The following is a 508,646-nucleotide window of genomic DNA, read 5'->3' on the forward strand; positions in this document are numbered from 1 at the left end:
CATGCTTTCAACAGTGTAATTATATCCAACAGAAACAAAAGAAGACTATATCACAAAGGCAAAATAGCAAGACCGATGTTAGTGCCCAGGAGAGCCAGCCTGCTGGGTCTGGCCCCCAACTCCCCAGTTCCACCACTTGTTAGCGGTGTGAACCTGTGCGTCAGTTTTCTCATCTATAAAATGTGGATCGTGATATGAACAACTTCATATGCAGGTGTGAGGAACATGCGAGCACAAACGTGTGACGAGCACGTAGTGAGGACCACAGAAGGGGTGAGCTACCATTGTTATTGTAGGAGAGCCAGCTGGCCATTGAGGGAAAGACTCCATGGGCCACCCTGCCCACCTGAGGGATGCGGCAGAGGGATAAATACCACAGCGCAGAAGGACCTGCGCCTCCTGGGATGGGCAGATCTGGTTGTCAGCCTGGCACTCGGTTTCTCTTCTCTGGTACAGCAACCTGCTCTTGCTCTTTCTTAGGGCAACAGGCATTCCCAATTCTCAGTGTGGGTGAGGCTGACCCCATTCTTGGCCATGTGACTCAGGCCTGGCCAATGTGCATGTCTCATCCCTGGATTTGCATTAATTGGTCCAGGGATGTACACTTGATCTGAATCAGAATAATAATAGTCCTTTATGAGATTTCTGCTAGTGCTATTGAAAAGAGTAACTCCCTTTCTCTGTCAGAGTTGGTAAAGTGATAAGACATCATAATGGTGCTGCTGGGAGTCATTTGCCACTCCCTGGGGAGCCTGCTTGAGACTGAATCCCACAGAAAGAAATGCAGAACTAAAGACTGAGAGGGAGAGGGAGAGGGAGAGTGAGGGGTTGGGGGGGAGAGAGAGGAGGGATAAGGAGAACTGGAGGGGGTGAGCAAGAAGGGGAGCGAAGTAGGGAGGGAGGCAGGGAGGAGGGAAAGAGGGAGAGAGAGAGAGATTATTGACATCATTAGAGCAATTGGCTCCAGCTGTATTGATCTGACCTTCCAAGCTCTCAGCAGTGAGGGGATGATCTGAAAGGAGCTATGGGATAGCAACCACGCAGGGAGATTTCCTCTGTTCACTAATGAGGAAGCAAGTAGCAGGTTCCAACTGGTTCAACGGGGCTTCCAAGAACACCACCTGGACAGAAAACAAGGATTCTGAAGTGAATTTACAAATTTTTGTGAATCAGGTCTATTCACAGGGCATGACTAATTGCGTTCCTGGGACAAAAGTAATTAGTATTATCCGTTTTCTATAATTTAAAAATTGTAGAGTAGCTCAAAGACAATAATAGGCAGAGAGAGCCTGGTCAGGTGAGCTGGGCAGGACAGCCACTAACCTTTTTTTTTCTTTTTTTCCCATTTAAAACCTTTCACAACCGTTCCCGACAAGCTGAACAGCCCAGTAGTTGAAGGGACATCAACAGTTCACAGAAAGAGAAATACAAATGGCTTTCTAAAATATGGTTAAAATACCCGATACAACTTATCCTATATAATAAAAGCATAGTATGCAAATTGTCCCCTCGACCGGGAGTTGTCTGGGAGTCCGACCAGGGCGGGGGTGGGGGTGGGTGGGGAGGAAGGGAGGCTCCAGCCAGCAGGAGGCTGAGGGAAGGGAGGGAGTACCCAGACCGCAGCTGGCAGCTGCTAGGGACCCTACCAGTGCACAAATTTCATGCACTGGGTCTCTAGTAATAACAGAAATGCAAATTAAAGCCAAAACTTTCTGTTGGTGAGGTGTTGCTGTTGAAAGTGAAAAGTGGCAGTGAAACCCCCCTGGAGCATCTGTCCAAGTCACAGCAGTCACCCCGACCACCAGAAACCCACTCACTCCATCACCCCCGCCCCCCCCCCCCCGCCAGAAATCCACTCACTCCATCATCCCCGCCCTCCCCGCTAGAAACCCACTCACTCCATCACCCCCGCCCTCCCCGCCAGGAACCCACTCACTCCATCACCCCCGCCCCCCCCCCACCAGAAACCCACTCACTCCATCACCCCCGCCCCTCCCCCCCGCCAGGAACCCACTCACTCCATCACCCCCGCCCCCCCCACCAGAAACCCACTCACTCCATCACTCCCGCCCCCCCCCGCCAAAATCCCACTCACTCCATCACCCCCTCCCCCCCCGCCAGAAACCCACTCACTCCATCACCCCCACCCCCCCACCAGAATCCCACTCACTCCATCACCCCCGCCCCCCCCACCAGAAACCCACTCACTCCATCACCCCCGCCCCTCCCCCCCGCCAGGAACCCACTCACTCCATCACCCCCGCCCCCCCCACCAGAAACCCACTCACTCCATCACTCCCGCCCCCCCCCTGCCAGGAACCCACTCACTCCATCACCCCCACCCCCCCCACCAGAAACCCACTCACTCCATCACTCCCGCCCCTCCCCCCGCCAGGAACCCACTCACTCCATCACCCCCGCCCCCCCCCCCCCCCCGCCAGGAATCCACTCACTCCATCACCCCCGCCCTCCCCGCCAGAAACCCACTCACTCCATCACTCCCGCCCCTCCCCCCGCCAGGAACCCACTCACTCCATCACCCCCGCCCCCCCCCCCCCCCGCCAGGAATCCACTCACTCCATCACCCCCGCCCTCCCCCGCCAGAAACCCACTCACTCCCTGACTGGTCACCCTCCAGCCAGAAACCCACCCATGAGAAACACTTGCCCACGATGACATGACCGACTTTTGTCAGGACAGAAGCTGGTTGCTGACAATAGTGAGACTCTGGGAAGGCTGTGTCCAGGATGGGAGTGGACAGGTGCACCTGGAGGCGGGAGGCCGCGCTGCTATGAAAGCACAGAGAACCGCAGTGATGGCAAACCTTTTGAGCTCGGCGTGTCAGCATTTTGAAAAACCCTAACTTAACTCTGGTGCCGTGTCACATCTAGAACCTTTTTGATCTTTGCAACCATAGTAAAACAAAGACTTATATTTTTGATATTTATTTTATATATTTAAATGCCATTTAACAAAGAAAAATCAACCAAAACAATGAGTTCGCGTGTCACCTCTGACACGTGTCACCTCTGACACGTGTCATAGGTTCGCCATCACTGCCCTAAGGGGAACCTGCCTGTGGGGGAGAATGGAGGCAGCAGCAGGGGCTCAGCGCTGGCCGGCATTCCCGCGAAGAACCCAGCAGGACCGGCGGGAGGTGCTGTGGGTGGTTACCTGCCGTGGGCGCTGGGGAACCGGACGGGCCAAGATTGGAACAGGACTTCACAGTGGACACGCCTTTATACAGCTTCCGCATTTGGACCATGCGATTGGATTACCTACTCAAAACCTCCCTTTTTTAAAAAAAAAAAAAATGGTGATTTGGGTTTTCCCAGTAGGGCAGGCGGCTAACGGGGATGCTCCTTCCCCCCTGACTGAATCCGCTCTGACCCAGAGGTCCCGCTGCCTCCCCACCCCACGTGCCTGCTCACCTCCTGCTTCCAGCTTCCCCTCCTTAACCAAGAGGTTGTCCCCCACAACCTTGCACCCCTGGCACTTGCCTGTTCCCAGCTCAGTGCTGTAGACACAGAAGTCCTTAAGCTCCCTGAGACCCCTCCTTCCCTGAGCATGGAGCTGCCAGGCCCTGGGTCGGTTGGAGGCGCATTTACACAACGGGGACGGGAGGAGCCGGCTGCAGGAAATTAGCCCCACGGGTCACCCTTGTACGTGATCAAACAAAGTATTTAACTCGGTAATACCTGAGTAGCGACTTGATATTTAAACAGACCACACGCGAGGTTTGATTACTCAGGTCACAAAGGGTCACGGCGGCGTCTCTTTAAGCAGCTTTTCCTCCAGGCTTCTCCACCCGCTCCTCCAGGGCCCAGCGCGCACTTGCTCCTGCTCCGTCTGTGACCCGCAAGCCATGGCCTGGGTAGGGCTGACCTCATGTCGCCCCCCATACACCCTCAGCAGCTGGGAGCTGCTCTGGACGACGACGACATTTGTCCTCAAGAATTCATGTTTGCTTTACACTCGTTCGAATCCCCCCTCTCCCTACTCCACCCCCATGGCTGGTACTTCAGGTTCTGGCTCAGAACCCGTCTGAGGCTACCTACCCGCACAGGGGGCCCGAGTTCTCAGCAGGAAAGCTGGTCTGATAGCGGTCAGGGGCTAGGGCGGGTTCACCGGCCCCTGCACTGGGGTCTGAGGAAAAGCAGCCCAGACACGGGTCAGGGACTCACCGGTGATCGCTCAGCAAGGTGACCGGGTGCATCGCCCCTTTGTCTCGGCATCACAGGCTCCTTCTGTCCCCAGCTGCACAGCTGCCTGGGCAGCCCGGGAGGCCCAGGGCGGTCACCGGACCCGCCGCAGTGCTGTCCCCAGGGCGTCCTCCCGAGGATGAGCTGGGGCAGAGGTGCGGGGTCCACCAGCCTGGGTGGCCGTCTACCCTGCGGCTCTTCACATTCCTCCACCGTGTCCTGTCCGGGCACGTGACGGGCACGCATGGAGGCTACAAACTGTTCACTAGCCACATCAGTCACTTCCAGTTCCTCCCCGTCTCTCCTTGTCAGCCCTGACCCTCTTGCTGGCATTTCCACTTATTTGTCAAATGGCAGGGATAGCCGGGCCCCAGCATGAGTTACTAGAATCAGTGCCTCTGGCAACAGGCCTGCGTGACTACTGGATGCACTGGCACCTTCTGGATTATGAAGAACAGCATGCTCATCCCATTCCCAGAAATTCCTATCATCTCTCCGTTCTCTCCTCCTTCTCGCAGGGGGGCTGCGAGCCCCTGGTGCCACTTACCCGTGAGGAGGTCCTCCATCCAGCAGGTGCTACTGAAGGCCCGCCCCGTGCCAGGTGCCCCGTAGGCGTGCTCGCAGAAAGCAGCCAGGTGCCCCGTAGGCGTGCTCGCAGAAAGCACACCCTGTCCTCCTGCAGGAAGGCTAACGGGTGAAGAGATAGTTAATACACTAGTACAAGGCGAGGAGATGAAGCAAAATGAGGAGACGCTGGGAGGATGACTAAGACACTGAATGATAACCGACCAGCCAACCAAACTACTGCTGGCTGTGTCCCAAGAACTCGGCACTGAGCTGGGGGTGCAGAGCATGCCATCACCAAAGAGCACTCTCACTCACACCCACCCTGGCGCGCGCGTGCACACACACACACACACATGCGCGCACGCACACACACACACACACGTGCACGCGGGAAGGTCTGTGCAGGCCGCTCTTGGTCATCTTGTCTGTATTTGATTCATCACTGTTTGGCCACCATCTGAGACACTGGGACCTTCCTGGCAATAGTCTGTGTAATTCAATGCAGCCGGCTGGTTGGCCAGCCCTCCCACTTCCATACACCCAAGGCATCACCCCAACTAGTACAGGATTCCCTGGAACAAAAGCTGTGGGTTGGGGGGCCAAGTGGATTTCTAATATGAGGGGTTAAGCCTGGTGATCTGTGTGCAGATCTGAGTTCTACTGATTTGTCTGTGTATAAACTTATCTTTTATAACTGTGAGACAGAAAGTCGGTTAACTGGCTACTGCTTTCCAAAAGACAAAGCCATAAGAATTCTCAGGTCTTGGGCAAAAGATAGGGCTTTTGCTTGTCAAATGAACAAAGATAATTTGGGTTGAACTAGCCAGCTAGACCTTCCTACTGACATGCAAAGGGTCCCTGCAGTACAGCTGACGGAAGTGTTTGCACACAGGACTCATGCTTGCTCTTTATCCCAGAAGTTAACCAATAATCTTACACTTGCAGCAAAATGTGAACAAATATATTTAGATATATTTAAAAGAATTTAAAAAAACATTTCACAAAACATTTGTTGCCATAGGAATTCTTTTTAGCAATAAATGCCCACATCAAAATTTAAACATTGTTCAAAGTATGATTCTCTGTACTAAGTAATGCAACACATTATGTAAACAGAGTCAGATACAGTTCCCATGTCCCGTAGGAGTCACTTCCTTCCTGGACGGAAGCTGTCCCGGGCAGTTTCCCAGGGGACCAATTAAGAAACTGCTATTTTCAGAGCAACAAAAATAAAAGCTTTTATTTGTTCATTTGAATATAAAACAGGCGTTATCACAGATGTACAAAGCTTACTGGTGGTTTAACATACGAGAAGGTTGCCGTCCTTTGCACATAAAAATTTTGTTTGAAACCGTGATTGGCTGAGTACATGAACTTCTCTAACCAGTCATCACACTCTATGAAATAACGCTGCTAACATTCAACTGATAAAAGGGACGGTTTCCCGGGGCAAAGTGTCAAGCAGGGTTAGATATATATAATACACAAGCACCATGAGGAAGCCGCCCTGGTGGGTTAGGTCTGTGTTTCAATGTTCACTGTGCACCCTCCTCCTTTGTGCAAGTTGATCACGCGGTTTTGTCTGACTTCGAAAGCACAAGGTCACAAGACAAACACCTGTCACATTCCCATGAGAGGTTTATCTACAGTGAATTGCTAATGCAGAACGACCCTTCGTTATTGCTGAAACGGTGGTGCCGAGTGTCTCCTTTCCTTTTCCCTGCACAACAGAGCTGCCACCCAAGCCCCCCGCCCTCTGGACCTCAACTCCGACATGGGGGGGGGGGGGGACGGGTGACAGGATGTCGCTGACGCTTTCACATCCTCCCTCACCGCCGGGCCTGGAAGCTGATGTGGGCGGGCGAGGGTCGTGTTTGGAGTGACACCTGCCCTGCCCCTTCCGACCCCAGCTGGACCTCATGAGTTACCCTGCAGCTGTGTGTCCTGCTCAGTGTCTTTCCCGAAACCTTAACCCCCCTTCCTAACCAGGTGGGTGAGTGTAGGACATGTCTTGTTTCTGTGTGTGGTGAGTTCTCCCCGTAGGAAGCGGAGACCATAGGAATGTGTATCTGAAGCATGTGGAGAAATATTCACACGCAGCAATGAAGTCAAACAATATCGTAGAAGCCAAATGATTTGTGGTGATGGAAGGATGCATCCCACATGCAGACAAATTTAAAAAAATACGCCACTTAAATTTTAAAAAACAAAAACAATTAGCCTTGGATCTCAGAAGTCAAACAAAACTGTCTTTTAGCAAAGGGCTGACTGCTGGCGCGTACAGCAAGGGCAGATAAAGACATCGCCTACGAGAAAATGAAAAGAGAATCTAAATTTTGCCCAGCAACAATCTTAGTCATGCACATCTAGCAACGAGAGCCACTGCAGGGCCATCCGGGGCCAGCGATCCAGTCAATCCCGCTAGGGGAGCTGACGCCTCCTCCTGGCTGGACAGATGGGCCGACTCAATGAGGAGTGTACAGATGAGCCTGGGAATGAGAAGACCTGGGAGGCAGCAGCGAGACGGGAACCAGAAACGTGGGATCCACAGGTGGCAGCATGAAGGCAGCTGTGCGGCTTTTGCTCCAGCCAGGGGCGCTGGGGGAGTCCGGGCAGCTTGGGCGGGGTCCCTGTGGGTTCTGCTCCCGCGGGCTGGGGAGCCCCGGAGAGCCGGCTGAAGTGACGCTCTGTGTGAATCGTCCCCCGAATGCCGTTCTGAACACCCTGTCCACTCCCCACAGTGGCCATCTGAGGGGAATCAATGCAGCCGGGTGCCAATGACCGCAGAGGATCATTCCTGTTCATACCAAGGACCAAAAAAGGGTGACACTAACAAAAATTATGAGAAACATTGTGCAACGAATTCCTGCAGCTCAGAGAACAAGTGCTGTCGGCCGCCTGCCTCCCCGTGCGCGCCGGGCCGTGAGCGCACGCCGACCACACTGTCCGGTGCGGCTCTCGCAGCAGCAGAGGAAAGCAGGCGTGGCTCGCCTCACAGCCCCTCGCCGTCTTTGAGATAGTTTCCAATCATGTCACTTGCTGGTCTCTGGTTCTAGAAGAAATGCTTGGCCGGGGCTGCTGGCAACTGGGCCGCTCCCATCAGCAGAGCGGAAGTGAGAGCAGCTCTCCTATCTACACACCGTGGAGGGGACACCATGCAAGTGGCAGGTTCTGCGTTTTAAACTTTAAAATCTCCTCTGCTCATTAGTGAATTTATATCTCATATATATATATTTTTGTTGTGATACTATCCACGCAAGATAATACAACACTTTTTTATATTAGCAAACATTACAAGACTTTAATATTCTTGAATGTTTTTTTCTCTTTTATACTTCTAAAGAGATCAAAATAAATTAAACGTTTTGTACATAATTACATCTGAAGAAGTTAACTTATTTTATCTTTTTAGTTTAGTACAAAGATATCTGCAAGATAATTGCTGAAATACACCTTATTTATAATTTCCTCTCATTCTATGCTAATGCCAAAGGCCGTGTGTTAGCCTCTGTGTCTTCAGCACATTTCTGACAAAGAAAGCTGCTAAAATTTAATCGGAAGGTGCTATTTGGAAGGTTTCCTCGTACCTCAACAGACTGTCCTAAAAGGATGAGAGCTAGCAATGGCTTAAGTTAGTAACAGGTCCATGTCATTAAGATCTCAGGACACAGTAAAACAGAGAAAACAATGCTCTGTCACACTACATAGATTGTTTAGAAGAACCCATCTGGAGGGCAGAATATTTTTTTAATTGCTATTTTGGCTTAACGAAATACCACATTTACGAAAAAAGCACTTATTATCCAATAACAAAAGAAAAAGAAGAAAAATGTTTCGAAATGGGCTTTTCCAACGAACTGAAGGCAAAATGCGAGGTCCTTCTGAGCAAACCTCGGTGATAACTCACGTGTCCGTTCCACCCACGCCAACGGGCCGCCGCGGGCAGCCTCCTCCAAGCACCGCGAGACGGCTCCCTCCCGCGACGCCGCCCTGCTGCCGCGCGCGCGGCGACACTGAGGACGGTGCGACCACCTCCAGAAACGCCTGCGGAGCCGCGGCCGGGCTACATGTTGTAGGCCACGTAGATGGGGTCCAGCTGGTCGGCCAGAAACCCGTCGCGCAGGTGCATGCGCTGCTTCTCTCCCCGCGAGTTGATGGGGATGACGCCGATGTCCACCACGACCACCACGCCCACCACCAGGTAGTGCTCCTCCAGCACCACGTTGGTCACCAAGGGGACCAGGTCCAGGGCTTCTTGCTCTGAGCCGTCAAGCTCAACCACCACCACCAGCAGGTTTGTCCAGGTGAACACAGCGCTGGAAGAGAGAGAGAGCCATCACTGCGCCGGGGGTTTCATTCAACCTTCTCTTCTCAGGAAGTGCCGCTTGGTTCTCCGTGAACCTGCTTGAGCCCTTCCAGCCCGCGTGCGGCCTCTCTGAGCTCACGGACTGTCTCATGCTCCTGTCATTAGCCTCTCCTGCCGGCCCATCCCCGTCATCTCTGTGCCTGGCAGCTCCTTCTCCCCCCAGCCCCCCGCCCCCCACTGTGCTGAGGGGGAGGGTGCCGCGGCGGCTCCTCCCTCCATCGGCACACGGTGGCCCTCAGGGCAGGGTCTGTGTCCTGCCCTTGGCCTCGGGCCGCATTAACCTGGACAGTGAGATGTGGCCAAGGCTGGACAGCCCTGGGTGTTTGGGCTGGTGCTGACCTGCCTCTGCCTGGCAGAGAGGAACATCTGGGGCCCTGAGCCAGCTGCCCCCGGCCGACCCGCAGGCCCCCGGCTCAGGTCGAATACTTCAGGGGTCAACTGCCGATGTGGGGGCACAAGCACTGATCCGCGTTCACGTGACTGCACGCAGCAAGAGCCGACCCGTTTGGGGGTAATTCCTCTACAGTGTCAAAGACTGACTCAGAGTGCTTCCTCTGGGATCTTGCAGAGGGACGTCACCCGGAGCAGTCAGTCTCCCGATCTGTGGGAGCCAAGCCTACGATTGGCACCTTAAGGCACATTAACCTCATACGGTTGGGCTTTTACAAAGTGGTTACGAACCTTAAAAGTCACTGCCCTGCGCCCATGGTCTGCTAGGCTATAGAGGCCAGGAGGGTCCCAGGGTGGGGGTGGGTGGGGGACAGCACCAGGCCCAGGAGGGTCCCAGGGTGGGGGTGCACGGGGACAGCACCAGGTTCCAGAGCCCTGCAGTGGGCAGCTGGTAACTGCTTTTTCATGCCGGACACACTGAAGGTGCTATCTCAGCTGTGAGGCAGGACGTATCTGGGAAAACTTATTGTTTCATTAACTGTGAAAGTATGTCTATTAGGAAAAAATGCGCGTTTTGTTTAGAATACCAACGTACATGTGAAAATGAAAGGGAAACAGCACCACGACCTCCCGGTTTGCACAAACAGTGCTAACCTGGAAGGTGTGCTGGAGCCGGTGCCCATCTGATCTCCGTGACAAAACCCTGCTCTCCCGGCCGAGGGAGCCCGCCGGTGCGGTGCTGATGCCACAGTGGCACCGTGACGTGGCACTTGGTGCCGTGTCATTATGGCACTGGGAACTGGTGACACGGCATCAGAATCGGCCGATGTCCATACTGAATGGAGGCGGGGGTCTGCCAGGAGGCTGGGGCTGGGCTGTCACTGTCCTGTCAGGGGTTCCTCGGGGCCCAGCGAGGAAGGGAGAGACTTGGTCGCCGGACACATAATGTGACGTGGGTGTCACGTCCTCCTCCTCAGGCCAGGGGTGAACTGCAGAAGCAGCAGGAGAGGGAGGCTGGGGGACAGGACACGACGGGCGGCTGCCGGGTGATCCCCGGGTCCCAGGGCCCGCCAGCACGGAGTCACATGTGAACCCGGCCGTCGCAGGTCATTCCCAGGGAACGTGCGAGACACCAGCTTGACCTGCCATGGTCTTAGCCCTGAACGGTAAAGGGTTACGACCCAAAGCTCAGACAGGACCCGTCGTCACCAACGCCGCACATCCCACCCGCTGTGGCGCGCGGACGCCCGGGGGCACTCACCACTCCGTGACGCTCTTGTGGGCCCGGATGACAGAGGTCTCGATGTCGATGGGGTGGTACCTCATGCCGCGCAGCTCCATGGCCTCATCCAGGGCTCCCACCACGTACAGGGCGTCGTGGCGCTCTGTGCAGGGAACCAAGCATGTGTGAGAGTCACCGAAACGCCGCTCAAGCCACTTACAAGGGAAGATTAAAACGACTCCAAAATGAGCCAGAGCTGCAAGGGAAGGAGTGGCTGAGCTGGGGACGGCTGCCCTCTGCGGGGAGCGCTCTCAGCCCGTGGCCCTCAGGGGAGCACGGGGGCAGGCGCGCTGCTTCTGCCTGGCCCTCGGGAGGGCGTTTCCCAGGCCGCTTCCACCCCGGGAGCCACACTTGGGCTGGTGGCTTCCTCGCGGCACCTGGTCCGGGGGTGGCACTGCGCCTCCCTCCTCACGGTGCTGTTCCCGGGGACCGGCCGAGGACCCGGCACACACCCGGTTCCCTCTGATGCCGTCTCAGGATGTCTCAGTGCGATTACCCGGCACCTGGGTTTCTGACCATGTTCAGAACAGAGTTCCTCAGCCCTGTGACGGCACATGTGTTCTCATGCGCCCTGCAGACCCGGGGTAAGGGCTGATGTGATGCAGGCGGCCCCCCCTTGCTTCACAAATGAGAGACGCATCCTTCCCCTTCCGGGCAGGAAGGACGTCAGGGCGAATCTGAAGAAGTGATCCAGGTAGAAAACACCAGGGCAGAAGTCTTTGCCGACGTAGGTCCGATGCAATGGAGACACTGACTTGTGGCTGTGACCGTGACTGTGGGGGCGGGACCGGGCCTGCGCGCCTCCAGCGAGGTCGGGGTCACCACCCACGTCAAAGCTCTGAGCTGCGCTCTTCCCAGCCAGTGCCCTCACGTAAAACCGTCTCTGGGCTTTTAACTTCAAACGTGATGCCAACATGTTTTTGTACTTTCCCCCGAAACGTGTGCCAGTTTGGCCGGGTGAACCCAGCTCCCGGCTGTGTGAGGCAGGGGTGTCAGGCAGCCCCAGGGACCCCTAGAAACTCATGTTCCGGGTTTGGGAATTCCAAAACCCTGACAGGTCCTCCGTGTTTGGGGGGCCTGGCCCTTCACCCGCCCGCCTGGACGCTCACCTCCGTTGGCGTCTGTGAGCTCAGTTCTCCGCAGGAACCCCAAGTAGCCTGTTCGTGCCCAGATGGTCTGGGTGTCTCCAAAACTTAATCTTGAGCTGAAGTGGTCTGACTGGAGGGACTCGTCTCCATAAATGGTGAAGTAGCCGCTGGCGTTGTGGGCACTGTGGACCCAGATCTGTGAGGGGAGAACAGGCCTGGGTAAGTCAACCTGGGGACGTGTCCTTGGACGGCACAGGCAAGGCGACGTTGACCTCACTCCGGTTTCTGGGGAGACACAGAAGCTAGGCGGTTACTGACACAGAGGCCCTGCGGCAAGCTTGCAGCTCTGCGAGCCTCACCATCCGCCCATCCGGACTCCCATCAAAGCAGGTTGATGGAGGGTTTTTAAATAAATACAACCAGCGAGCAGAGTTGTACCAGTTTCCTCATGCATATTCAAATATAATGACTGTTTCCGAAAGCAACCTGGAGAAATATTAAAAGGCTTTATGATTTATCTCCCCCTGCATCCGTTTTGCATACTGTTGGAAATATACTGCAGGAAACAACACAGAACAAAACAAACTCTAAGAGGGGAAAACTCTGACTTCGGAAACCAGGAAACAAAAACACCCGAGTGTGTGCCATTCGGGAAAACGGGAAAGGATGTGCTGGCTCACAGTGAAGACCAGGCAGGTTGCGTGGAGCTATGGGACCACTGGGGGAAACCCTTACGTCACTGACGTTCCTAAGACGCTCACACACTGTGTGCTACGAGGTCCGTACAATGTCCCGAATCGGAGCAGTCAGGGGTGCTCTGGCCTAGCTGCTCTGTTATCTTATTTACAATGAAAACCAGTCAAGTTCCCGGGAGTCAGAAGCTCCGCCCTGTGCACATGGTACCCCAGCTCCCGGACACAGCAAGCCTGTGAGCGACTGTTGTCTGCCCAACAGAGAAGGAAAGTAGCCGTCTAATGCGGGGAATGGAAACTGTGCTCCGCTTCTAACAAGGTTTCCTCCCTAGACACATGGCACTAGGACAGTCGGACTGCCGTCCGTGGGTTCTCCCTGGCACGGGAGCGCAGTGCCTGGGGGTCCTCTCCAGGTGCCCAGACAACAGCCTCTACAACCCAATCTTATTTCCATGAACGGAGTAAAAGGTGTAGAACTGTCATCTCAGTTCTAATCTTTGCATGACTCTGGGGTTCGAGTGAGGCCTGCAAAGCAGCCCAGGAAGAGGAGCTGGGGGAGGGAGCCGTGGCTGGGACCCGCCCATGATCATTTGTTTGCTCATCTGCATCGTGTAAATGTCGCTGTGTCCTCCAGGCACAGCGCTGACCATGGAGTTTCTAATAAGGCATCGGCTACAGCACAGGCTAGGGCGCGCCGGGGACACACAGGTGGCACTGCAGCGGGGACATCTGCTGGGCAGGAGGGAGCTGACCCAGTGGGGAGCAGGCTCGCCTCGCAGCGGGAACCCCGGAAGGGAGTGCGTCTGTGTGACCAGGAGGCCCTTTCCTGACGCCCCATTGTCCTCCCTGGAGGAAGCTGGCTATGCAGTCGAAGAAGCAGAGTGTCACGCCGACACCCAGGTGGGAAGAACCGCTGTCCTCCTCCTGCTTGCAGGCACCTGCGGATGCTGCTACGCCCCGAGGCTGTAGAGGATGCCCGCTGCATGCCTCCCTATCGACTCCCTGGCGAAGGGCGGCCGTGGACAACAAGCGCAAGAGCTGAGAAATGAGGAAACACAGCCCACACAGTTTTCTCTTCTAAATTCTTTGAGGAGAAACGAGCCCACTTCCTTAGGGAAGTCCCACTTTGTAGTCCTGAACCGCCATGGACTCCTTTTAGCAATAAAGCTCATCTCACGCTATTTCCCAGCCGGTCAGTGGTGACGTCCCCAGTGCGACCAGATGGACACTGTGGTCAGGGGCGTGGGAGCGCTGTGTCCTGGGGGACAGCCCGCAGGTAGCAGAAGGATAAATCTGGTCTGCGAGCCTCTGTCTCCCAGAGGAAGCCAGTACTCACCTCACCCAGGTGTGAGTCTCCCAGAGGTCCTTTTGTTTCTGGGTTGGCGATGATGATCCGAACGCCCGGAAGTATCTATGTGGGAAGAAGAACAGCCCTGTCAGTAAACAGGCAGGTCCTACACTGCAACCAACCCTGATCTTGCCTTCATTCCATATGCCTGCTTTCCTTTCTAAAATAATCTGGAAAGTGGTATGGCTTTCAATAAAAACTATGTGCCACGGCATTAGGTAATTACAGCATAATAGTTGCATTTCATTGTAATTGTTACTGCAACGTGAGAGCCTGTGTCAAAGTGATCTTAAGATCTTAAAAACAGAAACATGATAATGAACATAATTTAACACAGCCCGATGCTTGCAAACGTGGAGGATGAAAACGTGCTTCTACGGATGGAACCCCACAGGGTGATCTGATCACAAACTCCTAACGGGGCAGGTCTTGATGGGTCGTTACTATATGTTCTTTGGTAAAAGGTCTGCCTTTGCCTTGAGCAAGCCCTGTCCACTGTTCTTGTGCATCGAGGTTAACACACCTTTGAAATAAGTGTAACCACCCTCATGAAAGCATATCATCTTAAGAGTCACCCTGCAATCCAATCCCCACCTTGCTGTCTCTCACTCCTCAGTTCTCTCCTGAGTTCCAAATGGTTACAGGAAGCTGCAAGCTGCCATTCTCTGGAGCATGAGATTTGGCTCTCCAGAAACTGTCATCAGTTTTGGCTCAAATAATCTCTTACAGAAATTCTCTACAAGTTTGGATGCTTCTTACGTGGCCACCAAATAGGAAGTTTTCAATTATTTTTTTCAAATATATTTAGTATTACACTTCACGTCATGGCACGTGAGCATGAAGGGCCGCGCTTGCAGCAGACACTGAAATAAGGAAGCCAGGGATAAGGTTGTCGGGAATGCGGCAGGCACCGCCGAGGGCTTAGGGAAAGCCACGCCGTGGCGGCCAGACGTGAGGGAGGGCGTGGCACCGCCTGTGCAGGCGGGGGCAGCGTGACGAGAACACCTGTAGGGCTCCCCATCTCTGCTCCACATGCCTCCGGTTTCTCCTGCAGGCAAACACCTTGTTCCAAAACATGGATATTGAGCATTTCCTTCTTCAGAGAAGTTTAGCTTCGAAATGTTTTGAATTCCACCGAAACCACAAAAGTGAGGAAGCAAAGGCTGATTCTGCAAATTTAGAACGCAGCTCGCCTTGGTTCAGCTACCTAACATCATGTGACTGAGAGTAGGCAGATCTGTGGTAAAAGCTCTCGGAACAGCTGTCCTGCACCTGAAGTCGCTACTGTGACATGCGGCTCTGTCTAATGGTCCACCAGGCTGCGTGGGTGGTGTGAGGGCGGGGAGGGGAGAACTGCTTCCTGTGGTTAGAAACGACTTACAAAAAGTGCAGAAGCAAAATAAGCCACTTTTAGAATTAGGTGGAGGAGAGATCTGACAATTGCAGCCAAAAAGAGAAAAAGGTCTCCATTTAGGTTTAAGTATGTTTCTTGTTCTTTATTTCTCTAAGAAACATAACCACGGTGGCAGGAACTACTAGATGTCTCCTGATGACTATCCTTTTGTCTACGTCCATAGTAACCAGTACCCCTATTGTTAGCCAGGCTCAGAGACATGCTGAACCAGGGCAGTGCTGCCAGCCTTCCTTTCGGCTGGGTGTGCCTGTGTGAGCCCGTGCCGGCCACTGGCCTCTGAGAGTGAGGCGGCTCAGGGAGCTTCCCGCAGGCCTGCACCATTGGTCTCCTCCTTGTCCTGTGTCTCCTTCTCAGGAAACGTGGAACCCGTACCTGGAGTTGCAGCAGCCTCTGAAGGCCCGAGGTGCCCCTGGGCAGGTGGCCCATGCAGAGCAGAACAAGACAAAAGTGCCGGGGCCCCTGGTGGCCTCAGGGTTTTTTTTATGTGAGAGGAAAAAACTCTAGCTCCTTGAAAACACTGTTAGAGTTTCTGTACTCATGGCCAAACCGAGCCCTGATAAACCACATTCAAAAAAACACTGTGGAAACAATATTCTATAAAATAACACTAAAATTTCAAAACCCTTCCACAGAGGCTCATACGTACACAGAAACGCATACTTCTCCTTGAATACTTACTTTCCCTGACTCCATAAGCGGCAAGCTGTGCGGGGATCCTCGTTCCACCAAGCGGACTCTGCAATGACAAACGGAGGGATTGCTGAGTCTTTCCTGGACCCCGGCTCCCTTTGTCCTCATGCAGCCAGTGTCCGGCGGCAGCGGGGAACACTGTGTGTGCGCGCTGTCCGGTGCGAAGGGAGGTCAGAAGGCAAAGAGAAAGGGGCCCGATGGCAGAGCCCCACTGTGCGCCGTGGAAGTGGCACGAGCCACCCATCCAGGCCACAGAGAAGGCAGGTGCAGCCCCATTTCCCAAACCTGTGAAACGACTGGGAAAACGCTTCTGCATGAAACCAGGCGTCAGCTCAGCACTTGCAGAAAACGGAAAGAACGAGGACCCACTGCCTCGCCGAGAGCTGCTCTGCCCACGCCCGGCCCCGCAGGCCCCGGCGCAGCCGCACAGAGCCGCGGCGCACACAGGCGCACCTGAGCCAGGAGGGGACTGGCCAGGCCAGGCAGCCAAACCTCCCTTCAGGGAAGAAACTCTTTTCAGCGTAAAGGCGATTCGATGGTAGTTTACTGTGAGCCCTGCGGAGGACACAGGTGCTGTCACCACCAGAGCTGGCGGAGTCCTTCTCAGCGGCACTTTTAATGTTTTGTGGCCTCTGTGACCGGCTTCACATTCCTACCACAGGACCAGACTGAGATGCCGCTCACTCACCTAGAAGACATTTCCTAAAGAAGACGCAGTGAAGGAGAAGGTGCTCGAGTTCTTGGAAACTACAGAGAAAATGCTGTCAGCAGGAGGGTGGGGCACAGGGATATGTGACATTCAGCAGCATAACCTGTTCTTTGCATGAGCATAGCTATAGCTCCTCCTGCTGCGTGGTAACTGTTGAAACAGGGAAGTGTGAGGGGGTTAGGGGGCAGGGGCGAGGGGTGACCACCACTGAGGACCATGGAAGGTTAGCCGGCAGCAGACACACAGAGCAGCACTTTCAGCTGCACGTGAGGCCTGCGGGAAACAGCACCGCTGTCGATGACACTGAAGCCTGCAGCCCAGGAGGCCGTTCAGGTTCTGCGAAGGGGCCTGTGTCTGGTGGCTGGCCGGCCGGCCGGCTGTGGGTTCTGGGTGTTGGCGATTTGCTGCAGATGGAGAAAGCGACGGGGACGTGAGGCCTGTCCTGGCTGGGAGAACTATGAGTGGGTGGGGGCAGGGTGAGGAAAGCGGGACAGAAGGAAGGGGAAAGGGCCTGAGAGAGAGGCCTGGCCGCTGTGTGGGCTGCCGCCATGGGCGGGGGGCAGCCGGCCAGCGGCTGGGCTGGATGTCCTACAAAGTCCAGGTCATCAGGCCGGGGAGCAAACTCTTAGCTCGAAATGAGGGCCGTTCTGGACAAGCTTCTCCTCTACCACTGTCCACCCGTGGCCACCAGTACTGAAGGGTGTCGGAAACCCTGCCAGGTGGTGGGACATGCCAAGCAGCTCCGGCAGCGGCCCTGTGACTGGGATGCCTTCAGAGAGGGCACCTGATGCAACGAGGCTGCTCGTGACCAACGTCCATGGACCCCGGGACTCGTGTCCTGGACGCCCACGGCTGTCCCTTCTCTCCCTCCCGCAGGCTCTGCCTGGCTGGGCCGGCCCGGCCAAGGCTGGGGAACAGGACAAAGGCCCGGTTCTCCTTCCGCGAGGGGGCTCCTGGCCATGCCCCACTGCACATCTCTGGCCAGCAGGCCTCCTCTGCCTTCTTCCTGCCTTCGGAGTTTATCTCGGCTCCTGTCCTTCCCTGTGTGGCCTTCGGCCTCCAAGAAAGGAAGAGAGGTGGGGTCTGAGCTGAAACGTGGGCAAGAGGAGGACCACGTTAGGAACTTCCCTGGTCGGTGAAAAAGCGGTGCCAGGCCCTGGCCGGTTTGGCTCAGTGGATAGAGCGTCGGCCTGCGGACTGAAGGGTCCCAGGTTCGATTCTGATCAAGGGCATGTACCTCGGTTGCGGGCACATACCTACCTAGTAGTGGGTGTGCAGGAGGCAGCTGATCGATGTTTCTCTCTCATCGATGTTTCTAACTATCTCTCTCCCTTCCTCCTATTTTGAAGGAAAGGAAGGAAGGAAGGAAGGAAGGAAGGAAGAGAGAGGTGTCGGGACGGGTGCTGGACTCACTCAGGGCGGGTCCTGAATGGAAGAGCTACAGGCCCTGGCAGCACATGCCACGTGGCCTGCCCTTCACCCACCGGAAAAGAAACAGCCCAAAAGCAGCACCTCTTCCAGAAAAAGGCCAAGATGTGCCTCCTGCAAGGGCTGGGGGTACACCCGCCACCCACACGGGGAAGGGCAGGGAGCGGGAAGGGCGGCAGGCGGTGACGGGCGGCCGAGCGAAGCCCTGCTTGTCCACTGACCTCCTCGGGCCGGGACAGCGCTGCTCACAGGCTGGGCCGCTGCCAGTTCCAAGCAGCTCCGAGCAGAGACCCACACGTGCCTCGGCCGGTGAGCTGTGAGGGGTGTGCGCTGTCACTAGACGCTCAGTCCCAGTAGTTTGGGGGATTAGAGACAAGCGGCCTGCACAAGATGGGAGGCTGCAGAGGCAGGCGGCCCGCAGCCCGGCCAGAGTGTGGGGGCGAGTTGCTCCACGGGGGAGGGAGAAGAACAGAGAAAGGACGGTGTCAGTGAGGGGCTTGGCTCCGTCCTGCAGGGAAGGCGATCTGAACTACCCAGTGGGCTTGAACAAAGCACGAAAAGAAACTGTTCTGAGCAGTTACGGCCACGACTGAGCCGGGAGCAGAGCCCTGCTCTTGAGACTCAGGCTAACGGGGCAGAGTCTGCTTCTGACAGTTCAGTCCTGGGGCTGGGCTCCGGCAGCCCCACGCCCCGGGCTGGCCCAGCGGGCCCCAGGGCGGCCCTCCCCAGGCTGAAGTCGGGTCACCCAGGACACCGCTTCTCCCAGCAGCCTCCTGCTGGCTGTGCCGGCGTCTGAATGAAGCCTCAGGCCTGGCCCTGTCTGTCCCACATCCCTGCCATTTTCAACTCAAGTACAAACCCTGGATATCGCACGCGTTTTCCACGTGGGCTGTTACACGGACTCGACGTGCAGGCTTTCACCAGACTGGGCAGTGAGATGGGAAGCTGGCTGTGGGGGAGATCCGCCGCCCGCTATACAGTCCCTCACTGCGCTGGCCCTGAAAGGCTGCGGCTGCCATAGCAACACCGAGGGGCGTGCGGACGGGTCATCACAGTAAGAGTCTTTCTGCAAGGTGTCCTTCGTCACCAGGGCTTCTCAGGCCTCGCAGGTGGGGGTGCCACCAGAATCTCCTCTCCAACACCCAGCGCCCATCTGCCCTCCAGGGCTTTCGCCTTCCCGGGACAGGCCTGCTTTCTGACGCTGCCCATGTGGCCCGGGGGCACCCACTGGCTCTGGAGACACTTAGCATTGGGAATCACTCTATCTGTCCCAACAGGCATGAGGGGGTCCCACAGCAGCTGCCGGAGCCGGTCACTTCAGAATCCGGGACAACAAACCGTGTGTGACATGTCCCGGTGGCCACGGTCAGGAGGGCGAGGAGGGCGCCGGTCCCTGCTGGCCATGCTGCTGCCCAGGCACAGGTGCCCCCTGGTCTCTCCCACCCTGAGGACCAGCACCGTCTGTGCCTTTAATCACCACAACCCACATGGCCACCCAGACGCACACTTGGCTTCGCACTCGGGACAGGGCCCAGGGCAACCCGCTTGTGCAGAATCTAAGCTTCTGTGTGGCCCAGCATGCCACGGACATGCTGCTGGAAAGCCAGCCAGGCTTTTAATTAAACATTAAAGTGCATCTTCCTCCAAAAACAATCGGAGGCATTTAACAGGCCCAATATAATATAATGAGACCATCTGAACAAGTTTTTCAGAATCCCCAAAGATGGGAAGCAGTTGAATATTCAAAAAGCTTAGGTTTGTTCATGTAGGTTCTGTGATGGGATTTAGTGACTGCTCAGCTTCCTGGCTGCGAGGGCAATGAGACGGAGGTTTTACTGTCAGAGTTTGAATGTTAACATCTTGCTATTTCCTTTGCTGCTAGCGAAGCATATGAGAGAGGGTCATTAGAAGCCACACACAAAAACATTAGTGCTTACGTGTAACAGACTCACATTCGCACACCCACCACAGTAGCATGACAACAAAACACTAAAAACGAACCACTGTTTTGGCCACAAGACCACTGGGGACAAGACAGTTGCCGAAGTTGAACAAGCTGATGGATAGCCTCCAGTCCAAGAGTGTGCTTAAAATTCATACACTTAATGGTGTCCAATAAAACATTTTAGTTATGATTAAACACACACACACACACACTCTCACACACACTCATACACACACACTCACACACACACACACTCTCACACTCTCACACACATACACACACACACACTCACACACTTACACACACACACACACACTCACACACACACACTCACACTCTCACACACATACACACACTCACACACACACAATCAGGACCATTGCTGCTGAAGGAGGGTCTCCCCTGAACCAGCACTGAGTGAAGGCTGCAGGGTGCCTGGGGGCCAGCCCAGGGCACTGCCACAAAGCTGCCAGTGGCGGGGTGCGTCATGAAAGCCCCAAGCCAGGTAAAATCGCCTTAGAACGAGTGATGACAGAAAAGCCTATCTAACACATCAGCATTGTCCAAACAAAATACCTAAGCATGTCGGGTGACTCTTCTCTTATAAGATCACAACTCTAATATATATGCCCTGCCTTCCACCTGCCCTCCCTCCCCAAATCCAGACTTTGGTAAGCCTTCCTTGTCCTTCCCTCAGGACGGATGGAGTTCTGCATCTTTTTCTTGCTGCTGAGGTCTGTTTGTGGACCCCTTGACTGGGGGTGTGGGCTGAGTGCTGTGACGGGCGGGTTTCTGTCTAATACGTGCACCCACAGGGCCCCACTCCGCAGCCAGCTGCCCAGCGGGTTTCAGATTCCACCAGCGCTCAGACTCCTGAGAGCTAGTCCTGTGCAAAGGGACCATGTCACCTGAGGTCCTCATCAAGCTCACTAGTACTTCCACAGCAACAGCCAGATAAATTGGTTAAGCTTCACGTCCATTCATAAGGTTTTTTAAACATATTTTTATTGACTTCAGAGAGGAAGGGAGAGAGAGAGAAAGAAACATCAGTGATGAGAGAAATCATTGATTGGCTGCCTCCTGCACGCCAGACATTGGGAATTGAGCTGGCAACCTGGGCATGTGCCCTGACCGGGAATCTAACCGTGACCTCCTGGCTCATCGGTCGATGTTCAACCACTGAGCCACGCTGGCCGGGCGCATTCATTAGTTTTTTTTAATGGAAAATTCATTTGTATTACATTTAGAAATAGCCTTTTTCAGGCCTCCTTGGCTTTTTTCTTAATGAACCTTATCTTTAGAGACGTTTTAAACTCATAAAAACCTGGATGGACAAACTTCCCATGTCCCCAGTAGTAGCCACTAACTCATGACACACAAACGCCTTACATTAGGACAATGTGCTTGTCGCAGTCAGTGAGTCAAAACTCATACTACATTGCTAACTCAAGCCCACACTTTAGTCGCACTTCCTCAGCTCTGGCCGGAAGACCTTCTTCTGGGTCACTCATGACATTTGGTCATCGTGTCTCCTTAGCTCCTCTGGGCTGTGCCAGTTTCTGACTTTCCCTGCTTTTCACGACCTGTCAGTTTGGGATCTGGTGAGTTGTTTTGGGGGATGTCCCTCAGGTGAGATTATGTGACGCTTTTCCTGTGGTTCGATTTGCATTTTGGGTTTTGGAAGGTAGACCACATCTTAACCAGGATACGTACTCAATGCAACTCAGCACTGCCCATGCTGACCTTGCTGTGCCTGGAGGCCATCGGTTTGCCCGGTGTCTCACCCGGTGTCACGCCCCACCTCCCGCCTACACTGTCTTCTTGGGAAGGAGGTTGCTGTGCACACCCGTGAGGGCCTCACGGAGGGTCAAGTCTCCTGCTGGGCGGTCAAGCGCACGTCCCAGCAACGTGGACCTGCCACAAGGAGACACTCGTCCTGTGTGGGCTGCCCTTCTCACAGAGGTGGAAGAGTGGCAGGGCTGTGGCCTGAATTCCTCTGTGGAGAAGCCTGGGCAGAGAGAGTGCGCAGAGGGCAGGGGTGACATGGAGAGTTCCTAAACCTCTGGATTTTGCTTCTAGTCCCTTCCTGACACCATGCTATTTTCTACCCTTAGGCTCCACCAGACACAGCCCTTCTGTCTACATCCACCCGTGTCTGCCACAGTAGTCCTAACTCGTCCCTGTTACTCCCCGCTAAGGTCTTACTGCCTTGCCCTTTCTGAGTGATAATAGAAGCCTTGAAAATAATTTCTAGATTTTATATGTTTATGTGCATTGTTTTTAAAAGAAATTTTCTACTTTAAAATGATTTTAAAATTATGGAATACTTACAAAAATGAAAACAATCCAAAGAACACCTGTAATATTCCTTACCCACATTCACCGATGGTTTATATTTTACTCCATTTGCCTTATCGTTGGCTCTCGCTCTCTTAAACACACACACACACACACACACACATTGGGGAAGCATTGAAGGTAAGCAGAATACATGGTGGCTCTTTACTCCTAGGTACTTCTTTCTTTTTGAAGTTTTATTTGGAGAGCACATTTATTAAAGCTGGGGACAGGGAAACAGGAAGGGCTTAGGACAGAAGCAGCACCAGGAGAGCTCAGGTGGGGCTGCTTTGGCTCTAGAAACGTCACAGGAAAGAAGTGAGCCGCGCAGGGCTGCTGTCAGCTCACTGAAACGTCAGAGAAAAGGGGGCCTTAGAGACAGGATCAGGGGCTTGGTTGCTGCCCCTTGCTCCCCTGATTCTAAGTCTCATGGGGACCCTTAGAGTTTAGGAGATGCAGGCCTCTGGGGGAGGGGAAAGGGGTGGGTGTACTAGGGGTGGGGGGCGTGCTACTCCTAAGTACTTCAGTGTTTGTTTCCTAAGAGGAGGGACATTTTCTTACATAAGCACAGAAGTTATCAACTTCAGTGCCTTAGCATTGATCCAAAGCTTTAATCTTCAGACTACATTCCAAATGTGTCCATCAGTCCAACAGTAGCCTTCACAGCACTCCCCACTCGAGTACAGGACCCTGCTGAGCATCAGGTTTTGCATTTGGTTGTCATGTCTACTTATCTTCTGTTAAAGAGGAACATTCCCAAAGCCTCTGGCCTTTATGATATTGACAGTTTTGAGGAATGCATTCCCTGCCTTATAAAGATATATTTTAAAATCAAAATCGGCCGGCTGGTGTGGCTCAGTGGTTGAGCATCGACCCATGAACCAAGAGGTCACTGGTTCAATTCCTGGTCAGGGCACATGCCCAGGTTGCAGGCTCGATCCCCAGTAGGGGTTGTGCAGGAGGCAGCCAATCAATGATTCTCTCTTATCACTGCTGTTTCTACCTCTCTCTCCCCATCCCTTCCTCTCTGAAATCAATAAAAATATATTTTAAAAAGAGAATACTTTAAAAACGAAGTCACCTCCAAATAGTCTCAAAACAGTTTCATCGTTTCCCCCCGGTGCCCATAGGAACTAAATTTAGTCCAGAAGCAGAACAAGTGTCCTCATATGTGAGGCAGGAATGTCCTTCGTGGCAACCTGCAGACAACTGGGGAAAAACAAACGCCACTGATTCCAAGAAACAAAAAAGGGGGGTATTAAAAACAAAGGCAGAAAATCAGGTAGAAATCAAACCAATTTGACACAGGCATTGACAAGAGTGGTCCTCCTGCCCGCTCCTACTGTCTGTCTCTCACACATGCTCACACACAACCTTTTCCTCTCAGGGAAACAGCACACACGTACTGGCAAGCCTACCTTGTCTACATTAAGTGGTAATTGGGCAGGTGCCCTGGGCTCCCAGGTGAATGTACTAGAGCAGGGGTCCTCACACTTTTTAAACAGGGGGCCAGTTCACTGTCCCTCAGACCGTTGGAGGGCCGGACTATAGTTTAAAAAAAAAACTATGAACAAATTCCTATGCACACTGCACATATCTTATTTTGAAGTAAAAAACCAAAACGGGAACAAATACAATATTTGTATTTGCATGTGGCCCGCGGGCCGTAGTTTGAGGACCCCTGTACTAAAGCAACGGGAAAAGTAACGTACCCTGTGCCTGAATATTAGCACCAGCAGCCACTGGAGACATGGAGGTCCAGGTCCAAACCCCACCACAATAAAGTGTCGCAGTAAAGAGAAGCCCAATGTTTTCGTTGGTGGAGGGTCTTGCCTTCAATGTGTAAAAAACACACAACATCTGCCCTAACTGGTTTGGCTCAGTGGATAGAGCGCCGGCCTGTGGACTGAAGGGTCCCAGGTTCGATTCCGGCCAAGGGCAATGTACCTTGGTTGTGGGCACATCCCCAGTGGGAGATGTGCAGGAAGCAGCTGATCCATGTTTCTCTCTCATCGATGTTTCTAACTCTCTATCCCTCTACCTTCCTCTCTGTAAAAAATCAATAAAATATATTTTTAAAGAAGAATTAATTCAATAAACTCTAAGATTTAAAAAACAAAACAAAACACAACATCTGTGAAGTGCAATAAAATGAGGCATGCCTGTACAGCTCAACTTTCGAAGACAAAAGCCCCATTTTAAAAATGAGAATAGTGACGAGAGAGTTAGGGTTTCTATCTTAAAAGGCTCTCCTGTTTCACCTCCTCCCCGCTGGGGCCTGAGAGAGGGCGGCTCCCTTTTGTCCCCCTGGAAACCTGGTTTGGATAGAGAGGCAAGTTCTCCATGGGGAAGACACCCCCCATATCATGGGGAGCACAGCCCCCCTGCCTACTGGGCTCCCGGGACAGCGCCTATCCCTGCTGGCACTCCCGGGCCCCCGGTTTTACAGGGCCACTCTGAGCACGAGGACGCGGAGGCCACAGAGCTGTCCAAGGGCCGCAGGAGAGGGGAGAGCTGCGCTCTGACTGATCAGACCCCAGAGCCTCAGCATGAGGCGCACCTGATGCGTGTCATTAGGTCAGAAGTGATGCCGGAGATGTGACGCTCGATGACACTTTCAGGGGGATATCAGAGGAGTCGGTATTTGAGCTGTGCTTGAAAGAACGAGGAAAATTTCAACAGAGTGGGGGGAGGTGCAGAAACAGGAGGCGCAGGCAAGGCTCCCGCCATGGGAGGCCTGGGCTGTGGTGTCCAACAGGAGAGGGAAAGAGCCATTCTGAGGTTCCTGCCGCCTTCAGGAGAAGGGGCCCAGCAGGACGGGGCAGGACGCGGAGCCCAGCCCTGCTGCCCAGAGCCACACCAGGGCCGGTGCCTGAGACAGAAATACCTGGTCAGTAGGTTCAGGTCCGAACCTCCCATCGCAGGCTGTGGGGGAAAAGAGTGAAAGGAAGAGGGCCAGCGAGAGGCAGCACGGAGCGGGCGGCGCTGGGCCCTGTGCCGGCACCGGGAAGAAGGCAGTGGAGGAGCCCCGCCTCTGAGAGCCCTGGGGAATGTGCTCTGGGACGGGAAGCACGGAAGCTGTTGTCACGTCTGACCCAGGGACTGGGGTGCTTTGGCGTCTCTGAGTCAAGCACTGAGGAAGACGAAGACGAGAAGCAAACATTTCTGGGGTCTGACAGCGCCCCTCAGCTCCCAGCCGGCCGTCCTCCGCTATGCGCCAGAAGGCTGGGGGAGGGGTGCTGGAGGAAGTGCCTGAGCCTCTGAGAACACGGGGAGCAGGGGGTTCTGAAGGCTGCCTGGGCGAGGCCTGGACGGCGGAGGGGCTGTGTGACCGGCGGGAGCTGGGCTGCCTGCTCAATCAGCGCCACCACTGACCGCAGTGATCGCTGCTGCTCCTAACGGTTATCTTTTAGAACACACGGCCGCACAGCAACCCCGTGCACAAAGCACTGCCCCTCCTACTGGGGGACCTCGTTAGGGAGAAGCATGCATTGGAGATTACTTACAGATTAGGGAGAACACTGTCCCTTAAGAGGGTTATGGACTCGCCAGGCTCAGAGAATTAGTGAGTCACCAAGACGCTTTCCCGAGAACTCATGTCCCCCGGCTCTTTCTAGAGCAGATATTGGTCTGATATTGACATTTTATTACCTCACTGTCATATACTGTGCTGGTTCCAATTTTATTTCACTTTTCTCAACAGGGAGACGTGCCACACTGAACACGGCTAAAAGGCTGGGTCCAAACGTCATTAGAAAGGAGTCTTTTGCATCTTTGTCCTTTTCCAGGAAAGAGAAATCCCCTAAGTCCCTGCTCTCAACCATCCTGACATTCCAGGGCAGTCATAATTCAGAACTGGACACCTGCCCTTTATGACAACCATTCTTGTAGATAAATGGATTTGACCCTGTAGTCCGCTCTCCAAGTCCTGAAGGTGAGGAGTTCTCATCTCCATGGCCTTACCGTGTTTGCGCCTGTGCACTGGGGGCCAGGCCAGACACAACTACCTGAATGTCACCCACACAGGGTCTTTCAGGAGCTACTGCTCACCTTGTGAAGTTATAAAGTTATTTTCAAATGATTTTTATAAGGAGTAAAGTAGGTTTGTTTTAAAGCCTAGATGTTCCATTTGGAAATTTATATGCATTAGATACCTGATCTGTTCCAAGCTAAGTTTCTGAATTTTGGAAATGTCCCAGATGGGATTCTGCTGCAGTGCAGCTCGTGCCCTCTGTGTGGGCCCTCAGCCCCCGAGGGGCTCCCACAGATGGCCTCCAACCTCTTCAATTCCCTTCACACAGTAGGACCTAAAACAAGGGCTACAGGCCCAGGCAGGCAAGTAGTATTTCCCTGGGCACTACCAAGTTCCTTGAGGGCTTACATCACCCACCAGCCTTCATTCTTGCTCAAGGCCGCTCAGGAAGCTGCACAGAATGGTAACTTGACTTGTGTTATTTTTAAAGTATATATACACTAGTGACCCATCGCGCGAAATCGCGCGAGACTTGGGACCTCCCCACCCCCCGCACCATGTGACTGCCCAGAGTCCCGCCCCACGTGGCCAGCGCACTGCGGCACGCCCGCCCCCCCCCCCCCCCGAGTCCTGGAGTGCCTCCCTGATGCCCTGCCTCTGGGCTGCACAGAGCGGCCACCAGCCCCGCCCCCGCTGTGCGAGATGCCATCTTGTGACGGCATAACGGTGTGAGGGTCAATTTGCATATTACCTCTTTATTATATAGGATTTTTTAAAAATTGATTTCAGAGAGGAAGGGGGAGACAGAATCATCAATCTACTGCCTCCTGCACACCCCCTACTGGGGACTGGGTCCACAACGCAGGCATGTGCCCTGACTGGGAATTTAACCATGACCTCCTGGTTCATAGATAGACAACCCTCAACCACTGAGATACACCGGTGGGTTTGACTTGTATTTTTGTTTTTCATGGATACTCGGTTACAAAAAAATTCAATTCATGTAAAGAAATGTTATTTTATGAAGTGCAAAATGGTGCCTGACTGAAATGGTCGAAGAAAAGAATCAAGTGCTCTGGTTAAACTTAGAAAAAACAACTCTGATCACACCTGGCTATGGTGCAGCAAATCTATATATATAAATTTTAAATTTTAATCCTCACGCATGGATATTTTTTTCCAATCATTTTCAGAGAGAGTGGAAGGGAGGGAGAAAAGCGGGGGGGGAGAGAGAGAGAGAGAGAGAGAGAGAGAGAGAGAGAGAGAGAGAGAGAGAAACATCTATGTGAGAGACAAACATTGATTGGTTGCCTTCTGCATGTGCCCCAGTAGGGGTCGGGGTTTGAAGCTGCAACCCAGGTACATGTCCTTGATTGGGAATCAAACCCGTGACCCTTGGTCCTTGGGCCAACACTCTAACCATTGAGCAACACGGCCAGGACTCCATGTGCATTTTAAGACAAAAAGTCAATTGGCCTATTGGGCATGTTAACAAAACACAATGTGGAGAGAGTTTGAGTTCAAGCCGACTTGCCCACTCCACTGCTTTATTCATAAGGCGTTTCTGGTTGGGGCAGGTAAACATTGCTGCCCCTCCTTTTCTAGACGGGGATTCGCACACCTGGAAACATCACAAGTGCATCGTACCTGTCGTGCCTCAGCGCTCTCATGTCAACGTAGACGGTGGTTGGATCAGGTCCTGAGGTCCCCTGCAAGCAAGGACACAGTGCGGTTAACACGTGTATGTGAGGGAGGAATCTGGGTCTGTTTCCTACAAGCTAGTAAGCACATTTTCGGTGACATCTGAAATGGAATAAAATCTAAAAGCACTGAAACCACCACTCTCTACGATACCTGTTAACTTTCAGTTTGGTAACCTCAATTCCGACAGGAACTTAATAGAGTAACACTGGGCTTTCATGCAGCTTGACTGCCAGTCACACTTATCAAGGTAAGAAAAGAGGCACGCCACACATCTTCCCGAAGAAAAGACGTCTGAAACTGCTGAGACGTCTGCCTGCCAAAGCAGGCCGTCAGGATATGAAGCTTCATTTGCTGAGATACTTGACCAGGTGCGTCCAAAAGTATCTAGAGCTCAAGATACTGAAGGAGAACATGTACAGAAACGGACAGATTAAGGAAGAAGAGACAAGAGCTATCTTGTTCCTTTTAGTTCTACTTCTGTCTCGGTTTCCCTCCAGCTGCAGGGGGTTACTTTCCCGTGATGTAGGCCCAGGAGGTGGTGCGTTTACCGCTAGTCAGCTGGGCAGCCCTCGGTGGTCTGTGGCCTGAGCTATCTGGCTGCTTATTTAACGCAGGGGTCCAGAAATCTTACTTGTACCATAAATCCCTTCAAAACATGTGCTGAGTTGACCTCTAACCAGTGAGCTCTGTCCATGTGAGAGCAATGTCACTAAAGCTACATGACAAGCCAAACATCTACGTACATTTCTCGGGAAGGAAATGCAATGCCCTGCGTAGAAAAAGATGGAACCTAAAACAAGTTGGCCAAGGAATGAGGGCACCCTCAGAATTTGTTTGAAGAACTAAAATTCCTCGGGAGAGAATTTAAATCTTGTACCAAAAGCATATTTATGTATTTTTTAAAAGAGAAATAAAGACACCCTCATAAAGACACACTGTCCCACTGAACAGTCCTGGTCATTGGGATCTCACCAGGGACAGAGCACACGCAGCCAGCTCTAGCGGGAAGCTTACTGCAGTGCAAGCCAAGAGCATTCTTTCTAACCTGGGACCACTGAGTGGAGCTGTGTCACAGGCCAGCGCTGAGTGGAGAAGTGGTTTGATGCTCTCAGTAATGCAAAACACGTAACCATAGAGGGCCAACGAATACGTGAACAATCAGAAGACGGGTCACCAAAAGTAGAAAGTGAAGTAAAACGGAGATGCCTCCGAATGGCAAAGAGGTCACTAATGTTGTGCAATGAATGCAAGCACAGCAGTTGTCACACAACGCGTGGACAGATCTGAGGAATGACGTCACCCTGGGCATCCGTCTTCCTCCCTACCAGGTCTGTAAACCCCAGTCAGACTGTGCACTCAACGCCTAGTCCGTCCCACTGCAGGAAGCTGACAGGTCGGTCTGGGTGGGAGGCACTGGCGTGGATGAAGAGGAAATGCCTACCTGCTGGGCCAGCTTCCACAGCCTGTGGGGCTACAGCAGCAGGAGGTGGGGAACAAGAGAAAGGAGAGAACACCAGGCCAACAGAAACCAAAAACAAATGACACACAACAGACACAGAAACAAAACAACCCAATAATAAAAAACGGGATGAAGAAGAGGAAGGGGGAGGGAGGAGAATGCAACAAGCGGGGAACAAAGTAAAAAGAAGATCAAAATCAATGTCAAATATGGAAATTGTCAAAATCAATCACTATACCATTAAAGGCTAAAAAAAAAAAATCTTAAAAAGATGCCAACATACCCACAAAGCAACAGAATAAAGTAATAGGTGACTGCCATGGACACACAGATATAAGTACTTCTTTCTTTCTTTCTTTCTTTCTTTCTTTCTTTCTTTCTTTCTTTCTTTCTTTCTTTTTTAATCACATAAGGTTCAGTGGTAGTACTGGGTAGTAAAGTTTCATGGTACCTTTTTAAAGTTACCTTTCTTTTCAGAGAGAAGTAAGGAGTATGAATTATAAAGCTGAGTGTTCCTCATTGAAACAGTTCCAAGTTTCCTATCACAGTAATGAAGGGAACCTGGAAGCTTTTACATCTAAACTTCTCACCTACAAGATTAGGTACAAGAAAGAGGCCAAAGGACTTCTGCAGCATGAAAGGACCAAACACCAGGACACCAGGCTCACAGGTGATCTACTCAGCATCCTGTGCCAGTTCCTCATGCCTGCTGACCCCGAAGACACCTCCTGCCATTTTCTTTTCACCTTCCGTGATTTTGGTACCCATCTCTACCCCTATTAAATTACCCATACTGGCATGGTGGTAAAACTCCAGAAAGCAGCAATCCAGGCCAAGTCCTTTGATACAATCTGTTTTTCCCAGAAATGCAGGAGGGGTGGAAGTCATCCCGTGGCCCCTGGACTGATGCCGCTGCTGTGCCTGTATGGCCCCACGGAGCCCTCTCCCTACAGTCACAGCACCAGGCGGATTCCAGCGCTGACAAGGGCAGCAATACAGCAGTTGTCTTAACTTGGTGATAAACAAAGCCAGATGAAGAAACTACCACTACTCAACTAGGAAGTGAGTCTATAAAAAAACCAATGGTTCCAGAGGTAAAATGATGATCTGACCTCCTCTCTGTTCCTCCCTTCGTGATGGTAACCATGGCTACTGCTTTCTCTCAGCACCTTTATGTTTAGGAAACAGGCAGGACTCGAAGATGGCGAAGAACAGGGCCAGTGAAGGTGCATGCACTTGGAAGGCAAGGAGGACTTTTACTGGATCTCTTCACGATAAATGCAGTGGTTTAAAATAGTGTCCTTTGTCATTCCTTGAACTTTAAATATTAATTGGAACAAAAGTCAGTATTCTCTCTATATTATCTAATTCATAACTTTTGTTATAATGGCTCAAGGTTATATCTTGAAAAAATACAGATGTTTAGGAACTAATTTCCTAACTTACAGATGTGTGGAAGAAACATACACAGCCACTGGAACAAGACCATCTGCTCCACTGTCAAGGGTACTTGGAGATGGAGACAGGGAGTTAACATGTAGGTGTTCCCAAATTTCAAAAATCCTAAGGTATAACAATCTGAGATCGCAAGATACATATTAGGAGTGCTTATTTAGCAAAATCTTTGCTAAGGAATGCAAGCCAGGTTTTCTTCTTTTTTTAAAATATATATATTTTATTGATTTTTTTACAGAGAGGAAGGGAGATAGAGAGTTAGAAACTTCGATGAGAGAGAAACATCCATCAGCTGCCTCCTGCACATCTCCCACTGGGGATGTGCCCGCAACCCAGGTACATGCCCTTGACCGGAATCAAACCCAAGACCTTTCAGTCCGCACGCCGACGCTCTATCCACTGAGCCAAACCGGTTTCAGCAAGCCAGGTTTTCTTTAAATGAGGAGATCCCTAATGCATAGAACTGTTCCCAAGTACTTAAAGATCATCAAATACTTAAAGAAAGGACCGGAAGGAAAGTAAAGGAAAGACAAAGAAAATGAGTAACAGCCCGTGGAAGAAAAACAAATGGTCAATAAATACAATGATTTGTGTTTTTTTTTAGAGAGAGAATGGAAGGGAGGGAGAAGGAAGGGAGAGAGAGAAGGAGGGAAAGAGGGAGGGAGAGAGACATCAATGAGAGAGAGAGAAACATTGATTGGATGCCTCCTGAACATATCCCCACCTGGGATTGAACCCACAACCCAGGTATGTGCCCTGACAGGGAATCAAACCCATAACCTTCTTGGTATATAGGTTGATACTCCAATCAACTGAGTCAGAGCTGTGTCTTTATTTTTAAATGCAGTTTGTTGAGAAAAAAAAAAAAAGGTAAACTCAGTTTGTTGTAGGCTATGTATATATGGATATTGCTTTTTAAGAATCCAACCTCATGGAGTGGATTACTGATGTTAAGATGTTTAAATCTATCTTATGCATTTCTAAAAAAATTCATTCCATCTATTTTTCCTCCTTTAAGTCTTCTTGTATATTGAATATATTTTAATAGATCCATTTTATGTCCTCTGTAGGTGTGTTAGCTTTAACTTTTAAAAAGTTTGAATTTAGTGGTTATTAAGGCATATATCTTCAATATATCACAGTCTATATGGTATAAGAACCTTACAATAGTAGAGACAGTATACTTCTACTTCTCCCCTCTCAACCTCTGGGAAGTTTTCATACAGTAAGGCTTTTTCATATGTTATAAATCGCACAATATATTACGGGTTTTATGAAAGTAGTCAACTACCTTCTAAAGAGATTTAAATAACAAGAAAAAAATATTGCAAGTTGACCTATGCAGTTGCCATTTCCAGCATTACTTGTGCAGACCTAGATTTCAATCTAGTATCATTTCTCTTTTGCCTAAAGGATTTCTGTTCATATTTCTCATTGTGTGGGTCTGCTGGCGGTAAATTCACAGCATTTGTGAGGCTAAAAAGTTTTTATTTAGCCTTTGCTCTTCAAAAATATTTCCACTGAATATAAAATTCTAGGTTGCCAATATTTTTCTCTCAGTATTTATAGAAAGTTCTCTGCTTTCTTCTTTCTTACATCATTTCTGATAAAGAATTTTAAGTCATCCTCATCTTTGTTCCTGTGTAACTTGATTTTTTTCTTGGCTGTTTTTAAGACTTTCCTTGTATCATTGGTTTTGAGCAACTTAATTGATCACTGTCCTTCATGTTATGTTAGAGGTAGCTGAGCGCTGGGATTTGTAGGTTTATAGTTTGATCAAATTTGAATATTTCTTCATGTACTTTTCCTGAAATCCCCTTGTTCCTCTTTTTTTTTTGGGGGGGGGGGGACTCCAATTATATGTATATTAAATCCCTTGTAGTTTTCCATTTCTTAAAATTATTTTTTCTATGTTTTATTTTGGAAAGTTTCTACTGCTATGTGTTCAAGTTCACTAATCTTCTCTTCTGTTGTTGATTTCATCCAGTATATTTTTCATCTCACATATTAGAGTTTTCACTTCTATAAGTTCAATTTCAGCTTTTTTCCTTTTCAACATTCTGTTTCTTCTTAACTTTTGAATATCTGAAATATGGTTAAAATAACTCTTTTATTGTCCTTGGACCCAAAATCTGTATCTGTGTCAGTTTTGTTCAGTTTTGATTGGTATTTACTGCTTCCTGGTATGCCTGGTAATTTTTTTTTAATATATTTTATTGATTTTTTACAGAGAGGAAGGGAGAGAGATAGAGAGTCAGAAACATCGATGAGAGAGAAACATCGATCAGCCGCCTCCTGCACATCCCCCACCGGGGATGTGCCCGCAACCCAGGTACATGCCCTTGACCAGAATCGAACCTGGGACCTTTCAGTCCGCAGGCCGACGCTCTATCCACTGAGCCAAACCGGTTTCGGCTATGCCTGGTAATTTTTGATAGGATGTCAGACATTGTAATTTGACTTTGTTGGGTGCTGGATATATTTGTATTCCTACAAATTCTTTAAAAAATTCTTACTTATTTATTGGTTTGAGAGAGAGAGCGGAAAGGAAGGATGGAGGGAGGGAGGGAGGAAGGGAAAAGGAGGGAAGGAGGGGGGAAAGGAGGGAGGATAAAAGGGAGGGAGAGATTTGTTATTTCATTTATTTATGCATTCACTGGTTGATTCTTGTATGTGCCCTGACTGGGGATAGAACCTGCAACTGTGGTGAATCAGGGTGATGCGCTAACCAACTGAGCTACCAAGTCAGGGCATTCCTGTAAATTCTTGAGCTTTGTTCCACATCAAATTACTTGGAAAGAGCTTGATCCTCAAGGTTCTTCTTTTTCTTTTTTTAATTCTTTATTGTTGAAAGTATTACACATGTTTCCTTTCCCTCCCATTGACCTCTCCCAGCCCACTCCCACTGCCCATGTAGTTCTTCCTTTTAAGGTTGGTTAGGTGGGCCCAGAGCGGTGCTCTCGTGGCTGATGAGATTTTCAGTCTGACTGGGAGGAAGAAGCACTACTCCCTTGAAGCCTTTGGCTGGTTCTGTTCCGGCTTTGGTTAGTTCCTTATATAAAATGATGCTTTAATCGGGGTATGCTGACTGGTGTTCACCTGGATACGTGGGGAGGTCCTCTGTGGACACTTGGGGAGGGTCTCTCCGGCACCCTGTTCTGTGGGCGGTAGCAGCCCTCAGCTCCATCTCCTCCGCTCAAGGAGCACCCGGGGCTCTGCCTCAGTTCCACTCCCTGCACCGCAGTTCACACACTCTCTCAAGGCAGCAATCTGAGGAAGTCACAGGGGAAGCTTGTCTCTCAGGGATCTGTTTCGTGCTGCCAGGGGTCCAGTGTCTTCTTTATATACCTGCCTACTCTTTGCTTCAGAAGAGAGAGCAAATCTGGTCCCTGCTGCTTCATCTTGGCTAATCAGGAACCCGATTTCTAAGACTTGAACTTGTTCCCTCCCTCCTTATCTGTCAGATGTCTCTAGGTATAATTTGCATGCAATAAAATTTACCCTTAGGTGTACAAGTTGATTTTGTCAAGTGTATACAGTCATATAACCAGTTTCACAGTCAAGACAGAAAGTTTTCGTCACTTCAAACGTCCTGTACTGCCGTTTTGCAGCAATCTGACTCTTGTGCCTCCAGCTTTGCCTCAGGAACCTTGCATGGTATGCAGACTTCTGTGTCTGGCTTCCTTCACTCAGCAAACTGGTCCTGAGAGACTTCCATGCTGCTCCACGTAGGAGCCGTCTACTCCTTGCCATGACCAAATAGCATTCCATTGCCCGGGCAGACGACTCCTGCCCTTCAGCCTCAGTTAGTGGACTCCAAGCTGTTCCTAACTCTTGACGATTATGAACAGGCTGCTATAAACCTGTGTAGGCCCCTGAGAGAACACACCTTTTCATCTCTTGGTAAACACCCAGGAATGGAATTGCTAGGTCACAGGGTAAGTCCATGTTCAACTGCACAAGAAACGGACACACTGCTCTCCAAAGCAACTGTGCCAGCCCAACAGCCAAGTCCAAGGCTCCAAAACTGCCCCCATCCTCGCCAGCACTTGACACCATTAGTCTGTCTCTTTTTTGTCTAACAGTCAGTATTGCTAGAAGTTTATCAGACTTATTAAATTTGATGAAGACTCAACTTTTGCCTTCTTGATTTCCCCCATTCATCTAATTTCTATTTCATTCATTCATACATTTATTTTTATTTTTTCTTCAGAGGGAGTGAAAACTTGGCTTGTTTGCTAGGCTGGACTGTGGTGGTCCATGCCATGAATTGGCAAACTGACTAAAGAAACCCCTGAGCCAAAAAAAGAAAAAAAAAAGAAGGCCTCCCTGTTGCTGCAATCTTCCAGGAACACAGCCACGCCCACTCATTCACATTTCCTGTTTCTGCTTCCAGCTCGGACACCAGAGCTGGGCCTGTGTAATGAGACCCTGGGGTCGCAGACCAAGCTCTTTCCTCTCTGGTCCACAGAACGACATGAAATCACGGCTGTTTCTGTGGATGCTGCTGAGGTTAAAGGACAAAGGAGAAGCTCGGACACTTCTATTCTTGATTCAAGGCTGAAAACGTTCTATGACTGGTAAGGAATCACTTGGTCATGTGCCAAGAGATTACCCAAACCGAAGTGAACATGTGGTGTAAAGCTTGTGAGTCCAACAAGTGCTGGGCACCTGAGCATAGTCCACTAGGCCCCTACACTCTCCCGGGGCTATTTCCAAAGTTCCTGAAGGTTCAGATGGAAAGGCATACTTAGCACCTGGCCGCACCAACCAAGTGCTTGCAAGTGGTAATGGCCAGTGCCCAGCACACATCAGACATGCAAACGTACAGAGGAATGAGTGAGTACGCCCCTCCTTTCCTCTCCCTTCCGTCCATGGTGGTGAACGTTCAATCTGGTCTACAGCTTGCAGAATATCCATGGTAAAATGGTCGTTACCCGGAAACCCTGGACCTGGAAACTGGTCTCAGTAACTGCTGAGGCTTCAGTTCTCTTTGAACAGAGGGTGGATGTATTATTGGTTAGTAAACGTTACATTATCATGTTTGTTTGTGTGTGTTTTTTTTTTTTTGGGGGGGGGGAGTGGTAATGATGTTTAAGAATGGGATGAAGAGCCCAGCCAGTGTGGCTTAGTGGTTGAGTATCAACCTATGAACCTGGAGGTCATGGTTTGATTCTCAGTCAGGGCATATGCCTGGGTTGCAGGCTCAATCCCCAGTAGGGGGCGTGCAGGAGGCAGCCAATCAATGATTCTCTCTCATCATTGACGTTTCTCTCTCCCTCTCTCCCTTTCTCTCTGAAATCAATCAAAACGTATTTAAAAAAAAAGAATGGCATGAAGAGTATGTGTTAATGTTGGGCAGCCAACAGGATGAGCTGAAGTAACCACTGGTCATTCACTTCTGGTCACCAAGCATCTGAACCCTCTTTCTGTATTTGGGGGAACTCCTCCACTTTAGGAACCTGGCTGCATAGGAGAGCCTCTGTCCCTCTATAGTAACTAAAAATATCCAGTGCTCTCCTTCCCGGCTTTCCTGGAAGCCAGCCTGTGGGTAGGTAACCAAGCCTGCTGATTAGTTGCATCCACGCAGAGCACAAGGGAGCACGCTCTTGTCCTTGGCAGTGGGGTGTCCGTGACGGGGGCCAGGCTGCAGATGTGCTCATGGTGGTGCCTGGCCAGATGGTTGGTGGTACAGATCCCCAGCTGCACAGTCCTAAACCTGGCCCTAAGCGCCTCCGTGCTTCTGAGGGCACACCAATGACAGCGTGACAGATTCCTGCTCATTTCAGTTGCCAGGAGGTTCCTGCTGCCTACCAGGTGGAATGACTGACACTCTGGGTAATTAAGAATAGGGGGCCCTTGGTCTCCAGTGTCAATTATTATGATCTGGGACAACATACACCAGTGGGAGAAGCTGTGACAGTTTCAGCTGAATGTGACCAATCCCCTGGAGCATAAACACCCAGCAGCACCTGGTTTACTTTCACTTCCCCCTTCTAAAAGCAGTGGAGGGGGAAATGAATTGAGAGCTCAAATTAATGGAAGTCTTATTACTAAGACTATTCATTTTATTTTGAGAATTACTAAAGATTTACATCGCCCTCTGAGCCTCCGATTTTTTCAACAATCAATGAGTCTACCTCTCCTCATCAGAATGGCTGTATTTCTCTTTCATTGTATGAATTTCAAGATTTAAGGTTTACTGTTACTTTTGATTTACAGCGGGGCCTTGACTTACGAGTGTCCCGACTAACGAGTTTTTTGAGATACCAGCTGTCTCTCCGCTGATTTTTTGCATTGAGTTGCTAGAGTAATTTGAGTTAACGAGCTCCTTAATGAGCTTGGTCTCGGAACGAATTAAACTCGTAAGTCAAGGCCCCACTGTATTTCTACACAGCTATTCACAATAAAACTTTCCTTTCAGATAAACGAATCGTTATTTTTCTACAAAATAACAAAGTTTCTGTGTCGGGTGGCTTAAAGGTTTTCCCTAATAGAGCAAAAAATGAAATCTGTTTTGGAAAATAGAAGACCCCATTTTCCCCTCCCTTCCGCGGGTGAGCAGGATGCTAATTTTTCTGTTACAATGAAGCAAATTTCTAAATCTAATAGAACCAAAGACCTTTCAGCTTATACTCTGAGAAGAGTAATTGTGGCTACAGGCAGAGGTTAATAAACAAGTGACACTTCTTAAGAGGACTAAGGGAAATTTATGTTAAAGCCAATTAAACTCAGAAGTTATTAATGTGGTCTTTCTAATGTACACTTTTGTCATAAATCCAACCAACTGAACTCGTTTTAAATTAAAGTCATTTTTTAACAGCTAAAGATGCTGGGAAATGCCATTCCTCCGTTTAACAAATGGCTCGTACTTCTACATTTTTCTTCTGCAGAGTCTACAGCATACCAATAGTTCAGGAAAAGTCAAAGTCATCCACACGGCGTTAGGAGTCCATTCCTAAAGCCCTGACATGGAATTCCATGTCTAATAATTGATGTGGCCATTCCTGTCTCAAAATGATACCTGGGCAAACAAGTCACTCAGTTTCCAAGATTCAAGAGCTTCACAGACATTGCCACCATTTTCTACTTTTCTACCTTTAAGAGTGTCTCATTTAGATTTTTATATTTGCCCATTTGTGTACCTGGCAATATTTGTCATTTTTCATAAATTTTGCTTATTTGAAACACACACCAGGGTTTCACATAACAGCACGAGAGCAGGTGCCATGAAGTCATGGCAGCACTGCTCTGGGCTTGGGCACAAAGCCGCTCCTGGTAGGTGTCCCCTGCACCCCCACACCCCGCTCCGCGCCAACAGTGCCAGCAGAGGGAAGCCCGCCTGTCACAGCACATTCCGCACAGAGATGTGTGTCTTTCGAACTACTCCATTAGCTCACACGGAAACAGGAATTTTGATTTAAAATGTTAGAGGAAAGGAAACAGTTGAAAACAGAAGACAGGCCCTAACCAATTTGGCTCAGTGGATAGAGCGTCAGCCTGCGGGCTGAAGGGTCCCAGGTTCGATTCGGGTCAAGGGCATGTACCTTCGTTGCGGGCACATCACCAGTGGGGGGTGTGCAAGAGGCAGCTGATCGATGTTTCTCTCTCATCAATGTTCCTAACTCTCTATCCCTCTCTCTTCCTCTCTGTAAAAAATTAATAAAATATATTTAAATAAACAAACAAACAAAAAACCCAGAAGACAGGCTGCTCTGCCTGCACACAGTTCAATTTTGCAAAAACGGAAGTTTACAGAGCTGTTATTTCATTGGATACTCACAAGTAGAATTGACACCTAACAAAGCTGCAAAATGCTGCATTTGTTGAAAGCACTGGCTGCCTGGATTCTATAGTCTGCGAGCAGGGAGACTGTGTTCTGTGGCTGCTTAGCTCCCTGCTTTGTCCATCAGGAAAGCTTCACTTCGCTTCTCTGAGCCTGTTTCTCTCACTGTACAATGAAATGACTGAACTCCCCCTCCAAGAGCTGTGGGGATAGATACTAGATGCTGCCTAGAACTGAAGGGTCCAATACACTTGTTAAAGAACAGTGTTGCTTTTTTTTTTTTTTTTTTTTTTTGGCTGAGCGTGCATGCCTTTTTTTTTTTTTTCTTCAATAGTGCAGCCTGGACCTGCTGTCTGAGATGCCAATGCTGCGGGAAGCCTGAAGAGCGCTACACCCTGCTTTCCGCTCACAAGGACGTGTGACAGGTGGCACGGTGGACGTCCGCCTGCTGAGCTTCACCCTGTGCTCCATTCCCGAGAACATTCAGTGCTGCCATGAACCCCCTTCACACAGGAGGCCTGTCTGAAGGGTTATTCTCTCATGTGAGTCGGGTGTGCAGGAGCAGGGACTGCACTCAGGACTTCCAAGAAATGGATTCACTTCAAGAAGTGACTGACTTTGGGAGACACTGAGTTCTCCAACAGCTTTTCACAGAGCACAGGGCCGGAAGTGGGGTAGATAAGTCTGTATAAAACGTGCTAGAAAGTATAAAGTGGGAGAGACAATGGGCCACCGGAGGTCGACAGAAGAAGATATATCCAGCTGCAGGGATGGGAAAGGAGACCTGGAAAAGAAGCGGTGTCCGACACATGACGATGGCGGCAGCCCATTTCAGGGCCAGAACAGCGGGTCGGGGTGTCAGGAAGTGAAAACATGAATGACTCTACGGCAGACACTGTCGTTTCATATCAGATTGTTAAGAGGGGAAGAGAAGCTTGAGGTTGGATCGTGAAAGGTTCAGGTGCCATCAATGAAAACTATTCTTCAAAGCAAAATGAAAACACACACCCTAATTTATCTCTGTATAGCTTTACATTCTCATGTGTCAGATACGCTTCATTCTCAGTCATGGAAACATGTCAGTTGTTTCACTCTGCCTTTCCCCGACCAGGGAACCCCCTGGAAGGTGGCACCCACGGACCTCACACAACACTGCCAGAGACCACAGCCTGTGAACTCACTCCGCATCCCCTGGATGTGGCTCTGTTCCTCGTTGGACAGAGGTCGAGACGCCTCCCTTCCAACAGGCTGCCTCTGCTAAAACTCCTGGAGCCGAACTGCAGCCCAGTGAGTAAGGATGACAGACAACCCGACTGAGAAAACAATACTGTCAAAAACAGCAAATCGACTGGAAACAAATACATCCATTCACCGATTTCACATCTATTAGCAGCTGCTGCTCCAAAGGGAAAACCATGTATATTTTTCTTTTTTCTTTTTTTTTCCCGTCTGTAAGAACTTGCAGCTTATCAGCTGACAAGGCCAACTTTATTTTCCTTTATTTTTTTTTATTGTTTAAAGTATTACAAATAGTAGTACATATGTCTCCTTTTTGTTTTCCAATTGATCTCCCCCCAGCCTCCCCTCGCCCCCCCCCATACATGCCCTAAACCCCCTGCCCCCAGTGTCTTGCGTCCATAGTTTATGCTTATATGCATGCATACAAGTCCTTCGGTTGATCTCTTACCCGCCCCCCAACCCTCCCCACTGTAGTTTGACAATCTGTTTAATTCGGCTCTGCCTCTGTATCTATTCTTTCTCATCAGTTTATAATGTTCTTTATTATCCATAAATGAGTGAGCTCATGTGGTATTTTTCTTTCACTGACTGACTTATTTCACTTAGCATAATGCTCTCCAGGTTCATCCATGCTGTTGCAAATGGTAAGAATTCCTTCCTTTTTATAGCAGCATAGTATTCCATTGTGTAGATGTACCACAGTTTTCTAGTTCACTCATCTGCTGATGGGCATTTAGGCTGTTTCCAAATCTTAGCTATTATAAATTGTGCTGCTATGAACATAGGGGTGCATATATCCTTTCTTATTGGTGTTTCTGTTTTCTTAGGATATATTCCTAGAAGTGGGATTACTGGGTCAAATGGCAGTTCCATTTTTAATTTTTTGAGGAAATGCCATACTGTTTTCCACAGTGGCTGCAGCAGTCTGCATTCCCACCAGCAGTGAAGTGTATATTTTTCAATGGCTTTAAATATTCAGGTACAGAGTTTGGAATATTTTAGCCTTTTGTGTTTATTATTATTATTATTTACATTAAGGGATTAATGATCTCTGGGTAGATGAAATTATGGGTATTATTTGCTGATTGGCTAACCTGTATTTTGGTTATTACTTTCAAAAACATTTATTATGCACCAGGCCCCTTAGAAGTACACGGGGAGCAAGAGACATGGGATTTCTGCCCTCAGACCTGGGCTCTGCCTGAGATTGTTCTTTTAATAGCCAATCAGCAGAGGTAATTTTTCCATTATTTTTGTTTCTTCCTGCTTCATGCTTCCTTGAGGCTTCTGATTGGAGTTGACACAGCAGCTACTAAGAACGGCTCTAATTCGGTCACACCAGCTGTAGTGTGCTGGCTGATTCTGAGTGACAGAGTAGGACTGAATGACGGTGCCCACCCACAGGGGCAAAACAAAATAACAGCTGGCTCTGTGTGTGTGGTGCCATCATCACACATTTCTAACGTCTGAAAGATCGGAACAGAAAGTGGACGTTTCGCTGACCAGCCTCAAGGCTTTGCACTCCCTGCCCCCTGTGCCTGAATTCTGCACTTGGTTCATGTCACAGAGCACTCGGCTGCCACTTCACCTCCTAGAGAAGCCTCCCTGGCCACCCTCCCTAAAACTGCCTCCTGTGTGTCCAAGCCATTCTTCACCCTCTCACTCCGTTTATTTTGACTAAAAATATTTTCTTCACTTACTCAAAAAAATTATCTGTGTTTTTACTGCCCTTCTCACTGATTACAAGGAAATGTTCAATGAGGACAAGAAGTTGGTTGTGAGCAGCCACTTTAGAGAGACTTAGAGGGGACTTAGAGAGAGTGGGTGGGCAGGGAGTAGAGGCCAGGGTGACTTGTGTCAACTGGTCTTCGTTCCAGCACCTGCTGTGAGTCAAGCCTTTATTGTTTTAAGATGTTTGACGAACAAACTCTGCAACTGAGCTTGTCCTGGGTGAAGCTGTGGGCAGGGCCCAGGGGAGAACATTCCTACACCACTTTCCCTTCCTTTCTCTCAGGCCTCCGACCTGGCACAGTGATCGCCATGGACTGGACCTCACGTTAGTTCAGAAAGAGAAAGGAGTAGTGGAGATACTCGGCAGCAGACTAATAAAGAAAGAAAATAAGTATGTATGTTTTTTAGCGGTGGTTAATGCAAGGCTACCTTAGGAGGGCGGCCTCACGCCTATGCCACAGAAGTGCAGCTGTAATTGTAATTTCTAAATTGCCACCATAGCAGCAAACTGCCAAACCTGCTTCATGTTTGGAATTCTTCCTGCAGAAATCACTGTCTACATACACAAAACTAAGTACTTCAAAAGACAAGATTTCTTGCCACAATGAAACATTTGTCTAGTGCAGGGGTCCTCAAACTTTTTAAACAGGGGGCCAGTTCACTGTCCCTCAGACCGTTGGAGGGCCAGACTATAGTTAAAAAAAAACAAAAAACTATGAACAAATTCCTATGCACACTGCACATATCTTATTTTGAAGTAAAAAAAAAAAACAAAAAAAAAACCACAAAAAAACAAAAAAACAAAACAAAACAAAAAAACAACAACCGGGAACAAATACAATATTTGTATTTGCATGTGGCCCGCGGGCCGTAGTTTGAGGACCCCTGGTCTAGTGCCTGGCCTTTAGAAAGCCCAACTGCAGACAAACATTGCTCCTGTTACAAAAGTTAAAAGGTCCCAGGAATGTTAATTATGAACAACTAGAGGCCTGTTGCACGAAGAGATTCGCGCAGTAGGCCTTCCCTTCCCCTGGCTGCCGGCACCAGTTTTCCTCTGGCACCCGGGACCCAGGCCTTCGCTGCTCCAGCCGGAGCCTTCAGTCTTCGCTCCGCCACTTCGCGCATACCTATGCAAATTAACCGCCATCTTTGTTGGGTCAATTTGCATACTCTCCTGATTGGCTGGTGAGCATAGTGGAGGGACGGTCAATTTACATGTTTGTCTATTACTAGGTAAGATGGTTACTGACAAATACAGAATAAAAACAATAAGAAGGAAGAAACACTGTGCACCAATCACATCTTCTAAACGTAGCTAAGCATCAGTCAAGGGAAGTAGGGTGAGCCTGAGCACGTGTTGCACACCTGTCATTAACAGCGACTCTGTCACCCCAGTACGGATGGCATAAAAAAAACTCACCTGCAAGCAAATGGCCAGGTTCACTCTACAGCCAAACGAGGTGCTAACTGCCCGCGGATGGAGGCCCAGGTCTTTGAACAGTTTTGAGAAGGACTGGGTGAGTGCTATTCGAGGCCGTTCTTCTGCCACCACCACACACGTCCGCACGCGGGACAAGTCCAGTCCTCGTGCCTAGAAACAACAGCAGCGGTAAGAGATCAGCCTTCCAAGTGCGTAGGGGTGTGACCTCCGGAACCAGGCCCATCCACACAGCAGGTGTCCATTTCCAGGGTCGAAAGGTTCCACGCTATTAATTGAAACAGTCTAGGCCAGGGGTGGGCAAACTTTTTGACTCGAGGGCCACAATGGGTTCTTAAACTGGACTCAGAAGAAGGAGCTGTGGCCGTGTTTCCCGATGTTGCCATGTTAACACTGCTGCTGGTGAAGGAGTGGAGGGGAGAGCAAGAGAACCCTCCGCTCTTTTGGCTCCGCGGGCCGGATAGAACAGCCAAACGGGCCGGATCCGGCCCGCGGGCCATAGTTCGCCCACGGCTGGTCTAGGATGTGTAAAAAAAAATCAATCACATAGATAACAGATTACCAAGGATGTCGTTACAAACATGCTTTAAATAACAGCAAGAAGCAACAGCAAGAGTGAGGAGGAGAAAGGTTGAGGAGAAGCAAGGTCCTGGACAAAATAATGGACAGGGTTTGGGGAAGAAAGGGAGCATTTGTAAAGATTCCTACAGGTACGGATGCACAGGAACTGGAGAGAAATGAGTAAACTTTTTTAAAAATTGGCTTTAGAGAGAGAGGAAGGGAAGAGAGGGAGGGAGGGAGGGAGAGAGGGAGGAGAGAGAGAGAGAGAGAAACATGGATGTGAGAAACATGAATGTGAGAGAGAAACATCAACTGGCTGCCTCCTGTACACTCCCTGATTGGGGATCGAACCCAAAACCTGGGTATGTGCCCTGACGGAGAATTGAACCCTTGACCCTTAGGTGCACAGGTCAATGCTCCAACGAACTGAGCCACACTGGCCAGGGTGAGAAAACCTATTCTAACACAGGAATGGAAAACGGAATGTTAGGGCAAAAGACATTTTATGTCCCATGAGACTTCAAAGGTCACAGATAAAATCTCCTATCAAGGGCATCTCTGTTTCTAAGGTCCGCACACCTCTGCTCTGCACCAAATCAGTCAGCTGAGCAAAACAGCGAAGCTCAGAGGAGGAGGAATCTAGTGAGTCAGCACACACTGGGGCCTCGTGAGAGCGAGGGGCTGCGCTTGCCATGAGGTGACTGGTGTGTCTGAGAACAATCGCCACAAGCAGACCCATCGTCCTTGAAGCACCTGCAAGGATGTAGTTACAGGTAGAGAGAGAGAGAGAAAGGGAGAGAGAGGGAGGGAGAGAGAGAGAGAGAGAGAGAGAGAGAGAGAGAGAGAGAGAGAGCACGAGAGAGCGAAAGAGTGAGAGAGCGAGAGAGAGCGCGTGCAAGTTGGGTACAGGGAGCGTTCACAGGGCTCCGGAACCGAAGAGGGAAACACACAAGATAGCGCTGACACTGACAGTATACAGCAGTGATGGCGAACCTTTTGAGCTCAGCGTGTGAGCATTTTGAAAAACCCTAACTTAGCTCTGGTGCTGTGTCACATATAGAAATTTTTTGATATTTGCAACCATAGTAAAACAAAGATTTGTATTTTTGATATTTATTTTATATATTTAAATGCCATTTAACAAAGAAAATCAACCGAAAAAATGAGTTCACGTGTCGACTCTGACACGTGTGTCATAGGTTCGCCATCATTGGTATACAGACATGATTTTATAAACATACAGGTACACAGGAAACAGTAAAATCTCAGTAATACGAATGATTTACACGTGTATGGATTGGGAGACAATGCAGCCTGGGGTTTGAAATGTGGACCTGGAGTCACAGAGTCGAAATTTAGCTCCAAATTTTATTAAATGCAAGAACTTGGAAAGGGTGCTTAATTTCTCTGTCACTTAAGTTTCCTCATTTTTAAAATGAAGTCAAGGATGGGTTTTATTCAGAGAGCTGTTGTAAAGGTTAAATAAATCAATATGTAAAGTGCTTAGAAATCATTCAATTATGATATTATTTCTCTTTGGTTATTTATGCAGCTACAGAGAAATTTTGATGAAGTGCACTCATTCATTTCATAATGTAATACAGGTGGACATGAGTAATAATTATGTTTTATAAATTTGTTTTCCTGCATAAATATATAACTTCAAGTAATTACACATTTATTTATGTAACTTATTATCAAAATTATCTTGCATTTTATTTTCCTGTTCAATTCTAATACATTAAGTCTAAAAAAGAAAACAAAACTCAGGAAAAGCAATTGTATTGCTTTACTAATTTGTATGTGCACACATGCACAAAGGATACTCTGGATTTATACATAGCAACCCACACATCTGAGCATGGAAGCAGTACATAGTAGTTGGAAGGAATATAAATTAAAACTAGTTACTTGGATAAAGGCTACTTAATTTACTATGACAATATGTTTGTTGAAATGTCCTTGGTTTAAATAGAGGGAAATGCTATTATTGTGTCACACACACACACACACACACACACACACACACACACACACACACCACTGTTCACTTAATTGTGAAAATGGATTTTGGTTAGGATCGATTGAGACCTATAAATCAGGGTCTTCAAGGGAAATAAAACTAGCAGCACAATTCAAACTGATGACTTGAATACCAGGGTCAGAATAAAATGAACCGGACTGAAGAACTGAATTTACCAACAAAGGAGAAAGCAATTCAGGACCTTCAAGAAGACCTAACGGAATTAGTGACATCAGTGACACACACTCGCACTCTTTGTGGCAGTGCCGAAATAGTCACGTCATAAGACGAGGTTTGCACGTGAAAACAAATTTGTGAGCCTCGACTTCTGTGAAGGGTTATTTTAACTTCCCCAAACCCTGCCCACGCCCTTGGACGCTGCTTTCCTAGGACCCGGGAAATGCCCTCCAGGCCCTGAGGGGTCGGTGAGGGCTGCTTACCTTGAGGGATTCTGTCTGTGAGCCCAGCCCCTTGGTACAGAGTTCCATCACCGAATAGGAGCAAAAGGTATCTCGGACTTTGTACTGACTGACGGCAAGAAGCCACAAGGCGGGGTTGGTTTCCAGCTCTGAAGGCGGGATGAGGATGGACTGGTGCCCAGAGTACACGCTGCAGAGAGAAACGGAGAGGTCAGCGGGGACGCGAAAGAGGGGCCAACCTGTGCCTGAGAAATGCCCGAAGTCCACGTGCCAGAGAGGGACGGTCACAGCCACTCTACTCCTAGGCACTTGGAAGCATAAAATGAAAGCCTGCTCATGAACACACTCTGAAAGCACAAAAGAACCCGAGAGTTATGATCCAGCGTTCCTGCCCTCGTGAGCACGCACTGGGAACACCTAAGCCGTGACGCTGCGGAGTTTCTCAAAGCCGGTACAAAGGCAAGCGGGGTCTCCTTCCCGGCAGGAAGCATAGAATTGGATTTTGGTAGAAGGCCTGGAAGTTTAGAACAGGAGTTAGCAAACCACAGTGCTGCCCGTTTTTGTAAATGAAGTCGTCCTGGGACTCGGCCACCCGGGGGTATAACATGGCCCACACCGGCGTTGCACCAACCCGCCCAGATACTTACTAAAGGGCCGTTGAGAAAAAGCACGCCTACGGCTGGTGTAGGAAACTGACACCCAGAGTCAACGAAAGGAAATCAGCACAATTAGACAAAGCTTGTCACTCAATTTTTAAGGTCTGAAATTTTGCTTCAGAATAAACCAAACAGAACAAAGGAAAAACGTGTCTTCTTTCATTTTACCTTTAGATTAGAGAATGTATTTAGGGAAATGCTAGACTAAATATTTTGGTCTGTCATCAATTGGTGGGGCAAGTGAGGCTTTAAAATACTGAAGTATTTGTCTAATCTACATTTTTAATGGTTTTACTTTTTTAGTTTATGACTGTAAATCAATGTGAATAGATGTCATGCACTATAATAAAATACCCTAGATAAATCCCCATCTAAGATTTAAGTAAAAGGGATTTTCTAGGTACAAAATTCTGATAGATAAAAGAGCACGTTAAGCCTCAACTGCTATGTCATGATCTAAAGCCAATTATTCTTGAATGAAGTCAATCTGATATTAAAATTTTCAAATTGTTTACAATAGAATCAAAGTAGTTAAAAAAGAAAAGTAAGGAAATTAGGTTGGCTTGCAAAATCTACTTTAAATAGGGCCCTTAGAAGAAAAACTATTCTTCAGGGCATTTGGGGGCAAGTTTCTTTTCTTTCTTCGTTCCTCTATTCCAAAGTTTCATTTACTTTTGTCAAAAGGAAAGACAGCAAATGACCTTTCCTGTGATCTTTTCAAAGGATTGAACCATCTGAGAATTGTCCTCGGGAAATTAATTTAGGTCATTCAAGATCACTTTAGATTAAGGGTATTTATGCGATCAAATAACATGCCAACAAATACATCGACATCACAAAATACTGATACGGGCCGGCAAGTCTTGTTTCTTACTTCTGGGGCATACCGTATTATTCTTAAAATAACCTTCCAAGGATTTTATACTTGGGTCTGAAGACGAACATTTCCTTATCTCCAGGGGCCAAGAGATGCTGCCCCGCCCCGGCCTCCTGACCCCCCCTCCCCCCCATACTCACAGAGGTCTTAGGGCTATCTTTGAAGACTTAGAGTCTTTTTCCCCAGGGGCGGTGAGAGCTAAGAGACACAGCAACACTCTCCTCTCTCCCACTAAGACCCTGTTCCCAGAGGTGGGGCGCCTCTGAGAACACCGACAATAAGCAGAAGGGAATTCCCACCACTGACTGTTGGAAGCTGTTATTTTGTTTTGCTCCTGTGGGTGGGCACCGTCATTCAGTCCTACTCTGTCAGCTGCCACACAGGGTGGCAGAATCAGCCAGCACACTACAGCTGGTGTGACTGAATTAGAGCCGTTCTTAGTAGCTACTGTGTCAACTCCAATCAGAAGCCTCAAGGAAGCATGAAGCAGGAAGAAATAAAAATAACGGAAAAATTACCTCTGCTGAATGGATATTAAAAGAACAATCTCAGGGCCCAAAGTGGGATCAGGTACCAGGTCAAAGATCTAAAGTGTAATATCTAATGTGCAGGCCTAAATCTAACAAGCCCGCACATCATGCCTCTCCTAAATCATTAATTATCCAACAGGAAGCACGCATCCTACCTCTTTGAGAGATGATGCGGCAAATTTCTGTTAACACCAAATGTTGTTCAACCCACCACACCTTAGGTTACCCTGCGTGCTTTTATCGCAGCTGCTCCTTCACACCTAGGCCTATTTCATCTTCAGTGCTAGCACCAAACATGTTTGATGGCTCTTGAGCCTCATGTCTTAGGGAAGTAAGATGAAGGGGAAATCTTAGGATGATATTCCTATTATAACAATCTATCATTTCCATATTGTTCCCAGCATCTCATTTCGTAAATGCTAGAGCATAAGGAGATCCAAAACGAAGAAAATTAAATACAAATCACCTACTATCTTCCTCAAGAATTTCAGGAGAAATGATTGGCTTGATCAGAAGCATTAGCATATGAAAGGGTGATAGTGTGGTGTGTGATATTATGCTTGGCTAGAGAATGTCATGTATACTTGTGAAAATGAATAGGACAGAAGTCAACATAAATAGGACCGAAGTCAACATTAAGAAGAAAACATAGGACAAGCAGAAAACTTGATTCATAAATATCCTACTTGCCCTTTCCTTGCCCAGTCCAAAAAATGATGATTGTTTCATTTATTAACCAATGTTGATTACTTGGCACTGGCTATCAATACCTCTGTGGGAAAAAACAAACCTACTTAACACCAGATTGCTTATAATGAATATTTTCTGAGAACTTCTGGAATGAAAACTATTTTAGTTTCAGTGGTTCTCAACCTTCTGGCCCTTTAAATACAGTTCCTCATGTTGTGACCCAACCATAAAATTATTTTCGTTGCTACTTCATAACTGTAATGTTGCTACTGTTATGAATCATAATGTAAATATCTGATATGCAGGACGGTCTTAGGCGACCCCTGTGAAAGGGTCATTCGACCGCCAAAGGGGTCGCGAGCCACAGGTTGAGAACCACTGGTTTAGATCTTAACTTCAAAAAGAACAAAATGATTAAAAAGACAGTTTGGGGATATTTCTCCCTGCCTGTGGCCCATCTTTTCATTCTCCTGTTTTTTGCAGAGCAGATACTATTAATTTTAATGGATCCCAGCCTATCAATTCTTTCTTTCATGCTTTGTATTTTTGGTGTCATATCTAAAAAGTCATCACCAAACCCCATCATCTAGGTTTTCTCCAGGAGTTTTATAATTTTATCTTTCACAATTAGGTCTCTGATCCACTTGAGCTAATTTTTGTGAAGGCTGTGAGTTCTGAGTCTAGGTTCATCTTTTTAGATGTGGATCTCCAGTTGTTCCTGCACTGTTTAGGGAAAAGACTATGTTTGCTCCACTGTGTTGCCTTGCTCCTGTGTTAAAGATTGGGTAATGATATTTATGTGGGTCTGCTTCTGGGTTCTCTACACCAAGAGTGAACCCTAAGGTCAATGTTGGGCTCTGGGTGATGATGATGTGTCAACATAGGTTCCTAGGTTACAAAAAAATGTACCACCTGGTGGGAGGCAGTGCACATGTGGGCCAGGGAATGAAGGGACTCACTCTGTTCCTTACACTCAATTTTGCTGTGAACCTACCTAATAAAGTCTATTTGGGAAAATATAAATAAAAACATGGCTGACCAGGAGAGAAAAAAAGGACATTTTGTTAACTAATATAAATTTGTAATTAAATGATTTCAGATTATGAACCTGAAGAGACATACAAACAATTGAAAACTATCATGACTTGGGCACTATGAGCAAGGCAGCCACTCAGCTCACTGGGACCCACATCACTTGTGTGTCACATGGGCGAGCCTCCCCCCTGACAGGCTGGTGTCTGTACTATGCATGCCAGTCAATCCAATGGTAGGCTGTTTTCTGTTTGCTTGTTTGTTTTTTAAAGACAGCTTTGTGCAAGGCCAGTGTGGCTCAGTGGTTGAGCATCGACCTATGAAACAGGAGATCATGATTTGATTCCTGGTTAGGGCACATGCCTGGGCTCGATCCCCACTAGAGGGCATGCAGGAGGCAGCTGATCAATGATTCTCTCTCATCACTGATGTTTCTATCTCTCTCCCTCTCTGAAATACATAAAAAATATTTAAAATAAAAATAAGACGCTTTTGTTTAGCTATAATTCGCATACCATGAAATCCACCCATTTTAAGCATCGCCTTAAATGAAGTGTAGTAAATTGCAGAGTTGCATAATTATCACTACGATGCAGTTCTAGGACATTCCATCACCCTGCAGGTAGGCTTGTGTCCATTTGTAGTCAATCCTGTTTCAAACCCTCGCCACAATCATCATTCTCCTTTCTGTCTCTATAGATTTGCCTTTTCTGAACACTTCATGTAAATGGAATCATGACACAATCATATCATGTGTGGCCGTTGGGTCTGGCTGTTTTCACTCGGCACAGTGTGGGTGAAGTTTATCCGTGTGGCAGCTGTACTCCATTGTGTGAATGTGACGAACACTGCTTATTATACACTCACCAGTCCGTGGGCATTTGGATTGTTGGCCTCTTTTACTTTAAACAAAGCCTGCTGTGAACGCTTCAAGTGTCGAGTCTGTGTGTGGACATGGTTTCCTCTCTCTCCCATAAATGCCGAGCAGTGGAACTGCTGGGTCATATGGTACACTTATGTTTAACTTTTAAGACTATGCAAACTGTGGTTTCATCATTTTACATTCTCATCAATGATGCAGGAGATTCCCATTTCTGTACATCCTTGGTTACCTTTGCTTTACAGTATAGTTTTGAAATCAGGAAATATAAGTCTCCCACTTTATTTTCTGTCTTTGAGGTTATAGCTCTTCTAATGGGTATGAAGTGATATCTCAAAGGTTTTCATTTGCATTTCCCTAATATATGTGAAGCATATTTTCATGTGCTTATTCGTCATTTGTGTATTTTGGTGAAATGTCTGTTCAAATCTGCTGCCTATTTTTAAATCATGTTGCATATTAATGAGTTTTAGGAATCTGTATATATCTGGTTAGAAGGACTTTATCAGATAGATGATTTGCAAATATTTTTCCCCAGTCTGTAGCTTGTCTTTTCACTTTCCTTCTCTCTCTTTTTTTAGAGGTTTTTAAATTTTTTTAATTACTGATTTTAGAGAGAGGAAGATGGGAGGAAGGAGAGAGAGAGAGAGAGAGAGAGAGAGAGAGAGAGAGAGAGAGAGAGAGACTGATGAGAGAGAGAGACACTGACCGGCTCCGGGGAGAACTCCACAGCCTGGGTACGTGTCCTGTGGTGGACAGGACGATGCTCCAGCCAACTGAGCCTCAACAGCCAGGGCTTTTTCATTTTTCCAATGGTGTCTTTTCATGTGCAAAAGTTTTAAATTTTGTTGGAGTCTAATTTATCAATATTTTTAAATGTACCTTTGATATCATACCTAAGAACCCTTTGCCTAACCTAGTATTAGAAATATTTACTTATATGCTTTTTTCTTAGTTTTATAGTTTTGCTCTAAACTATAAGGTCTATGATCCACTTGGAGCTGATTTACGTGCATGATGTTAGGTATAAGTGTAACCTTTCTGCACGTGGATGTCCACTTTTCCCAGCATCATTTGTGGAAAAGACAATCCTTTCCCCGTTGAGTTGCCTTGGCTCCTTTGTTGGAAAATCAAAAGACCACACTTATTTTCTGGGATCTCAATTCTATTTCGTAGATTATTTTATATATCTACATCTATATTTTTATGCCAGTACCACACTGTCATGGTTACAACAGTAAGTGTTGAAATTGGGAAGTCTGAGTTTTCCAACTTTGTTTTTCTATTCCAAAATTGTTTTGGGTCCTTTATTTATATTTTATGATCATGTCATTTTTGGCACACACTCCATCCCCCCACCCCCACCCCCACCCCCCCAAAAAAACCAACAAAAACCTGCTAAGGTGTTACACTGGACAGGTGTTACACTGAATCTTTTGACCAATTTGGGGCTTCTAATTAGTGAATATAAAATCTCTGACATGTTTTTTAAAACATACGTGATCTTATAAAAATATTTTCAAACAAGTCTATTATGTCAGTGATTTTCAGATAAACAACCTTCTAGCTGAAGGAAACTTTTGGGTGAAGATATACAGAAAGCTATTTGTATCAAATTAAAAACAATGCTGAAACAATCACAACATTTAAGTTCCAAGTAAAGTAAAAATAACTTTTTCTCCCTTGAATCATTGGAGAGTGAGCCACTGACCTGATGCCCCCCAGCCCCAAATACTTTAGGGGGTATTTCCAACAAACATGTATATTTTCCTCCACAAGCCAATCAAGGCATCAAAATCTAACTGATACATTTCTTCCCTCTAAGCCTCAGACCCTACTCCCGGTCTGCCTGTTGTCTCACTGATATCTGATGACGAAGGGGGCAGTGAGGCTGTCAGCCCTGTCCAGACGGGCCCTTCGGTGCTTCCCCCACCCTGTGACGGTGGCATTCATGAAGATGACAGGCCGCTGTGCTGGCGTGTGTCCCTCAGTTTGAGCGCCTGATGTCCCCAGGATTAGCTTCAGGTGAAGCACCTTCGATGCAGTTTTCCTCACTGCAAGGCTCCCAGTGCACACAGGTGCTGGTCCCAGTGCGGGCGAGGTTCACCTTCATCTCTTGGTTCAGGCTTCTCCACTGTGAAGTTCTCTCCTCTCCTTATAATTGGCAGCTGCCTGGTGGACAGCTCCCATGTAGATCCTTGTTCCTCACTGAGCTTTCAATCTGTTCACCTATTTATACCTGAATGGTCAGATAATTTCCCATTGTATTCGAAGTGTTATAATCTATTACAGTCTTTACTTGGATGCTCAGATTGCCCCCGTTTGGCCAGCGGGCACCGCTTTAAGCTGGCTCCTTGGTCCTTTTGGCATTTCCCCCTTGTTCTGTGAGCACTTCCTTCCTGTCCCAGTCTTGAAATCAGCCATTTCTCAAAGGAGCCCTACTTCTTTCAGAGGAAAATGGAACATACAACGTTTATGGATGCTGTGCATTCTCACTGCTGTTCAGTGGCTGCTCCCAGGCCCAGTTTTTAAAGCAAGTCCACTGGGATCTGTTTCTATAGAGCAGTGGTCGGCAAACTCATTAGTCAACAGAGCCAAAATATCAACAGTACAACGACTGAAATTTCTTTTGAGAGCCAAATTTTTTAAACTTAAACTATATAGGTAAGTACACTGTTATTAACTTAATTAGGGTACTCCTAAGGCTTAGGAAGAGCCACACTCAAGGGGCCAAAGAGCCACATGTGGCTCGCGAGCCGCAGTTTGCCAACCACCGCTATGGAGGATTTCAGAATGAAGAGGTTCACAGCAGTTTCGCATTGATTTTTCATGTTGCAGGGGCAATCAACAGAACACTGATTTCGTGACTTCTGAGTGAATTTGCAGGGAGGACGTTCATTAAGGAAAGGGTTGTTGCGACCCTGTTTGCACAATTCCTTTAAAGACACTCCCACCCTGCTATTTGCGATGCCCATCAGGGACGTCCCCTTCAAAAGCATCTTCTCTGTTGCTTGGATGGGATTGTCTTGGTGACCCTATAAGCCCAGGAGGCACTCCACTCACGGGCTTCAGCTTAACCTTTGCCAAGTGGCATACGGACAGTTGTCCTAAAAGGTCAGTAGGACAAGCTTCCTGCTCAGTTGGCCTAACATGTCTAAGGTCACCCTGGCCCTCCTGTTGGGATGGTATATTCTGAACTATTTCCCAAGAAAAAGTTACCCACAATGCTACTGCATTCAAGATGGCGGCAAAAATCATTAACATTTTTTATTGTTTAATTCTATATGCTTCATCAAAAAAGTTTAATTGTCCTAATTAGAATGCCAGTGTTTTTAAAAAACATAGGATTGGGCTTTAATCCAACCTATTACTATGAAATATTATGAAGGCACTAAGATCATTGTTTTAGAAGAGTGTTTAAAAACATGAAAAAAAATGTCTACTATAGACTATTAAGAAAACCCCCCCGGAAATTATGACTGATTTCATACAGTAGCATCTCCGTTTCATAAATATGTTGATGCACATTTACAAAACTGTATACGTCACTTGAAGGGTTATGGGTGAAATCACGTGGTGTTTGGTGTTTGCTTTAAAATATCCCATGTGAAAAAGGGACGGCAGAAAGGGAAGATGGATGGAGCAACATGGATGACAAGCTGGTCCGTGGCAGCTGGATGGTGGGCACTGGCGTTTACTGCAGCACTCTTTATATACTCACGGACGTTAATGATAAAAGGTGCTATGCTGCGTTAGAAAATAAGCTCTCAAAGGCTACATGCCAAGTGCTAATTGTGACTATTTCTTGGTATCACTAGGTGGTATGATTATCGAAGCTTTATTTTCTTCTTTATAGTATTTTGTATTTTTTAAAGTTTCTACAAGGAACATATATGTATAATCTGTAAATACCTGGCAGGAGCTTGGGCTCGGGCTGTCCCTCAGTGGCAGCTCCCCTCCCCGCCGCCCCCCAACATCACCTGCATCAGCGGGGAGCCTGAAGGAGGAGAGCAGCTGCCACACCAGCTGATTTAATCCAAATCCCAGGCCAGGGATTTTGCTAGGATTTAAGAGCGAAAGAAGCAAGCCTGAGGCCTGGGAGTGCTCTGCTTGGGAAACCATGGGCCCCTGACAAACAGCTCTCAGAATGTCCCCAGAGGCCACCGTCTCTGTTTCAGCAAACTTCACGGAGACCGACTGGTTCAGACACCTCAGGATGACACCATGACAGCCTGGCTGAGCAGGGGCAGAACAGGGACCGAGTGCAAGAGAAGGTATGGGATTTACTTATTCTTTTAAAGATATTAAAGGGACACTCACCTGCAGAGGCACCACAGGACAAACCCAAGTCCACAGTAAGGGTCCAAGCAGATGGCCACTTCTCTAGAGGGGTAGAGCTCACACTGCAGCTTAATGGATCGGCAGAAGGCACTGGTGGCTGCGTGACACATCTGCAAGACAGCAGGGCCCACTGAGTGCACAGAGCCCGACACCAGTGCCCAGAGTATTCAGGGCAGGGGACAATGGTGCCCAAGCTTCGGCTTTGTGAGGAGGGCGTGGGCTGCTATCTTCTCATTAGTCTTCCCGTTTTTCATGAGAAAATCACACACACATGATTTTCATGTCCCCAGGATCTAATAACTCTAGTAATTGAAGTCCCCATGTCTTACATTTGCATAGCAGGTTAGTCCACAGGTTCCTCTGCCACCCCATGTGGGCTGTGAACTAGGCAGGGAGATGTCACCACTCACTCCCTTCTCTGGGCAGGGACTACACCTTATTCACATCCATCTCAGGCCCAGCAGAGCACCGCTAGGGGACATGGGCCAGCAGAGCATGTGGGGTGAACCAGCCCCAACTCAGGGAGGCTCAGAGATGGTGCATTTGCTGAAGGGCACACACCTGAGCTGGAATCAGAGCCCTGTGCAGTGAGACGCGGCTGCTGTACCATGTGACAGCTGCCAACATTCACTCTCAGCCCACTGGCAAGGGACAGGCACGGGCCTCTCCAATCCTGGGAGCAGTTCCACTGCGGTCAGTATAGAATGTGAATTATTGTAAAATATATCTAATAAATCAACTGTCTCACAGAAACTTTCTAGTGAACCTGAGGCCTCAAGCTAACGGGAAGTGCTGTGTTCCCCAGAGTGGGACTGTGAGAGCATCGCAATAAGGCAGGAAACCCAGGGAAATGCTGTGACAGAAGCCAGGCCTGGGGGCTCCTTCCACTGTGACCTTATGGAGAGTAGCCCTGCCCAGAAGGTTTCACTGCGGGTATTTGATTGAATCATCCGAGGTAACACAGATTACTCTAGAATGTAAGTAGTTCTTTTTAGCATGCTTTTAAAGCCACAATGTTTGTTTAAGAAAAGAAAAAAAAGGTTGAATTTATGAAACATTCCTCAACCTCCTGCCTCCTGGATCAGGAGCGAGTAAAATCCTAACTAGCAAGCTTCCTCCCATTCTCAGATTGCCAACTGAAACAAACCTTTGTGGAACCCCTGCTGTGCAACACCTGTAACCGGAGAGCCGAGTCCTTCAGCTCAGCGTGGCAAATACAAACATGTTAACTGAGCACTTGCTATGTATCAGGCATTGTATTAGGTTCTTGAGATATAAAAAAAGAATACACCCTGGCTCAGGAACTTGCAGTCTAGTGGAAATTTAAAGATGAAACCTGAGAGCACGATCTGTGAGTACACAGATGCACAGAGCAGAGAAAGGGTCCTCCATCAGCTGGGGGCTTGCAGAGGGCTCTGTGATATTAAGGATCAGCGAGCATTGACAGATTTCAGCAGGATGACAGAAACACACACAGATTAAGAAAATGCAGTTAGAAAAGTTGAATGTTCAATCTCTAAACTCATCCCAATCTTGGACCTGCCAACATCACAAACCAAGAGCCCAAGGTGAAATGTTTCTTTAGAACCTCGTCTTAAGAAAAACTCCTGGAGATGAGAACCAAGATGGCGGCATAGGTAAACACCTATACTTGCTGTCCCTTACAACTACATCAAAATTACAAGTTAAAGGCAGAACAACTATTATCCACAACTGCAGGAAAGCTGGCTGAGTGGAAGTTCCACAGCTAGAGAGGTGAAGAAAGTGCATTGAAACTGATAGGAGGTGCAGAGCCGTGGAACGGGCTGGCACTGGGTGTGCTGCTCTTTTAATTGGGAGGGAGATACAAGCTCCTGCTTGCTCTGAACTCCAGTTCCGGGTGAGACTCAGGGAGACCCAGACACATACAAGGTGAAACTGGACTGTCTGGCATCGGGGCAGGAACGCAAGGGTGGCTTTCTTTCAGAGGTGCTTGCAGTGATCATTGTTCCTGTGTGGGGATGCACAGACCTCTTCAGTGCAGGGCTGACTGGAAGCCATTGCTGTTTGCTCTGCCCTGGTAATTCCCCGAGACTCCGTCCCACCCAATTTAAAACCTCATCCAAGCTGTGTGCAGTGGCTTTTGTATATGAATGGCCTGTCCTTTCTCAGCCTAAAACCTGTCAGGCAACAGCAGCAGCAGCAGCAGCCTCCTTTGCTACACAGCTGGGCCTCAGTCTGGGCACTTCCAAGCCCAATACAAAGAGGAGGAATCTGCAGATCTCTCTGTAGCTCCTGCTGGGTGGCCCCAGGCAGTGGATGACTTTGCACCTCCTTGGAGATCCAAGAGCCAGTGTACCCAGTGGTCAGTGTGAGGCCATACTGGATTACAACTCTTCACATCCATAAGAGACATACTCAAGGGGCAGACTCAGTGAGCACCAAAGCCCCACTGAAGCAAGTCCTGCCCCATAAGGGTGTCTCCTGCACAACAGCTCTTCCATTGTAGACACAGTTGGTCCTCACAGCCAATTAGCCTGGAGGTCAATTCCTCCCATTGATACCAACAGCAATCAAAGTTTAACTACAACAAGACTGTGCACACAGTACACCAAGGGGTGCACCAAGAGTGTCCACCTCAGGTGACTGGGGAGGCTGAGCCACTGGGCCCTATAGGACACCTACCACACAAGGTCACTATATCAACTCAAGGAGACTTAAAAGCTACCAAATACATAGAAACAAACACAGGGAAGCAGCCAAAATGCAGAGACAAAGAAACATGTCACAAATAAAGGAAATGGATGAAAGCAAAATACTGGATACAGAGTGCAAAACCACGGTTATAAGGTTACTCAAGAATCTTCTAGAAACCTCCGAGGAACTTAGTGAGACCTTCAAGGATCTTAGTGAGAATGCCAAAAATATGAAAAAGGACCAGTCAGAAATTAAGCATACAGTGACTGAAATAAAGAATAATATACAGAAGTTCAACAGCAGACTAGAGGATCCCAAGAATCAAGTCAAAGATTTGAAATATGAGGAAGCAAAAAACACCCAACTGGAAAAGCAAAACGAAAAAAGAATCCAAAAATATTAAGATAGTGTAAGGAGCCTCTGGGACAGCTTCAAGCATACCAACATCTGAATTATGGGGGTGCCAGAAGAAGAGAGAGAGCAAGATATTGAAAACCAATTTGAAGAAATAATGACAGAAAACTTCTCCCACCTGGTGAAAGAAATAGACTTACAAGTCCAGGAAGCACAGAGAACCCCAAACAAAAGGAATCCAAAGAGGACCACACCAAGACACATCATAATTAAAATGCCAAGGGCAAAAGACAAAGAGAGAATCCTAAAAGCAGCAAGAGAAAAACAGTTAGTTACCTAGAGGGGAGTACCCATATGACTGTCAGCTGATTTCTCAACAGAAACCATGCAGGCCAGAAGGGAATGACAAGAAATATTCAAAGTGATGAATAGCAAGAACCTACAACCAAGATTACTTTATCCAGCAAAGCTATCATTTAGAATTGAAGGTCAGATAAAGAGCTTCACAGACAAGAAAAAGCTAAAGGAGTTCATCACCACCAAACCAGTATTATATGAAATGCTGAAAGGTATTCTTTAAGAAGAGGAGGAAGAAGAAAAAGGTAAAGATAAAAAATTATGAACAACAAAGTGACAACAAATGCACATCTATCAACAAGTGAAGCTAAAAATCAAGTGAATAAAAAATCTGATAACAGAACAAACTGGTGAATATAATAGAATCAGGGGCATGGAAAGGGAGTGGACTGACAATTCTTGGGGGGAAGGGGATCTGGGGGTGGGGGGATGCGGGGAGAGATTGGACAAAGAGCTTACGCCTACGGATGAGGACAGTGGGGGAGGGGGAGGGGGACGCGAAGGCCTGGGCAGGGGTGGGAACCGGGTGGAGGGGAGCTATGGAGGGAAAAAAGAGGAACATCTGTAATAATCTGAACAATAAAGATTAAAAAAAAAAGAAGAAGAAAAACTCCCAATTCTTATGAAGGTGTACTTGTACTTGTACTTGGATAAAGAATTAGCCTTCCCAATGCCAAGGACAACAAATTTTAATGCTCTCCTCTCAAAGACACATTGAGAGTGGATAAATGAACATGGAGGGACCGGGGATGAGGTCACCTGTGCTTACGTCAGGATGTATCTGTGACTGATCTCAGGCAGGACTGACTGAAGTTACAGGAAGTGCCCATGCCCTGGGCACACACCAACTGAAAGTGATCAGGAAAGTGGGAGAGCACACTCCATGGAAGGAAGAGCACCATGAGTGCTAAACTATCCTGTGCAGAGGCCACGAGTGATTCATCTAAAGGAAACTGTAGGTGCTCTATGGGAGTTCTCCATCTGACTGCCTTGATGACACTGAGCAAGTGTGTACCTAAGATCTATAGGACCCTTCAGAGTTTAAAGTACACTTTTAAGCAGGCAGTATTAAAAACTTAAGTTGAACATATAAACAAATACTCATGGGTGTTACACTAAGTCAGGCATTCCATAGTGCCATTATGGGGAAAACAGTTTACTGGATAAGCTTGCCTCTCTTAACTTTTGGTATCTAATTGAATACTCAAAGACATTCTTGTACAAAACCTGAAATTGAGTCAAAATTTCTTCCTGAAAAAAATGGTGACCTGTGCAATCAGAGGTAGAAGGGCTTTCTCTCTGGAGGAGATAATAAGCCAGATAATTTCAACTCTCTTTAAGCCCGTCAGTATTTAAAGCATATGGGTTTTTCATTAAATGATATCACAAATATATTTCAGTTCAAGTACTCATCTAACACATTTAGTAGTCCAAAGTTAAAAAAATCTTCTATAAATTTAAGAAAAAGTTTAGTTATTCATCTCTCTCTGAGATTTCTAGGATCTATACTTACATGAAGTGGAATCACCATGAAGTAATAATGTAGATTCTTTTATCTGTTTCAAGCAGAAACAGCTTCATTGAACAAAGATTTAATATTATAGCTTCCATTTCTGTAGATCATGAAAATGTATGATCAAAAGTGTGTTTTCTTTTGGCTATGACAGTAGAAGGCTAATTTCAGTACTACCATAACTACTTTAAATGGTCTGAAAACTAATCTTTACTTTTAAAAGTTTCTGAGTAATTGTTTCATTTTATATTGCAAATCACCTCAAATTCTACTGAAAAAACAGAGGAAAGGATTCTGGGAAGATGAAGCATGAAGCAGCAGGAACTTATATTCCCACCTGGATAACAACTGCAGAGAAGAATATCATATAACTAGTTTGGAATTCTGGGATTTATTAAAGGCTTACAACTTCTAGGGGAGTCTTGGATGGTAACTGCAATTAATTTTGGAGAATTAAGATACTCCTAGGTTCATGAATGTGAGTGGGGTGGGGGGGCCATGAGGGGATAAAGACACATATGTAATACCTTAATAAAGAAAGGAAAAAAGAGATACTCCTAGGTTAAAAAAAATTGAAGGAGTTTATTACTTTTAAATCTGAGTAATCTGAGTAAAGGAAATTCTCAAGAGATCTCTACAGGTTGAAATAGGACACTAAACATAACTCAAAATCATTTGAACAAGTAAAGATCTTAGTAAATGTATCTAAAGGGCAATTATAAAAGCTAGTATAATTTCAACAAGTTTTTTAACTTCAGGTTTAAGTTCCACATTTTGTTCCTACATAATTTAAGAGACCAATGCATTTAAAATATTATAACCATATGTTTGGGGCCACACGATGTATAAAGATATAAGTTTGTGACACTGACAACTGAAGAAGGTGGGGGCAAAGCTGTACAGGAACAGTTTCGTATGTTACTGAAGTTAAGCTGCTATAAACTCAAAATGGGATGCTATAACTTTACGATGTTAAATGGAAGTCCCATGGTAACCTCAAAAAAATAGCTATAGAATATACACAAAGGGAAATGAGAAAGGAACTCATATGTTTCACTAGAAAAAAATCAACTAAGCACAAAACAAGGAAGTAATATGGGGAATGAAGAACAGAAAAGCTATTAAGACATATGGAAAACTGCAAGATGAAAGAAGTCTCTTCTTATCAGTAATTACTTTAAATATAAGTGGATTAACTCTCTATCTAGATAGAAATTGGCAGAATGGATAAAAACTATGATCCAACCATATGCTGCCTACAAGAGATTCATTTTAGAGTAAAAGACACAGTTAGAAAGTAAAAGGATGGATAAAGATATTTCATGCAAATAGTAACCAGAGGTAGTTATATCAGAAAAATAGGCTTTAAATAAAAAAAGGTTTCAAGAGATAAAAAAGGGCAAAAGGGCATTATATATTAATAAGAGATTTAATACAGCAAGAAGATATAACAATTATAAACATCTATATACCTGGTAAGAAACCATCAAAGTATATAAAACAAAAATGGACAGAACTGAAGGGAGAAATAGGTAACTTTACAATAATAAGAGACTTCAATACACCACTATCAATAATGGACAGACCAACTAGACATAAGGTAAGTAAAGAAATAGAGGACTTAACACAGTACCACAGTACAACACCAAAACATAAAGACATGGAGGGTAAATAAGATGTTACTAAACAATAAATGGGTCAACAATGAGATCAAGGAAGAAATCAAAAGATAACTTAAAACTAATGAAAATGAGAACACAACAACTCAAAATCTATGGGTCACAGCAAAAGCAGTGTTGAGAGGGAAATTCATAAACAAATTGGACAACCTGGGCAAAATGGACAAATTCCTAGAAACTTACAATCTTCCAAAACTGAATCAGGAAGAATCAGAGATTCTGAATAAACTAATTACAGCTAGTGAAATTTAAGCAGTAATTCAAAAACCTCACAACAAACAAAAGTTATGAACTGGATGGCTTCATAGGTGAATTTTACCAAATATTCAAAGAAGAACTAACACCTATCCTTCTCAAAGAATTCCAAAAAAAAATCAAGAGGCCAGCATTATCTCAATTCCATGTTCAGGTTGCAGGCTCGACCCCCAATAGGGGACGTGCAGGAGGTAGCCAATCAATGTTTCTATCTCTCTCTCTCCTTACCTCTCTCTGAAACAACAAAAATTTTTTTTTTTTTAAAAAAAGGAACACAAAACTTACCAAGACTAAATCACAAGTAATGTGAAATCTGAATGAACCTCTAACTTGTAAAAAGATCAAATCAGAAAAAAAAAAAAATTCCAACAAAGAAAAGCCCTGTACCTGATGGCTTCACTGGTGATCCTACCAAACATTAAAGAAAAACTAATACAAATCCTTTCCAAACTTTTCCAAAAACACTGAAGAGAAGGGAACATTTCCTAACTCATTCTATGAGGTTAGCATTACTCTGGTACCAAAACCAGACAAAGAGACTAAAAGAAAACTATAGATCAATATGCCTTATGAACACTGGAATATAAACCTCAACGTATAATTGAGCATAGTAGAAAATGGAATTCAGCAGCACAATAAAATGCTTATACATTATAACCAGGTGGGCTTATTCCTAGAATGCAAGGATGGCTCAACATATGACAGTCAATGAATGTAATACTTCATATTAAGAGTATGAAGGGGAAAAAATACGTGATCATCTCATTTGATGCAGAAAAGTATCTGAAAAAATTTAACATCCTTTCATGATAAAAACACTCAATAGACTAGGAATAGAAGGAAAGTACCTCACTACAATAAACACAATATATGAAAACCCACAGCAAATATCATACTCAACTGTGAAAGACTGAACTTTTCCTCTAAGATGAGAAACAAGACAAGGATGCCTGCCTTTACCCTTTCCATTTAACATAGTACTGGAAATTTCAGCCAGAGCAATTAGGTAAGAAAAAATAAATAAAAGGCATCCAAATTGGAAAGGAAGAAATAAAAATATCTCTGTCCACAGATGATATGATCTTATATGTAAAAAGTCCTAAAGGCGTCACAAAATAATTGCTACAAATAATAAATGAATTCAGCAAATTACCAGGAAAAAAGTCAACATGCAAAAGTCAGTTGCATTTCTATACACTAAATGAAAAATCTGAAAAGTTAATTAAAACAGTTCTCATTACAATAGCATAAAGAATAAAATACTTAGGAATTAACTTAATCAATGAGGTGAAAGATTTATACAATGCACACTATAGACCATTCCTGAAATAAATTAAAGAAGACATAAATAAATGGAAACATATCCTATAGTCACAGATACTACCCAGTAGTTCCTCAAAACAATACCGATTCAGTGCAATTTCTATAAAAAATTTCAATGATTTTTTTGCAGAAATAAAAAAAAAGCTCATTGTAAAATTCATATAGAATCTCAGTAAAACCTGAATAGCCAAAACATTCTGGAAAAACAACAAAGCTGGAGGGTCCATACTTCCTGATTTCAAAACTTACTACAAAGCTACAATAATCAAAACAGTGCGGTACTGGCATAAAGACAGACACTTAAAACAATGGAATAAAATAGCCCCCAAACAGACACTTTTATATATGGTCAAACAATTTCCACAAGTGTGCCAAGACCACACTCATTGGATAAAGGACAGTTTCTTTAACAAATGGTTCTGGGACAACTGGATATCCACATGTAAAAGAATAAAGCTGGATTCTTACCTATCACTGGATACAAAATTAACACAAAATGGATCAAAGACGTAAATGTAAAACAATAAAATTCCTAGACAAAAGAATGGGATAAAATCTTTCTGACATTGGATTTGGCAATGTTTTCTTTGATATGACAGGAAAGACACAAACACCACCAACAACAAAAAAATAGACAACGTTGAACTCAACAAAAATTTAAAATTTTGTGCATCAAAAGACACTGTCCGTCTACAGAGTAAAAAAAAAAGTCAACCCAAAGAACAGGAGAAAAAATTTTTAAATCTCATATAGGATTAATATCCAAAACATATAGAGAAAATAAAACTCAACAAAAAAAAACTTGTTTAAATGGGCAAAGGACTTGAATAGACATCTCTGCAAAGAAGATACACACATGGCCAATAATTGCATGAAAAGATGCTCACTGTCACTAATCATTAGGAAAATACAAATCAAAAATATAATGAGATATAACCTCACCTATTAAGATGCCCACTTTTAAATTATGCAAACTTAGCAGTCAGACCCCAGAGGGAGGTTAGAGGGGAAGGGCTTCCTGAGGCTACAGGGAAGTTAACAGCTCCTCACTAAGGGCGTTCCTGAGCCTGGAGGGCCCTACATCAGAGGGCACCACACAGGCAAAGGGGTCCCTGCAGCTGCACGGAGCAGTCCTCTAGCGAGTGATAAGGGATGCCTGAAAGAGCAAGAAGCTCTCATGCAGTTTTACAACAGAAAGAATGTTTGGATTTGAGAAGCAGGAGGGAAGAAAAACCCATACAGTTTTTCAGTAGGGATGAGTCAGGCTGTTTACATTTTTTTTAAAAAGTTGGAACATTTGGAAAGAAGCAGTCAGCTTAGGTTACTACTGAAGTGTCCACACATTTTATAGCTTGAATGAAACACGTGTCTACACCTCATTCCACGATTCACGCGGAACACAGATGGCCATCACTGCGGGGGCTCACTGCACACTGGGCAGACCAACCCTCACCTTCACTCCAGCTAGCATTCCGGTCGTGGACACACTGAAATCCAGGTAAGCCAGCGTGTCCGGGTTGGAGGGTTTGTAGATCTGGGCCGGCCGCTTCTTTGGCAAATCATCTGGAGAGCAAAGCGAAGCTATTAGCACAGCTGACCTAATGGGAGAGCAGAGAAGGAACTGTGCTAGCGCGCTCGAGGACTGACCTGTGTCCAGTATGGGGGGCCACGCCCTGACATCCACGGCCGCAGCTGCCTCCCTGGACCGTAACAATTTACAGATCAGTTGTGTTGTCATTAAACAGGCCGAGCGACTCACCTGAGAGTCAGAGAACAGAATGGATGAAGGAAGGTAAACCGCAGGGGAACCCGCACTGCACACGTGTGTGCGCTGTGTGTGGAGGCTGTGTGGCTTTCAGAGCAGGCTGCACTACCAGGGACACGGCTCCTTGTGAGGAGCTAGCGTTGGCCAGCAGAGGCACAAGGGAGCCAGGAGTCGGACCACAAAGCGCCACGCAGAGCGCGCAGGCACTGAGGTCCCTGAAAATGTCCACAGCTGAGTGGGATCCAGTGTTAAGATTGGACTCAGAAAGGAGCTTCTAACCTCACTACTGACACCATTAGCCCTTCTACTGGAAATGCCACCTATGTCCACAAAAACCCCGTATTTTCTAACAGGAATAATGACCATGAAAATACTCCAACATGATGACAAAAAAGTATTTGTGGGGCCCCCAAACTAACGTCCCCTGTGTGGGTCCTCCTCCAAAGGGAAAAAGCTTTCCTGGTCCTCTTAAACTCCCCCCGACACAAAAAAATTAAAATAAATCTAGGCTTTCAAATAGGACATTTATAAACTACGACAAAAGAACTATAAAAAATGGGTGAGATTTTCACTGGATCTGGTTTGCTGGGGCAGTGCCTGTAGGGACGCCCTCTCTGGGGGGCTGCTTTCTCTAGGTATCGAGGCAGGGCCGTCCTCTAGCCCCTAATTCCGTGCAAAGTTGGGCTCTTGCTTCCAGCACTCGATGGTAGCTCCCTGAGGGCAGAAGCCCCACGCTGCCCCAGCACTTGGGTCGAAGACTCCCACGTAATCCCACAGCCAGCCCCTCCCCCGAAGGCCGAGCTCTGGTGCCGAGCTGACACTCAGGGCCAGGGCAGGAGGAAGCGCCCAGACACGCCAGGCGGTGTTACCTCCACAATCATCTTCACGGTAGGCAGCGTCGTTGCTATGTTCTGTGGGTGTGGGGGGCGGACGGTAATTGGCACACAGCCTGCATACAGGCAACCGTAAAAAGCTGCGATAAGGTCTATTCCTACACAAGAAGAAAATGAGAAGTTTTTGCTTGAAACAAATCAGACCATTTAATGGCTGCCATCCCTATCAGCAGAAATACTAGCCTGGAAAAGTCGGAAGGTTAAGTGGACAACGAACACCTTAAACACATTATTTTCTCTTCCCAGTGGTTATGTTACGTGTCAGCACTAACTTCCACTTGGCCTGTTCCTTTAGGCACGGGATGCTTAGGCAGCCCATAAATTTAATTCCTGTAATTTCTGTCTAAGGAATTTCTCAACTTAACTACTAGTGATTAAAGAAATGCCTCAGAACTCTAATAAACAAGTTTAAATATGAGAGTCTTTGTGAAATACCGCTTCATTCATGGCCCTAAAAGGCCTACAGCAGGCAGCGTAGCCCCCGGCCAGTGGCAGGGACTAGACGAGTAAGCAATTCTCGGTGACAATACAGCAACTCCAGCCATCAGGTGCCACAAGCTGTCTCCTGCAGCTGCTGGTCCTGCCTTTTTACCTGGTGGGTAGACGAGAGCCACGTGGTCCCCATCTTGCAGGCGCCCTCTCTCCATCAGCATCACCGCTATCTTCTCCGCTCGCTTGTGCAGCTGGACACACGTCAGCGAGTTTGCTATCGTACCCTGCGTGTGGAAGCTTTAGTGAGATACAGCGTATATACTGTACAATGCACTTATTTAAATTGAACAATTAGGTATCTGTTAGCACATTCACCGTTGTGCCACCACCACAGTCAGTTTTAGAATGTGTTCATCACCCCCTCCAGCCCCGGAACCAGCAGCAATCACTCTCCTCCCGTCCTGCTAGCCAGGACGTACAGCCCCTAAGCAGCATCTGGATATACTTGTGTTCACGAGAAATATTTTAAAAAATAATTTCTTGACCTGACATAGGAAAACCTTTAACAAATATCAACCTAGTGGTTCTGGGTCTTAAGTGTAACTGCCATGGGCAGTAAGATTAGTATCAAACCTGCAGGACTTGTGCTATGGAAAATAAGACTAATTGAAAATGTTTATTGAGAAAAACCACATCAAGCCCTGGCCAGTGTGGCTCAGTTGGTTGGAGTGTTGTCCATGCTCTGAAAGGTCATTCAATTCCCAGTCAGGGCACATACCCCGGGTTTGGGTTTGGACCCATTTGAGGCAACCTACTGATGTTTCTCTCTCTCTCTCACCCTTTCCCTACCTCTTGCTCTTAAAAAAAAAATCAATAAAAATATTTTTTTTAAAGGAAAGAAAAACCATATCAAAGTCAAGGAGGTCAGCCCTAGCCGGTCGATCAGTGGTTAGAGCATCAGACAGAAAGGTCGAGGGTTTGATTCCAGTTAAGGGCATGTACCTCAGTTGCAGGCTCAATTCTCAGCCTCAGTAGGGGTGCATGCAGGAAGCAACCAGTTGATGTGTGTCTCTCACATCCATGTTTCTGTCTCTTTCCCAAACTGGAGGCAAAGGACCATCCCTGCCCCTGGATGCTCCCACATCTGCTGTCCTGGAAAAAAGCTGGCCCTGCACTCCAGACCTGAACGGGGACCAGCGGTGGCGCTGGTGGGGGGCAGGCGGGCTCATCGTTCTGTGCCTGCCTCGCTAGGCCTTCCTGTCACTGGGACCCCAGTGCTATGGCTTCTGATCTCTAGCAGCAGGCGTCCTTAGTCTGTGCCGTTCGACTTCTGGAGCTGATCTTCTCCCCACTTTCCGGAGGGCAATGCTGACCCCTGTGAATAACCCCCTTTGTTGTCACGGCGGAAGCATAACGATTTGAGGGGCACAGGTGACTCCATCCAGCAGTCAAGAGTTTCTGAAATGCATTTGACTCTGGTTCATGAAAACTCCCTTGATCGGTACCTACAAAAGGTTAACTTAATTGGCATTCAGTCCCTCATCTTGAGGAACCTGTTTTCACACATGGCCTGCCATGTCACAGGGTTTGTAAGGATGGACAGGTGAGCCTGGTCACATGTGGAGTCAGCACGTGGGGTGACTGGGGACCAACCAAAATTATTCTCAAAAATCCCCCTAGGAGGCGCCCCGCTGGAAAGAGGCTACTTCACGGTAAGTCCAGCATGGTGTTCTCCCCTTGCTTCCCCGGTTTGCAAGGTTGGACATGGCGTGACTCCACCGCCCGTGAGCCCACCTGGGACACAGGTCACATCTGGTCCCAGAATGTCCATCACCACTTGTTCCGAGGGGTCTCAACCTAACCTTTTACCCCTGGAGAAACAGCACTGGCTCGCAGTTACACATTTCATTCCCCCCAGTGTCCATCGTGAAGGAAAACATGACATGTTATGGGTGAGGGGTCCATGAAAGTAGTAGCTGTTTACCCGCAGGTCAGTGGTCATCTCCATCGAAGGGAAAAGCCAGGGCTTCCACATGGAAACCTACTTCTAAAGAAGACGGTTCTAGTACAAGTTCTTCCCAGAGAACGCAGGCTGACTTCCCTAAAAGTGGTCTTGGGTACTGTCCTGACAGAATGGGAACGCAGAACCACCCACTGCCTGGTCCCTGACCTGCAGACCACACATCTCAGTGTCAATGTCTGCCTATCTGCCACTATTTTAACGTTTTACATTAAATTAAATAACACCTAAAAAATTGAAGAAAAAAGAAAAAGCCAAATAGGAATTATAGTTTAAAATTTTAAAGAAGCTGCTACAAGTAAAAAGAAAAGCTAAAAGTTGGTTTATGTTTCCATTAAAAAAATAAAATAACAGCATCGGCCTGCAGACCAAGGAGTTGTGGGTTAGATTTTGGTGAAGGCACATGCCTTGGTTGGTAGCAGGTTCAATCCCTGGTTCTGGTTGGGGCAGTGTGGGAGGCAACCAATCAATGTCTCTCTTTCACATGGATGTTTCGCTCTCTCCCTACTCCCTTCTACTCTCTTTGAAGATCAATGGAAAAAATCTCCTCCTCCTCCAGTGAAGATTTAAAAAAAAAAAGAATAAATTAAAAAAAATAACAGGTGGTCTTTTGCATGTAAACAAGGTCCAAGAATGTGAATGTAAGTTTTCCGTGATTTGCAATGAACTGCGTCCTCACTTCCTATAAATCTTGTAAACAACTCTTATCCTGTCCAGGGCACTGCCATGTAGGACAGAGATGCAGCTGGCAGGAAGCCTCACTCAGGCAGGAACCAATGTTTCCCCATCTTAAATGAGCTGTGATCAAGGAGCAGAGTTCTCAGTTAACAAACTACGACGCCATGGGGGGTGTGGGGGATGGGGTGGGGTGGGGGAGGCAAGCGCCGGTGATATGGTGGCCAAGTGTTGGAATGACAATGTTTTGGATATATTAAGCAAAATTCTTAAATTCCATCAGTTTCTTTTATCCTTTTTAAGTATTACCTTTAGAAAATATAAAATTACGTGTGAGGCTTGCGTTATATTTCTATTGGACAGTGTTGAACTGGCAGCTTGATGTAAGTGGAAATTACGCTGATAACAATGACAGCAATGATGCTCCTGACCTTTGGGCAGGGTGAGTGACATGGTAAGGGTGCCTCCGTGCTGGGAGGGTGGGATGGACGCAGATGCTTGAGCCGATGCCACCCTGTGAATGGTCAGGATGTAGCTGCGTCCACATCAGAGGCCCAGGAAACAGTGGGCTGCGTCTCAAGGAGCTCTGCCCGGGGCCCACCCTTTCTCCACGCTCATGGCTTTGACCTCCAGCTCGCCCCACCTGACTTTCTGTTATTTCTAATAAAGCTCCTTTCAGGGTCCGAGGCATTCCCAGTAAACACGTTTTCCCAAAAGACCCAGTGTCTTGCTTCAGCAAGTGATTAAACATGGGGTCAGGGGATGGGAACACACGTCGCAAAATAAAGGTCAACTTTAATTTTACTTTAAAAGTTAAAGTAAAATTAAAACTTTAATTAAAGTATGTTCATTATAAAATAGAAATGGTTTTCATTCCTAAGAATGAAAGTCTGTAATTAAAACATAACTTCTTACTTACAAAAAGTAGTTCAGTAATAAAATAAGGATGTAAATATCCCATAGATCTGTAATTGTTCTTGGTTGCAGAAATTATTCATTACTCATTTTGGGGAGAAATATTGCAAAAAATTGCTAGAATATATATATATATTGAGAGAGAGAGATGCATAAACCCTTATATTTAAAAGCAATCCTTCTCCCCCCCCCAAATAAAAATAAATCAGAAAAACAAAGAAATAAAAAGAGAAAAAAGAAATCCTTCTTAATTGAAAAAGTCTCAGTAAAAATTGCAACAAATAACTAAAAGGAATTCACATAAGCCTGAAGGGACAGGATGGGTCAGCAAGATGACGAAGAGCAGAGGCGCGGCCCCGGGAGCAGCTCACCCTGCAGTTGAGCAGCGTGTACAGGACGTGGTCGGGCGTGGTCTGGGCCCTCCACTGCAGGACCTCTGACAGGAACAGGAACTGGAACAAAGCACAGAGGTTAGGGCTGGGCCCTGGGCTGGGGGTTCATCTCAACATTTCCATGGGTCTAGGCCACTGATGGCGAACCCTTTGAGCTCGGCGTGTCAGCATTTTGAAAAACCCTAACTTAACTCTGGTGCCGTGTCACATACAGAAATGTTTTGATATTTGCAACCATAGTAAAACAAGGACTTATATTTTTGATATTTATTTTATATATTTAAATGCCATTTTAACAAAGAAAAATCAACCAAAAAACGAGTTCACGTGTCACCTCTGACACGCGTGTCGTAGGTTTGCCATCATTGGTCTAGTCTGTCTGAGTGCTTTTGGGGTGTGTCTCCACAGAGGAATGAGGACGCCCTGACAGATATGGTCGACAGAACACGCAGGTGCTCAGTGCTCTGCCGTGACTGGGTTCAGGCGTGGAGAAGTTCTCTGACACCTGCCCAAGGTGGGAGCACTGCACCCTCGTCCCCACAGATGGAGCAGCTGACACAGACTCCTCTCCAGGGCGTCCTGAAGATGCCATCTGATTTCTGGGTGGCAGGGCGGTCAGCTCTGTCCTGATGTAATAGGGGCTCTCTCAGGTACTTGTTTAGAATGGCCACGCCTATGTCATCCAAGAGCACCACAAATCCAAGAGCCCAAGCGCATCCTGCTGACAGCCCTCCCGTCAGGATCCAGGAAGCACCAGGTCTGGACGGTCCTCGTTACTAACAGAGGTGCCGGGAGGAGAAACATCACGGCTGCTGCTTTCAACCTCACTACGTATGTTGCCAAATTCCCAGTATTTCAAATGGTTGATTTTGTCAGATTTCCTGGTAGCCATACAAGTGGGACCACCGTTTGGTGACGCTTAAGAGTTGTCAAGGCTGCCCCGGCCAGGTGGCTCGGTTGGTTGGAGTGTCGTCCTGTACACCAAAAAGGTTGCTGTTGCGCACGGGAAGGCAACCAATGGCTGTTCCTCTCTCTCTCTCACCAATTAACACATTCTTGGGTGAGGATTAAAAAAGCAAGCTCTCCAGGCTGAACAGTCCATAAAGAGACTCGAAGCCACATCGGAAGGTGTCTGTGGTGGAGTGGGCAGAAGGCTCCTGCTCCGTTCCTAAGGCTGCTCTAAGGAGGTCTAGCTCCCAAATCTGGGTTTGAAAGAATGTTTTCTTGCATTTGTACAATCAAAGGACTAAAGCAGCGGTTCTCAACCAGTGGGTCGCGACCCCTTTGGGGATAGAACGACCCTTTCACGGGGGTCGCCTAAGACCATCGGAAAACACATATATAATTACATATTGTTTTTGTGATTAATTACTATGCTTTAATTATGTTCAATTTGTAACAGTGAAATTGGGGGTCACCACAACATGAGGAGCTGTATTAAAGGGTCGCGGCATTAGGAAGGTTGAGAACCACTGGACTTAAGCTTTGCTATAAGGTCACTGTGAGGCAGTTTAGTGCCCAGTCAGGGCTGGTGGGAAACTAGGAACAAGTGCTCAGGGCTGTAGGACCAAACAGGGCTACCCAGACCCTGGCCCCAGGGCGAGGGATCGAACCTGCAACCCTGGTATGTGCCCTTAACGGGGAATGGAACCCGCGACCTTTTGGTGCTTGGACCGACACTCTAACTACTGAGTCACACCGGCCAGGGCATAAGCACATTTTCTTATAAAATTATATGGGCGTTTCTTGCAGAATCGAGGCGGGTAGGAAGCGGAGCCAGTGCTGCTGTAATTCAGCATCAGGGTGACGGGCGGGGACCCAGCGAAGGCAGCCCCTCTGCTCTCACCTTCCGGGCCTGGTCGTTGTCCTCTATCTGACCCAGGTCTCTGCCGCTGGCCTGCGCAATCCTCTTCCCAGAGACCAGGTTCCCCACCATCACGGAGGCAGGGCCGATTTCTGGAAAGGAACAGTGGCACATGTGTGAGGGAAACACACGTGAAATTCCCCAAAACGTGACTGCCCACCTTGGTAAAGAGCTCACTCTGGGGAACTCCTCTCAGAGATGTGGCTTTGACAAGCAATTTTACTACAGTCAGGCCTCAGAGAGTCATGACGATGATGATGATGACGGCAAATCTAACCTCGATGAAGGGTAGAGAGAAATACCGTATCACAAATCCCCCGGAGCCGTGCAGCTCACTGCCTTTACTTTCCAGTTAGGGGGAAGCTTCTGTGTGAAGTGTCCTCACATTAGTGATTATAAAAAACAGTGCACAAGACAAATATGGAATCTGAAGCATGCGTATTCCACTGCTGAACAGTGAGACTCCTGGCTTGTGAGTCTGGCTCCAGGTGCGATTACACACCCCTGAGAGCTGATTGAACAAACCTGGTTTTTAATAAATGCCTCTTGGGACAGACTTAGGGAGTAACACTGTTGAAGGATGTGACACAGTCACTTGTCCACGTATGTCTTCAACAGAAAGGGTTAAGTTCTGTCAGGCCCACAGACACGTGGAATAACCCAAAAGGCTGCCGTACGGTCCAAGTTCCCTTCACGCCCCTGTTAACAACTCCATCACCAGGCTCTTTTCATGGTTTATGACACATTTCAGAAGAGAAATGCAGAAACAATCTATTCTGACAGCTTTCCTTTTATTTTCTAATGAAAAAAAAAGGTTTCCTAAAGAGCTGGAGTACCGCTTTCAAATTTTCTGACTTCAAGAAACCCTCAATTACCTCCGTTTTCTGAAAATACTACTGTTCACGGTTTCTTTTCATTAAACACACGCATATAAATCAAGACACACACACTTACTAGGAAAAGGTTAGGAGTTCCAGGAGAACGTGCCAGTGTGACTGAGAGTGCATGTGTGTGTGTGTAAGCACATGTGACAGAGCATGAGTGTGAGCATGCAGGTGTGTGAGAGAGCGTGAGGAAGGAGGAAGAAGGAGAGGGAAGTGAGAAAGAAAAGGGGGGAGAGATATACCAAAAGGAGTTTGGTAAAGGAGTTTAAAGTAACAAAGATGGCATCAGCGTTTCATCCTCGGTTTGATAAAATTCAGGCTGAAGGCCACTCTGAGTCCTAATCTTGTTAAACTTTTGCTGAAGGCCAAGCTACAGGCTTAGAAATCTGGGTATATGTTGCATCATTTATTGCGCATGAACGGCTGTTAGTCTGAAGCTAAGACACAAGTCTTAAGATTTAGGCTGAGGGGTGTGACGATACTGCACATAGTCTAGAACACGCACTGTTTCCATGGCAACCACCCCAGCAGTCATCCTGGCGTTCACTGGAGTGATGAGGAATGCAGGGGGTGAGTACCTACTATCCTTTAGATCAACGGTTGCCAACCGGTGGTCCGTGAGGTCCGAAAGGTTGGCGACCGCTGCTTTAGATGACTGCCCAAGTAGGAACACTCTAACCACTGAACAACACTCTGCAGATGCGTGGCTGTCCAGAATTTGGTTTGTCATGAAACAGTCACCTTTCCACAGCTGTGGGGGAGATGACAGAATGCTACAGGCAGGACTGAACTGTGGAGAACACCATGACGCAGATTTCTGCAATTTGTAAGAGCCTTGGTGCTGGTTCCCATGTAATCATAGAGCATGACTTACATACTCAAGCTAAATCATGTTTGAATTTTTATGTGTGGTAGTTTGGGACCAACTAAATTTCTTTTCTTAGCTCTTAATGAAATACTTCTTGGCTGTAAAAAAAGGAAAGAAATCTTACCCTTTGCGACAGCATGGATGGACCTGGAGAGTATTTTGCTAAGTGAAATAAGCCAGTCAGAGGAAGACAAGTACCAATGATTTTACTTATAGGTGGAATCTAACAAACAAAATAAACTAACAAACAAAATAGGAAGAGATGCACAGATACAGAGAACAGACAACTGTAAGAAGGGGAGGGGGTTGGGAGTCTGGGTGAAGGGATTAAGCAAAACAAAACACACACAAAACACAAACACCTATAGACACAGACAACAGTATGACGATTCCAGAGGGAAAGGAGGGTGGGGGGTGGTGGCAGCAAAGGGGGGATACATGGTGATGGGAGGAGACCTGACGCTGGGTGCTGAGCACACAATACAGTACAAAGATGATGCAATATAGAACTGTACCCCAATAAGTTCAATTAAAAAAAACACTGAAGAAGAAAGCCAGGCAGTGTGGTGCGTGTTGAAAGGAAGGGCACTGCTGTGCGGCTGGAGTGAGGGAGCTGCTGCCCAGAGACAGCGCCCTCGTCTGCAGCCTTGCTGAGCGTGCTTCGCTGGTTTCCCAGCTTCAGGACCTGCGGCAAAAGCACCAGCGTTCTTCCTGGCTGTGGAGACTGGGCAGGACAGTTCTCCGAAGAAGCCAACTTGGAAACAGGCCTAAACCGAAGGCTTCGCCATAATTTTTAAAGGATTCAAACTATGGTCGGAAAAGCACTGTTCTGAGGGGATAGCACAATTCCAAGGTGCCTATTTAGGGCTTCTCTCCCTGAGTCCAGTCTCGCCTCGCTGAGAATTTATTTCTCTGGCTGCAAAGCTTGGGCCTTACGTGTCTCTGTCCCCACACAGACTTTGAGTTGATATGTTCCTAAGGTTGCTGGGAGACAGGTGCTGCTGCTTTTATTTACAAAATTCATCCTTTGCGGAGAACGGAGGCTCTCTCCCTTGTTGACTGAAGGGGGCGTGTGCAAAACACTCCTACATCCTTACCTCACCCCTCAGGATGGGAAAATATAAGATTGAGATGAACCACGCTCCCACTTACAGATTTACAAATCCACAAGCCAGCAACTCCTTCTCCGTGCTGTTGAATGCCTGCCCTCCAATACCTGACCGACCGGTTTGTGCGGGGGACAGGGCAGGTGTATGTGAGGGCAGCGTTTCTCCCCCTGGCCATTCCTCAGGCCTCCTCCAGCCGTTCTGATAAAATACATCCAGGGGACGTTAGAACTGGAAGCTGCTTCTATCATTTTGTTGCTCGCCTAACTCATGGGTTCAAGGTCTTCTAACAGTTTTGTACTCAAGGTACTGGTGCAGCAATAGCGCCGTTAGCTGAGTAAGTACAAATTCATCCAGTTAAAAGGCAATTAGGTTGTCTACAAAGATCTATATCTTAGGGGCTCTGTTTCAAGCATCCAGCAAAAACCTCACCCATAAAGGGCCTCACCAAATGTGCACTCTGGCAGCTGAGTACTCATTTGGAGTCATAAATGTTTATTCCAAGGGCGCCATGGAAATCATCTAGTCCGTTTCCCTCCCTGAATTCATGGAAATGGAGGCATCAGGGAAACGTCACCTGTCAAAGGGACATCACAGATCACCAACTGAGCTGGGAACAGCGACGGGCCCCTCACAGCTGCCTTTAGTGTTTGCTAAAAAACTGCTTTTTTCGAAGAGACAGACTTACCTAACCTCTCAATATTTAACAAGAACAGATGGGACACCAAATATCAATACAAAATTCTTTCCCTACATTTATCAGTGCCCATAAGCTCTATTTACCATGCTGTGTTAGAGCGCACCCAGATCTCCCCGGTCACCTTTACTGTGCCCCTCCCCCCTCCCTCCTTCCCCTGAGGAAAGAAGGCCTTCCCCATAGCACTCAGCACAGAACACCCTGGCCTTTCCCCTTGGTCACGGTTCTCATTTCGGGATTCCTGACATCTGGCAGGTGAGCTGCACCCTGTACTTCCGGAATCATGTGCACTTGCAAGTGACCCCCGTCCACAGACATCTGTCCTGAACTCTCCCGTCACACGGCTGACCTGGGGGCTCCACCACCTCCTCCACTCCTGCGTGCCTGGGGACACTAGGTCGAGGTGTCTGATGATGAGAACAGGTGAGCAGGACAGAGACGTGCCCGTCACCTTGGAGTGCGCAAGGACCCTGGAGAGCCCAACACCCTCAACACCAGAACCACTGCGCCCAGACAGAGCGTCCCCAGTGCAGGCCATGCCTGAGACAACAGGAGACAAAGAGGAGCTGTGCTCACCCCACGTGAAGCCAGAGCACCCACAGAATTTAAAGCACGAAGACCTCAGTCAGTGCCACTCTACGCTTGGTTGCAGCAATCACATACACCAGGGATTGAGAGGAGAAATGAGGTGAGGGGGGAAATGGGGAGGAGTATCAGTTAAGGAAATCTAGAATATGAGAAAATAATTAACAGGACAGAAGTGGGACAAAAACAAAGGAGCAGGGATGCCTGCAAACTGACTTTCTAGGCTGTGAAGGGAATCCCTTCCCTTACCCTAGGAGAGAGCTGAATCCCGCGGGGGGAGCTGCATTCTGACCGCTTCACAGACGTCTGCTGGAGGGACCCCGGGGCAGTCACAGACCCGGACTCAAGTCCTGACCCCGCTCCTCGTGGGAAGACCCCTCTCCTCACATTAACCAAGGGACCACCTGCCCCACCAAACTCATCCAATCTCACTCTTGGGGTGTGAGCCTTGAGTCCAGATGGTCCCTGCGGCTAACTTGGGCATGCGCCCTGTGATGACCCAACGGGCCTGTAGCTGCCTCGCCATAAAGTCGCCCCGATGGCCACTCTATAATTGGGCAAACTGCCATCGGGTTGAGGTCTGTCTCCCCCGCACTGCGGTCCCACGGCTGTGGGGGAGGAGATGAGATCTCATTTGTGAAAGGAGATGAGAGCGCCCCCTCTAGGGCTCCCTGAGATGAAGAAGCTGGTATGTGAAACAGGCTACAGGCTCCATCACCCTACACCCTCTGACATCTGTCTGCACGTCCCAGCCCGGAGGCCAGGGCCTTCTGGCTACACTGGTGGGTTTGCTTCCTCACAATGCGCCATCTTGAGATAAATTCCCCTTCCCTGGTAACTGCGCAACCCTGAAGAGCATGACCAACTCCACTGCCAGGAGGAGCAAGTCAGGCAACAAATAATTAGGTGTCCCCTACACCGCGAAGCACTGGGCAAATGCTCACTCTCATGACGTCACAGTTTGCAGAGTTCTTCACGGAATTCAAAATGCTCTCCCACGTGTTAGCAGCTCTGACCCCTAAATGAACCCGTGAAATGCAAGGAAGCACTATTCTCATTTGTGTGCGAGGAAACCGTGACTAAAAATTCTGTGCGTCCCCGAGGTCACAGCAGATGGAGGTCTGATGCCCCACAAAGGAGGCCCAGGACACAGGCACCCCCTTCACTCCAGCTGTCCTGCAACCCTGCCCCGCCCCGAGTGGACCTGCAGCCCAGCAGAGCCCTGCACCCCACCACCCGCCTGCAGAAAACACTGCTGGTGGAGAACAAGCCCACGCCTCCAGGGGTTGTGACCAGGAGGGGAGGACGGCTGAGAATCGCCTCCGTTCACGAGGCCCAGTGGGCGTGGCACCCCCACCACGGGCTGCAGAGGCCCCCCTGAGACTCCACACGAGCCCTCCCAGCCCCTGGGCATACCTGGCTGCTTCTGTCGAGGTTTAGGCAGGTTTGTGACACAGGTGTGGGGGCACATCAGGACATTGCAGGGGTGAAGCGAGCCCTCCAGGAAAAGCTGCTTTGTTTCTGACAAGTGGATCCCACCGAGCGGGGTTTTGGGGAGGGTGTTTGCAGGAACCAAGGCCAAGCAATAAACCCCGACTTGATGGATGCTGTCGATTGCCTGGAAGTCACAAGAGGAGACCGTGTTCGAACAGGTACTGTGCAGAGACATCAGACTGTGCAAAACACTGTCCGCAGTCCAGGAAGCGCGTGCAGCGCCGTGGTGCAGCCCATGGAGGCGCCGTGGTCAGAGGGGGGCTGCCCAGCCGATCCTCACCGAGCTGGATCATTGCGGAGGGATGGGGGAATACCACGCACACTGAGAAAGGAGGTCTGGAGAAAAAATAATATACTCCCAAGATATACACTCTCGACCTCCCCACATGAACAGCAGGAGCCAGTTTTGCAAACCCCGATGACTGATCTTGGCCTAACAGCCACTCTCCCACAAACGTAAGTGCCAGGGTTGATGCAGTTTCTGATCAAATGGAGTGACCGTCAGGGGCAGAAGCACAGTCGATGAGGGTTGGCCACATCCTAACCAACGCTCCAAAGCTGCCCTGAGCCTGGGAGAGGGCGGGAGGGGCTACCTGGAGCACGCGGCTCATCCACTGGAAGCTGTCCTCCTCCGTGGAGTCGGGCCGCTGCTCGGCCACGATCACTATCCTCTCGTCATGCAGCACGGTCACTGAGAACACAGCTATTCTGCAGGGACAGAGGGAGGCACAGTGAGCACAGGCCGGCGATGCTTGCAGGAGGACCAGTCTGCAGTCAGGAGCTTGGTAGCCACTGACTATAGGCTGAGGGGGTTCTAGCACCGAGGGGCTGCTTCGGAAAAGTCATCGCAACAGCAGAACCTTATTACCGACAGTGCAGCTCTGGGAGGAGGAGCCTGACCAAGCTCGGATAGCAGTGCCTGCATTCCCCAAGGCCATGCCTCAGGTTTGTCGCCAAACCTTTCAGCACGGGCAGAGGGAGTTCCGTGCGTTTATCAGAACTGCTGAAGTTTAGAAACCCATCCAATTTGCAGCTTGCATTTGCACCTGTGAAGCAAGTGTCTCCAAATGAGTAGAAATTTTGCGTTTGTGAAGTTTTCTACTAGGTATGCAGTCTCCCACATAAGCATGGGATAGTGGCAACTCGAACACCGGCACCACTTTTCACAGAGGTTTAAGAATAATCCAAGCCAAGACTGGCTTGGCTCAGTGGATAAAGTGTCAGCCTGCGGACTGAAGGGTCCCAGGTTCAATTCCGGTCAAGGGCATGTATGTACCTGGGTTGCGGGCACATCCCCAGTGGGAAGTGTGCAGGAGGCAGCTGGTCGATGTTTCTCTCTCATCGATGTTTCTGACTCTCTATCTCTCTCCCTTCCTCTCTGTAAAAAATCATTAAAATATATTAAAAAAAAAAAAGAATAATCCAAGCCCTAACCGGTTTGGCTCAATGGATAGAGTGTTGGCCTACGGACTCAAGGGTCCCAGGTTCAATTCCGGTCAAGGGCATGTATGTACCTGGGTTGCGGGCACATACCCAGTAGGGAGTGTGCAGGAGGCGACTGATGGATGTTTCTCTCCCATCGATGTTTTTAACTCTCTTTCCCTCCCCCTTCCTCTCTGTAAAAAATCAATAAAATATATATATTTTTAAAAAGAATAATCCAAAAGTGGTGATGCCTCACCCAGCATCTATTTCTCCTATTCCCTTAGCTTGCTGCACTGAAAGTTCTAACGCAGTTTATGACCTTCTTCAAACTAGCAAACACACACAGGGCTGGAATCGCCAATACCGACCCTGCGCCCAGCAAGGCAGGGGCACAGTCGGGGGGGGGGGGAGTCACGGGAGCCAGTGTTCCGTGTAAAATGGTCACTCACCTATCATCACTGGGCCTTTTGGAAGGACCTGCACCAAGATGAATTTTGACTCTCTGAATTATTTTTTTACTAAAAATAACATTTCTCAAATCGATATTTTTATTTAACGTAGAGGTGAAGTTAATGAAAATATATTTATGGGGCTCAGAAAATTCCTATAAAGCTGGACATTTCAGAACTCGATGGCATCTCAAAGGTCACTGAGTCCAGTTGCTTCATTTTACATAAGAGTGAACTGAGTCCCATCAGTTGAAGGAATTTGTGCGATTTTACATAAAAAGTGTAGCCTACGGCAAACTGTGCCCTCTGCACAGAAGGTGACTCACCTTCCCCTGTAGACAAACTTCATGGGCTCGACGGCCAGCGCTGTGGCCACGATGTCATCGGCGTTGTGTCTGCGCCCACTGACCACCATGAGCCCATCCATCTTGCCCACCACAAAGACGAGTCCCCCGGGACCGACGAATCCCAGCAGGCCTGTCCGCACGAAGGGATACTCGCTGACCGGGGCCCCCGAGCTCGTCACGGGGAATACCTGGGGAAGCACGCGCTGTGAGTGCCCAGCCAGGCCTGCTTCCCCCTCCTCCTCGGAGCCCATGGGTCTGCTTCTCTTCAGCCGTGTCTCCTACCCTGAGCCCTGGCCGGGAAAGCCAGGCCTGGCAGCTGCTGCCAGCAGACACCACAAACCTGGAAGGCACCTCCCCTGCCCACCCAGCACCCTACAATTTGGTCCAGCTGGCCCACCTGCAGGGCCCTGGGCACGTTTCTTATCCCGGCTTCTGAGCCTCTTAAGAGGTGAGATGCAGAGGTCAGGACAACAGTCTAATAAACACTAACTAATTCTGCTTATAAAGTCACAGCATAAAAGTGATAAACGGAGCCCGCTGGTGTGGCTCAGTGGTTGAGTGTAGACCCATGAACCAGGAGGTCACGGTTTGATTTCCAGTCAGGGAACATACCCGGTTGTGGGCTCAATCCCCAGTGTGGGGCGTGCAGGAGGCAGCCTATCAATGAGTCTCTCTCATCATTGATGTTTCTATCTCTCTCTCTCTCTTCTTTCCTCTCTGAAATCAATAAAAACATATATTTTTAAAAAGTGATAAATGAAGACTCAAGGGGCATTTTAAATAACATCTTTTAGTTGTGAAACGTGCTCTATTCATTAAAACAGTTTTCCTTATTGGAACTACACTTAAAAAATATAAAGGAAGTAAATCGCATGTTCAGATTCTACACCTGTCTACAAACCTGGCAGGTGAATTGCACAGAAAAGAAGATGGGGACTTTATTTAGATGTGTCTTGAAAATGTGACTCTGCATTCATTCGACAACCACGGTGCTAAACATTAAGAAACGTATCCCCAAACAGCTCAGGCTGTCCTCTGCACAACGTCATCAGAAGTGTTCTCCTCCTGGGCCGGCATCACTGGGCGATGGTAGAAGCTCTGAGGACGTGGAGGTGCAGCTGAGCTCCCGGACTGCTGAGTGCACCCACCCTCTCACTCACAGGGCCAACGTGTGTGTGTGCCGGTGCTAACGCTACACATGTGTGTGCATACAACACACACGTCACCTGTGTGCACACACCACCCATGCATACACTGCACAGCCCACATACACATGCACACACAGCAAAATACACTCACCACACACCACCCCCCACATGTGCCTGCCTGCTCATGCTGTGGAGATAGTTATTTAGCGTGCACATCTGTTCACGCCTGGACAAGTGCGTCCTGGGCTGACAGGCCATGAAGGGGGGACCTCGGCTCCCCCACCAGCGAGGCTGTGCCCGTATGCTCTTGTCCCTTCACCCACCCACTGTCCCTGGTGCTCTTACTAAACAGGCAAAGGTGAGAACAGTAATATATTAAAAAGTCCCATTTTTAAGAAACTGTATTTGCCCTTTTTTGACACTGGCAGGAGAACGTGCAACCGTTTTAATGACTATAAAACTGTTTGTTTTTTTAAAATTACCATTTTATCTTTCACATCTGTGCACCTGGCAATGGCGCTCCCAGACCTACCTCGAAGGTGTTCTTGGTCATGCCCGAGAGGCCATAGTAGGATGTGCCCGTAGCAATTGCGCACACACAGAGCTCCCCGATCTCGTCTGTCCTGCACAGCTGCGGGATCCCGTCTGGCTTCACGGAGCACATGATGGCTAAACGCGGGAGGGAGGGGCAGTGAGAGAGTTAGAGAGAGAGAAACATGGAGACAGAGAGATGAATACGCATGGGAACACAAATAAATAGGAATAAAACTGCAAGTTTGACATGACAGGGAGATGATAAGCCAGCTGGTCATTTTCCCTAAAGTGAGTCATGACTTTTCATGTTGCAGCAAAACGTAAAGTTTCACAATTGTGGCGTCAGTAGATCATTCCAATCGCTTTAATTTTAACGTGTAAATTGTATGAAAGGGGAGTAGCCCTTTCTGCATAGACATGAGGATGACACTCAGATAAGCCACAGCCACACCGGCAGCAGAACGCACGCAGCCTCCAGGACGCAACCTGCACTGCACCAACTGAGGAGCACACAACACTTGCCCAGAGTCCTTCGAGCTCTCTGGGTGGAGGCTGCATGCTTCCTGTGGAAACTGTAATCTTTGATCTCAGATTCCCTGTCAAGCCGGGGCCCGTCACAGAATATTGGGTGAGAATTTCCAAACCGACCATTTCAGCACGAAATCCAGTGATGCTAGTTTTCTCGGCTGTGGCATGCATGCCCGGTGCTGCCATGACCCACGCACCATGATTGGCCACCACAGACCGTGGGTCTGATTAGGGAGCTGGCAGCTCAGCGAGGTGGGTATGTCAGGATGGCTGGGCTGACCCCACCACCCTGTACTGGAGTTAAGGTGACAGGAAGTGCCACGTCTAAGAAACGGAGTCAAGAACGCGCAGGAACATTCAGCTCACGCATGGGGAGAAAATTTCAGAATAAAATTATACCAAAAATCCTTCACCCGTCAGATAAAAACAAGTGTGATAACTTAATAGGGAGGAGGGAGTGGAAAGAGAGAGGAACATCCCCCTTCAACCACCCTCTCCCCTCGAGTGGTAGGATGCTAATCTTCACGGATTTCCCAAAGGACCCAATGTTATCAGTTATGTGGGCATCTGCCCCGGGAACAAATCCAGTTTCTAGAACTTTCCCATTTGACCATCCTCACATCTGCGCAGATGAAGCACCGACGAGTCATCCACGGCACACAGTTCAGCAGCACAAGAGAGACCATCACCGGGGGTGGGGGATGACTGAATAAATTACATGCATTCCAACACCGTACCCTACACGCCTGGGGAGGAGGGACCGCTCCTCACGCACTGACAAACGAGCTCTAAGATACAAGACGGAGTGCCGTAAACCAAGTGACACTGAACAGAGGAAAAGCCCACAGTGCCCTCTCTTTATGTGAAATAGAAAAAAACAGAAAAAGCAAATATGTGTGCCCATCAGAGTGTGAGTGTGTGTGTGTGTGTGTGTGTGTGTGTGTGTCCCCACAGCCCCAGGGTATTTCTGTAAGGAAGTGTTATTGCTGGAAAGGACGTTTTATCATTGTACAACCTGAATCTTTTGAAGCTAAAACCACAGGGATCTATTATTTATTTCAAAAATAATTTTTTTAAAGGAAAGAGGAAAAGGAGCCAGGAGGCCTGGCTGAGGCTGGAGTGTCCAGCGGCCTGAGACATACAGCATGTGGAGGGTTGGAGGGTACAAGCGAGGTTTCTGTGACACCAGGGCCCCAGGAGAAGGAGACTTTATGTGCAGACATGGACTCCAGGAAGCCCGCCCGGCTCAGAGCCCGTGCAGAGGGGCCCTGGGGGTGCTCCCGCGAGGGTCCACACGGGCCTCACACCTGCAGTGCAGGGGTGCGTGCACCTCTGGCTTGTGGCGCGTGCTGGTTGTGAGGAAGCTACGTCCGCGTTTCCGGTGCTGTGCACGCATGTGTCCGAGGGGCCGTGTTGTACCTGGATGTGACTGTCCCCCTATGAGGTGAGACTGCACTCCCACGTGTGGAGGGCTCATCAGGAGAAGGTCTAAACTCAAGTGGGACCTGCACCCAAAAAAGGAGCCCCCTCAATTGAGAGGGTCCCGAGTGGGGGACACATGTGAGAAGCAGGACCAGGTGAGGGTATTCTGCAATCAGAGGGTGGGCTCCCCTCTCCTGCCAGCAGCCAGTCTCCCTGTGCTTCCTGGGGTCCCACGAGGTCACAGGAGCAGCCCAAGTGCAGGGCAGGGGGTGGAGGACAGGGATGCCTGCCGGTGGGCCCTTCCACCCAGTGCCTCTCTGCTCATTTGTGGAAATGATTTCCGTGACTTTTCAAAGGGGCTCTACCACTAAAACAAGTTTCACTAAATACCCAGACCCCCATCCCTCAGTCTTCACGCGGCTGCGACAAGCCTAGCTAGCACCCAGCTCTGCACAGAGCATCCGACGGGGTGACCCGCAAGAGCCTGACCGTCAGAGAAGCCACCAGGGCCGTGGGGGTACAGAGCAGCTCACCACCCCCACCCCAAGGGGACAGGAACCCCGGTTCCAGTGCCCAAGGCGGCATAGAAGCCTTTGTCAGCTTCTTGAACATTTTGGGTTTCCAGGAGGAGCAGCATTACCACCAACCGTGAAGCTTAACAAACATGTGAGGAGACTGGAATTAAGCATCGTCCCGGGCACTCCTGCCAGTGGGGCCAGGGATGCCGACTGATCCCTCCCCCGCCCACGGCTGGGGTCCTGAATGGCCTCCCGCAGTGTCTGTGGCCCGGGGCCCCTCTCACCTCCGGGCATCACGAGGCCGACGTCCTGCACGGTGAGTACAGACAGCTTTTCTTCCGAGTCCACCCGGATGACCCCGTAAGTCAGCCCGTGCATGGAGAGGACGCCCCGGCCGGGGGGCTGGTTGCTGTCGTCCGTGGGCCTGTAAGAGCAGTTTTGTCTGAGTACACAGAGGCAATGGCGTCACCATAAGCACGTGAGGATCCAGGCACACCACAGGCAGCCACTCTGGGTCCCGCAGGACTCCTGAACGCAGGCCTGGCTGCCACATTCCCAGGGTTCGTAGTTTGTAAGGGCCCTGTGATTGACATGTTAGTGTCCGTTAATGCTACTTCTGGGTTTCCGGAATATTTCAAAAGGACCTCGGAAGCGTGAAGGCACCACAGCATTCGCATCTGCCCCTCCCATACACACCCACCGTAGACTGACTAGTTCAGTTCTCTCTCTCCAACCCTGTCTCTGCGGGATTACATGTTCCAGTTTTGGACACGGTTAAATGGGAGAGCAATGATTCTAAGAGCAGGATGACAGCATGGGATATAAATGAGAGGGATTCTGCGTATCCAGCCCCACGCTCAGCGTGCCCGGTGTAGGCTCAAATGCAACTCGACGGGTGAGAATCTGAAATGAGGCAGATGCCATGCCATTCTGGACAGCGGGTACCTAGGCACACTCTTTGGATGAGAGTCATGCTGACATGCTTTATGGTCAGAGGATATGGGGTTTTGGAAAAAGTATGGTTTCTCTGCATCCACGGTCCGCCCATGCCCCTGGGCTCCATGGTCGCCCCCACCCTCCTGGCCTCATCTCCACTCGCACTCTCCTCCAGTGCCCAGCCCGCTCCACCTGGGGGCTTCTGCACCCGTCCTGGCCTCTACCTGGAAGTTCCCGCAGATGTCTCCACGACTTTCCCCCTCCCTGTCTTCTGTGGTGGCTTAAATGTTCACCTGCTCCCCAGCTCGCAGCTCCAGCCCCGCAGAGGGTGCCCTCTGACCCTCTGTGCTGCCTCCTCCATCAGTCTGCACCTCCTGGTCGCTGCTGCTCCCCGCCCCCGCAGGAGTGTCTAGCAGTCAGTGTCTGACTGAACTAGCAAACAAATGAAATCTTTCCAAGATCATGGGCTTTATCCCTGCAAATTAAAGGTTCTTCCATGGGAGCTAAGTGAGAGCACAATCTAGGTAAACACCACCTTATTTTTGTAATTTTCCATCTATAAATGTTTAATGTGGTTTTAGGATCTAAAGACTGGACTATAAAAATAGAGTTTGCTATTTGGCTTCCAAATATCATGAACCTAAAATTATGAGTGAGGAAACATGAGTTAAAATTTGCAAAAAGGAGATCTTACTTGAATCAAGTAACTAGTATATTTTTAAAAGGAGTATATGTTATATGTCAATTATGGCTCAATAAAAAGAGAAGCATAAAAGACCCTGGAAATAGAATTAGTCTGTGGCAATCAAAAAGGGCAGAGCCGCCCTGGCCAAGTGGCTCGGTTGGTTGGACCACCATCCTGTACACCAAAAGGTGTGGCTCGATTCCTGGTCAGGGCACACACCTAGGTTGTGGGTTCAATCCAGGATTGAGGCACATGTGGGAGGCAACCAACAGATCGATGTTTCTCTCTCACATCAATGTTTCTCTCTTTCTCCAAAAATCAATAAAATGAAAAAAAATATCCTTGCGTGAGGATAAAAAAAAAAAAAAAAGCCTGCCCAAATAATAAACTGCACAGGATCGATATTGTTTCCTTGGCTTTTCCTTTTCCAAAGACACGGACACATCAGAAATTTGAAATACCAGAGAGGAACCCGCCTGCAGCCAGGACTTCCTCACCTGCAACTGCCCTTGGCAAAGGTCCAGGTGAGAGTCAGAAATCATGAGCCCGAGCACCTGTTGTGGGTTGAACTGTGTCCCCAAAGAGACAGGCCCAAGTTCTAAGGCCCAGAACTTCAGATGTGACTTTAGTGGGAAATGGGAACCTGGCCGATACAATCAGCTAAGACGAGGCCTTCCTGGAGTAGGGTGATGGGCCTTAATCCAACAGCCTGTGTCCTTATAAGAAGAGAAAAAAGAAACACAGGCATGGGGGGAGGCCCTGTGGCGACAGAGGCCAGGATTGGGGTGACACGCCGACAAGCCAGGAAACACCAAGGTGGTGCCAGCAGGTTTCTGCAAGACCTGCCGGCACCACCACAGGCTGGAGAGAGGCCTGGGACCCATTATCCCTCTGAGCCCCCCGGAAAAAACCCACCTGCAGACACCCTGAGCCCAGCCTTCTGCACCCCAGAACTGTGAGAGAACCGACTGCTGTGTTCAAAGGCACCCAGCGGGAGGTACTTTGTTGAGACAGCCCCGGGAAACTCATATGCTGTATTAAAAAGCCACATGAAAGTAAAGTGCAGGCTGTATGTGCCATGGCACAGCCCAAGTTCAAAAGGTTTGAGAACACTGATGTTTAGTAATCAAGAAGCCAGGAGGGAAAGGTTTCCGTAAGATCCAACAGCATGCAGTCTGTTGTCTTAATTACCAGACCCACTTTCCTATGTTTAATAGTGAGTGAGAAGCAACATTCTAAAATGTACTAAAAACCTTAGAGCTGCTTTTGTTAAAGGAAATTTTCAATTACGTCTATAAAATAATTACAAAAGATTGAGAATCCTCACTTAAAATGTCAACCGATGACACTAATCTTACAGTACTTCAACCCCTATCACCATCCTACATAATAAAAGGCTAATATGCAAATTGTCCCCTCGACCAGGAGTTCGGCCAGGGGATGCGGCCGGCCAACCACCCACAGCCCCTCCCCAAAGCGATCCTGCTTCTCCCCCTTTCCCCTCCCCCCACATCAAGGGCATGGTTGGCCCGACAACTGCCTGTGGCCCCTCCCCCCGACTGGCCGGCTGGCCCGATTGGCTAATCCAGGCAGGCTGGACCCCACCTGTACACGAATTCATGCACCGGGCCTCTAGTGAATTCATATTTAACAGAGCCCCTGCAAGTCAGAGACAACTAGACCCTGGCTCATTTCTTGGCAGATTTGCAAAAAGGCAGAACAGAAGCACGTGAATTCCTACACTCAGTGCTCGGCCTCATCACTTCGCCTTGCCACAGACGACAGAGTACCACCCTGGTACCACCCTCCAGGTGTTTCTGCAAGACCTGGAGGCCACAGCACCTCCTGCCTGATGACAGGGTCTTGCTCAGTTGATTCTTGTGTTTCTGAATTGTCCTGAGCCCTCACACACGGTGACTCCCTTAATTCACAAACCTACGGGGCACCACTCTTCTCCTGCGTCACAGGTCAGAAACGGTGACCTAGTTCCTGAGTGAGTGGTGGGCTTGGTGAGATCCAGACCTGGGCCCAGACCTGGGCTCTATCCTGTGTCCTTTCCTGGCACTTTCCCGACCTCTGGCCTAGAAGACTGAGCACCTCTTTGTTCACAGTGAAGTTTTCTTTTCATGAAATTTTAAAACAAATAACACGAGCACACCCGTGTATGAGCAGGTCCAACATGGCACAAGAACACACGGCAAAAGGCGCAAGTTCCTGCTGACCCTCCCCTGCCTGCAGGCAGCCACCACCAACACCTCACCGTGAAGTTCCAGCCTCAGTAATGTGCATTTACATATAAAGTATGTGGACACACAAGACATTTACATTCAGAGAAAAGCAGGGCCACAGTATGTAAATTCTTCTGCAACTAAATGCACCACCTTGCAGATCTTTCCATGAAAGTATGCATATGTGCACAGATGATCATGTGTAATATGTGAGCTGCATACACAATAAACTGACCTCTCTTACTTGTTAGATGGTATTCAGTAATGTAAATATATGATCAGTCACTTTATTCCACTTAATTTTTATATGGCTGCAAATAGATCTGTAAGATATGTCATTAAGATGGGAATGGAATAATAAAAAAAGAAGTGCATTTAAAATTTTAATAAAGCCTAAATACCTTCCAAAAAAGCCTGTATCACTTTGCATCCACACTAACTGTGTGTATTATTTTTTCATCCACTGGACATGTACGCTGTGCTGGTTGCCTGCAGTATGCTATTCTCAGCACTTTAGGTATGCTAACTAGTCTATTCTGTGGCGACTCTGTGAGACCAGCACGGCTGTCCCCCAGTTACAGGCAGGAGGCAGAGTGAGGAGAGGTGTGTACGGCAACAGGTGAGGGGCAGACCTGGGCAGCAAGCTCGGGTGGGTCTCACATCTGTGCTTTTGCCCCCAGTGCTCAGCTGCCTGTCAGCAGCATCTATTTCTGCATCCCTGTGACAACACTGCTCTTCAACCTTAGAACTGTCCCCAGTTTGAGGCGTCAAGTACCATTCCTCATTGTTGTTTCAATTAACCAAGTAAACTTTTTATTTTCATTAACACCCTCCTAGGAAATAGAACATCCAAGCAGATAAACTGGGTGAGAAAGTGAAAAAATAATCCCAATAAGCAGAATTCCTTGGGATTTCAGTTACTTTCATAATCAAAACCAACAAATTAAAGCATGGCTACAAGAGCTACAGTCCCATCTGTCACCTTCCGGGTTCGGCCCCAGGATGAAACTGTGAGTCACGACTGCACAGCTGCGTCCACAGGGGTGTGACTTAGGGGGCGATCCCAGGGATTTTCAGAACCGCATGGAGGTAACCCTCACACGCAGAGAAGGAAGAGGGTGTGGAGCTATGTGTGGCCAACGCTGCAGTGACAGCAAGGGGACAAAGAGCAGAATTAAAGACGCTGGAAGAGGAAGGCGCACGTCAGCCTTAGCATGTGCCTCAGAAGCAACGTGCTCGGGGGCAAATGACTTCAATCAGACAGTTTGCATCCCTGCTTACCTGTCACGTCACTTCCAGCCTCTAAAATATTAGATGTGCCTCTGCTACTTGCGGCTGTGGAACACCTGAAAAATAGCTGCTCTCCATCTCCATGAACACATGTCCCGTGTGCTGCTACTGACAGCACACACCTGGCCGGGCTCAAACATGCATTAAGGGCACATAAACAGTCAAGGGAATAACGGGCAGTTGTCAAGATTTCCATCCCAGGACTAATCCAGTAACTGCAGCCACATCTGCAAAAGCCAATGACACCGCCATTCACCGAGCCCTCTGCCAGCAGGAAAACAAAAATCCTCCTCCTCCTCTCACCGTACATGGGCAACCTCTGATTTAGGAGCCCCCATCTGAGGAACATGTGGAGAGCAAAGGAGCTAAGTCTCGGGTAACTGCACCTTCCTTCCCTCCAACAACAGTACTTATCTATTAGAGCATCGCTGTATCACAGAGCATCATAGAACAATACACACACCTGGGCGTATCCACGTGTACATACATACATATGTCATATACATAATATTCCCGCAGAAATACTACTAGCATCGATAACACGGTTAATGCCTGCTGAATTCTCACTGTGCGCCAGGCATACCTCAGGGCTCTGTGTATTCCGACACCTTTGATGCTCACGTGACCCTGTGGTGCAGGCAGGCACTGCTATTCCCCTCCTGTTATGGATGAAACTCTGAGGCCTGAAGGTTAAGGCTATGGCTAAGCCAGCAAGTGGCAAAGCAAAGCAAGTGGAGGGCCAGACACAGCCAGGCCACCGGACCCATGACTTGCTGGGCCAGGCTCCCGGACACGGAGGACAGGAGGGGGACATGCGTCTGGAGTCCAGGATTCTTCCCATGGCACCTAAGTGCCTGCTTCCCTGGGAAATACATCCGAGCTCCAAATAAGCCACGGAAAAGCGGCAGGACCATCCATCTACTTGAGGGGAGGGCTCTCCTTTCTGCCTTGAGCAGCCTGCTCTTCCCTTCTGAACTCAGGGCGCATCTTACAGGAGCTGCCCCGCTGCTCCTGTCTGGAGCCCTTCTTATGAACAAATGTCAACTCGCCCCAGGAAGGAGCCTGGGTGGCCAGACGCACAAACATGGGCTGGAGCCTATCTCCGCTTGTTTCCTTCCCCAGGCTAGCCTTTCCCACTGTGGCAGGACAGCCGCTAATTCCCAGTGCTGATAAAAGTGCCCTTTAGCCCTGGCTGGTGTGGCTCAGCTGGTTGAGCATCGTCCCATGCACCCAAAGGTTGTGGGTTGGATCCCCTGTCAGGGTGCATGCAGGAGGCAACTGGTCTATGTTTTGCTCTCACATCAATGTTTCTCTCTTTATCCCTCTCCCTTCCTCTCTAAAAAAAAAATCAATGAAAATATAAAAGTAGTGCCCTTTAAAAGATGGGGAGCAGCTGAGGCTGTGTCTTTGTTTTAACAGGAAATGTATTTCAGTGGACACTCCTACAACACAAATTTCAAGAGAAAGCCAGTCAAATCCATGGATATGCCCCTATTCAATGTTCAGTGTGACAGAGACTTTCAAAATACAACCGAGAGCTAAGGCCAGGGAAAGGCACAAGTCAAAAACAGCATGTCCCCAACTTATCAGCTAATTTAATGTAATTTCCTCCATTTTCTCTGATGAGAGCAGTTCATGCCTTTTAAGAAAAGAGAACTGAATAAAACAGAAAAAGAATATTAGCCCTGCATCCTGTTCTCACCTGTCCAATTTAGTATGTAGGTTTTAGATTTTTTTCTTCTAAATATACCATTTAGAAATACTTTTTTTTTTTCCAGCCAGAAAAGGGATCATACCATACAAGTTGTTTGCAATTGTGCTTCCATTTGCCCTGGCTGCTCGTCCATGTCCAAAAACAAGCTCTGGGTGGAACTGGCTGGGCACGGCCAGCCCACAGTCAGGGACCAGCCGGCCTGCAGTCAGGGACCGGCCAGCCCACAGTCAGGGACCAGCCGGCCTGCAGTCAGTCAGGGAACGGCCAGCCCACAGTCAGGGAACAGCCGGCCTGCAGTCAGGGACCGGCCAGCCCTCAGTCAGGGACCAGCCGGCCTGCAGTCAGGGAATGGCTGACCTGCAGTCAGGGAACGGCCGGCCTGCAGTCAGGGACCGGACAGCCCTCAGTCAGGGAACAGCCAGTCTGCAGTCAGGGAATGGCCAGCCCTCAGTCAGGGACCAGCCGGCCTGCAGTCAGGGACCGGCCAGCCCGCAGTCAGTCAGGGATGGGGCTACTTCCCCAGCTGTCTGGTCTTGGTGCAGCTTCTGTCTCCACCAACAAGTACTTCCGTGCACAATTCAATCAAACACAAAACAAAGCAGAACTCACTCTTAAATGCAAGCAGACAGGAGAACTTCATTTAAACATGCTAACACAGTTACTTTGCTCATCAATGCTCCTTAATTGAGTCCTATTTTCATTTATAGGATTATCATCTCCAAACCGTGTTGAGGTTAGAGAAGTTTTCAACTTTTATCAAATTTTTTAGATAAAAATTGCAAACAATGTATTTTCTTTTCTTGTGTTTTAAAAAAGATTACAAGTCTCCAAGTCTGATTTTTTGACAGATCAAAAACATTCTTGAAAATTCCACTTCAAGTCTGTGGCTTGTGTTAACTTTTTCCTATTCTGGACACTGGTTGCTGTGCCCCTGGCAGGAACTGCCAAGTTCCGTGGGATTACAGGGCACAGAATCGCCCTTGGGGGTCCTTTCTCGGGGTTGTCTCCCAGCTTTCTAAATACTAGGTTAGACATTTCAAAATGGAAAATGGTGAGAAGGGGTACATCTTTATTATTCTTTGGAATTATTGTTTTAATTACATATTAAAATGTACATGTTTTATATCATGATTATCTATTCATTGCTAAAGCATGAAGGTATTGAAATAGTATCTTGTAGGTAGGCCACAAAAAAGTCTTTTTTAGTTCAATCAACTTTACCACAATGCAGCCTTAAAAACTGACTCTCTCATCCCTATCTACAGACTGAAACAGAACCAGACAGCCATCTAGGGGATACTTGGAGCCAAAAAAAAAAATACAAAAAAAAAAAATACTTTGCTGGTGTTCATTTTGAAATGTGCCTCCCCCCGCTTTTTTGGGGGGGGGGTGTTCTACTGAAGAGGTTAGGCATCATGGACCCATATTTCTCCAATGTCTTTTGTTCTACAACCATTCTTCAGAGGAAAAAGGAAGTACAAAACATTGACTTGGCTGAGAACAGGTTAGAAAGCAGATTAAACACCTGGGTAACAACATGGACTACACCGGGAGCCGGGGCAGACTTCCCTAGGGAACAATGTGGTTTCTGGCCACCGCCTGGCTGACACTCATGTAGACACCCATGAAGAGGACAGGTATGAAGACAGGCATGTCTCCGCCCTTCAAGTTCTCCACCTCACATTCTGAAAATTCCTCAACCATCCTACAATGAACAGCACTTATTCTCCGGCCTGACCTCACCTCCCCCTGGAAGGCAGCCTTCCCCTGAGGGGGATGTTGACAGGGGCCAGGCCTGGCAGTCAGATGCAGCCCGGGCAGCACATCTGAGGGGCACACTGTCCTGGAAGCCTGGGTGCCAGCTGCCGACTCTCCGGCGCACCTGTGCATCCTGCCCGCTTTCAAGGGGGACACCTGAAGTGCCCATTGACTCTGTGTACCCCACAACCTCCCAATATGCTCCCTGCTGTGTAAGCGAGAGGCATTCTTATAAGAGGAGTGGCATCGAGTGGCTGTAACCATGGGCACCAACCCGTCAGGCCTGGCCATCTGCGCTGGAAGGAACCCCAGCACCCCGAGAAGCTAGACGGGTGCACAGGGCCGTCTCCACACAGCCGCCTGCTGCCTGAGCAGCTTTCCCGAAACCAATCAACTTATTGATTTACATCATTTTTTTTTTTTTACAAAAAGAATCATCGAGTAATACATATTCCAGAAAAGGCCCAAAGTCCTACAAGTCATGAGCAATGGAAATGCATTAGCAGTTTTATCTTCACCGATGACCACAGACATTAACTGAGTATAATTTTCTAATTAAGCATAAAAAGCAAAGCCATCACGGCTCCTGGCTCTTTACGGGAAGTTCACCATCAGGGTAGAAGAGGGTAGAAGAGGCCATCCCGGGCAGACAGGCGAGCCCGGGCCACAAGGACATAAACGCTCACACAGCTGCGTGGAGGAAAATGTCCCCCTGCAGACTCGTTTAACGAGGGGTAATTATTCCCGGACAGGCCTTTCCTTGCAACAAAATAAGACAATGTAGCAGCCAAATAGTGGTTTTTTTTTCTTTAAAAATTATCCTGTGGGCAGTAAACAAAATGTGAGATTGCAGTGCTTCCAATTGCAGGAGACTTTATGGTGATAGTTAAGAAAGTGCCAATTTAGTCCTCACATCAAAATCCTTGAGCAGCAACGAATGACGAGGCTTCCTGGTCGCCACTCAAAACAGTATGAAAGCAATGAATCAAAACTATTTTTCCCTAACGACCTGGCGTCTGCCCTCTTTATGTGGAACATTCCCTTCAGTTCTTCTATGTGTTTCAGGGAAGAAAGTAATAAGCACAAAGTACCGGGTCAGTTTAAATGCTTGATTCCTAAGACGAGAATCTGCCCAAACCTTTCAGTGGACAATATGTGAAACACCGGGAATGGGGGACTTGAACATAAATTCACATTCCGGAAAGCAGCCTGGAGAGGAGCATGTCGATAAAAATCAATTGTGAATGCTGTTTTCATCAAATGCGCTTGGAAATAGCTTAAATATAAACATGTAAGAAACAAGGACAATGAAAGATTCTAAATGAGCTTAGCATTCATTTCGCTCCTAAAGGTGTTTGTCACTGAAATTCAGCCCCTGTCACCTAAATGAACCTCCACCCAGCGTCTAAGAGCAGCAGCTGATTACAAAGGTGACTCTCTCACAGCATCGCCAGCATTCAGTGGCTCCCACACGCATCCCCCGCACAATAATAAGACGGCGACTGTCTTGGGAAGGCTGAGGCACATGAGCAAGGCGAGGGAACAAACGTACAGTAAGGTGTGACCGGGGCCTGTGTTTAGCTTGACTGTGATCATCCTAAGTCTCCTTAGCCGACTAAAACGGTGCCTTTTCCTCCTGCACATTTTATGGCCCCGGCTTGTGTTACGCGGGAGCAGCAGGAAAGGGGTCACACTTCACCAACTCTCCCCAGGGGGCCGTCCGGAGCGTCCTCAGCCAGTGAACCGAGTTACTGGAAAGATCTTGGTGATGGACATTACTTTGAATAAAGCACTTTTGATGTTTCTCTTGAAATTATTGTATTTCCTTTGGATTACAAAATATGTTTTATTAACCGGTTAATAGTTAATCTGCATTATTAACCAGTTAATAGTTAATCTGTATTATTAACCGGTTAATAGCTGATCCGCACTATTAACCGGTTGATAATTAATCTGCATTAACCAGTTAATAGTTAATCCATACTATTAACCAGTTAGAAGCTGATCTGCATTATTAACCGGTTAACAGTTAATCTGCACTACTAACCGGTTAATTAATCTGCAATATTAACTGGTTAATAACTAATCCATATTATTATTATTTTTTAAATATATTTTATTGAGTTTTCACAGAGAGGAAAGGAGAGAGATAGAGAGTTAGAAACATCGATGAGAGAGGAACATCGACCAGCTGCCTCCTGCACACTCCCCACTGGGGATGTGCCCGCAACCCAGGTACATGCCCCTGACTGGAATCGAACCTGGGACCTTTCAGTCCGCAGGCCGACGCTCTATCCACTGAGCCAAACCGGTTTCGGCAACTAATCCATATTATTAACCAGTTAATAGCTGATCTGCATTATTAACCGGTTAACAGTTAATCTGCACTATTAACCAGTTGATAATTAATCTGCATTTTTAATCAGTTAGTAGTTAATCCGCACTATTTACCGGTTAGTAATTAATCCACATTTTTTTGGTTAAGGAAACTGAGGCCCCGGATCACATGTCCGGGCTGGGCCTCTGCAGGGACTCATGCCCCAAAGTCTCCCTGGAACCCATCTCGGGTTCAAATGAGACACACATTCTAATATGTGGACAACATGTGAAGAACATTGTGGAGGTAAATCTGCTACGACAGCCCTGAAGTGTTCTGTACTCCAAGGTCAGACAGAAATGTCGGAATTGTTTGTGGGGGTACTCCTGTGATTAGGGCGACAGAAACATCCTTTAAGAAGGAATATCGGAGTCTGCTCATGGTGCCATGTTTCCTCATTGATTTAAATAATGTTAGAGACTTAATTTTTGGCTCAGTCAAAATTAAAAGTTGCTTCTGATACTTTAAAGATTTTAGATTTCTTAACCCATTAGTCAGGTGGTCTGGATAATTTTACATTCCAAACACCTAAAAGCACCTGGTTTCTCATTTAAGGACACTCTCCCAGTAGTATTTTTGGGAAGTCAGCCTTTCAGTAATCCAGGGCAGACGCATGTGTTTCATGCCCCAAGAGCTCTGTCATCCCTTCTTACAAGGGAGCACACCTGTATGACAGGAAATGAAACCTAACTTGAGACGGAACCCAAAGACACGGAGAAGTCAGTCATGGTACAAGCTGCCAATACCTAGATCAGGGGTCCTCAAACTTTTTAAACAGGGGGCCAGTTCACTGTCCCTCAGGCCGTTGGAGGGCCGGACTATAGTTTAAAAAAAAAACTATGAACAAATTCCTATGCACACTGCACATATCTTATTTTGAAGTAAAAAAACAAAACGGGAACAAATACAATATTTGTATTTGCATGTGGCTCGCGGGCCGTAGTTTGAGGACCCCTGACCTAGATGATGCTCTCCCTGCCCTTTCTCATGTGCCTTCCTGGTAGCACTCATCGTGGGTAGGACAAGCTTTTACCGCCCTCCCACCCCCACCCCCCAGCACTGCTCAAGGCAGGGGTGCTGCTGCAGTGACCTACACCCACGACCCAGGGCACCGAGCAATGAGGCTCGGCAAAAGCACCCACCACCCACACCCACCACAGACTCAAGAGCTCAGATGTACCTCCAAGTGGCTCCAAACTTCAGAAAACCAGTGTTTAAAAGTGCAGTATGTGTAATATTGCAGCGAGAAGAAAATGAAAATGACATAGAAACTGCACGTCAGCCCTAGCCGGTTTGGCTCAGTGGATAGAGCGTCGGCCTGCAAACTGCAAGGTCCCAGGTCGATGCTGGTCAAGGGCACAGGCCCGGGTTGTGGGCTCGATCCCCAGTGGGGGGCTTGCAGGAGGCAGCCGATCAACGATTCTCTCTCAGCATTGATGTTTCTATCTCTCTCTCCCTATTCCTTCCTCTCTGAAATCAATAAAAATATATTAAAAAAAAAAAAAAGAAACTGCACAGGCGACAAAAATTCCACTTCACCCAACACTGACTCTATTCCACCCCAATTTAAACCTGGGTCTGTGAGCAAGTGAAAAAGTGAGCAACCTGCAAGGACAAGAGGTCATGTCGGCCCAGTGGGTTTCCACTCAATGGGAATGACAGTGACTGGCCAGAGGGAGGGCTGTTTCCCTGGCTACAGAACCTGCACGTTTTAAAGAATCCATTCCAGCGTCCTCACTAAGCTTAACTGCTATGATCCCAGGTCTCCCTCTGGTGGCGTGGTCCGACCTTCCCCAGGCTGTCCGCGGGAAGTGTGTGCAGTACCTCCGGATGGCCACGGTGAGCGCCTCTGGCGAGCTGGCGCAGGGACAGATGACCTCCTGGCGCAGGCCTTTACTTTGGAAGACATTGAGAAATGCGTCGCAGGAAGAAATAGACCCTGGAGCGGAAGAGGGAATGGCGATCAGGCAGCGGCAGCTATGCCGTTGATTGAAAATATCCCATCACAGAGAGTGCTTTTGAAGTTAGGGTTTAGGCACACATGGCATTAGGCAGCATGGCAAAGACACCTAATACAATTTGTCACTTATGTTATAAGGAAAGATGATTTTCTCACACTTACAGAACTCAAGAACTTACACAACTTCTGTGCCCTATCAAAACATTTGCTGACTGATGGATGAACTTGAGATTTCTACCATTTTCAATATGCATGTTCTAAAGGGCGGGTAAATCTAACCTTAACTCAGCAATTTTCAACCTTTTTCATCTCATGGTACATATGAACTAATTACTAAAATTCTGTGGCACACCAAAAAATATATTTTTTTGCCCATCTGACAAAAAAACAGACACCAAAAAAAAACACGGTATAATTTTGGTTCATTTACACCAGACGGATATTGTTGTGTTGGCTGTTGTCATTTTTAAATTTACAATCTAAGGGAAAAGAGGTCAGTGCCCATGACTAAATAGTCAGGTTAACATATTTTTTAAAATTCCTGTGGCACACCAGTTGAAAATCTCTGCCTTAACTAACAGAAGAAAACTTTAAATTAACTTGAATGACGAGACCTGAGTATAATTACTAGGGACCTATCAGCTAAATAACTTCCTAAAACAAGTTTACCTTGCTCTATATAAGACATGCTACTCTTTAGAGTAACGGGTAAAATCAACTGTGTGTTAAAATAGCTCAGAGGGAAGGTAGAGGTGAGTGGGTGGGAGGGGAGAGATAAACCAAATAACTTATATGCATATATGCATAATCTATAGGCACAGACAATAGCGTGGTGAACACCTGGGGTGGGGGGGAATTGGAAATGGATGCAGGGTAGAGAGGGTCAATGGTGAAAAAGAGGGGATATCTATAATACTTTCAACAATAAAGATGAATTTTAAAAAAAGAAAAAATAGCTCACAATTTATGGAGTTATTTTGTAAATGGAAGAATCATTTATAAAATTAGTACTAAAAACTGTATGTCAGTTCACTTTTGCATATCAGATATTCATTAAGAAAGTATATGCTGCTTTAATTTACAGATATATACACTGCATGGTTTACAAATATAGTCAGAACAAACTTTCTTACATTCAATTCACTTTCATTGACTTTGCTTCTGGCTTACATATTCCTCTCACAAAAAAACAAGCTAGCTGGGGTTTATGTCTCGGACTGAAATATTTCTCAAGTTATATTAACAGTATCCTGTGAAACTGCTAATTAACTTTACCTAGATAATTTTTGCTATAGGATTTGATAATGAAATTTCATTAAAAATGACAAATTAATTTCCTGATCAATAAAACTACTATGGACCATAGAACAATAGTAGTTAACATTTGACAATTTATTACATCCAGAGGTATAAACCAGGGGTCCTCAAACTTTTTAAACAGGGGGCCAGTTCACTGTCCCTCAGACCGTTGGAGGACCGGACTATAGTTTAAAAAAAAAACCTATGAACAAATTCCTATGCATACTGCACATATTTTGAAGTAAAAAAACAAAACGGGAACAAATACAATATTTGTATTTGCATGTGGCCCGCAGGCCGTAGTTTGAGGACCCCTGGTATAGAGGGATTATTTCACTTAGTCCTGAGAAAATCGTATGACTTTTGTAACATTTTCAAAAGAAAGAGAAGGATTTTTAGGTAAAAAGCGACGTTCTCTACAGAAGTGAGAAGTGGAGGCCGCAGGGCTGCGTCTGAAAGTGCCATGCTCTCCGTGGCACAACCATGTGCCTGGAGTCAGTGCTTAGTTCTGTTGGTTATTATTTTGAGACAACTTCTTAACTAAGGTAGAGACTAGGAAAAGAAATCAAAGTGCAAAGAATGAACCCAGGCGGTGAGGACCCTGCTGCCTGCCTTTCCTCGGCTGAGCAGCAGCCGGTGCTTACAGGGGTTGGCGCCATCGGCCACGATCAGCATCCGCAGAGAGGAGAGGTTGATGTCTCTTTGATCCCTGTGTGCTACCAGTGCCCAGTGCATGTCCCTGGACTTAACACAGGCCACTTTTGCTGAAGTAGAAGCAGAAGAAAAGGGAGTTACTATGTGGACCCAGACCGTGAGATGTTAAAAAAAGAACTCATGATAATGGGGCGGGGGGGGGGGCAGGGGAGGGCCACGGGGCCACCCTGGGATGTACCTTTGTACTGGCAGACCTTCTGAATCCAGGAGAGCGGGTTCACCTTCATCAATGAGTATGGGATGCTGATCACGTGCATCATGTTCATGACGCTCTGAAGGCAAGGACACACACAGGTGAGACAGAGGGGCCCACCCACGGACACCAGGCTCCAGATGGGGGCACGACAGGACAGGCGTGGGGCTCATCGCAACGCCAGGGCTGCTGAGTGCGAGCAGGTGGCTGACCCCAGTGCATCTCAGAATAACCCGAGAAGCGACTATCTCAAAGGCCATCTAGTCCTCTTGGCTCCTGCTTTTCCTGATACAGTTAAAGAATCTAAGTCCAAATACTTTTCTTAGGAAACCTTTAGTTGGATGATTATCATTTTTTAAGGTCCATTCACAGTCTAGAACAGGGGTGGGCAAACTTTTTGACTTGAGGGCCACAATGGGTTCTTAAACTGGACTCAGAAGAAGGAGCTGCGGCCGTGTTTCCCGACGTTGCCATGTTAACACTGCTGCTGGTGAAGGAGCGGAGGGGAGAGCAAGAGAACCCTCCGCTCTTTCGGCTCCGCGGACCGGACAGAACAGCCGAACGGGCCGGATCCGGCCCGCGGGCCGTAGTTTGCCCACGGCTGGTCTAGAAGCTTAATTTGTTCTAGTGAATTATACTAACTTTTCTTTCAAAAAATGTATTAAATGTTACCCTGAAATGTCAAGGAGCACTGGAACATGTCTGCATCATCCTCAGTCTGCCATGTAGCCTTGCTAATGTAATCAGGAGCCCTAAAGGATTCATTTCTTTAAAACAAGTAATCAAAACTAACTTTTAAAATACTAAACTTGCCGAAACCGGTTTGGCTCAGTGGACAGAGCGTTGGCCTGCAGACTGAAAGGTCCCAGGTTCGATTCGGGTCAAGGGCATGTACCTGGGTTGCGGGCACATCCCCAGTAGGAGGTGTGCAGGAGGCAGCTGATCGATGTTTCTCTCTCATCGATGTTTCTGACTCTCTATCCCTCTCCCTTCCTCTCTGTAAAAAATCAATAAAATATATTTAAAAAAAAATAAATAAAATACTAAACTTATTGGAGGGGGGATCACTTTGTATAATATATAAACGTCTAACCATTATACTGTATACTTGAAACTAACCCAAAATAATATTAAATGTCAACTGTATCTGAAAAAAAAAAAAGCAAAACCTAATTAAAAAAATAAAAGTTAGTCCCTGCACGCTTTACACCTGTAGGCCTCACACCCTGCTGGACATCATTCAGTCCACTGCACTCAGAAGCTGGAAGCTAAGGGGCTGCCAAGGGGAACACCAGCCAGAGCCCGCTGCAGGCCCGGCCCGATCAGGGTTCTCTCTGCCCCTGCAGGTGGAAGTGGAGGGAGAGGGCGTGGATGCTCTGGAGAGTGCCGGCCTAATTCTGGAAGCTCTGACGGAAAATGGCCACCTACACCTTCCCCGGGAGAAGTCCGTCGGCTGGCCCTTCTCGCTGCAGTTGCTCCCCACTCCATGCTGGGGGTGAGAGCTCTTCCACACATAGAAGGTGCCACAGAACAGTGTGTGTGGCTATCCAGCCAGACTTGCCTTGCTCTAAAAGGTGGCAGCCATAGATGGAGAAACCACTGGTTCCTGGGCAGTAATCCAGAGCAACAGTAAGCAGGTGGAAGACAATATCTATAAGACCCACTCCAGACCTATCGCAGGGCTCTCGAAACCGAGATTGTTAGGAGAAACTCTGATGGCACAATAACAGCAGCTCCGTCACATTATCAAACCACTGTATGGACTAGGTCAGCCGTGGGCAAACTACGGCCCGTTTGAAATGAATAAAACTAAAAAAAAGACCGTACCCTTTTATGTAATGATGTTTACTTTGAATTTATATTAGTTCACACAAACACTCCATCCATGCTTTTGTTCTGGCCCTCCGGTCCAGTTTAAGAACCCACTGTGGCCCTGAGTCAAAAAGTTTGCCCACCCCTGGACTAGGTGCTCACTCAACATCAGGTGCTCACTATTCTCACACAGCATCCTCATTCCCATTGGACAAACAGGAACACTGAGGTTCCAAGTGACTCGGGCAACAAAAGATTCGTTGGCTCAGGTGACTGTCCTGGAGTCACAAAGTTATAGAAGGAAGGGCAGCAGGGCAGTGAGACACATGGGGAGTCACGCAATGAACTGTCTCGATCGCAGAAAGACACTGCTGACCTGGAGCTGTAAACTTTGTCCTATGTGATACTTAAATGCTTTTGTTCTAATAAATTCTGATTTATGAAGAAACAACAAATTCTCCTTTCTGTACTGATGTTTCTACCAATCGTGCAAAAAGAACTAGATTTTACTACCTAAGAAAATATATAAAATTTCAGCATAAGAAACTTAAGAAGAAAAATGGGTGATTAAAAATTCCACTTATAAAACAGACACGGTGAGGGTCTAAGCAGTTATGCTGCACACTTTAAGTGCCAAACATATATCTCTCTATATAAAAGCCTAAGCAAGCAACCGAACAACTGGTCGACAGGTTGATATGATGCACCCTGAACACCAGATGCTCAATGCAGGAGCTGCCCCCTGGTGGTCAGTGCGCTCCCACAGCCAACCTCCTGCAGCCACCAGCCAACCTCCCGGGGCCCCTCCCCCTGGGCCAGCCCACCAACCTCCCTCGACCTCTCCCCCTCCACACCAGTCGCCCAAATTGGCCCTGGGCCCTGATCGGGGCAGGAGACAGCCCCGATCAGCCCTGATCAACAGCCAGGACGAGGGACCCCATCCATGCACGAATTTGTGCGCCGGGCCTCTAGTTAAATAATAAGCTATTATGTCTCTATAAATGTGCCTACAACTTTGAACTGTCATCACTATCAAGAAGCAGCAACAACAAAGAGACGCGTTCTCTATGATGTGTGCTGAATTTTCCTCAAGGGGAGGTCTGTAAAGGAGTTTCCCCATAGCATACTGACACAGGAGATCTCCTCAAGAGTTAAAAACACTGACTCATAGAAAGAAAAATAACTAGAATGCCGTAGCCAAATCAGATGTACGGGCAAGTGGCCCAAACAAAAGACACCGATAGCATTGCTGTGTCATCGTAAGTGCTGACCGTGGGGCGGGGGATCCGGAGAAAGACGGGAGCCTCGGTGTGTGGTTCAGTGACTCGAGCGAGTGGCTGCAGAGACCCAGTGGGTTTGCCAGGCTTCTGGAAGTTACTTTACCTGACAACTCAAGACACCTAACAATGACAACTTGTCCTTATAATGGGAAGAACATTTCCTTGTAGCGGATAAGTATAAAGATCCCAACTCTAATTCTGACATGAGGACAGGCAAATGTCACCAGGACACAGCAGGGCCCAGCTTCACACTTACTGTTAGGATTCCGTGCCAGAGCCCAACGTCCTTCTTGAAATCCAACACGTTCACAATTGTTTCAGCTGTGCAAATAAAAGGGTAGAAAGATTCTTACTTATGAAAAACAGGTACAGAACAAAGGGCAAAGAAAACCCGGCGTCCCACAGAGGTAGCAACAGATGTTGGAAAACGATCATTTCACGGTATCTTTGCAGAAAGTCCGCAGCTTGCAGACCCATTTAAAAAGGCTAGCCTGCCAGGAACTGTTTCTAGACAGTGGATTCTAACATGCACGTTGACAGCAATAGCTCCTCACACCATCGCTTAAAGCGCCTTACTCCTTCCCTTTTTATATACAGATTTCCCCCTTCCCTGCTTTTTCCCCTTTTTTAAAAAGATTCTGTTCATTTCCGTCATGTGTTTTCCCAGGAAACCTGGAGGACCAAGCAGTTTCCAGCAAACACCATACGCTGCACCAAAGAATCTCAGGGGTAGGGCCGGATGATAAAGGAGGCGGGGGCTTTGGAAGGATAGGATGGGGGAGCAGTCAAGAGTTATGGGGGGCTTTTCAAAGGTGGGGTAAGAAAAAGGAGCTAAAAAGATATGGTTGGAACAACTACTACTTGGAACATGGAAGCCACGCTGGAGAGCCAGCTGCCAGCAACACCATGACCGTTCCTCTTGAAGTCACATCCGTCTACTGGCCAGGGCAGGGGGCCCAGCTCCTACACCTCTGCCCAAGGCCGCCCAGTGCTGAGCCCCAGGCACTGACTGATGCCCCGTCTTCCATTTCTACTTGTTTGCTCTGGAGATGCTTGCCAAAGGTTCCTCACTCTGTACCTGACCCTCTATCAGAAAGGATGGGCCGAGAGGCTTTCCAAATAAACATGCTCAAAGGTAACAGTCTCTATTCCATGTTATACTAATATTTTTTAAATCGAGAAATAAGGAGCAAATATATTTACTTTTCCTCTCTCCGACCTCACAAGAGTGACAACCTTGGACCTCTGATTAGGGCAAGGAAACGGGTCAGGAGGTTGTAAGGAATGTTGAAATTAAAATGGAAAACACTGGCGAGTAGGGTGGTAATAATTAGAGACAATGTGTGAAAAAGTCCTGGAAACTAGTTCAGGAACAAAAATCAGCAGAACATCTCACGAGCTAAGTGAAATTTTTTTTTTAAAGGGAGACTACCAGAAGGAAGGGGGAGAGAGAGAAACAGAACAACAACAACAACAAAACACCAGAAAAAGTAAAGCATTTCAGGTTGGAGTGGAGCAACGTGGCCACCAGCTTCCTCAGGCACATCCCCATCACAGGGCCCCTGGCACAGAGGCTCCGGCCAGAGGGTTAACTGGTATCTGGTCTGACCTTCTAGGATCCCAGGTCAGTACTGACACCAGTTCCCTCTGGTCACCCTACCTCTTGCCTCCATGACTATCCTGTCTGGCACATCATAAACACAACTGGTCTCAACTGCGTAGCCCACCCCTGGAGCTCATCGAACCCACGCCCAGAAACTCGATTCAGTTGGTAGGGGTGAGCCGAACATGGGACGTTTTTAATGCTTTCAGAGAGATTCTGAAGTGCTGCCCGGGATGAATACACATGGTATTAATGATCTGTTACGGCCTTAGTAGGGTCCCCTCAAGTTCACAGGTGGAAGCCCTAACCCCAGAGTGACTGAATTTGGAGATGGGACCGCTAAGGGTCAAAGGGTAGGACCTGATCCAGTAGGGCCGGTGTCCTTGTGAGAAGAGGAAGAGACACCACATCTCTCGCTCTCTCCACGTGCACAGGAAAGGCCACGTGAGGACAGAGAGATGGTGCTGCCTGCAAGCCAGGAGGAGGTACTCACCATCAGGAACCAACCTTGATGGCGCCCTCATCTCAGACTTCCAGCCAGCACCGTGGCAAACAGACGTCTGCTGTTCAAGCCCCAGGGCGTGGGGTTTGTTAGGGCAGCCAGAGCTGAGACACTGCCTAACCACGTTAACCTGCACTTGAGTTGGCGCAAACTTATCACGCCTCTTACGGTTACTAGTGGGAACAACACAGTCCCTTGACTGGCCAACACGCATCTCACAGGCCAAGGTCAGGAGTCAGGGTCCTGCAGGGAGGGTCCCAGAGGCTCCCCCCCGCCCCCAACACACCCCACCATACCTTCTGTGTAGCCACACGCCTGTGTCAGAGCCTGGCAATGGGTCAGCAGTGCAATCCTTGTCACGGTCACCCCGAGCACGCTTCCATCCTTGCACGTCTTATACTGAAACAAAATGACAACGTGGGGATGAGTGGGACCAAAGAACAAAGCGGGGCCACCTCCATCAGCTCTTCTGGGTAAGTAAGAGGCGGCAGGTCCTGATCCTGGAGCTGTGTAACCATGGGAACCGCGGGGACTCGGTCCCGCAACCCACACCCAGTGACTTACCTCGATATACGCGGTGTCATTATTTGCATCTTTGATGTGTGGGAACCAGTCTCGAGGAGGTTTAGAGAGATGCTTTGACTCCGTGACAAACCATAATAGCTTTGGCCAACCTTGGAAATAAAGGACAAATTCTTTGTAGGTGAGCGTTTCCCAGAAAAGAGTGGGGAATCGCCTCCCCATTCACGGCTATGCTTCACACCACCACGTGCTAGGGGGAGCCCTGGTGTTTCTGTCAAGTCAAGGACAACATCTTTCACAGTGCAAAAGCCACTGCCGGTGAAATCACGCCGCGGGGGAGGCGGAGAACATGTAGTGTGTTGCCTGGGACATGTGCGTGTGGAAATCGTAGACTCTGGAACTGATTCCATGCAGTTCCATCTTTCCCAGGGAACAGCCCGCCCCCAGAACGGCACTCAGCACTGTCGTACCTTTGAACTGCGGTATCTCCCCCGTCGGGCTCTTCGGTAGTCCTTTGTGGCAGGCGTCGCTGGTCAAGGCAACAGTAACCCCACAGCTGCCAAGCAGGAAGCCGATCTGCTGGCTTCCCGCGTCCTGGGAGAGGGCGACAGAAGAGGCACGGAGACGAGATGACAGTGGCACTCCTGGCAAAACAAGGCCTCACCCTGGGTTCCGGGATGGAACGAACCTCCCTGGACCACCCACGGTTCCGGCACAGACTGAGCTCTGCAGAACTGGGGTTGGAGCCCAGGCTGCTGCTTGCTAGCTGCGTGGGTTTGAATGGGGTGGCGAGCCTGCACGGCCTCACTTTCCTCATCTGCACCGTGGGGCGAAAGGCAGAGCCATCCCACAGGACTGCTGCCAGCGATCAACCAGGAGAGCACAAGTAAGTACTCAACGCGGGGCTGGCACCAAGTGGGTTTCATAAAGACCCTCAGTTCTGTGGACTACGACTGTAGGCCATAAGTATTGGGGGGAACAGAAAGAATCCAAGAAAATGTCTTCATACTGAATAAGTACCACTGCCTGATTTTAAACACTCAGAGCAAAGGGCTCTGCCATATTTGATCACATCTACCAAAGAAATGGAGACCTGGTCACCCTTCCCCGCCATGAGCACCACTGTCTCGGGAAATAAGAACATGCATTACTCATGTCTGACATTGACTCTGGTCACACAGCACTGGGAGCCTCCGAATGACCAGCCCCGACTTGGGAACACGGCGTCTGACAGCTGCTGGCGGTGGTGCCGCCGCGGGAACCGCCAGCCCCGGGGGTTTTGCTGCTGTTGTGTCAGCTTCCCTGTGAGAAGTCAGGTCACTCGGAGTTCTTCCCTCCCACCTGCCACACCAGCTGTGACTCGCACTGTGCGGGAGCTGCATGGCTAGAGCCCAGACTGCACGTCTTATACTGAAACAAGATGGCAACGTGGGGATGAGTGGGACCAAAGAACAAAGCAGGGGCCGCAGCCATCAGCTCTTCCGGGTAAGTAAGAGGCGGCAGGTCCTGATCCTGGAGCTGTGTTCATTCCCACTGGACGCTGCCTGAACCCCGGACAACCAGCAAGCCTGTCAGTGGGCCAGGCACCTGGCTACCTGTCACTGTCTGTCTGTGCCTCGCTAAGAAAAATGTGAGACCATGTGGTGTTTTCCCCTGAGTAAAATCAACAGAGTTGACATCTTAAAACTGTAGTCTTTCAAGTGAACAGTGGCCGCTTTTCGTACTGTAGATGTAAACCCCCAGGGAAAAGCACATCTCTCTCCATGGGACTGTGCGCAGACAACCCCCGACACCTGTGCAGCCCTGAGAGGGGACCGGTTTGGCACCCGGCGACAGTGACGGTCCCTTTCGGGGCTGCTCACAGGACGTTTCCTTCAAGCAATGCTATTTCAAGCACAATTATAACCAGTCACTTCAATGTGAATTTGGATATCCCATCGCCAAACACCATGATCATGCAGCAGGGAGGGGAGATTCCAAGAACAGGATCAGCAGCAGGAAGGTGTTCCTTTGTGAGTGTAAGTTTGGTAGGTTGCAAGAGGGACTGGGAGCGAGCGTGCCAGCGGCTACCTGCCCTGACCTGCCAAGGGCTGGTGCCCATGCCGAGGGCACACATGCTGATCCTGGCACTCCCAGCGAAGGCATGATGTCCCCTGAACCCTGTCTTTCCAACATCTGCTCATGATTTGATTTCTAAAATAATGGAATCACAAACATGAAAAGACACCTAAAATACAGAAGAAGTGACGAGAGACCACGTGGGAAGGAGTAACTGGGATGAGGATGCTACAGTTCAGCACAAAATTCAGACTTCACGTCTGCTCTCTCTTTGTCCGGAAGGACCTTCTTGTCCTCATCATCTGGACAATTCCTACTGAGAGCTCCGATCAAATGTCAACTTCACAGAACAGCTCTGCCAGCCGCACCCCAGTATGCTGAGATGAGACCCCATCACCGGCTCTCAGGGCAGCCTGGGCATCTCTTTCATGCACCAAGACCCCTGAGCAAACACTCGCTTGAACTCAGAGCCTAGAGCAGAGCCTCGCATGTAGAGACACTCAACACACAATGTCAAAGCTGTGTCTCCACCTGGACTCTCAGGACAAGGACAGGAAGGTTGGACGTGCCCTGTGCAACTGCCACATGGTGCTCTCAGACCAGGCTTCGTAAACCTGCCTCCTGGCCTGCGGGGCCATCAGCAGACTCAGGAAGAATGTGACGCTACCCCTCCCAGTGTGCTCTCCTGCCGTGACATGTTCTCTGCGCCTTTCCCCTGCGAGTGAAGGTACTCTGGTCTGCGGGGGGCCACGTGGCTAGGGCCCTTCCTCTCGAGAGCTCTGCTGTCACGGATGGTCAGCTCTCCCATCACAAAACCTCAGTAATGATTCTTTAGCTGCCAAGGGAAAAAATGGACCGCACCTGAATTCAAACCTTCCTCTTGCTTTCAATTTTTCTCCAATATGTAGAGAGTTGACTAATTATGTCACTTCCTAGAAGTCTCGCCTCACCACTGCCTCTCTGACAAGTAACTCCTCAAGCGTCAGACAGGCCACGTGGACACGTCACTTGACCATCATCAACCCCAGTCCCATGTCAGTCTCTTCACCAGCAACCATCAATCACACCCATAAAAAGGATTCTCTCTCTAATAAAGAAGAGGTAAGTTCACGGTAAGCCTCTCTCTTGAACTCATTTTTACTTGTGGCCCCACAACAACTAGTTACAGTTAGTTTATCCAATTCCATTCTTGCCCAGCCAAATCACCAACTAACGGCTGGTTAGCTCTCAGGAGGTGAAAAAACAATAATGAACGGCATGATGGAGAGAGGGATGCAGAGGCTGAGTCAACACAAAATGCTCAGACCCACGTGCTTAAAGATGACCCACGGCCATGGAACCAGGTGGAGCAAAGACATTGGACACAAGACATTTTACTTATCAAAACTAAGATGAACTTGTCATTAATATATATATGTATATTTTGCCAATTAGCTTCTAACTTTTTATTTATAATGGAAACTTCCAAGCACACATACAAATATAGAGAAAAGGAAAAAGAAATCCCATGAACCTATTCATCCAGCTCCAATAACTATCAATGTTTGGCAAATCCGGTCTCACCCCAAACACACACACACACACACACACACACACACACACACACACGCAGACTCCCACGTGGGTGACATCAGTTCATGCACTTATACTTTGGCTGGCTGATGGTCACCCAGGGCAGCCCATGTCCCTCCTGACAAGGCCTGGTTCTCATGGTCTCCTTATCACTTCTGATTTCCTGAGGAAGAGATTCTGAGACTGATCATAGGGAGGTTGTAAAAATGTGATGGTCATTGATGTTACCCCTTTCAGAGATATTTCATTTTAATGGGGTATTTGAAAATCTTTACTATGGCAAACAAATGGCTGGTGAGTTAGAATTCCAAGGGGAGGAAGTGAATGCTGAGGGGCTGGCCCTGGTTGGCTGACTCCTGCAGTCCACAGAGCCCATCCTGTCCCTGGTTCTATCCTACTTAGAATATTCACCTTTGACCCCCATCCTGAAGGCCTTGCTATTTTCCTGTCAGACTCACATGCCCGTGGCAGAGCCTGTGTCCACGAAGGAGAAATTCTGGCTCAGCCTAAATCACCGGCTGACAGATTTGTGCTGATGGCTGGCCTTACCAGACCAGCTCAGCCACCTCGAGAAGGTACTGGTGGCAGGCTTTTCCAGGTCTGCTGTGACCACTCGACCTGTCCTGGCACAGATATGTGGACACTCCTCTCCATGCCATACATCGCATGAACTCTGACCCCAAGATTTAGAACAGAGAATAAATAAAGGTACATGGGACTAGACTCTTCAGTCAGGTTCAATAAGCAACATTCAGGATTCAGAAAAATTGGTTCACTTTAGGCCCATTATTTTAAAACGAGTCCACTGGGAGCAGAACATGTCATCACCTATGCGCATGTGTACATCCTACCCTCTTCTCAATTGTACCTGAGCCAATGGTTCTTTTATTTAAAATGAAGAGAAGTTCTCTAAGACAACAAATGTCATGTTCTGAAGTCAAGGAGCCTGCGTGTCAGAGGGGACCACGCCGTGGCTTCCAGATGTGACTCTTTGGACAACATCAGACCATCTGTCTTAGGTGGCCACCAGTGTCAACCCTGTAGGGTTTCCTTCCTTTATCTTTCTCCCTCCAGTTACCATAGCTCTGGAGTATGGAGAGCAAGTCATTGACCTGGACGAAAAAACATACACCGACGTGCAGGAAGGCACAACGTTCCTTCTTATACTGGACCACGCTATCATTGTAAGAATGAGATTAGCTACTTATTCTAATCATGGAATAGGATCTCATAAACTGTAGCTGCACCTGGGACTTGATAATGTCCAAACATCTGAATGAAAGCTACAACTGCCCCCCCTCGAAATAAAAAAAATGTCATTTACCCAATTTCCAGTGTCATGAAGCTGAGGAACAAGACACTCAGACACTTGCTTTACTGACAGATTACTCGGCTCAATGGAGTTACAATGCACAGAAGCTCTGCCTCTGAGACATTGTTCCTGCTAACCCGGCAGCTAGGCCGAGCGTGAGGTTTCTGTCCCCGTCACTGAGCTAACTGCTGAAAGCCTGGCAGCCTCAGAAACAAGGAAAACCTCTTGATCCACACCCTGCTGAGACGAAAAGCCATTTAAATGAGCTGTCTGCACATTCTGACCTCATGAGAGGACGTTCCAGTGTAGCTGAGCCTGCCGTCCCCATTAGCAGGCTTTAAGGAAACAGCGCGTGCCTTACCTTTCTCGTGAGTGGGACTTCTATGGGCACAGGAACGACCTCAGCCAGCAGGCAGCCGTAGAAGGCCACCATGGATGCAGCAGGGTCGTTATTGGGGAACACCAGCGCCACCTGGACAGACGGGGGGGGGGGGGGGAAGGGAGGGGAAGGAAGGACTTCCTGTTAACATGGCTTTGAAAATATCATGAAAGATGTAAGCCGCCACAGATATTGGGGTTCACGTTCCCAGTAAGAACAAATGCTGGAACAAAAATTAGGTGCCCTACTTAAAAATGCATTTTAGGCAGACACATTTTACTAAGTATTATATACTTTTCCTTTAATTCATATGAAACACAAACATATTACCAAGTCATCTATAATACTGTACCAGAATACAACTATCATTTTTAAATCTTATCTTCCGCGTTGACATATTTTTATGTAGAAGAAACTATGGTGCACACACTGTTCTGTTTTCCACTCCGAGGCTTTATAAAAAATCCTCGGAGTCTTCACAATCACGGCTGAACGCGGGCACTTCCTCACCAGCGTGCTGGGCTGGCAGCTGGACCCTCAAGGGACTCTATTCAGACCGGGATCAGGTTTAGCTCTGGGATCTCAGGCACAATTTTAGCTCCTCTAAGCCTTAGTTGTCTCATCTGAAAAACGAGAACACTAGAACCTACATCTTAGCTTGTGGTAAATGTTCTAAAAGCCAGGTTAATTTAAATTACCATCCAAATAACCAAATAATGGATAGTATGACTGCAATACGTTTTCTTATAGTCCTTAGAGCAGTGATGGCGAACCTATGACACACGTGTCAGAGGTGACACGTGAACTCATTTTTTTGGTTGATTTTTCTTTGTTAAATGGCATTTAAATATATAAAATAAATATCAAAAATATAAGTCTTTGTTTTACTATGGTTGTAAATATCAAAAAATTTCTATATGTGACACGGCACCAGAGTTAAGCTAGGGTTTTTCAAAATGCTGGCACGTCGGGCTCAAAAGGTTCGCCATCACTGCCTTAGAGTATCTGAGTGATGCGCAGTTTTCCATGTGATAGCTTGTAAGTCTCTGTCCTCAGACGAACTGCTTTTCATTTCCCTTGCCTACTTATCTGTTTGTGTTTTGACAATGCGCCTAAAATTTGGATGAATTTTAAACATATCGGATAGTATTAACTCTTATATTTGGTACAAAGACTTCTTGAGATAATTGTTTTATTTTTTATTGAGGCATTTAATGTTTTATGTAAATCTGTCAAATTTTTCCTTTACCACCTCTCATTTTAAAAATCTTTCATCTGATTTAAATTCACCTGGAGCTCATCCTAGGACCTAGTGTCTGCAGGGTAGCTATTGAACGTAGCCTTAACTTGCCCTCCAGCCACCCCAATGCTCCTTCTGGAGTAGCCCATCCTAGGCTCTTGCATTGAAAGCCTGCTTTAGGGTCCCAAGTGGTAACAGCCCAAGTCCCGTTTTGGGACCCTCCACTATGCTCTCCAGGGCTTGGCTTTGTTCTAACACGAGTCCCTCTCACATGCTGCCGCGGCCTCGGCGATATTCCTTACGAGCTCAGTGTTTTCAAAGCACACACATCCCATGACTTAGCACGTGCGTATCATTTTTGCACTAGCATACTCCAAAACTTACACAATTTTTTCTTCAAAAAATGTCCTAACTAGAAGTTAGTAGTTTTAGTAACACAGGATGGCTGGTGGGAACAAAATTAAGTTTGGGAACATTTTCTTTCTCTATGAAATTCCTGAAGTTTACTAAAATCATCTAAATGAGAGACAAAAAACTGAAAGGCCAATAAAAGCCTTCTGCACTACTAATGAATTTTTGCGAAGTCCTGTGAAATAATTAATAAAATCGTAATCTTTGTGTCGCAGCCGGCTACCAGCCATAGGACTTTCAAGGAGGAATGTATGTCTATGCACACGAAGCACAACCAATTATTTTTGAAATCTATCTGAGGTGCGCATTAGCTTCCGGTGTTCTGCCCTCGGCTGGTAGGCTGAGAGTTGCTCTGTCTTCAGATCTGGATCTGGCGAAGCAAGAATATTCTATTAAATGTCTGTGACTCTTCCAGGCTACCACTGCCGCATGACTTCTTTCCCTGATGCAGACCAAAATGTTTAAGGGAGCTGATCAAACACAAAAGCAGAACACGCTGAAGCTCCATCTGAAACGGATGGTCTCACCCATTCATAAGGGACCCGTTACACACTGACCTGTTCTCCCTAAAATCTACCTGTTCTGCAGGTGCAAGTCATCATCACGGGCAGAGAACACAGAGAAAGAAAGTGTCATCCTTCTGAGCTGGACTGTGCAGCAATTATGTTTCTGAGGTTTGAGCTTAGCTGCCATCCAAGCTCTGCTCAAAGGAAGGTCAACTTGATCTAGGATTTAAAATCCCCTGCTCTATCACTAAAACTTACGCTGATAATGCCATTTATATAGCCTTGCACAGTTGTGTTAAGATAGGATGAAATATTGTATTAATGTAAAGTGAATAAAAGCAGAATATAAAACTGCACATTATAAGCTTTCAATCATATTAAAATAATGAATAGATAAGGGTCAAATACCCAAAGGCTCTTTTAGAATAAAAAATGATATAATTTTTTTCAAAAAATTTTTTTAAGGAAGGGAAGTTTATACTTTTATCATTCTCATTAAGTTTTCCTTTAATATCTGATCAGTCACAAGTCCTGTTTTGTGGACTCTTCACAGTGATTCCAAAGATGATATAAACCCACACCGTTTCCATTCATTTGATTCTCTATGTATTCCTTTGAGATTTCATTGCACCTAATTATCCACAGACTCAGAATAGATATCAATAAAGCAAGAGGCAGAAGCCCATCCTAGTGTTTGCTAAGGTTTAAATTTTGTTAAGCCGATTCCATCTTGTTCCCACTCAACCCTACTGTGTACATGCCTGGCTTGTCTTTTTCAGCACAACACATTCTGTTCCCCCACCCCCAGTTCTTCCACATGCTCTCCTTTGGAGCTACAAAACTCCTCAGATCCCAAATGAAAGAGATCTCTCTCTCCTTCCCAAACAGTTCACAGGTGTATCAATCACAATCTCTTTTGGGGACCTGTATCCCTTTCCAATTTATAGCAAAGCTAATGAACAATATGTCTGTTTGTTTTTTTTTAAGACTGCAAGCTCCCTGAAGGCAGGCTTCTCATGTGATAAGTCTTGTATCTCCCACAGCTCCTCCTACAACATCCTGAAACCTAGGCAGCTTAGGTACTTCAATGCCTTCTCAAAGCCCAAGAAGGTACCCCCCAAACTGCATTAACAGGATTACCCACATGAAAAGTATCTACAATTTTTATGCTAAGGACTGAATGTTCATCCAAAGATGATTTCTCAAGAATCCTATTTATTGCAACAGAAGGTAATTACTGAATACTTTACTCCTGTATGCTTACTTAATAAATATTTATACACACATGCCAGATACTAGCCACATAAATACAATATGAAATCCAAGTAGGCTTTTACTTTTTAATAACGAAATGTTTATTTAATAAGGAATATTTAACAGAAAAATTGTTCAAGCTAGAAGTTAAAGGCACATTGAGGTAGAGTCCTTTTTGTAATGCAATTTAAAGGAATTCATTTTACACATAAATAAAATAAAGTTCAATAAAGTTATTTTGAAGTTTTTCATTACTGACAATTTCCAGAAAACATACAGTTGATTGTATTTCCCCATAGAAAAGCAATGTTGACATATAGGATTATATTTCTGTACTAGAACTCAGCATTCAAATAAACCACTGGTCTAACCATCAATATGTCATAAATGTAAAAAAAATTACCCTAAAGTCTATACTAATTTAAATTACTGTTCCCAGTTCTATTAAATAGCATAAATATATGGCACATGTTAATTACAAAAAGTATTTCATGCACTATTAAGTGCATACAGTATGAAAATGTAATAGGGGACCTGAAGTAAAGTACTTACTATAGTTAACATTAAGTAATGTTGTCATCTTAGAATTTAGGGTGTTGCTACAGAAAGAGATAGCACAAGACTCTAAAAAGTCATCCAAATATTTAAATTTTTTCTTTTGATACTTTAAAACCGAACAGACAAAACAAGCAGAGACATTTAGCCACCTTATTAATTGTAAAGGTATTTCTTCATAAATACCTTTTCTTCAAAAGAGTTGAGGTAATATACGTCCCCTCTATCTTCCCTTTTCAATTTACTGAAAGTTAAAATGGTAAGGGCTGCCTCAGATAAAAGGTTGTTCTGCCTAGCATTTATTGATCTTGATGTTATAAGAATACCTTCTCACTCATGAGCAAACTATAGGAGGGGCTACCTGGTCATTTGTGCCTACTTGGCACAAATTTCTTTTAAAAAAATTTAAAAACATTTTGCCTTTGTGTTGAATTGGCCAAAAGGAATGAGGGTACAGCGATGTTGGCTGGTTAAAGAGCAGAAAGCACTATACAAAGTCAATCTGAGATGCTATCCTTAAACGTGCTTTATACAGAAATCTGCTTCAGCTAGATGACATAAATCACACAACTGTTTTCCTCTCACGTCCTCAAGGTGGTTTCCTCAACTTCGTTTCATGTAGGAGCGTTTGGCAAATGGTGTTAGGTTATCTGAAGACTTGGGGAACACCCTGCTTACTACCAGGAGCTAATGAAAGAAAATCCGAATGAAGGGAGGCTGGTAGCACAAATATCTAGCAGTTCCGCTGTAACAAAGCACCTAATCCTTCACACTAACACATCACGATGGGCATTTTACAGTGGCAATGAGGTCTAAAAACCTTCTTCACCAGGTGTAGGCAGCACCTAGGAATCCTTGCCCCAGTCCTTACTGAATCTGTGACAATTTAGAAAGTAATGTGGACTGATTCGAATCGATGGCTAGGGAACTTCTTCTTCTGCTCCTTGGAGCAACATGTGGTGGTCCTGGGGCAGCCTGCGGTGGTCCTGGGGCAGCCTCTGGCGGTCCTGGAGCAGCCTGGGGTGGTCCTGGGGCAACGGGCTGCAGCCCTGGCCTCTCGGGTAGGCGCTTTACAGACCTACCCGATGTTTCTGCAGATGCCGCTTCTGGAGCTTTAACCAGCTCTGGGGGGTCTTGTCCACCGGGGGCTGCTGGGGCTGCTGTTCTACCTCCTGGTGTGATTCCTCCTCCTCTGCTCGGAGGCGTTGCAACTCAGAAGCACGCTTCTCTGCTGCCACTTCTAAGGCCCGGACCTTCCTTTTTAGTTCCGTTTCTTCCCTCTTGCCCAACATGCCCATGGCTGGTTCATTCAGTTGCTTCTCCAGTGATGCTTTTTCCTGGAGGTACCGGGCCTGGGCCTTTGCAGCTGTCTTAGCTCGCGCCTTCTTTAGCTTCTTCTGTAATGCCTGCAGTTCTTTCTGCTGTTTCTCCCTTACCTGGGACATGTCCCTCACTGCCTCCAACTGCTGCTTCAAACTGTACTCCAGGATTTCCTTCCCCAAGAGCGGTGTTGTTTTAAACTCTGAAGTTTGTTTTGCATATTTGGAGGCTAATTCTTGTTTCGTTGGTAAGGTCTCGCCACTTACTTGTGCATAGGTGTGCCACTGATTTTCAATTTCTCTTCTGTACTCCTTAGCTTTGTTGGTCAGGTTTGCTAGCATGACTGTCGTGCCAGCCTGGACAGGTAACTTTTCATTGAGTAGGAACGCAGCCTCCTCCGTTACCATTTTTTGCTGGATTTTAGTTTCTCTTATTTGGTGGTCTAACTTCATCACTTCTACTGTCTTTTTTATAAGCCCCATTGCTGTCTTGGTTGGTTTCTCTGGCTTCAAAAAATCACTTATTAAACGAAAATATGATGGAGGGGGACTACTGGAGTCCTCCCTTGTGGGAAGTATTCCTGGTTCCTGGGGTCTGAGCTTAGTACTAGTGTCCATTGCCCAGAACCCCCGTGGGTCCCAGCTCACCTGGATACTGACTGGGTCGGGCTTGGCCGGCGCCGGCACCGCGGCCCCGGTGGACGTGGCTGACCTCAGCAGCGCGATCCTGGTGGCCTCTTTGGGCCTCGGCGTCACGGAGTTCCTGCTTGGCGCCTTGACCCTCAGCAGCAGTGAGGTCCTGGAGCTGGCAGCGCTGCTATCCTGGCTCCTGGGGGCTCTGGTTTCCTCTTCATTGGAGTCCAGGGAAAACTGAATGGTTTTTCTCTGGCCATTGGAGCCCGACTTCAGCCTCCGGGATCTCAGCACTTCAGGCAGTTTCAGGATTTGTGTCCCCTGGTTCAGTTCCACTACATTGAGGTTGTCCTGTTCTCTAGGATGCCAGATCTTCATCACCTTCTCGGTTAGTCTCCCATGCCAGTTCGGCACCGGCTGCTGCTTCCTCATCCCTTCACCCTTTCCTCTCCAGCGGGTTAGAGCTGGAACCCATCTTACTCTCCCACAGCTGCCATGTGGAATGTGGAGTGTGGAAGGCAGGCATCTATCTCCCTAGCCACGTTTCCATGGTGACCCTGTGGAGGGGGCGGGGGCAGCCAAGCTCCTAAGCGGGGTTTTGACCCCAGTGTGTCCTTGGTGTTGGGAACGATTTTTTGAAACAAAAAAAAGTCTGAAGTTCCTATGGTGGGCTTAGAGCAGGTAGCATTTCACCCCAGGTAGCATTTCGAGTATCCCACCGCCCTCAGCCTCGCTGGGTGTGGTGGAGAGGAGGCTGTTGTTTCTGGGGTTAGTGGTACACCTCGCCCTCCAGGGACCCACACCTTTGCCACACTTGACCGCACTCCTGCCCCCCACAGGGTCACGCAGTCCTGGCCCTTGCAGCACTGGGCAGAGGCTGGCGCGAGCCCAACGCAGCCCCTCGGGGGCCCTCATCAGGGCTCCTGTGCTCAGTGGTTGGGTACATGTCACCTGTCTGCTCTGCCTCCCTCTTTCACAGGCTTGTGAACATGGGGTCCATTCTGTCATCACCCCTCGAGTTTGGCACGGCTGCTCATTGCACTTGCAAATCTGTGGATCTGCTTGGTCAAGTATTTGTATTTTTACTGCCCACCACGCTGATATTGTTGTTCATGGCTTTTGTGCAAGGCACTGCTGTCTTCCTTTCTTCTGCGCGGCTGCTGTGGTCCTGCGTGCCAGGGTCAGGATGGGCGCCCACCAGTCCTCCCTGGCCAACGGCCCCCGCCCCAGCCTCCCCACACTGCAGGACCTCCAGCCCGCAGGCTCGGGTCCAAGATCTCAAACTCTTCTCTGGTCTCCCCCCTCCCTCCCCCCTAACCTGACGGGGCAGCTATCTCCCCATCCAACATCCTGGCCACGTCACCGTCACATAAATAATTTTCAAGGAATAACTTAGAAAAGTAGTCCCCCTCATACTACACAAACCAGCCACTAACAAAACAAATTCCTATAGCTCTAACCGGTTTGGCTCAGTGGATAGAGTGCCGGCCTGCGGACTCAAGGATCCTGGGTTTGATTCCAGTCAAGGGCATGTACCTTGGCTGCGGGCACATCCCCAGTAGGGGGTGTGCAGGAGGCAGCTGATCGATGTTTCTCGCTCATCAATGTTTCTAACTCTCTATCCCTCTCCCTTCCTCTCTGTAAAAAAAAATCAATAAAATATATTTTAAAAATTCCTTTACATATTTTATTCTATCAAACTGTACTCTCCTCCCATCATATTCCCATAAACATTTTAGCTGAACAGATGTGGTTTATTTTGTAATTATAAGGGAACTTTAAGAATCTGTAGGCAATACTATAAAAAAAATTTTTTTAAAAATACTAAGGGTATTAGTATAACCAATAGTATAGATAGGGAGACTAAAATATACACACTGTAACAGCTGATAGCTCAATTTTGAAAATTAAATGTATTTTAATAAACACTGCCTTTATAATTATTCAAAGCGTGTGTATGGTTTTTTGGGACACCCTATATATAACATAGTTCATCTCTACTACTTTCAAATGTACAATTCTGCAGATTTAAATACATTCACATTGTTGTGTAACCATCACCATCATCCCTCTCCCGAGCTTTTTGCTCTTCTCTATCCCCATCTACACTAATAAAGGAGAAAAATGGTAATTGGCGTACGACGATACCCTTTTCATTGGCTAATCAGGGCTATATGCAAATTAACTGCCAACTATGATTGGACTATGATTGCCAACAAGATGGCAGTTAATTTGCATATGTAGGCACAATGCAGGGAGGCAAAAGGGAAAGCAGGAAAAAGCCCCCTGCCACTGACAGTGATCGGAAACCCAGGGGGGACCTAAGAGCTGGGGGGCAGGGCAAAGGCGGCCCTGGGGCCGCCTTTGCCCTGCCCCCCAGCCATGATCGGAGAATCAGGCGCCTTTGCCGCCCTGGCCAGTGATAGCAGGAAGTAGGGGTGGAGCCAGCGATGGGAGCTGAGCACGGTCGAAGCTGGCAGTCCCGGGAGCTAGGGGTCCCTTGCCTGGGCCTAAAGCGGAGCCCACGATCGTGGGGCCGCTGCAGCTGCGGGTCCCCGCTGCCCGGGCTGGACGCCTAGGCCAGAGGTATTAGGCCTGGGCAGGGGCGGAGCCCGCAACCGCGGGGAGCTGGGGGTCCCCTGCCCAGGCCTGACACCTCTGCCGGAGGCCTCAGGCCTGGTCAAGGGGCCGATCCGGTGATTGGTGATCGGAGGGTGATGAGGGTCAACTCCTCTGGCCGAGGCATCAGGCCTGGGCGGGGGGGTGGAGCCGGGGATTGGGGGGATATGATGGTCCCCTTGCCCAGGCCTGAAGCCTGGGTCAGAGGCGTCAGGCTTGGGTGGGGGGTGGAGCAAGCGATCAGAGGGAGATGGGGGTCCCCTGCCCAGGCATGATTCCTGGGCCAGATCCTGCGATTGGAGGGTAATGGGGGTCAACGCCTGAGGGCTCCCAGTATGTGAGAGGGGGCAGGCTGGGCTGAGGGACACTCCCCCCCCCCCCCCACACACACACCCAGTGCACGAATTTCGTGCACCGGGCCCCTAGTTAAATAATAATTCCCCATGCTCCTCTCCCAGCTCCTGGTAACCATCATTCTTCTGTCTCTATAAATTTAACTACTCTAAGTACTTCATATATGTGGAATCATATGATATCGACCCTTTTACGACCAGTTTATTCCACTTAACAGAATGTCCTCAGGGTTCATCCATGTTGTAGCACTGCCCAAATTTCCTTCCTTTTTAAGGCTGAATAATATTCCATTGTACATATATTCCACATTTTGTTACTCATTCATGTATCTATGGACACTTCAGTTACATTCACCTTTTGGATTTTATCAATAATGCTGCTATGAACATTGGTGTAAAAATATCTATTCAAGTTCCTGCTTCCAATTCTTTTGAAAATGAAGAATTATTGGATGATATGGCAATTCTATGTTTAATTTTTTAAGAAACCACTATACTGTTTTCCACAGCAGCTACACAACTGTATAATCCTACTGCAATGCACAAGGTTTCCAATTTCTTCACATTCTTGCCAACACTTATTTTCTATTTTTGATAGTAGCCATTCAAGTGGGTATAGGTGGTACTTCGCTGTGGTTTTAATGTACATTTCCCTGACGACTGGTGACGCTGAACATCTTTTAATGTGCTTATTGGCCATTTGTAAATCTTCTCTAGAGAAATGTCTATTCAAGTCCTTTGCCCATTTATTAAAAAATGTATCTGTTTTGTTGCAAGTATTACAGATGTTCCCTTTCCCCCCTACTGACCCTTTCCTCCCCACTCCTGTCCCTTCCCCAGGCCTTCACCACACTATTGTCTGTGTCCATGAGTTATGCACCTATGCATGTAAGGTCTTTGGTTACTCTCTCCTCTCCCCTCCCCCCACCTCTGATGCATCAGTCTGATGCATGCTTCCATTTCTCTAGATCTATTTTGTTTGTTTGTTTGTTTTGTTCATTAGGTTCCACATGTAAGTGAGATCATGGGATATTTGCTTTTCTCTGACTGGTGTATTTCACTTAGCATAATACTTCCCAGGTCCCTCCATACTATCTCACCGTGTAAGAGATCCTTCTTTTTTACAGCTGCATAGTATTCCATTGTGTAAATGTACCACAGCTTTTTAATCTACTCATCTACTGAAGGGCACTTGGGCTGTTTCCAGATCTTAGCTATTGTAAATAATGCTACTATGAACACAGCGGTGCATATATTCTTTCTGATTTTTTTTTTTTAGTTGCTATTATTGCTGAACTGTAGGAGTTCTTTATACTGTCTATTCTGGGTACTAATCACTTATGAAACATATAATTTGCAAACATTTTCTCTCATTTTTTATGTTGCCTTTTTAATAGTGCCCTTTGGTGCACAAAAGTTTTTTTATTATTTTGATGAAGACCAATTTATCTTGTTTTTTTTTAATCTGGCCTTTTGATGTCACATCCAATAAATCACTGCCAAATTCAATGTCATGATGATTTCCCCCTATGTTTTATTCTAAAAGTTCTGGCTCTTATGTTTACATCTTCAATATATTTTGAATTAATTTTTTATATGTATTATAATGATTAAATAACTTTTTTTGCTTGTAGATATCCAGGTTCCCCTGCACCACTTATTGAATAAACTATCCTTTCCCCATTTAATGTCTAGCATCCTTCTTGAAAATCATTTGACCATATGTGTGAGGATTTATTTCTGGGCTCTCTATTTCATTGTTCTATGTCTGTCTTTATGTCAGTACCACACTATTTTGATTACTGCACCTTTGTAATAAGTTTTATAATCAGTAAGTATGAGGCCTCCAAGTGACAAGCTAAAGGCCAAACCTGTTCAATAAAAATCTGGAAAGAATCTCCATAGTCTACCCCAAAGAATCATGGTGCAGGTGGCAGCACTCTTGTAAAAAATTCCCTATAATGGGCTATCTACCTATAAAAAGCCTAAGTGATCATTATGACTGCTCCACTGAACAACCAGTCAACCGGTCACTATCACACTCACTGACCACCAGAGGGCAGATGCTCAATGTAGGAGCTGCCCCTTGGTGGTCAGTGCACTCCCACAGCCAACCTCCCATGGCCCGCCAACCTCTCCCCCCCACCGGCCGGCCCCGATCGGGACTGGGCGAGATGACCCCAAGTGGTCCCGATCACTGGCCAGGCCAAGGAACCCCACCAGTGCACGAATTCGTGCACTGGGCCTTTAGTGTCTTTATAATATCTCTGAAGTAAATCATAGCTTATTTTTTGTTGGGTTATGGTAATTTAGAATGACATTTTTATAAAATTTATTTGGAGTCCTTTGGGTGCAGGTAAGATAATCCAATCTGGCCGAAACCGGTTTGGCTCGGTGGATAGAGCGTCAGCTTGCGGACTGAAAAGTCCCAGGTTCGATTCCGGGCAAGGGCATGTACCTGGGTTGCAGGCACATCCCCAGTAGGAGATGTGCAGGAGGCAGCTGATCGATGTTCCTCTCTCATCAATGTTTCTAACTCTCTATCTCTCTCCCTTCCTCTCTGTAAAAAATCAATAAAATATATTAAAAAAAAAAGATAATCCAATCTTATGGCATCTAAAGTACATAGCAGCATATGAAAAAAAAGCAAGAAAGCTGGGTTCTATATCCAGCCTCACATCTAAATCACGGTGTAAAGCTTGGACAAGATTATTACCTACTGTGAGTGTAACACTGAAATGGAAATACCAATATCTGTCCTCTGTAACTTATCAGATTGCTCAGTAAGAATAAAAATTTGCTTTTCAGTGAAAGGCAGCCAATATCAATACATTTAACAATGGGGAAGGAAAGGTACTAGCGGTTTGCTGCCAAGATTGTCGATCTCACTGACTTATATAAAAAAAAGTTTTAAATATAACTGTCCTGCATGCTCAAGTAGATGGTACAGTGTTTTTCAAAATAGGAGATAATATATGACACAAGCTTTGGGATCAGACGGAAATGGATATGAGTGCTGACTATGCCACTTACTAGTTCTGTACCTGCATCTGATTTTGAGACTTAACTTCTCAAGTCCATCTGAACTCATGGATAGAACGTGAGAAGTACTCTAGGTAAGCCCATTGAGTTGCTCAAGAATAAATTATTTGTCAAATAATTGATCCTTGTTCAGAGTAAATGTTAAGAAAGTCTTATTGTCCAGCCAGCATGGCTCAGTGGTTGAGCGTTGACCTATGATCTGGGAGGTCACGGTTCAATGCCCAGTCAGGGAACATGCATGGTTTGTGGGCTCCATCCCCAGTGTGGGGCATGCAGGCGGCAGTCAATCAGTGATTCTCTCTCATTACTGATGTTTCTATCTCTCTTTCCCCATCCTTTCCTCTCTGAAATCATTAAAATATGTTGTTTTTTTAAAGAAAGTCTTAGTTAGTAGTGTCAGTTTTAGGTGACACTGGACTCTCCAACTTTACAACAGCGGGCATCTTTTCCACATAAGACAATGTGTTTTGGAGAGGTAATAAATTAAATTGCACTTACCCTATCTCCAGGTCGCACCATCGGTTCTTGCTTTGTACCTAATTTATGCAGAATGTTGTAAGCAACCTTCATACTTCTTGTCCAGAGTTTGCCTATCAACACAAATTATAAAGCCACAAATAATTGGACAAATGACTTTTCAGCTGTGTATAATGTGCACATTAAATTATATAGAAAATATTACTTTTTCATGTTAAGTCTTCCAGTAAGTTATATAGAGTCCCTGGAATCAAAATGGGAAATAAAAGCTAGTAACTCTGACCCAGCAAAGCTGAGAAGCCTGAACACTGGGATACGCGCAAATACAAATACTCTTAGAGTGCAAAGTGCCAACAGCAAAGCCATTGAGAATTTTAATTATCACAGAAGTTGTGGTGAAAATTTCTGGGGAGCAAAGCAGGGCAAAGACCACAGCAATCGTGTGTTACTGCTAATTTACATTGTGCAAAATTGTAGGAAAATAGTAACACCCACATATTCTTGATGTTACTGTCAAAATTTTTTAGAAGACATTTTGATACACCTATCAAGTATCATAAACCTGCTTTGACTCAGTAAACCCATATTCTGAATTTATGTTATAGAATTGTTACATTTCTCTAATTCTAATACAGTATGAATTTTAAGATGTAACATCAGTTTACTAATAACTGTTTAAAGGGAAAAAACAAATACTGTCCTCCATCTGGATACTGAAGAAAGAATGAAGATAGGTTACACAGAACCTCTATTTTATTCATGTCATCCTCAGCAGCCTTCTAAGGTGTGTTTGACAACCCAGATTGTACAGATGAGGAAACTAAGTCTCAGGGAAGTTAAAAGACTTAGTACAAGTCACTCAGCTAGAAAATATCAATACTACTCTAATCCAGAAAGAAAGGAGTAAAGATAGGGAATACATACAATGGAGTCACTTTTAAACAAGCTGCTAAAATTACTGACATTATGAAGGTTGAGGCAGGAGGAAAGTATGCATTCTTGTTCTAACTCGCCTGGAGCAGTGGTTCTCAACCTTCTGGCCCTTTAAATACAGTTCCTCATGTTGTGACCCAACCATAAAATTATTTTCGTTGCTACTTCATAACTGTAATGTTGCTACTGTTATGAATCGTAATGTAAATATCTGATATGAAGGATGGTCATAGGCGACCCCTGTGAAAGGGTCGTTCAACCGCCAAAGGGGTCGCGACCCACAGGTGGAGAACCGCTGGCCTGGAGACTTAAACTTTGAACTCTCGGTCCTGCGTCAATGCCTGGCACTCATCTTCTGGACCACCTGGCATCCATCATCCTGATTGCCTGACATCTAGCTGATAACCATCCAGGGGCTAAGAATACAGGACTGATAATTCAAAAAAATGTGCTTTTTAATAAAAGAACTTTTAACTTTCTTCTTTGGAACATTTTTGTTTTTTTCTAGCTGTGTTTCCTATTTGCAATCTCTAAGACCCTTGAACAAATCTCTATTGTTTATTAAAAATTTTTTTGTCTAATAAACAACCTACCTTTTATACCTCAAGGAACAAGAAAAAGATCAAATGAAGTCCAAAGTTAGTAGAAGGGAGGAAATGACAAAGATTAGAGTAGAAATAAATGAAACACAGACTAAAAAGACAATTGAATATATCAACAAAACCAAATTTGGTTTATCAAAAATATAAACACCATCAAGAAAAAAAGGGATGATTCAAATAAATAAAATCAGAAATGAAAGAGGAGACATTAAAATTGATCCCACAGAAACACAAAAGATTATAAGAGACTACTATGAACAACTGTGAGCCAACTAATTATAAAACCTTTAAGAAATGGAAAAATTCCTAGATACATACAACCTTCCAAGACTAAATCATGAAGAAATACAAAATCTAAACATACCAATTACTAGTAAGGAGAATGAATCAGTAATCAAAAATCTCCAAAATAACAAAGTCCAGGACAAGGCAGTGTCACTGGTGAATTCTATCAAATATTCTAAGACAAATAGTCACAATCCTTCTCACACTCTTCCAAAAAATAGAAGAAGAGGAAACACTTTCAAACTTATTTTATGAGGCTAGCATTACCCTGAACCAAAACCAGACAAGGATGCCACAAGGAAAGAAAATTTTAAGGTAATGTCCCTGGTGAACATAGCTGTAAAAATCCTTTACAAAATATTAACAAACCAAATTCAACAATACATTAAAAAGATCATACACCATAACAAATGCATTTATTCCAAGGACAGTGCAACACTCATAAATTAATCAATGTGATTCACCATATTAACAAAATAAATTATAAAAAAATATGATCATCCCGATGCATGCAGAAAAAAACATTTGACAAAATCCAATGTCCATTTATGATGAAAACTCTCAACAAAGTGGATTTAAGAGAATGTAACTCAATATAATAAAGGACATATATGACAACCTAACATCATGCTCAATGGTGAAAAGTTAGAAGCTTTTCCTCTAAAATTAAGAACAAGACAATGCCCACTACAACCAGTATTAGAAGACCTAGCCAGAATCATTTAGGCAAAAGATAAATAAATAAATAAATAAATAAATAAAAAGAAAGAAAGAAATAAAAGGCATCCAAATTGGAAAGGAAGAAGTAAAATTGTCACTAATTGCAGATGACATGATACTATATGTAGAAAACTCTAAAGATTCCACCAAAAACCCTGTTAGAATAAATGAATTCAGTAAATTTGCAGGATACAAAGTCAATATACAAAAATCTGTTGTTTCTATACATTAATAATGAACTATCAAAAAGAGAAATTTAAAAAAAATCCCACTTAGAATAGCATCAAAAAGAATAAAATACCAGGAAATAAATTTAACCAAAGAGGTGAAAGACCTATACACTGAAAACTACAAGACACTGATGAAAAATATTGAAGATACAAATAAGTTAAAAGGTATTCTGTGCTCATGGATTGTAAGAATGCAGGCCCTTCTCAGATACTGTGTTTTCATCAGCATTGACCCTCTACCAGCAAAAAGACTCTGACTTGCTGATGGTTCAGGTGATGGTTAGCACTTTTTACAAATAAAGTATGTATATTTAAGGTATGCACATTTTTAAAAAACAATATTATTTCACAATTAGACTACAGTACAGTGTAAACATAACTTACATTGGAAATATAAAAAAGTCATGTGACTCACTTTATTTCAATGGTCACTCTATTGCAGTGGTTTGGGATTAAACCTGAGATATCTCCAAGGGTTGTTTGTATTGTTAAAATGTCCATGCTATCCAAATCAATCTACATTGATTTGGATTCAGTGTACTCCCTATCAAAATCCAATAGCATTTTTTCATAGAAATAGAACAACTCTCCTGGTCCAGACGGCTTCACAGGGGAGTTTTATCAAACATTCAAAGAAGAACTAAAAGCTATCCTCCTCAGACTATTCTAAAAAATTCAAGAGGAAGGCATACTTCTAAGCTTTTTCTATAAAGCCAGCATTATCCTAATCCCAAAACCAGAAAAAGACACTACAAAGAAAGAGAATTACAAGCCAATATCCCTGATCAACTTAGATGCTAAAATCCTCAACAAAATTCTAGCAAATCATATCCAGCATTACATTAGAAAAACATACACCATAACAATGTGGGATTTATTCCAGGAATGCAAGACTGGTATAATATCTGCAAATCACATAAACAAACTGAGAGACAAACATCACATAATCATATCAATTGATGCAGAAAAGGCATTTGACAAAATCCAAATCCCTTTCTTGATAAAAACTCGCAGCAAATTGGGAATAGAGGGATCATACCTCAACATAATAAAAGCCTTATATGACAAACCAACAGCCAACATCATACTCAATGGGCAAAAACTAAAACCATTTCCCCTAAGAACAGGAACAAGAAAGGGATGCCCACTCTCACGACTCCTGTTTGACATAGTACTGGAAGTGCTAGCCATAGCAATCAGACAAGAAGAAGAAATGAAAGGCATCCAAATTGGAAAAGAAGAAGTAAAATAGTCATTATTTGTCGATGACATGATATTGTACATAGAAAATCCCTAAAGACTCCATCAAAAACAATCCAATCAAAAAATGGGCAAAGGATCTGTATGTCCTCTTTTGAAATAGACACTTTTCAAAAGAGGACATACAGAAGGCCAAGAGACATATGAAAACATGCTCGAAGTCACTAATCATTTGAGAGATGCAAAACAACAATGAGGTACCATCTCACACCTGTCAGAATGGCTATCATCAACAAATCAACAAATGACAAGTGCTGGAGAGGATGTGGAGAAAAAGGAACCCTCATGCACTGTTGGTGGGAATGCAGACTGGTGCAGCCACTGTGGAAAACAGTATGGAGTTTCCTCAAAAAAATTAAAAATGGAACTCCCATTTGTCCCAGTAATCCCACTTCTAGGAATATATCCCAAGAAATCAAAAACACCAATCAGAAAGGATATGTGCACCCCTATGTTCATAGCAGCACAATTTACAACAGCTAAGATTTGGAAAAGCTTAAGTGCCCGTCAGCAGATCAGTGGATTAAAAAGCAGTGGTACATCTACACAATGGAATACTATGCTGCTGTAAAAAAGAAGGCACTCTTACCATTAGCAATAGCATGGATGAACCTGGAGAGCATTAAGCTAAGCAAAATAAGCCAGTTGGAGAAAGATAAATATCACATGATCTCACTCATTTGTGGAACATAATGAACAACATAAACTGATGAACAAAAATAAATCTAGAGACAGAGAATCATCAAATAGGCTGTCCAATCTCAGGAGGGGGTGAAAGAACAACCAAAGGACTTGTATGCATGCATATAAGCATAACCCATGGACACAGATAGTAGGGGGTGAGGGCATGTGCTGGGGGGTGAGAGGACGGCTGGGGATAGGTCAATGGGGGGGGGAGACATATGTAATACTTTAAATAATAACGAATTGAAAGAAGAAATAGAACAACTCACTATCACTAATCATCAGGGTAATGCAAATCAAAACCACAATAAGCTATCACCTCACACCTGTTAGAATGGCTGTTATAAGAAAGACAAGAGATAACAAATGATGGCAAGGATGTGGATACCAGAGAACCATTGTGCACTGTTGGTAGGGATGTATTTGGTGCAGCCACATTGGGAAACAGAAGGGAAGTTTCTAAAAAAGTTAAAAATAGAACTACTACATGATCTAGCAATTCCACTCTGGGTATTTATCCAAAGAAAAAAAAAAACACTAACTCAAAGAGACATATGCCCCCCCCCCCCCCGGCCATGTTCACTGCAGCATTATTTACAATAGCCAAGATATGGAAACAATCTAAATATCCATTGACAAATGAATGGATAAAGAACATGTGGTACATACAAACAATGGAACATTACCCAGCCATGAAAAAGAATGGAATCTTGCCATTTGCAACAACATGGATGGACCTAGAGAGTATTATGCTAGGTGAAATAAGTCAAAGAGGGATATACAAATAGCATATGTTTTTACTTATTTGTGGAATCTAAAAGCAAACAAACCCTAAGCTTATCAATTCAGAAAACAGATTGGTGGTTGCCAGAGATGGGGGTGGGAGGTAGGCGAAACGAGTGGAGGCAGACAAAAGGCACAAACTTCCAGTTGTAAGATGAATAAGTCACAGGGATGTAATGGACAGAATGTCAATACAGTTAATAATACTTTGCTGCATATTTAAAAATTGGGAGTTAATACATGAAATTCCCCCCGATTTAAGGCAAGTTAAATAGATATTTTAACTGGGGAAACAGATATTGAGGCTCTGAGACAGCCATGTGCATGTTTTGGGGGAAAAGAGATGTTGAAATGATGTCAAACGCTCTTATTACATATAAATTTTAACTGTACTTTGATTTGAGGGAGGACTAAGCTCTGTGCGGGAAGTGTAACCCTGATGGGGAGGCAGGTAAGTGAGAAAGGACGATCAAAGGTCACGCAGACCACAGTGACTATTTAACATGGAAACGGAGGTGGGAGCTTGGGAAGCACATCACCAGCAACGCAAAACATCAAAAACATACAGAGAGGCTGCCCACTAATTTTATAACTCAAGCATCTAAATCCCTTGAAATATTTGGGACAAAGGTCAAGCCATAACTGAGAGAGAGAGACAGAGAGAGAGAGAGAGGAGGCGGGCTGCAGCAAAGCAAAATGAATGAACAGAGCTCACACTAAGACTACAGAGAAGGTAGAGAAGAAGACTGAGAAGTTTTCAAAGTGAGGCATGATAGAAGGAAGGTAGTTTGAACTTAGCATGATTTACTTTTATTAATCAGCATGACAGAATGCCATGTGCTCTCTTCATATGCTCTTTTATTTATATTGGTAAATGGAAAGCATAAGACTTTTAAAAGTTTGCTTACAACCTTCACCCACCATCTGTATTTTCTATTGACGATCCTGTTTCTCAGCTGGGAATTCTGCTGCCCGAGGGCTTTGAGGAAGCTACATTTTAGAGCTGAACGTAAACTACATACAGTAAACGACCTAGCCCTTCGATTAAGCCAAGTTACTTGGTATTAGAACAATTCTACTCAATAAACTTTTCTCAGCATCTTTTCAGCAACATCGATCATTAATGTTAATCTATTTAGTGTTTCTACCTGTTTTCCAGTTTTCATCGTAGTAATTAACATTTTCTTTCTTTTTAATTTTTTTGTAATACCTTCAACAATAAGGATTTAAAAGAAAAAAATATTTTTGTTTATAAACAAATGAAAAACAAGTTTGGGAAAATACATTACTTCTGTTGAATGAGTGTTTAAATGTCAGCATCTTGTAGTCTCAAAATAAATAAATTATTTTAAATAAAGCCTTTCTTTTCCAAAAGAAAACACTTTCATTTTACATCCTGATAAATTACAATCTTACATTTGGAAATGAATTGCTTTTTTATATGTTTTTTGTTTTTGTTTTTTGTTTTTTTACCGAAGTAAAAACAAAGATTGACTCCTAACATACGTTTCATGTAGATGATTAAAATACAACAAAGTGCAGGTGATTGGAAAGCAGGTGTTGAGATGCTTGGTGTTGACATATGCACTCCACATTTTCACAGGTAACATCGGTCTGTATCTGACACCTCAAATCCAACTGAGGAGAGTCGGCCCTACTCTGCTCTCCCTATCCTCCAGAAGGGCACCCTGCTTCCAAGGCTGATCACCGCCCCAGAACCGATTCTCACTCATCCACGACCCCCAAGCCCCAGGGCTGTGCCAGTGCAGTCAGTGCTTCAGACACCATGGGCAGTGCCCGTGGCTGACGGGTGAGCGCTGTGCTCATGCATGCATGCGGTGGGCCAATAAGCCCCGAAGAGCCAGCTAAGGAGCAGTGTCCAAGGACACAGTCGGCTCCACAGCTGGAGCTGGCCAGAGGCGAGGCTCACACAGGAGGGTATTCTATCTTTTCGACTGGATGAAACCAACAGCATCATTTAAAAAAAAAAAATCATGGGTGAAATGCTCTTTTTCCACTTAGAATTACCCAACCAAGTCATAAAAAGGAGGCTTTGAGACATCTGTCCTAAATTGCCCACCTCATATCTGGCCACGAGATGCACAGGAGAGCAGTGACTGTCAGGCAAATAAAACTCAAAGTTAAAAAAAAAAAAAGATACTCTAACCTCATGCATGCAGATATCGTAAGAGCCATTTTGGTCTTTTAGTTATGAAGCTGGTTTCTTTGCAAGGCTGCAGCAGACAGTGTGCAAATAACGTGACAGCCTGCTTTGTCACCGCCCATTGTCTACGGGACACAGAGAGGGAAGTCCCTCTAGTACACTTATTTCCAAAAATTTATAGACTGCGTTAATTGCACTGAATGAAGAATTAAGGAATAGCTTGTTTCTCTTGTATTCTGCAAAAGCACTTTGCAAACAGATTTTGTTTCTTCTGAATTATATATGTCAAAGAGCTTAGATACACATTCTTTAACTACCAATCCCCTCTAAAACCATGAATATCAAGAATTTCACACACATTCCAACATCTTATTAGAGTGATGAACACTAAGTTTTTGGGTCCATTTCTGGATTTTACTAAAAAAAAACATTTAATAAATAATTTTCATATTCAAACCAAATCATTTTCCTAAAATAGCTCCTTTCAGATTCCATTTATTTCGGGACCAGAAACATAAAAGCAGCACAAATATAAAGTAGCCACTCTGACAGTGGCAGGTGTGTGCGCAGGCAAACAGAAGGAAGACAAGCCTTATGGGATTACCGTAAGTGAGGATGTACAAGGGTTTCCCATTTGTGTCCATCGTGGTCAAGCACGGGGCCTTTGGTGAGATGGTTCCCCATCGCTGTAATGCAGCTTCTAACGACGGGGGCCAATTCGTAACCACACCCAGCTGCTCCCCTCGCATGGCTAACATCTGTGCTCCCTCTGGCTTTGGCTGGTTCGGATCTGGTTGTTGAACTAAACACATGTGGACACAAAAGGCTTTTTTTAAAAAAAAAAATACACTCATATTGGCACAATCACGATTTTATTCATTTTAAAGGAGCTCGGAGACTTATACTTAAGGTATAAACTGATTAACACACAGAAAACATGTTTTCCTAGAACCAGGGCTATGACCTATATATTAGCCTCATGAATGTAATGGAGATACTTAAGTCTTACAATTTCCTAGGCCAGTGGTCAGCAAACTCATTAGTCAACAGAGCCAAATATCAACAGTACAACGATTGAAATTTTTTTTGAGAGTCAAATTTTTTAAACTTAAACTATACAGGTAGGTACATTGTTATTAACTTAATTAGGGTACTCCTAAGGCTTAGGAAGAGCCACACTCAAGGGGCCAAAGAGCCGCATGTGGCTCGCGAGCCTCAGTTTGCCGACCACTGCCCTAGGCAATTTGGGTGAGGTGCCTTCGGAGACCCAAGTGCATTTACAAACTGACAGCAAGGAAAGCTGTGTTTCTGAACATGCCTAGAGTCTAGGACTGCAACAACAACTGTGTTAAGAATATCAATTACTGCCCGGCTGGTGTGGCTCAGTGACTGAGCGTCAACCTGTGGTCCAGGAGGTCATAGTTCCTTCCGTTCCCGGTCAGGGCTCATGCCCGGATTACAGGCTTGATCCCCTGTGGGGGGCATGTGGGAGGCAGCCAATCAATGATTTACTCTCATCACTGATATTTCTCTCTCTCTCTCTCTCTCTCTCTCTCTCTCTCTCTCTCTCTCTCTCTCCCTTCTTCTCTGAAGTCAATAAAAAATATTTTAAAAAATCAATTATTAACAGAGACTACTAATTTTGGACTCAAAGGAAAAAAAACCTCAAATCTTTTGAGCTGAATTATATTTCACCCTTAAATACTGAGGTATAAACTTAAATTTGCTACATCTACAACAAACAATGAGCACAGGCCATATTTTCTTGAGTAAAACAAAAATAAATGCTTCACCATAAAATACAACTTGCCAAACTGTCTAGAAAGGTGAGAAGTTGCGCTTTTTCTCACTTCTGGAAGAGGTTTCTCTCTCCCAGCGTATGATTGACAGTTTCCACCTGCTGGGCAGAAAATCAGCTATATCTTACTTGTGATGTAAAGAATAAGAACACACAGAGTTTGCATTTGATATAAGTATTTTGCTTTGACTTTAAGTGGTTGGTGTTAAAAGGCTTATGAGCACTTGGGGGTTAAGATACTCACTCCCGGGTTGCACGCTCATTGCACTCCTCTTAAACTTATTCAGAGGGAACTGTGTCACTGTGGCAAGGTTTTCCATGATTTACTTGCATTTCTGGAAGCCAACAGAGTCCTTATAAAGAAGCTGGCATGTGGGATGTACCTGAGTACCTTACAGGACCCACATGAACAGTACCTACGGTTTCTAGACAAGAGTCCCCTCTTGTTCTTAAAAAGGAAAATAGCCTTGGTAGAAAAAATATCATTACAGTTTATGGGATCACAGGGACATTGGAATAAACGGGGGTAGGAAAGGGTTCTTTTACCTTCTAACAATTCTTCAAAGTCGTCAACAAAGAATTCTCGTAATGGTGGTCGTTTTGGTCGTTTGAGGGTATTGACAAGCTGTTGAATTTTTGCTGATACCCGGCTACTTACCGGCACTCCTGAAAAACAGAACCACAGGCAGACGGACTTTAGTCCAAGCACCACAGTGAAATGGCCAAGACACCCACCCCACTGCCCCATCTCAGGGCTGAGAGGAGCAGGGATGGGCTTGAGACTCAGCGTCCCCCGAAGTGTCACCTCGTGATGTGCAGAGTGAAGACATTCTACTGGGTGGACAGTCACAGCACACTGACCCTGCTGGGAACCGGCAAGAGGGTAGAGACTCAGCAGAAACAATTCTCGTTTACAACTCCGTGAGCCATCCTGATCTGGTGATGTCAGGAAGAGCTCCAACCACAGGCTGGGCTCGGTCCCACCACTAATTCCGAAAACAGGGCTTGTCACCTTCTCACGAGCACTGTCTCTGGCCCCCTCTTTCTTAGGGGATGAGAGAGCTGAGGCAGCAGAGAGACCCTCCCTGAGTCCCCGACTCTCCTGAGATCCCTGGTGCTGGGCCTCACTGGGCGAAGAGAACATTTTGCCGGAGACAGTGAATTTGAGTGCCCTGCAGCATCTGCACGGCCAGCCCCCGCACCCAGACCTCCTAACCAAAGCAAGGGGACTGCTTCCTACAAGCACCTTGGCAGGCCCTGTCCACGCAGGTGACCACCAAGTCCCTCCCAAGTGTTCCAGTTACTCTCTCCTGAGTAAACATTCAGGCAGTACATTCTAGAAGCACAGCAATTAGTCTCTAAATTCAATTTCTGTGAAACGCAGAACACTAGCATACATTTATCCATGTGTACTGAGAAACATTTACCCCGTGTTACAATAATAGATTTCTTACAACAATGAATGACATTTTGAAAACTGAGTAAGTGAAATGATCCATGAAAAAGACAAGAAGTTTTAAAATTTAAAATAAATAACCCAAATTATGAATAAAAGGAGTGACGAGATGTTGGCCTTCCTAACTGCTCAAATGCACTCCCTGCAGGCAAATCTCATTATCGCTTACGGGTGCGTGGAAACGCGCACCTGGTAACCAGGGGTGTGGAAACCTCACTGCTCTCATGTTCGAAGAGCCACAACTGAAGGGGGTCTCCCCACAGTGACTGCAGCGGAGCCCTCCTCCTCCACTGCAGGTATCACGAAAACAGACCTCAGCTTTTGACATGAATATGATAGAATTCAAGGAAATTTTTCTATCAAATCCGAAACAGTTTCATAGGTAATCTCAAACTACTCTATGGGCACCTTCAGAATTGAGACATTAAATGTTTTATAGTTTTGAAAAAATATAAAAATACACCACCCAGATTTCTCAGTCTCTAAACAGAGTATTTCTCATTAAACAGCTCCTCTTAATTTGGTTCAGAAAATCTGAGATCATTTCACAAGGCCACTGGTTCCCCAGCTCAGTTTAGAATGCATAAGAATCATCCTAGGACTTGTCTAGCCCAGAGTTTCCGATGTCACAGGTTTTGGGGGTGGCCCAGAGCCTGCTTTTTAACAAGTGACACACGTGATTCTGAGAGGAGAGGTCATCACACGCTGAAAAGCTCTGGGCTGGTCAACAGGGGACTCAAATGGACAACATATGAACTCACCTGGGAAAGCAGGTGAGGATGATGGACTTCAAAGACAACAGTTATTAAAATGATAATGGCTAGAACAACGGCAATGACCCATTCAATATACAGTGACTTTAGCAGAGAACTAAGGCAAACACTGAGACTGAAAGTGTTCCAGGGAAGCGAAGCGCATGGGAACTGGAGTGACCCCCAAGGCACTACCGGGAGCTCCTGAACCACACTGGCACCGGGCTCAGGCCATGCTGAGAGGCGTGCTGCCCATCAGGGACTGGGTCCAGGCCTTCCTCATCACCTCTGCATCACACCTCGGCACAGGACATGAGCACAGCTGGAGGGACGGCGCACTGACACTACTTTGGCCACTGTCCACAGAAACACCATTTCATGTCCCCACTGGGTTCCTGCTAACCTTTGTGAGCCTGGGAAGGACGGAGGCTGCAGGAAAGCAGAATCACGCATGCAGTTCATGTTTGAGTGTGCTGCTTCAGATGGGGTCATAGAAACGGCCGCCTGTATACCCAGATCCGTGATATGAGGAATAAAGATGAACCCCCACTGCTGTAGTTTACCAAATCACTAATATTTTTTCCCAATACAGAGAAAAAAAGCCCCTCTTTCTTCCAAATTCTGAAGCATTCCATTGGCCCCTAGCTGTCAATTAATTTGTTTACATGTAACTTCATCCTGCCCTTCTAAGTAACCATTCATAGTCTTAACATTTGCACACTAAATTTGTTAATTGCTGAGCCAACTTTAGTTATTCGTTAACAAAAACACTAAAATCTTATAAAATTTCCTTTTCTCCTCATGACTAAATTCTTACAACATTATCATCATTTCTTTTCCTACAAGGAGTAACTCTCAGCCAAGTTGGAGACAGTTTGCATTTTCTGTGACTATGCCACCATCTATGGGTGGTGTGTAAAGAACTTCATAAATTAGATTCAGTGAGTGGACCTTATGGTTTAAAAGGTAAGTTAGTAAAAACAGAGTTTACAAAGGAGGGAAGAAGATGCCGGGGGACCTACCGTCGCCAGTCTCCATGAGCTCAGCGTTGCCATACTTTGGTGCAGTCCGGGATGTCGTTGAGCCCTGTGGCCTTTCTATTTGTATTGAGTGCTCTGAGGTGTACGTGGTTACATCAGGAGGTGCAGAGTGATTTTCTGTAAAGAAGCAAATGATAAATTCTCTGATAGAGTTATTCTGAAGGCTAAGTAAGCAAAAAAGGTTTCAAAACAGGTCACATCCTGAGAAGAGACCATAATTCTGAATCAGTCTACTACAAAAATCTAGGCATAAAGATGCTTTTTAAAATAATTTGTATTGCTCAAAATGAAACAAAGTTAGGTAGAACTTCAGACATGTCGTAGCAGGAGCCACGTCAATGAATCACGATAGCATTTTAACACATTGTGGACCAGTAGTTTAATTGCTAGCTTTACCCAGTGGCCAGATAAGTTTCTATTGAACGAGTACAAAAAACGTTTTACATAAGTATTAAAGGCACACTTTAAAATTAAATACCCATTGCATCTTGAAGTTATTTATTACATGTTCTTAGAAGCTCATGTCTTTTTAAAGAGTTCTCGAGATTGGCCACCAGCCTTAGAACAGAAAACACAAGAATCCTCGTGATCCGTCACAATGTGTTAAGAATAACGTGAAGCAGCAGGTAGAAAAAGAGTTATTGAAAGTTACACGTCTGTTCACAAAAGAGCAATTTTCTTGTCTGCCATGGAAGGGGCAGTTAAGAGCTCGAGCTTTGGAGGCAGAGAGCCTGGGGTTTGAATCCCAGCTCTGCCAATTCCTCCAGATCTTGGGAAGTGTCTTAACCTCTCTGTGCCTCAGCCTCCTCACCTATCAAACAGGAATAATAATGCTGACTTCCACCCTAGCTGGTTTGGCTCAGTGGATAGAGCGTCGGCCTGCAGACCGAAGGGTTCCGGGTTCAATTCCAGTCAAGGGCACATGCCTCGATTGCAGGCTCCTTCCTGGCCTGGGTCCTGATTGGGGCTCGTGCAGGAGGCAACCAATCAATGGGTTTCTCTCACATTGATAGTTCTGTCTTTTCCTCTCTCTTCCACTCTCTCTAAAAAAAAATTTAAAAAAGAGGAAAGATAATAATAATAATTCTGACTTCCTTGTAGGGGAGATTAGACGAGTTAACATATGTAAAGTTCTTAGGACATTTCTTGATAGAGGCTGAGCACTCAAGAAATATTAGCTATTTTGTTTGTTTCAGCATGAGTAACAATCATTCAAAAAGCCCTGGCTGGGTGGCTCAGTTGGCTGGAGCGTCATCCGGGACACCAAAAGGTTGCACGGGCAATTCCCAGTCAGGGCACATACCTAGGTTGTAGGATTGATCCCTGATGGAGCGGAATACAGGAGGCAACAGATTGATGTTTCTCTCTCCCATTGATATTTCTCTCTCTCTCTCTCTCTCTCTCTCTCTCTCTCTCTCTCTCTCTCTCTCTCAAAATCAATTAAAACATATCCTAGGTGAGGATTTTTTTTTTTTTCAAATCAGGTGTTTAGAATCTCACGTGCATTGGTGATGGTTACGCAGTGAGCTGTGCAGCAGGCCTTCCCCACGGCATTCATCGATGGTGTCATCAAGCGCTTAAATGGTTCAGCGGGGAAAGCACAGTTCTTGTATTTATTTATTTTATTTTATTTCTTAATTGTGCTTTACATTCAATATTGTTTTGTATTAGTTTCTGGTGCACAGCATTGTGCTTAGACCATCATATACTTTACAAAGTGATCCCCCAGTATTTATTATATAAGGCATTCAGGAGAACACGTCAAATGAGACCAGCAATGACATTTTCTATATCCTGAGTCCTAATAACGGGTATTATGCTATTAACTTTGAGTCGTTAATCCTTTTTAGGGTCCATGCGATGGAAGCCATTTCCTCGTGTTGTATGTAAACAGGGGAGCCAGCACTGGGAAGCCTCAGAGACTCCCTCCTCAGCACCACGAGTGGGGGTGAGGGCTGCATAAACAGTGAAATCACCCACAAAAAGCAAAAGAGGAAACACGGGCACCAAACCGCCCCTGCAAAGAGAACTGCTCACAGTCTGAGGCTGGAGCAGAAGGCAGAACGTCGCCCTCTGCTGGGAACATGCGTGTCAGGGACTCAAAGTTTTGCTGCTCTGCTACCTTTTGTACATGACCTCGAATAGGCTGAGTGTACTGATTTGGGATTACAAGTAATTTTAACAAGTAGGTGGATCCCTGAGGGGAGGTAGGAGAGGGAGAAGAGAGGATCATTCAAATTGCCTCTTCAATGATTCAGAGACTGTTCATCCGCTCACCACCCCTACCCGAGCTTTTGCCAAATAGGCCTTATTTTGTGTTGCAAAATGCTCTAACTCTCCACAGCCAAGTCGTACACTCACTGGGCCCTCATATGTCAGATGAAAATACAATAGATGCTGATGTATGCTGAACAGACTTTCAAATTAGCACCTAAGACGAAAGTAGCTATAATACGCATTCACTGCATTGCGATTTTATCCAGATTCACTGGTGCTTAAGTGACACTGTAGCCTCATCGCTGATGATGGACGGCCAATCCTTTGTGCTGGGCGGCAGGAATACTGTCGTGTTCCACTTTGAAGTTGGGGAAAATAATTATTCCAATACATCTGGCGATTATAAAGCCGGAACAGTGACAGCCGGGTGACTTCAAAGTGCTTTCCAAACTCATTTAGTTGTCACCTCCCCTCCTGCCCCCTTCCCCATTCCTAGGGGTGCTGTCACACTGGGATCACCAGCCAGCAGCTGCTCGTTAGGAGCCAGAGGACGTGCTGATGTTGCAGTGACGCACTGTACCCTGCTTTATTTTGATAAAGATCAGGACTGCAAGTTTTTAACGAGGTTACCGATCTTTGGGGGAGTATCAGAAAAACCCTGCACATAACAGATGCTCGGGAAACACTTGTCGGTGGGCAAGCAAAAGTGGAGCTGAGTGGATGGTGCAGGTTCCAAGGTGGAAGAGGCTCGCCAGCTCCAGGCACGAGGCCAGTGGAGTCCGCGTGTCAGCAGCGTTGTGTAGATTAAGAGCCCTCAGTAGAGCGCGGCTGTAACTTTTGAGAGCTTGTTTGGAGGTTCTAGCAGGGGAGCGCAGCTACTCGTATACCCTTGACCGAAGACCGGTCCTCTCCTCGGGGGGGAAGGTCGTCCTCTTCGACCGAGCGCGCAGCTTCGGGAGGGACGCACATGGATCGGTGAGGGAGGAGGGGGATACCCGCCTAGCCAGCCAGATCAGCCGAATCAACCCTGGCGATCAATGGGGTGACAGATGTCGCAGCCAGATCGCCCTCACATCCGCGGGGCTGTAACTTTTGAGCAAGAGGGCCCACTGTTCCTGTGATCGGTTTCGCAGCCCTTTAAATCAAGAGAATGGCTGCCATCCTTCCGGCCACCTGTCAAGTGTCACCTCCACTGTGAGCGCCCCGAGAGCTATCCGTGACACCTTCTCATCTGCCCGCCACCGGGTGGGTTCGGCTTCATCTGCCCCTGCGTGGTGTTTGCTGTCAGCAGCGGACATGGGTTCCCCATGAATCAGGAGTTTGGGCTGGGCACACGAGGAGGCAGGAGGGAAGTGCAATTCCACCATCTTTCATGGCAGGATCTGCACGCTGCTCTGGCGCATCTGTACCAGGGGTCCCACCTCGGTCTTTGACACCCACCCCCACCCCACACAGGGTTTTAGTCTGTTACTCTTGCCAGCAACCCACCCAAGTTGCACAGCTGTTTTGGGCCATGACCATTTCAGGGTCCTGGCTGGCCTCCCTGCTGAGCCCGACCTTGGAAATCGCTGCTTCCTCCACTTTTCCTAATGATTCCGGCTCAGTCGGGCTCCCTGTGTCCTACTCAGGGGCTGATGTTACCTAACCCAGTCCACGGTGTCGGCTCAGCAAATGCTGCAGGAATAGTTCAAAGAATGAATTAAAGAGCACTTGACAACTTGATAAAATGCCCCCAGTTCCAACACCCGCTGGAAAGAATTGTTCTTCAACTGTACGAACTGGAATCTGCAGGGCCATGGTGATAAACCCCTTTTAAGGCATGTTAATTATTTTTATGTCCCCAAATAACTTCAGCCCCCAAATAAGGAGAAGAAAAGTGGAAAATCTGGTTTTCATATGTAAAAAGCAACATGCTGCGGGCTCACTCATTGGTGAGTAACATGTTCAAAGGAACCCGTTCCTGCACACTAAGAGTGCTCTATCCCGGGTTTCCTCACTCGGCCACTGCTGTCACTGAGAAGGTGCCTGTGACCCAGGCCCTCAGACCACCTGGCCTGCCCAGCGGCCTCAGCTTCCTAAGATAACGTGACCATGCCCTCCACATGGTGGTGGAAAACCAGCTCCCGGATGAAAATGTGAAGGTGAACCAAGTTTAACCACCAGCCATGATCTGACAATATACGGGTACGACACGTATCAAAGGAACACGCAGAGAGGCTGAGGGGAAGAGCCAGCCCTTGTGGGAGTTGCGTATCAGCCCTGCTGCTAGGGACGCGGCTGGACCGCTCGCTGCTCCAACCTGCAACCCATCTCCTGTCTGCAACCCATCGGAAGAGAGGCCCTTCCTCCTCCGTTTCATCAGTAAAGTCCACTTTCACTGGGTTTCGTGGAAGGCACCTCACAGGGAAGCTCTAACTAGTGTCATGACCAAAAGTGGCACATGGCATTATAGCATGTGAGGATTTATCTTATTCCTTTAATAACCACTCAGGAACAGAACAATGTACTGTTTACCTTGATTCACTTGCCCTACATGTATGAGCATATGTGTGAATGTGTGCGTGATGTTTGTGAGTGTGAACTCATGAGGATGTGTGTGAGCGTGTGATTGTGTGTGTGCATGGGTGTGATGTATGTAAGCTTATGAGCATGTGTGTGTGTGTGTGTATGTGAATGAGCATGTGACTGTGTATGAGTTTGAGGGTATGTGTGAGCATGTGAGTGTGATACTGATAATGGAAATTCATAGCTGCTTCTCAAATGTTCAGGCAAATGACCCACAGACTAAATCTAAAGATGGTTAGGAAAGGATCCAGAGGCCTTGGGCCCGCAGCTCAGGTGGTTAGAGGCTCGCCTGATATACCAAGGTTGCGGGTTCCATCCCTGGTCAGGGGACATACAAGAATCAACCAATGGATGCATAAATAAGTGGAACAACAAATCAATCTCTCTCTCTCTCTCTCTCTCTCTCTCTCTCTCTCTCTCTCTCTCTCATCAATAAATGAGAAGGACTTAAGATGTTCTGTGTTGAAACTTCCCTTTCGGCAGTGTTCTGAGTAGAGTTGAACTCAGGATTACAGAGGTTCTCACACCTGGAACTGCCTGCCTCCCACATTTATGCCACGAAAATCCCATAGAGATGTGAATGCAACTGAGAGACACATTTTAGAATTGTAGGATGTATGTTCTAATGTCAGAATAGAAATTTTCAACTTCAGACAACAGCTTCCTGACTTTTGTCCAAAAACTCAAATTCATGACAAAAGGCTCCAACTGTCACAAAACCCACAGCGGGATTGTGACGGGGACACCGAAATCTTTATTGTTTATGCAACGTTTCATGGCATTTTATCTGAGAAGAACCCCGCTTCCATTTGTAACAAGCAATGGAACAAGAAGCTGAGGAGAGAGTGAGCCTGCAGAGCGTCGCCCTGTCTCTGCCACCCGGCAGATGAGCGTCTGACTCCTCAGCTGGCTGCTGGGCATCCCGTCAACTGTCCAAGCCTCAGTCTTCCAACCAGTGAATCAACCGGTGAATCAACCAATGGATGCAAAACGAGAACGCTACTCCTCACTGTGGCCTAGGGAGCTACGTAACAAACAAGGCACCTGACATCCTGCGTGACGGGTCAGGCCCTGGTCCCAGACCCGAAGGCTTCCTCTCTGTGGTTTCTCCCCTTGTCGGGGGACCCTATCCTCTCAAGAAAGAATCTTTGAAACCCACATGCAGAAAAGTGTAAATGGCTGTTACCACTTTCTGAGTTAAATGCATTTACACAGTGGAAGAGCAGAGCTAACCAGATGGGTCTTCTTCCCATGTATACCAAGGTGAGAGCAGGTCAGTGAGACATTCCTGCAAAATGGGGCACACAGTGGGTGAAGGGTTAGGATACTTGTGGGTCCAAAAGTCATTACTTTTATTTTTAAGGATAAAATCCATATAAACAAAATCAATTTTGAGAGATGAAAATCCCTAAAGCAACTTTTTGGAAAAAGAGACAGGATCAGAACTGTGGTCTAACACCATCAACAGGGCTGCGAGACACAGGACAGTGCGAAAGGAGGGACATGGGGCGGAAGGGGCTGCAGTGGTCCCGACGGGAGGGCAGGCACCTGGCCTAGGGGCCTGGGAACAGGGGGGTGGGGGAGGGGGAGAAATAAGGCTTGCAAGGCCATGAGCAGCCAAGCGCCCAAGATGTGGACAGAGACGGTATGGGGGAGAGAGGAGCCAAGCACAGCTGAGATCCTGAGCCCGCTCCTGGGTACAGGGTGGGGCCGATGGGCAGTGTTTGGAGGCACTTTGGGATGTGGACTGGTGAAGGACTTCACAGTGGAAAATGCAGGTGTGTGAGTTAGGTGAGCGAAGATGCAGAAGAGCATAGCACTGAGCTAGCAGGTTTGGGAGGAGCTGGAATCCAGAATGAAGGTGAAAGGGTAAACTTCGGAAAGAGGGAGCCTTCTTCCTCAGAAAAAAAAAATAAAAAAGGAGAAAGATATGGAGACAGATGCTTCCTAGCTCCTTGTTTTCCTCCTACTGGGGGCAAAAAGGTGTCTGCAGACATTGTCCCAGCCCCACACCATATGGGGTTAGAAGTACAAGGTGGTGGTTTATTTTACCTTAACTTCCTTAAAACACACACTTACCCACAATATTTTCTTATTTGTATGTAGGCTTTTGATGCTGCCAATTCTCTGACTATTACCTTCTTTTGTTTTGCCACAGGAATAAAGGATTTTCATTTTCATTTTATTATTTTGCTACTGCTTTCTTTCTAAAATGTTTTTCATATTTACAGAAAAGTCCCAGATACCCTAGGAACCTATCTTTGTGCCAATATAGAAATTACTTAAATGTCATACACTCAAAAGCTATATTTAGGTTACATTGAACTTATGTACACGAATCACGCAGCCTTTTATAACCTGAGTAAATTTAATTCTCCACACTATCATTTCCTCCAGCACTTCATACGCAGGTTCACAAAGGGAAACCAAGTACAGTGAGTAATTCGTTCAAAAGTATGTGTTTCTCTTGGTAAGATTCTGACACCTCCTTGGAGAGGAGCCGGGTCAGAGCGCACACATCTGCAGGGTTGCAGTGAGGGGCAGAGGGGCGGGAATTCCATGTCTGACCCGTGCAGGTGCCGATAAAGCTCTAAGGCAGGACCTCGGCCACCTCTCAGGTTCCAAAACACACAGGAAGCCATTTTATTATCTGAAAATATTTAATGGTCACACATTTCCATTTAATTTTTAAGTTACTATGATTTCAAATAGAGATTCATAGTGCACATTAACCAGTGACCATGTTACTGCAAATATCCCACACTGAAATTGAATAACTTTGAATTTGAGTGTTACTTTAAAATATTTGGAAGAACTTTTCTATTTTCTCCTTTTTCATTCACAACAATTCTGAGAGGTACAAAAGAAAGAAATGATTACTCTTCCCTCCTTCCCCCCACTACAAAACTAAGCCAGGGAGAAGTGACTTCTGAAGATGCCAGCAGCCGTTCACCTGAGAGGCCAGGCCAGACCCGCTCTCCTGGCGGCTGCCTGTGTCCTGCCTGTAGACACATGGTCTCATTTCTGATACCACCGGAATGTTTAAAAATGGTAATCCACAGCTGAAAACGGTTCAGAACAGATCTGGACATCATGCTTGTCCCTCCTACATTAGACAAGGACTCATTTCCCTGGCAAATGAGTGACATGCACATGTGGGGGGGTGGGGAGGAGGGAGGAGGTGCAAGAAAAAGTGTACATCACTTACCCACAATTGAAAGCCACATTGCTCAGACAATCCCTCTCTTTTCCTCTAATAATTCTTATTTAATCTTATTTAATCTCCTTTTCCACACTATTTCTAAACATCTCAGGCAATGCTTCCTAACTCTGTGCTTTTTCCAATACAGAGGATCTTACTAGCCATAGAACCTACATGCAAAATGACATGGCCCTAGCTGGTGTGGTTCAGTGGATAGAGTGTCGGCCACACACTGAAGGGTCGCAGGTTTGATTCCCAATCAGGGGCACATACCTGGGTTTTGGGTTTGTCCCTGGCCTCTGTAGGGGCACATGTGGGAGGCAACTGATCATTGTGTCTCTCTCACATCGATGTTTCTCTCTCTCTCTCCTCCTCCTCCTCCTCCCCCCTTCCCTTCCACTTTCTCTAAAAATCAATGGAAAAGTATCCTTGAGTGATGATTAACAACAACAAAAAAAGTGACATGAACCACCAGAGAAATCTAAATACATACAGCAGAAAGCCATAGTGATTAAAGCCCTAGGATTCCTTAAATGCTTTCCAAAGTCATGACAAACACACTTTAGAATTCCCTGCCTGTTTATTAGCACTATTAAAAATTTCATTTAGAAGCATATTTTAGCATAAATGAGAAGAAAACATGTAAACAGATATGGCTGCAAGTTTTCCCTAATGAATGAGTGCATTCCTTTATGAGCAGCATGCTCTTTAATTCTAGCTGTAGGAGACATCTGAGATGGTGAGAAATACCGTATTTTTCTGTGTATAAGACGCCTCCCCCCACCCCCCACTTTTCCAACCCAAAATTAAGAAATCAATATTTTAAACATTTTTCTGGTTTCTTTCTTAAGGCCTTCTTCTTTTTTGGCATCTTAAGGAGTTGTTCTTCCTGTTTTCTCCACTGATCATACACTCAGTGGGAGGAGGTCCAAATTGTCTCTCTGCAGCTCTATTTCCATGCTCTTTTGCATAGCTGATTACATTCAGTTTGAATTCTGCAGAGTAAGACAATCGCTTACTGGTATTTATCTTTTTTATTTTTTGACATCTTCATGGACTCAGGTCCCTGTTGCACCTGCACACTCTCCACCTCCACCTCCAATTATGGCATCAGTTGATATCAGTAACAATAAGGCTTGTGATTGGAGGAAGCCTGTTTGACAAGGTATGGGCAGCGACACACCTGCACAGCTCCCTCCTCGGCTGACTTCGTGTATAAGATGCCCCTCGATTTTCAGTCTAACTATTTTAGATAAAAATAGCGTCTTATACATGGAAAGATACGGTAGTAAAACCAATGGTTTCACAAAACAGTAAAACCAAAGCACAAAGCAGGCCAGGAGCCGGAGTGAGACTCTGTGGAATCTCAGGGCGGGGATTCCAATGTCGTGATGCCCAGACAGACAAACTTCTACTCTGGGCCACTTACACACAACAACGAGGATCACACAGTGACAGGCACTCACCTATGTGCGTCTGGGCCATGACATCGGCTAGCCTGTGGGCGGCACCGCTGCCCCCACTCTGGGTGGATGAGGAAGAGGTTGTGGAGGTGGTGGAGCCATGGATGGCCTGGCTGATCCAGTGCTCCATGTTGATGCTGCCCTGGCTGGAGGTGGGCGTCCCCTGGGAGTCACCCTGCACGGAGCCTTCATCTTCCGAACCAGAGGAGGTATCTGTGTGACAGGCGAGTTAATATGCAGAGAATTAAAGAAGCACATCCCAGTCAAACACCACTAACACAGGCCTACCTCACACAAGGACAGTTTAAGGACCTTTGCTTTGAACACTCATGAACTTATACCACTTCTTAGATCAGTTATTTTTTTAGTACAATGTCTTTTTCCTCCAAAACATCTTAAAATAAATTGCTACAAAAGTTTTCTTTTGGCCTTAGAATCTTGGAGATTTCCTCCAATTTCCTCCACTCACCAATTTCCTCCACTCAAGTTTGGGAAGAAGCCAAATGTGTTTGCATACACACATCAAGTGAGGTGGCTGAGGGCAGCATTTTCTCCGAGATGTTGAACCTTCATGGATTCAAAGTGAGATGTATGTAGCCCTCTAGTCCCGAGGCAGTTCTCTGAGCTATAATTTACTTTTAAGTTCAGTTTGAGTGCAAGACAACCATGCACCTCCCCAAAGAGTGAGATATCAGTGAAGAAAATGGTGGAGAAGGAAGAACACACCTCACAAAGTATGTGCCCCCTACCTTCTCCAACAACCTACATGCTCAAAACCTTGCCCCCTTTGGTGAGAACAATAAATCATCACATTACACTTTATGATCAAACTAAACATATTTATTTTTACATTCATTTTTAAAATAATTTTTTAATTTTTCAATTACAGTTGACATATTAACTTAGTTCCAGGTGTACACCCCACTGACTGGACATTACATAACTTACTAAGTGATCATCCCGATGAATCTCGTACCCATCTGACCCCATACATAGTTATTAGAATAAAATCGACTATATTCCCTATGCTGAACTTTATATCCTCATGACAATCCTGTAACAACCAATCTGTCTTTCTTAGCCCTTTCACTTTTTCACCCATCCCCCAACCTCCCTCCCACCTGGTCAAAATGTTCTCTTTATGAGTCTCTTTCAGCTCTGCTTGTCCATTTATTTTGTTGTTTAGATTCGGCTGTTGATAGATATGTATTAACTGCCATTTTAATGTTCATATTCTTATCTTTTTTCCTTCTTCTTCTTCTTAGAGAATACCCTTTAGCATTTCATGTAATACTAGTTTGATGGTGATGAACTCCTTTAGCTTGTTCTTGTCTGGAAATCTCTTTACCTGTTCTTCAATTCCAAATAACACTTTTGCTGGGTAATCTTGGTTGTAGGTCCTTGCTTTTCATCACTTTGAATATTTCATGCCACTCCCTCTGGCCTGCAAAGTTTCTGTTGAGAAATCAGGTGAAATCTTATGGGAGCTCCCTTCTGGATAACTAATGGCTTTTCTCTTGCTGCTTTTAAGATTCTCTCTTTGTTTTTAACTTTTTGCATTTTAATCATAATGTGTCTTGGTGTGGGCCTCTTTGGGTTCATCTTGTTTGGTACTCTCTGAACTTCCTAGACTTCTATGTCCATTTCCTTCACCAAGTTAGGGAAGTTTTCTTTTCTTTTTCTTTTCAAATAGATTTTCAATTTCTTGCTCTTTCTCTTCTTCTTACAGCCCCAAATGTTGGTATGCATGAAGTTGTCCCAGAGGCTCTTTATATTATCCTCATTTCTGGGATTCTTTTTTTTTTTTTTTTTTTTTTGCTATTCTAATGGGGTGTTTTTTGCTTCCTTATATTCCAACTCACTAATTTGATTCTGACTTCATTTACTCTGTTGATTCCCTGTAAATTATTCTTTATTTCTGTTAGAGTATCCTTCATTTCTGACTAGTCCTTTTCTATGCTATTGAAAGTCTCATTAAGTTCACCGAGTAACCTTCTAACCCAGCCGTGGGCAAACTACGGCCCGCGGGCCGGATCCGGCCCGTTTGAAATGAATAAAACTAAAAAAAAAAAAAGACCGTACCCTTTTATGTAATGATGTTTACTTTGAATTTATATTAGTTCACACAAACACTCCATCCATGCTTTTGTTCTGGCCCTCCGGTCCAGTTTAAGAACCCATTGTGGCCCTCGAGTCAAAAAGTTTGCCCACCCCTGTTCTAACCAGTATTTTGAAATCTGCATCTAGTAGATTACTTGTCTCCATTTTGTTTAGTTCTTTTTCTGGAGGTTTGTTCTGTCCTTTCATTTGGGACATGTTCTTTGCTCCTCATTTTGGCAGCCTCCTTGTGTTTGTTTCTATGTATTAGATAGAGCTACATCTCCCAGTCTTAGTAGAGTGGCCTTACATAGGTGTTCTGTAGGGCCCAGTGGGGCAGCCTCTCTGATCATCGGAGCTGGGCCTTCCTGTGGGCTGTGTGCACCTTCCTGCTGTCGTTTAGCCTTGATTGCTGTTAGCACATGAATGGAAGGGATTCACCCCCAGTTTGATCAGCTGAAAGGACTGACTGAGATCACTGACCTGTAACAAATGTGGAAGATCATCTGTGCAGGGGCCCACCCCACAGAGCAGGACTTACTTCAGTGGGGCTCTGGTGCCCACTGAGTCCACCCTTTGAGTGTGTTGCCTATGAAGGTGGTTGGATGGTGATGCTTTGATATAGTTTTTAGCTGTTCACTGGGTGTATTGGTCCTAAGGCCTCCTAGGAGTTACAGGCAAGGTCAGCCGCTGACTGTGTTCTGCTGGGGGCCATCCAGCATGCTTTGTAAAGTAACCTGCAGGTGGCTGCTATTTGTGCTGAGCTTTGAGGTGCCCAGGAGCGGCCAAGCTGTGAATCAAGGGAGGCCACAGCTAATGTCGGGCCTGGGGTCACTTAGTGAGAGGTAGGGGAGATGCTGAGGCCAGATGCTGCTTGTTTGAGAGTTTTTAGGAAAATATGAAGCATGAGCCAAGACAGGCCATTCCTAAGGAAAAGCCACTGGAAACTACTTGGGTGGCCCTAAAAGTTGGATGAAATGTGGTCTCAGAGAATCACCAGACGGCAAACAGTATGAGCCAGGTTGATGGAGTCTCAGATATGGTGCCTGCCTGCCAGCTCTATGGGTGGAGGGCTCATCAAAAGACAATGGCCTCTGCCAACACTTTTGTCTGGCAGAAAACTGCCTCCACTACCTCTCACCCTGATGCCAGGCAATTCAGTTCGTCCCTGTATGTCTCTGGTGCCTTTTAAGCTACTGCCCCAGTGGTAGAACTCAGAGGGAGTGATTCTGAGTAAGTCCGTGCACAGGCCCTTTAAGAGGACCTGCCTGGGACTTCAGCAGCCCTCTGTCTTCCTCAGCCTCAATCCTCACTGGTTTTTATAGCCAGAAGTTATGGAGAATTCTCTTCCTGGAACTAGAATCCTGGGCTGGGAGATCTGGTGTGGGGCTGGGAACCCTCGCTCCCAATGGGGAACCTCTGCAGCCGAGATATCCTTCCCAATTTTTATCCACCATACACAGGGGTGGGACCAGCTTTCCATGTCTCTGCCCCTCCTACCAGTCTTGATGTAGCTTCTTCTTTATTTCCCTAGTTGTAGGACTTCCTTTCAGCCAGATTTCAGGTGGTTCTGAATGATGGTTGTTATGTAGCTTAGTCATAATTTTGATGTGGTTGTGGGTGGAGGCAAGCACCACATTTCCCTACACCACCATCTTGACCAGAAGTCTACATTTATTTCTTACAATATTTTTTAATCATTTATTTTACTATCTGTGAAAATTGTATATATTAGATATAAAAATCACTTTTTCATTAAAATTATTAAAAACATTTTTTTATTTAATAACTTTCACTTAGTAGCAAGATTTTCAAGAATGAATTGCTGGTGAGTTTATTACACTTCCATGTAATCATGACATCTGGAATCCTAACTATAGGTGAGTAATGTGAGATGCCAGGAGGGAAAAATGGGCTATGAGTTGATCTAGAATATTTAATGAGAATAAGAGAAGTGAGAGTTTATCTTAAATCAAGACATAAGACTTTTTTTTAACACAACAATATTTGTAAAGGAATGTACACTAATATTTTATTATCATCGTAACAGAACCTCAGAACCTTTTTTAAGACTTTTGAGAAATGTATCCATACCAGACATTACCATCTCCCCAGAGAGATTTTTATGCCCTTTTACAGCCAGTTTTTCATTTCACATCCTACTTTTTTACACACAGACCTACTGAATATTCCTCAGGATATAGACACAAAAATCCTCAAAAAATGTTAGCAAACAGAAACAAGCAATATATAAAATGGATAGTACATTATGACCAAGTGGTGACCAGGATTATACATATAAATGTAAATTAAAGTTGATTTGACATTCCAAAGTGAAGCATTGTTATATACCATATTAGTTTAATAAAGGGAGAAAAATCCCAAGTTAACCTTAAACATCACAGAAAAAGTACTTCACAAAAGCTAACACCCACTCATGAGAAAACCTCTCAGCAAAGCAAAAAAATGCAAGGCATTTTCCTCAACCTGATATAGAGCATCCATGAAAACCAACAGCTAGCACTGTATTTAATGGTAAAAGACTAACTACATTCCCCTAAGTTCAAGAATCAGGCAAAGACGTCCCTCCTTGCCACTTCTATTCAATGTTCTCTGGAAGGTTCTAGACCAGTGATGGCGAACCTTTTGAGCTCTGCATGTCAGCATTTTGAAAAACCCTAACTTAACTCTGGTGGCATGTCACATATAGAAATTTTTTGATATTTGCAACCATAGTAAAACAAAGATTTATATTTTTGATATTTTATATATTTAAATGCCATTTAACAAAGAAAAATCAACCAAAAAAATGAGTTCACGTGTCACCTCTGACACGCGTGTCATAGGTTCGCCATCACTGTTCTAGACAGTGAAATTAAGCAAAAGGAATAAATTAAAGGCATCCAGATTGGAAAGCTAGCAGTAAAACTATCTTTATTCACAGATCATATGATCTTTATATGTAGAAAATCCCAAGGAACATACCAAAAAATTCTTGCATTAAGAAATGATTTTAGGAGGGTCACAGGATACAAGATAAAGACACAAAATATCTTTATATATACATATACTAGCACTGAACAATATAGGTATTAGATTTTAAAAATTCCATTCACAAAAGCATCAAAAAAGATAAAACTTTTAGCAATACATCTAACAAAAATTCAAGGTAATATCTAATAAAATCCTAGAGGCTTCTTTTTTTTTTTTTTTTTTGAGAACTGACAGCTTATTCTAAAATTCATTTGAAAACACAAAAGATCTAGAATGGCCAAAATAATTTGAGAATGAAGGAGGACTTCACTATCTAATATCAAAACTTACTATGAAGTTACAGTTATCAAGACAGTGATATTAGCACGAGAATAGAAATATATATGAACAAAACAGAACTAAATCCAGAAATAAACTCTTCCATTTGTAGTCAATTTATTTTTGACAAAGTTCTCAAGGTAATTTAAAGAGAAAAAGATAATCTTTTCAACAAATGTTGCTGGGCAACTGGGTATTCTCATATCAAAACAAACAAACAGAAAACAATACCTCATAGATCTTGCCTCACACCATAAACAAAAATGAATTCAAAATGAACCAGAGAACCAGAAAGAACTAAAACTATGAAATTTCTAAAACTTCCAAAAGCACAATTCATAAAACAATAATCAGTAAACTGAACTTTGTCCAAATAAAAACTCTTAAGCTTAAAAGGGCACTACTGTTTTCCTGCGAGTAATGTAACAAATCACCACAATGTCAGTGGCGTACAACAACACACATTCATTACCTTACAGCTCTGGAAGTCAGAACTCTACATCCCCTGGAGGCCTTGGGGGAGACTCTCTAGTCCTTGGCCTTTGCTAGAGGCACCTGCATCACCTGCACCCTTGGCTCTTGGCCCCTTCCTTTATCTGTAAAGTGTATCCCTCCAACCTCTGGTCCTACTGTTTGTTTGTTCTTCCTGACTTTGACACTCTTCCCTCTCTTACAAGGTCCTCCTCTGCCCAGTTATATTGATATATAATTGATATAAGTTTAAAGTATGGCATAACTGTTCAACTTATATTGTGAAGTGGTTACTATAATTAACTTTAGTTGGCATCCATCATTTTACAGATACAAAAAAAGAAAATGCCAAAAAATATTTCTTCTTATGATGAGAACTCTTAGAGCTTACTCTCTTAATTTTCATATTATTTCCTATAACAGTCTTAATTATAGTCATTACATTGTACATTACATGCCTAATGATCTATCTTATAACTGGAAGTTGGTACCTTTTGGCCACCTTTCTCCAATTCCCTGTCCTCCTACACCTGGCCTCTGCAAACCACAAACTATTTTTCTATGAGGTTTATGCTTTTGTTTTTCAGATACCACATATAAGTGAGATCAAATAGTATTTGTCTTTCTCTGTCTGAATAAGGACCTATTTGATTACAGTTGGTGCACCCCATTAATCCAGGACAACTGCCCATCTCAGGACCTTAATCATATCTGCGAAGTCCCCTTTGCGATGTAAGGTAATATACACATTGAGCAATTAGAACATGGATATCTCGGGGGGGGGGGGGCATAAATCTGTTTACCACAGGCACCATTAAGAAAAAGAAAGACAAATTATAGTTTGCAAATTGTATATCTGATAGAGGACTTGTATTCAGGTTATATAAAGAATTCTTAACCAGTAAGAAGACAAAAAAAATTTTTTTAAATGGGCAAAAATTTGAAGAGACATTTCAACAATAAATATACTAATAAAAGGGTAATATGCTAATTAGACTGGACTTCTGGACAAAGCCATGGTGGCAGGGGCCGAGGCAGAGGCGTTTAGGGGCGATCAGGCCGTCAGAGGAGCAGTTAGGGGGCGGCCAGGCCGGCAGGGGCAGTTAGGGGGCAGCCAAGCCAGCAGAGGGGTAGTTAGAGGGCAATCAGGCCAAAAGGGGAGTAGTTAGGGGGCGATCAGGCTAGCAGGGGACCAGTTAGGGGACAATTAGGCCAGCAAGCAGAGGCAGTTAGGGGTGATGAGGCAGGCAAGCAGGCGAGCGGCTAGGAGCCAGAGGTCCTGGATTGTGAGAGGGATGTCCAACTGCTGGTTTAGACCCGATTAGTCGGACACCCCCCGAGGGGGTCCCAGATTGGAGAGGGTGCAGGCTGGGCTGAGGAACCCCCCCATGCATGAATTTTGTGCATTGGGCCTCTAGTCCTATATAATAAAAGCCTAATATGCAAATCGACCAAACGGTGGAACGACCGGTGGAAAGACCGTTCGCTATGATGTGCACTGACCACCAGGAGGCAAACGCTCAACACAGGAGCTGCCCCCAGCCCGCAGGACCCAGGTCAGCCACAGTGGGTGCCAGTGGGGGCCCTCTGATCACCCTGCTGGTCACCCCACAGATTAGCCTGATCGCTGGCCAGGCCTAGGGACCCTACTGTGCACGAATTTCATGCACTTGGCCTCTAGTATACAAATAAACACATAAAAAGATGCTTAGCTTTATTTAGGAAATGAAAATTAAATCACAATGAGATACCATTTCACACCCACTAGAATGACTATAATTAAAAAAAATACAGATAATATTGAGTTGGTGAGAAACTAAAATCTTCATACATTTCTGTTGGGAATGTAAAATGGTGTAGCAATTATGGAAATAATTTTGCAGCTCTTAAAAGTTAAAGTTACCATAAGTCGTTAATTTTACTCCCAGGAATCTACCCAAGATAAATGAAATTGTAAGTATACACAAAGATATGTACATAAATGTTGATAGCATTATTCATAATAGCCAAAAACTGGAAACAAGCTAAATATCCATCAACAAGGAATGAATTAACAAAATGTGGCATATCTAAAGGGAAACAGTTCAGCAATGAGAAGGAATGCATCCTACAACTCAAGAATGCTACAACATGGAAGATGCTCAAAAACATTATGCTGAAGAAGCAAAATGCAAAAGAATCTATTTCATGATTTCATTGTGAAATGTTTAGACCATTTATAGAGGCATATAAATCAGATCAATGGGCTGGAGAATGGGAATTAACTGAAAATGGGTATAATGAAACTTTTTTGGGTGATGGAAATGTTCTAAAACTGGATTATGGCAATTATTGAACCATCTGGCTATTTTTTAAACACTTACAATGGGTTAATATTATGGGATCTAAAGTATACATCAAAAAAGGTATTAAAAATAATACCTTTCCTGAGGAATTATCATGTCCTGCAAGAGCTGGGCATAATATTCTGCAAATAATAACTGTATCAAATTGGTTGATAGTGTTTGACAACTTTCTAATGATTATTTAAAAAGTATATTTTTTAAAATCTCCAATAATTACTCTTTTTTAAAAATATATATTTTATTGATTTTTTACAAAGAGGAAGGGAGAGGGATAGAGAGTTAGAAACATCAACAAGAGAGAAATATTGATCAGCTGCCCACTGGGGATGTGCCCACAACCAAGGTACATGCCCTTGACTGGAATCGAACCCAGGACCCTTCAGTCCGCAGGCTGACGCTCCACCCACTAAGCCAAACCGGCCAGGGCCAATAATTATTCTTAATTTTTCTACTTTCCCCTTCCTTACGTGTTTCTGCTTTATAAGTTAAAATGCTCTATATTTAGGTATTATGTATGAATCTTCATTCTTATGTCTTCCTGGTGAATTGCTCATTTCTCTTTATATCTTATACTACTTGGTCTTGTTGTCTATCTTGTCAGATATTAATATAGACTTGTTTACCTTCTCATGCTTAAAATTGCATTTATATTTTTCATTATTTTATTTCTAACTATCCTTATTTTTATAGTTAAATGTGTCTCTTATAAACAACATATAGATGTAGTTATTTTTCCTTTATACCTAGTCTGATGATCTCTATCTTTTAATTGGGTGTTTGGTTCATTTACATCCTATCAAATAAAAGAGAAACATGGTAATTAGCGTACGTCCGCTACCCTTCCCATTGGCTAATCAGGGCGATATGCAAATTAACTGCCAGCCAAGATGGCGGCCAGCAGCCAGGCAGCTTGAAACTAACATGAGGCTTGCTTGCTTCAGTGATGGAGGAAACCAACGTTCCCCGCCTGCCTTGCCAGCTTCTGAGCTTGCAGTTTGAAAAATAGTTACAAATATAGAAGCTAAACAAAACCCCAGAAACCTGCTTTCAGCGAGCCGGGATCCCAGAGCTGGAGTTGCTACAGAGTTTCGATTATAGAACCCAAACAAACAAGATACCTGCTTTCAACAGCAGAGGCCTCAGAGCTGGAGCCAGAGCTAAAGCTGGCCCAGAATAAAAAGAAAAAAAAAGAAAAAAAGGAGCAGTTGGGAGCTTCAGTCACCCGCCTGCCTGAAAACAGCCCTCAGCCCCTCACCCAGACTGGCCAGGCACCCCAGTGGGGATGCCCACCCTGAAGAGTGTGTGACCAGCTGCAAACAGCCATCATCCCCTCACCCAGGCTGGCCAGGCACCCCAGTGGCGACCCCCACCCTGATCCAGGACACCCTTCAGGGCAAGCCAGCTGGCACCCACCCATAGACCAGGCCTCTATCCTATATAGTAAAAGGGTAATATGCCTCCCAGCACTGGGATCAGTGTGATGGGGGCAGCGCCCAAACCCCCTGATCGCCCTGCGGCTCTGTGTGTGACAGGGGGCAGGGCCACAATCTCCCTATCCGCCCTGCTCTGTTCGTGACAGGGGAAGGCGCCCCAACCCCCTGATCAGCCCTGCTCTGTGCCTGATAGGGGGGAGCTCCCCAACCCCCTGATCGCCCTGTGGCTCTGTGTGTGACAGGGTGCGGCGCCCCAACCCCCTGATTGGCCCTGCTCTGTGTGTGACAGGGTGCAGCGCCCCAACCCCCACCTCCCCACATGGGCCCTGCTCTGTGTATGACGGGGTAGAGCCATAACCTCCCCATCGGCCCTGCTGAGTGTGAGAGTGGCTGCGCCCCAACTCCCCCCCCCCGCCCCCCCACCACGGGCCCTGCTCTGTGTGTGATGGGGTAGAGCCATAACCTCCCCATCGGCCCTGCCCTGAGTGTGACAATGGCGGTGCCCCAACCCCCTGATTGGCCCTGCTCTGTGGGTGATAGAGGGCGGTGCCCCAAACCCCTGATCCGCCCTGCTCTGTGTGTGACGGGGGCGGTGCCCCAACTCCCCTATCGGCCCTGCTCTGTGCGTGACAGGGTATGGAGCCCCAACACCCCTGATGGGCCCTGCTCTGTGCGTGACAGGGGGCAGCGCCCCAACCCCCTGATCCGCCCTGCTCTGTGCGTGACAGGGGGCAGCGCCCCAACCCCCCTGATGGGCCCTGCTCTGTGCATGACAGGGGGTGGCGCCCCAATCCCCCTGATGGGCCCTGCTCTGTGCGTGACAGGGGACAGCTCCCCAACCCCCCTGATGGGCCCTGTTCTGTGCGTGACAGAGGGTGGTGCCGCAACCTCCCCATCGACCCTGCCTTGAGTGTGACAGGGGGCGGTGCCCCAACCCCCCAATCGGCCCTACCCTGAGCGTGACTGAGGGTGGCATCACAACCTCCCAATCCGCCCTGCTCTGTGCATGACAGGCGGCGGTGCCCCAACTCCCCAATCGGCCCTGCTCTGAGCCCAACCAGGGGTTGCACCTAGGGATTGGGCCTGCCCTCTGCCACCCGGGAGCAGGCCTAAGCCAGCAGGTCGTTATCTCCCGAGGGGTCCCAGACTGCAAGAGGGCACAGGCCGGGCTGAGGGACGTCCCCCCCCTGAGTGCACAAATTTTTGTGCACTGGGCCTCTAGTCTATAATAATAAAAGCATAATATGCAAATCAACCGAACGACTGAACAGCAGAACGACCTCCCGGATGACCTGGACGACCATGCTATGACACCCACTAGCACCAGGCCAGCCAAGGAGAGTGTAATGCGATTGGTCGGGGGCCCGGCCATCGCCCCATGATTTTTCTGCAGAGGGAGGCCCAGGCCACCAGCCAGCGGGATCAATCAATGGGGGGGCTCCACGATTGCTCCAAAGAGGTAGACCCAGGCCACTGACTGGCGGGCTGTGGCGGGTGGGCGGGGCCTCTGTGGGGGTGATCCATCGCGGGGCTCACGGACTGTGAGAGGGAATAGGCCGGGCTAAGGGACCCTCTGCCCCGAGTTCGCAAATTTTGTGCACTGAGCCTCTAGTCTATTATAATCATTGGTATAAGTGTGTTTAAAGTTAAAATTTTACTACTTGTTTTCCTATTTATTCCTCTTATTTCTTATCTCTGTTGATTTTCCCTGACGTCTTTTGACAACTTTTTAAGAGTTTCATTTTATGCCCCATATTCTCACATGTATCTCTTCCCATGCTTTCCTGGTTGCTCTAGGGCTAAAAATATGCATCCTTAATGGCTCTACATTGGGTCGATATTGTAACTGCTCTTCAAAACTGACACTACAAACTTCTTCCTACTTCAGAAATGTAATAACCATACAATAGCATAATTAGATTTACCTGTCCTTGTCTTTTGTGTAACTATTGTTTTAAAGCAAATTATAAGGGGGCCAGATAGTATTTTATGTTTTTTCAGCTATTCATTGTTTCCGGTGTTCTTTCTGTTTTGCAGATGTAAGTTTTCATCTCATATCCTTCCCCATCAGCTCATATGCCATTGCTGGCATGTTTGCAGAGCAGTTCTGCTGGCACCATGTTCTCTCAGTTTTCAAGGTCTCATTATTGCTTTATTTCCTTTAACATCCTTGCTTACAAAGGATATTTCACTGGATATGAGTTGACAGTTTTTCCCCTTCCTTTTATGACATTAAAGGTATCTTTCCATTGTTTTCTGGCTTCTATTATATCTTCATAATCTTATATTATCTCATACTAGAGACCTGGTGCACGAATTCGTGCACGGGTGGGGTCCCTTGGTGTGGTCTGCAGGGATTGGGCCGAAACTGGCAGCCCAACACCACCTGCCTCTCCTGCCTGCCACTCCCGTTCATCCTGGCCCCACTGCACCAGCCGAGGGCTCACGCCCAGTCAGTCCTGATCGGGAGAAGCTCGTGCCTCCATAGTGGCACTCACCAGCCATGAACACTGCATCTGACACCCATCCCGAGGGGGGAGGGGGGGGCGAGATGCAATCAGCCCTCTGGGCGGGCAGTGGGACATGCTTGCTGACCTGGGATCTGGATCAGTTCAGCTGACATTCAGGCCAGTTGTCAGGAGTCACCTGGTGGCCACTTTTATATCGTTTCTTCCTTGCAGAGTGTCTAGGGAGGGGAAGCAGCTGCAGTGCCCGAGGCCAACTTCCAGGAGGCCAGTGGCGCTGTCAGGAATGGTGCCAGTGGTGCTGGTCCGTCAGTGCCTGGCCTGTTCTCTGGAGATTGGACCTGCAGGACTACTGAGGGAGTGAGTAGCTGCCGCCGGGGTGGGTCACCAGGAAGGGTCAGTCAGCTGAGCAGCACTCCCATTGTGGGAGTGCCCCCTGGTGGTCGGCAAGCATGTCCCACTGCCCGCCCAGAGGGCTGATTGCATCTCGGCCCCCCTTCCCCCCTCAGGATGGGTGTCAGACGCAGTGTTCATGGCTGGTGAGCGCCACTATGGAGGCACGAGCTTCTCCTGATCAGGACTGACTGGGTGTGAGCTCTCGGCTGGCGCAGTGGGGCCGGGATGAACGGGAGTGGCAGGCAGGGGAGGCAGGTGGTGTTGGGCTCCTGCGTTGAGTGCCCCCTGGTGGTCAGTGCACATCATAGCAACCGGTCAACCGGTCAACCAGTCATTCATTTGCTTAGGCTTTTATATATATAGGGTGTCCCAAAATTCACACAAGATTTGAATTTTGCGTGAGCATTAACAACAACAACCACAAAAAATAAAAGCCTAATTTTACTTGGTTTATTGAATCAGATTCTGATATCTGTTGCCCTTTGATTTCAATTCCTTCAATTTGATAAGCATTACCAAGTACCAATTATGGCCCAGGAGCAGAGACAATGAAGACCAATGAAGAGCACGGATTTGCGTATGTGCCAGCAAAGCCATGGAGGCCATTTACCCGATGTGCTATTCCATATATAACCCTATACTGTATACTTTATGAATCAATAAAAAATTTACAATTTTTAATTATAAACCTGTGTTTTCTATCAAAATTACTTCTTGCGTGAATTTTGGGACACCCTATATAAGCTACCTCATAATCATATATCTCATATGAAGATATGGGCAATTATTCATAATTGTTCTCCAGTCTATAATGTATCTGTTTTCCTCTGGTGACTTTTAAGATTTTCTCTTAATCTTTGGATTTCACAGCACACTGACTTTTATGAGTTTTAGGTTTGATTCTTTTTAGACTTATCTTGCTTGGGGTTCATTGAATTTCTGAATCTGTATGTGGTAATTATATCAATCAAAAAAGTTTTTGACCCTCATTTCTTCAAATAGTTTTCCTGCCCTTTTCTCACACTCTCTTCCTTCTTGGATTCCAATTACAAGTATGTTAACACCGTTCCACAGATGCTTGAGGTTCTGTTAACTTTACTTTAATCTTCTGTTTTTCTGTTCTTAAGTTTGGTTCACTTCTCTTGATCTCTCTTAAAGTTCAAAGACTATCTTTTTATCCATCCGATGTTAAACTGATCCAGTGAAATTCCATTTCAGTATTATACTTTTCAGTTTTAGAGTTTCCTTTAATTTTAAAAATATTTCCCTTTCTCTGCTCAAGTACTAAGACAATAGTGTTTTTTTTTTTTTTTTTTTTACTTCTTTGACATATTTTCACTTGATTCCCTGGATAAATCTTTTACAATCAGATCTGAAAACCCCATCTTCCTTTATATCAGTGGTTCTCCCTTCCTAATGCAGTGACCCTTTAATACAATTCCTCATGTTGTGGTGACCCCCAACCATAAAATTATTTTCGTTGCTACTTCATAACTGTAATGTTGCTACTGTTATGAATCGTAATGTAAATATCTGATATGCAGGATGTATTTTCACTGTTACAAATTAGACATAATTAAAGCACAGTGATTAATCACAAAAACAATATGTAATTACTAGAGGCCCACTGCACGGGCCTTCCCTTCCCCTGGCTGCTGGCACTGGTTTTCCTCCGGCGCCGGGGACCCAGGCCTTCAGTCTTCGCGGCTCCGGACGGAGCCTTCAGTCTTCGCTCTGCCGCTTCGCCCCTAAATATGCAAATTAACTGCCATGTTTGTTGGGTTAATTTGCATACTCTCCTGATTGGCTGGTGGGCGTGGTGGAGGGACGGTTAATTTACATGTTTGTCTAAGAATATGTGTTTTCCAATGGTCTTAGGCGACCCCTGTGAAAGGGTTGTTTGACCCCCAAAGGGGTCGTGACCCACAGGTTGAGAACCGCTGCTCTATATCAAACACATACCCAAGTGCTTTCCAACAGAAATGTAATGGGAGCCTCAGATATAATTTTAAACCTTCTAGCAGCCACATTGTAAAAAACATGAATAGGAACAACTAACTTAAATAATATATTTAACATAAAATATCCAAAATATTGTTTCAACATGTAATAAATATAAAAGTTAATGAAATATATTACAGTCATATTTTCAATATAAACTCTTCAAAATCTGTATTTCATGCTTATAGCAAACACAATTGAGACAAGCAATACTCTGTGTTCTTGACAGCGGATCAGTGGCTAGCTACAGAGAGCAAACTGGAGCCATCTCGTGTTGGTTTTCTACTGATTCCTTTTTCCATGGCCACAGCTTACACCTCCTGTTTCTCTGTATACCTAGTGATTATTTATTGAATATTAGATGGTGAATTCTATCTTACTCTGAAGCCTTGACTTCTACTTTAGCATTTACTTCAATTACTGGTTGATTCTCTTGACCGAGAGCAGACATGGAACTATTTTTGGCTAGCATGGATCTGTGGAAAGCTTCAGCCTTTTTATATCCCATAAACTTGGATCTCAGCCCTCCTCAACTTAGCAGGGTGGCCATGCTTGCTCAGACTCCCATCTCTGTGCCACAGTCTAAAGATTTCCCCAGGCAGAAAACTGGGTATCATGGGGCTCACCTCATGGGCTTTTCTGCTCTCAGTTCAGTCCTGTGCTGCTTGAGATCCACAGAGTGTAATGATCCTAATAAGATCTTTTTCAGACACTATGACATTCATCAGCAACCACTCATTTCATGCAGAGAATATAAACTTCAGGAATATTCCTTGCAGACCAGTTGTCATGAAATGAGTTCTAACAAGTTACCAGCAACCAGAAAGAGAGAAAATGAGCCAAGATTCTGCTCAAGCAAGTACAGTTATAAAGAGGCACTTATGACTGTGCACAATTATTTCATGTGACATTATCACTAGAACTCCTGAATGACAGTTTACAAAATGTATTATATGGTGTACATGAAACTCCTAGTCAAATAATTAAATGCAAATGTTATACCCAAAACAATGTGACTGATAATATTCTTTATATTTTGCAAAGACATTTCTACAAGATTTGTTTTCTGAAAGTTCTGGCTTTCATCATGTATGACACTAACATTTCTGAAGGTGGATTTAACACGGAGAAAAGCATATACATGAATAATAGCTTAACTTCTTGCATTTCAAACTCAACATTTCTCAAAAAAAGTAGTTCAGAAATATGTCCATTTTCCTGAATACTGCCCAGTTCCGAACATTTGGTCAAAAATATTTTAAGCTGGAAAAAATATATTTTAAGTTGGTTTGTTGGTAAGCCCATTCTGTTTGTTGCACAAATAACATATAAAACTAAAAATTTCCACTCCATTATAAAATTTTAGCTAATTATAATGAACTAAATAAACAGAATTGAACATGTTAATTATGCTGATTTTTAAATAGTCCCAAATTACATTGAGGCTCAGCATAAAGAAACAAAGGAAAGTAAGTAAATTGGCCAAAATTTTTTTGCCAAGGATACTGTATTGTTGAGATGAATAACGCTTGTTGGACTATTTTTAAAACAATGACTAAGGAATACATTATTTATATGCTTTGTCTTATAAAGCTCAAGACTTTTACCTTTAACTGCATGCAAAGTTGAATACTTAAGAGCTGTTTGGAGAATTACTAAAGATACTTTATCACATCTCTGAGTTGAAGTGGGAGCTTCGTTACCCTCACTGCTTGCAAACACTCAGGGTTAATCCTCAAAGACCTCCAAAAGTGTTGTATATGTTCAGCTATTCTTATTGCACCTTAAGTTTCTCTTGTGAACAAAGATAGTGGCATTCAAAACTGCACAAAGTAGTGTAAGGTAACTTAGGTGTGTAGAAAAGAAACTTAGATTTGGCAACAATGACATGAATAATGCTAGAACCAAACTCAGAGAAAAACAAACATCAAGTAGATGGGGCTTAATTCTTCATGTTTGTAATAGATAACCTGGATGATTTAGCTGTGTGCCTCACTTTGGTTTTGTAGCTCATGAGCTATACAGTATAATTATTTGAGTAGAGTGAAACAGAGAACTTAAGTAGTTATATAAAATTCATGACTAGAAAAACCCCCACAGTATTAAAATCAGAAATGTAAATAGGATATAATCTTCAACCATTTCGATTAGGGATCAGCACACTATGGACCAAACCAGCCCTCTGCCCATTTTTTATAAATAAAGTTTTATTGGCACACAGCCATACCCATTCACTAGGGCCCACAAAGACCAAAATACTGTCTGCAGTTTAAGGAAAAGTTTGATGACCCCCAAGAAAAATTTAAGAGCCTAAATTTTTCAATTCATTTGGTTTCTTAATACAAAATTACAACATACTTATAAAGACTTGAGAATATGTACATACCTGTCTAAACAAGAAAAGTGCATGTTCAGTTAGAACTACGGACACTTTTGCTATATCAAGTAGTAAATGAAATTTTATAAGACTAAGTTTTTCATGCTTATAAGTCTTGATGAAAAGTTTAAAATACATATTTATATAGATACATACAAAATGATGGTAACTTTCCCTCCAAATTTAATTGAGAACATATATGCTGTTTCTGACCTGTGGGTCACAAAATCTGAGTTAGAGCACCATTATTCTGAAAGCTAGAAAGACTGTGACTGCAGGGCCGGCAGTGAATTAACGCTAAGGCATGCCCGCCTCGTGCTAAGCTGACGGTGGGCCGGCCGCTCACCTGGAGGTGTGTAGGCATCCATCGAGGTCTGCACAACCAAGGACCTGCGTTTGGAAGGCATAGGCACTGCCATCTTCCTTTCTTTGTGTTTCGCAAGCGCTGCCTGAACAGCTTCTGTGTGGACATCTAAAACAAAAAGAGAGCTCAATGACTCCATTGTTCGGGGACGTCCTGAAAGTGCAGGCTTTTTCTCCTCTCTCTCTGGTCCTGTGGAGTAGTTTATGAATGGGTGGGGAAGAAAGGGAAGATGTGAACCTACCAGCTTAAGAGCTCCAGTAAGAAGACATGCACATTCATTTGTAGACTTTTAATTATTCATTTTATTACCCTAGATTCTGTCTAAATAACAAGTGCTGGCTGCAAATTTATGTGTGATTTTTCTTTTCCTAGTGTGAGTGCACATGACCTTCAGATATTTCTTCTCATGTTCAAGCCTCGTAATTCATTTCACTGTTAAGGGAGGTATGTACACCCTACTGGCAGTCAGTAATGATTTAGCTAACACGTTCCAAGAACTCAGAACTGTGTCAGGTGTTTTGTGTATGTTAACGCATTATATTAACTCCACAAATATTTACTGGCTGCCTGCTTTATAAGGTCATGTCCTCAGGGCAGGAGAGGTGGAGAATCAGGTAGATGAGGTGCTATGAATCATGCAGCTTATGTTCTTTTCTTTTCTTTTCTTTTCTTTTCTTTTTTTAAATTCTTACCCGGGATATGTTTTTTATTGATTTGAGAGAGAGAGAAAGGGGGAGAGACAGAGACAGAGGCAGACTCAGAGAAACACCAATGAGAGAGAGAAACACCGATCGGTTGCCTTCCGTACGTGTCCTGACCAGGGTCGAACCCACAACCATTTGTTGTAGGGGACAACACTCCAACCAACTGAGCCACCTGCCAGGGCCATGCAGCTTACTTTCCATCGGGTGAAACAGACCATTGACAAGTGGTTAGAGAATTAAAACAAGGAAAACAAACTGACTGAGTGGCTACTTCACTGTGAGGCCAGGGACGAACGCTCTCACTGTGAAATCTGAACGGTAAGAACGAACCAGCCACTGTCAGGACGAGAAGGTCCAGGGAGAAGGGAAACCCACTCAAAGGCCCTAAACTGAGATTGAGGGTGGTGCTGGCAGGACAAACAGGACCCTGGGAGAGGGGTGCACAGGGTCAGGGCTCCTATCCTAAATCTGAACGGGAGCACCAAGGGGTCCTGGGGGATGACATGACCTGGTTCCGTTTTGATGGGATCATTCTGGCTGCTGTGAAGAAGGCTGCAGGAGAGTGACAGGAAGGCAGCAGTCAGGTGAGACACAACCACAGCCACAACATACACGATCATACAGAGGAGGGGCTCTCAGTACTTCCATGTCACAGAGGAGCAAGTGGAGGTAAGCCGCTCTCCCAGATTATCAAACTGGTGAGTGGCATGGCCAGGGTTTGAACCCAGGTGTGAGTACCCCCCGGGCCCAGGCCCTTCACCACGGACCACACTGTATTCCTGCAGTTCCTGTGAAACTCCACCCTGTAAACAGGCTAGATAGAGTAGGGGTCAGCCAACCACTACCTGTGGGACACGCAGCCTGCCTCCCCTTTGTGTAAATAATGTTTTATTGGAATAAAGCACACCTTTACTGTACATACACACACTGTTTGCTTCCACACTGTATGTGACAGAGACATAAGGGCCCAGAAAGCTGAAAATAGCCGTTATCTGGCCCTTTACCGAACCATTCGCCAGCCCCGTCTTGGAGCACATCAGGTACCAAACGCAATGAGCGTGTTCTGCGACACTGTGTTCAGCTTGTGTGTGCAACTCTCTTTCCTCCTCAACCAGACTCCAAGTACTTGGAGGCAAAAAACGAGCTTCTGGTCACTCTTTCTTAAACTCTCAGATTAAAAACTGATGAATGAAGGACTCGGATTCATGAGCTAAAACTAAAGAGCTCATCTAGGAGGAGGAGAGAGTACGAATCCTGCACCCATCAAAAACTTTCAGTTTCATATGACCCCACTTTTAAACTTTTTGAATATAACTACAAATTTACAAAACATGCAAGAACAGTACAGAGAACTCCCGTAAAGTTTTAGCCACATTCACAATTGTTTACATCTACCTCATCGCTTTCTCTCTCTGTATGTGTTGTTTTTGCTAATCATTTGAAGATACATTACAGATACCATTCCCCCCTATACCTAAATATTTTAATGTACTTCCTAAGGACAAAGACATTCTCTTATAAATTCTCAAAATCAAGAAACTGAACAAATATAATACTACATATAGTACTATTATCCAATCCAAGGCCCGTGTTCAAATGGTGCCAATGGAACTGCCTCCATGGTTGTTATGTCTGTTGGTCTCCTGTAGGTACACACAGTTCCAGGGTTCCCCAATAATCTGAATGGAATTTATACACAGACACGGGGGCTCCCTGCGTTGTGGCTCACTCTTACCCAGATCCCCCTTTTAATGCCCAGCTGTTCTGACAGGCCCAAAGTCTTTCCTCTGACACAGTAAGCCAGCAGCACCATGGCTTTCAGCTTGGGTTTGAAAAGTTCCACACGAAGGCATTTGGAGAGTACCTTCACGGCAAAAAGCCAAATAAATGTGAACCTCATTCTGCTCTGCCCTTCCTTCACACGGTCCTTCCACTTCTGCCTACGTTCAGGAGTTGCTCTCCAGTGCACTCAACTCATTATTGTTAACACTGTGTCTTGGGGTTATTGTTGTACTACGTGGGAGGGTAGTCTGATACCAACTTCAGAACCAGGTCCTACAACCCTACATCAGTTTTTTTTAAATTACAGAATTTAGTAAGATTATTCAAGTCAAGCAAAATATAACTTCAAAACCCACTTTAAAGTGACTTATAACCATCTTAATGGAAGAGTCTCACCTAAATTAAATTCATAAAATGAATTTTCAAATTTGTGACATTAGTAAAAAACATAATAGGGTCAACTGAGAATATCTAAAGCTAAGAGGGAAGAACAGCTCATACCATCACTTGACCATTCCCCCAAAAGAAAATTTTTTTAAAAGAACTCACTTCCAAAATTTGGAGTAAATTTCACAATTTTCATGATTATGTTGCCTTTATTACAACTGTTTTAAGTTAAACTGTTTAAGAAGTTGTTAAAACTGAAGTTTCCCTCCAGACATTCACTATGACTCCAAGTCTCAGCTCAGTTGCTTTAAGAAAATAATTAGGTATTCTAATTACAAGTTACACTTAAGGGAAAAAATTAATATAAGAATATATTTGATTGATCCAATTTTACACAAAAATTCTTCCTCTGGTTAGTTAATAGCCAATGAGATGCAAATCAGCCAACAACTACTCAGCTGATCTCCCATGGATCGGTGATGAGTTCACCTGAGCTACAAATAAAACGAAGAATCAGTGATGACAAGAGAGAGGTAAGATGCAGCCTCATTATTTTACTTTTAGACAGCTTCTGGCACTACCAGCAATTTCTGTTTGGAAAAAAAGAGTCAGCATACACACTAACCTTAGGCAAATCATTAAACTTCTGGAGAAACATCCACAAAATAAAAGAGTTATATTTAATGATCAAACAAATTCTTTTCAAAAAGGCAACTCTCTCTTCTATTTTAATTACAGCAGGGGTTCCGTAAAAATTCTACAGGGTTCTAAAAATTCCAGGGAAATGCAATTAGATTTCTACAGCAGAAATAAAGGGCAACTACTAAACAGAGCCAGCGACCTGCTCAGACCCTGGGAGGAGTCTTGTTCCCCAGTCTCTGCAGCCCTCAGAGGCATCAGCGCCCGCCCCCTCCCCGACGGCGGCCAATGAAAGCCACTCACTGCCCCTCTCCTTGTCCTCCAATCATGTTAGGAGCAGGGACACACCCAGAAGAGAGAAGTTCCCTTCCAGGCCAAACTCATCATTCCAATCACTGCAGATTTTCCCTTTAGCCTTTTCCTCCAAAACACCAGTTTTTAGGAAAGTAACCAAAACAGCAGCAACAACCCTGAAACCCATGCTTCTACTGAGAGGGAGGATGTGCACCTGGGGTTTATGTGGCACCGAAACACCACTGCACACACATTCACCTTTGTCCTCAGTGCCCAGAAGAGTAATTTGATCTCTCCTGCTTAAGACAAAATAAACACGACCACTGCAACTGATAACCCGCTCTTTCTTTTTTTAAAAAAATATATTTTTTATTGATATTTTACAGAGAGGAAGGGAGAGGGATAGAGAGCCAGAAACATCGATGAGAGAGAAACATCGATCAGCTGCCTCCTGCACACTCTCTACTGGGGATGTGCCCGCAACCAAGGTACATGCCCTTGACCGGAATCAAACCTGAGACCCTTGAGTCCACAGGCTGACGCTCTATCCGCTGAGCCAAACCGGTTAGGGCCCCGCTCTTTCTTAAATAAAATTTTAAGAAGTTTTGCATCCTCTTAACATATGGTTTTTCTTCTTTTCCTCAAACTTAGTATTCTCTTTTCCTCCTTCTTTCTTTTTTTTTTTTAATATATTTTATTGATTTTTTACAGCGAGGAAGGGAGAGAGATAGAGAGCTAGAAACATCGATGAGAGAGAAACATCGACCAGCTGCCTCCGGCACATCTCCCACTGGGGATGTGCCCGCAACCCAGGTACATGCCCTTGACCGGAATCGAACCTGGGACCTCTCAGTCCGCAGGCCGACGCTCTATCCACTGAGCCAAACCGGTTTTGGCTCCTCCTTATTTCTTAACCAGTCATGATTTGGTCCTTATAATTAAAATGCTTGTGTTAATTTTATTTTTAAAAACTAAATGAATAATGCTGAAAATGTACTGAAAGGTGAATGTGTCCCTACTCTTTGACTTCTGAAAATTTCTCCACCTACTGTTCCCTCAAAGAAACTTGCAGTTTTTCTACCCATTTAGTTCTGCGAGCAGAGATTGTCTTTCTGTCAGGAAGCTACAAGGGACACAGAAACATAAGATGTTCCCGTAGTTCTGGGGTGACTGCAGATTACTGAAGAGTCGAGGCTTAGAATCAGATTCCTGGCTCTGCCATTTATTAACTGTAAGACACGGGAGAAATACTTTAATCCATTTAAGTCTCACTTTGATCACCTGTAAAATGGGAACAGAATCAGTCACTATGGGAATGATATAAAATATACAAGCAAAGCTCTGGCTTCCTGCCCCAGTAGGCACTCATTAATGACAGCGGCTTCGGGCTATTCTGAAACAGTGGGTTTGGTGCTGAAGGAATCAGATTGCTGGTGGTTTCCACCTTGTCCTCACGCACCATAGCCTGAGTTCTGGGAGCGACACTTCCTACAAGACACAGCACAGTTTAACCTGTGAATGGGCCCTGTACGTGGAAGACAGATGCTCACGCTGAGGACCCTGAGCATGGACCAGGCCACCCACGCGCAGCCTCTGGTCTGCACCTTGAATATAAATCCCAAAGGACAGTCCCTGGGCCATCGGTCCTTCTCTTCCCAAGACCCTCGTTTTGGGCTCCTGTGCCAAAAGTCTCCGTAAGCTCCTTGCACAGGTATAAGTTCTTAAATACGGAACAGAAAACTCCACTTTCCTTTTGGCTTCTTTAAATATGTGGCTCTTTCATTCATGTTGTATGGCAGGATGCTGAAAGAAACCAGTATCCTGCAATACAACAAGCAATGGGATATGTGGGAAATAGAAGTAAAAATTATCAGAACACCTTTAGCTCCTCAGGGAAAGTGTGTATCTTTGTAGAACTACATGCTTAAATTTAAGAGAAATTGATGCCTGCCCCTTCGCTTTTCCCTTCTGATGTCCAAAGCCACAATCCATTTCCTAGAGCTCACAACATCATACATTAATAACATGTATGCTGACAGTCGTCCAACTTCAAAAACAACAGCGGATCAATCAAAGAGGCTTTTTCCTGAGGAAGCTTACCTGTGTCATCACAGCAGAGCAGTGAAGGCCACGGTTCTAGAGCCAGGCTGCCCGGGCTCAAGCCCCAGTTCTTCCAGGTGCCCTTACACACAGCACTTAACCTATATGCGCCTGTTTCCTTGTGTGCACCAAAAGGAACACTGAAACTGCCCCCTGGGGTGGCTGAGAAGGTTGAATGCGTCCATGTGCTACGGGGCTCTGGGCAGAGCTGGAATGTGGCAGCCTGAACACCAGGTACTGTGCCGTGGGACCCTACCACGATGCTGCTCATCATCAGTGTCGCCACAAGCCTGACAGAGAAGACGAAGAGAAGAAAGCCAGGTGTGGGAGGAACCAAAACTGCAAAGAGCGAGGTGGGGACCCGCTTCCTGCGTCCTGACGGTTGCACTGTGCCCTCTCCCCACCCAGGCTCCCTTCCACCAGGGCCTCTCCCGTGGTTGCTCCGTTTTTCCTTCTTTGGGTAGAATATGCACACGGAAGCGGAGGTGTGGGGAGCCGTGTAAAACAGTGAGGACAGAGAAAAGGAAGGGAAGGCAGGTGCGTTTCCCAGGAGCGCTGTCTCTTATCAGCAGTGGGGCATCAGGAGCCATGCCAGTCGCTTATTTTTCACCTTCTGCTGCTTTAGTTCAATGCCCTCCACCTCTCAATCTCCAGGAAAAGTGTAGTGACATGAGTGCGCAGGGTGTGGGAGGGGCAGTGCATGGAAAGGGGCTCTGGTCACAACTGCACTCGGTCACTGAGCACCTACTGCTTACCCAGTCCCCCCTGTGCACAGACCTCTGTTTGGGATATAGACCAGAAAACCAACAAGATAATAGGATGTGATGAGAATTACACATGAGGAGTTTGTGACCTGTGAGGACACTGAGGGGCAAGTCTGGGGCAGGGCCATCAGGAGAGGCCTCAACAAGAAGTGACATGTAGCTGACATCTGACACCAAGGATGAACTTCTAGACACACATACACATTTTCCACTTTCTAATAACTTCTCCTATTTCCCCTCCTCCTCACTCCCTCCTCCTCCTCTCTCCTTTCTCTCCCCCTCCTCCTCCTCCTCCTCCTCCTCCTCTTCCTCCTCTCTCTCTCTCTCTCTCTCTCTCTCTCTCTCTCTCTCTCTCTCTCTCTCTCTCTCTCTCTCTCTCTCATCACTGGTAGCTGCACAGACACGCCACCTCTCTCAGGGTCACTGCTTGGTCTCTGGCCTTTAGAGCTGTTGCCATGAAGGAAGAATAATGTCACTATTCAACCAGTAAATGAATATGTACCCAATGTCCTCTGTGCCAGGCTCTGCTCTAGGCATAAATTATCTCTACTTTCTTTTTCACCATAAACTCATCCCATGTTTAACGAACACTTTTAACTCATAACTTTGTCCTTAATGAACTATACGAGGGATAAAATTTTATAACAGCTATAAATTAAGTACACAGAAAAGACACCAGAAGCTGATTACAAAACAAAGGCCAATGTTTTTGTTCACCTATGAAATGAAGTAGTGGGACAGTCTTAAATACTGGGACAGAGAGACTCCATACATTAGATCAAAAGCATTTAGAACATGCCTGTGCAAAGTAAATGCTCAATAAACATTGGCTTACGTTATGGCAATATAATGGTGACACGAATAATGGCTTGTAGATGTTAGGATTATGACTACTTAGAACAAACATCAGGTTTTGCTGAGTGTTTGGAGGTCATATTAAGTACCAGTGTGTTACCTGTTGCTACTGCTCCACATTTTCTAGAATTTCACACAAATGAAAGATTCATCTGCCAGTCTGCTTCTTTCTAATGCTTTCCATTTCACCTGCGGTACATCTGACGTCGGCACTTTCTCTTTAATGCATCTTGCCCATCCTCAGCCCTCTGTTTTTTCACATCAGTTCTACGATCTGTTTCAGTTTCCCAGAGAACCAGATCGGGGGTTTTTATTATAACTGAACGTACCTTAGGAGAGCTGACACCTCTATAGCATTATTCCCAGTCCATTACCACAACGAATCCATTTTTTGTGTGAACTTCTTTGATGTAAAATTTTATAATTTTCATTTGTTGCTCGTGTACAGAAATATTATTAATTTTGTTCGGATTACATCAAGCCATTATACTAAAACCTCATTTCTCATAAATCTGTAGGTTGTTTGGGGGTTCCTATGCAGATAATGTCTGTGTCTTTTCCTTTCTCTATATTTCCTATCTTTTACTGACACAGGCCTCTGTCCTAGAATGAATTGGAAAGATTACCTTTTTTCTTTCCATTCTCTGAAATTGTTCATATAGAATCAGACTGGTTAATTTCTTGAAAGTTTGGCATAACTTAAATATAAAACCTTCTGAGTCTGGTATATTCTTTATGAGACAGTTTGTTTCAACTATTGTTTCCATCTATTTATTTTTAAATATGTTTTTATTGATTTCAGAGAGGAAGGGAGAGGAAGAGAGAGGTAGAAACATCGATGATGAGAGGGAATCATTGATTGGCTGCCTCCTGCATGCCCTCTAGTGGGGACCGAGCCTGCAACCCAGGTATGTGTCCTTGACAGGAATCAAACCCGGAACCCTTCAGTCCACAGGCCAACGCTCTATCCACTAAGCCAAACCAGCTAGGGCTATTGTTTCCATTTATTTAATGGCCATAGGATTACTCAAATTTTCCATTTCTTAAGTTTGTAAATAAGAAATGTCTTCATATACTTAAGTTTTCAAATTACTGTCATATGGTTATTCATAGGATTCTGATAATCTTCCTTCCCCTCTGCTGTATCTGTGGCCAGGTCCCATTCCCTTAGATCATTTATTTCTGTCTTCTTGCTTCAGTATTCTCAGTGGAGGCTTTTCAATATTATTACTATTTCCCAAGAATCACTTTTATCTTTGTTGACACTCTACATTTGATCATTGTCCTTTATTCCATTTTTATAGTAATAGACTTTACTTTTTAGGGCAATTTTAGGTTTACAGAAAAATTGAGTGGAAACTACAGCGTGTTTCCATATACCCCATCCCACCCTTCACACATACAGTTTCATCCATTATTAACATCTTATACTAGTGTGGGACATCTGTTACGATTAATTGGGGTAATATGAATACATTCTTAAATAAAGCCTGTAGTTTACATTAGGGGTCAGTCTTGGTGTTGTACATTCTATGGTTTTGACAAATATATAATGACCTATATCCATGATTATAGGATCATATAAAACCTTCTGAGTCTGGTATATTCTTTATGAGAAAATCTGTTTTAACTATTGTTTTCATTTATTATTTATTTATTTACTAGAGGCCCGATGCACAAAATTCGTGCAAGAGTAGGCCTTCCTCCTCCCCCCGTCTCGCCCCCGCAGCCGACACTGGCTTCCCTCTGGCACCCAGGACCTGGGCTTCCCTCACTACCCTAAAAATCTTCTGGGCTCCACCTTTCCTCTGAGCACTTGGCAACCACCAATCTTCTCACTGTCTCCCCAGTTTTACCTTTTCCAGAATATTATAGAATTGAAATGATACAATATGTAGCCTTTTCAGACTGGCTGCTTTCATTGAGTAATATGTATTTTAGGATCTTCTATGTGTTTTCATTTCTTTTTATAACTGAACAATATTCCATTGTCTAAATGAACCACAGTTTATTTATCCATCCACCTTGAAGGATATCTTAGTTGCTTCAAAATTCTAGCAATTATGGGCAAAGCTGCTATAAACATTTGAGTGAACATTTTTAGATATAAGTATATATTTCCAACCCCTTACCAAGGAGTGCAGCTGCTGGATCCTTCCATAAGAGTATGTCTAGTTTTGGGTTTTGTTTTGTTTGCCATTCATACATTGTATGTTTATTGAACATACAATATGTTTTAAACAATGCTGCTGAATACACAAGAAGAAACTTTAAGAGAAAATATTGCTTTCTAAGAAACTAGCTCCCTCTATCGAAGAAATGGGATTTTACACCAAAATCAGCAGTGCAAACAGTAAATGCCCTTGAAGGTAAACAGTGAGTCCTAAATGCCTGCTCTTATTATTATCTTATACTGCTTTCCACATTTAGTGTAAAATTTTTTTAATTGATTTAAGAGAGAGGAAGGGAGAGAGAGTCATTGAGTGGTTGCCTCCTGTATGCCCCATAGTGGGGATGGAGCTCCCAACCCAGGCATGTGCCCTAATTGGGAATCGGACCGTGACCTTCTGGTTCATGTGTTGACAACCACTGAGCAACACCAACCAGACTTTAATTTTTCAATTATAGTTTACATTAAAATTATTCTGTACTAGTTTCAGGCATATAGCATAGAGGCCAGACAATCATATACTCCACAGAGTGGGCCCTCAAGTACTTTAGAGTATGTTTAATTTTATAAGAAACCACTAAACTGCCTCCCTACGTTGCTGTCCCTGCAAACACGTGGTATTCGTGTTCTGGATCTCCGCCATTCTGACAGCGGTATCTCACTGTAGTTCTAATCTGCAGCTCCCTATGACATATGATGTGGAGCATCTCTCCTGTGCTTACTTGCCACTTGTGGTCTTTTCTGGGGAGTTATCTGTTCAGGCCTTCTGCTCACTTCTTAATGGATTGCTTGTTTCCTCACTCTGAAGTTTGAGAGTTCTTGGTATATCTTGGATACCAGTCCTTAATAAAAAAAGAGTTTTGCAGATTGTTCTCCCAACCTATGGTTTGTCTTTCCATTCTCTTTACTGTGTCTTTTATAGAACAGAAGTTTCTAATTTTAATGAAGTCCAACTTGCCAATTTTTTCTTTAATGGATGGTGCTTTTGGTGTTGTATTATCAAGTCATCACCAAACCCAAGTTCACCTAGATATTCTCCTATATTATCTTCTAAAATGCTTACAAAACAATACATTTGTTTTACATTTAGGTCTACAATCCACTATGAGTTCACTTCCATGAAAGCTGTAAGATCTGCTCTAGATTTGTTGTTTGTTTTTTGTTAATCCTCACTCCGGGATATTTTTCCATGGATTTTTTAGAGAGAGTAGAAGGGAGGGTGGGAGAGAGAGAGAGAGAGAGAGAGAGAGAGAGAGAGAGAGAGAGAGAGAGAAACATCGATGTAAGTAAGGCACATCTATTGGTTGCCTCTCGCCTGCAACTGAGGTACATGCCCTTGACTGGAATCAAACTTGGGACCTGTCAGTCTGCAGGCCAATACTCTATCCACTGAGCCAAACCGGCTAGGGCCAGAATCATTGTTTAACACGTGGATATCCAGTTGTTCCAGTGCTATGTATTGAAAAGATTATCATTTCTCCATTGAATTGCTTTGTTTCTTTGTCAAGTATCAGTTGACTATATTTGTGTGGGTCCATTTCTGGGCTAATATGATCCAATGATCCATTAATCTATTATTTCCCCAATACCTCACTGTCCTGTCTACTTCTAGTTTTTAGTAAGTCTTCAAGTTGAGTAGTGTCAGTCTTCCAATTTTGTTGTTCTATACTGTGTTGCCTATTTTGGGCCTTTTACCTTTCCATATGAACTTTGGAATTAGTTTGTTGATATTTACAAAATAACTTGCTGGGATTTTGGTTGAGATTGCATTGAATCTATAGATCACATTGGGAAGAACTGACATCTTGACAATATTGAGTCTTCCTATCCACGCATACGGAATTTTTCTCCATTTATTTATAACTATAATTTCTTTCATTATTTTTATAGTTTTCTCATATAGGCCTTGCATATTTTTAAGAGCTCTACTTTAGTATTTCATTCTTTGATATGAGTGAAATGAAATGACATCGTGTTTTTAATTTCAAGTTCCAATTGTTTTTAATTTCAAGTTCCAATTGTTTGTTACTGGTACGTAAGAAAGTAAATGGTTTTCATATATTAACTTTATATCTTGCAATCTTGCCATAACTGCTTATTAGTTTCAGATTTTTTTCTTAATTCTTTGGGATTTTCTACAAAGACAATCATGTTATCTGTGAATAAAGACTATTTTATTTCTTCCTTCCCAATCTATATACCTTTTTTCCTTTTCTCTTTTTGTCCTAATGCATTAGCTAGGACTTCCAGTATAATGCTGAATAGTAGTAACATTCTTGCCATGTTCCTGATCTTAGTGGGAAATAATTTAGTTTCTTACTAGTAACTATAATGTTAACAGTAGGTTTTTTGTAGATACTCTTTATCAAATTGAGAAATTTCCCTTTTATTCCTAATTTTCTGAGAGATTTTTACCACAATGGATGTTAGATTTTGTCAAATGTTTTTGGGGTTTTTGTTCTGTTTTGTTTTTGTTGTTGTTTTTTGCTTTATATTGATAGGGGTCACTTGGTTTTTCTTTTTAGTTTGTTGATGTCATAGATTATATTAATATTTAAATGTGAAACCAGCCTTGCATACTTAGAATAAATCCCACTTGGTAGTAATATATAATTATTTCTATACAGTATTGGATGTGATTTACTAATATTTTGTTGAGGAATTTTATATCTACGTTCATGAGAGATACTAGTCTGTAGTTTTCCCTTATTGTAATGTCTTTGTCTAGTTTTGGTTTTAGATTATCTATAGGAAAAATACATAAAGAATGGGTATAATGTCTTACTTAGCTTTTTGATAGAATTTGCAAGTGAACCCATCTGGGCCTGGTATGTTGTTCTGGAAACTTATTATTTATTGATTTTGTGTATGTGTTTAAATAGACATAGGCCTATTTAGATTGTCTATTTCTTCTTGTGTGTTTTGGTCGATCGTGTCTTTCAAGGAATGAGGTCCAGTTCATCTAGGTTATCAAATTTGTGGGCATACAGTTATTTGCAATATTCCTTTATTATCCTGTTATGGTCTAAGAAACCAGTAGTAATTGTTGCTTTTAGTTTCTGATATTAGTAGTTTGTGTCATCTCTACTGTTTTCTTACTTAACCTGGTTAGAAGTTTATCAATTATACTGACCTTTTCAAAGAACTAGCTTTTGGTTTCTTCCACATTTTTTCTATTGATTTCACATTTTCAATTTCTTTCGTTCTCCTCCAACTTCTACTTCTTCTTTGGATTCAATTTCTTCTTATTTTCCTAGTTTTGTAAGGTTTAAGCTTTGATTATAAATTTTTAGATCTTTCTTTTTTTCCAATATATGCATTTGATGCTATACATTTGCCTCTAAGCATTGCTTTTGCTGCATCTCACAAATTTTGATAACTTGTATTTTTTCCTTTTTAAGATATTTTAAATTTTTCTCTTTGACTTTTTAATTCATATGTTCTTTAAAGTATATTGTTTAATCTCCAAGTATTCTTTATGTAGATCTGAGTATCTGACCTATCCACCTTCTGTCTATTGATGAGCCATTCTTCATTTCTGTCATGATGTTTTTGATTTCTAGCACTGCCTTTAGATTTTTTTCTTAGAGATTCTACCTCTGCTTACATTACCTATCCCCAATTTTGGGGTGGTAGTTTGCCCAATGACCTCAGTTCTTTGATACATCTAAGAAAGGTTGTTGATTTCCCATTTGTTAAGAGTTTCTCTTGTGATGAGGATGGGTGTGATGACTTCTATGCTTCCACTACATGCTGGAATAGAAAACAAGTCTGTATCCTCTACTCCATTTTTATTCTATTAATTTTTTTCTTCTTTCTATGGATTTATTGATTTTCCTTTTCCACCTTTCTAAGTTAAATCCTTATTTTTTCAATGTCCAGGATCTCTGCTTACTTAATATAAACATTTTAACCTATCAACTTCTTTCTAAGTACCATTTTAGTGCATCACACAAATTTTGATAAATTTTTTCACCTAAAATACAACAGGCTCACCCTGGCCAGTGTGTCTCAGTTGGTTGGGCTTCGTCCTGTGCACTGAAATATTGCTGGTTCAATTCCCAGTCAGGGCACATGCCCGGGTTGTGGGCACAATCCCTTGTGGGGAGGGGGACAGAGCATGCAGGAAGCAGCTGATCAACGCTTCTCTCTCACATTGATGTTTCTCTCCCTCTCCCTTCCTCTCTAAAAATCAATAAAAATAAAAATAAAATACAACAGCCTCTTTAACATGTCCCTGATTTCAGCCAGGAATGCATCCCAGCCCAACCAATCTATCCTATATATTCCTGCTACACTGACATTTCTAAAACGCAAATCTGACTGTGCCGTTTCTGTTTAAATGACTAGATGCAGATATCAAGATTTAGTTTGTTTTACTAGTTCTGAACAAACAGGTCTTTTGATTTTAAGTGCATCCCCTGCCATCACCCCTACCTACTCTTACACAACCCTGGCCCTCGAACAGCACTGTGAAGGAGAGCTTTCTGTTTTGCTGGTGATTTCCATATCTGCACTGCCCAGACTAGTAGCCACTTGCCAAAAGAGAAAAAAAAAGTGGTTAGTGAAGCAAAAGAAACAAACCTTAAATTTTATCTAACTTTAATTAGTTTAAATTTTGAAAAGTTCCATGTGGATTTGGCCATCATGTTAAACAGTGTAGCTCTAGTTAGGAGTCTATCCTTCACAGTGAATCTTTAGTTGAGTGTGTGGTCTGATTTAGTGCATCCTTCTCTCTTATTCTAATGTAAGAAAGTGTTATTTCCTAATTTACACTAGAATAAATAAATTTATGAAAACTGAGTTGGTCAGAGAGAACACAGGTTACAGAGTTAGGAGCTACATTAAAATCAGTAAGTTCAAGTTGACTGGAGAAAGAAAAACTTCAATCTAGAAAATGAAACTATAGCATTAAGGAAGAAATTACTATAGGATAAATAAGCTCTTTAAAAGCAAACACAATGTTTTTTTATATCACACTCTTACCCATAGTGCATAGCGGAGGACTCAGTACACAAAGTTATTTGCACATTTGTTCAATGAGTGAATATGAGGACACAGAAACTGAGCATTGTCATGAATCAGACTTTAAACTGATGGCAGCATAAAACCAGTCTTGGGGTGGATTCAGATGTAGAAGTTTCTAGTTCGTATTATCTCTCAATTTTTAAAGAATAAATTACATTTTTATAAGCCTCACGGCAATGGTTCTCAAACTCTTTGACTCAAAGAACACTTTAAACTTTTAATGCCAAAAGCCCTTAAAAGCATTTGCTTGTGGGATTTCTATTTGCATATTTACTGTATTAGAAAGTAAACTTTAAAACTTTTAAAACACAGGACTTCACAATCACAGATTCCACTATCTGTTAGAATCATAACATCACCATATGTTATGCAGCCTCTGGAAAAATCCAGTGTGCATTCATGAAAAAAATGAGAGTAAAAAAGGCAAACAGTGTGTTCGTGTTATTCTGAATAGTTTGACCTCACAGACATTCTTAACGGGTAGTGGATCCTTGGAACCACTCAGTTTGCTGTCTTAGCCTAAGACAGGGCTCCATGAAATTCTCCCAGGAATGAGTGTGAGGATGGGTCAGGGTGGCTGACCACTGAGAGGCAGCTGCCTTGACCTTGTGCGCACATAAAATATGAGGTGCGGTTCATTTCTTAGTTCATAAAAGGACAAAAGAATCACTTTTATTCTTGCTATATTTTAGTTTTCATTTTCTTCCTTATCATAGTTGGTCTTGGTTGGAATAGAGACACAACACAAACCTCAAGGTTTTCTTTTCTAGGGTGTTTGGTGGGGGAGAAAAGGGATGTTTAAAAATACCTCGAATTTTTAAAGCTTTAATTTAGACTTTATCAAGTAAAAGTAAGAAAGTGCCTAATATATAGATACCTGTCCATCATTCATTCACTTTCTAAATCAAATTTAAGTTTCTAAAGGAAGTTATTTATCAAGAATTCCAGTAGGAGTTCATCATGATTTAAGTCCATGGGTTTAGAAGTGAAATGGAAAAATGTTGCCAGGAGAGATTAAATTGAAGGCTATACGGTTGACTAGACTGACTGTTAATTAAGTCAATTACCTAAGAGATAATAGAATCACTTCTTGGCTGATACAACTTGGTCATTGAAGCAACCAAAGGAACGCTACTGCAAGTTAAGTAGTCAAAGAAATTCAAAGAGCAAAATCTCCTGAGGGCCACAAAACTCTTCCTTTTGAATGTCTTAAATCTTCCATGCTGGCTCAGGCGGAAATAAACTGGAAAGTCCTGAAACATGTACACTGGCAATAGACTCAACTCAGCCAAGATTTCATACTGCAATTTTTAAAATGATGTAAGAGCACATACTGTAAGAGAAAGTAATTTGTCAGTGAAATGTCTAAAATAAGAACACTCATGACTAGATTATTTTAACAACAGGAGATAGAAGAGAATAAAATGGAAAGTGAGACTATCAAGTGAGCCCGCATAATGTTCCATGGGTCCTCCTTAGCTTTTCTTTAGGGTGGTTGCCATGATACATAGTGGAGGGGGGAGCTTGGTGTTGATTACAGAAAATGAGATCCCCAGCTGAGATTTCACAAGCACTAAGCAGTTAACATTCAAAATTTTTTAAATTAAAATAAAATATATATAATAACATTTTCCATGCCTTACATGACACTTTAAGAAATGTCTACACAATTTTTTAAGGTATTCTCTACAACTGCATTGTAAGTAAATAGCTGTGGCAAATTCCACTATCTCTGATCTATGAATGAAAGGTTTAATTCTCTACAGGCAGACCCAGAGGCCATCATCTATGCAGGTGTATCACCTGGATACCTAGAGGCACCCCTAGTTCCCTCTCTCACACGCTCTTACATTAACTCAGCCTTAGGGCCCTATTGCTATTATCTTCTAAACATATCTCAAATCTTACCGGCACTGACTCATCTCCTAGACATGCATTAACATCAGGCTTTCAGGGTCTTTGCCATTCCTCCACTTCTAATCCATATTCCACAGTGCTACCCAAGCCATGTTCAAACGCTGAGACTGCTCCTGTCATGTCTTTGCCCAAAATCTTCAAGTGGCACCCCACCATCTTCAGGATCAAGTTCAAATTCCCAAGCATGGTACACAAGATACCTTAAAATCTGGAATCTCTGTATGTAATTTCTTACTTTCCCCCCAAATGTGCTATGGTCCCTCATCTCCCTTCCTTCGGAAACTATTACTGAGGCAACATTTTGTGTGACTGGCATACATGAATTAACAAAACAAAATTTTTGTCTTTGTAGATCTTACATTCTTATGATAGGCAGGTAGATGGTTGATAGATCAGAGAAATAAAATTAATTGATAGACAAGTAGGTAGATGATGAATACAAGTATACAAATGACTGGTATAGGTAAGTAGGTAGATGATAGATGGATGACAGATTATTAACAGAGATGTTTGATAGACAGGGAGGCGGACCGATAGGTGGTTGACCAATAGAGTGTTCGGGTGATGGCAGCAATGGATACAGATGAACCAGAATGGGGAAGCACAGGGATCGTGTGTGGGGTGCTATGCTGTTTTACCATTTTATTTGGGTGGTCAGAGAATGCCTCAAAAAAGCAGTAGCACCTGAGCAGAGACCTAATGAAGGAAGGAAACCAACAGTGCGTATATATGAGGGAAGAACATTCGGGGCAGGAGAACAGACGGTGTAGTAGCCCTACAGCAGTCAGGCGTCCGTGTGCTCAAAACCACCCAGGACGCCAGTGAGGCTGCAGAGCAGGGGTAACGTGAAAGACAAGATCATGGAGAAATGGGAGGGAAGCCACGCACATGGTGGGTCATTGTGGGGACACGGTTCCAACTCTGAGAGCAATGGGAGCTGCTGGGGTGCTGAGCAGGCGTGCCACCAGCTGATGTGCATTTAGGAGCTACCCGTGAGGGGAACAGCCCCCGCAGAGACCACACTGCACAGGAACGTTCACCCTTTACACATTATAACCTTCCGTCACTGGCCTGGTTCCCCCTTAGGCGGTGAACTCCTAGGGAGGGGGGGCTGTGTCTTTTTCTCTGTTGCTCTCTAGCACCAAGCAGAGCAGGAAGGACCCTTCCTCACACTCCTCGCGTGCTGGGCGCTGAGATGGAGCCCCTGGACCGCACCGGCCACTGGAGGGGTTAAGCTAGTCTTTGCCCTTAGGCCTGGAGCCCCAAATTCCCAATGACTGGGCAGAAAGAGCAACCAAGGGAGAGAAAATCAGAACTATCTAGAGCAGTGGTTCTCAACCTTCTGGCCCTTTAAATACAGTTCCTCATGTTGTGACCCAAAAATAGAATTATTTTCGATGCTACTTCATAACTGTAATGTTGCTATTGTTATGAATCGTAATGTAAATATCTGATATGCAGGATGGTCTTAGGCGACCCCTGTGAAAGGGTCGTTCGGCCGCCAAAGGGGTCGCGACCCACAGGTGGAGAACCGCTGATATAGAGGCTATGGGAAAAGATGCCTTGAGAGATGCCTACAGGAAACAAGGCTGCAAGGTCAGGAGCCTGTCAGAATCTGTGGGCCAGAGGATAGGGGGGGTAGTACCAAATGCTCACATCCCAGTCTGGAGCTCTAACTGGAAAGGACTAATGCTGGCTAAAGCTGCAGCTTTCGTTCACAGCTCCTCCCACTCACAGTGATGTGGGCGAGGAGTTAACAGTAATTTAAAGTAAGGCTTGAGGTGGGCCGAACCCAGATGGGTCTATTTCCTTTGCAGAGGACTATGCTGGCCATGTTTCTACCGATGAGTAAAAATAACTCCTGAAGTTGCCCTCAATTCTCCTCAGTAGCCTCCATCCTCCCCCAGTGCGCTGCTCTCCCACAACCCCTCTCCCATCCTCAAAGATGGAAGGTAACATGCACAGGTGAGTTAACAGGTACCTGAGGCTAAGGAATCACCATCCCTGCTGTGCTAACCTCTCTCAGACTTTTACTATCTGACCACCTATCCTATCTACCCTCTAAGTAACTAGGAGGATCTGCCAAACGCATTGGGGTCTATCAGCCCCACCCCCTCCCACCCCCCACCATCAGGAAAGACAGATAACAGACTTGGGAAATAGATTTGTTGGGATTTAATTTCCATGTAAATTATAAAAATGAACACAGAGTTAAAGGTTAGAAATGGACACGAGATAAAATCTTTGTGGCAAGAATCATCTGACAGGGAAGGCAAAGCTAGATTTGTGTCCTCTTTTGATGAGCTACTCACTGCAGTAGTATTAATAATCACATTCCTGCCTAAACTTCCACTTTCTCATCTATAGAATGGAAATAAGAGCACGGGACTAGTTTCTGTGAGAACTAAAGATACTTAGGATTGTAAACACGTCATCATATGTGGTCTACAGGTGTGGCTACTGTATGCAGGACTATGTGTATATCTACATGTGTGTCTACTGTATGCAGGACTATGTGTCTACATATGTGTCTATGTGTGTATGTGCATGTATAAAATACTAGCAGCAGTATCAAGAAAAAGGAGGTAATGGAAACATTTCACAGTGAGCTGACGGCATACGAGTGCATGCCGCTACTCTCCTAATTATCTGAAAGGGGCCTCTGAGGTCCTGAATGGCTAAGATGGGTTCTTGATGTGTGCTGGGTGTTAAACACCTCTGAAAAACAGAGGGTGGATTTGGGAACAAACTCCTGCCTTCATTCCATCCCCAGGTATTGACCAGGCATCAAGGTCTCCCAAAAGGGGCTGAGAAGGCAGGGGGAGCAGCAGCAAGGCTGCGCTTGGCATTTCCGCGTTTCTCAGTCCATTCTTCGTTTGTGCAGATGACTACTCCTGACGCCATGAAATCTGTCTTACCCCTTCATCCAGGAAGTCACTCGGACAGCTCCTTAGAGGAAACGGTGGTGGTTTATCTTACAAGCCCCCATTAACAGAAAGATTCAAGAAACATGGACCCACCCAACCCTGGTATGAACTGGTGGAGCCACCACATCTGCCATAGCCTCGGCTTCCCCTTCTGTAACATGGAACAGTAATCAGCACTGCACCTGTTTGTTATAAAAACTAAGCAAGATGATGTTTGTGAAGCTGCCTTGCCAAATAGAAAGCGACAGACACATGTTATCATTCGGACCAGTATCTTCAGCAGCGCACAGGTGCCCTGAACTGGTGGTGTCCAGCAACAACACTTACCAGGAATTTCCTTTTAAAAATTATAGTTAGGGAAGAGGGTAAAAGCAACTTTAATCTAGATGTTGGGGGGGGGGGGGATGTTTCAAAAGTAATTAAAATATTAATCGTAAATTTTCTGATGCTAAATGAATGAAATCAATTCAAGCCAGCGAAGCTCAGGTGATGATTACAATGAAATGGAATTACCAAGACAGCACTCTTGTAGACAGCACCACAAAACACAAAGGCAGCAATAGAGGACATACAAAAATTTAAGGATTTGTTTCTTTTTTGAAAATTGCACTTGAAAAATTGAGGTTAAAAGAGAAAAAAAACTAGCAACCAACATTATAAAAATTAAAACTGCCCTGACCGGTTTGGCTCAGTGGACAGAGCATCGGCCTGCAGACTGAAGGGTCCCAGGTTCGATACCGGTCAATGGCATGTACCTGGGTTGCAGGCTCATCCCTAATAGGGGGCGTGCAGGAGGCAGCTGATCGATGTTTCTCTCTCATCGATGTTTCTAACTCTCTGTCCCTCTCCCTTCCTCTCTGTAAAAAATCAATAAAATATATTAAAACACACACACACAAATTAAAACCAAATTGAACTGTGCAACCTAAAAAAATAAACTTTGGTTCATGAGAAGTTACTATTTTTATCAAATTCTATCAAACACTACCTTTTAAAATGCGAAAATCATTACCGTTTACTGGATGTTAACTTGTCCCCTGGAGAGAATATCTGTGTATGAGGAAGGATGCAGTCACCTGTGGGCCACCACCAATCACAAGAACATGCAAAGACACATACTTCTGCCTCATCTCCACACGGCTGCTGCCGACCTCACGCCGCACTGGTGCCTTACCTGACCGATAGCGCTCATCTCTTGACCCTGAGGACCTTCGGCGGTGATAGCGAGAGGAGGAGGAAGGAGTAACGGGAGCCCGGCGCTCTGGCGGCAAAGCTTGATCCACCCCTGGGTGAAGGAAATAGCAGAGTGAGGTGAGGCTTTCCTTGGCAGCTGGAGCTAGTTTGGTAGAGTACAGCCCTGACTCACTGCATCCCCACAGCCGACCTAGAGCTCACATGGGAGTGGGCATGGGAGTGGGCATGGGGGCCGGGATGTCACGGACGATGACCAGGAAAGGGAGAAGCATCCAGGGCAGGGCAAGACGCACGCCCAACACGACGGCCTTTAGAAACAGCGCAGGCTCCCGCACATCACTGACGTCTAATATGTCACGGGGGGGGAAATGCAAACTAAGCCACAAGCAACATCTGCAATCTTTAGGGTTTGTATTAAAAAAAAAAAAAAGGAATGGAGTCCAAAGCACAGACTCAAGTAATGATCTTCTTTTTATAATAAACATATAGAAAGTGGTAAGAAAATATTTGAGAAAATTAAAAATTACATTTATCATTAAAGATAACTTTAACACTAGAAAGACTGAAACTTAGTATATACCTATATTGCCCAAAAGCAGTCAAAATGACTGCATTGTGAAAGAATAATATCGGAGCACTCTTCACTTATGTTCCTTAGCTTTTCCAATAACTCACTTCTATTCGACATTTCTTTCATGAATTTAGGGCGCAAAAGAAATAAAATAAACAACTTATTAGAACAAGTATCACTGCATAAAGATTTGAATAACAAGTACTAGTTTAGCTTATTGAGCAACTGCAACTTATCAAGTATCGACAATTTATCATGTACTTGTATGTTATCATGTGACGGTAATCGAAAAAAAATGAAAACTGTTATTTCAATACAGAGCCGAACTGGTCATATAAGAAATTTACTCAATTCAATAATAAGAGTCATTTGATTATTTAAAATTTCCCCAAGCAGTCAAAATGACTGCTTTTGGGCAATATAGGTATAATATATATATATATATATATATATATATATATATATATATATATATACCGGAAATGAAGGAGGGGGGAGGTAACTACAATTATTAATAAACGCATTTATATGTTGTACAAAAAGTCACAAAATTCTAAGACATTGTGTCCTTATATACATAATTGTTTTTCTAATTGAAATTAAAAAGCAGTCAAAATGACTTCCTTGGGCAATCTAGTGTTAAAATAAATCTTATAGGATACTTTAACAATATAATTCAGATAACTACAATTGAGAATAAGCTTTCATCTTTGTTCATTCCAAATTTCTAACTCTCTGGAATCTTGCCCCATCTGAAGCTAAACGATTGAACAAATTATATTTCACTATGGCTTTGATGAATTAGCAAAAATGTTAGCATGGTCAGATAAAAATGATTCAATGGGTATTGGTCCAATGCTGACCTAAATCTGGCAATCATCATACCTATTACATTTCAGAACTAGAGTGGTAAAGGCACAATCTAGATAAACGTTAAGTACGGGAAAGATGAATCATTACAGTTCAGAAATGAAGAAATTCCGAGCACTGACCATTAAACGTTAATTACCACTTCTTCAGAAAAGGACCGTAATACTTGATAGAAAGTAAACGAGAAACAGTAATTTAACGAAACAGAGTTTAGTCCCTGGTTTTCTGTAATGGCTCCAGGGGCGCTATCTGTTCCTGGGATTTAATATTTCTCTTAGGGTGATTTCTGCACCTCAGTTTTTTTATGCTCACCTGAGACATTTTTTATTGATTTTACAGAGAAAGAAAGGGAAGAAGGGAGGGCTGGAAGGAGGAAAAGAGGGGGAGGGAGAGAGAGAGAGAGAGGGAGAGAGAGAGAGAGAGAGAGAGAGAGAGAGAGAGAGAGAGAGAAGGAGAGAGAGAGGAAGAGAGAGAGAGAGAGAGAGAGAGAGAGAGAGAGAGAGAGAGAAACATGTCAATGTGAGAGAGAAACATCAATCAGTTGCCTCCAATACACACCCCAATGAGGGTGACCGCAACCTATGTGCCTGATCAGGAATCAAACCCACGACCAACTGGGCCATCTGGCCAGAGCTGCACCTCAACTTTTATGGCATGTTTATGGGTCCCACATAAACAGGTTACTAGATTAGAATTGTGAAAAAGATACCTACGCTGTAAACTTTTCATCTAGCAAGCACATTAATGAACAGTTCTTAATGACTGCATTTACAGCCACCAAAACTCTTCCAGTTATTATCTACAAAGGGTCTTTTAAAATTCGCCTTTTAAAAAATTACTTTGTATTTTTATCAAGTAGATGCACAGAAATCAAAGAGTGCTATTAAGTCTTATGATGAAAAATAATTACTTGCATTTACATTCACACTTATAAATATGGATTTATAATCTTACTCAATTGTCCATTTTAAACAATGTGGCACACCACCGTGGCCATCATTATACCATATTCTCTCTTCTCCTGCCAACTTTTGCAATGTCTTCTTTATTCCCATTACAGGAGCTGCGAGCAGTGCTTACTTCCTTTTGTCGCAGCATCACCAAATCTGTTCCCAGTAGATTCTTTTATCTGGTCTGTTCCATTTGCCCGAAGATGAGACTTCTGGTCTCCCGTCTTGTGACCAAACACGGGAGCACACGTCATCCACGGCTGGAGCCCTTCTCTCCCTCCAGCATGCGCACTCTCATTTAGCGCCTCTGGGGTCAGTATCGCTTGGTGTCCCTGAATCTAGAGGTCTTAGTCCATTTCTCCAGAGGACGAACCTCTCTGGAAAGTGGGGAGGGCCTGGATCACCTGCTTCCGGGATGCCATGCCTCCCCCCAACCTGAGGTTTCATCACCTCGGTCTTCTGCCTCAGCCCCACCCCCCAGCTTAGGGAGGCACCTTACAAATCACAGAAACGTGTCACTGTTTTTTCCCTTCCCCTGTCCGGTGGCTTTACACTTTACCAGTTTACTGACATCTTAGTAGAGTTCTGGAAAGAACAGCTAAATGGGCAGTTTGAAGTGGTCCAGGTTACACAGTGGATTCATAGATACACTTAATTTTTCGCTTTCATTCTCAGAACTGTTACCTGCCTAGTTCATTCAAACATGCTTCCTAGAACTACTTTCAACCTTGACCCCTTCTGGGTCCCCACGTGGTCGTGAACTTCCTCTGAGATGTGTATAGTCCTAACACTCACACACTCGTCCCAGCTGTGCAAACTGGTAGGTTAGTGCTCACCTGCACATGGACCCTACACGTCTGTCCTCAGGAAGCTAATACTCAACAAACACTGTCAACATTTATTTTCATGGGCTGAAATACAGGGCTTAAAAACACAAGTTTTAATAGCAAATAAATTTGACAAAACAAAAATAGCTTTAACAGGTCACTAGCAATAAGACATTAAAAGAAACTAATTAGTTTCTTTTATTATTAGTGTGGATATTTTAGTATTAGTGTGGATATTTCAATCATTAATTTTTATCTGACTTCATTGTGAATGAAATCTGAGGTGGCTGAAGATACGTTCTAACAAGACAAAGTCAACAGTCAAATATGCAACTCCAGCCCAGCCAGCGTGGCTCAGTAGTTGAGCGTTGACCTATGCACCAGAAGGCCACGGCTCGACTCCCCATCAGGGCACATGCCCGGGTTGTGGGCTTGGTCCCCAGGGTGGAGCATGCAGGAGGCAGCCAATCAATGATTCTCATCATTGATATTCCCCTCTCTCTCCCTCTCCCTTCCTCTCTGAAATCAATAAAAATATATTTTTAAAAAAATACAACTCCAAAGCAGAATTCAACCTGTCACCACAGGACCCAGGGGCAGTAATGGAGGGTCCCTTTCGTTACCTATCATAGGATCTCACATTCATACCACATTTGAGAACCACCTCTCAGGAAAGCTGCAGGCTGCCCAGTGTCTACAACAGAGACAGGCCAAGAGAGGTCCCTGGGAAGGGGAGGTGTCCCACAGGAGATTGGGTAACTGTCCAAAATCATGGGAAGCCACGGAGACAAAAATTAGTTCCCCTCAGACGGCAACGTGATAAAAATCCCCTGAGCGCTAAGTGCCAGGCACTGACTAGCTTCAGATCCCACGTGAACTGAGGGGAAAGGCACTGGCGACATCATGCTCTAGAGATGGGTGTCCCAGCTGGCTCAGGTCACCATCTGTGTCCCTGGGCCTCCCTCGGTTTACCATCTTTACACAGAACCGAGAAGAACTGCTAACATGTTATTGCACTGGCCTCAGTACTATACATTTATGAAACCCTGAACCATGCCCAGTGGGAATGGGATGGGCACGAGGTCCACAGAGCAGCGTCCCCACGCAGGCTCTCTCTTCCTCACACTTCAATCCGGTGCGTGAGACTCCCGTCACTGCGAGAAGGACCTCACAGCTAACGCCGACCCACCAACCACACACCAAAGCCTCCATTCCTCCTGCAAGGACACTCATCCTATCTGTCAGCAAGCAGCTCAGAGGCGACCAACAGAAGCCGCAGTGGGGTGACCACGCCGTGGGGCCAACTGTAATATTAAGTTTTCTCTCTTTGTTATGTGTGCATGATTTTCAAACAATGCCTTTTATATTCAGAGGCAAAACCCCGAAGACAAGCCTAAAACTTGCAAATGCTTATTTTCTTATTCTACTATAAGTCGCACTGAACTCACCTTTTGGGGCTTCTTGTATTCAAAATATCAACCACTAACACAATGTTGACCTCTGAGGATCGTTACCTCGAAGAACACATTCTATCAGTAATCGGTTTCGTTTGCCTGTCAAACCCCGTACACTGCCCTTCGGGCATAGGAGTGTGAAGGCCTGTAGCTCTCACTCCCCTCCGCAGGTCTCAGGGGCCAGGACCACGAGGTGCTGAGGTGTTTGGCTAGGACAGTGGTCGGCAAACTCATTAGTCAACAGAGCCAAATATCAACAGTACAACAATTGAAATTTCTTTTGAGAGCCAAATTTTTTAAACTTAAACTATATAGGTAGGTACATTGTTATTAACTTAATTAGGGTACTCCTAAAGCTTAGGAAGAGCCACACTCAAGGGGCCAAAGAGCCGCATGTGGCTCGAGAGCCGCAGTTTGCCGACCACTGGGCTAGGAGACGAAGGTCAACAGCAAACCAATAATTTTAAGACTTTCAGAATTTGTCATACAGTCTTCTTTCTCAAGTATTCTGTAAGCAGTGTCCCAACTGTAAAAATAGGGTGGTTAAAACAGCATATTCTATTCTAATTGGCCCTGGGTAGGTGGAACAGTCGTGGCTCCAGGTTCTGTAACAACTTTACAACCAGGGAGTACTGTTCCCCCCTCCCGCTCCCCGAAAACTTGTGTAACCTCATCTGGAGCATGAGGGCTCACACACAGGACTCCCAACGCTAGGGTGCCCCAACACTAAACCTTGCACTTGTTGTTGAGAATGGTGCTGAGTGACAGTCCCTTTCAAACATGGGGTCTCTCTCTCTCTCAGAAAAGTGCGCTCACCGAAACGAAAGTAAAACAGAGGCCGGTTTCCCGCGGTGCTGGCCACCCGCTCCCTGCCAGCGGCTTCTCTGATGTCACACACCCCGATGTGGCCGGAGTGTGGCGTTCTCCTCGGGGCGCCTTCACTGTGCTGCAGTCTACACCGGGCCACCGCAGCTCCGTTCGCTGCTGTAACAAGTTGAAAAAAAACTAATTAATTCAAACTTTAGTTTTTTTTAAATTTGTTACAGCGCTGAGCAGAGCTGCCGACCCCATGCAGAAGAGCACAAAGAACACCAAAGGGACCACGCAACACGGGTGCCACCCTGCGTGCCCAGCCCACGCAGCCAGCCATGCTCCCGGCACGGGGGCTGGAGAACCATCTTCTGGGAACTGCTTCTGTTTCACTCTTGTTTGGTAAGGCACAGAAATGAGAACCCGGCAATGTCCAGAGCCTAGAGCAGTGGTTCTCAACCTTCTGGCCCTTTAAATACAGTTCCTCATGTTGTGACCCAACCATAACATTATTTTCGTGGCTACTTCATAACTGTAACATTGCTACTGCTATGAATCGTAATGTAAATATCTGATATGCAGGATGGTCTTAGGCGACCCCTGTGAAAGGGTCGTTCGACTGCCAAAGGGGTCGCGACCCACAGGTTGAGAACCGCTGGCCTAGAGTCAGCCAACCAGCCTTCCTCCAAGATGTGGAGGGGCCGCTTGCTGAAAGGGACTCACCATCACGGCCACGAAGATGGCCATCGCCACGCAATACTGCTAGAGGAGGAGGGAAGGGGGAAGGGGGAGACCTCTGCCCACACCTACTCCTAAAGCCTTTCACATATGGGCACCAGCCAACCAAAGACCTGTTTATTTTTCATTTACTCAACCCACCAGCTAAATCAGGCTCTACAACAGGTCCATCTTTATATTAACTCTCTTAAGAATCAAGGAAAGAAAGCAAGCACACAAAATCAAAACAAAGCTACAAACACAGCAGAAGCTCAACACACAAATTAAGCTTCCTGGAATGAAACGCTGTCAACCATGCTAGCAGGCCACGGCTGGGTGTGTCACAGCCTGGAGATCAGGAGGGGCAGAGCGGGGGACCTGTGAGCTATGTGCCCCCACAGACTTCGTCCTTCTCTAGCAGAATCATCGGAGCAGCTTTAAAAATTGTTTTAACCGTGAAAACTGTAGAGTTCAGGCACCACCTTCAAAATTTATATTGCTATCATTTCTCCTTGAGTGCAGCATTAACTGCATCAGCTTTAAGCCATTCCCAAAGCCTGGCCACCCTCAAACCAAACTGAGCTTCACTGGAACTGAGTTGTGGGAACTCCCGCCTGGCATCATTTTCCATTTCTTGAAATGGACAGAACCTGGCTCAAGTGCAAAGAGATTCTATAAACCTGGACATGGAGTGAAACAGACTTTGTGCTTTGGGGAAGAATCCATAATGTTTTACAATCCCATTTCTAAGCAAAACAAACCTTCATGATTTCATAATCCCAGGCAGGATATTATATCATTTACTAGGTTTCTAGATTTGGCCTGACCCCCAACTACTCCAACAAAACCTTGGATTAATTAAACTATGAACAATAGCCATAATTTTTAACTTCCCAAACTAAAAATCATGTTTAAATCATAACTTCTTTCATCTTTTTATCATTTTAGCATTTTGAAGTAACCAACCATGTAACTGCCCTCTATAGATGAAATACTTACTAAACATATTAGGCCCACTTATAGAACATCATGTGCGTATTCTACATTCACAAAATACACATGCAATAGTCACACAAAGGACTTAGATGTGACTAGTGCCATGTCAGGAGCGCAGTCTTTATGCAAATCAGGGACTAAGGAAGGATTTGCGCTATTCTCTCTTGCATGTTGCAGTTAACTCTCTAAACTAGATGACATATCATCAAAGTGTACGTACTCGGAGGCTGGGGCAGGTAGGCGCCAATTAATTTCGACCTCTTCTTTTCATATCCTTTTTGTGTGATGTCACCTACAAGAGAAGGAAAGAAAGATTCAGAATGGTCCCCACGGGTAGGGCTGGTCACTCAGAAGAGTCTAAGAGACAGTCACAACTGCGTTTTCTGTTTGCCTTATAATTGTAACTTAGAAAGAAAGCACGTTAGTCATTCTCCTTGCCCTCAAACAAACAAAAATGCTTGCCCAGGCCCTGCTCTCAAGGTTTCAGCTTTTGACGGGGCCCAGAAGTAGATTCTCCACACCGTGTTCACATAAGCCAGCGCAGGAACCGCCCCATCCCACGGCTCTCATTAACCTAGTCAACCATGGCTTGTGCAGGCCCGTGCCGGTGGCAGCTGCCCCAAACCATTACTGATTAGCACCTGCCTCCATTAGTGAGGTTTTGTCCTAATCAGACATGGCAGTTCCAAGGACTTGAAACTGCTAGGGTATTTTTGAAAATAAGTGACTTCGATCAAATGGAACATTAAGTTAAAAAAAAAAAAAAGTGAACACAGAACCTATAGAAATCCAAATATGTGAGAAAGGTGCTTCTTGGCTTATCGGTAAAATAAGAATTAAAATGTAAAAGCCGGAGTTTCCCATGCAGAAGAGCAGGAGGCATCATCACCACGCTGGCATTCCTCCTCAGTGCTGAGCACAGGGGACAAATAACTTTTAGCAGAAACCTTTCCAAAGGTATGCACACAAAATACTGATGTTCCCCTTGAATTTTTGAGAATCTGCTAATTTTTCCCTAATATTCTGATCAAACCATCATTCCCAAGAGAGCCAAAAACTTACGTTTGAATAAAAATAGAGCAAGCAAATAAAAAGTTATTATGGGTCATCCACAAATCGGTAAATTTGCTTTTTCTAGTGAGGTACGCTCACTAAACTTGATCAGACCATAAAGCGCCCTCAGTGCTTAATGTCTGACAAGTAACTCACAGTCCAGTGTAGTCTTGTCCACTCCACAAAACACGTGACTCATTTTTAAACACGGAGCCATAAACAACAAAGCTACAGGAAACACATCCTGCTCTCGGATGACGAGCACGCCAGCCGCTGTCAGCGGGCTGACCGGACTAAAGTGAAACATGGCCCCCATCACGGGTCTACCATGCTCTGCACCTGCACCCCTTTGCCAACCGGCGCTGGGACTGTTCAGTTCTTGTGGAAAGACCCCGGCAAACCTACGTGTTTAAAATGTCCAAAATATCAACACCCAAACACCCACATGAATGTGCACACTGTACTAGCTTTGCGATTGATCAGGACAAGGCAGTCAGTGAGCACAGGAGACGCTGGCTGAGGAGTGGCTCTCACACCTCGCTCCCCACCCCACCACAGGCTTCTCGCTAGCCCAGTGACTTTCAGCCGGCATGCCACACGAATTTTTAAAACACGCCAGTCCCTGACTGGTTGGTCAGGGACACTGACCTCTTTTCTCTTAGATTTGTCAAATAATAAATAAATAAATAAATAAATAAATAAATAAATAAATAAATAAATAAAAGGACAACATCCAACACAATAGCCGACCAGTGTGAATGAATCAAAATTATACCTTTGTGTCAGAGAAAGAAAAAATGTATTTTCAGTGCGCCGCAGAATTGCAGTAATTAGTTTAATGTGGGCCATGAGATGAGAAAGGTGGAAAATCGCTGCTTTAGCTGACTGCTCGTGGTGTAACATCGCCAAGAAAGAGGCAAACGCCTGGCTTTGGGAAAACCCGATAAAGTAACCTGCAGAAGGAGGAACTGTCTGCTCGGGAACAACCTCCCAAGTCCGCGTCTGTCCTCCCAGCCCGCGGGGGCTGCTGGGAAGGCAGCTGCCCCATCTCCCCAGGAGATTTGCTGTCCTTCCCCACGTGTTCTTCCCTGACCAGTCTTCGGAAATAATAAAACTACAGGAAGCTGGTTTCCATGCCAATTGTACTCCTGATTAACTCACTTTGGCTCACGCGCAGCATTTTACAAATTCAAAACCGGTCTGCTACCTGCATCCAAGGGACACCTGGACAAAACCAAGCAGGGACCAGGTAAAGGGGCATGTGAGTGCGAGTATGTCAGCGGGACATCAACTAGTACATACGGGCCTCCCAAGAGGCTCCCTGCACACTAGGTAGACACCTACTATTTGCCAGGGTGCCCATTCCCAGCCAACCCCACTGGCCATTCAGGATTTGTCATCAGACAGCATCTGTGCACAATTCTACCAGCAAATCCGAGCCTGGTAAACCAGCCCCATTTCAGTTCATTCTACACCCAAAACTCGGCTCAAATTTTAAAATCTCTCAGATGAAAATTTACGCATGAGGGGGTTCCCCCCTTAATTTCCAGGGTATGCCAACTTCACAGGAAACTCACTTTGAACTCTTCCTTTGGCAAACTCCAGTTGTTAAAACCTTAGGCGTATAGAAAAATGAGTGCTTTCCCCAAGAAACCATGACCCCTTTCAGTGTGGCCCTGTCCTACATGTCCCATTCCTAAATAATCTCTTTTCATCCTTACAACAACTGACTTAACAGGTGAGAAACTGAGGCACAGATAGCACTTACGTTTCTCACTCAGAGCCCGAGATCTAGAAAGATGAAGCCACACTTAGAATCTGCCACCCCAGACAGCACGATGTGGTCAGCCTTCTCTGGATGTCCTGCCCAGCTCCAGCCGCCCTGGACAGCCTGCCCTCAGGGACAACCTTGCACCCACTGCCTGCTGTCACCCTCTCGCGTCTGGCTCGGCCCAGCGACACCCCAGCGTCTAGGCTCCCGCGGCACAGAATTTTGCACAAGACCTGGTGCTGCTCTCCTGGGGAGGCTGCGATGGCTGCCGATGGCTTATTTTTGCAACATGCGCATAGTTTATCCTCAAAACCACGTTGTGCCACCGTCCTGGGTCAGTGTCCTCCAGACCAAACCCTGCTGTCTCACTAGGACCGCGTGATGACGGTGCAGTCACACAGTGAGCCGCAGATGCAAGCGTCACAGGGTGACTTCAAGTAAATAACTGGACAGAAGCTGCATTCGTAATCACGGCAAACACAGAGTGGCTGTCTCACGGCTTAATGAACACCTGTGAAAGGACAGAGGGGAAAACGGGTAACAATTATATTATATATATAAAAGCCTAAGCGACCGTCCGACCAGTAGCTATGACATTCAATGGCCACCAGGGGGCAGACACTCAATGCAGGAGCTGCCGAGCTGTGGTGACTTGGCAGCTGCGGTTCTCGGGTGACGCACCCGGAACCAGAGAGAAGGGAGTCCAATTCCGGGGTGCGTCACCCGAGAACCACCCTCTCGCAATCCAGGACCCCTCGGGGATGTCAGAGAGCCAGTTTTGGCCCGATCCCCATAGGCCAAGCTGAGGGACCTCACCAGTGCATGAACTTGGCCTTTAGTTAAAGGATAAATTACAACAGCTTGGTGTGTATTATCCAAAAGGATCCAGCCCCTGCGACAAGGGGCCAGGTTCACTCAGGTGCCCTGAGCATCAGGGCTAAACATGCTTTTGCTACACATTGTCTTTTTCAAGGAAAAAGTCCAGGTATTGTTTAACTCTGGAACCACATTTGCATCTGGTAGCCAGAGAGCCAACAGATTCTCTGACAAACTCACTACAAATTCTAGAAGCAAACTTTCTACTGGGGGCGCTTATGCTCTGCTCATTGTTCTGAGGCAACCGATAAGGTTTTCGTGCTAAAACAATAAAGATAGATAAGAAATAGATGACAGCTCTAGTCAGATGATAGGTAAATAATAGATGACTGGCTGATGCAAAGAGTAGATGATTGATAAATGAATATAGATGGGTGATAGGTAAACAACAGATAGATATAGATAGGTAAATAAGATAGATATGATAGGAACAGATACACAGACAGGCTGGCTTCACACACAATCCGTCCACCCAGAATGCATCCCTGGTTTCTGTCTGAGGATGACCTACAACCAATGTCATGGCGTCACCATGGTTCCCCTTCACTTTGAATCAGTTCAGGCAGAAAAATCCATTAGCTACATCTTTTCTCTCCTCCTCGCCGTGGATCTGTAGCAAGCCCCGCCTTCAGAGTAAACCTCTGGAAAACAGAGGCAGCAAGGCTACGAAAGAGGACCAAGCATTTGACATCTATCAACCTACAAGGAAAAGTCCAGTATTTACAGCAGGTTAATTAGTGTTCTCTCAACCTGGAGCTAAAAGATCACCATCAACGAGAGGTAGGGCCCACCACCCCCCAAGCCACAGCTACAGAATTTTGCTCCTTGAAAAGTAGCTGCTAATGTTTGAAGGCACGAACCATAGGATCCACACTCGATTATTTTCCATATAAAATTCCAAAGAGCATATTCTCCATGCTTGAATACTCAAGACACCCATTTATTTAACTCCCTTTTCATTTCAGAAATAAGAATGCATAACAGAAAACTAAATTTAAAAATTGTTGGTAAGCTCAGTGAGGAGAAAATAAAAGTGATCTTTTGAAGCACTTTCTTTCCACTGTATGAAAAGTGTAACTTATGTTATCCTCAAAGAAGTTCCATAAGACTTTACATTCCAGCAGTAGAAATAGAATTGCCATGTGTTCTGTTACAAAGAAAAGACAGAGTTACAGACAAGTCATAAATTTGAAATGAAAATGCAGTGCTAGCCAGTTTGGCTCAGTAGATAGAGCATCAGCCAGTGGATCAAAGGGCCCTGGGTTTGATTCCGGTCAAGGGCACGTACCTTGGTTACAGGCCCCTCCCTGGCCTGGGCCCTGGTTGAGACTCTTGTAGGAGGCAACCAATCGATGTGTCTCTCTCACATCGATATTTCTGTCTGTCTTTCCCTCTCCCTTCCACTCTCTCTAAAAATCAACGGGAAAATATCCTTGGGTGAGGATTAAAAATAATAAAATAAAATAAAATAAAATAAAATAAAATAAAATAAAATAAAATAAAATAAAATAAAATAAATAAAATAAAATAGAAAATGCAATAAAGGGAAACCACCAGTAGATAGATGGTTAAATCATACTCTGAGGCAGAAAAGATCATTCTTGTTTCCCTCCCCAAATAGAATTATTTTTCTTACTTATATTGTAGTCCAGAGTTTCAGAGTAAAGCCTGAGTCAGAGAAAAGTGAAGGGAAAGCCAGCCAAACGAATACAAGAGTGAAGGTGACACCACGCTCCCCATTTTTCCACCTTAGCCGCCTTCTGGCAACTCAGCTCCATGGGGCTTGTGCAGAGCCACCAGGCGCACATCTCTGGCCAGGACAGGAGTACCTGTGTCTCCAGGCAGTGAAGAGCTCCCCCCCAATAACGTGTGAGCCCCAGCCATGTCAGGATCAGTTCAGAGTAAACAGACCAGCTTAACGGTGATGGTTTCCATTCCGGTGTCAGGAGTTTATTTTATGATTATTTAATGCTGGCTGGAACAAATGTTTCATATAACAAAGCAATCATTTCCATGTTTGGAATTTCATGGCCGTCAGGAACCTTCATGGCATTTCTTTCCTACGCCGATGGCTTTATAAGGTGTAGGGACACCCTTGGAGGCGTGGTCCCTCGCCCCCTGCTGGCGGCATGATCGTCAGTTCTACAGGAGCTTCTCTTCCGTGCAGAAAGGAGGCTGTGCTATCCGGGCAGTCTGCCAGGGGCATCGGAGCAGGCAGACCAGGGACCTTTCTCCCCGAGCACATGCTGGGCAACCCCACAAGGGCGGCTGGCTTCTCAGGGTCTCACATTTCTCATTAATAAGATCTTAATAACATACCTATAACCTTCTGCTGTAATTTAAAAAAATCACACACAGGAAGTGAAGTCTCAGGAAGCATTGAACAGGTATAACAACCCAAGTACCTGCCAGCATTGACTATTCATTCAAGCGTGTGGCGGACACTACGGGGCACTCAGGCGTGGCTCGGGCCCGAGCTGGGTGGGAAGACACGAAAGCAGCCTTGCCTGTGTGCAGCTAGAAGCCAGAAGGGACCACAGCGAAGCCCCTGAGGGAGGAGAGGCCAGAGGCAGGTTACAGATGTGTCACTAATCCTGAGAGGTCCTCCATCTGCCTCTCTTTCATCCTGTCACTGATGCCAGAGGCCAACGGCTCTCCCTGCGCGATCCAAACAGCCACTCCAGCCGAGCGCCCCCGTCCCAACCACTGGCCTCTCCCACGCGCAGCCCTCCGAGCTCTCACCGAGGACCGCTGGCCTCCTGCCGGAAGCCTGTCAGAGGCTGCTCAGTGCTTCGAGGACTGAGCACAAACTCACCCGCAGGGCCACGAGTCCCTCCGGGGCCTGGCCTCGGGTGCCAGGGCTCACATCACTTCACAGGGACCACACTTCCCTTTGCTGCTCTCTGTGCTGCTGTGCTCGTTGCACATGCGTTTATGTCCTATTTCTAATGTAAAATTTAGAAATTTATGTTCCATAAGAGCATTTTAAGTAAGGTGACCGGGATAAACATACAACCTTGGATTATAAAATCACCGAGGCTTATTCCAACACTTGGTATGAAGGGGGAAAATTCTTAAGAACTGCATATTCACATGACTGGGATTTTCATGTTTCTGTGAGTGACCAAAAAGTTCCTTAAAACGTTTAGTTAATGGCATCACCAGAAGGAAAAAAATAATATTTTAAATGCGCCATCAGGTTAAAATTGTAATTCTAGCCAGTAAATTCCTGTATACTATCACGTAAGGCTTTATCTTTACATAAATTTTTTTAAATGTCCCCTGTAGCTTTTCACTTTGGTGTATCAAGAACTCCCATTGTGGGAGGCATTAAAGAAAGCAGCCTGTCTGGAGTCACTCTATTCTAAACCACAGAGAGAAAGAGCCAACCTCAATCCACCTACAGTGGACTTGAAAACAAGCTGCTGATGTGAAAGGGGAGATACGCCCAGCACAGGAGTCCTGGGGCCCGAACTGCCTGAAGATCTGAAAAGGGAGCATCCAACAGAGCTTTCTGAAATTTCAAAATGCTGGGGAGTGTGCTGTGTAAATGAGAGAGAGGGATCTGAAAGCTCTCCTGCTGCCGGCCTCCCCTCCCAGGGGCCCTACATGATTAGACCGGACATTCTAAGCAGATCTCATAATTTGAAACTGCTGGTTCCTAACCACTCACCTGCCTGCTTGCCCGATCACCCCTAACCACTCTGCCTGCCGGCTTGGTTGCCCTTAACTGCCCTCCCCTGCTGGTCTGGTCGCCCCTAACTGCCCTCCCCTGCTGATCTGGTCGCCCCTAACTGCCCTCCCCTGCTGGCCTGGTTGCCCCTAACTACTCTCCCCTGCCGACCTGGTCACCCCTAACTGCCTCTGCCTCGGCCCCCGCTACCATGGCTTTGTCCGGTAGGTCGTCCGGAAGGATATCCGGTCTAATTAGCATATTACCCTTTTATTAGTATAGACTATACTCAACCACTGTTTTCAGGGAAGGCACCAATTCTGAAAAATTTAGTCTGAATTAATTTTTCTTCTAAGCAGATCCTCCTAAACATTCTTGATTCCTTCTGAATGGACTAAAATGGCTTACTCAATAGAAACACTACCTGATTCCCTTGATGGCTAGAGTGATGGAGGAACACTTCCATGCACTTCATTGCTTAGTTACTTGCTGCTGGCACTGATACCATGAACCAAAGTGTTCACATCCATCACTGGTGTCCCTTTTTAAACTGTTGATCTGTACCAATAACTTCTCCAAAGGATGCCTGGAATGTCCAGTTGTCATTTGTCAAATTGTTAATGTTCTACTCAAGAAATCATTGACACATTTACCCCTCAAACTTTATAATGACATAAGTGCTGACTCAGGAACCATGGTTGGGAGAAGGGTGTATGGGCCCCAACTCCAAGCTGGTCAGCTCTCACTCAGGTGGGTTCCTAGGGCAAACAGGACTACTGAGCCTAAGTTTACACCCAGGGAATACAACTGGGGACCCCCAGGCAAGTGTAGACCACCTACAATCTTTACACAACATTTGGGCTGTGTCAGGCCCTCCAGCGTCTCCACACACTGGTGACACCTTGAGTAGCATGTGCTAACTCCTCTCAAAAAAAAAAACAAAAACCACCTCTCTGCCCTAGCTGGTTTGGCTCAGTGGATAGAGCGTTGGACTGTAGAATGAAGGGTCCCAGGTTTGATTCTGGTCAAGGGCACATACCTTGGTTGCAGGTTCCCTAGCCCTGGTCATGGTGCATGCAGGAGACAACCAATCCATGTCTCTCACATAGATGTTTCCTCTGTCTCTCCCTCTCCCTTCCACTCTCTCTAGAAAGCAATTGAAAAATATCCTTGGGTGAGAATTAACAATAACAAAACAACAAAAAATCACCTCCCTGAGGGTAAGCCGTCAGGGTCAAAGGTGAGTTTATAGATCCCTCCCTGCACTGGCCCTGCTTGTCCCACCAGCAGGGTCCAGAGATGCTGATGAGCTCCCAGCCTGCCACAGGCATGATGACATGGGCCAGTGTTCCTCCCTTGAAGCAAGAAGCCACCACTATTTCTTCTATCAGAAGGAATAAAAGCCTGTACTACAGGGTGCTCTGCCCACCTGGTATCCAGAAGCTCAAGAGGACACTGTGGCTCAACACTGATCAATTCTGAAATGGCCAGAGTGATCCTAAGCTCTCACCCAGCCTGGCCCTGTGGAGTAAACTTCATCTAGACCTAAACTTAATCTCAAATTTTCCAAATGCCATGGAAATGATCCTAAATTTATTTTCTGATTTATTCATTCATCCAACAAGTATTTATTATTACCTACTATGTTCCAGGCAACTGGTAGAGGGTAGTAAATGAAACGGACACATTGCATGTTTGCTGAATGAAAGATTAAATAAAAGTTATATTTTTTACTTTTGAAAGGTAGAAATAAACTGGTGCTAAGTTAATGATTCCATGACTTTCTTAAACAAATTGTCCCATCTGGGCCAGCAATGGAAAATAAAATGGAAACAGACAAAGGTCTTATTATAAAAATAAGAATGACTGAATATTGTCTCCCTCTTATAGGTTTCAAGAGACAGAATTTTTATATGCCAATAATTAACTATAGGAAAGGGAAACTAAGACAAGTATTCCATTTACAATTGCATAAAAAAATAAAACATCTAGAGATAAATTTAACCAAGGAGGTAAAAGACTTGTACTCAAAAAATTGTAAGACACTGAAGAAAGAAATTGAAGATACAAATAAGTGGAAGCATATTCTATTTTAATGGGTAGGAAGAATTAATATCATTAAAATGTCCATGCTACCTAAAGAAATCTATAGATTCAATACAATTCCTATCAAGATACCAATGGCATTTTTCATAGAACTAGAACAAATATTCCAAAAATTTATATGGAACCGCGAAAGACCTCAAATAGCCACAGCAATCTTGAGAAACCAGAACAGAGTTGAAGGTATCATGGTAGCTGATATCAAACTATACTCCAAGGCAAAGTAATTAAAACAACATGGTACTGGCATAAAAACAGATATACAAATCAATGGAACACAATAGAGAGCCCAGAAATAAATCCGCACCTGTATGGTCAATTAACATATGCAAAGGAGGTAAGGACATACAATGGAATAAAGACAGTCAATTCATAAATGGTGTTGGGAAAACTGGACAGATTCATGCAAGAAAATGAAACTACATCACCTTCTTATACCATCCTATATAATAAAAGGCTAATATGCAAATTGACCGAACGGCAGAACAACTGATCGCTATGATGCACACTGACCACCTGGAATCAGATACTCAATACAGAAACTTCCCCCTGGAGGTCAGTGTGCTCCCACAGGGGGAGCACCACTCAGCCAGAAGCCAGGCTCACAGCTGGCAAGCACAGTGGCGGTGGCGGGAGCCTCTCCCACCTCTGCAGTAGTGCTAAGGATGCACGATTGCCAACTTAGGCCCGCTCCCCACAGGAGGACATCCCCTGAGTGCGCAGGCCATCAGTTGGACATCCCCTGAGGGCACAGGCCAGGCTGAAGGACTGCCCCCCAAGTGCACAATTTCATGCATTGTGCCTCTAGTATACAAGAATTAACTAAAAATGGATTAACGACCTAAATACCAGACCATAAAATTCCTAAAATGAAATCAGTAAAATCTCTGATATCTCTCATATTTTTTCTGATGTATCTCCTCAGGCAAGGGAAAACAAAATAAAAAATAAAAAAGGTGGCTACATCAAACTAAAAAAAAATTGCAAGGCAAAAGAAAGCATCAATAAAATGAAAAAACAACCTACTGAATAGAAGGGGATATTTGCCAATGAAATATCCAATAAGAGGTTAATATCCAAAATTCATAAAGAACTCATACAACTCAACACCAAAACCCCAAACAGTTCAATTTAAAAATGGGCAGAGGAACCGAATAGACAATTTTCCAAAGAAGATATACAAAGATAACCAATAAACATATCAAAAGATGTGTAATGTTACTAGTCATCATAGAAATGCAAATTAGATGTCATCTCACAGCTGTCAGAATGGCTATTATCAATAAATCCACAAATGACAAGCATTGGCAAGGACCTAGAGCAGTGGTTCTCAAACTTGGCTGCACATTAGAATCACCTGGGAATCTTTTTAAAATCCTGATTTCTGGGCCTCATCCTCTGGAAATTCAGTTTCTTTGTTACTAATGTTGTGGCCCCACCCCATAACAAAGAAACAGAATTTCCAGAGGATGAGGCCCAGAAATCAGGATTTTAAAAAGATTCCCAGGTGATTCTAATGTGCAGCAAGGTTGAGAACCACTGACCTGGAGAAAAGAGAACCCTGCCTTAGCTGCTTTGGCTCAGTGGATGGAGCGTCAGCCTGTGGACTGAAGGGTCCCAGGTTCGATTTTGATTCTGGTCAAGGGCACATGCCTGGGTTGTGGGCTCGATCCCCAGTTGGGGGCGTGTAGGAGGCCGCCAATCAATGATTCTCTCTCATCATTGATGTTTCTATCAAAATATATTTTAAAAAGAAAAGGGAATCCTTATGAACTACTGGTGGAAATGCAGATTGGTGCAGCCACTATGAAAAACAGCATGAAGGGTCCTCAAAAAACTAAAAACAGAACTTATGAATCTAGCAATTTTACATCTGGGAATATATCCAAAGAAACCCAAAACATCCACATGAAAGAATATATGCACCCCTATGTTCATTGCAGCATTGTTTACAACAGCCAAGATATAGAAGCAACCCAAGTGCCCATCGAAAGATGACTGGGCAAAGACAACGTGGTACATATATACAATGGAATATTACTCGGCCATAAAAAAAGAATGAAATCTTACCATTTGTGAAAGCATGGATACACCTAGAGGGTATTATGCTCAGTGAAATAAGTCAGTCAGAGAAAGACAAATACAATATGATTTCACTGGTATGTGAAATCTAAAGAGCAAAATAAATGAACAAACATATAAAAACAGACTCACATATACAGAGAACAGTACGCCTGACACTAATACAAAATAATATGGAATATAAACCGCAATTGAAAAATAAAAAATTTAAAAATAAAAGATTCTCTCTAAAGACAAAATCCTTAATATTAAAAAAGATATAGTAGATGCTAATATTTTTTATATCAAATTACACACACACATGCACACAAATCCTGCTTTCTAAAATAATAACTCAGTCCTGAAAAGGCGTGCAGTTAATTTAAAGGACTTTTGGATTTTGGCGGGGAGGGGTGGTTGGAGAAGGGGCAAAAAGAGCAAACTGCAGAAGACCTGTACAATAGGTCATTCTGGGTAAGTTTCTATAATTGGTACTTCTTCTGTGAGACCGAGGAGCTGCAGACATTCCTCCAGTGAACACTCCAAAGCTTCTGTGCACAAAATCACTTGAGAGGTTAAACAAACTCTGAACTGCCAGGAACAAAACAGCTGGATGACCTGGCACCTCATGTCTGTGTGATGAAATTTTGATGAATCCACACGATTAAAGAATAAAAACCACAACAGTACAGTCAAACTTATAACTTATGGAAACATGCTTTCTAAACATTTTTGCTCAACTTTGATCAAGTGGCAATTAATAATACACTCTATTCAAAAGGCAAAATATAAAGCATAACATGTACAATCATAACGTATACAACCCTACACCCACTGATTCGCACTTAGAGAAGGCAGGAACTGGAAACGAAAACCTCAGCTTTATGGTTGAGTTTAATGGATCACTGCTGGATGCTCAAAAACACAGGCCTTTACAGGTAATTTCTAATTTCTACAAAGTAACAATGCATTAGAACTGTATCCCAGAAGGGAGTTGAGCTCATACAAACAGAATTAGGGGGGGAAAAAACTTTCATTTTAAAATAAGAAAAAATGAGTAATCGAAGCCTAAATCAACATGAAAAGAAAAAAAAAATTATTGAAAACGTGGTCATGTTGTAAACTAGCTTGCAGAGCAAAGCAGTTCAGATAGGCCAAGAGACCAGGGTGCAAAAGCACAAACGAGAGTGAACTTATCCTTAATTCGGCACGCAAAGCACGTATCATTCAACAGGTCTTCTCAGCTCCTGCATACCAAGCACTGCTCTAGGGACTTGGCTACAGCACAATACAAACCCTAAAACCCGTCCTCAGGGCACTTAAATTCGAATTACCGCCTTAATAATTTTTATATCATCAATAAACCATGTGTTACCATCTCTCGGACAAGCTCAGCTACTGTGATTTAAGATCTAGGCACACAGCATGAAAATATTATGAAGCAAACGCAGGATTATGAAGCTGCAGGAATTTTCATCTTGATCACTAGCTAAAACGAGGTATGTACCAGTATGAACTACACAAAACTACTATGAGTTCTCAAAGTGAAAAATATTGTCAACTGAACAAAAATGAGGCATTGAAGGTTTATATCTGAAAAAGAGAGGTCTCAAGCCAATACTCCAAGCTTCAACTTTAAGAAAATAGAGGGGGGGAAAGTAAAATAAATCCATACCAAGTGAAAGCGGGGGGAAAAAAAAGCAAAGAAAATGAAAACAGGAAAAAATCAGCCAAATCAACAAACTACACAGAAATAAATATAAAATTAACTCCTAGATCTAATAACTGACTCTAGGTAGGTTACAACATACAAAGTCAAATCACATTAACATATTCTAGCAATGAATATTTGGAACTAAAATTTTAAAAGCAATATCATTTAAAGTAGTTATATGAAAAAATAAATACTTGAGCATAAATCTAACAAGACATGCAAACGTGTTGGATCATGTAGGACCTGCATGCTGGAAAACCACAAAATGCTGATGAAAAAAATCAAAGATCCATACAAATTAACAGATGTAATTTACATGGAATGAAAAACAACATCAGATGTCAAGTCTCTGCAAATTATAGATCCAACGCAACTCCAATTAAAATCATAGCAGAATTTTTTGTAGAAATAAGCTAATTCTAAAAGTTAGGTGAAAAGTCAAAGGCACTGGAATAGCTACAGAAACCTGATAAGGAATAAAGTGGGGCACTGCCCCGTACACCAGAAGACTGCAGTTGCCATTTCCAGTCAGGACACGTACCTACGTTGTGGGTTCAGTCGGGGTGTGGGGTATGTGCGGGAGGCAACAGACTGATAGTTATCTCTCATGTCAATGTCAATATCTCTCGCTCCCTTTATCCCTCCTTCCCTCCCCCGTCTTCTCTCTCTCTCTAAAAAGAAAAGAAGAAGAAAGAAATCAATAACAATAAAAACATAAAGTTGGAGGAATCAAGTGACTTTATTTATTTATTTAATCCTCATCCAAGGGTATGTTTTTCATTGATTTTAGAGAGAGGTGAATGGGAGGAGGGGAGAGAGGGAGAGAGAAAAAGAGAGACAGAGAGAGAAACCACTGAGAGAGAAACATCAATCTGTTGCCTCCTAGAGGTGCCCCAACCGGGATTGAACTCAAAACCTAGGTACGTGCCCTGCCTGAATCGAACAAACCACCTTTTGGTGTAAGGGACAATGCTCCAACCAACCGAGTCACCCTATCAGGGCACACTGACTGACTAAGATTTGCCACTAAGTTACAATAATAATCAAAACAGCGTGGTACTGGTGAAGGTACAGATGAATAGAGTCCAGAAATAGACCTATATAAATAGGGCTAATTGTTTTTCACAAAGGTACAAAATGAATTCAATAGAGGAAGGACAGTCTTTTCAATACGGCGCTGGGATAACTGGACGTCTCTTTGGGGGAAAAAGAACCTCAACATAAAACCATACAACTTTTAGACGAAAATAAAACACGGGGTAAAAGCCTCAAGACCTGAGTTAGATAAAGAATTCTTAGACACGGCACTACACGCATAAGGCATTAAAATCATAATAAAATGGACTTATCAAAATTTAAAAATCTGTTCTGAAAAAGGCACTCTTAAAAAACTAAGCTAATCACTGGAAAAAATATTTTCAAACCCTTATTTAACAAAGGACAGACAGCATCCCGATTACTAGTAAAAGATTGGCCAAGACCTAAGCAGACCCTGCAACACGTGGATAAACAGCTTGCAAAGAAGCGTAATAAAATTCACAGAACCAACACCAAAAAGAAAGTCAATTTTACTAGGTGTTAATTTTAAAAATAAAATCAAACTACTCTCATGGAGAAACAGAAGTAGCATCCAGGGGTGACATCCCATCACCAGCACTTACTGCAGGAAGGAGTTAGTAAAAGATTCAGAGGAGAACACCCTGAAAACTCCGTGATCTGAATTATGGATAATGAGGGTGAGCTTTTTCTTCCCTGGCATTGTGTGTCCTTTCACGTTGCAACTAAATAATTTAGTGCACCTTCCCTTTTTTAGGAGAGAGCTTCTATAAGGGCTGAGTAACAGACTGTGACAGCTAACCTGGCTCTTTTCAGCTTTATGGGAAAAGTACCAAATAAATCAAAATTACGATCGTATCACAGCTTATATTTGCATTGTCCCCCTTTTTATTTTTATTTTTTATTTTTTTGCATTCTTAACACTCAGAGCCACTTTTACACAGTAAGTTCTCACTTAATGTCGTTGACGGGTTCTTGGAAACTGCGACCTTAAGAGAATCGACATATAAGGAACCCCAGGGAGAATTGATATAATTCTGTGTTGATCCTGGAGAAACCGAGTGAAGCTCCCACGGCATATTTCCGGTCACAGAAACGTCACTCAACTTCTGAAGACCCAAAACACTTCTAATATGAAACACTGAAATGAACGTAAGCTATATATTCATTTAAGAACAAGTAAGATAACGGTTTTCCACCCCACTTATCCCAGTGCAGGGTCAGGGAGGCTGGAGCCTCTCCTGGCAGCTCGGGGCACAAGGGGGGACCCACCCTCACAGGACACCCTGCAAGGCAGGGCCACTCACACTCACACTCAGATGGGGACACTGTGGACATGACGTTTGCCTCATGTGCGCATCTTTGCGACGTGAGAGGAAATCGGGGTCCCCAGAGAAACCCCCACAGACATGGGGAGAACTAGCACACACCACACAGACAACGGCCCTGCTGAGAATCAATTATTTCTTCCCTCATCGACATTATAACAAAACGTTGAACGAAATGACATTACTCAAGGACCTACTGTGCATTCTTTAGTGAGCTCTGTGAATGACGGGTGCTAGGTTTCAGTCGCTCATCCATCCATCATTTAATGAGTGATGTGAGAGGCCCTGAGGATTAACTCGGCCCTTTCTGCCTCAGGAGAGGGGTCTGGTGGGACAGGCACCAGGGCCTCCCTGAACCTGTGCTGATCCTGGAGAAAGAAGAGACTGCGGAACAGAGGACCCGTGAAGTGGTTAAGAGTGTTTTAAGGAGCGATTCCCATTAGGAACTTTTAAAAGAAATGACTAATAGTTGGCACCTCGTAAATAAGGTGTTAGCGACACACCATCAGTTCCTCCGTCCCTTCGGAGGAGTACGGCGCCACACACACAGGAGCCGTCTTGGGACCCAGAGAGGAACAGGACCTGAGCATCTGGGGTGCGGCAGCTCTGTCCCATGGGGGTGATCAGGGCCCTGCTCCTGCCCCTCCCTCCAGCCCCTCCCCCTGACCGCTCTGCAGCACCTCCCAGCCCAGAATACACGTGTCACGCTTCCCCGTGTGCGCTGGGCACCGTGACAGCAGTAAGTGTGCCTCATATACAACCTCTCGTGACACCCGGCCCACCGCAGACCTAGGCCGGTCCTCCCTGCCCGCCACGCACGCAGCTGTGGGAACCACTTTAAAGAGTAACAAGGGCTGAGGGGCACTTCTTTCAAGGAAAAGCGAAGATGCTGAGAAAATCCCAGAGGTTTGAAGTAGCACCTGCGACAGTGACTGTGTCGGCGCGAGGAAATCAGGAACACCGGTGAGAAACCTCGAAAAGGGGCCGTGGCAGCGCAGCACCATTCTTGGGGTGAGCACAGCTGGATTATTACTCTTTTAATTTTTAAAAATATATTTTATTGAGTTTTTACAGAGAGGAAAGGAGAAGGATAGAGAGTCAGAAACATCGATGAGAGAGAAACATCGATCAGCCGCCTCCTGCACACTCTCTACTGGGGATGTGCCCACAACCAAAGTACATGCCCCTGACCAGAATCGAACCTGGGACCCTTCAGTCCGCAGGCCGACGCTCAATCCACTGAGCCAAACCGGTCAGAGCTGGATTATTACTCTTATTCCTAGAGCTAACACTGCACACGTTTCAGTGCACCCCACACACGCCACCTCAGGAAGATACATTTGCATAAAGTCATGAAAGGGCTCACTAGGGCACAGGCTGAAGCTCAAAGAAATCACAGCAGAAACTGTCCTACTGCCCTCACTTTCAGGTACAATGGAGTCTTATAAAGTTTGCTACTAAAATTAAAAGGCGTTTAAAAGCCGGGGGTGGAGGGGGAGCGGAGGGAGAGTGTGTGTCTGTCTGTCTGTGCATGAGTGTGTCTACGCATGTTTGAGTGTCTCTACAGTGCTCATGTATGTGCATGTGTGTCTATGCCTGCCTGTGTGTGTGTGTGCAATTACATTAAAAAACCGTTCTAAAAAGTGATTATCTTTGGATTGTGTATATTTACTAACCTCTTGGCATCTTACAGGAAAAGACACTAATGGAATACAGTAACCATTTTTAAATCTGCTAATAAGACATCTATTACAAACTCAGTCTCATGGGAAAACCAGCTGACACTTCCCCAGCTTGGCCTCAGTGCCCGGGAGCCAGTAACTCCATGAGAAAAGGGAGAAGACAGTGACAATCTTAACTCTCGCTCTAAAAGCATTAAAATACCTCATTAACCCAGCCCACGATGACTGCCCTATAAACCAGAGAACGGGGAAATGGTGCTTCAGGACATGAGAAAGAATAGTTCTCCTGGCGAGGGGCGAGGGGCGGGTGGGCGGGGGGCGGTCGTCCCCACACCCACCACCTGTGCTTAGTCACCGAGGCCGCTGGAGGCATCTGCAGGGGCTCAGCTCACCAAGCCGCTGGCAGAACTCATAAGCTACAGGCATCACTCTAAAAGCACCTCCGCAGGCATGATATGAAAAAGGAAATTCAAAACAAATTCAAGAAGAACATGGTGACATTACACTCTGGACGGCTGGTCACGAAATGCACTCACGAGTTCGGTGGCGCTCAGCACAAGGACCTCGCATCACGTCTCCAGTGTCAAACTTCAATTAGAGCCATTTGTGCTTCTGAAGGGAAAGCAAGGTGCCCATGCAATCAACGGATGATGAGAACTTGTAAGTGGCGAGACCCAGAAAAAAAGAAAACAAATGGAGGAGGGAAAAGTGCCCACAGAAAAGAACTGTCTGTGAAAAATATTTAAAATGTCTAAAAAATAAATAAGCAAGAAAGAGACAAAAGACAAGAAAGCGAGAAGATACCAGAGAGATGCAGAAACAGAACAGCAACGCTGGGCAAGGAAGGGTGGCTGTGAATCTCAGGTGTCCGCTTGCTGCCGGTTTTAGGAAAATCTTGTCATGGGGTTCTTGGTCCTTCTCGGGAGAAGTGGACAGCGAGGCACTAAAGAAAGAACAGGAGGGAAATACAGCTTCCCACTCCGGAAAGGCGCCCGGTGTGCGGGAAACAGACCCAGAGGGTCAGGGCCCGCTGAGGGCACAAGCGCAGACTCCTCGGAAAGTGAGCGAATCTCAGCTCCTTTTGCAACCCTCACAGTCGCCACAGGGATGGGGACAGAGCCATGAAGTGTCCTCACCTTCTGTTTTGTGGACCATTTACAGAGCCTCAAATTTCCCTGGTGACCGACCCAACACCAACCTGATTGATTGCGCTTCTTCCCGCACAGCTTCAGGTGTGGCTGTGAGACAAGTGAGCATCGTGGGACAGGGGGTAATGTCTTGATGCCGGCTCCATCCTCGCCCTCTGGTGCTGGCTGAATGCAGAGACCCCAGGAAGGTAAAGGACAAAACCACAGGCCACCAGCACCTGCTCCTCACACACACCTAAGGCCACTGCTGTCCAGGCGGTCCACAGGAATTTGAGTTAGCCCATTAAAATCTTGGGATTTGTCCCAGCAGCTAGAGTTATATAATTCTATCCAAAATCAACTATCTTTAAATCTCGATCATCTGAGATTATTTTATTTTTTATTTGCTTATTTTTTAATCCTCACCTGAGGATATTTTTTCCATTGATTTTTTTAAAAGAGAGAAAAGAAGAGAGGGAGGGATGGGAGATAGAAACATTACTGTGATAGAGACACATCTATTGGTTGCCTCCCGCACCCTCCCTGACCAGGACTGGGAATCGAATCCAGCCGGGACTCTTCGATGTGCAGGCTGACGCTCTAACCACGGAACCCCACCAGCCAGGAATGAGATTATTTTAGATTTCCTGGGACTTCAGATCAAAACACACCTGACTGAGTGCCGTATAGCCACAAGCCAGAACCCTACCCTCCACCACGCTCCTTCCCTGACAGATTCTATACGCAGAGAGTGCCGACTCAAATGTGCCGTTTTCTTTGACCCTCACAACAATCCCAATGATAATTGTCAGTATTCTTACTTCACAGGACAGACAGAGAGGAAGGTAACATAATGAGTGTGGGACGGAGGGTAAGATCCTGCTGGTCGACCCCAAACTCAGCCTCGAGGAAGGAAAGCTTTCCCCTGACGTGCCTGGTGAAACTCGGCTTTGTTTTAATCATTTGCAAAGGAAAGGCACCCAAAGTCAGGGAAATACATTAACTTTAAAAAGCGTTGGTGTGTTACCAAGTTTTTAACACACAGCAGGCTACGTCAGTGATGGCGTCACCACCACACATGTATCACGCTTTAAATGCATCAACACATACATCTTCCCAGCAGCTCTGGGTGCAAGGTACCACTACTATCCTCACTTTATAGACCAGAAAACTAAGGCCCAGAGAGGTTGGGGGCAGGACTCATTCACCAGCAAGTTCCCACAACAAACACTAGATAAATGCTGAATAAACGAACGGGTGCTGGACGTGGGCAACAATTAACCTCATTCGTTGAGCATGTCGGTGGCAATCATTACAGCCGCACGGACTGAGAGGCAGGCACCCCACACCTGCTCCCACCAACCCAACAATCCCCTGCCCGGTCAGAGTTGCTGCCCCAACTCATGGGACACTGAGGCTCAGAGTGCAGATCTGGTCATGATCAAGGGCCAGTGAGGGTCTCCGTCCACAGCTCAGCTCCCTGCAGGTGCAGGGAGACCCGACTCGGCGATTTATGCATCTGCTCCGCGCTACACTCAACATGTAGTGGTCCCTAAAACAGCAGGGGTGATACACTGAAATAAACCATCTTCGTAAAACACCAACAGTACGTTCCTTCTCTATCCGCTCTCCAGATGAAAGCCATCCTCCTGGTGCCTGCAGGCCTCAATGAACATCCCTCACGTCCCAACGTCCCCAAAAAAGAGCACTTGGAAGGTCCTACTGAATTCACACCCACCATTTCCTTTATTGATTCTCAAGCCTTTCTGTGAATGACGTCGCGGCTCCAAGAACCACAGTGCAGTGTGAGAAGGGAGGGCAGCGGGAACTGGAACTGAACCCGCATACAGGGCTGGCCCTGCTCAGTGACTATGATCTGCTCCCTGTCCCTTCTCCTCGCCCACAGGCTGATCACCAAACTCCATTCCCAGGTCGGGGGACCTCTCCAGCATCCACTGTGCTGATTCTCAGTCCTCTGTGACTTCCCCGCGGCAGCCAGGCCTGCGCCTAGAGCACTGCCCCCGTGGGCATTCGTACAGCTGGATGACACACGTATGCACGTTCTGCCACTCCATCCATCAGGAAAACTGTGATCCCTGAGCAGGGTTTTCATGAGTCCCGAATTCCTGTTTACAGAAGAAACAAACTTCCTCCTGCTGGCCCTACACACGCCGCCTGTGTGAACGGACACGCGTCCAACGTGCTCTTCCTCGGCAGTCCTTGGCGGCCCGCGGCCCCACAACCACACACGCAGACCAAGTGTGTGGGACGCTGGCCCCGGGAAGGAGTGACGAAGATTAGGCTCCTATGCACCATGCGTTCACCACACCAGCTGCACTGAAACAAGCTGGGTCACACTGAGGAATAGGACCGATCCCTGTTTTTTCAAAAAGTGACAGTTGGGGAGATAATGAGTTTAATGTTATTTTTTAAATGTAATGGTAGGCAGTGGTTCTCAACCTTCCTAATGCCACGACCCTTTAATACAGTTCCTCATGTTGTGGTGACCCCCAATTTCATTGTTACAAATTGAACATAATTAAAGCATAGTGATTAATCACAAAAACAATATGTAATTATATATGTGTTTTCCGATGGTCTCAGGTGACCCCTGTGAAAGGGTCATTCGACCCCCAAAGGGGTCGCGACCCACAGGTTGAGAACCGCTGTATTAGTGTCCAAGTAAAAGATAAAGGCTTACAGGAGTGAGACAAGACAGGGTTACCGGGGATTATCAGAGCAGCACAGGGCCCTTTCCTGGGACAACAAGATTCTTTGGGAAACGGATAATGAAAGATTTTATTATTTTACTCTGAGCTTAATGTTAACTCATATTCCAAAAGCCACATGACATACAACTTGTTATCACTGTTGATAATGTAACTCTAGTGTCTTCTCATCTTTGACAGCTGTCCTCATGCTCAAACACAGGTAAGGCTCATAAAACAGTGACATGAAAGGCCACTCTAATGTTTTTTTGTTTTTTAGTTTTTTAATTTATTGGGGTGACATTGGTCAACATGAACATATAGGTTTCAGATGTGAGTTTCTATGTTACAAGATCTGTATATGGCACCATGTGCCCACCACCCAAAGTCAAATCTTCTCCTGCCACCTCATATCAGGATCCCCTTCTCCCCCCACCCCCTTCTCTCTGGCAACCACCACACCACTGTGTTCACGAGTTTCAGTTTTATATCGCATATTATGAGTGAAATGACATGGTTCTTAGCTTTTTCTGACTTATTTCACTTAGCATAATGTTCTCAAGGTCCACCCATGTTGCTGCGATGGCGCTATTTCATCCTTTCTTATGGCTGAGTAGTATTCCATCATGTATATGTACCACACCTTCTTTATCCAGTCTTCCATCGCAGAATACTTTGGTTGTTTCCATGTCTTGGCCACAGTGAATAATGCTGCATAGGACAGAGGAGTACATAAATCTTTTCAAATACATGATTTCGAAGTTTTCTGGTATATACCCAGGAGAGGGATTGCTGGGTTGTTTGGTAGCTCTATTCTCAATTTTTTGAGGAATTTCCAGGCTACATGGCTCTACCAGTCTACATTCCCACCAGCAGTGAACGAGGGTTCCCTTTTTTCCACAACCTCAACACTTGTTATTGCTTGGCTTGTTGGTAACGGCCACTCTAACAGGTGTGAGGTGGTATCTCATTGTAGTTCTGATTTGCATTTCCCTAATGGCCAGTGAGGTTGAACATCTTTTCATATACCTATTGGCTATCTGTATGTCTTGGGAGAGGTGTATTTTCAGGTCCTCTGCCCACTTTTTTATTGGGTTGTTTGGTGTTGAGTTTTATGAGTTCTTTACATATCTTGGAAATTAAACCTTTGTCAGAGCTACTGTTTGCAAATATCACCTCCCATTTGCTTGGCTGCCTCTTTGTTTTGTTGTTAGTTTCGTTCACTGTGCAGAGGCGTTTTAGTTTGAGATAGTCCCATTCACTTATTTTTGCAAAGGCCATTTTTAAAGAATGGAGATGCACTCATCTATTTATAGCCCCTATAGCTGTGCCCTTTCTTGAATGTCGCATCATTGTGGTCACACAGCAAGTGGCCCTTTCAGACTGGCTTCCTTCATTTAGCAGCACGCACTGACCCACCAGCCCGCTTCTGTGTGGTTATGACGCTCACTCTGCCTCACTGAGCAGCCTCCTGTTCTCGGCGGGGTGCCTCCTTCATTCACTCACTCGCGGAGGATCCTCCGCTGGTGTTTGCTGTTCGTGAATACAGCTGTGTCTGCTGTTCACGAATACAGCTGCTGTAAACATCCGTGGCAGTTAGCATGTGGACTACAGTTTGCAGGTCAGCTGGGGAGACACCTCGGGGCTCACGGGCTGGATCTTACAATAAAACTGCTCTCAACATTGTAAGAAGGCGGAGCTAAGTGGAGAAATCGGCAAGCACGACTACCGCTGATCAAGGCCAACGTCAATACTCAGGAGCCATGGCTCCAGCCACACCCTTGACAACATGTCCCCAACAGGGCTTCACCCATGACCTTCCTCCCACAACCTCTCGACAACCCTGTCGAGTCACGAGAGAAACTTCAGACAAATCCCAATTGAGGAATGTTCTAGAACACACTGACCAGGTATCCTCAAAACTGTCAAAGTCACCAAAAAGAAAAGTCTGCAGGAGCTATGGAGACATGACCCCTAAATGCCACGTGGAATTCTGGGTGGGCTCCTGGGACAAAAAAAAAAAGGTCATGAGGGGAAATGAGGCTCAGAATCAGTACGGTCCTGACTTAATAATAACGCACCTGTTTGCGTTTATCATTTGTGACAAATGTGCCAGGTGATGTGAGATGTTAGCAAGAGCAACGGCTGGGGCCTGTGGGAACTCTGTGCCATTGTCACAGCTTTTCTAACCTGTTGTAAAATTAAAGGTTTTTTTATGGAAATGCATTCATTTGAAAAGTATTCCCATGAATTCTTTATGCTTTTGAACTAGAGGCTGACCCTAGATTTAGCTGTAAAGGTAACAAAAAGCAAGAAACGCACAATTTGCAGAGTCTGGTCTGTGAGGCCCAGACAGGGACCTTTGAAAACCACAAGCCTGGAGCCATTACATACAAGCTACTGGACAGTCCAGGGACACCCAGGCCCATGCTGCTGGGCACAGGGAAGGGAAGGTCAGGGCTAAGATCCAGCCTCCTGCTGCTACCCTGACCACACAGCATCCTCCTGCCTCTCTGAGCACGATCGATCGATTGATCAATTGAGTGAAACAATTCTTACTAGTAAGTGGCTTGTGGGCCTCTGTCATGTGCAGGGCTGCCGGCAGACTCCAAACTGCCTGGCCCAACACGCGCTGTCCCAACCAAGGCCTCCCTCCGCCTCCTCCTGCCTGGCACCCGTCCCCAGGCGGCTGAAGCAGCACCACCATTTACTACCTTCCTCTCGGGCTCCTGCTCCATTGTCAGGACATGACGATGGCCCCACAGAAGTGCCCTCCTGGGTTTAGGCTCCAGAACAGGAAGACCAGGGTCATCCCTAGGTCCCCAGGTCTGGTGGCCCCACTATCCACATGCCCCCCACCCGAAGTCTAACAAGGTTCCAGCGACCACCAGACTCATTGGAAAACACTCTCCCAGAGCTTGTTTCATCTTTATTGGATGGAGGAGGTAGAGCGATAGGCTGATGATGAACCAGGAGAGATCATCACCTTAGACTCTCTGGGGAGAAGCATAATTCCTTCTCTGAGTGAAGGTATAAGCCCCAAAACAGTAAAACACGGACAATTTACTACTGTGGAGGGTGGCGGGAAAATCAGATTAACCTTTGAACGGCCATTAGCATGCTATCACCGTCCATCAAGCTTATTAGTGATCAGTGATTTCAGACAAGGGGACAGGAGAGCAGGCCTATAGGAGAAAGCTGGTACCCAGCACAAGGATAAACTGGGGGGTTGGGGACGGGGCCACGTTTTCAGGAGGAGGTTCTGAAGAATGGCAGAGTGATGTGTCTGTGGGTCCAGCAAACTCCACAATTTTATTCCCAGTTCAGAGTGGTCTCGGATGGAGGCGCTCTCCCAGCCCAGGGCTCAGCGGGCCTGGCACCTCATGTTCCTCACCAGCTCATCTACAGCAAAGATGTTTCCTGGGGCAAAAGCTCTCAATTGACAGCAAACAGGAAGAGAAGAAACAGCCAAAGCAAAGCATCCGTGTTAACCCAGCGCCAAGGAGCGGAGAGACTGAGGATGAGTGAGCAAACGTGTGGAACAAATCAAAAGCCGAATTACCGCTCTAACATTCAGTAGCATAGCTACCTAACAGATTCATCTTCGGCTGTCATTTTCCAGGATCTTTAAAACGTTAGCGATAACTAGTATTTGCTGAATTCTTAACGAGGCTCCACGCACAACAGCGAAATCCGTGAGGGAAGCTTCCTGTGAGTGTCACCAAGTTAGAGATGAGGATGACGGGCTTAGGAAAGGCCAAGTGATAAGCCAGACGAGCCCCACATCCCTCATCTCCAACACCCCTCCCCTACTCTGAGTTCTGGGGTCTCACAAGGACCGGCTTTGTTTGCTTTTTGGGCTCATTTTTTCTTCTTTCCTAGACTTCCTATCTTCCCTGAATACACACGCACGGCTTAACCACAGGCGCACGGCCATGTGCCCATCAACAATGCTGTTTCCCTCCCAGATCTGTTTTCTGTGACACTCTGCTCTGCTCCGGGACCCTGAGGCAGGCCTGGGGATACAGCAAAGAGAAGAAGTATTTTAAACATTAGAGCAATAAAGATAAACTGAACAAATTCTCTTCTACTAAATGCAGAGAAAAGTCTAGAAGGAAAAGGAGAAAACACCAATGAGAAAGCAAGCAATCGCACCTTAATATGGTATAAAAATAGCTGAAGCTTTCAGATGCCTCTGCCTGCCGGTAGGTTTAAACTCAGCATTATTATCTGCTCGCTCTGAGGCTGCCTGAGTAAACCTTTGTCAAGAGTGACGGTGGCACAGAAAGACAGAATGTCCTTGGTCCTGCAGAGGCACGAAACACAAACACCTCTTTCCCTCCCTGCTTTCTTCATCAAACCCAAGATTTTCTCCTGGATACGAAGCATAGCATAGTTGAATCTATTATCCTTCAAGACACACGTGCCACAACTTGCTCACCCAAGAAGTTTAAGATGCACTTAAGTCTGTATTGCTACTCTCGACACCCATGCACAGCACCTGCCACCAGGGGGCAGTGAGAGCCACAGGGAGCCCTGGCAATAGGACAGCCTCAGGAGCAACCATGAGGGTGTGAGGAATCCCCAGGGAGCCTTGCTGCCTGCAAGCACTTACAGGCAAACCTGTGACCTCTTCAGCTGCTGCACAGCGAATTTTCAGTGCCTCAGCTAATGTGGGGCTGGCAGACTGAACAGTAACATGTGAGAAAAATTCTGTGCCGTTGCTTTTTTGTTGTTGTTTTTAAGGAAAACTTCTTTTACCAAACAACCCTAATCTTAGATTCAACATAAAATAACTAACAACACTGTTGACAAACCAATGCGCTACTACTGCACACTCCATACAGAAAAATAAAAAGAGAAAAAGTATTTAATTTATGACACTACCATTTACACCTCCTTTCACAGAGTACATACACATACACACACACACACACACACACACACACACACACACGCTTGCTCTAAAAATGATCAAATGTAACACATTTAAAGACAAAAGTTATTCCCTATAAGGACAATTAAAACTAGTTTTGCCCAGTCAGCATGGCTCAGTGGTTGAGTGTTGACCTATGAACCAAGAGGTCACTGTTCGATTCCCCATCAGGGCACATGCCTGGGTTGCGGGCTCAATCCCCAGTAGGAGGCGTGCGGGAGTCAGCCAATCAATAATTCTCTCTTATCATTGATGTTTCTGTCTCCCTCTCCTTCTCCCTCCCCCTTCCTCTTTGAAAGCAATAAAAAAAAAAATTTAAAAAAAAACACACAAAAATACTGGTTCTAACCTTTGTGCCACAACAAAGAACACAGGGACACCTTTTCTTTGCCTCATGTGGGCAGAAATAATATGAATACTGGCCACATGAGCAAGAGCAATGGTTCAGTTAGTCGCATTCCCTCTGAGTATGCATACTTCACTCCCCCACCAAAGCCTGCCCAGGCTGAGGAACTACAGCTTCTATTATTCTCTTCAGATATTCCAGCCAGGAATACACACTTTATTCGCTTCACTAAGTTACCTCCCTCGGCAGGCTCACTAAATCTGAGTTCATTGGATGTGTTTAAGGCAATAGACCCTGCCCCAGGTAAGGACACTGGGTGGTCCAGGGTCCCCACGTGCTGGTGCTCATTAGTCACGAGAAGTCACAGCCAGCACAGTCCTACACTCCTTTCCCATCTCTGTCTACAGAAGCTTCACAACCTCCCTGAGGGGCCGTTTCTGCTGACATCTGATCCCTGACCAAATTCGCAAGCTCTGGGGGGCAAGCCAGAGTGCCCGGGGGCCACACACTCCCTGTCCTGGACCTAGCAACTGTGGCTTCTCCCAGGGACTAACTCAAAGGCGCCAGCTCCCCTTTCTGTCCCAAGCGTCTGGGACTCCCACCCTCAGGGGCACTGCTGCTGCTGTGTCGCCAGTGCTTTCCAGGCAATGTGACTTCCAGGAGCTCTTGGCCCCATCCCTGTTCCTAGCAGGTGCATCTGGGTTAGGACTCCCACATAATAAAGGCCGATGCTCCCAGACATCCGCATCTATTCCACTGGACCTGGTATTTGGGAGCCTAAATATCGGAATTTCAGACGGCTGTGCTTGCCTAGGAGAATGTTTTCCAATTGTGGAAGTGAAAGAGAGAAGATTCTAAGTGCCTGCAATGACCTCATTTCTGTAGCTAAGCAACCACTGTGGTGGCAAAAAAAGCAAAAAGTGTTTTTTAGCATCTTCTTCCTCTACAAACTGAATGCAATTTAATTTTTTCATGTCCACATTTTCAACAGTTCCCACCTGGTGAGCATGCAAATACTAATTCCCCCCAAAAAACCCCTACTTGTTCCATAATTTTAACATTTAGTACTATCACTATTAAGCAAGAATCATCCCCCAAAAATACAAGATAGTCTTACCCTCACATTCACAAATTGAGTGCCACACAGTTAAATATCATCTAATGCAAAGAAATGTTTCATTTCAGGTTTCTGATCTGGGGGGAAAAAATGAACTGATTTCTGGCAAAGAGATAAACATTAATTATGTGACTATGCAAAATGCCTCAAGAAAAGTTAAGTAATGTAATCCAATTAGTTCTTTAAAGTGTTATAAATGCAGCTGGTTTTTAAGAGTAATTTGTCTATAATTAAAATTATCACAAAACCTTTAAAATTTTTGATACTGAAAGAATAACCATAAATGGATATAAAAATGCTAAACAGAGAGTTAACACTCAGGGTAATTCGGGTGATAATTTTAACACACGCATAGTTATTTATGCCCCTGAAGCACATCCCTCTCTATGCCAAGGCTGATTTTCAAACATACGCTGATTCCTGGTAAGTGAAGGCAGCTTCAAAAGATGCCGGGATATCTAAAAATAAGATCTTAGCTCTCAAAAAAGCTGTAAGCGCCCTCCCTGGGATCACACAGCAATTTTCTCATCTGGTTTCAGTACAGCCGATAGAGGTTCCCGCCCGTCTCTACACAACGCGACAAATCCTGACCACTGATACAGGGAACTCCTGGATCTACTACACTGCACTAGCAGAGAACTGATTGATGGGCTCACATGCAGAGTTCAGCCACAAAAGCTATGGCATTAAGAACAAAGATGCTCAAAACGAAATTCCTTTGATTTGGGGGCGGGGAGGCATCTCAGAGAAAAGCTAACCCCACAGGATAGCTCCACTTCTGAACTCAGACAAAACTGGGCGGTTTTCTTAAACCCCTCGGGAAGTGGCTCGCCCACTACATGACAGTGGGGTGAGCAGCAGTTGCCAGAGGGTGAAGGTGGGCTCCCCAGACCTCCTGGTGATGTCAGGACCTGTCGACGGGTAGGCGAGGGAGCTTAATATCCTGACCCACTTTCCTTGGAAACCAGTGAAGACATCATTTACTCTGCCCAGTTTAGCGACAACACAGCAGATGGAGGAACTTTTGAACGTCAGACTCTATTTTCTGTGTTTGAACGTGCCAGGCAGAACTCAAAGCTGTCCCTTATCCCTGCTTAAAATCAGCTGCAGATCCCCAAGCGGGTCATGAGCCACGCTTGGGCTTAAAGTACACCTTCAAGGAGCACAGAACAAGGGTGCCACCTCCCTCACGACTGTGGAAAGGAAAAGCAGATTTGGGGAACAGAACGTGCACTCGGAGTGACACAGGGGACGCTGGCCTTGGTCACTGCATGCATGGCTCTGTGTCTATTACATTCTGCCAAATCTAACAGCACACCCTCAGCTTTCAGGTTCAACAGTAATACAAGCTTACCAATGTACTTATTCCCCCCAAAATCAGGGGCAAATTCAGATGTGAAGTCAATACTCGTTATATTAACTCAGGAGCTCAACAGAAGGGAAACGCAGGAAGCAGAAGGAAGAGGCGCACCGGAGATGGGCAATTCCTCCAACGGGGCAGTGACTATGGTGTTAGGCAGCGGTTCTCAACCTGTGGGTCGCAACCCCTTTGGCGGTTGAATGACCCTTTCACAGGGGTCGCGTAAGACCACCCTGCCTATCAGATATTTACATTGCGATTCATAACAGTAGCAACATTACAGTTATGAAGGTGCAACGAAAATAATGTTATGGTTGGGTCACAACATGAGGAACTGTATTTAAAGGGCCAGAAGGCTGAGAACCACTGTGTAGAGGTTTCCTTGGCAGCTCAGACACAAAGGACACACGAGCCACCAGCTACTTTCTGCCAACAGAGAGTATGCCCGCCCACTGGCCCACAAGGACACACCTTTTCTAGGAAATAACCCCAGGAGGCCAGCACCGTGGGTCTCAAATAAGCAAGTGCATGGGGTCTTCAACACGCCCTATGCATCACACAAGCCACAGTGACTCCCAATTTTAGTCAGAGTCTGTGAGGGTGACACACACAGGGCGTCCGGAGGGACCACAGGACAAGGCCACACCCAGTCTGTCCTTGACAAGGTTTGGATCCCAGGTCATCCACACCGAGCTCCCGAATCCTCCATCCAAACCAACATACACATTCCCGCTCTGCACGGCACTATCATCAGCCTGGAAAAGGAGCTGTCCACACGCTTGTCAGCAAAGGAGTAGTTCACCCCCACCCGACGCTTCTCCTCACCTGGGAGATTTTAAAAGAAGAATGCAGAATCCAGGTGTGGTGGGGCATTCAAATGCCTGGGCCCACTGATTCCACTGACACGTTCTGACGCTGAACTCCGCCATCCACTGGTCCACATGGCTCTCTCGGCGACAGCTTGGAGCTAGTTCCTTTCTCGCTCCCATGGCCATGTCCCCACCTTGCTGGCCCATTCTCTTTCCCTGGAATACCTCTCCCTTTGTCTCCAGGTATCTGCTGTATCATCAAGTCTAATGTCACCAACCAAGGCAGATGTACCACTAATTTACCGCCAAGGCCAAAAACACACCTCTTAACCTGGGATATCCCTCGATGATATAAGTGTCCCATTTCATAGACGCTAAATAAAAATAAATTAAAAAGGAAGAGAGGCGGAGGGGCCTAGGATCTCTGGGTTTTTTTCTCTGTGAAGATTTCTTCTCACCACAACAACCCTGAGCTCCTCCTCCACGGCCCTCCCACTGCCCGACCTCACCCTCCTCACACCTGGTCTGAGCCGAGGGCAGAGAGGTCACTTCCGCCTGTTTACGGCATGCACCCAAGAGAACGGGTATTCAATATAAGTTTCTTGTTGGTGATGGTGACAAAAAATAACTCCTCCTTATACCCAGACTACGAGGGACAAAAACAGACAAACCAACTATAACCTTCTGAAAGGTGCCAACGAATGCCCATCATCACTGTCCATCAGAGTGAGGACAAAGTCAGTACTCCAAGCGAATCTGTCACTAATGGAGAGGCGGCCGTTTCTTTGATTGACAGCTTACAAACACACCTACATTACGCTGACTTTATCTCAAGGCACCCCCATTTGTGCTGATGTACAAGGTCACCTTATTAATAACCAGCAGCCGTCTCACAGATGCTTGTCAACAATAAGCCTGCACGTGCTGCAACACTGCGTGACGTCTAAAAGTCAAAGGAAACCTGGAAACCTCCTCAGTGCAATTTTACTGAAAAGAAATACAACATCACAACGTGAGTGAAGTTGTGTCGCTCCTCCATCTCAAGAAATTCAAACCCACCACCAAGACCTCCACGATCTTTGCCAAGTTTGGGGCAGAAGAAGGGAATTTTATGGGTTAAGGAAATCACCCATGTCCACTGGCTCCCAAATCAGGCCATCCACACAACTCGAGGTGATCCAAAGGGGCTGCAGCGCCGGGACAGGCTGGGGCCCCAGGTGACCGTAAACAACGGTCCTCCTTTCACCCCCAGGACCAAGCCCCTGGCAATGCTGTGACTGCTCCAGCCCAGTGATGTGCCCCAAAGCACCTCCATCTGCCCCTGAAGCCCTGTGTCTGGGGCGTGAGGGGCCGCCCTCCATGCCTAGGCAAGGTGCCTGCGTCTGCAGCTCCCACCTTTCCGTGTCCGGTGACACTTGTCCAGAAGCAGGCTGTCCCCTCGAGGACTGAGTGTGGTGGGAAACTACCAGTAAATATCCAGTAAGTTAGGGATCTATAAACTGCCCTAGAGGCAGTGATGACTGCCTCTCTTGTGCAGGAGAGGCCTCCCAAGGTCTAAAATCCCTGGTCTCCTCTCTTTTGATAAAAAATATGTCTGATTCCAACAACCTGTCCCTCATCCCCCCTTGCCCTTCAAGCAAGCAATTACTATTTTTAAAAAGGTTCCTTTTAGAGGGACCCACTCTAAGTTTGTCTAAAGCAGCCGTGGGCAAACTACGGCCCGCGGGCCGGATCCGGCCCGTTTGAAATGAATAAAACTAAAAAAAAAAAAAAAAAAAGACCGTACCCTTTTATGTAATGATGTTTACTTTGAATTTATATTAGTTCACACAAACACTCCATCCATGCTTTTGTTCCGGCCCTCCAATCCAGTTTAAGAACCCATTGCGGCCCTGGAGTCAAAAAGTTTGCCCACCCCTGGTCGAAAGCCTATTTCATTATTTTTTCCGCGTCAAATCTTTTTCCTGGAAAATCTACATGGATCTGTGAGCCCAGGTTCTGCACACAGAGCTAGTTGTGGACTTTTCAAGCTGCTTAACCAGAACCACTTCCTTGTCTGCTTTGCTAATAACAGGCAGATTTTTCCTTGATAGCCATTCCCCACTGCAGCCCCAACTTCTGATCCAGCCCCTGCCAGGGTCCCTGGCCCAGGTAACCATGGCCTGCAGAGACCAGCACTGGACACACTCGTGGCCATGGCATCCGGCTGGTCCTGTGGTGTCACTCTGCCTTCCCCACAGCCAGCTGTCCGGGGCCTGGCTGGATGTCAAGAAAGACGTTCCAGGGCTGCTGCAGCTGTGTGGTGACATGGAGGGGGAGGGGCAGCACCATGGATGGCAAACCAGAGAAAGAGCAGGGGCTGGATGGTAGCACTGAGCCACTTAATAGAGTTGAACCCAAAATCTGAACTTTGCAGGCTCGCGATCTGCTCATTCAACCACAGATTTGCGGTGTGGGTGTCTCCTGAGTGCAGCCCGTGCCACAGGGACTGGCTGTGCCAATAAACAAAATAGGTGTGTCCCTCCCGCCCAGAGCCACACTCGGTGGGAAGACAGACAGACAAGCCACTCGGACCACTACGTACATCACAGGACGGTGGCAGGGCCTCTCAGGGGCCCATTACATCACCTTCACTGTCAAAGCCAGTCTCAATCAAGACATCACCCAAAGAACTCTAACCCTCCCCGGACTGTGAGTGCAGAGAGGACCAAATGGTCTCTCACTGCGTTGAACACTTTCTGGGCCTGCACCCAGGGACAAAGGCCTGGGGTGTCTCCTCTCCTCTCCTCTCCTCTCCTGGTCCTCACACCCCGCTGTGACTCTGGGACACTCTGGAAGCCCCGCCCTCTCTCCAGACTTTAATTTCCATGTTGAGGCTCTTGAAGGGTAGCTTGTACCCCAGGGAGGCTGGACCGCAGACACCCCTGGGACCGAGCTGGTGCTATTCTGAGCCACCAACTGCTACCAGAAGTGGCTGGAGATGAACTTCTGTTTCCAGAAACTCAAAATGTGCTGTGTAAAACCAAGAATGTGGGAGGAGGCAATGCAGAGAGTCCAGGATCAGATCTGAAAGAGGGCTGAACAGTATGAGACGAGAGAAAATCTTGCAATTACCCTCATCGTTATAAAGTAAAATCAATGTAACTCAGATGTGTATCTGACTTGAGGTAGAAGAAATTTTATAAAAACAACATAGAAAATAAACCATAACAAGTACGTTCTTAAAATCTGATAGTCACATTAATCTCACTGACAGCAGATCTCCGAAGGAGATTACTATCCTCCAATTCTACACGAAGAGTAAAAATTTAAATCCTAACAAACACAGTTCTCTGAAGTGTCAACATTTTATTTTTAAAACTCAGGCTGTATTACCTCTTCCCTTTCTCATTGTCTAGTAAAACAATTACTTTTACTCAGAAATTCTAAAACTTGCCAATTTGATATTCAACATTAACTATTTCTATTTGCAGATGTGATATTTTATAGAGAAACCCTAACAACTCCAACAAAAAATTGCTAGAAAAAATGAATTCAGTAAGTTGCAAAATATAAAATATAGAAAATAACTTGTATTTTACACACTAATAAGAACCTATCAGAGAAATTAACAATCCCATTTACACCATATCAAAAACAATAAAACACCTAGGAATAAATTTAACATTGAGGTGAAAGACCTGTACACTGAAAACTATAAGACGCTGAAGAAATTGAAGAAGACACAAACGAGTGAAAGATGCTCTGTGTTCACGGATTGCAAGAACTGAATTGTTAAAATGTCTCTACCACACAAAGCAATCTACAGACCCGATGCAGCCCCAATAAAAATTCCAACGGCGTTTTTAAAGAAATAGAACAATCAGAAAATTTGTATAAAATCACAGAGACCCTGAATAATAAAGCAATTTTGAGAAAGAAGAGCAAAGCCAAAGGCATCAAGCTATCTGATCTCAAGCTATGCTACAAGGCTATGGCAATCAAACATCTGGTATTGGCAGAAAAACAGACACACAGATCAATGGAACAGAACAGAAAGCCCAGAAATAAACTCATGCCTAATATGGCTAATTAACTTAGGACAAAGGAACTAAGACTATACAATGGAGAAGGGACAGGCCCGTCGATGAATGTTAAGAGAACTGGACAGCCACATGCAAAAGAATAAAACGAGGCCCTGGCTGGTTTGGCTCAGTGCATAGAGCGTCGGCCTGTGGACTGAAGAATAAAACTAGCACTCCTATCTTATACCAGAAACAAAAGTTAACTCAAAGTGATTAAAGGTTTAAACATAAGACCTGAAAGCATAAAAGTCCTAGAAGAAAACATAGGGGGTAAGCGTGTGGACATCAGTCTTGGTGACACCAAGAGCAAAGGTAACAAAAGCAAAAACAAACAAGTAGGACTAAATGAAACCAAAAGGCTTCTGCACAGCAAAGGAAACCATCAACGAAATAAAAAGGCAATCTACAGAGTGGAGGAAAATATTTACAAATCATATATCTGATAAGTGGTTAATATCCAAAATATATAAGGAACTCATACAACTCAGCAGCAAAACAAAACAATCCAATTACAACAGTGGCAGCGGATCTGAATGGACATGATTCCAAAAAAAAGGCATACAAATGGCCAACAGGTACGTGATGCTTAACGTCACTAAACACACAATGAGATTGCCAATGAGAATGACTATTATGAAAAAGACAAGAAATAACAAGTGTCGGTGAGGATGTGGAGAAAAGAAAACTCTGTGCACTGTTAGTAGGAATGTAAACGGATGCAGCCACTATGGTAAACACTATGGAGGTTGCTAAAAAAAATCAAAAATAGAACTACCTGTTGCCGGTAACCATTCTGACAGGTGTGAGGTGATGCCTCATCGTTAATTTCCATCTCTCTGATGATCAGTGACTTTGAGCATTTTTTCGTATGTCTCTTGGCCATCTGTATGTCCACTTTGGAGAAGTGTCTATTTACATCCTTTGCCCATTTTTAGTTGGATTGTTTGTCTTCCTTTTGTTGAGTTGTGAGTTCCTTATATATTTTGGATATTAACCCTTTATCAGATATATCATTGGCAAATATGTTCTCTTATACAGTGGGCTCCCTTTTCATTTTGTTGGTAGGTCCTTTTGCCGTACAGAAGCAAGTGCTGGCAAGGATGTGGAGAAAAGGAACCCTAGTACACTGCTGGTGGGAATGCACTGGTGCAGCCATTATGGAAAATAATATGGAGTTTCCTCAAAAAATTAAATATGGAACTGCCATTTGACCCAGTGACCCCACTTCTAGGAATATATTCTCTGAAACCCAAATCACACATCAGAAAGAATGTATGTACCCCTATGTTCATAGCAGCACAATTTACAATGGCTAAGACCTGGAAACAGCCCAAGTGCCCATCAGTAGATGAGTGGATTAAAAAGCTGTGGTACATTTATACCATGGAATACTATGCAACAGAATAAAGAAGGATTTCTTACCCTCTGAGACAACATGGGGGGACCTGAGAGTATTATGCTAAGCGAAATAAGCCAGTCAGAGGAAGACAAGTATTACACGATCTCACTCATATGTGGAATCTAATGAACAAAATATACTGATGAACAAAATAGATACAGAGACATAGAAGCATAGAACAGACTGTCAAATCTCAGAGGGAAGCAGGGGAGGGTGGGTGGGTGGGAAGGGATTAACTGAAGAACTTGTATGCATACATGTATAACCAATGGACACAGACAATAGTGTGGTGAAGGCCTGGTGTAGGGGGTGGGTATAAGCTAGAAGGGGTCAATGGGGGAGGGAGGGGGATATATGTAATACTTTCAACAAAGAAGATTAAAAAATAGAGCTATCATAGGATCCAGCAATTCCATTTCTGAGTTTATATATGAAAGAAATAAAACTGGTATGTTGAAGAGATATCTGAAACCCATGTTCACTGTAGCATTATTATTAATAACCAAGACAGAAATAAACTAAGTGTCCATCAATGGGTAAATGGATAAGTGAAATGTGATATATAGGTATATGTACACATAAGCACACACGCGTGCACACACACACAGAAATATTATCCAGCCACAAAAAGAAGAAAATCCTGCTATTTGCAACAATAGAAACAGACCTTGAGGGCGTTATGCTAAGAGAAATAAGTCAGACAGAGAAAGACAAGTACCATATGATCTAACTTATGTGTAGGATCTAAAAAAAAAAAAAAAAAAAAAAAGAAAATCCTAATTCAGAAACAGAACAAATTGGTGAAACTGGTGGTTGCCAGAAGCATGGGATGGGTTAAATGGATGAAGGGGGTTAAAAGGTACAAATTTCCAGCTATAAAATAAGTAAGTCCTGGAATTTAATGTGCAGCCCTGTGACTCTAGTTAATACTGTGCTGTATATTTGAAAAATGCCTAGAGAGTAAATCTTTAAAGTTCTCATCACAAGAAAACAAAAGTAACTATGTACAGCGAAAGGTGTTAACGAGACTGACTGTGGTGACCATTTTGCAACATACACATACACTGAATTATACTGTACACCTGAAACTAATATATGTCAATTTATCTCAATATAAAATAATTTTTAAAGAATAGGAAGGTGGACTTGCAGATTAGTTTGAAGCAATCCAGATCGTCCACATAGAAAACTTAAGACAATCACATTCCAGAAGCATAAGAATAAATCTGGGATATTGTGAATAAGATCACTTGGCACTAACATATTAAAAAATATTTCACAAACCTGTGATTTGGTGTCATAAACAAGACATCCTCATGAAAGATGATAGTCTACAATACATAAAACCATTCTTAATGAACCATGATCCTTAAAACCAAAGCATAATATCTCCAATGAAAGATCATTTTATATCAAATTTAAAATAGATATTAAGGCATCACATATCTATTTTATATTTTCAATTTCTAAAGCTCCTAAAATCTCAAACAGAAAAAGAGTTTGACTGGGACAAGCCATTTACACGCAGCTGTTCAGATGCAGTTTTTGATGGAAATGTAGACAGAATTCCCCGGGGACTACAAAAGCTGGTGCAGCCTATAATAGATCGAAAATTAGTGGCTCTAGACCTGGCCAGGTAACCGGTTGGACTGTCGTCCGATACACCAAGGCTATGGGTTGGATACCTGGTCAGGGCACAAACAAGAGACAGCCAATGAATGTATTGGTAAGTGGAACATTGGTTGATTCTCTCATTCATTCTCTCTCTCTCTCTCTCTCTCTCTCTCTCTCTCTCTCTCTCTCTCTCTCTCTCTCTCTCTCTCTCTTTCTCTCAAATCAATAAAAATAAGTAAATGGGTTCTGATGAACAACAGTGGAAACAGTGCAGGTGAGATACCAATTACTGAAGAAAACGGCAAAGCTCCGCGTTGTTTCTCACTCAGAGCACCAGAGCTTGTGGGGGTCTTTCCAGCTACAAGAAGATGAGTTGACAGAATGAGACAGGACATGTGAAGGGGACCGTGGCCGCCCCGCAGGCCTTCCGACGTTTCTCCACCTGACAGGAAAATGGACATCTTGCTTGCCTACCTAGGAGAGGTAAGTAGAAGACGGAGAAGAAGCCTTAAAAGGGCTTCAGAAGTTGAAAAAGAAAAGCCAGGAAAATGGAATGAACCCTGAGTACCTGTTATAAACTAGGCGACTCAAATATTTATTTCTCACAACCATCTGATGTCAGGTATTTATCCCAGGAATCCAGATTCAAGGGTTGACACGACTTGTGCAGATCAGTGGTTCTCGAACTCAGGCTGGATGGACCCCGATTCTGATTCAGCAGGGCTGGGCCCAGGAACCTGCACCTTCAGGAAGGTCCGGGCGAGCCGCTGCCCAGTCACTGTGGCCAAAGGGGAATGCCCCTGCTCCACACCTGTTTCTCTGTAACATCTGGAGCTCTGAATTTCTTTAATTGCTGACACCAGTCATCTTGCATTTTTTTAACTTACAGATTGAGTGAAAGACAAATGACAGAGAGGGACTGTAGAGCTTATGGAAGCCTGTGAGAGAAGGAGTTTACCTGAAATAGGAATGAACTGGGGTGTGACCTGTCAAACATAAAGAAAATTCAGGAGAATATAGAATAAGGTAAACTCTTTTCATGGAAGGTGCACTGTGCAAATAGCCCCCAGTGGTCGCCATCAACCCGAAGCAGTTCAGTTTCTACTTAGAAAGCTGGTTGGAGAGATGGAGGTGCTGTGCCACGCTTCAATGCTAAATGCGTAATCCAGATGTTTATATTTATACCACTGTGAAACACGTTTCATACAATTGCACCTGCCCATCTACAACTCAGGACCAACATGTGACACCTATGTTAAATGTGCATTATTCTTCATTCATATACCCAGTTCCACTCACTGAGAAACTATAAAGCCATTTCTTAATTCAAAATTAAGTTTAATAAAATTAGTTTTAGGACATTTTTAGAGATAAAATTGTTTTCCCCCAAAGTTCGCCAAATATAATGGATTTCACAATAAAAGCACATTCCCCCCCCCCTCTCTCTCTCTCTCATTTAAAGAATATCTTTATTGATTCCAGAGAGGAAGGGAAAGGGAAAGAGAGACAGAAACATCAATGATGAGAGAGAACCATTGACCGGCTGCCTCCTACACACCCCACACTGGGGATCAAGCCTGAAACCTGGGCATGTGCCCTGATCAGGAATTGAACCATGACCTCCTGGTTCATAGGTCGATGCTCAACCACTGAGTCACACTGGCCAGGCCTTTCTCAATTCTCTGCTTTCAATGATGCACCTACACTCATGGCTTTAACTATTTCTACATGAATAACTTCCAAAAGACACATCAAAACACCAAAGTCTACACCCTAAAAGCAAATTGGCATTTACTCTCCAAAGTTTTGTGCTTCTTCCTCTCCATTCTGCAGGGACAACTTTTGAGTCACTGCTCTGAGGTGGGATCCATCCCACACCTGTCCCCCAAATCAATCTTTGCACTTCTGGTGTGACTTTTGGGGGCAAGTAATCAAAAAACAAGAATAAAAAGACTTGGTGTTTATTTATCCTCTCCTTTCTATCCACAGCAAGGGTGTGTTGGCAGTAACTTCCACAGGATAGAATTCTATGACAAACTTTCCACAGAATAGCAAACAACTATAGGATGTAAATACAGATGTAGACACCAGTATAAAAGGCAAGGCTATACCAGAGTGAGAAATGCGTGCCAACTGGTGGCATTTCTGAAATCGGCAGGAGTGTTGGCTGAGGAATAGGAAATGTTATGAGTTCAGTACAATGGTCAGCCTGGAACCACAGGTTCTCTCATGTTCACAGTAGCAAGTCAGCAAGAAAATTACGTCCACTTTAAAAGAAAAAGGTGAAGTGTAAGAGTGTAATCAATCTTTTTCTTCTCATTCCGCTCACTCTGCCAGCTGCGGAGCTGCTCCTGCAGAGCTCTGGCTGCACCACACTCCTCGCCCGCTAAGCGAGTTAAGCAGGAGATGCCACAGGAATGTGCTCCTGCAGTGAGCGGGATGCGAGCAAGCATAAGTGCTGTGGGCCCTCTGGTCCAAATCCTCAGGACAACGGGCGTGCCAGCCCCCCACCTTCAATAGCATGGAAGAGGAGGGGCCTTAGGACATGCAGAGCAGGGATTTGGAACCTGGGTCCCTGGATAACCATGGAGCAGAGTCACCAGCCCTCTGTGAGAGAGAACTCCTTTGTTCTTTAAGCTGCTGTATCACAGAGCTTCTCTGTTACAACACCTTACTTTACCTTAACATACCAGCTATCTACACCTTTACTTAACAGTGCCATGATTAAATAAGAACACAATGGAACTCATGCATACTTCGAATTTATCCACATAAAAATCCATCGTATGCCCAAACCGGTTTGGCTCAGTGGATAGAGCGTCGGCCTGCAGACTGAAGGGTCCCAGGTTCGATTCCAGTCAAGGGCATGTACCTTGATTGCGGGCACATCCCCAGTAGGGGGTGTGCAGGAGGCTACTAATTGATGTTTCTATCTCTCTACCCCTCTCCCTTCCTCTCTGTAAAAATTCAATAAAATATAATTTTAAAAATCCATCATATGTGATCCAACAATTCCACTTGTGGGTACATACCCAAAAGAATTGAGAGCAGGGTCCCAAAAGAGATATTTGTGTATACCCATGTTCACAGAGCATTATTCGCAGTAGCAAATACGTGGAAGTAATCTAAGTGTCCCTCAATGGATGAATGGATAACAGAATGTGGTGTGTACACCCAATGCAGTATCATTCAACCTTAGGAAAAAAGGAAATTCTGACACATGCTGCAACATGGATGAACCTTGAGGTGACTACGCTGAGAGAAATTAGACAGTTGCAAAAAGACAAATACTGTATGATTCTACTTGTATAAGGTATGCGGAGCAGTAAACATCAGAGACAGAAAATAGAGTGGTGGTTGCCAGGGGCTGTGGGGTGGGGAATGAGGATTTACTGTTTAATGGGTATTGAGTTTCAGTTTTACAAGATTAAATAAGTTATATGGGGATGGATGATAGAGATGGTTGCACACAGTGTGAATGTATTCAATATCACAGACCTGTACATTTGATGTTACACATCAAATTTACCACACACACAAAAAGTAAGAAATCTACTGTTGACCTTAATTTTATTCACATCAAAACCCACTGTGGTTCATATTTTAGATTCAGGTGTTGTTGTAGATACACACTGTGAGCTGGGGGTTCTGCACAGATGAAGACTAGATATTAATGGCCTCTCACAGCTAAGGCACGGCCACCATTTCCAGGTGCAGGACAGTTCTCCATCACATGCCGCATTCCTCACCCAGCTGACACCCAACGTCAGCCTCCCAGAGTCCTCTCCTTCCACGCATGCAACTGCACTCCCTGCTCACGGACCCACAACAAGGCTTCGTGAATATCCCAAGTCGGGAAGCACAACGCTGACCCTTTCCCGTGGTGGGGCTGGGTGAGAAACAAGGCTCAGCTGCAAAACTGTCACTGGGGGTCTCATATGTGACGCTGCCACACAGCCCCCCACCCCCATGCCATCCCCCCACACAGTCTGCGCCACGTCCTGCACAGATCTACTCAGCTGTGGTCCGCTTGCCGCACAGCCTGTGTTTCAAAATGAACAGGGAACCTGATTAAAATACTGGAAACCCAGTCACAAATGTGGTTAACAGCTCCCCGGGTGTGCACACCTGTCATGGGACACCTCTGTGAAGACCAACAGGAAGGAGTCGCACTGCCCTGAGGCGGGTCAGATCAGATTCTAAGCTCCCTGGCAGCCGGGGCAGGATGCCTCAATGCGTAAGTGTCTCTGTGGCCTGCAACCCCTCTTCTGTCGTCACAGAAAGGCACTGCCCCATTTCCCAGGCCCCCTCACTCCCCGCCTCTGCTCCCTGCCCACCACAGCGCACCCTCGGGTCTGCTGAGCATCCTCAGTGTCTACATACAGTGCTGCTTAACTAAAACTTCAAGTCTTACTAATTTTAATTCCAACTTACAGAGCTGGAGGATGACTTTATCCCAGAAGAAGGCAGACATGAAGGAGAGGGGAGAAAGAGAAAATCCTACCAATGCTTAGAGTTGGTCCAAAGACCAGTCACTGTCGCAACAAATCAGCATTCTCATTGTCAAGGTGTCTGCCCACTTCTTTTCTTTTTTTTTCTTTAAAAGACACAGAAGTTATTTCTCAACACAGACGGACGACTACACTGTATTTTCCTCATGCTTAGGTATCAAATAGCTGACTACATACTCCAAAAGGGAAATAATAGGAAAAGAGGGGAGAAATATGAGAAATGTAAACACTGACGAAAAGGGAAATGTTGAAGAGTGTGTGGGTGGGGAAGAGCATTCTAGAGGCAACAGCTGGCCACTTAATTTCTTCCATTCCCTAGTTGTGTAGCCTGGGGCACATCGCTTAACCTCTTCAGTTAAATCTTTTAAGATTTTTGTTGCTCTTCTTTTAAATTGGTAAGTTCTCGCTGAGAGGGAGAGAACGGGTTAGCCATATTTCCTTGCTAAGAAGTAAGTTCTTATTTACCACTCACTGCAGGGCTGGCCAGTTGTTATCCTGACACCCTGCCCTTACCAACTATTCATTCTCTGTGATACGGGTGACACTTCAGTATTGCGAAAGCTTTGCAAACGATGCCAGGCCATTTGGTTCTTACCTTGAGAGACCCCTGTGGCTGAGGCTGGCATATCTGCCAGGCCAACCGATAGCCACATACACATGAGAGCCCAGAAATTCCTAATCTGTTCCTGTGGTATTTCATTCCACGTGGAACTCTGCTGCCTGTGATTAGATACGACTTGTCACAATGGATTAGGAGGTGTTGGAAACTAATGCATTTCTCAGATATCAAGTGGGGTGTGAGATGAGCTTATTAGGTCTTTGGCTATTTGCTACAGGATGGACTCAAAATAGCTTTCAGACTCCTGGGGACAAACATCTACCGATTCTGGCTTTACTTACAGAAGAATCACCAAGTGCCCATTTCACAATTGTTGTTCTTACCATAACCTGAGGCCAAGGAAAAGGAAAAAATAACAGGGTGGCAGAGGCGTGGCTCTGCGGTTGGAGGGGGCTGACCATTGTGCTTGAGGGGGCGGGAGAGGCAGAGAGTCCCTGTGGGTTCAAAATCATGGTAATAAGTAAATTAATAAAACGAGTGGCTTTTACTGTAACTGCACAGAAACAGAGCACTGTACGTGCTGGACACTGAGCAATGGCCCCATGATCTGGAGCCCCATCCGAGGAAGCTGCCGTCCGTGAGCACGTCCGGGGTCAGGCGGCAGGAGCAGTGCCAGCTGACGACAGCAGAGAGGCTGCTCCGACCGGCAGGCCTGGACCAAAGATAGCCTGGCATTGCGGGAAGGCCGTCCTGGTCTCATGAGCGATTTCTGGGGGATCAGGATGCAACCAGGGTACACCCTCTGTGAGGACCGCAAGGTCTGTGAGCTTCAGGGGCACAGGACGTGCCGCAGGACCCAAGGCTCCGGAGGTCCCAGCGGCAAAGCCTCGACTACCCTCCAATGGCAAGACGGAGTGTTTGGGAGGAAGCAGCGCACCATGGGACCGTCCCTGATAACTACGAGGGGCCACCCAAGTGTGTGGGCTCAACCACAAGTCTGTGCTCAACCACGAGTGCCAAACGCTGTGACAGGATGTGAAGAATGGGCTGTAACTAGTTATAATTCTGTAACTTATTCTACAGACAGATTGGGTGAATACAGGGTTCCCCAAGACTCCCAAGGAGCAGCCCAGAACCGACAGGCTGGAATGCAGATTATCGTCAATCCCTCTTAGTGCTGTGATTTCAGGGCTAAACAATGAAATGCACTTTTTAAAGCAGAAGGCAACCTGAGGCCATCTAGTGCATCCGCCTGTAGAAACAGCGTCTCTTTTGGAACATTCTTGTCCAAGGGCCAGTTCCCTACCTGCTCTCAGATCGAGAGCCTGGAATCTCACTGCTGGACAGACACTGCCTGCTGGCACCTTCCTGGGTCATGGCAGTCCTTTTCTGGCGGCCCCAGCATCTCCACCCCTTCTCAGAGGGAGCCCCGGGCATCCCACCTCCCACCCCCTCAGGCCCGATCAGACAGGCTAACACTTCACTTCTGCTCGGGTGGCCCACCACTGCATTTTCTAACTGGCTAACAAGTCAAAAGTCACTAAATTACATAGAGCAACCAATACAGTCAGGTTTTTCCTACTTAAAAGATCTCCCCATCTTTGCCCACTCAGCACTGACATTTCTTAACTAGGATGATTGGATGTACCATGTGAACTTTACCATGTAGATCTCCATGGGCTCCGACAGCTCAGAGAGATTTTTCTGATTAACTCTGTCGTTTCTATGTCAATAGTTAAGAAAGGGTCAGAACTGACCATCTCTCTCATATATGCTAGTGGTAAATGCGATACAATCCATGGCAGCTGAGGAGAGGGAGAGGTTTGAAAGGGTGGTGAAATAAAAAATGTAGTGAAATTCTGATGTTTAAGTCATATCATCAAAAATTATAAGCAGCAATATAGTTACTTCCCTGGACATCTGGCCACTACATTTAACTGCAGGTGAAGTTACCGGATTCCACAGGCCAAACCTGTCCCCTTCTAGCAGACTCTAGAGGCCTCCAGTGAGTCGATACTGCAATTGGCCGCAGGCAACTTTACCGAGCCACAGGGTTAATATTACATAAAGGAAGCATTCAAGTCCTTCAAAACAGACTCTTTCCCACAGGTTAAAATACCGTTTATGCCAGAGTGTTCAGCATGCCTTCCCTCCTGCACCAGACCAGAGATGCAACCATGTGGAATTAACAAAATGCCACCTTAGAGAAGCCCAGAGAAACTGCGGTCTTGATACACTAAACACTTTAAATCCCAACAGTTACTACATCATGAAGTACAAACTCACTTATTGTTTTTAGTAATTTTTAGAGAGAGAGGAAGGAAGAGGGAGAGAGAGAAACATCGATGTGAGATTGAAACATCAATTGGCTGCCTCCTGCACGCCCCCTTCTGGGGATCTAGCCAGCAACCGAGGCATGGGCCCCGAATGGGAATCAAACCAGCAACCTTTCAGTACACAAGACAATGCCCAGCCAACTGAACCACACTAGCCAAGCCAAACCCACTTCTTTAGTGATCAATATGAAGAAGGAAGAGACATGTAACACTGACACGTTGCAGGAGAGATGGTTAGTCACCCCTCTCCCGTGCCATTCTCCTCTCTTGGGAGTAACGAAAACCTCACAATTTCACTGGGCACACGCTTCCCATAGACATTCAGACAATCTAGTGACGTCCTATGATCAGGAATGAACCCTGAGAACGTGAGAACTGCAGGCACAGCTCTGATGTCGACCCCTCCACGGGGACAGGCACGTCCCACCCCCTTCCTCTTTCCTGTGCTGGGCCTGGGGCTGGTGGCAGAGCAGTAAATGAGGGGACCCAGGACCCTGGGACACCCCAGTGACACTGACCAGCCTCACACCTACTGGACCTTCATGTGCAGAGAGAGACCTCTACCTAGAGTCTCAATTACAAAATAAAACAAAACAATAACAACAAAGAAAGCTTCCATTCATCGCTTCTGAAAAACTCCAGAGAGAAATATGACATGGGTGTTTTGCTGATTGACAGTATCTCAACTATTTGGGAGTTCTGCCCTAACAAAGGAAACGGAAACCTGTCATTTAGGAGGCCGACTCCTGGTCCGATCTACCACTGAAGCACCACGTGGCTGTAGAGTTACTTCATGTCACAACGTTTCTGACCGGCTGGATGATTTTAAGTTATAATCCTTCCTGGCGGTGGGGAGGTGGGAGCCATGCCCACTATTCCACCTGAAGCCCCTCAGAGTCGTCTACACAAGGGATTACCCAGCAATGTGGTGACTCTACAAGTGACCACCAACATACCTTCACTGCCACTTCGAACTCGAGGCAGGCAGCCACCTACAGCCAGCTCATCACTCAAGCCTCCCTTCCGTCGTAGTGGGTTCCTGAGAACACGACCTGCTGCCTGAGGTCAGCACGCCATGAGCAGCCTGGCCCCTGGTAAAGCATTTGCCCCAGAACCACCCCACCCCTGGTGAGAGCCAGGACTGAAGAGAAGACAAGCAAGGACATGATGAGAAGTGAGCTGAGAAGATCTGACGTGAAGGGCACCATCCCCTACATGATGGGCACTGCCAAACCCAAATTACTAGCCGTCGTTTGACCTAAATTCCTGGAGGGTCGTTAAGAAACACTGAATCAATGTGTGGGGTTCCCCATAGAATAGAAGAAACTTCACCATGAGGCCAGCACTTGGTGACAGCACTCAAATGACAGGCACCTCCTTGCACGCCCCATGGCTGTTTCTCTTACCTATTTTACCTTCAGTTAATGCTCTGAGTGACATGGGACATCTAAACACAAGTGGTAACAGTCAGAACAGCCCCACCACAGGACTTTACAGCTGATCACAATTCTCATTAAGGCTTTTATTCCTGTTAACTTATTAGCATTTTTAACTACAAGGTAAAACGGGTTAGCCTGATAGAAACACTGGTGGCCGGTGTGGGCTCTGGTCACATGACTCACACGTCACTCACACCCAGTAAGTTAGTGCTGACCAGAGCACCTGGGTTTGTCCAGGAATCACTGGTGTTCACTCAGGAGGTGTGACCTCTTGTGTCCCACTTGCTACAGTGGTGTGTTCTTAGAATTAAAGCCTTTACTCAAAATACAAACTGTGTGAATATGTATTTTTTGTTTGTGCCATATTTTCACCATTTATCTCCCATTCCTCAAATAATATTTTCAGATGAATGCTATATTAGTTTCCTAGAGTCACCATAAAAATTACCACAAACTGAGTGGCTTAAGTAACAGAAATTTCATCTCTCATAGTTGTGGAGGCCAGAAGTCAAAAACCAAGATGTTGGCAAGGCCATGCTCCCTTCAGAGGCACTGGGCCCTGTCCCTCCTCCTTCTTCCAACACCTGGTGGCCCCTGGCATTCCTTGGCTTGTGGCTGCATCACTCTAATCTCTGCCTCCTCTTCCCACGGTCTTTTTCTCTGTGTTTCTGTGTCTCAAATTTCCCTCTTTCTTATTTTTTTAAAACCAGAACATTCACTGCATGAATAATCGCTGGAATCCTTAAGATGAACTGGACGCTGCAACAACTGCCCTCCTGGGTTTAGGTGTTGCTCCTTCGTGGAACCCATGCCTGAACCAGTGGTGCACAATTTTTAGCTGCCCCCTCCAACCGGTCCCAGTGGTGTTTTGTCGATTAGCCTGGGCAGCCTCCAGTCACACTTCCTCACCAGCTTGGTGGGGGAGCCACACTTGCCACAGGTGGGCTTCTGAAGGTGGGGGGCTTTCGGGCCACAGAGGCAGCACAATGTCTGCATCTCATTGTGGTGCTTTCTGAATGACGTCATTCCCTTCGTCATTTTGCTTCTGTGATCAAGGCCAAAGAGGCCCTCTTCTTTCTTTAATAAGGACACCACAAACTGGATTTAGGACCCACCCTAAATCTAGGCTGATCATCTGCAAAAACCCTATGTCTCAATAAGGTAACATTCACAGGTGCCAAGACCTGAATTTATCTTTTGGGAGGACACAATTTAACCCACGACAGATGCCAAAACAGCTCATGGATGATGAATTCTGCAATTCTAATCCCGAGGAGCTGTGAAAGCCCTGTGAGAGGCACTGGGGCAGAAGGAGCCGAGCACTATTTGTGGAGGTCTAATCTATGACTCAGGTTTTACTAATTAACCACCCTCCCAGCATGGAGCTTCTACAGGGAGAGAAAAGGGAAAGAGTGTGAAATCTGAAGCGGGAAGGTGAAGACCTGAAACTGTCTTCTCTGTGAGTGACCACGGTCCTATTTTCAATTCTCAAGTATTTCAAAGGCCCCATTTAAAAATCTTCAGTTAACGCATATCAATTTTTCATGCTTTGTTTTTCCCAGGATGCATTACACATGCCATTATTAAACCACTCATTTCGTAATAAGAGGAGATAATTTTAAGTATCTGGGTATCAACACGGAATCTTATTCAGCCTTTCATCCTGGGCACCAAGCATAACAGGCTTAGTCAGCCTTTATTAAACACCGGCCAGATGGCCTGGAAGAGCTCACTCACCCCCTTGTTTCAGTCTGATTGACCTCCATGGGGGGTCAGGGGGTAGTGAGGAGGGAGCTTGGTCACCTGAATATCTCTCTCTCTCTCTCTCTCTCTCTCTCTCTCTCTCTCTCTCTCACACACACACACACACACACACACACACACACACACACACACTAGTCTAACTTAAGAACTTCAAATATAAGTCCAGGAACCCCAGGATACCCAGAAAGGTATATAAACATATAAAGTTCTGATTTACAAAAAATTTTTTTTTTACAAAAAGATATATGTACCAACACGTCTACTAACAACCATATCAATACAGCACTGGGTAATATTTTGAAAATTTTGTTATTTAGAGATGCAGAAAGTAGCAAGTTGCTGTTCACTTAAGTCTATGTGATTGCTAATAAGAAAAGTTCTCCTGTCTGTTCATCATCTATATTTACCTCAGTTGTGGAGTGTAGTCATGCCAGCTCTGTGCATTTACCTATTGGAGTTTTATAGCATTTCTTACCAATTGGAATAAACCCTTCAGGAATCAATCGTATTCACACTTTAACCTCTCTTTGTATTTGACTTTTAAAATTTTGTTTAGATATGGAAATATAGAGGTTTTCAAAAACTTTCTGTGTAACAAACCTAGCTAATCTTCATTAAGAAATACTTTCCATCACGTATACTATTTGGAAGTTCTTCCCCATCTAGACACTCAGTAGGTGCTTGTTTTCCTGTAAGTGTTATGTGTTTATTTTGAAGTAAACTATAATGTGAAAATTTTAACTCTGTCCATTTACTGCACTAATCAGGCCACTGTACTTACTTAATACACATCAATGTTTGAAACTAAATTCTTACAGAAATCATATTTATGCTCTAAGAGAGCTATTTTGCTTTTAAAAATGAAATAACCAATCATTTTTAAATACAGCAATATCATAGATGAACAGGAAAAAGCAGACCAGCAATATGGAAAAATATCATTTCAAAGCTAATCACAATGTAAAACATATTACAAAAACCATGGACATTAAAATGCTTAACAACAGATATTTCAGAAGAAACAAGATGTTCGACAGCCCCCTGAATCCCCTTTCCCCTTCATTTTTCAGTGTTTCAGGAGCTTGAGTTTAGAAATAACCACCAGTTGAACAGAAGTAGCAGCCACTGCAACACAACTTGAACAAGACAGAGGAGGGAACATTTCATGTTTAGAAGGACAGGTAGAGAATGATAAAAATGATGTGTGTTTTTAAAATCAACACGTGTGTGTTCAGATTCTCGGTCTTCCTTAGACATTAGAAATTCATCACCAAGCAACACAGACCAGGAAAGGGAACTTGCATGGAGAGCAAGTCCAGAAGCTTCGGCCCCACCCTACACAATGAGCCCGGGTGCAGGTTTGAGGACACGTGGTTCCCTCAGGAAAACAAACCCTGAGGCCCAGGGATCTGCCATCACATGCTCACCGCTTCCCTCGCCCTCCTCCTGGAAACAGGAGAAGAAAACCTAAAGCCCTTCTTCAGACCTAAAGACAGTCACCCCTGAGTCCTCACCACTCTGCCTCTCTCACTGAAAAGCTTATTAATACTCTGGCAGGTGCAGGAGGCTGGGGTGGGGGTGGAGGTCATGTTTAATGGAGACAGAGCTTCCGTCTGGGAAGTTGAGATGGTGCTGGGGACGGCTGGTGATGGTAGCCCAACAACGTGAATGTGCTTAGTGTTGCTAAACTGTACACTTAAAAATGGCTAAAACTGTAAATTTTATGTACTGTAAATTTTACCACAATAAAAAAAATAACTTTAAAAAAGGTATGTATAGACTACTGTTTCCAATTTCTTGCATTCTGTAAGGCTTCTGAAAATATTTGCTTCTATTATGATAAATGGATATGCTTGTGACTTGCAAAACACAGGTAAAACCTCTGAAGGTGTTTTAGGTATACAGTGGGGCCTTGACTTACGAGTTTAATTCATTCCGAGACCGAGCTCGTTAAGGAGCTCGTTAACTCAAATTACTCTATCAACTCAATGCAAAAAATCAGCCGAGAGACAGCTGGTATCTCAAAAAACTCGTTAGTCAGGACACTCGTAAGTCAAGGCCCCACTGTAAATAGCTCAAGAGCACAGGTCTGTCAGACATGGACAGAGGCACAGGACCAATACACGTAATGAGTAGAATGTGACTGGTAGGTGGAGAGACCGGAAGGTGCCAGCACTCACCAGGTACCTGGATATACACAGAACACAAACGATCACTTAACATGCATGCAGCCGCCATCACTGACACCTAAGGCTGTTCATTGAAAGGGCAGAACGGGACTGATAGCTGTGTCCCTGACCCCACTTCCAAGGAAAAAAACCACAGAATGTGTCAGTTATTCAGCCCGGCCTTAAATCAGCCAATGGGAATGCAAGGGGAACTAACCCAAGGCCAAAAATATGCTGACCACCCCCCTGTCTTAGTGTAACCAGACCCTAGCCCAGGGGTGGGCAAACTTTTTGACTCGAGGGCCACAATGGGTTCTTAAACTGGACCGGAGGGCCGGAACAAAAGCATGGATGGAGTGTTTGTGTGTGAACTAATATAAATTCAAAGTAAACATCATTACATAAAAGGGTAGAGTCTTTTTTTTTTAGTTTTATTCATTTCAAACGGGCCGGATCCGGCCGGCAGGCCGAGGTTGCCCACGGCTGCCCTAGCTGCACCCTGCCCTTGCATCACTAGCCCCCGGCCCTCACTCAACCAACCGGAATCGGCCAAATCAGTGGTCCGAGTGTACCACCACCCCCCCACCCGCCCCCCTCCCCCGACCCCAAGCCCTATAAAATCTTTGTTCTCTTGGGACTTGGGGCTCTTCACACGCTGCCTCTGCGTCGGTAGAGCGGAGGGACCGAGCCCGGGCTTGAATAAAGGCTCTTTGCTTTTGCATCAGACTCGGCTCCCTAGTGGTCTGTCTTTGGGGATCTTGAAATCTGGGCATAACATTCATCAGGCGAACAGGTGACGACAGCTGTGGCCCTGAACCCCAACTGCTCAAAAAGTCAGCAAAACAATGCACACCCCAGGATCCAAGCAGAGTGGGACTCTGACTGCACCCCACCCGAGGTGCATGAACCTAGCCCACCACTGCCCTTACTTTCTCAATGGGCGCTCCACATTGATCATAAATTGTGAGACTGATGCAGTGAGTCTAGTCTGTGCTCCCGGGTCTGTGACCTCGGGACAGCTGACCCGGAAGGACACTGGGAGACAACCCATGCAGGGAGCTACATTCCTGAAGGACGCACCCGTTCTTCCATCTGTGTGAGCAGTGCCTGCCCCCTGCCCCAATGAATCTGCTCCCAGAGAAAGGAACACTTCCCTAAAGCCTACACCTCCACGCTCTCCTGCTCCTACCAGTCCTCCCTCAGACGCTCACCATCTCTCAAAAACGTAAAGTTCTCCCTTTCTTCTCCTGGAAGCACAGCGTAGACAGCAGCCAATCCCTCGGGTTCCTACCTCTAATACTGGAAAGCAAACCCCCAAATCAACAGCATCATCAGGAGCAGCTCATCCCACCATCAGCCGCCAAAGTCACCTCAACATTTCGGTAATTCCCAAACCACCCACTGCCAACAACCAGGCTCAGGAAATGCAAGGCAATTCTAATATTTTAATTAAAAGCAATTTTTAAAAAAAGTCGTGAAAACGCTCCAAAGCCAAAGAACATTTTAAAACAATCTGTCTGGGGATGTGGGGTGTTCAAATCCGGTCCCTCTCAATAGCACAGATAACCAAATACCGCTTATTTTTAAAGTTGGAATTTTTCTGCAAACCATTTAAAAACCATTGTGAGCTTCAAGGTTAACTATATTACAGGCAATTACTAGAATGTGTCCCTATTTCTAAAAACGAAACGAAATGTCTGTGCCAAAAAATGCCCAAAAAGAAAAGAAAACCTGTGCTGACAGCCCGCAGGAAGAGGCTGGCTATATAGGCAAACCTTCCCCATGAATACGCATCAATAAGCTATAATTAAAGTATAGCTTAACATAATTCACTTTCATCCTAATTTATCTGAAAAGCAGCGGGGATAGATTTGAAGGGACATGCAAGGAGGAAGAAGTCAAAAAGGGAGTTCATACCAATACGTGAGTTTTCAAAAAGCCACCGCTGCTTCCTCACCAACGGGAGAGACGAACTTCCCAGGTGACAGGAAGGAAACCAGTGAACACGGTTTCCCTGAGAAAGCCCTTGTTGCAGTGCCCTCGGCAGTCCCAGATCTGTCTCCCGCCTCAACAGTGTTTGCATGGCACAGACCCAGGGACGGCTCTTCTTCCAGCCTCTGACCACCCTCCACCGTCTTTTCCAGTCACCACCTTCAGAGCCACCTCAGCCATCCTCCAACTCCGTGACCAGCCAACACCGTTTTGTTTTTTACCTTAACTCTTCATTGCCGAACAACTATGAGCTCCCAAATTCGTCAGAATTATTCCACCGAGATGGAGGCTGCCATCAACCGCCTGGCCAACCTGCATCTGCAGGTCTCCTACACCTACCTCTCTCTTGGCTTCTATTTCAACCACAATGATGTGGCTCTCGAGGGCGTGGGCCAGATAGTCCACAAGTTGGCCAAGGAGGCGCACAAGGGCTCTGAGCATCTCTTAAAGATGCAAAACCAGCAAGGTGGCCACAGTCTCTTCCGGGACATGGTGAAGTCTTCCCAAGGTGAGTGGGGCGAAACTCAGAAGGCCATGGAAGCAGCTGTAGCCTTGGATGGAGGGGAACCGGAACCAGGCCCTTTTGGATCTGCATGCCCTGGGTTCTACCCAGACCCTCATCTCTGAGACTTCCTAGAGAACCATTTCCTGGATGAGGAGGTGAAACTCATCACGAAGATGGGCAACACGTGACTCCCCTCACAGGCTGGCCGGCCCCAGGGTGGATTGCGTAAGTATCTCTTCAAAAGGCTCACCCTCAAACACGACTAGGAGCCTCTGGAGCCCAGAGGCCTTTGAGGGGCTCCTCTGCATCCCCCTGGTGTCTGGCTTTTGCCTGAGCCTCTCCCCAAAACCACCAGCCACCCTTTTAACCACCATGGAGCCCTCTCCCATGCATTGGACCAAATGGAAAGAATAAGTCTTTTTGAAGAGAAAACAGAGTCGTTGTCCTCCAGTGGCCAGGGCCACTTCCACCTGGGTTCTCAGCCATGTCAGCCCAGTGTGGTGTTCGCTCGTCTTCAAACCCCACCAGCGAGCGCCCGGTGGGTCAGAGCAGGTCCGTGCTGTTAGGAGGGCCGGAACCTCGGTCTGTGAAAAGCACAGCTGTCCCTGGTCCTGGAAAGGCCATGAACACAGTTCCCTCGGTGGCAGCCAGGACTGGAACGCTCTGGAAGGGAGCGCCAGCTCCATGACGCAGACAGGCCATTGCCCGCATTCCCGGGCTGAGGCAGCTGGGCACGAGGACGCTGGCGCCTGTACTTCTCTGAAGACCTGCGTGTCCTGACAAACTAAGCGCACACAGTCCGCAGCGGGAGCTGTTCTGGTGCTCACTCACCGCAGCTCCACGCACGCCCTACACACGCCCTGGCGGCCACAGTAACTAATTGCACAGGCACCTGTCCAGGTTCCTGAGCACCCTGCTCATACTCCTGCCCACACAGCGCAAGCTGCTGCACATAAAAACCTACCCTCGCCCAAACCGGTTTGGCTCGGTGGCTAGAGCATCGGCCTGCGGACTGAAGGGTCCCGGGTTCGATTCCGGTCAAGGGCATGTACCTTGGTTGCGGGCACATCCCCAGGAGGGGGTGTGCAAGAGGCAGCTGATCGATGTTTATCTCTCATCGATGTTTCTAACTATCTGTCCCTCTCCCTTCCTCTCTGTAAAAAATCAATAAAATATATTAAAAAAAAACACAAAAAAAAACCTACCCTCAAGGTTCTCGGGGGTCACGTTTCCCACGTGCCCGCTGTCAGCACACCTGCCTTCGCCAGGTCTGCGCTCCTTCCGAAACGAATACCGTGCAGGTGTCCTCACTTATTTCCGTGGGGAAGTCGATGCAGAGTGCTGGGAGATGGGCAACCCCGATGGCAACTTTTCAGGAAAGACCAAGGGTTAAATCCAAGTGCAACCCTTGCTGCCATGCAGAGGAAACTAATGCACTGCGACTGCATTTCCTGCCGCTCTGCTAAAGACCATTTGGGGAAAAAGAAATTTTCTTTTGCATGGTTGTCAGCTCATGTTTCCGTGTCCTTTTCCCTCTGCATGAAGGACAGCAGTAAGCCGTACCCAAGGTAGAAATTAACGATATGGGCCATAACATAGTGTGACTTGCTGAATCGAAGAGGCTCAAATATACAGTGTAAGGTGCTATGAGGATGGAGCGACTTTCATGATTTTTTTGGACATAAGTTACACGGTAAACAAGTTTTAGATGCAATATCTTCCACATTCTAAAATACCAACATTAAAAGAAGTTCATTCATGTATTTTTTAATTGACACAACTGACAAAACACAATGTCCCTCCTTTTAAAGTGCACATTTCAGTGATTTTCAGTATATTCTCAATGAGCTAATTTTTTGCACATTTCTAACATCTGGGTTAATAAAACATTGCAGGATTCTCATATCTGCTTCTATATCAGTCTGATGCAATAACTGTGTAGATTTGGTTGAAATATGTGAAGAAAGTCTAGCCTCAACTGATACAGAACTGGAAAAGGAAGAAGTATTTAAGTTGTTTTGTGTGTGTGTGTGTGTGTTGTTGTTTTTTCAGATAATGCTTGGTATTCTTCTTTGATCTTATGCCAGATTTAGTAACTGGTACTTCCTTAAAGGTTGTTTGGAATTTGCAATCTTATCAGTCAACCTTTCATGTTAAATTCCTCTTAAATTCATTGGTCATCTTGCAACTTTGAGTGGCTCTTTTATCAACATGATTTTGTAACCATACTTGGGTCATTTAGAAATGGTGGCTCACTAAGTTATGTACGTCTTTCAAGTGCTGACACAGTTCATCACATAACATCCAAAAAATCACATCTAGTAGAAACAGCACTGATCACCACAGAAATGGTGATGGATGCAAGGTTTCCAAAATTTTAATATTCACTTGAAAGCTCAAATTTTATCATTGTGGACAAGTAATAGAAATTCATTTTTCTTAAAATGAAAGTCAATTCGATTTTGAGAAAACATCCACAAATACCTAAGTCTGAATGGTCACGGTTTACAAGTCACCCCTTTACATAAAAGTAGGCTGCTCTCGGGGAAAAGTGGTCAGTTGAGCTCATCAGAGTGCTTTTGCCTCTGTGTGTGTCAGAACACCTTACACATACTTCCCACTTCATAGCTCAGAATATTAAAGAGAAGGCACCTGGGTGTTAAGATTTAGTAAAACCAAAATGTTTACTGATTCATCAAGTACATTTCCAAGTGAAACTGGTCTCCCTCCCCGCCATGGGTATGTGACGATAAAGAACGTAGTAACAACCATTAGAGGGTGGGGCCACCACCTTGATTCAGGCCAAGATGCCCGCTGCTTGCTCACCGGAATTCCTTATGTATCATCAGTGTAAGTATCCACAAAGTGAGAAAGACAAGTAACCTCTTAGAAATTATTATAATTTTATGATGTCGAGGATCCTCTGAAAGAATGTGGGGTGCCCACAGACCACACTTTAAGAACTGCCGACTGACCCAAGGGAGCCATTAGGCCAGGGAAGTACACACAGCACCACTACCGGCCCTGAACGTTTCAGCATTGCACCTTTCAGCTCAATGACGTGTAGGGGGATAAGAAAGAGTTTACAAAATTGAGAGCTATTTTTTATTTTAATATTTAGGCTTATTTAAAACTGTAAACTGCCAAGAACTCAGGAATCAATTGAATAGAGAAAAGTCTCAATGCAGTCTCGTCCAATTTATGGTCATTGAGATAACTGAGAATGATTTGTGACTTATCAATGAGAAATAATCTATAAATAAAATTACTATAATCAAGAGTTCAAAGAGAATTATATACTTGTAGAGCAGACTGAAGCACCAGGTACACTGAAGTAGTTACAAATATATCAAACCTATTTGCCATTCCTACTGCTTATCCCACCAACACTCATTAGCTTAATTTCGTTTTATTAACAAGCTTTAGTTAAATGAGACCAGTATTGACTTCAAATTCACCAGGCTATGTCATATGACCTGGATCTGTTAGGAACAGGTTCAAATGATCAAAATAGAAAACCTCAAATTCCAGGGGCTTAAATAATACTCCTGTCTGTTTCTTGCTCACACCGGTGACACTACGGAGGCTCCACCAGATCGTGGGGCTGAGCTCCTCACAGTCCACACCCCCCTCAGCCAGGTCCTTAGTCTGCGGTCCAAGTCGGCTACTGGAGCTCCGGCCAATAAGGAGAACAGATGCCCACACTACCAGCACAAGCAAACAACACTCCTTCCTATTAGCCAAATCTTTGTCACATGGTCATAGTAGGTGGGACAGGGAAACAGCTGTTTTGTGGCTGGACTGCAGACCCCAACCAATATCAGGGTTCTTGTCACGAAGGAAGGGAGGGTGTTGAAAGCAGGGAGCGGTCTTGGCCCACGACCTGCTACTGAGCACTTCCACACAGATTATTCCATCTGAGCCTCATAGTAACCCTCGAGGTGACCTGAGGAGTTATTTTCACCATTTTAAATCTATGGAAACAGATCCAGAGAGTAGAAAATGATCATATGCTCTACCAGCAGGCTCCCAGAAAAACTTCCTTTTTTTATTTGTTGATTGATTTGAGAGAGAAAGAGAGAGAGAGAGAAAGAGAGAGAGAGAGAGAGAGAGAGAGAGGAAAAAGGGGGGAGGGAAGAGAGAGAGAGAGAGAGAGAGAGAGAGAGAGAGAAAGAAACACTGATTTGTGGTTCCACTTATTTATGTATTCATTGGTAGATTCTTGTATGTGCCCTGACTGGGGATAAAACCACAACTTTGGCATGTGGAGAGCGGCTACAGTGTTTGGAGAGGTTCAAGCCTCGCACTAATGAGAGGGCACAGTCCTCTCATGGCCACATGCAAGTCCCAGCTTGGAGGACAAAGCCCTCCCAGCACAATTATAGCCAACAGCTGTAGTTGTAAGCTTGAACCAATGGTCCGAACATGTGGCCCCACGTGTCTGAGTAATATGGGCTTGATAGAGTTCAGGTGCATGTAACTGAGTAGGATTGAAACCCATGAGGATGCTGTAAACATCTTGACCACGCCCTTACTTTGCCCCATGGAATCTGGCTATAAAATAAAGACACGGTTGTAGTCCGTGGCTCTGTCTCTCCATCCGGGAGCAGCGTCCCACCCAGACCCAGCTCATTCTCTTGTCTGTCTTTTCTTCACCGCCCCCTCTCAGGGTCACTGAACCTGGCTGAGCTGGCGTGGCCCATAAGGCGCCCTGGGGCTGAGTATGCCATGGCTGTGCCGGCTCGCCACAATGACCTATCGGGTGACGCTCTAACCAACTGACCTATCGGGCCAGGGCTGAGAAATACTTTCAACGTTATAAAAATCTCACATTTACATGACATCTAACATATGTATATATGACACAAATAAAATATACATATTTACACAGGCCACTCTGTTCTGCAGGGATGTCCATACCCCACCCGGTTCCTACCCTTTTCTCTCTCCTTCCCCTTGTTCCTCTCCTTCCCCAAATGAACCACACACACCCCTCCCTGAAGAACCCCACACCTCGTACCTGCCTGCTTTGCTTCTGCAGCTCCCCAGACCTGGCACAGCCCTGCCTTTCATTTCCCCTGCAGATACCTGCTCTCCCTTCACATTCAGCTCCAAGCCACCCCAGGCAGGAAGGCCTCTCTCCATCAGAACTGTCAATGTATCGCCAGCGTCTGCAGGAAGCTTTGCGACTGTAATTTACAAAGTGCTGTCACGCCTGCCCCTGTGACCATGCCCAGGGCCCACCCACGAGGAACAGAGGTGGTGAGTGGCCCCTTCTCCCCGCTGCACCCATGGGTTTCCACGGTTCCCGGAGCAGCTTTCACTCCAGGGCACACGTGTGAGTCCCTGCTCCCCACTGGCTGCACAGACTCAGGGACTCTGAGCATGACTTATGGATGACACTTTAATTAAGATGTTATATCCAACTTTACAGAAACGTAGCAATTTAGACCTTTGTGTACATTAAAGCACAGGACAAATATAGCACTTCCGGGACCAGAGAACAGCAGGCTGGTGGGGGAAACACAGCTCCTCTCATCCCCCAGAATGTGAGCAAGAAAGAATCATTTAAAATTAGAAAGAGAGGTCCTTACGGTTCATTGGTCCAATCCCCACCCAGCTGTGAATGGGGAACGAAGGAGTGTAAATTCTACTTCATCAGAGTTAACAACAAAAGCTGTTCCCAATGACCTTCTACTCATCAAGGACCCTGCAAACAATGGCTTTAGCAACCCCCACATCAAAGCCCATCTTCGTCCAATTCAATCAGTGTGTGGTTTTTACTCTTTCAGTACTGCCCCCACTCCCTAAGAGCCTTCTTAGGCTTCCTCGTTGCCCACCCCTGGGAATGTGGACACCACATACGCTGTGTATCTGTCAGCTCCCGAGGCATTTGGAGGGGCACAAACCAGTGCCGATCTCGATGCCCCAGGACAAGTCCCCTGTTGAGAACGCATGATGCACACATATGGGTAAAAACCCTCCTAGGAAAGGAATGGTCTGTGCTTGTAGGCAGGCAAGACGCGGCACATGGAAAGGAAATGGAAAGAGTAAAAGATACCCAACACCAAAGGAAAGGCGGCGTGTGCCCCTGTGAGCCTGCCAGGCCTGTCCCAGGGGGCAGTGGAGGCAGCCCTGCCCGCGCTCACGGCATCACCCTTCACTCTGTTCCTCTCCCTGGCCCCAAGGCTCACAGCCATTAAAACTAAATACCTGTGGCCCTAACCGGTTTGGCTCAGTGGATAGAGCGTCAGCCTGAGGACTCAAGAGTCCCAGGTTCGATTCCGGTCAAGGGCATGTGCCTTGGTTGTGGGCACATCCCCAGTGGGGAGTGTGCAGGAGGCAGCTGATCGATGTTTCTCTCTCATCGATGTTTCTAACTCTCTATACCTCTCCCTTCCCCTCTGTAAAAAAAATCAATAAAATATATATTTTTTTAAAAAATTGGATGCTCCCTTTTAAAAAAACACACAAAAAAACTAAATACCTGTGAGTGACACATCACGGATACACGCCCTGGGTGGGTGAACATCGATCAGGGTGCATGCTACTTAGAAAGGGGCCCACGCTGTCTGATCGCCATTGTGGCCTTATCCCCACAAAAGGTTTGTCTTCCAGAACCGTGCTGTCCCACTCCATAGCCAGGAACCACATGGGGCCACTTGATGTTCATTGAAATGAAATAAGATTAAAAGTCTGGTTCCTCATGCCATTGCAACTGCCCAGGAGCCACTGGGGATAGCCCGGCTACAGCCGTGGGAAGTTCCAGGGAGCAGGGCAGTTCCGGACCTTCCAATAGCGACACAGTGAAGCTACTAATACTTTCTTTCCTGTAGATGTTACCTTCTTTCCATTTTAAATAATCAGGCTCTTAAAACAATGAGATCCGTATTGACTTTGTCTCCTGAAAGTCTTTGCTCTTTGCTTACAACAAACAGAGGCAGAAAGTCTCCACTCCCAGCTGAGGGATGAAGAAACCCAGTCCCTTCCCCTGCAAGTTTAAAGATCCCCTTAAAATTCAGGGGAATCGCCAGAGTAGCAATAGACAGCCACAGGGCGTCTGGCGACAGGAAAGGAAGACGACCCAGGTCCTGGCCTTCAACTCACTCCTGGCTTCTCCCATCCCTGGTGACAGTCATGGCTCAGGGGCCCTCTTCCCTCTGCCCCATGGACAAACAGGCTCACCTCCACCCCTCCCACCTCCTCAAAAACCCACTGCCGCCACCAGCACCGCCACCAGCACCAGCAAGGCCACCAGCACCTATGCCACTGCAGGGCTGCCGCCAGGAGCCTGGGCTCGCATTACTTAAGGAGTTCTTCCAGGGAAGGAGACCTTGGTTCCTAGCCCGTGCCCAGAGCTCGGCCTCCTGTAGGGTCCTGCCCCAGTGCAGGTTCAGTTTAAGGAAACCCTCCCGCCACCAGGAGAGAACACTCTCAGGTCCCAGGGGATCAGCCCGACATCCACCCAGAGTATCTGCCGAGCCCACAGCTCGTGCCAAAGGGAATGGAGCCCCTGCCGAGCACTCCTGCTGACTTCTGTCTTTTCCAGGACATTCCACGTGTCACCTGTCGAGTTCATTGCCCGCGGGTCAGGAGCACCTCCTGGGAGGCATGCGGGTGCCTGTCTTGTGTGGGCGACAGAGAAACGTCAGTGCAGGCTCATCCAACAGTCTCTGCCATGAGTGTGGACAGACTCCAGATCCTGGCAGCCGGCCAGAATCACCCTCTCTCCATCCAGAACCGTCCTCTCTCCGTCCAGAATCATTCTCTCTCTGTCCAGAACCATCCTCTCTCCGTCCAGAATCACCCTCTCTCCATCCAGAACCGTCCTCTCTCCGTCCAGAATCGTCCTCTCTCTGTCCAGAACGGTCCTCTCTCCGTCCAGAATCGTCCCCTCTCTGCCCAGAACCATCCTCTCTCTGCCCAGAACCGTCTTCTCTCCATCCAGAATCATCCCATCCAGCCAGAATCGTCCTCTCTCCGTCCAGAATTGTCCTCTCTCCGTCCATCCCGCAACAGAGGCAATAGAAACACAGAGCCACGTTCGTGCTCTCAGCGGAGCAATGATGGGTCAACTCCGGTTTCTCCAGCCCAGGGTTCGGGCTCCCCTCACAGACCACCCGACGATGTGCAGGTCTCCGCACCTCTGCCCCTTCACCCAGACATGAGGGTGACACACAGGAACACCCCCTCCCAGGAAGGGTGTCCCCGCCAGGTCCCTCAAAGTTGCTGCTGAGCTGCCTGTGCCTGAGAACAGCCGCGCGTGGGAATGAGGAGAGAGAGGGCCTCTCACCTCTTAGGAGAACAGCTACGCCTACAACCTGGGGAACAGTGCTCTGCGTCTGGGGTGGTCCCGTTGCTATGGCGATACACATTCTGTGTCATTGACAAACAGCAGCTCTATAAAGACCAAGAACTAAAACTAACTGTAACTAACTTTATATGCTATCCCTACTTTCTATCCAGTATTCAGAAAGAAGCATCATGAAGTTCTAGTTGAAAAAATTCTTCTACAATCTGTCACATGAAGGGAGTAGAAATTTAGCTGGGACTTTAATAAGATCTGTGCAGCGGAACAGATGGGCTATTATTTTAAGGAACAGTGCTTGCTGCCTTTTCAGAAACATAGTAAAGAAACTGCCAAGTGAAAGGGTTGTTTATGCTTTTGCTTTTGAAACAGAGGGGAAAGTCCTTCCTTATTATTCTGATACATACTAAGTAACTGGATATACTGATAGTAAGTATTCAACAAGTAAATTACGACGCATGGTCCACTTCATTCCTTAAATGCGACTACAAAAGAGGTGACAAAACATCCTGAATCAGCCGGGCTCCCGCTGGTCTGGGGACAGAGGTCGTGGGGACATGGTGCAGAATCGTCCGCAGGTCTGGCCTGGACCCAGGCGAGAAGCCACGCGCACTGCCATCACAGGGGGCACTGCCATCACAGGGGACGCCCGCGTTGGCTGCTTTACGGGTGGTGTTGCCTCCGACACAGAGCGAGGGCCATTTCCCCACAGAGGGCTTGGTGCTACTCAATGAACCTTCCCACCGTGTTTCCTTAGCCCCAACCCCTTGAGCCGGGGGCCCAGGAAGGCCTGGCCAGGGGCCTCCCTCACAGGCACGTCCAGGCTCCCAGAGCCCCTCTGAGGGCTGTGGGCTGGGGACCGGGAGCTGCGAACCGCTGCCTCTCTCCTCCCCTCCGTCCTGCTCTGGCTCCTTGCGGAGCCCACAAGGCCAGCTGGACACCCGGCCCTGGGGCCCCGGCCATGAGCAGTGTGCGAAGCAGCGCTTGTGTTTCTGGCGGGACTGGGACTTGCTTCCTCCAGTATTTGCTTAGTGAACCACAAACCACAAACTGCCCACTTCAGTCGTGTAATCAACTACTTAACCACCCTGTGCGGAGGCCCCGCTTATCAGAGGACGACAAAAGTTCAAAGTGCGGCACCCAATGCACCCCTCACGGAGATTCCAGGTCGCCACTTCCACTCTTCACGTGCATCTAAACGAGCATCTCCTGACCACGTGCACTGGATGCTATGCAAGTGATGAGCAGGATTCGTCCACAGCCTGAGAAATACACACACAGGTACACACACGCCGGAAACGACAGCACAGCGGAGGGACGAGAGGCCTCAGACGGGGCTTATGAAGAGCCCTGAGGAGGCGCCCACTCCATCCATGGTGGGTCAGTGTTTCTTGGAGAAAGTGGCGGCAGGTCTGTCCTCCTGCCCGTCCCCCTGCTGCCAGGTGAGGAGACAGGGGGTCTGTTCTTCTCCTGCCCGTCCCCCTGCTGCCAGGTGAGGGGACAGGTGGTTCTAGAACCAGGCCCGGTGCCAGGTCAGTCCCTTTCCTCTCCAGGACAGAGACAGGCCTTTGGGGAGAGATCGCCAGGTTGACTGGTGGTGGGTAGAGGGCCTTTCACTGAAGAACCTGCCCCTGCAGAAGGCAGGACAAACAGGAACCTGCAGGAAACCCATCCTTCCTGATCCCCTGAAACGGCGCAGTGGGGTGGCAGCCGAGGGGGCGCAGAGGTGACATGCGAGCGCCCGGAGCACACGCCGCACCACGATGCCGGGACAGCGGGCAGGTGGGGGCAGGGGGACCTGCTAAGGTAACGGCTTCCCCCCTGCTAACTGCACAGCCAGACAAACCACTTCGTCTTTAGAACTAGGACACACTGCCCGGCAGGGCTGCAATGGGAAAGCAGAGAAGAATGAGGAGATGCTGGGGTCCTGCGACAGAGAACCCCTCGGTCATCGGGCAGTCTGGGCGACCGCCCAGGCCCCGCGTGGTCTGGACAAGCCTCGCACTGGAGAAATGATCTCGCAGACGTGAGGAGCTGGCCGGGGGCAGTGACAGGAGCAAGAAGACAGAGAGGGTGGAGGAGGCAGACTCAGGAGATTCCGGCGACTCAAAGGCCGTGTTTTTCCTGAGCGTCTCGCACAGACCACCTGGCCGCGGCTTAGGGCGCAGACCCCTGGGACCTGCTCAGACCTGCCGGGTCCTCGTGTCTGAAGCGGGGCCCTGAGCTCCACAGAAATCCCTCATCCTCATTAACCAGACCACTGCACAGGCCCTGACCTCTCACACAGAGTTGTCAGCCGCTGGGTGAGGAGAGAGCCTTCCCACGCGACCCCACGCGACCCCACGCGACGGGAACGGCCAGCGGGCCAGGAACTCAGGCTGAAACCCCTGTGCCCTCCTCGTCTTCAGATGTGGTTTCGCCTTCCTCCCAGCCCAGGGCTGGAGGTCAATGAATCCTCTGTTATCTTTTATAATGAATGCTGCTCATAAGCTGTATTTTTTAAATATTTTTAAACTGATTTCAGAGAGGAAGGGAGAGGGAGAGAGAGATAGAAACATCAATGATAGAGAGAATCATTGACTGGCTGCCTCCTGCATCCCCCACACTGGGGACTGAGCCTGCAACTCGGGCATGTGCCCTGACCAAGAATCGACCTGTGACCTCCTGGTTCATAGGTCGGCACTCAACCACTGAGCCACACCGGCCGAGCTCATGAGCTGTGTTTGAGTAACAGTTATGCCTGGTTTTGCCAATGAGATCCAGTGACGGCAGCTCTTCGATGCCTCACGGAGATGAACCAGTCACAGCCGGGGCCTCGTGACCCTGAGGGCACGTGGTGACAAGGCCCTATGGGCAGGTCACTGGCGTGTACACGATGAGTGACAGGTCTGATTTACCAGGCTTTCATTCACAGAGAAGTACTCCCACCCCAGAGTACAACGTGGAATTCACCGCTGGGGACTTGTAAGAGGAGTATCAGCGGCACGTTTCTTTAAAGGACTAAGAACGCCTTCTAAGGAAGTGGACTTGTGACTGGACGCACAGGGTTTGAACACGGGTGGCATGATGCCAGCCCTGCAGATCCCTCCCTCAACTCTCGTCACCAGGGAGGGGGGACAGAGGCAGCGACCCCCGTGCTGGCGAGCGTGTCATGCCGGACACATGGAAATGGGCCTCCGGGCCCAGGCGGACCGTCCTCTCCTGTGAGAGGCACGGACACCGGATCGCTGGAGGGAAGTAAACTGATCTGACCCAACGGCCCTTCCCCAGAACTAGGTGTGCACAGGGCACGATCCTGTGTGCTACTCAGTGAGCACGAACAGACTGAGCACTTACACTGTTTCCCAGCCTCAACCAGAACGCCACGGCCCCGTAGTTCCCTGCGGTCGGTCCCACCTACTGTTTAAGGGTGGCCACTCCGTTTTGCCCATTTTTTTTAAATTCTTGATCCTCTGAGTTCTCAGTAACAGCAGTGTCCAGAGACAGCCAGGAGGCAAAACAAAACAAACAACAAGTCTTCAGGAATGCCGAGCAAAGGTTAGGGAGCTGGGCTTATCTGGCCACACCCAGCTTGTTGAAAAGCTCGAGACTGTCCAACAATGGAGCTGGCTTTTCTATGTCAGGTTTCTGTCCTGCCCTAGGGTTTCTCCCTGTGCCCTGTGAGCTCTGTCCTCACACACAGCCCAGTGACCTGAGCTTCGCTCGGGGCCGCAGCCCGATGGGGGAAGTATCTCCCGGACTCACACCGCCAATCGGAATATGTTTACAGTGAAAAAAGAAAGACAAAGGAGGGGGAACTCCATTCTGTGCTCCACAGGAATGAGCTGGGAGGGCCCTGGCTTTGGAGACGGGTTTGGCCATGCCGGCACGTGGCCTTTCCTGAAATCCAGCGTGTGCCAGGCACCTACGCAGGTCCCTGCATCCTCCCGGCGGCCCCGTGAGGCGGGCGCTGTCAGTGACCCCCTGCACAGACGAGGACACGGGCTCCCAGGGCGCACACAGGTGCGGAGCTGAGGTTCGTAGCCAGCAGTAGGCTCAGAAGTCCATGCTCTTTGCTGCTCTCCATCCGGGCCATCAGATGGCCTTCCAACAAAAAAGAAAATGGATGTCGAACATGAGGTATCGTCTCGGTATGTTAATGTCCAGTGATCACGTCCTGCAGGAACCCTGCCTCAAGAGGGACCAAGGCCGAGAAGTGTGGGAGTCCGCGTCGCGTACTAAATGGCTGAGGACAGTCTCGGTGCGGAGAAGGGAAGGCTGGAGAGCTGTCCCATTCCCTGAGGTGCCACCGGGAGGGAGGAGCAGATGTGCTCTGAGCCGCTCAGTAGGAAAAGCAGAGACGGTCCGGGGAGCAGTGTGAGGCGGCCTGTGAGGCAGAATGCTGAGACGTGCACCTCGGAAGGCAGGGAAGGAGCCCCGGGGACCAGCAGGCCCCTGCGCAGGCTCCTAACATCCTGGCTCAGCGGGAAGCCAAGACGGCAACACCAGGGGCCTGGAGGCGGCCACCCGGTGGGCACAGCTCTGGGCCCCAGATGCCTCACCACGAGGGTCCCAAGGGACCCCCATAGAGCCAGGACCCTGGCCTCATCCAGGGGCAGCCCCGGGTCCAGGTCCACGGGAAGGGAGTGCGCGGCAGCACTGAGTTATAGGACGGTATTTACACCATTTCGGAGAGTTTCCATTTCAGGAATATTCTTGTCATTAAATCGTTTCTTTATTATGCTTCTTCTAAGATTCTACACAGCGTCAGCCTTGTAAGTCACCTGGGCCAGCGAGAGCTGGGGAAATTGTCTGATAATCGTCTCAACAAATTCTGTTATGATTTCCGTTGCTGTCTTTTTCTTTCAATTCTGGCGCGTTCCCTCCACCGTCCCGCTTCCCCCACGGGAAGGAGGCACTCTCTGTGAGACATGCCAGAAAACAGAGGGACACACACAACTCGCAGATGCCAGAACCTAGAGCCGCGTCTCCCCGGCAGCCGGGCTGACAGGCAGCGAGCAGCCCGCCCTGAAGTCCTGGAGGGGACGCCGCGCCTTTCACGGGCTGGTGCTGCTCTGTCCTTCCCGGGGCTTCTCACCTTGCCCCCAGGACAGCGAGACAGGTGCAAGGAGACAAGACAGGGGTCGCTCACCTGGAGAAAGGAGTGTGAAATCGCGGGGCTGATTTAATTACATGCCTGATGGAGTCCCCGCATGTCCTCCTCACCCCAGATATTCCCTGCACGGCCGTGAGGACCACAGCAGGTTACGAAGGTCAGATTCCGCTTGGAGCAGCACTCAAGAAGAGATGGGCGGAAAACACCACCCCTCCGCACGGCCCCTGTGCTCCTGGACCCCGAGTGTGGGGCTCAGATGGCACATCGAAAGGTGAAGTGCCCCGGGGCGATCCCCGCTCCCTGTCACCCCTGCCTGGGTCTCACATGCCTCGGGCTCAGGGCAAGCCAGGAGGAGGGGACCAGCTCAGCTAGCTCTGGAAAGCCTGCCCTGCAGGAGCGTGGGATGTACTCCGTCTAGCAGCGGTTCTCAACCTGTGGGTCGCGAACAATGAAAATACATCCTGTATGTCATATATTTACATTACGATTCATAACAGTAGCAAAATTACAGTTATGAAGTGGCAACGAAAATAATTTTATGGTTGGGGGTCACCACAACATGAAGAACTGTATTAAAGGGTCGTGGCATTAGGAAGGTTGAGAACCACTGGGTCACGGACGTCTACAGGGTCACGGACAAGAAGCAGGCGGACCAGTGCAGGAATCAGAGCAGGGAGGGCTGACAGGGACATCAGCTCGGGGAGGAGGGGTCTTGCTGCAGGGAGAAGGAACAGCGCAGCCGGAGGCGAGGCCGCTGGCAGGGAGGCGTGCGCCCAGGGGATCTGGGAGTGGGTTTGGAGGTCACCCCCAGGCAGTGTGAAAACACCCTGCTTTCCTCCAGCTCCACAGCTTATGGTGTCACATCTGTGGATTCACTTCAGTTTTACAAACTCTGAAGCTTCCAGGCCTGTGAACCCACTTCCAGGGGAGGAAACCTGCCCGGGGTGCAGGTGACATGTCTTACACGGGGCGAAGGCTGGAGGAACACCCGGGGCTTGTCCCCAGGTGGAGGGCACGGAAGGAGGACGGACGCGGCTCACAACGCCAGCTCTGCGTGGGAGCCAGGCCAACTCTGCTCAGACACCTGGCCCTCCCCTGTTCCCAAGGCCGGAAGGACCCGGCTCCCAGCTCTGCCTGCCCTCAGCCAGCTCCGGGGCCTCCCCCTGCCGGCCTCTCCCCCGAGAACCCGGAACCGCAAGGCTGCCTTTCCTGGGAGCATCGCATGTCACGTTCTCAAATGTAAGCGAGTCCATCAACGCTGTGTGGTTTACGGTCTCCCCCAATGCTGTCTTGCACGACCGAGACTCTTTACTAATGAAAATAAAACGGGGGACCGGGAGGGCAGCACGGATTGAAGCAGGGAGCTGTCCCCTCGCTTTCTGACGTCTGCTCCAGGCCCGATTGATGTCATATGTGGACTCAGGCTCCTCCAAAATAAGCTCCAATTCCTATCAAAACAAACCACCACCCGGAACCCACAGGCCCTAAGCGATCAGTAAGAATTAGCATCTCACTTCCCTCGGAGCAGTGCCTCCCACATCCACGTCATTTCTGCCACGTCCGCGCCTGCCATGCACGTGTTCACGTCCCCTTTGCATCTGTGGTTCCCATGTGGCAGGTCACGACCCCCTGAGGAGGGTTGGTTCCTGTTTCCCTGGGTTGTCTCAGAGCAGATTTCCGGGTGGTGCCTCCCAAGACCTCTAGATTCTCGTGTAACAGGTGCTGGGCCCACGTCGCTGCTCCTCTTCCGAAGCAGCCCAGGAGTCCAATAGGCTGGCCCAGACCCACAGCTCCTCACGACATCACAGCTGCCAGGCACTGTCTGCAGCCTCCTTCCACCTCGGGGCTCAAGGCACCCCTCCTCCAGTGGTACCCCACACTCATGCCTCCCTAGCTGTAGAGGAAGCTCACACAGGAAAGAACTAGGATACTGCTTCCCATTCACACGAGAGGCAGTGCTGTGCAAAGTGGACACCAAATGCAATTATTAGCAAATACCCTGAGAAGATACCTATGACCTTGCTTCATTAGCAAACAATAAATCCTGATGGAGTCATTCATTCACTCACTTACTCACTCAGCCATCACTGACGGTACGGCACCCTCGACGCGGGAGGCCTCTGGGATGCATTAGGATTCAAAGGCAAAACAACAAGGCTCTCGGCCTCTAAGTGTTAAGTCTGCGAAAGGACAACTATTTGTTTGGCACCACCACCACCCGCCTCAAATAAAACCCCACACGCCTTGCAGCGTGCCCAGTGCTCCAGCAGAAGCAGGGACTGGCCGGGGGAAGAGGGACCAGCATCTGCAGGCTCCAGCACAGGGGGGCATCGAGATGCACCTGGAAAGTAATGCAGAGAAGGTGCACACGCGGAGCAGGACTGCTCCCCACGTACGACTGCGGGGGGAGTGCTGTGAGCTACCTTCTAGAAGCTTCCGTGGGAATCCAGCGGAGGGCGGTGAGTCCAGTCTCGCCTTTCCCTCTATCTTTAGGCCCTTTATCTCCCACATTCTCCTGAAACCGTGGTCACAGTCTAACTTGAGAGCATTTATCCTTAAACCCAATGTTCTCTCTATTTTAGTTTCCACTCATGTCTTCCATCCCATTTCTTCCCCCATCGAGCTCACTGAAAGGTATGTTTCCCAGTCGGCATCACAAACTTTCTTCCCGTCCTCATGATGTTTTTCATTAAGATTCTGGAACATTTTATACCTGAAACCAGTTAGCAACTCAGTGACTGCTTAGGGCTGGCCCACCTGAACAAGTCGGCAGGGAGGGCGAGCTGGAGGGGTTTCTCTGGAGCTCAGGAGGCAAACGCAGGCTCAGGAGGCCTGGGGCACACACAGGCCAAGAGGAAGGAAACGTGATTTCCACAGCGGCCAAAGATCCATCTAACCGGGTCCCGGGGTCAGTAGGCACGGGGACTGCGTGCGGAGCGGGACTGGCCCCACACCCAGTCCAGGGGGTGCTGCAGAGAGGTGCACCGGGGAGCCAGGCACACCCACAGCTGAGCCTCAGGACCAGCTCCTGCCACTGCCAGGGCCACACGCCCCTGCCGCACGCCCACTTCTCACAGGCCCGTTCTGCACCTTTAAGTCCCTTTCCAAAAGCGGGTCTTTTATCCTTTATGCGCCTGGCCCAATGCTTCCCCATTCTTACCTTCACTATTACATTCATTTTCAATAGCCAACCATTTTTATCAGATATGCAACGTAATTAAAGAAACAAGCATAAATGGGAGGTACGGATAACGCACTGCCTCGCTTCTTTGCAGTCACTTCCGTGACCCCCCCCCTCATTCCTCCTAGAAGTTCTCACACGTCCCACTCCCCTGGCTGCCCCCACACAAAGAGGAACTGAGGCCTTGTGAGGGGAGGGCGCATCCTGGACACACCATCCTGGACAGGAACCTCGCCCCAGTCAAGCCTTCGAGTGAGTACAGCCTGGCGGACCCTGAGCCAGAACCTTCAGCAAAGCTGCCCCTGAACCTGCAACCACAGAAACTGTACAATGATAAATATTCAGTGATTTAGGCCACCAGTCCAGGGTAATCTGCCAGCAATGGTAGAAAATAACCTGGCTGCCAGGCCTGCATGACCCACCTCTGCCTATCTCTCGGGTCCCACCAAAGCCACTCGGCGGTTCTCTACAAACCAGCCACACTGCCCCCTGTCAGTACTGCAAAGAATGCCAGAGTTTTTTCACAGAATGTTTTTTAAATGAGTAAATGTTCACAATATAATGTAAAGTGAAAAACAACGACATGCAAAGTATGGTCCAGTATAGGGAGGTACACTTAGGTGCGTGCATGAATTCACCAAATGTTGACAGGTATATTTGGGTGTCCCCTCTACCAGGACGGGGTTGACCCCCCCCCAAACACACACACACACACACACACACACACACACACACACACACACCTGCCTCTCGGGACCCTGGCTGCGCCTTCTCCCCATCATGTTTCCAGCACCCAACAGAAAATGGTGATAAAAATTCTTTAAACCAAGCCTTACTAGTGCTTACATTTGAAAAACTGTTACTCAACCTGATTCTGGCATTTTTACCAGAGAGCTTGCAATTAAGTGGGTCTTTTGTTCACCCTGCAGTACTTCTCAATGTTTGGTAGAAAAGTCGCCAAAGTTCCCAGTGGGTTCAGGCCGAGAGACCTGAAACCACTGGCGCTCTGACAGGAGGCACCAAACCCCAGACGAGGTGTATTTCCAACTCCAGATTGAAACACAAAACAACATGCAAGAGTAGCTCACGAACTAGTTCAACTCCCTGCATTTCTGTAGTAACCAGGCCCTTTCCCTCGGGTTTCACATCCAAGTGTTGGAAAGGACCAGCTGGAAAGTGCCAAAGCTGGGCCTCTGTTACAGTGTGAGGGATGGGGAGAGAGAGAGAGGGAGAGAGAAAGGGGAGGGGGAGAAACAGATACACAGGGGGAGGGGAGAGAAACAGAGAGAGAGAGACAGGGAGAGAGAAGAGGGGAGGGGAGAGAAACAGATACACAGGGTGAGGGGAGAGAAAGAGACAGAGAACCGAGACAGGGAAAATCCTAGGGGTGGGGTATAGTGGGACCCTGCCCAGTGACGCTGTGGCGACTGACAGGTGGCATCCCAGCACAGCTGTATTACTGTGCTGACACACGACAGAGCTAGAGCAATGAAAATGCCGAGAGAGAGGAGGTGCAGAGCCAACTGTGTGCAGACTAGGATGGTTTCCTCATGGAGTTTTCTATCATTTGTAAAGGTCATGCATTTTGTTGCCAGGCACAGGTACCAAAATACTAAATGTAACAGACACGAGACTGCATATGAGACTCAGTCCTGGCCAGCGCACAGTCACACTGCTCACCTCACAGTAGAAATTCCTGTCCCGCGTCACCTCAGGAAAGAAACAGGTCCAGAGACGTTCCTAAAAGCCCACACCCTCAACTTATTCTTCACTTGCAAAGAGAAGACCTCAGCCATCTGCATCAGTAATTTAGCCAATTACCCTCTCAGAATTGTAGTCAACTCTGAATCTAAGAGTCTGATTATCCAGAAATACATATAAAGGAAGATATAATTACATGACCACAAACTACCGAACTAAATGCTATGCTGATTTGCATGAGGTTTTTTTGTTTTGTTCTGTTTTTACTATTTCAGGTGTCTGTAATTTCAAGGACCTGAACTGTGGCAGCCTTCTTATAAGAAATGCCATTTCTGTCCAAGGACACCTTAGGCCCCTCTGCCAAGGGCCACGCTGCCAGGGTGGGTGGTGAAGGGTGGCAGCAGCTGGGTCGACAGAGGGCTCAGGACTGGGACCATGCAGCAACGTGACAGTAAGAAAGGAGGGAACACCGATCCGTACCCTCAGGCCAGTACCGTCTGCCACTAGGAACAGGGAAGAGAGGAACTGCATTGGATGCTACAAACCAGGCGAAGAAATCTTTCCTGCTCTCTCAAAGCAAGACTCCATCATCACTGATCCCTCAGCCATCTGTCTGCACCCACCCCAGGGCCAGACCAAACAGCATGACAGTTTCCACCACAAATTATGAAGGTGGTCACTCACGTATAAAGTGTGACCTGCCTGACGTGGGGACTGTTGGCATGTCCCGACTTACAAGTAAGATCTGAAGGTATCAAATGTCTGCGTGTAAATCACACCCACCACTGGACGACAATGGGAAGTGGCAAATGCTAATCTCCCGAAATAAACTAGTTCTTCAGCGTGACGTTCAAGAGAATCTCCTTCTCCAGCTATTTAGAACACTGGGGTAAAAAACTAATGTTTTGTGGAATGTCCCTTATGTGAACTTCTTGTTTTATACTTAATTTCAAAGTTCTCAGGAGTTAGTTTGGCTTTTTACAAAAACATGTATGGAGTGTTTCTTCTAGATACCCTTTACGGAAGGTCTCCAAGGCAGTATTTCCCTATGAAGCAGTTTTTCCCCATCCTTCTATTAGTTACACTATTTCAAAAGTGAGTGTTCCTCACACACAACACAACATGCAGAAAGCACAGTCAGACACACACGTGCATGTAGAAATCCTCGACTCATAATCAGTCGCGATCACAAGCCAACAAAAACAGGCCAGCCTACTAAAACACAGCCCGCGTGCACACAGAGGTCCCAGAAAACACGCAATTTCTCCTTTTCTTAAAATAACCAGGCCATTCACTAATTCGTTTGTCAATATTTACTGACACCGCCATGAATCGGGCAATGTTTACAGGGCAGAGAGGCAAGCTCTCAGAGAGGAAGGAAGGAAGGATGCGGAAGAGGGAGGAGATACAAGCAGACAATAAGAGATCAACACTGACATCTGCTAGGAATTAAGGTAAGTGGCGCCCCGGGAGAGACCCCCTTAGAACAAGACCCCCAAGGACACTCAGAGTTGCAGAAATTTTCATGAAAAGCGCCTCGAGATTCAGATGCGGGGCACAGAGGACGCAGGAGCCAACGTGAGGCTGGCATCAGTCTGGCCTGGGCATGGGGCCAGTACACCGCTGTTAACCTGTCACCAGCCCACCTCGGACTCTCCGTCACCAGGTAAGGAAAGGTCAGGTCCCTGCAACATGAGTCTATTACCTGAAAGTGGGGTTCTGATAAGGCGGGTACAAACTAATGTTTCAGACGCCGGTGTATCAGATACCTATGTGAATGACAAGAATACTGTCACATCGTTTCCAGCTCTGAAACTATGAAATGTTTCTCTACCGACCAAAGATGCCTTCTACAGACGCATTTCCAAATAAAGAATTCCATTGGAATGCAAAGACAGGGCCCGAAATCTACCTGTTTCTGTAAATATTTTCTAAGGTAGTTGAGGCAACACTGGAACAAACTAATGAAAAATCTCATTTAATCCACTCAGCCAGTGAGCAGTTTAGGCCCTTGTCGACGATGTACCGGGAAGACTCTTTGAGAAGGAGACAGAGGCCCCGCTCTATGACCCTGAAGCAGTCACTTACCTGTCTTCCATTTCCTCCTTGCAAAGAGGAGAGCCAGGCAGTGGGACAAGACCAGTGATGTCCAACAAAGCCTGAAAGGGACTCTCAAAGTTTTGAAAGTGATGGGAACTGCAGATCTGCATCTATGCGACCACACAGCTCATGAACAGTGAAATGTCTCCTTTCTTTAGAACTGCATCAACGTGGTGTAGTAACGCCGCTACCTTCCGCGCTGATCAGAAGTTCCGAGGCAGACATGTGTCTTAGGTGAATGACTTTAATCATGAGAAAAGTGCCTGGGCTCTTGGTCCCGGACCAAGAAAAACACTGGGATGATGTGTAACTGGGAAAACAGCCGGGCCTATAACGTCTGACCTTTAGGGAGAACCTTGGAGGAAAGGACAGGGAAAGGCAGCAGTAGACTCAAAGCAAGTACTGCATCTCCTGCTTAAAGGTAGTCGGCGCAGAAGAGCATGCCACCCCAAAACACAACTGCAGGGGTTCCGGACGCGCCACCCCAAAATGTGTACTTACACCACGTTAGTGTATTCATTATTTTGAGCTGAAGGCATCTGAAAATCAGCAGAAAGGCTTTCTCTGAACTCCCCTCATCTGCCTAAACACAGACAATCCCAAAGCAACTCAGGTGGCACTCCCCTCCCAGAAGTTTCACCAACCAGGACAGCCTGCTGTCACAGGAGAGGAGGCTCAGCATGGACACCACACCCAGACAGCTGGTCACGAACGACCGTACCTCCCATCTGTTCTTCTGAGGACCCAGTCATCTCTGCTAAACCACGGACGCCCCTGAGAGGCCCGCGCCCCTCCTCCCTGCCCACACAGGCTGGCATTTCAGCCTGAGTTCTAGGCCCCACAAGGAGTCAGTCAGTCAGCTTTCCCTGGGCATCTCCCATGTGCACGGGAGGCACACATGTTTGCAAACTTCTGTTTGTTTTTTTCTTGTGAAATCTGTCTTTTATTACAGGGGTCTCAGCGCAGTACTCAGCAGGGCTGAGGTAAAATTACAGAGTCAGCCACAAGAATTTTTGTATTTTTAACTCAAGAAGGAACATGTTAGACCACAACAAGTGCTACTGCCCTGCAGCCCCAAATTCTTCAACCCCCCGACAGGCCGGGTGAACTGGCGTCATTCTTTGTGTTAACAACAAAGACTAGAAACCCCACACGAGCCCCTGCGCATGTGGCAGCGGCCGGGGGACCGATTCCTTTCTGCAATTCGGGGACAGTCCCGACTGGGACAGCCCAGGTGACTCAGGACTGCCCGGGAAGAGGCTCACAGGCCTCCCCCCGGCATCCCTAAGCCCCCTGCGTGCCTGCGTGCTCAGCTCGCACCTTCTACAGGTGACCAAGTGTGGCCGCAGTCCCCGCGGAGCTGGGAGCCAGGCAGGCCACGTGGAAATCTGCCCATAGCAGGGGAATAACAACTCCTTCAACCAATGAGTCCGTTAACTTGAGTCACGGAAAACTGGAGGCTGTCCTTTCTGCCTTTGACCGAAGCCCCCTCCACGTTCTCTCCTGGCCCCACCCAGCACTCAGGGCTGCCCGGGAGCCTGAAGCAAAGCTTCCTGGGAATCAGGCACTGATGGTTTTAGAAGCTGACAGTTACACTAAAAGGAGCCGTACAGACCACGCGGTTACGGAGCTCCTACTGCATCCATGGCACAGGCGAGGGCTTCCTTAAGACCAACAACGGGGTCTTAAGGATCCGGGGGCACAAGGAAGCCACAGAGGGAGCAGGACCAAGCGGAATTCAGGGGAGGCGGGGAGACTGGAGGACACAGCCAGAAACTGGCGACAAACAGAAACAAAAACCCCAGGGACATGCGAGCCCTGTAAACACTGATCTTTAAAGGAGAATACCTCACTGTTAATTAAGAGTCAATCAAGATGGAAGTTCTCCAACCACTTCACAGATCAGCACGCAGGCTTCTCGGGTGTCCTCCTCCCTGGCAGCACACCCGTGAGTCAGTCTCACTGAAGACGTCCCTGAAACGCCACTGGTCCTCCGCTGACTTCAAAGCACACTCTTCCCCGGCTGTAGACTCCGTAATTGACATGCTTGAAAACCCACTGACTTCCCAAGTGAGCAGCTAATTTAAGAAAATATTAATTACCACATGGCACTGTCAACAACAAATCACTTCCTGGTGTTTTCCCATGCGTGTTCTTTTTCTTGGAGGTGCGGGAGCCTCAAACTGGATAGGGGGAGTCCATGATCGCTCTGGACAGAGCCTCGTGGAATAGAACCAGTGGTCAGCTCTGGTGGGGGGGAAACAAGATGTTCTCACATATGCGCACAAGTGTGTACATTCACACACACACACACACACACACATACATACACACACACACACACACACACACACACACGTACGTCTACTGGTAGACCTGCACCTGGTAGGGCTTCTCTTTCCAAAATCCAAGAAAACAGCTCCCAAACTCACTCAACATCGCAGCATATTTGACTAAGTGTTTTGTTATCTTTGTCTTTGCTTCTGCAGTCTATCCCTCCAACAATCTCAATGGGAGTCTCCGACGCAGGGAGGACGAGTTGGTGGTCTGGCTTCTACTTTCAGCTCCCTGGCTCCAGGCCCCCAAGCAGCAGCTCAGCTCCTGAGTCCTTGGACTCATGCCAGACTGGAAGGCCACCTCCCCAGTCATGTGACCACACACCTGCCTTTGGTTCCTTCTACAGACTATCTGCTGGGAAAGGGGACTTGTGTTCCAGGGATAAGAAGAGGTTCCCCTAAGACAGGCTCCTAGCCACTGTGAAAGCACCGACCTCTGAAGTGAACCAACACTCTTCCTCCTCAGAGACGACCTCCTTTGTTCCAGTCTAGACGTAATCCAGACTTCCTGCACAACATCCCCAACGTGGGAGCCGCTTCCGGCTCAGCAGCCACCATGACTGAGGCCTCGGCGGTGCCCCTTGCTGCCGGGTGCAGACCTGCTCAGGTGCAGGTCCTGTGCTGTTTCTAACAACTGCTTTTATTGGGCTGCAGGCCAAGGAACCAGATCATCAAGATTGCTATAATTCTAAAATAATCAATAAGCTGGAAGTATGGTTCAAAAGGACCTCTCTTTCATCAAAAGCATTAGGTTGCACCGTATGAAACTGGCTTCATCTTTTGTTACACAAAAGTCTTTTTTGCTTTCCCAAGGTTTTCAATAATGATTCTAACAGATACGGTCCCCAAGTACAAAAAGGCTACTTCCACATGTTAAAGCATGTATACAGAGGCATCCACATGAAAGAATTTCCCTGCTCACCAACATCAAGATAAACTTCAAAATTAATAATTTTCCTGCCCAGAAAATTGAGCTCCCTTGAGAACTCATGCAACAAATGTGCTCTTGACGAAGTTGCAAAGGAATATTGTTGTAAGTGAATCATGATTTTAAGAACAAAGGCTCACTTTTTAAAGAAAGAAATCATGTGATTTATCTTTTTTATCATTTCAGTTTCATATATCTGAAACATTAGGAGACTAGTGAGGAGACTACCTGGTAACTTATAAAATCTCTACCTGCCCGGCCAGCACGGCTCAGTGGTTGAGCGTCAACCTATGAACCAGGAGGCAATGGTTCGATTCCTGATCAGGGCACATGCCCAGGTTGTGAGCTCAATCCCCAGTAGGGGGCATCCAGGAGGCAGCTGACCAATGGTACTCTCATCATTGATGTTTCTCTCTCTCTCTCTCTCTCTCTCTCTCTCTCTCCCCCCCCCCTTCCTCTCTGAAATCAATAAAAACAAGTTTTTTTAAAAAAAAATCTCTACCTAATGGATAAAGTTCCATTTTTTGACAGATAGTCATGAACACCTCCTCTGTGCTGACTGTGCCAGGGCATGGACACCTCTGTAGGATGTAAGGAGCACTGTCCTCCAACAGCTTTAATTCACTTGAGGAAACGTCACTCCTAAAACTACAATACAGTAGCCTGTTAAAGTCACTATTTGGACTCTCAAAAAACATACATTTCACATGAAGTGAAACTGGCTTCAACTAGAATCAGCCCAGAAGATTTCTTTTCCATCTTGGTTCTGCTTCTGAAATAATGCTTATGAGGATTAAAATTTTTCCAATGTTAAAAGAAGGCATTTTTCCACAGACTACACCCCAATTACACCTAGAACTGAAAACCACAGAATCCGCATGTGCTAAAGTAATAAGATATAAAATTGTGCATTTTCTTCAACTTGCTCCATGCAAGTCCAGTTTCTAATAGTATCAAATGCACTTAAATTTCACGCTCATGGAGTCGTTCTAAACCTAAGATGGAGGCACAGCTACAAACACAAGGGTGTAACCTGACGACATGACCGCAAATAAACAAGTGAATGACACACACTTCAACTCAGAGCACTGCTCAGAAGTATTTGCCAGTGTAACAGCTTAATAAAAATATCGCTGAATCTGAACGAAGAAAGAAACTATTGATTCGTACTTAGATCCGGGAAATGGACACTCACTCAGCAGAGCCTGGCTCTGAGGCGCGGCAGCTGGCGTGACTGTGAACCCACGTCCCTGCGCTTCCCTCGTCTCCTACGCGGGGATGGCCTCTCACTCCTGCACGGGAAGACCTGCTTCCTGAGGCCTTTGCCATTTTACAATGAAGAAAAGGAGATTCTAACCCACGCCAGGAAAAAATGTCTATTTCAAAATGGGAGCACATTTTAAGGAATAAAAAGTTTTAAACTCAGTATCTTTTAGGGGGATGTTTTTGTATTAAAATCCTCAGTCCAAAAAAGTATAGCAAGTTTACATTTTCACTTACCTGAAGAGCTCTAAAGTACATTTTTGCCGATTTTAAAGCTATAGTAATGACTACCATTTATTAAAAGCCTCCTTGGTCAGGAATCTTACAGGCACACTTTTTTACACGTTTGTGGTTTAAATGTGTACATTTTTCTTTAGGAGGCTGCACTATTATTCATCTCTTCTTAGGATACACACACTATTAGCCAACAGGACATACAACTAGATCCTTCACTTCCCTGCTTGCCTTTTTCTTTGAAAAAGCATTCTAAAAATAAACAGTGCTAGCACACACAGTTGCTATTTTTTGAGTTCACCTAGATTTCGAAGCTTACACATTCAGAAAAAGCAAGAACGGAGCCAGTGTGGAGGGGTCACGACGCCAGCCCTTGTCCACGGCCAGGCTCCCAGGCCAGCGCCAGAGGACAATGGGACCCTTTCTTTGTAGCAACTCAGACTCCTGATTATCTCTCCACAGAGGCATTGCTATTAAAGACACCAGCAGCACCTCATGACTCAAATCGGAATATAGCTCCGATGTATCCTTTGGAGAAACGCTGGTTCGCCAGACAACCCAGGATCACAATGACACCACAATTAGTGTGCTGCCTACATGAGAAAGCGCAGTGGGTCTCTGTGATCCGTTGTAATTAACTAGTTGTTAATAACAGGAAAGGAGCAAAGGGAAGGCCAGGCATTATAGGCATGTTCCCTGCAAAACACTGGGGCAAGGGGACTGGTCAAAGAAAAGACACATACATGCCCAGTGAAGCTGGCATGACCAGGGAATGTGCTTTCTGTCGGCCACACCTGGGAACAGAGGTCACTGGCCAGAACGGGTGTGGCCACTGCAAGTGCATGGCAATTTGGGATACTGAATTCCCTGAACAAAGAAGCTTGCTCCTGTGTGCTCTCGGCTCTCTCAGCATGTTGCACTTGATTCTGGGCTTGTGGGTCTCTTTTGCTCCAGCTCCCCTGCATTTGCCCGGCCATGTGGACCCCACACAATGGACTAATGGACTGCAACTAGCCTGATGCTAAACGGGACCAGGAAACTCTAGACCAATGGTTCTCAACCTGTGGGTCGTGACCCCTTTGGCGGTTGAACGACCCTTTCACAGGGGTCGCCTAAGACCATCCTGCATATCAGATATTTACATTACGATTCATAACAGTAGCAACATGACAGTTATGAAGTAGCAACGAAAATAATTTTATGGTTGGGTCACAACATGAGGAACTTTATTTAAAGGGCCAGAAGGTTGAGAACCACTGCTCTAGACACTGGCTTGCTTTTAGCGTTACTGAAACCCCAGCTACACTGCTTCTATGACTGGCCTAAGAGAAATGGGACTTTGGAAGCCAAGGGATGTAATTCCATGCAAATAAAAATCACCCATCCTCCCATGCGAGTTTCAGAAATTCTTTTTCTCGGGAAATCGTCAGAATTCCACCCAAGCAGCGCCCAGTGGGGAAGAGGACTCCTCCGCTGCGTCCGATATCATCTGCATGCGGCAGGGTCCCATCAAATGCTCTGATTCTGAATGGAGACTCGGATCACAGGGCTCTGAATTCTTTCCCAGCCCGAACTCAAGGACTGAGGCTGCTGAACCCAAGTCCAGTCCAAACCCACCAGCCTAACACCTGGTGCTTGCCTTCAAACCTCAACATCAGCAAGTATTAGTGTGAGATCATTTGAAAGCTATACAGTGCGCTTACTATTTTTTTTAATTCTCACCTGAGGATATTTTTTCCATTGATTTCTAGAGAGAGTAGGACAGAGGGAGGAGGAGAGAGAGAGAGAGAGAGAGAGAGAGAGAGAGAGAGAGAGAGATGAGAGAGAGACATCAATTGGTTGCCTCCTGCACTGGTCCCTACCAGGGCTGGGGAACCTGCAACTGAGGCATGTGCCTTAATGGGGAATCAAACACAAGACCCTTTGGTCCAAGGGCCAATGCTCTAACCACTGAGCAAACAAGCCAGGTTCATTTATTGTTTTAGACAGTAAATAATATACTCCTGAAGTAAGCCAGGCCATCAGAAAGCATGCTAGTCTACTTATAAAATGGCATTTACTGAATTGGGTCTTGGTAAAAAGGCATTATACTTTAATCCTAAAATATGATTTAAAAAATGAAGTTCTTAGTGTTGCTGACTTTGTGGTAAATGACCCTGTTTGTTGCATAATCATATGACGTGTCCTTATAAGTACTGAAGGGGTCCAGAGCAGGCCCGCCTGAGGTGTGCCCCGTTGACTGGTGGATTATTTGGGGCTGAAGGCAATCGAGACCCTGCAGGCTCACAAGCAACTTTTACCTCTGGGCCTTGCCCATGGTAAGAGTTATCACCTATCTAACAGGGGGAGCACACTTATAATGACTGAACACCTGCTCTTCCTATCTTCCTGGGAAATTACACTCTTCTCCTCCCAGCCTCGGGACATCTTGCCTCATTCCTTGGCTCAGGAGGTCTTGTATACCTCGTTTTACTTTTCTGTCTCTGAACCTTTCATGCATGTGGGGATCCTGTATATACATATGCAGTTAAATCTGGCTATATTCTCTTATTAATTTGTCTCATGTCGATTAACTATTAGAAAAGACAAAGGAGCCTCAAAGTGTTATAGGCAGTTAGACAGAAAAGAACAGCGCACTGACGATGGGCCAGGCACAGAAACGCACCGGGGAAGAAAGCCCTGGGTGCCTAGCAAGGGGCACAACTAGGGAAACATGAACCTCACTCCCAGGGTAGCCTTTCCTCCCCTAGCATATTGCTCCTCATGGGGTTTGGTTTTCATATCGCTAGTCATTCCGTTCAGACACCCCAGACCTTCAGGTAACATCTCCCTGAAGATAGCATCTAGGCCTCAGTTGTATTTCAGCTCCAGGCCCAGAAAAGCAGCGAAACCAGCCAAGGGACACCTTGGCTGCCTCAGGACCAGCTGCAGTGACCGATGACCCCAGCCCTGGCTCCAATCAACCCATGGAGCCCACGACCCTGAGAGGCACACCTGGAAAGCTGATGCACAGTCTATTGGGACCCTCCCCTGAGACCAAGATTTCCCCTAAGATTTCCACCTGCAGGAGAGAGAGCAATATGCTCAGGATGAAGGGCCCAGGGCAAGCTCTCCCCCAGCGGAGCACACTGGTGCCTTTCTCATCCCCCTTCTTCCTCTAAGGGACGCCAAAAGACTTGCAACCAGGGGAGCAATGGGCAGTGGAAGCTTGTCCTGGGCTAACTCCCTGAACCTGTCCCCAAGGCCCCCTTTTCTCTGGCTTCCCTGTGAGCCACAGCAGCCCAGCCCAGGTTCCTCTGTTGCGTCTTCATTCTAGGCCAGTGATGGCGAACCTAGGACACGCGTGTCAGAGGTGACACACGAACTCATTTTTTTGGTTGATTTTTCTTTGTTAAATGGCATTTAAATATATAAAATAAATATCAAAAATATAAATCTTTGTTTTACTATGGTTGCAAATATCAAAAAATTTCTATTTGTGACACGGCACCAGAGTTAAGTTAGGGTTTTTCAAAATGCTGGCACACCGAGCTCAAAAGGTTCGCCATCACTGTTCTAGGCCCTTCCTTGTTTCACTGTCCTACCTACATTTTTGCTCAGCCAATAAATTCTTACCTACTTTGCAAAAAAAAAAAAAAGGCTCAGATTAGAGAAACCCTATTCCGTAAACCATGACGTGATGACTGATCTTCCAGTGGTTTAAATCTCTATGTGAGATAACTGACCTATTCAAGACAATTCTAAGTGGAATTGATGCTCAACTCTAACGCATGCCAGGCTGCACAGAGCCCAGAACAGTGTTTCTAAGTGAGGCCTGGGAACCGGTTAGGAATGCACATACCCTCCCAGTCCCACCAAAGCAGACACTCAAAACTCTGGCCCAAGTTCTGACCAGCCCTCCAGGGACAGTTACCAAGTTGTCAGCAGACAATTAACAGGTTGTCGTTTCTCCCAAAGTGCTTCTTCCTACCTCATCTGAATGTTTCTGGGAAGACTGTTTTCAGCTGGGCTAACAGGCCTTGTGCATCAACCTGATGTGGGGGAGAGAGGTTCTGATGGAGGCTCAGGGCGTGGAGCTGGGGCCGGCTGGCTCAGCACCACTCCCGGGACCCCAGGGCGGTGGGTCGCCTCCCTGAGCTTCAGGGTTTGCTGAGGACAGGAGGATATCCTGTAGTGACAGCGCTCTCTCTATATGTGGGCTGTGACGCCCCATAGCTACCCTGTGCCCTCTGAGGTGAGGGGAGAGGAAGCGTGTAGGAAACAAGATGCTACCAGGGCCCGCTACCAGGGCCCGGGAGGGAGGGAACAGGTCAGCACCGTGCAGGTCAGAGGCATGCCACTGGGGTGGGGGAGGAAACACAGAGGGCCGGTTGAAATTGCTTTGTTTTCTTAGTGTTGATGGGGGCCTTTTTAGCTCTCTAACGAAGAGTAAGAATAATAACCCGCTTGTGAAATCAGAGCTGAAATTCTAAATTAGGAGGGAAAAGTGTATTTTTCAGCCTCTCGCAGATCCACACGGCAGCAGGAAGATAAGCCTGTCACACAGGATTAGTGGGTGGAAAGGGATGAGAAATGACATCCTGGTGACACGCGTTTAGGAAAAAATTCTCGACATCAATTCTGGATCTACTAGGAGTTCCTGCAAATGTCTCAGAGCTGTTCTCCAGGAAGTGATGAAACAGAAATACCCAGGCGCCTTCTGCATTTCCCTGGACCTGCGACAGCATAGAGTTGGCAGCTGCATCTCCTGAGAGACACGGGGAAGAGAGAGCTTTAAAAAAAACTGTAACGTAAGCTTCAGCATCAAGGTGAGAGCCTCCCCGCTGGAGCACTGAAGTCGTGAGGAGGGCTTCTGCCAGGGTGCAATTCAAGACAGACACCTGAGGAGAGTGCAGTTGAGGGTCTGCAAACCATGGCCCCTGAACAAAATTGAGTGAATGAAGAGGGATTTTTACATTTTTAAAGGGTTTATATAAAAACACACACACACACACACACACACAAAAAAAAAAAAAAAAAAAACACAAGGAAGAACATGTCCGAGAGGCCACTACACTGGCAGAGATGAAACCCACGTGCTCTCTGGTCCTTTTCAGAAAGTTGCCGGCCCAGCCCAGCTCCAGCCACAGAGCAGCTCCCTACAATAATGTCACTGATTCTTTCAAACAAACATGCCGAAACAGTCAGGGCTGGGGTAGATGCTTTTGAACACCCTCAACAGGGACACACTGTCACGTGCTTAGAACAGACTTCATCTTTGTAAAAGCCGAAACAAGGGAAGCAATTCAGATGGGAAGCCATACAATTTGAAATACATAATGAGGTGTGACGGGTGAGTAGCTCACTGGCATTCCCGTGTGAAAATAAACTAGCTCAAAGGTCAAGTTCAAAACAACCACCACCCGAGGACGGTGTGGGCTCCCCAGGGACCAGTTAACCAGCTCTATGATAGACACAAGGTTGAATACTTTGTACTCATTCCTCAAATGTGGGTATCGCTGCAGCAGAGTGACTGTCATTTGAGGCTTTAAGAGACTAAGTAAGCCACCGTCGCCAAGTGGCCTGCCCCCAGCCAACAGGAAGGACAGGAGGTGAGCCCACAGGCCTCGCCCTGGGCCCAGCAGGACTGGGAAGGAGAGAAGATTCCCAGAAAGAACTGGCTAGGTAACCTAGACTTAACGATGTCACCACAGCACAGTCTTCTGCACTGAACATTATGGAGCAATCTGAGCTGTTTCTCCATCACCATCTTCCCATATACATGTCAACAACCTTGGCAGCCAGAAGTCCCAGTGTTTCTGGGATTCAGACCGTCTCTGCATATCCTCTACTTTAACCTATGTTTTCGCATCTGATCAACCAGTCCTTGGATTATTCCAGTAGCCTCTCAGCTCCCACTGACCACGCACAACACAGACCAGGGGGTACCGAGTGCCCCTGGGAGGCTGTCCCTCCAATGAACAGAGACCCCGTATCAGGTACAGCCCCTCCAGTCTGCACGGCTCCACGGCCAATCCAGCCTGTTGTTGCCACCAATGGCTGGTGCCTTTGCTGAGTTTATGTGCCCGGAAGGGGAGCAGTTACATTCATCATCTCAGTTAATCTTCCTGCTCCTAAGGTTGTTTTATTTATGCCCATTTTGTAGATTTAAAAAAACTGAGTTTTGAAGCAGCTAAGTACACTTTCCAGAGTGACACACACCTAAGTCCAGCTGACGCCCTTCTGGCTCCAAAGCCTGGGACCCTCCCCAGCCGTTAAGTCCACTGCTCTGCATGCTGAGCCAGTCTTCACGCCAGTCTGAACCACTGCCACTCCCAAACACACCTGTATCCCCCACAGCCCACGTCTGCAAACGTCACCATCTGTCAGTGCGGACGAAACACCACTTCACGCAGAAGGTTCTCTACACCGAGAAGCGAGGCCCCCGTCTAACGGTATTCACCCCTTCACCCAGGAGGCGCCCTCCAGCTGCTCAAAGTCTGTGGAGGCTGGGACCTGTCTCTATAAATTCATCTCCCACCCACCCTCACAAGCTAAGCAACCAACTCATTGTTGACTTAATATCAGCAAAATACTTCCATTCAAAGACAAACGATCACAAGGGATTCAGTAGTGACAAACAATTTAAGTTTCATTATTCAGTTAAAATTATGTTTACTGCATTCTAATAAAGATATATTATTCCCTATTTAGCTTTACTTGATAAAGTCTATTGTTTTTTCAATGCAAAGCATTTATGAAAACTCCTGTATGACAAAAGTCCTCACACATCACCTCAGTTTGTCCACAATGGATCTGCATTAGCCTAACAAATACAGAGGACATCCTCCACCAAGTCAAGAATCTGAAGCTGACCCAGCCGGCCTGGCTCAGTGGTTGAGCATCGACCTATGAATCAGGAGGTCATGGTTTGATTCGTGATTCCCAGTCAGGGCACATGCCCAGGTTGAAGGTTTGATCCCCAGTAGGGAGCATGCAGGAGGCAGCCAATCAATGATTCTCTCTCATCATTGATGTTTCTATTTTTATCTCTCTCTCCCTCTCCTTTCCTCTGAAATCAATAAAAACATATTTTAAAAAAATCTGCATCCAGCCGATCACTCTGGAGAGTAACAGAGACGTCATTATCCCTCATATTCTCGTGGAAAAACCACTTGACCCAATCATGATGAATATCCTATATAATAAAAGCCTAATATGCAAATTGATCGGTGGAACGACCAGTCACTATGACACGTACTGACCACGGGGGGGGGCGGGGTGGAGACAGACATTCAACACAGGAGCTGTCCCCCAGCCCAGAGGCCCCAGGCCAGCCAAGGCAGGTGCCAGTGGGGGCCCTCCGATCACCCCGCCCATCACCCCACAGATTGGCCCTGATCACCAGCCAGGCCTAGGGACTCTACCCATGCATGAATTTCGTGCACCAGGCCTCTAGTCAGAGAATAAAAAGACCAAAAGGGAGGAGTGCTTTTCTCTCCAGAAGGACATAAAGGACATAACAAAGGACAACTGTGACGACAAGAGTCTGTCTAATGGAGCAGATTTATACACGCTGAAAATCCCTCCTCGGCTCCCACTGACAAAGGCGAGAGTATAACCAGGAAGCCTGCCTCCACCTCCCCCAGGCTGTGCTCCCGCAACACCCGCTGAGGGGGCTGGGCACCAAAGGCCTGCTGCGAGGGGAGCCCAGGGCACTGCAGTCATCTGCAGCCATCAGCGCTGGTGGCTCCAACAGAAGAAGCTCCCCACACACACACACTCCCTACCTTCCTCCTTTTCTTTGCCTTCCCAATTTCTCTCATCTTCCTCTTTCTCACTGGTCTGGGGTTGGTTCTCAGTCCCAATTAGCCGGCTTATTTTCAGGTTCACTGAGGAATTTTTTTCATTCTACTTGCAATGCAATAATTATTCTTAAAATTAATATCACTAAGTTCCAGCTCACCTGATGGCCACCTCAGAACCACGTGTGCCCTAGGATTTCCACGTCGCGTATGCATGTCTGCACAGCAGGACAGCCTTGCCCTATAAGGCTGGTGGTGAGGGAGACGCGGGGACACCAGTCATGCATCCCACCACCGGCAAGATGAAGCAGCTTTTGTTTTCACGAAAGATGATTTAAACTAACATTCATTTCAGTTTCACAGCTTACAGTTTTGTTCTTGAACTTGTAAATTGCTTCAGCGCTCTAGTTACAGAAGAGCTATAAGCATTATAGAGCACGCGTCTAGTTCCCTGTTTACATCTATAAGCAACATTATCATTAAAATCACTGAAATCAACCCTGAGGCTCTAAGGCAGTGGTTCTCAACCTTCCTAATGCTGTGATCCTTTAATACAGTTCCTCATGTTGTGGTGACCCCCAACCATAAAATTATTTTCGTTGCACCTTCATAACTGTAATTTTGCTGCTGTTATGAATAGTAATGTAAATATCTGGTATGCAGGATGTATTTTCATTGTTACAAATTGAACATAATTAAAGCATAGCGATTCATCACAAAAACAATATGTAATTATATATGTGCAACCCCTGTGAAAGGGTCGTTCGATCCCCAAAGGGGTCGCGACCCACATGTTGAGAACCGCTGCTCTAAGGTTTTCCTTTTCAAAGGAACCCCTATGAGCTTCCGATCTTGGTCACTCCAATGGCACTAATGGGGACTCGTGGGATTTACACGGAGCGGGACCCCTGACACGCCAAGGTTCTAAGGAGGCAAAGGGTGTCAAGGTACCAGCAGCTGCGGCGATTTCACTAACGGGCTCCAAACACTGCACTCATACTCATTAACTTTCCTCCCTCTCAACTTCCACAGCACGTCATGCTCTGCCTCCGTGTCCGCGTTACCTACGCCTCCTTCCTTCCACAGAACTCCCTCCACTCGGGCAGGACAAGGCAGCCTGTGGGTCCCACTGCAGCCAGCACAGGGCCGGGCGTGGAGTGGGCGCTCGGGAGTGACCACTTCAGGTAGCGACGCGGCCCAGCTTTTACTCTGGGATCAGCTCTTTTCAGAATGCAGCCTCCCAGTGACCATAATGGCTGCTATCACACCTTTGTGAAGCCAGGCAACACCTGTAGGTGTAGATCCAGGTGAGCAAACAGCTCCTGAGGCTCCACAGGTAAATGCCCACACCTAGTAAGGAGCCATGACACAGTCTCTTCAGAGCAAAAGTCCCATCTTCCTGGATTTCCCACAAATACCTGGGAGATTACACTCAAATACTGAATAAGGTGGAAAGATTAAAATGTTTTCAGAGAACAATGTCATCCAGCTACAAATAAAGGTACCATTTTCATTCTACGAGAAAAATGCACATAAATTTTAATAGCAGAGAACTCTCGTGTTATCAAATGCGCACATCCTCTCAAAAGTCAAAGCTGCATAACTCACACCCAGGGAAATGGAAAATCATTCCAGCTTTCAGCAGTCAAATCAGAACCCTGCTCAGGAGTCCATCGGTGCAGACTTTGAGCAACAATGTACTGAAGGAATTGGAATAACTAATAAGAAAAATTTAATATTAATAAGAGGCTAAAACATAATTAAACTTACACAATTCTAGTTTAGATTGGTAGAGCATGATCCACCAGTTCATCCGCACGTGAGTAATACGGTATGTTTACGATCAAGTGCTTCAGCCTTGAAGGCATTCAAATACTTTTTTCTGAACTAAGCAAAGTAAATCTAAAAGAGACAGACACCGTTAACAGAATTTCCACACATCACAAAAGTCACAACTATAATGCAAGGGATAAAATATTGTTATTTTATTCATGAGAACATCTCTCTGATGTTCCTACCAAAGTAACGCTGTGGACCTGCCGGTATCAAAGCCTCAAAAGTAACTGGACTCGATTTCTGGAAAACTGGTCCATGCTCATTATTTTTGAAGTCAGATGCACAGCTGTCCTGATAAACAATTTCCCTCCATGGAGACATTGTATTCTGTTTTTCATATATCTTGCAGAGGCATGTAAGAAAATTTCACAGCAGGTAAATAAAAAAGTAGTTTTCTTATACTAAGTCATATAATACATTTTACTGACTACATGGGTCAATAAGAAGTTTAAATCTTTAGTCACATCAATAAAGAGAATTATTCCTTTTAGCCATAAGACATTCTGTTCTATATATGAGTATCTTTGACCATAGCTAATAAGCTGATCATTTTACATAAAGATTTGCACAATTCCTAGCACAGATTTTACTAAAATAAACACCCCTACGATCTTTCTTCAACTAAATAACCAAAAATAAATAGGAACCTGCATATTGTTTGTTGAAAATAATTATTCTGTTGTTTTATGTGCACATAAATTAAAATGAAAAATACAGTAGAGTATGCTTTGGGGGGAATCAGATAATGTAACAGTGAAACAAAAACAACTCCTCAGTTGACAGCCTCACATGACATGAGGCAAACTAAAGTACCCAGTCCCAAACCCAAGCCTGATACAGGGAAACAGGAAAAACAGGCATGGGTACCATGGTGGGCCATCCGAAAGGGCGATAGTCCAAGAAAGAACAGCTGACATTTATTTCATCTTCTTTTTTAAATTTTTATTTATTTTTATTGATTTGAGAGAGAGAGAGACAGAAACATGAATCGGTTGCCTGACACATACAGTACGACACTCCAACCAACCGAGCCACACAGGCAGGGCTTGTTTGATCTTCTTGATAGGAAAGGCAACACGTATTCTCTTTAAGAGATGCTAATTGAAAAGACAGAATCTGACCCAATATAAATATTATTAAGCTCTATTAACAAACACACACACAAACACGGGCATAACCACAGAGGTGTTTATGCAAGCTCTCAAAAATCACAGAAAGAAGCACACACACCATTGTTTCAAGCACTCAAAGCCAGATACATTGAAGTTCCTATGATAACCAAAGGTTTCATGCAAGCAAAGTAGAAGCCTCATTGCTCAATTACCTCTCTCTGCAGCCAATGCTTTACATGTGCAAAGTCTGCCATTAAAACTTACTTGGTTTAATATGATTCTGTCACAGAAAAGACTTATTACATTCAACATGCCAACTGTTTGTTTTGCCCATCATGGCGGGAATGGCTTGCACACATGAGACAAAGGAGAAAGGTTCAAGATCAAGATGCTAGGTGCTCAGAAGCTAATATTATCTATCAGTTTGCCTGGTTTATAGGAAAATATCCATTTATGTTAAAACCTATCATCAAAGTGTGTATAGAAAGAACATGACAAGCCCACAGCTAACACTGTACTCAACAGTGAAAAGCTGAAAGTTTTCCTTCTAAAATCAGGAACAAGACATGCTGTCCACTTTCACAACTTGTACTCAGCAGAGTAGTGAAAGTCCTAACCATAGCAGTGAGGCATGAAGAGAAATGAAAGGCGTCAAAACTCAAAAGGAAGAAGGAAAACTCACTATTTACAGATGATATGATATTATATATAGAAAATACTAAAGGTGCCACCAAAAAACTTAGAACTAATAAATTAATTCAGTAAAGACACAGTATACAAAATCAATATTCAGAAACCAGTTGCTTTTCTATCTATACTTTATAATAGGGTAATATGCAAATTGGTCCAGGACGTTGTCATGTAATGACCAAACAGCAGGAGGGTGGGGCAGCGAGCTATAAGCAGTGGAGAGCTACAGGAGGGTGGGGCAGTGGGTAGAGAGCTACAGGAGGGTGGGGCAGTGGGTGGAGAGCTACAGGAGGGCGGGGCAGCGGGCGGAAAGGTACAGGAGGGTGGGGCAGTGAGCTTTGTGCAGCGGAGAACTAGGAGTGGCGGTGGGCGGGGTGGCCAGCTGAAGCAAGCAGCAGAGAGCTACTTGCATATGGATTCTTACGCAGGGCCACTAGTATACTAATAATAAACTATCAGAAAGAGAAATTGAGAAAATCCCATTTACAGTTGCATCAAGAAAAATAAAACACCTAGAAATAAATTTAACCAAGGAGATAAAATAACTGTATTTTGAAAACTATAGGACATTGATAGAAGAAATGAAAGAGACAAATAAATGGAAGGGGATTTCGTGCTCATAGATTACAGGAATTAATATTGCTAAAATATCCACACTGCATAAACAAATCTACAGATTCAATGCAATACGTATAAGAATTTTTCCCAGAAATAGAACAAACAATTCTAAAATTTGTATGGAACCACAAAAGATCCCAAATATTGAGAAAGCAATATTGAGAAAGAAGAACAAAGCTGAGGCATCATGCTCTCTGATTTCAAACTATACAGTGAAGATGTATTAATCAAAACAGTATGGTACTGGCATAAAAACAGACTCATTGATCAGTGGAACAGAATACAGAGCTGAAAAATAAACCCACCTATATATGGTCAACTAATTTACGACAAAGGAGCCAAGACTATATAATGGAGAAAGGATAGTCTCCAGTAAATAGTGTTGAGAAAACAAACTGGACAGCCACGTTCACAAGAATGAAACTGGTTAACTATCTTACACCATGACAAAAATTAACTCAAAATGAATTGAAGACTTAATTGTAATCCCAATATATTAAGCTCCTCGAAGAAAGTATTGGTGATATGGTCCTTGACATCAAACTTGGCAATGACTTTTTGGATTTGAAACCCAAAGCAGAGGCAACAAAAGCAAAAATAAGAAAGTGAAACTACATCAAATTAAAAATTTTCTGCATAGCAAAAGAAATCATCAACAAAATGAAAAGGTCCTAAATAGGAGGAAATATTTGCAAATCATTTATCTGATAAGGAGTTAATATCCAAAATCCATAAAGGACTCACACAACTTAAAAGCAAAAAGAAAAAATCCAATAAAAAATGGCAAAGAATCTGAATAGACATTTTTCCAAAGAAGATATAGATAGCCAACAGGTACATGAAAAGATGCTCAACATCACTAATCGTCAAGGAAATGCAAAGCAAAACCACAATGAGATATCATCTCACACCTGTTAGAATGGCTATTCTCAAACAGGTAAGCAGTAGTGTTGTCATAGATGTAGTGAAAAGGGAACCCTGTGTGCTGTTGGAGGGAGTGTAAGCTGGTGCAGCCACTCTGAAAAACACATGGAGGTGCCTCAAAAACTTAAAAATAGAACTACCGTAGGGTAGTTCTTGGTTCAGCAATCCCACTTCTTGATATTTCTCCAAAGGAAATAAAATCACTGTGTCGAAGACATATCTACACTCCCATGTTCATTGCTGCATCATTTGCAATAGCTAAGACATGGTAACAAGCTAAGCATCCATCAATGGATGAATAAAGAAAATGTGGTGTATATTCCATCAATGGAATATTATTCAGCCATAATAAAAAGAATAAATCTTGCCATCTGAAACAACATGGATGGATCTAGAGGGTACTGTGCTAAGTGAAATAAGTGAGACAGAGAAAGACCAATACTGTATGACCTCACTTATATGTGGAATCAAAACAAAATCACCAAACTCATATAGATACAGAGAACAGATTGGTGGCTGCTGGGAGGGGAAGGGAGGGTGTTGAGGGATTGAAACAGGTGAAGGGGTCAAAAGGTACAATCCTCCAGCTATAAAATATATCATCATAGCATGGTGACTATAGTGAACTATTTGCAGATTTGAAAGTTGCCAATAGAGTAAATCTTAAAAGTTCTCATCAAAAGCAAAAATAAATACTCTTTAATTATGAGTGGTGATGGATGCTAACTAGGCTTATTATGGTGATCATCTCACAATATATACAAATATCAAATCAGTATGTTGTATACCTAAAACTAATATAATATTATATTGCAATTACGTATATCTCGATTTTTTAAAAATAGAAGTAAGAGTGGACTAAAGGGATTCACTCCAATACTGTAACCTTTCAACTTTACCTTGAAAAATTGTAGAGCATAATATTGTAAACACTAATTTGAAACTCAGAGAATTACCTATCAGATGACATCTAAGTGTATTCTGAGTGTAGTTTATTAATTACATGTAAAACACTTAATTAGCAAGACCCTTTGTGATGCTTTTATAAAAGAAATAAAATTCTGACTTAAGCATCATATATTAACTAATGCTTGCAAATACCAAACCGCTAACTATAACTGCAGAAATTTTTGGCTGGTCAAGGCAGCTTTGCTTGAAAAAGAGAAGAGAATGATAAATATTGTGATATATGTTCTTTGCCCCACCCCTCCAACACCCCCCCCTCCCCCCGGCCAAAAAAAAAAGAGGCAGTAAGCCAGGGACTAAGACATATAGCTAATTGTGCTTAGGAGCCTTCTAGGGCTGACAGTAGGTGAGAGAGAGAGAGAGAGAGAGAGAGAGAGAGAGAGAGAGAGAGAGAGAGATATCATGGCAGTTTAAGCAGTGAGCTCCCATGGAGAGAGACCAGGTTTTGCAGTAGCGAAGGGTCTTAGTAGGCCAAGGCTCCTTCCTATGGGCACAAGCACTCATCACAAATGAGAAGACAGCACATGCCTCACAGACCTGAAACCTGAGATGAGATGGAAGGAGGGTCTAGGCTTGAACAGCAACGGGTCCCCGAGGAATGATGCACACAGGACAGGCCATGGGGGTGGTGTGTGCGGGAAAGAGCAGCTGTCACAGCACTGAGTGCATGCACACTTATCATTTCAGACCTGCAAGCACGGCCACGTGGAGGTGACGCCTTCTCCGGGCTCAGGAGAGGCTCGAGGAGACCCGCGGGGCGCATCTCCCTCCAACCTGACTACAGAGGCAGGAGTGTGGCACCAGCAGGTCCCCCGTGCAGGGAGAACTCAATTTAGGGCACAGACTTCTGGTGCCATTTTCAGAACACGCAACAACGAAATGCAATCTTCTCTTACCCATTACTGCTCTACTGCAATAAGAGTCGAGTTAGCATTTTTATCAGCCACGCTTTAGAATTTTAATGATTTTGCGTTTTCCTCAGGTCGAGCATTCCCCTCCCCTAACTCAGCTGCTATTTCTGGATGTCATTCTCCACACTGCTCTCAAGCCAAGTGCCCTGCTGCCATCGGCTGTGATGACTTACGAACTCAAGTTTTCGAATACAAAATTAATGGAGATTTTAAAAATTACTATACACGTCAGTTGGCAAAGATCCCACCCAATTGTGCTATTCTATTCCAAATGTGCCAGCACCTCGTTACAGCCCATAAGTGTCTGTGAATGGACTCCCTTCTGACACTTCCATACACAACACAAAGAAGGTAGCTTTTATTCATAACTAGAGGCCCGGTGCACAAAATTTGTGCAAAGGGCTCGGTCGGCCCTCGCAGCCCTGGCTTCGTCCAGAAGGTTGTCTGGACAGTCGTTCCACTATTTGGCTGTCCAGTCTAATTTGCATATGACGTTTTTATTATTATAGATTACGGTCGTTAGTCACAGCTGTGCTGTAAAGTAAATGCTGATTCACCACAGAATAAGTCACACTTTAGTATTAACTGTATTTCATCATAATTGTCTTTTGACAATTGTTTGTGTGTTGTAAAGCAATGTTAAGGATGGGTTTGGCTGTGACTGTCCACAAATCCCTACCCTCTCTAACCTCAGTTTTTTCATCCACAGTTTCTTCAATAACAAGCCTCCTTCACAAGGTTGCATGAGAATTAAATAAGCTGGCATGAAAACTACCCAGCACAATGCAGACCCCAGTAACTACTGGACAGATGTTCATTTCAGTTCACTCTTTCCTCCCCAGTTGAGCAAAACTAAATACTTATATTGAGACTAAATAATAACAAACAGTTTTGACTAGAATGTCACGAATAGAGACTGACCACCACATTCCATTTAAGGTATTTAATTCACTAACTGGGGTATACATATATTTTCATTTATTATGATCTTTGTATTTCTGACATTGCTCAAAATGCTTAAAATTGGCCCTGGCCAGGGGGATCAGTTGGTTGCAGCATCGTCCCATAGACCAAAAGGTTTTGGAGTTCAATCCCTGGTCAGGGCCCATATGGGAGGCAACCAATCAATGTTTCTTTCTCACATCGATGTTTCTCTCTCTCTCCCCACCCCCCTCCCCTTCCTCTCTCTCTAAAAAAAATCAATAGAAACATATCCTCAGGTGAGGATTAAAAAAAAGAAAAGGTTTAAATTTGAACTAATCACACCTGCACCTTGAGTGTGCCTATCAGCAGAAGATAAAAACCTTACACTTCATGAATGAACAAAATCCAGTATGGATGCACCCTGTGGTATTTTTTATTAATCCTCTGACACAGTAAAATGGACCCATCTTTTGACATATTACTGGCACTTAACAAGGGAATGGCCTCCAGCTGAATGAAGAAATCACGATTTAAAAGACATAAATATAGTTTATCATCAATTCACCAGTGATTAGCAATGACTTTTTTTAAAGAAAAAAAAAGGCATCAGGATTGTAAGCAGGAATTAATAAAGGCAACAGTAAATTTCAAATCAATCCCATTTTCTATGTCCCCATAACAGTCTATACGTGGTTTTTACACATTGCCACACTAAGTCGTCAATGTGCTCCCTCCCCTGATTGTGGCAAGAGCTTCCCAAACTAACTGTGGATTCATCTTTGTACCTAAGCAGCTAACACCCTTCCTGGCACATAGGAAGGACTCCATGATATCTTTCCAATGCATGAATGGCCAGATGAAGGGTTGGCAGCCCTATCACTAGCCCAGTAGCTTGTGAAAAATATAAAATAACTTTCGGCCTTCAAGGAACTTAACTCTAACTGGTACAAGATTTCCTTATGTGAAAATTACATAACCATGACTGATAGAAGTCTAAAAACATGATAAATTCATGGTAAAATAACACAGTGAACTTGGCTGAGACTAAGCAGGAAGACTTTTTTTTAACTGTTGAAGAGGAAAGAACTAAAAAAGTATCTTTTAAAAGATTGCAAGCAACTTGTTTCTCTTAAAGTAGAACCTGAAATCTACCTTTGAGACAGCCTGCCCTTTTGTCCTGAAAAACAAAACAACAAAACAGACTATTCTAGCAGCGGTCCATCAAAAGTGAAATTCCCAAATAAATGGCAAACTCAAAGCACTTATTTAAAAATCCAAAACTACAGACAAATACTCTCAAAATTGAGTCATCCTACCCTCAATTCCCAAATTTGGAGAAGTGCACAAAGTTCTTATTTTCCCTGTTTACGTAAACACTCTCTATTCTTCTTCCGTCCTAGATGTCTGTCTTATCCTTCCATAATAGAACTTATGAATCATTTTCAATTTTGACATAGAGGATGCTGTGTTATCTTGAACTGTTTGTACTGGCAACGTTAGAAGGATTCTGCTACATAGTGATGAAGCAGTACTCTATGAATAAAGTTAAACAGTAGGAAGATGGATATTTCCTGATTGGTGGCAACTTCCCATTTATTTAGTTAAGTGGTAGTAAAAAAAAAACACGGTTGTGATAAGTAAAGGAAAACAAAATAGTTGATATGATGCTAATATACTGTAAAGTTTCTTTTGCTTATACAAGTCACCCAGTCACTATTAAATTTCAGTGTTTTCATCTAGAGAAAAACCGACTTCTTAGAGCAATTATGATGATTGAATGAACGCACACAATGCCAGAAAGGTGCAACAACTTGCCAAAGTTCATGTATTACATAGCAAAGAACAACCATTTTCACCCTAGTCTCTGTTCATGCAAGACAGATGGTACTGCACTAGAGGCTGCTAGAGCCCTATTCCTGGTACCACATGACATACACACATAATTCATATAGTGTATATGTCTAGTATGCATACATCTATAGTGTATAAACAGTGCCCACACATATATGCATTCATAGTGCATGCACATACATAGTGTCATACACATATACACACATGTAGTTCATATATACATATAGTGTACATACATATATTCATGTAGTGCATATGCATATCATATGCATACATATAGCATATATACATATGTTATATATATACCTGTAGTGTAGATAAGTATCGTCTCCATCTATATAATAAAAGCCTAAGCGACCATTACGGTGGAATGACCAGAACGACCAGTCGCTTTGATGCTCACTGACCACCAGGGGGCAGACACTCGACACAGGAGCTGTCCCCTGGTGGTCAGTGTGATCCCACAGGGGGAGCGCCGCTCACCCAGAAGCTGGGCTCATGGCTGGTGAGCGCAGCAATGGTGGCGGGAGCTTCTACCTCCTCCGCAGCAGCACTGAGGAGCAGTGAGCTGAGCAGTAAGGAGCAGCAAGCAGGCATGTGGTAAGGAGTGAGGGGTCCTCGATTGCAAGAGGGATGTACAACTGCAAGAGGGCCCAGGCCAGGCTGAGGGATCCCCGCCCCCCCCCCAGGGCAGGAACTTCTACTCCTATATAATAAAAGGCTAATGTGCAAATTGTCCCCACGGGCAGGAGTTCGACCGACTGGGAGTTAGGTGTGCGCTGACCACCAGAGGGTGGCATGGAACATGGCGGGGAAGGGAGGCCCTGGCCGGTGGCGGCGGCAGGCAGCCGACAGCCACTAGGAACCCTACCTGTGCACGAATTTCGTGCACTGGGCCTCTAGTACATATATAATAGCTATGCACATATACAGTGTAAACACATATATAAGCACAGTTACACACATATAATGTATATATAGTGTATATACAAACAATGTACACATGTGTTACAAATACAAACTTATGTACAATGTACATACAATAGTGTACATACATCGAGACCCTGAAAGGGCCAACCTTTAACACACCTTAGACCTGCTGCTAGTTCTCCATGAATTTTTTTTCAAACTAGAACTCAGACGGGATTTTTAAAAATGAATTCCGATGAATACAGCTAGTGGCACCAACACAGTGAAAACGGCGCAGCCCGCTCCTTGCAGGTCTGGCTTGACAGAAGTTCAGCTCTTTCCTCCTGCAGGATGTGCATGCAGGCTGATCAGCAATGAGGTCAGTGTTCTTTCGAAAAATCAGAAAAGAAACTTGTCCTCATGTTTTGGCTTTGAGACTAGGCCTCTTATTTAACAAAGTAACTAATGAACTTCTTGAGTCACATTATTCTTAACTTCCTGGAGAAACAGACAAACGTCCCGGGAAGAGACACAACCCAATGCCACTACGGAATGTGCCTGCCACCCGGCCACTCGCCAAGTATGACCTTTCTGATACAATATTTGTGCCTCTCTACTCATGCTTTTTCTTTTATTGAAATAAGCTAATCAAGAGATAACTAGCCATGGGTTTATATTTTTTTAAAAAAATGAAAGCACAACTTTCTAAATGAGAGACTGCTATATGTCAACAGTATACTATCAATACAATAGTCACTAAAACAGTGGCCATTGTAGAAAAAAAATAAAGGCATGAACTCTTCTCCAAATAAATAAAAACTAGATTCTGGGAATACAAAAAAAAACAAGGAAACTTACCCAAGGAAAACTGTTCATGAACTGTTAATCAAAGCTGTATTTCGAAAATGTACTTTCAGATTTTTAAAAAAGATTTTTTAATTGCAATACTTAGATACCCATTGGGGGAAAAAACAACAGAATATACACATATGGTATAAATACCAACATGTACAATGAAAATACAGCTATCTGGAAGAATCACACAAAACAATTTTAATGTCTTTTCAATAAAGTTAATTAAACTATATCATTTAAGTAGCGGCCTCCTCTGTTCTTTATTTGAAGCTGTGAATGGAATGAACACCGGGAGGGAGGAAGTGAACCAACAGTGAGGCCATGTAGACAGGCTGTGCGCAGTGAGCAGTGGCTGAGGCTGTGGTACTGAGCTCTGGGTCAGGTCTGCCCCCAGCCCTCCCCCAACCCCCTCCCCCCACTGCAGGAGAGATGGAACCTGTCTTCAGAAGCCCTCAACCTGCCCCCTGCCCTATGCAATCCTCTCTAATTCATCTTCTCCAAGTGCAGCCTAAGCCCAACATCTCATAGCATCCTAGGTATTTATTGTGTGTAACAGGCACTTGGTTATTAGAGTGCCCCTGGTTACCTGAGAACCTGGGGGGTGGAGCGGGGGGAGTGCAGACTTGATTTTCTGAGGAGATAGAAACCAGCCAACAAATCCCAGCCCAGCACCCCGAGCCGAGCCGGCATCCCAGGAGGAAATCTGAGGAAGAGCTCCCTGTCCCGGTAACTCTCTTTGGAACTGCTCCCATGCAAACAAAAACAGACAATCCTCTTTGTAAAAACCCACAGTTCAATCGCTACAGACACAGAAGGAAACCTGGTGACTTGGGATGGGGGCAAACCAACAGGTACAGAATTTATATCAGGAAGAACAGTGTTTCCAAACGGAGTCTTCAGTCCACCTGGCCATGAACGCGTCTGCCCTTAGACTCACTGACTAGGACACACGTTTCACCTGTTCTTGTGTTGAATAAAATGGAGCCAAACACTGTAATGACACAGAAGAGCTCTGAGAAAAGCCTTTTTAGGTGCTCACAACTTCCGTAGAAAGAAGAAGAAATCATAGTATATAGGAGCTCCTACAATGTAGCTGCAAAGCAATGAAAGCAAGTTTCCATTTCCAGATAAGAACACTTCTCATGTACATCACAGCTGCCATCTTCAGAAAAAGTATGGCTTTTCTTTGTAAACAAAACAATACGGATTTAAGATCGTTTTGCCACATATTTTTAAAAAGGCACGCACAATGTTTTATCAGTCATCATCATATTCTCACAGACATCACCACAGGCAGCCTGTAGATGTATTAGAGCTTGTGATTTACGAAACTGTCGGTGTGACCACTTTTACCCCCACAAACATGACACACACAGCAATGCATGGCATTTCCTCCGAAGGTACGCTGCCATGTACGTGTTGGAAGAAGTGCCATTGCTGCTGGTGCGGTTCCGTCCTCCGCGTCCATACCGCAGCACAGAAGCCCTTTATCTCCGTCCGCCTTCCCTCTCACCTAAGTGCGCGCTACCCCCACCCCCACCCCCCATGGAAGATTCTATGGACGTGGGCATGAGCCCTCTGAGGCCCCAGAACGACCTTTTCGGGTGTGAACTAAAGGCCGACAAAGATGATCACTTGAACGTGGATAGTGATGAAAATGAGCACCAATTGTCTTCACAAACAGTCAGTTTAGAGGCTGGTGCAAAGGATGAACTGCACATTGCTGAAGCAGAGGCAATGAATGAGGAAAGCAGCCCAGTTAAAGGAACACTGGCAGCTCTGAAAACGTCTGTACAGCAACAGTTTCCCTTGGCGGCTTTGAAAGCACACCACCTGTGGTCTTAGGGTTGGCGTGCGGTTCAGGGCCTGGGCAGAGCAGTGGGCAGCGCTTAGTAGCTGTGGAGGAAGAAGTGGAGTCAGAAGATGAGGAGGAGGAGGGTGAGACACTCCTGAGTGTGTCTGGGAAGCGTTCTGCCCCTGCAGGCGGTAGCCAGGCTCCACAGAAGAAGGGAAACCTTGCTGACGAAGATAATGAGGAGGACAAGGATGATGACGATGATAAAGATGAAGATGGTGAGGAAGATGATGAGGAAGCTGAAGGAAAAGCTCCCGTAAAGAAATCCATAAGACATACTCCAGCCAAAAATGCACAAAAATCGAACTAGAATGTTGAAGACTCAAAACCATCAACACCAAGACCAAAAGGCCAAGAATCCTTCAAAAAAAAAAAAACAATCTCCTAAGACATGGGAAGGACCTCGTTCTGTAGAAGACATTTAAGCAAAAATGCAAGCAAGTAGAGAAAAGGTTCTGGGTGGTTTCAGTAGATTTCCTTTCCTTGTGCAGTGATGAGTCAAGTCCATTGGAAAAATAAAATTTTAGAACCAGAAAATAAAAGAAGAAAAAGTGCCATTGTATGAACAGTGTATCCTTTACCCCTGAAAAACCAAGTGTGTGCAGAGCAAACCCTTTCTCCACAAACCTTTCACACCCTTGTGGAGGCTGTTCACACACCCAGCGATGACACAAGGGGCCACACGGATTCGTTAGGAACACGTGGAGCCCGAGGCGCGGAGTACAAATGTATGCACCTCATGGTCTGGGGAGAAAGTCAGTGTTTATACCAAGAGACTTGAAAATCTGCACACTTTCCTGGCCAGTAATTAGTCTCTCATTTTTATCATAAAGACATCTTCCACAATATAGAGAGAATGCCTATTTTATTACACGTCGTTAACATCGGCAGACTGTTCACTGCGGTTTAGGGAAGGGTAGTTGTTTATGTGACCGTGGAGAGGTGGGCAAGAAAAAACCATGTCCTTCCATGAACGATGTGTGAGACTTTAACTTCAGAGAAAGGAGGGAACTTCAGGAAATTATTTAATACTTTTTTTAAAATACAATGAGTGCTCTCATATTTTTATTACAAGTGATCAAATCACTCCTCTGGAATGTAAGCACAAGCATTAGCTTGGATAGCAAGCGAGGCAGCTTGCTTTCCACAGCGTCTGCGTCGGCACGGTCGCTTGCGTGGCATGCCACTAACAGCACACAGGGCGTGGCAGCCCTCGCTCTCCGTAGTACTTACAGGTTATCCATCTGGGAATAGACTCAGGAAACGTTTGGGTGGGATGAATGATTGCTTAGGACCTGCACAGACGATAAAAGACCATTATTCTACACATGGGCTCATTACCAAACGTTTACACTAGGATTCTTTTAAACAGCAAACCCCCTAGCGAGTTTTGCATCCTCAGGCTTCAGTATATACACCGTGCTGTAAGCGGTTCGAAAAGGAACAGCTGGAAGGGGAGGCTGCGCTGCAGGCAGCAAGCCGACACAGGCTGGAAGGCCCGCGCCCCCTCAGCGGGGCGGCCTGGTCCTGGACACACTTGTTCATCTCTCTCTAAGCCTCACCTTCCGCGAGAGTCATATGGGGACGGCACTGCCTACTCCACTGTTTTCTCTCAGGGTTAAAGGTATGCAAATGCTTACTTCTCAATTAATGGAAGGAGTTTCTATTACTATTGTCATCATGCTTGTAATTCATAGAGAAGCATCTAATGCAGAAACATACTACATGCACAACAAGAAGGTTAAAAAGCCAAATTCCATCCTATTTATCACCCAAATAGAATTAAAAAATCACTGACAATGTTGTCATGGACCAAAAACGGAAATCTCAAGGGCCCGTGTTGATGGCCGCAGCCAGATGCTCCTTCCAGAGAACACGTGTAACTTCCTCATATGACCCATAAAGTAAGACACGGCAGCCAGAGCACAGGCCCTGGATTGGTTGCTGTCCTCATTTGTGACCTTGTCAAACCGCCAGCCTCTGCCTGGGTGACGCTGAAGAGCAGTGGTTCTCAACCTTCCTAATGCTGCGACCCTTTAATACAATTCCTCATGTTGTGGTGACCCCAACCATAAAATTATTTTCGTTGCTACTTCATAACTGTAATTTTGCTACTGTTATGAATCGTAATGTAAATATCTGATTTGCAGGATGTATTTTCATTGTTACAAATTGAACATAATTAAAGCATAGTGATTAATCACAAAAACAATATGTAATTCTATATGTGTTTTCCGATGGTCTTAGGCGACCCCTGTGAAAGGGTCGTTCGACCCCCAAAGGGTCGCAACCCACAGGTTGAGAACCGCTGCTGAAGAGCATAAGCAGAGCAGCAGTGGCCCGCTCCATGCACTAGCTGCCCCTGGACGCGGCTTTTAATTCCTCCTTTTCACCACACACCCATGTAACTATCAGCAACAACAACAACAAACCTAATATTCAGACAGGAAAAGGGAAAAGTGCATGAACCTCACCCTCCTCCACAGGCAACTCTCTCCTAAAGCAACAGGAAGCTTATGATAGCCTTTAAAACAACAGCAACCACCGTTTCACGCGCCCTTTGGAAATGTGTGTGCTCATCAGGAAGGTCTCCACTGGGCATGTGTTTGAGGAAATCGGTGGACGGATTCCCCATCACTTCCTGCACCCTGACCCTGGCTCAGCCACACCGTTTCTAGGGAGATGAGTCCGGAACTCTATTCAGGGACGGGTTCTCTCTTCACAACACAAAACAGGTGCCCCTCCTAAATACAAAACACAGGTCTGTGTGTAAGTTTCCCACTGATTTTGTGAAAATAAACAAACGTACTACTCTGTGCTATTGGGCACTTCCCCGACCTCTTGCCACAGTAGCCCGCTCCCCATAAACTGCGGGCTCAGAGTGGACGGCAAAGCCCACACGGTGCCCCTTCACTGTCCACCAAATCCGGCCGGAGGAGCCGGCTGTGCGGCCTGAGGGCTTGCAGAAGCCTCAGAGGGCAAACAGACAAGTATAAAAGGACATGTTTCCTTGAAGAAAAACTCAATTCCTGATTTCCCTTATTAAAAAAAAGTCAGGACTAGAATATAAAAGGATGTTCAGGAAAACAGCAGGTCAGGGAAGAAACCCTTCTGCCCTGGCTTCAGACTCCAGCACCTCTCAACCTGCTTTCCTCCCCAGGCTCCAGGGAGGAAAGTGGCCTGGGCCACCGACACGGCTGCCCGCGTGTGTGGGGACAAGAGCGTGTGCACCAACAGGAAGCTGGTGGAGGCCCTTCCTGGGCTCTGTGTCTCGGAGCCTTCCCAGAGATGGAAAATGGGGATAGGGGAGATGACCCGCCTGGAGCTCAGCATCCACGGACCAGCCCGCTAGGCACACATCACTGCTGGTCAGAGAGGAGCCGCCTGGGGAGTAGCCATCCAGTGGCCATCCTGTGAGACAGCCGGGCACCAGCAACTGCTGCCTCCACGGGCCTGGCTCTTTGTGAGTCTCTCCGTAGGACACAGACAGGTCTTATTCCAGCCTGCAGGTCTGCAGATATGGCTGGGAGCTCTGATTCTAGATTTTTTCAAAATCGAGAAGACCTCAAACCATCAAGAAGCCAGGATGGCAGGGGCAGGCTGAGTGAGGGACGAAAGCTGTCACCTGGCCCTGCGGACAACAAGGTGCCAAGGTGCCATCATGGGCAGTCACGTGTGTTTCAGAAAGATACCTGGGGGGCTCCTGCACACACATGCATGCACGCACGCCTCACACATGAACATGCCCACATATGTACACACCCCAGACCACACAGCACACGTGCACACCCTCGTATATACACCTCCCAGGCCACACTTTACATATGCACACCTTCTTATGTACACATCCCAGATCACACACCACAACACACAAAAACCACTCCCCTTGCCCAACTGGTGTGGCTCAGTGGTTGAATGTCAACCCATGAACTAGGAGGTCACGGTTCAATTTCCAGTCAGGGCACAGGCCCAGGTTGCGGGCTCCATCCCCAGTGAGGGGCGTGCAAGAGGCAGCCACTCAATGATTCTCTCATCATTGATGTTTCCATCTCTCTCTGCCTCTCCCTTCCTCTCTAAAATCAATAAAAGATAAAAACAAAACAAACAAAAAAAAACAATGCTCCCCTAGTCTATCTCCACCTAAATCAGCTCATGACTGACCTCCATCTGGAAGGCCCTTCACGACACTGCCTGCCCCCAACACTCCTGGGTCTGGGAACACAAGGTCAGTGACGACATGCCCGGCCACCTTGGAACCAGAAAGACATGCCCACTGGGCACTGACCTCGGGGGAGGGGCTGAGCAGACCAGTCATTCCTCACGTCCAGCTCCCCGGGGAAGAGGAGGGAGAGACAGCACCGAGGGCCCCAGGGCAGGGTGTCCCTGTCACACACACCACAGCCTCACAGGCCCCATGCCGGCTCCCTGCTGGTCTCCCCGTGCGAAATTCAGCGAGGAGCCTCAGAATGGGCCCGCATCCCGCTCTCTCCCTTAAAATGCTGCCTCTCGAATGGGAAAAGGAAAAATCAATCGGGAAGGAAATCAAATAAAGGTCATAAAACACAGCCATCAATTTAAACATTAAAATTTCATAACACACTTTAAATTGAAGACGAGTTAAGTGACATTTCCAAGCCTTAAAAGCAGGCAGCCTCTGGTGGGAGAGGGTGCCCCACAGAAAGGCCGTTTCCGTAACTGCCAGGCCAGTCAATGGCCAAAGTCTCCACGTGGCCGGAGGCGGTCTGGGCCGAACGCTTCCCTGGCAGCCGTCCCCGTCCCCAAGCGGCTGTTAACATGTACGGAGGCGGGAGGACAGATGCCACCCAGCCTCCAGCCTGGGCACAGGAGAAGTAAGGCCCCAGGCTGTCCTCACCCACACCCAGCAACACGGCCCAGCCAATGGAACTCGTGGTGCTTCCCAAAGGAGGACGGTTGGTGAGCTCGCCTGCCCCACCGGCAGCGACACCCGCTGCCACCAAGGGAGAAGCCGGGACAGAAATGTCTCCTCTTGCTCACAGGATAATCACAGGACGGCTCATCTCCATCCACTCTGATTTCTCTCTCTCGCTAAACAGGAGGAATCGGAAACTACAGCTGCCGAAACAGGATCCCAGCACAATTTACCTGCTACGGGGTGTGTGTGTGTGTGTGTGTGTGTGTGTGTGTGTGTGTGTGTGTCCCCTTAAAAAGAAGACCTGGATTCCAAGGGCCAGATCCGACTCCTCAGTCCATCGAGACACACACACACACACACACACACACACACACACACACACAAATATTATGCAGCCACGAAAAAGAAAGAAACCCTGTCACTTGTGACAACAAAGATGGACCAACCTTGAAGATATTATACTACATTAAATACGTCAGACAGAGAAAGGCAAATATTTTATATTCCCACTTATATGTATAATCTAAAAAAGCTAAGCTATAGAGAGTAGAGATGCCTCCCGCGACCACTGGTCTATCCTCCATCCCTAAGGTTCTGTCGTTTCCAGAATGTCCCGTAAGTGGAATGTTATGTAATGTCGTGTTTGAGACTGGCTTCTTTTACTTAGCATAATGCCTTTGAGGAGCATCTAAGCGGCCGTGAATATCAGTAATTCGTTTGTTTTTACTGCTGAGCAATATTCCATGGTATGGGTGTACCACCATTTGCTCATTTATTCACCTGTTTCGGGCAACTTTGACTAGAGCTGCTGCAAACGTTGAGTACAGAATTCTGTTGAACATCAGCAGCTCTCACTTCTCCAGAGCTAATACCAAGAGCCCGACTGCTGAGTCAAACGCTAAGTGTGTGTTGACTTTAAGAAACTGCCAAGCCGATTCCCAGAGTGGCTGCTGGTTTCTGATTTCCCACCAGTGATGAATGAGAGTTCCAGTTGCTCCCATCCTCGCCAGCACGTGGTATCGTCGGTGTTTTTTATGTCAGCCATTCTAATCGATGTTAAAAGCATCTCATCATGATTGTAACTTGCATTTCAGGAGGACTGGTCATGTTGAATATTTCATGTACTTATTTGCCATCTTTATACCCTTTTCAATAAAGTATATGTTCAAATATTTTACCCACTTTTAAATTAGGTTGTTTCCTTAGTATTGGATTTTGGGGATGGATGGATAGATAGATAGATAGATAGATAGATAGATAGATAGATAGATAGATAGATAGACAGATAATCCAGAATTGATAGATATTCCAGAATCAATGGATCAATCAATCGATCACTTGATACAATGATAGATTCCGGATACAACTCTTTCCTAGGAGATGTGGTTCATAGTTATTTTTCCCAGGGTGTATTTTGTATCTGCATTTTCCTTAACAGTGCCTCTTGCAAAGCAGACGTTTTTAATTTAGATGAACTCCACTTATTCTTTTCTTTTATGAATCGAGGTGTCATATCTAAGAACAGTTTGCCTAACTTCATGTCCAGAAGAGTTTCTCCTACGTTTTCCTCTGAATTGTTTAATAGTTTTAATTGTTTAAAAGTTTAAAAGTTTTACATTTTACACTTAATATACGACCCAGTGAGAGTTAACTTTCGTACAAGGCGGTTTTCCTTTTTTGCACATGGACGCACAATCCTTCCAGCGCTGTTTGTTGAAAAAACTATCCATTTTCCACTGAATTGCTTTTCGCCTCGTCAACAATCAATGGCCGTATTTATGTGGACCTATTTCTGGACTCTCTCTTCTGTCTATTGATCCATGTTCTATCCTGAGCAGAGTATCATTTACTACTTACTTTAGTAAATTCTCTTTGTGGGGGGAAAAATAATTCCATCTGGAAGCAAAAGCAAACTAGTAATGCTCTATATGATACTACGCTTCTTGGGAGGAGGTGTGAGCAGCACAGTCCTAAAGCAGAGAAACGCCGTAACGGCTCCCGGGCAAATGCGCCCGTGACACCGGACACATTTAGGGGGGAAGCAGCACATTTCGAGTGAGTTTCCAAAGCAAACTCCAACAATGTGACAACAGAATCAAATGCCTAAAGAACTACTGAAAACCGCCGAATCAAAATTATAACATAAACTATCCTCAGATTAAGAGAGTTGGACTAACACTAACTAAACGATAAATACTTTGAAGGTGCAATTCAACCAAAGGTCTTGTATGCATGCATTTAAGTATAACCAATGGGCACAGACACTATGGGGTGAGGGCATGTGCTGGGGGGTGGCAGTGGCCGGGAGAGGTCAATGGCGGGGAAAGGAGACATATGTAATACTTTAACAATAAAGAAGGAGGAGGAGGGGGAGGGGGAGGGGAGGGGGAGGGGGAGGGGGAGGAGGAGGGGGAGGAGGAGGAGGAGGAGGAGGAGGAGGAGGAGGAGGAGGAGAAGGAGAAGGAGAAGGAGAAGTGACTGAGGGTTGTTTCCCTACTGGGAATGAGCCTGATGAGCTATCCTGAGGATGACTTCATAAGCCACACTGGGAGACACTGAACTGGACACCGGGAGGTGGCCCAGGGCCTGCCACATGAAGTCCTCACCCCAGATGGCCTCTCGAGTCCATTAACAAGAAAACTTGAATGTTGGAACAAGAACAAAAAAAGGTACTTAATTGGGGTGTACATAAAACTAGCGCACGGTATAAAAAAGGGTCCAAAACAGTACATTGCCTCAAGCGGGAAAACTGCGACTCAAAATACAAGATTCTTAGAAGCACACAGCACTGTGAGTCACGCCTACAAAGGCTGGAGTTGTTAGCGCCCACACTGATCTTCCCTTGATGGTGACCCCCAGGTGACCAAAGGCCCGGCAGCTCCTTTTAACCAAGGCCGCCCAGAAGAGCTTTGATGCTGACTGCGGCATAGGGTGCATCGAACAATACACTTGCCAGCTTTGATTCACTCACATTTAGATTAAACAACAGAACTCGCCCTGATCGACCAAGAGGAGAGTTTACTACCATCTTGAAACAAACACAGAGCCAGAAAGAGCTGTGGTCACCCTGACCGGTTTGGCTCAGTGGATAGAGCGTTGGCCTGGGGACTGAAGGGTCCCAGGCTCGATTCCGGTCAAGGGCATGTACCTTGGTTGCGGGCACGTCCCCGGTGGGGGGTGTGCAGGAGGCAGCTGATCGATGTTTCTGTCTCATCGATGTTTCTAATTCTCTATCCCTCTCCCTTCCTCTCTGTAAAAAAAAAAAAATCAATAAAAATATTTTAAAAAAAGAGCTCGTTGTCTATTCCTATTGCAAAATTCAGCCCCTCTGCGTTAGACGGATCATCTTCCACGTCCTTGCCTTGCAGAGTACTAGAAATCAGATTAAAAACAGAAGGAGCCTGGAAGTTCTACTAACAGATGAGAATAAAACCTGGCAGCCTTTATGAGAGAGAAAACAGCCCCACCTTAAGACAGGAATACAGAGGCACACCAACACGCACCAACTAGCACTATCATCCTGCGCCATTTTATGGCGGCGAGATAGAGAGGCTTTAGCAGACTAACATGCTGACCACTCTGTGCAAAGCCCGTAGGGCGTGGCCACATTTTGGTAACAATCATGCCAGAACGTACAGATTCCGTGCCAGCCCTTTCAGAAGGACCACCAGAGAAAATCATTCATTCCTCCCAATGAGCTCATGGCACGGCACCCGCCATTTCTGGAAAGGTTCCTTACGCAACCTTTTCCTTCCTGCTCAAGCGGCCTAAATAAAATTCATAAAATTCTTTGAGCTGGGAAAGACTTCAGATATCTCCTTATTTAACCACAAATCTTTACCAGGAAGCTCAGGTCCAAATAACATGGTTCCCAAACCAACGGTCTTTTCACAGGTTGTACCTTGTGTCCAATATGACACATCCTCATTGTATAAAGAATTAACTTTGCAGATAGTTGAGAGACAGACAGAACTATTTCTGGTGCAATCAACATCAGGTATGGGTACAAAGATTGTGCCTGGCTTTTCACATGTGGTTGACAGACTGGCCAAAGGGACGACAACCTCATGAAACTCAAGAATCTGACCCCTAAAAGAGGATGGACTTAAAAATGGAGAAAAGCACCTGGCTGGTGCGGCTCAGGGTTTGAGTGTTGACCTATAAACCAGGAGGTCATGATTAGATGCCTGGGTTGCCAGCTTGATCCCCAGTTGGGTGCATGTTTCTCTCATGGATGTTTCTCTCTCTCTCTCCCCCTCTCCCTTCCTCTCTGAAATCAATAAAAATAATTTTTTTTAAATGGAGAAAAGCTTCAGTGTCACAGAAGGGACAGGACTTGGTCAGTGCTGCTCCTTCTTCTCAGAGCTGGTGCCCAGAGCTGGTGACCACCTTTGAGCCAGCAGGGGTCCTCACCTCCCTGGATCCTGGAGGAGGGGGCCCGGTGGAAAACAGGCCATCTTTCCCCTCCTCCTGCTCAACCTTGTCTGGAGAGAGCCATCTTCCAGAAATTCCCCATTCCCAGCCCTCGGCAGTTCCATTCCAGGGGCTCAGGGACCAGAACTGGCCCCCGCTTTCTGCCCTGCAGGCCAGCCCACCCCTGTCCATCCTCGAGCAACTGAGGAAAGTCAGACTCTACGGTCACAACGCCCAGGCAGACCCCGAGGCGCTGAAGGAAACAGCCTCGGAACCTTCTGGATCTGCCAGGACCATCGACCTTCTTTGTTCTTCACTGCGTGTTAATGACGCCTTAGTCACAGAATCCCTCCCGGTGCTGCCAAAGGGATCCGCAGAGGCCGTCTAAGAATGGCGCAGCCGGAGCTGAACTGTGACGGACGGTCAACACCGCAGCATGGATTCCATGCATTTCGTCACGAAAACCAACATCAGTAGCTTCGTTAATCACGGCGACACAGGCACCGTCCCACGAGTGTATCATTTGCAAGCGAACCTCTCACACCCACCGCTGCACCTTTTAACCCTGGTTTCATGACTGTGGTTTTCTTCTCCACAGAAGCACCAAACACCCGTTTTTCAGGACATACAACACTCAAACCAATTTAAAAGCAAAGAACACGATCGCTTCGTACAGAAGCTGCCACATCCCTGTGGATTTGCGCCTTGCACATACAGTCAGGCTGGTGCCTAAATAAAAACTCCCTTTCAGCTATTTACCTTATAAATTAGATAAAAGCACTAAGCCCATGAAATAGAAACATGAGAAATATCAAGGCAAAAGAATTCAAGGATAAATTCTAGGGTTTAAGAAAACACAGCTACAGGACGCTGCATGTTCCTTGCCGCCCTCCCCCACCACTTCAGGACGTCGAGACGAGGAAACCGGGACCTTTGTCAGAAACCCTCCCTGCGCGGGGCCTGACTGAAAGGTCACGAAGGCATTCCACAGGAAGCCTCTGAGCGGGTCTGCAGCAACGTGTCCGTGTGAACTACATCCCACAAATGCAATACATTTCCCATTTCACTGAAGAGCTATGTGCCCGTCCGAAAGTAGAGATGGAAAATGATATTCAAATATACCGTCACACTTGAAGTTATATACACAGTGGTCATATAAGAAGAAGAAGAAACATTCATAGCCATATATTTGGGGTTATTAATAAAATGCTGTTTCTTTCTGTTCTAAATGTGTAACTTCAAATTCCCATATTTCTGTATAACTTACTGAATTGGCAGAAAGATTAACAAAATATATTACAAACTTAAGATCTGAGGAGTATTTGGATGACTTTAGGTTCTATATTTGTGGGTATCCATACAAGAAAATGGTTCTGTGTATTTTATTACTAACACATGTCTTTCTGTATGGCCATAATCAGAGTTCAATGGCAGATAAGGTTATTATATTACACTAGAGGCCTGATACACGAAATTCGTGCATGGGTAGGGTCCCTAGGCCTGGCCAGCAATCAGGGCCAATCTGTGGGGTGACCGGTGGGGTGAGTGTGGGGACCCCCACTGGCACCGCCTTGGCCAACCTGGCGCCAACTGCTTGCTGGCCCCGTCTCCTGCTGCCAACAGTTGCCTCCCTCTGAGGGGCAACCGGCGGGGCAATTGGAGGGCCCCGCTGGCACCCACCTTGGCCGGCCTGGGGCCTGCGGGCTGGGGGAAGCTCCTGCATTGAGCATCTGCCCCCTGGTGGTCAATGTGTGTCATAGTGACCGGTCATTCCACTGTTCGGTCGATTTGCATATTATGCTTTTATTCTATAGGATACTTATCTTCTAAAAGGAAATCCTGAAAAATTGAAGCCTTGAATAGACACACACACACACACACACACACACACACACCCCAAATAATTCTAACCCCATCAATGTAAAAACAGATGAACTGTGGTATGTTCAATGTGGAATACACTACAGCAGTAAAAACCAAATAAACCAGAGCTACCGGTATCAACTGGTTCAGCACCAATCATATTTCACATTCATTAAGGAAACTCACTAGACAGAATTCATCTATCACAGATGTTTGCTTGAAAAGGGGACTGTTAATCCAGCAATTTAAAAATCATAATTAGCAGCACTGTTAGGAACACAGCTGGAAAAAAAGCAAAACAATGACTGTATGTAATTCAAAGTTTCTTCTTAAGTTCTAACTATTACAATGAAAATTCTAAAATTTTTCAGCTTTTTTCACCAACTCCTGCTTTGACAAGCTTCAGAATAGATGCCATGGAGAACTAGCTCCAATTAAGTGTTGTGGAACTGAGACAGGCTGAGCCGCTCTGAGCCTTGCAATTGCAGGCTACAGCTTTATGACATACAGAGGCTTTGAAGACATGAGGCCACCTGGTTGGAAGAAATGTGCCCTGGCAATTTAAGTCTGATCTGAGGGACCATTAAAGGTTGTCTGCCCTACCCTGGCCAGTATGCTCAGTGGTTAGAGCATCCGCCTATACACCAAAGGGTCTCTGGTTCAATTCCCGGTCAAGGGCACGTACCTAGGTTGCAGGTTCTATCCCAGTGCTCCTGTCGGGGTGTGTGTGGGAGGCAGCCACTCAAGGTGTCTCTCTCACCTGTCCCTATATATTCACCCACTTATTCTATAGATATTTATTCAACTATCATGAATACTTCTCTCTAGGTGATACAAAGGGGAATGAGACAGTTTCTCCTTGGAAGATTCAACCCTGGGTGGAAAGAAAAATGTCACTCTGAACCGAATCAACACAAGGGACTCAATGGAGGTGTGAGTGGCACCACAGAGCCCTCTGAGGGCCTTGTTGGTTGCCCCCACCTGCATGGGTGCCAGCTCTTGCCCAGACCCCTAAATGCAGGCGCCATCACCACCAGCATTTGATGATGGTACAAAGGAACCACCCAGGACAGAGTAACAGAGGACATGAGCAATGGGTGCAGACAAACATGCAAACAGCACACGGAAGCGAACGCAGGTGGTTATTTCTCCGAGTGACCTGCAGGTTTCCTTGTGGCCTTGCGGTCCAGCGTGCTCTCCCTCCCGGGCTACGCACAACATTCAGGCAGCAGACACCCAGCGAACAGGAGGCACAGAGGCAACTGCGTCAGCTACACATTCTCACCAGGTATCGACCAATAACCAATGTTTGCCAGAAGTGAGAATAGTGAAGGTATTTTAAACTAGTTAGATGAATGTGTTTCCTGACATGTTCTTAATACATGAGACATCATAAAACTAGGCCTGTTCACGATTATGTAAGCCTTGAAATGCCCTTGAACTGTTTATGTCCCTTTGTATTTTTATACCAAACAAGCCCAAGGTTAGAAGAGTATAAATAAAATTACTGACAGCAGCTGGGATGACATTAGGGCAGAACTTACACCCATAAGGTACTGGCTGACCCCATTTCTCCCCTTTCTATATATAAACATAGGGAAGAAACAAGGAGTTAGGACTGCTGCAGACCCACCCCATCTCCCGTAGGGTGACTGCTCCCTCCCCCACACAACCATCTACAAGGTGCTCTCCCTCCAGCTCCACCCCCGAGGGTCTGCAGAGCTCCCTCACTCACCGAAGCCCCACAATTCATGCTCCCCCACTCAGGCCAGGAGGCGTCCTCCTCTGGACACTGTCCCCACCCACAGTCAAGTCCAGGCTAAATGAAGCTGATCGGATGACCACTTACCCCTGAGGAAAACTCCACTGTAACTTCCAGACAAGGCCCCGTGAATCAACTTAAAAGAGTAAAGAGTTTTGCCCTGGCCAGTGTTGCTCAGCAGTTAGAGCACAGCCGCACACTGAAGGGTCAAGGGTTTGATTCCTGGTCAAGGTCACCTGGGCTGCAAGTTCGATTCCCCGCCCGTGAAGGAAAAAACCAATTGATGCGGTTTCTCTCTTATCGATGTTTCTCTCTTTCCCTCTCTCTCTCCCTCCTTCCCTTCCAGTCTCTCTAAAAATCAATGGAAAAAATATCCTCAGGTGAGGATTAACAAAAAAACATAAAACAAACAAACAAAAAGAGTAGAGTTTAGTTCTTACATTAAAAAAAGGGGGGGGGGGGCATCAAAGCCGCGTTACTCCAGGAGGTCCATGCTGGCGCCAGCCTCTGCCCCACGTCTTCCCTTCACCCCCCAGGACAGCTGAAGCCACTGTCCTGCCTTCCCTCGAGACCCCTAAACCAAGCACTAACCTTTTGGTTCAAGTTTTACATCAATAAAGGACCACACTATTGTCTCCCTGAATCCAAATGGCCACCCTCACACAGTAGACACATTCCTTGTGAGAAATGACTCGAAATCCCACTCAGCCCCTGGGGAGCCAGGGTCAGTAGAACAGCAGCCCTGGGGATCGCTGCCCCCTCCCCCCATTCTCCAGGCTGGGAGACCACTCGTGTCCAGCACCCCAGGCCCACTGGGGTCACACATCCACTCATTTCTCAAATGCAAAGCAATAAAGGGAACGGGGCTTAAAAGGAAGCCCAAGCCACGGCTCGCTTGGGTTTTCATCCTCTTCAGTGGGAGACTGACACCGTAAGCGTCTTCATTTGATGTCTCCACGTGGCGGCACTGAAGCTGAGCAAATGTCTGATGCCGTGCCAGGTGGGCTGGAGGCATCTTCAACTCCGAGTGAATTCACAGTGTATTTTAACCCACTGCTGGGAAAATAAAAGCCAGTGAGTATCCGCCTTTCCATCAAAAATAGGCAAACCCCACTGCGGGCCACCCAGGGGCACCTTTCCATGCCATGGAAGTTTCTGCATCCAACGTGGGTCCCTCGCCTTTGCTTCCCAAACTGAAGTGACCAAGGCCAGGTGACACCAGGGCCCAGAAATAAAACAAGCGAAGAAGGAACAAATCAGCCCCAAGGGGCTCCGCAAACCACAAGCTCTCGTGGTTGTGAATTGAGTACCGAGAGCCAGAGTCCCTGACTTCTCTCCGTCGGAGGACAGAGTAAATGCCATCTCCCCCCAGTTTGCGGGAGACAACATCCTCTCCTTTCCTCGGAGCCCAAAGAAATGACACTTCACTAAAATGGTTAGAATTAGCCAACCGGGCTCATGGAATGGGTGAGGGGCTTACTAAGGCATCCCATTTGAACACAATACCCAGCAAAATCAGAAGTTAAGGAGTTCAAAGACACATCAACTCATCCACGTGCAATTCTCTTATTATCTGGTGAGCCACCTCTTCCTACTCATGAGTCAAATTCAAAACTGCAGAATGATTAAGATCAGGGTGAAACTACAGGGAACAGTCACAGGTCAAGAACAGACCAAATCACATCCATGGCTTTACAGTAAAGGGAGGAACTGTGCACCTGCTGGCCACTCATCACCAGCAGGCTGTGCATCAATAGGTCAGTAATTAACACTGAGCAATCAAGGGCCAAGTGAAATGTGGACCTGAAAGGGGTTGCAGGAACCTCCCCAGTCATCCGATCCAGGCCCTCATTTGACAACTGTGGGCCCTAAGTCACTCACCCAAAGTTCAATGTCAACTAAGGGCAAACCAAGGACTCTAACCCAAGTGCCCTGCCCCCCTCGCCACCCACCTCCCATCTGTCTTCTCATAGCGCAAATACGAGTTTACAAATACTAAAGAAAAATAAAAGTCACAAGTCTCAAAACAACACATTTAGGTTCTGAGCATCAAATGCAAGTGAAAAATTTAGAGAAATGGCCTAGCCGGTGTGGCTCAGTGTTTGAGCATCGACCCATGAACCAAGAGGTCACTGTTTGATTCCCAGTCAGGGCACATGCCCAGGTTGCGGGCTCCATCCCCAGTAGGGGGTGTGCAGGAGGCAGTCAATCAATGCTTCTCTCTCATTATTGATGTTCCTATCTCTCTCTCCCTCTCTTCCTTTTTCTGAAATCAATAAAAGCATCTCTTTAAAAAAAAAAAACCTCTTGGAAACTAACCTAAATATAGTTTACTGAAAACACACACTCAAAACTAATCTTCCAAATGGACATCAGATGAATTCAGCCTCAACCTTTTTTTTTTTTAACATTTTCACTTGTATATATAGAGTGATCTAGTTCCTTTTTCCCTTAGAACACATGAATAACCCAATAAATAATTACCTATTTCGTTTCAGGGAAAAGGCTAGGATCATTTTTAAAGTCCCTACCACAAAACACTTGTCATCCATTTCTTCCTGCTGTGTAATAAAAGGGGTATTCAGCGTCAAGCATCTCCAGTACAGTTCTTGTTAAAGAGCATTTATGGGAACAGACCAGAGATCAAGAAGCACTTGGTCTGCGCTTTCAGAACCCACAGAACACATGTTCTACAGCAAAGGGAAGAGATACCAGAGGCCGGGTCACTGAAACAGCTGTCTTGGCCTTCACCCAGGAAGAAAGCCAAGAACATGCCCAGTGTCCACCAAAAACAAGAAAAAGAGCTCTTCAGACAGACGTTATTTCTAACCATGTCCTACTTATCACTGTCACCAATCAAATCTGAGAGATAGTTTCCGTAATTTTAGTTTTTCATCCCACTAGAATCAGGCTGAGGAGATTACGGACATAGAATGGTCTGCCTCTCTTTAGAATCCAAATATGGGACTCTCGTAAAAATAAACTTCCATCACTGTAAGTACTCGAAACTTCTCACAATTTTTTAAGGAGAAAAACCCATACACTTTCTGTCCGTTAATTCTAACCATAAATTTTCACTCGTGATCGTGCAACCCTGAGACTGGGCAGAGGGGCACCTCCACACACTAACCCACCCTCCGCCAAGTTCTCCCCGCCCAGAGATGACAGCGATGAACCTTCGTTAAGAGTCCATTCTGAGGCCAAAACCGGTTTGGCTCAGTGGATAGAGCGTCGGCCTGCAGACTGAGGGGTCCCGGGTTCGATTCCGGTCAAGGGCATGTGCCTGGGTTGTGGGCACTTCCCCGGTGGGGGATGTGCAGGAGGCAGCTGATCGGTGTTTCTCTCTCATCGATGTTTCTAACTCTCTATCTCTCTCTTCCTCTCTGTAAAAAAAATCAATGAAATATATTTTTTTAAAAAAAAAAAAAGAGTCCATTCTGAGGATGGTTGTTGTCTGGTCTTTGAGATGAAAGGGGGCTGGTGTTTCCAAGCATGATTAAACATTTTTCATGCAAAAACAACACTTCATACAAGGAGGCAGCACCACGATTTGCCTCACCAGCCGGGTCACCCCCTCCCCTCCCGGCTCCATCAGGGACACGGTGGGAAGCTCCAGGTCACTGCCCATCCGCCGAAGCACTTTCTCAGTGGAGATACTTCCCTAAGACCTGCTGCAGGATGCTACAAGGGTGCTGCCATATGCATTTGGGCGAAGGGGCAGCCAAGAATGGCCACGATCCAGTGTGTGCTCCACTCCCGGGGAGAGAGATGTCCCCTGCTGGGGTTACAAAGGGGGCACCGGCCTCTTCGCTAACAAAGGGGTGTTTACGGGCTACAGAGAACCTTAGTGCACGCAGGGTGCAGAACTGGAGGCAGGCAGCAGAAACGAAAGGGCACTAATTGCACAATTCAAAGGCCTAGCCATTGCTGAAGCCGGAATGGGCTTCCTTGGGAAGGGGACGGAACCATCACTGTATCATTAACAGAAAAGCTGCAGACCCACCCTCCTCTGCGAGTCTTCCAGAGACACAGCAGAGCCCAGCTGGAACCTCCCCAAGACGCTCCGATTCTGCTGTTTAGTGGCTGCGTGGCCTTGCTTAAGACGTTCATCTCTTTGGCCTTCCTTTCCTCACTTGAAAAATGGCAGCAGCGCTGGTCCCCAGTCTGGCAAGGCGGTAAGATTACATGAAATGACGTGGACGCAGGGAAGGGGGCAGTGCCTACAGCACCGTGAGCATCTTCAGTGCCCGTCTGTGTACCAGCTGGGCGTGAGCCCTTACGGTCACATCCCAACCTGAGTGTCCACAACTTGCCTCAACGAAACCTGCTTATCTCAGACGTGCATCAACCCCAACTCCAGGAGTAAGAGCTGAACTAGGAACACGAGTTCTGTGAGGTCAGCGCTGGAGAGGGTGGTTTCAGTGCAGAGCAAGGAGTCCAGGGCAGATGAGCCAGAGTGAGCCCGTGCCCACGTGGGAACCAAGGATTGTTGCCTGGGGCTTGGGAAGGGCTCGCCAACAGGAGAAAAGCTGGAAGGATTTCCCAAATTAGCATCCACTGAGCGTCACATCAGTCGGCATCCATGTGGATACTGAAGGTCGATCAGCGATACCAACTCCAAAGCTTTGGTCACCTGACAACTTGTCCTCTGGCATTTTGGGTTCCTTAGTAAAACGCAGCTCCGACGAACCGGGGGATGTGGCTTTCAGCCCACGCTGCAGGTGGGCTCCACGTGTGAGTAATTCACACTGACCAGAACATTCCAATTTGATGACATGCACAGGAATGTCAAACACCTGAGAACTTGAGGAGGAATATCATGCTGAGACTTTCTCAGTGACATCATTTCCGCCAGGCGCGTGCCGACATCGAGAGGGTTCGGTGGACAAATCTGGCCCATCTCTCAGTGTGCCGGCTGCACCTGAGACAGACCCCCAGCTTCCTCAAAGGTGCCAGGTGGACTGCAGCTGTCCAAAGATGAGGAGGAGGCAGGAGGAGAAGTGGGAGGAGCTCAGGCTAAGGTTTTCCACGGTTTCCAGTGTCTGTGTACACACCCAGGGCAGCTGAGCCAATGGAAGCTATGGACATGAGTCAGGAGACCCGTCAAGCCCCACTGAACTGCGTGTGGAGCCTGGACCACTTGCGGGTCCTGGACCGCGTGCGGGTCCTGGATCGTGTGTGGATCTCGGACATGTAGCTCAGTGCTGTCCATGAGAATGCTCTGCAGGGGTGGGGACACCCTCCACCTGCAACATCTAGGACAGCCGAAGCTGTCCTGACCGCTGACCCACCTCCCCGACCTCTCTGAGGTCCTTTGCCACCTGTAAAAGGGGAGAATGCAGCAGCCTCCTGTGTCTCCAGGGCTGTGTGAGGATCAAGACACGTGGATGAGCCAGTGGTCACAGCAGAAATGTACTGTCTGTGCTGACCTGGGGTCAGGGTCCCACCCACCTCCTGCCCCGCCCACTCCTGCCCTCCCCTCTGCTAGGGCCAGACCCAACACTGCCCTCCAGGACACCAGGAAGTCTCATTCCTCTTGACCCAAGGATTCAAAACTATGCAAAGGAGTAACACTTGAAAGGAATAGCAGCCATGAAAAGCAGTCAAAGCCCACGAATTCTGTCCCTGAAGGGCTGCAAGTTTGGGGAGAAACTGGTGTCACCTGAGGGGCTGACAGAGCAGAGGCCACAAGGCATTTGTCCCTGCTCAGCCCCCAGGAGACAAATGACTGTGTGTGTCCCCCAAACTCATGTGTGGAAGCCTAACCCCCAGTGTGATTGATGGTGTGAGGGGGTGGTCCTTGGGGGTGATGAGGTCATGAGGTGGAGCCCCCATGATGCAATCAGTCTCCTTATAAAAGAGGCCCCAGAGCTCCCGCGCTCCTCCTCCGTGTGAGGGCGCCGCGAGAAGACGCTGAGAAGACGCCGTCGATGAGCCTGGATCCCAGTGGTGCTGACACCTGACCTCAGACTTCCAGCCTCCAGAGCCTGAGAAAGGAATGTCTGTTGTTTAGGGCCCAGTTGGGGCATTTTGTTACGAAGCCTGAGCAGACAGAGCCACCCGGTCGGGCCCTCTGTGTATGGAGGCCGCCTGGCCCCGGGGCCCCGCCTCACCCAGCCTGCCACAGGACTCCACACCCAGGCCCTCGCTAAGCACAGACTTCTCCTGGATTCTCTCCCCGCCTTCTCAGACCACCCTTCCGTCGGAACAGGAAGATGATTTCGTAGGTGAGTTCTGGCACAAGCTCCAGCCTGCTTCCTTCCCAGCCTCGGAGAATGCTGCTAAGGAGAGAAATGGCCTCGAGCCGGGAGACGGCTCATCCGAGAGGCCAGGCTGCTCATGGCCAAGGCAGCACCCTCAGCTCCTTCCACCTGAAAGTGTTTTCACCCCCAGTGAGCGTGACAAATCCCCAGTCAGGTCCGGAGAACAAATGCCGTTACGGACAAGCCCGCACCCCCGCAGTCGGGCAGCTCTGCAACCGAGGCAGGCTCCAGGGGGACCCAGGTGTGGACACTCCTCAAAGGCCTTTCTGTAGCAGAGCTGGTCACGAAACTGAGCTAAAGTTTCCCAAGGCTCATTAGAAACAAACGCTCGCCCGGCAAGCGTGGTTCAGTGGCTGAGTGTCGACCTAGGAACCAGGTCAGGGCACGTGCCTGGGTTTCGGCCTCAGTCCGCAGGGTGGGGCGTGCAGGAAGAAGCCAATCAATGACTCTCTCTCATCACTGATGTTTCTCTCTCTCTCCCTCTCCCTTCCTCTCTGAAATCAGTAAAAATATATTCTAAAAACACACACTCTGTCCCTCAGAGAGACTCTCCTGCACCGTGAGCCACGCATTGGTGGCAGGCTTTGCCAAAATTCACAACGCGCACACATCGACCTGGGAAGCGGCAGCCGGGGGACTGGTGGGCCTTCAGGTGTGTCCTGTTCACTGAATAAGTTCACCGGTTTGGTTTTGTCCTTTCACCACACGGGTGAGGTGAGTGTTAGACTAAGGGCTGGCTTTTTTTTTTCCCCAGCTCATCACCTGCTTTACCCAACTGCATGGGTTTTAAATGACAATGCCTTGGTCGCTCCATAGAAAACTCATGCAAATGTAAACTAGTGTCCTTATTACCGCTGCAAGGACTCAGTACATTTCCAGCTAATCAGGCAAACACTGAAAATAAAGCTACACTACGGTTTAGAACACTCAACAATTAGTTTTAAACAACAACCAGGCTTCAAAAACCACCATTCCTGCTTTAGATGTAAAAACTACGTGAGGAAAACAGGAACTCCCACTTCTAGGCCTACAACATTTTTCTTTCCAGCCCACCTGGATGAAGCTGGAAGACTAAAGCCACGCTGCCCAGACCCGGTGGCGCGAGGGTCCCCACGTGACGCAGATGTGGGCGAGGGCGCCTTCCTGGCTGGCACCTGGCTGCTCTCCGGTGGACACTGCACGGCACGTAAAAACCCGTCTAAGCTCGGGAAGGACAGACTTCATTCACAGGAATTGTTGCGGCTGCAGGAAAAGTCAGCCACAAAGGAAGAAAGGCCACCGTGCCCCAAAGTCTGCCCGCACCCGGAGGGGGAGGGGGGGCAGACTGTGTCACAGGCAGGAGCGAGCAAGCCTGGGGGGGCCTGGTGTGGGGAGTGGGGCAGAGGCGGCCTGGCCAGATGCAGGTCAGAGGTTTCCCAGAGGCGGGGGGGGGGGGGGGGGTGGTGTCAGGAGGTGGGGGCAGCCTGTTCTGGACGGGCCCTGGCAAGGGCTGCTTGCTGGCTCTGACTTCAGGGTTTGGGGAAGAGAGATGCTGGACCCATTAGCTCACCAAGCATTTCGCCCCCACTGGTCAGTGGGGAAGCAGCTCTTACGAGGCAGAGACGGGAATCTGGAGGGTCTGTCTGGGCGTGTCCTGGGTGCACAGGGACTAGGCGTCTTACCTGGGTCATATGGGAAGGCGAGTTCTTTGCGGCAAACGAAGGGGTGGGGACTTCTCGGCCATCCTGTCCGGCAGGACACAGGCTCGGGAGAGCTCCCTGGTGTCCGACGTCAGGTTTGTGTAGCCTGGACACATCCCCACGGGCTCCCCAAGCTGACCCAGCCCTCAAGGCCTTGTGTCACATTCCCTGTTCTGCAAAAGTCCCCAACAGGTTTCTGCATCTGACACTACACATCATAAAATCACTCCTGTTTCTACAACAGCAGGAGCCCGAATCCTGCAGCACAGGACCCATTCCTCAGCAACCACTGTTTCTCCGTGAGCACCACAGGGCAACACTAGAAAGACTCAAGTGAATTCCCTGGAGGGTGGACCAGGGCTCAGGAAAGACAATTCCCGCCAGGGCCTCAGTGCAGAGCCTCTCCGCACCCAGCCACCTGTCCAAGCTCCGTTGCCGCAGTGGTGACGAGACCCACCACACAGGGAACAGTCCTGAAGTTTAGAGACCGTCAGCTCAGCAGCAACCAGCCAAAAAGTTGCCCTACACCCTATCACAGAACGAACAAAACCTGCCGGGAAAGCCTGTCCCCATCAATTTGCTTGGCAAAATGTCTGTTGGTCACACCTAAGCTGTGACATGTCAAGTAACATGTGAAATCTACATGAACACTATTTATTACAAAAGTACAGTAAATATGGAAATAAGAACGTTCAGCAAATTATAAAATAGTACTGTTCCAAGCAGTAAAGGAGGTGAATTCTGTATCCCAATCCTCAAACATGATTTCGTGCAGATGCGGGACTTTGATCTCTGCTACGTTTTGATTTTTTTATTTTAACACACAATGTGTAACAGCCTAGCCGCCTGGAGAGATCAGAACACGTGTTTCTAATACGCTATTAACAAGATCAGACTGTGTAACCGAGATGTCATTTCTGAAAGGCCCAAATAATACATCCAAAGAAGATTCGTTATTTCTGTCCAATTCTCTTTTCCACCACAGTTTCAAGGCCTCTCGTACCAACACCGCTCATTATAACTCAGGGCACTCGAAAGGCTGATACAACCTAACCATTTTTAAGACTCAGAGGAAACGACTACAAACGCTGTGTCCACTGCCACTGTGACACATTACCAATCTGGTGGCTTCCCACCCACACATTTATTCTCTTCACTCTGGAGCTCAGGGCGGAGCAGGGCTGCTTCCCCCTGAGGCTCCCGGGAGCCCTCCCCTTATCCTTTCCAGCTTCTCAAGGGGCCTGCATCCCAGGCCCTCTGCTCATGTCACGTCTCCTCTCTGACTCTGACCCTCTGCCTCCTCCCTCTCCTCCGGGCCCTCTGAGCACCCTGGGCCACAGAATAATCCCAGGGTCTCCCCTTCTCAAAAGCCGTAATTTCGTCACAGCTGCAAAGCCCCTTCTCCCATGTACGGTGACGTTTACAGGTTCTGGGGATCAGGGCACAGACGTCTCGGGGGGCATTATTCTACTGACGACTAATGCTAAGTAAAAATTATGCCTGTGGTAAATATCTATTTAAATTTAGAACCCAAAGATCCATCACATGACTACTGTATTAATCACTAACAAAACAGTCATGAAAATGTCAGCCAATATGACTTTAAAAAATCAGCCATCCACCCCTAGCCGGTTTGACTCGGTGGATAGAGTGTCGGATTGAAGGGTCCCGGGTTCAATTCCGGTCAAGGGCATACACCTGGGTTGCAGGCTCGAGTCCCAGCCCTGGTCAGGGTGTGTGGGGGAGGCAACCAATCGATGTGTCTCTCTCAGATCAATGTTTCTCTGTCTCGCCCCCTCCCTTCCACTCTCTCTAAAAATTAATGGAAAAATATTCTTGGGGAGGATTAACAACAACAAAAAAATCAGCCAATCAATAAGTACTGGGTGCACAACATATTTCCAGAGCTGTGTGAGCTGTGTGGTGTTTTGAAGGACATATACATGCACACACTGACACAGGCACATACGCACATACATAGGTACACACCGACACACACAGACACCAACACACTCAGACACATGCACACAGACATCTGTGTAGAAGCAACACCCGCACATGGCACACATGCAAATGCACATCCTCCAAAATTTTAAATCAAAAATAAAGAGCTTTTAATGTTAATACCCTAAAGCTTCAAATACAATAAACAGCCACTTTATCATATAAAATCTTATCATTTGGGGTTTCTTTTTCTTTTTAAAGTAACTATTCATAAAAAAAACTATTTCCCCATAATTACAGAGTTGAATTTCCTTCACATTTTTCTCAATTCTATTGTCCCATATAAACAAAAACAGTGTATTTAAAAAAAAAAAAAAAAGGCAAGAACTATGACTTGGCCAACCATGATTTACTCCTGGCCAGTTAGGGACCAGCAATACCAAAATATGGGGGGAAGAAAAACATAAATTTGCACTTATGACCAGGCCATATACTTGGACTTTTCTCGATCTAATTGTTGGCTTGCTACTTTCCCTACACATTCTCGATACCAGTGTCTTACAAAAGCAAGATCAAAGATGCTGGTCAGGGTGGTTTAGATCATCAGCATCTAAGAGAACTACAAAGCCCAGGTAAGTCAGAAGCCACAGACCACTGCACACTGAGGCATCTAGAAATGGGGAGAGCTGAAGACACCTGGTGTGTGCATGCTTGTGTGTGTGTGTGTGTGTGTGTATACACGTGTGTGTGTGTGTGTGTGTGTGTGTGTGTGTGTGTGTAGAGGGGGTCAGTTCTCTCTTCTCGCTGGGGCCCCTCCCAGCGCTGATGTTACCTGAGAACCACAACCTCCTCTCTTTGGTGCAGAGGGTGAGAACTCCAGTGTCATCGGTCATCAGGACTTAAACATGGGCATCTTACATCCAAGCCAAGTTTTCCTCTTAAAATGGAAAACCGAGGCAGCACAATTAAACTACCTCAACTACTGGCTTTGGGGGGAATCTGAGAAAAATCATGAGTCTCCAAATCTAATTTCACCAGATCAGTTTGCTATTCAGGATTTCCTGGCAAATCTACTAAAAGTCCAAATTCCTCACCAAAAATCATAGAACATCAACACAATAACAAGATCGATTGATGCCCTGCCGTTAGCATTGGTCTCAATACATAAAGTGTTATTTACACAAGATTGCCCCTTTTATACGCCCGCTTTTAGATGGCCCCATGAAAAGTTAATCACTCCGCTTCCTGTTCCCACAACTCTCCTCAGCGTCCCCAGCTCTATCGCGTTAGCCTTCCCACGGGGACCCCGGAGCCTGCTGCAGTGTTTGGCAACGGGAAGCATCAATAAATGTCGAGGGAATATGTATAAACCGACATCTAAGCTGTCCCCTCAGAATGGATTCTGTGTAAATAAGGAAGGAAGTGTGGTCAGACCCGCCTACTGTAGATCAGCTGGAGGAAGAATATCAGCCGACAAAGAGCCACTGACCAGCTGGCGAGCTCCATCACTCAGCGGGGCCCTGAGACCAGCAGGCTCTGCTGGGCCCGGGGTGGACTGGCTGCCACCAGCCGTAGGCAGGGAGCACTCCCCTGCCCGTCGTGCTTCTCCCCTGGGATTTTAAATTCTCATTCATTCGGACCAGTGTCCCACCAATCAGGGACTCCTTGCTCTCCCCCACCCCAAAATAGCAAAACCCCAAAACTGCTCTTGAGCAGTGTTTCTGTAACCTCAGGAGCCAGACCCACCCTGAAGCAGGGGAGACACGCGCACATGCGTGGATCGCTGACTTCTGCAATCATTAGGTTTGCGTCCACCTGGGTGCATAAAGGTGAGAGCTATGTCACAGTGAATCAGACTGGAGACCCAAGAGGTTTTTCAAGCAATTATTTGACAGGCCACCAGAACACATCAAAAAAAAAAAAAAAGCTGCCAGGTGGGTGTGGCTCAGTGGTTGAACGTTGACCCATGAACCAGGAGATCACGGTTTGATTCCTGGTCAGGGTACATGCCAGGGTTGTGGGCTCGAACCCCAGTAGGGGGTATGCAGGAGGCAGCCGATTAATGATTCTCTCACACTGATGTTTCTATCTCTCTATCCCTCTCCCTTCCTCTATCTCTAAAAATATACTTTAAAAAAACTTTAAAAAAAAAACACACTACCACATTCCTATGTTCACAACCGGCCAGAACTACTACCATCCTCTCCCCCACACTGAGATCTGCACCGAGAGGTAACAATTTATGACGGATTAGTTTTATGAGACTGTCGCCGGGCTTGGTGAGGGCTGACCGAGCACAGAGCAGGCCACACAACATCCTATTCACTCTAACTGGGCCCTCCTGTCTGAGGGAAGAGGCGCTCGAGTCTGTCATTGCGGTTTATGAAGCTCCAGAATGTCCTCACCTCTGTTCCTTCCTGGAGGCCTTGAAGGCAGCATGGTCAGGATCGTCCTGCCCAACTCAAGCATAGGGAGGTTTCTCCTCCAACCAGCTGGACCTTCAGAAAGTCCCTAATAATCCACTGAGCTCAGAGAAAGACATAGGTGGGACTGTTGCCAGGCACAGTCACAGAGTCAGCAGTACGTGCAAGTGTCCCGGGAGCTGACCACTCCAAGCCCCAGTCAGGGTCCCGTGCAGATGTGTAGATGACCTTTCACAACCACATATCCCTGATACCCTGTAACAACCTCTCCACTTTCATGAACAACACTATGGCCACTGTCTTTATCAACAGAGACTCCGGGACTTCCTCTCCAACAAGAATCACAACTTATGCTCCACAAAATGCATAAGGAGAAATCTAAGATCTAAGATCCTTAGCATTCTACAGGTCTGACAAGGCCAAAATGGGTTTATTGGGCCATTTGGGCCATTCTCACTAAGATATGTGACTCTATGGTGGTGATAATGACTCTCACACAGTCCCAGAGGGTGAGTCCAGAGCAGGATGCTAGGCTCACAACTGACGGACACTGTGGCGATGAAACCCAAGTCCTCAGGGTATGACCAGAAAATACACACATGCTCATCAGCGAATGTGATGTAAGCCTCCGACGTCTCCTTCCCATGACCTGAACAAGGAGCCACCGCACACACACACCTCAGAAATATATTAGTACCTTCAATTCTGGGTGTCAGAACAGGCTTTCTGGAAATAAATACACTGCATATTTTTATATAACAACACAAATAGGCTCAACATACGTAAGATCTTGTATAAAAACGTAACAGTTTCATATGGTTATCATTACAGTGACACAATTAATATACTAGCTACCCCTATGCAGCACTATATTTATTAAAAGTATGATTAACTTCTTCCCCTAACCTCATATCATGCACATAATTCCTCCATCATCTCTCTTTGCTGTTAGGCTCATATAAACAAAAGTAATATTGCTTCAAAAAGGGAACGGTAAGGACACATTTAGCTGTTGTGACTCACTGCTCTAAATTTAGTAGAACACGGCTAAAAATACCATGAGACAAATACGATTAGAACATATTTAGCATTTTCCACCTAAGTAAAAGTCACTACTCAAGCACTGTGTCCGTTTCTCTCCTTACATGAACTTTCCAAAAGTAAACGCCAGAATTAGCAAGAGGACAGCGTTTTCTGGTGATGGGGTCAGGAGGAAGTTGGCGGAAGACTGTTCCCTCAGCTGTGGGAACTTTTATAAAGCAACACAGATGGGGGAGGATCCAGCTCATCCATACATTCACTTACGCTCCAGCAAGCAACAGTGAAGCTAACTGCAAATACTGGGCAACCTATTGTACGAAGGCCCATTTTCTAAATCAAGACAAAAAGACTTTGCAGCACCCATTGTGTCTTTTCAAAACTTCACCCGTGTAACATTTAACTCAACTCAGAAATATGTCATCCTTTTTACCTTTAAAATAAGTTAAATTTTCCCCAAAGTAGCTTTTCTTTCAAATGATTTCATTAGATTTTCATTTATGGTTGAGAGTACTTAACGTGATACTCTGTATGTTCCTTGACTTTTAGACAATAACACATATTACCTCTTAAATATAAGAAATGCTGATAATCCCATAGGATATGGACGGGTTAAGAGCATAATAAGAGTAGCAATCCAACTGCAGATTTGGGTCTCACCTGAAGCCCTGTGCAATTCTCACCTAAACTGCCACCTGGTCGAATGCTGCTGGCGCACGAATTACAGACAGAAATCAGACTGCTCGTCCGACAGCTGCTCCCTCGGCACTCCCACAAGCGCAAATCTGTGGCGAGAAACCCGGCTTCCCTGGGGGGCTCTAGCTTGAGCTAATATTAAAGTGGCTAACATTTCCCGAACAGAAAAGGGATAGCACCAGCTGACATGCAGGTATTGGTGAGACAAAGGTCCCAGGACTGGCAATGCTTTTCTTCTATCCGACAAACATCAAGTCACGAGGGTTCACCTATGTTGAGGAGCCTTTTGCCAGACCTCCCAAGGCTGTTCTATCTACTTTTCCCGCCTCAGGCAAACTGGGTCGGTCAGTCTTGCTCACCTCAGGCAACTGTTCCCAAAGAAGCCCTGCGTGTCTGCACCCGCCCTGCCAGGAGCCCTCTCTCTCACCAACAGTTCCTAATATTTCCCTCCAAGAAGGCTGTTTGGATTCAGCAGTAGAAAAGCTGGACATTTCCTTTCACCTCACTTTTTCTGAACAAGAAAACATTTTATGCTCCTGTTTACGTTAAAAAACAACAGCAAGGAAAGAAGTAAGCCCAATAAGGGCAAGACTATTTCTTTTTGTTTTTTTTCAATGTACTGGGGTGACATGGGTTACTGATAAGTTTCAAGTGCACCATTCATAGTGCATCGTCTGCATATTGCATTGTGTGCTCACCACCCATTCTCTAGTCTCCTTCCATCACCATGTATTTGACCTCCTTTAGCCTCTTTATCCTTCCCCCATTCCCTTTCCCTCTGGTAACCACCATCCTGTTGTCTGTATCTATGAGTTTTTCTGTTTATTTGTTTTCTTTGTGTATTTGTTGCTTTCAGTTTTGTATTCCACCCTAGAGGCCCCGTGCACTGGTGGGGGGGGGGGGGGGGGAGGGCGTGGTCTGCAGGGATCGACCTGCTGGGGGAGCACACTGACCACCAGGGGCAGCTCCTGCATTGAGCCTCTTCCCCCTGGTGGTCAGTGCGCATCATAGCGACTGGTCAACTGGTTGTTCTGCTCGTTCTGCCGTTCAGTCACTGGGCTTGCATTATATAGGATGAGTGAAATCATATGCTTCTTGTCCTTTTCCAACTTGTTTCACTTAACATGATATTCTCAAGATCCACCCATGCTGTCACAAATGGCAGTTATTTCAACCTTCTCATGACTGATAGTATTCCATTTTATTCACGCACCACAATTTTTTAAAATATATATTTTTTATTGATTTCAGAGAGAAAGGGAAAAGGAGAGAGAGAGAGAGAGAGAAACATCAATGATGAAAGAGAATCATTAATCAGCTGCCTCCTGCATGCCCTACACTGAGGATCGAGCCCACAACCCAGGCATGTGCTCTGACCAGGAATCTAACGGTGACCTCCTGGTTCATAGGTCAATGCTCAACCACTGAGCCACAACAGCTATACCACATCTTTCTCCAGTCATCCATCAAAGGGCTGTTTCTTATTCACAACTGATCCCCATCTCCTGGAATACGGCGTGGCCACTGGCACTCAACAAGTATGGGTTGAATTAATATTATTAATATTATATCCTGAGGTGGAACTATAGACTTCTCTATGACTTCCCAAGCACCCCAGATCCACGTAACTGGAATTTATACTCGGGCCATTTTAAACTGGCATCCAAACGATTCTTTCAATTTCAGGACTTTTCAGCAGCTTTTTCTTTGAAGGTGGGGGGAGAAGAATGTTATTATTTTGTATTTTTTAAGGAATCTATTATATCAGTTACAACCAAGAATAAATCATTTCACCCAATTTATTTTTTACAAGTTAACTGTCAAATATATCAGTCAAAAGCAGATGAAAAATAACATGAAAAGGTATTTTTAAATCCAATACGTTGGGCTTAGCTATATCTTTAAATGAAGATATGAAGATGGGAAGTCCTCCAAGGATTTGGGGGGGGGGGAGAATGGGGACTTCAGGAATGAGATAATCTTAAAAACCTCAAGGAAAGTCAAATATGAGGAAAGACCTCAAGGCAAAACTTTTTCTTAGACTTTTGATTGCAAAAAACAGGCCTAAAATATGAACTCTCCCACTCATACCTTATATGCTCTATGTCCCATGAAAAACCTTGAGACAATGACATCTTTCTATGCCTTATTCATTCACACCAGTGACCCTATAGAGAGAGATCACCTCCCGACAGAAAGGATCACAACTTACATACATCTGCTCCTCGCTTTGGGCACAGGCAAAACCAGAAATGATAAGAATGATGTCCCACAGCGAAGCGCGCGCTACTTCCAAGTCAGAAAGAGTCAGGTCTCACCTGAGACATGCAATGCAGTTACTGAAAGTAACTTGCTTACTTGCTGGTTTAAAACTTAAATTCAGAATTTCAAACAACTGCCTGACCCTGCCCAGTAGATGCGCACATTTAGCTGGTAGCAGTAGTGATGTTTTAGCCACATGTTCTCCCGTGGTCTTGTTTGAGGGAAACACACCTGTGTAATGGTGACAAAGGGCAGGCGTGTCGGGCTTAGGAAGGTGAGAAAATGAGTTGTGCGCTGTCTCATCTATGAAAGAACATGAGCTCTTGCTTTACACAGAAATGGGTGTAAAAAAGTATGACCAATGAGCTTCAAAAGTTCACAAGGGAGTCCTAAATCCATTCCATAAGAACTTGTAAAGAACAGGTGTGCAGAAAGCGAAGCACACCTGCTCCTGGCAAGTGGGGAGAGACGGGTCTGGGCAGCGCTGAGGAAGGAGGGCGGGGCATCGGCCGGTTAAATTAGCAGCCGCTCAGGCCCCTCCCACACCCAGGGACCTGGAACCTTTGGGGGTGGGCCCCCGGGGGGGTTCCCAACCTCAGTACAGTTGAGGGCTGACAAGCATGGGGTCTATGGAGTCCCAGAAGCTAACTAAGAGAAAACACAAGTCCCGCTTCTGCTGCTACTTAGCCAGGAATGCACCCCCAATTCTGTAACACTCTGTTCCTGAGCAGGGCAGATCTCAGCAGGACCTGCTGAAAAAAACATCCAGAAATTTCAGCTCACCTAACAAGTACGCTTATGAAATGACTCCTGGAAAGGATGCCAGTGGTCCCCCCCAGACCGCCATGCCTCCAGTGCTGGCACCCGCACATTTTCGCCTCGAGTGAATGAAACCATGTCAGGCAAAAGCATCAGTGGTGCGGGCGAAAAGGGGGCCACATACTACACCTGACAAGCTCAGGGGAGGCCTGCATGGTGGGCCGTACACACTCGGAGACTGAAAGCAAGCGCACAGGATGGTGGGACCATAAATCCCTCCTCACAGTGGGTCATGGGAGGTAGTCACATCCTAGGCCTGGAGCTTCCCTGGCAAAGGTCGACCTTCACCTTAGGGAGCCTATCTACTGCTTTTTTTGCGTCTAAGATAACATACCTTTGAAATGTCAGAGCCCTGGCCGGTGTGGCTCAGTTGGTTGGGCATCATCCCCTGCACTAAAAGGTTTCCAGTGCGGTTCCCGGGCAGGGCACAAGCCCGGGTTGTGGGCTTGATCCCCGGTAGGGAGCGTGCAGGAGGCAGCCGGTCGATGTTTCACTCTCACCTTGCTCTTTCTCTATGCCTAACCCTCCTCTCTCTCTCTCTAAAAATCAAACGTTTCTTTAAAAAAAAATTTAATTTTTAAAATGTCAGAGTAATCTCCTTTTCCAAACCCTCAAAGGCACACCACCACAACAGAATATGAGACCACAGACCCCCTCATTGTTATCTTGTTCCCCGAGTACCATCTCTGTGCTTCAAGTGTTCATTATTAACCATCTTGTACCTAGCAACATAAAATATATTTCTCTCTGTGTTCCTTTTTATCCCATTTCGGAGGCTTTGCTTTCTCCCACCTCCCTAATCTACCACCAATGGATTCGTATAACCCTCCTCATATTTCCTCCTTTGGAAATATAATGTATAAAATAAGCTGCAAAAGCATCATTCTCCAGAGCATTTTCTCAGGTCAGTCAAGTCCTGCTTCCTGGAAATTGTCATCCGTTCAGCCCAAATAAACTCATAAAAATTCTCTACAGGTCGGGCATATCTTGCATCAACAGAGGGAATATGTAAGCTCCTCATTCACCTCTTCTCCTGGCAAGGCCCCAGGTCAGCCCACGCAGGAGCTGTGACCGCGTCCCGCCGACTCTGATGTCTACATCTGTGCATGCCCCTCCCAGGGAAGTTATTTACCACTAACATGAGGTTAAAAGCAACTGAACGGTGTAACTTCCCCCGGCCTCAGTGTCGACACCAAAACGCCAGAACAAACAGATGAAATACGGTGGTGTTACTCCTATAAATAGTCAGCCTGCCCTGGCATCCGGGTTGAGTGTGAGTGCCTGGAATGCGCCCGCCAGGCCAGGGAGGGGCTGGCACAGCTGCGGACGCCAGCCGGCTGGGAGGCAAGGCAAGCACTAAAACCGGTTCCACTGGCTTCAGATTCTTGGCAAGGATGGACCAAGCAAACAACTGCGTCAGCTTCCACCCCGGCTAGCTTTGTCCTTCCTTCCCGCTTGTAGTAATCATCACTGTGTCTAGCACATGACCATTGAAATGGGAACTTCACAGCAGGTAATTAGAGCAATTGCACCATTTGCTACTGAATTACAATGGCACACATTCCTAGTAAGAGTGGACGTTACACCAGGAACTGTTCCCTGGAAATGGGACCGACAGGCTCCTCCTGGCAACCACCCCTTTAAGCCCCAGTGCTTTCCCAGGGGAGAGGCCCGGGCGCTGGCCCAGGGAGGCCTTTCAACCTGACCTTCACCCATCCCAAACCAAACACATTACCACACTGCCCCCCAAGCCCGCCTTCCCCTGGCCTAAGCTCTGCAGAGATCCTCCCTCCCCCCATTATAAATGGCCTGAAAGCCTGGGTTATATCCAAAACCAGCGATTGCATTCCCAGTCGCCGATGGAGAATTGCAAGACCGGTCACACTATGAACATGGAGACCACGGATGTTCCTTGAGAATAAAGCAGACTGCCTGTCACTCCAGGCTTCTTCTGGAAGAGATAGATGCTGAGAAAGACAAACTACAAACCAGGTGTCCACTGAAAACTCTGCTGTCTGGTACTGACGGGTACTGAAAGTATCCCCAGCAGGCACAACACCCGAAAACTAGGGGTCTTTTCATGTGGATTAAAGAAAGAGCTGCAGCCCTAACCGGTTTGGCTCAGCGGATAGAGCGTCAGCCTGCAGACTCAAGGGTCCCAGGTTCGATTCCGGTCAAGGGCATGTACCTTGGTTGAGGGCACATCCCCAGTGGGGAGTGTGCAGGAGGTAGCTGATGGATGTTTCTCTCTCATCGATATTTCTAACTCTCTATCCCTCTCCCTTCCTCTCTGTATAAATCAATAAAATATATTTCAAAAAAAAAAAGAGGTGCAGGCTCCTCCCTCAGGACTTGGGCCCTCAAAAACGATCAGCACACTTCAGGTACGTTGGACATGAGATCCTGAACCTGCCTACTGAAAGCTTATTGCCTCAAAACACAGAAAACCTGTGCTATTTAGGACAATGACACGAAACTGTCTTCATAATCGCAGGCATTTACTTCTGGTCCACCTGTCCTGAGCTCCGAGGGACCTGACGCTGACAGTTTGAAAGGGTACAGGTGAGGGTCCTTGGGTATATGTAAGAAATTGTTCCCCACAAATGCCCTTATAACACATTACCTCACATTGGTCCTGGCGATGTCACCAGGGTACCAGAACATGTGGCATGTGCCTGACAGTGTAAGTTGTGAGACTGGCATTTTTCTGGACTTTGAGTTGGGAGAGGTTTCATTTTATAATTTGAATAACAGGTCATATTTGTTTAGATTCACGCACATGTTTAAAGAAAACTTATGCCTTATTTCCCTATTAGACCTTCTTCAAGATCTCATACTACCAGTCCCGTCAGACATGAGTGATGAACTCCTTAGAGCAGTGATGGCGAACCTTTTGAGCTCAGCTTGTCAGCATTTTGAAAAACCCCAACTTAACTCTGGTGCCATGTCACATATAGAAATTTTTTGATATTTGCAACCATAGTAAAACAAAGACTTATATTTTTGATATTTATTTTATATATTTAAATGCCATTTAACAAAGAAAAATCAACCAAAAAAAATGAGTTCACGTGTCACCTCCGACACGTGTGTCATAGGTTCGCCATCACTGCCTTAGAGGATGACTTTGTGTGTGGTAATTTTTTCCCTTGTCAGTGGAAGGAATACTTGTAATAAAGATTCTGATTAAAAAACAAACAACAACAAAAATAGTGACAACACATTCTCTTTGTCATACAAACAATACAGATGACTATTAGGTTCTGCACTGGGCCAGGAATCAAAGCTGAGTCCCACTGGTATGTCACCAACTCATGAACCAGGAGGTCATGGTTCAATTCCCAGTCAAGGCACATGCCCTATCACAGGCTCAATCTCCAACAGGAGGCACGCAAGAGGCAGCCCATCAATGATTCTCATCATTGATGTTCCTATCTCTGTCTCCCTCTCCCTTACTCTCTGAAATATATATATATATATTTTTAAGTTGCTAGAGCATTGGCCTGGGTTCGTTCCCTGTCAAGGGCACGTATCTCGGTTGCAGCCCTGGCACACGCTGAAACTCAAGTGCAAATCTGCCACTTCTCTGATGGAAATCCTCCCATTGAATCCTGAACTCCATCAAAATACAATCTGAACCACGAGGTTTATAGGACAATGTTCTCCATGATCCACACGCCTTCTACACAGACCCCCCTCCACCACCTGCCACAACCCCCCCTCCTACTCCCAACAGCCCACACACTGACCTACGGCCACTCAGTGGTCAGCTCCGCGGACCACGCTCTTTCACCCTCTGCTCTGGTGCATAAAGCACGCTCCCTTCCTCTGCGGGACACTCTGCAACTCAGGTCCCCTGAAGGACACAGCCTTTCCGGAAAGCCCTCCTTCCCCAGTAGGCTTGCCTGCTCATCCTTACGGCACACACCCCACCTTGTTAAGACTTTATTTTTTAGAGCAGTTTAGTTTTGTAAGAAACCCCAAACCATCTTCCAAAGTGGCTGTCCCATTTTGGATGAGAGTTCCTATCGCTCCACATCCTCGTCAGCACTTGGTGGTGTCAGTGTTCTGGATTTCAGCCTTTCTAGTGGGTGTGCAGTGGTAGTAACCCCACTTTTGAAGACATTCCCTTTGCTTTCAAGCACAGCGCTCATTATAGTGTAAGAGCAGCAGGTCCTCGCTTGCCAGCTTCGGGACCAGGGACTGCGCCTCCCTCCCCAGCGTCTCATCATCGATTCTAAATGTTTTCAAAAATCCAAAATACTTGACTTTAAAATGCTGTTGACATTTACTTTGTTCATAAAATGCTAAAAAAAAAAAAATCATCAGTAAAACAAACGCCTTCAACTATTTAATCTCAATGTATAAATTACAAACTTGTCAAATAGTCAAGTTTTTATGTCTTTTTTTTTAATTGGTAACGTTTTCTTATATATATTCTGAGTACTCGAATGTTTCATTTCTATAGCTTACAAGGACCCTTTAAGAAATGAGTTTTCTCTGGCCCGAGACGAGGAAAGGAGAGCCTCTGAGCTGAGCTCTGGCTGACGTGTGGGTTCGTGAAGTCAGATGGTACATTTGCTGAGCCAACTCCTTGCCACTGGCGTGGCCTCATCCCAGGCCCCTCGCCTAGGCACGTCGGCCGGCTGGGTAGCTGACTGCCCACATTTCTCAAATGCTCTGTGCACAGCTGCTGCTCCCATTTCAAACAAACCCTGGGATGTGCGACTCCCACCCAACATTAAAAATACCGTCAGCCAGCGCTCTGTGTCACAGGCCACATGGGCTTAAGCTACAATGCAGCTGATTCTATAGCCATCGCCATAAATTATATGTATTTATAGCCATGACTACTGAATAATAATTTTTAAACCATCATTACAGGTTCTACTTATTTGGGGGTTTTCCCAACTAAGTTAAAAGACTGTCACTTTCTTGCAGGAGACTAGTTTTACCACTGGAATAGCTCATGGAATAACTCATGATTCAGGGAACAGAACTGTTTGGATAACCACCAGCCCCGAGAGCACTCAGCCCAACATTTTCCCTGAGTACAAAACACACTCCATATGTGCCTGTCAGGAGACACACACCCCAGAGGTCTTTCCTGGGCACACGGCCTGCAGGTGGGCACACCCACAGAAGCCACACTCTGCCCAGGAGCTCTGGCCATCACGTATCACATCCAAGGGCACTCAGTAGACACACAGTGCATTCAGGATGGCCTCCATCTCTACAGGCAACGTAACTCGGCACTCACAGCAGAGACCTTCCGAGGAATCCTCACGCGGACACACCCTGGGAGACTCTCGACATGGGAAGGACACTGCGTGTATGGCCCAGCAGTGAGGGCCACGTCAGAGCTGACGGGGGAAGGACAGCCATCAGGTGACAGCACCGGCAGTCTGCGGATCAGGTGCTCACCAGGCTCCTGGAGAAGACCAAAAGGTCTTCCTCTAGGGCAGCCAGCGCCTGTGCCCCAGCACCAAGAGACAAGGAGGCTGGGGATCCTCCATGACTTTCAGGGACAGCAAACAAAGGTCATGGCAGGTACCCAGCAGGAAGCCTCGGATACTCACATGCCACCTACTCTGAGATCTGGCGTGAACCCTGACCCACAGCCCCTGCACCAAAGGCCCACTGGGCGGCCAAGCTGTGCAGCAGCTGACACTGGATGAAAGGGGCACCTTCAGGATCAGCAGTCAACTCCTCCCTGACAGACCACTGTGCTTTCACCAGAGCGGGGATGAGCGGCACCAAGAACATCGCTGAAAGTGATCATCTGCCCTCGAGTTTGCAGTGTGGCTCCTCCTTCCCTACAGCCCGGGTACTAATGCTGTAAATACATCACTCCAATTGCGCCCCCTTAAATATACTGGCATGCAAAGCCTGAATGCAGATCCAGTAAAAACATTAAGAAGCAAAATTATGCATCAGCCTTTTTTCTTACGTTTTTTAAATTTTATTTTTTTCAATTACAGTTTGCATTTAATATTATTTTACATTAGTTTCAGGTGTATAATATAGTGATTAGACAATCATATACTTTACAGAGTGGTCCCCCAATACTGCAAGTACCCACCTGGTCCCACACAAAGTTATTACAATATTATTGACTATACTCCCAATGCTGTCCTTTGCATCCCTGTGGCTATTTTGTGACTAACAATTTGTACTTCTTACTCCTTTCACCTTTCCCCCCGGACCCACCTCCCTTCTGGCAACCAGCAGTCTGATCTCTGTATCTATGAGTCTGTTCTATTTTGTTTGTTCATTTATTTTGCTGTTTAGAGTCCGCATATAAGTAAAATCACATGGTATGTGTCTTTCTCTGTCTGACTTACTTAGCATAATACCCTCTGGGTCCATCCATGCTGTCACAAATGGTAAGAGTTCATTCTTTTTTATATATGTATTCCACACATTTCTTCTTATCCAATCATCTATATCATACATCTTCGCCAACACTTGTTGTTTGTTGATGTATTGATGATAGCCATTTTAACAGGTATGAGGTAATATCTCATTGTGGTTTTTATTTGCATTTCTCTGATGATTAGTGATGTTGAGCATCTATTTCATTTATCTATTGGCCATCTATATGTCCTCTTTGGAGAAGTATCTATTCAGGTCTTCTGGCCATTTTTTGTATTTTTTTTAAATATATTTTATTGATTTTTTTTTTTTTTTTTTTTTTTTTTTTTTTTACAGAGAGGAGGGGAGAAAGATAGAGAGTTAGAAACATCGATGAGAGAAAAACATGGATCAGCTACCTCCTGCACACCCACTACTGGGGCTATGCCCGCAACCAAGGTACATGCCTTTGACCAGAATCAAACCTGGGACCCTTCAGTCCACAGGCCAACGCTCTATCCACTGAGCCAAACCGGTTAGGGCTCTGGTCATTTTTTAATTGGACTTTTTTTTGGTGTTGACTTGTATGAGTTCTCTACAAATTTTGGATAATAACCCCTTTCAGATATTTCATTGGCGAGTATGTTCTCCCATATGTTCTGTCTTTCTGTTTTGTTAATGGTTTCCTTTGTTGTGCAAAAATATTTTAGTCTGATGCAGTCCATTATATCAGCATTCTTTATCACCAGGGTCATGTGTGGCTAAGAGTTATTTACATAGGAATTGTAAGTCGACCTGGACTTTGGGCCAAATGTATTCTCCTCAGTATATGTTTATAACACCAGACATTTTATTTGTGTTTTATTAAGTTTGCTTAGCTTTTTTCTACTGTCTACATTTTGGGAGCATTTCTTACTTTTAAACTATAATGATACTTCAACTACAAGCACGCATTTATAAAATTAGTTTTTAAGTGCATTTCATCATTAAATACTTCACAAGAAAGCAGTAAAAAGGCACTTTAAAAAAAGGCCCATTTTCTCCTATACCAAACTATTTTTTAAAACCACACAGAATGTCTCAATTTCCAAGAGCCTGTGTACAAGGGTCCTATTGGCGGGACCACAATATATAGAGAAAGAAGCACTGGGCCTACAGCATCCTTTCACTTTAAGAAAAGACCTTGTAGGTAAATTTGGGCCCCAGACTTAAAGATGCACTGAACCATTAAAAGAAAAACCACTAACCAGTTTCTCCAAAGCAAGACTGAAATCCCTTCAGTCTGAATGAATAACTGGAGGTGATGAGCAGACTATGAAAAGAAGGGAAAGAAGAATGTGAACACATAGAGGGGGAAACATTACCTATTACATTTTACCCTGATGATGAGTCTCATATCACAGAAACAAATTTTAGAGGTTTTACTATTTTTGACTGGTAGTGACCTCAACCCTGATATTTAAGCAAAAAGAGTAGAAAGTGTCAGTTATGTTCAAGTTTAGCAATAAAATACTGCGACTCTCAAAGTAATTCCAGTTTGTTTGAATTTGGAAATGAATGTGTTTTATGTTGATTTGTACTCTCGGGCTTATCTAATAATTTGCTGACTGGTTATCTACTGGCCAATTCTTCAGTCATGTTGGCAAACTGTTCCACTTTTTGTTTTTGTTTTTTTCCCACTTGAGACACACGTGAACATTCCTGTAATTGCAGGTAAGTGCTGCTGGTGTTCAGTCCTGAGGAGCCGAGGCCAAGGAGATGAAGGATCAGGTTCGGGTAGATGGGCACACACAGGCCTGAGGGCCATCGATGGATCCAATACCAGAGAGCAACCATCCTGACAAAACATCCTCTATTAACAGTTTATGAAACGGGGCGCACGTGCACACACATCAGTGCACACCCCCACACCCCAGCCTGCACACATGCACATACACACACACCCCAGGATGCCCCTCACGCAGTGCACAGTCGCAAATGGGGAAAAGATGGGCAAGTAAATCAGTCCCATGCAGGGGTTGGCATCCATCCCATGCAGGTCCCAGCTCCACGCTCCCACAGGCGAGCCAGGTCCACTTGGGCACATTATCTATGCTCCATTGGCCTCAATTTTCTTTGCGTAAAATGTGAATGATGATGAAACTGGCTTCATAGCATTGTTAGACACTTTTCACTGCAGCTCAGCACAAGCCGCTCGGCAAAGAGCACCTGTGACCTTACACACAGTAACAGGCTGACATGCTCCAGAAAGGAAGTCATTAGCCTAAAACAGGACTTAGGATCCTGCTCAGGAAGTGCAGGTCTCAGAACAAACAAAATGTGTTGTTGTTTTAAAAAAACAAACAAAACAAAACAAAAAAGCACAACATCATTCTGGTTGCTTTTAAAAATGATCTACCTTCTTAGCATAATTTAGTATGTATGTTTTCTTTTGATCAAAAAATGTCCAATAAGTATACAAAATCGAAGAACTTTATACGTGCCAATATCCCATTTCCGTTCATGCTCTTTAAGAAGACATCGTTTTAGGGTTTCTGTCGGCGATGCCTTCCTGAGACACCTGCCAGGACGGGGAAAGCAGCTGCACTTCTGGCTCTGGGATGAGCCTACCGAGCGCAGACTCCTGGAGCGTCTCCCCCTCCTTCTCCTACCATCTCCCACCCCTCTTCCTCACTCCTCACCCCGCAGGAGAAAGAAATGCCTTCCCACCAGCCAAAAAGGGCAATGCTGCTCTCACTGCTCCAACAGCAGCTCTGGATTTGAGGTCCATCTGATGAAATAGCCAATACTGACTTGGAATTACAATGCCTTACTGTATCCAGATAACACTCTCAAGTCCTAAGTGTAGTTCATTGGGTGACAGGCCTTCGGCTGGGGAGGCCTGATGGCGGATCCACCCACCTTAACCTTACACAGTGTAATATGTCAAAGGAAGTGCATTGGCTTCCATTCCAATGGAGACCTTACCGTTTTCTTACCCATCAAACCACACCTGCTGTGGGATACTCTCAGGCTGGAGCTAAGAGACAGGAGAGAGATGGCCGCACGCACTGGAGAGAGGGTGCCAGACACACAGGGCAGCAGGGGTCCTGCCCCCTCTACGCCACAATCCGCTTCAAGAGAAGAGAGTTCAAGTAAACAACCGTGATGTGCTTCCAGGGTGTGTTTTAAATTAATAGATTAGAAAATCATTAAAAATTCTCCCTGTGCTTTCGTTTCTGTTTACTATTGCACAATATCCAAAGGAAAAATCTAGAAGACCAAGCCAACACAGCGCCCAAACCCCCACTCCGCCACGCAACTCGCTGTGCATGACTTTGCACACACGGCCCTGCCTGGGTAAGGAAGACGTCACACACCCAGCCCCTCCCAGGGCTTCTCCAGCTCCCCGGTGGGGCCGGTGCTGCATCAGGAGGTGAACTGTCTGTAAGTCACCATGTAACAAACAGATGGAATTATCTGTATCAGCGTGAGTCCTGAACCCGAAGACTGAAAAGGGCCTCAGAATGGTATCTGAAGCTCTCGCTTCCTCCCTGTCTCAGATCACCAAAGTAACGCTATAAACTAAGTGGATGATGAGACCAAGGACAAGACAGCTCTGCTTCCTGCACAGCAGCCGGAGTCCTGGCCTGCAGCCCCTGTGAGTCAGTGCCCCGCAGTTTAAGCCACATGTCAAACCCTGGAGCCTCAGGAAGCTGCAGGTGGGCAGACAGGGAGAGGCTGCGGCTCGGAACCTGGAATCGGGGAGCCATCCTCAAGACAAATTCAAAAGGGTTTTTTCCAGCTTCATGGAGACATTTACTGAGACACAACTGACATATTATTGAGGCAATTATTGAGACATAATTGACATAAACACTGGGTACTGTTAAGGTGTATGATCTGTTGACTTTATACACAAATACGTCACAGAATGATTACCACGGTAGGGTTAGTTTACACCTCCATCTCCTCACACACTTCTTTTTTTTTAAGTTCTACTCTCTTAGCAAATGTCAAGTACACGATACTTGATCATGGTCACCACACTGTACATTAGATCCCCATAACTTCTCTCTGCTTCCCTGCATTTGGCTTTTTTTACATCCACATATTAAGTCTTTCTCTGACTGACTTATCTCACTTAGCATTCTGTTCAGGTTCTTCCATGTTGTCACAAAAGCAAGATTTCCTTCTCTTTACGGCTGAATAATATTCCATCATAGAAACATAACACATCCTCTTCACCCACTCACTTATCCGTGGACACCTGGGTGATTTCCACCACGGGCTTTTGTGTGCAGTGAACATGGGGGTGCAGATATCTCTTCAAGGTACGGATTGCATTTCCTTTAGATATAAATTCAGAAGTGGTATTGCTAGAGCATATGGTAGTCCTATATTTAACTTTTTTGAGCAACCTCCATACTATTTTCCATAGTGACTGCACCATTTTACATTCCCACCAACAGTGCACTAGGGTTCCCTTCTCTCCACATCCTCACCAACACTTGCGGTTTGTTGATTTACTAATGACAGCCATTCTGACAGGTGTAAGGTGATAATTAATTGTGGTTTTAATTTACATCTCTCTGATGATTAGCGACTGTTGAGCATCTTTTCATATGTCTGTTGGCCGTCTGTATGTTTTCTTCGAAGTATTCTACCTATTTTTTAATTGGACTGTTTGTTTGTTTGATACTAAGTTGTATGAGCTCCTTATATATTCAGAGATTTTTAAATCCATCGCTGATCCCACAGAGCCCAAAACTAACTCCAGGTGTGAAGCCCAAGATTTGTATTTGGCCACCAAGCTGAATGAGTAAAAGGACGCAGCCACTCCATACGAGGGCAAATCTCTCACATCACCAGCTGACATCACATTTAATCACCAGTTACTTTGGTGAAGTAGTTCCCGACAAGGAAATAGCTCACGCTTCCACATTCCTTTTTAAGTATTAAACCCTTAGATAATCCACTCATTAAATTATTTTAATCCAAAAAGCTCTACCATAGTGCCTGCTACCTAGCAGGCAGCAATTAAATCATGGATTGCTTGGGTGGATGGATGGATGGATGGATCTGGACCCAAAGCCCCGCCTGGTGAACATCTGGCCTGGTGGGGCAGGTGCCTTGCTGCCTGGGTTTATGCCCTACCTTTCCAACTTTCCCAGCCACACGACACGGCTAGTACAGATATAGCAAGATTCCTAGCAACTCTGACCCCATTCTCAGGCGGGTCTGAACCTCACTGGCCTGTCCCACAACAGTGGTTCTCAAACGTTAGTTACCCTGCATCAGAGCCCCTTGTGAAACACAGGTTGCTAGGGCTCCCTCCCAGTTTCTGAGTCTGTAGGGCTGGGTGGGGCCCAATCACCTGCACTTCTGACACGTTCCCAAGTGAGGGTTCAGGGACCAGCAGCAAGAACAGCCACCCTGAGCGGTCCCTCCCTGGCACCACTACATCAAGGAATGATTGAGATTTTGACTCAGTCGCTTCCTACTCTTCCTCCCAACTCTGCACAGCTTGCACCGGCTGCGATGATGACTTCCCATTATTTTAACAACAGCAGCTCCACCTGCCTCATATGAAACAGATGCTCTCACAACTCAGAGATGTATTACTTACACAGCCATTAAAAATAACATTTGGTAAGAATATTTATTCACATGGAAATTTTGCATGGTACACTACTGGCTAGAAAAAGTAGCAAGTAATGAAGCTATGTGTCATCACACAATGGTATTGGTTAAAAGCATAGATGGGTGGATGGGAAGAGGAGTGGATGGAGAGAATATAGGTGGATGGATGCATGGATGCATACTGAAGATCCCGGGGAAAATATACATTATATCGTATTAACACCAGTTATTTCTGGTTTTTGTCAAATAATTTTCAATTATCACTACTTGGCAACAGAAAAAAATAAGTTGCTTTTAATTTGTTTGAAAATGTCTTGGGAAAAGTATGCTTTCTTAAAGCTTCTTGATAAAATTGACTTTGTTGGTTATGGTCATTCTCATTTATCCCAGCGTCACTGTGACACAGCAGGTCCTTCGGAGCCCAAGAACCTAGTCATGCCTTCACATCTGCAGAGTGGAGAAAGCGCCTGCCCATTTCCTCCAAAGGGTCGTGCGGAGAGATGAGATGTCAGCGCGAAGGAGCTCCTGAGAGCCTCAGCGCTCTAACACGAGACAGAAACGGAGGGATCGATTGGGCTACTCAGCCCCATTTGAAAAAGGCTCTTTCCACTTAGTGGGCACAAAGAACGCTGTATTAAATTTTAACACGATTGCATTTTTACAGCGCACGGAGGCAAAAGGCGAGCATCCCTGGGTGAGTTGGAATCCACTCTGGCTGAAGCCCGTCCTGCCAGCAGAAGACAGCAACGCCCACCCAGCATATCCTCCCCACTCGGCGCACCAGTGTTATCGGGCCTCACCGTAGAGCCTCAATAAAGCCCGTTTATAAATACTTTAAACGTAAAGATACGTAACTAAGTCACTTATTCAAAAAGCATTTACTGACCAAACCCTTAGCAAGCATTCCCTTCCGTGGGCACCAAGGAGAAAGGACAGACAATGCTAATGAGCTGAGACAGAGGTGCACACGGGTTGCCATGATGATACGGAGCCAGAAACAACTGCATTTGGGCAGGAGCGCTGGGTCCCCATGAGCAAATAAAACCCCAAGACCCCACCAGCATCCTGGAAATTCTCTGGAGTTTTCATCCCTGCGGCCTGGCCAGCAGCCCACCTTCGCCCACTCGAGGTTTCCAGGCGCACCACCAACGGCAGTAAAACTCCAGCTCCACCTCCAGGCACACACCCGGGGAAGGAGGCCTCAGGTGGCACTTCTGCTCAATAAATCTCATGCATTTAAGATCCAGGTTCCGGATGCCAACTATGAAAATAAAAATATGTCCATCTAAATTACAGCCGCTTCTTAGCTGGTCACTATTTACACTAACAATTACAAAACAACATGAACTCCACTGCAGCCGGCAGACAACAAACCCTCCTTTGTCCACAGGCCAAGCAGCCAGTGGAATTGCCTGGCGAGGGCTCAGGACGGCATTCCCACATCTGCCAGTTCCAGTCAAATTGACAGTAAGTCCCATGACGATGACTAAGAGCCGCAGCCACACACTAGCTTCAGCACCGGGGAAAAAGTATGTCAAAATTTAAATACATCCTAAAAATGGGCACTTGGTAGTAGCCGATTCCTAGATTAAACATTGCTCGGAGGGCTTTCTTAGCTGGCCTGCCTCTCACGAGGGTTCACGCTCACTGCTCCGCTGGGAAGGCAGTTCTGAGGCTGGGCTCCGCCTGGCCCTGTGGGCTAAGCTACGTCAGCCTGTTGTGTGGCCTCAGCTGCCAGCACCAGATAAGACATCCTAGCATTGTCAAACATTTTTGGCACAGTTTCCAAAGGCTGGGAAAGGACAGAGGAGGAATGAACAAGGATGAGAAGGCTTGGGGAAGAACAGGAAAAAAATTACTCCTAAATCTGCAAAAGATTTTAAGCCAGGCAAGGCCTCAAGCACACCTGCCATGCACACGGCTGTTCCCATTAGGGTGCCCGCAATCACAAGCTCTTAAAATGTCCAAGCAAATACAGGCAACACCTATAAAACTGTATTGAATCTTTTTAATTACCTATAAACAGGAAACAGCTGCCTAAAATTTTTTAAAAAGGAAATTAACCTGAAATTGTATATGATAATAAAAATTTCAGTGAGAAGCTTTCAATGTAAAAGAATTAACCACTGAAGGATATTGCATTAGACAGGAATAAAATAAAACAGTGAAGATTACCCCTGACGTACTTTGCAAAGGGTCAGTTAAAGACATGTCAAAAAGTTGTTCATAAACTGGAAAACTGGAAGAAATGCATCTAACAAAATATATTCCAAAACAAAACATTACTTGAAAATTATTTTCAAAAGGCTAATACGCTGTGGATAAATGAAATAATAAAACAAATTAGGAACCACAAATTGCCATTCTATTAACCAAGCATGTCAAACTCGCGGCCCGTTTGACAGCCTTGCTGTTAACCCTCAGTCACGTCCACTAAACATTGATAACTACTGACACTTTCTGAATGCCCGTGGTGTGCTAATAAGCGCTGTTTGAAGTAATCTGAGACCTTCATAACCACCTTGTGACTGAGATGCTGACTGGGATCCCCATTTTGCAGATGAGAAAATGGAGACAGGGAAAGGCCAAGGAACCCCCCAAGGACACACAGCTAGTGAAGAGCAGCTGGGGCCAGAGCCCCGCCAGGACCTACGGCCGGGCCATCAGCTCCAGGGCCCAGGGCATCACCTGGAACCGCCCCTTCTGATGGAACTCTCTTAAGTCCACCTGCAGCCAGGTGCCACCCACAGAATGGGGTCAGCGCAGAAGCGGGGCACCCATCCGGTTCGGCAGCACCTGGAGAAGCGTTTCCTGCTCATCTTCCTCTCTCTCCTCGTCTCATCTCCGTTTCTGGGTTCCCTTTTCCTTCCCGCACATTTGATGTTTCCTTTCCCTTTTACCGGGAGCCCATCACGTGGCCCCACCAGCTTAGCGAGGCTCAGCACCGCACCCAAAGTCTCAGTGCGGTGCCTGGCCTGGTCAGGACGGGATACAAGCGATGGAGCAAGTGCCACAGCAAACAGGACTCTCAGAAAGGCTGGTGAGCCCAACTGGGGGACACTGAACCCCACAAAGGGCAGGGCAGCCCAAGGTCACACAGGCAGTGAGTCAGGATCAAAGCGCCCATTTTAGTTCTTTCACTAGAACTCTCTCAGTTGGGGCCATTCCTGAACAAATCTGTGAATTACCAGGGCCCATTCACGTTTATTCTGTAGTTACAGATACCATTCACCTCTGACGTATTCAGGGGAAGTAAGATCAATAGCAAACTCAGGTCCGTCCTCTGGCTTTGTCCTCCTGCCATGAAGGCAGACCTAATGATGCCTCTCGTCGTACCAGGAGTTCTCCAAGCCACTCTCAATGTTCTCTCACAGCGGAGAGAGGTCCTCAGTCATGGCCCGTGCCCCCGGCCCTGGCATCAAGATTGCTGCAGCTGGAACCGCGGAGCCACCAGCAGACCAGGCGGACCCGTGGAACATGGGCTCGGAGGGCTGTGAAGAGCTTCACGAGAAATCTGTTTCTGTGTCTGTGGGTGCTGGGGTGCTCCTTGGGGAGCCTGGCGGGACACCCACCGTGTAGCACAGATTAGATGCGAAGCTGACGAGACGTGCCAGATGCTCACCGCTGGAAAGGGACACAGAGGCTTGGCATGTGGGGCAGTCGGGAGGCGGGGAAGAAATGGGCTGTAGGAGACGCCCGGCGGTGCTACAGAGACCGGAGGGCATGCTGGATCTCTCCCGGCGGTCATCGGAGCAGAATTCTTACAGTGACCCGAAGGGGGCCTGTGGCTGTCCCTTCTCCACGGGCAGAAACAAAGCCTAGGTCCCTCCGGGGATAGAGCCACGAAGACACACAACCACCCTCAGGGCTGAGAGAATGGAGAGTGGAGAACTGACAGCAGCCCCTCCTCGTCCCCTAAGCGTGGCGTGGAGGGGCTGCCCTACACAGAAACCTGCAGAACAGGCCGCTGGGACCTGTGCTTGAAGGACGAAACCTGACAATGGAAAACAGGCTCCCGTTTCTGTGGCATCAGCCCCACTGCACGGGCACACACTGCCCTTCAGACGTAACCTCGCCACTGGGTTCTGGCCTGAAGGTTACATGCGTCACCAGGGCTCCTGTTTAAGACCCACAGGAAGGGGACTGACTCCTGGTCAAGAGCCATTTGCTAAGCCAGAATACGCTACAGAAGGTTTAACCACCTCTCTGTTCTCCGATGCTATTTCCAGTCTAGTCCACTTGAACTAGATTTGGACAAAATTCTTCCCAATTTACGGTGTGACAGGAAGAGAGCTGAGCAGAGAGGAGGAGACTGCCCCTGTGCCAGCTGAGCTACCCTTTGGAGCTGATCCCTGGCACGTACGCTCCTCACAGCAACCCCAGGGGGCCTCGCGGATGCCCAGCTGCCTTCTCATCCACAAAACAACAACACTGGACGCTGGACGAAACCATCGCTGCACTCTAGGAATGTGCATGACAAAATCAAAGATGATCACAGACGCCGGCCACATCTCTAACCCAGAGGTAAAATAGGAGGCTAATGAAAATGCACAACTCTCACCAATCAGATATGCCTGACCACTTTGCTTTTCTGGCTTGTTTGCTTTTCTTGTTGAAATAATAAAGATACTTGTTGACAAGAAAAAAATCTCACTATGGACCTGCTGGGGGGAGAGGGGAGGGGACCATTTCCTTTCTAATTAAAGATTTTTAAATTCTTCCATATACCTTTTTTAATAGTTGTAATTATAGCCCTACTTAATGTTAAGTACTTCAACTCAATAAAAGGTTAATTATACAGACTCTGGTAATTATAAAAAGTAAAATAAGATGTAAAATGTCATAATGAATAATTAATAAGACCTCTTTGATCTGCTGCAGACCAAGAACACAGTGCTGACAGGCTATTTCTCCATCGTATGGGGATGATCTTCCTGGAAAAAAATGTAATATCTGATATCAAAAGCAGGAGTTCAAAATAAGCGTTTAACCCGGCCTTAAAAATAAGGTGAAATGTTCCCATTAGTTTCATACTTAAACATACACCCAAAAAGTGAGGCACTGTGGGCCATCTACCTTGTAGCTCAGGGTGGAGATGATGGTTTTGTGGCAAAGGCTCCAGGTGTTCTACCTCCTGCGGGACTGTGCAGCACATGGGACCCGACAGGAAAAGGCACCGCGGAGAACGCAAAAGCACCAGGAGAGGCTCCTGCCCTCAAAGAACGTTCAGTCTTCTTAGGGAGGCAAAATCATTCTTCCAAAGAATTCAGGTCAACGATTTAATTTATTTGATATATTATTAATTAAAATGAATTACTTCAATTCACATAATTAAATCTCAAATATTACAAAATTAATCAAAATAATTAAAATTAATGGAAATAAATTACATTATTTTAATTAATGTATTAAAATAAATACTTTTTTAAAGTGCTGTATCTTGGATACTTTCTATTTACTGCTTTTCGCCTCTTTTTTAAAAATATGTTTTTATTGATTTCAGAGAGAAAGGGAGAGGGAGAAAGAGAGAGAAACATCAGTGATGAGAGAGAATCATTGATTGGCTGCCTCCTGCACGTCCCACTCTGGGGATTGAGCCCGCAACCCTGTCATGTGGCCCAACCGGGAATCGAACGGACCTCCTGGTTCATAGGTCGACAGTCAACCACTGACCCATGCCGGCCAGGCATGCTTGTCCCCTGTTTTAGAGAGAGCATAGAGAGTATCCTGGACTTGTATTTTCCCAGGCTTTTATCTGTCTCTTGGGGGTATTTATAGTTTCATAGCAATCCCTATGTTAATTAGATCTACATAAGAATATATCATCTGTAGGGACTCAATTTTGCTTCAAAAAGCGTGAAACTTGAGTCCTGGTTGGTGTGTCTCAGTGGTTAGAACATCAGGGCCCAGGCACCAAAGGGTCGTGGGTTCAATTCCCGGTCAAGGGTACATACCTGGCTTGCAGATTCACTCCCCACCAGTCGATGTGTCTCTCTCACATCCAAGTTTCTCTTTCTCCCACTCCCTTCCCCCCTCTGCCCCCCCCCGCCCCCCACGCCCCCCCCCCCACACCCACACACACACATACCCTCTTTGAAAGCAATAGAAAAAAAATATCCTCGGTGAGGATTAACAAAACAAAACAAGAGTGGCACTTGAGGTCACATGTGACAGTTATTAATACTGCCTAAATGTGTCACGCTGTAACTACTACTAACTGCACCAGGAGCAGGAGTTAGCACTTAGCACCTCTAGGTGTTAAAGCTCTTAAAACATTTTTACAAGAGTATTCGTTAACAAGTAGACCTTTACAGAGAAGTCTGAAGACTTGTTAAAACTAATTTTACATTGAGAGAAATCTTCATCAAACATTCACTCAACATAAAGCCCACTCTCCAGCCCACCCCTTACGAGATACCTACAGCTTAGGAAAGGAGTTACGCTTTCAACTGTGTTCTTCAGCGATGCATTCCTATGTAGTGTCCACAAAGAAGTTTGGGGCCTCTACATCTTCTTTTCCTTTTTTAAATTTTACTTTCAATTGCGGTTTACCATAACCAATGGACATAAGACACTGGGGGATAGGGGAGGCTAGGGGACTGTCTAGGGCGGGGGGGAAAAATGGACACATATGTAATACCCTTTGTAATACTTTAAGCAATAAATAAAATAAAATAAAAAATTGCGGTTTACATTCAATGTCATTTTGTATTTGTTTCAGGTGTACAGCCTAGTAATTAGATAATCATAGACAGACATTTTAATTTTTATAGGGATCCACATAAAATCAAAGCATCATTTCCACTTCAGTGTTCTATTTAAAATGTAATTTTTCAGTAAGTAAACCACCAATATTCAATAACCAATATTCCAATGCTTTTGAAACCTTTAGAAACTGTTATGTATGATCAAAGATAATTAAGTTTTGAGTTGGGAAGAACCTGCATCATAGAACAGAATAGAGAGTGAGGTATATGAAAGCACAGGATTTAAAGAATAACAACTCATAAAAGGGACAATGTCATGCTGTAAGGCGGCACAGAAACAGTTTTCAGGAAAGGCGGGGGTGGGTAATTAAAAACACGTAGCAGCGGAACTCTTCCAGCCGGGTCTGACATGAGATGACGATGCGAATGAAGAACTGGCAATGGATCGGGTGAGTTATAATTCTCACCTCTGAGCAGGGTGGTGCGGCCAGCACTGGGACTTGGGAACATGTCAGGGCAGCATCGGGACTCGTGTTCCGGATGACGCCCAGTCCGTGTTTCTCTCTCAGCACCCACCTGACCTTCGCACACCGACCTAGGATCCCACGGTTCAGCTGAACTTGAGCTGCTTCCACAGAAGTGCCGCCTAGGGGACACGCACTCACTCTGCTTCCATGTGAGCTACCTTACAGATGGCTCCATTTCTTAGGGAACTTTTAAGACCATACTTTATTCTAAAGTCCCATGGATGGCAGTTGCCTCCACGTTCATTCTCTCTCAAGTGCAGTGGAATTAAAGGAGAGGAGTTCTGGCCAACAGCCCAGTCCACTGCAACACCGGAGCCCAGGACTCATGTTCCCACGTCCACCTGGCACGCACGGCGGGCCCTTCGTCACCGGGGCTGAATCCTCTCTCCCAGCACAGCTAACCTTCTGAGCACGTTTCCGCCCCCTTACCGAGGCTGGCTCTCTCCTGACCGGCCCGAAAGGCACCTGTGCCCCTTGCTGGCGCCTCAGAACCCAGGGAGTGGCACCTCCCACACGCAGCTGGAGGAGGAGGGAGGGAAATGGGTCCCTGGCCACTTCCCCTCAAGCTCACCTTCCTGCGGTGGTTGTGAGAGGATGTGTGTTTGTCTAGTAAAGGAATTTGACTAATATTTCCCAACACAGAAGCCTAAGGGCGGAGCAAATGCCATTCCTCAAGCCACACAACCGCCATCCCCAACGCTGCCAGTGCAGAAGCTCCGAGAAGATTACAATCCCGACGGCCTGCAGGCTACCCAGGGTCTGGTGCTGGCAGTTGAGGGAACAACAGGAACCCTGTGAGTTTTACTAAAATGCCTGGTTACAGGCTCCTCCACCAGCTGCCCAGAAGAATATCCCATCTGGAGCGGCCACAACTGCCCACCCTGAGCCAGCTCGAGAACGGACCCCGCTGACACCCGGCCACGCTGCGAGCGGCCAGGGCTGCCCTCCGCTGGGACCGGTGGGCTTGCCATGTGCTCCGCGCTTTTCCACCTGCTTCAGTGCCGCTCTCCTTCCAACGAGGCCAAGACCACCTTTCCTCCATTCTCTCCACCCTCGGAGCGTCTTTCTACGAAGAACTGAACAGGACACAAGCCCCAGAGGTCACATTCCACAAGATCTTGTTCACTGCAGCAGCATTACAATCGCCAAGATACGGAAGCAACCTAAGAGCCCAGCGGTAGGCATCGTGGGTAAAGAAGAGGTGGTACTTATAAACAATGAAATACTACTCGGCCACCAAAAAAGAATGAAATCTTACCATTCGTAACAACATGACTGGACCTAGAGGGTATTATGCTAAGTGAAATAATAAATCAGAGAGGGAAAGAAAAATGCCATATGACTTCACTTGTACGTGTGTTATAATAATGTTATGATCACAAGGAAACCCCTCCAATGTGTGAAATGATTATTGTGTGAAATGTTTGCTGTGTGGAGACCCCAATGCTCTGTAACTTCCAAAATGTGGTGAACGCCCCACTATATTGATGTGAACGCCCTAAGCCCTTAAAGTGTAAACGCCCTGCTCCTAGCATAAGGCACACCATCCGGCCCACGCTGGTAAGACACAAGTTGTTTACTACCGGCTGCATAAGCACCGGGCCTCCTTCAGTCAACGTCTCCTGCCTGGTGCGGGGAGGACTCCACGTCGCTCTGTGAGATGCGAGACGAGCCCCTGACTGGCTGCTCTGCTGTGCGAGCCTGAGCCAACTGCGGCCGCCTGTCTGTCTCCGTCTTCGTCGTCCGTCTTTCGTTGTGCGTCGCCGGGTGGCCTTTGCCAGAGCCTAGGACCCACTAGGCATAGGTAAATAAACCTTGTGTGATTGCCTTCTAATTCTGTCTTGTGTGTTCATGTGTTCCGGTTCGGCTCAGCTGTCGAGACATTGAAGAACCAGGGGATAGGCCGTTATTGCTGATCCCTGGTCACCTGTGTACGTCCCACCAAATCTAGGCAGATAATTAATTAATTGGGGCATAACTGGGACAACGTGGAACCTAAAAAACAAAGTGCAGCATAGGGAGTACAGTCAGTATTACAGTAGTAAGGATGCATGGTGCCGAGGGAGTGCTAGACTTATCGGGGTGATCACTTGTAAAGCATATAACATGCCTGATCACTATGCTATACACCTGGAACTAGTTAATGTAATACTGTATGTCAACTATAATTGAAAAAAAAATTTTATTTAATATTTAAAAAAAAACACACAAGATCTTACCTGCCTCGCTCTGTGCTCCCTGAGCTAAAACAACATACAGCAGCATGTGCAGATAAACTGGACCCCGGCACAAGCCCCTCTGTCCGAAGGAGACGCACTCCAAACCATCTTTCCTCATAAATCTCTCCTTCGTGCGACTATCCAACAAGGCGTCTGCCGTTTCTTGCCAGCAGTGGCCCCCTTTTCCCAAACTGAACCCCCAGGGGTGCTTGTACCTGGTGCACCTGGTGCTCCTCCCACCTCGCTCACGCCAGGCCCCTCGGAGGAGACGAGCCTCGGGCCAACCACCTGCCCAAAGCCTGCCTGGCCCCGTGGCCCCGCAGGCACCCCCCCCCCCCGGGAGGGGGCGCAGGGGACACGGGGCTCCCCACACAGAAGACACAGGCTCATTTAGGAACTCCTGAACTCTGGCACTTACCACGGTAACAGGGTGGACTGAGCACACTGACCTCCCACCACCATGACGAAGAACTTGCTATCCCCACGGGGGCACCAAACAACAGAGGACCCCCTGTGCCTGACGCATCGCGCTGGCCCTGCTGGTGGCCGGGGGCCGGCACTCAGTCCGCGACAACGCATGTCTCTCAGTCGATGTGGGGAAACGCTTTCCAGGCCTGAAGCAGAGGCAGACACAGCTCTTGGCCTCAAATTTCTTTTTAAATTAAAGGTGCTCTCTCCTGGCGTCATCGACTCAGTGGATGACCCTACAGGCCCAGCGCACAGGCCGCCTTCCAGGGAGCCTCCTAGAAAGTCCTCCCATGTCGGCCGGGTCCCTCGGGCCTGGCCGCAGCTTCGCTGGGGACGGGCACTTACAGGCGAACCCCGGTGCTCAGGAGAGCAGGAAGCCCCCGACCTGGGCGGCCTTGCTGCTCGCGGCCACAGGAGTAGCGTTTCATTAGGGGAAATGCTGCTAGAAAGATCAGGATCTACATACAGGCTGTCTTCCAGACAGCCCCACTCCACGCGGAGAGCAGATAACGAGAGGCGCCTCCTGTCCTCCTTCCCTTCGCCTCGCCTGACATTTTACCAGCCTGAGATTTACGGTGGTGGGTTATTTTTAACCCGCCTTATGCAATAGCTGCACGGTGCCGGGTGCCTGCAGGCCCTGCGTACAGAGAGAGCAGCTTGAGGAAGTTCAAAGTGACACTGAGATAAGGTTTTCAGGGGCATCGCTCCCCCCCAACTCGTTTCCTGGGAGGCCGGTCAGATTCTGCAGCCGTGAGGACGCCAGGGCCACGCGAACGTCGGTCCACGTGCAGACCGCGGCTCAGCCATCGTGAAGAAAGGACAGAACACTAGGCTTCTTTAATAAGAGATTCTCATGATACCTCCGCTTCCCGAGTTCTTCCGGAGGGCACCACAGAGTATCACTCACAATGCAAACAGATTCTACCCAAGTTCCGTCCTCGGCAACCACCTACTGAAATCTCTGTGTCACACTGGCACCGCGTTCCTGAGGACTGAACAGACGAGGCTGTTTTCCAGGAACAGCCGGAGAGCGCGTGACGGCGGCACCGGGCGGGGCCCCTGAGGCTGCCCAGGAATTCTCTGGTAAGTGCTTGACACACGACGTACAGTGCAGACCGTGGCGGGCACCAGCCTTCCAGCCTCCGCTACCCCGGGCCAATCACAGCCCGCCATCCGCACTAACGCTGAAGGATCAGACATGGGCTGACTCCTCCTGATTTAAGGTAATACAAAGAGGTTAGCCGGTAAGAGTGCATACACACATCCTGAATACTGAGGACCCGACCTCCCCGCTGTCTCCACACAGGCCGTTAATGTAAAGGAATTCTAGCCGTCAGACCTGTTTTCTGTAGGTCCAGGAAGCTCGTCTCAGTCTACCACCCAGGTTGCTACACAAACTCTGCTCTTCCCTGACAGACAGAATCCACCGACAGTGTCAAGGACGGTCAGACAGATGTCCATGTGGGACAACAAACAGAGACCCGGGGCCCACGCAGAGACTGAGAGGCTGGGGGTCCCCCAGGCAAAACGAGCAGGAGCCAAGCTGCCCATCCTCGGAGCTGAATCGCAAAGCTGGTCAGGCCAGTCTCTGGAGGGCTCATGGCACCCAGGAGCTGAGCTAGCGTGGAGGTGTCGGTCCTGCACATCTTTTCTGTTCTCCCACCGAGGTGGGCAATGAGCCCACGACATGGGCCGGCCACCAGCAGAACGGCAGTGACATGTCAGGAGCTCTAGACGGACCAGCCTCCTCCTCGCAGGAGTCTGGAGTCAAGGCCAGCGTGGGTGCTGCCCAAACCGAGAGTCCCTGCGAGGCACAGTCCTCATGGGGGGCCCAGAGCAGGGCAGCGACCAGACGGGTCTTTCAGTCACTGCCAGGGCACAGTCGGGACACCCACCGTGTCCAGCACTCCAGCTGGGTGAGCAGGTGACCCCAACGCTGACCAACCCTGAGGAACATACAGTCTGGGGGGGACGTGGGGCGCAGACGCCTCTGGGGTGCGGTTAGGTGAAGGCGTTCTAAGAAAGAGCAGCAAGGGCCTGCGTCGGTCCTGGGGGAGCGGGGGGTGGCACTCAGCAGCTCAGATAGTGGCCAGTGGCACCAACACCTCCACCCTGGCTCTCAGCACCTGTACCCCGGGAACTGTTACTACAGAAACAACACAGGCAGGTTTATCTCGAGTTTTTATAACATTGGAACCAAGTGTCCAATTTTGTAAGACACTCCTCCGTTGATCCTCCATTGATACTTTTTGTATGACCTACACTCTTAACCAAGTATAAAGTAACAACTTTATTAGAAGGAAAACTTTGTGGGAGACCCCAGGGGATACAACGCTGACAATTTACAAAAAAAAATGTCATGAACACTTCAACTCTGCCTTCATACAAAAAAAGTGCAGACTGACATTAAATTCTTTTAATCCCCCCATTTCTATCATGAAAATATTCAAACATACTAACAAGTGGAAACGATGCTACAATGAAAGTACGCAAACTCTCCCCGCGTAGATCTACAATGGTTAACCTTTCGTCATCTTTACTTCCCCTGTCAATCATCTATTCTCCCCCACCCCCTCACCTACCTCTCCCCCCCGCCCCCAGTCTGCCCACCCCTCTCTGAGGATGCCACGCTCCCCGAAGCTCCTCGTGTGCACCAACCGCAGCTCTCGACAGCCCCTCGGTTAGGTTCTATGGAGGCTTGGTCACACAGGCAGGATTGATGAAGCCATTAGCCACTGGCAACTGATTCAACCTCCAGCCCACTCCTCTCCCGGGGTCTGCTCATAAATCACCTCATTCACATAACAACACCACCTTTGCCACTCTGAACACCTAGGGAATTCCAAGAGTTCTGGGACCTGCGAGGCAGGAATTGTGGGGGAAGAGCAAATATGCTAGTATATTTCTTACAAATCACAGTATCACAGGAAGGCATGCAGATCCTTCCTGGGTGCTTGAGGCAACAAGACATGGTAAGAAAAGGTCAGCACCTGATCCAAAAGGCCATCATTTCACCAAGGACACGGTGCCTGTGCTTCTAAGAGGACCCGGGAGTCCATGGAAGGAAGAGGCCCTAGAGAGGCAAACCCTGTTCCCCAAAGGGCAACGGCCACACCCCCCACCTTGACCCAAGACCTGCTGGGGGCTCGCGGTTCAGACACCCATCGGAAATGCCTGGGTTCTCTGCTTTCGCCGCTCAGGACAGAATCGCTGTCCAATTCATCTTATCTCTCTGTTCCAACGCTGGACAAGGGAGCTTTAACTAAAAGAGGTGACTAATCTAATGGGAGAGCACCAAAACTCGTGCCCAAGGGTGACTCCTTCCCTCCACAAGGAAATGTGAAAAGGCAGGTAGCGCGTGACCTTGCCTTCGCTCTGTGCGCTGTGGGGACGCAGCCCTGAGTCCAGCGGGCAGAACGGGTGTGCAACCGCCACGGGCCTGGCCTCACCTGTGTGCCAAGGCTGAGGACACAAAACAAAAGTAAAAACGTAGCTGACGTGTAAAGGCATCATGCGTAGTTATCTGTACGCCAAATTCTAAATGCATTCTCATTTCAGAGCCAATAGAAGAAAACTCTTTAAAAATATATGTGAACAGTGAAAATGCTGTATAATTTGACATCCTAACTATACAACGGCTTCTTCATACCGACAGCGGTGAACTCGAGAGAAGGGAAATAAATAATCCTAATGGGAAACCAAAAGGCTTTGCAACGAGTAACGTTATAGTGCCAGTTCAATCATACACCACAATTTGGCCTAAATATTTAAAATCCAAAGCACAACACTTGCAAAACAGGACATCACGGGAATAAATATATCACCTGAGGCAAACCATTAAAGACCCGCTTCTCCTGGGAGGGACGGAACATGATTGCAAGTCACAAGAAAGGGTCGCTCCAGGTGGAGGCGTTATTTCCCCTCTCCCCTTACGCCCCATTTTGGTAATAAAAAGTACACAGTGAGATTAGATTTTCGGGTGTAAGGGCATTGGGGAGTTCCAACACTTACTCACCCAGGTAACTGGGAAGCTGGCGGTCTCCAGGGCACACACATTTAACGTCAATCGAGCACTCGGGTGGGAAGTGCTGCCAACCAAGGCATCGCCTCTTACAGTGCAGATTCTGGTGCAGCCTTGAGGTTATTCTGCAAAATGCCCCCAATACAGACCCCGGCCACTGGAAGGGAACGGAGTCATCCAGTGTCCTCCTGGCTTCTTGGACTGTCTCGAAGTTACACTGTGATGCCCACGTCTTACTCTGAGCTCTCCTCCCTGAGTTCAGGGAAACGCCTAAGTGAGAAGGCTCCCGTGTCCCTAAAAATAGGAAGTGGAAGGCACAGCACCCATCTCATTTCTGCTGTAAAATAAACAGTTCTTCTCACCCTGGCCGGTGTGGCTCAGTTGGTTGGAACATCGTCCGTACACTGAATGTTAGCAGGTTCGATTCCCGGTCAGGGCACACACCCAGATTTTAGATGCAACCCCTGTCGGGGCAGGTGCGGGAGGCAACCAATCAGTTTCTCTGGCATCCATGTTTCTTTCTCTCCCCCCCTCCCCCCCGCCCCCGCCTTTCTCTCTCTAAAATCAATAGGAAGTATGTCCTTGGGTGAGGATTAAATAAATAAATAAATAAATAAATAAATAAGCAATTCTTCTCATGCCACTCAAGTCACAACGGGATCTAACACGGTTTGGCTTCCACTGTAGAAATGCCTTTGTTTCCTCAAGCTTCACTCTGTGCTGGGAAACCGTGACAACAGGGAGATGCCACAGGCAACCGCATGCTGGGCTGTGGCTGGTGGTGCCACTTATTGCAACACAGTATGAGAAAGTTAGCCCAACCTCATTCTTATTCTTCCAAGTCGTAATTATGCTGCAAGTCCAAGGCGTACCCAGGACTATAACAAACACAGTGGAATTTGACCGAACAGCAAATGCCCCCAGGATGCTAAGAGCACAGGGGTGGTCACTATGGGAACCAGGGCACGAAGTGGTGGGAAGGCTTCCTGGCAGGTGTATGTCGCTCACGTCCACGGTCACCCGCCTTGGGGGTCACTCGTTACTGACAACTGGACGTCATCACAGCACTAAACAGCTGGCCGCATGTGCTCTGGTCCAGTGTCTCTTCGAAAGAGCCACACCGTGCCTGTTTCACAGACTAGATCGAGGCCTAGGAGGTGCAGACACTGGCCCAAGGTCACATGCAAATAAGCAGCATCGCAGGAACTCCTCTGGGGCAACGGCAGGAGCTGCCCAAGGCCGACGTCGGGGTGTGCACAGGGGACACTCCCTGCCTGGCTTGGGCACACGGCTTCCCCAGGGCCACGCCCCTGACCGTCCAGCAGTCAGGGGCACCCAGGACACTCGGTGAACTTGCTTGGGGAAGAGACACCAAGGGTGCAGTCTTGCCCCGAAGCCTCTGAGACCCACCCCACCCACCTCAGCACACGAGCTCCCACGGAGAGAACACCTTGACGCTGAAATCCCAGCACGTTTCAACCAGGCCGCCGGGCACATGAAACCCCGTCACGACAGAGAGAACTGTGAACTACGAAGATAAGCAGGTAAACTACCAAGATCCGCTCGGACGCTGCCCCAGCAGCCGCGGCGGCACGGACCTCAGAGGCGGACCTCAGAGGCGTTCCCAGCCCTGCAGGGCCAGCAGGGCAACGGAGAGCGTGTAACCACCACGTGCCCTGACTTGCTGCGCCAACACAGGTGGGCACGTGTGCGTGTGTAGATCCCAACTGAAATGCAGCATCACAGCATCACACAACATGGTTCTCATCGCTGCTTCCCTCCCACCAGCACAGTGAGACGAGTTCACGATGTGGTACTCTCCCTCCTTTCCTATCAAAAAAGGGGGGAATGGCTCCAAGGTCGTTCATGATCCATTATTGGGAGAAGTGGGAAAACCTCTCCTGAAAGGATCTCACGGTCATTCCTCCTCCTCCCGGTCTCAGTGGAGACTATATTCACTGCTTCCCTGGCTCCCTGAAACCACTCAGAATCCTGTGAAGGGCAGTTTGCAGGACAAGCAACCCGAGGCTCATCTGTACTCAGAGCTGGGCTGTTACCTGGGCTGGGTCGTGGTCACCTGTCCCCAAACTCAGGCAGACGGAACCAGGGCCCGTACAGCACGGTCCATAAGACGATGTGCTCCAGAAGAAGAGACTGCCAGTGGGGACCTTGCCTGCCCTCCGGGCTTCTGTTTAGATTCCAGATGCCTAATGGATTACCGGCTCCTACCAGCACGTCCGGAAGAAAACCCATGATGCCGTTCTCTCTCGCTGCTGAGAGAGAGACACTCGGGGTAGGACAGAGCCACGTTCTGACTTGGTCAGCGGCAGCCAGCAGCACTGTGCTGTTCTGTCGGGTTCCCTGTGCAGACAGCCTGCTCGTAAGCTGAATGGGGTGAGTGGGTTTGCACCCCTGCTCAATGCCCACACACAAGAAAGCAGGAGTCCCTTTCATTCCCAATAGCGCCCACACTTTGACGTCTCTCTGAAGCGGGTGAAGGAGGCCATGTTCCTCACCGTGCCCATCTTAAGAAAGACCTCTGTTCTCCTGCTGCAAGTGTTGTAACCAGCCACTTCAGACCCTGGCCTCGGGGCTGGAGAGTCGGCAAGCGCAGCTCCTGGGAGCCAGCGCACCAGCAGATCTGGAACCTGGGCCTCATGAGACTCCCCTGGAGGCGTGTGAAAGGCTCACGGGCCATGGTGGGGGGTGGGGGGGTTCACTTCCGACGGGAACCCTGAACCCCTGCAGTAAACTCGGCACATCCACAGGGCAAGCTCCAAACACCACGACCATCAGGTGCCAGTTTAAACACAAAAATAACTCAGCAGGTTTCACAGAACAGATTTATGCTCCCGGTGACAGGTTGGCCAACACCGTCACCTGTAATATCCTTCTTACTCTGGACCTTCCGCTGCGCTAACTCTATCCGGAAGAACGGCTTCACGTGTCACAGCTCCAGGCCCCTCACAGACCCCACACCCACCAATGTCGCAGGACGGGGCATGCACGTCTACACCATGTCATGCAGAAAGCCTCCGTGCTCTCACACTGAGACGTGACCCTCATGCCAGGCCTCACTCTTCTGTGAGCTCAAGGGCGGCTCATGTAGAAAAGGAACATGACACCAATATGTGTGAGCTCCGCTCTCCCCATCCCCTCGTGGCTCTCCAGTGGGAGGAGAGATTTAAAGAGGATTTCACAGCTCCGAGTAGGAGCCTCCGGGATAAACACCGCCCCGCCCCACACGCTGCCCGGCATGTCACACAGCAACGTGCTGACGTGGGCGACCTTTAACCTAAATTACCAAAACTATCTCAAGGTTTGCCTTGTTCGTTACCCTTCCATTAAGCTTATTTCACCCCATAAATATGCATGAGGCAGTGAGGGTGCCTGGCAGCCCTTCCAGCCACCCCTCGCTATCCACTCAGTACCTCAAAGGCAGGTATTAAGTTCTGGCTGGTTTGTCGTGTCCCACATATCCGTACTTCCACTGGTAAAAGGCCTCCCACTGGGCATGTGCTTTAAGCCTCAGCGCACGCTTCTAAAGGAGGGGAACATGAGCAGGAGAAGTTCCCCTTGAGATGGCACGAGGTCACAGGACTGGGAGAAGGAGAAGCAGCCTGGCGTGCCCTCACGGGAAAGACGGGGCCATGGCAAGGGCCACGCCTGTCTCCTCTCTACCATGGATCCACCAAGGACCCCCGCTCCACTCACAGCCAACAAGGACAGCAACTCACATCGCATAGGGCAGTGGTTCTCAACCTTCCTAATGCCGCGACCCTTTAATACAGTTCCTCATGTTGTGGTGACCCCCAATTTCATTGTTACAAATTGAACATAATTAAAGCATAGTGATTAATCACAAAAACAATATGCAATTATATATGTGTTTTCCGATGGTCTTAAGCGACCCCTATGAAAGGGCCATTCGACCCCCAGAGGGGTCGCAACCCACAGGTTGAGAACCACTGGCGTAGGGGCACGATGGCTCGGGAAGCTTTGTCTTAGAGGACAAAGCTGCTTACATTCTAAGCTTCCTCGTTATTTAAAAGGAGAAAGGAGGTGGTCTCGAAGAAGCCTCAGTGCACCTCAGCAGACAGAGGATGAGCCACACTCGACGGGGACGGGGACGACAAGGCCGGCACCGGGAGAATTCAGCAGGCGCGGGAGGAAGGCTGCAAAAGGTTTTCTGGGGGGTTCATCCCATCAGCTCTCCCCAGAAATTCCCAACAACTGGACACAGACAGCAATTATGTTTTCACAAGTTCATGTGTCCTGGTTCCCAAAAACAGTGACACGTACTGAAGAAAAACCCCACACCCTCTGGGGAGCCGTCCAGATGTGTTCTGGAGAAGGACACAACCCTCATTACAATCCCCCACCTGCCCACACGCGGGGCACACGCCTCTGTGCTGGGCAACTGGGGACACAGCTCCCGGCTTCATCAACCCACCTTGAGGAGGCCCTCAATTTCCGCCCGACGCCCGCCCCCGCTTCAGAGAGCCTGGGCGGGGGTCACTTCAAACAGCATCTGGTTGGCAGCCTGAGGGAAGCTCCCCCACTTCCCAAAAATTCTTACGGAAACACACAGGGAGTTAAACACTGCCACCAAAGCCTCAGACCCGCAGGCAAGCTGCGAGCACTCCACATCACACAACCTGGTGCCCACGTAAGGAGCAGCAGAATGTGCACGGAGAGGCCTGTCTAAAACGCAAATAATGAGGCGCTCAAAACGGGATAGAGAAGAACAAGAGCGGCAAGACGCTAAGCGCGGGGTGGATGACCCGAATAGGCACGTGGGCAGGGCCTAATTCCAGAGGAAGCAATGAGACAGACCACGTCAAGATGAGCCAAACACAACTTTCACTAAGAAGATAACGGGGAGGAAATCCTAAACACATTTGGGAGGAAGACACACGTTTCCTCCCACGAAACAACATTCTAGCCGGCCTCCGGTTCCTCCGCCACACGCTGAATTCCAAGAGGCGGTGAAGCCACGTGTGTGGTGTTCTGAAGGAGGCCCTGGCACCTGGTCCTATGTGAGAGCAGCGGAAAGGCAGCCTCAGGTGCCGGGGGCGGGAGCCTCCCCGGTTCACACTCTAAGCCAGTGATGGCGAGCCTTTTGAGCTCGGCGCGTCAGCATTTTGAAAAACCCTAACTTAACTCTGGTGCCGTGTCACATATAGAAATTTTTTGATCTTTGCAACCATAGTAAAACAAAGACTTACATTTTTTATATTTATTTTATATATTTACATGCCATTTAACAAAGAAAAATCAACCAAAAAAATGAGTTCGCGTGTCACCTCTGACACGCGTGTCATAGGTTCGCCATCACTGCTCTAATCAGAGCTGAGGGCTGCCTGAGGGAGGCGTGGGCAGTGACTCCCGGGTGAGGGGCGGGGAACCCCAGACTCAGGATCAGCTCAGAGACTGCGGTCCAGCACAGCGTGGCTTCCCTGCGAGCCCTGCTCCTCCGTCTCTCCATCCCCCACGCCCAGAAATGCTGTCCTGACCATTTATAAAATGTATATTTTAAGGACATAAGACCAAGAAATTTTACAAAACGTATGAGTGACTTGGTGGGATTATGAGTCACTTTTAAACAAAAACGTGGTCTCAACTTTCCACAATGGACATGCTATTTGTCACAGTGCAAGTGCTTTTCCAGGCCTGGTCAGCAGCTCCATGTCTGTGAGTCTGTGATCCGACCCTCACACAGTAAAACCGAGCAGCGGGAACACCAAAAGCAGGTGCGTCTGCGTATCGATCGGGACTCTCTCGCTCCCAAGGGGGGGGGGGGGGGGGTGAGGATTGTCTTCCCTCTAGTTTCCTATGTTTCACAAATGTTTTGTTTCTGACATGCGAAAACAGACTCTGTAGTTCAGGAAACACTGCCAGTCACTAGCACATAAGCCCATCAGTCCCTGTGATTTTATTTTTTAAATCAACTGGGTTTTTTCTAGAAAGTAGCATGTAGTATAATTACTTTTCGAATTAAAGCGAATTAGCATTCATGCTGACTCAGATACACCGTGGAAGGGGACATGTAAAGTTTTAAGTCATATTCACTTCCTTCTCCAGGAAACGTGTGCCGTGTGTGGGTTCGACACTCATTGGGAGAAACGAGCTACCACCACCTCCCATCCTCCCCCAGTCCCAGCTGGAACCCCGGAATAGCGCTGAGGACACCCCAGAGTCACTGAGACCAGCCACTCCCACTCACTTCCTAAGTGTGAGGACATCCGATCTCCTCCCACCTGTCTCTGTGCCCCTGTTCAGAGTGGGGCCTCCAGGACTCTACCACAGCCCAGAACACAGTGCCACCCGAGACCCAGGGGGAAGGGCGGGGCATCTACCTCCAAATGCAGGTAGATGTTCTAAGAAAAGCAAGCCTCGTTATAAAAGAAATATGTGCAATTTTTCCTTTACTTGGCTGTTTATTTTGTGATACATGGTTAAAACACATTCATTTTAATAGCAATTACTACAATAATTTATGATGCATTTATCATACGCCAAGCGGCTGAAAAATACAAAACAAACACATAAGCAGAATTTTATAGGGTAGTAAGAGTTTGTTAAACTGTCAAATTACTTTAAATTGGAAATTAAGCTAATTAAATCCTATTCTCAAAGCAGGGTAACTCAGAGAAGGGGGAGTTTAAAATATTTTTTCTTCCAAACTTTGCACAGACCCACTCAGTTGAGAATTTCCAATGCTGACATGACATCCTATTCCTTAGGTTGAAAACCACTGTATGAAACGTTTCTGAAGGATAACATTTATTTTTTCATAAGCAAACTTGAACATGAACGATGGGGGGGGGGGAGGGCTGGGGAAGGACAGAGGAGGAAGAAAATATCGAACATGGTAACTTAATGCTTGTCCGTTAAAACAGATGCATCTCCAAGTGTGTCACTTTTGTTTTTATTAAGTTTCAGGTAAGTTTGTATCTGATAAGGAAACAATTTTTCTTATTAAAGAAAAAGGGAAAGAATTAAATAAATGTAAAATGATGCAACTCCCCTAAAGAAAAACAGAACCCACGTTCCCTTTTCCCACGTGACCCAGAAATTCTCAGATTTAGAGTGTGCCATGTTTCAGCAGATGCCATGGATCAGAGGGAAATCAGAGTCAGAACACAGCAGGCTGTTATTCGACTTCTCAATGAATAACTCACTCAGCCATCACGCTCACGGTGCCGTAAGAGGAAGTCAAGGTATTTTTAGTTTAAACCAAAATCCCACGTCACTTGCCAAATGGTCCTCTACTTGCTTTAAATAAAGGATAGGCTCTTCCTGGCAGGATGGCATTCAACTTGCCATCTGACAGAAGATGACACGGCACACGCTCGCTCACAGCTCCCGTGCAGGTGACCGTCCAGAAGTCACCGACATGCAAGTGTTTCATCGCTTTAACACACTATCAACAAACACCTCCAGAGGGAAACGGAAACCCAGACAGCATTTACTGTCCCAAGTTCCCATCAACTCCAGCCGTCTGGCCAGGCCCGGGCCTTCCTAATCAGGGAGAGCACTTCCAGGGGGAAGCAGGAAGAGGAGCGGGAAGGGCCGGCCTCCAGGTGCTGCTCAGAGACCCTCTCCTTTGGTGCTACACCCCCTGCCCCCAGGAGAGAAGTGCTCTCACAACAACCCACACAGCTGCAGGCCACACTGTGCCCGCCTTCTTTTAGGGGTGGCAGGAGCCTGGCTGATGGCAGCAGCTTCAGGGTCTGGGCTGGGGTCCGCACTTACAGAACAGAGACAATGCACAGGTGAGCAGCCTCGGTGCACGCACTGGGCACGGCTGTCACCGCAGCCAGTTCTGGGTGTGCCTCCCGGGGCGGGAACCGGACTCAAGTGGGCTCCTGAGAGGCCCTTTCCTGGAAACGTGCTCGGAGCCACGCAGAGAATGCAGGCCGGACTCGGCTCAGTCGCGGTTCCGGTTCCCAGGTGCTCCCGCCTGCTCATGCGAGACCATGCAAACCCCCAACCCTCTGGGCCCGCTCGGGGTCACACCTGAGGTCGGGTGTCTCATCCCAGCGTGGACCTGCCGAGGGCGGACACCGAGCTGCTCTCTGTGGCTCTTGGCTCCGTCTCTCTGCCCTGGAGGTGGAGGCACAAGCCCCCTTGCTCAGGGTCAGCTGGAGGGAAGGACCCTCTCAGGCTGCCTCCCCACACCTCCTCTTTGATCTCCTCCTGCCAGTCAATTCACCCCTTCCACACTTGCCACTTGTCCACACATACCCCCGAGCCCCACTCACTACCAGCAACGTGTCATTACCCACGAGTCAGCCTCTCCCACTAGACAGGGACCGTGTCTGTCTCTCGTTTCTGTCTCTGGGCCCCAGCATCTCAGCCCAGAACCTGGGCCTGAGGCACGCACCAATTCTGAAGGGACCAAATGAAAGACGGAGTTAAGAAAAAACGTAAAAGGTTCAGTAGGATGTATGTGAAGTAGGTAAAGTTACAGAATAATATGTATCCATGTGAAAGCTATTACGCAAAAAAAGGTTTTCTGTAACGTTGTTTCGATGCTTTTCCAATCAAATATGTTTTTAACAAATATTTCCTCAGAAAAGTACATCTTTTATACTCTAAGAACATAAGCCATTGGGAAAAAAATGTTTATTTAAACAAAATCAAGGCCTTAAAATTTTCCTTATCCTAAAATCTGGGGGTTTTCCAAATACCATCCTTGGCACAGAAAAAAAGCCTCTCCATCGAAGCAGCCCTGGGCACCAGCGCCAGACGAGCGAGACGCCACCCCTGCCCGCAATGCGTCCCCCCAGGGAGAGAGGATGGGTGAAGAGTAACGCAGGAAGAAAACTGCTGAAGGACGCAACCTTTGGGACTCTTGGGGTGCGGAGTGAAAGAAAGCAATACATTCTTGAGGAATACTATATTAGCAGTACTGAGATGTACAATTAACACTCATTCCAATTTAGGAATTCTAAGAGCCGGCACACTAAGTGAAATAAACTAAATCCAGAGCCTGGATTGGGGTGGATTTCAATAGTTAGCAAACGTCCCCATGGTGAAGACCTCAGCTGGGTAGCTGGCTGCTGGTCTAAACCCACTTCCTCCTCCGTCCCAGACCACACAGCCAGCCTCCTCCTCCGGGCATAGCTGAGCTCCGGCAGGACCATGTGAGCTGCGCCCCTTCGGCCTGGCCCTCGACCCTCCCGATGCACCTGCCTCCTCAGCTGAGGTCACTGCTGGAGGTGGCCAGCTGCCACGCCGGGCTGCCACGCCAGGACTGTGCAGGATGCAGACATGGGGAGCCTCAGTCACTCCCACCCCAAGACCTAGGAGCCCTGAATTCTTTGTGATCAAGAAACAAACTGTTATCGTTTGAAACCATTGCATGTTTGCATCTACTTGTTACCACAGCCAGGCCGACCAGCCGCTCAAACTGAACTTTAATCATTTACTTTGAAAAATGAACTCATGGTGGATTTAAAAACTGTGGTACATCTACACAATGCAATACTACGCTGAGGTAAAAAAGAAGGAGTTCTTACCATTTGCAACAGCATGGATGGAACTGGAGAGCATTTTGCTAAGTGAAATAAGCCCGTCAGAGAAAGATAAATATCACATGATCTCACTCATTTGTGGAATATAATGAACAACATAAACTGATAAACAAAAACAGATCCAGAGACAGAGAAGTATCAATCAAACCATCAAATCTCAGAGGGAAGGTAGGGGAGGGTGGGGGTAAGGGGGAGAGATCAACCAAAGGACTTGTATGCATGCATCTAAGCCAAACCAATGGACACAGACAACAGGGGGGTGAGGGCATGAGTGGGGGGAATAGGGGTAACGTGGGGATAAGGACACATATGTAATAACGTAATCAATAAAAAAAAATTTAAAGAAAAAGAAAAATGAACTCATGAAAAAGTAACACATACGCACCCCTTTCCACCCACTCCCAACGCCATCCACTCCCCGGTGTGATCCCCGTGGAATCTCTGCATTCCTGTGCATCTTGTCTATACTCACACAAGCACAGAACCCTCACCAAGGTCATCTTTTTTTTTTTTTTTTAACAAAAATGGGACCAAAGAATGTGATCCTGACAGTCCATCATGTACATGCTGCAGCCCTGAAATTCTTCTCTTCTGATACAACTAATGAACCGTAACCTCCTGCAAGGGGGTGAGCTGACTATCCAACCTGTGCCCTCGAACCTTCTGTTCCAACCGCAGGGGTGTCCCCAGGAGTAGGCGGAGACACAGGCTGGGCATCTCCCTTCGAAGCTAAACATTTCCAGATCCGTGGTGTGAGTCCTTGGTTGCATGTCACTGAGAACCACCATTCATGTTTCCTCATATTGAAACCACTCGTTTATGGTTAGAAGACAACATCTGGATGTCTAGAGACTACCATTTCCCAACAAAAATGTTAAGGTCCAAAATGCCGACACCACGCTGTCTACTAGGCAAGGCACACGACCCTTGTCACTTTGTGAAGTAGCCGCTGAACGGACACAGGTAACGTGTTCCGTGAGGCAGTTTCTCCGGTTGTGACCCCGATGGCTCGGCCAGGACGGCGCTGGCCCCTTAAGGGCATCTGTCTCCTGATGGCTGGGAGGCCAGGACCTAAAAAATGAGAGTGACTGAGGACAGAGTGCTGCGGCCAGGGCGGGGCACCCTGTGTCAATGCAAGTCCGAGCCCAAGTTCCCCTCCAACTTGGAGACGACACAGAATCCTGAGCCGCTGCTTCTCTGGACCTCATTTTATTCAAGAAAGAAAGAGAGAAAGAGAGATGCAAAGGCCCTTGCTCACCACCCCATCCTCATCCCTCTTCCCACATCCCAGTGGGAGGCCCAAGGTCACCCAGCTCTGAGAGCTCAAGGGACTGTCCCTCCAATCTGGATGCAGCCCTGAACTGCCCCCCAGCCACGGCGCCAGCTGCGCTCATGGCCACGGTCCAGGCGCTCACCCTGGGAGCCCTTGGAATGCGGGTGCCTTTCCCCACAGAACCAGCATCTCAGAGAGTGGCCCGGCTGAGCAGGGGCCTGGCAGGGGCCTGGCAGAGGCCGCGAGCCGGAAGGCGGAGCGGATGAGGAGGCAGACAGCAGGTGGTATTTGCGCCAAAGGACCACTGCCCTCAGCCGTACACAAGGTGCTGACGGGGCCACCAGCTTTCCTGCAGTAATCACACCCTACAAAGCCCTCATGGAGGAAAAAAATCTCCCATGTACTTGGCAAATATGTAATCCCTTTAAAGGTTCATTAATAAAACTCAACGTCCTAAGAGCAGCCGGCCCAGGCCCAGCCTCCCTTTGCACCAAGGACTGTGTTTCCACAACGCTGAGAGCCGCTCCTAGAAAAGCAGCTTTTTTCAAATGTACAGTGTTGGCTCTAAAGACAGTTTTGCAAGAATAAGCTTGAGAATCATGTTATCTGACCATCTCAAGCCGTATGCATGAGTCTCCCAACTAAGTCCTGAGCCAATAGAAAGTGACGTGTAAAATGTGTAAATGCCAGCTAATCGAGGTGAGGGGAAGGAAACTGCACTAAACATTTTATGGGGAGAGCAGTGGGGGGTGAGGGGGAGCGGGGAGGGCAGACTAATTTAGGGGTGCTGAGCTCTTAGCTGAGGAACATCCCTGAAGCCTAAGACCTCTGAGAAATCCCAAGTACCCAGCCGCTCCCTCCCCAGATTCCTTCATCATTCCAGGCCCCTGCGGAAAGCAGCAGTGGGCTTCCCACAAAGACAGCTGCACTGGGACAGGAGGAAGAGTCGCCCTTAGAAACCCCCAAGTCAGCAAGCGCATTCTGAGCGCCTACAACTGCCCGGGACACCAGACAGGATGCAACAGGAAGAGGTAAATTCCTGACTTCTGGGGATTCCACATCCTCGTGCATCAAGATCTAAACTGCAGAAGGACAATTAGAGCGTGGGGATCGAGATGACTTCTTGAGTCCGGTGGGCCTTTAATGGACAAGTGGGGCTGAAGGCGAAGTATATCCATTCCCCAGTCCTCTGGAACCACGCAAGGGGCTAACCACCTTACGTCTTTACACCCAGTCTGCCAGAGTAGTCATCTGTTGAAAATTACAGTAAGAGCCCTGGCTAGTGTGCTCAATGGTTGGAGCGTCGGTCCGCAACCCGAAGGGTCATAGGCTCGATTCCCAGTCAAGGGCATGTACCTCGGTTGCAGGTTCCCTCCCTGCCCACGGTTGGGGCTTGTGTGGGAGGCAATCAATCGATGTGTCTCTCTCACATCAATAAGAGTCATGATTCTATGGCTAAAACTTCCCAATTCAGAAATATCAAGAATACACTTCTTTGGGTAAGAGAAAGATGTCCACTGGGATGGGGACTAGAGCACTTCATAAACTGCTCAGGGCAAGGCCAGCAACTCAAAAAAGAGACTCTAAATTGTTCTTTAACTTGAGAAACCAAAGTTTAAAATCGTGAAGAGCTTCAGGAAGAATGATACTAGACAGCGGAGATACTACAATGCTCTTACCTGGATGGGACACCCTGCTGTCCTGTCTGGGTCAGCAGGTACCTCAACACAGGTGTCTTCAGACAGGGATACAGGCTGCCGACCGCATGTGACCTCTCCACTGCACTGTGCTATACTACTCAGCACAGTACTATACTGCAGCAGCTATACTATACAGTGCTGTACTACACTGCACTGTGCTATACTATACAGCGCTGTGCTACACTACACTGTGCTATAATATACAGCGCTGTGTTACACTGCACTGTGCTATAATATACAGCGCTGTGTTACACTGCACTGTGCTATACTATACAGCGCTGTGTTACACTGCACTGTGCTATACTATACAGCGCTGTGTTACACTGCACTGTGCTATACTATACAGCGCTGTGCTACACTGCACTGTGCTATACTATACAGCGCTGTGCTACACTGCACGGTGCTATACTATACAGCGCTGTGCTACACTACACTATGCTATAATATACAGCGCTGTACTACACTGCACTGTGCTATACTATACAGTGCTGGTTGTACTATGCTATCATAGTCTCTTGTATACTATGTGCTCTATTCTATACTGTACTGTGCTCTGCCCTGCTCTACTGTAATACACTGGAGTATGGGCAGTTATGTTTTCATGGTATCTGAGTTCTTTTTAAGTCCAATACTCAAATGTGATTCTTATCTTTTAAGAAATAATGTTTATTACGATGTAAATTCACACTTCACTATGATCTGCACCTTACCTATCTCATCTAAGCAACCACTTCTCACAGCCAGGCTTCTCTGCCTGCTCACAAGGCGTTTGGAGGTCCTGGTTGTCAGTGAGGGCGGGGCTGAGGCCCGCAGTCGTAGCCTAGAAAAGCAGCATCCGCACAGCATCATCGTCTCGCATCCAGGACCCGCAGGCCCGCCCTGTTGAGGGCGTACCAGGAGGATAACCAGACTCTTGTCAGTGGACACCAGGCATAGCACACAGCGACTCAACAGCAAGGCAAGCCAAAGCTCGAGTGCTCACAGAGACCAGGAGAAAGCAGCGTGGGTGCTGCTGACCCACCGACCACCGCTGCTCTAAGAAGGATGCGGCCAGGTTTTCACGCAGGCCGGCCGGGTAAGTGATGCAAATGCGCTGGGCGTATAGAGAGAAAAGTGAAACGGGTCTGAGAGCCCCGCCCCCGCGCTGGCCAAGTCAACAGGAGAATGGGGAAGAAATCGAAACCCGGTGGCATTGGCCTGGCACAGTGTGAGTGCGACGTCAAGTCCCCGGGAAGTTCACACACTGTTTTGTTACCAAACACTAATCATTAACGTGTCTTGTCAAACCAACGTCACCATTAACCACCTGCATGTTAAGCAGCAGCATCTGTCACGTGTCCAGGAATCGTTCACAAAGCTTAGAACAAGGGGCCATCGGTGTCCTTTTTATTAAGGCGTCGGTGACGCCCCTACGCCCACTTAAACCATTAACTCCCACGATGCAGGCAGATGTATGTTATAGACCTCTGGGCGCTGCTACCCCACGGTGGGCCGTTCAATTCCCTCCCCGAGAGAAAGGCTGGCCGATTCGGGCACAGGCTGTTCAGCGACGTGCCTTCCACAGAGGACTTCACCAACTTAATGCACACACAGTCACACACACACACACCCAGAAACACACACACACATGTACGCACACACAATCACATCCACACACCTGTTCACACACACTCACGCAGGCACACACACTCAGGAGCCCCATCATGCCATTCTATAAAAAGGGGCGCATCCCCCCCAATGAACCTTCTTGAAATCAGTGAGCCCACTCGGCTGGGCTCATCTCTCAATTCCAAATAATGAGGCCTCATCCAGACCGTCTGCCCCCAAATTCTTCAACTAATTCTGCTCATTACAGTCCATGGCACCAAAGATGTGTGGTTTCAACTCAGACTGAATGTTCTCATTCTCTTCGTTACCCCAGTAACAGCGAGTATGCAAAAGGGGGGCTGTGGGACAGGGGGCCACTTATTCAGTGTAACTTCCTGGGTCCCGAGAATGTTTTCTCCGTCCGAGAAATTTCCTCCTGAATAAAATCATGAGATAATCCTTCCCTTCCTGCTTGTTCTTTCCATGCCCTTCCACTGCCCTTTCATCATCCCAGAAACTGAACCCCAGTTGTTTAAAACTGAAGGAAAGGAAAGAGCCCTCAGAAGCAATCCCCCCGCCGAGGGAAGCAGAGGGGCCAAGCGTTTTTGGGGGGATGCACAGAACTGAAAGTCAGGATGTCCCTCTCGAGCCAGAAACACCCCGACGGCAGGCACATTAGTGAGCCGGCCCGTCTTCCGTGTCCGAAGCAAAGACTGTTTTCTTCGTCCCTATTTCGCGAAGCTGCCGTGAAGGAAAGTGAAAGACACAGCACTGTAAACAAGAGAAAGAGAGGACACCTTTTTTAAAATGTGCATCTGCTTTGCAAAGGACATGAGGGCATGACCCCTCATGAGAGAGCCATGAAGATGCTGAGCCATCGTGAGACTCTACAGAAATGCACATCCTACAGCCTCACCAGCCAGGTGTCCCACACACCCCAGGAACGGCCACGGGGCCAAGTGTCACCAACAGGTGCTCAGCCGTCACCTGTGCAGCGAGACCAGGAGCTCCCACCACAACTTCTAGGAATCTAGCTTGCAACATCTTCACAGCTAACCTGTCACAAAAACACAAGGTTGCAAATGCCGCAGCCCACGCGCTGAGACACCCCTAACCAGAAATAGAGAACATCACCCCGGGGTCAGAACACACCAGCCAGAGCCCTGAAGTCCTTCCCAGCCCTTCCCTTTCCTTTCTTCAACTCCATTCACCCCGACTCCCGTGTCATGACGACGATGACAATGATCTGGGCATAATAATTAAATGATTTCACAACGATTCCAAGATCTTATTTTCCATGAGGACTTACCACAGTTTGTTTGTAAGAATTCCACATTTCCCTCCCAGGGCGTTTCTCCCTCCCCTCCCTGGATCACCTTCTCTTTTTTCCACCCCGAGCACTGAGCGTGAGGTGAAGCCTGCTTTGTAGGTCTGACTGCTAAGATATTTGTTATTTATTAGCAGAGATGAAAGGACACATGCAAAACTGAAGAAAGGCAGGAGCTAAATGCGGACACAACGCGGACACAAGGTGCATGTTGTTCCCGCTGGATGCCGCTGGCTCAGAACCGCGGGCGTAAATCACCATTCCCTCACGGAACTAGGCAACCCCGGAATCACATTCCCAACTGAACTCAGGCCCTTAGCTGCAGGTGCCTCCTTCCAAACGCTGGGCAGTGGGGAGACACCGTGGGGACCCTGACGCTGGCGAGCTGCTCTGCAGACATCACAAGAGACACGCTAAGAGTCAGTCACCCATAATAAGCCAGAATCAAAGCACAGGGCGTTCTGAAATGCACAGGCACATTCCAGCTTAAGGGCCCTTCGGAACGTTCCTTTGTTCTGAATGAACTTACAATAACAGCAATTCATGGATACCATGGGCAAGTGATCCGCGGGGACCTGGCGCCACTGGTCCACGCTCTTTTATGTACTCCAGCCGCTCCCTCCACCAGCTCTGTCCTGGTCTGCAGGAATGCTCACTCCACCACACACACACACACACACACACACACACACACACACACACACGCTTTCTTCCTCCCCCCTCCCACCTGCACTCGGACATTCACCATCCCCGGGTGCCACACCGGGGAACAGCCCTGGGGCTCGCCCGGGCCTCTCCTAGACGCCCCACCCCCCAGCAGGCTACTCCTCAGAAGCACAGCCTGGATCAGATCATGGTCCCCTCCCAAAACCCTCATGGTTCCCCCATAACCTGACGGCTGAAGGCACCCACGTCCAGGCCTCCGTTATGGTCACACATATTTTATCACCCACAGAGCTCACAAGTGACATGCCTGCATTCTCCCTAGGCCAGTGATGGCGAACCTTTTGAGCTCGGCGTGTCAGCATTTTGAAAAACCCTAACTTAACTCTGGTGCTGTGTCACATATAGAAATTTTTTTATATTTGCAACCATAGTAAAACAAAGATTTATATTTTTGATATTTCTTTTATATATTTAAATGCCATTTAAGAAAGAAAAATCAACCAAAAAAATGAGTTCGCGTGTCACCTCTGACACGCGTGTCATAGGTTCGCCATCACTGCTCTAGGCCCCCAGTTCCTCCCTCAGGAGCTGTATGGAATACCCGTATACTTCTAAGTTGTAATTGAATGTGCTTCTTTAAAACAAACTTTCCTGATAGTTGTGGCATTGCCACAAAAATGAACTGCTGAAACACGAGAGCTCATGCGCTGCAGCATAGGACGGGCGGCCGCCTCCCGGAAGCAGTGTCCAGCCCCTCCCCCCAGGCTCAGCGATGCCGCAGCCGCTGAATTCTCCCGCGCAGGCTCTGGGCCGCTGCTCTGTCTCAGCAGCCGAGCCCCATCTGATCAGGAAATAGGTGTGTTTGCTCCGAAACCTGTTTGTGCCAAGTGTACCTGTAACAGACTACTGAAGCCAATTAAATGTGACTCCAAAAAGAGTCACTGATTCCATGAAAACAAAGTGGGATGTTTTGCAGCGAGTTGATATAAATTAGGATAAAAGTAATTTTTTAAAATATATTTTATTGATTTTTTACAGAGAGGAAGGGAGAGGGATAGAGAGTTAGAAACATCGATGAGAGAGAAACATCGATCAGCTGCCTCCTCCACACCCCCTAACTGGGGATGTGCCCGCAACCAAGGTACATGCCCTTGACTGGAATCGAACCTGGGACCCTCCAGTCCGCAGTCCGATGCTCTATTCACTGAGCCAAACCGGTTAGGGCTAAAAGTAATTTTTTAATGAAACATAATGTTGCTTTCAAATTAGGTGTGGGCAAAACAATGAAAAGAGTGTGGGAGACAGTAATACATGTTTCAAACCTAAGTCTCTAAACCCAGGTGGGTGTCCGTCACCCTCCATGCCAATGGACAGAGAACAAAAGGATGCGAAAATAGCTCCCTAAGTGAAAGGGTTTTCTGAAGGGTGGGCAGGTCACAAGAGCCTTACAAAGGGACCTGAGAGTCTGCCTCCCTGGAGTATTCTTCATGGGGCATAGCCCCGCACGCCCGCAGCAGTCCAGAGGGCCCTCAGACACACAGACTGCGGATGCCTTGTAGCCCGCATGCCGCACAGCTACGCACACACCTCAGGGGTGTGCACCCAAAGGGTTTCATGTCTGTAAAACCAAGATTGCACCAATTTCCGCCTGAACAGGTTGAATGCAGATGCCCAGAGGAGAGCTGCTCACCCCAACATCGACACTCAGCCATGTTTCAATCACACGCCTGGATCTGCAAAAACGAGCAACAGCTAATAATCGGGTGATGCCAACCTGCCCGTCCCACGGTGCCACAGAAAGCAGTTCTCCGCCAGGGGTCATTCTGCGGGAGTGAGGTGGAAGCACGGTGACACTAAAGGTCTTAGGACGCATAGGACGGCCCCTCCCGCCCCGTTCCTCGCCCCTCCCCCCCCCCCCCACTCCCGCACACACACAGGGTCCTGGAGCCTGAGTCTGAGAAACCAGACCCAAAGGACTAAGTGGCTTTTCCCCCAGCTTCATTGCGGTGTGACTGAGAAATATAATTGTATGTGCTTACATTGCATGCCCTGATGATTCTTTTCATGCATCTACATCGTGAAATGATCCCCAAGATCAAGATAAATATGTGGGACAACGGACACGTTCATTAACTCCCTGTGTTGAGAATGCCTAATATTTACTCCGAGTAACTCTAAGTCCGTATAATACTGAATGAGAACTGTGGTCGCCACACTGTGCATCCCCAGCAGTTACCATCTTATACCTGCAAGCCTGTGCCCTTTGACCAACATCTCCCCCTCCCCCAGCCGCTGGTGGCCACCAGGCTGGATGCTGACCTTGAAAAAGAAAACAGAGCTTCGAAGATGCAGGTTTCCTGGACACAAGAGAAATAAACACAACGTTTCTGAACCACTAGTTCCTCTCCATTTTTATTTTTATTTTTTTTCCATTTTTATTTTTATCTCCTTTACCACTCTGGATGACTTGTAACGTATACATATATATTTTTAACTGTATAAATGTTATATATTTGTGCCTTGATTTCATTTCTCGCTTCATTCTATAAATAAAACGTACTTTTTTTTTAACCAAGAGAAAAAAGGGAAGGGGTGAATAAATAACAATGCAATCTAAAGCAAGATGTGTAAATGTACAAGTCCAATAATGATATCTTCTAGTTAGGAAAATATTTTTAACAATTCCAGACTTCATATAGAGACTCTAATAAATGAGTTAGCTTTTCAAAAGAAAACAGCACAGACGCAGCTGCCGGGGAGATTGAGAGTCCCCACTAACAGGAGTCCCCACTAACAAACAGAAGTCCTTGAGCGTGTGAAACGCTGCCTGGTACACCCCGGCCAGAGCAGGGGCCTGACGTGCTTCCCGCTACTGTAGCTTCCACAAAACCATTGGTCGCGGGAACCAGGCAACAAGCAGGCAATTACATCAAAAACAAGAGCTGAGCTTCCCTCTGGAAGGACCTAATGCGAGGAACACGCCACAGATCTTCTATGGGACTCACACGCCCTGAGGGCAATCTGCTGCCCCAGGTAAACCACCAGGAGGGAGTCGCTCACAGGGACCTTTTCCTCCCTCTTCAGAGGACCCACGTCCTCACTTAGCATCTGTACGGTAGGTTCTTGAGCTCCCAAGGACTCGCAGTGACCACGAAGGCAGACCACGGGGAAGGGGACCGTGACTGCAGAGCGTGCTGCCTGGCTGGGATGGAGCCGGTCAGCTCCGGACAACCCCACTCCTCTGCGGTAACGGGCGGGCAGGGGTGTATGTGAAATAACAGGAGCTCACATATCGTAATTCTGAATTTCGGCTTTCTTCAAACTGGCCTTCCAGGAACAATCATTCTTTTAGCACCTACTGGGAAAGCTGAAAATACAGCATAGGACACCATTACCTACCCCCGAATGCCTGCACAGCCAAGCTCACGGAGCCAGTGAGTCAGGGCTAAACCAGAATTCCCTGCCTCCTGCTGCTCTTCAATGATTAACTTCAAAGGAGTGGGAGGAGCCGCTGCCTCCCAAAGGCTGGCCAGCGGTGCTGGACTCGCCTAGGGACTCCCCTGCCCCCACTGCAGACAGCGATTCTGAAGGTGGCCTTAGGGACAGGGAATCCGCTTCCAGGTGATTGCAATACATGGCCAAGTTTCTACACGTCAGGAAAGGACGAACAGGAGGTCAAACAGAGCTGAGGTCAGTGTGGTGGCCCAAGTACCTGCCCACACCTGTTGGAAGTTTCAAGCGCAATGTCAGTGACTACTGACCTGGCCTTTTGCAGGCGGCCCCCGGGGTCGGCCCCAGCCTCAGTGCCCCACCAATGGGTCTGGGTCTGCACAGGGGGCGGGCCAGGGGACAGGCAGCGCTTTCATTAAGGTGCGCAGTCAGACCATCTTGCTCCCCAAGCCAACAAAGAGAGGGGGAACCCCCGCAACCACCACGGGCACCCCGCAGACACAGAGCCCTGAGGAGCTGCACCCCCACACTGGGAGCAAACAGAGGGCTCAGCCCCCAGGGAAGAGCCCGGAGGAAAAAAACCACGCGGGAAGGAGCACAGACTGCCTTCCCGGGCATGGGAAGGGAACAAGGAAACATTTCAGTGTGAATAAAAACCATTTGTTTGTAATGACCAATTATTGTCCTGGTGTGCACTGCCAACATCTTCACTATTATTTCAGAGGATTGATGCCGTCGATCATAATTTTCATTCTTCCGGAATGCCAAAGCTCTCTGTTTCAAAACACACGTGGAAATGCGTCCAGGGAAAGGGAGGGTGCCCTCCGCTCCGCTCCCCGGGAGGACTCCGCCCTCCACGCACAGCCGACCTTCTGCTGACAGACGTGGGATTACAGTGCACGGTGTTCCGTAATAAGCAGGTTTCTCACAGAAAGCGTTGTCTGATTCTCAAGAGTTTTGCATGTGACAAAATGAGTCTCTGTGGTGGCAGACAGACAGAGGTGTTCTCTGATCTTAAAAAGCGGGTCTTTCCTTCACAGCCTGGATAACGGAAGGTTTCCGCCTCCTCGGGTCACAGCACATCCTGCCACCCAGGGTCACAGTGGCCGAGGAGGGAGGCGGCGAGGTGGGGAGCGGGTGCTGGGGAGGGAGACTGGCCTCCTGGGGGACCGGACCCTCCCTGGCACCTTCCTCAGAGGGAGCCTGAGGATGAGCATCCCTGCGGCCAGACAACCAGCTCTCTGCACCCATGAGACCACCACTGGTCAGCGAGGGGCGAAGCCATCACGGTGACAGGCATGTAGCCTGCGGAGGCTTCAACGTCCCGCTGAGCCGCAGCGTGGAAGAGGAAGAGGGTCCTCAGAAGGAAGAGGAAACTGGGAGGGAAGGTAAACAAGGCTCCATAGGCGTCTGGAGAGGAGGGGCCACCAGGGGCGGGGGGCGGGTTGGGGGGGGGGGGGCAGTGTCAAAATTCAGGGCAGGAACCTCTCGGGATGCATGTCACCCCAACTCAGCCAACACCCCCACACGGCTGCTTCCTGACCTGAACCGCACAGGACAGGACACGGGCACTGAGCACACCCTCCTACCACACACACCTTGCACACTCACAGCACACACAACACGCACCGAATACACACAACACGCATGCAGCACACACACGGAAAACCTGGGGGGCAGACGCTCTGTGTCAGTGATCCCCCCGCTGCCCGCCTTGTCGCGCCTGCAAGGAAGCAAAGCCTTGCTGGGAGAGGACCTGCAGAGAGAAGAGACCGTTCCCTGGCTCTGCCGCTGACTGGTGACCTCTAACTGGTGACCTCTGCAAGTCCCTGCACCTCCCGCTTCCATAAGCCGGCTCAGAGAGTGAGGAGGTTGAATAAGGTCACCTCTAAGGTGACAGCCTCATATTCAGGGCTTAACTTCCTACTCAAAATCACAGCATCCAAGCTTATTGTCAGCCCTTATACAGTCGCTCCACTGGATGGGATGGACATAGAGATGAAAACAAAGAAAAGCCCCAATCGCATGAGCCTCTGAAAACCAGGAAAGGCCCAGACGCCATCGTCCCATTAAACTCAGTGCCCGAGACCCCAGGCCCATGCCTCAGCCCAAAGCCAGCCCGCCCGCCAGCCAGGCAGACTAGGGTCAGAACTCTCACCCGGAACACAGGAGCCACAGGCAGCACTGCCTGGCAGGGCCTCGCTGAGTGACAGCCCACACCCAGCACAGCTGGCCCGGCCCCTCTGCAAAGGCCCCGCCGTCTCCCAGCCCTCAAGGCCCAGGGCCTGCGGCCTCCCCAGCACGCTGAGGCCCTCGTCACCCAGCCGCTCCTTCTAAACCCGGAGCTCTCGGAGCTGAGGTCACGCGTCTGGCGCTCAGCTCCACGTGGAGCTGTGGTGGGTGGGTCCTCGCGGTAAGTTGTCTCTTCCATCTGTGCGGAACTCCCCCGCGGCCTGTGTCCTGTCTTCCTCTGCATTACAGAAGCGACGGTCACCACTCGCGCAGCGTGGAATACGGAACCTCACTCAGAAACTGCCCGTGAAGTAAGTGCTTAAGGAAAGAAAAGACAGCCCCGACGCTCAGGGGGCAAAAGCAACCTCTGCCTCACAGGGGTGGGCCGGTCAGCTACGTCAGCGGCTCTCCACCTGGGGGTCGCGACCCCTTTGGCGGTCGAACAGCCCTTTCACAGGGGTCGCCTAAGACCATCCTGCATATCAGATAGTTACATGACGATTCATAACAGTAGCAGCATGACAGTTATGAAGTAGCAACGAAAATAATTTGATGGTTGGGTCCCAACATGAGGAACTGTATTTAAAGGGCCAGAAGGTTGAGAACCACTGAGCTATGTGCTCATCGACTCTATTTAGTATGAAATAGTAAACAACACACTATATGGCAAACTCACTCAACTTAATCTCCAGAGAGCACTTTTATCACTAGTTTACCCGCTTCGAGTCAGCCAACACCTCCCTTTAGGAACTGTAGATTCTACGTACAAAACAGAAAACGGGGCAAGCACAGCTTTCAGGGTATGACAAGCGCCAGCTGCTCTGTCAAAAGGTCACCCCCCTCCAAACCGGATGGTCAGCTGCTGTTCAGATGGAAGCATCTTGGTCATCTGCTCCGTGAGTTATGATAACACTCACACCGACATCCCATTTTATACCACTTCAATGGGAGGCATACCCAGAGGCCAGGATCCTCAGGGTCCCCCACAGTAACAAAACACAATCCAGACTCACACGCCGGGGAGGGGTGCTTAGGTGGCGACGTGTGGCTTATTTAACCGCTCTACGTGATGAGGCAGGCGTTCAGAACATAGGCACATGGGCTGGTGGAGTCATGAGGAGGGCAAGGAAAGGTCAGCCAAAGCCCCACAGAAAAAGGGTCAAAACTGTCCACAGCCCGTCCACAAAACAGGTGATACTTGAGCAACTGAAATTTGTTTGGAGCTGTCTTGCTCAAAAGAAAAAGTCCTTTCCACGGTTATGAAAGATTCACAGCAAGCAGGACCCACCACACACCACACGCTGAGGGCCTCTGGGTCTGAAAGAAGACAAAACAGCAGAAAGGGTGGATGGATAAGAAGGAAAGAACATGGGAGAAGCGGTGACCAAAGACCTTAGAATTTAGAACAACATGAGAAATGGAAATTAAATTCACCATTACCATTATCAGCTCATAAAAATCAAGAGTTAGTCCAATTACAAGTAACAGTGTTAATGCTTTCCTCTGGAACACTCTGTATTATGAGGATAAATCCAAAGGTAAAACTAATTCACAACACAGTATAATGATCCAGCCACAGATAACCACATTAAGACAATCCACTGAAAGTCAAATTGTATCTTCCTTTAAAATTGGGTTAAGATGCAGACAAGGGGCAGCCTGCGATGTGAAATTCTGAAACTGGCAAATGATCTTGTTTCCATGAACTGGGCCAACCACGGCCCTGGCGAGGCCAAGAGGGAGTGGCTTTCGCAGCTTACGGAACAGGTGCCATCGCAAATATGCAAAACGACCCGACTGCAGAACTGATGCTCCATGTTTTCTGTTGAAGCGAGTCACGTGGTTTCCGGTATGCAGGGAAGCACTCCCTCCACTTTTGCAACAAAGTTCATGGTTAAATGCAGAGCACACAAAACCAGCTTTGTTCTGGGATCTATTTGCTTCATATGACAGGAAAAGTCCTCGGGCTCCTGATGCCGGAACATCTGTCTCTGTTGGGAGGAGCTACATGCTTTCTGGCTGAGCACATGGGAAACGGCACTGTCCAAAAACAATATTCAAAAGGCCCCTGTTGTAGGAAAAGACGTCACACTCGCACGTGTGTAACGACCATCTTGGATACGTGGGTTAAAAAATCGGGTGCAAACATGAATAATCAGGGAGTAGGGAGGGGACACACTTGTAGAGGTGGATGTTCTAGAATATTCTAGAGACACTATCCCAGGATGGGCACGTGTCACACAAGAATCTTTATCTGTTTTAGAAACAAGTTATTCCTGCTAACATTGACCTGGATCAAGATATTTTTATTTACTTAAAGGAAAGAAAGATATCAGATTTATCCAATGAGATTCTCTAATCACTAGGTTATCTTCACAATTCTGAATAATCACTAAATTGCTTCCTCTCAAGGGTCTAAAAATAAAAAAATAGGACAACAAAAGACAGCCACAATCCCAACCACTTCAAGAAGCAGATTATGGTTTAAAAATAGAGGACCTTTTCTGAGACTACAGGTTCCCAAAATGTCCCTCACAGAATTTTGTGAGGCAGACCTTGGAGGCTTCGAGGGTTCAGTTTCAGACCACCGCCATAAAGCGAGTGTCGGATAAAGTGAGTCATCTTTTGCTGGTGGTGGGTCTTGCCTTCAATTTGCAAAAAAATGCAGCACCTATGAATTGCAATAAAACAAGGAGTGCTAGTACCAGTAATGGCTCGTAATCAAGGGAACTGTTCTATCAGGTGGGGAAATTCTATCATTTAGGGTATATGGAAGTAAATACATAAAAAAGAAAAATCACGGATACCATGAAACTTGCCATCTTTTAAAAATTGTATTTCCACCCTAGCCGGTTTGGCTCAGTGGCTAGAGCATTGGCCTGCGGACCAAAGGGTCCCAGGTTCGATTCCAGTCAAGGGCACGCACCTTGGTCGCAGGCTCCTTCCCAGCACGGGCCCTGCTTGGGGCTCGTGCAGGAGGCAATCCATTGATGTGTTTCTCTCACATTTCTCTCATTCATTGCAAAATCAATGGAAAAATATCCTCAGGTGAGGATTAAAAAAAAAAGAAAAGAAAAATTGTATTTCCTACTTGGGATCTGCCTAACTAACTGCAGGAGTGAGGGCCTCCCCTGGGAAAGCTATCATGTGACAAGCAGGTGACAGTAGCGGCAGAAAGAGTTCCAAGGGCAAAGCCAGCGACTGGGCCAGCTAATTAACACTTCCCCTTTTTGAGGGACAAATGTACTTTCGCTCAGGCTATAAGGGGTGGGCAAACTTTTTGACTCGAGGGCCACAATGGGTTCTTAAACTGTACCGGAGGGCCGGAACAAAAGCATGGATGGAGTGTTTGTGTGAACTAATATAAATTCAAAGTAAACATCATTACATAAAAGGGTACGGTCTTTTTTTTTTTTTTTACTTTTATTCATTTCAAGCGGGCCGGATCCGGCCCGCGGGCCGTAGTTTGCCCACAGCTGGGCTAGAAGGTAGTATCTGTCATACATTTAATGCAACGCACGGTGAGTAATCAGTGAGTGGTGGCTACGAAAATACGTAAGCGTCCTCCCCCACCAGAGAGGCAGACTTTGTTCACAGATGTCTACCAGTACTTGCAGCGTCTGATTCAGAGGTCCACGTTAGGCACCACGCATCCCTACAGACGCCAGGCCAGTTCTCTGGGGACCAGAGACAAGCACGGTTCAGGTGCATCAGATGTGGGCCCATCCCTGCAGGAGCTGGAGAAGATCAGAACGGGCACTTCGCTTATAAAAGCACTCCACATCCACATACAAATCGATGGCCTGTGAGTGATGAGTGGCCGCTTGAAGGTGCTCACCATCACCCTTGGCTAGTGTAATAGGGAAGCTCTGAGAAAGGCCACTCTTTTCTGGTAGAGACGCTGAAGAGGTGATTCCTGGAAACTCATTTAGAATATTTTTCCCAGAAACAACACAACCAAGAATTAACAGCATTGTCTCTTGACCAAAACGATCAAGATTTCTGATAAAACCGTACCATATCCGGCTTCCTGATTCTAAAGGTTGCCATCCAGAAAAGTTAGCTCAAGGGGTTGCGTTTCTTATGTTTTATCTTCCAGGAGAAACACAGGAAATTTTCAAGCATTCAGAAAAAAACGTGAGGAGCGGTACAGTGAACACCCATGGACCCACCCCGAGAGGACAGACTAGATTTTAAATGCAAAGTCCTAGAGGCGGCCAGCTAAGAAAATGTGCCGCAGAAGCCTCCATCCCTCTACAGCAGCGGTTCTCAACCTGGGGGTCGCGACCCCTTTGGCGGTCGAACAACCCTTTCACAGGGGTCGCCTAAGACCATCCTGCATATCAGATAGTTACATGACGATTCATCACAGTAGCAACATGACAGTTATGAAATAGCCACGGAAATAATTTTATGGTTGGGTCACAACGTGAGGAACTATATTTAAAGGGCCAGAAGGTTGAGAACCACTGCTCTACAACCAAGTAGAAGAAAAAGCCAGCATTTTCCTCACTGACTTGCTGCTTGAGGTGGGGACAGACTACTGAGGAGGGGCCTGCCACTGCTTCCCCTTCGGAGGGTACCCACAGCTGGCACAGAGCTCCGTGGGCTGGTCTCAGAGGAGAAGCCTGGATCCCCCAATCCTTGATCAAAAGAAAACACGCCTCTCCCAAGCCCTAAGGTCGGCCAGCTCACCCAGGACACTCACACTGTGTCAGGAAACCACGGTTCCAACACTCATGATGGCTTTCCAACCATGTGAAACTCAGCCTCCTCGCCTGCCCGGAGAAGAGAACATCCTTTCCTTAGAAAATACTTTCAGAGGACTAAAAAAAGATCAACAGGAAAGCTACAAGGCACCATGCAATTGCAAGGTTCATTTTACATCTCAGCCTCACGGAACGCTGGTGTTCCAAGTACCACTCCCCGCCCCACATTTCTCAAGAATCAGTCACAGTTATCAAAACTGCCCCGTGGTCCCACTGACGCAGTCAGCCCTGAGTGTGAGCTTCCTATCCCTGGGGAGCGTGCTCCACCAGCAACCTCCACCCCCCACCAAATGGCAGGGCCACGGAGGGGCCCCCACCCTGCCACCCTCCGCCCACCTGCCTTCCCCAAGGCCTCGCTCTCCTATAGTCACGGGACACAGAACACTCTCTGAAAGCCCCCGTCTTGCTGACACACTTTCTAACGAGCGCGCATTTCATCCAGAACCCTATTTGTGTCAAACACTAAACAAGTCATCAAGGAAACACACAAAATCAAGGCTGCTTCCTGCCCTGTGTCCAGGGCCAGACCTTCCTTCCTAAGAACAGGGGATTCTAAAACACCAGCAGGCACTATACATCCCTCTCTAGCATGAGATCTAAATAACTCATCACCATCTACAGAGGGAGGGGAAAAGAAAAGCGCATTCTACTTCCTTTCCGCGTTAATCTGTGTACACGCAACTAAGAGGGACAGAACGCTCCGCGTCTGGACTCCGGTGTCAGAGGCAAAGCAGCCCAGGTGCCATTTCCCCTTTGGCCCCGTGAACGACCATGCCGTGGTCGGTGGAGGAAGCCCGGCCACGGCAATAAGATTATGTTCACTGGAACTGAGCAAAATGAAGTAGTAAGACCACCCACCACACGTCTTACTTTTACAGCGTTGATACTGCGCTGCCACAGTAACGTGTGGGCAGAGGGGACCATTGCAGTGCACACTGGTAATACTAGGAACAGGTTCAACCCTGGCAAGTTGATAGTTATTTCCTTGGCCTTAAATGGGTACATATTAATGACTTAAGTTTAATGGAATCACACCCTTGCTTAAATAGATCCTTAAAGATTACTTTATGTTACTAACAGCTTTTAAGCATCCATTGTATTTGCCCAAATAAGAACAAAAGATGTTTCTGAAGCCTGATAATGCTCACTTAAGAATCTAGCATAAAGTCCAGCTCCACTTTATTACTTCATGTTACTCTTAAATTGTCAGTTATTATACACTAGAGGCCCAGTGCACGAAACTCGTGCACTGGGGGAAGGGGGGGGCAGCCCCTCGGCACAGCCTGTGCCCTCTAGCAGTCCAGGAGCCCTCTGGGGATAAGCTGGCAGTCAGACATCCCTCTCGCAGTCCGGGACCCCTCGCTCCTTACTGCCCACCTGCAGCAGCGGTGGGAGAGGCTCCAGCCACTGCCACTGCTGCTGCACTAGCCAGCCATGAGCCCAGCTTCTGGCTGAGCGGCACTCCCCCTGTGGGAGCGCACTAACCACCAGGGGGCAGCTCCTGCGCTGAGCATCTGCCCCCTGGTGGTCAGTGTGCGTCATAACGACCGGTCGTTTGGTTGATTTGCATATTACGCTTTTATTATATAGGATAATTGAAGCCATAATTTCTGCAATACCATTAAGTTCACATGGGGGCAGGCTTAAAACTCTATCTCTGGTTTTTATTTTAAAAGAAGAAGCTTATGAGAGTTGATCTCACTCACAGTCACAAACCCAAAGGTGCTTAAGGCAGAAGACTGCCAGAGGGACGGTAAGGACAAAGCCCCAGGACATCTGAGGTGTCTGGCAAGCTGGGACAGGGCCTCTGGCCATGCTGCCAGGTCAGGCCCCTGCCCCTCCCCACTTCGGAAGGAAGTAGCCTGGCCTCTCGGAACTGCAGCAGGCTCCAGTCATTCCACCTGTGGCCGGCAGCCCATATCCATGTGCAGGTGTCATCAGACATGATGAGAAGAGGTGTCAGCTAGCCTCCCTCCACACACACTGATCCTAGCCACGTTCCACACGCGTCTAGGAGGGGTGTGTCAGAGTCACAGCTGGTGGTGTTCTGTGCTTCCTCGTCAGTCAGCAGAGAGAGGAGGGGGACTGCAGCAGAAGCTACCCAGGCAGCTCCTCCAGCAACTCTCACTGGAGGTCCAAGGTGGTCTGCAGCTGAACCTCATAGGACACCTTCCCAGATGCACCTGCAGCAGAACCTAACAGGACACCCTTCCCAGATGCACCTGCAGCTGAACCTAACAGGACACCTTCCCAGATGCACCTGCAGCAGAACCTAACAGGACACCTTCCCAGATGCACCTGGAACAGAACCTAACAGGACACCTTCCCAGATGCACCTGCAGCTGAACCTCATAGGACACCCTTCCCAGATGCACCTGCAGCTGAACCTCATAGGACACCCTTCCCAGTTGCACCTGAACAGACCCTAACAGGACACCTTCCCAGGTGCACCTGCAGCAGACCCTAACAGGACACCTTCCCAGATGCACCTGCAGCAGACCCTAACAGGACACCCTTCCCAGATGCACCTGCAGCAGACCCTAACAGGACACCTTCCCAGATGCACCTGAACAGACCCTAACAGGACACCTTCCCAGATGCACCTGAACAGACCCTAACAGGACACCTTCCCAGATGCACCTGCAGCAGACCCTAACAGGACACCTTCCCAGATGCACCTGAACAGACCCTAACAGGACACCTTCCCAGGTGCACCTGCAGCAGACCCTAACAGGACACCTTCCCAGATGCACCTGAACAGACCCTAACAGGACACCTTCCCAGGTGCACCTGCAGCAGACCCTAACAGGACACCTTCCCAGGTGCACCTGCAGCAGACCCTAACAGGACACCTTCCCAGGTACACCTGAACAGACCCTAACAAGACACCTTCCCAGGTGCACCTGCAGCAGACCCTAACAGGACACCTTCCCAGGTACACCTGAACAGACCCTAACAGGACACCTTCCCAGGTGCACCTGGACTAGAATCTGAGCTAGGACATCCTTCCCCTACTTTTCTCTTGAAAAGCAAAGGAGCTAAAAAAAGGTGGGGGAGCGGGGGGTGGGGGGAATAACAGGCCTATTAACTCAAAAAGGCCACCAGGAAGAAACAAGTTTTATCTTTAAAAAGGCATCGCAGCTCTGAAATTATCCCAGTGCAGGGTAAGTGGCCAATTGTTAAGAAGTGCAGTGAGTCCTCTCAGAAGTAAAAGTGCTTCCCACACCCTGCCGGCACCTTGGGAGGACTCCTCCCACTTCCTTTCTCCTAAGGCCACTCATAGTCACTGTAACCCCTAATCCTGCGAATAAACTGGGGGGGGGGGGGGGACTAGGAGTTGGAAGTACAAAGAGCTCATCCCAGCACCTGGAGGAGACTCAGAGCAGTCGTGGTATTTACCAGGCAGGCACTGTGACACTCACTGCCTCTCCGGTCCTCGTGACAACCCAGCTGACAACTCAGGAGACTGAGGCAGGGAGGACGAGCTCCCTTACCCAAACAATGCTGCAGGTGGCGCGGCCAACAGAGCCCTGACACACCCTCTGATGTATGAAAAGCAGGAAGACTTTGCAGCAGATCAGACCTTCAGCCCAGAGAAATCTCAATATCCTCCCACAAATCCCCGCAAATAGAAAGTAGGAAGACTCAGAGATGCGAGAAGCACAGAAGAAGGTCACCCACAAGTGAAAAGTGTGTTTTGGGGCTTAAATTCCTAGTCTCATATAATCCAGCCCCTCAAACTGATGGCTCCTGAGTGAACCTGGCCTTCCTGAAGCATTTGGCTAAGCGGTTTCATCTGTTCCTTTCCCGTGACAATATCAGGCTTTGCAACTGCTCTGAGATACACCTGACATCCTTATATGATGACTTATAAGCCACATCTTTGTCAGCATATGGGTAATGGTAACACTGCATAGCTGGCCATGCTCTAGTCCAGTGATGGCGAACCTTCTGAGCTGGGCGTGTCAGCATTTTGAAAAACACTAACTTAGCTCTGGTGCCATGTCACATATAGAAATTTTTTGATCTTTGTAACCATAGTAAAACAAAGACTTATATTTTTGATATTTATTTTATATATTTAAATGCCATTTAACAAAGAAAAATCAACCAAAAAAATGAGTTCGCGTGTCACCTCTGACACGCGTGTCAGAGGTTCGCCATCACTGCTCTATTCGTTTACTCATGAAGACCCAGAAACGTCCAGGAAGGTGAAGTCATAACGGCTTCCATTTCCATATTCATTTCAGGAAACTGATCTACAGAATCTATCTGCCCAGGAAGCGTCTCTTGATCCTTCCTCGGTGGGTGGTCAGGGTGGATTCATGCCACCTTCCTCTTCATGGGGAAGTGAATCTCAGCGTGGGGAAAAAGGGGAACGGGAAATAAAACCAGGATGCAGAGTAGATGCTCCTGTTTCCCTGAGTGTTAGAGTCAAGAAACGAGGCTCCTTGTGCACGCAAGGGAACAAGCACAGCTAATCCACAAACGCGCCTGGGAAAGTCCCGATAGGTCATTAAGGGCCCCTTCCCTCCCTAAGCTTTAGTTGTTGTATGAACTCCTGAAATATGGCAGCAACATTTATAAGACGTTTGGTCAGAACACACGCAGAATCACCCTGAGACTTTAGAATAAAGTCTCCCCTGGGCAGGACTCAGTGTCCAGAAGCGAGTCAGACAGTGGAGGCCTGCCTCCTCCTCCCCACGCACCGGCGGAGGCCTGAGGCTGTGCATCTGAAGTAGCCTGTAAGGAAGAGGTGAGATGTTCAGGCAGTTTTTTTATTTTAAATGTTACAAATTTTCTCTAATAAATAGAAAAATCTATGACTTGACTAACTAAACAATTCAGTAAAAACATAATAATAATTGTGCGTGATTGCGGACGGATGCGCAAGGAATCCCTGGCTCTGGTGCTGACACAACTAGCTAGATCTGCCCATGGTCTTCAATCTCTTCATTAGGCACAGAAACAGTTCCAACCTAAGAAGCAAAAGAAAAACAAGATTTAAAACCATCAGCCCAGAAGAGAAAGACCTATTTTACCTACTATCAATCAGAGACCCTCACAAGCTTGCATAGTTTTTCCCGTGTTCCATACCTACTGTGCAAAGCACAGTAAAGAACTCTCTCAATTTGTAATTCACACAGCGCAGGGAGTCCATGCTACTATGCAAGGGTATCAAGAGAATATTCAAAAGACAGAATTCAATAGCATTGCAAAAAACTAAATAGCAAACCCTCCCTCCCCCCCCCCCCAAAAAAAGTCTGCTTGTTGTAATTTTGACATTTACAACTCAGTATCTCAGCATTTTCCCACTCCATTTGTCTCAAAGGCTTATTAACATGAATACTCCAGCCCTGCTGGTGTGCCTCAGTGGTTGAGCATCAACCTATGAACCAGGAGGTCTCAGTTCGATTCCCGATCAGGGCACATGCCTGGGTTGTGGGCTCAATCCCCAGTAGGGGGTGTGCAGGAGGTAGCCAATCAATGATTCCTTCTCATCCCCGATGTTTCTATCTCTCTCTCTCCCTCTCCCTTCCTCTCTGAAATCAATAAAAATATATTTTAAAAAATGAATACCCCAACTGGGACCTGAAGACAGAAGGGCAGTACCCATATGCTCAGAAGTGAGAAACCCCATTCCTTGTCACACTGGCTCCTGCACCCCAGCCCCTACCTGGGAACCCCAGTTTGCCTCGCCTCTCTGAGATCCCTATTTATTATCATCAGGAACAAATTGGTGCAATTACTTCTTTTGAGAGGTGACAAGTTTTTGATACTCATAGCAGAAAGAACAGAGCACTGGCAACAAGAGTAGGCAACCTTTGTATGGAACACCAAAAAAAATCACAAAAGAAAGATAAAGTCAGCAACCTTGGAAGTAGAGGTAGGTGTACAGAGAGAGAAACCGGAGTGGGAGGAGAGCACCAACTCAATGAAAAGTGGCCGGAAACCAATCACATCACAGGAGGCGCTGTCCACGCTACAGCTGATGACACGTCCCTGATTCCCAGGATAAATACTGATGTGCAAAACTAAATCAACTCACTGCACCAAGAATCTGCTTTTTTTTTTTTTTTTTAAGGTGCCTGAGTAATTATGAGAAGAACTAGAAATGATCTTACTAATATGACTAGGAGTTGGACTGGTGAGTCAGTCCATATACATGACATCAAAACCAAGATGATCCGATACATTCTCTTTGCAATTCAGAAGAATGCTACTACTCATCCCCTAAATCACTGCTTTTTAAAAAATCAACTCTAAAAAAAGGGACAGCCATTTGAAGGAGGCTGGGAGGAGGAAGACCAGAAGTGACTCATAGCATCCAACAGCTTGTAGCCTCAAACCATAACAAGAATATAAAACCCGTGGGCCCAGCCTAAAACAAAATAGAGCTGTTGTTACGGCTTTAACCTCATAAAGTTCAGCTCTAAGCAGGCGTACAGCACTGCAAATATCTTATAAGCGTTTGGAGCAGTGTGACAGATCTATGCCGTAATGTGTGTGTATGTTTACTTTCCTAGCTTCCTGGCCAAACTTGACACCTATATTAATTCATAGAGAAAAGAACTTTCAAACGGAACGATTTTCATAGCTCTGAAAAACTCTTAGAATTCAAGTCCACCCACTTCAAATCCCACACATGTCAATGCTGCCATCTTATAAATATTTTTAATGCAGGTAACAACATTTTACATTCATCAGGCCGAGTACTCCACTTCACTCACCGCGATACCTAGGGCTACGGGTGAGACGGATGTAGCAGAGTAAACACATTTTGTAGCTATCCTGAGATCTGATTCCAGCTGGAGTGGCTCAGGGGCCCCCACAGCTTCTATTTCCCTCCCTCTGCTGACCCCTTCCCTTCTTCCTCGCCCACTTACAACAAATTATCAATGAGACTTTGGGGGGGGTGAATTTTTTTTTTACACACTTGTTTTCCAGAATCAACTGTTTCCTTTCCGTGCGGAGAATATACACAAAGTTTGGGTGGCATTAGAGACAGCTGGGTCTTTGCTTACTGACCTCAGAAGGTGGTCCTACGCTTTAAGCTCCCACAGAGCTGTTAGCTCTGTAGCATCAGGGACCTCCAAGGAAAGAACAGGGGCTGGAAAGTGGGTGGGGGGACAGAATTCGAGTTTAGACCAAAGTGTATCTGTTATCTTGGGCCCAATAGCCCTGGAAATGCCACCCCCTCCATCAAGGGTGGGGAACCTTTATTCTGCCAAGGGCCATTTGGATATTTATAACATCAACTTAAAATTTAGCCTGCTGTATTTGGTCAAACATACCAAACGATTTCTCCAGCCTCATAAGCTCCCCACCCTGCCCTAAGTCCACACACCTTCCAAATGCCACCTCATGAAGATCTTACGCTTTGGTGACAGGGATGTGCAAGCTGCTTGTGTGCTGCTCATCTGCAATTTTTTAAAAAAAATTATTGGTTCCTTGACTAGCACAAAAGGCTGACATTTCAGTTAGCATTCACCTCCTTCCTCAAGCAGATTCGGACTTACTAAGAAAATGTTCAAGTTGGACTCTATGATGGAATAAAATGAGCAGTTAAAGTAACTGGGCATATTAATCAGCCAAGCAGAGCAAGGGCTGAGTAACCCCCATAAGCAGAAGGTAGGAAGTAAGTAGTTATACCAACAACTAAAAAGCCACAAAGGGTTTGACATGCCGCATATTTTATAAAGACGTCTCCTGTGCAAACAACAAATCTTTCGCAGGCTATATCACAAGGCAATGTCCCTAGTTCTACCAAAGAAGAGCCCAGCCGCTCCTGAAAGGGTGGGGCGAGTGCCTCCTGTGTACGAGCATCATCCGTTCACAGAGACACTTACTGCTCAATCTCAATCAACAAACGAGTGTTTTACACAAGACAAGTCTGTCTTTGAGAAGTTTTCTGTTTCCTCTCTACTTTGGTATTTCCATTTAAAGTTATCCCTTAAGCCAAATGCTTATTCACTTATTAATGAAACTACCTGGGGGCCCTCTTAAAGCCAAGAAGAAAAATGCAAGATCCCAAAAGCCAAAAGAAGGGAAGAAAGAATGATCTAGGAAAAGGGGTGTCGGCCACTCCACCTGGCATCCTGCAGCGGACAGCTCACTGGCTGGCTTCCTCCCCAGCTCACATTCAATCCCAAGTATTTGAGCAGACCCACCAGGCCTGGCCCCACAACACCGACTGTAGCTGCTAGTACCCACAGGAGGGGCCGCCTGCCACATCTCCTGTTCTCTGCTGACGAGGCTGTTCTAAGGGAAAGGTGCTGGCTTTCCCCAGTGAGGGGAGCACTGGGTCGTAACACACAGCAGAGTGAAACAAGGAGGCAACCAGCAGAGCAGGAATGTACCCTGAGTTCTGCAGGCAATGGCCCCCCAAAATAAAATAATATTAGCATCGACAGCAATACCCAGCAGACAGTGCAACCAAAGCAGGGCCCCTGTCTGCAAACCCCAATAATGAGCACCATTAACCGCCCACGGGCCACGTAAGAACTTTGATAGCCCACCCTGTTTTTTCAACCGACGTGATGCGCTGAAAACAGACTTGTTTTTTCCATCCTCCTCTGTAGGAAGCGAGCACTGAAAATTCCACATGTTTCCACAATTTTTTCCAATATTTCCAGGAAAACTAATTTAAAGAATCCTCTCCCCATGAGTCCTGATGGAACAGGAAATGTGAAAGCAATATACTTAAGTAATTCGGCGCGAAGGCTTGTTTTAACTTTTCACTGTGGAAGCGGGTACGCTGGGGCATTTTTTAAGTTCCAAAATGTAGAGAGATACAGATTTCTGATCCTTCCACTCGTTGGTTTCTCCTGAGCAATACTGGAAAACAAACCGGTTCATCTCATTTAAGCCAGTAAAACCGCTTATGTGCTTATAAGACCTGAAATTCCAAAGGACCTTAAAGAGCAACTCTATCAACTCAGCAGGGACAAAGCAAGACAAGGGGGTGGGGGTGGCAGAGAGGGGCTGAGGCTACACCAGCCGATGCCACAAACCTCTGATTCTTTCATTCTTCAGGCCAGGCCTAGCAAGGTTTACGTAGAAAAAAAAACAATAATGTGCTTCCTGAATGCACACACACACATCCCTTTCTCTGCCCAGACACTCAATACGAAATTCATTAAGCCCTTTTATAAAATCTGTTCAGAGAATGGGGTTGAGCACACGTTGGTCTAAAGTGGTTTTGCCATCCTCTGGGCAGCAGGAACATATTACTCACCCTCCGAGAGCGACAGCTGGTGGCAGGTGAGTGCCATCGAGCAGGGCAGTGTGTCCCATGTACACGTTCGTAAGGGGCCATGAGTGACCGCTCCCAGCATAGGAGGGGGCCGGGACGCACATTCAGAGCACTGCCCCAGATTCAGAGAGGCAAATGCGAGCTTATTTCGAGGCTGACAGGGGGAGGTGAGCAGTGCTGTGGAGTTCAGGGGCTCCCCTTTGCTAACAGAGATACCGTGATGACACTTAAAACAGACTTGTTTTTTCCATCCTCCTCTGTAGGAACTGGGCACTGAAAATTCTACGTGTTTCCACAATATTTTCCGATGTTTCCATGAAAACTAATTTAAAGAATCCTCTCCCCATGAGTCCTGATGGAAGAGATGCAGACAGAGCAGAACTGCTTGTTTGAGATGATACATGGGTGATGGGTGCTGGGAATCATACAACAGCAGTGAGGATGACAGACTAGAGCTCTGAGGGGCTGATGAGTGAGGGAGAAAACCCATCTGAGCATCGACACAATCGCATAACTCCAGCAGATGTTTTCTAATACAGACTTCATCCCCTCGAGCACTGTCCACAGCACACACTTTACCCACCACTGTACATCTCAACAGTGTTCCCCCGTGGGCCTACTCTGTATGGCCTACCTCTGGGCCCTCTGGGGTACTAGCGACGCCCTCACATCTTCAGCCAGGTGGAACAGTGTCTGCTCAGCACAGAGTCCAGGAAGCAGCCTCCTTCTGCTACGGGGCTGTTTAACTCTACCGATCATTGGGATACCCTGCAGAACCCCAGATCTGACATAGAGACATAGTCCGTGGACCACGGGAAGGCAGCTAACACCACGCCACAGCCCCATCCTTTATTCCCTTCTGTGCCCTGCAAGTGTTAAAAAGGAAAGCATAAAGTCAACATCGGCTCCTCCCTGCTGATGAAATTGGCACGAATGAATTTACTTTCTGGCTGCCGGCCCTCACAAAACCGTTACACACACACACACACACACACACACACACACAAAGTTCACCACGCTGCATGCTCCAAATATAAACCCGAGACAGCGGCCCCTCCCCACCCACCACAGCACGTTAGTGGCCTTCTCAGGGTGAGCCGGTGAATACTGAACAGATATTAAACATTAACATTTTGGAACTTTAGTGGGTGGTTTTTTTTTTTAAGGCACAGCAAAACCCGATCTAAACTTATGACAGTTGAGCACATGATCCCATCATTAAGAGCAAATAAGAAACCGTACATAACAGTCCATGAAATCACGGCAGCAAATCTGTCGCCAATTCCAAATCCGAGGGATGAGCGCCAGGCAGGGAACCTGGCCTGAGGTAGGAGGTTTGCGAGTCTCCCACCCTTCGCATCACAACACACACGAACAATAGTAGCGCCAGCTTCCCCGAGCCGTAGTAACACCAGGATGGCTGGCACATCGGGGTTCAAACCCTCAAGTCCAACGACAAGTTTCGCATTAGAGCAAGGCCGGGGGACTGCAGGCCGAGCGGCGCGAGACGTCCCCAGCCTGGGCCGCGGGGGCAGCGCGCGGACGCGCACAAGGACACGGGCCCGCCAGGCCGGCCGCTCCATCCCGCGCCCCAGGCCCCGCCGCAGCGCAGCCCGCCGGCGACGCGCCGTGGCCCGGGTGGGGGCCGTGACACGCACCGCGGGGACCCAGCGCCCCTGAGACCACGCGCCCGCCCGCCCGCCCACCCCGCAGCGGCCTCCCGGCGACAGCGCGGCGCGGCCCGGCCGGGCCTGTTACCTTCCGACAGCTCCAGCTCCAGCTCGGCCAGCCGCGCCCGCACCTCCAGCGGCAGCGCCATGCCCTCCAGGCTGCGGTCCGCCATCGCGCCGCGCCCGCCTCTTTGTTTCAGGCCGCGGCTTGGCCGCTCCAGCGATCCCGGACCCGCACAGAGCGGCGGCACCGGCGGGCAGCGCTCCTCCTCCGGCGCCTCCTCCGCGCGGCCCCGCAGGGCGGCCTCGCGCCCGCGCCCCCGCGTCCTCGCGCGCCCCCGGCCCGGCGCGGTCCCGCCGCGGCTCGGCTGCTCCACCGGGTGCTCCCCGGTGCGCGCGGTGGCAAGGGCGCCAACAGGGCGGGGGCTACGGGCGGGGGCGCGCACCAGAGGCGGGGTATGGGGAGGGCGGGAGCGCAGTGACGGGGGCGCGCACCAGGACGGAGGCTGCTGGCGGGGCTTGCGGGGTGCGCTGGGGGATATGGGAGTGGGGGCGTGCGGATGTTGTGCGGTGCGGGAAACGCGCCAGGACCGGGGCGCGCACCGGGATGGGGACGCGCACAAGGGCGGGGATGGGCGGGCCAGCTCAGCGCGCGTTCCTGGAGCACACGCACGGGTCCCGCGGGCCCTCCCCGCCCCGCCCAGGACCTGGCTTCCCTCTGGCTTAAGGCAAAAAATACCTGCTGGATCCCCCCACCCTCCCAGGTTGAAACTTCAAGTATTCTGGGTTTTCAAGGGCTGAATTTTTTTATATGAAGAGTTTGTTTGGGGGGTTGGACTGGACAGTGTGGGCCATGAAGCGAGTACCGGGCTGAAAGTTCCTAGAGCCCGCCAACCTGTGCTCTTGGCTAATCAGAGCATCTGTCAGGCCTTGTTCCCCACCTTCGAAAAGGAGGCTGGAGGAGAGGGAAAGTCTACTGTCCACATCCAGGCCAACCTGAAAGACCGTGGCCCAATGGCACGGTCCCCAGCACCCCACCTCTCGCCGGCTGGGGGCTCCTGTCGTCCTCAGCAGGTCCTCTTCCCTGGGCTTCGTCGTCACTACCCAGGATTCCATCCCTTTTTACTTCCATTCCTGTGCGTCCTCCCCCCCCCCCCCAATTACCAGATCTGTGCCTCTGGGCATGATCGTTTGGGGGAGGCTATCTCATGCCTCCAGCTGCCCAACGGAATCACCTCACTGAGATGCCCAGATACCTAACTTCTAACAACCTGCACCAGTCTCCTAATTCTCCAGGCCAGAGAGTCCTCAGAGACTTTTGTCTTCCTCAGTCTTCCCGATCCTCTCTGGACAAAGTCTTGGGCATCTGACCTCATTTTCATTCCTGTAACCACTCTTTCCACTGAAGCCACTGACTGCCACGCACCTGGCACGTGCCACCGACTTCCTGGTCAGTTCCCCACCACCGGTTACTTGGCCCTGAAGCAGAGTCAGCGCCCAGAAGCTCCGTGGCATTTCTTCCCCTTTCAAAAGTAGGCGGTTGTGCCCGGCGGGGGCTCAGCTGATTGGAGTGTCATCCTGAGGGTTCGATCCCCAGTCAGTGGCGTACAGGGAGGCGACCAATCCATGTTTCCTTCTGATATCAACCTGCTCCCACTGCATCTCCCATGGGCTCCCAAAAGGCCTCCTGGAGGCCTTTCACACTTTCCTTCAGGGTGCGCCCTCACCCAAGGTGCCCACCTGCCTCTCTGCCCACACCCCTTACATCCACCCTAATGTCAACTCAGAAAATGTTCTCCTCCTGCCTGCTGTGCTCCCACTGCTCACTGCCCTTGTCCTGCCTGACCTATTTTTTATCATCCTCATCGGCCTAAGTGTAAGCTTCTGGAAGACAAAGACTAAGCCTTCTTCATCTCTGTATTTCCCAGTGACTTGACCGTAGTGGCAACTTAGAGAGTTGTGGGCATTTCTCATATGGACCTGACTTTTCGGTGGGGACATGTGAGAGAAGTAGGCAACTGACAGTGACAAGCTTGAAAAAGGTGGACATGGAGTCAATGGGCACTGCTGGCCTCACCACCGTCTCTCTCCTTTTCACGATAAACAGACCGCTGGTATAGAGAGCCTTAGAGGGGGTCTAGTCCAGCCCTTCATGCTACAATTGAAAAGCTTTGCAGCGGTTCTCAACCTGTGGGTCGCAAACAATGAAAATACATCCTGCATATCAGATATTTACATTACGATTCATAACAGTAGCAAAATTACAGTTATGAAGTAGCAACAAAAATAATTTTATGCTTGGGGGTCACCACAACATGAGGAACTGTATTAAAGGGTCTTGGCATTAGGAAGGTTGAGAACCACTGTGCTAGAGAAATAAAATGCAGCAGAACCAGGATTCAGATCCCAGTCTGCAGAGCAAAGCGTGGGGTTCCTTACAGCAAAGCGGGGCTGCACACTCCACTCAGCAAGCAGTATCAAGCCGCTGTAGGGCAGGATGATGTGAAAATAAAAATATATTCCCTTTTCAGTGCACAGATGGGCCTTGATCGTTTACAGAAGATGCTATAACTGAGGTTGGTTCCAAAGAAGACTACTATTTTGCATTAAATAGCACATCGATAGCAGGCTGAGATTCCAAGCTGCCGGTTCATTTTAACAGGTCTTTGGGTGACTACAGATTGGATAGTGTACTTGTGGAATTTCCAATGGCCTGATAGGTGTCTTTATCTGGAAAGTCTGCCATGTCCTCAAAACATGTTCTGTCCAAATCAGAAATCAGAATCTTTCATACCCACCAATCATCAGTCTCCGTTCATTCTCTCTGATGGTAGCCTCCCTTACTCCTTGTTACCCATGTTTGAACCATGCCTGTTATCAAGCTTCAGTGATTTCTATCTACAACTGTTCTCTGACGCTCTCTCTCCTCCCCTCTGCCCAGGGCCACTGCCTAATTCAGACCTTCAGAGCACATCCCTCCACCCCCCACCCCCAAGTGTTTGTCCTTGTAATCTTTCCTGCCATGGCTGCCAGATCACTTGTTCTACAGTGCCACTCTGAGCAGGGGACAGTCCGGGCTCTGCCTTATACGGGGGTCCTCTGCCTACAAGCCCGAGAGCTCCCTGCTTTGACCCTGAAGGCTTCACGGGCCCTGGCACAAAGCTCTCTCCTCTACTTTCTGTTTTGCGGCCCCTGCCATGCACCCGCGTTCTCAAGAATTCTCGGTTGTCCGTGGGGAGTCCACCACTTCTTGTGTCTGTTGCTTGTGGACATGTTCCCTCTTCTTGTCATCCTGTCTCCCTTATTCCCCAGCCCAAGTCACAACCACATGCCAAATGTTACACCTTCGAGTTTCAGTTCCAATGCTGCTTCTCCCATGAAGCCTTCCTTCTGATCTGGTTGGGAAGATGCTCTCCCACCTCTGGGCTCACACACCTCTTTGCCGCCTGGTGTACCTGGATTTGTAGGTCATCTGTGCATCTCATACGGCAGCTAGTTTGTCTGCAATTCTTCTGCAGTGGTGAGGGACCTAGAAACAGCACCTCGTTTTTCAAAGTGCAGTCCAGCGCTGGAACCAGAGCAAGACTGTTCCCTTCTCTTCTGCTGCAGTCTGGCAGCCTCAAGGGGTGCAGGGCTTAGTGAAAATCCTAACTGACAGTCGTGTGTGTCTATCTGTATAAAAACCTGGTTCTAATGTGTGACTAGGTTGCACATAACAATACCCAGTAGAAGTTTATTAGAATGGAGTCAATGGGCGCTAAGGGCTATTTGCCTCAAAATCTCACCAAAGCCCTAGACCCGTGGTCGGCAAACCGTGGCTCGCGAGCCACATGCGGCTCTTTGGCCCCTTGAGTGTGGCTCTTCCACAAAATACCACGTGCGGGCGCACACGCACAGTACGATTGAAACTTCGTGGCCCATACGCAGAAGTCGGTATTTGTGGAAGAGCCACCCTCAAGGGGCCAAAGAGCCGCATGTGGCTCAAGAGCCGTGGTTTGCCGAGCTGCAGTTTGCCGACCACTGCCCTAGACCAGTGGTTCTCAACTTTCTGGCCCTTTAAATACAGTTCCTCATGTTGTGACCCAACCATAAAATTATGTTCATTGCTACTTCATAACTGTAATGTTGCTACTGTTATGAATTGTAATGTAAATATCTGATATGCAGGATGGTCTTAGGCGACCCCTGTGAAAGGGTCGTTCGACCGCCAAAGGGGTCGCGACCCACAGGTTGAGAACCGCTGCCCTAGACACTCCATCATCACAGTTACATCTTTATTTTTTCTTTTTTGTTAAACCTCACCCGAGGATATTTTTCCATAGCTTTTTTTTTAAAATATATTTTATTGATTTTTTACAGAGAGAAAGGGAGAGGGATAGAGAGTTAGAAACATCGATGAGAGAGAAACATCAACCAGCTGCCTCCTGCACACCTCCTACTGGGGATGTGCCCACAACCAAGGTACATGCCCTTGACCAGAATCGAACCTGGGACCCTTCAGTCCCCAGGCTGACGCTCTATCCACTAAGCCAAACTGGTCAGGACTTTCCATAGTTTTTTAGGGAGAGTAGAAGAGAGGGGAAGACAGAGAGAAATATCGATGTGAGAGAAACACATCTATTGGTTGTCTCCTGCACAAGCCTGGACCAGAGCCCAGGCCTGGGAGGAGCCTGCAACCAAGGTATGTGCCCTTGATTGGAATCTAACCGGGACCCTTTGGTCTGCAGGCCGACGCTCTATCCACTGAGCAACTAGAGCCAGTTACAACTTTGAAGTGTGGTCAGTTGTCTTCAGAAAGCTTAAGTAGAATCTCAGGGCTGCTGCTTGGGAGGGGTCACACATCCTTAGCATTTATTAACACAGGAGCATAGTTTAATTTGTCAAATAAGCCAGCTTTGCTTAATAAAACCCAGAGGGTCTGAGATACAGTACAAACATCCAGGTGTCCAGGAGACAAAGGCCACCCCGTGAGGATCCTGGCCCCCCAGGGGGTGGCCAGCCCAAGGCCAGTGGATGGAAGAAATGCTAAAATGAGACCTTGAAAGCTATCTCTGCCCCTCTATCCTTTCATCCAGACAAGCTCTGAAGACAACTGTTCTGAGTTCCACAGAGGGGCAGCTACCTAAAGCTAATGATTCAACCAATCATCATGCAAATTAGGATTTGGGGACCTCTGTCTATATCTTGCTCTACTGTCTGCTCTGGGTAACTTGTCACCACTATGTACCTACGTACAGGGCCTCACCTCTATCTTTCCTGTTTCACTGAATTCCAAGCCAATTCTGAGTGAAAACTTAGTAACGCACATTAACTGGGCCCTAGATTTTAGAAACCTGGTTAGGATGGAAGAGAGCAGTAAAGGACCGGATTCAACCAGTGGACTCTGAAGGCCTCCTCGGAGCCCGGCTGATTCATTAATGAGCCCAGGGGAGGGAAACATGATGCTCCTCAGCTGAGCGCCCTCGCCCTCAGATAGCATCTCCCCGCACACCTCCACTTCCGGAGCCTTCCTGCGGTGAAGAGTTGATTATTTCACTCCTCATCAGATTTATGTAGAAGTCATTCATGCCGTGATCTCTCCCATGCATTCCAGTTTTGTGAATTTTTTAACTTTTCTAAAGTCACCAGGAAGGGTTGGTTGCAAAATTCTGTAGTGGGAGTTCTTTAAGTTCTCCTATCCTAAGTCCTGGAGGGAAAGGTGCTTACAACCCTATTATGACACTGTCTTCTATTTTCTTTTTAATTCTCACCCAAGGATATATTTTTATCCATTCTAAAGAGAGAGGAAGGGAGAGAGAAACATCGATCAGTTGCCTTCTCCTACGAGACCCAATGGGGGATCAAACCCAAAACCTAGGTAAGTGCCCTGATCAGGGATTGAACCTGCAACCTTTTGGTGCAGGGGACAACGCTCCAACTAACTAAGCCATCCGGCCAGGGCCTGACACTGTCTTCTTAAGCTGAAGTCTCCCTACAGAACTATGCCTGGCAATGTATGCTTTTGGTTATGGTTCATTTTGGTCTCCCCAGATTACCAGAAATGCAGGTTGGGTAGAGTGTTGGTTTTAAAGCAAGGATAAAAGTGAATAATCTGACACAGAAAGTTTGGGTTTAATTACATAGAACTTAGAAAGCAGCTTGAACCTTTGAATGAAGCTACTCTATGCACGCAGGAGAGGGTTAACGTTTCTGTAACTTTTTTAACATCATTGTAGAAGGAATGTGAACGTGATTAAGTCCAGTGAACATGCGTGCATCTGCCTTTCTGCTACATTACTATCCTCTGGAAGTAAAGAACTTTCCAACCTATTTAGCTAACCAAGACCAGTCTACCAGCCAAAGAGAAGCAGAAAGGAATCCCACAGCATATCAATTCAATACCCACACCGCTACTGGAAGTGCCGAGAATTCAACTGTGAGGCAAAGATGTCTCAATGGAAAAACAGTGTGTGCGTTTGTCTTGGACAAACAGCCTAAGTATTTTCTTGTATATGTTATTATAAGTCCATATGCAATTACCAATAATGTAATTACTTATGATCGTTTTTGTGAACTTTTATTAGCATGGAAGAACAAATTCTCATCCAAAAATTAATCCTGTTTGGTCTTAGACTGCATCATATTTTTATAATATATTTCTTTTGCCAATGATGATGGACTAATGTCTGGCGTAATTAAGCTAATGTTAAAATTAATTGTCATTCCCAGAACTCATATCAATTAAGTGGCTGAAACAAATGATACATATGCTTTTTTTTTCTTCAAGTTTTACGAAGTGATTTAAGATACAAGACTTTGAGTGTTGAAAACAGGAGTTTTTAAAGCAGAAGAGAAAGGAGTGGTTGAGGACTAAAATTTCACCATCCAAAGTGGAACAGAATCGTCAAAGAAAACTTTTAAACTAGACTCATCTCTTCAAAATAGAGGAGAAACACACACACACACACACACACACACACACACACACACACAAACGCACACGGAGCCAAGTACATTCCTAAATGGCTTCTACTGTACCAAGTAAAACTCCACCATTGTGTTCATAAGTGGAGTCTAAAAAATGTAATTGTGTAAAATGCAGACTCGTATTATTATGAAGATAATTAAAAGCAGTGTTTTCGAGTCCGTCTGTCCTAGCTCAGTCACACTGGATGAAAGTAAATAAAAATAAAGGTTGTGAAGTTTTCACTGTCCGCAGCTGACCATGCTGGTCTCAGAGAGATCCAGGGACCCCAGGGCCTTGGCTGCCCGGCCATCACCCTCCGGAATCAGGAGATAAAGTTAATGCTTTGAGAATGGGACTGGGCAGGAACAGGAGAGGAGGGGCCATCAGGGACATCCACATCCTGGTTGGGGTGGAAGCCTTACCGTAGTCATTTCCGGTGCCTCGGCTTCCTACCCTGCTCATGGTCATGCACACGGACTGAGGAGATCTAAGGTGGGTTCTCAGGGTGAGGGTTCAGGGCACGTGCTTCATTGAGGCCATGCTCTTGGAAAAAAAGGACCTGTAGGGAGTGAACACATTGGGGGAGGAGGGAAGAGGCACTCCACAGCCCACAGAAGGATGGGGCATGGCCAACCTGTGTAACTCTGGGCTGCTCAGCTGTTGACCTGCCACAGGGGCCACCATCCGTCAATCCCAAGAGGAAAGTAGGTCACTGTGGTCCGTTAGCACCAACACTAACAGCAGCTAAGGGATGGAGCACCGCCTGTAAAGGGCTCCGGATGGGCTCTGCATGTCAGTGGAGAAAAAACGTGGGCCACCCCTCAATCAGCCGTAGGTGCCACATCCACCATGAAGCCACCATGAAGTTGGTTTGTACAGACAGGTCATGGAAAGTCAGGAACCTACCACATCAGGGTGGCGGGTGGACTTAGGTGATTGAGTGTTTTGAGTTCATTTTGTACATGATTATTATTTTTTGTTTTCTATTCTTACCTTTTAATAAGCCAAATAATTGCTCAAAATTACTTCAATTGTGCCCTGGCCGAGTGATTCAATTGGTTGGAGCATCATCACATACACCGAAAGGTTGCGGGTTCAATTCCTGGTCAAGGCACCTACAGGATGCAAATAATCAATGTTCCTCTCTCTCTCTCTCTCTCTCTCTCTCTCTCTCTCTCTCTCTCTCTCTTCTCCTTCCTTCCTCTCTCTCTAAAATCAATAAGCATGTCCTCGGGTGATAACTTAAAAAGGAAATTACTTTGCTTGCTTTGCATGGGCTCATGAAGAATTTTAATGTTTCCCAGCCATTCATGTAGTTTTCACAAAACAATTGTGCAAAGCTAAGACCTAGAAATAGCCCAAGTGCCCATAACTAAATGAGTGGATTTAAAAAAAAACTGTGTTACAGTGTTACATTTACACAATGGAATACTGTGCAGTTGTAAAAAAGAAGGATCGCTTGAGGAGAAAACAAGATGGCGGCATAGGTAAACACTGGAAATTGCTGCCTCCCACAACAACTTCAAAAATACAACTAAAAGACAAACGGACATCATCCAGAACCACAGGAAGGCTGGCTGAGTGGAAATTCTACAACTAGAAGGAAAGAGAAAAGCACACTGAGACTCAGAGGAGGTGCGGAAGTAAAGCGCAGAGGTACGAAGGCGCACGCGGCAAGGGCTAGCAACTGAGGACACGGCTGTCTTTTTGAATCTGGAGGGAGTCACAAGCCCCCGACTGCTCTGAACTCCAATTCCGGGAAGTCTCTGGGGATCCAGACTCATACGGGAAGAAACTGGACTGTCTGGCAGTGGGCAGAACTCGGAACTCGAGGGCGGCTTTCTCTCAGAGGTGCTTGCAGTGATTACCGGGACACTGAGACGCAGGGCATCTCAAGGCAGGGCTGAGGATCAGCCATAGCTTTGCTCTGCCCTGTTGATTCCCTGAGACCCCACCCCACCCAAGCTTCAGCAGAGGCTTTTGCATATGAATACCCTGGCCCTTTGCAATCTGAAAATTACCTAACAAATTGCAGCTGGGCCAGACAGACCCAGAACTTCCAAGAGAAGGCCCAAGGCTCCACAGCAGCTTGCATTGCTTCACAGCTGGGCCTCATCTGGGCACCTCAAAACCCCAAACTAGGAAGGGGAATCTGCAGATCTCTTCGTAGCTCCTGCTGGGTAGCCTCAGGCAGAGTCTAAATTAGCACCTCCTTAGATCCAAGAGCCAGTGTACCCAGTGGTCAGAGTGGGACCATCCAGATTACAACTCCTCGGATCCATAAGGGACACACTCAGGGGGCAGACTCAGTGAGCACCAAAGCCCCACTGAAGCAAGTCTTGTCCCATAAGGGTGTCTTCAGCACAGAAGTTCTTCCACTGTAGACACAGCTGATTCTCACAGTCAATTGGCCTGGAGATCAATTCCTCGCAGTGATACCTACAACAATCAAGGCTTAACTACAACAAGACTGTGCACAAAGCCCACAAAGGGGTGCACCAAGAGTGTCCACCTCAGGTAATTGGGGAGGCTGAGCCACTGGTCCCTATAGGACACCTAGCACACAAAACCACTCTAACAACACAGGGAAGCAGCCAAAATGTGGAGACAAAGAAACAGGTCACAAATGACAGAAATGGAGGGAAGCAAACTACTGGATATAGAGTTCAAAACCACAGTTATAAGGTTTTTCAAGAATTTTATGGAAACTGCCAATAAATTTAGTGAGACCCTGGAGGATATGAAAAAAGACCAACTAGAAATTAAGCATACACTGACTGAAATAAAGAATAATATACGGAGATCCAACAGCAGACAAGAGGATCCCAAGAATCAAGTCAAAGATTTGAAATGCGAAGAAGCAAAAAATACCCAACCAGAAAAGCAAAACGAAAAAAGATTCCAAAAATATGAAGATAGTGTAAGGAGCCTCTGGGACAACTTCAAGCGTCCCAACATCCGAATTATAGGGTTGCCAGAAGAAGAGAGAGCAAGATATTGAAAACCTATTTGAAGAAATAATGACAGAAAACTTCCCCTACCTGGTGAAAGAAATGGACTTACAAGTCCAGGATGCACGGAGAACCCCAAACAAAAGGAATCCAAAGAGGACCACACCAAGACACATCATAATTAAAATGCCAAGAGCAAAAGACAAAGAGAGAATCTTAAAAGCAGCAAGAGAAAGACAGTCAGTTACCTACAAGGGAGTACCCATACGACTGTCAGCTAATTTCTCAACAGGAACTATGCAGGCCAGAAGGGAGTGGCAAGAAATATTCAAAGTGATGGATAGCAAGAAGCTACAACCAAGATTACTTTATCCAGCAAAGCTATCATTCAGAATTGAAGGTCAGATAAAGAGCTTCACAGATAAGAAAAAGCTAAAGGAGTTCATCACCACCAAACCAGTATTATATGAAATTCTGAAAGGTATTCTTTAAGAAGAGGAAGAAGAAAAAGGTAAAGATAAAAATTATGAACAGCAAATACATATCTATCAACAAGTGAATCTAAAAATCAAGTGAATAAAAAAATCTGATGAACAGAGTAAACTGGTGAATATAATAGAACCAGGGGCATAGAAAGGGAGTGGACTGACAATTCTTGGGGGGAAAGGGGTGTGGAGGTGCAGGAAGAGACTAGACAAAAATCGTACACCTATGGATAAGGACAGTGGGAGGGTTAAAGGCAGAGGGTGGGGTGGGAACTGGGTGGAGGAGAGCTATGTGGGGAAAAAAGAGGAACAACTGTAATAATCTGAACAATAAAGATTTAATTAAAAAAAAAAGAAGAAGAAGAAGAAGGATCTCTTACCCTTTGAGACAGCATGGAGGGACCTGGAGAGTATTATGCTAAGCGAAATAAGTCAGTTGGAGAAAGACAAGTGTCACATGATCTCACTTATATATGGAATCTAGTGAACAAAATAAAGTAACAAATAAAATATATCCATAGACTTTGAAGCATGTGACAGACTGAAATATTTCAGAGGGAAGGGGTGGGGGAAGCAGGAGGAGATTAACCAATGAACTTATATGCATACTAGAGGCCCGGCACACAAAATTCATGTGCAGGTATGATTCCTAGGCCTGGCCTGTGATCAGGGCCATCTTCCCCAGCTGCCTGCAGCTTGCCCCACCCCCCACTGCCACCTACCCCAGTTCCCCATTTGCTATCAGGCAATTGGAGCAATGATGGCCAGGGGAAGAGACCGAGAGTTCGGCCGTTCCCACTCGCTCGCTGGGCCCACCCCTGCTGTGGGTTGCCCTCTGTGTATGAGGGCGACTGGTGGGGTAGGGGCCTTGGCCTGGCACCACCCAAATCCCCTGCCACCCACCCTCAGTTCCTCGTTCACCATCAGGCGATCGGAGCCTGCCAGCCAGGGAAAGGGACTGAGAGGTGATCAGTGCACCTCATAGTGACTGGTCAAGCGGTCATTCTGGTCGTTCCGCCGTAAGGGTCAATTTGCAAATTACCCTTTTATTATACAGGATTATGAGGATAGAGGCCCAGTGCACAGGTGGGGGCTGGCCAGCCTGCCCTGATGGGGGCCCCAGATTGGGGTGGGGGTCTCTGCTGGGGGGTGGGGCCAGCAGGGACGAGGGGCCACAGAAGGTTTGCAGGCCGGCCATGCCCCCAATTGGTGTGGGGGTCCCTACTGGGGGACAGGGCTGGCAGGGGTGAGGTCCTGCAGTCGTTCTGATCTTTGATTGTTCTGGTTATTCTGCCATTTCGGTCACTGGGCTTTTATTATATAGGATATGCATAACGCATGACCAGACAATAATGTGGTGAAGGCCTGGGGAAAAGGTGAGAGCAGGATGGAGGGAGTCAATGGGGGGGGGGGGGAAGAGGTGAGAGGGACATCTGTAATACTTTCAAAAATAAATTTTATTTTATTTTATTTTATTTTAATACTAGGGGCCCGGTGCACGAAATTCATGCACTGGGTGTGTGTGTGGGGGGGGGGAGTGTCCCTCAGCCCAGCCTGCCCCCTCTCACATACTGGGAGCCCTCAGGCGTTGACCCCCATCACCCTCCAATCGCAGGATCGGCCCCTTGCCCAGGTCTGACGCCTCTGATAGAGGCGTCAGGCCTGCGCAGGGGACCCTCATTTCCCCCCATCACTGGTTCTGCCCCCAGCCCAGGCCTGATGCCTCGGCCAGAGGCGTAGACCCCCATCACCCTCCAATCGCCTGATCGGCCCCTTGCCCAGGCCTGACGCCTCCGCCAGAGGTGTCAGGCTTGGACAGGGGACCCCCATCTCCCCCTTATCACTGGCTCTGGCCCCCGCCCAGGCCTGAGGCCTCTGACCCAGGCTTCAGGCCTGGGCAAGGGGACCATCATATCCCTCCAATCCCCGGCTCCGCCCCCCACCCAGGCCTGATGCCTCGGCCAGAGGAGTTGACCCTCATCACCCTCCGATCACCAATCACCGGATCGGCCCCTTGACCAGGCCTGAGGCCTCCGGCAGAGGTGTCAGGCCTGGGCAGGGGACGCCCAGCTCCCCGTGGTTGCAGGCTCCGCCCCTGCCCAGGCCTAATGCCTCTGGCTGAGGCGTCCGGCCCGGGCAGCAGAGACCCGCAGCTGCAGTGGCCCCGCGATCGTGGGCTCCGCTTTAGGCCCAGGCAAGGGACCCCTAGCTCCCGGGACTGCCAGCTTCGACCGTGCCCAGCTCCCATCGCTGGCTCCACCCCTACTTCCTGCTATCACTGGCCAGGGCAGCAAAGTCGCCTGATTCTCCTTGGCAGGGGGCTTCTTCCTGCTTTCCCTTTCGCCTCCCTGCATTGTGCCTACATATGCAAATTAACCACCATCTTGTTGGCAGTTAACTGCTGATCTTAGTTGGCAGTTAATTTGCATATAGCCCTGATTAGCCAATGAAAAGGGTATCGTCGTACGCCAATTACCATTTTTCTCTTTTATTAGATAGGATATTTTATTGGTTTTTTAGAGAGGAAGGGAGAGGGATAGAGAGTTAGAAACATCGATGAGAGAGAAACATCGATCAGCTGCCTCCTGCACATCTCCCACTGGGGTTGTGCCCGCAACCCAGGTACATGCCCTTGACCGGAATCGAACCTGGGACCTTTCAGTCCGCAGGCTGACGCTCTATCCACTGAGCCAAACCGGTTTCGGCACAACAACAATAAATTTTAAATAAATAAATAATAAAAATAAACTAAAACAAAAACAATGAGATTAGTTCTATTTCTAACACATGAGAAATGGATAGTGCTCAATAATTGCTCTCTTCATGTCTTAATTTTTTTCAATATTTTTCTACTTAGATTCAATGGCTCATTGACCCCTACTTCTAACCTTTCCAATTCACTGTTAAGCTCTTACAATTAAATTTTTATTTCATATGTTGCACTTTTTCAATTCTTTTAATTTCCATTTGTTTTTGGTTTTTATAAATGACACTAGAGGCCCAGTGCAAGGGGGGGGGGAGGGCGGGTCCCTCAGCCCAGCCTGCACCCTCTCCAATCCGGAACCTCTCGGGGGATGTCTGACCCCTCAGGGGATCCCTGCAATCAGGCCTAAACCAGCAGTCGGACATCCGTCTTGCAATCTGGGACCACTGGCTCCTAACCCCTCATCCGCCTGCCTGCCTAATTGCCCCTAACTGCCTCTGCTTGCTGGCCTGATCACCCCCTAACTGGTCCCCTGCCAGCCTGGTTGCCCTCTAACTGCCCCCCTGCTGGCCTGATCACCCCCTAAGTGCCCCCCTGCCAGCTTGGTTGATCCCTAACTGGTCTCCTGCCAGCCTGGTTGCCCCCTAAGTGCCCCTTGCCAGCTTGGTTGCCCCCTAGCTGCCCCCCTGACAGCCTGGTCACCCCCTAACTGTCCGGAAGGAAGTCAGACATCCAGAAGATATCTGGTTGACCCGGTCTAATTAGCATATTCCCCTTTTATTAGTATAGATTTTTCTGTTGAGGTTCCTCATTTGCTCATTTATAAACATGTATAACTGTAATAGTTGCTTGAGAGTTATTGCTTATTAATTCCAACATCTGGGTAACCAGGAACCAGTTTTCAAAAACTGTGTTTTTCTATTGGCTATGACTCATGCTTTCCCATTTCTTTTCATATCTAGCGATGTTTTATTATACGCTGAACATTGTGTATGGCATGTGGAAGAAAGAGAAAATCACATCTTCCTCATACACAAGTGTTGAACTTGTTCAGTTACTGAAACTATTGGCAACTATTTGGTCTTGTCAGCCTTGGTTTTATTCTTTGTTGGAATGGGTCTATTTTTGTTTGGGCCTAATTTTTAGGATCTGTCCCTTGCTGTGGAGTGTTGACTTTGCTCTTAGGTTTGGTCTTTCTGGAATCTCTCTTACATTCCAAAATTTTCAGTGAGGCCTCTCCGCTGCCTAGGCTAGTACCCCAATGTCACCCGGCCCTGCATGGTGTCACCACTGGGCTGTCAGACTTCAGCAGGTGACCTCTACTCAGTCACGGAGTTTCGCCTTTTCCCCGTGCAGCCTGGTCTTAGCCAAAGCCCCACAGCGAGTCAAATGCAGACCTCTCAGTGCTGCTCTCCAGGCAACTACCCTTTCCCAGACACCCTGACAAACAAATCCCAACCACTTCAAAGCTCAGAGCAGAAAAAGCACCTCCAGGATGAAAGCCAGAACAATTACGGAGCGACACTGGGCTCACCTCATGCGATTCTCTTCTGCGATGCTCATTTTTCAATGCCTGAAAAGAGTTGTTTCATATATTGTCCAGTTTTGTGGTTGTTTTCAGTGGACAGCAAGTCTGGTATCACTTACTGAGTCACGGCTGGTAGAAGTCTTTGAAAAATATTTTACAAGCATGCTAATGTAAACCCTGGTCCAAACTGGGGGGAAAGAATGAGGAATTCTGGAGGGATGTCTCTAGGAAAAAAAGAAAAACAAAGAAAAGCTAATAGAACACATTGATAGGAGTTTAGGTTGAATTATTTTGGTTATAAATAATATTTACATAGTCATAATAATGTAGATGCCAAATAATGTTTTAAATCAACATAAGCAAAAAGCTATGTAGTTGGGGAGGAAGAGAATAGAAAAATAGTGCGTGTGAGCCTAGAGAAAACCAGGTAGATAAGAAAGCCATGTCCCCATCTTATGGATTTATACAGTCCATAATATCCATAATACATGAAAGTGAAAAATAAAGACACAGCACTTTAAGCTTATTTAGAAATAGTGAGGTACACACACACAAAAACAACAGCAACAACAAAAAAACAACAGAAAATCTGTCTCTAGGAAGTAAGATGGTCTGGTGATTGCTGTTTTTCATTACAAGTCTAATTATACAATTATATATTTCTTATTGTGAGAGATAACACACAGCCCAGCCGGTGTTGCTCAGTGGTTGAACATTGATCTAGGAACCAGGAGGTCACCATTCAATTCCCGGTCAGGACACATCCCCTGGATTATGAGCTTGATCCCCATTGTGGGCCATGCAGGAGGCAGCCAATCAATGATTCTCTCTCATCACTGATGTTTCTATCTCTCGCTCCCTCTCCCTTCCTCTCTGAAATCAATAAAAGGATTTTTTTAAAAAAGATAACATACATTAACATGAATAACTGTTTGGCATATAACAAATAAGTAGAAAGCTAATTAATTCTCAACCATGTCAGAAAATTTATTTCCTTGGGAAGTCTAATTATATTAATTTTTTTAAAAATAGATTTTATTTATTTTTTACAGAGAGGAAGGGAGAGGAACAGAGAGTCAGAAACATCAATGGATGAGAGAGAAACATCGACCAGCCGCCTCCTGCACACCCGCTACTGGGGATGTGCCTGCAACCAAGGTACATGCCCTTGACTGGAATCAAACCTGGGACTCTTCAGCCCACAGGCCGATGCTCGATCCACTGAACCAAACCATTTAGGGCTAATTATATTAATTTTTAAAGATTTCTATTGCAAAATATAAGTAAATGTTCATAAATGTTACAGGTAACACTTAACAAATGGTTAGAGAGCCAAGTAATTATAAACCAAGACCAGAAATTGAACATTATTTACATCCCAGAAGGCTCTTCCTGACTACAACGCCCTCATTCCCACTGAAGACACACCATTCGCCTGTCTGTATGGTAATTACACCCTTGCTTTTTCTTAACTACCCTTGCAGGCATCCCTATAAAATGTAGTTTAATTTTGCTTCCTTTTGAACTTTATATAAATAGCATTATACTGTAACCATAATTTTTATGCTCTGTTTTTCATTCATTCAACTTTAGGTTTATAGATTTGTCCATTTAGTTTCATGTAGCCTACTTTTTTTTTTTTTTTTAAGTAAATATTTTTCAGAGAGAAAAAATGGCAGCTGAATCAGCAGGCCTGTCATGTACCTCATCCCAGGGCCAGACTGAAAATACAACTAAGTTGGAAAACATTCACCTGGAATTACCAGCTGAGGTCCAGCTGAGGAGGAGACATATCAAGGAAGGACAGAAAACACCTGGAGATCAGAAGGAAGGGCCAGGGCTCGAGAGGAGCTGACCCAGGTCTCAGAGGCCGCAGGCCGGCAGGCTGAGAGAGGAGGGCGCGCTGGGCTATGGGAGGGTCTGGAGCCCAGGCTGGGCTCCACAGCCAGGGCACCAGAGCCGAGACCCGCGGCCCACATAACACCCCGCGGGGCAGCTGGCCAAGGCAGAGTCTGGAGCCTGTTGGAGAGAAAGCGCAGTTTTGGGGTTTTAAAATTTTTATCTCTAAAAACCCAGAGCACAGGAACTTTCATTTGCAACTACTCACCCTAGGCTTTGGTACAGAGAGGGAGGCACGGACTTGAGGTGCCTGAGGAGAGGCTGCGGTGGGAAGCAGGGCAGGGAGACATGTAAAAGCCGTGGCCAAGAGCCCTGCATTTAGCCATTCAAACCGAAAAGGCCATTTTTCCTGAAAGGAGCTAGCCGCTCCCGTAGCCTCGGGGCAGCTGATACAACTGGCCCGCCCTCAGGAGAGCTGCATTCCGCACCCTGCATTCTGAGCTTTCCCGAGGAAATGAAAGCCAGCCGAGGCCAAGCTTACGGGTCTGAGCAGCCTCAAGGAGCCCTCAGAGACTGGATTGGAGGAGGGTCCGTGCACCCCACTACTCTGGGAACCAGACTAATAAACACTCCAGGTTCCCAGCTGACCCCGTTGGTCCCCATACAAGGATCTCTGTCCAGCCAAGGGCAGGGTAATATTTTGGGCCACTCGCAGGAGTAGCTGTGGGTCAGGAAAACACACCCATCATAATCCCTGAAAGCTAAACAGAACCTCCCTCACCTAAGGCCCTTTCAGAAACAGACTTTTGCGTGAGTAAGATTGACAGCTGACTAGCAGGCAAAAGGCGGGCAGAGGCGGAGTCCAGGGAATCAGGGGAAGTTTGCTGACCCAGCCCTGGGCCCCATGAGGCTAACAAACCTACTTCAAAGGGTTAATTGGCCCCTCCTGCTTGCAGCCAAGGCCTGTGGAGAGACAGAAGTGGTGGATCAGTGGATCACTTAGAACATGTAGCAGGTTGTGAAAGCCCAAACACAGGGCCTGACAGTGGTTAGTACCTAAATACCTCACAGAAAACCTAAAATTGGTAGACAGAACAAAAGAGTGGGGTGCAAAGCAAGCTCCCATAGGGCATTAAACTTGGCTGAAATGAACGCCACTTCACTTTTTTTCTTCTTTTCTATTTTTTCCTCCCTTTTTACTCCTCTTTCTTCTTTTTTAGTTTTTCTCTTTTCTTTCTTTTTTCCATTTTTAAATTTTCTTCTTTATCTATCTGCTTTATTTGTTATTATTCTAGTCTCTGCTGTCCTGTTCATACTAGTATATCCAATTTTCCTCTTCCCTTCTCTTACTCACTTTTCTTCTGTTTTTCAGTGCTCAATTTTTTTCTCACTTTTCTTTCTCTCTTCTTTTTTTTCCTGCTTTCTTAACTTTTTTCTTTTTGTTATTTTAGGCCTATCTGCTTTCTCTTCTATTTTCCTTTTCAAACATTTTTTTTCCTTGTCTTTTCAAACATTTTTTTCCTTGTCTTTTCATTTCTTTTCTTCCTCCTTTATTTTAAACCACTTTCCTTCCTCTATTCCTCTAATTCTTTATTCTTATTTTCTTTATTTCAGCTCTACATCTACATATTATGCCCCTCCCCTTTCTTGTTCTTTTTTGTTTTATTTTCTCCCCATATTTTTTCTTTCTTTTTTCTATCATTCTTGCTCTCTTTTCTCATTCATAATTATCTCTTCTCTGATGATTGCTTTTGTTGGTTCTATAGGGGTCTTGTGCACATTCTTGTTTTGTTTCTTCTGTTTCATATTTTGTGTTGTTGTATTTCATTCTGTTCTGTCAGCACCTCCACAACTGCTTGCGTGACATGGTCAAGGGTGAGCCACATCGTCATTCAGCCTGAGAGGAGACTCCATGCACGATCGGAACAATAACATTCAAGACCCAACTACAACAAGAGAACCTAAATAACTTGAGTAAGGGGCTCTCCTAGAGCACCCATCTCAGGAAATCTAAGAGACTGCACCACTGGGTCTCACAAAACACCTACTACATAAGGCCACCCAAAACAATATGGGAGGCATAGAAGTTTAATCTAATAAATAGAAACAGAAACAAAGAAATAGCAAAAATGGGGAGACAAAGAAACAACCCCCAAATGAAAGAAAATAAGGAATCTCCAGAAAACGAACTAAATGAAATGGAGGGAAACAATTTGTCAGATAAAGAATTCAGAGTAGCCGAAACCGGTTTGGCTCAGTGGATGGAGTGTCGGTCTGCGGACTAAAGGGTCCCAGGTTCGGTTCTGGTCAGGGGCATGTGCCTTGGTTGCGGACACATCCCCAGCGGGGAGTGTGCGGGAGGCAGCTGATCGATGTTTCTCTCTCATCAATGTTTCTAGCTCTCTGTCTCTCTCCCTTCCTCTCTGTAAAAAATGAAATATATTTAAAAAAAAAAAAAGAATTCAGAGTAATGATAATAAGGGTGCTCAAACAATTCAGTGATAACTGCAAGCAATGTAAAGACAATTATAAGGCGTGAAGACTCACATCCCACGTGGTTCAGGGTTTAGTCTCTGGAAGAGGGGCCGCACGCAAATGACAGAGACGAGACTGTTATGCCCAGATTTCAGGATCCCCAAAAGACCACCAGGGAGCCAGCTGTGTCCGATGCAAAAGCAAAGAGTCTTTTATTCAAACCCAGGCTTGGCTCCCCTACCCTCCTTACTGGTGCAGCAGCAAGTGGCAGAGAGAGGGCTAGCCAGGTGGGAAGAGGAGTTTTATAGGGGGGTGAAGTAAGGGGAGGAGAGGGGACTGTGGGCCCCGCCGATTGGCCAGGCGCAAGTTGGTGTCTCGTTACACAGGATGTGGTCATATCTATGGCGCGCACTTCCCTTGATTGTCATTAGTTAGTTTAAAGAAATCCTGGGTGTGGCTAGCAGAGGCTTGGGCTTCCGGGAAGAAGCCTTGCCAAGCACATGGCTGCCCAAAAATGGAGGATCCAAGGTAAGATGGAGGGCGTAGCCCTTACCCTGGGGCAAGATGGAGGGCGTAGTCCTCCCCCTTTCAGAGACAAGAAATAATAATTTGGAAATTGAGGGGGCAGGCGGGAGCCCAATGCAAGAGGGAGGACTCCACTTGTGCTCAGGCCTTGCCATCCTTTTTTTCAGTTTGGGATACACCCTTAGGCAGGCAATTTCCAGTAACAGACTATCTTATCAATAAGGATTTACATGACTATCTGGTCGGGAAGTTGCTTCAGCTACTATTGTCTCCACTAAACAGTCAGTGCATAGCTCTGACCTTTGCCAGGGCTCAAGGGTTACCAGCATTCCTGGCTCCTGTCCACACCTCTCTGTTAGTGAAGACAATAGGTGGCTTCCCACAATAAGGTTCTTAATGAGAGCTACACCAGCATGAAAAGAGAGCTTGAAACAATAAATAAGAATCAGTTGGAAATAAGGAATGACATAGCTGAAATAAAAAACACCCTGGAAGGATTCAACAGTAGACTAGAAGAAGGTGAGGACCAAATCAGTGAATTAGAAAACAAGGCAGGAAAAAAATCCACTGAGAGCAGAAAATGGAAAAAATAATTAGAAAGCAGAAGGAGAGTTTAATGGAGCTTTGGGACAACATGAAATGAAACAACATCTCCATAATAGGGACGCCAGGAGGAGAAGAGGCTGCAAGGAATAGAAAACCTGTTTGAAGAAATAATGACAGAAAACTTCCCTGACTCAGGGAAGAAAAAAGTCACACAAGTCCAGGAAGCACAGAGTCCCCATCAAGATGAACCCAAAAGACCCACACCAAGACACACCATAATTAAAATGGCAAACATTAAAGAAAAAGAAAGAATCTTAAAGGCTGCAAGAGAGAGACAGAAAGTTACCTACAAGGGAACTCCTGTTAGACTATCAGTTGATTTCTCAGGCCAGAAGGAAGTGGCATTATTTTGTATACTAATGAAAAGCCAGGGACTAAATTCAAGACTACTCTATCCAGGAAGGCTATCATTTAAAATTGAAGGTGAAATTAGGAGTTTCGCAGACAAAAAAAAAAAAAAATCCCATTTACCATTGCAACAACAAAAAAATTAAGATACTTAGGAATAAACTTAACCAAGGAGGCAAAAGACCTGTACTCTGAAAGCTACAGGACATTGAAAAAAGAGTTAGAAGAAGATATAAACAAGTGGAAGAATATACTGTATTCATGGATTGGTAGAATCAACATAATTAAAATGTCCATCTATAGATTCAATATAATACCTATTAAAATACCAACGACATACTTCACCAAGCTAAAACAAATACTCCAAAAATTTATATGAAATTTTAAAAAAACCCTGAATAGCTGCAGTAATTTTGAGAAATAAAACAAAGTTGGAGGAATCACAATACCAGATTTCAAGTTATACTACAAAGCCACTGTACTAAAAACCTGGTACTGGCACAAGAACAGGCATATGGATTAATGGAACAGAACAGAGAATCCAGAAATTGACCCAAGCCTTATGCTCAATTAATATTTGACAAAGGAGGCAAGAACATACAATGGAGTCAAGACAGTCTCTTCAATAAATGGTGTCGGGAAAATTGGACAATTATATGCAAAAAAATGAAAATAGACTACCAACTTTCACCATACACAAGAATAAACTCAAAATGGATAGAAAACTTAAATGTAAGTTGGGAAACCGTAAAAGTCCTAGAAGAAACCATAGGCAGCAAAATCTGACATCTCTCATAGCAGTATGTTTATAGATACATCTCCTAAGGCTAAGAAAAAAAAAAGGAGAAAATAAACATATGGGACTATATATACTAATAAAAGGATAATATGCTAATTAGACCAGGAGACCTTCCGGACAAAGCCATGGTGGCAGGGTCAAGGCAAAGGCGGTTAGGGGCAATCAGGCTGGCAGGGGAGGCCAGTTGGGGGCAAGCAGGGCAGCAGAGGGAGCAGTTGGGAGCAATCAGGTCGGCAGGCAGAGTGGTTAGGGGCGATCAGGCAGGCAGCCAGGTGAGAGGTTAGGAGCCAGCGGTCCCAAATTGTGAGAGGGATGTCTGACTGCCAGTTTAGGCCTGATCCCTGTGGGACATCCCCCAAGGAGGCCCCCGATTAGAGAGGATGCAGGCCGGGCTGAGGGACACCCCCCATGCATGAATTTCATGCACCAGGCCACTAGTCTATATATACAAAACCCTAATATGCAAATAGACCAAACAACCAAACAACTGGTCGCTATGATATGTACTGACCAGCGGGGGCTGTGTGTGGAACTTGGCGGGCATTAGCCATGGCATGGTGGAGCAGGTGAGCAGGGGTGTCAGACCAAGGTAGGGCACTGGTCGCTGTCATTGGGGTGAGCCTCTGGTGGTTACTCTAAATTCTCTGCTCCCACACACCATGGTCCTGCTTGGCACTCATACCTGCTGCCAGAACCAGCACCACTCACACCCACTGCCAGCGCCCGGCGCTGGTCCCGATCACTTGGTGCCATCAGCAGGTGCAAGTGGCGGCTGCCGGCCCCTATCGCTCCTCAGGGCTTCTCCACCTCCCCCTGCTACTGAGGGGTGATTGGGGCAGCAGCTGCTACTTGCACCCGCTGACAGCACCAGCCCTGCTCACACCTGCTGCTGGCACTGGCCTCAGTTGCGCCATCAGTGGGTGTGAGCGGGGCCGGCGCCATCAGCATGTGGGGGCGGTGGCAGGAGCGGGGCTGCCAGTAGACAGGGGATCCAGGGCTGCAGCGGAAGGGGCTGGGTGGGGGCACGGAGGATGAGCCAAGAACCACCCCTGTGCCCACCGCAGCCTTTCAGCCCACAGTTCCTTTCAAGGTGCACAAATTTGTGCACTGGGCCCCTAGTATCAAAATAAAAAGCTTCTGCACAGCAAAAGAAACCATCAACAAAATCAAAATGGAGCCCACTGTATGGGAGAACATTTTTGGAAATGATATATCTGATTAAGGGTTAATATCCAAAATATATAAGGAACTCATACTACTTAACAAAAACAATCCAATTAAAAAAATGGGCAAAGGACCTAAATAGACACTTCTCCAAAGAGGACATTTGGGTTGTTTCTAGATTTGGGTAAGTATAGGAAAAAGATAATAATATTTATATATCTGATATAGATCAGGTATAATATATGAGACCTATATATCATACAATGCATATCAGGTGTGTGTGTGTGTGTGTGTGTGTGTGTGTGTGTGTGTGTGTGTGTGTTTAATATATCATATCCTGGTGAACATAAGTGCAGCTTTGCCCCCACTGTTCTGAATTACTCCCCATGCCTTATATTACTGTGCACATATAGACCCTCTCTTCTGTTCTACTCACCTATTCGTCTATTCCTGCACCACTACAGCATGGTATTGATTAAAATAACTTCATAATATCTGAACATTTGACAGCTGAGGCTTCTCATTCCCCTTTTGTCCCTTTCCTTCCCCTCCTCTTTCTTTAATGCTTTGGCTATTCTTCTCTTCGGAATTTAAAAATACTTTTAATTACCTTGTCACATGTCAAGTGAGACTGCAGTGAATTCAGAAATCAATTTAGAGATCAATGACCTCTTTGTGTTTTGAATCTTTTATTCCATAAACATGGTATATATCTATTTGTTTTAGGCTTTCAATACTGTCTTTCAGTAAAGTATAATTTTCTTTATAAAGGTTTTGAACATCATTCTTCTGTTGGTTATGGTGTTAAATAAATACCCCAAAATCTAGTTTGTTAATTACATTATTCAATCTTTTATATCTTAACCAACTATTTTTCTGGTCTGACTATTTCTTTCAATAACTGAAAGAGGTACAAAAAACTTTCCTCTATAATTGTAAATTTGCCTATTTCTCCTCATATTACTATCAGATTTTTGCTTTATATACACTGAGTGGCCAGATTATTATGACCACCTGACGTTTGTAGGCAAATTAGCTATAATTTCCTGCCGGGGTCCAACCCCAGCGGGTCCAGGGGTCCCCAAAGGTGTGGACGGAGTCGGCGAAGAAGGAAAGACTCGGAGGCAGCGTTCAGTTGATCAGCATGGTTGGGTTCTATTGCCAGGTTCTGTAGGTTCTCCAGCCAGGTTTGGTCGCCAGATTCTAGTCAGGTTCTCTTGCCAATCTCTGCAGTCAGGTTCAGTCCAGGATCCCCTGCCATGCTCTCTCGCCAGGCTCCGCCTCCAGGCTCCGAGGCCAGTCTCTGTCCAGGATCCTCCAGCATGCTCTCTCCAGCGAAGTTCTTCTGTCTCTAGAGAAGTTCTGTGTAGGTTCTGTGCCTAGGCTCTGTCTCTCTTGGTCCTGTCTTCCAAGCCCTGTGTCCTTAGTTCTGTGTTCTGAGTTCTGTCTCTTGTTGTCTTCTGAATTCTGTCTGTTGTTGTCTTGTTGCATCTGTATTTATACCAGTTGATTCCAATCCTATCAATCTCTATTCCAAAGGTTAGGGCGTTTCTTATCTCCATTCCAGGGAGAAAAGATTATGTAGTTTAAGCATGATTGTTCGTAGTTAAAGTGATTAATTACCCGCCTGGCACTTAGTTGAGAGGTTTTATTCCCTCCCTAACTTCAGGGGAAAATCCCTACCTGGGGAAACAACCTTTCTCGGAGAGGTGACCTTGGTTAAAACACAGCGCCAAGAAGGTGAGCAAACATATTAAGAACAGTATGCCATATATGCCAGGTCCCTTGAAACAGCAAGCATGGACCAGCTCCCGGCAAATTCCCCCTTTTTTATTTTTTAAAAGCAAGCATTAAAAAGAAAAACCTCAAATGCTCTCTTATATCCATTTTAAGAGTAGGATTGGCGCTTTCCGCTATTACCTGAGTCCTGATCTATCATCCCAGGGAGAGCTTGCCAATCCTGCACTTTCCCAGGGTGGAAAGGCTGCAGTGGGGTTAAAGATAAGGCTCCTTGGGCCTACCTTCTCCCATGCCATTACATTTACCTTTCCTTCCTCAGAAAAGCATGGACATACTTCTTGTATAAAACGTTCTGTCTGACTGGGAGTAACCTTAATTCCTCTGCTAGCAAGCATATATGTTAAAAGATCAATACAGAGTCTTTTTTCTTTAGACTCAGTATGGCACATCTTCTTAATCCAAAGATCAATACAGAGTCTTTTTTCTTTAGACTCAGTATGGCACATCTTCTTAATCTAAAGATCAATACAGAGTCTTCTTTCTTTGAACTCAGTATGGCACATCTTCTCAATCTAAGTTCTGTACTATCCACCTTCTTACCCTACTTATCCTCTATAGGGGGGTCTGTAGCACCCTGGTGGAGTCCTATCCGTCCCGAGTGTGGGGGTTCTCAATGGGGTGGGGGCTTACCTAGGGGAATCCTTTTCCAGGGGTTCCCATCTCTGCCTCATCATAGCACACCTGACCAGTGCCCGTCTGCAGCAGATGTGCAGCCCTGAGCTGGAACAATCTGTCCATTGGGAGGATCACATGTGCCTCCTTTTTGTCTTTCCACATGTCTCAGCTTTGCCCCACATCTCCTTTCCTTTTTCCTTTTTTTAAAAATCTAACTACTTGTTTGCTGGTTCTTTGGCCTGTCTCCTTCTTTCCTGAACACAGCCTTTTCTAGAATCTCCCTACCCTACTGTTCCAGGAAGGGCACCTCCCTTTTCTGCCATAACTAGGGGGTGTCTAGTATATGTCCCATACACGGAGTTGTCTTGTGCCAAGAGCCTGACATCCTGGGCTGAGAAAGCCCTATTCCAGGACTCTCCTTTGTCCTGTATTGGCGCCTCTTACCCTTGTGCCAAGAGGGACCCTCTTCTTACAATCCAATTGCCCATAAGCTGTTGCCTGAGCTCTCTGTTCATGCTGAGGTTGAAGCCTCATGGTGGCTGGTACCATGGATCTGTCTCTGGCCCAATGGCGTAAGCTGGGCCCTCTCTAGAGAAGAAACCTGAGTTCCCTATGATCAATGCCAGAGCCCCGCCAGCAAGCAAGGGAATCCAAAGGCAGTTGCTGGGCATGGAGGCCAGAGGGACATAGGCTATCAAGGAGACAAAACTGAACCTCACATCACCCTACTTGGCCCAGAGATGGCTGGTAGTCAACGACGGGTAAGACTCCACAGGGTGGGGCAACCTAAGACAGGCACAGTCGGGGGCCAGTAGGAGAAAACTTGGGGTGCAACAAAGGTGGGGCACAGACCCCCCTCCCCAATGGTGCAGGGGCTTGAACACTCGCCCCTTCTGAGGAAGGTCTCCTTTCCCCATGGCTGCTTCCTGCTTCCCATGCCCAGCTCAGATCGGGACCCAGGTAAAGACAGAGACTGGCTGACAGCAGCTGCCCTCTCACTGCAACAGGACTTGTTTCCCATTTCTACCTGGGACCACAGGGAAAGGGGAAGCTGAAGGAAAGGGCTGTGTCAGGATGCTGCCTTCTTCCCTTTCTTCTCCCTCTTTTTTCTAAACACTTCCATGCCTTGTAGTTCTTTTGCTTTCTCTTCTTTTTCTACTACCCTACATTTTCCATATCAGCTGGATCCAGAGGGCACAGCTTACTCCTCCTCGGACATCGACACCACCATCAACCACGGCCCTGATGGACCCTTTGATGCAGTCCTTCAACTTGCAGACGCTTCAGGAAGCCTGTCGCCAGTGACGCCGCCCACTAGCCAGACCAACAAAGACAATCAAACCAATAACTTGAGGACAGCTGAAATCCCTTGACTGAAGAGGCTGGCAACCTTCTACAGGAATGGGGCTCCTTCTGCGCTCCATCCACTATGTTTATAGCTATGCTCACTATCATTGCTTGCCACTCTTCTTCCGAGACTTAAATGGCCCAATCTGAGAGGTGGCCACTGATTTGCATGCGTGAGCATTTAAAAAATAAAAAAGGGGGAATTTGCCGGAAGCCGGTCCATCCTTGCTGCCTGACACAGTCGTTGCAGGAAAGAAACATCTGCACAGCATATGTTTCAAGGGACCTGGCGTATATAGCATACTGTTCTTAATATGTTTGCTCCCCTTAGCGCTGTGTGTTTTAACCAAGGTCACCTCTCCAAGAAAGGTTGTTTCCCCAGGTAGGAATTTTTCCCTGAAGTCAGGGAGGGGATGCCTCTCCTAGAAAGGTTGTTTCCCCAGGTAGGAATTTTTCCCTGAAGTCAGGGAGGGGATGAAACTCCTTAACTAAGTGCCAGGCGGGTAGTTAATCACTACAAACAATCATGCTTAAGCTACATAATCTTTACTCCCTGGAATGGAGATAAGAAACACCCTAACCTTTGTAATAGAAATTGACAGGATTAAAATCAACTGGTATAAATACGGATGTAACAAGACAATAAACAGCAGAGCCTCTCTGGAGATCAAGACCAGAACTTGGCTGGAGATCCTGGCTAGGCTGCTGATCAACTGAATGCTGTCTCCGTGTCATTCCTTCTTTGCCGACTCCGTCCACACCTTTGGGGACCCCTGGACCTGCTGGGGTTGGACCCCGGCAATTTCCCGCTGAAGTTGCTAGAGGACCAGATCGTTATAAATGTCTGAATAGCACAACATACCTAAGTATCGTTGCTGATCAAGTTCATCCTATCATGTTGATGGCGTATCCCAATGGAGATGGCTTCTTCCAACAAGACAATGCGCCATGCCATGGTGCTCGTATTGTGCAGGAGTGCTTTCAAGAACATGAGGGAGACTTTACCTTGCTTAGGTGGCCCCCACAATCACCAGATCTCAATCCAATTGAGCATTTATGGGACGAAGTTAAAAGAGCCATCAGACAGCTGCTTCCACAACCATCAAATCTCACAGAACTGGGCAGTGCTATTCATCAGGCATGGTGTCAGATTCCTCACATCACCTTTCAACATCTCGTGGAGTCAATGCCAAGAAGAATCGCCACAGTATTGAAGGCAAAAGGTTGCCCAACGAAGTACTGATGGGATGGTCATAATAATCTGGCCACTCAATGTATTTTGGTGTTATTTCTATGAGGTGCCTACAAATTTTGATATTCTTATCTTCTTGATGAACTGAAATTTTTATCATCATGAAGCATCCTTAATTCTCACAATGCTTTTTGCCTTATAGTCTATTTTGTATGGCATTGATTTATGTATACCAAATATCTTCTGCAAGTACAAATGATATATTTTTTCTATCCTTTTGTTATTATTCTCACTGTATTCTCATAATATATAGTTCAATTTTTAAAACTCAGTATACCACTCATTGTCTTTTTTAAACCAAAGAGTTTAGTCATTTATATTTAATGTAATTAAGATATTTAGCTTTAAATCTGCCATTTTATTATATTCTATTTGCCACACTTCTGTTTTTTCCTCTCTCTCTCTCTCTCTCTCTCTCTCTCTCTCTTTTTGTAGTTAATTAGCTCCCAATATTAGTTTGGGAGCTCTAAACTATTTTTACTTTACTATAGAAATTATAACACCAATAGTTAAATTATTAAAATATAAAGATAAAATCTTTGTTATCTTCTTGGATATTACAAGGAACTTTGAATACTTGAACTTTGCTTATATCCCATAATTTCTCTCTCCTTTTTGGACCCCACTAAATACTATTACTATTGTATTCAATCAATGTTCATTTACATTTATCTGTATATTCACTTCCCTGTTTGTTATTTATTCTTTTCTTATATCTCAAACTTGCATCTGGGATGACTTACCATCTGTCTCCTTTAGAATTCCCTTTAGTCAGAGTCAGTTGGTAATGAATTCTTTCCATTTTTATTTATGAAAATGCTTTCTTTTCACTCTCATTCATTAAATATAAATTTCCTATACATAGAATACTAGGTTGGCAGTTGAAGAGATCAATGCCATTGAACTTTCTACTTTAATGTTGCGATTGAAAATTCAGCTGTGTGTGTCAATTATTTGAAGCTCATCTGTCCACTTTCTTTGGCTGATGCTAAGATTTTCTCTTTGTCTTTTAATGTATCCACTTAGTTTTAAATTTTGATTATTGTATTTATTTCTAGATGTTCTGCTTTCAAGTGTACTGCATCATTTTTCATAGTTTCTTGCTTCCTGCATATATTTTAAGGTTTTATTGTCTTCCTCCATGATTGGTTAGCCCCAGCCACACATGTGTGAACAGGCTAAGTCCCTCGCTGAAGACAAAAGGTCCGAATGGACTGAAATTGTCACTCAAGAGACTACAGGTCCAGCCCAGCCCAGCCCAGAAAAATACCTACTAAGTCAGTGGTTCTCAACCTTCCTAATGCCGTGACCCTTTAATACAGTTCCTCATGTTGTGGTGACCCCCAATTTCATTGTTACAAATTGAACATAATTAAAGCATAGTGATTAATCACAAAAACAATATGTAATTAATATGTGCTTTCCAATGGTCTTAGGCGACCCCTGTGAAAGGGTCGTTCAACCCCCAAAGGGGTCGCGACCCACAGGTTGAGACCCACTGTGTAACTAAGGAAGCAACATCCATGGAGAAAAACAAGCGAATTCTTAACTCCATAGTTTCATTTCCATAATGACCAGGATATGGTCCAAAACTACCCAACACACGAAGAACCAAGTAAAGAACATGATCTCAGGAGAAAAGAAAATCAACAGAGTTTTACTCCAGCTTTGGTTCCAGATGTTAGAATTTTTATTTTAGTCTTTAGTTATTTCATTAATTTTGTGTGTATGTTATAAAGGGTCTCTTTTCCTTTCTTCTCTCTTTCTTCCTTTCCTTCTTCCCTCCCTTTCTCTCTTCCTTTTTTTTGTTAATCCTCCCCCAAGGAGTGAGGATATTTTTTCCACTGATTTTCAGAGAGAGTGTTAGGGAGGGAGGAGGAGGAAAGAGGGAGAGAGGGGAGAGGGAAATATTGATGTGAGAGAGAGACATCGATTGGTTGCCTCCCACTCCTGGGGATTGAACCTGCAGCCGAGGCACATGCCCTTGACCAGGAATCGAACCTGTGACTCTTCATTCCTCAGGCCAACACTCTCACCACTAGCCAAACCAGCCATGGCCCACCCCTCCCTTCCTTCCTTCCTTCCTTCCTTCCTTCCTTCCTTCCTTCCTTCCTTCCTTCCTTCCTTCCTTTCTCCCTCTATAAATGCTCATGTTTTGTTTCTTTCTTGCATAAAGAAATGCAATACAATATGCAATTTTTGGTGCATTCAACAAGGCAAGCCTCATTAATTAATTCTAGTAACTTATGTAATAGATTGCCTTGGTTTTTCTATGTGTACAGTCATCTGTGAACAATGAGATTCTTATTTATTTCTTTATAATCTTTAGAACTTTTATTTATTTTCAGTACTTACTGCACTGGCTGAGGCCTCAAATACGAGTAGGGTAGAAGTGGTGTTAGCTGTCATCCTTGTCTTGTCGTTTCTCAGGCAACTTTTCTAGATTTCACCACTGAGTGATGTGTGTCAGTCATCTACAGCTACCCTTTGTGAGATTAAGGAGGGTCCTGTCTATTCCCAGTTTACTAAGAGGTGTTTGAGTTGTTGGTTGTTGTTTTCTTTAATTGAGAGCAGGCTGAACTCTACCAAATACCTTTAATAAGTCTACAGAGGTGATCATATTATTTTTATAATTTAATGTATCAGTATGAGTGACTATATGAGTGATTTTCTAAGACCAATCTATTCCTATAATACATCCAACTTGGTGGTGAGGTATTTTTTCTTTCTCTTGTACTGCTTTCAATTTGCGGATATTTTGTTTGGGATTTCTGCATCCACATTCATGAGAGACTGGCCTGTCATTTCCTTTCCAGTGACGTCCTGATCTGGTTTGTACATCAAGGCGTTGCCCGTCTCACACCAGCAGCTGGGATGTGTTTCTTCTCTTTCTGTTTCCTGAAATCATTTAGGTGAGATCAGTACTAGTTGTTCCTGTGAAAGGCTTCCTAGGCTCACCTGTTGCCACTGCGCTGGCTGGTGTGTGTGGGGGGGGGGGGGGGGGGGGAGGGGGGGGGGCAGGTTCCTCCGGGAGGCCTGTCTTCCATCCGCTCTGCTTCGCTGAGGCTGAGACCTCTCCCCTGGGGCCCCCCAGGGGTTCAGCAGGAGAGGGGTCGTCTTAATGTGGACATGTCCCCCACAGAATTTTCACCCTGGGTGGGCCCTGCCCTTGCTGCCCCCCAGGCAGGGGTCAGTGGGCAGCACCCTCGGGACCGAGTGGCTGTGTGGCTCTGGCTCTCCGGTACCTTTCTGTTTCCATCCAGTAATGACCGCACAGTTCCCTACTGCCTCAGACCCTGGGTGCTCCATGCAGCCTTTTCATTCATTTCACTTCAGCAGGGAGGCTTAACCTAACTCCACCACCAGACACCAGCAGCAGTAGCCCTCGCTGTCCCTCAGATGCTGTCTGCCAAAGCCACGCCAACTCCTTTCATCCTGTGACACGACAGACAGATGCTGGGACGCTGGGACGCTACCTTTCGTCTTCTCTGCATAATAACATCAGCAGTACCCTAGAGCAGCGGTTCTCAACCTGTGGGTCGCGGCCCTGTTGGGGGTCGAACTACCCTTTCACAGGGGTCGCCTAAGACCATCGGAAAACACATATATAACTACACATTGTTTTTGTGACTAATCACTATGCTTCAATTATGTTCAATTTGTAACAATGAAATTGGGGGTCACCACAACATGAGGAACTGTATTAAAGGGTCACGGCATTAGGAAGGTTGAGAACAACTGCCCTAGAGGGAGGTGAGACGTCACAGCCAATCACAAATTCCAACCAAATGGGCCGCAGCTGTAAAACACACACAAGTTCATGCTTAAACATTTGTCTGCGTTAGCAAGTGTTTCAGTGTCGTTGTTTCAATGAATAAAGATGGAGACCTTAGTTTTCACCTGTGTTAGCCAAGGAAAAGTCTTACAATAAATGTCTTCAAGATGCACAACCAAGAGGAACAGCAGAGGAGTCAGGAACCCTGATGAACAAAGCAGAGGCTGCAGCTAAAGCCGTGATGCACACAGGCGTACGCGCGCTCCAGCAGGAAGGGGATCCCAGCCATGCGGGCTCTCCTCGGGATGCCAGCAAATCCCATCTCTTTCCTTTTTCTGGGGCTTCGTGTCTGTAATATTCACAATTTTCAGTGTTCTTCGGATGAAGAAAAATGTGATGATGTTTCGGAAGCTTTGTTCCATTTGCTGTGCATATTTAGCAACCTGAGGCAGCCTGCTCTGTCCTCTAACAAGAATACGGCCTTTCTTCAGGCTGGATCCAAAGTCATCGTTACAACAAACAAACAGAGTCCGGAAAGGGATTCTGTGCAGAGTGTTTTGCAAGTCACAATCCATTCCCACCATGTGTCGGTGCCAGTGGATGGTCAGGTGTGTTCTCTGGGAGTGTGAACCACTCCCACAGAGATTAGGCCGCCAAGTCACATCTGCAGAAAGCCTTCTCCATTTGGCGAATGCTTCTTATGAGGAAGTTAAAGGAAAGAGTTGTCTAGGAAAAAGGGAACTTGTAAACATTAAGGACTGGGAAATTATGGAAAAGAACCTTCCAGAGGGTGAGCTGTGGTTTAGCTAACCTCAGGACACGGATTTGGGATTTCCTCTTAAATGGAGAACAGGCCGTTAACCATCAGAGCACATTAACCATCAGAACACACTGGCTGCATCCATCTTGGCCCCTGCTCCCCCCACCCCCCTCCACCCCCCAGCAAGGGCCGGGCACACAGTGAGAGACTGAGTCACACAATCAAAAGAATAACAGGCAAGAGAGGTGTTGGAGACCATCAGGTCCAACAGAGAGGCACCCACACCCCGGAGATTTGCCGCTGGATTCGCTCAGGGTCCCGCCCAAACCTTCCTTTCAGTCTCAGCATCCTGGGAGGTGGACGCTCTAGGAGTCTAGATCAGCGTCTCTGGGAGAGTCCTGGCAGCTTTAACTTCCACGGTAGCTGTTAGTTACACGTCTGAGCATCCGGGAGCTGCTGCGAAGGGTGCACAGGTCACTTTCTCCGGCCCCGTTAGTGACCTGGGAAGCGGAGAACAAAAGGACCAGGGAGAAGGAGTGAGTCTTGGAAGTTACCTTTCATCACCGCTGGTCCGTGGTTCTTCCTCCCAAGGCGCTGGAGTAAACAGGCAGGTCTGCTCGGAGAACGCGTCAGGTTGCCTGGGCAACCGTCCTGGCGGGCGGCGCAGGCACTGGTGCGGATCGGATCGGATCGTTCTGTCCACCGCACCAGTGTCACTGACACAGATTATCTCGACTGATAAACTTTACAGCGTCCTGGACTCATTCTCTGAGCTTCCACGCGGGGATAATCATCATCTTAATACACGCACAGGAGGACAAAAGCCTTTTCAGTGTGCTCAGGAATATATTTAGGTATGTCATTCTCAGTGCCATTTAAGCGATAAGATGGCATTTCGTGTAAATAAAAAGAGGTAGCGAGAGAAATACCAAGAATGCTAAAGCCGTGAAAGCGTCTGCTTTGCACTGAGGTTCCACTGACAATTCCCAGGGCTGCAGACAGGGTTCCAGAGCAGTCACCAGACGGCTCCCTGCAACAATGCCCAGACGTCACGGGCGCCCCAGAAACGGTGATGAAGGAAAGGGGAGCAGAACTATTGCCTTTTTATTTTCCATCACCATTTATCCTATGTCCTCTTCCATCTCCCCCTTCCTCCGAATCACAACACAGTTGTCCATGTCTTTGTTGCGCAATCCCTCCACACACCGCCCGCCCCGCTCCAGCACACACACACACTCCCGCCCCCGCCCCCGCAACCCCCAGCCAGCCCAGAGCTGAGGGAGAACTATTTTTGTTCATCAGCCAAGACTGCATTCCAGGTTACAATAAACAACACATAACAGATAGAAAAACTCATGTTTCCCCAAATGTTTCTCAAAGTGTTTCTCACACATTGAACACTTCTATTGACTCCTTTCTAATGTGACAGGAGTTTAGTAAATATCTTTAAATGTTCAAATATATAATCCATGAACTATACAGTGTTCCTCCTTCTGATTGCCACCTCATGGTTTCCAAAATAAAATTTTGGAAACAATTTTATCTAGACATTTTAAAGATGATCACCCCCACCCCCAGCCCGCACCTGTATTCCAGCTGGCCGGGTATTATCTGCCACGAGTTATGTCTGCACCAGAACAGGGGGTGATTATAGTCGACCCTTCACTTTCAAATTTGCATGATTTTGAAAATTACTTAAAATTTACAACCATGTACTAATTTTACCAACTAATATAAAAAGATTTGTATTTTGTAGAAAAAGCAAGCTTGCTTTATTAAGCAAATAACAACATTTAAGTACACAAAACCCAAATAAAGCCAAAATTATATATTGTGGATATTTGTTGATGTTATTACCTAGTTTTGTGCAACACATGATTTCTTTAAAAAGTTTCAACTCTTTTAGGTTTTAACTGACATATAAAATTGTACGACATGTAGCGTATGCCTTGAGGTGATTTGATATCCACATACATTGTGAAAGGATTACCCCCATTGAGTTAATTAATGCATCCATCACCTCACATATTTACCTTTTTATTTGTGGTGAAAACATGTAAGTTCTACTCTCTTAGCTAATTTCACTTACGCACACAGTTACCAGCCGTAGTCATCATGTTGTACATCAGATCCTCAGACCTCATTCATCGCACAGCTGGCAGTTAGCTGTCTTTTACCAACCTCTCCCAACTTGCCCCACCCGCTAACCCCTGGCAACCACTTTTCTACCGTGTCTATAATTTGACTTTTCTTTTTAGATTCCACATGTAAGTTATACCATGCAGTATTTGTCCTTCTCTGACTTATCTCACTTAGCATAATGTCCTCAAGGTCCATCCATGTTGTCACAAAAGGCAGAATTTCCTTATTTTTCATGACTGCGTAACATTCCATTATATATATACTATATTTTCTTTATCCAGTCATCCATCAACAGACTTAGATTATTTCCATGTCTTGGCTATTGTAAATAATGCTGCAGAGAATATGGGGTGCAGGGATCTCTTTGAGAAAATAATCTCATTTCCTTTGAATAAGTACGCAGAAGTGGAATTCCTGGATTGTATGGCAGCTCTATTCTTGGTTTTTCGAGGAGCCTCCATACTGTTTCCCATAGCGGCTGCACCAACTTACAATCCCACCAGCACTGCGGGAAGTTTTCCTTTTCTCCACATCCTCACCAACATTTGCTCTCTTATGTTTTTGAGAATAGCCATTCCAACAAGTAGGAGGCAATATCTCATTGTGGTTTTAATGTGCATTTACCTGGTGATTAGTGATGTTACAACACATCATTTTTTATGGCTGCATAGAAATTCATTTCTCTCTGCTTCAATATTTTTGCATTATAAATAAGCCCATGATGAACATCCTTATACATTATACTTTTTACTGCTTCTGATTATTTTCTGAAAATAGAGTTCTGGAAATTGTTGCTCCAACAAATGGGAAAGCCTAGGAGGCGTGTGAGCTTCCAGGGATGTGGGACTCAGGATCTCAAAGAAACATCAAAACTGGGTTTATCTCCTCTTACAGTTTCTACATTTGTGGGCTGAACTTCACTCTGATCCAGAAGGAAAGAGTGCTCTGTCCTCAGCACTTTTCTGTCAATGTCCGCTTCCTTCTCAAATGCTTTGGACCTGAATCAATCACAGATACAGTGAGGTCCACGGGGACAATGACACAGGTGCAGTGAGGCCCACGGGGACAATGACACAGGTGCATCAAGGTCAAGGGGGCAATGACACAGGTGCAGTGAAGTCATGGGGACAATGACACAGGTGCAGTGAGGCCCACAGAGACAATGACACAGGTGCAGTGAAGACATGGGGACAATGACACAGGTGCAGTGAGGCCCACGGGGACAATGACACAGGTGCAGTGAGGCCCACGGGGACAATGACACAGGTGCAGTGAGGCCCACAGAGACAATGACACAGGTGCAGTGAGGCCCAAGGGACAATGACACAGGTGCAGTGAGGCCCAAGGGACAATGACACAGGTGCAGTGAGGCCCACGGGTACAATGACACAGGTGCAGCGAGGCCCACGGGGACAATGACACAGGTGCAGCGAGGCCCACGGGGGCAATGACATGGTACAGTGTGCTGTCACTGGCAAGATTTGCAGCACAACCCCCTCCTCCCTGGGCCCCCAGGAGCCATGGGGAAGTCAACTCCACCACACTGTTCAGTCTGGGTGTGGTAAGTGTGGCCCCTGGGGAGGCCTGCCCACCATGGCATAACGGACTAAAGGCTGAGCAGTAAAAATAGCAAACGACAGGCCAGGGTCACCTTCGCACACAGAAGGTGAAAAACTATGGTTCAACCAGTCTGATTAACATGACCGCTTATACCAGGAACTCAGAAAATGGGGTCCCAGTAGATGGACATTGCTGCCTATGCTTATTTAATGTTTCTATTGTAAATTTGGTAATCTTTCTCAGTGTCCATTTCTGTCTTCTTTTTTTTTTTACATTCTACTATCATTATTAATTCAGGACATTGTTATTTATTTAAGATGTATTTTCAGCCTCACAACAGCCATCTAGAAGACAGGTGCAGATGAAAACTAAGGCCAAGCCCTAACCGGTTTGGCTCAGTGGATAGTGTCGTCCTGCAGACTGAAGGGTCCCAGGTTTGATTCTGGTCAAGGGCATGTACCTTGGCTGCGGGCACATCCCCAGTAGGAGGTGTGCAGGAGGCAGCTGATTGATGTTTCTCTCTCATTGATGTTTCTAACTCTCTATCCCTCTCCCTTCCTCTCTGTAAAAAATCGATAAAATATATATTTTTTAAAAAGAAAGAAAAAAGAAAACTAAGGCCAAAAGAAACTAGGGGAAATGAGAAGATTCACTCATTTTATTCATCCACCAAATATTTCCAGGCGCCTGCCATATGCCAGGTGGTACCTCAGGCCTCATGATTCAGAAATGAAGTAGACAGAGTTGCTTCCCTAACGGAGCTGAATTCTAGTGGTGAGAGACGAACAACAGGAAACGGGCCCGTGCACTTACAGGGCCTCAGGGGAGGAGAGAGCCGGCAGTTCGTTCTGTGTTACATAACATGTATCCACATGTGGATATGTCAGGTGACCCTCACCACCTTGGAGTGAAGGTCAGGCAGCCAGAAGCTAGAACCAAGGGCATGGACTTCCCAGCTCAGTTTTCATTTATTCCTGCTCATGAGCTCATGTGCATGTCCAGCAAATATTTACTGAGCATCTACTCTTTGTTAGAAGCCACTGTGCTCCGCTCTGGGAATGCACAGATGAAAAGTCGGAGCCCCGCCATTCATGGGGCTCCTGACTCCACAACACCCATCTGTCTCCTCTTCTTTAGGGGGGAAATGTCCAACATTTTGCTATAAAACCAACGGTGCAGTGACTGCAGCAATCAACTCAACAGGGCCCAGGCTGGGCTCTGGAAACAGCCCAGAGGCACAGGCAGGCTGTTTCAGGCCCAGTACGGGCCACTCTTAGTGCAAACAGCCACCTCTCACCCACCCAGGACATGGAGTCCTACGCGTTGTGTGTTGATGTCTTTCTAAAATGCAAGGCATATCAAAATCGTGTGCATGAAATTCTATCTAATGAACGCTTTATAGATAAATCCTGGGCTAAGTAAAGAGAATTATTACCCTTAAACTTACTGCTTTAAGAGAAACACGCTGGCGCATTGCCCCATGGTGAGAAATCTACGGCATCATCGGAGAAAGAGAAGCACCTGTTTCTCTTGGAAACTCCTGCAGGACAGGGCCATGGGGGGAGCAGGGAGGGCAGGCACGTTACAATGGACCGACTGTGGATAGCACCAAATAAAAGCTTTAACTGACATGTGTCACTGAAACGAAGCCTTCCTGACACCCCCTCCCCACCCCCAAATCTGTTTCCTCTACAGCTCTGGGCAGCCTGGCTAAAAGCAGTCTTCTCACCATAGCACCACACGCGTCCAGGTCATGGTATTTAACAGCAGTGCGTGGGCTCCAGGCGTCCCTGGGCTGCTCCGGCCCTCGAGCCCACCAGGGTCGGTGCCCGGAGCCCTCACAAGCAGCTGCCACTTGGGGACACACGTGCTCTGCATGCAGGTTCTTGGGAAAGGCCCATCTCCTATTGGGGACATTTGCTTGTTGATAGAGCATTCCTGACAGCCTCTTACCCCAAAGGGAAAATGCCAGCAAAGGGATCTGAGGCATGACGCGGGCAGCGGGCACTGACCCTATCCTTGCCCACAGGTGCTGCCCTGTGTCCTCACCAGCCCCACGCCTTGCTGGCCCCTCCTAGAACCCCCTTTGGCCACATCGCTTCCCTGACGGCGCCTTTGTTTCCCTGCCTTTGCTATGAGATGCTCGGCCTTTATCTCGCTTCTGCTGCTGCCGTGGAAACCTTGGCCCAGGACGACCTTCCAGTCAAAATGGCATGTTTTAATTTATCTTGAGAGGAAAAGGCAGTGTCACACATGGGAAGGGGGTGCCCGGTCCACTAATGTAAGTGTGCAGATTTCACCAACGGGCGGCTGGTCGCTGGGTGGGGGCCTTTTCCTAGAGACACGACCTGTGTGGCGCAGGGAAGGGCTGCAACGTACTGCTTTGTTCAGAACAAGGCTCTTCACTGTGATTTCTAGGAAACGGTCATACAGTGAGCCCTGGCCTGTGATATCCTTCAGGGGACGGCACCATGGGACTGAACGCACAGCTGCACAACCTGTTCTGATTGAGGACCCAGCTGGGCAGCCTCGTTTTGCAGACCATCCTGAGAAACACACCAACCATCCTGGAAGTCTCTGTGGGGTGCGATTTGAAAACCACCGGAGTGGGGACTCCTCAGCCAGGTCCAAGACTAGTGATGCCCCTTTCTGGCTGCTTTGCACACCAACCGAATGATGGCAAATGATGAGTGTTCCTGGCGCCCACCACACACCCAGCAGCACGCAGTGCCTCGGAGAACACGCGGTCCCCGTGTGAGAAGCTCCCCTGTGTCTGAGCAGTGACAGGAACACGGGGACACCTGCCCACCACGCCAGGGGCCTTGCCTGGAGGCGGGGCCCTCTCAGGCCCTAAATAAGCACTTGACATGTGGTCCTTCTAGAGCTCCTTCCCCGGGTGCAGACGAGCTTTAGAGATAACTCCCACCCGAGGAGCATCACTGGCTCTATAACCGAGGCTCCCTCCACGCTCTTTACGGTAACCCCTGGTTTCTTCCTGTGGTTACAGCCACACACGGGCCAACCCCAAAACGCACTCCTTGGAATTCAGCGGCTCGAACGCTCTCGGTCCCAAGAAACCTGGCCGATGCATTACGTTCAAAGCTGAGTTTGAACCTGCTTTTCTGAAGCCGCGCCACATGAAACCCTCGGTGGACATTGTATCTTTTATCGTTAAGTAAATAGGAGCGGAGTCTATGCATGTTTTTCTCCTTCTACCGCTTTCATTCAGTAGCACCCGGCAAGAAACGCATTTGGTTCAGATTTGGCAAGTATCTGTGTTAATGTGCCGTTAGGACTAAAACGACTCCTTGTCAAACGCCTTCCAAGTCTGACGAGAAGCAGTTATGGAGTTTAACTGAGACAATTTAAAAAGATTACCATGCCTTGCTCTGCAAATAATTTTCCGTTGGAAACTTATGAAGGGATTTACTGGTTTTTCTTCAGCAACCGTGTGCCTTTATCTGATAGGAAGTCCTCTGGCACTTTCCTGCCTTCGCACTATTTCGGAGGACAGTCACACGCCACTGAAAGACTGGCCTGTGTTTGAGGAATGCGTCGTTAGGCGATTCCGTCCTTGTGCGAATGCCACGGTGCACTGCACAGACCTGGAGCGCCCGGGGCTGCGTGGTGGCGCCTGCGGCTCCTGGGTGAGCAGCGTGTACCGCACGTGACTGCACCGAACGCGGCAGGCAAGGCTCACACCCCAGCCGCGGGGCCTCCCGCCAGCCCTGCCCTCCGTGCGTGCAGAGCTTCTCTATCCCACAGCGCCTCCCTGCCGTCTCGTCCCTCCGCCTGGGATGGCCTCCCCCAGACGTCCCTCAGAGCACCACCCTCATTGCTCCCCCATCACCAGAGGCCCTGCCTCCCATCCTAGATAGCAACCCTGTCCCCCTTTACATCCCCCCACCCCCGCATCTCCAACATGCCCCCTGCGCGGATGTCATATGAACAGCATTCTGTAGTGCTCTGTGCCCACAGCCCGTGCTGCTCTGCTTGGGCAGCTGGGACAAAGTACCTCCAGCCAGGCTGCCTAAACAACAGAGCCGTGTTCGCTCTCTGCTCTGGAGGCCGGAGGCTGCGGTCGGGTGCTGGCAGGGCTGTCCGCCGGGGCTCCGAGGGGAAGCTGTTCCAGGCCCCGCTCCCAGTTGCCGGGGTTCTCGGCGTCCCTTGCCTTGTCACCCCATCTCGGCCTCCGTTCTCACATGGCCTCTCCCGCTGTGTGTCTGTGTTGAAATGGTCATCTTTTCGCTCCATGATACTAATTGTACAAAATCACCACGTATAGGGGACCCATTCTTGACTGAAAGGGTCGTTATGCAGAGCATGACTTTGGGAGAAAGGCTGTTTGTAAACTTACTGCAAGTCAGGCAGGCTCAGGACATTCGAGCTTAGTTTGCCCAGTCCCCGTGTCACAACATTTAGACGATGCGCATTAGGATTCTCAGCTCCCACCGGCCACTTGTCCTGATCCTGCTGGGCACGGGCACGTGGTGGTGGGCTCACCGGGGAGGAAGGGCCTCTGGGTGACAGGCCTCTGGGTGACAGCATGGACCCTGGATGCTGCCACTTGGCATGGAGCTGCCCATCTGCAGGCGATTTCTAGAAGCTTGGGGTGTGGCTGGACACCTGGGCGGTAGGCCAGCTGACTGGAACCCCAAAGCCACCTGCTCGATATTCCGGGCCAGGCTTACTTCACGGTGCAGGCATTTCCTTCGGGCTCCCTCGCGTCCCCTAGCTTAAATCCAAGGGCTACGTCTCCCCGCCATCGCCTCAAATGCAGATAGCACCAGGGCCGGGAGGGCAGCCGTCCTTGAATAGCATTTTTTTATTCCATGCCATTTCGTTAGAACACTGATGAGATGCTGTAGGAACTTAACTCTTGTTTGTATCAATTAACCTGTGGTAAGGTTGGTTTCCTTGTCATTTTGCTGTAGTTCCAAGAAGCTTTGGATGAAGTGAGGACTTACTGTGTGAGAATGAACCACGCAAGCCCAGCTCGCCAGGAGCGCGGCCTCCAGGGTGCCAGCCAATAAAACCCTCCAAGGTGGCCCTAGCTGGTTTGGCTCAGTGGGTGGAGTGTTGGCATGCAGACTGAAGGGTCCCAGGTTTGATTCCAGTGAGGGCACATGCCCTGGTTGTGGGCTCGATCCCCAGTAGGGGGCGTGCAGGAGGCAGCCGATCAATGATTCCTTCTCATCATTGATGTTTCTATCTCTCTCTCCAGCTCCCTTCCTCTGTAATCAATAAAAATATATTAAAAACAAAACAAAACAAAAAAACTCTCCAAGGTGGCCGGTGCAGCTACAAGTACAGAAAGCACAAGGGCGGGGAGCGCCTGGCACACTGCGCGCACAGCGACCTCTGAGCCGTCCAGGAGCTCAGGAGGGTCAAGCCAGGGTTAATTTGATGTGGCATCTTGCTGCACTGGGGCAGGCCCAGGCCTGGAGCTATCAGCCACACCCTCCAAATAGTGTGATCTCATTACAGTCATTCCAATGTCAGACACAAACATTTATTTCACCACAGGCTATACTATCCAATTTTTAAAATTTTGCTAACTAGTAGGCCAAAAAATCATATTAATCATCGCTTTAATTTCTATTTCCCACACTACTAGTGAGATATATCTTATTTCCATGGCTACATTAGCAATTTGTACTCTTCAGTGAATGGCCTCTTCAGATACTTTTTCTAATTCTCTATTGGTTTCTTTTTTAAAAGATGTTTAAACTTTTTATTCAAAAAAGCAAGGATTCTTCCTTAAGCCACTGTTTTATTTACGAGGGTGAACTGGAAGATAAAAACAAATTTTTAGGTAATTTAAGCAGATAAAATCTTCACTTTTGTTCTCAATTACCTGGTTATTCCAAGGGCAATTTTGATATGATATATCTCTGTAATTTCTTTAGTTCTTTGCTTAACTTTGTAGCTTCAGCCAAGAGAAGTTAGAGTATTTCCATTGTACTCTGAAGAATCTATACATATAAAAAGCCCAATATGCAAATTGTCCCCTCAGGAGTTCTACCAGGAGACTGGGAGTTCAATTGCTCGCTATGATGTGCACTGACCACCAGGGGGTGGCACAGAATGAAGGAAGGCCCCAGCCAGCAGGTGGCAGCTGGGGAAGGGAGGTCCCGGCTAGCAGCCAGAAGGCCCCGATTAGCCCTGATTGCCAGCCAGGCCTAGGGACCTGACCTGTGCACGAATTTTGTGCACCTGGTCTCTAGTTTAGAAATAAAATACCGCCCCACTTTGCCCATAACAAAACCAAAATCTAATTAATTCCACCGTCCTATTTTCACTAGGTGTTTCTAGCAAGCCTTACTTACTGTTTGTGCTCAAAATATTCCAAGGCTTTGTATTAGGAATATTATTTTGGGCTATTTGGGCTGAACTAGTGAGTCAAGTGGAGCAGGGAGAGAGGTTCCCAGGTCACTGCCCAGGTTGGCTGCTCCACACTGTCCTCCCTCCCCCAGGTCAGGCACGGCCCTGGGAGCAAAATATGGAGCCAGGAGGGAGATGGCAGTGAAGGGTAAGAAGCAAAAAGTAGGGTATTCCAATAAGAGAGGAAATAAAGACAATAAAAGATGCAATCATTATTTACAGAGGCTATAATTTTTCCTCTAGAAATGAAAAAGAAATCAAATTAAAATAAATTTGGGGGGGAAAATGACTGCATGTAAAATGGATTTTAAAATTCAATAGCCCAACTATATACTACCAACAATGACTAATTAGAAAACATGGAAAGAAAGAGGAAGCAGCCCTAACCGGTTTGACTCAGTGGATAGAGCGTCGGTCTGTGGACTCAAGGATCCCAGGTTCGACTCCAGTCAAGGGCACGTACCTTGGTTGCGGGCACATCCCCAGTGGGGAGTGTGCAGGAGGCAGCTGATCGATGTTTCTCTCTCATTGATGTTTCTAACTCTCTATCCCTCTCCCTTCCTCTCTGTAAAAATCAATAAAATATATTTTTTAAAAAAAAGAAAGAGGAAGCATGCACAAGCATGTACTATTCTAGACATGGCAAAAAACATAAAATGTCTTGTAAAAACTCAAAGAAAAAGATGAACAGCTATGTGGCAGAAACTACAAAGCATTTTTATGAGATAAGGAAGGCCTCTGTTTCTAATAATCCTACATAATAAAAAGCTAATATGCCAATTAGACCGCACAGCAGAACAACCGTCCAGATGACCTTCTGGACCAAGCCAGGGCTGCAAGGGCTGGCCGAGACATGTGGGGCTCTGAGGGCTGAGCCCCTTGCACGAATTTCATGCATCGGGCCTCTAGTGATTAATAAGATCCTTGCAGACCACATACCTGCAGGAAACAAATATAACATCAGACAGCACGGAAAAGCAGCTGCCTGGGACCCGCGATGATAAGCGTGTTGAGTCTGGAGGCGTCCACACTGGAGACACTTGTATGGGCCAGTGGGGGTCTCTGCAGCCTTTAGGAAGGGCCAGACAGGATAAGCGTGGTGCACAGGCTCTAAGGGTGAGGGCAGGAGGATGCCACTCTTCATAGCCTGGGGAAGGAGACAACAGAACCCAGGAAACCACCCCTCAGCAGAGAGAAAGAATCTCAGAAGGGAACCCTGGGAGAGAATCCTAATTCCTGACTGTGTGTCTCTGCGCTACATGTGTGTGGGACTGACTAAGAGTATCTACTGCAAAGAGAAGACCTGAACTAAGACCGCTTCTGCAGCCCAGCAAATGATTACCTGCTAAAACCAAGAAATGACACCTGCCAGAGAAAATGAACAGAATCCTGAGTCGTGATGGCTTAACATTTCAAATGTCCAGGCTGTACTGAATTAACTCCCATCCAAACAGAGCCACCCCAGGGATGTGGAACCCATCCTCCAGAGAAAAGAAAACAAACTGACCAAAAGCCTGAGATGGCCTGGGTGTGGGAACTGCCAGCAAAGATCTTAAAGCGGCTGTGTTAGCTATCCGCAGTGAAATTAAACAAAATGTGTTCACAGGAAATAGAAATGACAATAAACCCAAAGTTTCTAAAACCAAAAATATTTGATATCTGAAATAAACAATTTACCTGATAAACTTAGTAGCCAAATGAAATGACAGAAGAAAGAATTGAAAAACTTGAAGGTTAATGAATAGGCCGTGGCTGGTGTGGCTCAGTTGGTTGGAGTATAGCCCCATGTACCAAAATGTTGTGGATTCGATTCCCAGTCAGGGCAGGGCATATACCTAGGTTGCAGGTTCAATCCCTGGTCAGGGTACATGTATGGATGTATGTAAAGCAACCAATCAATGTTCTCTCTCACATCAATGCATCTCTCTCTCTCTCTCTCTCTCTCTCTCTCTCTCTCTCTCTCTCTCACTTCCCCTCTCCCTAAAATCAATAAGCATATCCTCAGGTGAGGATTTTTAAAAAGATTAAGAAATAGAAGTGACATAATGAGAAGTACAGAGAGCATAAGGATAAGAAAAGATCAAATCCTGAGGGACCTATTGGGTAACAGCAAACATCTTTACATACGTGTAATTGAAGCCCAAGAAGGGGAAGAGAAAGAATAGGACAAAAAAGTGTTTGAAGAAATACTGGTTGATAAATGTAAGTCGTGAAACCATAAAAATCCTAGAAGAATCCATAGGCGGCAAAATCTCAGACATCTCTCATAGCAGCGTGTTTACAGATTCAGCTCCTAAGACAAAGGAAACTAAGGAGAAAATAAACAAATGGGACTACATCAAAATAAAAAGCTTCTGCACAGCAAAAGAAACCATCAACAAAACAACAAGAAAGCCCACTGCATGGGAAAACATATTTGCCAATGTTATCACCAATAAGGGTTTAATCTCCAAAATATATAGGGAACTCATACAACTTAACAAAAGAAGACAAACAATCCAATTTAAAAATGGGCAAAGAACCTAAATAGGCACTTCTCCAAAGAGGACATACAGAAGGTCAAGAGACGTATGAAAACATGCTCAAAGTCACTAATCATCCCAGAGCTGCAAATCAAAACGACAATGAGGTACCATCTCACACCTGTCAGACTGGCTACCATCAACAAATCAACAAATGACAAGTGCTGGCAAGGATGTGGAGAAAAGGGAACCCTCTTACACTGCTAGTGGGAATGCAGACTGGGGCAACCACTGTAGAGAACAGTATGGAGTTTCCTCAAAAAATTAAATATCAAACTGCCATTTGACCCAGTGATTCCACTTCTAGGAATATGTCCTAAGAAACCCGAAGCACCAGTCAGAAAGAATGTATGTACCCCTATGTTTACACAGTACCATATAGAATAGCTAAAACCTGGAAACAGCCCAAGCGCCCATAAGTAGATGAGTGGATAAAAAAGCTGTAGTATATTTATACCATGGAATGCCATGCAGCGGTAAAAAAGAAGGATCTCTTACCCTTTGAGACAGCATGGAGGGACCTGGAGAGTATCATGCCAAGTGAAATACGTTAGTCAGAGAAAGACAAGTATCTCGTGATCGCACTCATATGTGGAATCTAAGTAACAAAATAAACTGATGAACAGAGTGGATCCAGAGTCACGGAAGCATGGAACAGAGTGAGGAATCTCAGAGGGAAGGTGGGGGAGGGTGGGTGGGTGGGAAGTAATCAACCAAAGACCTTGTATGCATATATGCATCACCCATGGACACAGACAACAGGGTGCTGAATGCCTGGGGCAGTGGGGGGGGGTGAGCTGGAGGGGGCCAATGGGGTGGGGGGGCGGAAAGGGGACATATGTAATACTTTCAAAATAAAGAATTATTTTTTTAAAAAAAGAAATACTGGTTGAAATTCTCCATCTTATGAAAGATATGACTTGACAGACTCAAGATGCTCAATAAACACTGAACTGGATGGGCACAAAGAAGGCACGCATCACAGCCAAACCCCCAAAAGCCAAACAGAAGACGATGCTTGAGAGTAACAAGAGAAACGCATTGAAAGCTGATATTAAAAAAATTATCTAATGAATAATCAAAGCTTACACCTTAAGAAATAAAAAAAGAGCCCTGACTGGTTTGGCTCAGTGGATAGAGCATCAGCCTGGGGACTCAAGGGTCCCGGGTTCGATTCCGGTCAGGGGCATGTACCTTGGTTGCAGACACAGCTCCAGTAGGCAGCTGATCAATGTTTCTCTCTCATCGATGTTTCTAACTCTCTATCCCTCTCCCTTCCTCTCTGTAAAAAATCAATAAAGTATATTTTTTAAAAAAGGAAATAAAAAAGGAATAGCAAAAACAACCCAAAAGCTGTAGAAGAAAGAAAATGAAAAGATAACAGCAGAAGTCAATGAACTGAAAATAGAAAGTGGATGTGGAATATCAATAAAATCAAAAGCTGCTCTTTGAAATGATCAATAAAATTCATAAACCTCCAGCATAAGGACAAAGATAACAGAGAGAAAGCACATATTATGTCCTAACAACTTACTTGCTGGGTGAAGAAAGTGTGCATAAATTACATAATAACCATAATTACTTATCATTGGGATTCGGGTGCCCACTGGCCACCACACAGCTTCTTGAACCGTGGAATCAGATTGAGCACCACCACCCTCATTTTCTGTTCCACATTGATTTCCACATGCTTTTGCTCAGAACCTCCATGTTTAAACCAGCGTAATAGAGATGCGTCACTGATAGGAATACAGTGTAACCTGATGTGGAAACCATGAGCTACTTCAAGTTAGAAGTGTGTGCAGTGGCTGACAGATGTCAGATCTCAATGTATGCCCTTCTAAAGTTGAAGAGTCTTGCTGCACCCCGTGACTTTACTGCAGCACACCAGGGAGTCTTGAAAACCCAGAGTTAATCAATAAACAAATAGAACCAACTGTTAAAAATTTTTCTCACAAAGTGAACATCGCGAAGTTCTATCAACAGATTCTACTAAACATGCAAGGAACAATTCATTCTAACCTTATATAAACTTATTTCAGGAAATAGGAAAAAAAGGAATAGTCCCAACTTATTCTATGAAGCTAATTTAATTTTAATACAAAAAACAACAAACAACAGTGTTTAGGTTTAATATTGATCCATACAAACTACTCCAGAACTTAATGGCTTCAAAACCAAACATTTACTCTCTTCTATTCCTCTGTAGTCGACAAGACTCACATGGCTCTTCTCTATGTAAGGTTATGGGGCTTAGCTAGGCTGGCATGCCCCGGGTGCCTTCGCCGCAGATGTGGTGCCTGCCTGGAGACAGCCAGAAAGTTGCCCTCAGTGAGGATACACAGGTGACTGGGCCTGTCTCTCAAATGGTCTCAGAACTTCTGCCGGACCACGTGGCCTCTCCGTGCGGTTGCTCCAGCATGTTAGCAAAACTTATATGGCACCCAAGGGCTCTCCAAAGGGAGAATGGTGAACCTACCAGGCCTTTCCTAGATGTGTGGCCAGAGCCAGCACAGCGTTAATTCTGCAGCGTTCCATTGTTTGAACTGAGTGGCAGGACCCATCCAGAGTTGGAGGGGAAGGGCCCACACAAGGAAGGGAATTCTAGGAGGCATGGTTCGGCCTTGAGGACCAGCAACCTCATCACTCACGAACACAGAGGCAAAATCCTGACCATAATTGTAGCAACAGAACCCAGCATTATAAAAGAAAGGTGCTCTATCATGAATAAGTTAGTTTTATTCTAGGATTGCAAGTTGGTCTGACATAGAAAATCAATTAATGTAATTTACCACCATTAAAGTTAAATGAGAGAAATGTCATATGATTACTTCAGTAAATGCAAAAAAAAAAAAAAAGTTTTCAAAAACTCAACACCCACTTATAAGAAAAACTCTTAGCAAACTTGGAATACGCAAGAGCTTTTTTTACATGATAAAGAATGTAATTAGAGCCTGTCCCATGTGCTCTTACGAACTGAACCTGTACAAGTTATCAATTTATTGCAGTCCAGCTTGAAGTGAGGAAGCCAGGCAAAGGTCTTGAAACTTAGGCCTTATCAAAAGGCTACAAATCTCCTTAAAGATAAGAGAGGTTATAGAAAGTGCAGTTTCTCCAAATAAGCTATTAGTGTACATAGCATCGAAGTTATTACATTCCACAGAAGATAATTAAGTATCTGAAAATAAGTATTTGGAAGCTACATGACACAAAAAGGAACTTCTGGAGAATAAATTATCCAAGTCACTAGCATAAGATCTTGAACAGGTATAAATGTTAACTCAAAAGGGCCTTGGCACCAGATTTACTATATCTTACAGATTCATTGTAATCAATGTCAAATTCCAATGATGCTTTTTGCAAAAATAGAAAAACCCATCCTAAAATTTGTAGGGCATGTCAAGGAATCCCAAATAGCCAAAACAGTCTTGGAAAAGCAGAACAAAGTTGACAGTCTCACATTTCCTAATTTCAAAACTTACTGCAAAGCTCTAGTGATCAAAACAATGTAACACTAGCAAAAAGGGAGATGAAACAGTGGAATAGGTGCTGGGACAACAGGTTATCTACAAACAAAAGAATGAAGTAGGACCCTAACCTATACAAAAACTAACTTAAAATGGGCCAAAAACCTAAACTATAAAACTCAGAATAAACATAGGGGGAAAGGTCCATGATATTGGATATGGCAATGATTTCTTGGATATGGCAAACTTTATGTTATGTGTATTTCACCACAATTTTTTTTTTAAATAAAAATTTACATTTTTGGCATCTTCAAATGTTTCACAGATATTTGCAAAGTTTATCTGTGTTTCTTCTCCTACTGAGCCAATAGTCCTAATCTTCTCAAGGTTGCTGCTAACCAATGCTATAAGAGCCTCCTAACCTCTGGCATACCCCTGCTTTTCTTGAGCCAGGCTGAATCTAAGAATATCGGACTTGTTGAAAATGTGACTTGTTGAATGAAAAGACACGGAGTTTCCAATTTTGTTTCCATAGTATCTCTGAAAAACTCAGCTCACTTCATAATGAATGAGGTAATGTTGAAAGCATACTCTTTAAAAATCAGAAACAAGACAGATGACTGCTAGCTCTGCTTCTATCCAACATTGTTGAGGCCCTCGCCCTAACAAAAAAGCAATGCAAAGAAAACCATTATAAGAGAATGACAAATTGTCATTATTCACAGCTGTTATGGTGGTCTTCAATGGCCCCCCAAATAAGAGACGCTATTAAAATTTAGGAGAAAATTTTGCAACATTGCTAGATATAAAATTAACATGCAAAACTCAGTTCCTGCATACCAACAATATGTAGAAAATGTAATGTATTTAACATAGCAATTAAGGAAAAGCTATCTAGCACCTAGCACTGATGTTGATCTTCAACCTCTGTGTCTGGGGTTGTTTTGGCTTGGATGCAGAAAGGTCAAATGTCTACCTTAATGTCATTTCTTGTATCCCTAAATCTGTGCATAAGCATATGACTGTCAGTTACCATTAGTAACACAAACAAAGTAAGTCATTAGATTTTATTGCTAATATCTAAATATTTGCTTTATGAATATAGTATACATTTTATATGTAACTTGGAGGGAAACTCTTAGGTTCTTTTTATGTTGAAGTGTTGATTGTAGTATAACTGCATATTATTTCAAAATTAAAATTTTGCAATGATTAATGAAGATTGTGAAAGAAGTTAATTTTAGCAGATAAACAGTGCTTAAGAGCTTCCATATAGCTGAATAAATAAGGGAAAAGACTTCAAGTTAATGTGAATGTTAAGAGACTCCATTAGCTAGGTAAATATAGGAAGAACATTGTCATTTTTGAACCAAGAAACATTCCTAAAACTTTATGTAATTATACAGGCACAATACTAAGAATTAGATTATGTAATTATTTTAGTCATCACAGAATTGTTTGGCATACTAAGCACTCATTACACTAAACAAAATCATCTTTAAAACCTGCATTTAATTTTCAGTTAATTTCATTTAAATCATGAGGTCTTACAGAAAAGCTATTGTTTGGGAATCCTTCATATCTCACAAAGACATATTAAAAGTTTATTGTTCTGTTGGCCACTTCAAAACTTCTCTGGGAAGAAAGGGTCTAGTCAGAAAATACATTAAAAAAAATATGAAGGTGAAAGTTTCAGAGAAGAAAATGACATACCTCAGAAGTCTCTGGCTCGCCCCGGCCAGCGTGGCTTAGTCGGTAGGAACATCGTGCTGTGCCCTGAAACGCTGTGGATCTGATTCCTGGTCAGGCACATGCCTAGGCTGTGCTTCCATCACTGGCACCGGCTGCCAGCATGTGGGGGTGTCTCTCTCTCTCACATCATTGTTTCTCTCTCTTTCTCTCTCTCTACCTCCCTTCCTCCCTCTCCTTCCCCTCTCTCTAAAAAATCAGTGAAAATGTCCTCAGGTGAGGATTTTAAAAAACGTCTCTGGCTTTTCCCTTCACCTCATTGCAAATGTGAAATTTACCAGCTGCAGGCGCACTAACAGCTATCAGCTCTGAGAACCTATGGTTCTCCATTAGAATATCAAACTTAAAATTTTGATACTAAAAATTTTAGTGTAAAAATTAAAATTTTCTGATGCATTTTTATATTTATGTGTGTGTTTGGGGCATATCTATACTAATAAAAGGGTAATATGCTAATTAGACCGGGTCAACTGGACATCTTCCAGTCGTCCGGTCCTCCTTCCGGACAAAGCCACAGTGGCGGGGGCTGAGGCAGAGGCAGTTAGGGGCGATCAGGCCAGCAAGGGAGGGCAGTTAGGGGCAATCAGGCAGGCAGGCAGGGGGGTTAGGGGCAATCAGGCAGGCAGGCAGGTGAGAGGTTAGAAGTCAGCGGTCCCAGATTGCGAGTGGGATGTCCGACTGCCAGTTTAGGGCCAATCCCACAGGGGTCACGGATTGGAGAGGATAAAGGCCGAGCTGAAGGACCTCCTGTGCATGAATTTTGTGCACCTGGCCTCTACTATTATATATTTAGTTTTCTGAGAGTCACCATTGGACACAACATTGGCTAGATATCTGTTTTGACACTGGTTATTTGGTATTTGGCAAAAATGTATTTGGTGCATCACTAGTAACTCCAAATAAATGTCAATGTTATTTGTAAGACCATTATGGAGAACATTTTGAAACTTATTTGAAAACCATTATAGAATACCTTAAAATAGAGCAGTACATTCAAGACTAGTAATACCCAAGATCATAAAGATATTATTTTCCCCTAAATTGATATATTGGTCCAATATAATTTTAATTAAAGTCCCAAGATGGATTTTTGTGGAATCTGATGAGTTAATTATAAAATTTCTGTTGAAGGCAAAGAGCCAAGAATAGAGAAGACACTCCTGAAGGAAGACACAGTGGAAGACTTGGCCAATATCAAGACTTATAAAGTTATAATAATTAACCCCATGCTGGGGCATTGCTCCATGGATGAACCAGTTGAACAGAAAAGAGAGCTCAGAAACAGACCTATTTATAAATTTAATTTTCATAATTTTTGTACTTTGTAAATATGAATACTTATTGATGGGTGAGATTAAAATGTGAGATTACTTAGCATAAAAATATAGAAATTTAATTTAATCAGCATATTAAAGAGATTTCCCAAGAAAGGAAGATGTCTAAAAATTAGCCCTTCACCTTATTTTACCTCCTACATAATTGAGAGGTTGGTTTTTATTATAGTTAATTTACCCCCCGTGATCATTATCCCACAAGTAAAAGGCTCACACTCACACTTTTAGAAATCGTAATAATTGTGTGTAATCAAAATACTATAACATACAGAACAGACTGTGTTTGCCTTGTGTTTTAAGTGGACAAATTATTAGTATATGGATTTGTTTGGGCTATCCTTAGCAACAGGATCTTGGCAGCTCAAGCTATGCTCAAGCTAGGCACAGCCATCTTTTCTAGGAAGAGAGAGAAAAATGATCCAGCAAACCAGTCAAAGTTTTAAGTATCCCACAAAAACGATGACTCATTCTATGACTCCAATACTGTAAAATCTCTAAGGAGGTGAATTTTGAGAGATCTCAGAGTTAATTTTATTTTATTTATTTATATTTTTTGGTCAGTGACTGTTTTTTAAATAAGCCTTTCCCTTTCCATAGCCACTCTCCGCCTACACAGCCAACCCCACTTCGCAGGGTACTTGTGTCTACATTCTCCGCCATTGTTCCCCAGATGGGCACAGCCCATAGCCTCTCTTCCTGTGACAGTAAATTTCACCAGCACAGAAACCACGACCTCTCTGTTCTCCGTGCACATTGCGATGTCTAGGATGGCATTAGGGGTGGAGTAGACTCGACAGAGAAGTTTTGAGGACGGATTATAGTAGGAGGAACGGGCAGAAGTAGGGAAGGAAGGTGGACGGAGAGGATTATACATAAGTAAAGAGGTCAGGGAGATGGTCTCAAGACTTTAATAACATGGAAACCTATTTATTATATAATATTAAATTAAAAATCAGATTATAAAATAGTATGTGCAGTATTCTATTTTGTTTAGAAAAAAACACAGTATGTAGACATATACACGCTCAGATGCATATACATACAGTAATACTCACAGGGCCTCTGTCAGAAAGATAGACACCACAATGTTAGTGGTTATTTGTACATTATGTGTGATTTTTATTGTGTGTATATCTACTTGTATTTTCTAAATCTCCTAAAACGAACATGTGTTATTTTTGTAATTAAGAAAAAACATTTTAAAAAATAAAACTGAGTTTTCCACTTCTAGCTGTAAGAGAACAAGTGTCCAGAACTGTCTTTCTGCTTTAACAGAAAATTAGACGATGTTTTAAACAAATGCACACAGAACAGCAATGCTGTTGGGAAACAATGGAGATGAGTCTTTTAAGCAACCTAGATTCAGCCTGAAGGCAGTTTGTGATCTTGGCACCAAACAGCACCAGGGGGTTTCACTGAGTTGAGGAGGTAGGATTGGAGCCTGGGGAAGCTTAGGCAACTAAAATTTGTGAGGCAGAGTAGAGAACAGGAAGAAGTCACACAAGCAAAGAGCTCAAAAATCTGCATATGGGTTCTCTTGAGTCTTCAGTTGGAACCCATTTGCTCATAATCAAGGTAAAATGCCTTAGTTTGCAAAGAGCATATTCCAGGGAAAGAAGAAGTACTGGGGAACTGTAAAAAGAGCAATTTTTAGAGTTCATACAGGGATAGGAAGTGTTCACAATCCCTACAGTCAGGCTAGAGAGACCTTGTTGAATACATGGACAATCAGTGGATTGCCTCAGCAGTGAAACCTATAGGCAAGACTACACAGACTTGCCTTAAAATAGCTTTAAAACAATAGCTTTCTAGTGAAAAAGTCAAAGAAGACTAAAAATAGCTTCAATATTTTTAAAACCTTTTTAAAATAATTTTTATTGATGTCAGAGAAAAGAAGGGAGAGGAAGAGAGAGATAGAAACATCAATGATGAGAAAAAATCATTGATCAGCTGCCTCCTGCACACCCCCTACTGGAAATCAAGCCACAACACGGGCATGTGCCCTTGACTAGAATCGAACCTGGGACCCTTCGGTCAGCAGGCTGGCACTCTGTCCACTGAGTCAAACCAGCTAGGGCTTCAATATTTTTTTAAAGGAATACAGCACAATCTAGTAAACGGTTTTCTAAAATTCACAATGGCTAGCAATCAATAAAAAAATTATTAGACATGCACTAAGGCAAGAAAATGGGAAACATAATTTTAAAAATCAGTCAGTAGAAATAGACCTAGAAATGACGGAGATGATGAATTTATCACACAAAAGCATAAGTTATTATATGTTCGATATGCTCAAGAATGTAGTGGAACACATGAACCTAATGAAGAAAGAAATGGAAGATATAAAAGATAAAGGACCAGCCCTGGCTGGGTAGCTCAGTTGGTTAGAGAGAATCATCTTTTTTTAAAAAATATTTTATTGATTTTTTACAGAGAGAAAGGGGGAGGGATAGAGTTGGAAACATCGATGAGAGAGAAACATCTATCAGCTGCCTCCTGCACACCCACTACTGGGGATGTGCCTGCAACCAAGGTACATGCCCTTGACTGGAATCGAACCTGGGACCTTTCAGTCCGCAGGCTGACGCTCTATCCACTGAGCCAAACCGGTTAGGGCGAGAGCATCATCTTGATACACCAAAGTTGAGGGTTTGATTCCTGGTTAGGGTACATACAAGAAGAAACCAATGAATGCATAAATAAGATGAACAACAAATCAATGTTTCTCTCTTCCTCTCTCTCTTTTCCTACCTTTCTCTCTCTTTAAAATCAGTCAACAAATAAATAAAAATAATCTTTAAAAAAAGAGGATCAAATGGAAATTCTAGAAATGAAAAATACAATAATTAAAATAAAAATTTTATTAAATGTTATTAACAGCATATTAGACACTGAAGATGATAAGATCAATGAACTTGAAGATATGACAAAAGAAAACTATCCAGAATAAAGCACAGAGAGAAAAACAGTGAAAAACAGTGAGCAGAAGCTTAGTGCACCGGACAACATCCAGTGGTCCAACAGACGTGTAGTTGGAAGCTTGGCAAAAAGTCTGTGTGGGGGGGAGTGGTGCAGAAAAAGTTAATGTTACAATTTTCTAAATTTGATAAAGTTTTATAAACCTGCAGCTCTAAAAAACTCAATAAACTCCCAAGAAGAGTTAACACAAAGAAAACCACAAGACCTATGTTAATATTACTTAAAACCAGTAATAAGAAATAAAATCTTAAAAGTAACCAAAGAAAAGATATTAAAAGCACAATTAAAAAATGAACAAAGGTAAACTGAATCCAATAAAAATGTCTCTACTCCATGGAGAAAATGAGAAAGCAAGTCTTGGATTCGAAAAAAATATCTAATACATATACCTGACAGTGGACTTGGACCTGGAACAACTTTTACAACTCAGTAAAGGGACAACACAACTTTTTTAAATGAGAAAAATATTTGGACAAACATTTCATAAAATAAAGTATGCACCTTTCCAATAAGCACCAGAAAATATGCTTAACTTTATGCAAATTGCAGACATGCACAACAAAACCACAGTGAGATACTACTGCATGCCCTCTCAGTGGCTAAAACTAGAAAGGCTGACAATACCAAGTGTTGAGGAGAATGTGGAGTGACTGGAAGCTCATATATTGCTGGTGGAGAAATTAAATGCACCAGCGGCTTTGGAAATCATTTGACAGGTTTGTGTAAAGGTAAACTTATGGGACCAGAGGAGGCTCTGGAGCTGTCACAGCATGTGGCCTTTGCTGCGCTCCTCTATTATTCCCTAAAGACCCTCGTTCCTCTGTATTTTCAAAGTCCTCCGGAAGCTGCCTTCCAAAGAGCCGCTGTGAGAAACTGCTGTTTGGAAAGCTGAAACCCGGAGGTCTTTTCCCCAGGCCCTTTGGGAACTGCATACGTGCACCTCCGTGTGAAAGAGAATGTCCGGTGCTTATGTCTTTAAATGCCCAGAATTACAGGAGTTTTCCTCAGATGGTGACTCCAGCCACATTGCAGGAGACTCGCCTGTGGGACAGCCTCTCCAGCCGCCCCAGCGCCCTGCCCGGGACCCCGGGGCCACGGAAGGCTGATGGCTCGTGGAGTCCTGTGGAGTCCAGGACCTTGGCTTTTTCAGGCAGGACCTGGGGTGTGAGACATAAGTGTGCCAGCGTGGGCCCTTCCGAACACCTTTCCACCCGCAGCGTCTCCTGGTGTCTGCTTTTCGTTTTTACAATGAGTGTGTGTTACTGTCGTTTATAATGCTAAAATACACATGCCAGGAAACTTACCATCTTAAGCACTGTCAGTGTGTGGTTCAGTAGCATGAAGCACATTTATGTTGTATCACCATCACCACCATCCATCCACAGAACTTTCTATCTCAAACTCTGTCCTCATTAAACACGAACTCCCATTGCCCCCTCCGCTGGCACCCACCATTCCACTTTCTATCCCTGTGAACTTGACTATCTCGCGTAAGTGCACTCAGCATTTGTCCTTCTGCGACTGGCTTATTTCACTCAGCATAATGCCCTCCATGCTCATCCATGCTGTAGACATTTTAAGGCTAAATAACATTCCACGGTGTGGATAGACTAGCTTGTGTGTGTTCATCTAAGCTTCAATGGACACTTGGGTTGTGTCACTTCTTTTAATAAATAACAATTCTTTTCACTTGGAAAGCAACATTCCGTGACACTCGTCTCTCAGAAGCTCCTTTCGCAGGGACCGTGGTTCAGGTCGTGTTGGCTCTGGCGTGCTCTGGATCCTCAGATTGGCGCCAGGACATCTGAAGCGGCACCTGCAGAGCGTGAGCAGGGAACCTGCAGCTCTGGAAAGCGAGCTGCGGTCCCTTTCTCGTGTGCACATGAGTGTGTGCTGTGGGTGTGTCTCCCTCCGCGGGCCAGGACCCTACGGAATAATGTCTTCATCCAGCGGGAAAGCACAGCCCCTTCCTTCAAAGGAGGAAAAAATGTGAAAGCTACGTCATGCTTTTCTTTCTTTTATCGTTCTTTCTCAACTTGCCATATTTTTATTTGCAATTTATAATTGTTGTAAGAAAATCTAAAAATTTCAACTATTAGCATGAATGTTACTATTCACCTTTATATTGTGCAATACCGTTTTAAATGCAAATATCAGAGCATTTAATTTGTATGCAGAATCACTGAAATGACACAATCGTTTGCTGGCTCCGCCTGGATAATGCCTCCAGGCAGGGAAGGGGGTGGTGGGGTGCAGACACCTGCTGCATCGGACTTTACAAACACAAATAGGGGGACAGGTGGGTGCCAGCGGAGGGGGCAATGGGAGTTAGTGTTGGGGATGTGGAGATGGCCACTCCGGCTGGGGCCCTGCAGCTTGAGTCCAGGCTCCGGGATGCTGCAGCTAGTGGCGGCCAGGCCTCATGCAGACAGCTCCTCCTCCACTCTACTGCTTGCCTGGTGGCCTCTGCCCAACAGCAGGGGTCATGCCCTTGACCCCAACCTCTCTCCAAGACCTCATCCAGACCCCCTGGGGTCACTGCCTCTCCCAGCTCTCTGCTCTGTCTGCACACAAGACGCCAGGACCACCTGTCTGTACAGCTCCTACCTCTACCAACCATTAGACCACAGGGAGTACCCGCAAGTCTTCATCATGATCAACAGAGAAATGCAAGGATCAAGAAGACTGGTTGAGCTCTGGCTCCAATCAGTCCAAGTTCCCTTTCATCCGTGGCTGCCCTGTGTGTGCCCTGTGCTTCCTATATTTATCCTCTGTCTCCTTCCAAAAAAGGAGTCGAGGCAGCTGCTTGCCCTGGGTACCTGGAACCGTCCCAGGACTGTCTTCTCATTCCAAGTTTAAACAGTAATCTCTCCAAAAATATGGCAAAGGGAAAGTGCTTTCTGTACAATGTCAATACCTCTCTGTTTGCACCGATCGCTATAGCAACTGCAGCTAACCATTGGGTAGCGTCTATGGTGAGACTACCTTGGTGGCTAATAGGGCACATCCGACCTCTACCATGTTCCCTACTTTTACACTAGAAGTTCACTTCCACTTTACTTTGCTTTCTTTTTGTGTTTATGTATTTCACATGTCACACTGTGCTTGTATGTGCAGTGAGACAGTGAACAAACCGACCTGAGCAGTTCCGGTGCTGCTGCCCCACGCTGCCCCCCCCCCCCCCGCCCTCACCCCACAATGTCATCTCAGTGACCCCCAGATAGTGGGAATCAGAAGGGACGTCTTACCCCTCAAAAGCTCACAGTACCATCAAATAAACAGACATTTCTCTGCTCTGCTGTGAGAGAGAAGGTGGAGTGGCTGTCACCCCTCTTCTTGCCACTCACTGCACCCAGGCAGGTAGAGGAGTGACATGGCACACCTGCAGGGCTATTCTTATGAGAGGCAGAGCAGATCCCACCCTGCCCAGGGTTTCCACGGGGCCACAGGGGCACCAGCTGTTTGGGGAAGGACCGAGAGGAGAGAGCAGAGCTGAGTGGACAGGCTCGAAAGAGCCCCCGGAAGCATAGACCTCTGTTTAAGTCATCTGCTTGGTTCTGCTTCCAAAATTTAGGAGATGGCAGTTGGAATATTTATTTTTTGGTTAATCCTTACTCTAGGACATTTTTTCCAATGACTGTTCAGAGAGAGTAAAAGGGATGAAGGGATGGTGAGAAGGAGAGAGGGAGGGGAGAAAGGAGAGAGAGAGAGAGAGAGAGAGAGAGAGAGAGAGAGAGAGAGAGAGAGAGAGAACATCAATGTGAGAGAGATACCTCGACTGGCTGCCCCCTGCACACACCCCAACCAGGGCCAGGGATCAAACCTGCAACCCAGGTTCATGCTGAGACCCTTTGGTGCATGCTCTAACCACTGAGAAACCGGCCAGGACAAAATTTTGATTTTTAAAAAAAGCATATTCACCACAGAAGGAGTGAAAGGCCAATTAAGTAGGCTGAGGGGCGGGTGCTGAGCTTGGTGACAAGGAGGCCAGGCTGGCATTGCGCTGCCCAGGGACCTCCACTCCCAGACAAGCCTGTTATTGGTGAAGTGACTTGGGGAGACAGGGCCATTGGGGGCCTTTGGTGGCATGACATGGAGCTTGAACTTTCTTTATAATTACGTAGTCATGATAACAAGAACACTGAGCTTCCAAATGAAATCTTTTTTAAAAAATCCTACTGTGGCCCTAACCAGTTTGGCTCAGTGGATAGAGCATTGGCCTGTGGACTGAAGGATCCTGGGTTCGATTGTAGTCAAGGGCACATGCCCAGGTTGCGGGCTCGATCTCCAGTAGAGGGTGTGCAGGAGGCAGCCAGTCAATGATTCTCTCTCATCATTGATGTTTCTATCTCTCCCTCTCCCTTCCTCTCTGAAATCAATAAAAATATATTTTAAGAAAAAGTAATTTTACTGTGAAACTTGCTTTAGAAAACATAACCTCTGTACACCCGGATTTATCCTTGAGTGGCCACACATGACTCATTCCCAAGACTCTCTAAGCATTCCTGTGCTGCCTATGCATTTTCAAAATCCATCCAGCAGTGCAAACGTGCACCAAGAGGCAACAGAAAGAATTTAGAGCCACTTTTGCAACCATTTAAAAGTTAACACTGGGATTTTATCTAAGACTTCTGTTACTCCCTTCCTTTTCCTGTAGTGTGGACATTTCGGTTTAATTATTATGGTAAGAACACTCACTCACCATGAGATCTGCCCTCTGAACAGATTTGAAGTGCACGACGCCATATTGTCGTCTGCATGTACAGCGTGTGGAGAAACTGGAGCCCTGCACACTGTGGGAATGCAAACTGCTGGCATTACTTAGGATAATTTGAATGGATTTGAAAACCAAACTTTTTCTCCGTGTGGAAGGCATCCGTATTTGCAATGTGCCTGTGCATTTTAAACAGCCACTGACAGCTGCCTGGGGTACCAAGGCCCCATCCGCTGCAGAAAGGAGGCATGGAGGTGAAGATGCCGCCTGGCCTTCTGCTCCTGCCACGGTGCCCTGGGCACCTGGGAGCTCCTGGCAGCTCCACGGGCCTTCTCCGTGCCCCGGCCAGGTGCCAGGTGACCAGTAGCCTGGGCTGTGCTGCTCACAGGAATAGACAAAGCCACTGTCACTCAGCGACCCACTGCCTGCCAGGCTGGGTCCCCATCGGACCCCACCGCTCAGGGGCTCTGTCAGTCCTCACCTGGCACCTGTCCACACACACAGGGAGGTAGAGCAAGACCTGCTGGGCGACGCACTGGGGGTGACAGCAGAAGTAGGGATGGGAAAGGAGGCGCCTGGGGAGACAGACTCTGGGACCAGGGGCAGGGGATCGTTACGGCTAAGACGGCAGGGGTAGGCTGGACGTGCAATATCTTCACCTCCACGCCTTCCTTTTTGCAGAGATGGGCCCTGTGTAGCCCAGCCAGCGGGACATGCAAGGGCCCTGAGCAGAAAACATGGTGATCCTAAGTGAGAGCGCTGTCGGCATAAAACACAGGGTCTCCGAGACTTCGAGTGAAAACGACATGCACTGTCTCATTGACAATCTTACGTTGCTTCCATGTGGAAATGATATCATGGATGTGGTGTTTAAATAAAATCCTTTATTAGAGTTACTGTTACCTGTTTCTTTGTACTCCCTAAATGTGGCACCAAGAAATTGAAAATTGCCTGAGGCGTGCACGTTCTGTCTCTATCCGCTCACCAGGGCCCAGAGGACGGGGCTGACTGGCAGGCTGGCTGTTAATTAAAGGCTGCAGTCAGCTCAGGCGGCCTGGGCCCCTCGCCAGGTGCACTCAGGTAACTGTGCCTGAGCCAGGTGACAAGGGAACCTCCCCTGGAGCCCTCAGGGCGGAAACTGAGGCGGTGTCAGATGGCTGAGGTCACACAATCTCTGAAAAGCTCCTAGTGGGCTGAAGAGACTGAATCTGACGAGATTTAACTTAAAGAGACAGAGGTGAGTTTCTGCACTGAGCTGCCCCCGACTGCACAGATGTGGGGTGACAGAGGTGTGACTGTGCAGATGTGGGGTGACAGGTGTGACTGCACAGATATGGGGTGACAGAGGTGTGACTGTGCAGATGTGGGGTGACAGGTGTGACTGCACAGATATGGGGTGACAGAGGTGTGACTGTGCAGATGTGGGGTGACAGGTGTGACTGCACAGATGTGGGGTGACAGAGGTGTGACTGCACAGATGTGGGGTGACAGGTGTGACTGCACAGATGTGGGGTGACAGAGGTGTGACTGCACAGATGTGGGGTGACAGAGGTGTGACTGTGCAGATGTGGGGTGACAGGTGTGACTGCACAGATGTGGGGTGACAGAGGTGTGACTGTGCAGATGTGGGGTGACAGGTGTGACTGCACAGATATGGGGTGACAGAGGTGTGACTGCATAGATGTGGGGTGGCAGGTGTGACTGCACAGATGTGGGGTGACAGAGGTGTGACTGCACAGATGTGGGGTGACAGGTGTGACTGCACAGATATGGGGTGACAGAGGTGTTCCTCCAGGGGACAGATAAGACCTGGGGGTCCTTATTAAGTGGAAGGTCATTCGGAATCCAGAGTCCAGTTGCCTTGGGAGTAACTGAAATGTAATATTTGTTCTCCATCCACTCACGAGACCACTAACGGCAGAGTGCCCGCGTGTGCCTGGGGAGTTCAGGGGTGACCGAGGGCCCCTGGCACACACACAGGCACAGTAAGTGGGAGAGGCAGGAGGGCACCTGGAGGGATGTTGGGCAGGGGCATTTTCAGGGGTGACGTCTGAAGTGGGGGAGGAGCTGTGGGAGAGCTGGGGCCAGGCTGTGCTGGGAGGACAGAGGGAGGAGGGGACCACAGTCAGGGATGGGGGGGTGGGGGGGAGGAGGTCCCCGGGACCCAGGGAACTGGCTGTTGAGAACCTTCTAGACCAGGGGTGGGCAAACTTTTTGACTCGAGGGCCACAATGGGTTCTTAAACTGGACCGGAGGGCCGGAACAAAAGCATGGATGGAGTGTTTGTGTGAACTAATATAAATTCAAAGTAAACATCATTACATAAAAGGGTACGGTCTTTTTTTTTTTAGTTTTATTCATTTCAAACGGCCGGATTCGGCCCGCGGGCCCTAGTTTGCCCACAGCTGGCCTACAGGGTACTAACTTAGTGAAATAAGTCACACACTAGACAAATACCACATGGTTTCACTTAAGGAATCTTAAACAAACAAACAAGCAAACAAAATAGAAACAGACTCATAGAAACAGAGACCAAAGGGATGGTTATCAGAGGGGAGGGGCGAAAAGGAGAAGAGAAATGTGGTAATATTGCACAGAGACAGAGATGACTAGAATTAGTGGGGTTATCACACTGTAAGTTATAAAATTGCCAAATTGCTATATAGGACACCTGAAACTAACATAGCATTGTACACCAATTATATTTAAACTAGAGGCCTAGTGCACGAAGTTCGTGCATGGGTGTGTGTGTGTGTGTGTGTGTGTGTGTGTGTGTGTGTCCCTCAGCCCAGCCTGCACCCTCTCCAATCTGGGACCCCTCTCACAATCCAGGACTGCTGGCTCCCAACCACTCGCCTGCCTGCCTGCCTGATCCCCCCTAACCACTCCCCTGCCAGTCTGATCGAAGCCTAACTGCTCCCTTGCTGGCCCGATTGCCCACAATTGCCCTCCCCTGCTGGCCTGGTCACCCCTAACTGCCCTCCCCTGCCAGCCTGGCTGCCCCTAACTGTCCTCCCCTGCAGACCTAGTCCCCTCCAACTGCCCCCCCAACTGCCCTCCCCTGCAGGCCCGGTCCCCCCCAACTGCCCTCCCCTGCAGGCCATCTTGTGGCAGCCATCTTTGACCACATGGGGGCGGCCACCTTGTGTGTTGGAGTGATGGTCAATTTGCATATCACCTCTTTATTAGATAGGATTTAAAAAAGAAAGAAAGAGTAGGGAAATGGGGACAGTTCAAGAGCAGGAGGGAGTGTGAGAAGCAGAGGTGAGCCGGGGGCTCTCGGGGAGAGGGAGAGACACCTGGTTCCGGGGCGGGGGTGGGGGGGGGCGTCCTCTGGCTTCGAGCCGCTCACTAGAGGAAGGAGCTGGTGGGGAGTGAGCGCAGAGGCACCGGCTGGCCCTTCGTGACCCTCCCAACCCTGAAAGCCCGTGTTTCTGAGAAGAGGGGCCAGCTTGTGAAGCCACACAGTGAGGCCTCAACCCAATCCGGGTCCTTGTCTCGGAGCAAGAAGGAATTGGAGAGCGTGTCAGAAAGTCTTCGCAAAGCATAGCAACTGTGTTAAAGCCATAGCACACTCTCGAGAAGTGAGAGAGGGTGGCCTTCGAGAACAAGACACGTCAATGGGGTCTGGGTGGAAGGTTTTTATTAAACATGGGGAGAGGGTGGGGTAGGGTGTTCCTCGGCCTCTGACAGTGGTGGGGTGACTGCCACAGGGCTTGTCCATGTCCCTCCGCTCCAGATAGCGATTTCTCTTTTCTTTTGGTCTCAAGTACTGGAAACTGGGGAGGGGGAAGCAGGGGAACAGGTGGTCAGTGAAGGTCATGGCTGCGATGTTCCAGACAAGACAGAAAAGGGAAGGGGTAGAGCCAGAGGCCTTCCCCTATTGGAACTTCCCTGCCTCACTTGGGCAAGAGTATTGGCCATCGTCCCCCAGGGACAAGCTGGCCCATGAAGCCCCTCACACCACTGGTCTCTGTGAGCACAGAAAGAGCTGGTCCCTTTCCCGGGGCCCAGGTAGGACAGGCCATCAGGTAATCTCCCTTTTGGTGAGTAACCTCAGCCCTGAGTGAGTCCACCCCAGACATGGCCCTGCTCACACTCGGGCATCAGCGATGGGTGTGGATCGTCTAAGGTGTAGAGCCCTGCGGGGCTTCCCGGTGGCGGGCAGCGGGGGCTCTGAGATCTGAGCCCCGATCCTGCCCCCGTCCCCTCAGACTGATCACAGACTGATGAGAGACTTCCATCAGAGGAGGCCGAGACACAGCGAGGCCGGTCCTGTCCCTGGGGCCGAGTCTTGGGTCTGCAGACAAGCTGGCCTTGGACCTTCAGGGAGGCCACGCTGGTTGGTGGCACCCGGCTGGCACTCAGGGGAGTCTACAGAGAAGCAACAGAGACCTTGTCGCGACCTTCACCCATGGCCTTTGCTCCTTTTGCCTGTGGCCACGGGGCAGGGAGCACCTCTGGTGTGGGGCTGGCTGGAACCTGGGAGGGTTTCTTCAGTGGACAAAAGCCCATCTGCCATCCCTTCACTTAAGGAGATCGCCCTTTCCTCCAGGGCTAAATTATTTGTTTGTTAAAAGTAGATCAGGGATTGCCCCATGGAACCCATGTTTGAAATATCCAAGTACTGAGAACGAGGAAAACAAAATGAATGGAGCCGTCCCCAAGTAATGGGAGAGAAAACACTCAGTCCCTCCTGGTGCGGAAGGCAAGGGCAGTGCGTGAGGAGGCTGTTGTGGGATGTGGGATCTTTTACCTAAAATAGAAGGCAGAGCCCGAGGCTGCTCAGATTCAAGAGAGGAGAAAAGAGAGAGGAGAGGATGCAGAGGGATGGGGGAAGGGTTGAGAACAAAAGAGGGGTGAGAGGGAGGAGGAGAGGGGAGGGGAGCCAGCCCTGCCCACAGCACTCCTTCCCCATCACTGTGCTTGTGAAGCACGGGCACACCTGGCCGCACTGCAGATTCGTACCCGGTGGCCCCAGGGCAGTGGGGCCTGGGCGTCTGCATTTCTCGCAGCTCCCAGGTGATGTGGGCGCTGCAGAGTGGATCACACCCTAAGCACTGAAGACCTAACGCTGGCTCTGTGGCCTCTGGCTGCCATGAACATTTGTGAACAGCGAGGAGGCTAGAAATTCTGCACAATCTTTTAAGATGATTATTGTTCTTTCTCTCAGGATGCTTTGGTGCCCGGAGACAGACCCTGGGCACCTGCCTAGCCCTGGCTCCACAGGAGGTTTGGGTGGAAGCTCTTTCTGAAATGTTTGCCCAAATTTAAATTTACATCACAGCTGGGAAGGGTGGCAGGAGTGGGCCAGGGGTGAACAGTGCCACGTTCCCAGCTGGCATCCCATCGCGGTGCCACTTTCCCTCACCCCTGAGACCAACCCACAGGCAGGATCACTTCCCTGTGTATTTAAAGTTAACAGTGAGAAACGCGATTCCGTACCATAAGTATTTAGTCTCTTGAACTTTATCATTTTCATTTGCAAAAGAATCGATAGAAATCAAGTCGTGAGCTTCACTCTGGAGGAGTGAACTCAGAGACCAAGGTCAGAAGAGCCTGGCTCAGTGGTGAAGCCTGCAGGCCTGCCTGCCCAGCTCGCCCGGCCCCCTGCTCCACTCCCACCACGGAGCTCCGCCCCTGAGACCTCGTGGCTGTGGGGTCTCTCATCCTGTGGGACAGGGGTCCTCAAACTACGGCCCGCGGGCCACATGTGGCCGGCTGAAAACATTTATCCAGCCTGCCGGGTGTTTTTGCCGCTGCTGTGTGCATAGGAATTTGTTCATAGTTTTTTTTTAAACTATAGGCCGGCCCTCCAACGGTCTGAGGGACAGTGAACTGGCCCCCTGTTTTAAAAGTTTGAGGACCCTTGCTGTGGGATGTACGGTAAGTGGCCGGACTTTAAAAACCTGTGCAAATCCCACTCTCCAACGAACTTCCATCTCAATGTCATAATAAAACACGACCCCGACGGGTTCAGCTGGAAGATTTGTCAAGAAAGGAACCTGGTGAACGCGCAAGAAAGAAACCCTGGGCAGCACTTTCAGAACCGAGAGCTGCCTTTGCCATTCCAGGGCCCTCTGTCCATCGCCGCCTCTAGCCTTGCGCATCAGCGGTGGGATCCTAACTGCTAACTTGTCCTCTAAACTCCATTTCCCCCGTATCCGCACTGGAGGATTAACGTGTTAACGTTAAATACACAGGAAACAGAGTGTGGGCCTGACACCAGATTCCACGGAAACATGGAGCGAGGTCAGGCCACATCAGGTACTGCAGCTACTAAACTCACCTTCCTTCTTCTCCAGGAGTTTACCTTCGTGTCAGTCTCTCCGGTCTTAGTGTCATCTGTGCGTCCGTTTCCTCATGAGTCCAGCCTGTATCCTGAGCACAGCAGACATGGGCAGGGCTCGGGTGGCCGCTGGTGTGTGGAGCCGGCCAGCAGCCAACCTGGGCAGGCGGGCAGTGCCGCCGCTCTGTGCACCCCTCCATCCCCAGCCCCCACTGTCTGAGTAGCCCAGTGGGCGTGAAGGATCCAGCACTGGGAAGTAAACCCTTCCCGGTCCTTGAGAGCCACTGGGAGGGGAGGTGATGCCACTTGTGTGGTGCTGGGGGCAGAAGGACCAGAGTCCACCTGTGAGGCCCCCCCAAGAGCCTCTCAGCTCTGACCAGGAGCCCTGACTTCTGAACATGAACCCTGTCTTTGATCATTGGCCCCTTCCTAGTGCAGTTCCTCTGGCTTAAAGGTGCCATTTGTATTTTGCTTCTCAGAGGACGGCTGCTGCTCATCCGCAGAGCGGGCCTTTCGAGAGCGGCCAGGGAACCTGCATTTCAGTGAGTGTCCCAGGATTTAATGTGGGGTCATGAGAAGGCCTGGGCTCAGCTCTCTGCCTCTGACTTAATTCCAAGCCAGCGGCTATCGATCCCAGACACAGGCACAAAACTCGTCCAGGTATCCCACAGCCTGCAAGGTTCAGAAAGATTTGCCCTCTTCCCTGAGAAATCAAAGCTCATGCCGGAGTCCCTGGGCCAGGCCCGAAGCAGGCCAGCCAGAGAGGCAGCTCAGCCCTGGATTACTGATGAGTTAGGTGTGGCCTGACCCACCTCAGCCATCAGCAGTTCTTTCCGGGCCTGGCGAGCAGCCAGAGATGCACTCAGAGCCCGTCCATCCACCGGCCTGGTCTCCGGGAGGCAGACGCCAAGAAGCTCTTCCTGGCTGTGGAAGATGGTGTCAGGCTGGGCACTGTGTGCCCCGTGGAGCCCGCCACCCAGCCCCACGTGCAGGCCTGTGTCACGGGGACAGTTCCAATCACACACTCTTCCTGCCATTCGTGGTCCCTCGACATTTGGCCCTTTGACTTATCCTCACAGCGACGCCCAGGCGTCCCGAGCATCAAGGCCTCTGCGTGCTCAGCAGACAGCGGCAGCGCACACCCGTTCCCGTGGCCCGGGCAGGAAAGGACGCTGGTCTGGCCTGAGGCTGTTGAGATGGCTGAATGGCACAGACTGGCCGCCTTCGGCCACCGGAACTGTGCTCGCACCAGCATCTCCCTCCGGTCACCTGAGATCAGGCCCGGGGCTGCAGGGGTACCCCTGCATGGGGCTGTGGGTAATACCCCAGATTCCTCTCCCAGGCAACCCCTGGGCCTGCCGACACTGTCCAGTGCTGGACAAAGCTCCGGGGGCCTGGTGTGTCCCTCCCTGCCCCTCTTTGACGGGCTGTTCCAGGTCCACCTCCCAAATCAACTACTTGCACTCAACGCCGGCCTCAGCTCTGCGTGGAGGGAAGCCCAATGCACACCACGCCTCCCGTGGGCCCTGATGAAAGTGAGCTGTCTCAAGAGCCCAGGTTTTGCTCCAATTCTTTGGTTGAAGACAGAGTGTCCTCTCAGCATCGAAGGAGAGGCTGCCCCCAGCGAAAGGCAGGCGGGGGCAAGCAGCCTCACAGACCCCCTGGCCACCCCTAGGGACACACAGTCCTACCTGGGGGTAGGTGAGCAGACCACCCCTGCTGGGAGGCAGGGCACTCCTACACTCGCTGGGCCTGCGGTGGGATTTCCTCTCCCAGGGCCCGTGGGTCGGAGCGGCCCAGATGTGGCATCAGGCTCCAGGCGTTCAATCCAAAACCTTTCCAGCCCCCAGGAGGATGAGTCATTCCTTCCTCCATGGCAGGAGCGAACCTACCAAATGCCTCCTAACCACTGAGTCAGCCCCAGAAATGCCATTTTTAGAGCCTCGCTGCGGGCTCAGTGCCAGTGAATCAGAAATTCCGCTATTGAAATCAGTTTGCAGGAGCTCTATTTCCCAGGAGGCAGAAGGAAAGGAAGGAGCCCACTCGATGGGATGAGGCTTCCACACAAGCCCGGCAGCCCGTCCCTCTGAGAGTGGGCGGCCCTGCGGCCCGAGGCTGCCCTGGGGGCTGCGCAAACTGCCTTCACGACTCGGTCTCTGTCTCTCGTTGCTTCTCTATCTCTGGCTCTCCCTCTCTGTGTCTCTGCCTTTCTTGCTCTGCCTCTCTCTCTGCTTCTCTCTGTCTCTGTCTCTGTTTCTCCCTCTCTCTCTGCCTCAGGTGACACGTAATCAAACTCGGCCGGTTTGGCGCAGCCGGAGATGTGGGGCTGGGGGCAGTGCTCAGACAAGGGGAGGGTGTGCTTGGTGGACTGGCGGCATCTTCCCCTCAGAGCACGGTCCCTGTGTGAGCTGGATGGGCTGACACTCTTGGGATGGGGCTGAGGCTGGAGCTGCTCCCGGGCTCTGAGGCTTCCCCCCTGCGTTGGCAGAGGGGAGGCCGGTCCGGCACTGGGAACGTCTCAGAGCCTCGGGCTGTCCTGCAAGGAGCTGCCCCCTTCTCCCGAGCCCAAGCCCAGGTCTGAGCATCACAGTAGTTTGGCATTAAACCACGGGGAGTAAAGGGGTCTCACTGCCCAGACGGAGCAACAAGGGTCCTCCAGCGTGAAGTGCACAGGCGCCCTGGGCGTTGCCAGTCACTGCAGCGCGCTGTCCCCCAGAGTAGCCTCACTCAGTGCCGTGCCTCTTCCCAAAACTGTTTTGTTGGAGAAATAAATAGAAAATACTACAAATGTGGATTCCCTTCACTTTCATCTCTTTCTCACACGCCCACACACACGTGCACACACAAACATGCACTCACACACACACATGCACGCGCGCACACATATGCAAACACTTGCACACATATGCAAACACTTGCACACATGCATGTATGCCCAAACATATGCCTACAGATGCATGTGTGTGCATACATGAACATGTACACGTGTGTGCAGTATACACATACATGTGCATGCTCACACTCAAACATGCACACATGTATATGCACACGCGTGTATGCATACACATGTAGGCGCACTGCTTTCCTACAGAAAAAATATTTCTGCCCCTAAATCACATCTCTCCTGCACACAGTTGCTCTTTATTTCCTTCGTGGGTGTCTCCAAGCTGTTTGGCCCTGCCTGTGGCCCCACACCGCCTCAGCCTCACTCTCAGTGGGGCCGCGCTTTGCTTGGTGAGGGGACAGCTCTGTGAGCCATGGGCTGTGGTTTTAGACAACATGGGCTCAGCCAACACCTGCACTGCACGGGGAGGCGTGGCCCCGGCCCCGGCTGCAGGCTCCTGGGAAGATGAGAGGTGCTGCGAGCGTGAAGCACTGGCTCTCTAAGGTGAGCGTGAAAAAAGAAAACAGTCGCATTGATGATTTTTTATTCATTGCCTGTTGAAGTGGCAGTATTTGGGATGTATTGGGTAAATGTTAAAATTAGCGTAGCCTGTCTCGTTTTACTTTTTTAAAAAATGTGGCTACTAGGACATTTGAAATGATATCAGTGCCTCGCATTACGTTTCCAGGGGACAGTGCTGGTGTAGGCTTTGGGGAAGTAAAATCCACTCCTCTCCACAGGGCCTGGGTGCTGACAGGAGGGCAGAGTTGGCGGGGCCTTCCTGCAGGAACCGGGCTGGGGGGGGGGGCAGCTCATAAATCGCTGGGCCCTCCCCGCCCATCCTCTGCACAGACCCACCGTGGGGCTCACATTCCTGGGAGGCAGTATTCTCCACAGAGGTGGTGGCAGGCCCCACGCTGGGTTAGCCCATCCTTAGTTCTCGGACTAGACTCACAGTGTTCCTGTTGATGCTGAAGCCAGGCCAGTGTCCCACCCACTTTACGCAGAATCATTGAGAGAAACGCGGTGGCGGTGCCAGGAGCAAGTGGGAGGAGGCACTGCTGCCCTCACCATCCGAGGGAGCGCCGGCCCACGCTGCCGCCTCCATCACCAGGCGCTGAGCCGAGCCCCGTGCGCACAGGTGTGTGTCACGCCAAGGACGCTGCACCCCGCAGCAAGCGCCTCCTGGGCCAGATGCCGAAGGGAAGGAGCTGAATCATCCCGGCTCCCTGCTGACTTCCGTGGCTCAGCGTCACCCCCATTAGTCACTTATGCCTGCAGCCCACGTTGCAGAGAAAGGGCTGGAGCACAGGGAGGCCGGAAGCAGCCACCGTGTCAGAAGCACCTGCCCCCCCCCCCCCCCCCCCCCCGCCCCGCAGGCCCGGGCTCCTGTAGGGAGGGAGAACCCAGCCCCGCCTCCTTCCAGCTCCCCATGGGCGCCACTCCGCCTCCTCCCTGGCCCTGTGTCCACAGGAGTGCGTTTCTGAGTTCTATTTGCCAGTTACTGGTGCAGGGCTGGCTGAAAAGGAAATTACTGGCATTCAGCCCTGACTGCAACTTCTCCGCTCACCACACAACACTGTATAACAGTGTGTTTCTTATATTTATTTATTTTAAAAATATTTTTATTGATTTCAGAGAGAAAGAGAAAGGGAGAGAGATAGAAACATCAATGGTGAGAGAGAATCATTGATTGGCTGCCCCCTACTGGGGATTGAGCCCGAAACCCGGGCATGTGCCCTTGCCCTGAATTGAACCCGGGACCCTTCAGTCCACAGGCCGGTGCTCTAGCCACTGAGCCAAGCTGGCTCAGGCCAGTATGTTTCTTTTGATCTTTTGGAAAACGATCCTGAATCTTTTCTATTGCAATTGTTTGACTTGCAGAACGAAGGTGTTTTCTCCCCCCCAGAGCTCAAGTGTGAAGAGTGAAGAACCCGATTATAACAGGGCACCAAAGCGGTTTTCTCCGTATTATTCTGCTGATCCCTTTTGTCCTGCTTCTATATTATTTACTCAGCTGATTAGCTTTAATGAGCCCCCAGAGAGTGACTGGCAAAACATTAGAGGAATTCATAGCTCGATAAATAGGAAAAAGGTACTGTTTGTGCTTGAAAGCGCCCCTCCAGGAAACGCACCTGATGCTCAGAGCACACCGAGCGCCGGAGGAGCCGGATGGAATGTGCACGCCTGTCATTCTAACGGCGGTGTGTTTCCTATCAGCTCTGCTTCCTTCCAATTATAGAAATCCACGAGGAGGCTGCTGCAGAGCGAGGCCTGCATGTGCTCTCATCGCTGGAGCATCTGCCTGGGCCATTATTTCTGCCAGCAAAAGTGCCCACCGGAGCCCATCTGAAGAGGTCTCCACAGGCTCTCAAGAGCCCAGCCCATGTTGCATATTAAGAGGTAGGAGTGTGTTCATCTCCATCCCCCGCCCCTCCCTCCTTCCCCACCGTGAGCATCATTTCTGAGCGAGCTCTCGCGGGAAGGAGGCCAGAGCGTCCAGGTCTCTGAGACGCCAGACGCAAAAGCCACCGTGTGCTGTCAGGCTGGGCCTGGCGATGCTGAACCTTCCCCCCCTTCCTTCCCACATAAAACGAGACGGCACCCCTGCCTGCTCTCTGCCGAGGCTGAACCAGGAACCCCAAGGCCACAGCAGTGACCCAGCTTGTAAGGATGCCTCCCCTTCCCCCGCCTCCACGGCCTCCCCTGACCCATGCATGTGCATTTATGTGTGGGCTTGGAAATCTTAGCAAATGGAGAACAAAACATAGATGGCAGATAGCAGTGGGCAGCCTGGGCGTCGGCATTCCAGTGGCGGACCGTGGGTGTGCGCTCTGTGAAATGTGGGTGCTGACCTAGGTTTCAGATGGCAGGTGCCAGGGAGAGAGAAAGGGGGACGGGGGAAAGAGGTGGCTGTGCTAACTCGGCTGGCATCTCCTGCTGCTCTGGGCAGTCTCCACGTGCCCTGCCCCTCTGTCCCGAGGCCGCATCCGCCCACCTCCCACGCTGCAGGCCCAGACCAGCACTCAGTTGCCTGGTCCCACTGTGCCCGAGGGTTGAGGGCCCACAGACTGAGCCAGGGGGCCTGGGAGGAAGACCCCAAGTCAGTCCGCTTTGAGGGGGACAACAGGAAGAGGAGGCTGGCTGGAGTGTGGGCTGGTCTAACCCCTAATGGTTATATAAAAAAAAGAAGCATTTGTGTTAGGAATGGAAAATGTAAGAGAAAAAGGTTTAAACAAAATCGCGTTGCCGACATTTCCAGGCAAACTGCAGGTTTGGCCAGCTAAGGAGACAGGGCGAGTCTGGATGCCGACAGGCCTGGCCCTCCAAGATGTCCCCAGTCCCAGCACTGACCACAGCTGCTCCCCTGGGGCCACCTCAGGACCTGCGGGAGCAGGACCAGTAGTGGTTAGAAACCCAGAAGTTGGCCTCAAAACAAGACAGGGAGCTGCCCAAGGAGCCCCTGGGCCAGAGCACAGAAACTCTCAGGGCGCCCCCCCCCCCCCCCCCCCCCCCAGCGACCTGCGCACTCACAGAGGCCCGTCGGTCCCTTAAGGACAAAGCTGAGACTTGATTTTGTCTCCTTGGGAACAGTTGGCTGCATCCGTCGGAGTCTCTCTGCCGCCCTCTGGTGACAGAACTAGGGTGAGGACTGGGGCAAACACTTTCCCTTTTATGGATGAAAACCAACAGGCTTGGCTGGGTCCAGCAGGTGCTGCTGTCATAAGGGGTAAGAGCAGGATGGACTGAGCCTGGGAGGAGAGTGTGGGCACAACACAGGAGCAAACATTTCTTTTTTATTGTTGACACTATTACAGATGTTCCCCATTTCCCCCTTATTGTCCCCCTCCACCCAGCCCCTACTCCACCCCAGGCCTTCACCGCACTATTGTCTGTGTCCATGGGCTATGCACATGTGCATATAAGTTCTTTGGTTAATCTCTTGCCCCCCACCCCTTCTCCCCTCTGAGATCTGTCTGTCTGTTCTATGTATCCATGTCTCTGGACCTATTTTGTTTGTCAGTTTATTTTGTTCATTAGATTCTACATATAAGTGAGGTCATGGATACTTGCTTTCCTCTGACTGGCTTATTTCATTGAGCATAGTAATCTCCAGGTTCACCAAGCTGTCTTAAAGGGCAAAGGCTCCTTCTTTTTGGAATATTTTTAAATTGATTTCAGAGAGAGGAAGGGAGAGGGAGAAAGGGATAGAAATATCAATGAGAGAGAAACATTGATTGGCTGCCTCCTGCACACCCCCTTGGGGATCAAGCCCGCAAGTTGGGCATATGCCCTGACTGGGAATTGATCCATTACATCCTGGTTCATAGGTTGATGCTTAACCAGCTGAGCCGCACAGGTCAGGCAAGAGCACCTTCGTTTTTACAGCTGAATAGTATTCCACTGTGTAAATGTACCACAGGCTTATTATCCACTCATCTACTGATGGGCACTCAGGCTGTTTCTAGATTTTAGCTACTGTAAGTAACACATATTCTTTCTGATTGGTGTTTCTGGATTCTTAGGATATATTCCCAGAGGTGGGATTGCTGGGTCAAAAGGAAGTTCCATTTTTAATTTTTTTAGGAAACTCCATACTATTTTCCATAGTGGCTGCATTCCCACCAGCAGTGTACTGGGGTTCCCTTTTCTCCACATCCTTGCCAGCACTTATTGTTTGTTTGTTTTTATGATAGCCATTCTGGCAGGTGTGAGGGATACCACATTATTGTTTTAATTTGCATCTCTCTGATGATTAATGACACTGAGCATCTTTTTCACTTATCTATTGGCCATCTGCATGTCCTTTTTGGAGAAGTGTCTATTCAGGTCTTCTGCCCATTTTTTAATTGGCTTGTTTGTCTTTCTTTTGTTGAGTTCTGTGAGTTCTTTATATATTTTGGAGATTAATTCCTTATCAGATATATCTCTGGTAAATATGTTCCCCCATACAGTGGGGTCCCTTTTCATTTTGATACTGGTTTCTTTTGCTGTGCAGAACCTTTTTAGTTTGATGTAGCCCCATTTGTTTATGTTTTCCTTTGTTTCCCTTGCCCCAGGATATATATCTGTGAAAATTCTGCTATGTGAGATGTCTGAGATTTTACTGCTTATGTTTTCTTCTATGATTTTTATGGTTTCATAACTTACATTGAAGTCTTTTATCCATTTTGAATTCATTCTTGTATGGTATAAGTTGGTGGTCTAGTTTCATTTTTTTCATGTACCTGTCCAATTTTCCCAACACCATTTATTAAAGAGATTGTCCTTACTTCATTGTATGCTCTTGCCTTCTTTGTCAAATATTAATTGACCATAATAGCATGGGTCAATTTCTGGGGTCTCTGTTCTGTTCCACTGATCTATATGGCTGTTCTTGTGTCAATACCAGGTTGTTTTGACTACAATGGCTTTGTAGTGTAGTTTGATACCCAGTTTTGTGATCCTCCAACTTTGTTCTTCTTTCTCAAGATTGCTGGAGCTATTTGAGGTCCTTTTTGGTTTCATATAAATTTTTGGAATTTTTTTTTTTATATCTCAGATAAATTATCTAACCCTACAACTAAAAGGACTGGAAAGGTCTGTAATGTTGTGAACTTCCCTCTAATGCAGTGTTTCTCAACCTTCTGGCCCTTTAAATACAGTTCCTCATGTTGTGACCCAACCATAAAATTATTTTTGTTGCTACTTCATAACTGTAATGTTGCTAATGCTATGAATTGTAATGTAAATATCTGATATGCAGGATGGTCTTAGGCGACCCCTGTGAAAGGGTCATTCGACCGCCAAAGGGGTCGCGACCCACAGGTTGAGAACCGCTGCTCTAAGGAGCATCCCACAGATTTTGGGTTGTTTGTTCATTTTCATTTGTTTCTAGGAAGTTTTTTATTTCATCCTTGATCCCATTGGTAACTCATTCATTGTGTAATGGGAGCAAATATGGATTAGTCCATGTGCCAGGGATGAATGTGAACTTGGGTCTATCTCATAGTCATGGACTGTTTAGGTGTAGTAGGTACCCAGGCAGGTAAACCACTGTGAAGGTGATGAGTCCTGCTGGCCCTCCTTTTATGGGACTTTCCTTCCACCTGATATTATCCTTCTTTTTTGCAAAGACTAAGTTAGGGCTGCCTGCCCACCTGGCATCTTTCTTGGGTCCCTTTTCCCAGCACACTGCTCAGTCCTCAAGAGATCATTGCACCAGCCTCCAAACCTTCCAACAGTCACAGACCCAACAGCTACAGGGACCTGACTCAGAGTCCACAAAGGGTTAGAGCCACTGGCTTTGAAAATTACGGATAATCTTAGACTGTCAGTATGTGTGTGGACCTTAAAAATCATTTAAAGAACTGAAACCTAAATAAACAGAAAATCTGAACAGACTAATTAGTAGTAAGGAGATTGAAGCAGTAACCAAAAACCTCCCAACAGTCCTGGCAGGTTGCTCAGTTGGTTGGAGCATTGTCCCATACACCAAAAGGTTGTGGGTTCGATTCCTAGTCAGGTCACATACTTAGGTTGTAGATTCGATCCCCAGTCAGGGCATGTATGAGAGGCAGCCAATTGATGTTTCTCTCTCACATTGATCTCTCTCTTCCCTACCCCCTCTCTTTCCCCTCCCTTACTTGCTCTCTAAAAATCAATAAACATATCTTTGGGTGAGGATTTAAAAAAAATACCTCCCAACAAACAAAAATCCAGGATCAGATGGCTTTACTGATAAATTCTACCAAACATTTAAAGAACTTCATATGACAACTATGCTTTCATAAAAAATAAGATTAAAAACATTTAAAGAAGAAACTCCCCAAATAATTGAAGAGAAAGGAGCACTTAAAAATTCATTTGACAAGGTCAGCATTACCCTGATACCCAAACCAGGAATACAAGAGAATCAGAAGCCAATATCCCTAATGATTTCATATGCAAAGTTCCTCAACAAAATATTAACAAACTGAATTCAGCAATATACGAAAAAGATCATACACCATGATCAAGTGGGATTTGCTTCTGGGATGCAAGAATGTTTCAACATATGCAAATCAATAAATGTGATTCACCACATTAACAGAATGAAGGATAAAAATCATATGGCCATCTCAATAGATGCAGAAGCAGCATTTGACAAAATACAGCATCCATTCATGATAAAAACTCTCAGCAAAGTGGGCATACAGGAAATGGACCTCAACATAATAAAGGCCATATGTGACAAGCCCACAGCCAACATTATGCTCAACAATGAAAAGCTGAAAGCTTTTCCTCTAAAATCAGGAAAAAGACAAGAATGTCCACTTTTACACAAACATAGTACATACTGGAAGTCCTGGCCACAGCAATCAGAGAAGAAAAAGAATGAAAAGGCATCCAGTTGGAAAAGAAGTATAACTGTTTTTATTTACACATAACATGATACTGTATATAGAAAACCTTAAAGACTACACAAAAAAAAACTGTTAGAATTAATAAATGAATTCAGTAAAGTTGAAGGACACAAAATCAATATACAAATATCAATTTTGTTTCTATACACGAACAAAAAAACTATCATAAAGAGACACTAAGAAGAAAATCTCATTTATAAATGCATCGAATAAAATACCTAGGAACAAATTTAACAAAAGAGGTATAACACCTGCACACTGAAAATTATATGACACAGATGAGAGGAAATGAAACTACAAATAAGTGAAAAGACATTTCATATTCATTGATGGGAATTATTATTATTATTTAAATATCCATACTATCCAAAGCAATCTACAGATTCATTACAATCCCTATCAAAATTCCAAGGGAGTTTTTCACAGAAATAGAATAAACAGTCCTAAAATTTGTATGATACTACAAATACCCCAAATTGCCAAAGCAATGTTGTGAAAGAAGAACAAAGTTGTAAGCATCACACTCCCTGATTTAAAACTTTATTACAAAGTTAGGGTAATTAGAACAGTATGGTATTGACATAAAACAAATACACAGATCAATGGAACAGCATAGAGAGCCCAGAGCCAAGAATATACAATGGGGAAAGAAGGGTGATTTTAATAAAAGGTGTTGGGAAACTAGAGAGCCAAATGTACAAGAATGAAACTGGACCACTATCTGATAAAGCACACAAAAATTAACTCAGAATGGATCAAGGACTTGAAAGTAAGACCTGAAACCATAAAATTTCTAGAAGAAAACATAAACAGTAAGCTCATTGACATTGCTTTTGGCAATGATTTTTTAGATTTAATGCCAACGGTAAAGGCAACAAAACCAAAAATAAACAAATGGGACTACAGAAAACTGAAAAGCTTCTACACAGCAAATGAAACCATCAAGGAAATGAAAAGGTGACTTATGGAATAGGAGAAAATATTTGCAAATTATATATCTAATAAGGGCTTAATGTACAAAATATAGAAAGAACTCAGACAACTCAATAGCAAGAAAAAAATTATTTTAAAATGAGCAGAGAAACTAAATAGATATTTTTTTTCAAAGAAGAAAAATGACCAACAGGTACATGACAAGATGCTCAACATCACTAATCTAGTCATCAGGGAAATGAAAGTTCACACCACATTAAAGTATCACCTCATACCTGTCAGAATGCCTATTATAAAAAAGACAAGAAATAACAAATGTTGGTGAGGATGTGGAGAAAATGGAACTGTTGTGCACTGTTGGTGGAATTGCAAATTGGTGCAGCCATTATGGAAACAGTATGGGTGTTAAACTGAATTACCATGTGATCCAGCAATTCCACTTCTGGGTATTTATCTGAAGAAATCCAAAACATTAATTCAAAAAGATATATGCATCTCTATGTTCATTGCAGCATTATTTACAATAGTCAAAATATGGAAATAACCTAGATATCTATTAATGGATGAATGGATAAAGACTTTGTGATATGTAATCATAACGGAAAATTATTCAGCTATAAAAAGAAGGAAATCTCACCATTTGTAACAACATGAATGAAATAAGTCAGGCATAGGAAGACAGATGCTGTGTGGTCTCATTTATATATGGACTATAAAATAAAAACTAAACTCATAGATACAGAGAACAGATTGGTGGTTGCCAGAGGTAGGGGAGAGGGTGGGCAAAATGGGTGAAGGCAATAAAAATAAAGTAAGTTCTGGAGAAGTGATGTCCAACACGGTGACTACAGTTAACAGTTCTATACAGTAGTCCCCCATTATCCACATTCTAAGACCCCCAGTGAATGCCTGAAACCACGACAGTACTGAACTCCATAGATGCTGCTTTTTCTTGTACATGCATACATTTCATTGGCCTCTCTGTGGCATATCCAAGTTGCCAGCATCACTAGTCTTGTGCTTTGGGGCCATTACTAAGTGAAATCAGGGTTACCTGAACTCAAGCACTGTGACAACGTGAGAATCGATTTCATGACTGAGGCGGCTACTTAATGACTATGGGGCAGGGAACGTATGCAGCATGGATATACCAGACACAAGATTGACTCACGTCCCATTGGGGATGGAGCAAGAATGTGCACCAAGCGACTCAGAACAATGCACAATTTAAAACTTATGAATTTTTTGGTTATTTCTAAAATTTTCCATTTAACATTTTTGGACTACAGTTGACCATGGTAACTGAAGCCACAGAGGTTGAAATCTCCCATAAGGGGCACTATGGTATTGAATACAATAAGTCTTTACTTAACGTCATTGAAGTAGGTTCTTGGAAACTGACTAAGTGAAACGACTTGTAAGGAAACCAGTTTTGCCCTACAAAAGTGATTTTCAACCTTTCTCATTTCATGGCACATATAAATTAATTACTACAATCTTTTGGCACACCAAAATATCTATAATAATAAAAGCGTAATATGCTAATTAGACTGGATGTCCTTCCGGACGACCTTCCAGATGAAGCTACGGCTGCGAGGGAAGCCCGGATCCTGTGTGCTTGTCCGCGGCCGGAGGGAAGCCCAGGTCCCCTGTGCCAGAGGGAAACTGGTGCTGGCAGCTGGGGGAAGGCCTACTCTTGCATGAATTTTGTGCATCAGGCTTCTAGTGTATTCTATTTTTGGCCAATCTGACAAAAAAAAATAGGTATATTTTGATTCATTTACACTGGATGACTATTGTTTGCTATTGTCATTTTTTTTATTTGACAATCTAAGGGAAAAGTGGTCAGTGCCCCTGACTAATAGTAGGTATTGCATGTTTTTAAAATTCTCACGACACACTGGTTGAAAATTGCTGCCCTGGGAGAATTGCTATAAACAAGAGTTAAGCTCCTACCTATGACATATTTCTGATCACAAAAACATCATCAAATTTCTGAATAAAGACTCTCAAAACTTCAATATTAAACATTGAAAGAAATGTAGCTGCACATACATTTAAGAAAAATGAATTAAAACAAGTTGGATTATTATTTTCCACCCCACTTATCCCAGTGCAGGATCAGGGAGGCTGAGCCTCTCCTGGCAGCTCAGGGCACAAGGAGGGACCCACCCTCATAGGACACCCTGCAAGGCAGGGCCACTCACACCCACACTCAGATGGGGACACTGTGGACACGACATTCGCCTCACATGTGCATCTTTGGGATCTGAGAGGAAATTGGGGTTCCCAGAGAAACCCCCACAGACATGGGGAGAATCTGCAAACTGCACAGACAGCAGCCCCACCGGGAAGCGGTATTTTTTCCTCACCAGTGTTACAACAGAACAGCATTGAACAAAACAATGTTATTTAAGGTTCTGCTGTATTTGAAAGTTGCTAAGAGAGTAAATCTTAATTATCACACGCAAAATTTGTTAACTATGTGATATGATGGAAGTTACCTAGACTTATTATGGTGACTGTTTCACAATATACACAAATATCAATGTTGATGTCAATTATATCTCAACTTGAAGAAAGGAACCCTTTAGTTCCCCCTCTTAGGAAACGTGGTCTCAGGGGTCACCCTCACACCGACAGTCACACAGCCACCTCAGGTATGGGGCCACCTCCTGTTATTTTCCTCGTGAATTCTCCCTTTCCAGACTGGCTCACCAAGCCTTACACCCACGTCTGAGGATCTGGGCTGGACCTCCCCCAGCTGCCCTCAACCCTAGAGTTCCCGGAGTCATGCCACCCTGCGCCCCTCATCCGAGGCCAGGCCACCACTGGGGGTGCTCCAGAGCTGCTGTGGCCGGCCAGGGTGTGAGTCACCAAGTCCCCAGAAGTACTGTTGGCTCAGAGATGGGCCCTTACCTGCTGGCAATGGTGTGTGTCGCTGGGAGCCAGGACTCCAGGTCTCACAAGACACACTCTGGCCAGGCTCAAGGACAGACAGGGAGGCTGATAGCCCTGGGTCCACGAGTCCGTGGGGAGCTGTTCAGCTGGTCTGGGACCTCCAGGATCCTAGGGAGCTAGCCTGGGGAGCTGCTGTGAGAGGCCTGCACGTGATGTGTGAGCCTTCATGCAGGGAAAGGAAGGGTGAGGACACTGAACTGTCAGCGGAGCTGCAGGCACAGAGGGTGCAGCCTGCCAAGGAGCCTGCAGGAGCCCCTGCACCGGGCTGAGTGCGCCAGGCTCCTGGGCAACTCAGTGCCTGGTGATCCTGGTGCTTCCGGCATGGAGCTCCTCCATATTAGGCAATGCTGCGGAGCGCACAGGAAGCCTATGTGTGCGCCTGTGCGTGTGCATGTGTGCACCTGTGTGTGCACACATGTGCAGGCACCATAGCTGTCTCAGACAGACTTGGTTGGGTCACATCCACCATGAATGACACAGTGCTAGACAATAAACCTGAATGCCTGTCTCAGGCCGGAGCCACTATTTCAGCGTCAGAACCAGGTGAGGTTCAGGATCCTGAGCTCCCACAAGAGCTCTGGGTGATCCCATGAGGCTGAAGGTGAAGAACGCAGGGTGGAAACCTCAAATGACACCCAGCACTACCCACAACCTTATTGGGAAAGTGGGAACACCTGTGGTCCTCGGGCTGGACAGAGCCAGGCCCAGGCTGCGCAGGGCAGAAACGGGGCAGGATGGCTCCTTGGAAGGCGGCTGCGGCTTCATGGTCCCACCCACTGGCATAACAAGTATGAAAAATAGAAGTATGTTTTAAATAAACATTAATTTTTGAAAAGTGGATTTTTCTTTTTCATTTAAGGGCTTTTTAAACATTTCCAGGCTCTGGAAAAACAACACTAAACAAAATAGACACCTCCTCTCCCCCGACCGCCCCCAAATTCACTGTGACCTAAAGAAGTGTGTATTTGCAGGGAGGCCAGCAGGCAGCAAACAAGACCCAGAAACCTTCTGTTTGGTAGTGATGGGGACTGTGAGGAAAGCAGCAGGAAGGGTGGGCAGGTAGAAGTTAATCAGTGGTCAGGAGGCTGGATGCACACAGATCCCCTGCTGGGTGCACGCAGGGCCCACTGAATCTGAGGACTCTTCATGTCATCCAGGTCACACCAGGAGGTGGGCTGTGGTGCCATGAGAAAGGTCAGGAGGGCGTAAAAGCATAAAAGCGGCACTTACTGCATTGATCCACAGGAGGCAGCTCATGTCCTGATTTCCTGATGTGGGACAGGAGAGAGAGCAGTGAAGGGTGAGTCCTAGGTTTGGGTCCAAGGAGTGGACTGATAGGGCTGTCACTGCCTGAAGGGAGATTGTTGAGGAAGTGTCAGAAATTCGGCTGTGTTGCCTTTTAGACGCCCGCACAGTGACGGTCAGCTGACAGTTTAAGGTCTGGGGCACATGAAACTTTGGTGGCCTTAAGCATGCAGGTGTCAGTGTGTGGGACAACACATGTTTTGTCACTGGACTGCTTGATTAATACATGAATGGATTTATGAGACACCCATAGTGGGCAGAACCACTCTCCAGACATTGGGGAGACAGGGAATTTGGGCCAAAAGCAAGTAAACAAATTAGATGAGATGCAAATAAGATGAGAGCCTTGGGCTGGGCTCAGGGACAGGCTCTGTAAAGAGCCAACATGTGAACAGAACTTGTGTGATAGGAAGAGCAGCCAGCCAGAGGTGGGAGAAGGCTTCCAAGCCAGGGAAACACTGAAGTGGAGCAGCTGGGTGTGATGAGCAGCTGGAGACTAAGTGCAGGGATTAAGGGCCAACCAGCGGCAGACCTGAAATTGGGCAGCTCACTGGCGAGTGACCTGCACAATGCTGTTTGGACTTCATTTGCACCATGGGATCAGTCACAGGGTTTATGCCAGGAACACTTAAGGAGGACCCCTGTGGCTGAAGGGGGCTGGGGGTGTCAGTGGACTGGAGGCCAGTTAAGAGGCTTTTAAGAGGTGACAACGACTAAGCAGAATGATGGGAGGCTCAGGGTGTCTTATGAATGTAGAGGTGATGACAGGAGTGTTGGATTAGATATAGGAAGAAATGGTTACTCCAGCTGTTGAGTGGAGTAACTGATACCAGCTGAGATAATGTGTTGTGCAGGAAACAAAAGATCTACCTTGAATGTGGCAGTTCTGAAATATTGACTAAATTCAGGTGGCCACACAACACGAATGTGATACAGAAGCCTGGAGCCTGAGGGGCTGCATTCAGTGGGCAGGTTGGTGGCTGCCTCCCCTTTCCTAACAGAGCAAGTCTCAACCTGTCTGGGGCCCCGCCCTCCCTGGCCTAACCGACCTAAAGGGTCTGAAAGCAATCAGTTTCAAGAATAGACACAGGTCCCCACTCTGGCCAATGAAATGCGAAATTTACGTTTGGTTTGGCGTAATTCCTAAATGCCACAGAACAGCCTTTTCCTCCCTAGATATTAACAGGGCTCCTGCAGCATCCTGTTCCGAGGACGAAGCCGACCCTGAGACGGCAGGAGAGCGAGGAAAGGGCACAGGTCCCTAGGGACAGCTTGAGCTTCCTCCTCAGGGACATGATTGTTGCTGATCCCCAGGTAGGCTTGGATTTCAGGTGCTGTGGAATCACCCACATTTGATGAAGTGTAGAGTTATGGACCTGCAGGAGTCTGCCCTAAAAGGGTAGGTATAGACAAGAGGACAAGAGGACATGCCTCCCTGCTGGCCCAAAGACGAGATGCAGAGGTGAATAGCAGTGTGTGATCCCCACCCCCACAAAAAGGCCCAGAGCAGCCCATGCACACACCTGTGAGCAAGTGCAGCCTTACCGAGGCCACGTCAAATCTCCATGTATGACTGTCATTTTAAGCCACCGAGTTTTGGTGTGGCTATGCTGAAATAGCAATTAATATATCACCCTATTTTTTTAAAATTTCGTAGGCCGGTGCTGCGCATGGAGAATACATACTCAATAAATATTTCACAAATTTGACAAATATTTATTGAGCATCTACTATGTCACAGTGTACAAAGGACAGGGGACACAATGGTGATCCAGATGGGCCTAATTCCTGCCTTCACAGAGCACATTTTGTTGTCATTATGATGAGTTCTACAAAGGAAATACTTAGGAACACAGAATAATGGGTGGATGGTATTCTATGGTGTCAGCAAGGAAACAGAACATAGAATGAGAGCCAAGTAAAGATGCATGCATATGTGGGAACTCTGTAACAAGAGTGGCTTTACACATCAGTGGAGAAATAAGGAACTAATTAATGATACAGGAAAAAGAAACTTTCCATATGATGGGAAAGTGAAGTTGGGTTCTTACCTCAGACCATACACACACATACACACAGATCAATGAACTCCAGATGGACTAAAGACATAAATATATATAAAAAGAGATTGACTCTGAAGTGAGGAAAGATTTCATAAACAAGACCAAGATGCTTGAACCTAAAGGAGAAGATTGATACATTTACATAATTAAAAAACTGTAAAATAAGAAATACTCTAAAATAAAGTTAAGACAACTAGTACAGACTGAGAACATATTTATAACATATAAACGGACAAAGAATAGCCAAAACAGATTAAAAAAAAAAACCCAAGTCAATAAGAAAAAGATAACCTAGTAGAAAAATGAAAAAGGATATGAACAGGCAATTCGTGAAAGAAAATTGGTCAATTAACAACTAATCGACTGTCCACTAAAGTAATAATATACTTAGAATTTTCATCTACCTTCAGCCTTTTACTAGTGTTGGTATCACCACTGTTTAAGCATAGACCAACTACTTTGTTTTTGAGGCTCACTTATGGTTTGAAAACCACACAACCACAACATCGACTCTGAGTGACTTTATGAACACAACTCATGAGACATGGCCTTTTAACACAAGAAATAAAAGATCCTGACACAGGGATATTTACTTTTATGGTAAATCTTGGGCTTAATGAACAGTTTCCTCATGAATAGTTAATTTCAACGTTCGCTCTGAGTACCTTCAAACATTAAGCCGACCCTCATGCTGCAGATCATTCACATGTGTGCTAAGAAGCCTTTATAATTCAAACACAAGTTGGAACAAATTTGTATTTCATTCTCATGTACACAGATGGGAATTCAGAAAAAGTTATTTTTAAAAAGATACACTCAAAGAATATTTTAATTTTTAAAAAAAAATCGAAAGAAAAATTGAACAGTGCCTAAATCTTTATTTTTCATAACCTACATTTTTTCAAATTAGACAGTTTTACACTGAATGACACAAAAGGAAACTTAAATTACCAATAGTTACACATAAGCTTGATTCCAGTCTTAATGAAAATAGAACAAAAATAAAAATCCTCAAGAAAGCTCCTGTTTTGTGAACTGGCATCTGTTGGCTCTCCTTCAGTCTTCGATTGTCTGCTGCTTTCTGTGTAACCTCTACCGACAGCTCACACCCTCCTCACCTGCTTACCTTGTGAGAAACAACCTGCAGCGCTCCTGACTACAGCTAGTGACAGCTGGTGATGAGCCTACAGGGGAGGGCCTGATCAGAAATATCATGTCACTAACTCTTTAAGAAGCAACTACAATACTTGAAATTCATATCTGTAGAAATGGGGCCAGATTCCTATATTTCCAAAGTATCATCATCACACGATTGTACAAGTTAAAATGTCATTTGTGATCGTTGTATCTCTGATTCTATATCTCAAAATACTGCTGGGGAAAAAGAGTTACATTTTTTAAAATGTACAAAGCCATATACTACTAGCCATTTGCATCACAGCTTCCTGTTGTGCCAACTCTCATTCTTTTCTGTGTAGAAAATCTAAAGATAGTATCAGGAAGGTTTTTAGGACATTATACAGTTACTTGGCATATCACTTTGCTTAATTAAAATGGATGTTATAAAAATCTGTCAGAGCAACGTTTCAATTCTGGACGCCACAGACTGGCTGTGGGAGCGGTCGCTGAAGCGCATGCCTCACCACGCCGTGACTGGTCAGCAACCACCTTCATCCTGCATGCAGCTGCCGGGCTCTCCACTCACCAGCAGGCACTGCCTCACAGAAAGGCTTTGTCATTATATCATTTGGGGATGACCGTGGTTCCCTCCTCCAGCAGAGATAACAACACTAAGAATTCCTAGGCTTGGAGCTTGCCTTTCCAACTCTCTTTATAGGACTCATTAGTTTGGGCAGAAGAGGTCAGTTATTTCTGATTTTTTCATCAGCTATCTGGCAACCACAAAGAAATAATTTCCATGTTCCTTTTACAGGCATTTGCACAATATTAGCAGTGCGGTGTACTTTTAGGTGTTTAAAGGATGCTGGCTGCTCTGAGGAGGGCGTTTTCCTCTGGCAAGGTAAATCAGGCTGGGCTACCTGTGATTTTCAGTAGTAGATTATTTTTCACTTCCCTGGAAGATACTGCCAGTTTCTGCTTTCTACATTACACTTCAAAAACCCTTTCACACCAGCTATGATTAACACATATTTACATACTTTTAGGAAGAGCATGGACACATCCAAAGGCTTTCATGAGACTGTCCACTTCCCTCTGCAGTAGCAAAGCGGCAGAATCAGCTCAACACACCAGTTTAAATGGGAAGAAAAACCTCAACAAATTAAAATAATATTCAAACCACAACATTTAGTTTATCTACATCCAGCTCAATAGCAACATTTATAATATATCAATAATTTTTATCAGATTTTTCTCTTTAGGGTACCTTTTTAATATGTTCTGATTATTTACAACTGTACAAGCAAAGCACACACTCCCAAGTGCACATATTTAATACAGTATCGACTATTTGCATTTACAGGATTTTTCAACAATCTGAAAAAAGATCAACTGTGTAAGATCTTCAAGGTATATTACAAACATGACGGCTAGTTCTCATACTCCAGTACGTTTACTCAGTAAAACTAGCGCCAGTAGATCCCACATCACTGAGTAACTGCAATCCACTCACGCCAACCCAGGGGCCGGTCTCCAGGAACTCTACGCTGTCTTATACAAAAGTTAAGGCAAAGTCATTTTCAAGTTTAAATAAAATTCAAGTCTTTAAATATTGGATGGAAATAACTTTTTTTAAAAAAAACCTTCAGTCTTGTTAAATAACATTTTGTGGAATAAACTTGTATGGTTACATTTAGCAGGAAAGACTCTTAGTTTACTGTCTGCTGCTCAGAATACTTAAAGAAAAAATTTAGGCATTTTAAAAGAAAATAATTTATATTTAACTTTATTATAAACTGCTAGCTTTAGTGCATGCGGGTTCAGAGTGCAGCACTTCCAGAAGGGAATCAGTGAGACCCTCATCTTGGAGGTAAAGAGAGTGGGAATTCTTATCCTCCACCACCACAGGGCACCACAAACACATTCTCTCACGATTAAGTAATGTTCAGTCCGTGCGCCAATGCGGAGGTACAGGGAGGCGCCCATGGAAGCCGGCTAATGTGTGGGAGACTTGGGAGCCCTATGGGCTTCCAACCCTCCTGCCAGCTCATGGGAACAAACCACTACCAGGGTACAATGTCATGGTAACATGTCAGTGGGCAACAAAGTTTATGTTTTCATTTAAGTTCTATTCACAATGTGCTTTGAATTTATCTTACATAATAGCCACTGAGACTGGAGTGAGGAGCTGGTTACTTGCTTGCAGTGCATCGAAACTCAAGGTTTTAGGCTCTCAGGGGCTCTCTGCAGATTTATTCTGCCCAGTAGATAAAAAATGGACTGTACTTTTTACAAAAAGTTAGGATCACTTGTTAGGATTCTGAATAAGTACACGGCCCAGGCCAGTGTGTGGTATCCTCTGACCCATCCCTTCTCCAGGCTACACCCACAGCCCTCAGCTTCGCCCGTTTGCCTGTTGGTCTGACATCCTTAGAGATATGTACTTGCTAACCAGTTATTTTAAAAAATAAAGTAGCACAGTTCCGCTTAATTTAGAAAAACTCACTATTTATAGCTTGCATTCATAGCCACATGGAGGCTTAATAAAAAATATCAATTTGTTAGGATAAATGCATTTTCTATCCTGAAAAAAATCAGACTTATGCATCACCTCCAGTTAAGCACCAACCTAAAATAAGGTTTATATTAATTAAATCCTGAAAAATAGATTTTTTTCAAGAGGGGGGAACATCCGACTGAGAAGAAAATAACTTGCAGGCATCTCATGGGCCTTGTCTACACTGCAAGCTCCTAACCAGCGGCTCATTCTCGGTACCGAGTGGGACAGTGCTTAGTTGTGGCGACCTCAGCTCCTCACAGCCCTCCCTGACCTCGGTGCTCACTGAGGGGACCTGGGAGGGGAGCTCTGTTCTCTGTGTGAATGCTTCCCTGCAGGCGGGGGTGAGGGCCGGCGGCCCGGTGGCCTTCTCTGGTCACTGGGTAGTCCTTGGTTGGACTTGGGGACAGGGAGCTCTCTCTCCACCAGCTTCTTTTCTTCCTTCCCACAACCAACAGTGTTTGGCTTTTGTTCTTTTGGGGGTGGCAATGGGGAGGATGAAGGCTCTCTACTTGTCCTCTGGCAAATCTCGGCGTAGCTGGGTTTTCGCAGTTCCTGGGAAAAGACACAGCTCTGGGATTAATTACATGCAGAACAAGACATCTCATCTCTAGGGGCAACAGGTGAAAATACTGTTCTTCTAAGGTAAAAAAAAAATTTTTTTTGCCCTGGTCAGTGTTGCTCGGGGATTAGAGCATCGGCCTGTGGACCAAAGGGTCACAGACTCAATTCCCAAAGGCACATACCTGGGTTTCGGGTTTGATCTCCGGCCCCAGGTCGGGTGGCAACCAACCAATGTGTCTCTCTTATATCAATGTTTCTCTCTCCTCCACCCTCCCTCTGAAAGTCAATGGAAAAAATATCCTTAGGTGAGGATTAAAAAAAAAAAAAAAGAACAAAAATGTTTTCAACTGTAACCAATTCCCACATTCAAAAATATTTTTACTTTTAAAGATGTCATAAATTTTAAAAAATGTAGTTTCCCCTGCAGCACAACTGTTCCAATAAGAAATTCTAGAAATATCTTATAAAAATAGGCAAAACTAGGAAAGGCATTGATGTGTAAAGTTCTGACTGAACTCCTTCCAAGTTGAAGCATTCTTGAGCCACCTGAGGCCCCAAAGGAGGCCTAGAAAACCAGGTGCCCCAAGAAGATATGAACAGCACCAGCTTTCTCTGCCCCTGCTTCCTACAAATAGTCCAAATTACAAATGAACGTCAGAATTGTCTTTAAAATGTTTGCATTCATTTCTAACTATAGACTGGTCATGTGGGTTTAGGAAAGGGAGAGTTAAAAACTTGGAAAAAAACTTAGTAGGTTTTCAGGTAAGTGGAAGCATTAAGGCTAAGTAACCAAAGAACAGTTAAAATTATTTGTTAAATAAATCGTTTGTTAACTTGAAAATAATTTTAACCTAAAAAAAGGTCTTTTCTTTAAAGAGTCAAAATAGTGGACAGTAAGGGTTTAACTCCTTAATCTAAATGACAAAGCTCACCAAGATCAAACTGAGGAAACACAAAACAGAGTAGGCTGGGTCCACCTGGACGGAAGGGAAGGAAGGAGGGGGGTGGACTTGGCATGATGGGCAGGGCGAGGTGCCTCTGTGTTCTCAGTGCCCGTGAGCAACAGCCACACTCAGATGGAGCATGTATCTTATGGGGAACAGGAGCTGGAGTTCTGAGATTACTCAAAAGGACAAGCCCCCTCAACTGACACTAGAGAGCCCATGGCAGTGGTGACAAGAAATAAGCAATTAGCACATATCCAAGGTATCCTGCACAGGAAGCACACTGCACACAGCAGTAAAAGCCCACCAAATCAGACTGCTGACAATGAGCTGATTTGAGAAGGAGCTGCTTTCCTCCGGCCCCGTGCCCCTGGCACCTACCGTGGTGGTGCCGTTCACCTGCACCGATTTACTGGCGGTGGTGTAAGTAAGTCTGTCTGTACTCAGGGCTTCCCTCGGCTTCTCCACCACCTTGGGGTCCCTGTGAAAAGGCCACGGAACACATGAGTCACACATAACAGCAATCCCAGTGGATCAGGAGGAGGCAGCAGGATTATACTTACTCGGGCAGGTGGGCGGGGGAAGGGGTTCGTTCATGGGCCACAGACAATGTGCAGGAGACTGGCCCTGAGGGCTCTCTGGAGGTTGCTGTGGGAAGAGTGCTCGTGCCTGTGTCTGCGCTGAGGCTCTGAAAATCATTGGAGTCAGAGTTTACAGTCAGGTAGAGAAGCATGGGTCACATCTCTCATCTACAACACACCAACAGGGGTACCAGCCCAACTGACTCAGACAGCTGCCTACCCTCATTCCTGTGGCACCAGGTAGGTGCTGTTGTGCAGGGTGGGCAGTCAGAAAAGGAAACAGAGACCAAATCTGCCCTCCTAGCAACTCAGTCATAGTCTTTGGCCCTCTTCTGTGCTTCCATCGTATTATCTGCCAGCTTGTTTTTCCAAAACACCTATTCATCTCCAACACCCCCGTGCCTAGCACAGCCTAGTACATAATACAGATACCTGTTAAATGTAGACTTCCTAGCACAATTCAATAAAACCAACAAAAACCCAAAACACCAACACCTCCATAGCAACGTAATTTGGAGTGTCTTGAAGTGAGTGCAGGTGCTGACAGTTGACTCCACCTGAATTAAAAAAAAAAAAAAAAAAATTCCAGGGAAGATGGGATTACAACATCCAGCTGACATGGCTCAACAGTTGGGCAGTTACCTATCAATCAGTCATGGTTTGATTCCCTGTCAGGGCACATGTCCAGGGTTCCAGGTTCAATCCCCAGTGTGGGCAGAAGGCAGCCCATCAATGATTGTTTCACATCATTGATGTTTTTCTCTCTCCCTCTCCCTTCCTCTCTGAAATCAATAAAAAAAAAATGCTTTAAAAAAATTCTAACTAAAATACAGAACCACCATCATTCATTCAGAACCACCTGAAAGCTGGATGAATGGAAGTCCTACAAGTAGAGAAGAAAGCACACTGAGACTGGTAGGGGGGGAGGAGGTGTGGACCAAGCAGGTAACACCTAAATGTGCAGTTTATGTAACCGGGAGGGCCTGTGGAGGTCGCCCATAAGGAGCAAGGGGTGCCAGCCCCAAACCAGACCTCCAGCCCAGGGTTCCAGAGCTGGGAAGAGAAGTTCCCCTAACTTTGGCTGTAAAAACCAATGGGGATTGTGGCTGAGGGGCATGGAGGCTGCTGGACACCCAGGTGTTCTTAAAGGGCCAGTGCATGAACTTACTCAGCCTCTGAACTCCAGCACCAGGTAGCTTTGGGGAATCCAGACACATACGGGGAGGAACTGGATTATCTGGCATTGGGATGGCACCAGGAACTGGGGGCAGTTTTCTCCCAGACAACAGTGCTCACTGTTCCTGTGCTGGGACCTCAGAGCTGACTGGCAGCCATATCTGAGTCTCCATCAGCCTGGCTCACAATGTTCACTCCACCCTGGTGATTCCCTGAGACCCTGCCCCATCCAATTTGTAGCCCCACCCAAGCTTGTTTGCAACCACTTTTCCATATGAATGGCCTGTCCTGGCTCAGGCTTCAGACTTCCATAAAATCCCTCAAACAAGCTACAGCTGGTGTCAGCACACCTTGAAGTATCAATAGAAGACCCAGCACTAGCATCAGCCTGACTTACTTCACAGCTGAGTCTCGCCTTGGCACTTCTAAACCCAATACAAATAGCAGCCATATGCAGATCTCTCTGCAGCTCCTATCAGATGGCCCCAGAGCCAGTGCACCTGGTGGAAAGCCTCAGACCATACCAGATTACAACTCTACACATCCACATGCAAAACACTCAAGGGGCAGACTGAGTGGTTTCTCCTGCACAGCAGCTCTCCCACTGTAGTTGCAGCTGGTCCTCACAGCCAATTGGCCTGGAGGTCAATTTCTCCCAGTGATGCCAACAGCAATTAAGACTCAACTACAAGGCTGTGCACACAGCCCACACAGGGGCACATCTAGAGTGCTCAGCTCAGGTGACTGAGGAGGCTGAGCCACTGGGCCCGACAGGACACCCACTATATAAAGCCACTCCACCAATTCCAAAAGATACAGCAGCTCTACCTAATACACAGAAACAAACACAGGGAAGCAGCCAAAATGCAGAGACAAAGAAACAGGTCACAAATGAAAGAAATGGAAGCAAGCAAACGACTAGATTCAGAGTTCAAAATCAGTTATAAGACTGCTCAAAGATCTTCATTAGAGCTTAAAAGGGCTTAGTGAGACTTTCAAGGATCTTATGAGAATGTCAAAGATGAAAAAGGACCAGTCAGAAATTAAGCATACACTAACTGAAATAAAAAATAATTTACAGGGATTAAATAGTAAAGGATTCCGAGAATCAAATCAACAATTTGAAATATGAGGAACCAAAAACATCCAATAAGAAAAGAAAAAAGAATAAAAAAATATGAAGATAGTCTCTTGGACAACTTTAAGCGTACCAACATTCAATTATGGGGGTGTCAGAAGAGAGAGAACAAGATATTGAAAACCTATTTGAAGAAATAATGACAGAAATTTTCCTCTACCTGGTGAAAGAAATAAATTTATAAGCCTAGGAAGTGCAGAGAGTCCCAAACAAGAGGAACCCAAAGAGGCCCATACCAAGACAAATCATAATTAAAATGCCAAGGGTTAAAGACAAAGAATCATAAAAGTAGCAAGAGAAAAGCAGTTAATTACCTACAAGGGAGTGCCCATAGGACTGTCAGCTGATTTCTCAAAAGAAACCATGCAGGCCAGAAGTGAGTGGCAAGAAATATTCAAAGTGATGAATAGCAAGGACCTATAACCAAGATTACTCTATCCAGCAAAGCTATCATTTAGAATCGAAGGTCAGATAAAGAGCTACACAGACAAGAAATTTAAAGGAGTTCATCACCACCAAACCAGTATTACATGAAATGTTGCAGAGTATTCTTTAAGAAGAAGAAGGGAGCCGAAACCGGTTTGGCTCAGTGGATAGAGCGTCGGCCTGCGGACTGAGAGGTCTCGGGTTCGATTCCGGTCAAGGGCATGTACCTGGGTTGCGGGCATATTCCCAGTGGGAGATGTGCAGGAGGCAGCTGATCGATGATTCTCTCTCATCGATGTTTCTAACTCTCTATCTCTCTCCCTTCCTCTCTGTAAAAAATCAATAAAATATATATTAAAAAAAAAAAAAGAATAAGGGGAAAACAAGGTAAAAAATATGAACAATAAAATGGCAGTAAATACCTATCTATCAACAACTGAATCTAAAAAACAAAATAAATGAACAAGAAACCTAGTGAATAAAATTAACTTGTGAGAAAAATAGAATCAGAGGCATGGAAATATGGAACAGACTGATGAATCTCAGAGGAAAGGGGGGAGGGAAGTCAGGAAGAGATTAACCAAAGATCTTATATGCATATATACATTACCTATGGACACAGACAATAGGGTGGTGAAGGCCTGGGGTGGGGCAGGAACCAGGTGGGGGGGGCAGGGGGAGCAATGGTGGGAAAGAAGAGGGACATCTGTAATACTCTCAACAATGAAGATTTAAAAAATAAGAAAATAAAAAATTTAAAAAGAAAAAAAAAATAACAACATAAAAACAATCCCAGGGAGTGATGTGTTAACTTTCTCAATTAACAGGGGAATAAGCTGAACTCAGAACTTTTAAATTAATCATCGCTGGTCATAAAGCAAAGCCTGATACCAGATCTCCAGCCACTGACACCCACCCCACCCCTGTACACAGTGACAGCTCATACACGCTGTCTTCTTCATGATGTGCAATTAATAAGAAAGGCAAGAGAGTAAATAAATAATTGGAAGGGAGATCAAGTGTAAAAAGAAATTTCCTAAAATTGTACTTTTCAAAGTAGACAAAAGGTTCAGAACTAAACTAAACAGAAAAGTGCTGAAGGAGAGGAATAGAACAGTAACATCTATACTCCTCTGCCTCCAGCAGGGGTGAGCAGACACGTGCAGTCTCCCTGAGAACCATCATCTTTTATTACTTTGTATTCAAGGTTGGTGGAAATGTGGGAAAAGGAAATACCTCCTTTTTTGGAAAATCTGTTATCAAGGATCTGTTTGATCCTGACACACTGGAATGCAAGGAGTCAGAATGTGACCAGCACATCAAATGTGAGGCCTTCCCCAAGCTCCTGCACAGGTGCAAAGTCCCCTCCCCACCAGCTCTGAATCTCAAGGGTCACAGAGATAGAAAAAACTATTGTAGGTGCTCCCAAAATAAGCAGGGATGCAGGCTCTCACCAGGCCATGGAATCAGGCTCTGACTTTTTAAAAGTAGCAATTCTTTCTTCCAAATAAATTTTACACAGAAACTTAAATATAAGAATAATTGATAGGCCAGCTTGCTCTGTCCACCGCTGGGGGCAATAAAGTCAGTCTGAAAACTAGACCACAATCTTTAAAATGCACTTAGTTCTATGAGGCACTTAGAACGCAGAAATTACTATTTAAAAGTTCAGAATAATGCGCCTGGCTGGTGTGGCTCACAGGACTTAGCATTGTCCCATGGACCAAGAGGTCCTGGGCTCAATTCCTGGTCAGGGTACATGCCCAGGTTGTGGGCTCGATCCCCAGTAGGGGGCATGCAGGAGGCAGCTGTTTAATGTGTCTCTCTCATCAATGTTTCTATCTCTCTCTCCCTCTCTCTCCAAAAATCAATACAAACATATTTTTAAAGAAGTTCAGAATACATAAAACATTATTCTAAAAGTTCAGAATAATGCACAAGTTTAATATGTGATTGATATTATAACCTTAAAGGTTAAAAACAGGAGCAGTAATCACATACCAGCATAAAGAGGACTGAAAAAACTGGCTATAAATCCCATGTAAGCCTCAGCTTGGTGACTGATGGGCTTTAAGGTTGCCCTGAGTGTAGATAGTCTATCAGGGGTGGGCAAACTTTTTGACTCGAGGGCCACAATGGGTTCTTAAACTGGACCGGAGGGCTGGAACAAAAGCATGGATGGAGTGTTTGTGTGAACTAATATAAATTCAAAGTAAACATCATTACATAAAAGGGTACGGTCTTTTTTTTCAATAGTTTTATTCATTTCAAACGGGCCGGATCCGGCAGGCGGGCCGTAGTTTGCCCACGGCTGGTCTAGATGCAGCCTTCTCCAATCCAAGGGGCAGGGTGTTCTGATGCCTGACATCTGGGAATGATATGGAATGGGTTTCCACTGGAAAATACATAAGGGGATTACTCCTGGCAGCAGCACAAAGCTCTCTGTACCTCATTAACTATAGCAGATCCCAGAAGGAGTGCTGGAAAAGAATTCTGTGTGACTTCAGTAGCACAAGCTGATTCCTGGGATCGTAATCACATAGGACTGAAAGGAGCTCGTCTGGAGCCGACAGAGCTCACCAAAAGCCACCAGTATTAAAGTTGTTTCAGGCCTCTTGTTATTCGTGTAGTTTACTAAAAATTATATTGCTTCTGGTATAATCCAGGTTTTTCTGTTTTATTCTTCTGACTGGTAAATAAATGCAAGTCCTGAATAGCAATAATAAAAATGCAATCTGAGTTTCTGGGTGAGAGAAAGCATCTAAACTGCACACCATGGCACAGGTTTCTCCCTTGAACCTTGGCAGACTGGGAACTAAGAGGCAGGCTCCAGTCCTGGGTTCAGCTTTGACCCTACCATTCAAAATCTGTGTGGCCTCTGAAAATCCTTTACCCTCTCTGAACCTCTGCCTGTGGAAAAAATTGTGTAAAGAGCTCAGCCCAGTGCCTGTTAGGAAATTAATGCTTAGTAAATGCTAGCAACAATTAAGCTTGTGACATGTATCTTACCCTTTCCTTTGATCCTAGCAGCAAGCTAGACAGCCTGTTTTCAAACAAGTCCTCAGTCTTCAAGTGGCCTGCTGCCCCAGGCAGCGGGGGAAAGTTAGACAGCCCCAATTCAAAACTCGGGGATGGAGGTTTTGGTGGCGTTGGAGATTGGGTCTGACTCCTCTGAAAAAGAACAACACCACAAAGTCGCACAAGTGTAGACAGTACAGGGCTAAGAAACACACCAGAATAGTAAGGCAATAATCTGTTCTCTAATCTTCTGATTTCCACATCTGTCTGAAAAGACAAACATAATCTGACCACAACAACTTTGTCACCTAATCAAAGGTCACTTAGTAGGTCAAGTCACTTAGAAGGCAACTTCCACCACTGAGAGCATAGCTATAAAGCTGAGCCCTTAAGGCTTAAAGGTTACTGCTGTGCGGAGCTGCTTCTCTATGACCAATACCCTCTAGTCCCTGGTACAGTGGGCAGACACAGACTGTGCAGGACACAGGTAAGCCACAAAGTGATAGCTATGGACAAGGAAGACGCTGTGGAACAAGTGGACCCCACTGTCAAAAATCTGAGTAGCCTGAGTCTAGACATTAACCTATTCATCTCCATACAAATTTTGTATTATGAAACAGTGTGTAATTTAGGTCATAAAAGACAGTAAAAAACAAAAAACAAAAACAAAAAACAAGGCCACTCTTCCAACTTTCTACAACTTATGTATGAAAGATTTCCATTAGGGGAAAAAAATGTTTTAACAAAAAAAGGGGGGGGGGAGGTCAGTTATCCTATATAATAAAAGGCTAATATGCAAATTGACCAAATGGTGGAATGACCAGTTGCTATGATGTGCACTGACCACCAGGGGCCAGATGCTCAATGGAGGAGGAGGGCGAGTGCCACTCAGCCAGAAGCCAGGCTCACAGCTGACGAGTGCCGTGGCAGGAGCCTTTCCCGTCTCCATGGCAGTGCTAAGGATGTTCAACTGACAGCTCCTGGACTGAGGGAGGACACAGGCCAGGCTGAGGGAACTCCCCCCACCGCCCCCCCCCACCCCAGTGCACGAATTTCATGCACCGGGCCTCTAGTCTGAAAATAAACTTATGGAAACACTGTATTTTTAAATCCCTAAGTAAAAATATGGTATTATTACATTCCTGACTTCAAGAAAGTAAATTCAGCAAAATAATATCCAAGTGTAAATCGTAAGCCCAAGTTCTCAGGAAAAAGGCAATGATATAATTTTATTGAAAAACAACAATCAACCTGTTCTAATAAGCTAGAAGTAATTTTGTAGGTGTTCAGGTCCTTGGCTGAAGGCATAAAGGAACAGAAAGGAAATGAAGTTTCTATTTAGGTGGTATTTTTGTTGAACGTTAGCCACTTTGAGTGGATACAATGCTCTCATGGGGCTCACTTAACTTCGAGGGGCTGATACTCCCCAGAAACTTATACTAATACTAACAGGAAGATCATTTCCTCCAGAAGCAGAATCTGGAGAAAATCTGTTAGAACTCATGTGAGAGCAGATTAAGGATGACATGGATACGAGGTGGCAGCAATCCCATGCCTCCTCTGGGCAGCCTGCCAGCCACTCTCCTTCATTATAGTGCAGGCACTGAGTTGAGCCTCACTCTGCTCAGTCATGAGTCCTTGGAGTAGAGCTTGCACTAACTAACAGGAGCCATGATGGTCTCTGTAATTCAGCAAACCTAGAAGGCTATGCATAGACACCATGATCTCAAAGCAATTTTCAGGTTTTTATAGATCTTCATGTTTTCAGAAGATAAGCATTTCTAAGGAGCAAGACTTCACAAAAATTTACATCACTATTTTTAGGGACAAAAGAGACAGGCAACAACTGCCCAGACACAAGAGGTACACAATGACAGGACCTAAGGATGGGATTTCCTCTGGAAGGTAGGTGTCTAACATTTTTTAGCATCTGATGGGCTTTACGTGAAGTATGAATGCTGCCCCAGTCCTATGGGTTTGGTTGGGCCAACACTCACCTGTATGTTATGTTTCTTAGATTTCTGAAATCATCAGAATGTGCAACAACAGGTGCAATCTCTTTAACAAGTATAACTGTGTTACGTGCCTGGGCTTCTAAGAGGTTCCCAGGTATGAACATGTGAATTAGGAACATGGAACAAAATGAAACAGAAATGGCAACGAGAGAAAATTTCACCTTTTTAGGTGATATAGTGAGGGAGCAATGGGAGTAACTGATGTAAGATAACTAGACTCTGAAGAGATACAGATGATAGTCTTGTTAGTTTAAACATTACAGCAGGGGTGGGGAACCTTTTTCTGCCAAGTGTCATTTGGATACTTATAACATCACTTGAGGCCCGGTGCATGAAATTCGTGCATGGGTATGGTCCCTAGGCCTGGCCTGCAATCCGGGCAATCTTCCCTGGCTGCTGGCAGCCAGCCCCATCCCCCACCCCTGGGTCGTGTTCACATCGGGCAATCAGAGCCTGCCGGTCAGGGGGAGGGACCAAGACATTGGCCAGCCCTGTCCCTGCCGTGAATTGCCCTCTATGTGTGGGGCAACCAGGGGGGTGGGGTAGGGGGCGGTGGCTTGGTGTGGTGCCACCAGCGTCCGCTGCCACCCACCCCCGGTTCCCTGTTCACCATTAGGCAATCGGAGCCTGATGGCCAGGGGAAGGAACCTGAGAGGTTGGCCGGCAGGCCCCAACAGGGCAATTGGGGCCTGCAGACAGCTCCTATGTTGAGTGTCTGCCCAGGGGTGGTCAGTGCACATCACAGCGACCAGTCGTTCCACTGTTCGGTTGATTTGCATATTACCCTTTTATTATATAGGATTCGAAGGCCATACAACATGGTTAACTTAAAAATTAGTCTGCTATATTTGGTCAAACATTTAACTAACTCACCCCTAATGCCTTGGCAGGGACAGACCAAATGATTTCGAGGGCCTTATACATTCCCTACCCCTGCATTACAGGAATCATTAATTCCAACTGAAACCAGCTGATATAAATTGCCTCACCAAAGGGTTCACTAAAAACTAGACTAAATCAGCTATAACACAGAATTATGGAAATTATGACTAATTTGCACTTTCTAAGTTCCAAAGAAAACACATCTTCTGTAATGGGAGAGTACATACTTGATGACTCAGGGGACTGGACCAATAATTTTGCTGTCTTTGCCAAGTGTGGAGTGTATTCTACACCTCCAAGTCCAGGAAACACCATTCCTTCCCTCATGTCTTCCTGTGTACTGCCAAGATGTTCTCCACCACTTGTGTGGAAACACACCATATTAGCACTCCACAAAGCTCAGTAGAGAACTACGCATAGGCTGAGCTGTCATCACCCAAGAAGACAGGACCCCACCTCACATGCCCACCACCATAAGTTACAGCAGAGGCAATGATGCCTTCTGCATAGTGTTTTGAAGGAAAGAGATGGTTGAAGTATTTTCCACATGGGAAAAGTTTATTCTGTTTGCCAAACTGAACAAGCCCAGTTACTTTAAATTATCTATACTAAAAGGGTAATATGCTAATTAGATAGCCACGGTGGTGGGGGCTGAGGCAGAGACGGTGAGGGGTGACCAGGCTGGCGGGGGGTGGGGGTGACAGCAGTTAGGGGGCGACCAGGCCAGCAGGGGGGCAGTTAGAGGGCAACCAGGCCGGCAGGGAGGCAGTTAGGGAGCAACCAGGCCAGCAGGGGGGCAGTTAGGGGGCGACCAGGCCAGCAGGCAGAGACAGTTAGGGGCGATCAGGCAGGCAGGCGAGCCGTTAGGAACCAGTGGTCCCAGATTGAGAGAGGGATGTCTGACTGCCAGTTGTCTAAACTGGCAGTCAGACATTCCCCGAAGGGTCCAGGATTGGAGAGGGTTCAGGCCAGGCTGAGGGACAACCCTTCCCCCCCCTCCCCGTGCACGAATTTTGTGCACTGGGCCACTAGTACTATATAGTTAACTACACGCAAGAACTCATGTGGACGCCTGCAGATAGACTACATCATGTGCATAGTATGTACTGGCTGTACCTACTGCACAATACATGCACACACATGTACCATGTACTACCTCAGAAAACTAGCTACCATCTTCTCCCCATTAGAACATCAAAAATATCAGCTATCACTTCATGGATATGACATAAAAAGAAAACTTCTTTTAAAATGCTCCTTATTACGCCTTAACATTTATTCTTGATGTAACTGCAATTACATTTCATGCTTGCTTAATATAAATTATATTTAAATGTCTTGCAAAAATACAAGCTTGATGTACTCACTGTAAACTTCTCCTCTCTTTTCTTCCGGTAACCAAAGGAATTTTTCCTAGAGGAGAGAAAAACAAAACAGTTAATTTTTTTCCCACTTGGAGCTTTTTTTGTTGTTGACACTATTACACATGTCCCTCATTCCCCACCCCATGTTGCCCACCTGCATCCCCCTCTCCCTTGGTCTTCACCACTGTTGTCTGTGTCTATGGGCTATGAATGTATGTTCTTTGGCTAATCTCTTCACCTTCTTTTATCCAGTACCTTCTACCTCCCTCCCCTCTGACATTTGTCAGTCTGATCCATGTATCCATGCCTTTGTTTCTATTTTGTTCATCAGATTGTTTTGTTCATTAGATGCCACATACTAGTGAGATTATATGGTATTTGTCTTTCTGACTGACTTATTTTGCTTAGCTCAATAATCTCCAGGTCCATCTTGCTGTTACAAGAAGTTAAGAGTCCTTTTTTTTCAATAGCCACATAGTATTCCACCATTGTCTAAATGTACCACAGTCTTTTCATCCACTTATCTGCTAATGGGCATTGTGCTGTTTCCAGATCTTGGCTATTATAAATAACACTACTATAAACACAGGCGTGAATATATTCTTTTTGACTGGTGTTTTGATTCTTAGGATATATTCTCAGAAATGCAATGGTTGGGCCAAATGGCAGTTCCATTTTTAATTTTTTGAGGAAACTCCATACTATTTTCCACAGTGGCTGCATCAGTCTGCATTCCCACCAAAAGTGCACTAGGGTTCCCTTCTCTTCACATCCTTACCAGCACCTGTTTGTTGATTTATTGATGGTAGCCATTCTGGTAAGGTGTGAAGTGATACCTTATTGTAAGTTTGTTTTTTAATTTAAAAAACATTTTTTAAATTTTGATTTTAGAGAGAAAGGGAGAGAGAAAAAGATAGAGAGTGAGAGAGAGAGAAACATTGATGTAAGAGCAGAACATTAATCAGCTGCCTCCTGCACGCCCCCTTGTCAAGGAGTGAGCCCTCAACCCTGGCATGTGCCCCAACCAGAAATTGAACCGGTGACCTTTTGGTGTACAGGACAACATTCAACTGTCTGAGCCACAACAGCCAGGGCTCACTACAGTTTTAATTTGCATCTCTCTGATGATTCCCACTTGGAACATTTTTCATTGGGCACATGTAAGAGCACACATATTTAATCCTAATGATTTTGTATTCTTTTATAATGACTTTTGATTCAAAATCCCAACCTTAAGAAGTATAAGCAAAAGAAACAAAAACTATATAGTAAAGGACTAAAAATGATGTCTACATTGGAAAATAAAAATATTAAAAGAATATTCCTAGTGGCTATTTCAAATTTTTGTTATGATTATCAATCTTGAACATCCATTCAGTTGGAATGACAGGATGTGTAAAATCTGACACTGAACTACACAGGTGATTTGTTAGACAATGATGATAAAAACGTATTGGATTTATCATCAAAATGGAACTGGCTCCTAGTAGAGCCTAAATGCCTGACTGTAGCCTGGCTGGTGTGGCTCAGTGGTTGAGCATTGACCTATAAACCAGGAGGCCACAGTTCAATTCCAAGTCGGAGCACATGCCCAGATTTCAGGCTTCATCACCAGTAGGGAGCATGCAAGAAGCAGCTGATCACCGACTGTCTCTCATCATTGATATTTCTCCCTCCCTCCCTCCCTCCCTCCCTCCCTCCCTCCCTCCCTCTCCCTTCCTCTCTGAAATGAATAAAAACGTATTTAAAATAAAATAAAATAAAAGCCTGACTGTAGACATCAGTGACCATGGACTTGAGCCACCCATCATGATGGGGCACTGAGCCATGGAGATAGACACAAGCACTAGCACCCACTAGCAGCAGAAGTAGCACATCAGAACCAGGGCTCCAGTTCTGTGCATCACTCCCTTGTAGGGAGTCCTTCAGCACAGGGACAAGGGGGAAGGCGTTCCACACCTGGATTACTTATGGCCATACAGTGTCAGATTGCCTCAGGAGTGCCTCCGAAACCTAGGGTACAGGGGGATCAACTACGGAGGGCAAAACTTCAAGCAACATATTTGTTATCCACTGTCTGGTTACAGAAATGAAAATACAGATGTTTATTGGTTCTTGAACAGAGGAGCTAAGGATCTGGCTGTATGATAGACCCACAAAGTCCAAGACTCAAAGTCTGGTGACAGAAGACCTTGGCAGTCTTATGGAAGGAACACTGTGAAGGCATCTGTGTTGAAATTATCCACTTTAGCAGAGACCTCTGACAGCTGGGAGAAAAAAGGTGGTGACCAGCCAGCCTCTTCCTGGTCACCCCAGGTGCACAATAGTCACACTTGGGATCCCGGTGCCAAGGCTAGCCTGTTTATCATCACCTTAGTGGTGCCAGCCCTGCCCCATCCTGGAGGAGGCAGCATTTCTGCCTGCCATCGCCCCATCAGCACCACTCAGTGGACCTAAGGAGATGCCACCTTAGTGCCCATGCAGTGCTAGTCAGACCCAGAGGCCCATCCCATAGCAACAGAAGTGGTGTGTGCCCCAATATGGGGAGCAGGCTGGTTGAGTGAACACTCAACTGCAAGGCTAGGGGCCAGCAGCACCCTCAGAGGATGGCCCTAATTCAGGAGAGCAGCATATGCTTTGCATATGACCAAGCTTAGGCCATGGCAGCACATAGGTCCAGCCACCAGAGAGCACAGCCAATATTCTACCAGCATAATTTCTACTTCCTGTGCCCACAACTTTGAATTCTGGTGGTTTGGCTGTGTTGGTCAACAGAGCAGAATGCTCTCACCAGTGACATTAACAGTCAGCGTCTGCTCAGCTGGAATTCCTCCAGCCACTGCACCTGACTGGGTGACTGCTCTGCAGGCTGTTGCTACAAAGGGGGTTGGAGAACCATGTGTGGTCCTTGGGAAGCCTTGCACTGCTCCTTAAGCCCAACACATAAAGTTAATGGGAAACAAAACAAAAACCAAAAAAAGGGGAGCGCTAATGGGGGACACAGCCACCATGGCTCAGGAAGTACAGGATCACCCTCCAGCTGAAGCACTGAGTGCCGGAAGGCTTGTCTAGAGACAAAGGAAATGTTGAGGAAGAGGAAGGAGCCACCTATCAGTATAACCAGAGCTTCCTTACTGGCTTTTCCCTGTGTGTCATGTGTACTGCTGCACACCAGCTCAACTCCTTTCTCCTGATGTCTTGCTAGTGGTGGTCGTAGTCCTCGGGGTACAGAGGATTTGTATGGGAGTCTCTAATTGTTGGGCAAAGGCATTGACTCATCACTGCTGTAGTTTGGAAGTCGAGTGCTGTGGGAGGATTATACGTATCCGTGTGGCCACAGTTGGATAGCACTGGTCAACCAGATCTTCTCAGCTTCAGGTCCCTTTAACCTGTGTATGACCCCGGGCAGGTGTTCCTCAGGCCCTGTCTTTCCATTGCCAGGAGCTTTTCTTAACAGTAAGTATTACAGGTAGACAGAAAAGGAGAGGAGCTGGAAACCTGTCTATCTGGTGGCATTTTTTTGCACTGTCCCTCTAGCAGCATGATAGGCCCCTCATTAGGGTCTGGCTTCAGCTCCACAAGTCCTGCTCCAAGCTTCTCAGTCTGATAAGCCCAAACACTCCCAATGTCCCCCTGCCCTATGGGTAGCAGCTGCTTCCTGAAGTCTGTATTTCCTCAGTGTCCCTCTTTGCCTTTCAGCCCTCCAATACCTGCTGAACTAACTTTATATCAAATTTCTTGAAGATATGCAGTCCCACGACAGTTCTGCAGCATGCTGTCGTCAGCCATTCTAACTTTTATCCTACAACCCCTCCAAGGCCTAGCCATACGGATTAACCACCATAAATACAATGGACTGCCTCTGGTCCCTCACACCCTGAACCTGCACTGGAAGCACCTGTTGAGTCAAGAAGAAAGAGGAACCAATGTCACTGGAGTCTTTGCATGTTAGACACTACTGTACATGCTGTATGAAACACTTAGAAATATGTTCATCTAAAGTATTCAAAGTAGTTTAAAAAAAACACACCTTAGGCAAGTAGAACTAGTTATCTGTAAGAGGGGGTTTCCTTCCTGACATCCTGTATCAAATAAACCACTGAGAGAACCAACTGGATAAAGCCAGCTTCAACCTGCCAGTCTCGGGCAAGAGAGTAGTGACAGAACACACGCCCTGGACTCACTTCCATCTTTTTAATCTCACCCCTCTAATAGAGTGCAAGTGGCAGAAGGTAAGACAGCAAGCAGCAACAAGCTGCATGCATCAAAGGAAAGGAGAAAAGAGAGTGGACACAGCCCACTGTTAGGATGCGGTAAGGATCCAGATAACCACAGACATTGTGGGACCAACATTACCTGACTGAACACCCAGGGATGGAAATCACCCCTAAATATGACCAACAGGCAAATAAACTTAGTACTAGTGGGATTTAAACTCCTGTCTGCCTGGCTACACAACTCATTATCTGTCTATTGTGTGATCCTGTTGGTTGGAAAAGGAGCAAGACTAGAACAGAAAATGTGGGCTCTTTGAATAGGCAGGAATGGGAGGAGACTAGAGGTTCACATATTGTGGAGTCTGGTATCTACTCTGCTTGAACATCTCCACAAATAATGACTGTAACCTAACATGGTTCCATTCCATCCATAGTTTACATTACAACAAAGATGTGACCAGTTAGGTCTCTGCTCTAAAAGTAACCCCTCTGGCGGTAGTTGGTTTGGCTCAGTGGATACAGCCTTGGCCTTGACCAGAATCAAACTTGGGAGCCTTCGGTTTAAAAAAAAACACACACCAAAACACCTTAGGCAAGTTCAGCTGGTTATCTGTAAGAGGGGGTTTCCTTCCTGACATCCTGTATCGAATAAACCACTGAGAGACCAAACTAATTCCCCAGTGGGAGGCCTGCAGGAGGCAGCAAATTAATGATTCTCTCATCATTGATGTTTCTATCTCTCCTGTCCTCCATGAAATCAATTAAAAAAAATATATTTTTTAAAAAAGTAACCCCTCTGAGTAACTATATGAAACCTTTGATGGTTAGAGCCTTCAATTTAATTTTCTGTGATGTATTTGAAAGTAATGATTATAAAAAACATCTCAATTAATGGAATTTAAAAATATTAACAGTTTATCATTACATAGTACCCATCCAATGACAGTTCTGAGTAACTCACCTGCCTCGACCTAAACCAGGAGAGGATTCAAGACTGCTCTGCTCCACCCGCCCGGTTCCTGTATCTCTCTTGGCATAAGCTGGAGGGTTCTGTATGCGGGTTCTAGGTTGGCCTGTCTGCCTTGCTTGTGGGCTCCGCACACCGTTAATTAACCGATCCGCGGTGAAGTTAAATATTGATGGACTTTCTAACAGCCCATGTCCTCTCTCTGCACTAGGAATGGCGTGGCGCAGATGGGATTTACTAGGATTCCTGCGAATGAAATGTTTATAAAGGTTCAATTATGAGTGATCACAGCATGATGAAATGAGCATGCTCACACAGGAATGTCTAAGGTAAAATGTGCTCTCTATTTAGAAAAAATATTAAAGTGGTAAGAATAGTTGACGCATGGTATGTTTGATGGTGCTGACAGTGCAAACCTATAACTACAGTATCAATTCTCAAATGAAAAGCAGGCTCACATGGTTGCACGCTGACCCCAGAAGACTTTGTCTGAAGAGAACCCCCTGTATGTAGGCACTACAGCATCATTTTGAGTAATCAAATGTTTCGAGTAGTTTTATCTTGGATGAACATTACTACAGTGGTCAAGTATATCATTAGCAATCATCAGGAACAGCCTCTCAGTTAAACAGGAGTCATGCACATGGTTAGAACGACCAAGGTTTAATACATTTTGTTTTGCTTTGCTTTTAAAATATACAGTGTGGCAGTGACCTATTATTACAAATGGTAGAAAAACAGCATTTTAGTGACTCACGCAACTTGCCTGCTTCTCGGAGGGTATTGTCTGAGTGAAGCCAGAGGAGTTGCTGCGGGTTTGAAGGTTGGAGACGTAAATCCATTTATAAATCCAGTACTTGGAAATGGAGTTACCTAGATTCATTAAAAACAAAAATAAGTCAACAAACCATAACCAGACTTCGAGTTGGTTAACACTGCCTAAGATGGTAACACATGTCATTCCTTGATGTGTCAAGGAGTCTATGTTCCATTTTATACTTAATACTAGAAGCCCGGCGCACGAAAATTCGTGCACTTGGGGGTGGCGGGCGGGGTTCCTCAGCCTAGCCTGAGCCCTCTCGCAGTCCGGGAGCCCTCAGGGAATGTCTGACTGATGGCTTAGGCCCGCTCCCCTGCCTAAGCTGCAGTCTGGCCTTCCTCTGCGGGAGGCAACTAGGCAGGCTGATCAGGGGACAGCGCTGGGCCCCGCCCCACATTGCCCCGCCACTGCCACTGCTGGTGGCCTCCCTCTGTGGGAGGCGACAGGGCAGGTGAGGAGGGGGGTACTGGCCAGAGAGCAGCCCGCACCCCCCCATTACCCCTCTGCTGCCGCTGGTCACCGCCCCCTCCCCTTCTCCCCCCATCGCTGTCCCCTCCCTCTGCCCACTGGCACACGCTTTGGCTGGCCTGGTGCCGACTGCTCGCTGGCCCCCCCTGCCACCCCCCCCCCCCGCCACCTGGTCATGCTGCCCTTAAGTTGATTTGCATATTATGCTTTTATTATATAGGATATTCCTTTAGGAAAAGCACTGTGTAAGATTATTGCTAATGGCCAAAGTCAGGCTGGGGCTAAGACCTTTTCCAAGGCTGTTTCAAATGATCCTCCCAGCAAGCCTCCAGGAAGAGGATCCCCACACATGGAAATTGACAAGAGAGGGAAGCACCTGCCAAGACCCCACATGCTTGTCTGGAAACCCTAAGTGCTCAACCTAATGACTGCAACACTATCTCCAGACTGATAAGAAGTCAGCAAATTTCTCCTTAACCCCAATGACTTTAATTGAATTCCTCAAAACGCTGGTGGAGAGAGACAGACTTGAAACTTTGACAGAATCCCCAATGCAATAACGAGAAATTCCACAATTTGAAAGAATCAGACTATTTAGAAATATGTCAATCGCCCCAAAACTAGATTCTGACAATTGTTTTTCATCAGAAGACTCATCAAGAGGAATCCTTTCACGTATGAACTTTTACATGTAGAACTCTGGTATTTAAACAATTTTGCTCAAGATTTTAAAAATAAATTGCTTGCTAACACAGTAATTTAACATAACTTTCTGAGAACTAATAAGCATCATCTCTTCACTTCTGCTCAAAAATGCAGTGTGTTTTAGAGCAAGCAAAGAGCCTCACATATCAGACCAGGAGCCATCCCAAATGGCCAGACAACTGATCTAGGATCCCAAAGCACCCCACTCTGGATGGGGATACATATTACTATATAAAGTAGAAACACAATCTAACTCAAGAACTAAACAGCATAAGCATGGCGGTGGCGTCTTTTGGAGAAATTATTCAACACAAGAGGTTACGGACTTTCTTTCCTTTTACAGGTCTCCCATGACATATTAACTATATGGCTAGCAGTACACTTGTACAGAATATAGTAAATACTTCAAAAAAGTAGTACATTTTCTTAACATTAGGATTCATTCAGAGGCAGACACAATTTTGCACGTTAGCACTTGTCTGCCACCGTCTTTCACTGAGTGGTTCTAGGAGCTCAGCGCCCATAAGGACCTCTCCCGACTCGTCTCTCTCCCCATCTGTCTTGCTCATGTCCCACACACCACAGATGCAGTCCACACACCTCAAGACACATTTAAGAACCTGTACACGTAGAGCTTACAAAGCTCATCTACCCAGTCCCCATCTCAGCTCAGAAACACTCACCACGCCACAACCACCCCAGGAACCTCTGCGCATGCCATTCTCATGCAGCTTCCTTCCCCTTCCAGCCCTTCTGATATGTTCCACTTAGAGAATGACATTATATCTGATAAACCCCTACTTATAAGTTTCACAGAATTCTGCCTCTGTTCCATTTTTGCAATAATCACCTGCTTTACACATTTGTTTTTTCCAGACTATTCCTTCATGGACACACATCTTTACATTCTAGTAGGTAACAGGCACCCACCATCCAGCTGAGTCTACCCTCCTTCTCTCAGGCTCACCCTTTTCAGTTACCACCCTCCTTGCATCCATCAATCAGTGGTAACAAGCCTCAGGTAATATCCCATACGATTGGGCATGGCTCACATCCTTCATTTCCCACACAGCTGATGGATCATCCCAATTTTCCTTGATGTGGTCCACAGCCATATCCCTGAAATTTTAAACTCAATTCTTGCTTCTGACCACAACCTTCCACACACTCTACTCTTCCATCGCTATGGTTCCAACAAAACCTGCTGGCAACCCAATGCAAACCTCCCTCCAACTAACCCACTCCACCTCCCAGGCAGGGGGGCAATGGCTAGTTCTTTTCCTGCTGTAGATTAGCCCTTACACATCCACTACATCCAACTCATGCCCAGAGCCTACCCAATCTTTCTAACATCTGCACCAGAACAGCTTAAGAAAAAGGACTGAATCCATTACAAATCTATGAATTCTAACCACAGGCTTTAACAGAGCTCAAAATATGTAAAAATTAATTATGCCAAGTGACTATAGGGCTGATGTGAGAAGTAACACTTACAAGATGGCTTGTCTTCTATGCATCTTTGACTGTTAGAAATCTATGAGAACACTGTTCTCCTTAAAGCCATCCCCCCAGACCACCTCGTGCTCACACAGCTCCCCTGCTACCCACCCCAGAGCTTGCATCATACTTTGTTTTACTAGGTATACATTTCCTTACATTTAGGAAAAGAAATGCTAGACAGGAGGGCAAGCAAACTGGGCAAAGGACTGAGTACAATGTTTGAAAGTTTTTAAATACACATGGCTCCTTATTTATCTCCCAATTAAATTTAAAACCCACCACAGAACCAGAAGGTGTTTTTCTATAGCAAGCTGTAGACGTTATCTGGTTCACTATCCTTCAAAGCATCTAGTGCAGTGTCCACAACACAACTGTCACATAAGGGACAAGAAAAGACAGGACTCACCAAGGGTGGATCGAGATAGCTGTGTGTTGCTGACCACGTCTGGGGAGCAATCAGGCTATAGAGAGGGAATTGCTGCTGGGGGCTATAGATGGGAGGTAAGTAAAAGGACGCTGTGTAACGGTGCTGCGTATAAAGGCTCATGTCCAGGGGCCTAAATCCGTTCTTTGGCAAAAATGTGTTTATAGCTATTGCCTTTGCTTTTATCCGTGCCTGTGTGAAAATATAATAAATGTCTATTAGAATACTTTAAAATATGGATTTACAAATAAAGTATAACCAGTGGTCTTGCTTACCTTAATTGGTTTTCCTTGAAAAGTTTTGACTTCTTCTCGCAGATATTTATAAGCCTAAGGATAAAGTCATCCAAAATACCATGGTGTTAATCTTACAAATAAGATGAAATGACAGTTATACCTCAGACAAGGAATTATATCGTTAAAATACAATGGACAAGACCTAGAACTGTGATTCTTAACCTTTTTTGGGCCACAGATTCCTTTTAAAAAAACAACCTGATAAGATCTATGGAATCTCTACCCAAAATTCTCACAACCAACATCTGTATACATTTTGTAAGTATTAATAGATAACATGAAAGGCTCCCAGAGACCACAGGCTAGAATCCTAACCCAGGGGAAACAATGAATGGGTGCCAAATTCCTAATAATAACTACAATTTGAAACTGGGATTACAGTTTGGAAAAGGAAAGAACTAGGATTGCAATATTCAAAAATCCTTATTCTTGCCCGGCTGGTATGGCTTAGTGGTTGAGGGTCACTGACCTATGAACCAGGAGGTCATGGTTCCATTCCCAGCCAGGGCACATGCCCAGGTTGCAGGCTTAATCCCCAGTATGGGGGCGTGCAGGAGGCAGCTGACCAATAATTCTCTCTCATCATGATGTTTCTATCTCTCTCTCCCTATTCCTTCCTCTCTGAAATAAAGAAAATATTTTTTTTTAAAGTCTTTATTCTTTTCCAAATCCCACTCCATAACACTGAAGGCTCTGACCCACTTGCTACCTGCTCCTCCTAGTACCCCGCCCCCCCCGCCCCCCGGAATCCAATTATAAGTCCACCTTTCAGATGCTTGTTTCTGTCCTCTGAACCACCTGCATTGAAACCATTTAACACTGAGAGCTTCCTTTATACATGCTACTGTTTCCCCAGAGAAAAGTCTTCCTTTCAGGGCAGGGAGACCATCCTAAGTCCTGTGTCTCCTCCCAGAGCCTTGGTGCTCTTTCAAGTATCTTGTAACACATGTGATGCCAAGTGGAAGATAAGGTCAGGTTCAAATTTCCCAAAACACTTGCCAACTAGTAAGATCTGTCTCTGCCTAGATATAAGAACAGAACTAATGTTCTAGGCTGCTTGTCTTACATATCCTGAGATTATAATGTCACTTGCTTTTCATATTTCTACAAAACTATCTACAAACACACACCTATTTAAGTTGCTACAACTTGATTTCTTCTGAACTTTATATTCAAACTTAACCCTGAAATGTGATAGCAGTATCACTGCCCAAATTTAGTCCCACTACGTACCTAATTGTTAAGTATTGGCAAACTTTGTACTTCTTGAGGGAGAGAAGCTTACCTGTTGGGCATCAGCTTCTGTTTCAAATGTAATAAACCAATTATCATTATAGGCAAACTCACAGTTTATAAATTTTGGTAAATTATCTCCTTTAAATAGTGCTTCTACTTCCTATGGGAAATAGAAACGTTAGAAATTAATTTTCAACCATGCCACCTTTTGTCCACATGAAATACAAATGATACAATGCTCTCAAGAAAGATCCTTAGACAGAGTCTAACACACTGATATCCAGTGAATTGCTCCTTCAAAATAGCTCAGGAGGTTCAGTGTGGCTTCCAGAACTGAGGTTCCACTGCTATAGGAACATAAGTCCACAACTTATTGACAGCTTTCTCTACTCCCAAGATACCATTAAGCTAAATTAATGTGAAAATATAATTTAATTTTACCAGTAGGCTGGGGATTTAAGAAATTTGAAAATTAGCTGGACTTTTGCTTCTGGCCAAGATAAGCCAGATTTAGCCTCCCACATGAAACAAAAATAAAAGATAAAATATGTGGAATAACAGTTTTCAGACAATGGACCTCAGGCCATGCAACACAGGTGAGCTTGGGAGAACCTAGCTCACACCTGGAGTTAACAGGCTGCAGTGCTAGGAGGGTGAGCTGAGCTGAGCACAGCCTAGCTCAGTCCAGCCCCTCCAGGGCCCTCTTCAGGGCATGCAGACGGTGCTGCCTCAGTCAGCATAGATAAATCAGCTCTAGAAGAAAGGCAGCTTTGCTCCCACCTAACCACTGCCCCTAATGATGAAACTGCTTCCAAGTCAGACAACTGAATCTCAAAACAAAGCTCAAGAATAGTCAAGAGGAAGGACTATAAAACATTACAGTCCAAAATGCCTGGCATCCATTCAAAGTTTATCAGGTATGGAAAAAAAAATGATGTGACCTATAATGAGAAAACTCCAATCAAATAAAAAATATTCTTAATGCTCTACAGGAAGGCTTTTCTTCATTCTCTCAAGGCATGACCATCAGTATGTTTTACTACACACATGCAACTCAGATTAAACATTCGGATATGTCACAGATATTATAGATATTCTCTAACATTACTTTTCACAACTCAATCAAATGCTGTGGTTTTCTAAAATTATTGCCTACATTAGAACTTCTCAAATTATGATCTCTATTCCATTTACATAAAAAAGATGCCTTTATGCCCTAGCCAGTTTGGCTCAGTGGACAGAGCATTGCCTGAGGACTGAAGGGTCCCAGGTTAGATTCCAGGCAAGGGCATGTATGCTGATTGCAGGCTTGATCCCTGGTCCTAATCGGGGTGCATGCGGGAGGCAACCAATTGATGTGTCTCTTTCATATTGATGTTTTTCCCTCTCTCCCCACCCCACCCCCTTCTTCCACTCTCTCTAAAAATCAATGGGAAAAATACCCTCAGGTGAGGATTAAAAACATTCATTACTTTATTAAAAGATGCCTTTGCCTTTTTACTAAGACAACATCTGCACTGATGTGGGCCCAACAGCTGGAATGAAGCACAAGCTAATCTTGCTCACTGCACTCTTTGCAGTGTATCCTTGTCATGAAAATATTTGTTTTGAAAAGTGAAGTTCTTTATCTTGTGGGTTTATTATTATTACTTTAAAGTAAATAAATATTTAAACCTTTTCTTTTAATTTCTCAATACTGTAATCACCATTAATTATTTTTTAAAATGTAAAGTTTGTAGTGAAGTCCTGAGACCAAACACTTTGAGAACCACTCACACATATGAATCATATTGAAATCATCAGTGTGTAAATCCTGGGGAAAGTGTTACTGTACATAAGAATTCTTTATCCTCAAAAAACACAGAAGTAAACAAAAAACCACACAAAAAAACTTCAAAGTAGCCTTGTGAGGAGAAATTACTTACTTCTATAGGGGTGGATTCAGAAATTTCACGTAATATTACTATGCAACGATTTTGATTTGGCCTTACTTTTTCTCCCTTCTCATCCACTTGGACTAAAGGTAAAGCTATAAAGAGAAGAAAAATGCATGGTAAAACAAAATATTAAAACACACCAGTCATTTACATTCCATTATGATATAATATAGATACTCCAATAGGATGTTACACTATGGAACTAAACACATTGAAAAAAAACCTGTATACACTGTAAATTAGTGAAAGGTTTTAAACTACTCTTACATATTACATTTCTCAGAACTATAGAACATGATTTAAAAGTCCTATAAGAGCTATAATCAATGTCAACACTATGAAACAAAGGTTCTAAACAGCTCGAATAACTAACAATTACAATTCAGGGTTAATGGCTTTTCCTTTCTACAAGTCCCCCCAAATAAAATAATTTTCTGTCTTATTATGACTTTTCATTTTGAATTCATAAGAAGTAAAGATTAAGAAAGTTGCTGATGCCTGGCTGGCTTGGCTCAGTGGTTGAGCATTGACCTATGAACCATGACATCATGTTGCAATTCCCGGTCAGGGCACATGCCTGGGTTGCGAGCTCGATCCAGTGTGGGGCGCGCAGGAGGCAGCCAATCAATGATTCTCTCTCATCATTGATGTTTCTCTCTCTTTCCCTCTCCCTTCCTCTCTGAAATCAACACAAAACTGTATTTTAAAAAAGAAAAAAAGAAAGCTGCTGGCCTTTACAAGTGGGTCAGGTGGAACCAATCTCAACTAATATGTAAAATAGGTTCCTGTTCTAAGTGAACATTCCAAAACAAAAGCAATACTGGAAAACACAACACTAGTTTTCAGAATTCAAACTTCATGAATTATGTTTTGTTTTTGCCAGTTTCTTCATTATTTGTTTCAATAATTTAATGACCTTATGACATTTGTCTAGGAACAGAAAATAGAAGAAAACCTTCATTTGTGAATAGAAAATCCAACTATGTTTGTAAGATAAGATGTTCTTCTTTGTCTACTACTAAATGGACACAAGAAAAAAAAATCTTCACTGGCTGTCCACAGTACAACTAAACCAGGGAGAATATGTAAACACTTTTGCATAAGAGTCAGATGGATAGTCATGGCAGTAACTCAGAGAAATGGGGCTTTAATTTTGGCACAGTGATGACCCATCATCATTTAGAAATATTTGGGTGGGGTGGGGGAGCACATCGTACTGTGATCTTTGTGGACGCCCATCAGAGCTATTCAGTAGAGCAGTCCTGAGGAAGGAGATTATAGAAATTATTCACCCAGTACTTGTAAACAATATTATAAACTGAATTTTTATAATTAAAAATAATCCCATTTTTAAAAAATCAGACATATCATACACTTAATACAAAACTAATTCCCACTGAAGCCATTCTGGGTAGGAGGGGATAGATAGAAATATTACAAAGGGCACCAGGAAACTTTGGGCAGTGGTGGGCATGTTTGTAATCGTGATCACGGTGAAGATTTCACTGATGCATATGTATGTCCAAACTGATGCAACTGCACATTTTAAATATGCACAGTTCACTATATGTCAATTATACCTCAATAAAGTGGTTTCAAAAAAATAAATAAGATGGTTAGGTTGCAGAAAACTCAATCTGCAAAACAAATCAGGGCACCAGCAAACTATACATTTTTATTTTATCCTCACCCGAGATTATTTTTTTCATTGATTTCTAGAGAGGATGAAAGGGAGGGAGCAGGGTGGGGAGAGGAGGGGGAGGAAAAAAGAGAGAGAAAGAAACATCAACATAAGACACACACATCGATTGGTTGCCTCCCGCACGGGCCAGTGCCATGGAACCTCTAACAGAGGTGTGATCTTGACCAGGAATCAAACCCACGACCCTTCAGACGCACATGGCAGGTAACTATTTTTATTCACATTTCCTGAATCACTGTGGACCTCTGATGTACCCATTTACACCTTCCTTTGATGTTGCCAAATGTCTAAAAAACAACCTCATTCACAAAATCCTACAAGGAAAAACACAATTCCACCAAACTTCAGTAGGAAGGTGAAATTTGAAAGGAACTACTTTAGTGACTAGAGTGCTAATTAAAGTGTATTTTACTTTACACTAAAATAGCACTATTTATTTTACTTTTCCTTCATGTCACAGCTTCTTTTCATTTCTCCACGAGCCTTTTCCACTCCCTAGATCTATGATCAATTGTGAAGCCCATCAATGCCCAGTGCTGTGAGCACTCCACAACGGGGACTGGTCAGAAAGGTCCATATTTCAGGGAAGACTCCAATTGCCATGAAGGACCTTAGCATTGGATCTAGCAGTCACACTGGTAAAAAAATGTCAATACCAGGTAAAATGCATCCTAGACTGTCATTCACTTACATCTCAGCACTTCGACAATCAAGTCCAGGTCAGTGCTGAGCTTCTTGATGTGGTCCAGATTAGCCACTGTGGTGATTGGCACATACTGATCACTATCCATCTGCGATATAAGGTACATGTCACTAGCAAGGTTCTCCCTGCAGAAAGAAGACAATCTCTCTTAATTAACACTTCTTTAAGAGGAAGCCTTACAAGGATATGACTGTGGTGTGACGTCACTTCAGAGTTAGTTTATACTCAAACCCACCTGTTATTTGCCGTAGGTCAATTTTTTTCAAAGACATTTGGGGAGCAGAGAGAGTAAAAGTATACTGCATTTTATACAACCAAAACTAATGAGCGAGTAAATCTTTACAAAATATATTTTATAGCTATCTGTTCTAAAGAGTATTTAAGTAGCTTATTAAAAACACAAACACAATTTTTTAAAGGAAATATAATTGAAAGAACAAGAAAATAGAAAAATAAGAAAAGACCAGGAAAGGTTGGTGACCAAAGTGCTTGCTGTTCAGTCGGAAACACTTCCCAGCACTTTCTACCAACCAGGATTAAAAAGAAGAAAACCTGATCATAACATGACTTAAGGATCACAAGCTAAGTCACAGATAACCAGTCTGGGTGAATATGAGCTACTTCCTGGTATTTTGGCCTATGATGAACATTCTCAAGTATTAAGGCAGGCCCAGAGAAAAAACTGAAAAATCACTAATACTGATAAAATTTTACATGTGCCAAACGGTTATCTTCTCACTCAAAAAGATTACATTTAACTCAATTACATCTTCTTGTTTGTCCCGTTCTTCCGTTTGAACTTTAAATGTTCTACTCTACTTTTCTTTTTCTGTCAGAAACAGAAGAAATTTTATTATTAAAGAGTGCCTCTACTTTTCAATAGAAAAAATATTTGGGGGGCGGGGAGAGGACACACCTAAAAATATGAATGCTGCATGAGTAAAACAATCTCCTATTGCAACGTTTGGCATATTTTAAAAACTAGTATAGGAAATGTGTTCTCAAACTTTAGTGTGCTGAAAAATGTCTTTGTAAGACAGACAACCTAAGGCCTCATAACTCAGAGTCTGGGTATGGAGGGGGCCCAGGAATCAAAATTTCAAAAAGCAACCCAGATAATGATTCAAGATGAATTTGTGGATAACTGTGGAGGGCTCTGGCCTAGAGCTCTTCAACATGTCGGAGGTTGTTACTTATTCACTATTCCAGATTTCCTGTTAACAGACATATACAGACATAGATAGTAACAGATATACACTCCTTCTATGTAAAGCGTCACATCTATATATATAAAAGCCTAGTATGCAGTGTCCCCTAGGGAGTTCGACTGACTGGGAGTTCGATCGCTTGCTATGACGTGTGCTAACCACCAGGGGGTGGCACAGAATGAAGGAGGGCCCTGGCCAGCAGCCTCTAGGGACCCTACCCATGCATGAATTTTGTGCACCGGGCCTCTAGTCTGTATATAATAGCCAGTACACAATACCACAAGTATTAGGTACTAGAAACACTACTACCGTCCTTACCTGGATAAGCAGAATTCCAATGTTTTTTTAAGTACTTCTCGGGGGTCTTCCTGGCTTTCTGATTGAGACTCATTTCCTCCTATACAAAATAATCAACTCAGGAAAAATGGCTTAAAATTTACCAAGCAGATGATACAGTACAGCAATTCTAATGTCTTCAATATACATATTAAGTCATCTAGTATATAGAGAATATAAGAAAAATGCTGTTCTACCCATTAAAAAAGGAAAGCAGAAGCAAAAAAGAAAAAAAACACAAACCCTCACCCCAAAGAAAAACAGTTTCAAAAAATAATCTGAGTATCAGATTTATTACCAAAGTTTAACAGATGGTTTTTATCACATAACTAGTGGCCCGGTGCATGAAATTCGTGCACATTAAAAGGGAATTAATTAGAGGAAATATTTTAATACTGCTATTTGCCCTTTCTCTATAACAGAAGTGTCTGGCCAGCCCCACCCCCACTGGGCGACACCAAGACCTGGCTGGGCTCACCCACATCAAGCTCCGCTGAGCGTAGCCTCATGTCCTGGCGCCAACCTCAGGGGGGGCGCAGCCTCAGGTCCCCTGGCCCTGGCCTGGCACCACGCAACCTCAGGTCCCTGCTGATCAGTCCTTAACACGGTAAGCACCCAGCCTGTTTTGTCTTCCGGACGGAAAGTATAGTGTCAGTCACGGGTGACTGACAGGGCGCTTAATGTGTTCATGCATCATGGCATTATGGCATAACGACTATTTGCATATTAGCCTCTTATTATGGTGATATGTACAAGTTTATGCTTTGTCTCAATTCTAAAAAAAATTGTCAGACAGCCTAGAAGCACACAGATAATAAAGCAATAATAAAATATAAAGGAAAGAATCAAAATAAGGAAAAGATAAATACAGGCCAAAAAAATCAAGGATGAGGATAATAAACATACAGGCTGTAAAGACCACACGATTCCTACACAAGAGCCTTATAAATGGACCTTTAAAGTTTGAGATAGTCGAAGTCACAAGTGAGAAATTGTGGAGTCACAGGGATGCTACTGAAAACACTAAATAAACAGATCCTTAAGAGAAAACTTTAAGATTGAGAAAACTAATAAGCCTGCTTCAGGCAGGTGGTCATGGTCAATATCACAGTGATAAATCATGCTGATACTAAGTATTCTGAACATGATGGGATAAAAATGGCACTTAATCTCTGTGGTCTTTTTATCTCCCAAACCCATAACTCTGGTATGATAATGAAAAAAAAAATCAAACAAATTCCACCAGGAATTCCTTCAGGAAAAGAAGAGCATCATACAAAATAATTCCGCTCTAGCCGGTATGGATCAGTGGATAAAGCATCAGCCTGCAGACTGAAGGGTCCCAGGTTCAATGCCAGTAAAGGGCAAATGCCTGGGTTGCGGGCTCGATCCCCAGTAGGGGATGTGCAGGAGGCACCTAATCAATGATTCTTTTTTTTTTAATGTATATATTTTATTGATTTCAGAGAGGAGGGGGGGGGGAGAGAGAAAGAGAGAGAGAGAGAGAGAGAGAGAGAGAGAAACATCAATGATGAGAGAGTATCATTGATCGGCTGCCTCCTTCACGCCCCCTATTGGGGATCGAGCCCACAACCCAGGCATGTGCCCTTGACCAGAATCAAACCCGGGACCCTTCAGTCCACAGGCCAACGCTCTATCCACTGAGCCAAACCAGATAGGGCTAATCAGTGATTCTCATTATTGATCTTTCTCTCCCTCTCCCTTCCTCTCTGAAATCAATAAAAAAAAAAAAGTATATATATTTAAAAAAAAACACAAAATAATTTATCAGTTCTCCTTAAGACTATCAAGGTCATCAAAGGCAAGCAAAGTCTAAGAAATTGTTACAGCCTAGAGGAGCCTAAGAAGACATGACAACTAAATGTAATTTGGTATCCTGGAATAGGTAAAACGTACCAATACTGGATTAGAATTTGTGGCAGATATATCATACTAATAATGTAAGATTGTTAAGAATAGAAGGTACTGTCCCGCAGGTGTGGCTTAGTTGGCTGGAGTGTTGTCCAGTAAACCAAAAGGTCTCCAGGGTTTGATTCCCAATCAGGGCATATACCTGGGTTGCAAGTTCGATTCCCAGAGAGGCAACCAATCCAAGTCTGTCTGTCTGTCTGTCTGTCTCTCTCTCTCAAAAGAAAAAAAATCAATAAACACATGTACTCAGGTGAGGATTTAAAAAAATAGAAGGAACCGAGAGCTCTCCGTACTCCATCTTCTCAATTTTTCTGTAAGTCTAAAACTATTCTTAAACAAATGGCAAGGTGAGAGACTCAAAGCTAACCATAACAATTACCACAGAAAATGTTAATGTCCTAAACATTTGAATTTAAAGCAGAAATCATTAAGACTTGACTTTTTGTAAAAACAAACAAAACTCAACTGTTATGTTATCTATAAGAAATGTACTTTAGTAAATATAAATACCCAAATAGGTTAAGAGTAAAAGGATGGAAAAAGATATACCATGCTAGCACCAATCAAAATAAAGCGGAAGGACTATATTATTAGAGTAAATTCAGAGCAAAGACAATTAATTACCAGGGATAAAGAAAGTCATTTCACAATGACAAAGGAGTCAATTCATCAAGAGGTCATAGCAATCCTAATACAGAGCTACAAAATACATGAAGCAAAAACTGGTAGAGCTAAAAGGAAAAACAGACAAATCCAATACTGATAGAATAACTCTCTTAATAACTGACAGAACAAGTAGGCAGAAACCAGAAATATAGTACACTTGAACAAGACCTGACTGATATTTAACACCCCCATACCAATAGCGAAATACACATTCTGCTTTCGTGCAAAGGGAACATTTACTAAGACTACCCATATTTTGGGCCAAAGAGATTCATGTCATACAAAGTATGTCCTTTGACCACAGAGATTAAATTAGAAGTCAATAAAAGAAAGTTCCCTGGAAAATCCCCAAATATTTAGAAACTAAGTTAAATACTTCTAAATTACGTTTGGATTTTTAAAAAAAAATGTAGGAAGGAAATTAGAAAAAATTGGAAACTGAAATTTAAAAGAAAGGCACCACAATTTGTGAGATTGTGCTAAAGCAGTACTTAGGAGGAAATTTATAGAAGTAAGTGACTACATTAAAAAAAAGAAGAAATGGCCCCATATCAATGAGTTCAGCTTCTGTCTTAAAAGACACTAGAAAAAGAACAAATTAAGGCCAAGTAACCAGAAGAAAGTATATTATGAAGATTAGATTTAAAGCAATGAAAAAAGAAAAAAAAATATTGAGGAAAATCAATGAAACCAAGTACTATTTTTTTTTTTGAGATTAATAAAATGGACAAACCTCTACCAAATTTGATTGGGGGATGGGGGGAAGGCACAAATTACCAACAGAAATGAGTGATGTGACAGATTCTATAGATTAAAAGGATATAAATAGAATAATATAAGTAACTCTATCCAATAACTTTGACAATTAATGAACTGGTCCAAATCTTTGGAAGATGTAAGTAACAAAAGCTCCCTCAAGAAGAAATAGATAACCTGAGAAGCCCTATATATTAAAAAATAAAAGATAAAAACATTGTAGGTAAAAACTTTCCCACAACAAAATTGTAGGCCTGGATGGCTTCATTTCTTAATTTAAGGAAGAAATAATAAACTCATCCAAAAATTGAACAGGAAGGAATACATCAAAAAGAAAAATACAGACCAATATTACTCATGGACACAGATGTACAAATTCTAAGCAAAATTTTGACCAATCTAATCCAACAATATATCAAGTATATTACATCATGACCTAGGTGAGGCTTATACCAGGAATGTAAGTGTGGTTAAATGTTTGAAAAATCAATAATATAATTCACCTTTAAAACACTAAAATAGAAAAAAATATATGACCATTGCCACAGATGGAGGAAAAGCAAGACATAGTTCAAGAACCATTCCTCATAAAAACTCCCAGGAAAACATAACCCAATAAAGGTCATATAGGTAAAAATAACTAACATTATACTCAATACAAAGACTGTTTTCCCCTCTAAGTTCAATCAGATGTCTGCACTCGCCACATATGTTCACCTTTGCAATGGAAGCTCTATCTAGTACAATCAGGCAAGATAAAGAAATAAAGGGTACCAGACTGGCTAGGAAATAAAACTGAATTTATTCACAGATAAGTTCACATCTATGTAGAAAATCCAATAGAATCTACAGAAAAGTTCCTAAAACTAGTAACTGATCTTAATAGCAAGTTTACAGGGTATAATGTCAATTTATAAAAATTAATTATATTTCTATCTACTGATAAACAATTGCTTAACAACTGCTTCATTTGTATAAACAAAGTTTTAAAAAAATCACTGACAATAGAAAAGCACCAAAAAATACAAAAACCTTAAGGATAAGTTGAACAAAAGATGTGAAATATCAGTACACTGAAAAAAACACACACAAAAAAAAACCCCCCACAAAAGCCAAGAAAAATCAAAGACCTAAACACGTGGAAACACATATCTTGTTCATGAATACTGGCTTAAGATATCAATTTTCTCCAATTGATCTATAGATTCAATGCAATTTCAATTAAAAAACCTCAGCATTTTACAGCTAATAATCATCTTATTCTAATTTGAATGAAAATGGAAATTAAAAAATCCAAAATAAATAACTGAAAAAGAATAAAATGAGAAGGCTAACATTACCTGTTTTTAAGAATTACTTACAGTAATCAAAATAGTGTGGCAATGAGGTCAAAACAGACTAACAGATCCCCACTGAATGGGAGAACATCTATACATATAAAAGCCTAAGTGACCGTTGGACCGGTAACTATGGCGCACACTGACCACCAAGGGGCAGATGCTCAACACATAGGCATGGAAACATGGAACAGACTAATGAATCTCAGAGGGAAACAGGGAGGGGGGAGGCCGGGAAGAGATTAAAGATCTTATATGCATACTAGAGGCCCCATGCACAGATTTGTGCACCGGTGGGGTCCCTCAGCCTGGCCTGCGGAGATCGGGCCAAAACCAGCTCTCCGATATCCCCCGAGGGGTCCCAGATTGTGAGAGGGCACATGCCAGGCCAAGGGACCCCACCAGTGCACAATTCCGTGCACTGGGCCTCTAGTATTTGATAATGAGACATGTGGTAAGGGGTTAATTTCCAAAATATATATAAGGAACTTATACAACTCAACACAAGAAAGACAAACAACCCAATTAAAAAATGGGCAAAGAACCTGAATAGATACTTCTCCAAAGAGTACATACAGATGGCCAACAGACATATGAAAAAATGCTCAACATCACTAATCAGCAGAGAGATACAAATTAAAAGCACAATGAGATATCACCTCACACCTGTCAGAATGGCTATCATCAATAAATCAACAAACAACAAGTGCTGGTAAGAAAAGGGAACTTTCTGCACATTTGGTGGGAATGTAGACTGGTGCAGCCACTGTGGAAAAGTATGGACTTTCCTCAAAAAACTCAAAATGGAAACTGCCTTTTGACCCAGCGATCCTACTTTTGGGAATATATCCTAACAAACCTGAAACACTAATTTGAAAAAATAGATGCATTACTATATTCATAGCAGCATTATTTACAATAGCCAAGATCTGGAAACAGCCCAAGTGCCCATCAGTAGCTGAGTGAATAAAAAAAGCTATGGTACATTTACATAATGGAATATTACTTGGTAGTAAAAAAAAAAAAAAAAAAAAAAAAAAAGGAAATCTTACCTCTTGCAACAGCATGGAGGGTCCTGGAGACTATTATGCTAAGTGAAATAAGCCAGTCAGAGAAAAACAAGTAACATATGATCTCACTTACATGTGGAATCTAATGAAATAAACTGATGAACAAAATAGAAACAGAGGCATGGATACAAAGAATAGACTGACAGCTGTCAGAGGAAAGGGAGGTTGGGGAACTAGATGAAAGAAGGTGAAGAAATTAACCAAAAAACTTATATGCATAACGCACAGGAACAGAAAACAGTATGATGATAGCAAAGAAAGGGGAAAATGAGGACTGAAAGAGACTTTGCTTGGGGTGATGCGTGCACAATGCGGTGTGCAGGTGATGTTTTATTGAGTTGTACACTTTAAACCTCCATGGTTTTGCAAACCCATGTCACCCCAATAAATTCAATAAAAAGAAAATATGGCAATGGTTTCCACAGCTGTAGACTGATATCAAACCCTATAAAATTGTACACTTTTAGTATTTTCTACTTTAATAAAATCGAGAGACAGAGATAAACCCACAAATGTATAAACAGATGGTTCTGACAATGGCACAAAGGCAGTGCAATGGAGAAAGGAGAGTCTTTCCAGCAAATTTCTACATGTGGGGGAAAAAAGAACTTTGCTCCACACTTCACAACATATTCAAAAATTAACTTGAAATTATAACAGGCCTAAAAATGCAAAAATTAAAACCATACAAATAAGATTTCTTAGGTGCAACACCAAAAGCAAGATCCATATAAGAAAAAACAAATTATACACTGGACTATATTTTTTAAAAATGATAAATTGGACTATATAAAAAATTGTAAATTTCTATTGAAACTATCAAGAGAACAGAAAGACACAGATTGGGAGAATATATTTGCAAATCACGTATCTGATAAGGACTTGTGTCCAAAACATATAAGGAACTCTCAAAACATATTACTAAAGCAGCCACTAAGAATGGGCAAAAGACTTGAACAGACCCCCTTCACTAAAAAATACATGCATATGAAAAGATGCTTGACACCATTGGTCATTAGGGAAATACAAATTAAAAACACAGTAAGACTCCATTACCTACCTTTTAGAATGGCTAAAATTAAAATGACTGACCATTATCGGTGTTGGTGAGGGTATGGGGCAGCTAGATCTCTGATCCACTGCTGATGGGGACACAAAGGGAGCCACTATATCACACAACTTCACCATTTCTTAAGCATATTAACATATGCCTACAAGATGATTGTCTATTCCATATCTATGAATTTATCCAAGAGAAACAGACAAGTGTCCATACAAAGTCTTGCTTATAAATGTGCATGGCAGTTTTATTTGGAAACAAACCAAATATTCATCAATAGATGAATGGGAAAACATACTGGAATACTATTCAGCAACAAAAAGGAACAACCTGTGAATGTTACAACATGAATGAACCTCACAATTTGTAAGCCAACTAAAAGAAGTAGTGATCTTGATTGTGGTGACGGTTTTATAGGTACACCATCGTATCACATTTGGGAGAGGTATCAATGAGGAATGAAGTCAGAAAATCAATTTTATAATGCAATGAATACTGTGCTATAAACTAGGAAAAATAAAACTTATAGAAAAGCTGGGATATACTTAAAATAGGTGATATTTACTGTATGTCAATTATGCTTCAAGAGGCTCTACATCCAAAAATAATGAAGAAGAGGAGAGTGCTGGGTCTGAAGACAGAACAGAAGTTGTGAAACAGCTGTCCAGAAGAATGACTTCCCTGGGCCACTGTGGGCCATGCTAAGGGTCCACTGGAAGTTTGTGATCATGAACTTAAAGCAAAACTATACTTCTATGTAGTTTTGTTCAGCCACATGTATCTATCTGCTCAGGAATAGGCACATAATAGGTAAATTATATTTAAACAAGTTTGAAGCATTTGCTAAGTAAGCAACTATGAAGGAGGTAATGAAATGAAGGCGAAAGGCGGGTCATGGGAGATTACAGAGGTCAGTGGAAACATTCAACAAGTGCTAGCCAAATTAGCAACAGCGCAGACAAGGTCTTCAAAGGTGTGGCCCTTTAAGGCAGCGGTTCTCAACCTGTGGGTCACGGCCCCTTTGACGGTCGAACGACCCTTTCACAGGGGTCGCCTAAGACCATCCTGCATATCAGATATTTACATTACGATTCATAACAGTAGCAACATTACAGTTATGAAGGTGCAACGAAAATAATTTTATGGTTGGGTCACAACATGAGGAACTGTATTTAAAAGGCCAGAAGGTTGAGAACCACGGCTTTAAGGGAAAAAATAACCAAATATATGATGCCAAACACTTACCGTACATGGTGGTGTGTGTGTACCTCTTGTATGTAACAACATTTGGTAGTGAGAACATAACACAGAAAGGGAGGGTGTGCTTTCTCATTCATGTAACTCAAGTGTATCTCTAGACAGAGGCTGAGCACACTTCACCTGCATCAGCTCTGCTGGCTAACTTAGGATAGTCATTCCTTCTTCTTGAGGTGCCCCTTTCAACTAACTGTCAATGAAAGTACAGCCTACCTCTTAGGTCTCTGGGGGTTATGGACTATGTCAGAAACAAACTTGGAGGTGAGTTTTGATGTCCCAAAATGTAGGCACTTCTATATCTATCCATATCCAGGCCCCCAAGAAGAACTGCTCTCTTTTCCTTGTTCTTTTCTTCTTTTGAAAATAGCTTTAAATACCTCTTTAAAAAGACCCAACTTCCTTTGGGCTTGACTCTCAATTTCACACTAATGTTCCCTATCTGTGCTCTCAACTCTGCCCCATGGTAGATCTTCTGCTTCTCTCAGTCCAATGGGACTTACTTTGCAGGAAGTGCTCAGGTCTTACACTCTTTCCATGATGCCTTCCCAGACCAGAAAGCCTCATCTCTGTCCACACAGGAGTGAATTTAAAATAGATTCAAAAGAAGCACTATCAGGCACACTGTGCAGGGAAAGATTTAAAAAGCTAAATTTCAAAAAGCAACATAAAAAGCCTGTACTCTATATGAAAATGAATTCATAAAGCAGCTTTACCTGTTTCGCTGTTTTCAGGCAGAGACTCATATTCAGAGTGATCCAGAGCCAAAGTATTCATGGCTGTTTGGTCCAACTCCTGTAACTCTGACAGTGCTGCATTTTCATGACTTTTGTCACCATCACCATTGGCATCCAATTCTGTATTTAGGAATTTTATCCCAAAAGATAGGGTTAGAAGAGTAACTTTCTCTTAAAACAAAACAAAAGCTTATGTATATAGTTCGATTTTTTTAAGTTGATGGTGAAAGATGGTATGGCTCTTAAGTAGTATCACAAACCAGGACACAAATTTTAATTAACAATTTCTTAAAGACAATTTAAAAGGAAACAAAGACCACGCCTGGAGAGCAAAGATGCTCCTCATGGCATTGAGCTCACCACTCACCCTCCTGGCTGTAGTTGGGACGCTGGCAGGTGGTGTCCTCCCAGGCTGCACTCACACCACTGTCTGATGCACTACCTGCCTCCAAATGTAACACAGGTGTCCCCCATACTTTTGCATTGGGGTTTAGCTCCGAAACCTTGGCTGTTGGTACCTACGAAAAATTTTGACATATGCATTTGTATCCAAATTCTAATCAAATGCAATTATACTTAATCAGAATTAAAATGCAGAAAATTTATGCTAAAAAGGGCTGAGCCTATGTACACATACTTTAGGGGTGAAATCAAGGGCAACAGTAACAAAAGTGGGTGCATTCAGAACTCAATTTCTCATTAGAATCTAAATTCCTACTGAGTACAAGGCTCTCTAGAGACAGTAACTGATAAATAACTATGAATTCAATTATCATCAATGCTCTAGATTACCCAACAAAATGTGCAGAATTGCAAATCTGAATAGAACATAGATAAAATTTGAAAATAAACCTCAAACACTCATATAAGCAAAGGATGTAGAAAATGAAAGTTCTTCCAGAAAAAAGGTCTCTAACAGCTCTGTCAGAGGGGTGCTTGATGGGGGCACTTCTGGATCCATGCTCACTTCAGGATCACTGGCCTCTTGCTGTCCAGGCAGACCAGATGCTTCTGCTCCATTTGTCCCAGGTACTCACACTATCCCAAGTACTCACATGCTACCACCTTCACCTTCTTTAGGGATTGGGAAGGTCTTTTCCAGTGAACCTTATTAAACTAACAACCACCCCAATTTTTCTTCTGCTCACCTGAGCGGCTCCACGAGTCTAAAGAAAAGTTAATGTCAAAAATACTGCTCAAAAAATAAAACGCTGCTCCTCAAATTAACTCCAGTTCTGCTGCCATAATCTTTCAGTAAACCCAGCCAAATTATTCACCTTTTTCCAGGTACTAGAGCCTTGACCCCACTGTACAGGGGTCAGAGCATCTGAAGGAAGGGACCAGAGTCCTGGTCCCAGGAGCCCTTGAGCAATGCCAAGCAGGAGCCCTGAGTTTGGTGTCGTCTCATTGCATTAACCCAGAAAGATGCACATATTGCCCGATGCTCTCCTAATGTAAACAGGGACAGGATAAGTCATCAAAGAAACCACAAATAAATTAACAACCTTAAAAAAGACGAAATACACCAACTTATACCATACACAAAAATAAACTCAAAATCGATAAAGGACTTAAACTAAGACGGGAAACCATAAAAATATTAGAGGAATCCACAGGCAGCAAAATCTAAGACATATGCCGAAGCAGTATTTTCACCAATACAGCTCCTAGGGCAATGGAAGAGAAAATAAACAAATGGGACTACATCAAAATGAAAAGCTTCTGCACAGCAAAAAGAAACCATCAACAAAACAACAAGAAAGCCCACTGCATGGGAGAACATATTTGCCAATGTTATCACCGATGAGAATTTAATCTCCAACATTTATAGGGAACTCATACAACTTAACAAAAGGAAGATAAACAACCCAATCAAAAAATGGGCAACGGACCTAAATAGGTACTTTTCGAAAGAGGACATAGGAAGGCCAAGAGACATATGAAAACATGCTCAAAGTCACTAATCATCTGAGAGATGCAAATCAAAACGACAATGCGGTACCATCTCACACCTGTTAGAATAGCTATCATCAACAAATGACAAGTGCAGGCGAGGATGTGGAGAAAAAGGAACCCTCGTGCACTGCTGGTGGGAATGCAGACTGGTGCAGCCACTGTGGAGAACAGTAAACTAAAAATGGAATTCCCATTTGACCCAGTGATTCCACTTCTAGGAATATATCCCAAGAAACTAGAAACACCAATCAGAAAGGATATATGCACCTCTATGTTTGAAGCAGCACAATTTATCATAGCTAAGATTTGGAAACAGCCTAAGTGCCCATCAGCAGATGAGTGGATTAAAAACTGTGGTACATATACACAATGGAATACTATGCTACAGTAAAAAAAAAGAATGAATTCTTACCATTTGCAACAGCATGGATGGAACTGGAGATTATTATGCTAAGTGAAATAAGCCAGTCAGAGAAAGATAAATATTACATGATCTTATTCATTTGTGGAATATAATGAACATAAACTGATGAATAAAAACAGATCAAGAGACAGAGAAACTCGATCAGACCGTCAAACCTCAGAGGGAAGGGAGGGGAGGGTGGGGGTAAGGGGGAGAAATCAACCAAAGGACTTGTATGCATGCATATAAGCCTAACCAATGGACACAGACACCAGGGAGGTGAGGGCATGAGTGGGGGGTGGGGGGGGTAATGAGAGGATAAGGATACATATGTAATACC

General features: G+C 46.3%; 2 protein-coding genes and 2 pseudogenes across 15 annotated transcripts in view; 1 reads left to right on the top strand and 3 right to left on the bottom strand.

Annotated features, from left to right (window-relative positions):
- Positions 1-5,981: 5,981 nt before the first annotated feature.
- On the bottom strand, positions 5,982-382,672 carry DIP2C (disco interacting protein 2 homolog C). 5 transcript variants are annotated; one of them, XM_059662882.1, is made up of 38 exons: positions 382,331-382,672; positions 190,565-190,636; positions 188,638-188,802; positions 183,130-183,240; positions 162,371-162,496; positions 145,131-145,340; positions 135,663-135,797; positions 132,979-133,098; positions 131,239-131,436; positions 122,995-123,086; positions 110,547-110,657; positions 105,714-105,837; positions 105,286-105,395; positions 105,018-105,120; positions 102,873-102,937; positions 99,510-99,603; positions 99,262-99,381; positions 97,183-97,297; positions 84,655-84,794; positions 81,901-82,037; positions 80,200-80,408; positions 78,593-78,707; positions 77,922-78,123; positions 72,348-72,457; positions 70,481-70,561; positions 66,660-66,783; positions 66,044-66,165; positions 65,057-65,168; positions 64,863-64,972; positions 55,232-55,362; positions 46,268-46,436; positions 43,226-43,396; positions 28,079-28,140; positions 16,028-16,085; positions 13,924-13,998; positions 11,917-12,091; positions 10,787-10,910; positions 5,982-9,085 (listed from the first exon to the last, which is right to left on the bottom strand). In XM_059662882.1, the coding sequence occupies exons 1-38, from the start codon at positions 382,413-382,415 to the stop codon at positions 8,833-8,835; spliced, it is 4,836 nt and encodes a 1,611-aa protein (XP_059518865.1). In that variant the 5' UTR covers positions 382,416-382,672; the 3' UTR covers positions 5,982-8,832. The 5 variants fall into 5 exon arrangements, with proteins under 5 accessions (XP_059518865.1, XP_059518864.1, XP_059518866.1 ...); XM_059662881.1 differs by having other exon boundaries at positions 188,638-188,805; positions 382,331-382,643; XM_059662883.1 differs by lacking the exon at positions 188,638-188,802 and having other exon boundaries at positions 382,331-382,642.
- LOC132226970 (large ribosomal subunit protein eL37-like) lies at positions 234,850-237,713 on the bottom strand (annotated as a pseudogene).
- LOC132215020 (nucleophosmin-like) lies at positions 288,487-289,243 on the top strand (annotated as a pseudogene).
- Positions 382,673-465,690: 83,018 nt separating the features above from the next.
- Positions 465,691-508,646, bottom strand: part of LARP4B (La ribonucleoprotein 4B) — a 104,973-nt gene continuing 62,017 nt past the window's right edge. For 4 of the 10 annotated variants that reach the window (XM_059662898.1, XM_059662900.1, XM_059662887.1 and 1 more), the window contains 15 exons: positions 506,315-506,465; positions 505,927-506,067; positions 497,118-497,196; positions 495,580-495,716; positions 493,175-493,278; positions 491,299-491,409; positions 489,993-490,046; positions 489,700-489,909; positions 486,558-486,673; positions 485,795-486,046; positions 480,620-480,665; positions 476,347-476,508; positions 470,580-470,704; positions 470,398-470,497; positions 465,691-469,063 (listed from right to left, as the gene is read on the bottom strand). In XM_059662898.1, coding sequence (XP_059518881.1) covers positions 468,791-469,063; positions 470,398-470,497; positions 470,580-470,704; positions 476,347-476,508; positions 480,620-480,665; positions 485,795-486,046; positions 486,558-486,673; positions 489,700-489,909; positions 489,993-490,046; positions 491,299-491,409; positions 493,175-493,278; positions 495,580-495,716; positions 497,118-497,196; positions 505,927-506,067; positions 506,315-506,465 — 2,061 coding nt within the window. In that variant the 3' untranslated portion in view covers positions 465,691-468,790. The remainder of the gene's footprint in view (positions 469,064-470,397; positions 470,498-470,579; positions 470,705-476,346; positions 476,509-480,619; positions 480,666-485,794; positions 486,047-486,557; positions 486,674-489,699; positions 489,910-489,992; positions 490,047-491,298; positions 491,410-493,174; positions 493,279-495,579; positions 495,717-497,117; positions 497,197-505,926; positions 506,068-506,314; positions 506,466-508,646) is intronic. The other 6 variants (XM_059662886.1, XM_059662891.1, XM_059662914.1 and 3 more) reach the window with 6 other exon arrangements.

Source organism: Myotis daubentonii, chromosome 1, assembly GCF_963259705.1.
Source record: "Myotis daubentonii chromosome 1, mMyoDau2.1, whole genome shotgun sequence".
NCBI lineage: Eukaryota > Metazoa > Chordata > Mammalia > Chiroptera > Vespertilionidae > Myotis > Myotis daubentonii.

Coding starts and splice junctions, on each gene's coding strand:
- DIP2C (XM_059662881.1), bottom strand. CDS start 382,415: ATGGCGGACCGCAGCCTGGAGGGCATGGCGCTGCCGCTGGAGGTGCGG. Junction 99,604..102,872: donor TCTGGCACGGAATCCTAACA/GTAAGTGTGAAG, acceptor CCTTGCCTTCAG/AGCGTCATGAACATGATGCA. Junction 84,795..97,182: donor CTCACCGTGGCCATCCGGAG/GTACTGCACACA, acceptor CTGCTCTTACAG/GCCCACGGACGACAGCAACC.